The sequence below is a fragment of the Colletes latitarsis genome, unplaced genomic scaffold (assembly GCF_051014445.1).
Source record: "Colletes latitarsis isolate SP2378_abdomen unplaced genomic scaffold, iyColLati1 scaffold0002, whole genome shotgun sequence".
In the NCBI taxonomy this organism is placed as follows: Eukaryota; Metazoa; Arthropoda; class Insecta; order Hymenoptera; family Colletidae; genus Colletes; species Colletes latitarsis.
In genome coordinates, this window is record NW_027488365.1 from 21,298,221 (window position 1) to 21,874,936 (window position 576,716).

Below are 576,716 nucleotides of genomic sequence, written 5' to 3' on the forward strand. Positions count from 1 at the left end.
AGTGAAAATCCCCGACCTAACCTAGACCTAACATGCGTTATTCTCTAAAATATTGATCGAAACCAGGTTTAATTGAGTGTTTCAGTGTTGTACTACATTACTACGTGATGCAATCCAGAAAAAGCCCAGGAACTAGCCATCTAGTATGAGAAATATGCGAAAGTATGAGCCTGATGAGAGCAAATCCCAGACCTAACCTAGACCTAACATGAATTATTCTCTACGATATTGATCGAAACCAGGTTTAATTGACTGTTTCAGTGTGGTACCACATTACTACGTGATCCAAACCAGAAAAAGCCCAGGATCAGTTCAACAAGTATGTGAAAAACGCGAAAGTATGAGTCTGATGAGGGCGAATCCCAGACCTATGCCAGACCTAACTTGCGTTATCCTCTAAAATATTGATCGAAACCAGGTTTAATTGACTGTTTCAGCGTGGTACCACATTACTACGTGATACAATCCAGAAACAGCCCAGGATCTAGCCATGAAGTATGAGAAATATGCGAAAGTATGAGCCTGATGAGGGCAAATCCTAGACCTAACCCAGACCTAACATGCGTTATACTCTGAAATATTTATCAACATCAGGTTTAATTGAATGTTTCAGTGTGGTACCACATTACTACGTGAACCAAACCAGAAAAAACCCAGGATCCGTTCAACAAGTATGTGAAGAATGCGAAAGTATGAGTCTGATGAGTGAAAATCCCAGGGCTAACCTAGACCTAACATGCGTTATCCTCTAAAAATATTGATCCAAACCAGGTTTAATTGACTGTTTCAGTGTGGTACCACATTACTACATGATCCAATCCAGAAATAGCCCAGGATCCAGCCATGAAGTATGAGAAATATACGAAAGTATGAGCCTGATGAGAGCAAATCCCAGACCTAACCTAGACCTAACATGAATTATTCTCTAATATATTGATCGAAACCAGGTTTAATTGACTGTTTCCGTGTGGTCCCACATTACTACGTGATCCAAACCAGCAAAAACCCAGGATCCGTTCAACAAGTATGAGAAGAATGCGAAAGTATGAGACTGATGAGTGAAAATGCCAGGCCTAACCTAGACCAAACATGCGTTATCCTCAAAAATATTGATCGAAACCTGGTTTAATCGACTGTTTCAGTGTGGTAACACATTACTATGCGATCCAAACCAGAAAAAACCCAGGATCTCTTCAACAAGTATGTGAAAACAGCGAAAGTATGAATCTGATGAGGTCAAATCCCAGACCTATCCCAGACTTATGTTGCGTTATCATCTAAAATACTGATCGAAACCAGGTTCAATCGACTGTTTCAGTGTGGTACCACATTACTACGTGATCCAAACCAGAAAAAACCCAGGATCCGTTCAACAAGTATGAGAAGAATGCGAAAGTATGAGACTGATGAATGAAAATCCCAGGCCTAACCTAGACCAAACATGCGTTATCCTCAAAAATATTGATCGAAACCTGGTTTAATCGACTGTTTCAGTGTGGTACCACATTACTACGTGATCCAAACCAGAAAAAACCCAGGATCTGTTCAACGAGTATGTGAAGTGTGCGAAAGTATGAGTCTGATGAGGTCAAATCCCAGACTTATCCCAGACTTATGTTGCGTTATCGTCTAAAATACTGATCGAAACCAGGTTCAATCGACTGTTTCAGTGTGGTACCACATTACTACGTGATCCAAACCAGAAAAAACCCAGGATCCGTTCAACAAGTATGAGAAGAATGCGAAAGTATGAGACTGATGAGTGAAAATCCCAGGCCTAACCTAGACCAAACATGCGTTATCCTCAAAAATATTGATCGAAAACTGGTTTAATCGACTGTTTCAGTGTGTTAACACATTACTATGCGATCCAAACCAGAAAATAACCCAGGATCTGTTCAACGAGTATGTGAAAAACGCGAAAGTATGAGCCTGATGTGGGCAAATCCCAGACCTATCCCAGACCTAACTTGCGTTGTCCTCTAAGATATTGATGGAATCCAGGTTTAATTGACTGTTTCAGTGTTGTACTTCATTACTCCGTTATGCAATCCAGAAAAAGCCCAGGATCTAGCCATCAAGTATGAGAAATATGCGAAAGAATGAGCCTGATGAGAGCAAATCCCAGACCTAACCTAGACCTAACATGAATTATTCTCTAATATATTGATCGAAATCAGGTTTAATTGACTGTTTCCGTGTGGTCACACATTACTACGTGATCCAAACCAGAAAAAACCCAGGATCCGTTCAACAAGTATGTGAAGAATGCGAAAGTAAGTGTCTGATGAGTGAAAATCCCAGGCCTAACCTAGACCTAACATGCGTTATCCTCAAAAATATTGATCGAAACCAGGTTTAATCGACTCTTTCAGTGTGGTACCACACTACTACGTCACCCAATCCAGAAAATAACCCAGGATCTGTTCAACAAGTATGTGAAAACAGCGAAAGTATGAGTCTGATGAGGTCAAATCCCAGACCTATCCCAGACTTATGTTGCGTTGTCCTCTAAGATATTGATGGAATCCAGGTTTAATTGACTGTTTCAATGTTGTACTTCATTACTACGTTATGCAATCCAGAAAAAGCCCAGGATCTAGCCATCAAGTATGAGAAATATGCGAAAGAATGAGCCTGATGAGAGCAAATCCCAGACCTAACCTAGACCTAACATGAATTATTCTCTAATATATTGATCGAAACCAGGTTTAATTGACTGTTTCCGTGTGGTCCCACATTACTACGTGATCCAAACCAGCAAAAACCCAGGATCCGTTCAACAAGTATGAGAAGAATGCGAAAGTATGAGACTGATGAGTGGAAATCCCAGGCCTAACCTAGACCTAACATGCGTTATCCTCAAAAATATTGATCGAAACCTGGTTTAATCGACTGTTTCAGTGTGGTAACACATTACTATGCGATCCAAACCAGAAAAAACCCAGGATCTCTTCAACAAGTATGTGAAAAACGCGAAAGTATGAGTCTGATGAGGTCAAATCCCAGACCTATCCCAGACTTATGTTGCGTTATCCTCTAAAATACTGATCGAAACCAGGTTCAATCGACTGTTTCAGTGTGGTACCACATTACTACGTGATCCAAACCAGAAAAAACCCAGGATCCGTTCAACAAGTATGTGAAGAATGCGAAAGTATGAGCCTGATGAGTGAAAATCCCAGGCCTAACCTACACCTAACATGCGTTGTCCTCAAAAATATTGATCGAACCAGGTTTCATCGACTGTTTCAGTGTGGTACCACATTACTACGTGATCCAAACCAGAAAAAACCCAGGATCTGTTCAATGAGTATGTGAAGTGTGCGAAAGTATGAGTCTGATGAGGGCAAATCCCAGAACTATCCCAGACCTAACATGCGTTATCCTCTAAAATATTTATCAAGACCAGGTTTTATTGATTGTTTCAGTGTGGACCCACATTACTACGTGTTCCAAACTAGAAAAAACCCAGGATCCGTTCAACAAGTATGTGAAGAATGCGAAAGTATGAGTCTGATCAGTGAAAATCCCAGACCTAACCTAGACCTAACATGCGTTATCCTCTAAAATATTGATCCAAACCAGGTTTAATGGACTGTTTCAGTGTGGTACCACACTACTACGTGATCCAAACCAGAAAAAACCCAGGATCTCTTCAACAAGTATGTGAAAAACGCGAAAGTATGAGTCTGATGAGGTCAAATCCCAGACCTATCCCAGACTTATGTTGCGTTATCCTCTAAAATGCTGATCGAAACCAGGTTCAATCGACTGTTTCAGTGTGGTACCACATTACTACGTGATCCAAACCAGAAAAAACCCAGGATCCGTTCAACAAGTATGTGAAGAATGCGAAAGTATGAGTCTGATGAGTGAAAATCCCAGACCTAACCTAGACCTAACATGCGTTATCCTCTAAAATATTGATCCAAACCAGGTTTAATGGACTGTTTCAGTGTGGTACCACACTACTACATGATCCAAACCAGAAAAAACCCAGGATCTGTTCAACAAGTATGTCAAAAACGCGAAAGTATGAGCGTGATGAGGGCAAGTCCCAGACCTATCCCAGACCTAACTTGCGTTGTCCTCTAAGATATTGATGGAAACCAGGTTTAATTGACTGTTTCAGTGTTGCACTTCATTACTACGAGATGCAATCCAGAAAAAGCCCAGGATCTAGCCATCAAGTATGAGAAATATGCGAAAGAATGAGTCTGATGAGTGAAAATCCCAGGCCTAACCTAGACCTAACATGCGTTATCCTAAAAAATATTGATCGAAACCTGGTTTAATCGACTGTTTCAGTGTGGTACCACATTACTATGCGATCCAAACCAGAAAATAACCCAGGATCTGTTCAACGAGTATGTGAAAAACGCGAATGTATGAGCCTGATGTGGGCAAATCCCAGACCTATCCCAGACCTAACTTGCGTTGTCCTCTAAGATATTGATGGAATCCAGGTTTAATTGACTGTTTCAGTGTTGTACTTCATTACTACGTTATGCAATCCAGAAAAAGCCCAGGATCTAGCCATCAAGTATGAGAAATATGCGATAGAATGAGCCTGATGAGAGCAAATCCCAGACCTAACCTAGACCTAACATGAATTATTCTCTAAAATATTGATCAAAACCAGGTTTAAATGACTGTTTCAGTGTGGTACCACATTACTACGTGATCCAAACCAGAAAAAACCCAGGATCCGTTCAACAAGTATGAGAAGAATACGAAATTATGAGTCTGATGAGTGAAAATCCCAGGCCTAACCTAGACCTAACATGCGTTATCCTCAAAAATATTGATCGAAACCTGGTTTAATCGACTGTTTCAGTGTGGTACCACATTACTATGTGATCCAAACCAGAAAATAACCCAGGATCCGTTCAATAAGTACGAGAAGAATGCGAAAGTATGAGACTGATGAGTGCAAATCCCAGGCGTAACCTAGACCTAACATGCGTTATCCTCAAAAATATTGATCGAAACCTGGTTTAATCGACAGTTTCAGTGTGATAACACATTACTATGCGATCCAAACCAGAAAAAAACCCAGGATCTCTTCAACAAGTATGTGAAAAACGCGAAAGTATGAGTCTGATGAGGTCAAATCCCAGACCTATCCCAGACTTATGTTGCGTTATCCTCTAAAATACTGATCGAAACCAGGTTCAATCGACTGTTTCAGTGTGGTACCACATTACTACGTGATCCAAACCAGAAAATAACCCAGGATCTGTTCAACGAGTATGTGAAGTGTGCGAAAGTATGAGTCTGATGAGGTCAAATCCCAGACCAATCCCAGACTTAACTTGCGTTATCCTCTAAAATATTGATCGAAACCAGGTTTCATCGACTGTTTCAGTGTGGTACCACATTACTACGTGATCCAAACCAGAAAAAACCCAGGATCTGTTCAATGAGTATGTGAAGTGTGCGAAAGTATGAGTCTGATGAGGGCAAATCCCAGAACTATCCCAGACCTAACATGCGTTATCCTCTAAAATATTTATCAAGACCAGGTTTAATTCATTGTTTCAGTGTGGACCCACATTACTACGTGATCCAAACTAGAAAAAACCCAGGATCCGTTCAACAAGTACGTGAAGAATGCGAAAGTATGAGTCTGATGAGTGAAAATCCCAGACCTAACCTAGACCTAACATGCGTTATCCTCTAAAATATTGATCCAAACCAGGTTTAATGGACTGTTTCAGTGTGGTACCACACTACTACGTGATCCAAACCAGAAAAAACCCAGGATCTCTTCAACAAGTATGTGAAAAACGCGAAAGTATGAGTCTGATGAGGTCAAATCCCAGACCTATCCCAGACTTATGTTGCGTTATCCTCTAAAATGCTGATCGAAACCAGGTTCAATCGACTGTTTCAGTGTGGTACCACATTACTACGTGATCCAAACCAGAAAAAACCCAGGATCTGTTCAACAAGTATGTCAAAAACGCGAAAGTATGAGCGTGATGAGGGCAAGTCCCGGACCTATCCCAGACCTAACTTGCGTTGTCCTCTAAGATATCGATGGAAACCAGGTTTAATTGACTGTTTCAGTGTTGCACTTCATTACTACGAGATGCAATCCAGAAAAAGCCCAGGATCTAGCCATCAAGTATGAGAAATATGCGAAAGAATGAGTCTGATGAGTGAAAATCCCAGGCCTAACCTAGACCTAACATGCGTTATCCTCAAAAATATTCATCGAAACCTGGTTTAATCGACTGTTTCAGTGTGGTACCACATTACTATGCGATCCAAACCAGAAAATAACCCAGGATCTGTTCAACGAGTATGTGAAAAACGCGAATGTATGAGCCTGATGTGGGCAAATCCCAGACCTATCCCAGACCTAACTTGCGTTGTCCTCTAAGATATTGATGGAATCCAGGTTTAATTGACTGTTTCAGTGTTGTACTTCATTACTACGTTATGCAATCCAGAAAAAGCCCAGGATCTAGCCATCAAGTTTGAGAAATATGCGATAGAATGAGCCTGATGAGAGCAAATCCCAGACCTAACCTAGACCTAACATGAATTATTCTCTAAAATATTGATCAAAACCAGGTTTAAATGACTGTTTCGGTGTGGTACCGCATAACTACGTGATCCAACCCAGAAAAAGGCCAGGATCTGGCCAACAAGTATGCGAAAAATGCGAAAGTACGAGCCATATGAGGACAAATCCACGACCTAACCGAGACATAACCGGCGTTTTCCTCTAAAATATTAATCGCAACCAGGTTTGATTGACTGTTTCGGTGTGGTACCGCATTACTACGTGGTCCAAGACAGAAAAAGGCCAGGATCAGCCCAACAAGTATGCGAAAAATGCGAAAGTACGAGCCAGATGATTGCTAATACCAGACCAAACCGAGACATAACCGGCGTTATCCTCTAAAATGTTAATCGTAAACAGGCTTAATTGACTGTTACGGTGTGGTACCGCATTACTACATGATCCAAACAAGAAAAAGCCCTGGATCTGGCCAGCAAGTATGCGAAAAATGCGAAAGTACGAGCCAGATGAGTGCAAATACCAGAACTATCCCAAAGGTAACCAGCGTTATCCTCCAAACTATTAATCGGAGCCAGCTTTTATTGAGTGTTTCAGTGTGGCACCACATTACTACGTTATCCAAACCAGAAAAAACCCCGGATCTGCCCAACGAGTATGCGAAAAACGCGTAAGTATGACCCCGATGATTGCAAATACCAGAACTAACCCAGACATAACCAGCGTTATCCTCTAAAATACTATTCGGAACCAGCTTTTATTGACAGTGTGTTACCACATTATTAGGTGATCCAAGCCAGAAAAAGCCCAGGATCTGGCCAACAAGTATGCGAAAAGTGCGAAAGTACGAGCCAGATGAGGGCAAATCCCAGACCTAACCTAGACCTAACATGCGTTATCCTCTAAAATATTGATCCAAACCAGGCTTAATGGACTGTTTCAGTGTGGTACCACACTACTACGTCACCCAATCCAGAAAATAACCCAGGATCTGTTCAACAAGTATGTGAAAACAGCGAAAGTATGAGTCTGATGAGGTCAAATCCCAGACTTATCCCAGACTTATGTTGCGTTATCGTCTAAAATACTGATCGAAACCAGGTTCAATCGACTGTTTCAGTGTGGTACCACATTACTACGTGATCCAAACCAGAAAAAACCCAGGATCCGTTCAACAAGTATGAGAAGAATGCGAAAGTATGAGACTGATGAGTGAAAATCCCAGGCCTAACCTAGACCAAACATGCGTTATCCTCAAAAATATTGATCGAAAACTGGTTTAATCGACTGTTTCAGTGTGTTAACACATTACTATGCGATCCAAACCAGAAAATAACCCAGGATCTGTTCAACGAGTATGTGAAAAACGCGAAAGTATGAGCCTGATGTGGGCAAATCCCAGACCTATCCCAGACCTAACTTGCGTTGTCCTCTAAGATATTGATGGAATCCAGGTTTAATTGACTGTTTCAGTGTTGTACTTCATTACTCCGTTATGCAATCCAGAAAAAGCCCAGGATCTAGCCATCAAGTATGAGAAATATGCGAAAGAATGAGCCTGATGAGAGCAAATCCCAGACCTAACCTAGACCTAACATGAATTATTCTCTAATATATTGATCGAAATCAGGTTTAATTGACTGTTTCCGTGTGGTCACACATTACTACGTGATCCAAACCAGAAAAAACCCAGGATCCGTTCAACAAGTATGTGAAGAATGCGAAAGTAAGTGTCTGATGAGTGAAAATCCCAGGCCTAACCTAGACCTAACATGCGTTATCCTCAAAAATATTGATCGAAACCAGGTTTAATCGACTCTTTCAGTGTGGTACCACACTACTACGTCACCCAATCCAGAAAATAACCCAGGATCTGTTCAACAAGTATGTGAAAACAGCGAAAGTATGAGTCTGATGAGGTCAAATCCCAGACCTATCCCAGACTTATGTTGCGTTGTCCTCTAAGATATTGATGGAATCCAGGTTTAATTGACTGTTTCAATGTTGTACTTCATTACTACGTTATGCAATCCAGAAAAAGCCCAGGATCTAGCCATCAAGTATGAGAAATATGCGAAAGAAAGAGCCTGATGAGAGCAAATCCCAGACCTAACCTAGACCTAACATGAATTATTCTCTAAAATATTCATCAAAACCAGGTTTAATTGACTGTTTCAGTGTGGTACCACATTACTACGTGATCCAAACCAGAAAAAACCCAGGATCCGTTCAACAAGTATGAGAAGAATACGAAAGTATGAGTCTGATGAGTGAAAATCCCAGGCCTAACCTAGACCTAACAAGCGTTATCCTCAAAAATATTGATCGAAACCTGGTTTAATCGACTGTTTCAGTGTGGTACCACATTACTATGTGATCCAAACCAGAAAATAACCCAGGATCTGTTCAACGAGTATGTGAAGTGTGCGAAAGTATGAGTCTGATGAGGGCAAATCCCAGACCTATCCCAGACCTAACATGCGTTATCCTCTAAAATATTTATCAAGACCAGGTTTAATTGATTGTTTCAGTGTGGTCCCACATTACTACGTGATCCAAACCAGAGAAAACCCATGATCCGTTCAACAAGTATGTGAAGAATGCGAAAGTATGAGTCTGATGAGTGAAAATCCCAGACCTAACCTAGACCTAACATGCGTTATCCTCTAAAATATTTATCAAGACCAGGTTTAATTGACTGTCTCAGTGTGGTACCACATTACTACATGATCCAATCCAGAAATAGCCCAGGATCCAGCTATGAAGTATGAGAAATATGCGAAAGTATGAGCCTGATGAGGGCAAATCCCAGACCTAACCTAGACCTAACATGAATTATTCTCTATGATATTGATCAAAACCAGGTTTAATTGACTGTTTCAGTGTGGTACCACATTACTACGTGACACAATCCAGAAATAGCCCAGGATCTAGCCATGAAGTATGAGAAATATGCGAAAGTATGAGCCTGACGAGGGCAAATCCTAGACCTAACCCAGACCTAACATGCGTTATCCTCTAAAATATTTATCAAGACCAGGTTTAATTGACTGTTTCAGTGTGGTACCACATTACTACGTGATCCAAACCAGAAAAACCCAGGATCCGTTCAACAAGTATGAGAAGAATACGAAAGTATGAGTCTGATGAGTGAAAATCCCAGGCCTAACCTAGACCTAACAAGCGTTATCCTCAAAAATATTGATCGAAACCTGGTTTAATCGACTGTTTCAGTGTGGTACCACATTACTATGTGATCCAAACCAGAAAATAACCCAGGATCTGTTCAACGAGTATGTGAAGTGTGCGAAAGTATGAGTCTGATGAGGGCAAATCCCAGACCTATCCCAGACCTAACATGCGTTATCCTCTAAAATATTTATCAAGAAATATGCGAAAGTATGATCCTGATGAGGGCAAATCCTAGACCTAACCCAGACCTAACATACGTTATCCTCTAAAATATTTATCAAGACCAGGTTTAATTGAATGTTTCAGTGTGGTACCACATTACTACGTGATGCAATCCAGAAAAAGTCCAGGATCTAGCCATCAAGTATGAGAAATATGCGAAAGAATGAGCCTGATGAGAGCAAATCCTAGACCTAACCCAGTCCTAACATGCGTTATCCTCTAAAATATTGATCGCAAGCAGGTTTAGTGGACTGTTTCAGTGTGGTACTTCATTACTACGTGATGCAATCCAGAAAAAGCCCAGGATCTAGCCATCAAGTATGAGAAATATGCGAAAGAATGAGCCTGATGAGAGCAAATCCCAGACCTAACCTAGACCTAACATGAATTATTCTCTAAAATATTGATCGAAACCAGGTTTAATTGACTGTTTCAGTGTGGTGCTACATTACTACGTGATCCAAACCAGAAAAAACCCAGGATCTCTTCAACAAGTATGTGAAAAACGCGAAAGTATGAGTCTGATGAGGTCAAATCCCAGACCTATCCCAGACTTATGTTGCGTTATCCTCTAAAATATTGATCGAAACCAGGTTCCATCGACTGTTTCAGTGTGGTACCACATTACGATGTGATCCAAACCAGAAAAAACCCAGGATCTGTTCAACGAGTATGTGAAGTGTGCGAAAGTATGAGCCTGATGAGAGCAAATCCCAGACCTAACCTAGACCTAACATGAATTATTCTCTAAAATACTGATCGAAACCAGGTTCAATCGACTGTTTCAGTGTGGTACCACATTACTACGTGATCCAAACCAGAAAAAACCCAGGATCCGTTCAACAAGTATGTGAAGAATGCGAAAGTATGAGCCTGATGAGTGAAAATCCCAGGCCTAACCTAGACCTAACATGCGTTATCCTCAAAAATATTGATCGAAACCTGGTTTAATCGACTGTTTCAGTGTGGTACCACATTACTATGTGATCCAAACCAGAAAATAACCCAGGATCTGTTCAACGAGTATGTGAAGTGCGCGAAAGTATGAGTCTGATGAGGTCAAATCCCAGACCAATCCCAGACTTAACTTGCGTTATCCTCTAAAATATTGATCGAAACCAGGTTTCATCGACTGTTTCAGTGTGGTACCACATTACGATGTGATCCAAACCAGAAAAAACCCAGGATCTGTTCAACGAGTATGTGAAGTGTGCGAAAGTATGAGCCTGATGAGAGCAAATCCCAGACCTAACCTAGACCTAACATGCGTTATCCTCTAAAATATTGATCCAAACCAGGCTTAATGGACTGTTTCAGTGTGGTACCACACTACTACGTGATCCAAACCAGAAAAAACCCAGGATCTCTTCAACAAGTATGTGAAAAACGCGAAAGTATGAGTCTGATGAGGTCAAATCCCAGACCTATCCCAGACTTATGTTGCGTTATCCTCTAAAATACTGATCGAAACCAGGTTCAATCGACTGTTTCAGTGTGGTACCACATTACTACGTGATCCAAACCAGAAAAAACCCAGGATCCGTTCAACAAGTATGTGAAGAATGCGAAAGTATGAGCCTGATGAGTGAAAATCCCCGACCTAACCTAGACCTAACATGCGTTATTCTCTAAAATATTGATCGAAACCAGGTTTAATTGAGTGTTTCAGTGTTGTACTACATTACTACGTGATGCAATCCAGAAAAAGCCCAGGAACTAGCCATCTAGTATGAGAAATATGCGAAAGTATGAGCCTGATGAGAGCAAATCCCAGACCTAACCTAGACCTAACATGAATTATTCTCTACGATATTGATCGAAACCAGGTTTAATTGACTGTTTCAGTGTGGTACCACATTACTACGTGATCCAAACCAGAAAAAGCCCAGGATCAGTTCAACAAGTATGTGAAAAACGCGAAAGTATGAGTCTGATGAGGGCGAATCCCAGACCTATGCCAGACCTAACTTGCGTTATCCTCTAAAATATTGATCGAAACCAGGTTTAATTGACTGTTTCAGCGTGGTACCACATTACTACGTGATACAATCCAGAAACAGCCCAGGATCTAGCCATGAAGTATGAGAAATATGCGAAAGTATGAGCCTGATGAGGGCAAATCCTAGACCTAACCCAGACCTAACATGCGTTATACTCTGAAATATTTATCAACATCAGGTTTAATTGAATGTTTCAGTGTGGTACCACATTACTACGTGAACCAAACCAGAAAAAACCCAGGATCCGTTCAACAAGTATGTGAAGAATGCGAAAGTATGAGTCTGATGAGTGAAAATCCCAGGGCTAACCTAGACCTAACATGCGTTATCCTCTAAAAATATTGATCCAAACCAGGTTTAATTGACTGTTTCAGTGTGGTACCACATTACTACATGATCCAATCCAGAAATAGCCCAGGATCCAGCCATGAAGTATGAGAAATATACGAAAGTATGAGCCTGATGAGAGCAAATCCCAGACCTAACCTAGACCTAACATGAATTATTCTCTAATATATTGATCGAAACCAGGTTTAATTGACTGTTTCCGTGTGGTCCCACATTACTACGTGATCCAAACCAGCAAAAACCCAGGATCCGTTCAACAAGTATGAGAAGAATGCGAAAGTATGAGACTGATGAGTGAAAATGCCAGGCCTAACCTAGACCAAACATGCGTTATCCTCAAAAATATTGATCGAAACCTGGTTTAATCGACTGTTTCAGTGTGGTAACACATTACTATGCGATCCAAACCAGAAAAAACCCAGGATCTCTTCAACAAGTATGTGAAAACAGCGAAAGTATGAATCTGATGAGGTCAAATCCCAGACCTATCCCAGACTTATGTTGCGTTATCATCTAAAATACTGATCGAAACCAGGTTCAATCGACTGTTTCAGTGTGGTACCACATTACTACGTGATCCAAACCAGAAAAAACCCAGGATCCGTTCAACAAGTATGAGAAGAATGCGAAAGTATGAGACTGATGAATGAAAATCCCAGGCCTAACCTAGACCAAACATGCGTTATCCTCAAAAATATTGATCGAAACCTGGTTTAATCGACTGTTTCAGTGTGGTACCACATTACTACGTGATCCAAACCAGAAAAAACCCAGGATCTGTTCAACGAGTATGTGAAGTGTGCGAAAGTATGAGTCTGATGAGGTCAAATCCCAGACTTATCCCAGACTTATGTTGCGTTATCGTCTAAAATACTGATCGAAACCAGGTTCAATCGACTGTTTCAGTGTGGTACCACATTACTACGTGATCCAAACCAGAAAAAACCCAGGATCCGTTCAACAAGTATGAGAAGAATGCGAAAGTATGAGACTGATGAGTGAAAATCCCAGGCCTAACCTAGACCAAACATGCGTTATCCTCAAAAATATTGATCGAAAACTGGTTTAATCGACTGTTTCAGTGTGTTAACACATTACTATGCGATCCAAACCAGAAAATAACCCAGGATCTGTTCAACGAGTATGTGAAAAACGCGAAAGTATGAGCCTGATGTGGGCAAATCCCAGACCTATCCCAGACCTAACTTGCGTTGTCCTCTAAGATATTGATGGAATCCAGGTTTAATTGACTGTTTCAGTGTTGTACTTCATTACTCCGTTATGCAATCCAGAAAAAGCCCAGGATCTAGCCATCATGTATGAGAAATATGCGAAAGAATGAGCCTGATGAGAGCAAATCCCAGACCTAACCTAGACCTAACATGAATTATTCTCTAATATATTGATCGAAATCAGGTTTAATTGACTGTTTCCGTGTGGTCACACATTACTACGTGATCCAAACCAGAAAAAACCCAGGATCCGTTCAACAAGTATGTGAAGAATGCGAAAGTAAGTGTCTGATGAGTGAAAATCCCAGGCCTAACCTAGACCTAACATGCGTTATCCTCAAAAATATTGATCGAAACCAGGTTTAATCGACTCTTTCAGTGTGGTACCACACTACTACGTCACCCAATCCAGAAAATAACCCAGGATCTGTTCAACAAGTATGTGAAAACAGCGAAAGTATGAGTCTGATGAGGTCAAATCCCAGACCTATCCCAGACTTATGTTGCGTTGTCCTCTAAGATATTGATGGAATCCAGGTTTAATTGACTGTTTCAATGTTGTACTTCATTACTACGTTATGCAATCCAGAAAAAGCCCAGGATCTAGCCATCAAGTATGAGAAATATGCGAAAGAATGAGCCTGATGAGAGCAAATCCCAGACCTAACCTAGACCTAACATGAATTATTCTCTAATATATTGATCGAAACCAGGTTTAATTGACTGTTTCCGTGTGGTCCCACATTACTACGTGATCCAAACCAGCAAAAACCCAGGATCCGTTCAACAAGTATGAGAAGAATGCGAAAGTATGAGACTGATGAGTGGAAATCCCAGGCCTAACCTAGACCTAACATGCGTTATCCTCAAAAATATTGATCGAAACCTGGTTTAATCGACTGTTTCAGTGTGGTAACACATTACTATGCGATCCAAACCAGAAAAAACCCAGGATCTCTTCAACAAGTATGTGAAAAACGCGAAAGTATGAGTCTGATGAGGTCAAATCCCAGACCTATCCCAGACTTATGTTGCGTTATCCTCTAAAATACTGATCGAAACCAGGTTCAATCGACTGTTTCAGTGTGGTACCACATTACTACGTGATCCAAACCAGAAAAAACCCAGGATCCGTTCAACAAGTATGTGAAGAATGCGAAAGTATGAGCCTGATGAGTGAAAATCCCAGGCCTAACCTACACCTAACATGCGTTGTCCTCAAAAATATTGATCGAACCAGGTTTCATCGACTGTTTCAGTGTGGTACCACATTACTACGTGATCCAAACCAGAAAAAACCCAGGATCTGTTCAATGAGTATGTGAAGTGTGCGAAAGTATGAGTCTGATGAGGGCAAATCCCAGAACTATCCCAGACCTAACATGCGTTATCCTCTAAAATATTTATCAAGACCAGGTTTTATTGATTGTTTCAGTGTGGACCCACATTACTACGTGATCCAAACTAGAAAAAACCCAGGATCCGTTCAACAAGTATGTGAAGAATGCGAAAGTATGAGTCTGATCAGTGAAAATCCCAGACCTAACCTAGACCTAACATGCGTTATCCTCTAAAATATTGATCCAAACCAGGTTTAATGGACTGTTTCAGTGTGGTACCACACTACTACGTGATCCAAACCAGAAAAAACCCAGGATCTCTTCAACAAGTATGTGAAAAACGCGAAAGTATGAGTCTGATGAGGTCAAATCCCAGACCTATCCCAGACTTATGTTGCGTTATCCTCTAAAATGCTGATCGAAACCAGGTTCAATCGACTGTTTCAGTGTGGTACCACATTACTACGTGATCCAAACCAGAAAAAACCCAGGATCCGTTCAACAAGTATGTGAAGAATGCGAAAGTATGAGTCTGATGAGTGAAAATCCCAGACCTAACCTAGACCTAACATGCGTTATCCTCTAAAATATTGATCCAAACCAGGTTTAATGGACTGTTTCAGAGTGGTACCACACTACTACATGATCCAAACCAGAAAAAACCCAGGATCTGTTCAACAAGTATGTCAAAAACGCGAAAGTATGAGCGTGATGAGGGCAAGTCCCAGACCTATCCCAGACCTAACTTGCGTTGTCCTCTAAGATATTGATGGAAACCAGGTTTAATTGACTGTTTCAGTGTTGCACTTCATTACTACGAGATGCAATCCAGAAAAAGCCCAGGATCTAGCCATCAAGTATGAGAAATATGCGAAAGAATGAGTCTGATGAGTGAAAATCCCAGGCCTAACCTAGACCTAACATGCGTTATCCTAAAAAATATTGATCGAAACCTGGTTTAATCGACTGTTTCAGTGTGGTACCACATTACTATGCGATCCAAACCAGAAAATAACCCAGGATCTGTTCAACGAGTATGTGAAAAACGCGAATGTATGAGCCTGATGTGGGCAAATCCCAGACCTATCCCAGACCTAACTTGCGTTGTCCTCTAAGATATTGATGGAATCCAGGTTTAATTGACTGTTTCAGTGTTGTACTTCATTACTACGTTATGCAATCCAGAAAAAGCCCAGGATCTAGCCATCAAGTATGAGAAATATGCGATAGAATGAGCCTGATGAGAGCAAATCCCAGACCTAACCTAGACCTAACATGAATTATTCTCTAAAATATTGATCAAAACCAGGTTTAAATGACTGTTTCAGTGTGGTACCACATTACTACGTGATCCAAACCAGAAAAAACCCAGGATCCGTTCAACAAGTATGAGAAGAATACGAAATTATGAGTCTGATGAGTGAAAATCCCAGGCCTAACCTAGACCTAACATGCGTTATCCTCAAAAATATTGATCGAAACCTGGTTTAATCGACTGTTTCAGTGTGGTACCACATTACTATGTGATCCAAACCAGAAAATAACCCAGGATCCGTTCAACAAGTACGAGAAGAATGCGAAAGTATGAGACTGATGAGTGCAAATCCCAGGCGTAACCTAGACCTAACATGCGTTATCCTCAAAAATATTGATCGAAACCTGGTTTAATCGACAGTTTCAGTGTGATAACACATTACTATGCGATCCAAACCAGAAAAAAACCCAGGATCTCTTCAACAAGTATGTGAAAAACGCGAAAGTATGAGTCTGATGAGGTCAAATCCCAGACCTATCCCAGACTTATGTTGCGTTATCCTCTAAAATACTGATCGAAACCAGGTTCAATCGACTGTTTCAGTGTGGTACCACATTACTACGTGATCCAAACCAGAAAATAACCCAGGATCTGTTCAACGAGTATGTGAAGTGTGCGAAAGTATGAGTCTGATGAGGTCAAATCCCAGACCAATCCCAGACTTAACTTGCGTTATCCTCTAAAATATTGATCGAAACCAGGTTTCATCGACTGTTTCAGTGTGGTACCACATTACTACGTGATCCAAACCAGAAAAAACCCAGGATCTGTTCAATGAGTATGTGAAGTGTGCGAAAGTATGAGTCTGATGAGGGCAAATCCCAGAACTATCCCAGACCTAACATGCGTTATCCTCTAAAATATTTATCAAGACCAGGTTTAATTCATTGTTTCAGTGTGGACCCACATTACTACGTGATCCAAACTAGAAAAAACCCAGGATCCGTTCAACAAGTACGTGAAGAATGCGAAAGTATGAGTCTGATGAGTGAAAATCCCAGACCTAACCTAGACCTAACATGCGTTATCCTCTAAAATATTGATCCAAACCAGGTTTAATGGACTGTTTCAGTGTGGTACCACACTACTACGTGATCCAAACCAGAAAAAACCCAGGATCTCTTCAACAAGTATGTGAAAAACGCGAAAGTATGAGTCTGATGAGGTCAAATCCCAGACCTATCCCAGACTTATGTTGCGTTATCCTCTAAAATGCTGATCGAAACCAGGTTCAATCGACTGTTTCAGTGTGGTACCACATTACTACGTGATCCAAACCAGAAAAAACCCAGGATCCGTTCAACAAGTATGCGAAGAATGCGAAAGTATGAGTCTGATGAGTGAAAATCCCAGACCTAACCTAGACCTAACATGCGTTATCCTCTAAAATATTGATCCAAACCAGGTTTAATGGACTGTTTCAGTGTGGTACCACACTACTACGTGATCCAAACCAGAAAAAACCCAGGATCTGTTCAACAAGTATGTCAAAAACGCGAAAGTATGAGCGTGATGAGGGCAAGTCCCGGACCTATCCCAGACCTAACTTGCGTTGTCCTCTAAGATATCGATGGAAACCAGGTTTAATTGACTGTTTCAGTGTTGCACTTCATTACTACGAGATGCAATCCAGAAAAAGCCCAGGATCTAGCCATCAAGTATGAGAAATATGCGAAAGAATGAGTCTGATGAGTGAAAATCCCAGGCCTAACCTAGACCTAACATGCGTTATCCTCAAAAATATTGATCGAAACCTGGTTTAATCGACTGTTTCAGTGTGGTACCACATTACTATGCGATCCAAACCAGAAAATAACCCAGGATCTGTTCAACGAGTATGTGAAAAACGCGAATGTATGAGCCTGATGTGGGCAAATCCCAGACCTATCCCAGACCTAACTTGCGTTGTCCTCTAAGATATTGATGGAATCCAGGTTTAATTGACTGTTTCAGTGTTGTACTTCATTACTACGTTATGCAATCCAGAAAAAGCCCAGGATCTAGCCATCAAGTTTGAGAAATATGCGATAGAATGAGCCTGATGAGAGCAAATCCCAGACCTAACCTAGACCTAACATGAATTATTCTCTAAAATATTGATCAAAACCAGGTTTAAATGACTGTTTCGGTGTGGTACCGCATAACTACGTGATCCAACCCAGAAAAAGGCCAGGATCTGGCCAACAAGTATGCGAAAAATGCGAAAGTACGAGCCATATGAGGACAAATCCACGACCTAACCGAGACATAACCGGCGTTTTCCTCTAAAATATTAATCGCAACCAGGTTTGATTGACTGTTTCGGTGTGGTACCGCATTACTACGTGGTCCAAGACAGAAAAAGGCCAGGATCAGCCCAACAAGTATGCGAAAAATGCGAAAGTACGAGCCAGATGATTGCTAATACCAGACCAAACCGAGACATAACCGGCGTTATCCTCTAAAATGTTAATCGTAAACAGGCTTAATTGACTGTTACGGTGTGGTACCGCATTACTACATGATCCAAACAAGAAAAAGCCCTGGATCTGGCCAGCAAGTATGCGAAAAATGCGAAAGTACGAGCCAGATGGGTGCAAATACCAGAACTATCCCAAAGGTAACCAGCGTTATCCTCCAAACTATTAATCGGAGCCAGCTTTTATTGAGTGTTTCAGTGTGGCACCACATTACTACGTTATCCAAACCAGAAAAAACCCCGGATCTGCCCAACGAGTATGCGAAAAACGCGTAAGTATGACCCCGATGATTGCAAATACCAGAACTAACCCAGACATAACCAGCGTTATCCTCTATAATACTATTCGGAACCAGCTTTTATTGACAGTGTGTTACCACATTATTAGGTGATCCAAGCCAGAAAAAGCCCAGGATCTGGCCAACAAGTATGCGAAAAGTGCGAAAGTACGAGCCAGATGAGGGCAAATCCCAGACCTAACCGAGACATAACCGGCGTTATCCTCTAAAATAATAATCGCAACCAGCTTTAAATGATTGTTTCGTTGTGGTACCGCATAACTACGTGATCCAACCCAGAAAAAGGCCAGGATCTGGCCAACAAGTATGCGAAAAATACGAAAGTGCGAGCCAGATGAGGGCAAATACCAGACCTAACCCAGACACAACCGGCGTTATCCTCTAAAATATCAATCGCAACCAGGTTTAATTGATTGTTTCGGTGTGGTACCGCATTGCTACGTGATCCAAACCAGAAAAAGGCCAGGATCCGGCCCACAAGTATGCGAAAAACGCGAAAGTATAAGCCAGTTGATTGCAAATCCCAGACCTAACCCAGACATAACCAGCGGTGTCCTCAAATATACTAATCGGAACCAGCTTTTATTGACTGTTTCAGTGTGGTCCCACATTACTACTTGGTCCAAGCCAGAAAAAGGTCAGGATCTGGCCAACAAGTATGCGTAAAATGCGAAAGTACGACCCAGATGAGGGCAAATCCCAGACCTAACCGAGACATAACCGGCGTTATCCTCTAAAATAATAATCGCAACCAGCTTTAAATGACTGTTTCGGTGTGGTACCGCATAACTACGTGATCCAACCCAGAAAAAGGCCAGGATCTGGCCAACAAGTATGCGTAAAATGCGAAAGTACGACCCAGATGAGGGCAAATCCCAGACCTAACCGAGATATAACCAGCGTTATACTCTAAAATACTAATCGGAACCAGGTTTAATTAACTGTTTCAGTGTGGTACCAAATTACTACGTAGTCCAAGCCTGAAAAAGCCCAGGATCTGGCCAACAAGTATGCGAAAAATGCGAAAGTTCGAGCCAGATGAGGGCAAATACCAGAGCTAACCCAGACATAACCGGCGTTATCCTCTAAAATATTAATCGGAACCAGGTTTAATTGACTGCTTCAGTGTGGTACCACATTACTACGTGGTCAAAGCCAGAAAAAGTCCAGGATCTGGCCAACAAGTATGCGAAAAACGCGAAAGTATGAGCCAGATGATTACAAATACCAGAACTAACCCAGACATAACCAGTGTTATCCTCTAAAATACTAATCGGAACCAGCTTTTATTGACTGTTTCAGTGTGTTACCACATTACTACGTTATCAAACCAGAAAAAATGCCAGGATCTGGCCCAGAGGTGAGCGAAAAATGCGAAAGTACGAGCCAGATGAGGGCAAATAGCAGACCTAACCCTGACATAACCGGCGTTATCCTCTAAAATATTAATCGCATCATGGATTAATTGACTGTTTCAGAGTGTTACCAGATTACTACGTGGACCAAGCCAGAAAAATGCCAGGATCTGGCCAACAAGTATGCGAAATATGCGAAAGTACGAGCCAGAAGAGGGCAAATACCAGACCTAACCCAGACTTAACCGGCGTTGTCCTCTAAAATATAAATCGGAACCAGGTTTGATTGACTGTTTCAGTGTGGTACCACATTACTACGTTATCCAAACCAGAAAAAACCCAGGATCTGGCCAACAAGTATTTGAAAAATGCGAAAGTACGAGCCAGATGAGGGCAAATCCCAGACCTAACCGAGACATAACCGGCGCTATCCTCTAAAATATTAATCGCAACCAGGTTTAATTGACTGCTTCGATGTGGTACCACAATACTACGTGGTCAAAGCCAGAAAAAACCCAGGATCTGGCCAACACGTATTTGAAAAATGCGAAAGTACGAGCCAGATGAGGGCAAATCCCAGTCCTAACCGAGACATAACCGGCGCTATCCTCTAAAATATTAATCGCAACCAGGTTTAATTGACTGCTTCGATGTGGTACCACAATACTACGTGGTCAAAGCCAGAAAAAACCCAGGATCTGGCCAACACGTATTTGGAAAATGCGAAAGTACGAGCCAGATGAGGGCAAATCCCAGACCTAACCGAGACATAACCGGCGCTATCCTCTAAAATATTAATCGCAACCAGGTTTAATTGACTGCTTCGATGTGGTACCACAATACTACGTGGTCAAAGCCAGAAAAAACCCAGGATCTGGCCAACACGTATTTGGAAAATGCGAAAGTACGAGCCAGATGAGGGCAAATCCCAGACCTAACCGAGACATAACCGGCGCTATCCTCTAAAATATTAATCGCAACCAGGTTTAATTGACTGTTTCAGTGTGGTACCACATTACTACGTTATCCAAACCAGAAAAAACCCAGGATCTGGCCAACAAGTATTTGAAAAATGCGAAAGTACGAGCCAGATGAGGGCAAATCCCAGACCTAACCGAGACATAACCGGCGATATCCTTTAAAATATTAATCGCAACCTGGTTTAATTTACTGCTTCGGTGTGGTACCACATTATTACGGGATCCAAAGCAGAAAAAACCCAGGATCTGGCCAACAAGTATGCGAAAAACGCGAAAGTATGAGCCAGATGATTGCGAATACCAGAACTTACCCAGACGTAACCTGCGTTATCCTCTAAAATACTATTCGGAACCAGCTTCTATTGACTGTTTCAGTGTGGTACCACATTACTACCTGATCCAAACCAGAAAAAGCCCAGGATCTGGCCAACAAGTATGCGAAAAATGCGAAAGTTCGAGCCAGATGAGGGCAAATACCAGAGCTAACCCAGACATAACCGGCGTTATCCTCTAAAATATTAATCGGAACCAGGTTTAATTGACTGCTTCAGTGTGGTACCACATTACTACGTGGTCAAAGCCGGAGAAAGGCCAGGATCTGGCCAACAAGTATGCGAAAAACGCGAAAGTATGAGCCAGATGATTGCAAATACCAGAACTAACCCAGACATAACCAGCGTTATCCTCTAAAATACTAATCGGAACCAGCTTTTATTGACTGTTTCAGTGTGGTACCACATTACTACGTTATCAAACCAGAAAAAATGCCCAGGATCTGGCCCAGAGGTGAGCGAAAAATGCGAAAGTACGAGCCAGATGAGGGCAAATAGCAGACCTAACCCTGACATAACCGGCGTTATCCTCTAAAATATTAATCGCATCATTGAATAATTGACTGCTTCGGTGTGGAGCTACATTACTACGGGTTCCAAACCACAAAAGGCCCAGGATCTGGCCAACAAGTATGCGAGAAATGCGAAAGTACGCGCCAGAAGAGTGCAAATCCCAGACCTAACCCAGACACAACCGGCGTTATCCTCTAAAATATCAATCGCAACCAGGTTTAATTGATTGTTTCGGTGTGGTACCGCATTGCTACGTGATCCAAACCAGAAAAAGGCCAGGATCCGGCCCACAAGTATGCGAAAAACGCGAAAGTATAAGCCAGTTGATTGCAAATCCCAGACCTAACCCAGACATAACCAGCGGTGTCCTCAAATATACTAATCGGAACCAGCTTTTATTGACTGTTTCAGTGTGGTCCCACATTACTACTTGGTCCAAGCCAGAAAAAGGTCAGGATCTGGCCAACAAGTATGCGTAAAATGCGAAAGTACGACCCAGATGAGGGCAAATCCCAGACCTAACCGAGACATAACCGGCGTTATCCTCTAAAATAATAATCGCAACCAGCTTTAAATGACTGTTTCGGTGTGGTACCGCATAACTACGTGATCCAACCCAGAAAAAGGCCAGGATCTGGCCAACAAGTATGCGTAAAATGCGAAAGTACGACCCAGATGAGGGCAAATCCCAGACCTAACCGAGATATAACCAGCGTTATACTCTAAAATACTAATCGGAACCAGGTTTAATTAACTGTTTCAGTGTGGTACCAAATTACTACGTAGTCCAAGCCTGAAAAAGCCCAGGATCTGGCCAACAAGTATGCGAAAAATGCGAAAGTTCGAGCCAGATGAGGGCAAATACCAGAGCTAACCCAGACATAACCGGCGTTATCCTCTAAAATATTAATCGGAACCAGGTTTAATTGACTGCTTCAGTGTGGTACCACATTACTACGTGGTCAAAGCCAGAAAAAGTCCAGGATCTGGCCAACAAGTATGCGAAAAACGCGAAAGTATGAGCCAGATGATTACAAATACCAGAACTAACCCAGACATAACCAGTGTTATCCTCTAAAATACTAATCGGAACCAGCTTTTATTGACTGTTTCAGTGTGTTACCACATTACTACGTTATCAAACCAGAAAAAATGCCAGGATCTGGCCCAGAGGTGAGCGAAAAATGCGAAAGTACGAGCCAGATGAGGGCAAATAGCAGACCTAACCCTGACATAACCGGCGTTATCCTCTAAAATATTAATCGCATCATGGATTAATTGACTGTTTCAGAGTGTTACCAGATTACTACGTGGACCAAGCCAGAAAAATGCCAGGATCTGGCCAACAAGTATGCGAAATATGCGAAAGTACGAGCCAGAAGAGGGCAAATACCAGACCTAACCCAGACTTAACCGGCGTTGTCCTCTAAAATATAAATCGGAACCAGGTTTGATTGACTGTTTCAGTGTGGTACCACATTACTACGTTATCCAAACCAGAAAAAACCCAGGATCTGGCCAACAAGTATTTGAAAAATGCGAAAGTACGAGCCAGATGAGGGCAAATCCCAGACCTAACCGAGACATAACCGGCGCTATCCTCTAAAATATTAATCGGAACCAGGTTTAATTGACTGCTTCGATGTGGTACCACAATACTACGTGGTCAAAGCCAGAAAAAACCCAGGATCTGGCCAACACGTATTTGAAAAATGCGAAAGTACGAGCCAGATGTGGGGCGAATACCAGACCTGACCCAGACATAACCGGCGTTATCCTCTAAAATATTAATCGGAACCAGGTTTAATTGACTGTTTCAGTGTGGTACCACATTACTACGTTATCCAAACCAGAAAAAACCCAGGATCTGGCCAACAAGTATTTGAAAAATGCGAAAGTACGAGCCAGATAAGGGCAAATCCCAGACCTAACCGAGACATAACCGGCGATATCCTTTAAAATATTAATCGCAACCTGGTTTAATTTACTGCTTCGGTGTGGAACCACATTATTACGGGATCCAAAGCAGGAAAACCCCAGGATCTGGCCAACAAGTATGCGAAAAACGCGAAAGTATGAGCCAGATGATTGCGAATACCAGAACTAACCCAGACGTAACCTGCGTTTTCCTCTAAAATACTATTCGGAACCAGCTTCTATTGACTGTTTCAGTGTGGTACCACGTTACTACCTGATCCAAACCAGAAAAAGCCCAGGATCTGGCCAACAAGTATGCGAAAAATGCGAAAGTACGAACCAGATGAGGGCAAATCCCGGACCTAACCGAGACATCACCGACGTTATCCTCTAAAAAATTAATCGCAACCAGCTTTTCTTGACAGAGTGTTACCACATTACTACGTGATTCAAGCCAGAAAAAGCCCAGGATCTGGCCAACAAGTATGCGAAAAGTGCGAAAGTATAAGCCAGATGATTACAAATACCACAACTAACCCAGACATATCCAGCGGTGTCCTCAAAGATACTAATCGGAACCAGCTTTTATTGACTGTTTCAGTGTGCTACCGCGTTACTATATGATCCAAACCAGAAACAGGCCAGGATCTGGCCAACAATTATGCGAAAAATGCGAAAGTATGTGCCTGATGATTGCAAATACCAGAACTAACCCAAACATAACCAGTGTTATCCTCCAAAATATTAATTGTAACCAGGTTTAATTGACTGTTTCGGTGTGGAACCACATTACGACGGGATCCAAACCACAAAAAACCCGAGATCTGGCCAACAAGTAAGCGAAAAATGCGAAAGTACGAGCCAGATGAGGGCAAATACCAGTGCTAACCCAGACATAACCGGCGTTATCCCCTAAAATACTAATCGGAGCCAGCTTTTATTGACTCTTTCAGTGTGGTACCACATTACTACGTGATCCAATCCAGAAAATGGCCAGGATCTGGCCAACAAGTATGCGAGAAATGCGAAAGTACGAGCCAGATGAGGGCAAATCCCAGACCTATCCGAGACATAACCGGCGCTATCCTCTAAAATATTAATCGCAACCAGGTTGAATTGACTGTTTCAGTGTGGTACCACATTACTACGTGATCCAAACCAGAAAAAACCCAGGATCTGGCCAACACGTATTTGAAAAATGCGAAAGTACGAGCCAGATGAGGGCAAATCCCAGACCTAACCGAGACATAACCGGCGCTATCCTCTAAAATATTAATCGCAACCAGGTTTAATTGACTGCTTCGATGTGGTACCACAATACTACGTGGTCAAAGCCAGAAAAAGGCCAGGATCTGACCAACAAGTATGCGAAAAATGCGAAAGTACGAGCCAGATGAGGGCAAATCACAGACCTAACCGAGATATAACCGGCGTTATCCTCTAAAATATTAATCGGAACCAGGTTTAGTTAACTGTTTCAGTGTGGTACCGCATTACTACGTGATCCAAACCAGAAAAAGGCCAGGAACTGACCGACAAGTATGCGAAAAATGCGAAAGTACGAGCCAGATGAGGGCAAATCCCAGACCTAACCGAGACATAACCGGCGTTATCCTCTAAAATATTAATCGCATCCTGGATTAATTGACTGTCTCGGTGTGGCACCTCATTACTACGGGATCCAAACCAGAAAAAACCCAGGATCTGGCCAACAAGTATGCGAAACTGCGAAAGTACGAGCCAGAAGAGGGCAAATACCAGACCTAACCCAGACATAACCGGCGTTGTCCTCTAAAATATTAGTCGGAACCAGGTTTGATTGACTGTTTCAGTGTGGTACCACATTACTACGTTATCCAAACCAGAAAAAACCCAGGATCTGGCCAACAAGTATTTGAAAAATGCGAAAGTACGAGCCAGATGAGGGCAAATCCCAGACCTAACCGAGACATAACCGGCGATATCCTTTAAAATATTAATCGCAACCTGGTTTAATTTACTGCTTCGGTGTGGTACCACATTATTACGGGATCCAAAGCAGAAAAAACCCAGGATCTGGCCAACAAGTATGCGAAAAACGCGAAAGTATGAGCCAGATGATTGCGAATACCAGAACTTACCCAGACGTAACCTGCGTTATCCTCTAAAATACTATTCGGAACCAGCTTCTATTGACTGTTTCAGTGTGGTACCACATTACTACCTGATCCAAACCAGAAAAAGCCCAGGATCTGGCCAACAAGTATGCGAAAAATGCGAAAGTTCGAGCCAGATGAGGGCAAATACCAGAGCTAACCCAGACATAACCGGCGTTATCCTCTAAAATATTAATCGGAACCAGGTTTAATTGACTGCTTCAGTGTGGTACCACATTACTACGTGGTCAAAGCCGGAGAAAGGCCAGGATCTGGCCAACAAGTATGCGAAAAACGCGAAAGTATGAGCCAGATGATTGCAAATACCAGAACTAACCCAGACATAACCAGCGTTATCCTCTAAAATACTAATCGGAACCAGCTTTTATTGACTGTTTCAGTGTGGTACCACATTACTACGTTATCAAACCAGAAAAAATGCCCAGGATCTGGCCCAGAGGTGAGCGAAAAATGCGAAAGTACGAGCCAGATGAGGGCAAATAGCAGACCTAACCCTGACATAACCGGCGTTATCCTCCAAAATATTAATCGCATCATTGAATAATTGACTGCTTCGGTGTGGAGCTACATTACTACGGGTTCCAAACCACAAAAGGCCCAGGATCTGGCCAACAAGTATGCGAGAAATGCGAAAGTACGCGCCAGAAGAGTGCAAATCCCAGAACTAACCGAGACATAACCGGCGTTATCCTCTAAAATATTGATCGCAACCAGGTGTAGTTGACAGTTTCGATGTGGCACCGCATTACTACGTTATCCAAACCAGAAAAAATGCCAGGATCTGGCCCAGAGGTAAGCGAAAAATGCGAAAGTACGTGCCAGATGAGGGCAAATACCAGACCTAACCCTGACATAACCGGCGTTATCCTCTAAAATATTAATCGGAACCAGGTTTAATTGACTGTTTCAGTGTGGTACCACATTACTACGTGGTCAAAGCCGGAGAAAGGCCAGGATCTGGCCAACAAGTATGCGAAAAACGCGAAAGTATGAGCAAGATGGTTGCGAATACCAGAACTAACCCAGACGTAACCTTCGTTATCCTCTAAAATACTAATCAGAACCAGCTTCTATTGACTATGTCAGTGTGGTACCACATTACTACGTGATCCAAACCAGAAAAAGCCCAGGATCTGGCCAACAAGTATGCGAAAAATGCGAAAGTACGAACCTGATGAGGGCAAATCCCAGACCTAACCAAGACATAACCGACGTTATCCTCTAAAATATTAATCGCAACCAGGTTTAATTGACTGTTTCGGTTATGGTACCGCATTACTACGTGATCCAAACCAGAAAAAATGCCAGGATCTGGCCAACAAGTAAGCGAAAAATGCGAAAGTACGAGCCAGATGAGGACAAATCCCAGACCTAACCGAGATATAACCGGCGTTATCCTCTAGAATATTAATCCCAAACAGGTTTAGTTTACTGTTTCGGTGTGGTACCGCATTACTACGTGATCCAAACCAGAAAAAGGCCAGGATCTGGCCAACAAGTATGCGAAAAATGCGAAAGCTCGAGCCAGATGAGGGCAAATACCAGACCTAACCCAGACGTAACCGGCGTTTTCCTCTAAAATATTAATCGCAACCAGGTTTGATTGACTGTTTCGGTGTGGTACCGCATTACTACGTGGTCCAAGACAGAAAAAGGCCAGGATCTGCCCAACAAGTATGCGAAAAATGCGAAAGTACGAGCCAGATGATTGCTAATACCAGACCAAACCGAGACATGACCGGCGTTATCCTCTAAAATGTTAATCGTAAACAGGTTTAATTGACTGTTACGGTGTGGTACCGCATTACTACATGATCCAAACAAGAAAAAGCCCTGGATCTGGCCAGCAAGTATGCGAAAAACGCGACAGTATAAGCCAGATGATTGCAAATACCAGAACTAACCCAGACATAACCAGCGGTGTCCTCAAAAATACTAATCGGAACCAGCTTTTATTGACTGTTTCAGTGTGGTACCGCATTACTACGTGATCCAAACCAGAAAAAGGCCAGGATCTGGCCAACAAGTATGCGAAAAATGCGAAAGATCGAGCCAGATGAGGGCAAATACCAGACCTAACCCAGACGTAACCGGCGTTATCCTCTAAAATATTAATCGGAACCAGGTTTAATTGACTGCTTCGGTGTGGTACCACATTACTACGTGGACAAAGCCAGAAAAAGGCCAGGATCTGGCCAACAAGTATGCGAAAAACGCGAAAGTATGAGCCAGATGATTGCAAATACCAGAACTAACCCAGACATAACAAGCGTTATCCTCTAAAATACTAATCAGAACCAGCTTCTATTGACTATGTCAGTGTGGTACCACATTACTACGTGATCCAAACCAGAAAAAGCCCAGGATCTGGCCAACAAGTATGCGAAAAATGCGAAAGTACGAACCTGACGAGGGCAAATCGCAGACCTAACCGAGACATAACCGGCGTTATCCTCTAAAATATTAATCGCAACCAGGTTTGGTTTGACTGTTTCAGTGTGGTACCACATTACTACGGGATCCAACCCAGGAAAAACCCAGTATCTGGCCAACAAGTATGCGAAAAATGCGAAAGTACGAGCCAGATGAGGGCAAAACCCAGACCTAACCCAGACATAACCGGCGTTATCCTCTAAAATATCAATCGCAACCAGGTTTAATTGATTGTTTCCGTATGGTACCGCATTACTACGTGATCCAAACCAGAAAAAATGCCAGGATCTGGCCAACAAGTAAGCGAAAAATGCGAAAGTACGAGCCAGATGAGGACAAATCCCAGACCTAACCGAGACATAACCGGCGTTATCCTCTAAAATATTAATCGCAACCAGGTTTGGTTTGACTGTTTCAGTGTGGTACCACATTACTACGGGATCCAACCCAGGAAAAACCCAGTATCTGGCCAACAAGTATGCGAAAAATGCGAAAGTACGAGCCAGATGAGGGCAAAACCCAGACCTAACCCAGACATAACCGGCGTTATCCTCTAAAATATCAATCGCAACCAGGTTTAATTGATTGTTTCCGTATGGTACCGCATTACTACGTGATCCAAACCAGAAAAAGGCCTGGATCCGGCCAACAAGTATGCGAAAAACGCGAAAGTATAAGCCAGATGATTGCAAATACCAGGACTAACCCAGACATAACCAGCGGTGTCCTCAAAAATGCTAATCGGAACCAGCTTTTATTGACTGTATCAGTGTGGTACCACATTACTACGTGGTCTAAGCCTGAAAAAGCCCAGTATCTGGCCAACAAGTACGCGAAAAATGCGAAAGTACGAGCCAGATGAGGACAAATCCACGACCTAACCGAGACATAACCGGCGTTATCCTCTAAAATAATAATCGCAACCAGCTTTTAATGACTGTTTCGGTGTGGTACCGCATAACTACGTGATCCAACCCAGAAAAAGGCCAGGATCTGGCCAACAAGTATGCGAAAAATGCGAAAGTACGAGCCAGATGAGGACAAATCCACGACCTAACCGAGACATAACCGGCGTTTTCCTCTAAAATATTAATCGCAACCAGGTTTGATTGACTGTTTCGGTGTGGTACCGCATTACTACGTGGTCCAAGACAGAGAAAGGCCAGGATCAGCCCAACAAGTATGCGAAAAATGCGAAAGTACGAGCCAGATGATTGCTAATACCAGACCAAACCGAGACATAACCGGCGTTATCCTCTAAAATGTTAATCGTAAACAGGCTTAATTGACTGTTACGGTGTGGTACCGCATTACTACATGATCCAAACAAGAAAAAGCCCTGGATCTGGCCAGCAAGTATGCGAAAAATGCGAAAGTACGAGCCAGATGAGTGCAAATACCAGAACTATCCCAAAGGTAACCAGCGTTATCCTCCAAACTATTAATCGGAGCCAGCTTTTATTGAGTGTTTCAGTGTGGCACCACATTACTACGTTATCCAAACCACAAAAAACCCCGGATCTGCCCAACGAGTATGCGAAAAACGCGTAAGTATGACCCCGATGATTGCAAATACCAGAACTAACCCAGACATAACCAGCGTTATCCTCTAAAATACTATTCGGAACCAGCTTTTATTGACAGTGTGTTACCACATTATTAGGTGATCCAAGCCAGAAAAAGCCCAGGATCTGGCCAACAAGTATGCGAAAAGTGCGAAAGTACGAGCCAGTTGATTGCAAATCCCAGACCTAACCCAGACATAACCAGCGGTGTCCTCAAATATACTAATCGGAACCAGCTTTTATTGACTGTTTCAGTGTGGTCCCACATTACTACTTGGTCCAAGCCAGAAAAAGGTCAGGATCTGGCCAACAAGTATGCGAAAAATGCGAAGGTACGAGCCAGATGAGGGCAAATCCCAGACCTAACCGAGATATAACCGGCAATATCCCCTAAAATATTAATCGAAACCAGGATTAATTAACTGTTTCGGTGTGGAACGTCATTATTACGGGATCCAAACCAGAAAAAACCCAGCATCTGTTCAACAAGTATGCGAAAAATGCGAAGGTACGAGCCAGATGAGGGCAAATCCCAGACCTAACCGAGATATATCCGGCAATATCCTCTAAAATATTAAGCGAAACCAGGTTTAATTAACTGTTTCGGTGTGGAACGTCATTATTACGGGATCCAAACCAGAAAAAACCCAGCATCTGGCCAACAAGAATGCGAAAAGTGCGAAAGTACGAGCCGGATGAGGGCAAATCCCAGACCTAACCGAGACATAACCGGCGTTATCCTCTAAAATAATAATCGCAACCAGCTTTAAATGACTGTTTCGGTGTGGTACCGCATAACTACGTGATCCAACCCAGAAAAAGGCCAGGATCTGGCCAACAAGTATGCGTAAAATGCGAAAGTACGACCCAGATGAGGGCAAATCCCAGACCTAACCGAGATATAACCAGCGTTATACTCTAAAATACTAATCGGAACCAGGTTTAATTAACTGTTTCAGTGTGGTACCAAATTACTACGTAGTCCAAGCCTGAAAAAGCCCAGGATCTGGCCAACAAGTATGCGAAAAATGCGAAAGTTCGAGCCAGATGAGGGCAAATACCAGAGCTAACCCAGACATAACCGGCGTTATCCTCTAAAATATTAATCGGAACCAGGTTTAATTGACTGCTTCAGTGTGGTACCACATTACTACGTGGTCAAAGCCAGAAAAAGTCCAGGATCTGGCCAACAAGTATGCGAAAAACGCGAAAGTATGAGCCAGATGATTACAAATACCAGAACTAACCCAGACATAACCAGTGTTATCCTCTAAAATACTAATCGGAACCAGCTTTTATTGACTGTTTCAGTGTGGTACCACATTACTACGTTATCAAACCAGAAAAAATGCCAGGATCTGGCCCAGAGGTGAGCGAAAAATGCGAAAGTACGAGCCAGATGAGGGCAAATAGCAGACCTAACCCTGACATAACCGGCGTTATCCTCTAAAATATTAATCGCATCATGGATTAATTGACTGTTTCAGTGTGTTACCAGATTACTACGTGGACCAAGCCAGAAAAATGCCAGGATCTGGCCAACAAGTATGCGAAAAATGCGAAAGTACGAGCCAGATGAGGGCAAATCCCAGACCTAACCGAGACATAACCGGCGTTATCCTCTAAAATATTAATCGCATCCTGGATTAATTGACTGCTTCGGTGTGGAGCTACATTACTACAGGATCCAAACCACAAAAGGCCCAGGATCTGGCCAACAAGTATGCGAGAAATGCGAAAGTACGCGCCAGAAGAGTGTAAATCCCAGAACTAACCGAGACATAACCGGCGTTATCCTCTAAAATATTGATCGCAACCAGGTGTAGTTGACAGTTCCGATGTGGTACCGCATTACTACGTTATCCAAACCAGAAAAAATGCCAGGATCTGGCCCAGAGGTAAGCGAAAAATGCGAAAGTACGAGCCAGATGAGGGCAAATACCAGACCTAACCCTGACATAACCGGCGTTATCCTCTAAAATATTAATCGGAACCAGGTTTAATTGACTGTTTCAGTGTGGTACCACATTACTACGTGGTCAAAGCCGGAGAAAGGCCAGGATCTGGCCAACAAGTATGCGAAAAACGCGAAAGTATGAGCAAGATGGTTGCGAATACCAGAACTAACCCAGACGTAACCAGCGTTATCCTCTAAAATACTATTCAGAACCAGCTTCTATTGACTGTGTCAGTGTGGTACCACATTACTACGTGATCCAAACCAGAAAAAGCCCAGGATCTGGCCAACAAGTATGCGAATAATGCGAAAGTACGAACCTGATGAGGGCAAATCCCAGACCTAACCGAGACATACCCGACGTTATCCTCTAAAATATTAATCGCAACCAGGTTTAATTGACTGTTCCGGTTATGGTACCGCATTACTACGTGATCCAAACCAGAAAAATTGCCAGGATCTGGCCAACAAGTAAGCGAAAAATGCGAAAGTACGAGCCAGATGAGGACAAATCCCAGACCTAACCGAGATATAACCGGCGTTATCCTCTAAAATATTAATCCCAACCAGGTTTAGTTTACTGTTTCGGTGTGGTACCGCATTACTACGTGATCCAAACCAGAAAAAGGCCAGGATCTGGCCAACAAGTATGCGAAAAATGCGAAAGCTCGAGCCAGATGAGGGCAAATACCAGACCTAACCGAGACATAACCGGCGTTATCCTCTAAAATATTAATCGCATCGTGGATTAATTGACTGTTTCAGTGTGGTACCAGATTACTACGTGGTCAAAGCCAGAAAAAGGCCAGGCTCTGGCCAACAAGTATGCGAAAAACGCGAAAGTATGAGCAAGATGGTTGCGAATACCAGAACTAACCCAGACGCAACCTGCGTTATCCTCTAAAATACTATTCGGAACCAGCTTCTATTGACTGTTTCAGTGTGGTACCACATTACTACGTGATCCAAACCAGAAAAAGCCCAGGATCTGGGCAACAAGTTTGCGAAAAATGCGAAAGTACGAACCAGATGAGGGCAAATCCCAGACCTAACCGAGACATAACCGACGTTATCCTCTAAAATATTATTCGCAACCAGGTTTAATTGACTGTTTCGGTTATGGTACCGCATTACTACGTGATCCAAACCAGAAAAAATGCCAGGATCTGGCCAACAAGTAAGCGAAAAATGCGAAAGTACGAGCCAGATGAGGACAAATCCCAGACCTAACCGAGACATAACCGGCGTTATCCTCTAAAATATTAATCGCAACCAGGTTTGATTGACTGTTTCAGTGTGGTACCACATTGCTACGGGATCCAACCCAGGAAAAATCCAGTATCCGGTCAACAAGTATGCGAAAAATGCGAAAGTACGAGCCAGATGAGGGCAAAACCTAGACCTAACCCAGACATAACCGGCGTTATCCTCTAAAATATCAATCGCAACCAGGTTTAGTTGATTGTTTCCGTATGATACCGCATTACTACGTGATCCAAACCAGAAAAAGGCCTGGATCCGGCCAACAAGTATGCGAAAATCGCGAAAGTATAAGCCAGATGATTGCAAATACCAGGACTAACCCAGACATAACCAGCGGTGTCCTCAAAAATGCTAATCGGAACCAGCTTTTATTGACTGTATCAGTGTGGTACCACATTACTACGTGGTCCAAGCCTGAAAAAGCCCAGCATCTGGCCGACAAGTACGCGAAAAATGCGAAAGTACGAGCCAGATGAGGACAAATCCACGACCTAACCGAGACATAACCGGCGTTTTCCTCTAAAATATTAATCGCAACCAGGTTTGATTGACTGTTTCGGTGTGGTACCGCATTACTACGTGGTCCAAGACAGAAAAAGGCCAGGATCTGCCCAACAAGTATGCGAAAAATGCGAAAGTACGAGCCAGATGATTGCTAATACCAGACCAAACCGAGACATAACCGGCGTTATCCTCTAAAATGTTAATCGTAAACAGGCTTAATTGACTGTTACGGTGTGGTACCGCATTACTACATGATCCAAACAAGAAAAAGCCCTGGATCTGGCCAGCAAGTATGCGAAAAATGCGAAAGTACGAGCCAGATGAGTGCAAATACCAGAACTATCCCAAAGGTAACCAGCGTTATCCTCCAAACTATTAATCGGAACCAGCTTTTATTGAGTGTTTCAGTGTGGCAGCACATTACTACGTTATCCAAACCAGAAAAAACCCCGGATCTGCCCAACGAGGATGCCAAAAACGCGTAAGTATGACCCCGATGATTGCAAATACCAGAACTAACCCAGACATAACCAGCGTTATCCTCTAAAATACTATTCGGAACCAGCTTTTATTGACAGTGTGTTACCACATTATTAGGTGATCCAAGCCAGAAAAAGCCCAGGATCTGGCCAACAAGTATGCGAAAAGTGCGAAAGTACGAGCCAGATGAGGGCAAATCCCAGACCTAACCGAGACATAACCGGCGTAATCCTCTAAAATAATAATCGCAACCAGCTTTAAATGACTGTTTCGGTGTGGTACCGCATAACTACGTGATCCAACCCAGAAAAAGGCCACGATCTGGCCAACAAGTATGCGAAAAATACGAAAGTACGAGCCAGATGAGGGCAAATACCAGACCTAACCCAGACACAACCGGCGTTATCCTCTAAAATATCAATCGCAACCAGGTTTAATTGATTGTTACGGTGTGGTACCGCATTGCTACGTGATCCAAACCAGAAAAAGGCCAGGATCCGGCCCACAAGTATGCGAAAAACGCGAAAGTATAAGCCAGTTGATTGCAAATCCCAGACATAACCCAGACATAACCAGCGGTGTCCTCAAATATACTAATCGGAACCAGCTTTTATTGACTGTTTCAGTGTGCTCCCACATTACTACTTGGTCCAAGCCAGAAAAAGGTCAGGATCTGGCCAACAAGTATGCGAAAAATGCGAAGGTACGAGCCAGATGAGGGCAAATCCCAGACCTAACCGAGATATAACCGGCGTTATCCGCTAAAACACTGATCGGAACCAGCTTTTACTGACTGTTTCAGTGAGGTACCTCATTACTAAGTGATCCAAGCCAGAAAAAACCCAGCATCTGGCCAACAACTATGCGAAAAAAGCGAAAGTATGAGCATGATGATTGCAAATACCAGAAATAACCCAGACATAACCAGCGTTATCCTCTAAAACACTAATCGGAACCAGTTTTTATTGACTGTTTCAGTGTGGTATCACATTACTACGTGATCCAATCCAGAAAAAGCCCAGGATCTGGCCAACAAGTATGCGAAAAATGCGAAACTACGGGCCAGATGAGAGCAAATCCCAGACCTAACCGAGACATAACCAGCGTTATCCTCTAAAATACTATTCGGAACCAGCTTCTATTGACTGTTTCAGTGTGGTACCACATTACTACGTGATACAGACCAGAGAAAGCCCAGGATCTGGCCAGCAAGTATGCGAAAAATGCGAAAATACGAGCCAGATGAGGGCAAATCCCAGAACTAACCGAGACATAACCGGCGTTATCCTCTAAGATACTAATCGCAACCAGGTTTAATTGACTGTTCAGGTGTGGTACCACATTACTACGTGATACAAACCAGAAAAAGCCCAGGATCTGGCCAACAAGTATGCGAGCAATGCGAAAGTACGACCCTGATGAGGGCAAATCCCAGACCTAACCGAGATATAACCGACAATATCCTCTAAAGTATTAATCGAAACCAGGTTTAATTGACTGTTTCGGTGTGAAACGTCATTATTACGGGATCCAAACCAGAAAAAACCCAGCATCTGGCCAACAGGTATGCGAAAAATGCGAAGGTACGATGCAGATGAGGGCAAATCCCAGACATAACCGAGACATAACCGGCGTTATCCTCTAAAATATTAATCGCAGTCAGGTTTAATTGGCTGTTTCGGTGTGGAACGTCATTATTACTGGATCCAAACCAGAAAAAACCCAGCAACTGGCCAACAAGTATGCGAAACAAGCGAAAGTATGGGCCAGATGATTGCAAATACCAGAACTAACCCAGACATAACCAGCGTTATATCCTCTAAAACACTAATCGGAACCAGCTTTTATTGACTGTTTCAGTGTGGTACCACATTACTACGTGATCAAAACCAGCAAAAAGCCTAGGATCTGGCCTACAAGTATGCAAAAATGCGAAACTACGGGCCAGATGAGGGCAAATCCCAGACCTAACCGAGACATAACCAGCGTTATCCTCTGAAATATTAATCGCAACCAGGTTTAAATGACTGTTTCGGTGTGGTACCGCATAACTACGTGATCCAACCCAGAAAAAGGCCAGGATCTGGCCAACAAGTATGCGTAAAATGCGAAAGTACGACCCAGATGAGGGCAAATCCCAGACATAGCCGAGATATAACCAGCGTTATCCTCTAAAATATTAATCGGAACCAGGTTTAATTAACTGTTTCAGTGTGGTACCACATTACTACGGGATCCAAACCACAAAACGCCCAGGATCTGGCCAACAAGTATGCGAGAAATGCGAAAGTACGAGCCAGATGTGGGCAAATACCAGACCTAACCCAGACATAACCGGCGTTATCCCCTAAAATATTAATCGCAACCAGGTTTAATTGACTGTTTCAGTGTGGTACCACATTACTACGTTTTCCAAACTAGAAATAACCCAGGATCCGGCCAAGAAGTATGCGAAAAACGCGACAGTATAAGCCAGATGATTGCAAATACCAGAACTAACCCAGACATAACCAGGGGTGTCCTCAAAAATACTAATCGGAACCAGCTTTTATTGAATGTTTCAGTGTGGTACCAAATTACTACGTAGTCCAAGCCTGAAAAAGCCCAGGATCTGGCCAACAAGTATGCGAAAAATGCGAAAGTTCGAGCCAGATGAGGGCAAATACCAGAGCTAACCCAGACATAACCGGCGTTATCCTCTAAAATATTAATCGGAACCAGGTTTAATTGACTGCTTCAGTGTGGTACCACATTACTACGTGGTCAAAGCCAGAAAAAGTCCAGGCTCTGGCCAACAAGTATGCGAAAAACGCGAAAGTATGAGCCAGATGATTACAAATACCAGAACTAACCCAGACATAACCAGTGTTATCCACTAAAATACTAATCGGAACCAGCTTTTATTGACTGTTTCAGTGTGGTACCACATTACTACGTTATCAAACCAGAAAAAATGCCAGGATCTGGCCCAGAGGTGAGCGAAAAATGCGAAAGTACGAGCCAGATGAGGGCAAATAGCAGACCTAACCCTGACATAACCGGCGTTATCCTCTAAAATATTAATCGGAACCAGCTTTTATTGACTGTTTCGGTGTGGTACCACATTACTACGTGGACCAAGCCAGAAAAATGCCCGGATCTGGCCAACAAGTATGGGAAAAATGCGAAAGTACGAGCCAGATGAGGGCAAATCGCAGACCTAACCGAGACATAACCGGCGTTATCCTCTAAAATATTAATCGCATCATGGATTAATTGACTGTTTCAGTGTGTTACCAGATTACTACGTGGTCAAAGCCAGAAAAAGGCCAGGACCTGGCCAACAAGTATGCGAAAAATGCGAAAGTACGAGCCAGATGAGGGCAAATCCCAGACCTAACCGAGACATAACCGGCGTTATCCTCTAAAATATTAATCGCATCCTGGATTAATTGACTGCTTCGGTGTGGAGCTACATTACTACGGGATCCAAACCACAAAAGGCCCAGGCTCTGGCCAACAAGTATGCGAAAAACGCGAAAGTATGAGCCAGATGATTACAAATACCAGAACTAACCCAGACATAACCAGTGTTATCCACTAAAATACTAATCGGAACCAGCTTTTATTGACTGTTTCAGTGTGGTACCACATTACTACGTTATCAAACCAGAAAAAATGCCAGGATCTGGCCCAGAGGTGAGCGAAAAATGCGAAAGTACGAGCCAGATGAGGGCAAATACCAGACCTAACCCTGACATAACCGGCGTTATCCTCTAAAATATTAATCGCATCCTGGATTAATTGACTGCTTCGGTGTGGAGCTACATTACTACGGGATCCAAACCACAAAAGGCCCAGGATCTGGCCAACAAGTATGCGAGAAATGCGAAAGTTCGCGCCAGAAGAGTGCAAATCCCAGAACTAACCGAGACATAACCGGCGTTATCCTCTAAAATATTGATCGCAACCAGGTGTAGTTGACAGTTCCGATGTGGTACCGCATTACTACGTGATCCAAACCAGAAAAAGGCCAGGTTCTGGCCAACAAGTATGCGAAAAATGCGAAAGCTCGAGCCAGATGAGGGCAAATACCAGACCTAACCCAGACACAACCGGCGTTATCCTCTAAAATATCAATCGCAACCAGGTTTAATTGATTGTTTCGGTGTGGTACCGCATTACTACGTTATCAAACCAGAAAAAATGCCAGGATCTGGCCCAGAGGTAAGCGAAAAATGCGAAAGTACGAGCCAGATGAGGGCAAATACCAGACCTAACCCTGACATAACCGGCGTTATCCTCTAAAATATTAATCGGAACCAGGTTTAGTTTACTGTTTCGGTGTGGTACCGCATTACTACGTGATCCAAACCAGAAAAAGGCCAGGTTCTGGCCAACAAGTATGCGAAAAATGCGAAAGCTCGAGCCAGATGAGGGCAAATACCAGACCTAACCGAGACATAACCGGCGTTATCCTCTAAAATATTAATCGCATCGTGGATTAATTGACTGTTTCAGTGTGGTACCAGATTACTACGTGGTCAAAGCCAGAAAAAGGCCAGGATCTGGCCAACAAGTATGCGAAAAACGCGAAAGTATGAGCAAGATGGTTGCGAATACCAGAACTAACCCAGACGCAACCTGCGTTATCCTCTAAAATACTATTCGGAACCAGCTTCTATTGACTGTTTCAGTATGGTACCACATTACTACGTGATCCAAACCAGAAAAAGCCCAGGATCTGGGCAACAAGTTTGCGAAAAATGCGAAAGTACGAACCAGATGAGGGCAAATCCCAGACCTAACCGAGACATAACCGACGTTATCCTCTAAAATATTATTCGCAACCAGGTTTAATTGACTGTTTCGGTTATGGTACCGCATTACTACGTGATCCAAACCAGAAAAAATGCCAGGATCTGGCCAACAAGTAAGCGAAAAATGCGAAAGTACGAGCCAGATGAGGACAAATCCCAGACCTAACCCAGACATAACCGGCGTTATCCTCTAAAATATCAATCGCAACCAGGTTTAATTGATTGTTTCCGTATGGTACCGCATTACTACGTGATCCAACCCAGGAAAAACCCAGTATCTGGCCAACAAGTATGCGAAAAATGCGAAAGTACGAGCCAGATGAGGGCAAAACCTAGACCTAACCCAGACATAACCGGCGTTATCCTCTAAAATATCAATCGCAACCAGGTTTAATTGATTGTTTCCGTATGGTACCGCATTACTACGTGATCCAAACCAAAAAAAGGCCTGGATCCGGCCAACAAGTATGCGAAAAACGCGAAAGTATAAGCCAGATGATTGCAAATACCAGGACTAACCCAGACATAACCAGCGGTGTCCTCAAAAATGCTAATCGGAACCAGCTTTTATTGACTGTATCAGTGTGGTACCACATTACTACGTGGTCCAAGCCTGAAAAAGCCCAGTATCTGGCCAACAAGTACGCGAAAAATGCGAAAGTACGAGCCAGATGAGGACAAATCCACGACCTAACCGAGACATAACCGGCGTTTTCCTCTAAAATATTAATCGCAACCAGGTTTGATTGACTGTTTCGGTGTGGTACCGCATTACTACGTGGTCCAAGACAGAAAAAGGCCAGGATCTGCCCAACAAGTATGCGAAAAATGCGAAAGTACGAGCCAGATGATTGCTAATACCAGACCAAACCGAGACATAACCGGCGTTATCCTCTAAAATGTTAATCGTAAACAGGCTTAATTGACTGTTACGGTGTGGTACCGCATTACTACATGAGCCAAACAAGAAAAAGCCCTGGATCTGTCCAGCAAGTATGCGAAAAACGCGTAAGTATGACCCCGATGATTGCAAATACCAGAACTAACCCAGACATAACCAGCGTTATCCTCTAAAATACTATTCGGAACCAGCTTTTATTGACAGTGTGTTGCCACATTATTAGGTGATCCAAGCCAGAAAAAGCCCAGGATCTGGCCAACAAGTATGCGAAAAGTGCGAAAGTACGAGCCAGATGAGGGCAAATCCCAGACCTAACCGAGACATAACCGGCGTTATCCTCTAAAATAATAATCGCAACCAGCTTTAAATGACTGTTTCGGTGTGGTACCGCATAACTACGTGATCCAACCCAGAAAAAGGCCAGGATCTGGCCAACAAGTATGCGAAAAATACGAAAGTACGAGCCAGATGAGGGCAAATACCAGACCTAACCCAGACACAACCGGCGTTATCCTCTAAAATATCAATCGCAACCAGGTTTAATTGATTGTTTCGGTGTGGTACCGCATTGCTACGTGATCCAAACCAGAAAAAGGCCAGGATCCGGCCCACAAGTATGCGAAAAACGCGAAAGTATAAGCCAGTTGATTGCAAATCCCAGACCTAACCCAGACATAACCAGCGGTGTCCTCAAATATACTAATCGGAACCAGCTTTTATTGACTGTTTCAGTGTGCTCCCACATTACTACTTGGTCCAAGCCAGAAAAAGGTCAGGATCTGGCCAACAAGTATGCGAGAAATGCGAAAGTACGAGCCAGATGTGGGCAAATCCCAGACCTAACCGAGACATAACCAGCGTTATCCTCTAAAATATTAATCGCAACCAGGTTTAATTGACTGTTTCGGTGTAGTACCGCATTACTACGTGATACAAACCAGAAAAAGTCCAGGATCTTGCCAATAAGTATGCGAAAATTGCGGAAGTACGAGACAGATGAGGGCAAATCCCAGAACTAACCGAGACATAACCGGCGTTATCCTCTAAAATATTAATCGCAACCAGGTTTAATTGTCTGTTTCAGTGTGGTCCCACATTACTACTTGATCCAAGCCAGAAAAAGGCCAGGATCTGGCCAACAAGTATGCGAAAAATGCGAAAGTACGGGCCAGATGAGGGCAAATCCCAGACCTAACCGAGATATAACCGGCAATATCCTCTAAAATATTAATCGAAACCAGGTTTAATTGACTGCTTCAGTGTGGTACCACATTACTACGTGGTCAAAGCCAGAAAAAGTCCAGGATCTGGCCAACAAGTATGCGAAAAACGCGAAAGTATGAGCCAGATGATTACAAATACCAGAACTAACCCAGACATAACCAGTGTTATCCTCTAAAATACTAATCGGAACCAGCTTTTATTGACTGTTTCAGTGTGGTACCACATTACTACGTTATCAAACCAGAAAAAATGCCAGGATCTGGCCCAGAGGTGAGCGAAAAATGCGAAAGTACGAGCCAGATGAGGGCAAATAGCAGACCTGACCCTGACATAACCGGCGTTATCCTCTAAAATATTAATCGCATCATGGATTAATTGACTGTTTCAGTGTGTTACCAGATTACTACGTGGACCAAGCCAGAAAAATGCCAGGATCTGGCCAACAAGTATGCGAAAAATGCGAAAGTACGAGCCAGATGAGGGCAAATCCCAGACCTAACCGAGACATAACCGGCGTTATCCTCTAAAATATTAATCGCATCCTGGATTAATTGACTGCTTCGGTGTGGAGCTACATTACTACAGGATCCAAACCACAAAAGGCCCAGGATCTGGCCAACAAGTATGCGAGAAATGCGAAAGTACGCGCCAGAAGAGTGTAAATCCCAGAACTAACCGAGACATAACCGGCGTTATCCTCTAAAATATTGATCGCAACCAGGTGTAGTTGACAGTTCCGATGTGGTACCGCATTACTACGTTATCCAAACCAGAAAAAATGCCAGGATCTGGCCCAGAGGTAAGCGAAAAATGCGAAAGTACGAGCCAGATGAGGGCAAATACCAGACCTAACCCTGACATAACCGGCGTTATCCTCTAAAATATTAATCGGAACCAGGTTTAATTGACTGTTTCAGTGTGGTACCACATTACTACGTGGTCAAAGCCGGAGAAAGGCCAGGATCTGGCCAACAAGTATGCGAAAAACGCGAAAGTATGAGCAAGATGGTTGCGAATACCAGAACTAACCCAGACGTAACCTGCGTTATCCTCTAAAATACTATTCAGAACCAGCTTCTATTGACTGTGTCAGTGTGGTACCACATTACTACGTGATCCAAACCAGAAAAAGCCCAGGATCTGGCCAACAAGTATGCGAATAATGCGAAAGTACGAACCTGATGAGGGCAAATCCCAGACCTAACCGAGACATACCCGACGTTATCCTCTAAAATATTAATCGCAACCAGGTTTAATTGACTGTTCCGGTTATGGTACCGCATTACTACGTGATCCAAACCAGAAAAATTGCCAGGATCTGGCCAACAAGTAAGCGAAGAATGCGAAAGTACGAGCCAGATGAGGACAAATCCCAGACCTAACCGAGACATAACCGGCGTTTTCCTCTAAAATATTAATCCCAACCAGGTTTAATTGACTGTTTCGGTTATGGTACCGCATTACTACGTGATCCAAACCAGAAAAAATGCCAGGATCTGGCCAACAAGTAAGCGAAAAATGCGAAAGTACGAGCCAGATGAGGACAAATCCCAGACCTAACCGAGACATAACCGGCGTTATCCTCTAAAATATTAATCGCAACCAGGTTTGATTGACTGTTTCAGTGTGGAACCACATTACTACGGGATCCAACCCAGGAAAAACCCAGTATCTGGCCAACAAGTATGCGAAAAATGCGAAAGTACGAGCCAGATGAGGGCAAAACCCAGACCTAACCCAGACATAACCGGCGTTATCCTCTAAAATATCAATCGCAACCAGGTTTAATTGATTGTTTCCGTATGGTACCGCATTACTACGTGATCCAAACCAAAAAAAGGCCTGGATCCGGCCAACAAGTATGCGAAAAACGCGAAAGTATAAGCCAGATGATTGCAAATACCAGGACTAACCCAGACATAACCAGCGGTGTCCTCAAAAATGCTAATCGGAACCAGCTTTTATTGACTGTATCAGTGTGGTACCACATTACTACGTGGTCCAAGCCTGAAAAAGCCCAGTATCTGGCCAACAAGTACGCGAAAAATGCGAAAGTACGAGCCAGATGAGGACAAATCCACGACCTAACCGAGACATAACCGGCGTTTTCCTCTAAAATATTAATCGCAACCAGGGTTGATTGACTGTTTCGGTGTGGTACCGCATTACTACGTGGTCCAAGACAGAAAAAGGCCAGGATCTGCCCAACAAGTATGCGAAAAATGCGAAAGTACGAGCCAGATGATTGCTAATACCAGACCAAACCGAGACATAACCGGCGTTATCCTCTAAAATGTTAATCGTAAACAGGCTTAATTGACTGTTACGGTGTGGTACCGCATTACTACATGAGCCAAACAAGAAAAAGCCCTGGATCTGTCCAGCAAGTATGCGAAAAACGCGTAAGTATGACCCCGATGATTGCAAATACCAGAACTAAACCAGACATAACCAGCGTTATCCTCTAAAATACTATTCGGAACCAGCTTTTATTGACAGTGTGTTGCCACATTATTAGGTGATCCAAGCCAGAAAAAGCCCAGGATCTGGCCAACAAGTATGCGAAAAGTGCGAAAGTACGAGCCAGATGAGGGCAAATCCCAGACCTAGCCGAGACATAACCGGCGTTATCCTCTAAAATAATAATCGCAACCAGCTTTAAATGACTGTTTCGGTGTGGTACCGCATAACTACGTGATCCAACCCAGAAAAAGGCCAGGATCTGGCCAACAAGTATGCGAAAAATACGAAAGTACGAGCCAGATGAGGGCAAATACCAGACCTAACCCAGACACAACCGGCGTTATCCTCTAAAATATCAATCGCAACCAGGTTTAATTGATTGTTTCGGTGTGGTACCGCATTGCTACGTGATCCAAACCAGAAAAAGGCCAGGATCCGGCCCACAAGTATGCGAAAAACGCGAAAGTATAAGCCAGTTGATTGCAAATCCCAGACCTAACCCAGACATAACCAGCGGTGTCCTCAAATATACTAATCGGAACCAGCTTTTATTGACTGTTTCAGTGTGCTCCCACATTACTACTTGGTCCAAGCCAGAAAAAGGTCAGGATCTGGCCAACAAGTATGCGAGAAATGCGAAAGTACGAGCCAGATGTGGGCAAATCCCAGACCTAACCGAGACATAACCAGCGTTATCCTCTAAAATATTAATCGCAACCAGGTTTAATTGACTGTTTCGGTGTAGTACCGCATTACTACGTGATACAAACCAGAAAAAGTCCAGGATCTTGCCAATAAGTATGCGAAAATTGCGGAAGTACGAGACAGATGAGGGCAAATCCCAGAACTAACCGAGACATAACCGGCGTTATCCTCTAAAATATTAATCGCAACCAGGTTTAATTGTCTGTTTCAGTGTGGTCCCACATTACTACTTGATCCAAGCCAGAAAAAGGCCAGGATCTGGCCAACAAGTATGCGAAAAATGCGAAAGTACGGGCCAGATGAGGGCAAATCCCAGACCTAACCGAGATATAACCGGCAATATCCTCTAAAATATTAATCGAAACCAGGTTTAATTGACTGCTTCAGTGTGGTACCACATTACTACGTGGTCAAAGCCAGAAAAAGTCCAGGATCTGGCCAACAAGTATGCGAAAAACGCGAAAGTATGAGCCAGATGATTACAAATACCAGAACTAACCCAGACATAACCAGTGTTATCCTCTAAAATACTAATCGGAACCAGCTTTTATTGACTGTTTCAGTGTGGTACCACATTACTACGTTATCAAACCAGAAAAAATGCCAGGATCTGGCCCAGAGGTGAGCGAAAAATGCGAAAGTACGAGCCAGATGAGGGCAAATAGCAGACCTGACCCTGACATAACCGGCGTTATCCTCTAAAATATTAATCGCATCATGGATTAATTGACTGTTTCAGTGTGTTACCAGATTACTACGTGGACCAAGCCAGAAAAATGCCAGGATCTGGCCAACAAGTATGCGAAAAATGCGAAAGTACGAGCCAGATGAGGGCAAATCCCAGACCTAACCGAGACATAACCGGCGTTATCCTCTAAAATATTAATCGCATCCTGGATTAATTGACTGCTTCGGTGTGGAGCTACATTACTACAGGATCCAAACCACAAAAGGCCCAGGATCTGGCCAACAAGTATGCGAGAAATGCGAAAGTACGCGCCAGAAGAGTGTAAATCCCAGAACTAACCGAGACATAACCGGCGTTATCCTCTAAAATATTGATCGCAACCAGGTGTAGTTGACAGTTCCGATGTGGTACCGCATTACTACGTTATCCAAACCAGAAAAAATGCCAGGATCTGGCCCAGAGGTAAGCGAAAAATGCGAAAGTACGAGCCAGATGAGGGCAAATACCAGACCTAACCCTGACATAACCGGCGTTATCCTCTAAAATATTAATCGGAACCAGGTTTAATTGACTGTTTCAGTGTGGTACCACATTACTACGTGGTCAAAGCCGGAGAAAGGCCAGGATCTGGCCAACAAGTATGCGAAAAACGCGAAAGTATGAGCAAGATGGTTGCGAATACCAGAACTAACCCAGACGTAACCTGCGTTATCCTCTAAAATACTATTCAGAACCAGCTTCTATTGACTGTGTCAGTGTGGTACCACATTACTACGTGATCCAAACCAGAAAAAGCCCAGGATCTGGCCAACAAGTATGCGAATAATGCGAAAGTACGAACCTGATGAGGGCAAATCCCAGACCTAACCGAGACATACCCGACGTTATCCTCTAAAATATTAATCGCAACCAGGTTTAATTGACTGTTCCGGTTATGGTACCGCATTACTACGTGATCCAAACCAGAAAAATTGCCAGGATCTGGCCAACAAGTAAGCGAAGAATGCGAAAGTACGAGCCAGATGAGGACAAATCCCAGACCTAACCGAGACATAACCGGCGTTTTCCTCTAAAATATTAATCCCAACCAGGTTTAATTGACTGTTTCGGTTATGGTACCGCATTACTACGTGATCCAAACCAGAAAAAATGCCAGGATCTGGCCAACAAGTAAGCGAAAAATGCGAAAGTACGAGCCAGATGAGGACAAATCCCAGACCTAACCGAGACATAACCGGCGTTATCCTCTAAAATATTAATCGCAACCAGGTTTGATTGACTGTTTCAGTGTGGAACCACATTACTACGGGATCCAACCCAGGAAAAACCCAGTATCTGGCCAACAAGTATGCGAAAAATGCGAAAGTACGAGCCAGATGAGGGCAAAACCCAGACCTAACCCAGACATAACCGGCGTTATCCTCTAAAATATCAATCGCAACCAGGTTTAATTGATTGTTTCCGTATGGTACCGCATTACTACGTGATCCAAACCAAAAAAAGGCCTGGATCCGGCCAACAAGTATGCGAAAAACGCGAAAGTATAAGCCAGATGATTGCAAATACCAGGACTAACCCAGACATAACCAGCGGTGTCCTCAAAAATGCTAATCGGAACCAGCTTTTATTGACTGTATCAGTGTGGTACCACATTACTACGTGGTCCAAGCCTGAAAAAGCCCAGTATCTGGCCAACAAGTACGCGAAAAATGCGAAAGTACGAGCCAGATGAGGACAAATCCACGACCTAACCGAGACATAACCGGCGTTTTCCTCTAAAATATTAATCGCAACCAGGGTTGATTGACTGTTTCGGTGTGGTACCGCATTACTACGTGGTCCAAGACAGAAAAAGGCCAGGATCTGCCCAACAAGTATGCGAAAAATGCGAAAGTACGAGCCAGATGATTGCTAATACCAGACCAAACCGAGACATAACCGGCGTTATCCTCTAAAATGTTAATCGTAAACAGGCTTAATTGACTGTTACGGTGTGGTACCGCATTACTACATGAGCCAAACAAGAAAAAGCCCTGGATCTGTCCAGCAAGTATGCGAAAAACGCGTAAGTATGACCCCGATGATTGCAAATACCAGAACTAAACCAGACATAACCAGCGTTATCCTCTAAAATACTATTCGGAACCAGCTTTTATTGACAGTGTGTTGCCACATTATTAGGTGATCCAAGCCAGAAAAAGCCCAGGATCTGGCCAACAAGTATGCGAAAAGTGCGAAAGTACGAGCCAGATGAGGGCAAATCCCAGACCTAGCCGAGACATAACCGGCGTTATCCTCTAAAATAATAATCGCAACCAGCTTTAAATGACTGTTTCGGTGTGGTACCGCATAACTACGTGATCCAACCCAGAAAAAGGCCAGGATCTGGCCAACAAGTATGCGAAAAATACGAAAGTACGAGCCAGATGAGGGCAAATACCAGACCTAACCCAGACACAACCGGCGTTATCCTCTAAAATATCAATCGCAACCAGGTTTAATTGATTGTTTCGGTGTGGTACCGCATTGCTACGTGATCCAAACCAGAAAAAGGCCAGGATCCGGCCCACAAGTATGCGAAAAACGCAAAAGTATAAGCCAGTTGATTGCAAATCCCAGACCTAACCCAGACATAACCAGCGGTGTCCTCAAATATACTAATCGGAACCAGCTTTTATTGACTGTTTCAGTGTGCTCCCACATTACTACTTGGTCCAAGCCAGAAAAAGGTCAGGATCTGGCCAACAAGTATGCGAGAAATGCGAAAGTACGAGCCAGATGTGGGCAAATCCCAGACCTAACCGAGACATAACCAGCGTTATCCTCTAAAATATTAATCGCAACCAGGTTTAATTGACTGTTTCGGTGTAGAACCGCATTACTACGTGATACAAACCAGAAAAAGTCCAGGATCTTGCCAATAAGTATGCGAAAATTGCGGAAGTACGAGACAGATGAGGGCAAATCCCAGAACTAACCGAGACATAACCGGCGTTATCCTCTAAAATATTAATCGCAACCAGGTTTAATTGTCTGTTTCAGTGTGGTCCCACATTACTACTTGATCCAAGCCAGAAAAAGGCCAGGATCTGGCCAACAAGTATGCGAAAAATGCGAAAGTACGGGCCAGATGAGGGCAATTCCCAGACCTAACCGAGACGTAACCAGCGTTATCCTCTTAAATACTAATCGGGACCAACTTTTATTGACTGTTTCAGTGTGGTACCTCATTACTACGTGATACAAACCAGAAAAAGCCCAGGATCTGGCCAACAAGTATGCGAGAAATGCGAATGTATGAGCCAGATGATTGCAAATACCAGAACTAACCGAGTCATAACCTGCGTTATCCTCTAAAATTTTAATCGTAACCAGGTTTAATTGACTGTTTCAGTGTGGTACCACATTACTACGTGATCCTAACAATAGAAAAACACAGGATCTGGCCATTCAAGTATGCGAAAAATGCGAAAGTACGCGACAGATGAGGGCAAATCCCAGACCTAACCGAGATATAACCGGCAATATCCTCTAAAATATTAATCGAAACCAGGTTTAATTGACTGCTTCAGTGTGGTACCACATTACTACGTGGTCAAAGCCAGAAAAAGTCCAGGATCTGGCCAACAAGTATGCGAAAAACGCGAAAGTATGAGCGAGATGATTACAAATACCAGAACTAACCCAGACATAACCAGTGTTATCCTCTAAAATACTAATCGGAACCTGCTTTTATTGACTGTTTCAGTGTGGTACCACATTACTACGTTATCAAACCAGAAAAAATGCCAGGATCTGGCCCAGAGGTGAGCGAAAAATGCGAAAGTACGAGCCAGATGAGGGCAAATAGCAGACCTAACCCTGACATAACCGGCGTTATCCTCTAAAATATTAATCGCATCATGGATTAATTGACTGTTTCAGTGTGTTACCAGATTACTACGTGGACCAAGCCAGAAAAATGCCAGGATCTGGCCAACAAGTATGCGAAAAATGCGAAAGTACGAGCCAGATGAGGGCAAATCCCAGACCTAACCGAGACATAACCGGCGTTATCCTCTAAAATATTAATCGCATCCTGGATTAATTGACTGCTTCGGTGTGGAGCTACATTACTACAGGATCCAAACCACAAAAGGCCCAGGATCTGGCCAACAAGTATGCGAGAAATGCGAAAGTACGCGCCAGAAGAGTGTAAATCCCAGAACTAACCGAGACATAACCGGCGTTATCCTCTAAAATATTGATCGCAACCAGGTGTAGTTGACAGTTCCGATGTGGTACCGCATTACTACGTTATCCAAACCAGAAAAAATGCCAGGATCTGGCCCAGAGGTAAGCGAAAAATGCGAAAGTACGAGCCAGATGAGGGCAAATACCAGACCTAACCCTGACATAACCGGCGTTATCCTCTAAAATATTAATCGGAACCAGGTTTAATTGACTGTTTCAGTGTGGTACCACATTACTACGTGGTCAAAGCCGGAGAAAGGCCAGGATCTGGCCAACAAGTATGCGAAAAACGCGAAAGTATGAGCAAGATGGTTGCGAATACCAGAACTAACCCAGACGTAACCTGCGTTATCCTCTAAAATACTATTCAGAACCAGCTTCTATTGACTGTGTCAGTGTGGTACCACATTACTACGTGATCCAAACCAGAAAAAGCCCAGGATCTGGCCAACAAGTATGCGAATAATGCGAAAGTACGAACCAGATGAGGGCAAATCCCAGACCTAACCGAGACATAACCGACGTTATCCTCTAAAATATTATTCGCAACCAGGTTTAATTGACTGTTTCGGTTATGGTACCGCATTACTACGTGATCCAAACCAGAAAAAATGCCAGGATCTGGCCAACAAGTAAGCGAAAAATGCGAAAGTACGAGCCAGATGAGGACAAATCCCAGACCTAACCGAGACATAACCGGCGTTATCCTCTAAAATATTAATCGCAACCAGGTTTGATTGACTGTTTCAGTGTGGTACCACATTACTACGGGATCCAACCCAGGAAAAATCCAGTATCCGGTCAACAAGTATGCGAAAAATGCGAAAGTACGAGCCAGATGAGGGCAAAACCTAGACCTAACCCAGACATAACCGGCGTTATCCTCTAAAATATCAATCGCAACCAGGTTTAGTTGATTGTTTCCGTATGGTACCACATTACTACGTGGTCCAAGCCTGAAAAAGCCCAGTATCTGGCCGACAAGTACGCGAAAAATGCGAAAGTACGAGCCAGATGAGGACAAATCCACGACCTAACCGAGACATAACCGGCGTTTTCCTCTAAAATATTAATCGCAACCAGGTTTGATTGACTGTTTCGGTGTGGTACCGCATTACTACGTGGTCCAAGACAGAAAAAGGCCAGGATCTGCCCAACAAGTATGCGAAAAATGCGAAAGTACGAGCCAGATGATTGCTAATACCAGACCAAACCGAGACATAACCGGCGTTATCCTCTAAAATGTTAATCCTAAACAGGCTTAATTGACTGTTACGGTGTGGTACCGCATTACTACATGATCCAAACAAGAAAAAGCCCTGGATCTGGCCAGCAAGTATGCGAAAAATGCGAAAGTACGAGCCAGATGAGTGCAAATACCAGAACTATCCCAAAGGTAACCAGCGTTATCCTCCAAACTATTAATCGGAACCAGCTTTTATTGAGTGTTTCAGTGTGGCACCACATTACTACGTTATCCAAACCAGAAAAAACCCCGGATCTGCCCAACGAGTATGCGAAAAACGCGTAAGTATGACCCCGATGATTGCAAATACCAGAACTAACCCAGACATAACCAGCGTTATCCTCTAAAATACTATTCGGAACCAGCTTTTATTGACAGTGTGTTACCACATTATTAGGTGATCCAAGCCAGAAAAAGCCCAGGATCTGGCCAACAAGTATGCGAAAAATGCGAAGGTACGAGCCAGATGAGGGCAAATCCCAGACCTAACCGAGATATAACCGGCGTTATCCGCTAAAACACTGATCGGAACCAGCTTTTACTGACTGTTTCAGTGAGGTACCTCATTACTACGTGATCCAAGCCAGAAAAAACCCAGCATCTGGCCAACAACTATGCGAAAAAAGCGAAAGTATGAGCATGATGATTGCAAATACCAGAAATAACCCAGACATAACCAGCGTTATCCTCTAAAACACTAATCGGAACCAGTTTTTATTGACTGTTTCAGTGTGGTATCACATTACTACGTGATCCAATCCAGAAAAAGCCCAGGATCTGGCCAACAAGTATGCGAGAAATGCGAAAGTACGACCCTGATGAGGGCAAATCCCAGACCTAACCGAGATATAACCGACAATATCCTCTAAAGTATTAATCGAAACCAGGTTTAATTGACTGTTTCGGTGTGGAACGTCATTATTACGGGATCCAAACCAGAAAAAACCCAGCATCTGGCCAACAGGTATGCGAAAAATGCGAAGGTACGATGCAGATGAGGGCAAATCCCAGACATAACCGAGACATAACCGGCGTTATCCTCTAAAATATTAATCGCAGTCAGGTTTAATTGGCTGTTTCGGTGTGGAACGTCATTATTACTGGATCCAAACCAGAAAAAACCCAGCAACTGGCCAACAAGTATGCGAAACAAGCGAAAGTATGGGCCAGATGATTGCAAATACCAGAACTAACCCAGACATAACCAGCGTTATATCCTCTAAAACACTAATCGGAACCAGCTTTTATTGACTGTTTCAGTGTGCTCCCACATTACTACTTGGTCCAAGCCAGAAAAAGGTCAGGATCTGGCCAACAAGTATGCGAGAAATGCGAAAGTACGAGCCAGATGTGGGCAAATCCCAGACCTAACCGAGACATAACCAGCGTTATCCTCTAAAATATTAATCGCAACCAGGTTTAATTGACTGTTTCGGTGTAGTACCGCATTACTACGTGATACAAACCAGAAAAAGTCCAGGATCTTGCCAATAAGTATGCGAAAATTGCGGAAGTACGAGACAGATGAGGGCAAATCCCAGAACTAACCGAGACATAACCGGCGTTATCCTCTAAAATATTAATCGCAACCAGGTTTAATTGTCTGTTTCAGTGTGGTCCCACATTACTACTTGATCCAAGCCAGAAAAAGGCCAGGATCTGGCCAACAAGTATGCGAAAAATGCGAAAGTACGGGCCAGATGAGGGCAATTCCCAGACCTAACCGAGACGTAACCAGCGTTATCCTCTTAAATACTAATCGGGACCAACTTTTATTGACTGTTTCAGTGTGGTACCTCATTACTACGTGATACAAACCAGAAAAAGCCCAGGATCTGGCCAACAAGTATGCGAGAAATGCGAATGTATGAGCCAGATGATTGCAAATACCAGAACTAACCGAGTCATAACCTGCGTTATCCTCTAAAATTTTAATCGTAGCCAGGTTTAATTGACTGTTTCAGTGTGGTACCACATTACTACGTGATCCTAACAATAGAAAAACACAGGATCTGGCCATTCAAGTATGCGAAAAATGCGAAAGTACGCGACAGATGAGGGCAAATCCCAGACCTAACCGAGATATAACCGGCAATATCCTCTAAAATATTAATCGAAACCAGGTATAATTGACTGTTTCGGTGTGGAATGTCATAATTACGGGATCCAAACCAGGAAAAACCTAGGATCTGGCCAACAAGTATGCGAAAAACGCGAATGTATGAGCTAGATGATTGCAAATACCAGAACGAACCCAGACATAACCAGCGCTATCCTCTAAAATACTATCCGGAACCAGCTTCTATTGACTGTTTCTGTGTGGTACCACATTACTACTTGGTCCAAGCCAGAAAAAGGCCATGATCTGGCCAACAAGTATGCGAAAAATGCGAAAGTACGGGCCAGATGTGGGCAATTCCCAGACCTAACCGAGACATAAGCGGCGTTATCCTCTAAAATATTAATCGCAACCAGATTTAATTGACTGTTTCAGTGTCGTCCCACATTACTACATGGGCCAAGCCAGAAAAAGGCCAGGATCTGGCCAACAAGTATGCGAAAAACGCGAAAGCATGAGCCAGATGATTGCAAATACCAGAACTAACCCAGACATAGCCAGCGTTATCCTCTAAAATACTATTCGGAACCAGCTTCTATTGACTGTTTCAGTGTGGTACCACATTACTACGTGATACAAACCAGAAAAAGCCCAGGATCTGGCCAACAAGTATGCGAAAAATGCGAAAGTACGAGCCAGATGAGGGCAAAACCCAGACCTAACCGAGGCATAACCGGCGTTATCCTCTAAAATATTAATCGGAACCAAGGTTTAATTGACTGTTTCGGTGTGGTACCACATTACTACGTGATACAAACCAGAAAAAGCCCAGGATCCGGCCAACAAGTATGCGAAAAATGCGAAAGTACGAGCCAGATGAGGGCAAAACCCAGACCTAACCGAGGCATAACCTGCGTTATCCTCTAACATTTTAGTCGCAACCAGGTTTAATTGACTTTTTCAGTGTGGTACCACATTACTACGTGATCCTAACAATAGAAAAACACAGGATCTGACCATTCAAGTATGCGAAAAATGCGAAAGTACGGGCCAGATGAGGGCAAATCCCAGACCTAACCGAGATATAACCGGCAATATCCTCTAAAATATTAATCGAAACCGGGTTTAATTGACTGTTCAGTTGTGGAACCTCATTACTACGGGATCCAAACCAGAAAAAACTCAGGATCTGGCCAACAAGTATGCGAAAAATGCGAATGTACGAGCCAGATGACGGCAATTCCCAGACCTAACCCAGACATTACCGGCGTTATCCTCTAAAATATCAATCGCAACCAGGTTTAATTGACTATTTCGGTGTGGTACCGCATTACTACGTGACACAAACCAGAAAAAGCCCAGGATCTTGCCAACAAGTATGCGAGAAACGCGAAAGTATGAGCCAGCTGATTGCAAATACCAGAACTAACCGAGTCATAACCTGCGTTATCCTCTAAAATTTTAATCGCAACCAGGTTTAATTGACTGTTTCAGTGTGGTACCACATTACTACGTGATCCTAACAATAGAAAAACACAGGATCTGGCCATTCAAGTATGCGAAAAATGCGAAAGTATGTGCCTGATGATTGCAAATACAAGAACTAACCCAAACATTACCAGCGTTATCCTCCGAAATATTAATCGCCACAAAGTTTAATTGACTGCTTCGGTGTGGAACCACATTACGACGGGATCCAAACCAGAAAAAGCCCAGGATCTGGCCAACTAGTATGCGAGAAATGCGAAAGTACGAGCCAGTTGAGGGCAAATCCCAGACCTAACCGAGACATAACCTGTGATATCCTCTAAAATATTAATCGCAACCAGGTTTAATTTACTGTTTCGGTGTGGTACCGTATTACTACGTGAAACAAACCAGAAAAAGGCCAGGAGCTGCCCAACAAGTATGCGAAAAATGCGAAAGTACGAGCCAGATGTGGCCAAATATCAGAAATAACCGAGACATAACCTGTGATATCCTCTAAAATATTAATCGCAACCAGGTTTAATTTACTGTTTCGGTGTGGTACCGTATTACTACGTGATACAAACCAGAAAAAGGCCAGGAGCTGGCCAACAAGTATGCGAAAAATGCGAAAGTACGAGCCAGATGTGGCCAAATATCAGAAATAACCGAGACATAACCTGCGTTATCCTCTAAAATATTAATCTGAACCAGGATTAATTGACTGTTTCAGTGTGGTACCACATTACTGCCATGTCAAAGCCTGAAAAAGCCCACGATCTGGCCAACAAGCATGCGAAAAATGCGAAAGTACGAGCCAGATGAGGGCAATTCCCAGACCTAACCCAGACATTACCGGCGTTATCCTCTAAAATATCAATCGCAACCAGGTTTAATTGACTGTTTCGGTGTGGAACCACATTACGACGGGATCCAAACCAGAAAAAGCCCACGATCTGGCCAACAAGTATGCGAGAAATGCGAAAGTACGAGCCAGATGAGGACAAATCCCAGACCTAACCGTGAAATAACCGGAGTTATCCTCTAAAATATTAATCGAAACCAGGTTTAATTGACTGTTCCAGTGTGGTCCCACATTACTACGTGATCCGAACCAGAAAAAGCCCAGGATATGGCCAACAAGTATGCGAAAAATGCGAAAGTACGAGCCAGATGAGGGCAAATCCCAGACCTATCCGAGACATAACCGGCGTTATCCTCTAAAATATTAATCGAAACCAGGTTTAATTGACTGTTTCGGTGTGGAACGTCATTATTACGGGAACCAAACCAGAAAAAACCCAGCATCTGGCCAACAAGTATGCGAAAAATGCGAAAGTACGAGCCAGATGAGGGCAAATCCCAGACCTAACCGAGACATAACCGGCGTTATCCTCTAAAATATTAATCGCAACCAGGTTTAATTGACTGTTTCGGTGTGGAACGTCATTATTACGAGATCCAGACCAGAAAAAACCCAGGATCTGGCCATTCAAGTATGCGAAAAATGCGAAAGTACGGGCCAGATGAGGGCAAATCCCAGACCTAAGCGAGACATAACCAGCGTTATCGTCTAAAATACTAATCGGAACCAGCTTCTATTGACTGTTTCAGTGAGGTACCACATTACTACGTGATACAAACCAGAAAAAGCCCTGGATCTGGCCAACAAGTATGCGAAAAATGCGAATGTATGAGCCAGATGATTGCAAATACCAGAACTAACCGAGTCATAACCTGCGTTATCCTCTAAAATTTTAATCGTAACCAGGTTTAATTGACTGTTTCAGTGTGGTACCACATTACTACGTGATCCTAACAATAGAAAAACACAGGATCTGGCCATTCAAGTATGCGAAAAATGCGAAAGTACGCGACAGATGAAGGCAAATCCCAGACCTAACCGAGATATAACCGGCAATATCCTCTAAAATATTAATCGAAACCAGGTATAATTGACTGTTTCGGTGTGGAATGTCATAATTACGGGATCCAAACCAGGAAAAACCTAGGATCTGACCAACAAGTATGCGAAAAATGCGAAAGTACGAGCCAGATGAGGGCAAATCCCAGACCTAACCGAGACATAACTGGCGTTATCCTCTAAAACACTAATCGCAACCAGGTTTAATTGACTGTTCAGGTTTGGTCCCACATTACTACTTGGTCCAAGCCAGAAAAAGGCCAGGATCTGGCCAACAAGTATGCGAGAAATGCGAAGGTACGAGCCAGATGAGGGCAAATCCCAGACCTAACCGAGACATAACCGGCGTTATCCTCTAAAATATTAATCGCAACCAGGTTTAATTGACTGTTTCAGTGTGGTCCCACATTACTACTTGGTCCAAGCCAGAAAACGGCCAGGATCTGGCCACCAAATATGCGAAGAACGCGAAAGTATGAGCCAGATGATTGCAAACACCAGAACTAACCCAGACATAGCCAGCGTTATCCTCTAAAATACTATTCGGAACCAGCTTCCATTGACTGTTTCAGTGTAGTACCACATTACTACGTGATACAAACCAGAAAAAGGCCAGGATCTGGCCAACAAGTATGCGAAAAATGCGAAGGTACGAACCAGATGAGTGCAAATCCCAGACCTAACCGAGATATAACCGGCGTTATCCTCTAAACCACTAATCGGAACCAGCTTTTATTGACTGTTTCGGTGAGGTACCACATTACTACGTGATCCAAACCAGAAAAAGCCCAGGATCTGGCCAACAAGTATGCGAAAAATGCGAAAGTACAGGCCAGATGAGAGCACATCCCAGACCTAACCGAGACATAACCAGCGTTATCCTCTAAAATACTATTCGGAACCAGCTTCTATTGACTGTTTCAGTGTGGTACCACATTACTATGTGATACAAACCAGAAAAAGCCCAGGATCTGGCCAACAAGTATGCGAAAAATGCGATAGTACGAGCCAGATGAGGGCAAATCCAAGACCTAACCGAGACATAACCGGCGTTATCCTCTAAAATATTAATCGCAACCAGGTTTAATTGACTGTTTCGGTGTGGAACCTCATTACTACGGGATCCAAATCAGAAAAAACCCAGGATCTGGCCAACAAATATGCGAAAAACGTGAAACTATGAGCCAGATGATTGCAAATACCAGAACTAACCCAGACAAAGCCAGCGTTATCCTCTAAAATACTATTCGGAACCAGATTCCATTGACTGTTTCAGTGTGGTACGACATTACTACGTGATACAAACCAGAAAAAGCCCAGGATCTGGCCAACAAGTATGCGAAAAATGCGAAAGTACGAGCCAGATGAGGGCAAAACCCAGACCTAACCGAGACATAACCGGCGTTATCCTCTAAAATATTAATCGCAACCAAGGTTTAATTGACTGTTTCAGTGTGGTACCACATTACTACGTGATCCTAACAATAGAAAAACACAGGATCTGGCCATTCAAGTATGCGAAAAATGCGAAAGTACGGGCCAGATGAGGGCAAATCCCAGACCTAACCGAGATATAACCGGCAATATCCTCTAAAATATTAATCGAAACCGGGTTTAATTGACTGTTTCGGTGTGGAATGTCATTATTACGGGATACAAACCAGGAAAAACCCAGGATCTGGCCAACAAGTATGCGAAAAATGCGATGGTACGAGCCAGATGACGGCAAATCCCAGACCTAACCGAGATATAACCGGCATTATCCTCTAAAGTATTAATCGAAACCAGGTTTAGTTGACTGTTACGGTGTGGAACGTCATTATTACGGGATCCAAACCAGAAAATACTCAGCATCTGGCCAACAAGTTTGCGAAAAACGCGAATGTATGAGCTAGATGATTGCAAATACCAGAACGAACCCAGACATAACCAGCGTTATCCTCTAAAATACTATCCGGAACCAGCTTCTATTGACTGTTTCTGTGTGGTACCACATTACTACTTGGTCCAAGCCAGGAAAAGGCCATGATCTGGCCAACAAGTATGCGAAAAATGCGAAAGTACGAGCCAGATGAGGGCAAACCTCAGCCCTAACCTAGACATAACCGGCGTTATCCTCTAAAATATTAGTCGCAACCAGGTTGAATTGACTGTTTCGGTGTGGCAGCTCATTACTACGGAATCCAATCCAGAAAAAGCCCAGGATCTGGCCAACAAGTATGCGAAAAATGCGAAAGTACGAGCCAGATGAGGGCAAATCCCAGACCTAACCGAGACATAACCGGCGTTATCCTGTAAATGACTAATCGCAACCAGGTTTAATTGACTGTTCAGGTGTGATCCCACATTACTACTTGGTCCAAGCCAGAAAAAGGCCAGGATCTGGCCAACAAGTATGCGAGAAATGCGATGGCACGAGCCATATGAGGGCAAATCCCAGACCTAATCGAGATATACCCGGCAATATCCTCTAAAATATTAATCGAAACCAGGTTTTACTGACTGTTTCGCTGTGGAACGTCATTATTACGGGATCCAAACCAGAAAAAATCCAGCATCTGGCCTACAAGTATGCGAAAAATGCGAAGGTACGAGCCAGATGAGGGCAAATCCCAGACCTAACCGAGACATAACCGGCGTTATCCTCTAAAATATTAATCGCAACCAGGTTTAATTGACTGTTTCAGTGTGGCCCCACATTACTACTTGCTCCAAGCCAGAAAACGGCCAGGATCTGGCCAACAAATATGCGAAAAACGCGAAAGTATGAGCCAGATGATTGCAAATACCAGAACTAACCCAGACATAGCCAGCGTTATCCTCTAAAATACTATTCGGAACCAGCTTCTATTGACTGTTGCAGTGTGGTACCACATTACTACGTGATACAAACCAGAAAAAGACCAGGATCTGGCCAACAAGTATGCGAAGGTACGAACCAGATGATTGCAAATCCCAGACCTAACCGAGATATAACCGGCGTTATCCTCTAAAACACTAATCGGAACCAGCTTTTATTGACTGTTTCAGTGAGGTATCTCATTACTACGTGGTCCAAACCAGAAAAAACCCAGCATCTGGCCAACAAGTATGCGAGAAATGCGAAGGTACGAACCAGATGAGTGCAAATCCCAGATCTACCCGAGGCATAACCAGCGTTATCCTCTAAAATATTAATCGCAACCAGGTTTAATTGACAGTTTCGGTGTAGTACCGCATTACTACGTGATACAAACCAGAAAAAGCCCAGGATCTTGCCAATAAGTATGCGAAAATTGCGGAAGCACGAGCCAGATGAGGGCAAATCCCAGACCTAACCGAGACATAACCGGCGTTATCCTCTAAAATATTAATCGCAACCAGGTTTAATTGACTGTTTCAGTGTGGTCCCACATTACTACTTGGTCCAAGCCAGAAAACGGCCAGGATCTGGCCAACAAATATGCGAAAAATGCGAAAGTACGGGCCAGATGAGAGCAAATCCCAGACCTAACCGAGACATAACCAGCGTTATCCTCTAAAATACTATTCGGAACCAGCTTCTGTTGACTGTTTCAGTGTGGTACCACATTACTACGTGATACAAACAAGAAAAAGCCCAGGATCTGGCCAACAAGTATGCGAAAAATGCGAAAGTACGAGCCAGATGAGGGCAAATCCCAGACCTAACCGAGACATAACCGGCGTTATCCTCTAAAATACTAATCGCAACCAGGTTTAATTGACTGTTCAGGTTTGGTCCCACATTACTACTTGGTCCAAGCCAGAAAAAGGCCAGGATCTGGCCAACAAGTATGCGAGAAATGCGAAGGTACGAGCCAGAGGAAGGCAAATCCCAGACCTAACCGAGATATAACCGGCAATATCCTCTAAAATATTAATCGAAACCAGGTTTAATTGACTGTTTCGGTGTGGTACGTCATTATTACGGGATCCAAACCAGAAAATACCCAGCATCTGGCCAACAAATATGCGAAAAATGCGAAGGTACGAGCCAGATGAGGGCAAATCCCAGACCTAACCGAGACATAACCGGCGTTATCCTCTAAAATATTAATCGCAACCAGGTGTAATTGACTGTTTCAGTGTGGTCCCACATTACTACTTGGTCCAAGCCAGAAGACGGCCAGGATCTGGCCAACAAGTATGCGAAAAATGCGAAGGTACGAACCAGATGAGTGCAAATCCCAGACCTAACCGAGATTTAACCGGCGTTATCCACTAAAACACTAATCGGAACCAGCTTTTATTGACTGTTTCAGTGAGGTACCTCATTACTACGTTGTCCAAACCAGAAAAAACCCAGCATCTGGCCAACAAGTATGCGAAAAAAGCGAAAGTATGAGCAAGATGATTGCAAATACCAGAACGAACCCAGACATAACCAGCGTTATCCTCTAAAATACTATCCGGAACCAGCTTCTATTGACTGTTTCTGTGTGGTACCACATTACTACGTGATACAAACCAGAAAAAGCCCAGGATCTGGCCACCAAGTATGCGAAAAATGCGTGAGTACGAGCCAGATGAGGGCAAATCACAGACCTAACCGAGACATAACCGGCGTTATCCTCTAAAATATTAATCGAAACCAGGTTTAGTTGACTGTTTCGGTGTGGAACGTCATTATTACGGTATCCAAACCAGAAAAAACCCAGCATCTGTCCAACAAGTATGCGAAAAACGCGAATGTTTGAGCTAGATGATTGCAAATACCAGAACGAACCCAGACATAACCAGCGTTATCCTCTAAAATACTATCCGGAACCTGCTTCTATTGACTGTTTCTGTGTGGTACCACATTACTACTTGGTCCAAGCCAGAAAAAGGCCATGATCTGGCCAACAAGTATGCGAAAAATGCGACAGTACGGGCCAGATGATGGCAATTCCCAGACCTAACCGAGACATAACCAGCGTTATCCTCTAAAATACTAATCGGGACCATCTTTTATTGACTGTCTCAGTGTGGTACCACATTACTACATGATTCAAACAAGAAAAAGCACAGGATCTGGCCAACAAGTATGCGAAAAACGCGAAAGTATGAGCCAGATGATTGCAAATACCAGAACTAACCCAGACATAACCAGCGTTATCCTCTAAAATACTATTCGGAACCAGCTTCTATTGACTGTTGCAGTGTGGTACCACATTACAACGTGATACAAACCAGAAAAAGGCCAGGATCTGGCCAACAAGTATGCGAAAAATGCGAAGGTACGAACCAGATGAGTGCAAATCCCAGACCTAACCGAGATATAACCGGCGTTATCCTCTAACACACTAATCGGAACCAGGTTTTATTGACTGTTTCAGTGAGGTATCTCATTACAACGTGGTCCAAACCAGAAAAAACCCAGCATCTGGCCAACAAGTATGTGAGAAATGCGAAAGTACGAGCCAGATGAGGGCAAACCTCAGCCCTAACCTAGACATAACCGGCGTTATCCTCTAAAATATTAGTCGCAACCAGGTTTAATTGACTGTTTCGGTGTGGCAGCTCATTGCTACGGAATCCAAACCAGAAAAAGCCCAGGATCTGGCCAACAAATATGTTTAAAGCGCGAATGTATGAGCTAGATGATTGCATATACGAGAACGAACCCAGACATAACCAGCGTTATCCTCTAAAATACTATCCGGAACCAGCTTCTATTGACTGTTTCGGTGTGGTACCGCATTACTACGTGACACAAACCAGAAAAAGCCCAGGATCTTGCGAACAAGTATGCGAGAAAGGCGAAAGTATGAGCCAGATGATTGCGAATACCAGAACTAACCGAGACATAACCTGCGTTATCCTCTAAAATATTAATCGCAACCAGGTTTAATTGACTGTTTCAGTGTGGTCCCACATTACTACTTGGTCCAAGCCAGAAAAAGGCCAGGATCTGGCCAACAAGTATGCGAAAAATGCGAAGGTACGAGCCAGATGAGGGCAAATGCCAGACCTAACCGAGATATAACCGGCAATATCCTCTAAAGTATTAATCGAAACCAGGTTTAGTTGACTGTTTCGGTGTGGAACGTCATTATTACGGGATCCAAACCAGAAAAAACCTAGCATCTGGCCAACAAGTATGCGAAAAAAGCGAAAGTATGAGCAAGATGATTGCAAATACCAGAACTAACCCAGACGTAACCAGCCTTATCCTCTAAAACACTAACCGGAACCAGCTTTTACTGACTGTTTCAGTATGGTACCACATTACTACGTGATCCAAACCAGAAAAAGCCCAGAATCTGGCCCACAAGAAGGCGAAAAATGCGAAAGTACGGATCAGATGAGGGCAAATCCCAGAACTAACCGAGACATAACCAGCGTTATCCTCTAAAATATTAATCGCAACCAGATTGTATTGACTGTTTCGGTGTAGTACCGCATTACTACGTGATACAAACCAGAAAAAGGCCAGGATCTTGCCAATAAGAATGCGAAAATTGCAGAAGTACGAGACTGATGAGGGCAAATCCCAGACCTAACCGAGAAATAACCGGAGTTATCCTCTAAAATATTAATCGAAACCAGGTTTAATTGACTGTTTCAGTGTGGACCCACATTACTACGTGATCCAAACCAGAAGAAGCCCAGGATCTGGCCAACAAGTATGCGAAAAACGCGAAAGTACGGGCCAGATGAGAGCAAATCCCAGACCTAACCGAGACATAACCAGCGTTATCCTCTAAAATACTATTCGGAACCAGCTTCTATTGACTGTTTCGGTGTGGTACCACATTACTACGTGATACAAACCAGAAAAAGCGCAGGATCTGGCCAACAAGTATGCGAAAAATGCGAAAGTACGAGCCAGATGAGGGCAAATCCCAGAACTAACCGAGACATAACCGGCGTCCTCCTCTAAAATATTAATCGCAACCAGGTTTAATTGACTGTTTCAGTGTGGTCCCACATTACTACTTGGTCCAAGCCAGAAAAAGGCCAGGATCTGGACAACAAGTATGCGAGAAATGCGAAGGTACGAGCCAGATGAGGGCAAATCCCAGACCTGAGCGAGACATAACCGGCGTTATCCTCTAAAATATTAATCGCAACCAGGTTTAATTGACTGTTTCGGTGTGGAACGTCATTATTACGGGATCCAAACCAGAAAAGTCCCAGCATCTGGCCAACAAGTATGCGAAAAATGCGAAAGTACGAGCCAGATGAGGGCAAATCCCAGACCTAACCGAGACATAACCGGCGTCATCCTCTAAAATATTAATCGCAACCAGGTTTAATTGACTGTTTCAGTGTGGTCCCACATTACTGCGTGATACAAACCAGAAAAAGCCCAGGATCTGGCCAACAAGTATGCGATAAATGCGAAAGTACGAGCCAGATGAGGGCAAATCCCAGATCTGAGCGAGACATAACCGGCGTTATCCTCTAAAATATTAATCGCAACCAGGTTTAATTGACTGTTTCGGTGTGGTACCGCATTACTACATGACACAAACCAGAAAAAGCCCAGGATCTTGCGAACAAGTATGCGAGAAACGCGAAAGTATGTGCCAGATGATTGCAAATACCAGAACTAACCGAGAAATAACCTGCGTTATCCTTTAAAATATTAGTCGCAACCAGGTTTAATTGACTGTTTCAGTGTGGTACCACATTACTACGTGATCCTAACAATAGTAAAACACAGGATCTGGCCATTCAAGTATGCGAGAAATTGCGAAAGTACGGGCCAGATGAGGGCAAATCCCAGACCTAACCGAGATATAACCGGCAATATCCTCTAAAATATTAATCGAAACCGGGTTTAATTGACTGTTTCGGTGAGGAATGTCATTATTACGGGATACAAACCAGGATATACCCAGGATCTGGCCAACAGGTATGCGAAAAATGCGAAAGTACGAGCCAGATGTGGGCAAGTCCCACCCCTAACCGAGACATAACCGGCGTTATCCTCTAAAATATTAATCGAAACCAGGTTTAATTGACTGTTTCGGTGTCGAACGTCATGATTACGGGATCCAAACCAGAAAAAACCCAGCATCTGGCCAACAAGTATGCTAAAACTGCGAAGGTACGAGTCAGATGAGGGCAAATCCCAGACCTAACCGAGACATAACCAGCGTTATCCTCTAAAATACAAATCGGGACCAACTTTTATTGACCGTCTCTGTGTGGTACCACATTACTACGTGATCCAAACCAGAAAAAGCCCAGGATCTGGCCAACAAGTATGCGAGAAATGCGAAAGTACGAGCCAGATGAGGGCAAGTCCCAGCCCTAACCGAGACATAACCGGCGTTATCCTCTAAAATATTATTCGCAACCAGGTTTAATTGACTGTTTCGGTGTGGCACCTCATTACTACGGAATGCAAACCAGAAAAAGCCCAGGATCTGGCCAACAAGTATGCGAAAAATGCGAAAGTACGTGCCAGATGAGGGCAAATCCCAGACCTAACCGAGACATAACCGGCGTTATCCTCTAAAATATTAATCGCAACCAGCTTTAATTGACTGTTTCAGTGTGGTCCCACATTACTACTTGGTCCAAGCCAGAAAAAGGCCAGGATCTGGCCAACAAGTATGCGAAAAATGCGAGAGTACGGGCCAGATGAGGGCAAATCCCAGACCTGAGCGAGACATAACCGGCGTTATCCTCTAAAATATTAATCGCAACCAGGTTTAATTGACTGTTTCGGTGTCGAACCTCATTACTACGGGATCGAAACCAGAAATATGCCAGGATCTTGCCAATAAGTATGCGAAAATTGCGGAAGTACGAGACAGATGAGGGCAAATCCCAGACCTAACCGAGAAATAACCGGAGTTATCCTCTAAAATATTAATCGAAACCAGATTTAATTGACTGTTTCAGTGTGGTCCCACATTACCACGTGATCCAAACCAGAAGAAGCCCAGGATCTGGCCAACAAGTATGCGAAAAACGCGAAAGTATGAGCCAGATGATTGCAAATACCAGAACTATCCCAGACATAGCCAGCGTTATCCTCTAAAATACTATTCGGAACCAGCTCCTATTGACTGTTTCAGTGTGGTACCACATTACTACGTGATACAAACCAGAAAAAGCCCAGGATCTGGCCAACAAGAATGCGAAAAATGCGAAAGTACGAGCCAGATGAAGGCAAAACCCAGACCTAACCGAGACATAACCGGCGTTATCCTCTAAAATATTAATCGCAACCAGGTTTAATTGACTGTTTCAGTGTGGTCCCACATTACTACTTGGTCCAAGCCAGAAAAAGGCCAGGATCTGGCCAACAAGTATGCGAAAAATGCGAAAGTACGAGCCAGATGAGGGCAAGTCCCAGCCCTAACCGAGACATAACCGGCGTTATCCTCTAAAATATTAATCGAAACCAGGTTTAATTGACTGTTTCGGTGTGGAACGTCATTATTACGGGATCCAAACCAGAAAAAACACAGCTTCTGGCCAACAAGTATGCTAAAAATGCGAAGGTACGAGTCAGATGAGGGCAAATCCCAGACCTAACCGAGACATAACCAGCGTCATCCTCTAAAATACTAATCGGGACCAACTTTTATTGACCGTCTCAGTGTGGTAACACATTACTACGTGATCCAAACCAGAAAGTGCCCAGGATCTGGCCAACAAGTATGCGAGAAATGCGAAAGTACGAGCCAGATGAGGGCAAGTCCCAGCCCTAACCGAGACATAACCGGTGTTATCCTCTAAAATATTATTCGCAACCAGGTTTAATTGACTGTTTCGGTGTGGCACCTCATTACTACGGAATCCAAACCAGAAAAAACCCAGGATCTGGCCAACAAATATGCGAAAAACGCGAAAGTATGAGCCAGATGATTGCAAATACCAGAACTAACCCAGACATAGCCAGCGTTATCCTCTAAAATACTATGCGGAACCAGCTTCTATTGACTGTTTCAGTGTGCTACCACATTACTACGTGATACAAACCAGAAAAATGCCAGGATCTGGCCGACAAGTATGCGAGAAATGCGAAAGTACGAGCCAGATGAGGGCAAATCCCAGACCTAACCGAGACAAAACCGGCGTTATCCTCTAAAATATTAATCGCAAACAGGTTTAACTGACTGTTCAGGTGTGGAACCTCATTACTACGGGATCCAAACCAGAAAAAACCCGGGATCTGGCCAACAAATATGCGAATAACGCGAAAGTATGAGCCAGATAATTGCAAATACCAGAACTTACCCAGACATAGCCAGCGTAAACCTCTAAAATACTATTCGGTACCTGCCTCTATTGACTGTTTCAGTGTGGTACCACATTACTACGTGATCCAAACCAGCAAAAAGCCTAGGATCTGGCCAACAAGTATGCGAAAAATGCGAAAGTACGAGCCAGATGAGGGCAAAACCCAGACCTAACCGAGACGTAACCGGCGTTATCCTCTAAAATATTAATCGCAACCAGGTTTAATTGACTGTTCGGGTGTGGAACCTCATTACTACGGGATCCAAATCAGAAAAAACCCAGGATCTGGCCAACAAATATGCGAATAACGCGAAAGTATGAGCCAGATAATTGCAAATACCAGAACTTACCCAGACATAGCCAGCGTAAATCTCTAAAATACTATTCGGTACCAGCTTCTATTGACTGTTTGAGTGTGGTACCACATCACTACGTGATACAAACCAGAAAAAGCCCAGGATCTGGCCAACAAGTATGCGAAAAATGCGAAAGTACGTGCCAGATGAGGGCAAATCCCAGACCTAACCGAGACATAACCGGCGTTATCCTCTAAAATATTAATCGCAACCAGGTTTAATTGACTGTTTCAGTGTGGTCCCACATTACTACTTGGTCCAAGCCAGAAAAAGGCCAGGATCTGGCCAACCAGTATGCGAAAAATGCGAAAGTTCGAGCCAGATGAAGGCAAAACCCAGACCTGACCGAGACATAACCGGCGTTATCCTCTAAAATATTAATCGCAACCAAGGTTTAATTGACTGTTTCGGTGTGGTACCGCATTACTACATGACACAAACCAGAAAAAGCCCAGGATCTTGCGAACAAGTATGCGAGAAACGCGAAAGTATGAGCCAGATGATTGCAAATACCAGAACTAACCGAGAAATAACCTGCGTTATCCTTTAAAATATTAGTCGCAACCAGGTTTAATTGACTGTTTCAGTGTGGTACCACATTACTACGTGATCCTAACAATAGTAAAACACAGGATCTGGCCATTCAAGTATGCGAAAAATTGCGAAAGTACGGGCCAGATGAGGGCAAATCCCAGACCTAACCGAGATATAACCGGCAATATCCTCTAAAATATTAATCGAAACCGGGTTTAATTGACTGTTTCGGTGAGGAATGTCATTATTACGGGATACAAACCAGGATATACCCAGGATCTGGCCAACAAATATGCGAAAAACGCGAAAGTATGAGCCAGATGATTGCAAATACCAGAACTAACCCAGACATAGCCAGCGTTATCCTCTAAAATACTATTCGGAACCAGCTTCTATTGACTGCTTCAGTGTGCTACTACATTACTACGTGATACAAACCAGAAAAAGGCCGGGATCTGGCCAACAAGTGTGCGAGAAATGCGAAAGTACGAGCCAGATGAGGGCAAATCCCAGACCTAACCGAGACAAAACCGGCGTTATCCTCTAAAATATTAATCGCAACCAGGTTTAATTGACTGTTCGGGTGTGGAACCTCATTACTACGGGATCCAAATCAGAAAAAACCCAGGATCTGGCCAACAAATATGCGAATAACGCGAAAGTATGAGCCAGATAATTGCAAATACCAGAACTTACCCAGACATAGCCAGCGTAAACCTCTAAAATACAATTCGGTACCAGCTTCTATTGACTGTTTCAGTGTGGTACCACATCACTACGTGATACAAACCAGAAAAAGCCCAGGATCTGGCCAACAAGTATGCGAAAAATGCGAAAGTACGTGCCAGATGAGGGCAAATCCCAGACCTAACCGAGACATAACCGGCGTTATCCTCTAAAATATTAATCGCAACCAGGTTTAATTGACTGTTTCAGTGTGGTCCCACATTACTACTTGGTCCAAGCCAGAAAAAGGCCAGGATCTGGACAACAAGTATGCGAGAAATGCGAAGGTACGAGCCAGATGAGGGCAAATCCCCGACCTAACCGAGATATAACCGGCAATATCCTCTAAAAGATTAATCGAAACCAGGTTTAATTGACTGTTTCGGTGTGGAACGTCATTATTACGGGATCCAAACCAGAAAAGACCCAGCATCTGGCCAACAAGTATGCGAAAAATGCGAAGGTACGAGCCAGATGAAGGCAAATACCAGAACTATCCCAGACATAGCCAGCGTTATCCTCTAAAATACTATTCGGAACCAGCTTCTATTGACTGTTTCTGTGTGGTACCACATTACTACGTGATACAAACCAGAAAAAGCCCAGGATCTGGACAACAAGAATGCGAAAAATGCGAAAGTACGAGCCAGATGAAGGCAAAACCCAGACCTAACCGAGACATAACCGGCGTTATCCTCTAAAATATTAATCGCAACCAGGTTTAATTGACTGTTTCAGTGTGGTCCCACATTACTACTTGGTCCAAGCCAGAAAAAACCCAGGATCTGGCCAACAAATATGCGAAAAACGCGAAAGTATGAGCCAGATGATTGCAAATACCAGAACTAACCCAGACATAGCCAGCGTTATCCTCTAAAATACTATGCGGAACCAGCTTCTATTGACTGTTTCAGTGTGCTACCACATTACTACGTGATACAAACCAGAAAAAGGCCAGGATCTGGCCAACAAGTATGCGAGAAATGCGAAAGTACAAGCCAGATGAGGGCAAATCCCAGACCTAACCGAGACAAAACCGGCACTATCCTCTAAAATATTAATCGCAACCAGGTTTAACTGACTGTTCAGGTGTGGAACCTCATTACTACGGGATCCAAACCAGAAAAAACCCGGGATCTGGCCAACAAATATGCGAATAACGCGAAAGTATGAGCCAGATAATTGCAAATACCAGAACTTACCCAGACATAGCCAGCGTAAACCTCTAAAATACTATTCGGTACCAGCTTCTATTGACTGTTTCAGTGTGGTACCACATTACTACGTGATCCAAACCAGCAAAAAGCCTAGGATCTGGCCAACAAGTATGCGAAAAATGCGAAAGTACGAGCCAGATGAGGGCAAAACCCAGACCTAACCGAGACGTAACCGGCGTTATCCTCTAAAATATTAATCGCAACCATGGTTTAATTGACTGTTTCGGTGTGGTACCGCATTACTACGTGATCCAAACCAGAAAAAGCCCAGGATCTGGCCAACAAGAATGCGAAAAATGCGAAAGTACGGGCCAGATGAGGGCAAATCCCAGACCTAACCGAGACATAACCAGCGTTATCGTCTAAAATACTAATCGGGACCAACTTTTATTGACTGCCTCAGTGTGGTACCACATTACTACGTGGTCCAAACCAAAAAAAACCCAGCATCTGGCCAACAAGTATGCGAGAAATGCGAAAGTACGAGCCAGATGAGGGCAAATCCCAGCCCTAACCGAGACATAACCGGCGATATCCTCTAAAATATTAATCGCAACCAGGTTTAATTGACTGTTTCAGTGTGGTCCCACATTACTACTTGGTCCAAGCCAGAAAAAGGCCAGGATCTGGACAACAAGTATGCGAGAAATGCGAAGGTACGAGCCAGATGAGGGCAAATCCCAGACCTAACCGAGATATAACCGGCAATATCCTCTAAAAGATTAATCGAAACCAGGTTTAATTGACTGTTTCAGTGTGGTCCCACATTACTACTTGGTCCAAGCCAGAAAAAGGCCAGGATCTGGCCAACAAGTATGCGAGAAATGCGAAAGTACGAGCCAGATGAGGGCAAGTCCCAGCCCTAACCGAGACATAACCGGCGTTATCCTCTAAAATATTATTCGCAACCTGGTTTAATTGACTGTTTCGGTGTGGCACCTCATTACTACGGAATCCAAACGAGAAAAAACCCAGGATCTGGCTAACAAATACGCGAAAAACGCGAAAGTATGAGCCAGATGATTGCAAATACCAGAACTAACCCAGACATAGTCAGCGTTATCCTCTAAAATACTATTCGGAACCAGCTTCTATGGACTGCTTCAGTGTGCTACCACATTACTACGTGATACAAACCAGAAAAAGGCCGGGATCTGGCCAACAAGTGTGCGAGAAATGCGAAAGTACGAGCCAGATGAGGGCAAATCCCAGACCTAACCGAGACAAAACCCGCGTTATCCTCTAAAATATTAGTCGCAACCAGGTTTAATTGACTGTTCGGGTGTGGAACCTCATAACTACGGGATCCAAATCAGAAAAAACCCAGGATCTGGCCAACAAATATGCGAATAACGCGAAAGTATGAGTCAGATAATTGCAAATACCAGAACTTACCCAGACATAGCCAGCGAAAACCTCTAAAATACTATTCGGTACCAGCTTCTATTGACTGTTTCAGTGTGGTACCACATCACTACGTGATACAAACCAGAAAATGGCCGGGATCTGGCCAACAAGTGTGCGAGAAATGCGAAAGTACGAGCCAGATGAGGGCAAATCCCAGACCTAACCGAGGCATAACCGGCGTTATCCTCTAAAATATTATTCGCAACCAGGCTTAATTGACTGTTTCGGTGTGGCACCTCATTACTACGGAATCCAAATCAGAAAAAACCCAGGATCTGGCCCACAAATATGCGAAAAACGCGAAACTATGAGCCAGATGATTGCAAATACCAGAACTAACCCAGACATAGCCAGCGTTATCCTCTAAAATACTATGCGGAACCAGCTTCTATTGACTGTTTCAGTGTGCTACCACATTACTACGTGATACAAACCAGAAAAAGGCCAGGATCTGGCCAACAAGTATGCGAGAAATGCGAAAGTACGAGCCAGATGAGGGCAAATCCCAGACCTAACCGAGACAAAACCGGCGTTATCCTCTAAAATATTAATCGCAACCAGGTTTAACTGTCTGTTCAGGTGTGGAACCTCATTACTACGGGATCCAAACCAGAAAAAACCCGGGATCTGGCCAACAAATATGCGAATAACGCGAAAGTATGAGCCAGATAATTGCAAATACCAGAACTTACCCAGACATAGCCAGCGTAAACCTCTAAAATACTATTCGGTACCAGCTTCTATTGACTGTTTCAGTGTGGTACCACATTACTACGTGATCCAAACCAGCAAAAAGCCTAGGATCTGGCCAACAGGTATGCGAAAAATACGAAAGTACGAGCCAGATGAGGGCAAAACCCAGACATAACCGAGACGTAACCGGCGTTATCCTCTAAAATATTAATCGCAACCATGGTTTAATTGACTGTTTCGGTGTGGTACCGCATTACTACGTGATCCAAACCAGAAAAAGCCCAGGATCTGGCCAACAAGAATGCGAAAAATGCGAAAGTACGGATCAGATGAGGGCAAATCCCAGACCTAACCGAGACATAACCAGCGTCATCCTCTAAAATACTATTCGGAACCAGCTTCTATTGACTGTTTCAGTGTGGTACCACATCACTACGTGATACAAACCAGAGAAAGCCCAGGATCTGGCCAACAAGTATGCGAAAAATGCGAAAGTACGTGCCAGATGAGGGCAAATCCCAAACCTAACCGAGACATATCCGGCGTTATCCTCTAAAATATTAATCGCAAGCAGGTTTAATTGACTGCTTCAGTGTGGTCCCACATTACTACTTGGTCCAAGCCAGAAAAAGGCCAGGATCTGGACAACAAGTATGCGAGAAATGCGAAGGTACGAGCCAGATGAGGGCAAATCCCCGACCTAACCGAGATATAACCGGCAATATCCTCTAAAAGATTAATCGAAACCAGGTTTAATTGACTGTTTCGGTGTGGAACGTCATTATTACGGGATCCAAACCAGAAAAGACCCAGCATCTGGCCAACAAGTATGCGAAAAATGCGAAGGTACGAGCCAGATGAAGGCAAATCCCAGACCAATCCCAGACATAACCGGCGTTATCCTCTAAAATATTAATCGCAACCAGGTTTAATTGACTGTTTCAGTGTGGTCCCACATTACTACTTGGTCCAAGCCAGAAAAAGGCCAGGATCTGGACAACAAGTATGCGAAAAATGCGAGCGTACGGGCCAGATGAAGGCAAATCCCAGACCTGAGCGAGACATAACCGGCGTTATCCTCTAAAATATTTATCGTAAACCAGGTTTAATTGACAGTTTCGGTGTCGAACCTCATTACTACGGGATCGAAACCAGAAATATGCCAGGATCTTGCCAATAAGTATGCGAAAATTGCGGAAGTACGAGACAGATGAGGGCAAATCCCAGACCTAACCGAGAAATAACCGGAGTTATCCTCTAAAACATTAATCGAAACCAGAGTTATTTGACTGTTTCAGTGTGGTCCCACATTACTACGTGATCCAAACCAGAACAAGCCCAGGATCTGGCCAACAAGTATGCGAAAAACGCGAAAGTATGAGCCAGATGATTGCAAATACCAGAACTATCCCAGACATAGCCAGCGTTATCCTCTAAAATACTATTCGGGACCAGCTTCTATTGACTGTTTCAGTGTGGTACCACATTACTACGTGATACAAACCAGAAAAAGCCCAGGATCTGGCCAACAAGTATGCGAAAAATGCGAAAGTACGAGCCAGATGAAGGCAAAACCCAGACCTAACCGAGACATAACCGGCGTTATCCTCTAAAATATTAATCGCAACCAGGTTTAATTGACTGTTTCAGTGTGGTCCCACATTACTACTTGGTCCAAGCCAGAAAAAGCCCAGGATCTGGCCAACAAGTATGCGAGAAATGCGAAAGTACGAGCCAGATGAGGGCAAGTCCCAGACCTAACCGAGACATAACCGGCGTTATCCTCTAAAACATTATTCGCAACCAGGTTTAATTGACTGTTTCGGTGTGGCACCTCATTACTACGGAATCCAAACCAGAAAAAACCCTGGATCTGGCCAACAAATATGCGAAAAACGCGAAAGTATGAGCCAGATGATTGCAAATACCAGAACTAACCCAGACATAGCCAGCGTTATCCTCTAAAATACTATGCGGAACCAGCTTCTATTGACTGTTTCAGTGTGCTACCACATTACTACGTGATACAAACCAGAAAAAGGCCAGGATCTGGCCAACAAGTATGCGAGAAATGCGAAAGTATGAGCCAGATGAGGGCAAATCCCAGACCTAACCGAGACATAACCGGCGATATCCTCTAAAATATTAATCGCAACCAGGTTTAATTGACTGTTTCGGTGTGGCACCTCATTACTACGGAATCCAAACCAGAAAAAACCCAGGATCTGGCCAACAAATATGCGAAAAACGCGAAAGTATGTGCCAGATGATTGCAAATACCAGAACGAACCCAGACATAGCCAGCGTTATCCTCTAAAATACTATTCGGAACCAGCTTCTATTGACTGTTTCAGTGTGGTACCACATTACTACGGGATCCAAACCAGAAAAAACCCAGGATCTGGCCAACAAATATGCGAAAAACGCGAAAGTTTGAGCCAGATGAGGGCAAATGCCAGACCTAACCGAGACATAACCAACGTTATCCTCTAAAATATTAATCGCAAGCAGGTTTAATTGACTGTTTCGGTGTAGTACCGCATTACTACGTGATACAAACCAGAAAATGCCCAGGATCTGGCCAACAAGTATGCGAAAAATGCGAAAGTACGAGCCAGATGAGGGCAAATCCCAGACCTAACCGAGACATAACCGGCGTTATCCTCTAAAATATTATTCGCAACCAGGTTTAATTGACTGTTTCGGTGTGGAACCTCGTTACTACGGGATCCTAACCAGAAAAAACCCAGGATCTGGCCAACAAATATGCGAAAAACGCGAAAGTATGAGCCAGATGATTGCAAATACCAGAACGAACCCAGACATAACCAGCGTTATCCTCTAAAATACTATTCGGAACCAGCTTCTATTGACTGTTTCAGTGTGGTACCACATTACTACGGGATCCAAACCGGTAAAAACCCAGGATCTGGCCAACAAATATGCGAAAAACGCGAAAGTTTGAGCCAGATGAGGGCAAATGCCAGACCTAACCGAGACATAACCAACGTTATCCTCTAAAATATTAATCGAAACCAGGTTTAATTGACTGTTTCAGTGTGGTCCCACATTACTACGTGATCCAAACCAGAAGAAGCCCAGGATCTGGCCAACAAGTATGCGAAAAATGCGAAAGTACGAGCCAGATGAGGGCAAATCCCAGACCTAACCGAGACATAACCGGCGTTATCCTCTAAAATATTATTCGCAACCAGGTTTAATTGACTGTTTCGGTGTGGAACCTCGTTACTACGGGATCCTAACCAGAAAAAACCCAGGATCTGGCCCACAAATATGCGAAAAACGCGAAAGTATGAGCCAGATGATTGCAAATACCAGAACTAACCCAGACATAGCCAGCGTTATCCTCTAAAATACTATTCGGGTCCAGCTTTTATTGATTGTTTCAGTGTGGTACCACATTACTACGTGATCCAAACCAGAAAATATCCACCATCTGGCCAACAAGTATGCGAAAAAAGCGAAAGTATGAGCAAGATGATTGCAAATACCAGAACTAACCCAGACATAACCAGCGTAATCCTCTGAAACACTAATCGGAACCAGCTTTTATTGACTGTTTCAGTTTGGTACCACATTACTACGTGATCCAAACCAGAAATGCCCAGGATCTGGCCAACAAGTATGCGAGAAATGCGACCGTAAGTGCCAGATGAGGGCAAATCCCAGACTTAACCAAGACATGACCGGCGTTATCCTCTAAAATATTAATCGCAACCAGGTTTAATTGACTGTTTCGGTGTAGTACCGCATTACTACGTGATACAAACCAGAAAAAGGCCAGGATCTGGCCAACAAGTATGCGAAAAATGCGAAAGTACGAGCCAGATGAGGGCAAATCCCAGACTTAACCGAGACATGACCGGCGTTATCCTCTAAAATATTAATCGCAACCAGGTTTAATTGACTGTTTCGGTGTGCTACCGCATTACTACGTGACACAAACCAGAAAAAGCCCAGGATCTTGCCAACAAGTATGCGAGAAACGCGAAAGAATGGGCCAGATGATTGCAAATACCAGAACTAACCCAGCCATAACCAGCGTTATCGTCTAAAATACTAATCGGAACCAGCTTTTATTGACTGCCTCAGTGTGGTACCACATTACTACGTGATCCTAACAATAGAAAACCCCAGGACCTGGCCATTCAAGTATGCGAAAAATGCGAATGTACGGGCCAGATGAGGGCAAATCCCAGACCTAACCGAGACATAACCTGCGTTATCCTTTAAAATTTTAATCGCAACCAGGTTTAATTGACTGATTCATCGTGGTACCACATTACTACGTGATCCTGACAATAGAAAAACCCAGGACCTGGCCATTCAAGTATGCGAAAAATGCGAATGTACGGGCCAGATAAGGGCAAACCCCAGACCTAACCGAGACATAACCTGCGTTATCCTCTAAAATACTATTCGGAACCAGGTTTAATTGACTGTTTCGGTGTGGAACGTCATTATTACGGGATCCAAACCAGAAAAAACCCAGGATCTGGTCAACAAGTATGCGAAAAATGCGAAGGTACGTGCCAGATGAGGGCAAATCCCAGACCTAACCGAGACATAACCAGCGTTATCCTCTAAAATACTAATCGGGACCAACTTTTATTGACTGTCTCAGTGTGGTACCACATTACTACGTGATCCAAACCAGAAAAAGCCCAGGATCTGGCCAACAAGTATGCGAGAAATGCGAAAGTACGAGCCAGATAAGGACAAATCCCAGACCTAACCAAGCCATAACCGGCGTTATCCTCTAAAATATTAATCGCAACCTGGTTTAATTGACTGTTTCAGTGTGGTACCACATTACTACGTGGTCGAAGCCAGAAAAAGGCCAGGATCTGGTCAACAAGTATGCGAAAAATTCGAATGTACGAGCCAGATGACGGCAAATCCCAGACCTAACCGAGACATAACCGGCGTTATCCACTAAAATACTATTCGGAACCAGGTTTAATTGACTGTTTCGGTGTGGAACGTCATTATTACGGGATCCAAACCAGAAAAAGCCCAGGATCTTGCCAACAAGTATGCGAAAAATTCGAATGTACGAGCCCGATGACGGCAAATCCCAGACCTAACCGAGACGTAACCGGCGTTATCCACTAAAATATTAATCGGAACCAGGTTTAATTGACTGTTACAGAGTGGTACCACATTACAACGTGGTCCAAGCCAGAAAAAGGCCAGGATCTGGTCAACAAGTATGCGAAAAACGCGAAAGTATGAGCCAGGTGATTGCTAATGGCAGAACTAACCCCGACATAACCGGAGTTTTACTCTAAAATATTAATCGGAACCAGATTTTATTGACTGTTTCAGTGTGTTACCACATTACTACGTGATCCAAACCAGGAAAAGCCCAGGATCTGGCCAACAGATATGCGAAAAACGCGAAAGTATGAGCCAGATGATTGCAATTGCCAGAACTAACCCAGACATAACCAGCGTTATCCTCTAAAATATTAATCGCAACCAGGTTTAGTTGACTGTTTCGGTGTGGAACCTCATTACTACGGGATCCAAACTAGAAAAAACCCAGGATCTGGCCAATAAGTATGAGAAAAACGCGAAAGTATGAGTCAGATGATTGCAAATGCCAGAACTAACCCAGACATAACCAGCGTTATCCTCCAAAATATTAATCGCAACCAGGTTTAATTGACTGTTTCGGTGTGGTACCGCAATAGTACGTGATCTAAACCAGAAAAAGGCCAGGATCTGGCCAACAAGTATGCGAGAAATGCGAAGGTACGAGCCAGATGAGGGCAAATCCCAGACCTAACCGAGATATAACCGGCAATATCCTCTAAAATATTAATCGAAACCAGGTTTCATTGACTGTTTCGGTGTGGAACGTCATTACTACTTGGTCCAAGCCTGAAAAAGGCCAGGATCTGGCCAACAAGTATGCGAAAAACGCGAAAGTTTGAGCCAGATGAGGGCAAATCCCAGAACGAACCCAGACATAACCAGCGTTATCCTCTAAAATACTAATCGCAACCAGGTTTAATTGACTGTTCAGGTGTGGTCCCACATTAGTACTTGGTCCAAGCCAGAAAAAGGCCAGGATCTGGCCAACAAGTATGCGAGAAATGCGAAGGTACGAGCCAGATGAGGCCAAATCCCAGACCTAACCGAGATATAACCGGCAATATCCTCTAAAATATTAATCGAAACCAGGTTTCATTGACTGTTTCGGTGTGGAACGTCATTACTACTTGGTCCAAGCCTGAAAAAGGCCAGGATCTGGCCAACAAGTATGCGAAAAACGCGAAAGTTTGAGCCAGATGAGGGCAAATCCCAGAACGAACCCAGACATAACCAGCGTTATCCTCTAAAATACTAATCGCAACCAGGTTTAATTGACTGTTCAGGTGTGGTCCCACATTACTACTTGGTCCAAGCCAGAAAAAGGCCAGGATCTGGCCAACAAGTATGCGAGAAATGCGAAGGTACGAGCCAGATGAGGCCAAATCCCAGACCTAACCGAGATATAACCGGCAATATCCTCTAAAATATTAATCGAAACCAGGTTTCATTGACTGTTTCGGTGTGGAACGTCATTACTACTTGGTCCAAGCCTGAAAAAGGCCAGGATCTGGCCAACAAGTATGCGAAAAACGCGAAAGTTTGAGCCAGATGAGGGCAAATCCCAGAACGAACCCAGACATAACCAGCGTTATCCTCTAAAATACTAATCGCAACCAGGTTTAATTGACTGTTTCGGTGAGGAACCTCATTACTACGGGATCCAAACTAGAAAAAACCCAGGATCTGGCCAATAAGTATGAGAAAAACGCGAAAGTATGAGTCAGATGATTGCAAATGCCAGAACTAACCCAGACATAACCAGCGTTATCCTCCAAAATATTAATCGCAACCAGGTTTAATTGACTGTTTCGGTGTGTTACCACATTACTACGTGATCCAAACCAGGAAAAGCCCAGGATCTGGCCAACAGATATGCGAAAAACGCGAAGGTATGAGCCAGATGATTGCAATTGCCAGAACTGACCCAGACATAACCAGCGTTATCCTCTAAAATGTTAATCGCAACCAGGTTTAATTGACTGTTTCGGTGTGGAACCTCATTACTACGGGATCCAAACTAGAAAAAACCCAGGATCTGGCCAATAAGTATGAGAAAAACGCGAAAGTATGAGTCAGATGATTGCAAATGCCAGAACTGACCCAGACATAACCAACGTTATCCTCCAAAATATTAATCGGAACCAGGTTTAATTGACTGTTTCGGTGTGGTACCGCATTAGTACGTGATCCAAACCAGAAAAAGCCCTGGATCTGGTCAACAAGTATGCGAAAAATGCGAAAGTACGAACCAGATGAGGGCAAATCCCAGACCTAACCGAGACATAACCGGCGATATCCTCTAAAATATTGATCGCAACCAGGTTTAATTGACTGTTTCGGTGTGGAACCTCATTACTACGGGATCCAAACTAGAAAAAACCCAGGATCTGGCCAATAAGTATGAGAAAAACGCGAAAGAATGAGCCAGATGATTGCAAATACCAGAACTAACCCAGACATAACCAGCGTTATCGTCTAAAATACTAATCGGAACCAGCTTTTATTGACTGCCTCAGTGTGGTACCACATTACTACGTGATCCTAACAATAGAAAACCCCAGGACCTGGCCATTCAAGTATGCGAAAAATGCGAATGTACGGGCCAGATAAGGGCAAACCCCAGACCTAACCGAGACATAACCTGCGTTATCCTCTAAAATACTATTCGGAACCAGGTTTAATTGACTGTTCAGGTGTGGTCCCACATTACTACTTGGTCCAAGCCAGAAAAAGGCCAGGATCTGGCCAACAAGTATGCGAGAAATGCGAAGGTACGAGCCAGATGAGGGCAAATCCCAGACCTAACCGAGACATAACCTGCGTTATCCTTTAAAATTTTAATCGCAACCAGGTTTAATTGACTGATTCATTGTGGTACCACATTACTACGTGATCCTAACAATAGAAAAACCCAGGACCTGGCCATTCAAGTATGCGAAAAATGCGAATGTACGGGCCAGATAAGGGCAAACCCCAGACCTAACCGAGACATAACCTGCGTTATCCTCTAAAATACTATTCGGAGCCAGGTTTAATTGACTGTTTCGGTGTGGAACGTCATTATTACGGGATCCAAACCAGAAAAAACCCAGGATCTGGTCAACAAGTATGCGAAAAATGCGAGGGTACGAGCCAGATGAGGGCAAATCCCAGACCTAACCGAGACATAACCAGCGTTATCCTCTAAAATACTAATCGGGACCAACTTTTATTGACTGTCTCAGTGTGGTACCACATTACTACGTGATCCAAACCAGAGAAAGCCCAGGATCTGGCCAACAGGTATGCGAGAAATGCGAAAGTACGAGCCAGATAAGGGCAAATCCCAGACCTAACCAAGTCATAACCGGCGTTATCCTCTAAAATATTAATCGCAACCTGGTTTAATTGACTGTTTCAGTGTGGTCCCACATTACTACGTGATCCAAACCAGAAACAGCCCAGGATCTGGCCAACAAGTATGCGAAAAATGCGAAAGTACGAACCAGATGAGGGCAAATCCCAGACCTAACCGAGATATAACCTGCAATATCCTCTAAAATATTAATCGAAACCAGGTGTAATTGACTGTTTCAGAGTGGTACCACATTACTACGTGGTCGAAGCCAGAGAAAGGCCAGGATCTGGTCAACAAGTATGCGAAAAATTCGAATGTACGAGCCAGATGACGGCAAATCCCAGACCTAACCGAGACATAACCGGCGTTATCCACTAAAATACTATTCGGAACCAGGTTTAATTGACTGTTTCGGTGTGGTACCACCTTACTACGTGATCCAAACCAGAAAAAGCCCAGGATCTTGCCAACAAGTATGCGAAAAATTCGAATGTACGAGCCAGATGACGGCAAATCCCAGACCTAACCGAGACATAACCGGCGTTATCCACTAAAATATTACTCGGAACCACGTTTAATTGACTGTTTCAGAGTGGTACCACATTACAACGTGGTCCAAGCCAGAAAAAGGCCAGGATCTGGTTAACAAATATGCGAAAAACGCGAAAGTATGAGCCAGGTGATTGCTAATGGCAGAACTAACCCCGACATAACAGGAGTTTTACTCTAAAATATTAATCGGAACCAGATTTTATTGACCGTTTCAGTGTGTTACCACATTACTACGTGATCCAAACCAGGAAAAGCCCAGGATCTGGCCAACAGATATGCGAAAAACGCGAAAGTATGAGCCAGATGATTGCAATTGCCAGAACTAACCAAGACATAACCAGCGTTATCCTCTAAAATATTAATCGCAACCACGTTTAATTGACTGTTTCGGTGTGGAACCTCATTACTACGGGATCCAAACTAGAAAAAACCCAGGATCTGGCCAATAAGTATGAGAAAAACGCGAAAGTATGAGTCAGATGATTGCAAATGCCAGAACTAACCCAGACATAACCAGCGTTATCCTCCAAAATATTAATCGCAACCAGGTTTAATTGACTGTTTCGGTGTGGTACCGCAATAGTACGTGATCTAAACCAGAAAAAGGCCAGGATCTGGCCAACAAGTATGCGAAAAATGCGAATGTACGAGCCAGATGAGGGCAAATCCCAGACCTAACCGAGATATAACCGGGAATATCCTCTAAAATATTAATCGAAACCAGGTTTAATTGACTGTTTCGGTGTGGAATGTCATAATTACGGGATCCAAACCAGGAAAAACCCAGGATCTGGCCAACAAGTATGCGAAAAATGCGAAAGTACGAGCCAGATGAGGGCAAATCCCAGACCTAACCGAGACATAACCGGCGTTATCCTCTAAAATATTAATCGCAACCAGGTATAATTGACTGTTTCAGTGTGGTCCCACATTAGTACTTGGTCCAAGCCAGAAAAAGGCCAGGATCTGGCCAACAAGTATGCGAGAAATGCGAAGGTACGAGCCAGATGAGGCCAAATCCCAGACCTAACCGAGATATAACCGGCAATATCCTCTAAAATATTAATCGAAACCAGGTTTCATTGACTGTTTCGGTGTGGAACGTCATTACTACTTGGTCCAAGCCTGAAAAAGGCCAGGATCTGGCCAACAAGTATGCGAAAAACGCGAAAGTTTGAGCCAGATGAGGGCAAATCCCAGAACGAACCCAGACATAACCAGCGTTATCCTCTAAAATACTAATCGCAACCAGGTTTAATTGACTGCTCAGGTGTGGTCCCACATTACTACTTGGTCCAAGCCAGAAAAAGGCCAGGATCTGGCCAACAAGTATGCGAGAAATGCGAAGGTACGAGCCAGATGAGGGCAAATCCCAGACCTAACCGAGACATAACCGGAGCTTTACTGTAAAATATTAATCGGAACCAGCATTTATTGACTGTTTCAGAGTGGTACCACATTACTACGTGATCCAAACCAGGAAAAGCCCAGGATCTGGCCAACAAGTAGGCGAGAAATGCGAATGTACGCGCCAGATGAGGGTAAGTCCCAGACCTAACCGAGATATAACCGGCGTTATCCTCTAAAATATTGATCGCAACCAGGTTTAGTTGACAGTTCCGGTGTGGTACCGCATTACAACGTGATTCATACCAGAAAAAATGCCAGGATCTGGCCAACAAGTAATTGAAAAATGCGAAGGTACGAGCCAGATGAGGGCAAATACCAGACATAACCGGCGTCATCCTCTAAAATATTAATCGCAACCAGGTTTAATTGACAGATTCAGTGTGGTACCACATTACTACGTGATCCAAACCAGAAAAAACCCAGGATCTGCCCAACAGGTATGCGAAAAACGCGAAAGTATGTGCCAGATGATTGCAATTGCCCGAACTAACCCAGACATAACCAGCGTTATCCTCTAAAATATTAATCGCAACCAGGTTTAATTGACTGTTGCGGTGTGGAACCTCATTACTACGGGATCCAAACTAGAAAAAACCCAGGATCTGGCCAACAAGTATGAGAAAAACGCGAAAGTATGAGCCAGATGATTGCAAATGCCAGAACTAACCCAGACACAACCAGCGTTATCCTCCAAAATGTTAATCGCAACCAGGTTTAATTGACTGTTTCGGTGTGGTACCGCATTAGTACGTGATACAAACCAGAAAAAGCCCAGGATCTGGCCAACAGGTATGCGAAAAATGCGAAAGTACGAGCCAGATGAGGGCAAAACCCAGACCTAACCGAGACATTACCGGCGTTATCCTCTAAAATATTAATCGCAACCAGGTTTAATTGACTGTTTCAGTGTGGTACCACATTACTACGTGATCCTAACCAGAAGAAGCCCAGGATCTGCCCAACAAGTATGCGAAAAATGCGAAAGTACGAGCCAGATGAGGGCAAATCCCAGACCTAACCGAGACATAACCGGCGTTATCCTCTAAAATATTGATCGCAACCAGGTTTAGTTGACAGTTTCGGTGTGGTACCGCATTACAACGTGATCCAAACCAGAAAAAATGCCAGGATCTGGCCAACAAGTAATTGAAAAATGCGAAGGTACGAGCCAGATGAGGGCAAATACCAGACCTAACCCCAACATAACCGGCGTTATCCTCTAAAATATTAATCGGAACCAGATTTTATTGACTGTCTCAGTGTGTTACCACATTACTACGTGATCCAAACCAGGAAAAGCCCAGGATCTGGCCAACAAGTATGCGAGAAATGCGAAAGTACGCGCCAGATGATGGCAAATCCCAGACCTAACCGAGACATAACCGGCGTTATCCTCTAAACTATTAATCGCAACCTGGTTTAATTGACTGTTTCGGTGTGGTACCGCATTACTACGTGATCCAAACCAGAAAAAGGCCAGGATCTGGCCAACAAGTAAGCGAAAAATGCGAAAGTACGAGCCAGATGAGGGCAAATACCAGACATAACCGGCGTCATCCTCTAAAATATTAATCGCAACCAGGTTTAATTGACAGATTCAGTGTGGTACCACATTACTACGTGATCCAAACCAGAAAAAACCCAGGATCTGGCCAACAAGTATGAGAAAAACGCGAAAGTATGAGCCAGATGATTGCAAATACCAGAACTAACCCAGACACAACCAGCGTTATCCTCCAAAATGTTAATCGCAACCAGGTTTAATTGACTGTTTCGGTGTGGTACCGCATTAGTACGTGATACAAACCAGAAAAAGCCCAGGATCTGGCCAACAGGTATGCGAAAAATGCGAAGGTACGAGCCAGATGAGGGCAAAACCCAGACCTAACCGAGACATTACCGGCGTTATCCTCTAAAATATTAATCGCAACCAGGTTTAATTGACTGTTTCAGTGTGGTACCACATTACTACGTGATCCTAACAATAGAAAAACACGGGATCTGGCCATTCAAGTATGCAAAAATTGCGAAAGTACGGGCCAGATGAGGGCAAATCCCAGACCTAACCGAGATATAACCGGCAATATTCTCTAAAATATTAATCGAAACCAGGTTTAATTGACTGTTTCGGTGTGGAATGTCATTATTACGGGATCCAAACCTGGAAAAACCCAGGATCTGGCCAACAAGTATGCGAAAAATGCGAAAGTACGAGCCAGATGAGGGCAAATCCCAGACCTAACCGAGACATAACCGGCGTTATCCTCTAAAATATTAATCGCAACCAGGTTTAATTGTCTGTTTCAGTGTGGTCCCACATTAGTACTTGGTCCAAGCCAGAAAAAGGCCAGGATCTGGCCAACAAGTATGCGAGAAATGCGAAGGTACGAGCCAGATGAGGGCAAATCCCAGACCTAACCGAGACATAACCGGCGTTATCCTCTAAAATATTAATCGCAACCACGTTTAATTGTCTGTTTCGGTGTGGAACATCGTTACTACGGGATCCTAACCAGAAAAAAACCCAGGATCTGGCCAACAAATATGCGAAAAACGTGAAAGTATGATCCAGATGATTGCAAATACCAGAACTAACCCAGACATAGCCAGCGTTATCCTCTAAAATACTATTCGGGTCCAGCTTTTATTGACTGTTTCGGTGTGGAACGTCATTATTACGGGATCCAAACCAGAAAAAACCCAGCATCTGGCCTACAAGTATGCGAAAAATGCGAAAGTACGAGCCAGATGAGGGCAAATCCCAGACCTAACCGAGACATAACCGGCGTTATCCTCTAAAATATTAATCGCAACCAGGTTTAATTGACTGTTCAGGTGTGGTCCCACATTACTACGTGATCCAAACAAGAAGAAGCCCAGGATCTGGCTAACAAGTATGCGAAAAATGCGAAAGTACGAGCCAGATGAGGGCAAATCCCAGACCTAACCGAGACATAACCGGCGTTATCCTCTAAAATATTAATCGCAACCACGTTTAATTGTCTGTTTCGGTGTGGAACATCGCTACTACGGGATCCTAACCAGAAAAAAACCCAGGATCTGGCCAACAAATATGCGAAAAACGTGAAAGTATGATCCAGATGATTGCAAATACCAGAACTAACCCAGACATAGCCAGCGTTATCCTCTAAAATACTATTCGGGTCCAGCTTTTATTGACTGTTTCGGTGTGGAACGTCATTATTACGGGATCCAAACCAGAGAAAACCCAGCATCTGGCCAACAAGTATGCGAAAAATGCGAAGGTACGAGCCAGATGAGGGCAAATCCCAGGCCTAACTGAGACATAACCGGCGTTATCCTCTAAAATATTAATCGTAACCAGGTTTAATTGACTGTTTCAGTGTGGTCCCACATTACTACTTGGTCCAAGCCAGAAAAAGGCCAGGTTCTGGCCAACAAGTATGCGAGAAATGCGAAGGTACGAGCCAGATGAGGGCAAATCCCAGACCTAACCGAGACATAACCGGCGTTATCCTCTAAAATATTAATCGCAACCAGGTTTAATTGACTGTTTCGGTGTGGAACGTCATTACTACTTGGTCCAAGCCAGAAAAAACCCAGGATCTGGCCAACAAATATGCGAAAAACGCGATAGTTTGAGCCAGATGATTGCAAATAGCAGAACGAACCCAGACATAACCACCGTTGTCCTCTGAAATACTATTCGGAACCAGCTTCTATTGACTGTTTCAGTGTGGTACCACATTACTACGTGATACAAACCAGAAAAAGGCCAGGATCTGGCCAACAAGTATGCGAAAAATGCGAAAGTACGAGCCAGATGAGGGCAAATCCCAGACCTAACCGAGACATAACCGGCGTTACCCTCTAAAATATTAATCGCAACCAGGTTTAATTGACTGTTTCGGTGTGGGACCTCATTACTACGGGATCCAAACCAGAAAAAACCCAGGATCTGGCCAACAAATATGCGAAAAACGCGAAAGTATGAGCCAGATGATTGCAAATACCAGAACTAACACAGACATAGCCAGCGTCATCTTCTAAAGTACTATTCGGAACAAGCTTCTATTGACTGTTTCAGTGTGGTACCACATTACTGCGTGATACAAACCAGGAAAAGGCCAGGATCTGGCCAACAAGTATGCGAAAAATGCGAAGGTACGAGACAGATGAGGGCAAATCCCGGATCTAACCGAGATATAACCAGCGTTATCCTCTAAAATATTAATCGCAACCAGGTTTATTTGACTGTTTCGGTGTAGTACCGCATTACTACGTGATACAAACCAGAAAAAGCCCAGGATCTGGCCAACAAGTATGCGAGAAATGCGAAGGTACGAGCCAGATGAGGGCAAATCCCAGACCTAACCGAGACATAACCGGCGTTATCCTCTAAAATATTAATCGCAACCAGGTTTAATTGTCTGTTTCAGTGTGGTCCCACATTATTACTTGGTCCAAGCCTGAAAAAGGCCAGGATCTGGCCAACAAGTATGCGAGAAATGCGAAAGTATGAGCCAGATGAGGGCACATCTCAGCACTAACCGAGACATAACCGGCGCTATCCTTTAAAATATTAATCGCAACCAGGTTTAATTGACTGTTTCGGTGTGGCACCTCATTACTACGGAATCCAAACCAGAAAAAACCCAGGATCTGGCCATCAAGTATGCGAAAGAAGCGAAAGTATGAGCCAGATGATTGCAAATACCAGAACTAACCCAGACATAACCAGCGTTATCCTCTAAAACACTAATCGGAACCAGCTTCTATTGACTGTTTCAGGGTGGTACCACATTACTACGTGATCCAAACCAGGAAAAGCCCAGGATCTGGCCAACAGGTATGCGAAAAATGCGAAAGTACGAGCCAGATGAGGGCAAAACCCAGACCTAACCGAGACATAACCGGCCTTATCCTCTAACATATTAATCGCAACCAGGTTTAATTGACTGTTTCGGTGTGGTACCGCATTACTACGTGACACAAACCAGAAAAAGCCCAGGATCTTGCCAACAAGTATGCGAAAAATGCGAAAGTACGAGCCAGATGACGGCAAATCCCAGACCTAACCGAGACATAACCGGCGTTACCCACTAAAATATTGATCGCAACCAGGTTTAGTTGACAGTTTCGGTGTGGTACCGCATTACAACGTGATCCAAACCAGAAAAAATGCCAGGATCTGGCCAACAAGTAATTGAAAAATGCGAAAGTACGAGCCAGATGAGGGCAAATACCAGACATAACCGGCGTCATCCTCTAAAATTTTAATCGCAACCAGGTTTAATTGACTGTTTCAGTGTGGTACCACATTACTACGTGATCCTAACAATAGAAAAACACAGGATCTGGCCATTCAAGTATGCAAAAATTGCGAAAGTACGGGCCAGATGAGGGCAAATCCCAGACCTAACCGAGATATAACCGGCAATATTCTCTAAAATATTTATCGAAACCAGGTTTAATTGACTGTTTCGGTGTGGAATGTCATTATGACGGGATCCAAACCTGGAAAAACCCAGGATCTGGCCAGCAAGTATGCGAAAAATGCGAAAATACGAGCCAGATGAGGGCAAAACCCAGACCTAACCGAGACATAACCGGCGTTATCCTCTAAAATATTAATCGCAACCAGGTTTAATTGTCTGTTTCAGTGTGGTCCCACATTATTACTTGGTCCAACCCAGAAAAAGGCCAGGATCTGGCCAACAAGTATGCGAGAAATGCGAAACTATGAGCCAGATGAGGGCACATCTCAGCCCTAACCGAGACATAACCGGCGCTATCCTCTAAAATATTAATCGCAACCAGGTTTAATTGACTGTTTCGGTGTGGTCCCACATTAGTACTTGGTCCAAGCCAGAAAAAGGCCAGGATCTGGCCAACAAGTATGCGAGAAATGCGAAGGTACGAGCCAGATGAGGGCAAATCCCAGACCTAACCGAGATATAACCGGCAATATCCTCTAAAATATTAATCGTAACCAGGTTTAATTGACTGTTTCGGTGTGGAACGTCATTACTACTTGGTCCATGCCAGAAAAAGGCCAGGATCTGGCCAACAAGTATGCGAAAAACGCGAAAGTTTGAGCCAGATGAGGGCAAATCCCAGAACGAACCCAGACATAACCAGCGTTATCCTCTAAAATACTATTCGGGTCCTGCATTTTTTGACTGTTTCGGTGTGGAACGTCATTATTACGGGATCCAAACCAGAAAAAACCCAGCATCTGGCCAACAAGTATGCGAAAAATGCGAAGGTACGAGCCAGATGAGGGCAAATCCCAGACCTAACCGAGACATAACCGGCGTTATCCTCTAAAATATTAATCGTAACCAGGTTTAATTGACTGTTTCAGTGTGGTCCCACATTACTACTTGGTCCAAGCCAGAAAAAGGCCAGGATCTGGCCAACAAGTATGCGAGAAATGCGAAGGTACGAGCCAGATGAGGGCAAATCCCAGACCTAACCGAGATATAACCGGCAATATCCTCTAAAATATTAATCGATACCAGGTTTAATTGACTGTTTCGGTGTGGAATGTCATAATTACGGGATCCAAACCAGGAAAAACCCAGGATCTGGCCAACAAGTATGCGAAAAATGCGAAAGTACGAGCCAGGTGAGGGCAAATCCCAGACCTAACCGAGACATAACCGGCGTTATCCTCTAAAATATTAATCGCAACCAGGTTTAATTGACCGTTTCACTGTGGTCCCACATTAGTACTTGGTCCAAGCCAGAAAAAGGCCAGGATCTGGCCAACAAGTATGCGAAAAAAGCGAAAGTATGAGCAAGATGATTGCAAATACCAGAAATATCGCAGACATAACCAGCGTTATCCTCTAAAATACTATTCGGAACCAGCTTCTATTGACTGTTTCAGTGTGGTACCACATTACTACGTGATACAAACCAGAAAAAGCCCAGGATCTGGCCAACAAGTATGCGAAAAATGCGAAAGTACGAGCCAGATGAGGGCAAATCCCAGACCTAACCGAGACATAACCGGCGTTACCCTCTAAAATATTAATCGCAACCAGGTTTAATTGACTGTTTCGGTGTGGGACCTCATTACTACGGGATCCAAACCAGAAAAAACCCAGGATCTGGCCAACAAATATGCGAAAAACGCGAAAGTATGAGCCGGATGATTGCAAATACCAGAACTAACACAGACATAGCCAGCGTCATCTTCTAAAATACTATTCGGAACAAGCTTCTATTGACTGTTTCAGTGTGGCACCACATTACTACGTGATACAAACCAGAAAAAGGCCAGGATCTGGCCAACAAGTAAGCGAAAAATGCGAAGGTACGAGCCAGATGAGGGCAAATCCCGGATCTAACCGAGATATAACCAGCGTTATCCTCTAAAATATTAATCGCAACCAGGTTTAATTGACTGTTTCGGTGTAGTACCGCATTACTACGTGATACAAACCAGAAAAAGCCCAGGATCTGGCCAACAAGTATGCGAGAAATGCGAAGGTACGATCCAGATGAGGGCAAATCCCAGACCTAACCGAGACATAACCGGCGTTATCCTCTAAAATATTAATCGCAACCACGTTTAATTGTCTGTTTCAGTGTGGTCCCACATTATTACTTGGTCCAAGCCAGAAAATGGCCAGGATCTGGCCAACAAGTATGCGAGAAATGCGAAAGTATGAGCCAGATGAGGGCACATCTCAGCACTAACCGAGACATAACCGGCGCTATCCTCTAAAATATTAATCGCAACCAGGTTTAATTGACTGTTTCGGTGTGGCACCTCATTACTACGGAATCCAAACCAGAAAAAACCCAGGATCTGGCCATCAAGTATGCGAAAAAAGCGAAAGTATGAGCCAGATGATTGCAAATACCAGAACTAACCCAGACATAACCAGCGTTATCCTCTAAAACACTAATCGGAACCAGCTTTTATTGACTGTTTCAGTGTGGTACCACATTACTACGTGATCCAAACTAGGAAAAGCCCAGGATCTGGCCAACAAGTATGCGAGAAATGCGAAAGTACGCGCCAGATGAGGGTAAGTCCCAGACCTAACCGAGACATAACCGGCGTTATCCTCTAAAATATTGATCGCAACCAGGTTTAGTTGACAGTTTCGGTGTGGTACCGCATTACAACGTGATCCAAACCAGAAAAAATGCCAGGATCTGGCCAACAAGTAATTGAAAAATGCGAAGGTACGAGCCAGATGAGGGCAAAACCCAGACCTAACCGAGACATAACCGGAGTTTTACTGTAAAATATTAATCGGAACCAGCATTTATTGACTGTTTCAGAGTGGTACCACATTACTACGTGGTCCAAGCCAGAAAAAGGCCAGGATCTGGTCAACAAGTATGCGAAAAACGCGAAAGTATGAGCCAGGTGATTGTTAATGCCAGAACTAACCCCGACATAACCGGAGTTTTACTCTAAAATATTAATGGGAACCAGCATTTATTGACTGTTTCAGAGTGGTACCACATTACTACGTTATCCAAACCAGAAAAAACCCAGGATCTGGCCAACAAATATGCGAAAAACGCGAAAGTATGAGCCAGATGATTGCAAATACCAGAACGAACCCAGACATAGCCAGCGTTATCCTCTAAAATACTATTCGGAACCAGCTTCTATTGACTGTTTCAGTGTGGTACCACATTACTACGGGATCCAAACCAGAAAAAACCCAGGATCTGGCCAACAAATATGCGAAAAACGCGAAAGTTTGAGCCAGATGAGGGCAAATGCCAGACCTAACCGAGACATAACCAACGTTATCCCCTAAAATATTAATCGCAAGCAGGTTTAATTGACTGTTTCGGTGTAGTACCGCATTACTACGTGATACAAACCAGAAAAAGGCCAGGATCTTGCCAATAAGTATGCGAAAATTGCGGAAGTACGAGGCAGATGAGGGCAAATCCCAGACCTAACCGAGAAATAACCGGAGTTATCCTCTAAAATATTAATCGAAACCAGGTCTAATTGACTGTTTCAGTGTGGTCCCACATTACTACGTGATCCAAACCAGAAGAAGCCCAGGATCTGGCCAACAAGTATGCGAAAAATGCGAAGGTACGAGCCAGATGAGGGCAAATCCCAGACCTAACCGAGACATAACCGGCGATATCCTCTAAAATATTGATCGCAACCAGGTTTAGTTGACAGTTTCGGTGTGGTACCGCATTACTACGTGATCCAAACCAGAAAAAGGCCAGGATCTGGCCAACAAGTAAGCGAAAAATGCGAAAGTATGTGCCAGATGATTGCAATTGCCAGAACTAACCCAGACATAACCAGCGTTATCCTCCAAAATGTTAATCGCAACCAGGTTTAATTGACTGTTTCGGTGTGGTACCGCATTAGTACGTGATACAAACCAGAAAAAGCCCAGGATCTGGCCAACAGGTATGCGAAAAATGCGAAAGTACGAGCCAGATGAGGGCAAAACCCAGACCTAACCGAGACATAACCGGCGTTATCCTCTAACATATTAATCGCAACCAGGTTTAATTGACTGTTTCGGTGTGGTACCGCATTACTACGTGACACAAACCAGAAAAAGCCCAGGATCTGGCCAACAACTATGCGAAAAATGCGAAAGTACGAGCCAGATGAGGGCAAATCCCAGACTTAACCGAGACATGACCGGCGTTATCCTCTAAAATATTAATCGCAACCAGGTTTAATTGACTGTTTCGGTGTGCTACCGCATTACTACGTGACACAAACCAGAAAAAGCCCAGGATCTTGCCAACAAGTATGCGAGAAACGCGAAAGAATGGGCCAGATGATTGCAAATACCAGAACTAACCCAGCCATAACCAGCGTTATCGTCTAAAATACTAATCGCAACCAGGTTTAATTGACTGTTTCAGTGTGGTACCACATTACTACGTGATCCTAACAATAGAAAAACACAGGATCTGACCATTCAAGTATGCAAAAAATGCGAAAGTATGTGCCAGATGATTGCAATTGCCAGAACTAACCCAGACATAACCAGCGTTATCCTCTAACATATTAATCGCAACCAGGTTTAATTGACTGTTTCGGTGTGGTACCGCATTACTACGTGACACAAACCAGAAAAAGCCCAGGATCTTGCCAACAAGTATGCGAGAAACGCGAAAGTATGAGCCATATGATTGCAAATACCAGAACTAACCGAGTCATAACCTGCGTTATACTCTAAAATTTTAATCGCAACCAGGTTTAATTGACTGTTTCAGTGTGGTACCACATTACTACGTGATCCTAACAATAGAAAAACACAGGATCTGACCATTCAAGTATGCAAAAATTGCGAAAGTACGGGCCAGATGAGGGCAAATCCCAGACCTAACCGAGATATAACCGGCAATATTCTCTAAAATATTAATCGAAACCAGGTTTAATTGACTGTTTCGGTGTGGAATGTCATTATTACGGGATCCAAACCTGGAAAAACCCAGGATCTGGCCAACAAGTATGCGAAAAATGCGAGAGTACGAGCCAGATGAGGGCAAATCCCAGACCTAACCGAGACATAACCGGCGTTATCCTCTAAAATATTAATCGCAACCAGGTTTAATTGTCTGTTTCAGTGTGGTCCCACATTATTACTTGGTCCAAGCCAGAAAAAGGCCAGGATCTGGCCAACAAGTATGCGAGAAATGCGAAGGTACGAGCCAGATGAGGGCAAATCCCAGACCTATCCGAGATATAACCGGCAATATCCTCTAAAATATTAATCGAAACCAGGTTTAATTGACTGTTTCGGTGTGGTCCCACATTATTACTTGGTCCAAGCCAGAAAAAGGCCAGGATCTGGCCAACAAGTATGCGAGAAATGCGAAGGTACGAGCCAGATGAGGGCAAATCCCAGACCTAACCGAGATATAACCGGCAATATCCTCTAAAATATTAATCGAAACCAGGTTTAATTGACTGTTTCGGTGTGGAACGTCATTACTACTTGGTCCATGCCAGAAAAAGGCCAGGATCTGGCCAACATGTATGCGAAAAACGCGAAAGTTTGAGCCAGATGAGGGCAAATCCCAGAACGAACCCAGACATAACCACCGTTATCCTCTAAAATACTAATCGCAACCAGGTTTAATTGACTGTTCAGGTGTGGTCCCACATTACTACGTGATCCAAACAAGAAGAAGCCCAGGATCTGGCTAACAAGTATGCGAAAAATGCGAAAGTACGAGCCAGATGAGGGCAAATCCCAGACCTAACCGAGACATAACCGGCGTTATCCTCTAAAATATTAATCGCAACCACGTTTAATTGTCTGTTTCGGTGTGGAACATCGTTACTACGGGATCCTAACCAGAAAAATCCCAGGATTTGGCCAACAAATATGCGAAAAACGCGAAAGTATGATCCAGATGATTGCAAATACCAGAACTAACCCAGACATAGCCAGCGTTATCCTCTAAAATACTATTCGGGTCCAGCTTTTATTGACTGTTTCGGTGTGGAACGTCATTATTACGGGATCCAAACCAGAAAAAACCCAGCTTCTGGCCAACAAGTATGCGAAAAATGCGAAGGTACGAGCCAGATGGGGGCAAATCCCAGACCTAACCGAGACATAACCGGCGTTATCCTCTAAAATATTAATCGTAACCAGGTTTAATTGACTGTTTCAGTGTGGTCCCACATTACTACTTGGTCCAAGCCAGAAAAAGGCCAGGATCTGGCCAACAAGTATGTGAGAAATGCGAAGGTACGAGCCAGATGAGGGCAAATCCCAGACCTAACCGAGATATAACCGGCAATATCCTCTAAAATATTAATCGAAACCAGGTTTAATTGACTGTTTCGGTGTGGAACGTCATTACTACTTGGTCCATGCCAGAAAAAGGCCAGGATCTGGCCAACAAGTATGCGAAAAACGCGAAAGTTTGAGCCAGATGAGGGCAAATCCCAGAACGAACCCAGACATAACCAGCGTTATCCTCTAAAATACTAATCGCAACCAGGTTTAATTGACTGTTCAGGTGTGGTCCCACATTACTACGTGATCCAAACAAGAAGAAGCCCAGGATCTGGCTAACAAGTATGCGAAAAATGCGAAAGTACGAGCCAGATGAGGGCAAATCCCAGACCTAACCGAGACATAACCGGCGTTATCCTCTAAAATATTAATCGCAACCACGTTTAATTGTCTGTTTCGGTGTGGAACATCGTTACTACGGGATCCTAACCAGAAAAAACCCAGGATCTGGCCAACAAATATGCGAAAAACGCGAAAGTATGATCCAGATGATTGCAAATACCAGAACTAACCCAGACATAGCCAGCGTTATCCTCTAAAATACTATTCGGGTCCTGCATTTTTTGACTGTTTCGGTGTGGAACGTCATTATTACGGGATCCAAACCAGAAAAAACCCAGAATCTGGCCAACAAGTATGCGAAAAATGCGAAGGTACGAGCCAGATGAGGGCAAATCCCAGACCTAACCGAGACATAACCGGCGTTATCCTCTAAAATATTAATCGTAACCAGGTTTAATTGACTGTTTCAGTGTGGTACCACATTACTACGTGATACAAACCAGAAAAAGGCCAGGATCTGGCCAACAAGTATGCGAGAAATGCGAAGGTACGAGCCAGATGAGGGCAAATCCCAGACCTAACCGAGATATAACCGGCAATATCCTCTAAAATATTAATCGATACCAGGTTTAATTGACTGTTTCGGTGTGGAATGTCATAATTACGGGATCCAAACCAGGAAAAACCCAGGATCTGGCCAACAAGTATGCGAAAAATGCGAAAGTACGAGCCAGATGAGGGCAAATCCCAGACCTAACCGAGACATAACCGGCGTTATCCTCTAAAATATTAATTGCAACCAAGTTTAATTGAGTGTTTCGGTGTGGAACCTCATTTCTACGGGATCCAAACCAGAAAAAACCCAGGATCTGGCCAACAAATATGCGAAAAACGCGAAAGTATGAGCCAGATGATTGCAAATACCAGAACTAACACAGACATAGCCAGCGTCATCCTCTAAAATACTATTCGGAACAAGCTTCTATTGACTGTTTCAGTGTGGTACCACATTACTACGTGATACAAACCAGAAAAAGCCCAGGATCTGGCCAACAAGTAGGCGAGAAATGCGAAGGTACGAGCCAGATGAGGGCAAATCCCAGACCTAACCTAGATATAACCGGCAATATCCTCTAAAGTATTAATTGCAACCAGGTTTAATTGTCTGTTTCAGTGTGGTCCCACATTATTACTTGGTCCAAGCCAGAAAAAGGCCAGGATCTGGCCAACAAGTATGCGAGAAATGCGAAAGTATGAGCCAGATGAGGGCACATCTCAGCCCTAACCGAGACATAACCGGCGCTATCCTCTAAAATATTAATCGCAACCAGGTTTAATTGACTGTTTCGGTGTGGCACCTCATTACTACGGAATCCAAACCAGAAAAAACCCAGGATCTGGCCATCAAGTATGCGACAAAAGCGAAAGTATGAGCCAGGTGATTGCAAATACCAGAACTAACCCAGACATAACCAGCGTTATCCTCTAAAACACTAATCGGAACCAGCTTTTATTGACTGTTTCAGTGTGGTACCACATTACTACGTGATCCAAACCAGCAAAAAGCCTAGGATCTGGCCAACAAGTATGCAGAAATGCGAAAGTACGGGCCAGATGAGGGCAAATCCCAGACCAAACCGAGACATAACCAGCGTTATTCTCTAAAATATTAATCGCAACCAGGTTTAATTGACGGTTTCGGTGTAGTACCGCATTACTACGTGATACAAACCAGAAAAAGGCCAGGATCTTGCCAATAAGTATACGAAAATTGCAGAAGTACGAGACAGATGAGGGCAAATCCCAGACCTAACCGAGACATAACCGGCGTTATCCTCTAAAATATTAATCGCAACCAGGTTTAATTCACTGTTTCAGTGTGGTCCCACATTAGTACTTGGACCAAGCCAGAAAAAGGCCAGGATCTGGCCAACAAGTATGCGAGAAATGCGAAGGTACGAGCCAGATGAGGGCAAATCCCAGACCTAACCGAGATATAACCGGCAATATCCTCTAAAATATTAATCGAAACCAGGTTTAATTGACTGTTTCGGTGTGGAACGTCATTACTACTTGGTCCAAGCCAGAAAAAGGCCAGGATCTGGCCAACAAGTATGCGAAAAACGCGAAAGTTTGAGCCAGATGAGGGCAAATCCCAGAACGAACCCAGACATAACCAGCGTTATCCTCTAAAATACTAATCGCAACCAGGTTTAATTGACTGTTCAGGTGTAGTCCCACATTACTACGTGATCCAAACAAGAAGAAGCCCAGGATCTAGCCAACAAGTATGCGAAAAATGCGAAAGTACGAGCCAGATGAGGGCAAATCCCAGACCTAACCCTGACATAACCGGCGTTATCCTCTAGAATATTAATCGCAACCACGTTTAATTGTCTGTTTCGGTGTGGAACATCGTTACTACGGGATCCTAACCAGAAAAAAACCCAGGATCTGGCCAACAAGTATGCGAGAAATGCGAAGGTACGAGCCAGATGAGGGCAAATCCCAGACCTAACCGAGACATAACCGGCGTTATCCTCTAGAATATTAATCGAAACCAGGTTTAATTGACTGTTTCGGTGTGGAACGTCATTACTACTTGGTCCAAGCCAGAAAAAGGCCAGGATCTGGCCAACAAATATGCGAAAAACGCGAAAGTATGATCCAGATGATTGCAAATACCAGAACTAACCCAGACATAGTCAGCGTTATCCTCTAAAATACTATTCGGGTCCAGCTTTTATTCACTGTTTCGGTGTGGAACGTCATTACTACGTGATACAAACCAGAAAAAGCCCAGGATCTGGCCAACAAGTATGCGAGAAATGCGAAGGTACGAGCCAGATGAGGGCAAATCCCAGACCTAACCGAGACATAACCGGCGTTATCCTCTAAAATATTAATCGCAACCAGGTTTAATTGTCTGTTTCAGTGTGGTCCCACATTATTACTTGGTCCAAGCCAGAAAAAGGCCAGGATCTGGCCAACAAGTATGCGAGAAATGCGAAGGTACGAGCCAGATGAGGGCAAATCCCAGACCTAACCGAGATATAACCGGCAATATCCTCTAAAATATTAATCGATACCAGGTTTAATTGACTGTTTCGGTGTGGAATGTCATAATTACGGGATCCAAACCAGGAAAAACCCAGGATCTGGCCAACAAGTATGCGAAAAATGCGAAAGTACGAGCCAGATGAGGGCAAATCCCAGACCTAACCGAGACATAACCGGCGTTATCCTCTAAAATATTAATCGCAACCAGGTTTAATTGACTGTTTCAGTGTGGTCACACATTAGTACTTGGTCCAAGCCAGAAAAAGGCCAGGATCTGGCCAACAAGTATGCGAGAAATACGAAGGTACGAGCCAGATGAGGGCAAATCCCAGACCTAACCGAGATATAACCGGCAATATCCTCTAAAATATTAATCGAAACCAGGTTTAATTGACTGTTTCGGTGTGGAACGTCATTACTACTTGGTCCAAGCCAGAAAAAGCCCAGGATCTGGCCAACAAGTATGTGAAAAATGCGAAAGTACGAGCCAGATGAGGGCAAATCCCAGACCTAACCAAGACATAACCGGCGTTATCCTCTAAAATATTAATCGCAACCACGTTTAATTGTCTGTTTCGGTGTGGAACATCGTTACTACGGGATCCTAACCAGAAAAAAACCCAGGATCTGGCCAACAAATATGCGAAAAACGTGAAAGTATGATCCAGATGATTGCAAATACCAGAACTAACCCAGGCATAGCCAGCGTTATCCTCTAAAATACTATTCGGGTCCTGCATTTTTTGACTGTTTCGGTGTGGAACGTCATTATTACGGGATCCAAACCAGAAAAAACCCAGCATCTGGCCAACAAGTATGCGAAAAATGCGAAGGTACGAGCCAGATGAGGGCAAATCCCAGACCTAACCGAGACATAACCGGCGTTATCCTCTAAAATATTAATCGTAACCAGGTTTAATTGACTGTTTCAGTGTGGTCCCACATTACTACTTGGTCCAAGCCAGAAAAAGGCCAGGATCTGGCCAACAAGTATGCGAGAAATGCGAAGGTACGAGCCAGATGAGGGCAAATCCCAGACCTAACCGAGATATAACCGGCTATATCCTCTAAAATATTAATCGATACCAGGTTTAATTGGCTGTTTCGGTGTGGAATGTCATAATTACGGGATCCAAACCAGGAAAAACACAGGATCTGGCCAACAAGTATGCGAAAAATGCGAAAGTACGAGCCAGATGAGGGCAAATCCCAGACCTAACCGAGACATAACCGGCGTTATCCTCTAAAATATTAATCGCAACCAGGTTTAATTGACCGTTTCAGTGTGGTCCCACATTAGTACTTGGTCCAAGCCAGAAAAAGGCCAGGATCTGGCCAACAAGTATGCGAGAAATACGAAGGTACGAGCCAGATGAGGGCAAATCCCAGACCTAACCGAGATATAACCGGCAATATCCTCTAAAATATTAATCGAAACCAGGTTTAATTGACTGTGTCGGTGTGGAACGTCATTACTACTTGGTCCAAGCCAGAAAAAGCCCAGGATCTGGCCAACAAGTATGTGAACAATGCGAAAGTACGAGCCAGATGAGGGCAAATCCCAGACCTAACCGAGACATAACCGGCGTTATCCTCTAAAATATTAATTGCAACCAGGTTTAATTGACTGTTTCGGTGTGGAACCTCATTACTACGGGATCCAAACCAGAAAAAACCCAGGATCTGGCCAACAAATATGCGAAAAACGCGATAGTTTGAGCCAGATGATTGCAAATAGCAGAACGAACCCAGACATAACCACCGTTGTCCTCTAAAATACTATTCGGAACCAGATTCTATTGACTGTTTCAGTGTGGTACCACATTACTACGTGATACAAACCCGAAAAAGGCCAGGATCTGGCCAACAAGTATGCGAAAAATGCGAAGGTACGAACCAGATGAGTGCAAATCCCAGACCTAACCGAGATATAACCGGCGTTATCCTCTAAAACACTAATCGCAGCCAGCTTTTATTGACTGTTTCAGTGAGGTATCTCATTACTACGTGGTCCAAACCAGAAAAAACCCAGCATCTGGCCAACAGGTATGCGAAAAAAGCGAAAGTATGAGCAAGATGATTGCAAATACCAGAAATAACGCAGACATAACCAGCGTTATCCTCTAAAATACTATTCGGAACCAGCTTCTATTGACTGTTTCAGTGTGGTACCACATTACTACGTGATACAAACCAGAAAAAGCCCAGGATCTGGCCAACAAGTATGCGAAAAATGCGAAAGTACGAACCAGATGAGGGCAAATCCCAGACCTAACCGAGACATAACCGGCGTTACCCTCTAAAATATTAATCGCAACCAGGTTTATTTGACTGTTTCGGTGTGGGACCTCATTACTACGGGATCCAAACCAGAAAAAACCCAGGATCTGGCCAACGAATATGCGAAAAACGCGAAAGTATGAGCCAGATGATTGCAAATACCAGAACTAACACAGACATAGCCAGCGTCATCTTCTAAAATACTATTCGGAACAAGCTTCTATTGACTGTTTCAGTGTGGTACCACATTACTACGTGATACAAACCAGAAAAAGGCCAGGATCTGGCCAACAAGTAAGCGAAAAATGCGAAGGTACGAGCCAGATGAGGGCAAATCCCAGACCTAACCGAGACATAACCGGCGTTATCCTCTAAAATATTAATCGCAACCAGGTTTAATTGTCTGTTTCAGTGTGGTCCCACATTATTACATGGTCCAAGCCAGAAAAAGGCCAGGATCTGGCCATCAAGTATGCGAGAAATGCGAAAGTATGAGCCAGATGAGGGCACATCTCAGCACTAACCGAGACATAACCGGCGCTATCCTCTAAAATATTAATCGCAACCAGGTTTAATTGACTGTTTCGGTGTGGCACCTCATTACTACGGAATCCAAACCAGAAAAAACCCAGGATCTGGCCATCAAGTATGCGAAAAAAGCGAAAGTATGAGCCAGATGATTGCAAATACCAGAACTATCCCAGACATAACCAGCGTTATCCTCTAAAACACTAATCGGAACCAGCTTTTATTGACTGTTTCAGTGTGGTACCACATTACTACGTGATCCAAACCAGGAAAAGCCCAGGATCTGGCCAACAAGTATGCGAGAAATGCGAAAGTACGCGCCAGATGAGGGTAAGTCCCAGACCTAACCGAGACATAACCGGCGTTATCCTCTAAAATATTGATCGCAACCAGGTTTAGTTGACAGTTTCGGTGTGGTACCGCATTACAACGTGATCCAAACCAGAAAAAATGCCAGGATCTGGCCAACAAGTAATTGAAAAATGCGAAGGTACGAGCCAGATGAGGGCAAATACCAGACCTAACCCCAACATAACCGGCGTTATCCTCTAAAATATTAATCGGAACCAGATTTTATTGACTGTTTCAGTGTGTTACCACATTACTACGTGATCCAAACCAGGAAAAGCCCAGGATCTGGCCAACAAGTGTGCGAGAAATGCGAAAGTATGAGCCAGATGAGGGCACATCTCAGCCCTAACCGAGACATAACCGGCGCTATCCTCTAAAATATTAATCGCAACCAGGTTTAATTGACTGTTTCGGTGTGGCACCTCATTACTACGGAATCCAAACCAGAAAAAACCCAGGATCTGGCCATCAAGTATGCGACAAAAGCGAAAGTATGAGCCAGGTGATTGCAAATACCAGAACTAACCCAGACATAGCCAGCGTTATCCTCTAAAACACTAATCGGAACCAGCTTTCATTGACTGTTTCAGTGTGGTACCACATTACTACGTGATCCAAACCAGCAAAAAGCCTAGGATCTGGCCAACAAGTATGCAGAAATGCGAAAGTACGGGCCAGATGAGGGCAAATCCCAGACCAAACCGAGACATAACCAGCGTTATTCTCTAAAATATTAATCGCAACCAGGTTTAATTGACGGTTTCGGTGTAGTACCGCATTACTACGTGATACAAACCAGAAAAAGGCCAGGATCTTGCCAATAAGTATACGAAAATTGCAGAAGTACGAGACAGATGAGGGCAAATCCCAGACCTAACCGAGTCATAACCGGCGTTATCCTCTAAAATATTAATCGCAACCAGGTTTAATTCACTGTTTCAGTGTGGTCCCACATTAGTACTTGGTCCAAGCCAGAAAAAGGCCAGGATCTGGCCAACAAGTATGCGAAAAACGCGAAAGTTTGAGCCAGATGAGGGCAAATCCCAGAACGAACCCAGACATAACCAGCGTTATCCTCTAAAATACTAATCGCAACCAGGTTTAATTGACTGTTCAGGTGTGGTCCCACATTACTACGTGATCCAAACAAGAAGAAGCCCAGGATCTAGCCAACAAGTATGCGAAAAATGCGAAAGTACGAGCCAGATGAGGGCAAATCCCAGACCTAACCGTGACATAACCGGCGTTATCCTCTAGAATATTAATCGCAACCACGTTTAATTGTCTGTTTCGGTGTGGAACATCGTTACTACGGGATCCTAACCAGAGAAAACCCAGGATCTGGCCAACAAATATGCGAAAAACGCGAAAGTATGATCCAGATGATTGCAAATACCAGAACTAACCCAGGCATAGCCAGCGTTATCCTCTAAAATACTATTCGGGTCCAGCTTTTATTGACTGTTTCGGTGTGGAACGTCATTACTACGTGATACAAACCAGAAAAAGCCCAGGATCTGGCCAACAAGTATGCGAGAAATGCGAAGGTACGAGCCAGATGAGGGCAAATCCCAGACCTAACCGAGACATAACCGGCGTTATCCTCTAAAATATTAATCGCAACCAGGTTTAATTGTCTGTTTCAGTGTGGTCCCACATTATTACTTGGTCCAAGCCAGAAAAAGGCCAGGATCTGGCCAACAAGTATGCGAGAAATGCGAAGGTACGAGCCAGATGAGGGCAAATCCCAGACCTAACCGAGATATAACCGGCAATATCCTCTAAAATATTAATCGATACCAGGTTTAATTGACTGTTTCGGTGTGGAATGTCATAATTACGGGATCCAAACCAGGAAAAACCCAGGATCTGGCCAACAAGTATGCGAAAAATGCGAATGTACGAGCCAGATGAGGGCAAATCCCAGACCTAACCGAGACATAACCGGCGTTATCCTCTAAAATATTAATCGCAACCAGGTTTAATTGACTGTTTCAGTGTGGTCCCACATTAGTACTTGGTCCAAGCCAGAAAAAGGCCAGGATCTGGCCAACAAGTATGCGAGAAATACGAAGGTACGAGCCAGATGAGGGCAAATCCCAGACCTAACCGAGATATAACCGGCAATATCCTCTAAAATATTAATCGAAACCAGGTTTAATTGACTGTTTCGGTGTGGAACGTCATTACTACTTGGTCCAAGCCAGAAAAAGCCCAGGATCTGGCCAACAAGTATGTGAAAAATGCGAAAGTACGAGCCAGATGAGGGCAAATCCCAGACCTAACCGAGACATAACCGGCGTTATCCTCTAAAATATTAATCGCAACCACGTTTAATTGTCTGTTTCGGTGTGGAACATCGTTACTACGGGATCCTAACCAGAAAAAAACCCAGGATCTGGCCAACAAATATGCGAAAAACGTGAAAGTATGATCCAGATGATTGCAAATACCAGAACTAACCCAGGCATAGCCAGCGTTATCCTCTAAAATACTATTCGGGTCCTGCATTTTTTGACTGTTTCGGTGTGGAACGTCATTATTACGAGATCCAAACCAGAAAAAACCCAGCATCTGGCCAACAAGTATGCGAAAAATGCGAAGGTACGAGCCAGATGAGGGCAAATCCCAGACCTAACCGAGACATAACCGGCGTTATCCTCTAAAATATTAATCGCAACCAGGTTTAATTGACCGTTTCAGTGTGGTCCCACATTAGTACTTGGTCCAAGCCAGAAAAAGGCCAGGATCTGGCCAACAAGTATGCGAGAAATACGAAGGTACGAGCCAGATGAGGGCAAATCCCAGACCTAACCGAGAAATAACCGGCAATATCCTCTAAAATATTAATCGAAACCAGGTTTAATTGACTGTGTCGGTGTGGAACGTCATTACTACTTGGTCCAAGCCAGAAAAAGCCCAGGATCTGGCCAACAAGTATGCGAAAAATGCGAAAGTACGCGCCAGATGAGGGTAAGTCCCAGACCTAACCGAGACATAACCGGCGGTACCCTCTAAAATATTAATCGCAACCAGGTTTAATTGACTGTTTCGGTGTGGGACCTCATTACTACGGGATCCAAATCAGAAAAAACCCAGGATCTGGCCAACGAATATGCGAAAAACGCGAAAGTATGAGCCAGATGAGGGCAAATCCCGGATCTAACCGAGATATAACCAGCGTTATCCTCTAAAATATAAATCGCAACCAGGTTTAATTGTCTGTTTCAGTGTGGTCCCACATTATTACTTGGTCCAAGCCAGAAAAAGGCCAGGATCTGGCCAACAAGTATGCGAGAAATGCGAAAGTATGAGCAAGATGATTGCAAATACCAGAAATAACGCAGACATAACCAGCGTTATCCTCTAAAATACTATTCGGGTCCTGAATTTTTTGACTGTTTCGGTGTGGAACGTCATTACTACGTGGTCCAAACCAGAAAAAACCCAGCATCTGGCCAACAGGTATGCGAAAAAAGCGAAACTATGAGCAAGATGATTGCAAATACCAGAAATAACGCAGACATAACCAGCGTTATCCTCTAAAATACTCTTCGGAACCAGCTTCTATTGACTGTTTCAGTGTGGTACCACATTACTACGTGATACAAACCAGAAAAAGCCCAGGATCTGGCCAACAAGTATGCGAAAAATGCGAAAGTACGAACCAGATGAGGGCAAATCCCAGACCTAACCGAGACATAACCGGCGGTACCCTCTAAAATATTAATCGCAACCAGGTTTAATTGACTGTTTCGGTGTGGGACCTCATTACTACGGGATCCAAACCAGAAAAAACCCAGGATCTGGCCAACGAATATGCGAAAAACGCGAAAGTATGAGCCAGATGATTGCAAATACCAGAACTAACACAGACATAGCCAGCGTCATCTTCTAAAATACTATTCGGAACAAGCTTCTATTGACTGTTTCAGTGTGGTACCACATTACTACGTGATACAAACCAGAAAAAGGCCAGGATCTGGCCAACAAGTAAGCGAAAAATGCGAAGGTACGAGCCAGATGAGGGCAAATCCCAGACCAAACCGAGACATAACCAGCGTTATTCTCTAAAATATTAATCGCAACCAGGTTTAATTGACGGTTTCGGTGTAGTACCGCATTACTACGTGATACAAACCAGAAAAAGGCCAGGATCTTGCCAATAAGTATACGAAAATTGCAGAAGTACGAGACAGATGAGGGCAAATCCCAGACCTAACCGAGTCATAACCGGCGTTATCCTCTAAAATATTAATCGCAACCAGGTTTAATTCACTGTTTCAGTGTGGTCCCACATTAGTACTTGGTCCAAGCCAGAAAAAGGCCAGGATCTGGCCAACAAGTATGCGAGAAATGCGAAAGTACGCGCCAGATGAGGGTAAGTCCCAGACCTAACCGAGACGTAACCGGCGTTATCCTCTAAAATATTGATCGCAACCAGGTTTAGTTGACAGTTTCGGTGTGGTACCGCATTACAACGTGATCCAAACCAGAAAAAATGCCAGGATCTGGCCAACAAGTAATTGAAAAATGCGAAGGTACGAGCCAGATGAGGGCAAATACCAGACCTAACCCCAACATAACCGGCGTTATCCTCTAAAATATTAATCGGAACCAGATTTTATTGACTGTTTCAGTGTGTTACCACATTACTACGTGATCCAAACCAGGAAAAGCCCAGGATCTGGCCAACAAGTGTGCGAGAAATGCGAAAGTACGCGCCAGATGATGGCAAATCCCAGACCTAACCGAGACATAACCGGCGTTATCCTCTAAACTATTAATCGCAACCTGGTTTAATTGACTGTTTCGGTGTGGTACCGCATTACTACGTGATGCAAACCAGAAAAAGGCCAGGATCTGGCCAACAAGTAAGCGAAAAATGCGAAAGTACGAGCCAGATGAGGGCAAATACCAGACATAACCGGCGTCATCCTCTAAAATATTAATCGCAACCAGGTTTAATTGACAGATTCAGTGTGGTACCACATTACGACGTGATCCAAACCAGAAAAAACCCAGGATCTGGCCAACAGGTATGCGAAAAACGCGAAAGTATGTGCCAGATGATTGCAATTGCCAGAACTAACCCAGACATAACCAGCGTTATCCTCTAAAATATTAATCGCAACCAGGTTTAATTGACTGTTTCGGTGTGGAACCTCATTACTACGGGATCCAAACTAGAAAAAACCCAGGATCTGGCCAATAAGTATGAGAAAAACGCGAAAGTATGAGCCAGATGATTGCATATCCCAGACCTAACCGAGACATAACCAGCGTTGTCGTCTAAAATACTAATCGGAACCAGCTTCTATTGACTGTTTCAGCGAGGTACCACATTACTACGTGATACAAACCAGAAAAAGCCCAGGATCTGGCCAACAGGTATGCGAAAAATGCGAAAGTACGAGCCAGATCAGGGCAAAACCCAGACCTAACCGAGACATAACCTGCGTTATCCTCTAAAATATTGATCGCAACCAGGTTTAGTTGACAGTTTCGGTGTGGTACCGCATTACAACGTGATCCGAACCAGAAAAAATGCCAGGATCTGGCCAACAAGTAATTGAAAATTGCGAAGGTACGAGCCAGATGAGGGCAAATACCAGACGTAACCCCAACATAACCGGCGTTATCCTCTAAAATATTAATCGGAACCAGCTTCTATTGACTGTTTCAGCGAGGTACCACATTACTACGTGATACAAACCAGAAAAAGCCCAGGATCTGGCCAACAGGTATGCGAAAAATGCGAAAGTACGAGCCAGATCAGGGCAAAACCCAGACCTAACCGAGATATAACCGGCAATATCCTCTAAAATATTAATCGAAACCAGGTTTAATTGACTGTTTCGGTGTGGAACGTCATTACTACTTGGTCCAAGCCAGAAAAAGGCCAGGATCTGGCCAACAAGTATGCGAGAAATGCGAAGGTACGAGCCAGATGAGGGCAAATCCCAGACCTAACCGAGATATAACCGGCTATATCCTCTAAAATATTAATCGATACCAGGTTTAATTGACTGTTTCGGTGTGGAATGTCATAATTACGGGATCCAAACCAGGAAAAACACAGGATCTGGCCAACAAGTATGCGAAAAATGCGAAAGTACGAGCCAGATGAGGGCAAATCCCAGACCTAACCGAGACATAACCGGCGTTGTCCTCTAAAATATTAATCGCAACCAGGTTTAATTGACCGTTTCAGTGTGGTCCCACATTAGTACTTGGTCCAAGCCAGAAAAAGGCCAGGATCTGGCCAACAAGTATGCGAGAAATACGAAGGTACGAGCCAGATGAGGGCAAATCCCAGACCTAACCGAGATATAACCGGCAATATCCTCTAAAATATTAATCGAAACCAGGTTTAATTGACTGTGTCGGTGTGGAACGTCATTACTACTTGGTCCAAGCCAGAAAAAGCCCAGGATCTGGCCAACAAGTATGTGAAAAATGCGAAAGTACGAGCCAGATGAGGGCAAATCCCAGACCTAACCGAGACATAACCGGCGTTATCCTCTAAAATATTAATTGCAACCAGGTTTAATTGACTGTTTCGGTGTGGAACCTCATTACTACGGGATCCAAACCAGAAAAAACCCAGGATCTGGCCAACAAATATGCGAAAAACGCGATAGTTTGAGCCAGATGATTGCAAATAGCAGAACGAACCCAGACATAACCACCGTTGTCCTCTAAAATACTATTCGGAACCAGATTCTATTGACTGTTTCAGTGTGGCACCACATTACTACGTGATACAAACCCGAAAAAGGCCAGGATCTGGCCAACAAGTATGCGAAAAATGCGAAGGTACGAACCAGATGAGTGCAAATCCCAGACCTAACCGAGATATAACCGGCGTTATCCTCTAAAACACTAATCGCAGCCTGCTTTTATTGACTGTTTCAGTGAGGTACCTCATTACTACGTGGTCCAAACCAGAAAAAACCCAGCATCTGGCCAACAGGTATGCGAAAAAAGCGAAAGTATGAGCAAGATGATTGCAAATACCAGAAATAACGCAGACATAACCAGCGTTATCCTCTAAAATACTGTTCGGAACCAGCTTCTATTGACTGTTTCAGTGTGGTACCACATTACTACGTGATACAAACCAGAAAAAGCCCAGGATCTGGCCAACAAGTATGCGAAAAATGCGAAAGTACGAACCAGATGAGGGCAAATTTCAGACCTAACCGAGACATAACCGGCGGTACCCTCTAAAATATTAATCGCAACCAGGTTTAATTGACTGTTTCGGTGTGGGACCTCATTACTACGGGATCCAAACCAGAAAAAACCCAGGATCTGGCCAACGAATATGCGAAAAACGCGAAAGTATGAGCCAGATGATTGCAAATACCAGAACTAACACAGACATAGCCAGCGTCATCTTCTAAAATACTATTCGGAACAAGCTTCTATTGACTGTTTCAGTGTGGTACCACATTACTACGTGATACAAACCAGAAAAAGGCCAGGATCTGGCCAACAAGTAAGCGAAAAATGCGAAGGTACGAGCCAGATGAGGGCAAATCCCGGATCTAACCGAGATATAACCAGCGTTATCCTCTAAAATATTAATCGCAACCAGGTTTAATTGACTGTTTCGGTGTAGTACCGCATTACTACGTGATACAAACCAGAAAAAGCCCAGGATCTGGCCAACAAGTATGCGAGAAATGCGAAGGTACGAGCCAGATGAGGGCAAATCCCAGACCTAACCGAGACATAACCGGCGTTATCCTCTAAAATATTAATCGCAACCAGGTTTAATTGTCTGTTTCAGTGTGGTCCCACATTATTACTTGGTCCAAGCCAGAAAAAGGCCAGGATCTGGCCAACAAGTATGCGAGAAATGCGAAAGTATGAGCCAGATGAGGGCACATCTCAGCACTAACCGAGACATAACCGGCGCTATCCTCTAAAATATTAATCGCAACCAGGTTTAATTGACTGTTTCGGTGTGGCACCTCATTACTACAGAATCCAAACCAGAAAAAACCCAGGATCTGGCCATCAGGTATGCGAAAAAAGCGAAAGTATGAGCCAGATGATTGCAAATACCAGAACTAACCCAGACATAACCAGCGTTATCCTCTAAAACACTAATCGGAACCAGCTTTTATTGACTGTTTCAGTGTGGTACCACATTACTACGTGATCCAAACCAGGAAAAGCCCAGGATCTGGCCAACAAGTATGCGAGAAATGCGAAAGTACGCGCCAGATGAGGGTAAGTCCCAGACCTAACCGAGACGTAACCGGCGTTATCCTCTAAAATATTGATCGCAACCAGGTTTAATTGACTGTTTCGGTGTGGTACCGCATTACTACGTGATGCAAACCAGAAAAAGGCCAGGATCTGGCCAACAAGTAAGCGAAAAATGCGAAAGTACGAGCCAGATGAGGGCAAATACCAGACATAACCGGCGTCATCCTCTAAAATATTAATCGCAACCAGGTTTAATTGACAGATTCAGTGTGGTACCACATTACGACGTGATCCAAACCAGAAAAAACCCAGGATCTGGCCAACAGGTATGCGAAAAACGCGAAAGTATGTGCCAGATGATTGCAATTGCCAGAACTAACCCAGACATAACCAGCGTTATCCTCTAAAATATTAATCGCAACCAGGTTTAATTGACTGTTTCGGTGTGGAACCTCATTACTACGGGATCCAAACTAGAAAAAACCCAGGATCTGGCCAATAAGTATGAGAAAAACGCGAAAGTATGAGCCAGATGATTGCATATCCCAGACCTAACCGAGACATAACCAGCGTTGTCGTCTAAAATACTAATCGGAACCAGCTTCTATTGACTGTTTCAGCGAGGTACCACATTACTACGTGATACAAACCAGAAAAAGCCCAGGATCTGGCCAACAGGTATGCGAAAAATGCGAAAGTACGAGCCAGATCAGGGCAAAACCCAGACCTAACCGAGACATAACCTGCGTTATCCTCTAAAATATTGATCGCAACCAGGTTTAGTTGACAGTTTCGGTGTGGTACCGCATTACAACGTGATCCAAACCAGAAAAAATGCCAGGATCTGGCCAACAAGTAATTGAAAATTGCGAAGGTACGAGCCAGATGAGGGCAAATACCAGACGTAACCCCAACATAACCGGCGTTATCCTCTAAAATATTAATCGGAACCAGCTTCTATTGACTGTTTCAGTGTGGCACCACATTACTACGTGATACAAACCCGAAAAAGGCCAGGATCTGGCCAACAAGTATGCGAAAAATGCGAAGGTACGAACCAGATGAGTGCAAATCCCAGACCTAACCGAGATATAACCGGCGTTATCCTCTAAAACACTAATCGCAGCCAGCTTTTATTGACTGTTTCAGTGAGGTACCTCATTACTACGTGGTCCAAACCAGAAAAAACCCAGCATCTGGCCAACAGGTATGCGAAAAAAGCGAAAGTATGAGCAAGATGATTGCAAATACCAGAAATAACGCAGACATAACCAGCGTTATCCTCTAAAATACTGTTCGGAACCAGCTTCTATTGACTGTTTCAGTGTGGTACCACATTACTACGTGATACAAACCAGAAAAAGCCCAGGATCTGGCCAACAAGTATGCGAAAAATGCGAAAGTACGAACCAGATGAGGGCAAATTTCAGACCTAACCGAGACATAACCGGCGGTACCCTCTAAAATATTAATCGCAACCAGGTTTAATTGACTGTTTCGGTGTGGGACCTCATTACTACGGGATCCAAACCAGAAAAAACCCAGGATCTGGCCAACGAATATGCGAAAAACGCGAAAGTATGAGCCAGATGATTGCAAATACCAGAACTAACACAGACATAGCCAGCGTCATCTTCTAAAATACTATTCGGAACAAGCTTCTATTGACTGTTTCAGTGTGGTACCACATTACTACGTGATACAAACCAGAAAAAGGCCAGGATCTGGCCAACAAGTAAGCGAAAAATGCGAAGGTACGAGCCAGATGAGGGCAAATCCCGGATCTAACCGAGATATAACCAGCGTTATCCTCTAAAATATTAATCGCAACCAGGTTTAATTGACTGTTTCGGTGTAGTACCGCATTACTACGTGATACAAACCAGAAAAAGCCCAGGATCTGGCCAACAAGTATGCGAGAAATGCGAAGGTACGAGCCAGATGAGGGCAAATCCCAGACCTAACCGAGACATAACCGGCGTTATCCTCTAAAATATTAATCGCAACCAGGTTTAATTGTCTGTTTCAGTGTGGTCCCACATTATTACTTGGTCCAAGCCAGAAAAAGGCCAGGATCTGGCCAACAAGTATGCGAGAAATGCGAAAGTATGAGCCAGATGAGGGCACATCTCAGCACTAACCGAGACATAACCGGCGCTATCCTCTAAAATATTAATCGCAACCAGGTTTAATTGACTGTTTCGGTGTGGCACCTCATTACTACGGAATCCAAACCAGAAAAAACCCAGGATCTGGCCATCAAGTATGCGAAAAAAGCGAAAGTATGAGCCAGATGATTGCAAATACCAGAACTAACCCAGACATAACCAGCGTTATCCTCTAAAACACTAATCGGAACCAGCTTTTATTGACTGTTTCAGTGTGGTACCACATTACTACGTGATCCAAACCAGGAAAAGCCCAGGATCTGGCCAACAAGTATGCGAGAAATGCGAAAGTACGCGCCAGATGAGGGTAAGTCCCAGACCTAACCGAGACGTAACCGGCGTTATCCTCTAAAATATTGATCGCAACCAGGTTTAATTGACTGTTTCGGTGTGGTACCGCATTACTACGTGATGCAAACCAGAAAAAGGCCAGGATCTGGCCAACAAGTAAGCGAAAAATGCGAAAGTACGAGCCAGATGAGGGCAAATACCAGACATAACCGGCGTCATCCTCTAAAATATTAATCGCAACCAGGTTTAATTGACAGATTCAGTGTGGTACCACATTACGACGTGATCCAAACCAGAAAAAACCCAGGATCTGGCCAACAGGTATGCGAAAAACGCGAAAGTATGTGCCAGATGATTGCAATTGCCAGAACTAACCCAGACATAACCAGCGTTATCCTCTAAAATATTAATCGCAACCAGGTTTAATTGACTGTTTCGGTGTGGAACCTCATTACTACGGGATCCAAACTAGAAAAAACCCAGGATCTGGCCAATAAGTATGAGAAAAACGCGAAAGTATGAGCCAGATGATTGCATATCCCAGACCTAACCGAGACATAACCAGCGTTGTCGTCTAAAATACTAATCGGAACCAGCTTCTATTGACTGTTTCAGCGAGGTACCACATTACTACGTGATACAAACCAGAAAAAGCCCAGGATCTGGCCAACAGGTATGCGAAAAATGCGAAAGTACGAGCCAGATCAGGGCAAAACCCAGACCTAACCGAGACATAACCTGCGTTATCCTCTAAAATATTGATCGCAACCAGGTTTAGTTGACAGTTTCGGTGTGGTACCGCATTACAACGTGATCCAAACCAGAAAAAATGCCAGGATCTGGCCAACAAGTAATTGAAAATTGCGAAGGTACGAGCCAGATGAGGGCAAATACCAGACGTAACCCCAACATAACCGGCGTTATCCTCTAAAATATTAATCGGAACCAGCTTCTATTGACTGTTTCAGCGAGGTACCACATTACTACGTGATACAAACCAGAAAAAGCCCAGGATCTGGCCAACAGGTATGCGAAAAATGCGAAAGTACGAGCCAGATCAGGGCAAAACCCAGACCTAACCGAGATATAACCGGCAATATCCTCTAAAATATTAATCGAAACCAGGTTTAATTGACTGTTTCGGTGTGGAACGTCATTACTACTTGGTCCAAGCCAGAAAAAGCCCAGGATCTGGCCAACAAGTATGTGAAAAATGCGAAAGTACGAGCCAGATGAGGGCAAATCCCAGACCTAACCGAGACATAACCAGCGTTATCCTCTAAAATACTGTTCGGAACCAGCTTCTATTGACTGTTTCAGTGTGGTACCACATTACTACGTGATACAAACCAGAAAAAGCCCAGGATCTGGCCAACAAGTATGCGAAAAATGCGAAAGTACGAACCAGATGAGGGCAAATCCCAGACCTAACCGAGACATAACCGGCGGTACCCTCTAAAATATTAATCGCAACCAGGTTTAATTGACTGTTTCGGTGTGGGACCTCATTACTACGGGATCCAAACCAGAAAAAACCCAGGATCTGGCCAACGAATATGCGAAAAACGCGAAAGTATGAGCCAGATGATTGCAAATACCAGAACTAACACAGACATAGCCAGCGTCATCTTCTAAAATACTATTCGGAACAAGCTTCTATTGACTGTTTCAGTGTGGTACCACATTACTACGTGATACAAACCAGAAAAAGGCCAGGATCTGGCCAACAAGTAAGCGAAAAATGCGAAGGTACGAGCCAGATGAGGGCAAATCCCGGATCTAACCGAGATATAACCAGCGTTATCCTCTAAAATATTAATCGCAACCAGGTTTAATTGACTGTTTCGGTGTAGTACCGCATTACTACGTGATACAAACCAGAAAAAGCCCAGGATCTGGCCAACAAGTATGCGAGAAATGCGAAGGTACGAGCCAGATGAGGGCAAATCCCAGACCTAACCGAGACATAACCGGCGTTATCCTCTAAAATAGTAATCGCAACCAGGTTTAATTGTCTGTTTCAGTGTGGTCCCACATTATTACTTGGTCCAAGCCAGAAAAAGGCCAGGATCTGGCCAACAAGTATGCGAGAAATGCGAAAGTATGAGCCAGATGAGGGCACATCTCAGCACTAACCGAGACATAACCGGCGCTATCCTCTAAAATATTAATCGCAACCAGGTTTAATTGACTGTTTCGGTGTGGCACCTCATTACTACGGAATCCAAACCAGAAAAAACCCAGGATCTGGCCATCAAGTATGCGAAAAAAGCGAAAGTATGAGCCAGATGATTGCAAATACCAGAACTAACCCAGACATAACCAGCGTTATCCTCTAAAACACTAATCGGAACCAGCTTTTATTGACTGTTTCAGTGTGGTACCACATTACTACGTGATCCAAACCAGGAAAAGCCCAGGATCTGGCCAACAAGTATGCGAGAAATGCGAAAGTACGCGCCAGATGAGGGTAAGTCCCAGACCTAACCGAGACATAACCAGCGTTATCCTCTAAAATATTAATCGCAACCACGTTTAATTGTCTGTTTCGGTGTGGAACAACGTTACTACGGGATCCTAACCAGAAAAAACCCAGGATCTGGCCAACAAATATGCGAAAAACGCGAAAGTATGATCCAGATGATTGCAAATACCAGAACTAACCCAGACATAGCCATCGTTATCCTCTAAAATACTATTCGGGTCCAGCTTTTATTGACTGTTTCGGTGTGGAACGTCATTATTACGGGATCCAAACGAGAAAAAACCCAGCATCTGGCCAACAAGTATGCGAAAAATGCGAAGGTACGAGCCAGATGAGGGCAAATCCCAGACCTAACCGAGACATAACCGGCGTTATCCTCTAAAATATTAATCGTAACCAGGTTTAATTGACTGTTTCAGTGTGGTCCCACATTACTACTTGGTCCAAGCCAGAAAAAGGCCAGGATCTGGCCAACAAGTATGCGAGAAATGCGAAGGTACGAGCCAGATGAGGGCAAATCCCAGACCTAACCGAGATATAACCGGCTATATCCTCTAAAATATTAATCGATACCAGGTTTAATTGACTGTTTCGGTGTGGAATGTCATAATTACGGGATCCAAACCAGGAAAAACACAGGATCTGGCCAACAAGTATGCGAAAAATGCGAAAGTACGAGACAGATGAGGGCAAATCCCAGACCTAACCGAGACATAACCGGCGTTATCCTCTAAAATATTAATCGCAACCAGGTTTAATTGACCGTTTCAGTGTGGTCCCACATTAGTACTTGGTCCAAGCCAGAAAAAGGCCAGGATCTGGCCAACAAGTATGCGAGAAATACGAAGGTACGAGCCAGATGAGGGCAAATCCCAGACCTAACCGAGATATAACCGGCAATATCCTCTAAAATATTAATCGAAACCAGGTTTAATTGACTGTGTTGCTGTGGAACGTCATTACTACTTGGTCCAAGCCAGAAAAAGCCCAGGATCTGGCCAACAAGTATGTGAAAAATGCGAAAGTACGAGCCAGATGAGGGCAAATCCCAGACCTAACCGAGACATAACCGGCGTTATCCTCTAAAATATTAATTGCAACCAGGTTTAATTGACTGTTTCGGTGTGGAACCTCATTACTACGGGATCCAAACCAGAAAAAACCCAGGATCTGGCCAACAAATATGCGAAAAACGCGATAGTTTGAGCCAGATGATTGCAAATAGCAGAACGAACCCAGACATAACCACCGTTGTCCTCTAAAATACTATTCGGAACCAGATTCTATTGACTGTTTCAGTGTGGCACCACATTACTACGTGATACAAACCCGAAAAAGGCCAGGATCTGGCCAACAAGTATGCGAAAAATGCGAAGGTACGAACCAGATGAGTGCAAATCCCAGACCTAACCGAGATATAACCGGCGTTATCCTCTAAAACACTAATCGCAGCCAGCTTTTATTGACTGTTTCAGTGAGGTACCTCATTACTACGTGGTCCAAACCAGAAAAAACCCAGCATCTGGCCAACAGGTATGCGAAAAACGCGAAAGTATGAGCCAGATGATTGCAAATACCAGAACTAACACAGACATAGCCAGCGTCATCTTCTAAAATACTATTCGGAACAAGCTTCTATTGACTGTTTCAGTGTGGTACCACATTACTACGTGATACAAACCAGAAAAAGGCCAGGATCTGGCCAACAAGTAAGCGAAAAATGCGAAGGTACGAGCCAGATGAGGGCAAATCCCGGATCTAACCGAGATATAACCAGCGTTATCCTCTAAAATATTAATCGCAACCAGGTTTAATTGACTGTTTCGGTGTAGTACCGCATTACTACGTGATACAAACCAGAAAAAGCCCAGGATCTGGCCAACAAGTATGCGAGAAATGCGAAGGTACGAGCCAGATGAGGGCAAATCCCAGACCTAACCGAGACATAACCGGCGTTATCCTCTAAAATATTAATCGCAACCAGGTTTAATTGTCTGTTTCAGTGTGGTCCCACATTATTACTTGGTCCAAGCCAGAAAAAGGCCAGGATCTGGCCAACAAGTATGCGAGAAATGCGAAAGTATGAGCCAGATGAGGGCACATCTCAGCACTAACCGAGACATAACCGGCGCTATCCTCTAAAATATTAATCGCAACCAGGTTTAATTGACTGTTTCGGTGTGGCACCTCATTACTACGGAATCCAAACCAGAAAAAACCCAGGATCTGGCCATCAAGTATGCGAAAAAAGCGAAAGTATGAGCCAGATGATTGCAAATACCAGAACTAACCCAGACATAACCAGCGTTATCCTCTAAAACACTAATCGGAACCAGCTTTTATTGACTGTTTCAGTGTGGTACCACATTACTACGTGATCCAAACCAGGAAAAGCCCAGGATCTGGCCAACAAGTATGCGAGAAATGCGAAAGTACGCGCCAGATGAGGGTAAGTCCCAGACCTAACCGAGACATAACCGGCGTTATCCTCTAAAATATTGATCGCAACCAGGTTTAGTTGACTGTTTCGGTGTGGTACCGCATTACTACGTGATCCAAACCAGAAAAAATGCCAGGATCTGGCCAACAAGTAATTGAAAAATGCGAAGGTACGAGCCAGATGAGGGCAAATACCAGACCTAACCCCAACATAACCGGCGTTATCCTCTAAAATATTAATCGGAACCAGATTTTATTGACTGTTTCAGTGTGTTACCACATTACTACGTGATCCAAACCAGGAAAAGCCCAGGATCTGGCCAACAAGTGTGCGAGAAATGCGAAAGTACGCGCCAGATGATGGCAAATCCCAGACCTAACCGAGACATAACCGGCGTTATCCTCTAAACTATTAATCGCAACCTGGTTTAATTGACTGTTTCGGTGTGGCACCGCATTACTACGTGATGCAAACCAGAAAAAGGCCAGGATCTGGCCAACAAGTAAGCGAAAAATGCGAAAGTACGAGCCAGATGAGGGCAAATACCAGACATAACCGGCGTCATCCTCTAAAATATTAATCGCAACCAGGTTTAATTGACAGATTCAGTGTGGTACCACATTACTACGTGATCCAAACCAGAAAAAACCCAGGATCTGGCCAACAGGTATGCGAAAAACGCGAAAGTATGTGCCAGATGATTGCAATTGCCAGAACTAACCCAGACATAACCAGCGTTATCCTCTAAAATATTAATCGCAACCAGGTTTAATTGACTGTTTCGGAGTGGAACCTCATTACTACGGGATCCAAACTAGAAAAAACCCAGGATCTGGCCAATAAGTATGAGAAAAACGCGAAAGTATGAGCCAGATGATTGCATATCCCAGACCTAACCGAGACATAACCAGCGTTGTCGTCTAAAATACTAATCGGAACCAGCTTCTATTGACTGTTTCAGCGAGGTACCACATTACTACGTGATACAAACCAGAAAAAGCCCAGGATCTGGCCAACAGGTATGCGAAAAATGCGAAAGTACGAGCCAGATCAGGGCAAAACCCAGACCTAACCGAGACATAACCTGCGTTATCCTCTAAAATATTGATCGCAACCAGGTTTAGTTGACAGTTTCGGTGTGGTACCGCATTACAACGTGATCCAAACCAGAAAAAATGCCAGGATCTGGCCAACAAGTAATTGAAAATTGCGAAGGTACGAGCCAGATGAGGGCAAATACCAGACGTAACCCCAACATAACCGGCGTTATCCTCTAAAATATTAATCGGAACCAGCTTCTATTGACTGTTTCAGCGAGGTACCACATTACTACGTGATACAAACCAGAAAAAGCCCAGGATCTGGCCAACAGGTATGCGAAAAATGCGAAAGTACGAGCCAGATCAGGGCAAAACCCAGACCTAACCGAGATATAACCGGCAATATCCTCTAAAATATTAATCGAAACCAGGTTTAATTGACTGTTTCGGTGTGGAACGTCATTACTACTTGGTCCAAGCCAGAAAAAGCCCAGGATCTGGCCAACAAGTATGTGAAAAATGCGAAAGTACGAGCCAGATGAGGGCAAATCCCAGACCTAACCGAGACATAACCGGCGTTATCCTCTAAAATATTAATCGCAACCACGTTTAATTGTCTGTTTCGGTGTGGAACATCGTTACTACGGGATCCTAACCAGAAAAAAACCCAGGATCTGGCCAACAAATATGCGAAAAACGTGAAAGTATGATCCAGATGATTGCAAATACCAGAACTAACCCAGGCATAGCCAGCGTTATCCTCTAAAATACTATTCGGGTCCTGCATTTTTTGACTGTTTCGGTGTGGAACGTCATTATTACGGGATCCAAACCAGAAAAAACCCAGCATCAGGCCAACAAGTATGCGAAAAATGCGAAGGTACGAGCCAGATGAGGGCAAATCCCAGACCTAACCGAGACATAACCGGCGTTATCCTCTAAAATATTAATCGTAACCAGGTTTAATTGACTGTTTCAGTGTGGTCCCACATTACTACTTGGACCAAGCCAGAAAAAGGCCAGGATCTGGCCAACAAGTATGCGAGAAATGCGAAGGTACGAGCCAGATGAGGGCAAATCCCAGACCTAACCGAGATATAACCGGCTATATCCTCTAAAATATTAATCGATACCAGGTTTAATTGACTGTTTCGGTGTGGAATGTCATAATTACGGGATCCAAACCAGGAAAAACACAGGATCTGGCCAACAAGTATGCGAAAAATGCGAAAGTACGAGCCAGATGAGGGCAAATCCCAGACCTAACCGAGACATAACCGGCGTTATCCTCTAAAATATTAATCGCAACCAGGTTTAATTGACCGTTTCAGTGTGGTCCCACATTAGTACTTGGTCCAAGCCAGAAAAAGGCCAGGATCTGGCCAACAAGTATGCGAGAAATACGAAGGTACGAGCCAGATGAGGGCAAATCCCAGACCTAACCGAGATATAACCGGCAATATCCTCTAAAATATTAATCGAAACCAGGTTTAATTGACTGTGTCGGTGTGGAACGTCATTACTACTTGGTCCAAGCCAGAAAAAGCCCAGGATCTGGCCAACAAGTATGTGAAAAATGCGAAAGTACGAGCCAGATGAGGGCAAATCCCAGACCTAACCGAGACATAACCGGCGTTATCCTCTAAAATATTAATTGCAACCAGGTTTAATTGACTGTTTCGGTGTGGAACCTCATTACTACGGGATCCAAACCAGAAAAAACCCAGGATCTGGCCAACAAATATGCGAAAAACGCGATAGTTTGAGCCAGATGATTGCAAATAGCAGAACGAACCCAGACATAACCACCGTTGTCCTCTAAAATACTATTCGGAACCAGATTCTATTGACTGTTTCAGTGTGGCACCACATTACTACGTGATACAAACCCGAAAAAGGCCAGGATCTGGCCAACAAGTATGCGAAAAATGCGAAGGTACGAACCAGATGAGTGCAAATCCCAGACCTAACCGAGATATAACCGGCGTTATCCTCTAAAACACTAATCGCAGCCAGCTTTTATTGACTGTTTCAGTGAGGTACCTCATTACTACGTGGTCCAAACCAGAAAAAACCCAGCATCTGGCCAACAGGTATGCGAAAAAAGCGAAAGTATGAGCAAGATGATTGCAAATACCAGAAATAACGCAGACATAACCAGCGTTATCCTCTAAAATACTGTTCGGAACCAGCTTCTATTGACTGTTTCAGTGTGGTACCACATTACTACGTGATACAAACCAGAAAAAGCCCAGGATCTGGCCAACAAGTATGCGAAAAATGCGAAAGTACGAACCAGATGAGGGCAAATCCCAGACCTAACCGAGACATAACCGGCGGTACCCTCTAAAATATTAATCGCAACCAGGTTTAATTGACTGTTTCGGTGTGGGACCTCATTACTACGGGATCCAAACCAGAAAAAATCCAGGATCTGGCCAACGAATATGCGAAAAACGCGAAAGTATGAGCCAGATGATTGCAAATACCAGAACTAACACAGACATAGCCAGCGTCATCTTCTAAAATACTATTCGGAACAAGCTTCTATTGACTGTTTCAGTGTGGTACCACATTACTACGTGATACAAACCAGAAAAAGGCCAGGATCTGGCCAACAAGTAAGCGAAAAATGCGAAGGTACGAGCCAGATGAGGGCAAATCCCGGATCTAACCGAGATATAACCAGCGTTATCCTCTAAAATATTAATCGCAACCAGGTTTAATTGACAGATTCAGTGTGGTACCACATTACTACGTGATCCAAACCAGAAAAAACCCAGGATCTGGCCAACAGGTATGCGAAAAACGCGAAAGTATGTGCCAGATGATTGCAATTGCCAGAACTAACCCAGACATAACCAGCGTTATCCTCTAAAATATTAATCGCAACCAGGTTTAATTGACTGTTTCGGTGTGGAACCTCATTACTACGGGATCCAAACTAGAAAAAACCCAGGATCTGGCCAATAAGTATGAGAAAAACGCGAAAGTATGAGCCAGATGATTGCATATCCCAGACCTAACCGAGACATAACCAGCGTTGTCGTCTAAAATACTAATCGGAACCAGCTTCTATTGACTGTTTCAGCGAGGTACCACATTACTACGTGATACAAACCAGAAAAAGCCCAGGATCTGGCCAACAGGTATGCGAAAAATGCGAAAGTACGAGCCAGATCAGGGCAAAACCCAGACCTAACCGAGACATAACCTGCGTTATCCTCTAAAATATTGATCGCAACCAGGTTTAGTTGACAGTTTCGGTGTGGTACCGCATTACAACGTGATCCAAACCAGAAAAAATGCCAGGATCTGGCCAACAAGTAATTGAAAATTGCGAAGGTACGAGCCAGATGAGGGCAAATACCAGACGTAACCCCAACATAACCGGCGTTATCCTCTAAAATATTAATCGGAACCAGGTTTAATTGACGGTTTCGGTGTAGTACCGCATTACTACGTGATACAAACCAGAAAAAGGCCAGGATCTTGCCAATAAGTATACGAAAATTGCAGAAGTACGAGACAGATGAGGGCAAATCCCAGACCTAACCGAGACATAACCGGCGTTATCCTCGAAAATACTAATCGCAACCAGGTTTAATTGACTGTTCAGGTGTGGTCCCACATTACTACGTGATCCAAACAAGAAGAAGCCCAGGATCTGGCTAACAAGTATGCGAAAAATGCGAAAGTACGAGCCAGATGAGGGCAAATCCCAGACCTAACCGAGACATAACCAGCGTTATCCTCTAAAATATTAATCGCAACCACGTTTAATTGTCTGTTTCGGTGTGGAACAACGTTACTACGGGATCCTAACCAGAAAAAACCCAGGATCTGGCCAACAAATATGCGAAAAACGCGAAAGTATGATCCAGATGATTGCAAATACCAGAACTAACCCAGACATAGCCAGCGTTATCCTCTAAAATACTATTCGGGTCCAGCTTTTATTGACTGTTTCGGTGTGGAACGTCATTATTACGGGATCCAAACGAGAAAAAACCCAGCATCTGGCCAACAAGTATGCGAAAAATGCGAAGGTACGAGCCAGATGAGGGCAAATCCCAGACCTAACCGAGACATAACCGGCGTTATCCTCTAAAATATTAATCGTAACCAGGTTTAATTGACTGTTTCAGTGTGGTCCCACATTACTACTTGGTCCAAGCCAGAAAAAGGCCAGGATCTGGCCAACAAGTATGCGAGAAATGCGAAGGTACGAGCCAGATGAGGGCAAATCCCAGACCTAACCGAGATATAACCGGCTATATCCTCTAAAATATTAATCGATACCAGGTTTAATTGACTGTTTCGGTGTGGAATGTCATAATTACGGGATCCAAACCAGGAAAAACACAGGATCTGGCCAACAAGTATGCGAAAAATGCGAAAGTACGAGCCAGATGAGGGCAAATCCCAGACCTAACCGAGACATAACCGCCGTTATCCTCTAAAATATTAATCGCAACCAGGTTTAATTGACTGTTTCAGTGTGGTCCCACATTAGTACTTGGTCCAAGCCAGAAAAAGGCCAGGATCTGGCCAACAAGTATGCTAGAAATACGAAGGTACGAGCCAGATGAGGGCAAATCCCAGACCTAACCGAGATATAACCGGCAATATCCTCTAAAATATTAATCGAAACCAGGTTTAATTGTCTGTTTCAGTGTGGTCCCACATTATTACTTGGTCCAAGCCAGAAAAAGGCCAGGATCTGGCCAACAAGTATGCGAGAAATGCGAAAGTATGAGCCAGATGAGGGCACATCTCAGCCCTAACCGAGACATAACCGGCGCTATCCTCTAAAATATTAATCGCAACCAGGTTTAATTGACTGTTTCGGTGTGGCACCTCATTACTACGGAATCCAAACCAGAAAAAACCCAGGATCTGGCCATCAAGTATGCGACAAAAGCGAAAGTATGAGCCAGATGATTGCAAATACCAGAACTAACCCAGACATAGCCAGCGTTATCCTCTAAAATACTATTCGGAACCAGCTTCTATTGACTGTTTCAGTGTGGTACCACATTACTACGGGATCCAAACCAGAAAAAACCCAGGATCTGGCCAACAAATATGCGAAAAACGCGGAAGTATGTGCCAGATGATTGCAAATACCAGAACTAACCCAGACATAGCCAGCGTTATCCTCTAAAATACTATTCGGGTCCAGCTTTTATTGACTGTTTCGGTGTGGAACGTCATTATTACGGGATCCAAACGAGAAAAAACCCAGCATCTGGCCAACAAGTATGCGAAAAATGCGAAGGTACGAGCCAGATGAGGGCAAATCCCAGACCTAACCGAGACATAACCGGCGTTATCCTCTAAAATATTAATCGTAACCAGGTTTAATTGACTGTTTCAGTGTGGTCCCACATTACTACTTGGTCCAAGCCAGAAAAAGGCCAGGATCTGGCCAACAAGTATGCGAGAAATGCGAAGGTACGAGCCAGATGAGGGCAAATCCCAGACCTAACCGAGATATAACCGGCTATATCCTCTAAAATATTAATCGATACCAGGTTTAATTGACTGTTTCGGTGTGGAATGTCATAATTACGGGATCCAAACCAGGAAAAACACAGGATCTGGCCAACAAGTATGCGAAAAATGCGAAAGTACGAGCCAGATGAGGGCAAATCCCAGACCTAACCGAGACATAACCGCCGTTATCCTCTAAAATATTAATCGCAACCAGGTTTAATTGACAGTTTCAGTGTGGTCCCACATTAGTACTTGGTCCAAGCCAGAAAAAGGCCAGGATCTGGCCAACAAGTATGCTAGAAATACGAAGGTACGAGCCAGATGAGGGCAAATCCCAGACCTAACCGAGATATAACCGGCAATATCCTCTAAAATATTAATCGAAACCAGGTTTAATTGTCTGTTTCAGTGTGGTCCCACATTATTACTTGGTCCAAGCCAGAAAAAGGCCAGGATCTGGCCAACAAGTATGCGAGAAATGCGAAAGTATGAGCCAGATGAGGGCACATCTCAGCCCTAACCGAGACATAACCGGCGCTATCCTCTAAAATATTAATCGCAACCAGGTTTAATTGACTGTTTCGGTGTGGCACCTCATTACTACGGAATCCAAACCAGAAAAAACCCAGGATCTGGCCATCAAGTATGCGACAAAAGCGAAAGTATGAGCCAGATGATTGCAAATACCAGAACTAACCCAGACATAGCCAGCGTTATCCTCTAAAATACTATTCGGAACCAGCTTCTATTGACTGTTTCAGTGTGGTACCACATTACTACGGGATCCAAACCAGAAAAAACCCAGGATCTGGCCAACAAATATGCGAAAAACGCGAAAGTATGAGCCAGATGATTGCAAATACCAGAACGAACCCAGACAAAACCAGCGTTATCCTCTAAAATATTAATCGCAACCTGGTTTAATTGACTGTTTCGGTGTGGTACCGCATTACTACGTGATCCAAACCAGAAAAAGGCCAGGATCTGGCCAACAAGTAAGCGAAAAATGCGAAAGTACGAGCCAGATGAGGGCAAATACCAGACATAACCGGCGTCATCCTCTAAAATATTAATCGCAACCAGGTTTAATTGACAGATTCAGTGTGGTACCACATTACTACGTGATCCAAACCAGAAAAAACCCAGGATCTGGCCAACAGGTATGCGAAAAACGCGAAAGTATGTGCCAGATGATTGCAATTGCCAGAACTAACCCAGACATAACCAGCGTTATCCTCCAAAATGTTAATCGCAACCAGGTTTAATTGACTGTTTCGGTGTGGTACCGCATTAGTACGTGATACAAACCAGTAAAAGCCCAGGATCTGGCCAACAGGTATGCGAAAAATGCGAAAGTAGGAGCCAGATGAGGGCAAAACCCAGACCTAACCGAGACATAACCGGCGTTATCCTCTAACATATTAATCGCAACCAGGTTTAATTGACTGTTTCGGTGTGGTACCGCATTACTACGTGACACAAACCAGAAAAAGCCCAGGATCTTGCCAACAAGTATGCGAGAAACGCGAAAGTATGAGCCAGATGATTGCAAATACCAGAACGAACCCAGACATAGCCAGCGTTATCCTCTAAAATACTATTCGGAACCAGCTTCTATTGACTGTTTCAGTGTGGTACCACATTACTACGGGATCCAAACCAGAAAAAACCCAGGATCTGGCCAACAAATATGCGAAAAACGCGAAAGTATGAGCCAGATGATTGCAAATACCAGAACGAACCCAGACATAGCCAGCGTTATCCTCTAAAATACTATTCGGAACCAGCTTCTATTGACTGTTTCAGTGTGGTACCACATTACTACGGGATCCAAACCAGAAAAAACCCAGGATCTGGCCAACAAATATGCGAAAAACGCGAAAGTTTGAGCCAGATGAGGGCAAATGCCAGACCTAACCGAGACATAACCAACGTTATCCTCTAAAATATTAATCGCAAGCAGGTTTAATTGACTGTTTCGGTGTAGTACCGCATTACTACGTGATACAAACCAGAAAAAGGCCAGGATCTTGCCAATAAGTATGCGAAAATTGCGGAAGTACGAGACAGATGAGGGCAAATCCCAGACCTAACCGAGAAATAACCGGAGTTATCCTGTAAAATATTAATCGAAACCAGGTCTAATTGACTGTCTCAGTGTGGTCCCACATTACTACGTGATCCAAACCAGAAGAAGCCCAGGATCTGGCCAACAAGTATGCGAAAAATGCGAAAGTACGAGCCAGATGAGGGCAAATCCCAGACCTAACCGAGACATAACCGGCGTTATCCTCTAAAATATTGATCGCAACCAAGTTTAGTTGACAGTTTCGGTGTGGTACCGCATTACAACGTGATCCAAACCAGAAAAAATGCCAGGATCTGGCCAACAAGTAATTGAAAAATGCGAAGGTACGAGCCAGATGAGGGCAAATACCAGACGTAACCCCAACATAACCGGCGTTATCCTCTAAAATATTAATCGGAACCAGATTTTATTGACTGTCTCAGTGTGTTACCACATTACTACGTGATCCAAACCAGGAAAAGCCCAGGATCTGGCCAACAAGTATGCGAGAAATGCGAAAGTACGCGCCAGATGATGGCAAATCCCAGACCTAACCGAGACATAACCGGCGTTATCCTCTAAACTATTAATCGCAACCTGGTTTAATTGACTGTTTCGGTGTGGTACCGCATTACTACGTGATCCAAACCAGAAAAAGGCCAGGATCTGGCCAACAAGTAAGCGAAAAATGCGAAAGTACGAGCCAGATGAGGGCAAATACCAGACATAACCGGCGTCATCCTCTAAAATATTAATCGCAACCAGGTTTAATTGACAGATTCAGTGTGGTACCACATTACTACGTGATCCAAACCAGAAAAGCCCAGGATCTGGCCAACAGGTATGCGAAAAACGCGAAAGTATGTGCCAGATGATTGCAATTGCCAGAACTAACCCAGACATAACCAGCGTTATCCTCTAAAATATTAATCGCAACCAGGTTTAATTGACTGTTGCGGTGTGGAACCTCATTACTACGAGATCCAAACTTAGAAAAAACCCAGGATCTGGCCAACAAGTATGAGAAAAACGCGAAAGTATGAGCCAGATGATTGCAAATGCCAGAACTAACCCAGACATAACCAGCGTTATCCTCCAAAATGTTAATCGCAACCAGGTTTAATTGACTGTTTCGGTGTGGTACCGCATTAGTACGTGATACAAACCAGTAAAAGCCCAGGATCTGGCCAACAGGTATGCGAAAAATGCGAAAGTACGAGCCAGATGAGGGCAAAACCCAGACCTAACCGAGACATAACCGGCGTTATCCTCTAACATATTAATCGCAACCAGGTTTAATTGACTGTTTCGGTGTGGTACCGCATTACTACGTGACACAAACCAGAAAAAGCCCAGGATCTTGCCAACAAGTATGCGAGAAACGCGAAAGTATGAGCCAGATGATTGCAAATACCAGAACTAACCGAGTCATAACCTGCGTTATACTCTAAAATTTTAATCGCAACCAGGTTTAATTGACTGTTTCAGTGTGGTACCACATTACTACGTGATCCTAACAATAGAAAAACACAGGATCTGGCCATTCAAGTATGCAAAAATTGCGAAAGTACGGGCCAGATGAGGGCAAATCCCAGACCTAACCGAGATATAACTGGCAATATTCTCTAAAATATTAATCGAAACCAGGTTTAGTTGACTGTTTCGGTGTGGAATGTCATTATTACGGGATCCAAACCTGGAAAAACCCAGGATCTGGCCAACAAGTATGCGAAAAATGCGAAAGTACGAGCCAGATGAGGGCAAATCCCAGACCTAACCGAGACATAACCGGCGTTATCCTCTAAAATATTAATCGCAACCAGGTTTAATTGTCTGTTTCAGTGTGGTCCCACATTATTACTTGGTCCAAGCCAGAAAAAGGCCAGGATCTGGCCAACAAGTATGCGAGAAATGCGAAACTATGAGCCAGATGAGGGCACATCTCAGCCCTAACCGAGAGATAACCGGCGCTATCCTCTAAAATATTAATCGCAACCAGGTTTAATTGACTGTTTCGGTGTGGCACCTCATTACTACGGAATCCAAACCAGAAAAAACCCAGGATCTGGCCATCAAGTATGCGAAAAAAGCGAAAGTATGAGCCAGACGATTGCAAATACCAGAACTAACCCAGACATAACCAGCGTTATCCTCTAAAACACTAATCGGAACCAGCTTTTATTGACTGTTTCAGTGTGGTACCACATTACTACGTGATCCAAACCAGCAGAAAGCCTAGGATCTGGCCAACAAGTATGCAAAAATGCGAAAGTACGGGCCAGATGGGGGCAAATCCCAGACCAAACCGAGACATAACCAGCGTTATTCTCTAAAATATTAATCGCAACCAGGTTTAATTGACGGTTTCGGTGTAGTACCGCATTACTACGTGATACAAACCAGAAAAAGGCCAGGATCTTGCCAATAAGTATACGAAAATTGCAGAAGTACGAGACAGATGAGGGCAAATCCCAGACCTAACCGAGACATAACCGGCGTTATCCTCTAAAATATTAATCGCAACCAGGTTTAATTCGCTGTTTCAGTGTGGTTCCACATTAGTACTTGGTGCAAGCCAGAAAAAGGCCAGGATCTGGCCAACAAGTATGCGAGAAATGCGAAGGTACGAGCCAGATGAGGGCAAATCCCAGACCTAACCGAGATATAACCGGCAATATCCTCTAAAATATTAATCGAAACCAGGTTCAATTGACTGTTTCGGTGTGGAACGTCATTACTACTTGGTCCATGCCAGAAAAAGGCCAGGATCTGGCCAACAAGTATGCGAAAAACGCGAAAGTTTGAGCCAGATGAGGGCAAATCCCAGAACGAACCCAGACATAACCAGCGTTATCCTCTAAAATACTAATCGCAACCAGGTTTAATTGACTGTTCAGGTGTGGTCCCACATTACTACGTGATCCAAACAAGAAGAAGCCCAGGATCTGGCTAACAAGTATGCGAGAAATGCGAAAGTACGAGCCAGATGAGGGCAAATCCCAGACCTAACCGAGACATAACCGGCGTTATCCTCTAAAATATTAATCGCAACCACGTTTAATTGTCTGTTTCGGAGTGGAACATCGTTACTACGGGATCCTAACCAGAAAAAACCCAGGATCTGGCCAACAAATATGCGAAAAACGCGAAAGTATGATCCAGATGATTGCAAATACCAGAACTAACCCAGACATAGCCAGCGTTATCCCCTAAAATACTATTCGGGTCCAGCTTTTATTGACTGTTTCGGTGTGGAACGTCATTATTACGGGATCCAAACGAGAAAAAACCCAGCATCTGGCCAACAAGTATGCGAAAAATGCGAAGGTACGAGCCAGATGAGGGCAAATCCCAGACCTAACCGAGACATAACCGGCGTTATCCTCTAATATATTAATCGCAACCAGGTTTAATTGACTGTTTCAGTGTGGTCCCACATTAGTACTTGGTCCAAGCCAGAAAAAGGCCAGGATCTGGCCAACAAGTATGCGAGAAATACGAAGGTACGAGCCAGATGAGGGCAAATCCCAGACCTAACCGAGATATAACCAGCAATATCCTCTAAAATATTAATCGAAACCAGGTTTAATTGACTGTTTCGGTGTGGAACGTCATTACTACTTGGTCCAAGCCAGAAAAAGCCCAGGATCTGGCCAACAAGTATGTGAAAAATGCGAATGTACGAGCCAGATGAGGGCAAATCCCAGACCTAACCGAGACATAACCGGCGTTATCCTCTAAAATATTAATCGCAACCAGGTTTAATTGACTGTTTCAGTGTGGTCCCACATTAGTACTTGGTCCAAGCCAGAAAAAGGCCAGGATCTGGCCAACAAGTATGCGAGAAATACGAAGGTACGAGCCAGATGAGGGCAAATCCCAGACCTAACCGAGATATAACCAGCAATATCCTCTAAAATATTAATCGAAACCAGGTTTAATTGACTGTTTCGGTGTGGAACGTCATTACTACTTGGTCCAAGCCAGAAAAAGCCCAGGATCTGGCCAACAAGTATGTGAAAAATGCGAATGTACGAGCCAGATGAGGGCAAATCCCAGACCTAACCGAGACATAACCGGCGTTATCCTCTAAAATATTAATTGCAACCAAGTTTAATTGAGTGTTTCGGTGTGGAACCTCATTACTACGGGATCCAAACCAGAAAAAACCCAGGATCTGGCCAACAAATATGCGAAAAACGCGAAAGTATGAGCCAGATGATTGCAAATACCAGAACTAACACAGACATAGCCAGCGTCATCCTCTAAAATACTATTCGGAACAAGCTTCTATTGACTGTTTCAGTGTGGTACCACATTACTACGTGATACAAACCAGAAAAAGGCCAGGATCTGGCCAACAAGTATGCGAAAAATGCGAAGGTACGAGCCAGATGAGGGCAAATCCCGGATCTAACCGAGATATAACCAGCGTTATCCTCTAAAATATTAATCGCAACCAGGTTTAATTGACTGTTTCGGTGTAGTACCGCATTACTACGTGATACAAGCCAGAAAAAGCCCAGGATCTGGCCAACAAGTATGCGAGAAATGCGAAGGTACGAGCCAGATGAGGGCAAATCCCAGACCTAACCTAGATATAACCGGCAATATCCTCTAAAGTATTAATTGCAACCAGGTTTAATTGTCTGTTTCAGTGTGGTCCCACATTATTACTTGGTCCAAGCCAGAAAAAGGCCAGGATCTGGCCAACAAGTATGCGAGAAATGCGAAAGTATGAGCCAGATGAGGGCACATCTCAGCCCTAACCGAGACATAACCGGCGCTATCCTCTAAAATATTAATCGCAACCAGGTTTAATTGACTGTTTCGGTGTGGCACCTCATTACTACGGCATCCAAACCAGAAAAAACCCAGGATCTGGACATCAAGTATGCGACAAAAGCGAAAGTATGAGCCAGATGATTGCAAATACCAGAACTAACCCAGACATAACCAGCGTTATCCTCTAAAACACTAATCGGAACCAGCTTTTATTGACTGTTTCAGTGTGGTACCACATTACTACGTGATCCAAACCAGCAAAAAGCCTAGGATCTGGCCAACAAGTATGCAGAAATGCGAAAGTACGGGCCAGATGAGGGCAAATCCCAGACCAAACCGAGACATAACCAGCGTTATTCTCTAAAATATTAATCGCAACCAGGTTTAATTGACGGTTTCGGTGTAGTACCGCATTACTACGTGATACAAACCAGAAAAAGGCCAGGATCTTGCCAATAAGTATACGAAAATTGCAGAAGTACGAGACAGATGAGGGCAAATCCCAGACCTAACCGAGACATAACCGGCGTTATCCTCTAAAATATTAATCGCAACCAGGTTTAATTCACTGTTTCAGTGTGGTCCCACATTAGTACTTGGTCCAAGCCAGAAAAAGGCCAGGATCTGGCCAACAAGTATGCGAGAAATGCGAAGGTACGAGCCAGATGAGGGCAAATCCCAGACCTAACCGAGATATAACCGGCAATATCCTCTAAAATATTAATCGAAACCAGGTTTAATTGACTGTTTCGGTGTGGAACGTCGTTACTACTTGGTCCAAGCCAGAAAAAGGCCAGGATCTGGCCAACAAGTATGCGAAAAACGCGAAAGTTTGAGCCAGATGAGGGCAAATCCCAGAACGAACCCAGACATAACCAGCGTTATCCTCTAAAATACTAATCGCAACCAGGTTTAATTGACTGTTCAGGTGTGGTCCCACATTACTACGTGATGCAAACAAGAAGAAGCCCAGGATCTAGCCAACAAGTATGCGAAAAATGCGAAAGTACGAGCCCGATGAGGGCAAATCCCAGACCTAACCGTGACATAACCGGCGTTATCCTCTAGAATATTAATCGCAACCACGTTTAATTGTCTGTTTCGGTGTGGAACATCGTTACTACGGGATCCTAACCAGAGAAAACCCAGGATCTGGCCAACAAGTATGCGAAAAATGCGAAGGCACGAGCCAGATGAGGGCAAATCCCAGACCTAACCAAGACATAACCGGCGTTATCCTCTAAAATATTAATCGTAACCAGGTTTAATTGACTGTTTCAGTGTGGTCCCACATTACTACTTGGTCCAAGCCAGAAAAAGGCCAGGATCTGGCCAACAAGTATGCGAGAAATGCGAAGGTACGAGCCAGATGAGGGCAAATCCCAGACCTAACCGAGATATAACCGGCAATATCCTCTAAAATATTAATCGATACCAGGTTTAATTGACTGTTTCGGTGTGGAATGTCATAATTACGGGATCCAAACCAGGAAAAACCCAGGATCTGGCCAACAAGTATGCGAAAAATGCGAAAGTACGAGCCAGATGAGGGCAAATCCCAGACCTAACCGAGATATAACCGGCAATATCCTCTAAAATATTAATCGATACCAGGTTTAATTGACTGTTTCGGTGTGGAATGTCATAATTACGGGATCCAAACCAGGAAAAACCCAGGATCTGGCCAACAAGTATGCGAAAAATGCGAAAGTACGAGCCAGATGAGGGCAAATCCCAGACCTAACCGAGACATAACCGGCGTTGCCCTCTAAAATATTAATCGCAACCAGGTTTAATTGACTGTTTCAGTGAGGTACCCCATTAGTACGTGGTCCAAACAAGAAAAAACCCAGCATCTGGCCAACAAGTATGCGAAAAAAGCGAATGTATGCGCAAGATGATTGCAAGTACCAGAACTAACCCAGACATAACCAGCGTTATCCTCTAAAACACTAATCGGAACCAGATTTATTGACTGTTTCAGTGTGGTACCACATTACTACGTGATCCAAACCAGAAAAAGCCCAGGATCTGGCCAACAAGTATGCGAAAAATGCGAAAGTACGGGCCAGATGAGAGCAAATCCCAGACCTAACCGAGACATAACCAGCGTTATCCTCTAAAATACTATTCGGAACCAGCTTCTATTGACTGTTTCAGTGTGGTACCACATTACTACGGGATACAAACCAGAAAAAGCCCAGGATCTGGCCAGCAAGTATGAGAAAAATGCGATAGTACGAGCCAGATGAGGGCAAATCCCAGACCTAACCGAGACATAACCGGCGTTATCCTCTAAAATATTAATAGCAACCAAGGTTTAATTGACTGTTTCGGTGTGTCACCGCATTACTACGTGACACAAACCAGAAAAAGCCCAGGATCTTGCGAACAAGTATGCGAGAAACGCGAAAGTATGAGCCAAATGATTGCAAATACCAGAACTAACCGAGACATAACCTGCGTTATCCTCCAAAATATTAATCGCAACCAGGTTTAATTGACTGTTTCAGTGTGGTCCCACATTACTACGTGGTCCAAACCAGAAAAAACCCAGCATCTGGTCAACAAGTATGCGAAAAAAGCGAAAGTATGAGCAAGATGGTTGCAAATACCAGAACTAACCCAGACATAGCCAGCGTTATCCTCTAAAATACTATTCGGAACCAGCTTCTATTGACTGTTTAAGTGTGGTACCACATTACTACGTGATACAAACCAGAAAAAGCCCAGGATCTGGCCAACAAGTATGCGAAAAATGCGAAAGTACGAGCCAGATGAAGGCAAATCCCAGACCTAACCGAGATATAACCGGCAATATCCTCTAAAGTATTAATCGAAACCAGGTTTAATTGACTGCGTCGGTTTGGAACGTCATTATTGCGGGATCCAAACCAGAAAAAACCCAGCATCTGGCCAACAAATATGCGAAAAACGCGAAAGTAGGAGCCAGATGATTGCAAATACCAGAACTAACCCAGACATAGCCAGCGTTATCCTCTAAAATACTATTCCGAACCAGCTTCTATTGACTGTTCCAGTGTGGTACCACATTACTACGTGATACAAACCAGAAAAAGCCCAGGATCTGGCCAGCAAGTATGAGAAAAATGCGATAGTACGAGCCAGATGAGGGCAAATCCCAGACCTAACCGAGACATAACCGGCGTTATCCTCTAAAATATTAATAGCAACCAAGGTTTAATTGACTGTTTCGGTGTGTTACCGCATTACTACGTGACACAAACCAGAAAAAGCCCAGGATCTTGCGAACAAGTATGCGAGAAACGCGAAAGTATGAGCCAAATGATTGCAAATACCAGAACTAACCGAGACATAACCTGCGTTATCCTCTAGAATTTTAGTCGCAACCAGGTTTAATTAACTGTTTCAGTGTGGTAGCACATTACTACGTGATCCTAACAATAGAAAAACACAGGATCTGGCCATTCAAGTATGCGAAAAATGCGAAAGTACGGGCCAGATGAGGGCAAATCCCAGACCTAACCGAGATATAACCGGCAATATCCTCTAAAATATTCATTGAACCCGGGTTTAATTGACTGTTTCGGTGTGGAATGTCATTATTACGGGATACAAACCAGGAAAAACCCAGGATCTGGCCAACAAGTATGCGAAAAATGCGAAAGTACGAGCCAGATGAGGGCAAATCCCAGACCTAACCGAGACATAACCTGCGTTATCCTCTAAAATATTAATCGCAACCAGGTTTAATTGACTGTTTCAGTGTGGTCCCACATTACTACTTGGTCCAAGCCAGAAAAAGGCCAGGATATGGCCAACAAGTATGCGAAAAATGCGAAGGTACGAGCCAGATGAGGGCAAATCCCAGACCTAACCGAGATATAACCGGCAATATCCTCTAAAGTATTAATCGAAACCAGGTTTAGTTGACTGTTTCGGTGTGGAACGTCATTATTACGGGATCCAAACCAGAAAAAACCCAGCATCTGGCCAACAAGTATGCGAAAAAAGCGAAAGTATGAGCAAGATGAGGGCAAATCCCAGACCTAACCGAGACATAACCTGCGTTATCCACTAAAACACTAATTGGAACCAGCTATTATTGACTGTTTCAGTGTGGTACCACATTACTACGTGATACAAACCAGAAAAAGGCCAGGATCTGGCCAATAAGTATGCGAAAATTGCGGAAGTACGAGACAGATGAGGGCAAATACCAGAACTAACCCAGACATAGCCTGCGTTATCCTCTAAAATACTATTCGGAACCAGCTTCTATTGACTGTTTCAGTGCGGTACCACATTACTACGTGATACAAACCAGAAAAAGGCCAGGATCTGGCCAACAAGTATGCGAAAAATGCGAAGGTACGAACCAGATGAGTGCAAATCCCAGACCTAACCGAGATATAACCGGCGTTATCCTCTAAAACACTAATCGGAGCCAGCTTTTATTGACTGTTTCAGTGAGGTACCTCATTACTACGTGGTCCAAACCAGAAAAAACCCAGCATCTGGCCAACAAGTATGCGAAAAAAGCGAAAGTACGAGCCAGATGAGGGCAAATCCCAGACCTAACCTCGACATAACCGGCGTTACCCTCTAAAATATTAATCGCAACCAGGTTTAATTGACTGTTTCGTTGTGGGACCTCATTACTACGGGATCCAAACCAGAAAAAACCCAGGATCTGGCCAACAAATATGCGAAAATTGCGGAAGTACGAGACAGATGAGGGCAAATACCAGAACTAACCCAGACATAGCCTGCGTTATCCTCTAAAATACTATTCGGAACCAGCTTCTATTGACTGTTTCAGTGTGGTACCACATTACTCCGTGATACAAAGCAGAAAAAGCCCAGGATCTGGCCAACAAGTATGCGAAAAATGCGAAAGTACGAGCCAAATGAGGGCAAAACCCAGACCTAACCGAGACATAACCGGCGTTATCCTCTAAAATATTAATCGGAACCAAGGTTTAATTGACTGTTTCGGTGTGCTACCACATTACTACGTGACACAAACCAGAAAAAGCCCAGGATCTTGCGAACAAGTATGCGAGAAACGCGAAAGTATGAGCCAGATGATTGCGAATACCAGAACTAACCGAGACATAACCTGCGTTATCCTCTAACATTTTAGTCGCAACCAGGTTTAATTGACTTTTTCAGTGTGGTACCACATTACTACGTGATCCTAACAATAGAAAAACACAGGATCTGGCCATTCAAGTATGCGAAAAATGCGAAAGTACGGGCCAGATGAGTGCAAATCCCAGACCTAACCGAGATATAACCGGCAATATCCTCTAAAATATTAATCGAAACCGGGTTTAATTGGCTGTTCAGGTGTGGAACCTCATTACTACGGGATCCAAACCATAAAAAACCCAGGATCTGGCCAACAAATATGCGAAAAACGCGAAAGTAGGAGCCAGATGATTGCAAATACCAGAACTAACCCAGACATAGCCAGCGTTATCCTCTAAAATACTATTCGGAACCAGCTTCTATTGACTGTTTCAGTGTGGTACCACATTAATACGTGATACAATCCAGAAAAAGGCCAGGATCTGGCCAACAAGTATGCGAAAAATGCGAAGGTACGAACCAGATGAGTGCAAATCCCAGACCTAACCGAGATATAACCGGCGTTATCCTCTAAAACACTAATCGGAACCAGCTTTTATTGACTGTTTCAGTGAGGTACCTCATTACTACGTGGTCCAAACCAGAAAACACCCAGCATCTGGCCAACAAGTATGCGAAAATTGCGAAAGTACGGATCAGATGAGGGCAAATCCCAGACCTAACCGAGACATAACCGGCGTTATCCTCTAAAATATTAATCGCAACCAGGTTTAATTGACTGTTTCAGTGTGGTCCCACATTACTACTTGGTCCAAGCCAGAAAAAACCCAGGATCTGGCCAACAAATATGCGAAAAACGCGAAAGTATGAGCCAGATGATTGCAAATACCAGAACTAACCCAGACATAGCCAGCGTTATCCTCTAAAATACTATTCGGAACAAGCTTCTATTGACTGTTTCAGTGTGGTACCACATTACTACGTGATCCAAACCAGCAAGAAGCCTAGGATCTGGCCAACAAGTATGCAAAAATGCGAAACTACGGGCCAGGTGAGGGCAAATCCCAGACCTAACCGAGACATAACCAGCGTTATCCTCTAAAATATTAATCGCAACCAGGTTTAATTGACTGTTTCGGTGTAGTACCGCATTACTACGTGATACAAACCAGAAAAAGGCCAGGATCCTGCCAATAAGTATGCGAAAATTGCGGAAGTACGAGACAGATGAGGGCAAATCCCAGACCTAACAGAAAAATAACCGGAGTTATCCTCTAAAATATTAATCGAAACCAGGTTTAATTGACTGTTTCAGTGTGGTCCCACATTACTACTTGGTCCAAGCCAGAAAAAACCCCGGATCTGGCCAACAAATATGCGAAAAACGCGAAAGTATGAGCCAGATGATTGCAAATACCAGAACTAACCCAGACATAGCCAGCGTTATCCTCTAAAATACTATTCGGAACAAGCTTCTATTGACTGTTTCAGTGTGGTACCACATTACTACGTGATCCAAACCAGCAAGAAGCCTAGGATCTGGCCAACAAGTATGCAAAAATGCGAAACTACGGGCCAGGTGAGGGCAAATCCCAGACCTAACCGAGACATAACCAGCGTTATCCTCTAAAATATTAATCGCAACCAGGTTTAATTGACTGTTTCGGTGTAGTACCGCATTACTACGTGATACAAACCAGAAAAAGGCCAGGATCCTGCCAATAAGTATGCGAAAATTGCGGAAGTACGAGACAGATGAGGGCAAATCCCAGACCTAACAGAAAAATAACCGGAGTTATCCTCTAAAATATTAATCGAAACCAGGTTTAATTGACTGTTTCAGTGTGGTCCCACATTACTACGTGATCCAAACCAGAAGAGGCCCAGGATCAGGCCAACAAGTATGCGAAAAACGCGAAAGTATGAGCGAGATGATTGCAAATACCAGAACTAACCCAGACATAGCCAGCGTTATCCTCTAAAATACTATTCGGAACCAGCTTCTATTGACTGTTTCAGTGTGGTACCACATTACTACGTGATACAAACCAGAAAAAGCCCAGGATCTGGCCAACAAGTATGCGAAAAATGCGAAAGTACGAGCCAGATGAAGGCAAAACCCAGACATAACCGAGACATAACCGGCATTATCCTCTAAAATATTAATCGCAACCAAGGTTTAATTGACTGTTTCGGTGTGGTACCGCATTACTAAATGACACAAACCAGAAAAAGCCCAGGATCTTGCGAACAAGTATGCGAGAAACGCGAAAGTATGAGCCAGATGATTGCAAATACCAGAACTAACCGAGACATAACCTGCGTTATCCTCTAAAATATTAGTTGCAACCAGGTTTAATTGACTGTTTCAGTGTGGTACCACATTACTACGTGATCCTAACAATAGAAAAACACAGGATCTGGCAATTCAAGTATGCGAAAAATGCGAAAGTACGGGCCAGATGAGGGCAAATCCCAGACCTAGCCGAGATATAACCAGCAATATCCTCTAAAATATTAATCGAGACCGGGTTTAATTGACTGTTTCGGTGAGGAATGTCATTATTACGGGATACAAACCAGGATATACCCAGGATCTGGCCAACAAGTATGCGAAAAATGCGAAAGTACGAGACAGATGAGGGCAAATCCCAGACCTAACCGAGAAATGACCGGAGTTATCCTCCAAAATATTAATCGAAACAAGGTTTAATTGACTGTTTCAGTGTGGTCCCACATTACTACGTGATCCAAACCAGATGAAGCCCAGGATCAGGCCAACAAGTATGCGAAAAATGCGAAAGTACGAGCCAGATGAGGGCAAATCCCAGACCTAGCCGTGACATAACCGGCGTTATCCTGTAAAATATTAATCGCAACCAGGTTTAATTGACTGTTTCGGTGTGGAGCCTCAGTACTACGGGATCCAAACCAGAAAAAACCCAGGATATGGCCAACAAATATGCGAGAAACGCGAAAGTTTGAGCCAGATGATTGCAAATAGCAGAACGAACCCAGACATAACCAGCGTTGTCCTCTAAAATACTTTTCGGAACCAGCTTCTATTGACTATTTCAGTGTGGTACCACATTACTACGTGATCCAAACCAGCAAAAAGCCTAGGATCTGGCTAACAAGTATGCGAAAAAAGCGAAAGTATGAGCAAGATGATTGCAAATACCAGAACTAACCCAGACATAACCAGCGTTATCCACTAAAACACTAATCGAAACCAGCTTTTATTGACTGTTTCAGTTTGGTACCACATTACTACGTGATCGAAACCAGAAATGCCCAGGATCTGGCCGACAAGTATGCGAAAAATGCGAAAGTACGGGCCAGATGAGGGCAAATCCCAGACCTAACCGAGACGTAACCAGCGTTATCCTCTAAAATACTAATCGGGACCAACTTTTATTGACTGCGTCAGTGTGGTACCACATTACTACGTGATCCAAACCAGAAAAAGCCCAGGATCTGGCCACCAAGTATGCGAGAAATGCGAAAGTACGAGCCAGATGAGGGCAAATCCCAAACCTAACCAAGACATAACCGGCGTTATCCTCTAAAATATTAATCGCAAGCAGGTTTAACTGACTGTTTCGGGTTAGTACCGCATTACTACGTGACACAGACCAGAAAAAGCCCAGGATCTTGCGAACAAGTATGCGAGAAACGCGAAAGTATGAGCCAGATGATTGCAAATACCAGAACTAACCGAGAAATAACCGTAGTTATCCTCCAAAATATTAATCGAAACCAGGTTTAATTGACTGTTTCAGTGTGGTCCCACATTACTACGTGATCCAAACCAGAAGAAGCCCAGGATCTGGCCAACAAGTATGCGAAAAACGCGAAAGTACGAGCCAGATGAGGGCAAATCCCAGACCTAACCGAGACATAACCGGCGTTATCCTCTAAAATATTAATCGCAACCAGGTTTAATTGACTGTTCAGGTGTGGAACCTCATTACTACGGGATCCAAACCAGAAAAAACCCAGGATCTGGCCAACAAATATGCGAAAAACGCGAAAGTTTGAGCCAGATGATTGCAAATACCAGAACTAACCCAGACATAGCCAGCGTTATCCTCTAAAATACTATTCGGAACATGCTTCTATTGACCGTTTCAGTATGGTACCACATTACTACGTGATCCAAACCAGCAAAAAGCCTAGGATCTGGCCAACAAGTATGCGAAAAATGCGAAAGTACGAGCCAGATGAGGGCAAATCCTAGACCTACCCGAGACATAACCAGCGTTATCCTCTAAAATATTAATCGCAACCAGGTTTAATTGACTGCTTCGGTGTAGTACCGCATTACTACGTGATACAAACCAGAAATATGCCAGGCTCTTGCCAATAAGTATGCGAAAATTGCGGAAGTACGAGACAGATGAGTGCAAATCCCAGACCTAACCGAGAAATAACTGGAGTTATCCTCTAAAATATTAATCGAAACCAGGTTTAATTGACTGTTTCAGTGTGGTCCCACATTACTACGTGATCCAAACCAGAAGAAGCCCAGGATCTGGCCAACAAGTATGCGAAAAACGCGAAAGTATGAGCCAGATGATTGCAAATACCAGAACTATCCCAGACATAGCCAGCGTTATCTTCTAAAATACTATTCGGAACCAGCTTCTATTGACTGTTTCAGTGTGGTACCACATTACTACGTGATACAAACAAGAAAAAGGCCAGGAACTGGCCAACAAGTATGCGAGAAATGCGAAAGTTCGAGCCAGATGAGGGCAAATCCCAGACCTAACCGAGATATAACCAACAATATCCTCTAAAATATTAATCGAAACCGGGTTTAATTGACTGTTTCGGTGAGGAATGTCATTATTACGGGATACAAACCAGGATATACCCAGGATCTGGCCAAGAAGTATGCGAAAAATGCGAAAGTACGAGCCAGATGAGGGCAAATCCCAGACCTAACCGAGATATAACCAGCAATATCCTCTAAAATATTACTCGAAACCGGGTTTAATTGACTGTTTCGGTGAGGAATGTCATTATTACGGGATACAAACCAGGATATACCCAGGATCTGGCCAACTAGTATGCGAAAAATGCGAAAGTACGAGCCAGATGAGGGCAAATCCCAGACCTAACCGAGACATAACCGGCGTTATCCTCTAAAATATTAATCGCAAGCAGGTTTAATTGACTGTTTCGGTGTAGTACCGCATTACTACGTGATACAAACCAGAAAATGGCCAGGATCTTGCAAATAAGTATGCGAAAATTCCGGAAGTACGAGACAGATGAGGGCAAATCCGAGACCTAACCGAGAAATGGCCGGAGTTATCCTCCAAAATATTAATCGAAACAAGGTTTAATTGACTGTTTCAGTGTGGTCCCACATTACTACGTGATCCAAACCAGATGAAGCCCAGGATCTGGCCAACAAGTATGCGAAAAATGCGAAAGTACGAGCCAGATGGGGGCAAATCCCAGACCTAACCGAGACATAACCGGCGTTATCCTCTAAAATATTAATCGCAACCAGGTTTAATTGACTGTTTCGGTGTGGAACCTCATTACTACGGGATCCAAACCAGAAAAAACCCAGGATCTGGCCAACAAATATGCGAAAAACGCGAAAGTATAAGCCAGATGATTGCAAATACCAGAACTAACCCAGACATAGCCAGCGTTATCCTCTAAAATACTATTCGGAACAAGCTTCTATTGACTGTTTCAGTGTGGTACCACATTACTACGTGATCCAAACCAGCAAAAAGCCTAGGATCTGGCCAACCAGTATGCGAAAAAAGCGAAAGTATGAGCAAGATGACTGCAAATACCAGAACTAACCCAGACATAACCAGCGTTATCCACTAAAACACTAATCGGAACCAGCTTTTATTGACTGTTTCAGTTTGGTACCACATTACTACGTGATCCAAGCCAGAAAAAACCCAGCATATGGCCAACAAGTATGCGAAAAAAGCGAAAGTATGAGCCAGATGATTGCAAATACCAGAACTAACCCAGACATAGCCAGCGTTATCCTCTAAAATACTATTCGGAACAAGCTTCTATTGACTGTTTCAGTTTGGTACCATATTACTACGTGATCCAAACCAGAAATGCCCAGGATCTGGCCAACAAGTATGCGAAAAATGCGAAAGTACGGGCCAGATGAGGGCAACTCCCAGACCTAACCGAGACATAACAAGCGTTATCCTCTAAAATACTAATCGGGACCAACTTTCATTGACTGTCTCAGTGTGGTACCACATTACTACGTTGTCCAAACCAGAAAAAACCCAGCATATGGCCAACAAGTATGCGAAAAAAGCGAAAGTATGAGCAAGATGATTGCAAATACCAGAACTAACCCAGACATAACCAGCGTTATCCTCTAAAACACTAATCGGAACCAGCTTTTATTGACTGTTTCAGTTTGGTACCACATTACTACGTGATCCAAACCAGAAATGCCCAGGATCTGGCCAACAAGTATGCGAAAAATGCGAAAGTACGGGCTAGATGAGGGCAAATCCCAGACCTAACCGAGACGTAACCAGCGTTATCCTCTAAAATACTAATCGGGACCAACTTCTATTGACTGCCTCAGTGTGGTACCACATTACTACGTGATCCAAACCAGAAAAAGCCCAGGATCTGGCCACCAAGTATGCGAGAAATGCGAAAGTACGAGCCAGATGAGGGCAAATCCCAGCCCTATCCCAGACATAACCGGCGTTATCCTCTAAAATATTAATCGCATCCAGGTTTAATTGACTGCTTCGGTGTGGCACCTCATTACTACGGAATCCAAACCAGAAAAAACCCAGGATCTGGCCAACAAATATGCGAAAAACGCGAAAGTATGAGCCAGATGATTGCAAATACCAGAACGATCCCAGACATAACCAGCGTTATCCTCTAAAATACTATTCGGAACCAGCTTCTATTGACTGTTTCAGTGTGGTCCCACATTACTACGTGATACAAACCAGAAAAAGGCCAGGATCTGGCCAACAAGTATGCGAGAAATGCGAAAGTACGAGCCAGATGGGGGCAAACCCCAGACCTAACCGAGACATAACCGGCGTTATCCTCTAAAATATTAATCGCAACCAGGTTTAATTGACTGTTTCGGTGTGGTACCTCATTACTACGTGGTCCAAACCAGAAAAAATCTAGCATCTGGCCAACAAGTATGCGAAAAAAGCGAAAGTATGAGCAAGATGATTGCAAATACCAGAACTAACCCAGACATAACCAGCGTTATCCACTAAAACACTAATCGGAACCAGCATTTATTGACTGTTTCAGTGTGGTACCACATTACTACGTGATACAAACCAGAAAAAGCCCAGGATCTGGCCAACAAGTATGCGAGAACTGCGAAAGTACGAGCCAGATGAGGGCAAATCCCAGACCTAACCGAGACATAACCGGCGTTATCCTCTAAAATATTAATCGCAACCACGTTTAATTGACTGTTTCGGTGTGGAACCTCGTTACTACGGGATCCTAACCAGAAAAAACCCAGGATCTGGCCAACAAATATGCGAAAAACGCGAAAGTATGAGCCAGATGATTGCAAATACCAGAACTAACCCAGACATAGCCAGCGTTATCCTCTAAAATACTATTCGGGTCCAGCTTTTATTGACTGTTTCAGTTTGGTGCCACATTACTACGTGATACAAACCAGAAAAAGCCCAGGATCTGGCCAACAAGTATGCGAGAAATGCGAAAGTACGAGCCAGATGAGGGCAAATCCCAGACCTAACCGAGACATAACCAGCGTTATCCTCTAAAACACTAATAGGAACCAGCTTTTATTGACTGTTTCAGTGTGGAACGTCATTATTACGGGATCCAAGCCAGAAAAAACCCAGCATCTGGCCAACAAGTATGCGAAAAAAGCGAAAGTATGAGCAAGATGATTGCAAATACCAGAACTAACCCAGACATAACCAGCGTTATCCACTAAAACACTAATCGGAACAAGCTTTTATTGACTGTTTCAGTTTGGTACCACATTACTACGTGATCGAAACCAGAAATGCCCAGGATCTGGCCAACAAGTATGCGAAAAATGCGAAAGTACGGGCCAGATGAGGGCAAATCCCAGAACTAACACAGACATAGCCACCGTTATCCTCTAAAATACTATTCGGAACAAGCTTCTATTGACTGTTTCAGTGTGGTACCACATTACTACGTGATCCAAACCAGCAAAAAGCCTAGGATCTGGCCAACCAGTATGCGAAAAAAGCGAAAGTATGAGCAAGATGACTGCAAATAACAGAACTAACCCAGACATAACCAGCGTTATCCACTAAAACACTAATCGGAACCAGCTTTTATTGACTGTTTCAGTTTGGTACCACATTACTACGTGATCGAAACCAGAAATGCCCAGGATCTGGCCAACAAGTATGCGAAAAATGCGAAAGTACGGGCCAGATGAGGGCAAATCCCAGACCTAACCGAGACATAACAAGCGTTATCCTCTAAAATACTAATCGGGACCAACTTTCATTGACAGTCTCAGTGTGGTATCACATTACTACGTTGTCCAAACCAGAAAAAACCCAGCATCTGGCCAACAAGTATGCGAAAAAAGCGAAAGTATGAGCAAAATGATTGCAAATACCAGAACTAACCCAGACATAACCAGCGTAATCCTCTAAAACACTAATCGGAACCAGCTTTTATTGACTGTCTCAGTGTGGTACCACATTACTACGTGATCCAAACCAGAAAAAGCCCAGGAGCTGGCCACCAAGTATGCGAGAAATGCGAAAGTACGAGCCAGATGAGGGCAAATCCCAGACCTAACCGAGACATAACCGGCGTTATCCTCTAAAATATTAATCGCAACTAGGTGTAATTGACTGCTTCGGTGTGGCACCTCATTACTACGGAATCCAAACCAGAAAAAACCCAGGATCTGGCCAACAAATATGCGAAAAACGCGAAAGTATGAGCCAGATGATTGCAAATACCAGAACGATCCCAGACATAACCAGCGTCATCCTCTAAAATACTATTCGGAACCAGCACCTATTGACTGTTTCAGTGTGGTACCACATTACTACGGGATCCAAACCAGAAAAAACCCAGGATCTGGCCAACAAATATGCGAAAAACGCGAAAGTTTGAGCCAGATGAAGGCAAATCCCAGACCTAACCGAGACATAACCAGCGTTATCCTCTATAATATTAATCGCAAGCAGGTTTAATTGACTGTTTCGGTGTAGTACCGCATTACTACGTGACACAAACCAGAAAAAGGCCAGGATCTTGCGAACAAGTATGCGAGAAACGCGAAAGTATGAGCCAGATGATTGCAAATACCAGAACTAACCGAGAAATAACCGTAGTTATCCTCCAAAATATTAATCGAAACCAGGTTTAATTGACTGTTTCAGTGTGGTCCCACATTACTACGTGTTACAAACCAGAAAAAAGCCAGGATCTGGCCAACAAGTATGCGAGAAATGCGAAAGTACGAGCCAGATGAGGGCAAATCCCAGACCTAACCGAGACATAACCGGCGTTATCCTCTAAAATATTAATCGCAAGCAGGTTTAATTGACTGTTCAGGTGTGGAACCTCATTACTACGGGATCTAAACCAGGAAAAACCCAGGATCTGGCCAACAAATATGCGAAAAACGCGAAAGTATGAGCCAGATGATTGCAAATACCAGAACTAACCCAGGCATAGCCAGCGTTATCCTCTAAAATACTATTCGGAACAAGCTTCTATTGACTGTTTCAGTGTGGTACCACATTACTACGTGATCCAAACCAGCAAAAATCCTAGGAACTGGCCAACAAGTATGCAAAAATGCGAAACTACGGGCCAGGTGAGGGCAAATCCCAGACCTAACAGAGACATAACCAGCGTTATCCTCTAAAATATTAATCGCAAGCAGGTTTAATTGACTGTTTCGGTGTAGTACCGCATTACTACGGGATCCAAACCAGAAAAAACCCAGGATCTGGCCAACAAATATGCGAAAAACGCGAAAGTTTGAGCCAGATGAAGGGAAATCCCAGACCTAACCGAGACATAACCCGCGTTATCCTCTAAAATATTAATCGCAAGCAGGTTTAATTGACTGTTTCGGTGTAGCACCACATTACTACGTGATCGAAACCAGAAATGCCCAGGATCTGGCCAACAAGTATGCGAAAAATGCGAAAGTACGGACCAGATGAGGGCAAATCCCAGACCTAACCGAGACATAACCGGCGTTATCCTCTAAAATATTAATCGCAACCAGGTTTAATTGACTGTTTCGGTGTGGAACCTCGTTACTACGGGATCCTAACCAGAAAAAACCCAGGATCTGGCCAACAAATATGCGAAAAACGCGAAAGTATGAGCCAGATGTTTGCAAATACCAGAACTAACCCAGACTTAGCCAGCGTTATCCTCTAAATTACTATTCGGAACAAGCTTCTATTGACTGTTTCAGTGTGGTTCCACATTACTACGTAATCCAAACCAGCAAAAAGCCTAGGATCTGGCCAACAAGTATGCAAAAATGCGAAACTACGGGCCAGGTGAGGGCAAATCCCAGACCAAACCGAGACATAACCAGCGTTATCCTCTAAAATATTAATCGCAAGCAGGTTTAATTGACTGTTTCGGTGTAGCACCGCATTACTACGGGATCCAAACCAGAAAAAACCCAGGATCTGGCCAACAAATATGCGAAAAACGCGAAAGATTGAGCCAGATGAAGGGAAATCCCAGACCTAACCGAGACATAACCGGCGTTATCCTCTAAAATATTAATCGCAACTAGGTTTAATTGACTGCTTCGGTGTGGCACCTCATTACTACGGAATCCAAACCAGAAAAAACCCAGGATCTGGCCAACAAATATGCGAAAAACGCGAAAGTATGAGCCAGATGATTGCAAATACCAGAACGATCCCAGACATAACCAGCGTCATCCTCTAAAATACTATTCGGAACCAGCACCTATTGACTGTTTCAGTGTGGTACCACATTACTACGGGATCCAAACCAGAAAAAACCCAGGATCTGGCCAACAAATATGCGAAAAACGCGAAAGTTTGAGCCAGATGAAGGCAAATCCCAGACCTAACCGAGACATAACCAGCGTTATCCTCTATAATATTAATCGCAAGCAGGTTTAATTGACTGTTTCGGTGTAGTACCGCATTACTACGTGACACAAACCAGAAAAAGGCCAGGATCTTGCGAACAAGTATGCGAGAAACGCGAAAGTATGAGCCAGATGATTGCAAATACCAGAACTAACCGAGAAATAACCGTAGTTATCCTCCAAAATATTAATCGAAACCAGGTTTAATTGACTGTTTCAGTGTGGTCCCACATTACTACGTGTTACAAACCAGAAAAAAGCCAGGATCTGGCCAACAAGTATGCGAGAAATGCGAAAGTACGAGCCAGATGAGGGCAAATCCCAGACCTAACCGAGACATAACCGGCGTTATCCTCTAAAATATTAATCGCAAGCAGGTTTAATTGACTGTTCAGGTGTGGAACCTCATTACTACGGGATCTAAACCAGGAAAAACCCAGGATCTGGCCAACAAATATGCGAAAAACGCGAAAGTATGAGCCAGATGATTGCAAATACCAGAACTAACCCAGGCATAGCCAGCGTTATCCTCTAAAATACTATTCGGAACAAGCTTCTATTGACTGTTTCAGTGTGGTACCACATTACTACGTGATCCAAACCAGCAAAAATCCTAGGAACTGGCCAACAAGTATGCAAAAATGCGAAACTACGGGCCAGGTGAGGGCAAATCCCAGACCTAACAGAGACATAACCAGCGTTATCCTCTAAAATATTAATCGCAAGCAGGTTTAATTGACTGTTTCGGTGTAGTACCGCATTACTACGGGATCCAAACCAGAAAAAACCCAGGATCTGGCCAACAAATATGCGAAAAACGCGAAAGTTTGAGCCAGATGAAGGGAAATCCCAGACCTAACCGAGACATAACCCGCGTTATCCTCTAAAATATTAATCGCAAGCAGGTTTAATTGACTGTTTCGGTGTAGCACCACATTACTACGTGATCGAAACCAGAAATGCCCAGGATCTGGCCAACAAGTATGCGAAAAATGCGAAAGTACGGACCAGATGAGGGCAAATCCCAGACCTAACCGAGACATAACCGGCGTTATCCTCTAAAATATTAATCGCAACCAGGTTTAATTGACTGTTTCGGTGTGGAACCTCGTTACTACGGTATCCTAACCAGAAAAAACCCAGGATCTGGCCAACAAATATGCGAAAAACGCGAAAGTATGAGCCAGATGTTTGCAAATACCAGAACTAACCCAGACTTAGCCAGCGTTATCCTCTAAATTACTATTCGGAACAAGCTTCTATTGACTGTTTCAGTGTGGTTCCACATTACTACGTAATCCAAACCAGCAAAAAGCCTAGGATCTGGCCAACAAGTATGCAAAAATGCGAAACTACGGGCCAGGTGAGGGCAAATCCCAGACCAAACCGAGACATAACCAGCGTTATCCTCTAAAATATTAATCGCAAGCAGGTTTAATTGACTGTTTCGGTGTAGCACCGCATTACTACGGGATCCAAACCAGAAAAAACCCAGGATCTGGCCAACAAATATGCGAAAAACGCGAAAGATTGAGCCAGATGAAGGGAAATCCCAGACCTAACCGAGACATAACCCGCGTTATCCTCTAAAATATTAATCGCATGCAGGTTTAATTGACTGTTTCGGTGTAGTACCGCATTACTACGGGATCCAAACCAGAAAAAACCCAGGATCTGGCCAACAAATATGCGAAGAACCCGATAGTTTGAGCCAGATGAAGGCAAATACCAGATCTAACCCAGACATAACCAGCGTTATCCTCTAAAACTCTATCGGAACCAGCTTTTATTGACTGTTTCTGTTTGGTACCACATTACTACGTTGTCCAAACCAGAAAAAACCCAGCATCTGGCCAACAAGTATGCGAAAAAAGCGAAAGTATGAGCAAGATGATTGCAAATACCAGAACTAACCCAGACATAACCAGCGTTATCCTCTAAAACACTAATCGGAACCAGATTTCATTGACTGTTTCAGTTTGGTACCACATTACTACGTGATCCAAACCAGAAATGCCCAGGATCTGGCCAACAAGTATGCGAAAAATGCGAAAGTACGGGCCAGATGAGGGCAAATCCCAGACCTAACCGAGACGTAACCAGCGTTATCCTCTAAAATACTAGTAGGGACCAACTTTTATTGGCTGTCTCAGTGTGGTACCACATTACTACGTGATCCAAACCAGAAAAAGCCCAGGATCTGGCCACCAAGTATGCGAGAAATGCGAAAGTACGAGCCAGATGAGGGCAAATCCCAGCCCTAACCGAGACATAACCGGCGTTATCCTCTAAAATATTAATCGCAACCAGGTTTAATTGACTGCTTCGGTGTGGCACCTCATTACTACGGAATCCAAACCAGAAAAAACCCAGGATCTGGACAACAAATATGCGAAAAACGCGAAAGTATGAGCAAGATGATTGCAAATACCAGAACTAACCCAGACATAACCAGCGTTATCCACTAAGACACTAATCGGAACCAGCTTTTATTGACTGTTTCAGTTTGGTACCACATTACTACGTGATCGAAACCAGAAATGCCCAGGATCTGGCCAACAAGTATGCGAAAAATGCGAAAGTACGGGCCAGATGAGGGCAAATCCCAGACCTAACCGAGACATAACCAGCGTTATCCTCTAAAATACTAATCGGGACCAACTTTCATTGACTGTCTCAGTGTGGTACCACATTACTACGTTGTCCAAACCAGAAAAAACCCAGCATCTGGCCAACAAGTATGCGAAAAAAGCGAAAGTATGAACAAGATGATTGCAAATACCAGAACTAACCCAGACATAACCAGCGTTATCCTCTAAAACACTAATCGGAACCAGCTTTTATTGACTGTTTCAGTTTGGTACCACATTACTACGTGATCCAAACCAGAAATGCGCAGGATCTGGCCAACAATTATGCGAAAAATGCGAAAGTACGGGCCAGATGAGGGCAAATCCCAGACCTAACCGAGACGTAACCAGCGTTATCCTCTAAAATACTAATCGGGACCAACTTTTATTGACTGTCACAGTGTGGTACCACATTACTACGTGATCCAAACCAGAAAGAGCCCAGGATCTGGCCACCAAGTATGCGAGAAATGCGAAAGTACGAGCCAGATGAGGGCAAATCCCAGCCCTAACCGAGACATAACCGGCGTTATCCTCTAAAATATTAATCGCAACCAGGTTTAATTGACTGTTTCGGTGTGGCACCTCATTACTACGGAATCCAAACCAGAAAAAACCCAGGATCTGGCCAACAAATATGCGAAGAACGCGAAAGTATGAGCCAGATGATTGCAAATACCAGAACGATCCCAGACATAACCAGCGTTATCCTCTAAAATACTATTCGGAACCAGCTTCTATTGACTGTTTCAGTGTGGTACCACATTACTACGGGATCCAAACCAGAAAAAACCCAGGATCTGGCCAACAAATATGCGAAAAACCCGAAAGTTTGAGCCAGATGAAGGTAAATCCCAGACCTAACCGAGACATAACCAGCGTTATCCTCTAAAATATTAATCGCAAGCAGGTTCAATTGACTGTTTCGGTGTAGTACCGCATTACTACGTGACAGAAACCAGAAAAAGCCCAGGATCTTGCGAACAAGTATGCGAGAAACGCGAAAGTATGAGCCAGATGATTGCAAATACCAGAACTAACCGAGAAATAACCGTAGTTATCCTCCAAAATATTAATCGAAACCAGGTTTAATTGACTGTTTCAGTGTGGTCCCACATTACTACGTGATCCAAACCAGATGAAGCCCAGGATCTCGCCAACAAGTATGCGAAAAATGCGAAAGTACGAGCCAGATGAGGGCAAATCCCAAACCTAACCGAGACATAACCGGCGTTATCCTCTAAAATATTAATTGCAACCAGGTTTAATTGACTGTTTCGGTGTGGATCCTCATTACTACGGGATCCAAACCAGAAAAAACCCAGGATCTGGCCAACAAATATGCGAAAAACGCGAAAGTTTGAGCCAGATGTTTGCAAATAGCAGAACGAGCCCAGACATAACCAGCGTTGTCCTCTAAAATACTATTCGGAACCAGCTTCTATTGACTGTTTCAGTGTGGTACCACATTACTACGTGATACAAACCAGAAAAAGGCCAGGATCTGGCCAACAAGTACGCAAAAATGCGAACCTACGGGCCAGGTGAGGGCAAATCCCAGACCTAACCGAGACATAACCAGCGTTATCCTCTAAAATATTAATCGCAACCAGGTTTAATTGACTGTTTCGGTGTGGTACCTCATTACTACGTGGTCCAAACCAGAAAAAATCCGGCATCTGGCCAACAAGTATGCGAAAAAAGCGAAAGTATGAGCAAGATGATTGCAAATACCAGAACTAACCCAGACATAGCCAGCGTTATCCTCTAAAATACTATTCGGAACAAGCTTCTATTGACTGTTTCAGTGTGGTACCACATTACTACGTGATCCAAACCAGAGAAAGCCCAGGATCTGGCCAACAAGTATGCGAGAAATGCGAAAGTACGAGCCAGATAAGGGCAAATCCCAGACCTAACCGAGACATAACCGGCGTTATCCTCTAAAATATTAATCGCAACCACGTTTAATTGACTGTTTCGGTGTGGAACCTCGTTACTACGGGATCCTAACCAGAAAAAACCCAGGATCTGGACAACAAATATGCGAAAAACGCGAAAGTATGAGCCAGATGATTGCAAATACCAGAACTAACCCAGACATAGCCAGCGTTATCCTCTAAAATACTATTCGGGTCCAGCTTTTATTGACTGTTTCAGTGTGTTGCCACATTACTACGTGATCCAAACCAGAAAAAGCCCTGGATCTGGCCAACAAGTATGCGAGAAATGCGAAAGTACGAGCCAGATGAGGGCAAATCCCAGCCCTAACCGAGACATAACCAGCGTTATCCTCTAAAACACTAATAGGAACCAGCTTATATTGACTGTTTCAGTGTGGAACGTCATTATTACGGGATCCAAGCCAGAAAAAACCCAGCATCTGGCCAACAAGTATGCGAAAAAAGCGAAAGTATGAGCAAGATGATTGCAAATACCAGAACTAACCCAGACATAACCAGCGTTATCCACTAAAACACTAATCGGAACAAGCTTTTATTGACTGTTTCAGTTTGGTACCACATTACTACGTGATCGAAACCAGAAATGCCCAGGATCTGGCCAACAAGTATGCGAAAAATGCGAAAGTACGGGCCAGATGAGGGCAAATCCCAGACCTAACCGAGACATAACCAGCGTTATCCTCTAAAATACTAATCGGGACCAACTTTTATTGACTGTCTCAGTGTGGTACCACATTACTACGTTGTCCAAACCAGAAAAAACCCAGCATCTGGCCAACAAGTATGCGAAAAAAGCGAAAGTATGAGCAAGATGATTGAAAATACCAGAACTAACCCACACATAACCAGCGTTATCCTCTAAAACACTGATCGGAACCAGCTTTTATTGACTGTTTCAGTTTGGTACCACATTACTACGTGATCCAAACCAGAAATGCCCAGGATCTGGCCAACAAGTATGCGAAAAATGCGAAAGTATGGGCCAGATGCGGGCAAATCCCAGACCTAACCGAGACGTAACCAGCGTTATCCTCTAAAATACTAGTCGGGACCAACTTTTATTGACTGTCTCAGTGTTGTACCACATTACTACGTGATCCAAACCAGAAAAAGCCCAGGATCTGGCCAACAAGTATGCGAGAAATGCGAAAGTACGAGCCAGATGAGGGCAAATCCCAGCCCTAACCGAGACATAACCGGCGCTATCCTCTAAAATATTAATCGCAACCAGGTTTAATTGACTGTTTCGGTGTGGCACCTCATTACTACGGAATCCAAACCAGAAAAAACCCAGGATCTGGCCAACAAATATGCGAAAAACGCGAAAGTATGAGCCAGATGATTGCAAATACCAGAACGAACCCAGACATAACCAGCGTTATCCTCTAAAATATTAATCGCAAGCAGGTTTAATTGACTGTTTCGGTGTAGTACCGCATTACTACGTGATTCAAACCAGAAAATGGCCAGGATCTTGCCAATAAGTATGCGAAAATTGCGGAAGTACGAGACAGATGAGGGCAAATCCCAGACCTAACCGAGAAATAACCGGAGTTATCCTCCAAAATATTAATCGAAACCAGGTTTAATTGACTGTTTCGGTGTGGCACCTCATTACTACGGGAACCAAACCAGAAAAAACCCAGGATCTGGCCAACAAATATGCGAAAAACGCGAAAGTATGAGCCAGATGATTGCAAATACCAGAACTAACCCAGACATAGCCAGCGTTATCCTCTAAAATTCTATTCGGAACAAGCTTCTATTGACTGTTTCAGTGTGGTACAACATTACTACGTGATCCAAACCAGCAAAAAGCCTAGGATCTGGCCAACAAGTATGCAAAAATGCGAAACTACGGGCCAGATGAGGGCAAATCCCAGACCTAACCGAGAAATAACCGGTGTTATCCTCTGAAATATTAATCGAAACCAGGTTTAATTGACTGTTTCAGTGTGGTCCCACATTACTACGTGATCCAAACCAGAAGAAGCCCAGGATGTGGCCAACTAGAATGCGAAAAATGCGAAAGTACGAGCCAGATGGGGGCAAATCCCAGACCTGACCGAGACATAACCGGCGTTATCCTCTAAAATATTAATCGCAACCAGGTTTAATTGACTGTTTCAGTGTGGTACCTCATTACTACATGGTCCAAACCGGAAAAAATCCAGCATCTGGCCATCAAGTATGCGAAAAAAGCGAAAGTATGAGCCAGATGATTGCAAATACCAGAACTAACCCAGACATAGCCAGCGTTATCCTCTAAAATACTATTCGGGTCCAGCTTTTATTGACTGTTTCAGTGTGGTGCCACATTACTACGTGATCCAAACCAGCAAAAAGCCTAGGATCTGGCCAACAAGTATGCAAAAATGCGAAACTACGGGCCAGGTGAGGGCAAATCCCAGACCTAACCGAGACATAACCAGCGTTATCCTCTAAAATATTAATCGCAACCAGGTTTAATTGACTGTTTCGGTGTAGTACCGCATTACTACGTGATACAAACCAGAAAATGGCCAGGACCTTGCCAATAAGTATGCGAAAATTGCGGAAGTACGAGACAGATGAGGGCAAATCCCAGACCTAACCGAGACATAACCAGCGTTACCCTCTAAAATATTAATCGCAACCAGGTTTAATTGACTGTTTCGGTGTGGAACGTCGTTACTACGTGATCCTAACCAGAAAAAACCCAGGATCTGGCCAACAAATATGCGAAAAACGCGAAAGTATGAGCCAGATGATTGCAAATACCAGAACTAACCCAGACATAGCCAGCGTTATCCTCTAAAATACTATTCGGAACCAGCTTCTATTGACTGTTTCAGTGTGGTACCACATACTATGGGATCCAAACCAGAAAAAACCCAGGATCTGGCCAACAAATATGCGAAAAACGCGAAAGTTTGAGCCAGATGAAGGCAAATCCCAGACCTAACCGAGACGTAACCAGCGTTATCCTCTAAAATATTAATCGCAAACAGGTTTAATTGACTGTTTCGGTGTAGTACAGCATTACTACGTGATACAAACCAGAAAATGGCCAGGACCTTGCCAATAAGTATGCGAAAATTGCGGAAGTACGAGACAGATGAGGGCAAATCCCAGACCTAACCGAGAAATAACCGGAGTTATCCTCCAAAATATTAACCGAAACCAGGTTTAGTTGACTGTTTCAGTGTGGTCCCACATTACTACGTGATCCAAACCAGATGAAGCCCAGGATCTGGCCAACAAGTATGCGAAAAATGCGAAAGTACGAGCCAGATGAGGGCAAATCCGTGACATAACCGAGACATAACCGGCGTTATCCTCTAAAATATTAATCGCAACCAGGTTTAATTGACTGTTTCAGTGTGGTACCGCATTACTACGTGATTCAAACCAGAAAATGGCCAGGATCTTGCCAATAAGTATGCGAAAATTGCGGAAGTACGAGACAGATGAGGGCAAATCCCAGACCTAACCGAGAAATAACCGGAGTTATCCTCCAAAATATTAATCGAAACCAGGTTTAATTGACTGTTTCGGTGTGGCACCTCATTACTACGTGATCCAAACCAGAAAAAGCCCAGGATGTGGCCAACAAGTATGCGAAAAACGCGAAAGTACGGGCCAGATGAGGGCAACTCCCAGACCTAACCGAGACATAACAAGCGTTATCCTCTAAAATACTAATCGGGACCAACTTTCATTGACTGTCTCAGTGTGGTACCACATTACTACGTTGTCCAAACCAGAAAAAACCCAGCATATGGCCAACAAGTATGCGAAAAAAGCGAAAGTATGAGCAAGATGATTGCAAATACCAGAACTAACCCAGACATAACCAGCGTTATCCACTAAAACACTAATCGGAACCAGCATTTATTGACTGTTTCAGTGTGGTACCACATTACTACGTGATACAAACCAGAAAAAGCCCAGGATCTGGCCAACAAGTATGCGAGAACTGCGAAAGTACGAGCCAGATGAGGGCAAATCCCAGACCTAACCGAGACATAACCGGCGTTATCCTCTAAAATATTAATCGCAACCACGTTTAATTGACTGTTTCGGTGTGGAACCTCGTTACTACGGGATCCTAACCAGAAAAAACCCAGGATCTGGCCAACAAATATGCGAAAAACGCGAAAGTATGAGCCAGATGATTGCAAATACCAGAACTAACCCAGACATAGCCAGCGTTATCCTCTAAAATACTATTCGGGTCCAGCTTTTATTGACTGTTTCAGTTTGGTGCCACATTACTACGTGATACAAACCAGAAAAAGCCCAGGATCTGGCCAACAAGTATGCGAGAAATGCGAAAGTACGAGCCAGATGAGGGCAAATCCCAGACCTAACCGAGACATAACCAGCGTTATCCTCTAAAACACTAATAGGAACCAGCTTTTATTGACTGTTTCAGTGTGGAACGTCATTATTACGGGATCCAAGCCAGAAAAAACCCAGCATCTGGCCAACAAGTATGCGAAAAAAGCGAAAGTATGAGCAAGATGATTGCAAATACCAGAACTAACCCAGACATAACCAGCGTTATCCACTAAAACACTAATCGGAACAAGCTTTTATTGACTGTTTCAGTTTGGTACCACATTACTACGTGATCGAAACCAGAAATGCCCAGGATCTGGCCAACAAGTATGCGAAAAATGCGAAAGTACGGGCCAGATGAGGGCAAATCCCAGAACTAACACAGACATAGCCACCGTTATCCTCTAAAATACTATTCGGAACAAGCTTCTATTGACTGTTTCAGTGTGGTACCACATTACTACGTGATCCAAACCAGCAAAAAGCCTAGGATCTGGCCAACCAGTATGCGAAAAAAGCGAAAGTATGAGCAAGATGACTGCAAATAACAGAACTAACCCAGACATAACCAGCGTTATCCACTAAAACACTAATCGGAACCAGCTTTTATTGACTGTTTCAGTTTGGTACCACATTACTACGTGATCGAAACCAGAAATGCCCAGGATCTGGCCAACAAGTATGCGAAAAATGCGAAAGTACGGGCCAGATGAGGGCAAATCCCAGACCTAACCGAGACATAACAAGCGTTATCCTCTAAAATACTAATCGGGACCAACTTTCATTGACAGTCTCAGTGTGGTATCACATTACTACGTTGTCCAAACCAGAAAAAACCCAGCATCTGGCCAACAAGTATGCGAAAAAAGCGAAAGTATGAGCAAAATGATTGCAAATACCAGAACTAACCCAGACATAACCAGCGTAATCCTCTAAAACACTAATCGGAACCAGCTTTTATTGACTGTCTCAGTGTGGTACCACATTACTACGTGATCCAAACCAGAAAAAGCCCAGGAGCTGGCCACCAAGTATGCGAGAAATGCGAAAGTACGAGCCAGATGAGGGCAAATCCCAGACCTAACCGAGACATAACCGGCGTTATCCTCTAAAATATTAATCGCAACTAGGTGTAATTGACTGCTTCGGTGTGGCACCTCATTACTACGGAATCCAAACCAGAAAAAACCCAGGATCTGGCCAACAAATATGCGAAAAACGCGAAAGTATGAGCCAGATGATTGCAAATACCAGAACGATCCCAGACATAACCAGCGTCATCCTCTAAAATACTATTCGGAACCAGCACCTATTGACTGTTTCAGTGTGGTACCACATTACTACGGGATCCAAACCAGAAAAAACCCAGGATCTGGCCAACAAATATGCGAAAAACGCGAAAGTTTGAGCCAGATGAAGGCAAATCCCAGACCTAACCGAGACATAACCAGCGTTATCCTCTATAATATTAATCGCAAGCAGGTTTAATTGACTGTTTCGGTGTAGTACCGCATTACTACGTGACACAAACCAGAAAAAGGCCAGGATCTTGCGAACAAGTATGCGAGAAACGCGAAAGTATGAGCCAGATGATTGCAAATACCAGAACTAACCGAGAAATAACCGTAGTTATCCTCCAAAATATTAATCGAAACCAGGTTTAATTGACTGTTTCAGTGTGGTCCCACATTACTACGTGTTACAAACCAGAAAAAAGCCAGGATCTGGCCAACAAGTATGCGAGAAATGCGAAAGTACGAGCCAGATGAGGGCAAATCCCAGACCTAACCGAGGCATAACCGGCGTTATCCTCTAAAATATTAATCGCAAGCAGGTTTAATTGACTGTTCAGGTGTGGAACCTCATTACTACGGGATCTAAACCAGGAAAAACCCAGGATCTGGCCAACAAATATGCGAAAAACGCGAAAGTATGAGCCAGATGATTGCAAATACCAGAACTAACCCAGGCATAGCCAGCGTTATCCTCTAAAATACTATTCGGAACAAGCTTCTATTGACTGTTTCAGTGTGGTACCACATTACTACGTGATCCAAACCAGCAAAAATCCTAGGAACTGGCCAACAAGTATGCAAAAATGCGAAACTACGGGCCAGGTGAGGGCAAATCCCAGACCTAACAGAGACATAACCAGCGTTATCCTCTAAAATATTAATCGCAAGCAGGTTTAATTGACTGTTTCGGTGTAGTACCGCATTACTACGGGATCCAAACCAGAAAAAACCCAGGATCTGGCCAACAAATATGCGAAAAACGCGAAAGTTTGAGCCAGATGAAGGGAAATCCCAGACCTAACCGAGACATAACCCGCGTTATCCTCTAAAATATTAATCGCAAGCAGGTTTAATTGACTGTTTCGGTGTAGCACCACATTACTACGTGATCGAAACCAGAAATGCCCAGGATCTGGCCAACAAGTATGCGAAAAATGCGAAAGTACGGACCAGATGAGGGCAAATCCCAGACCTAACCGAGACATAACCGGCGTTATCCTCTAAAATATTAATCGCAACCAGGTTTAATTGACTGTTTCGGTGTGGAACCTCGTTACTACGGGATCCTAACCAGAAAAAACCCAGGATCTGGCCAACAAATATGCGAAAAACGCGAAAGTATGAGCCAGATGTTTGCAAATACCAGAACTAACCCAGACTTAGCCAGCGTTATCCTCTAAATTACTATTCGGAACAAGCTTCTATTGACTGTTTCAGTGTGGTTCCACATTACTACGTAATCCAAACCAGCAAAAAGCCTAGGATCTGGCCAACAAGTATGCAAAAATGCGAAACTACGGGCCAGGTGAGGGCAAATCCCAGACCAAACCGAGACATAACCAGCGTTATCCTCTAAAATATTAATCGCAAGCAGGTTTAATTGACTGTTTCGGTGTAGCACCGCATTACTACGGGATCCAAACCAGAAAAAACCCAGGATCTGGCCAACAAATATGCGAAAAACGCGAAAGATTGAGCCAGATGAAGGGAAATCCCAGACCTAACCGAGACATAACCGGCGTTATCCTCTAAAATATTAATCGCAACTAGGTTTAATTGACTGCTTCGGTGTGGCACCTCATTACTACGGAATCCAAACCAGAAAAAACCCAGGATCTGGCCAACAAATATGCGAAAAACGCGAAAGTATGAGCCAGATGATTGCAAATACCAGAACGATCCCAGACATAACCAGCGTCATCCTCTAAAATACTATTCGGAACCAGCACCTATTGACTGTTTCAGTGTGGTACCACATTACTACGGGATCCAAACCAGAAAAAACCCAGGATCTGGCCAACAAATATGCGAAAAACGCGAAAGTTTGAGCCAGATGAAGGCAAATCCCAGACCTAACCGAGACATAACCAGCGTTATCCTCTATAATATTAATCGCAAGCAGGTTTAATTGACTGTTTCGGTGTAGTACCGCATTACTACGTGACACAAACCAGAAAAAGGCCAGGATCTTGCGAACAAGTATGCGAGAAACGCGAAAGTATGAGCCAGATGATTGCAAATACCAGAACTAACCGAGAAATAACCGTAGTTATCCTCCAAAATATTAATCGAAACCAGGTTTAATTGACTGTTTCAGTGTGGTCCCACATTACTACGTGTTACAAACCAGAAAAAAGCCAGGATCTGGCCAACAAGTATGCGAGAAATGCGAAAGTACGAGCCAGATGAGGGCAAATCCCAGACCTAACCGAGACATAACCGGCGTTATCCTCTAAAATATTAATCGCAAGCAGGTTTAATTGACTGTTCAGGTGTGGAACCTCATTACTACGGGATCTAAACCAGGAAAAACCCAGGATCTGGCCAACAAATATGCGAAAAACGCGAAAGTATGAGCCAGATGATTGCAAATACCAGAACTAACCCAGGCATAGCCAGCGTTATCCTCTAAAATACTATTCGGAACAAGCTTCTATTGACTGTTTCAGTGTGGTACCACATTACTACGTGATCCAAACCAGCAAAAATCCTAGGAACTGGCCAACAAGTATGCAAAAATGCGAAACTACGGGCCAGGTGAGGGCAAATCCCAGACCTAACAGAGACATAACCAGCGTTATCCTCTAAAATATTAATCGCAAGCAGGTTTAATTGACTGTTTCGGTGTAGTACCGCATTACTACGGGATCCAAACCAGAAAAAACCCAGGATCTGGCCAACAAATATGCGAAAAACGCGAAAGTTTGAGCCAGATGAAGGGAAATCCCAGACCTAACCGAGACATAACCCGCGTTATCCTCTAAAATATTAATCGCAAGCAGGTTTAATTGACTGTTTCGGTGTAGCACCACATTACTACGTGATCGAAACCAGAAATGCCCAGGATCTGGCCAACAAGTATGCGAAAAATGCGAAAGTACGGACCAGATGAGGGCAAATCCCAGACCTAACCGAGACATAACCGGCGTTATCCTCTAAAATATTAATCGCAACCAGGTTTAATTGACTGTTTCGGTGTGGAACCTCGTTACTACGGTATCCTAACCAGAAAAAACCCAGGATCTGGCCAACAAATATGCGAAAAACGCGAAAGTATGAGCCAGATGTTTGCAAATACCAGAACTAACCCAGACTTAGCCAGCGTTATCCTCTAAATTACTATTCGGAACAAGCTTCTATTGACTGTTTCAGTGTGGTTCCACATTACTACGTAATCCAAACCAGCAAAAAGCCTAGGATCTGGCCAACAAGTATGCAAAAATGCGAAACTACGGGCCAGGTGAGGGCAAATCCCAGACCAAACCGAGACATAACCAGCGTTATCCTCTAAAATATTAATCGCAAGCAGGTTTAATTGACTGTTTCGGTGTAGCACCGCATTACTACGGGATCCAAACCAGAAAAAACCCAGGATCTGGCCAACAAATATGCGAAAAACGCGAAAGATTGAGCCAGATGAAGGGAAATCCCAGACCTAACCGAGACATAACCCGCGTTATCCTCTAAAATATTAATCGCATGCAGGTTTAATTGACTGTTTCGGTGTAGTACCGCATTACTACGGGATCCAAACCAGAAAAAACCCAGGATCTGGCCAACAAATATGCGAAGAACCCGATAGTTTGAGCCAGATGAAGGCAAATACCAGATCTAACCCAGACATAACCAGCGTTATCCTCTAAAACTCTATCGGAACCAGCTTTTATTGACTGTTTCTGTTTGGTACCACATTACTACGTTGTCCAAACCAGAAAAAACCCAGCATCTGGCCAACAAGTATGCGAAAAAAGCGAAAGTATGAGCAAGATGATTGCAAATACCAGAACTAACCCAGACATAACCAGCGTTATCCTCTAAAACACTAATCGGAACCAGATTTCATTGACTGTTTCAGTTTGGTACCACATTACTACGTGATCCAAACCAGAAATGCCCAGGATCTGGCCAACAAGTATGCGAAAAATGCGAAAGTACGGGCCAGATGAGGGCAAATCCCAGACCTAACCGAGACGTAACCAGCGTTATCCTCTAAAATACTAGTAGGGACCAACTTTTATTGGCTGTCTCAGTGTGGTACCACATTACTACGTGATCCAAACCAGAAAAAGCCCAGGATCTGGCCACCAAGTATGCGAGAAATGCGAAAGTACGAGCCAGATGAGGGCAAATCCCAGCCCTAACCGAGACATAACCGGCGTTATCCTCTAAAATATTAATCGCAACCAGGTTTAATTGACTGCTTCGGTGTGGCACCTCATTACTACGGAATCCAAACCAGAAAAAACCCAGGATCTGGACAACAAATATGCGAAAAACGCGAAAGTATGAGCAAGATGATTGCAAATACCAGAACTAACCCAGACATAACCAGCGTTATCCACTAAGACACTAATCGGAACCAGCTTTTATTGACTGTTTCAGTTTGGTACCACATTACTACGTGATCGAAACCAGAAATGCCCAGGATCTGGCCAACAAGTATGCGAAAAATGCGAAAGTACGGGCCAGATGAGGGCAAATCCCAGACCTAACCGAGACATAACCAGCGTTATCCTCTAAAATACTAATCGGGACCAACTTTCATTGACTGTCTCAGTGTGGTACCACATTACTACGTTGTCCAAACCAGAAAAAACCCAGCATCTGGCCAACAAGTATGCGAAAAAAGCGAAAGTATGAACAAGATGATTGCAAATACCAGAACTAACCCAGACATAACCAGCGTTATCCTCTAAAACACTAATCGGAACCAGCTTTTATTGACTGTTTCAGTTTGGTACCACATTACTACGTGATCCAAACCAGAAATGCGCAGGATCTGGCCAACAATTATGCGAAAAATGCGAAAGTACGGGCCAGATGAGGGCAAATCCCAGACCTAACCGAGACGTAACCAGCGTTATCCTCTAAAATACTAATCGGGACCAACTTTTATTGACTGTCACAGTGTGGTACCACATTACTACGTGATCCAAACCAGAAAGAGCCCAGGATCTGGCCACCAAGTATGCGAGAAATGCGAAAGTACGAGCCAGATGAGGGCAAATCCCAGCCCTAACCGAGACATAACCGGCGTTATCCTCTAAAATATTAATCGCAACCAGGTTTAATTGACTGTTTCGGTGTGGCACCTCATTACTACGGAATCCAAACCAGAAAAAACCCAGGATCTGGCCAACAAATATGCGAAGAACGCGAAAGTATGAGCCAGATGATTGCAAATACCAGAACGATCCCAGACATAACCAGCGTTATCCTCTAAAATACTATTCGGAACCAGCTTCTATTGACTGTTTCACTGTGGTACCACATTACTACGGGATCCAAACCAGAAAAAACCCAGGATCTGGCCAACAAATATGCGAAAAACCCGAAAGTTTGAGCCAGATGAAGGTAAATCCCAGACCTAACCGAGACATAACCAGCGTTATCCTCTAAAATATTAATCGCAAGCAGGTTCAATTGACTGTTTCGGTGTAGTACCGCATTACTACGTGACAGAAACCAGAAAAAGCCCAGGATCTTGCGAACAAGTATGCGAGAAACGCGAAAGTATGAGCCAGATGATTGCAAATACCAGAACTAACCGAGAAATAACCGTAGTTATCCTCCAAAATATTAATCGAAACCAGGTTTAATTGACTGTTTCAGTGTGGTCCCACATTACTACGTGATCCAAACCAGATGAAGCCCAGGATCTCGCCAACAAGTATGCGAAAAATGCGAAAGTACGAGCCAGATGAGGGCAAATCCCAAACCTAACCGAGACATAACCGGCGTTATCCTCTAAAATATTAATTGCAACCAGGTTTAATTGACTGTTTCGGTGTGGATCCTCATTACTACGGGATCCAAACCAGAAAAAACCCAGGATCTGGCCAACAAATATGCGAAAAACGCGAAAGTTTGAGCCAGATGTTTGCAAATAGCAGAACGAGCCCAGACATAACCAGCGTTGTCCTCTAAAATACTATTCGGAACCAGCTTCTATTGACTGTTTCAGTGTGGTACCACATTACTACGTGATACAAACCAGAAAAAGGCCAGGATCTGGCCAACAAGTACGCAAAAATGCGAACCTACGGGCCAGGTGAGGGCAAATCCCAGACCTAACCGAGACATAACCAGCGTTATCCTCTAAAATATTAATCGCAACCAGGTTTAATTGACTGTTTCGGTGTGGTACCTCATTACTACGTGGTCCAAACCAGAAAAAATCCGGCATCTGGCCAACAAGTATGCGAAAAAAGCGAAAGTATGAGCAAGATGATTGCAAATACCAGAACTAACCCAGACATAGCCAGCGTTATCCTCTAAAATACTATTCGGAACAAGCTTCTATTGACTGTTTCAGTGTGGTACCACATTACTACGTGATCCAAACCAGAGAAAGCCCAGGATCTGGCCAACAAGTATGCGAGAAATGCGAAAGTACGAGCCAGATAAGGGCAAATCCCAGACCTAACCGAGACATAACCGGCGTTATCCTCTAAAATATTAATCGCAACCACGTTTAATTGACTGTTTCGGTGTGGAACCTCGTTACTACGGGATCCTAACCAGAAAAAACCCAGGATCTGGACAACAAATATGCGAAAAACGCGAAAGTATGAGCCAGATGATTGCAAATACCAGAACTAACCCAGACATAGCCAGCGTTATCCTCTAAAATACTATTCGGGTCCAGCTTTTATTGACTGTTTCAGTGTGTTGCCACATTACTACGTGATCCAAACCAGAAAAAGCCCTGGATCTGGCCAACAAGTATGCGAGAAATGCGAAAGTACGAGCCAGATGAGGGCAAATCCCAGCCCTAACCGAGACATAACCAGCGTTATCCTCTAAAACACTAATAGGAACCAGCTTATATTGACTGTTTCAGTGTGGAACGTCATTATTACGGGATCCAAGCCAGAAAAAACCCAGCATCTGGCCAACAAGTATGCGAAAAAAGCGAAAGTATGAGCAAGATGATTGCAAATACCAGAACTAACCCAGACATAACCAGCGTTATCCACTAAAACACTAATCGGAACAAGCTTTTATTGACTGTTTCAGTTTGGTACCACATTACTACGTGATCGAAACCAGAAATGCCCAGGATCTGGCCAACAAGTATGCGAAAAATGCGAAAGTACGGGCCAGATGAGGGCAAATCCCAGACCTAACCGAGACATAACCAGCGTTATCCTCTAAAATACTAATCGGGACCAACTTTTATTGACTGTCTCAGTGTGGTACCACATTACTACGTTGTCCAAACCAGAAAAAACCCAGCATCTGGCCAACAAGTATGCGAAAAAAGCGAAAGTATGAGCAAGATGATTGAAAATACCAGAACTAACCCACACATAACCAGCGTTATCCTCTAAAACACTGATCGGAACCAGCTTTTATTGACTGTTTCAGTTTGGTACCACATTACTACGTGATCCAAACCAGAAATGCCCAGGATCTGGCCAACAAGTATGCGAAAAATGCGAAAGTATGGGCCAGATGCGGGCAAATCCCAGACCTAACCGAGACGTAACCAGCGTTATCCTCTAAAATACTAGTCGGGACCAACTTTTATTGACTGTCTCAGTGTTGTACCACATTACTACGTGATCCAAACCAGAAAAAGCCCAGGATCTGGCCAACAAGTATGCGAGAAATGCGAAAGTACGAGCCAGATGAGGGCAAATCCCAGCCCTAACCGAGACATAACCGGCGCTATCCTCTAAAATATTAATCGCAACCAGGTTTAATTGACTGTTTCGGTGTGGCACCTCATTACTACGGAATCCAAACCAGAAAAAACCCAGGATCTGGCCAACAAATATGCGAAAAACGCGAAAGTATGAGCCAGATGATTGCAAATACCAGAACGAACCCAGACATAACCAGCGTTATCCTCTAAAATATTAATCGCAAGCAGGTTTAATTGACTGTTTCGGTGTAGTACCGCATTACTACGTGATTCAAACCAGAAAATGGCCAGGATCTTGCCAATAAGTATGCGAAAATTGCGGAAGTACGAGACAGATGAGGGCAAATCCCAGACCTAACCGAGAAATAACCGGAGTTATCCTCCAAAATATTAATCGAAACCAGGTTTAATTGACTGTTTCGGTGTGGCACCTCATTACTACGGGAACCAAACCAGAAAAAACCCAGGATCTGGCCAACAAATATGCGAAAAACGCGAAAGTATGAGCCAGATGATTGCAAATACCAGAACTAACCCAGACATAGCCAGCGTTATCCTCTAAAATTCTATTCGGAACAAGCTTCTATTGACTGTTTCAGTGTGGTACAACATTACTACGTGATCCAAACCAGCAAAAAGCCTAGGATCTGGCCAACAAGTATGCAAAAATGCGAAACTACTGGCCAGATGAGGGCAAATCCCAGACCTAACCGAGAAATAACCGGTGTTATCCTCTGAAATATTAATCGAAACCAGGTTTAATTGACTGTTTCAGTGTGGTCCCACATTACTACGTGATCCAAACCAGAAGAAGCCCAGGATGTGGCCAACTAGAATGCGAAAAATGCGAAAGTACGAGCCAGATGGGGGCAAATCCCAGACCTGACCGAGACATAACCGGCGTTATCCTCTAAAATATTAATCGCAACCAGGTTTAATTGACTGTTTCAGTGTGGTACCTCATTACTACATGGTCCAAACCGGAAAAAATCCAGCATCTGGCCATCAAGTATGCGAAAAAAGCGAAAGTATGAGCCAGATGATTGCAAATACCAGAACTAACCCAGACATAGCCAGCGTTATCCTCTAAAATACTATTCGGGTCCAGCTTTTATTGACTGTTTCAGTGTGGTGCCACATTACTACGTGATCCAAACCAGCAAAAAGCCTAGGATCTGGCCAACAAGTATGCAAAAATGCGAAACTACGGGCCAGGTGAGGGCAAATCCCAGACCTAACCGAGACATAACCAGCGTTATCCTCTAAAATATTAATCGCAACCAGGTTTAATTGACTGTTTCGGTGTAGTACCGCATTACTACGTGATACAAACCAGAAAATGGCCAGGACCTTGCCAATAAGTATGCGAAAATTGCGGAAGTACGAGACAGATGAGGGCAAATCCCAGACCTAACCGAGACATAACCAGCGTTACCCTCTAAAATATTAATCGCAACCAGGTTTAATTGACTGTTTCGGTGTGGAACGTCGTTACTACGTGATCCTAACCAGAAAAAACCCAGGATCTGGCCAACAAATATGCGAAAAACGCGAAAGTATGAGCCAGATGATTGCAAATACCAGAACTAACCCAGACATAGCCAGCGTTATCCTCTAAAATACTATTCGGAACCAGCTTCTATTGACTGTTTCAGTGTGGTACCACATACTATGGGATCCAAACCAGAAAAAACCCAGGATCTGGCCAACAAATATGCGAAAAACGCGAAAGTTTGAGCCAGATGAAGGCAAATCCCAGACCTAACCGAGACGTAACCAGCGTTATCCTCTAAAATATTAATCGCAAACAGGTTTAATTGACTGTTTCGGTGTAGTACAGCATTACTACGTGATACAAACCAGAAAATGGCCAGGACCTTGCCAATAAGTATGCGAAAATTGCGGAAGTACGAGACAGATGAGGGCAAATCCCAGACCTAACCGAGAAATAACCGGAGTTATCCTCCAAAATATTAACCGAAACCAGGTTTAGTTGACTGTTTCAGTGTGGTCCCACATTACTACGTGATCCAAACCAGATGAAGCCCAGGATCTGGCCAACAAGTATGCGAAAAATGCGAAAGTACGAGCCAGATGAGGGCAAATCCGTGACATAACCGAGACATAACCGGCGTTATCCTCTAAAATATTAATCGCAACCAGGTTTAATTGACTGTTTCAGTGTGGTACCGCATTACTACGTGATTCAAACCAGAAAATGGCCAGGATCTTGCCAATAAGTATGCGAAAATTGCGGAAGTACGAGACAGATGAGGGCAAATCCCAGACCTAACCGAGAAATAACCGGAGTTATCCTCCAAAATATTAATCGAAACCAGGTTTAATTGACTGTTTCGGTGTGGCACCTCATTACTACGTGATCCAAACCAGAAAAAGCCCAGGATGTGGCCAACAAGTATGCGAAAAATGCGAAAGTACGAGCCAGATGAGGGCAAATCCCAGACCTAACCGAGACATAACCAGCGTTATCCTCTAAAATACTAATCGGGACCAACTTTTATTGACTGTCTCAGTGTGGTACCACATTACTACGTTGTCCAAACCAGAAAAAACCCAGCATCTGGCCAACAAGTATGCGAAAAAAGCGAAAGTATGAGCAAGATGATTGCAAATACCAGAACTAACCCAGACATAACCAGCGTTATCCACTAAAACACTAATCGGAACCAGCTTTTATTGACTGTTTCAGATTGGTACCACATTACTACGTGATCGAAACCAGAAATGCCCAAGATCTGGCCAACAAGTATGCGAAAAATGCGAAAGTACGGGCCAGATGAGGGCAAATCCCAGACCTAAGCGAGACGTAACCAGCGTTATCCTCTAAAATACTAATCGGGACCAACCTTTATTGACTGTCTCAGTGTTGTACCACATTACTACGTGATCCAAACCAGAAAAAGCCCAGGATCTGGCCAACAAGTATGCGAGAAATGCGAAAGTACGAGCCAGATGAGGGCAAATCCCAGCCCTAACCGAGACATAACCGGCGCTATCCTCTAAAATATTAATCGCAACCAGGTTTAATTGACTGTTTCGGTGTGGCACCTCATTACTACGGAATCCAAACCAGAAAAAACCCAGGATCTGGCCAACAAATATGCGAAAAACGCGAAAGTATGAGCCAGATGATTGCAAATACCAGAACGAACCCAGACATAACCAGCGTTATCCTCTAAAATATTAATCGCAAGCAGGTTTAATTGACTGTTTCGGTGTAGTACCGCATTACTACGTGATACAAACCAGAAAATGGCCAGGATCTTGCCAATAAGTATGCGAAAATTGCGGAAGTACGAGATAGATGAGGGCAAATCCCAGACCTAACCGAGAAATAACCGGAGTTATCCTCCAAAATATTAATCGAAACCAGGTTTAATTGACTGTTTCGGTGTGGTACCTCATTACTACGGGAACCAAACCAGAAAAAACCCAGGATCTGGCCAACAAATATGCGAAAAACGCGAAAGTATGAGCCAGATGATTGCAAATACCAGAACTAACCCAGACATAGCCAGCGTTATCCTCTAAAATACTATTCGGAACAAGCTTCTATTGACTGTTTCAGTGTGGTACAACATTACTACGTGATCCAAACCAGCAAAAAGCCTAGGATCTGGCCAACAAGTATGCAAAAATGCGAAACTACGGGCCAGATGAGGGCAAATCCCAGACCTAACCGAGAAATAACCGGTGTTATCCTCTGAAATATTAATCGAAACCAGGTTTAATTGACTGTTTCAGTGTGGTCCCACATTACTACGTGATCCAAACCAGAAGAAGCCCAGGATCTGGCCAACTAGAATGCGAAAAATGCGAAAGTACGAGCCAGTTGGGGGCAAATCCCAGACCTGACCGAGACATAACCGGCGTTATCCTCTAAAATATTAATCGCAACCAGGTTTAATTGACTGTTTCAGTGTGGTACCTCATTACTACGTGGTCCAAACCGGAAAAAATCCAGCATCTGGCCATCAAGTATGCGAAAAAAGCGAAAGTATGAGCCAGATGATTGCAAATACCAGAACTAACCCAGACATAGCCAGCGTTATCCTCTAAAATACTATTCGGGTCCAGCTTTTATTGACTGTTTCAGTGTGGTGCCACATTACTACGTGATCCAAACCAGCAAAAAGCCTAGGATCTGGCCAACAAGTATGCAAAAATGCGAAACTACGGGCCAGGTGAGGGCAAATAACAGACCTAACCGAGACATAACCAGCGTTATCCTCTAAAATATTAATCGCAACCAGGTTTAATTGACTGTTTCGGTGTAGTACCGCATTACTACGTGATACAAACCAGAAAAAGCCCAGGATCTGGCCAACTAGAATGCGAAAAATGCGAAAGTACGAGCCAGATGGGGGCAAATCCCAGACCTGACCGAGACATAACCGGCGTTATCCTCTAAAATATTAATCGCAACCAGGTTTAATTGACTGCTTCGGTGTGGAACGTCGTTACTACGTGATCCTAACCAGAAAAAACCCAGGATCTGGCCAACAAATATGCGAAAAACGCGAAAGTATGAGCCAGATGATTGCAAATACCAGAACTAACCCAGACATAGCCAGCGTTATCCTCTAAAGTACTATTCGGAACCAGCTTCTATTGACTGTTTCAGTGTGGTACCACATACTATGGGATCCAAACCAGAAAAAACCCAGGATCTGGCCAACAAATATGCGAAAAACGCGAAAGTTTGAGCCAGATGAAGGCAAATCCCAGACCTAACCGAGACATAACCAGCGTTATCCTCTAAAATATTAATCGCAAACAGGTTTAATTGACTGTTTCGGTGTAGTACCGCATTACTACGTGATACAAACCAGAAAATGGCCAGGATCTTGCCAATAAGTATGCGAAAATTGCGGAAGTACGAGACAGATGAGGGCAAATCCCAGACCTAACCGAGAAATAACCGGAGTTATCCTCCAAAATATTAACCGAAACCAGGTTTAATTGACTGTTTCAGTGTGGTCCCACTTTACTACGTGGTCCAAACCAGATGAAGCCCAGGATCTGGCCAACAAGTATGCGAAAAATGCGAAAGTACGAGCCAGATGAGGGCAAATCCGTGACCTAACCGAGACATAACCGGCGTTATCCTCTATAATATTAATCGCAACCAGGTTTAATTGACTGTTTCAGTGTTGTACCTCATTACTACGTGGTCCAAACCGGAAAAAATCAAGCATCTGGCCAACAAGTATGCGAAAAAAGCGAAAGTATGAGCCAGATGATTGCAAATACCAGAACTAACCCAGACATAGCCAGCGGTATCCTCTAAAATACTACTCGGGTCCAGCTTTTATTGACTGTTTCAGTGTGGTACAACATTACTACCTGATCCAAACCAGCAAAAAGCCTAGGATCTGGCCAACAAGTATGCAAAAATGCGAAACTACGGGCCAGATGAGGGCAAATCCCAGACCTAACCGAGAAATAACCGGTGTTATCCTCTGAAATATTAATCGAAACCAGGTTTAATTGACTGTTTCGGTGTGGAACGTCATTATTACGGGATCCAAAGCAGAAAAAACCCAGGATCTGGCAAACAAGTATGCGAAAAATGCGAAAGTACGAGCCAGATGAGGGCAAATCCCAGACCTAACCGAGATATAACCTGCAATATCCTCTAAAATATTAATCGAAACCAGGCGTAATTGACTGTTTCGGTGTGGAACGTCATTATTACGGGATCCAAACCAGAAAAATCCCAGCATCTGGCCATCCAGTATGCGAAAAAAGCGAAAGTATGAGCAAGATGATTGCAAATACCAGAACTAACCCAGACATAACCAGCGTTATCCTCTAAAACACTAATCGGAACCAGCTTTTATTGACTGTCGCAGTATGGTACCACATTACTACGTGATCCAAACCAGAAAAAGTCCAGGATCTGGCCAACAAGTATGCGAGAAATGCGAAAGTACGAGCCATATGACGGCAAATCCCAGACCTAACCCAGACATAACCGGCGTCATCCTCTAAAATATTAATCGGAACCAGGTTTAAGTGACTGTTTCAGTGTGGAACCACATTACTACGTGGTCCAAGCCAGAAAAAGGCCAGGATCTGGTCAACAAGTGTGAGAAAAATGCGAAATTACGAGCCAGATGAGGGAAAATCCCAGTCCTAACCGAGACATAACCGGCGTTATCCCATAAAATATTAATCGCAACCAGGTTTAGTTGACTGTTTCGGTGTGCTACCGCATTACTATGTGACCCAAACGTGAAAAAGCCCAGGATCTTGCCAACAAGTATGCGAAAAATTCGAATGTACGAGCCAGATGAGGGCAAATCCCAGACCTAACCGAAACAAAGCCGGCGATATCCTTTAAAATATTAATCGCAACCTGGTTTAATTGACTGTTTCGGTGTGGAACCTCATTACTACGGGATACAAACCAGAAAAAACCCAGGATCTGGCCAACAAGTATACGAAAAACGCGAATGTATGAGCCAGATGATTGCAAATACCAGAACTAACCCAGACGTAACCTGCGTTATCCTCTAAAATACTATTCGGAACCAGCTCCTATTGACTGTTTCAGTGTGGTACCATATTACTACGTGATCCAAACCAGAAGAAGCCCAGTATCTGGCCAACAAGTATGCGAGAAATACGAAAGTACGAGCCAGATGAGGGCAAATCCCAGACCTAACCGAGACATAACCGGCGTTATCCTCTAAAATATTAATCGCAACCTGGTTTAATTGACTGTTTCGGTGTGGTACCGCATTACTATGTGACACAAACCAGAAGAAGGCCAGGATCTGCCCAACAAGTATGCAAAAAATGCGAAAGTATGAGCCAGATGGTTGCAAATACCGGAACAAACCCAAACATAACCAGCGTTATCCTCCAAAATATTAAACGCAACCAGATTTAATTGACTGTTTCAGTGTGGTACCGCACTACTACGTGATCGAAACCAGGAAAAGGCCAGGATCTGGCCTACAAGTATGCGAGAAATGCGAAAGTACAAGCCAGATGAGGGCAAATCCCAGACCTAACCGAGACATAACCGGCGTTATCCACTAAAACATTAATCGCAACCAGATTTAATTGACTGTTTCGGTGTGGTACCACATTACTACGTGATCCAAGCCGGAAAAAGCCCTGGATCTGGCCAACAAGTAAGCGAAAAATGCGAAAGTACGAGCCAGATGAGGGCAAATACCAGACCTAACCCAGACGTAACCGGCGTCATCCTCTAAAATATTAATCGCAACCAGGTTTAATTGACAGATTCAGTGTTGTACAACATTACTACGTGATCCAATCCAGAAAAAACCCAGGATCTGGACAACTAGTATGCGAAAATGCGAAAGTACGAGCCAGATGAGGGCAAATCCCAGACCTAACCGAGACATAACCGGCGTTATCCTCTAAGATATTAATCGCAACCAGGTTTAATTGACTGTTTCGGTGTGGTACCGCAATAGTACGTGATCCAGACCGGAAAAAGCCCTGGATCTGGTCAACAAGTATGCGAAAAACGCGAAAGTATGGGCCAGGTGATTGCTAATGCCAGAACTAACCCAGACATAACCGGAGCTTTACTCTAAAATATTAATCGGAACCAGATTTTATTGACTGTTTCAGAGTGGTACCACATTACTACGTGATCCAAACCAGAAAAAGCCCTGGATCTGGCCAACAAGTAAGCGAAAAATGCGAAAGTACGAGCCAGATGAGGGCAAATACCAGACCTAACCCAGACATAACCGGCGTCATCCTCTAAAATATTAATCGCAACCAGGTTTAATTGACTGTTTCGGTGTGGTACCGCACTAGTACGTAATCCAAACCAGAAAAAGCCCTGGATCTGGTCAACAAGTATGCGAAAAATGCGAAAGTACGAGCCAGATGAGGGCAAATCCCAGACCTAACCGAGACATATCCGGCGTTACCCTCTAAAATATTAATCGCAACCAGGTTTAATTGTCCGTTTCGGTGTGGAACCTCATTACTACGGGATACAAACCAGAAAAAACCCAGGATCTGGCCAACAAGTATACGAAAAACGCGAATGTATGAGCCAGATGATTGCAAATACCAGAACTAACCCAGACGTAACCTGCGTTATCCTCTAAAATACTATTCGGAACCAGCTCCTATTGACTGTTTCAGTGTGGTACCATATTACTACGTGATCCAAACCAGAAGAAGCCCAGTATCTGGCCAACAAGTATGCGAGAAATACGAAAGTACGAGCCAGATGAGGGCAAATCCCAGACCTAACCGAGACATAACCGGCGTTATCCTCTAAAATATTAATCGCAACCTGGTTTAATTGACTGTTTCGGTGTGGTACCGCATTACTACGTGACACAACCAGAAAAAGGCCAGGATCTGCCCAACAAGTATGCAAAAAATGCGAAAGTATGAGCCCGATGGTTGCAAATACCGGAACAAACCCAAACATAACCAGCGTTATCCTCCAAAATATTAAACGCAACCAGATTTAATTGACTGTTTCAGTGTGGTACCGCACTACTACGTGATCGAAACCAGGAAAAGGCCAGGATCTGGCCAACAAATATGCGAAAAACGCGAAAGTATGAGCCAGATGATTACAAATGCCAAAACTAACCCAGACATAACCAGCGTTATCCTCCAAAATATTAATCGCAACCAGGTTTAATTGACTGTTTCGGTGTGGTACCGCATTAGTACGTGATCCAAACCAGAAAAAGCCCTGGATCTGGTCAACAAATATGCGAAAATCTCGAAAGTATGAGCCAGGTGATTGCTAATGCCAGAACTAACCCAGACATAACCAGCGTTATCGTCTAAAATACTAATCGGGACCAACTTTTATTAACTGTCTCAGTGTGGTACCACATTACTACGTGATCCTAACAATAGAAAAACCCAGGATCTGGACATTCAAGTATGCGAAAAATGCGAAAGTACGGGCCAGATGAGGGCAAATCCCAGACCTAAACGAGACATAACCTGCGTTATCCTCTAAAATTTTAATCGCAACCAGGTTTAATTGACTGTTTCAGTGTGGTACCACATTACTACGTGATCCTAACAATAGAAAAACACAGGATCTGGCCATTCAAGAATGCGAAAAATGCGAAAGTACGGGCCTGATGAGGGCAAATCCCAGACCTAACCCAGACATAACCAGCGTTATCCTCTAAAATATTAATCGGAACCAGCTTTTATTGACTGTTTCAGTGTGGTACCACATTACTGCGTGATCCAATCCAGAAAAAAATCCAGGATCTGGCCAACAGGTATGCGAAAAACGCGAAAGTATGAGCCAGATGATTGCAAATACCAGACCTAACCCAGACATAACCAGCGTTATCCTCTAAAATACTAATCGGAACCAGCTTTTATTGACTGTTTCAGTGTGGTACCACATTACTACGTGATCCAAACCAGAAAAAGGCCAGGATCTGGCCAACAAGTATGCGAGAAATGCGAAAGTACGAGCCAGATGTGGGCAAATCCCAGACCTAACCGTGACATAACCGACGTTATCCTCTAAAATATTAATCGCAACCAGGTTTAATTGACAGTTTCGGTGTTGTACCACATTACTACGTGGTCAAAGCCAGAAAAAGGCCAGGATCTGGCCAACAAGTATGCGAAAAATGCGAAAGTACGAGCCAGATGAGGGCAAATACCAGACCTAACCCAGACATAACCGGCGTTATCCTCTAAAATATTAATCGCAACCAGGTTTGATTGACTCTTTCGGTGTGGTACCGCATTACTACGTGATCCAAACCAGAAAAAAACCCAGGATCTGGCCAACAGGTATGCGAAATACGCGAAAGTATGAGCCAGATGATTGCAAATACCAGACCTAACCTAGACCTAACCGGCGTTATCCTCTAAAATATTAATCGGAACCAGGTTTAATTGACTGTTTCAGTGTGCTACCACATTACAACGTGGTCCATGCCAGAAAAAGGCCAGGATCTGGCCATCAAGTATGCGAAAAACCCGTAAGTATGAGCCAGATGATTGCAAATACCAGAACTAACCATGACATTACCGGCGATATCCTCTAAAGTATTAATCGCAACCAGGTTTAATTGACTGCGTCGGTGTGGAACCACATTACTACCTGGTCCAAGCCAGAAAAAGGCCTGGATCCGGCCAACAAGTATGCGAGAAATGCGAAAGTAGGAGCCAGATGAAGGCAAATACCAGACCTAACCCAGACATAACCGGCGTTATCCTCTAAAATATTAATCGCAACCAGGTTTAATTGACTGTTTCGGAGTGGAACCAAATTAGTACGGGATCCAAACCAGAAAAAACCCAGGATCTGGCCAACAAGTATGCGAAAAACGCGAATGTATGAGCCAGATGATTGCAAATACCGGAACTAACCCAGACATAACCTGCGTTATCCTCTAAAATACTAATCGGAACCAGGTTTAATTGACTGTTTCGGTGTGGTACCGCATTACTACGTGATCCAAACCAGAAAAAACCGAGGATCTGGCCAACAGGTATGCGAAAAACGCAAAAGTATGAGCCAGATGATTGCAAATACCAGAACTAACCCAGACATAACCAGCGTTATCCTCTAAAATACTAATCGGAACCAGCTTTTGTTGACCGTTTCAGTGTGGTACCACATTACTACCTGGTCCAAGCCAGAAAAAGGCCAGGTTCTGGCCAACAAGTATGCGAGAAATGCGAAAGTACGAGCCAGATGAGGGCAAATACCAGATCCAACCCAGACATAACCGACGTTATGCGCTAAAATACAAATCGGAACCAGCTTTTATTGACTGTTTCAGTGTGGTACCACATTACTACGTGATCCAAGCCAGAAAAAGGCCAGGATCTGGCCAACAAGTATGCGAAAAATGCGAAAGTACGAGCCAGATGAGGGCAAATACCAGACCCAACCCAGACATAACCGACGTTATGCTCTAAAATACTAATCGGAACCAGCTTTTATTGACTGTTTCAGTGTGGTACCACATTACTACGTGATCCAAACCAGAAAAAGGCTCTGGATCTGGCCAACAAGTATGCGAGAAATGCGAAAGTACGAGCCAGATGGGGGCAAATCCCAGACCTAACCGAGACATAACCGGCGTTATCCTCTAAAATATCAATCGCAACCAGGTTTCGTTGACTGTTTCGGTGTGGTACCGCATTACTACGTGATCCAAACTAGGAAAAATTCCAGGATCTGGACAACAAGTAAGCGAAAAATGCGAAGGTACGAGCTAGATGAGGGCAAATACCAGTCCTAACCCAGACATAACCGGCGTTATCCTCTAAAATACTAATTGGAACCAGGTTTAATTGACTGTTTGAGTGTGGTCCCACATTACTACTTGGTCCAAGCCAGAAAAAGGCCAGGATCTGGCCAACAAGCATGCGAAAAATGCGAAAGTACGAGACAGATGAGGGCAAATCGCAGACCTAAACGAGACATAACTGGCGTTATCCTCTAAAATATTAATCGCAACCAGGTATAATTGACTGTTTCGGTGTGCTACCGCATTACTACGTGATCCAAACCAGAAAAAACTCAGCATCTGGCCAACAAGCATGCGAAAAATGCGAAAGCACGAGCCAGATGAGGGCAAATACCAGACCTAACCCAGACATAACCTGCGTTATCCTCTAAAATATTAATCGCAACCAGGTTTAATTGACTGCTTCGGTGTGGAACCACATTAGTACGGGATCCAAACCAGAAAAAACCCAGGATCTGGCCAACAAGTATGCGAAAAACGCGAAAGTATGAGCCAGATGATTGCAAATACCGGAACTAACCCAGACATAACCAGCGTTATCCTCTAAAATACTTATCGGAACCAGCTTTTATTGACTGTTTCAGTGTGGTACCACATTACTACGTGATCCAAACCAGAAAAAGGCCAGGATCTGGCTAACAAGTATGCGAGAAATGCGAAAGTACGAGCCAGATGAGGGCAAATCCCAGACCTAACCGAGACATAGCCGGCGATGTCCTCTAAAATATTAATCGCAACCAGGTTTAATTGACTGTTTCTGTGTGGTACGTCATTATTGCGGGATCCAAACCAGAAAAAACCCAGCATCTCGCATACGCGTATGCGAAAAATGCGAAAGTACTAGCCAGATGAGGGCAAATGCCAGACTTCACCCAGACATAACCGGCGTTATCCTCTAAAATATTAATCGCAACCAGGTTTAATTGACTGTTTCGGAGTGGAACCACATTAGTACGGGATCCAAACCAGAAAAAACCCAGGATCTGGCCAACAAGTATGCGAAAAACGCGAAAGTATGAGCCAGATGATTGCAAATACCGGAACTAACCCAGACATAACCTGCGTTATCCTCTAAAATACTAATCGTAACCAGGTTTAATTGACTGTTTCGGTGTGGTACCACATTAGTACATGGTCCGGGCCAGAAAAAGGCCAGGAACTGGCCAACAAGTATGCGAAAAATGCGAATGTACGAGCCAGATGAGGGCAAATACCAGACCCAACCCAGACATAACCGACGTTATGCTCTAAAATACTAATCGGAACCAGCTTTTATTGACTGTTTCAGTGTGGTACCACATTACTACGTGATCCAAGCCAGAAAAAGGCCAGGATCTGGCCAACAAGTATGCGAAAAATGCGAAAGTACGAGCCAGATGAGGGCAAATACCAGACCCAACCCAGACATAACCGACGTTATGCTCTAAAATACTAATCGGAACCAGCTTTTATTGACTGTTTCAGTGTGGTACCACATTACTACGTGATCCAAACCAGAAAAAGGCCAGGATCTGGCCAACAAGTATGCGAGAAATGCGAAAGTACGAGCCAGATGGGGGCAAATCCCAGACCTAACCGAGACATAACCGGCGTTATCCTCTAAAATATTAATCGCAACCAGGTTTAATTGACTGTTTCGGAGTGGAACCACATTAGTACGGGATCCAAACCAGAAAAAACCCAGGATCTGGCCAACAACTATGCGAAAAACGCGAAAGTATGAGCCAGATGATTGCAAATACCGGAACTAACCCAGACATAACCTGCGTTATCCTGTAAAATACTAATCGGAACCAGGTTTAATTAACTGTTTCGGTGTGGTACCGCATTACTACGTGATCCAAACCTGAAAAAAACCCAGGATCTGGCCAACAGGTATGCGAAATACGCGAAAGTATGAGCCAGATGATTGCAAATACCAGAACTAACCCAGACATAACCAGCGTTATCCTCTAAAATACTAATCGCAACCAGGTTTAATTGACAGTTTCGGTGTTGTACCACATTACTACGTGGTCAAAGCCAGAAAAACGCCAGGATCTGGCCAACAAGTATGCGAGAAATGCGAAAGTACGAGCCAGATAGGGGCAAATCCCAGACCTAACCGTGACATAACCGGCGTTATCCTCTAAAATATTAATCGGAACCAGGTTTAATTGACTGTTTCAGTGTGCTACCACATTACAACGTGGTCCATGCCAGAAAAAGGCCAGGATCTGGCCATCAAGTATGCGAAAAACCCGTAAGTATGAGCCAGATGATTGCAAATACCAGAACTAACCAAGACATTACCGGCGATATCCTCTAAAGTATTAATCGCAACCAGGTTTAATTGACTGTTTCGGTGTGGAATCACATTAGTACGGGTTCCAAACCAGAAAAAACCCAGGATCTGGCCAACAGGTATGCGAAAAACGCGAAAGTATGAGCCAGATGATTGCAAATACCAGAACTAACCCGGACATAACCAGCGTTATCCTCTAAAATACTAATCGGAACCAGCTTCTATTGTCTGTTTCAGTGTGGTACCACATTACTGCGTGATCCAATCCAGAAAAAAATCCAGGATCTGGCCAACAGGTATGCGAAAAACGCGAAAGTATGAGCCAGATGATTGCAAATACCAGACCTAACCCAGACATAACCAGCGTTATCCTCTAAAATACTAATCGGAACCAGCTTTTATTGACTGTTTCAGTGTGGTACCACATTACTACGTGATCCAAACCAGAAAAAGGCCAGGATCTGGCCAACAAGTATGCGAGAAATGCGAAAGTACGAGCCAGATGTGGGCAAATCCCAGACCTAACCGTGACATAACCGACGTTATCCTCTAAAATATTAATCGCAACCAGGTTTAATTGACAGTTTCGGGGTTGTACCACATTACTACGTGGTCAAAGCCAGAAAAAGGCCAGGATCTGGCCAACAAGTATGTGAAAAATGCGAAAGTACGAGACAGATGAGGGCAAATCGCAGACCTAAACGAGACATAACTGGCGTTATCCTCTAAAATATTAGTCGCAACCAGGTATAATTGACTGTTTCGGTGTGGTACCGCATTACTACGTGATCCAAACCAGAAAAAACCCAGCATCTGGCCAACAAGCATGCGAAAAATGCGAAAGTACGAGCCAGATGAGGGCAAAAACCAGACCCAACCCAGACATAACCGACGTTATGCTCTAAAATACTAATCGGAACCAGCTTTTATTGACTGTTTCAGTGTGGTACCACATTACTACGTGATCCAAACCAGAAAAAGGCCAGGATCTGGCCAACAAGTATGCGAGAAATGCGAAAGTACGAGCCAGATGGGGGCAAATCCCAGACCTAACCGAGACATAACCGGCGTTATCCTCTAAAATATTAATCGCAACCAGGTTTAATTGACTGTTTCGGAGTGGAACCACATTAGTACGGGATCCAAACAAGAAAAAACCCAGGATCTGGCCAACAAGTATGCGAAAAACGCGAAAGTATGAGCCAGATGATTGCAAATACCGGAACTAACCCAGACATAACTTGCGTTATCCTCTAAAATACTAATCGGAACCAGGTTTAGTTAACTGTTTCGGTGTGGTACCGCATTACTACGTGATCCAAACCAGAAAAAATCCCAGGATCTGGCCAACAGGTATGCGAAAAACGCGAAAGTATGAGCCAGATGATTGCAAATACCAGACCTAACCCAGACATAACCAGCGTTATCCTCTAAAATACTAATCGCAACCAGGTTTAATTGACAGTTTCGGTGTTGTACCACATTACTACGTGGTCAAAGCCAGAAAAAGGCCAGGATCTGGCCAACTAGTATGCGAGAAATGCGAAAGTACGAGCCACATGAGGGCAAATACCAGACCTAACCCAGACATAACCGGCGTTATCCTCTAAAATATTAATCGCAACCAGGTTTGATTGACTCTTTCGGTGTGGTACCGCATTACTACGTGATCCAAACTAGAAAAAACCCAGGATCTGGCCAACAAGTAAGCGAAAAATGCGAATGTACGAGCCAGATGAGGGCAAATACCAGACCTAACCCAGACATAACCGGCGTTATCCTCTATAATATTATTCGGAACCAGGTTTAATTGACTGTTTCTGTGTGGTACCTCATTACTACGTGGTCAAAGCCAGAAAAGGGCCGGGATCTACCCAACAAGTAAGCGAAAAATGCGAAAGTACGAGCAAGATAAGGGCAAATTCCAGACCTAACCTAGACCTAACCGGCGTTATCCTCTAAAATATTAATCGGAACCAGGTTTAATTGACTGTTTCAGTGTGCTACCACATTACAACGTGGTCCATGCCAGAAAAAGGCCAGGATCTGGCCATCAAGTATGCGAAAAACCCGTAAGTATGAGCCAGATGATTGCAAATACCAGAACTAACCAAGACATTACCGGCGATATCCTCTAAAGTATTAATCGCAACCAGGTTTAATTGACTGCGTCGGTGTGGAACCACATTACTACCTGGTCCAAGCCAGAAAAAGGCCTGGATCCGGCCAACAAGTATGCGAGAAATGCGAAAGTAGGAGCCAGATGAAGGCAAATACCAGACCTAACCCAGACATAACCGGCGTTATCCTCTAAAATATTAATCGCAACCAGGTTTAATTGACTGTTTCGGAGTGGAACCAAATTAGTACGGGATCCAAACCAGAAAAAACCCAGGATCTGGCCAACAAGTATGCGAAAAACGCGAAAGCATGAGCCAGATGATTGCAAATACCGGAACTAACCCAGACATAACCTACGTTATCCTCTAAAATACTAATCGGAACCAGGTTTAATTGACTGTTTCGGTGTGGTACCGCATTACTACGTGATCCAAACCAGAAAAATCCCAGGATCTGGCCAACAAGTATGCGGAAAAAGCGAAAGTACGAGCTAGATGAGGGCAAATCCCAGACCTGACCGAGACATAACCGGCGCTATCCTCTAAAATATTAATCGCAACCAGCTTTTGTTGACTGTTTCAGTGTGGTACCACATTACTACCTGGTCCAAGCCAGGAAAAGGCCAGGTTCTGGCCAACAAGTATGCGAGAAATGCGAAAGTACGAGCCAGATGTGGGCAAATCCCAGACCTAACCGAGACATAACTGGCGTTATCCTCTAAAATATTAATCGCAACAAGGTTTAATTGACCGTTTCGGTGTGGAACGTCATTATTGCGGGATCCAAACCAGAAAAAACCCAGCATCTGGCCTACACGTATGCGAAAAACGCGAAAGTATGAGCCAGATGATTGCGAATATCAGAACTAACCCAGACGTAAACTGCGTTACCCTCTAAAATACTATTCGGAACCAGCTTCTATTGACTGTTTCAGTATGGTACCACATTACTGCGTGATCCAATCCAGAAAAATCCCAGGATCTGGCCAACAAGTATGCGGAAAAAGCGAAAGTACGAGCTAGATGATTGCAAATACCAGACCTAACCCAGACATAACCAGCGTTATCCTCTAAAATACTAATCGGAACCAGCTTTTATTGACTGTTTCAGTGTGGTACCACATTACTACGTGATCCAAACCAGAAAAAGGCCAGGATCTGGCCAACAAGTATGCGAGAAATGCGAAAGTACGAGCCAGATGTGGGCAAATCCCAGACCTAACCGTGACATAACCGACGTTATCCTCTAAAATATTAATCGCAACCAGGTTTAATTGACAGTTTCGGGGTTGTACCACATTACTACGTGGTCAAAGCCAGAAAAAGGCCAGGATCTGGCCAACAAGTATGTGAAAAATGCGAAAGTACGAGACAGATGAGGGCAAATCGCAGACCTAAACGAGACATAACTGGCGTTATCCTCTAAAATATTAGTCGCAACCAGGTATAATTGACTGTTTCGGTGTGGTACCGCATTACTACGTGATCCAAACCAGAAAAAACCCAGCATCTGGCCAACAAGCATGCGAAAAATGCGAAAGTACGAGCCAGATGAGGGCAAAAACCAGACCCAACCCAGACATAACCGACGTTATGCTCTAAAATACTAATCGGAACCAGCTTTTATTGACTGTTTCAGTGTGGTACCACATTACTACGTGATCCAAACCAGAAAAAGGCCAGGATCTGGCCAACAAGTATGCGAGAAATGCGAAAGTACGAGCCAGATGGGGGCAAATCCCAGACCTAACCGAGACATAACCGGCGTTATCCTCTAAAATATTAATCGCAACCAGGTTTAATTGACTGTTTCGGAGTGGAACCACATTAGTACGGGATCCAAACAAGAAAAAACCCAGGATCTGGCCAACAAGTATGCGAAAAACGCGAAAGTATGAGCCAGATGATTGCAAATACCGGAACTAACCCAGACATAACTTGCGTTATCCTCTAAAATACTAATCGGAACCAGGTTTAGTTAACTGTTTCGGTGTGGTACCGCATTACTACGTGATCCAAACCAGAAAAAATCCCAGGATCTGGCCAACAGGTATGCGAAAAACGCGAAAGTATGAGCCAGATGATTGCAAATACCAGACCTAACCCAGACATAACCAGCGTTATCCTCTAAAATACTAATCGCAACCAGGTTTAATTGACAGTTTCGGTGTTGTACCACATTACTACGTGGTCAAAGCCAGAAAAAGGCCAGGATCTGGCCAACTAGTATGCGAGAAATGCGAAAGTACGAGCCAGATGGGGGCAAATCCCAGACCTAACCGAGACATAAACGGCGTTATCCTCTAAAATATTAATCGCAACCAGGTTTAATTGACTGTTTCGGAGTGGAACCACATTAGTACGGGATCCAAACAAGAAAAAACCCAGGATCTGGCCAACAAGTATGCGAAAAACGCGAAAGTATGAGCCAGATGATTGCAAATACCGGAACTAACCCAGACATAACTTGCGTTATCCTCTAAAATACTAATCGGAACCAGGTTTAGTTAACTGTTTCGGTGTGGTACCGCATTACTACGTGATCCAAACCAGAAAAAATCCCAGGATCTGGCCAACAGGTATGCGAAAAACGCGAAAGTATGAGCCAGATGATTGCAAATACCAGAACTAACCAAGACATTACCGGCGATATCCTCTAAAGTATTAATCGCAACCAGGTTTAATTGACTGTTTCGTTGTGGAATCACATTTCTACGGGTTCCAAACCAGAAAAAACCCAGGATCTGGCCAACAAGTATGCGAAAAACGCGAAAGTATGAGCCAGATGTGGGCAAATCCCAGACCTAACCGTGACATAACCGACGTTATCCTCTAAAATATTAATCGCAACCAGGTTTAATTGACAGTTTCGGTGTTGTACCACATTACTACGTGGTCAAAGCCAGAAAAAGGCCAGGATCTGGCCAACAAGTATGCGAAAAATGCGAAAGTACGAGCCAGATGAGGGCAAATACCAGACCTAACCCAGACATAACCGGCGTTATCCTCTAAAATATTAATCGCAACCAGGTTTGATTGACTCTTTCGGTGTGGTACCGCATTACTACGTGATCCAAACTAGAAAAAACCCAGGATCTGGCCAACAAGTAAGCGAAAAATGCGAATGTACGAGCCAGATGAGGGCAAATACCAGACCTAACCCAGACATAACCGGCGTTATCCTCTATAATATTATTCGGAACCAGGTTTAATTGACTGTTTCTGTGTGGTACCTCATTACTACGTGGTCAAAGCCAGAAAAGGGCCGGGATCTACCCAACAAGTAAGCGAAAAATGCGAAAGTACGAGCAAGATAAGGGCAAATTCCAGACCTAACCTAGACCTAACCGGCGTTATCCTCTAAAATATTAATCGGAACCAGGTTTAATTGACTGTTTCAGTGTGCTACCACATTACAACGTGGTCCATGCCAGAAAAAGGCCAGGATCTGGCCATCAAGTATGCGAAAAACCCGTAAGTATGAGCCAGATGATTGCAAATACCAGAACTAACCAAGACATTACCGGCGATATCCTCTAAAGTATTAATCGCAACCAGGTTTAATTGACTGCGTCGGTGTGGAACCACATTACTACCTGGTCCAAGCCAGAAAAAGGCCTGGATCCGGCCAACAAGTATGCGAGAAATGCGAAAGTAGGAGCCAGATGAAGGCAAATACCAGACCTAACCCAGACATAACCGGCGTTATCCTCTAAAATATTAATCGCAACCAGGTTTAATTGACTGTTTCGGAGTGGAACCAAATTAGTACGGGATCCAAACCAGAAAAAACCCAGGATCTGGCCAACAAGTATGCGAAAAACGCGAAAGCATGAGCCAGATGATTGCAAATACCGGAACTAACCCAGACATAACCTACGTTATCCTCTAAAATACTAATCGGAACCAGGTTTAATTGACTGTTTCGGTGTGGTACCGCATTACTACGTGATCCAAACCAGAAAAATCCCAGGATCTGGCCAACAAGTATGCGGAAAAAGCGAAAGTACGAGCTAGATGAGGGCAAATCCCAGACCTGACCGAGACATAACCGGCGCTATCCTCTAAAATATTAATCGCAACCAGCTTTTGTTGACTGTTTCAGTGTGGTACCACATTACTACCTGGTCCAAGCCAGGAAAAGGCCAGGTTCTGGCCAACAAGTATGCGAGAAATGCGAAAGTACGAGCCAGATGTGGGCAAATCCCAGACCTAACCGAGACATAACTGGCGTTATCCTCTAAAATATTAATCGCAACAAGGTTTAATTGACCGTTTCGGTGTGGAACGTCATTATTGCGGGATCCAAACCAGAAAAAACCCAGCATCTGGCCTACACGTATGCGAAAAACGCGAAAGTATGAGCCAGATGATTGCGAATATCAGAACTAACCCAGACGTAAACTGCGTTACCCTCTAAAATACTATTCGGAACCAGCTTCTATTGACTGTTTCAGTATGGTACCACATTACTGCGTGATCCAATCCAGAAAAATCCCAGGATCTGGCCAACAAGTATGCGGAAAAAGCGAAAGTACGAGCTAGATGATTGCAAATACCAGACCTAACCCAGACATAACCGGCGTTATCCTCTAAAATACTATTCGGAACAAGCTTCTATTGACTGTTTCAGTGTGGTACCACATTACTACGTGATACAAACCAGAAAAAGGCCAGGATCTGCCCAACAAGTATGAGAAAAATACGAAAGTACGAGCAAATGAGGGCAAATACCAGAACTAACCCAGACATAACCGGCGTTATCCTCTAAAATATTAATCGGAACCAGGTTTAATTGACTGTTTCGGTGTGGAACCACATTACTACGGGATCCAAACCAGAAAAAACACAGGATCTGGCCAACAAGTATGCGAAAAATGCGAAACTACGAGCCAGATGAAGGCAAATCTCAGACCTAACCCAGACATAACCGGCGTTATCCTCTAAAATATTAATCGCAACCAGGTTTAATTGACTGTTTCGGAGTGGAACCAAATTAGTACGGGATCCAAACCAGAAAAAACCAAGGATCTGGCCAACAAGTATGCGAAAAACACGAAAGTATGAGCCAGATGATTGCAAATACCAGAACTAACCCAGACATAACCTGCGTTATCCTCTAAAATACTAATCGGAACCTGGTTTAATTGACTGTTTCGGTGTGGTACCGCAGTACTACGTGGTCCAAACCAGAAAAATCCCAGGATCTGGCCAACAAGTATGCGGAAAAAGCGAAAGTACGAGCTAGATGAGGGCAAATCCCAGACCTGACCGAGACATAACCGGCGCTATCCTCTAAAATATTAATCGCAACCAGCTTTTGTTGACTGTTTCAGTGTGGTACCACATTACTACCTGGTCCAAGCCAGGAAAAGGCCAGGTTCTGGCCAACAAGTATGCGAGAAATGCGAAAGTACGAGCCAGATGTGGGCAAATCCCAGACCTAACCGAGACATAACTGGCGTTATCCTCTAAAATATTAATCGCAACAAGGTTTAATTGACCGTTTCGGTGTGGAACGTCATTATTGCGGGATCCAAACCAGAAAAAACCCAGCATCTGGCCTACACGTATGCGAAAAACGCGAAAGTATGAGCCAGATGATTGCGAATATCAGAACTAACCCAGACGTAAACTGCGTTACCCTCTAAAATACTATTCGGAACCAGCTTCTATTGACTGTTTCAGTGTGGTACCGCATTACTACGTGATCCAAACGCGAAAAAATGCCACGATCTGGCCCACAAGTAAGCGAAAAAAGCCGAAAGTACGAGCCAGATGAGGGCAAATACCAGACCTAACCCTGGCATAATCGGCGTTATCCTCTAAGATATTAATTCGAACCACGTTTAATTGACTGTATCGGGTATGGTACCGCATTACTACGTGATCCAAACCAGAAAAAATGCCAGGATCTGGCCAACAAGTAAGCGAAAAATGCGAAAGTACGAGCCAGATGAGGGCAAATACCAGACCTAACCCAGACATAACCGGCGTTATCCTCTAAAATATTAATCGGAACCAGGTTTAATTGACTGTTTCAGTGTGGTACCGCATTACTACGTGATCCAAACCAGAAAAAGGCCAGGAACTGGCCGACAAGTATGCGAAAATTGCGAAAGTTCGAGCCAGATGTGGGGCAAATATCAGACCTAACCCAGACATAACCGGCGTTAACCTCTATAATATTAATCGGAACCAGGTTTAATTGACTGTTTCGGTGTGGTACCACATTACTACGTGGTCCAAGCCAGAAAAAGGCCAGGATCTGGCCAACAAGTACGCGAAAAATGCGAAAGTACGAGCCAGATGAGGGCAAATACCAGACCTAACCCAGACATAACCGGCGTTATCCTCCAAAATATTAATCGCAACCAGGTTTAATTGACTGTTTCGGTTATGGTACCGCATTACTACGTGATCCAAACCAGAAAAAATGCCAGGATCTGGCCAACAAGTAAGCGAAAAATGCGAAAGTACGAGCCACACGAGGGCAAATACCAGACCTAACCCAGACATAACCGGCGTTATCCTCTAAAATATTAATCGGATCCAGGCTTAATTGACTGTTTCAGTGTGGTACCACATTACTACGTGGTCAACGCCAGAAAGAGGCCAGGATGTGGCCAACAAGTATGCGAGAAATGCGAAAGTACGAGCCAGATGGGTGCAAACCCCAGACCTAACCCAGACATAACCGGCGTTATCCTCTAAAATATTAATCACAACCAGGTTTAATTGACTGTTTCGGTGTGGTACCACATCACTACGTGGTCCAAGCTAGAAAAAGGCCAGGATCTGGCCAAGAAGTATGGGAAAAATGCGAGAGTACGAGTCAGATGAGGGCAAATCCCAGACCTAACCGAGACATAACCGGCGTTATCCTCTGAAATATTAATCGCAACCAGGTTTAATTGACTGTTTCGGTGTGGAACCTCATTACTACGGGATCCAAACCAGAGAAAGGCCAGGATCTGGCCAACAAGTATGCGAAAAATGCGAAAGTACGAGCCAAATGAGGGCAAATACCAGACCTAACCCAGACATAACCGGCGTTATCCTCTAAAATATTAATCGCAACCAGGTTTGATTGGCTGTTTCGGTGTGGCACCGCATTACTACGTGGTCCAAGCCAGAAAAAGGCCAGGATCTGGCCAACAAGTATGCGAAAAATGCGAAAGTACGAGCCAGATGAGGGCAAATACCAGACCTAACCCAGACATAACCGGCGCTATCCTCTAAAATATTAATCGCATCCTGGATTAATTGACTGCTTCGGTGTGGAACCACATTACTACGGGATCCAAACCAGAAAAAGCCCTGCATTTGGCCAACAAGTTTGCGAGAAATGCGAAAGTACGCGCCAGATGAGGGCAAATCCCAGAATTAACCGAGACATAACCGGCGTTATCCTCTAAAATATTAATCGCATCCTGGATTAATTGACTGCTTCGGTGCGGAACCACATTACTACGGGATCCAAACCAGAAAAAGCCCAGGATCTGGCCAACAAGTTTGCGGTAAATGCGAAAGTACGCGCCAGATGAGGGCAAATCCCAGAATTAACCGAGACATAACCGGCGTTATCCTCTAAAATATTAATCGGAACCAGGTTCAATTGACTGTTTCGGTGTGGAACCTCATTCCTACGGGATCCAAACCAGAGAAAGGCCAGGATCTGGCCAACAAGTATGCGAAGAATGCGAAAGTACGAGCCAAATGAGGGCAAATACCAGACCTAACCCAGACATAACCGGCGTTATCCTCTAAAATATTAATCGGAACCAGGTTTAATTGACTGTTTCGGTGTGGTACCACATTACTACGTGGTCCAAGCCAGAAAAAGGCCAGGAGCAGGCCAACAAGTATGCGAGGAATGCGAAAGTACGAGCCAGATGAGGGCAAATACCAGACCTAACCCAGACATAACCGGCGTTATCCTCTAAAATATTAATCGGAATCAGCTTTTATTGACTGTTTCAGTGTGGTACCACATTACTACGTGATCCAAACCAGAAAAAGCCCAGGATCTGGCCAACAAGTTTGCGGTAAATGCGAAAGTACGCGCCAGATGAGGGCAAATCCCAGAATTAACCGAGACATAACCGGCGTTATCCTCTAAAATATTGATCGCGACCAGGTTTAGTTGGCAGTTTCGATGTGGTACCACATTACTACGTGATCCAAACCAGAAAAAGGCCAGGATCTGGCCAACAAGTATGCGAAAAATGCGATAGTACGAGCCAGATGAGGGCAAATACCAGACCTAACCCAGACATAACCAGCGTTATCCTCTAAAATACTAATCGGAACCAGCTTTTATTGACTGTTTCAGTGTGGTACCACATTACTACGTGATCCAAACCAGAAAAAGGCCAGGATCTGGCCAACAAGTATGCGAAGAATGCGAAAGTACGAGCCAGATGAGGGCAAATACCAGACCTAACCCAGGCATAACCGGCGTTATCCTCTAAAATATTAATCGGAATCAGCTTTTATTGACTGTTTCAGTGTGGTACCACATTACTACGTGATCCAAACCTGAAAAAGCCCAGGATCTGGCCAACAAGTATGCGAAAAATGCGAAAGTACGAGTCAGATGAGGGCAAATACCTGACCTAACCCAGACATAACCGGCGTTATCCTCTAAAATATTAATCGGAACCAGGTTTAATTGACTGTTTCGGTGCGGTACCACATTACTACGTGGTCCAAGCTAGAAAAAGGCCAGGATCTGGCCAACAAGTATGCGAGAAATACGAAAGTACGAGACAGATGAGGGCTAATCCCAGACCTAACCGAGACTTAACCGGCGTTACCCTCTAAAATATTAATCGGAATCAGCTTTTATTGACTGTTTCAGTGTGGTACCACATTACTACGTGATCCAAACCTGAAAAAGCCCAGGATCTGGCCAACAAGTATGCGAAAAATGCGAAAGTACGAGTCAGATGAGGGCAAATACCTGACCTAACCCAGACATAACCGGCGTTATCCTCTAAAATATTAATCGGAACCAGGTTTAATTGACTGTTTCGGTGTGGAACCTCATTCCTACGGGATCCAAACCAGAGAAAGGCCAGGATCTGGCCAACAAGTATGCGAAGAATGCGAAAGTACGAGCCAGATGAGGGCAAATACCAGACCTAACCCAGGCATAACCGGCGTTATCCTCTAAAATATTAATCGGAATCAGCTTTTATTGACTGTTTCAGTGTGGTACCACATTACTACGTGATCCAAACCTGAAAAAGCCCAGGATCTGGCCAACAAGTATGCGAAAAATGCGAAAGTACGAGTCAGATGAGGGCAAATACCTGACCTAACCCAGACATAACCGGCGTTATCCTCTAAAATATTAATCGGAACCAGGTTTAATTGACTGTTTCGGTGCGGTACCACATTACTACGTGGTCCAAGCTAGAAAATGGCCAGGATCTGGCCAACAAGTATGCGAGAAATACGAAAGTACGAGACAGATGAGGGCTAATCCCAGACCTAACCGAGACTTAACCGGCGTTACCCTCTAAAATATTAATCGCAACCAGATTTAATTGACTGTTTCGGTGTGGAACCTCATTACTACCAAACCAGAAAAAACCCAGTGTCTGGCCAACAAGTTTTCGAGAAATGCGAACGTACGAGCCAGATGAGGGCAAATACCAGACCTAACCCAGACATAACCGGCGTTATTCTCTAAAATATTGATCGCATCCTGGATTAATTGACTGTTTCAGTGTGGTACCAGATTACTACGTGGTCAGTGCCAGAAAAAGGCCAGGATCTGGCCAACAATTATGCGATAAATGCGAAACTACGAGCCAGATGAGGGCAAATACCAGACCTAACCCAGACATAACCGGCGTTATCCTCTAAAATATTAATCCGAACCAGGTTTAGTTGACTGTTTCAGTGTGGTACCGCATTACTACGTGATCCCAACCAGAAAAAGGCCAGGAACTGGCCGACAAGTATGCGAAAAATGCGAAAGTACGAGCCAGATGAGGGCAAATCCCGGACCTAACCGAGATATAACCGGCGTTATACTCCAAAATATTAATCGGAACCAGGTTTAATTAACTGTTTCAGTGTGGTACCACATTACTACGTTATCCAAACCAGAAAAAACCCAGGATCTGCCCAACAAGTATGCGAAATATGCGAAAGTACGAGCCAGATGAGGGCAAATACCAGACCTAACCCAGACATAACCGGCGCTATCCTCTAAAATATTAATCGCATCCTGGATTAATTGACTGCTTCGGTGTGGAACCACATTACTACGGGATCCAAACCAGAAAAAGCCCGGCATTTGGCCAACAAGTTTGCGAGAAATGCGAAAGTACGCGCCAGATGAGGGCAAATCCCAGAATTAACCGAGACATAACCGGCGTTATCCTCTAAAATATTAATCGCATCCTGGATTAATTGACTGCTTCGGTGCGGAACCACTTTACTACGGGATCCAAACCAGAAAAAGCCCAGGATCTGGCCAACAAGTTTGCGGTAAATGCGAAAGTACGCGCCAGATGAGGGCAAATCCCAGAATTAACCGAGACATAACCGGCGTTATCCTCTAAAATATTAATCGGAACCAGGTTTAATTGACTGTTTCGGTGTGGAACCTCATTCCTACGGGATCCAAACCAGAGAAAGGCCAGGATCTGGCCAACAAGTATGCGAAGAATGCGAAAGTACGAGCCAAATGAGGGCAAATACCAGACCTAACCCAGACATAACCAGCGTTATCCTCTAAAATATTAATCGGAACCAGGTTTAATTGACTGTTTCGGTGTGGTACCACATTACTACGTGGTCCAAGCCAGAAAAAGGCCAGGAGCAGGCCAACAAGTATGCGAAGAATGCGAAAGTACGAGCCAGATGAGGGCAAATACCAGACCTAACCCAGACATAACCGGCGTTATCCTCTAAAATATTAATCGGAATCAGCTTTTATTGACTGTTTCAGTGTGGTACCACATTACTACGTGATCCAAACCAGAAAAAGCCCAGGATCTCGCCAACAAGTATGCGAGAAATACGAAAGTACGAGCCAGATGAGGGCAAATCCCAGACCTAACCGAGACGTAACCGACGTTACCCTCTAAAATATTAATGGCAACCAGATTTAATTGACTGTTTCTTTGTGGAACCTCATTACTACGGGATCCAAACCAGAAAAAACCCAGTGTCTGGCCAACAAGTTTGCGAAAAATGCGAAAGTACGAGCCAGATCAGGGCAAATACCAGGCCTAACCCAGACATAACCGGCGTTATCCTCTAAAATATTAATCGCAACCAGGTTTGATTGACTGTTTCGGTGTGGCACCGCATTACTACGTGGTCCAAGCCAGAAAAAGGCCAGGATCTGCCCAACAAGTATGCGAAGAATGCGAAAGTACGAGCCAGAAAAGGGCAAGTCCCAGACTTAACCGAGACATAACCGGCGCTATCCTCTAAAATATTAATCGCAACCAGGTTTAATTGACTGCTTCGATATGGTACCACAATACTACGTGGTCAAAGCCAGAAAAAGGCCAGGATCTGGCCAACAAGTATGCGAAAAATGCGAAAGTACGAGCCAGATGAGGGCAAATCCCGGACCTAACCGAGATATAACCGGCGTTATACTCCAAAATATTAATCGGAACCAGGTTTAATTAACTGTTTCAGTGTGGTACCGCATTACTACGTGATCCAAACCAGAAAAAGGCTAGGAACTGACCGACGAGTATGCGAAAAATGCGAAAGTACGAGCCAGATGAGGGGCAAATACCAGACCTAACCCAGACATAACCGGCGTTATCCTCTAAAATATTAATCGGAACCAGGTTTAATTGACTGTTTCAGTGTGGTACCGCATTACTACGTGATCCAAACCAGAAAAAGGCCAGGAATTGGCCGACAAGTATGCGAAAAATGCGAAAGTACGAGCCAGATGAGGGCAGATACCAGACCTAACCCAGACACAACCGGCGTTATCCTCTGAAATATCAAGCGCAACAAGGTTTAATTGATTGTTTCGGTGTGGTACCGCATTACTACGTGATCCAAACCAGAAAAAGGCCAGGATCCGGCCAACAAGTATGCGAAAAACGCTAAAGTTTAAGCCAGATGATTTCAAATACCAGAACTAACCCAGACATAACCAGCAGTGTCCCCAAAAATACTAATCGGAACCAGCTTTTATTGAGTGTCTCAGTGTGGTACCACATTACTACGTTATCCAAACAAGAAAAAACCCAGGATCTGCCCAACAAGTATGCGAAAAACGCGTAAGTATGAGCCAGATGATTGCAAATACCACAACTAACCCAGACATAACCAGCGTTATCCTCTAAAATATTAATCGCATCCTGGATTAATTGACTGCTTCGGTGTGGAACCACATTACTACGGGATCCAAACCAGAAAAAGCCTTGCATTTGGCCAACAAGTTTGCAAGAAATGCGAAAGTACGAGGCAGATGAGGGCAAATACCAGACCTAACCGAGATATAACCGGCGTTATCCTCTAAAATATTAATCGGAACCAGGTTTAATTAACTGTTTCAGCGTGGTACCGCATTACTACGTGATCCCAACCAGAAAAAGGCCAGGAACTGACCGACAAGTATGCGAAAAATGCGAAAGTACGAGCCAGATGAGGGGCAAACACCAGACCTAACCCAGACATAACCGGCGTTATCGTCTAAAATATTAATCGCATCCAGGTTTAATTGACTGTTTCGGTGTGGTACCACATTACTACGTGGTCCAAGCCAGAAAAAGGCCAGGATCTGGCCAACAAGTATGGGAAAAATGCGAAAGTACGAGTCTGATGAGGGCAAATCCCAGACCTAACCGAGACATAACCGGCGTTATCCTCTAAAATATTAATCGCATCCTGGATTAATTGACTGCTTCGGTGTAGAACCACATTACTACGGGATCCAAACCAGAAAAAGCCCTGCATTTGGCCAACAAGTTTGCGAGAAATGCGAAAGTACGCGCCAGATGAGGGCAAATCCCAGAATTAACCGAGACATAACCGGCGTTATCCTCTAAAATATTAATCGCATCCTGGATTAATTGACTGCTTCGGTGTGGAACCACATTACTACGGGATCCAAACCAGAAAAAGCTCAGGATCTGGCCAACAAGTTTGCGAGAAATGCGAAAGTACGCGCCAGATGCACGGCAAATCCCAGAATTAACCGAGACATAACCGGCGTTATCCTCTAAAATATTGATCGCAACCAGGTTTAGTTATCAGTTTCGATGTGGTACCACATTACTACGTGATCCAAACCAGAAAAAGGCCAGGATCTGGCCAACAAGTATGCGAAAAATGCGAAAGTACGAGCCAGATGAGGGCAAATACCAGACCTAACCCAGACATAACCTGCGTTATCGTCTAAAATATTAATCGCAACCAGGTTTAATTGACTGCTTCGATATGGTACCACAATACTACGTGGTCAATGCCAGAAAAAGGCCAGGATCTGGCCAACAAGTATGCGAAAAATGCGAAAGTACGAGCCAGATGAGGGCAAATCCCGGACCTAACCGAGATATAACCGGCGTTATACTCCAAAATATTAATCGGGACCAGGTTTAATTAACTGTTTCAGTGTGGTACCGCATTACTACGTGATCCAAACCAGAAAAAGGCTAGGAACTGACCGACGAGTATGCGAAAAATGCGAAAGTACGAGCCAGATGAGGGGCAAATACCAGACCTAACCCAGACATAACCGGCGTTATCCTCTAAAATATTAATCGGAACCAGGTTTAATTGACTGTTTCAGTGTGGTACCGCATTACTACGTGATCCAAACCAGAAAAAGGCCAGGAATTGGCCGACAAGTATGCGAAAAATGCGAAAGTACGAGCCAGATGAGGGCAGATACCAGACCTAACCCAGACACAACCGGCGTTATCCTCTGAAATATCAAGCGCAACAAGGTTTAATTGATTGTTTCGGTGTGGTACCGCATTACTACGTGATCCAAACCAGAAAAAGGCCAGGATCCGGCCAACAAGTATGCGAAAAACGCTAAAGTTTAAGCCAGATGATTTCAAATACCAGAACTAACCCAGACATAACCAGCAGTGTCCCCAAAAATACTAATCGGAACCAGCTTTTATTGAGTGTCTCAGTGTGGTACCACATTACTACGTTATCCAAACAAGAAAAAACCCAGGATCTGCCCAACAAGTATGCGAAAAACGCGTAAGTATGAGCCAGATGATTGCAAATACCACAACTAACCCAGACATAACCAGCGTTATCCTCTAAAATATTAATCGCATCCTGGATTAATTGACTGCTTCGGTGTGGAACCACATTACTACGGGATCCAAACCAGAAAAAGCCTTGCATTTGGCCAACAAGTTTGCAAGAAATGCGAAAGTACGAGGCAGATGAGGGCAAATACCAGACCTAACCGAGATATAACCGGCGTTATCCTCTAAAATATTAATCGGAACCAGGTTTAATTAACTGTTTCAGCGTGGTACCGCATTACTACGTGATCCCAACCAGAAAAAGGCCAGGAACTGACCGACAAGTATGCGAAAAATGCGAAAGTACGAGCCAGATGAGGGGCAAACACCAGACCTAACCCAGACATAACCGGCGTTATCGTCTAAAATATTAATCGCATCCAGGTTTAATTGACTGTTTCGGTGTGGTACCACATTACTACGTGGTCCAAGCCAGAAAAAGGCCAGGATCTGGCCAACAAGTATGGGAAAAATGCGAAAGTACGAGTCTGATGAGGGCAAATCCCAGACCTAACCGAGACATAACCGGCGTTATCCTCTAAAATATTAATCGCATCCTGGATTAATTGACTGCTTCGGTGTGGAACCACATTACTACGGGATCCAAACCAGAAAAAGCCCTGCATTTGGCCAACAAGTTTGCGAGAAATGCGAAAGTACGCGCCAGATGAGGGCAAATCCCAGAATTAACCGAGACATAACCGGCGTTATCCTCTAAAATATTAATCGCATCCTGGATTAATTGACTGCTTCGGTGTGGAACCACATTACTACGGGATCCAAACCAGAAAAAGCTCAGGATCTGGCCAACAAGTTTGCGAGAAATGCGAAAGTACGCGCCAGATGCACGGCAAATCCCAGAATTAACCGAGACATAACCGGCGTTATCCTCTAAAATATTGATCGCAACCAGGTTTAGTTATCAGTTTCGATGTGGTACCACATTACTACGTGATCCAAACCAGAAAAAGGCCAGGATCTGGCCAACAAGTATGCGAAAAATGCGAAAGTACGAGCCAGATGAGGGCAAATACCAGACCTAACCCAGACATAACCTGCGTTATCGTCTAAAATATTAATCGCAACCAGGTTTAATTGACTGCTTCGATATGGTACCACAATACTACGTGGTCAATGCCAGAAAAAGGCCAGGATCTGGCCAACAAGTATGCGAAAAATGCGAAAGTACGAGCCAGATGAGGGCAAATCCCGGACCTAACCGAGATATAACCGGCGTTATACTCCAAAATATTAATCGGAACCAGGTTTAATTAACTGTTTCAGTGTGGTACCGCATTACTACGTGATCCAAACCAGAAAAAGGCTAGGAACTGACCGACGAGTATGCGAAAAATGCGAAAGTACGAGCCAGATGAGGGGCAAATACCAGACCTAACCCAGACATAACCTGCGTTATCGTCTAAAATATTAATCGCAACCAGGTTTAATTGACTGCTTCGATATGGTACCACAATACTACGTGGTCAATGCCAGAAAAAGGCCAGGAACTGACCGTCAAGTATGCGAAAAATGCGAAAGTACGAGCCAGATGAGGGGCAAATACCAGACCTAACCCAGACATAACCGGCGATATCCTCTAAAATATTAATCGGAACCAGGTTTAATTGACTGTTTCAGTGTGGTACCGCATTACTACGTGATCCAAACCAGAAAAAGGCAAGGAACTGGCCGACAAGTATGCGAAAAATGCGAAAGTACGAGCCAGATACCCTCAGGGGCTGCCAGCCTTTCAGCTGCAGTACGGGCTTAACGAACCCGGGGTACCCGAGTCATACACACACCGTAAGCCTCCTGTTGCTCGTCACAACGACCCATTCACAATTCCCTATTGGTTTTGTGAATGGTACGTGACGGCAGGAGGAACGGGGGTCTTGGCTTAACCGCCTGGGCCACGAGTATGGCGACTCTATAAAATCGCCCTCCAATCCTAAGCTATGGTGCGCGGCGATGGGATGCATGGTTGGGGGAGAAGGCCCAATCCCAAGCGACCACCTCCGGGGAACCTGCCGAACCCTCGGAGTATATAGGCTTACCCGGGTAAGGCGGCTCTGCCCGGGCGGACCTTTTCTTCCGACCTGCTCGTGGGAATATTATGGAGTTCAATATTAAAACGGTGATGGGACGGGGTAAGTCAGAGGGGGAGGACGAAGGCGGTGTTGGGACTGGAGTGACGGCGCTCGCGCCGCCTCCAGCGCCTGGCCCGGCTTCGTGGAAGGTGGAGGTGGACGACGAGACTGCGTCAGTCTCGTCCTTCTCCTCCACCAGGAGCCTCATAGGCTCTAAGAGGGAGAGGGCGGGGCAGGCCGTCGTCGAGGTAGGCGGGGCGATGTGCCCGTCGGTGAGGCTGTGTTGCCTCAGGGACGAGGTGACCGAGGAGATATCGGAGAGGATCTCCTCGTCCCTGAGGCGGGTGGAGAAAGTCGCCGCTGCCTGCGCCTTTAAGGGGCAGAAAAGCGGTGGCGCGGAGGCCCTGAAGGCCGCGGCGGAGGAAATGAGGGAGGCGGCGCGGGAGCTCAGAGGGCGGAACGCCCGTCTGCAGCTCCTGTTGGAGGAGGAGCGACAGGGGAGGAGGAGGGCAGAGGCGCTGTGGAACAGCGCGGCCCTCCCTCCCGTCCTCCCTCCTCCTCCACCGCCGCGTCCCTCGGCGGAGGTAAATAAGCGGAGTGCGGCGGCAGTGGTGCGGGGCACCGCGGGCACCTCCACCCGCACTCCGCCCGTGAAGAAGTCCCCGTCCTCCTCAGAAGACGATCTTCTGAGGAGGATTGGGGACATGATTGATGGCAAGCTGGCCGCCTTCCGGGAGGAGCTTCTCGCCGGAAGAGCGGTCAGCAGGAAGGCGGTGCCTCCCCGACCTGTTCCGGTACAGTCGGGGAAGGCAAAGAAGGGCGGAGTGAAGGCTCCGCCCAGCGTTGCGGCACCAGGGCCCCGGGTCGCGACCCCCAAGGGGGGTGGTGTACCCGTGGTCGCGGTGGCCGCGTCCTCCACGGCACCCTCCCATGGGGGGGTGGCGTGGAGTGAGGTGGTGGGGCGGAAGGCGAAGCGGGCGGCGAGGAAGGCCTCGCAACCGCGGCCTCCGCCTCCGCCGCCGGCGGCCAAGGTAAAGGCCGCGAAGGTCGGGAAGGCACGACCAGGTCGTCCCCCAAAAACGGCAGCGGTGACGCTGACCGTTGCGCAGGGGGGCGACCTGACCCTCGCGGAGGCGATGCGGCTCGCCAGGGAGAATATCTCCCTGGAAGAGCTGGGCGTCGCCTCCGTGAGGGCGAAGAGGGCCGTGACCGGGGGTCTCTTGCTGGAGATCCCCGGTGCAGAAGGCGGCGCGAAGGCGGATCGTCTCGCCCAGAGGCTCCGGGAGCAGCTGGGCGAGCGAGGTGTCCGGGTCGCCCGGCCCACGAAGCGCACGGAGATGCGCGTTTGTGGGCTGGACGACTCGGTCAGCGCACAGGATGTGTCCCGTGCCCTTGCGAGGGCGGGGGACTGTCCTGTGGAGGACCTGCGGATCGGAGAGATCCGCAGGTCGCCCTCCGGCCTCGGGTCGGTGTGGGCCCGGTGCCTCCTCTCCGCCGCCCGTAAGGTGGCGGAATCCGGGAGGGTGTTGGTGGGGTGGGTTTCGGCGCGAGTGGAAATCCTCGCGCCGCGCCCGCTCCAGTGTCACCGCTGCCTCGAATTGGGGCACGTGAGGCAGTGGTACACCTCGCCGGTGGACCGCAGCGGTCAGTGTTACCGCTGCGGTGCCAAAGAGCACCGTGCGAGCCAGTGCTCGGCGGCCCCCCACTGCCCGCTGTGTGCGGACATGGGGAGGCCAGCCGATCACAGGGTGGGGAGCAAGAAGTGCTCCCCCCCCTCCCGGAAGGAGAGGAAGAGGCGGGCTGCACCGGCTCCGGTGCCGAGGGCGGTGGCATCGTCCTCCATAGAGGTGGACGGTGCTACGGGGACGGACGGCCGGGAGGAGGCTGGCGCGGCCATTAATTAATGCCGCCCCGCCTCCTCCTCCAGGCCAACCTCAACCACTGCCGCGCGGCACAGGACTTGATGTCCCAAGTCCTCGCGGAGTGGGGGGTTGGCCTGGCGGTCGCCGCCGAGCCGTACCGCGTCCCTGATCACCCTCATTGGGTGGGCGACGCGGACGGCTTGGTGGCGACGGTATGGGGAGGGGGCGACGGGTCCCCACCGTTCTCCTTGTTGGAGCGCGGTCGGGGATTCGTCGCCGTGGACTGGGGGGGAGTCGCTGTGGTGGGGTGCTACATTTCGCCCCGTAGCGGTCACGCTGCGTTCGAGCTGTACTTGGCCGAGGTCGCGGCATGCGTGCAGCGCTACGCGGCCCGGCCGGTGCTGGTCCTGGGGGATTTTAATGCCAAGTCGGTGGCTTGGGGATCCCCCAGGAACTCCGTTCGCGGCGGGATCCTGGGCGATTGGGCGGCGGGGCTCGACCTCCGGGTATTGAACCGGGGGTCGGAGCACACATGCGTGCGGCGATATGGGGGGTCCATCGTGGATGTTGGATTCGCGACCCCCAACGCCGTGCGCATGGTGTCGGGTTGGCACGTGGTCGCGGGGGCAGAGACACTCTCCGATCACCGGTACATCCGGATGGAGGTCTCTGCCGCCGCGAGTGCATCCCGACACGGCCGCCTGCGTGGCACCCCACCACGCCGCTGGGCGCTTCGGCGCCTGGACAAGGACGCCCTGATGGCAGCTGCCCTCGCTGCAACTTGGCCGCAGGAAGCGGCCGAGTTGCCGAGCATAGAGGAGGAGGTCGCCCGGCTCGGAGCATTGGTCGCGGGTATTTGCGACGCGGCGATGCCTCGGGTCGGGCGGGCTTCTCCTCGCCGGGCGGTGTACTGGTGGTCGGACGCGATCGCGGAGTTGCGAGTCGCGACTGTCCGCGCCCGACGCCAGTACACCCGCGCGCGCCGTCGTCAACGTACAGGCGACGGCGTGGCGCGAGCGAGGGCAGCTGATGACCTGTATGGAGCATACCGCGTGGCGCGGGTTGCTCTGCAGGTCGCCATCAAACGGGCCAAGACCCGGGCATGGAAGGAGCTCCTCCAGACCCTTGATGACGATCCATGGGGGCGCCCATATAAGGTGGTGCTGAATAAGCTCCGCCCGTGGGCGCCCCCCGTCACCGAGGGTCTTGACCCCCGGCTGCTGGAGGACGTGGTCAATACACTCTTCCCAATTGGGGAGAGGGGACCGCGTCCTCCGGCGGCGGCGGCTGCCCCAGTGGAGTGGACGGCCGAGCTGGGGGTCACGCAGGAGGAGCTGGCAGCGGCCATCAGACGGATCGGGGTTCGTAACACGGCCCCGGGTCCGGATGGTGTGCCCGGCCGGGTTTGGGTCTTGACCCAGGGCGTCCTTGGGGCCGACCTCAGGCGGTTGTTCGACCGCTGCCTGAGGGACGGGCGATTCCCCCCCAGTTGGAAGGTGGCGAGGATGGTCCTCCTCCGGAAGGAGGGTCGGCCCGCGGAGTCTCCCTCCGCATACCGGCCCATTTGTCTCCTCGACGAGGTGAGCAAGCTCTTCGAGCGGGTGATTGCTGCCCGCCTCGTCGAGCACCTGTCGCGGGGTGATCCCGGTCTGGCCGACTGCCAGTTCGGTTTCCGGGGGGGCCGATCGACTATCGACGCGATAGGTCGTGTGAGGGCCCTCTCGGGGGCGGCCGTCTCCCGGGGAGGGGTGGCATTGGCAATATCCTTGGATATTGCCAATGCCTTTAACACCCTCCCCTGGGAAGAGATAAGGAGGGGACTCGAATATCATCGGGTCCCCCCTTGTCTCAGGGCGGTCGTCGGGGATTATCTCCGCGGCAGGTGGATCGAGTATCCGGGCCGGGATGGTGATATGCGGAGGGAGGTGTACTGCGGTGTTCCGCAGGGGTCGGTCCTCGGGCCACTCCTGTGGAACATCGCGTACGACTCGGTGTTGCGGGCCGGCCTCCCCGACGGCGCCAGCACGGTGTGTTATGCGGATGACACACTGGTGCTGGCCGTCGGGGCGCACTGGGGGAGGGCCAAGCGTCGCGCGGAGGAGGGGTCGCAACGCGTCGTCGACCGGATCAGGGGGATGGGGATGACGGTGGCGGTCCATAAGACCGAGGTGATTGCGTTTCATTCACCTCGGGAGGATCCGCCACCCCCTCTGATCCGGGTGGGTGGGGCTGACATCGAGGTGAAGCCCCAGATCAGGTATCTAGGGCTGATCCTCGATAGCCACTGGCGTTTCGAGGAGCATTTCCGCTGCCTGGTCCCCCGGTTGGAAAGGATGGTTGCGGCTCTGGGCCGGATCCTGCCCAACCTGGGGGGCCCGGCGGGCCGAGTGCGTCGCCTCTATGTGGCAATGGTCCAGTCGGTGGCCCTATACGGGGCCCCCGTCTGGGCGGACGACCTGGCTGCCTCCCGGCGCAGCATGACTATGCTGCATGGCGCTCAGGGTCGTCCGCGGGTATCGGACCATGTCACATGAGGCGGCGACGGTTCTAGCGGGGATGCCGCCCATGGACCTGCTCGCGCGGTCGCACGCGGTGATGTACCGGCACCGCGACGACCGTCGCGCGGGGGTGGGGGCGGTCCCGGGCGGGCAGGAACCTGCTTGGGGCGATTTAAAGCGCCAGGCCCGGCAGTCCGTGTTGCTCGCGTGGCAGGAGCGGCTGGCTCTGCCAACCGCGGGGCACCGGACTGTCGGGGCGGTTCGGCCACTCCTGAAGGAGTGGCTGGACAGAGGCCATGGCAGCCTCACCTACCGGATGGCACAGGTATTTTCCGGGCATGGCAGCTTCGGAAGATACCTGTGCCGGATAGGGAAGGAGCCGACGGCGCGTTGCTGCCACTGCGACGCTGAGCAGGACACGGCGGATCATACCCTGGAGGTATGCCCCGCGTGGGAGGGGGAGCGCCGTGTCCTGGTCGGCGTCGTCGGGCGGGATGTCTCGCTGCCGGGCGTGGTGCGCGCCATACTCGGCAGCGAGGAGAAGTGGAGGGCCGTGGCCTCCTTCTGCGAGAACGTAATGTTGCAGAAGGAGGCCGCGGGGAGGGAGCGCGAGATTCAGCGGCGCGCTGAAGCTCGCGCTCGTGCGGTGGCCCGAGGTCGTCGCCCGGTCGCGAGGCGTCGCGGGCGGCCGCCTCGGCGTGGCGGATGACCTAGGCTGGGAGGGGGGTCCTGAGGGGACCCTCCTCCCGCCAGGCGGCGCCGGGTCGGACCGGTTGGGGGTAGGAGTGCCACCCCCTACCGGTCCGACGCAAGGGGAGGCACCCTCAGCGGTCTGGTGCGGCCATGAACGCCCGGCCGCCGAGGGGTGGAAACGGGGTCGCGGGCGGTTGCGAGTTGGGGCACGCAGCCGCCACAAAACGCGGCCCCGGGACGGATAGCGGCGGGATGGAGTGGCCCCGTCCCGCCGCTATGAGGCAGTGTGTCTACTGGGGGGACCGATTGTCCCCCCGGGGGATGGGCGCGAAAGCGCGGGCACGGGGAGGATACCGGAAGAATGCTTCGAGCGAATGTACGAGCCAGATGAGGACTAATCCCAGACCTAACCGAGACATAACCGGCGTTATCCTCTAAAGTATTAATCGCAACCAGGTTTGATTGACTGTTTCGGTGTGGTACCGCATTACTACGTGGTCCAAGCCAGAAAAAACCCAGGATCTGGCCAACAAGTATTTGAACAATGCGAAAGTACGAGCCAGATGACGGCAAATCCCAGACCTAACCGAGACATAGCCGGCGATATCCTTTAAAATATTATTCGCAACCTGGTTTAATTCACTGCTTTGGTGCGGAACCACATTATTACGGGATCCAAAGCAGAAAAAACCCAGGATCTGGCCAACAAGTATTTGAAAAATGCGAAAGTACGAGCCAGATGAGGGCAAATCCCAGACCTAACCGAGACATAACCGGCGCTATCCTCTGAAATATTAATCGCATCCTGGATTAATTGACTGTCTCGGTGTGGCACCTCATTACTACGGGATCCAAACCAGAAAATACCCAGGATCTGGCCAACAAGTATGCGAAAAATGCGAAAGTACGAGCCAGATGAGGGCAAATCAAAGACCTAACCGAGACATAGCCGGCGATATCCTTTAAAATATTATTCGCAACCTGGTTTAATTCACTGCTTTGGTGTGGAACCACATTATTACGGGATCCAAAGCAGAAAAAACCCAGGATCTGGCCAACAAGTATTTGAAAAATGCGAAAGTACGAGCCAGATGAGGGCAAATCCCAGACCTAACCGAGACATAACCGGCGCTATCCTCTGAAATATTAATCGCATCCTGGATTAATTGACTGTCTCGGTGTGGCACCTCATTACTACGGGATCCAAACCAGAAAATACCCAGGATCTGGCCAACAAGTATGCGAAAAATGCGAAAGTACGAGCCAGATGAGGGCAAATCCCAGACCTAACCGAGACATAACCGGCGTTATCCTCTAAAATATTAATCGCATCCTGGATTAATTGACTGTTTCAGTGTGGTACCACATTACTACTTGGTCAAAGCCAGTAAAAGGCCAGGATCAGGCCAACAAGTATGCGAAAAATGCGAAAGTACGAGCCAGATGAGGGCAAATACCAGCCCTAACCCAGACATAACCGGCGTTATCCTCTAAAATATTAATCGGAACCAGGTTTAATTGACTGCTTCGATGTGGTACCACAATACTACGCGGTCAAAGCCAGAAAAAGGCCAGGATCTGGCCAACAAGTATGCGAAAAATGCGAAAGTACGAGCCAGATGAGGGCAAATCCCAGACCTAACCGTGACATAACCGGCGATATCCTTTAAAATATTAATCGCAACCTGGTTTAATTTACTGCTTCGGTGTGGAACCACATTACTACGTGGTCCAAGCCAGAAAAAGGCCAGGATGTGGCCGACAAGTATTTGAAAAATGAGAAAGTACGAGCCAGATGAGGGCAAATCCCAGACCTAACCGAGACATAGCCGGCGATATCCTTTAAAATATTAATCGCAACCTGGTTTAATTCACTGCTTCGGTGTGGAACCACATTATTACGGGATCCAAAGCAGAAAAATCCCAGGGTCTGTCCAACAAGTATGCGAGAAATGCGAAAGTACGAGCCAGATGAGGGCAAATACCAGACCTAACCCAGACATAACCGGCGTCATCCTCTAAAATATTACTCGGAACCAGGTTTAATTGACTGCTTCAGTGTGGTACCACATTAATACGTGGTCCAAGCCAGAAAAAGGCCAGGTTCTGGCCGACAAGTATTTGAAAAATGCGAAAGTACGAACCAGATGAGGGCAAATACCAGACCTAACCCTGACATAACCGGCGTTGTCCCCTAAAATATTACTCGGAACCAGGTTTAATTGCCTGCTTCAGTGTGATACCACATTACTACGTGGTCAAAGCCAGAAAAAGGCCAGGATCTGGCCAACAAGTATGCGAAAAATGCGAAAGTACGAGCCAGATGAGGTCAGATCACAGACCTAACTGAGATATAACCGGCGTTATCCTCTAAAATATTACTCGGAACCAGGTTTAATTGACTGTTTCAGTGTGGTACCACATTAATACGTGGTCCAAGCCAGCAAAAGGCCAGGATCTGGCCGACAAGTGTTTGAAAAATGCGAAAGTACGAACCAGATGAGGGCTAATCCCAGACCTAACCGAGACATAGCCAGCGATATCCTTTAAAATATTAATCGCAACCTGGTTTAATTCACTGCTTCGGTGTGGAACCACATTATTACGGGATCCAAAGCAGAAAAAACCCAGGATCTGGCCGACAAGTATGCGAAAAATTGCGAAAGTACGAGCCAGATGAGGGCAAATCCCAGACCTAACCGAGACATAACCGGCGCTATCCTCTAAAATATTAATCGCAACCAAGTTTGATTGACTGTTTCGATGTGGTACCGCATTACTATGTTATCCAAAACAGAAAAAATGCCATGATCTGGCCCAGAGGTAAGCGAAAAATGCGAAAGTTCGAGCCAGATGAGGGCAAATACCAGACCTAACCCTGACATAACCGGCGTTATCCTCTAAAATATTAATCGGAACCAGCTTTTATTGACTGTTTCGGTGTGGTACCACTTTACTACGTGGACCAAGCCAGAAAAATGCCAGGATCTGGCCTACAAGTATGCGAGAAATGCGAAAGTACGCGCCAGAAGGGGGCAAATCCCAGAACTAACCGAGACATAACCGGCGTGATCCTCTAAAATATTGATCGCAACCAGGTTTAGTTGACAGTTTCGATGTGGTACCGCATTACTACGTTATCCAAACCAGAAAAAATGCCAGGATCTGGACCAAAAGTAAGCGAAAAATGAGAAAGTACGAGCCAGATGAGGGCAAATACCAGACCTAACACTGACATAACCGGCGTTATCCTCTAAAATATTAATCGGAGCCAGGTTTGATTGACTGTTTCAGTGTGGTACCACATTACTACGTGGTCAATGCCAGAGAAAGGCCAGGATCTGGCCAACAAGTATGCGAAAAATGCGAAAGTACGAGCCAGATGAGGGCAAATCCCAGACCTAACCGAGACATAACCGCGATATCCTCTAAAATATTAATCGCAACCAGGTTTAATTGACTGCTTCGATGTGGTACCACAATACTACGTGGTCAAAGCCAGAAAAAGGCCAGGATCTGGCCAACAAGTATGCGAAAAATGCGAAAGTACGAGCCAGATGAGGGCAAATCCCAGACCTAACCGAGATATAACCGGCCTTATCCTCTAAAATATTAATCGGAACCAGGTTTAATTAACTGTTTCAGTGTGGTACCGCATTACTATGTGATCCAAACCAGAAAAAGGCCAGGAACTGACCGACAAGTATGCGAAAAATGCGAAAGTACGAGCCAGATGAGGGGCACATACCAGACCTAACCCAGACATAACCGGCGTTATCCTCTAAAATATTAATCGGAACCAGGTTTAATTGACTGTTTCGGTGTGGTACCACATTACTACCTGGTCCAAGCCAGAAAAAGGCCAGGATCTGGCCAACAAGTATGGGAAAAATGCGAAAGTACGAGCCAGATGAGGAAAAATCCCAGACCTAACCGAGACATAACCGGCGTTATCCTCTAAAATATTAATCGCATCCTGGATTAATTGACCGTCTCGGTGAGGCACCTCATTACTACGGGACCCAAACCAGAAAAAACCCAGGATCTGGCCAACAAGTATACGAAAAATGCGAGAGTACGAGCCAGATGAGGGCAAATACCAGACCTAACCAAGACATAACCGGCGTTATCCTCTAATATATTAATCGGAACCACGTTTAATTGACTGTTTCAGTGTGGTACCACATTACTACGTTATCCAAACCAGAAGAAACCCAGGATCTGGCCAACAAGTATTTGAAAAATGCGAAAATACGAGCCAGATGTGGGCAAATCCCAGACCTAACCGAGACATAGCCGGCGATATCCTTTAGAATATTAACCGCAACCTGGTTTAATTCACTGCTTCGGTGTGGAACCACATTATTACGGGATCCAAAGCAGAAAAAACCCAGGATCTGGCCAACAAGTATGCGAAAAACGCGAAAGTATGAGCCAGATGATTGCGAATACCAGAACTAATCCAGACGTAACCTGCGTTATCCTCTAAAATACTATTCGGAACCAGCTTCTATTGACTGTTTCAGTGTGGTACCACATTACTACGTGCTCCAAACCAGAAAAAGCCCAGGATCTGGCCAACAAGTATGCGAAAAATGCGAAAGTACGAACCAGATGAGGGCAAATCCCAGACCTAACCGAGACATAACCGGCGTTATCCTCCAAAATATTAATCGGAACCAGATTTAATTGACTGTTTCAGTGTGGTACCACATTGCTACGTTATCCAAACCAGAAAAATCCAGGATCTGGCCAACACGTATTTGAAAAATGCGAAAGTACGTGCCAGATGAGGGCAAATCCCAGACCTAACCGACACATAACCGGCGCTATCGTCTAAAATATTAATCGCATCCAGGTTTAATTGACTGCTTCGATGTGGTACCACAATACTACGTGGTCAAAGCCAGAAAAATACCAGGATCTGGCCAACAAGTATGCGATAAATGCGAAAGTACGAGCCAGATGATGGCAAATCCCAGACCTAACCGAGACATAACCGGCGCTACCCTCTAAAATATTAATCGCAACCAGGTTTAATTGACTGCTTCGATGTGGTACCACAATACTACGTAGTCAAAGCCAGAAAATGGCCAGGATCTGGCCAACAAGTATGCGAAAAATGCGAAAGTAGGAGCCAGATGAGGGCAAATACCAGACCTAACCCTGACATAACCGGCGTTATCCTCTAAAATATTAATCGGAACCAGCTTTTATTGACTGTTTCGGTGTGGTACCACTTTACTACGTGGACCAAGCCAGAAAAATGCCAGGATCTGGCCTACAAGTATGCGAGAAATGCGAAAGTACGCGCCAGAAGGGGGCAAATCCCAGAACTAACCGAGACATAACCGGCGTGATCCTCTAAAATATTGATCGCAACCAGGTTTAGTTGACAGTTTCGATGTGGTACCGCATTACTACGTTATCCAAACCAGAAAAAATGCCAGGATCTGGACCAAAAGTAAGCGAAAAATGCGAAAGTACGAGCCAGATGAGGGCAAATACCAGACCTAACACTGACATAACCGGCGTTATCCTCTAAAATATTAATCGGAGCCAGGTTTGATTGACTGTTTCAGTGTGGTACCACATTACTACGTGGTCAATGCCAGAGAAAGGCCAGGATCTGGCCAACAAGTATGCGAAAAATGCGAAAGTACGAGCCAGATGAGGGCAAATCCCAGACCTAACCGAGACATAACCGCGATATCCTCTAAAATATTAATCGCAACCAGGTTTAATTGACTGCTTCGATGTGGTACCACAATACTACGTGGTCAAAGCCAGAAAAAGGCCAGGATCTGGCCAACAAGTATGCGAAAAATGCGAAAGTACGAGCCAGATTCCCTCAGGGGCTGCCAGCCTTTCAGCTGCAGTACGGGCTTAACGAACCCGGGGTACACGAGTCATACACACACCGTAAGCCTCCTGTTGGTCGTCACAACGTCCCATTCACAATTCCCTATTGGTTTTGTGAATGGTACGTGACGGCAGGAGGAACGGGGGTCTTGGCTTAACCGCCTGGGCCACGAGTTTGGCGACTCTATAAAATCGCCCTCCAATCCTAAGCTATGGTGCGCGGCGATGGGATGCATGGTTGGGGGAGAAGGCCCAATCCCAAGCGACCACCTCCGGGGAACCTGCCGAACCCCCGGAGTATTAGGCTTACCCGGGTAAGGCGGCTCTGCCCGGGCGGACCTTTTCTTCCGACCTGCTCGTGGGAATATTATGGAGTTCAATATTAAAACGGGGATGGGACGGGGTAAGTCAGATGGGGAGGACGAAGGCGGTGTTGGGACTGGAGTGACGGCGCTCGCGCCGCCTCCAGCGCCTGGCCCGGCTTCGTGGAAGGTGGAGGAGGACGACGAGACTGCGTCAGTCTCGTCCTTCTCCTCCACCAGGAGCCTCATAGGCTCTAAGAGGAAGAGGGCGGGGCAGGCCGTCGTCGAGGTGGGCGGGGCGATGAGCCCGTCGGTGAGGCTGAGTTGCCTCAGGGACGAGGTGACCGAGGAGATATCGGAGAGGATCTCCTCGTCCCTGAGGCGGGTGGAGAAAGTCGCCGCTGCCTGCGCCTTTAAGGGGCAGAAAAGCGGTGGCGCGAAGGCCCTGAAGGCCGCGGCGGAGGAAATGAGGGAGGCGTCGCGGGAGCTCAGAGGGCGGAACGTCCGTCTGCAGCTCCTGTTGGAGGAGGAGCGACAGGGGAGGAGGAGGGCAGAGGCGCTGTGGAACAGCGCGGCCCTCCCTCCCATCCTCCCTCCTCCTCCACCGCCGCGTCCCTCGGCGGAGGTAAATAAGCGGAGTGCGGCGGCAGTGGTGCGGGGCACCGCGGGCCCCTCCACCCGCACTCCGCCCGTGAAGAAGTCCCCGTCCTCCTCAGAAGACGATCTTCTGAGGAGGATTGGGGACATGATTGATGGCAAGCTGGCCGCCTTCCGGGAGGAGCTCCTCGCCGGAAGAGCGGTCAGCAGGAAGGCGGTGCCTCCCCGACCTGTTCCGGTACATTCGGGGAAGGCAAAGAAGGGCGGAGTGAAGGCTCCGCCCAGCGTTGCGGCACTAGGGCCCCGGGTCGCGACCCTCAAGGGGGGTGGTGTACCAGTGGTCGCGGTGGACGCGTCCTCCACAGCACCCTCCCAAGGGGGGCTGGCGTGGAGTGAGGTGGTGGGGCGGAAGGCGAAGCGGGCGGCGAGGAAGGCCTCGCAACCGCAGCCTCCGCCTCCGCCGCCGGCGGCCAAGCTAAAGGCCGCGAAGGTCGGGAAGGCGCGACCAGGTCGTCCCCCAAAAACGGCTGCGGAGACGCTGACCGTTGCGCAGGGGGGCGACCTGACCCTCGCGGAGGCGATGCGGCTCGCCAGGGAGAATATCTCCCTGGAAGAGCTGGGCATCGCCTCCGTGAGGGCGAAGAGGGCCGTGACCGGGGGTCTCTTGCTGGAGATCCCCGGTGCAGAAGGCGGCGCGAAGGCGGATCGTCTCGCCCAGAGGCTCCGCGAGCAGCTGGGCGAGCGAGGTGTCCGGGTCGCCCGGCCCACGAAGCGCACGGAGATGCGCGTTTGGGGCTGGACGACTCGGTCAGCGCACAGGATGTGTCCCGTGCCCTTGCGAGGGCGGGGGACTGTCCTGTGGAGGACCTACGGATCGGAGAGATCCGCAGGTCGCCCTCCGGCCTCGGGTCGGTGTGGGCCCGGTGCCCCCTCTCCGCCGCCCGTAAGGTGGCGGAATCCGGGAGGGTGTTGGTGGGGTGGGTTTCGGCGCGAGTGGAAATCCTCGCGCCGCGCCCGCTCCAGTGTCACCGCTGCCTCGAATTGGGGCACGTGAGGCAGTGGTGCACCTCGCCGGTGGACCGCAGCGGTCAGTGTTACCGCTGCGGTGCCAAAGAGCACCGTGCGAGCCAGTGCTCGGCGGCCCCCCACTGCCCGCTGTGTGCGGACATGGGGAGGCCAGCCGATCACAGGGTGGGGAGCAAGAAGTGCTCCCCCCCCCCTCCCGGAAGGAGAGGAAGAGGCGGGCTGCACCGGCTCCGGTGCCGCGGGCGGTGGCATCGTCCTCCATGGAGGTGGACGGTGCTACGGGGACGGACGGCCGGGAGGAGGCTGGCGCGGCCATTAATTAATGCCGCCCCGCCTCCTCCTCCAGGCCAACCTCAACCACTGCCGCGCGGCACAGGACTTGATGTCCCAAGTCCTCGCGGAGTGGGGGGTTGGCCTGGCGGTCGCCGCCGAGCCGTACCGCGTCCCTGATCACCCTCATTGGGTGGGCGACGCGGACGGCTTGGTGGCGACGGTATGGGGAGGGGGCGACGGGTCCCCACCGTTCTCCTTGTTGGAGCGCGGTCGGGGATTCGTCGCCGTGGACTGGGGGGGAGTCGCTGTGGTGGGGTGCTACATTTCGCCCCGTAGCGGTCACGCTGCGTTCGAGCTGTACTTGGCCGAGGTCGCGGCATGCGTGCAGCGCTACGCGGCCCGGCCGGTGCTGGTCCTGGGGGATTTTAATGCCAAGTCGGTGGCTTGGGGATCCCCCAGGACCTCCGTTCGCGGCGGGATCCTGGGCGATTGGGCGGCGGGGCTCGACCTCCGGGTATTGAACCGGGGGTCGGAGCACACATGCGTGCGGCGATATGGGGGGTCCATCGTGGATGTTGGATTCGCGACCCCCAACGCCGTGCGCATGGTGTCGGGTTGGCACGTGGTCGCGGGGGCAGAGACACTCTCCGATCACCGGTACATCCGGATGGAGGTCTCTGCCGCCGCGGGTGCATCCCGACACGGCCGCCTGCGTGGCATCCCACCACGCCGCTGGGCGCTTCGGCGCCTGGACAAGGACGCCCTGATGGCAGCTGCCCTCGCTGCAACTTGGCCGCAGGGAGCGGCCGAGTTGCCGAGCATAGAGGAGAAGGTCGCCCGGCTCGGAGCATTGGTCGCGGGTATTTGCGACGCGGCGATGCCTCGGGTCGGGCGGGCTTCTCCTCGCCGGGCGGTGTACTGGTGGTCGGACGTGATCGCGGAGTTGCGAGTCGCGACTGTCCGCGCCCGACGCCAGTACACCCGCGCGCGCCGTCGCCAACATACAGGCGACGGCGTGGCGCGAGCGAGGGCAGCTGATGACCTGTATGGAGCATACCGCGTGGCGCGGGTTGCTCTGCAGGTCGCCATCAAACGGGCCAAGACCCAGGCATGGAAGGAGCTCCTCCAGACCCTTGATGATGATCCATGGGGGCGCCCATATAAGGTGGTGCTGAATAAGCTCCGCCCGTGGGCGCCCCCCGTCACCGAGGGTCTTGACCCCCGGCTGCTGGAGGTCGTGGTCAATACACTCTTCCCAATTGGGGAGAGGGGACCGCGTCCTCCGGCGGCGGCGGCTGTCCCAGTGGAGTGGACGGCCGAGCTGGGGGTCACGCAGGAGGAGCTGGCAGCGGCCATCAGACGGCTCGGGGTTCGTAACACGGCCCCGGGTCCGGATGGTGTGCCCGGCCGGGTTTGGGTCTTGACCCAGGGCGTCCTTGGGGCCGACCTCAGGCGGTTGTTCGACCGCTGCCTGAGGGACGGGCGATTCCCCCCCAGTTGGAAGGTGGCGAGGATGGTCCTCCTCCGGAAGGAGGGTCGGCCCGCGGAGTCTCCCTCCGCATACCGGCCCATTTGTCTCCTCGACGAGGTGGGCAAGCTCTTCGAGCGTGTGATTGCTGCCCGCCTCGTCGAGCACCTGTCGCGGGGTGATCCCGGTCTGGCCGACTGCCAGTTCGGTTTCCGGGGGGGCCGATTGACTATCGACGCGATAGGTCGTGTGAGGGCCCTCTCGGGAGCGGCCGTCTCCCGGGGAGGGGTGGCATTGGCAATATCCTTGGATATTGCCAATGCCTTTAACACCCTCCCCTGGGAAGGGATAAGGAGGGGACTCGAATATCATCGGGTCCCCCCTTGTCTCAGGGCGGTCGTCGGGGATTATCTCCGCGGCAGGTGGATCGAGTATCCGGGCCGGGATGGTGATATGCGGAGGGAGGTGTACTGCGGTGTTCCGCAGGGGTCGGTCCTCGGCCCACTCCTGTGGAACATCGCGTACGACTCGGTGTTGCGGGCCGGCCTCCCTGACGGCGTCAGCACGGTGTGTTATGCGGATGACACACTGGTGCTGGCCGTCGGGGCGCACTGGGGGAGGGCCATGCGTCGCGCGGAGGAGGGGTCGCAACGCGTCGTCGACCGGATCAGGGGGATGGGGATGACGGTGGCGGTCCATAAGACCGAGGTGATTGCGTTTCATTCACCTCGGCAGGATCCGCCACCCCCTCTGATCCGGGTGGGTGGGGCTGACATCGAGGTGAAGCCCCAGATCAGGTATCTAGGGCTGATCCTCGATAGCCACTGGCGTTTCGAGGAGCATTTCCGCTGTCTGGTCCCCCGGTTGGAAAGGATGGTTGCGGCTCTGGGCCGGATCCTGCCCAACCTGGGGGCCCCGGCGGGCCGAGTTCGTCGCCTCTATGTGGCAATGGTCCAGTCGGTGGCCCTATACGGGGCCCCCGTCTGGGCGGACGACCTGGCTGCCTCCCGGCGCAGCATGACTATGCTGCGTCGGGTGCAGAGGCGCATGGCGCTCAGGGTCGTCCGCGGGTATCGGACCATGTCACATGAGGCGGCGACGGTTCTAGCGGGGATGCCGCCCATGGACCTGCTCGCGCGGTCGCTCGCGGTGATGTACCGGCACCGCGTCGACCGTCGCGCGGGGGTGGGGGCGGTCCCGGGCGGGCAGGAACCTGCTTGGGGCGATTTGAAGCGCCAGGCCCGGCAGTCCGTGTTGCTCGCGTGGCAGGAGCGGCTGGCTCTGCCAACCGCGGGGCACCGGACTGTCGGGGCTGTTCGGCCACTCCTGAAGGAGTGGCTGGACAGAGGCCATGGTAGCCTCACCTACCGGATGGCACAGATATTCTCCGGGCATGGCAGCTTCGGAAGATACCTGTGCCGGATAGGGAAGGAGCCGACGGCGCGTTGCTGCCACTGCGACGCTGAGCAGGACACGGCGGATCATACCCTGGAGGTATGCCCCGCGTGGGAGGGGGAGCGCCGTGTCCTGGTCGGCGTCGTCGGGCGGGATGTCTCGCTGCCGGGCGTGGTGCGCGCCATGCTCGGCAGCGAGGAGAAGTGGAGGGCCGTGGCCTCCTTCTGCGAGAACGTAATGTTGCAGAAGGAGGCCGCAGGGAGGGAGCGCGAGCTTCAGCGGCGCGCTGAAGCTCGCGCTCGTGCGGTGGCCCGAGGTCGTCGCCCGGTCGGGAGGCGTCGCGGGCGGCCGCCTCGGCGTGGCGGATGACCTAGGCAGGGAGGGGGGTCCTGAGGGGACCCTCCTCCCGCCAGGCGGCGCCGGGTCGGACCGTTTGGGGGTAGGAGTGCCTCCCCCTACCGGTACGACGCAAGGGGAGGCACCCTCGGCGGTCTGGTGCGGCCATGAACGCCCGGCCGCCGAGGGGTGGAAACGGGGTCGCGGGCGGTTGCGAGTTGGAGCTCGCAGCCGCCACTAAACGCGGCCCCGGCACGGATAGCGGCGGGATGGTGTGGCACCGTCCCGCCGCTATGAGGCAGTGTGTCTACTGGGGGGACCGATTGTCCCCCCGGGGGATGGGCGCGAAAGCGCGGGCACGGGGAGGATACCGGAAGAATGCTTCGAGCGATTCCCGGTATCCTCCCAAAGCGTGCCGAAGGGTCACCGTGGGGTTTTTAGTGGGTAGGTCCCGCGCCTGTCGTTGTACGGGCGCGGGGAATCCCACACACCCCTCCCACCTCTCCCCAAGGAGGTGGGAGGGAGTCTTTCGAAGATTTTCCCCACGACAAAAAAAAAAAAAAAAAAAAAAAAAAAGTACGAGCCAGATGAGGGCAAATCCCAGACCTAACCGAGATATAACCGGCGTTATCCTCTAAAATATTAATCGGAACCAGGTTTAATTAACTGTTTCAGTGTGGTACCGCATTACTATGTGATCCAAACCAGAAAAAGGCCAGGAACTGACCGACAAGTATGCGAAAAATGCGAAAGTACGAGCCAGATGAGGGGCAAATACCAGACCTAACCCAGACATAACCGGCGTTATCCTCTAAAATATTAATCGGAACCAGGTTTAATTGACTGTTTCGGTGTGGTACCACATTACTACCTGGTCCAAGCCAGAAAAGGGCCAGGATCTGGCCAACAAGTATGGGAAAAATGCGAAAGTACGAGCCAGATGAGGGCAAACACCAGACCTAACCAAGACATAACCGGCGTTATCCTCTAATATATTAATCGGAACCACGTTTAATTGACTGTTTCAGTGTGGTACCACATTTCTACGTTATCCAAACCAGAAAAAACCCAGGATCTGGCCAACAAGTATTTGAAAAATGCGAAAATACGAGCTAGATGTGGGCAAATCCCAGACCTAACCGAGACATAGCCGGCGATATCCTTTAGAATATTAACCGCAACCTGGTTTAATTCACTGCTTCGGTGTGGAACCACATTACTACGTTATCCAAACCAGAAAAATCCAGGATCTGGCCAACACGTATTTGAAAAATGCGAAAGTACGAACCAGATGAGGGCAAATCCCAGACCTAACCGAGACATAACCGGCGCTATCCTCTAAAATATTAATCGCAACCAGGTTTAATTGACTGCTTCGATGTGGTACCACAATACTACGTGGTCAAAGCCAGAAAAATACCAGGATCTGGCCAACAAGTATGCGAAAAATGCGAAAGTACGAGCCAGATGAGGGCAAATCCCAGACCTAACCGAGACATAACCGGCGGTACCCTCTAAAATATTAATCGCAACCAGGTTTAATTGACTGCTTCGATGTGGTACCACAATACTACGTAGTCAAAGCCAGAAAATGGCCAGGATCTGGCCAACAAGTATGCGAAAAATGCGAAAGTAGGAGCCAGATGAGGGCAAATACCAGACCTAACCCAGACATAACCGGCGATATCCTCTAAAATATTAATCGGAACCTGATTTAATTGACTGTTTCAGTGTGGTACCACATTACTACGTTATCCAAACCAGAAAAAACCCAGGATCTGGACAACACGTATTTGAAAAATGCGAAAGTACGAGCCAGATGAGGGCAAATCCCAGACCTAACCGAGACATAACCGCGATATCCTCTAAAATATTAATCGCAACCAGGTTTAATTGACTGCTTCGATGTGGTACCACATTACTACGTGCTCCAAACCAGAAAAAGCCAAGGATCTGGCCAACAAGTATGCGAAAAATGCGAAAGTAGGAGCCAGATGAGGGCAAATACCAGACCTAACCCAGACATAACCGGCGATATCCTCTAAAATATTAATCGGAACCTGATTTAATTGACTGTTTCAGTGTGGTACCACATTACTACGTTATCCAAACCAGAAAAAACCCAGGATCTGGCCAACACGTATTTGAAAAATGCGAAAGTACGAGCCAGATGAGTGCAAATACCAGAACTAACCCAAACGTAACCAGCGTTATCCTCCAAACTATTAATCGGAACCAGCTTTTATTGAGTGTTTCAGTGTGGTACCACATTACTACGTTATCCAAACCAGAAAAGACCCAGGATCTGCCCAACAAGTATGCGAAAAACGCGTAAGTATGAGCCAGATGATTGCAAATACCAGAACTAACCCAGACATAACCAGCGTTACCCTCTAAGATACTATTCGGAACCAGATCCCTTGTTGGCCAGATCCCGGCCTTGTTCTGGTTTGGATCACGTAGTAATGCGGTACCACACCGAAACAGTCAATTAAAGCTGGTTGCGATTAATATCTTAGAGGATAACGCCGGTTATGTCTCGGTTAGGTCTGGGATTTGCCCTCATCTGGCTCGTATTTTCGCATTTTTCAAATACTTGTTGGCCAGATCCTGGGTTTTTTCTGGTTTGGATAACGTAGAAATGTGGTACCACACTGAAACAGTCAATTAAACGTGGTTCCGATTAATATATTAGAGGATAACGCCGGTTATGTCTTGGTTAGGTCTGGTATTTGCCCTCATCTGGCTCGTACTTTCGCATTTTTCGTATACTTGTTGGCCAGATCCTGGGTTTTTTCTGGTTTGGGTCCCGTAGTAATGAGGTGCCTCTCCGAGACGGTCAATTAATCCAGGATGCGATTAATATTTTAGAGGATAACGCCGGTTATGTCTCGGTTAGGTCTGGTATTTGCCCCTCATCTGGCTCGTACTTTCGCATTTTTCGCATACTTGTCGGTCAGTTCCTGGCCTTTTTCTGGTTTGGATCACATAGTAATGCGGTACCACACTGAAACAGTTAATTAAACCTGGTTCCGATTAATATTTTAGAGGATAACGCCGGTTATATCTCGGTTAGGTCTGGGATTTGCCCTCATCTGGCTCGTACTTTTTTTTTTTTTTTTTTTTTTTTTTTTTGTCGTGGGGAAAATCTTCGAAAGACTCCCTCCCACCTCCTTGGGGAGAGGTGGGAGGGGTGTGTGGGATTCCCCGCGCCCGTACAACGACAGGCGCGGGACCTACCCACTAAAAACCCCACGGTGACCCTTCGGCACGCTTTGGGAGGATACCGGGAATCGCTCGAAGCATTCTTCCGGTATCCTCCCCGTGCCCGCGCTTTCGCGCCCATCCCCCGGGGGGACAATCGGTCCCCCCAGTAGACACACTGCCTCATAGCGGCGGGACGGGGCCACTCCATCCCGCCGCTATCCGTCCCGGGGCCGCGTTTAGTGGCGGCTGCGAGCCCCAACTCGCAACCGCCCGCGACCCCGTTCCCACCCCTCGGCGGCCGGGCGTTCATGACCGCACCAGACCGCCGAGGGTGCCTCCCCTTGCGTCGGACCGGTAGGGGGAGGCACTCCTACCCCCAACCGGTCCGACCCGGCGCCGCCTGGCGGGAGGAGGGTCCCCTCAGGACCCCCCTCCCAGCCTTGGTCATCCGCCACGCCGAGGCGGCCGCCCGCGACGCCTCGCGACCGGGCGACGACCTCGGGCCACCGCACGAGCGCGAGCTTCAGCGCGCCGCTGAAGCTCGCGCTCCCTCCCTGCGGCCTCCTTCTGCAACATTATGTTCTCGCAGAAGGAGGCCACGGCCCTCCACTTCTCCTCGCTGCCGAGCATGGCGCGCACCACGCCCGGCAGCGAGACATCCCGCCCGACGACGCCGACCAGGACACGGCGCTCCCCCTCCCACGCGGGGCATACCGCCAGGGTATGATCCGCCGTGTCCTGCTCAGCGTCGCAGTGGCAGCAACGCGCCGTCGGCTCCTTCCCTATCCGGCACAGGTATCTTCCGAAGCTGCCATGCCCGGAAAATACCTGTGCCAGCCGGTAGGTGAGGCTGCCATGGCCTCTGTCCAGCCACTCCTTCAGGAGTGGCCGAACAGCCCCGACAGTCCGGTGCCCCGCGGTTGGCAGAGCCAGCCGCTGCTGCCACGCGAGCAACACGGACTGCCGGGCCTGGCGCTTCAAATCGCCCCAAGCAGGTTCCTGCCCGCCCGGGACCGCCCCCACCCTCGCGCGACGGTCGACGCGGTGCCGGTACATCACCGCGTGCGACCGCGCGAGCAGGTCCATGGGCGGCATCCCCGCTAGAACCGTCGCCGCCTCATGTGACATGGTCCGATACCCGCGGACGACCCTGAGCGCCATGCGCCTCTGCACCCGACGCAGCATAGTCATGCTGCGCCGGGAGGCAGCCAGGTCGTCCGCCCAGACGGGGGCCCCGTATAGGGCCACCGACTGGACCATTGCCACATAGAGGCGACAAACTCGGCCCGCCGGGCCCCCCAGGTTGGGCAGGATCCGGCCCAGAGCCGCAACCATCCTTTCCAACCGGGGGACCAGGCAGCGGAAATGCTTCTCGAAACGCCAGTGGCTATCGAGGATCAGCCCTAGATACCTGATCCGGGGCTTCACCTCGATGTCAGCCCCACCCGCCCGAATCAGAGGGGGTGGCGGATCCTGCCGAGGTGAATGAAACGCAATCACCTCGGTCTTATGGACCGCCACCGTCATCCCCATCCCCCTGATCCGGTCGACGACGCGTTGCGACCCCTTCTCCGCGCGACGCATGGCCCTCCCCCAGTGCGCCCCGACGGCCAGCACCAGTGTGTCATCCGCATAACACACCGTGCTGACGCCGTCGGGGAGGCCGGCCCGCAACACCGAGTCGTACGCGATGTTCCACAGGAATGGCCCGAGGACCGACCCCTGCGGAACACCGCAGTACACCTCCCTCCGCATATCACCATCCCGGCCCGGATACTCGATCCACCTGCCGCGGAGATAATCCCCGACGACCGCCCTGAGACAAGGGGGGACTCGATGATATTCGAGTCCCCTCCTTATCTCTTCCCAGGGGAGGGTGTTAAAGGCATTGGCAATATCCTTGGATATTGCCAATGCCACCCCTCCCCGGGAGACGGCCGCCTCCGAGAGGGCCCTCACACGACCTATCGCGTCGATAGTCGATCGGCCCCCCCGGAAACCGAACTGGCAGTCGGCCAGACCGGGATCACCCCGCGACAGGTGCTCGACGAGGCGGGCAGCAATCACACGCTCGAAGAGCTTGCCCACCTCGTCGAGGAGACAAATGGGCCGGTATGCGGAGGGAGACTCCGCGGGCCGACCCTCCTTCCGGAGGAGGACCATCCTCGCCACCTTCCAACTGGGGGGGAATCGCCCGTCCCTCAGGCAGCGGTCGAACAACCGCCTGAGGTCGGCCCCAAGGACGCCCTGGGTCAAGACCCAAACCCGGCCGGGCACAGCATCCGGACCCGGGGCCGTGTTACGAACCCCGAGCCGTCTGATGGCCGCTGCCAGCTCCTCCTGCGTGACCCCCAGCTCGGCCGTCCACTCCACTGGGACAGCCGCCGTCGCCGGAGGACGCGGTCCCCTCTCCCCAATTGGGAAGAGTGTATTGACCACGACCTCCAGCAGCCGGGGGTCAAGACCCTCGGTGACGGGGGGCGCCCACGGGCGGAGCTTATTCAGCACCACCTTATATGGGCGCCCCCATGGATCGTCATCAAGGGTCTGGAGGAGCTCCTTCCATGCCTGGGTCTTGGCCCGTTTGATGGCGACCTGCAGAGCAACCCGCGCCACGCGGTATGCTCCATACAGGTCATCAGCTGCCCTCGCTCGCGCCACGCCGTCGCCTGTATGTTGACGACGGCGCGCGCGGGTGTACTGGCGTCGGGCGCGGACAGTCGCGACTCGCAACTCCGCGATCGCGTCCGACCACCAGTACACCGCCCGGCGAGGAGAAGCCCGCCCGACCCGAGGCATCGCCGCGTCGCAAATACCCGCGACCAATGCTCCGAGCCGGGCGACCTCCTCCTCTATGCTCGGCAACTCGGCCGCTCCCTGCGGCCAAGTTGCAGCGAGGGCAGCTGCCATCAGGGCGTCCTTGTCCAGGCGCCGAAGCGCCCAGCGGCGTGGTGGGGTGCCACGCAGGCGGCCGTGTCGGGATGCACTCGCGGCGGCAGAGACCTCCATCCGGATGTACCGGTGATCGGAGAGTGTCTCTGCCCCCGCGACCACGTGCCAACCCGACACCATGCGCACGGCGTTGGGGGTCGCGAATCCAACATCCACGATGGACCCCCCATATCGCCGCATGCATGTGTGCTCCGACCCCCGGTTCAATACCCGGAGGTCGAGCCCCGCCGCCCAATCGCCCAGGATCCCGCCGCGAACGGAGGTCCTGGGGGATCCCCAAGCCACCGACTTGGCATTAAAATCCCCCAGGACCAGCACCGGCCGGGCCGCGTAGCGCTGCACGCATGCCGCGACCTCGGCCAAGTACAGCTCGAACGCAGCGTGACCGCTACGGGGCGAAATGTAGCACCCCACCACAGCGACTCCCCCCCAGTCCACGGCGACGAATCCCCGACCGCGCTCCGACAAGGAGAACGGTGGGGACCCGTCGCCCCCTCCCCATACCGTCGCCACCAAGCCGTCCGCGTCGCCCACCCAATGAGGGTGATCAGGGACGCGGTACGGCTCGGCGGCGACCGCCAGGCCAACCCCCCACTCCGCGAGGACTTGGGACATCAAGTCCTGTGCCGCGCGGCAGTGGTTGAGGTTGGCCTGGAGGAGGAGGCGGGGCGGCATTAATTAACGGCCGCGCCAGCCTCCTCCCGGCCGTCCGTCCCCGTAGCACCGTCCACCTCCATGGAGGACGATGCCACCGCCCTCGGCACCGGAGCCGGTGCAGCCCGCCTCTTCCTCTCCTTCCGGGAGGGGGGGGGAGCACTTCTTGCTCCCCACCCTGTGATCGGCTGGCCTCCCCATGTCCGCACACAGCGGGCAGTGGGGGGCCGCCGAGCACTGGCTCGCACGGTGCTCTTTGGCACCGCAGCGGTAACACTGACCGCTGCGGTCCACCGGCGAGGTGCACCACTGCCTCACGTGCCCCAATTCGAGGCAGCGGTGATACTGGAGCGGGCGCGGCGCGAGGATTTCCACTCGCGCCGAAACCCACCCCACCAACACCCTCCCGGATTCCGCCACCTTACGGGCGGCGGAGAGGGGGCACCGGGCCCACACCGACCCGAGGCCGGAGGGCGACCTGCGGATCTCTCCGATCCGCAGGTCCTCCACAGGACAGTCCCCCGCCCTCGCAAGGGCACGGGACACATCCTGTGCGCTGACCGAGTCGTCCAGCCCACAAACGCGCATCTCCGTGCGCTTCGTGGGCCGGGCGACCCGGACACCTCGCTCGCCCAGCTGCTCCCGGAGCCTCTGGGCGAGACGATCCACCTTCGCGCCGCCTTCTGCACCGGGGATCTCCAGCAAGAGACCCCCGGTCACGGCCCTCTTCGCCCTCACGGAGGCGATGCCCAGCTCTTCCGGGAGATATTCTTCCTGGCGAGCCGCATCGCCTCCGCGAGGGTCAGGTCGCCCCCCTGCGCAACGGTCAGCGTCACCGCTGCCGTTTTTGGGGGACGACCTGGTCGTGCCTTCCCGACCTTCGCGGCCTTTACCTTGGCCGCCGCCGGCGGAGGCGGAGGCTGCGGTTGCGAGGCCTTCCTCGCCGCCCGCTTCGCCTTCCGCCCCACCACCTCACTCCACGCCACCCCCCCTTGGGAGGGTGCTGTGGAGGACGCGACCACCGCGACCACGGGTACACCACCCCCCTTGGGGGTCGCGACCCGGGGCCCTGGTGCCGCAACGCTGGGCGGAGCCTTCACTCCGCCCTTCTTTGCCTTCCCCGACTGTACCGGAACAGGTCGGGGAGGCACCGCCTTCCTGCTGACCGCTCTTCCGGCGAGGAGCTCCTCCCGGAAGGCGGCCAGCTTGCCATCAATCATGTCCCCAATCCTCCTCAGAAGATCGTCTTCTGAGGAGGACGGGGACTTCTTCACGGGCGGAGTGCGGGTGGAGAGGCCCGCGGTGCCCCGCACCACTGCCGCCGCACTCCGCTTATTTACCTCCGCCGAGGGACGCGGCGGTGGAGGAGGAGGGAGGATGGGAGGGAGGGCCGCGCTGTTCCACAGCGCCTCTGCCCTCCTCCTCCCCTGTCGCTCCTCCTCCAACAGGAGCTGCAGACGGGCGTTCCGCCCTCTGAGCTCCCGCGCCGCCTCCCTCATTTCCTCCGCCGCGGCCTTCAGGGCCTCCGCGCCACCGCTTTTCTGCCCCTTAAAGGCGCAGGCAGCGGCGACTTTCTCCACCCGCCTCAGGGACGAGGAGATCCTCTCCGATATCTCCTCGGTCACCTCGTCCCTGAGGCAACTCAGCCTCACCGACGGGCTCATCGCCCCGCCCACCTCGACGACGGCCTGCCCCGTCCTCTTCCTCTTAGAGCCTATGTGGCTCGTGCTGGAGGAGAAGGACGAGACCGACGCCGTCTCGTCGTCCTCCTCCACCCTCCACGAAGCCGGACCTGGCGCTGAGTGGGGCGCGAGCGCCGCCACCCTAACCCCAACCCCGTCTCCGTCCTCCCCAACCGACAAAACCCGCCCCATCCCCATTTTATTTTCTGTGCCCATAACAATCCCACGAGATGGTCGGAAATAAAGGTCCACCCGGGCAGAGCCGCCTTACCCGGGTAAGCCTAATACTCCGGGGGTTCGGCAGGTTCCCCGGAGGTGGTCGCTTGGGATTGGGCCTTCTCCCCCAACCATGCATCCCATCGCCGCGCACCATAGCTTAGGATTGGAGGGCGATTTTATAGAGTCGCCATACTCGTGGCCCAGGCGGTTAAGCCAAGACCCCCGTTCCTCCTGCCGTCACGTACCATTCACAAAACCATTAGGGAATTGTGAATGGGTCGTTGTGACGACCAACAGGAGGCTTACGGTGTGTGTATGACTCGGGTACCCCGGGTTCGTTAAGCCCGCACTGCAGCTGAAAGGCTGGCAGCCCCTGAAGGGATGCGTTATCATCTAAAATATTGATCGAAACCTGGTATCATCGGCTGTTTCAGTATGGTACCACATTACTATGTAATGACTGATGAGGGCAAATCCCGACTTAACCCAGACCTAACATGCGTTATCCCCTAAAATATTGATCGAGACCAGGTTTATTCGACTGTTTCAGTGTGGTACCACATTACTGCGTGATCCAAACCAGAAAAAGCCCAGGATCTGGCCATCAAGTATGAGAAATATGCGAATGTATGAGCCTGATGAGAGCAAACCCCAGACCTAACCTAGACCTAACATGAGGTATCCTTTGAAATGTTGACCCAGACTAGGTTTAATTGACTGTTTCAGTGTGGTACCACATTACCACGTGATCCAAACCAGAAAAAGCCCTGAATCTGGCCATCAAGTATGAGAAATATGCGAAAGTATGAGCCTGATGAGAGCAAATCCCAGACCTAACCTAGACCTAACATGTGTTATCCTCTAAAATACTGATCGAGACCAGATTTAATTTGTCTGTTTCAGTGTGGTACCACATAACTACGTGATCCAAACGAGTGAAAGCCCAGGATCTGGCCAACAAGAATGAGAAATATGCGAAAGTATGAGCATGATGAGGGGAAATCCCAGACCTAACCTAGACCTAACATGCGTTATCCTCTAAAATATTGATAGAAACCAGGTTTAACGTACTGTTTCTGTGTGATACCACATTACCACGTGATCCAAACCAGAGAAAGCCCGGGATCTGACCAACAAGTATGCGGAAAATGTGAATGTATGACCCTGATGAGGGCAAATCCCATACCTAATCCAGACCTAACATGCGTTATCCTCTAAAATATTGATCGTGACCAGGCTTAGTCGACTGTTTTTGTGTGGTACCACATTACTACGTGATCCAATCCAGAAAGAGCCCAGAATCTGGCCATCAAGTAAGAGATATATGCGAAAGTATGAGCCTGATGAGTGCAAATCCCAGAACTAACCTAGACCTAACATGTGTTATCCTCTAAAATATTGACCGAGACCAGGTTTAGTCGACTGTTTCAGTGTGGTACCACATTACTACGTGATCCAATCCAGAAAGAGCCCAGAATCTGGCCATCAAGTAAGAGATATATGCGAAAGTATGAGCCTGATGAGTGCAAATCCCAGAACTAACCTAGACCTAACATGTGTTATCCTCTAAAATATTGACCGAGACCAGGTTTAGTCGACTGTTTCAGTGTGGTACCACATTACTGCGTGATCCAAACCAGAAAAAGCCCAGGATCTGGCCATCAAGTATGAGAAATATGCGAATGTATGAGCCTGATGAGAGCAAACCCCAGACCTAACCTAGACCTAACATGAGGTATCCTTTGAAATGTTGACCCAGACTAGGTTTAATTGACTGTTTCAGTGTGGTACCACATTACCACGTGATCCAAACCAGAAAAAGCCCTGAATCTGGCCATCAAGTATGAGAAATATGCGAAAGTATGAGCCTGATGAGAGCAAATCCCAGACCTAACCTAGACCTAACATGCGTTATCCTCTAAAATATTGATAGAAACCAGGTTTAACGTACTGTTTCTGTGTGATACCACATTACCACGTGATCCAAACCAGAGAAAGCCCGGGATCTGACCAACAAGTATGCGGAAAATGTGAATGTATGACCCTGATGAGGGCAAATCCCATACCTAATCCAGACCTAACATGCGTTATCCTCTAAAATATTGATCGTGACCAGGCTTAGTCGACTGTTTTTGTGTGGTACCACATTACTACGTGATCCAATCCAGAAAGAGCCCAGAATCTGGCCATCAAGTAAGAGATATATGCGAAAGTATGAGCCTGATGAGTGCAAATCCCAGAACTAACCTAGACCTAACATGTGTTATCCTCTAAAATATTGACCGAGACCAGGTTTAGTCGACTGTTTCAGTGTGGTACCACATTACTACGCGATCCAAACCAGAAAAACGCCAGGATCTGGCCATCAAGTATGAGAAATATGCGAAAGTATGAGCCTGATGAGTGCAAATCCCAGACCTAACCTAGACCTAACATGCGTTATCCTCTAAAATATTGACCGAGTCGAATGTTTAGTCGAACGTTTCAGTGCGGTACCACATTACTACGTGATCCAAACCAGAAAAAGCCCTGAATCTGGCTAACAAGTAAGAGAAATATGCGAAAGTATGAGCCTGATGAGAGCAAATCCCGGAACTAACATAGACCTAACATGCGTTATCCTCTAAAATATTGATCGAAACCAGGTTTAATGTACAGTTTCAGCGTGGTACCACATTACTACGTGATCCAAGCCAAAAAAAGCCCAGAATCTGGCCATCAAGCAAGAGATATATGCGAAAGTATCAGCCTGATGAGTGCAAATCCCAGAACTAACCTAGGCCTAACATGTGTTATCCTCTAAAATATTGATAGAAACCAGGCATAATTGTCTGTTTCAGTGTGCTACCACATTACCACGTGATGCAAACCAGAAAAAACCCACGATCTGTTCACCAGGTATGTGAAGAATGCGAACGTGTGGGCCTGATGAGGGCAAATCCCAGACCTAACCTAGACCTAACATGCGTTATCCTCTAAAATATTGATAGAAACCAGGTTTAATTTGACTGTTTCAGTGTGGTACCACATAACTACGTGATCCAAACGAGTGAAAGCCCAGGACCTGGCCAACAAGAATGAGAAATATGCGGAAGTATGAGCCTGATGAGTGCAAATCCCAGAACTAACCTAGACCTATCATGTGTTATCCTCTAAAATATTCATCGAAACCAGGTTTAATGGACTGTTTCAGTGTGATACCACATTACCACTTGATCCAAACCAGAAAAAGCCCAGGATCTGGCCAACAAGTATGCGGAAAATGTGAATGTATGAGCCTGATGAGAGCAAATCCCAGACCTAACATAGACCTAACATGCGTTATCCTCTAAAATATTGATCGAAACCAGGTTTAATGTACAGTTTCAGCGTGGTACCACATTACTACGTGATCCAAGCCAAAAAAAGCCCAGAATCTGGCCAACAAGTATGAGAAATATGCGAAAGTATGAGCCTGATGAGTGCAAATCCCAGACCTAACCTTGACCTAACATGCGTTGTCCTCTAAAATATTGACCGAGACCAGGTTTAGTCGACTGTTTCAGTGTGGTACCACATTACTACGTGATCCAAGCGAGAAAAAGCCCAGGATCTGGCCATCAAGTATGAGAAATATGCGAATGTATGAGCCTGATGAGAGCAAATCCCAGACCTAACCTAGACCTAACATGAGTTATCCTTTGAAATGTTGACCCAGACTAGGTTTAATTGACTGTTTCAGTGTGGTACCACATTACTACGTGATCCAAACCAGAAAAGGCGCAGGATCTGGCCAACAAGTACGAGAAATATGCGAAAGTATGAGCATGATGATAGCAAATCCCAGAACTAACCTAGACCTGACATGTGTTATCCTCTAAAATATTGATAGAAACCAGGCATAATTGTCTGTTTCAGTGTGCTACCACATTACCACGTGATGCAAACCAGAAAAAACCCACGATCTGTTCACCAGGTATGTGAAGAATGCGAAAGTATGAGGCTGATGAGTGCAAATCCTAGACCTAACCAAGACCTAACATGCGTTATCCTCTAAAGTATTGATCGAAACCAGGTTTAATGGACAGTTTCACTGTGGTACCACATTACTACGTGATCCAAACCAAAAAAAGCCTAGAATCTGGCCAACAAGTATGTGAAATATGCGAAAGTATGAGGCTGATGAGTGCAAATCCTAGACCTAACCCAGACCTAACATGCGTTATCCTCTAAAATATTGATCGAAACCAGGTTTAATGGACAGTTTCACTGTGGTACCACATTACTGCGTGATCCAAACCAAAAAAAGCCTAGAATCTGGCCAACTAGTATGTGAAATATGCGAAAGTATGAGCCTGATGAGTGCAAATCCCAGACCTAACCTAGACCTAACATGCTTTATCCTTTAAAATATTGACCGAGACCAGGTTTAGTCGACTGTTTCAGTGTGGTACCACATTACTACGTGATCCAAACCATAAAAAGCCCGGGATCTGGCCATCAAGTATGAGAAATATGCGAATGTATGAACCTGATGAGAGCAAATCCCAGACCTAACCTAGACCTAACATGCGTTATCCTTTGAAATGTTGACCCAGACTAGGTTTAATTGACTGTTTCAGTGTGGTACCACATTACCACGTGATCCAAACCAGGAAAAGCCTAGAACCTGGCCAACAAGTATGTGAAATATGCGAAAGTATGAGCCTGATGAGGGCAAATCCAAGGCCTAACCAAGACCTAACATGCGTTATCCTCTAAAATATTGATCGAAACCAGGTTTAGTGGACAGTTTCACTGTGGTACCACATTACTACGTGATCCAAACCAAAAAAAGCCTAGAATCTGGCCAACAAGTATGTGAAATATGCGAAAGTATGAGGCTGATGAGTGCAAATCCTAGACCTAACCCAGACCTAACATGCGTTATCCTCTAAAATATTGATCGAAACCAGGTTTAATGGACAGTCTCAGTGTGGTACCACATTACTACGTGATCCAAGACAAAAAAAGCCCAGAATCTGGCCAACAAGTATGAGAAATATGCGAAAGTATGAGCCTGATGAGTGCAAATCCCAGACCTATCCTAGACCTATCATGTGTTATCCTCTAAAATATTGATCGAAACCAGGTTTAATGGACTGTTTCAGTGTGATACCACATTACCACTTGATCCAAACCAGAAAAAGCCCAGGATTTGGCCAACAAGTATGCGGAAAATGTGAATGTATGAGCCTGATGAGAGCAAATCCCAGACCTAACATAGACCTAACATGCGTTATCCTCTAAAATATTGATCGAAACCATGTTTAATGGACAGTTTCAGTGTGGTGCCACATTACTACGTGATCCAAGCCAAAAAAAGCCCAGAATCTGGTCAACAAGTATGAGAAATATGCGAAAGTATGAGCCTGATGAGTGCAAATCCCAGACCTAACCTAGACCTATCATGTGTTATCCTCTAAAATATTGATCGAAACCAGGTTTAATGGACTGTTTCAGTGTGATACCACATTACCACTTGATCCAAACCAGTAAAAGCCCAGGATCTGGCCAACAAGTATGAGAAATATGCGAAAGTATTAGCCTCATGAGAGCAAATACCAGACCTAACCTAGACCTAACATGCGTTATCCTCTAAACTATTGACCGAGACCAGGTTTAGTCGACTGTTTCAGTGTGGTACCACATTACTACGTGATCCAAACCAGAAAAAGGCCAGGATCTGGCCATCAAGTATGAGAAATATGCGAAAGTATGAGCCTGATGAGTGCAAATCCCAGACCTAACCTAGACCTATCATGTGTTATCCTCTAAAATATTGATCGAAACCAGGTTTAATGGACTGTTTCAGTGTGATACCACATTACCACTTGATCCAAACCAGTAAAAGCCCAGGATCTGGCCAACAAGTATGAGAAATATGCGAAAGTATTACCCTCATGAGGGCAAACCACAGACCTAACCCAGACCTAACATGCGTTATCCTTTGAAATGTTGACCCAGACTAGGTTTAATTGACTGTTTCAGTGTGTTACCACATTACTACGTAATCCAAACCAGAAAGAAACCAGGATCTGTTCCACAAGTATGTGAAGAATGCGAAAGTATGAGCATGATGAGGGCAAATCCCAGACCTAACCTAGACCTAACATGCGTTATCCTCTAAAATATTGATAGAAACCAGGTTTTACGTACTGTTTCTGTGTGATACCACATTACCACGTGATCCAAACCAGAGAAAGCCCGGGATCTGACCAACAAGTATGCGGAAAATGTGAATGTATGACCCTGATGAGGGCAAATCCCATACCTAATCCAGACCTAACATGCGTTATCCTCTAAAATATTGATCGTGACCAGGCTTAGTCGACTGTTTTTGTGTGGTACCACATTACTACGTGATCCAATCCAGAAAGAGCCCAGAATCTGGCCATCAAGTAAGAGATATATGCGAAAGTACGAGCCTGATGGGTGCAAATCCCAGAACTAACCTAGACCTAACATGTGTTATCCTCTAAAATATTGACCGAGACCAGGTTTAGTCGTCCGTTTCAGTGTGGTACCACATTACTACGTGATCCAAACCAGAAAAAGCCCAGGATCTGGCCATCAAGTATGAGAAATATGCGAAAGTATGAGCCTGATGAGAGCAAATCCCAGACCTAACCTAGACCTAACATGCGTTACCCTCTACAATATTGACCGAGACCAGGTTTAGTCGACTGTTTCAGTGTGGTACCACATTACTACGCGATCCAAACCAGAAAAACGCCAGGATCTGGCCATCAAGTATGAGAAATATGCGAAAGTATGAGCCTGATGAGTGCAAATCCCAGACCTAACCTAGACCTAACATGCGTTATCCTCTAAAATATTGACCGAGTCGAATGTTTAGTCGAATGTTTCAGAGCGGTACCACATTACTACGTGATCCAAACCAGAAAAAGCCCAGGATCTGGCCATCAAGTATGAGAAATATGCGAATGTATGAGACTGATGAGTGCAAATCCCAGACCTAACCTAGTTCTAACATGAGTTATCCTTTGAAATGTTGACCCAGACTAGGTTTAATTGACTGTTTTAGTGTGGTACCACATTACCACGTGATCCAAACCAGAAAAAGCCCTGAATCTGGCTAACAAGTAAGAGAAATATGCGAAAGTATGAGCCTGATGAGAGCAAATCCCGGTACTAACATAGACCTAACATGCGTTATCCTCTAAAATATTGATCGAAACCAGGTTTAATGTAAAGTTTCAGCGTGGTACTACATTACTACGTGATCCAAGCCAAAAAAAGCCCAGAATCTGGCCATCAAGCAAGAGATATATGCGAAAGTATGAGCCTGATGAGTGCAAATCCCAGAACTAACCTAGGCCTAACATGTGTTATCCTCTAAAATATTGATAGAAACCAGGCATAATTGTCTGTTTCAGTGTGCTACCACATTACCACGTGATGCAAACCAGAAAAAACCCACGATCTGTTCACCAGGTATGTGAAGAATGCGAACGTGTGAGCCTGATGAGTGCAAATCCCAGACCTAACCTAGACCTAACATGCGTTATCCTCTAAAATATCGATCGAAACCAGGTTTAATCGACTGTTTCAGTATGGTACCATACTACTGTGTGATCCAAACCAATGAAAGCCCAGGATCTGGACAACAAGAATGAGAAATATGCGAAAGTATGAGCATGATGATAGCAAATCCCAGACCTGACCTAGACCTAACATGTGTTATCCTCTAAAATATTGATAGAAACCAGGCATAATTGTCTGTTTCCGTGTGCTACCACGTTACCACGTGATGCAAACCTGAAAAAACCCACGATCTGTTCACCAGGTATGTGAAGAATGCGAACGTGTGAGCCTGATGAGGGCAAATCCCAGACCTAGCCTAGACCTAACATGCGTTATCCTCTAAAATATTGATAGAAACCAGGTTTAATTTGACTGTTTCAGTGTGGTACCACATTACTACGTGATCCAAACCAGAAAAAGGCCAGGATCTGGCCATCAAGTATGAGAAATATGCGAAAGTATGAGCCTGATGAGTGCAAATCCCAGACCTAACCTAGACCTATCATGTGTTATCCTCTAAAATATTGATCGAAACCAGGTTTAATGGACTGTTTCAGTGTCATACCACATAACCACTTGATCTAAACCAGAAAAAGCCCAGGATTTGGCCAACAAGTATGCGGAAAATGTGAATGTATGAGCCTGATGAGAGCAAAGCCCAGACCTAACATAGACCTAACATGCGTTATCCTCTAAAACATTGATCGAAACCAGGTTTAATGGACAGTTTCAGTGTGGTGCCACATTACTACGTGATCCAAGCCAAAAAAAGCCCAGAATCTGGTCAACAAGTATGAGAAATATGCGAAAGTATGAGCCTGATGAGTGCAAATCCCAGACCTAACCTAGACCTATCATGTGTTATCCTCTAAAATATTGATCGAAACCAGGTTTAATGGACTGTTTCAGTGTGATACCACATTACCACTTGATCCAAACCAGTAAAAGCTCAGGATCTGGCCATCAAGTATGAGAAATATGCGAATGTATGAGCCTGATGAGAGCAAATCCCAGACCTAACCTAGACCTAACATGCGTTATCCTCTAAAATATTGACCGAGACCAGGTTTAGTCGACTGTTTCAGTGTGGTACCACATTACTACGTGATCCAAACCAGAAAAAGGCCAGGATCTGGCCACCAAGTATGAGAAATATGCGAAAGTATGAGCCTGATGAGTGCAAATCCCAGACCTAACCTAGACCTATCATGTGTTATCCTCTAAAATATTGATCGAAACCAGGTTTAATGGACTGTTTCAGTGTGATACCACATTACCACTTGATCCAAACCAGTAAAAGCTCAGGATCTGGCCAACAAGTATGAGAAATATGCGAAAGTATTAGCCTCATGAGAGCAAATACCAGACCTAACCTAGACCTAACATGCGTTATCCTCTAAAATATTGACCGAGACCAGGTTTAGTCGACTGTTTCAGTGTGGTACCACATTACTACGTGATCCAAACCAGAAAAAGGCCAGGATCTGGCCATCAAGTATGAGAAATATGCGAAAGTATGAGCCTGATGAGTGCAAATCCCAGACCTAACCTAGACCTATCATGTGTTATCCTCTAAAATATTGATCGAAACCAGGTTTAATGGACTCTTTCCGTGCGATACCACATTACCACTTGATCCAAAACAGGAAAAGCCAGGATCTGGCCAACGAGTATGCAGAAAATGTGAATGTATGAGCCTGATGAGACCAAATCCCAGACCTAACATAGACCTAACATGCGTTATCCTCTAAAATATTGATCGAAACCAGGTTTAATGGACAGTCTCAGGGTGGTACCACATTACTACGTGATCCAAGCCAAAAAAAGCCCAGAATCTGGCCAACAAGTATGAGAAATATGCGAAAGTATGAGCATGATGAGGGCAAATCCCAGACCTAACCTAGACAAACATGCGTTATCCTCTAAAATATTGATCGAAACCAGGTTTAACGTACTGTTTCTGTGTGATACCACATTACCACGTGATCCAAACTAGAAAAAGCCCGGGATATGGCCAACAAGTATGCGGAAAATGTGAATGTATGACCCTGATGAGGGCAAATCCCAGACCTAATCCAGACCTAACATCCGTTATCCTCTAAAATATTGATCGTGACCAGGCTTAGTCGACTGTTTTTGTGTGGTACCACATTACTACGTGATCCAATCCAGAAAGAGCCCAGAATCTGGCCATCATGTAAGAGATATATGCGAAAGTATGAGCCTGATGAGTGCAAATCCCAGAACTAACCTAGACCTAACATGCGTTATCCTCTAAAATATTGATCGAATCCAGGTTTAATGGACAGTTTCACTGTGGTACCACATTACTACGTGATCCAAACCAAAAAAAGCCTAGAATCTGGCCAACAAGTATGTGAAATATGCGAAAGTATGAGGCTGATGAGTGCAAATCCTAGACCTAACCCAGACCTAACATGCGTTATCCTCTAAAATATTGATCGAAACCAGGTTTAATGGACAGTCTCAGTGTGGTACCACATTACTACGTGATCCAAGACAAAAAAAGCCCAGAATCTGGCCAACAAGTATGAGAAATATGCGAAAGTATGAGCCTGATGAGTGCAAATCCCAGACCTAACCTAGACCTATCATGTGTTATCCTCTAAAATATTGATCGAAACCAGGTTTAATGGACTGTTTCAGTGTGATACCACATTACCACTTGATCCAAACCAGAAAAAGCCCAGGATTTGGCCAACAAGTATGCGGAAAATGTGAATGTATGAGCCTGATGAGAGCAAATCCCAGACCTAACATAGACCTAACATGCGTTATCCTCTAAAATATTGATCGAAACCAGGTTTAATGGACAGTTTCAGTGTGGTGCCACATTACTACGTGATCCAAGCCAAAAAAAGCCCAGAATCTGGTCAACAAGTATGAGAAATATGCGAAAGTATGAGCCTGATGAGTGCAAATCCCAGACCTAACCTAGACCTATCATGTGTTATCCTCTAAAATATTGATCGAAACCAGGTTTAATGGACTGTTTCAGTGTGATACCACATTACCACTTGATCCAAACCAGTAAAAGCCCAGGATCTGGCCAACAAGTATGAGAAATATGCGAAAGTATTAGCCTCATGAGAGCAAATACCAGACCTAACCTAGACCTAACATGCGTTATCCTCTAAACTATTGACCGAGACCAGGTTTAGTCGACTGTTTCAGTGCGATACCACATTACCACTTGATCCAAAACAGGAAAAGCCAGGATCTGGCCAACAAGTATGCAGAAAATGTGAATGTATGAGCCTGATGAGACCAAATCCCAGACCTAACCCAGACCTAACATGCGTTATCCTCTAAAATATTTATCGAAACAAGGTTTAGTCGACTGTTTCAGTGTGTTACCACATTACTACGTGATCCAAACCAGAAAAAGGCCAGGATCTGGCCATCAAGTATGAGAAATATGCGAAAGTATGAGCCTGATGAGTGCAAATCCCAGACCTAACCTAGACCTATCATGTGTTATCCTCTAAAATATTGATCGAAACCAGGCTTAATGGACTGTTTCAGTGTGATACCACATTACCACTTGATCCAAACCAGTAAAAGCCCAGGATCTGGCCAACAAGTATGAGAAATATGCGAAAGTATTACCCTCATGAGGGCAAACCACAGACCTAACCCAGACCTAACATGCGTTATCCTTTGAAATGTTGACCCAGACTAGGTTTAATTGACTGTTTCAGTGTGGTACCACATTACCACGTGATCCAAACCAGAAAAAGCCCAGGATCTGGCCAACGAGTATGCGAAAAATGCGAAAGTATGAGGCTGATGAGTGCAAATCCCAGACCTAACCCAGACCTAACATGCGTTATCCTCTAAAATATTTATCGAAACAAGGTTTAGTCGACTGTTTCAGTGTGTTACCACATTACTACGTGATCCAAACCAGAAAGAAACCAGGATCTGTTACACAAGTATGTGAAGAATGCGAAAGTATGAGTCTGATGAGGGCAAATCCCAGGCCTAACCTAGACCTAACATGCGTTATCATCTAAAATATTGATCGAAACCTGGTATCATCGGCTGTTTCAGTATGGTACCACATTACTATGTGATCCAAACCAGAAAAAACACGGGATTTGTTCAAGAAGTATCTGAAGAATGCGAAAGCATGAGACTGATGAGGGCAAATCCCGACTTAACCCAGACCTAACATGCGTTATCCTCTAAAATATTGATAGAAACCAGGTATAATTTGACTGTTTCAGTGTGGTACCACATAACTACGTGATCCAAACGAGTGATAGCCCAGGACCTGGCCAACAAGAATGAGAAATATGCGGAAGTATGAGCCTGATGAGTGCAAATCCCAGAAATAACCTAGACCTATCATGTGTTATCCTCTAAAATACTGATCGAGACCAGGTTTAATTTGTCTGTTTCAGTGTGGTACCACATAACTACGTGATCCAAACGAGTGAAAGCCCAGGATCTGGCCAACAAGAATGAGAAATATGCGAAAGTATGAGCATGATGAGGGCAAATCCCAGACCTAACCTAGACCTAACATGCGTTATCCTCTAAAATATTGATAGAAACCAGGTTTAACGTACTGTTTCTGTGTGATACCACATTACCACGTGATCCAAACCAGAGAAAGCCCGGGATCTGACCAACAAGTATGCGGAAAATGTGAATCTATGACCCTGATGAGGGCAAATCCCATACCTAATCCAGACCTAACATGCGTTATCCTCTAAAATAATCGTGACCAGGCTTAGTCGACTGTTTTTGTGTGGTACCACATTACTACGTGATCCAATCCAGAAAGAGCCCAGAATCTGGCCATCAAGTAAGAGATATATGCGAAAGTATGAGCCTGATGAGTGCAAATCCCAGAACTAACCTAGACCTAACATGTGTTATCCTCTAAAATATTGACCGAGACCAGGTTTAGTCGACTGTTTCAGTGTGGTACCACATTACTACGTGATCCAAACCAGAAAAAGCCCAGGATCCGGCCATCAAGTATGAGAAATATGAGAAAGTATGAGCCTGATGAGAGCAAATCCCAGACCTAACCTAGACCTAACATGCGTTATCCTCTACAATATTGACCGAGACCAGGTTTAGTCGACTGTTTCAGTGTGGTACCACATAACTACGTGATCCAAACGAGTGATAGCCCAGGACCTGGCCATCAAGTATGAGAAATATGCGAAAGTATGAGCCTGATGAGTGCAAATCCCAGACCTAACCTAGACCTAACATGCGTTATCCTCTAAAATATTGACCGAGTCGAATGTTTAGTCGAATGTCTCAGTGCGGTACCACATTACTACGTGATCCAAACCAGAAATAGCCCAGGATCTGGCCATCAAGTATGAGAAATATGCGAATGTATGAGACTGATGAGTGCAAATCCCAGACCTAACCTAGTTCTAACATGAGTTATCCTTTGAAATGTTGACCCAGACTAGGTTTAATTGACTGTTTTAGTGTGGTACCACATTACCACGTGATCCAAACCAGAAAAAGCCCTGAATCTGGCTAACAAGTAAGAGAAATATGCGAAAGTATGAGCCTGATGAGAGCAAATCCCGGAACTAACATAGACCTAACATGCGTTATCCTCTTAAATATTGATCGAAACCAGGTTTAATGTAAAGTTTCAGCGTGGTACTACATTACTACGTGATCCAAGCCAAAAAAAGCCCAGAATCTGGCCATCAAGCAAGAGATATATGCGAAAGTATGAGCCTGATGAGTGCAAATCCCAGAACTAACCTAGGCCTTACATGTGTTATCCTCTAAAATATTGATAGAAACCAGGCATAATTGTCTGTTTCAGTGTGCTACCACATTACCACGTGATGCAAACCAGAAAAAACCCACGATCTGTTCACCAGGTATGTGAAGAATGCGAACGTGTGAGCCTGATGAGGGCAAATCCCAGCCCTAACCTAGACCTAACATGAGTTATCCTCTAAAATATTGATAGAAACCAGGTTTAATTTGACTGTTTCAGTGTGGTACCACATAACTACGTGATCCAAACGTGTGATAGCCCAGGACCTGGCCAACAAGAATGAGAAATATGCGGAAGTATGAGCCTGATGAGTGCAAATCCCAGAACTAACCTAGACCTATCATGTGTTATCCTCTAAAATATTGATCGAAACCAGGTTTAATGGACTGTTTCAGTGTGATACCACATTACCACTTGATCCAAACCAGAAAAAGCCCAGGATCTGGCCAACAAGTATGCGGAAAATGTGAATGTATGAGCCTGATGAGAGCAAATCCCAGACCTAACATAGACCTAACATGCGTTATCCTCTAAAATATTGATAGAAACCAGGTTTAATTTGACTGTTTCAGTGTGGTACCACATAACTACGTGATCCAAACGAGTGAAAGCCCAGGATCTGGCCAACAAGAATGAGAAATTTGCGAAAGTATGAGCATGATGAGGGCAAATCCTAGACCTAACCTAGACCTAACATGCGTTATCCTCTAAAATATTGATCGAAACCAGGTTTAACGTACTGTTTCTGTGTGATACCGCATTACCACGTGATCCAAACCAGAAAAAGCCCGGGATCTGGCCAACAAGTATGCGGAAAATGTGAATGTATGAGCCTGATGAGAGCAAATCCCAGACCTAACATAGACCTAACATGCGTTATCCTCTAAAATATTGATCGAAACCAGGTTTAATGGACAGTCTCAGTGTGGTACCACATTACTACGTGATCCAAGCCAAAAAAAGCCCAGAATCTGGCCAACAAGTATGAGAAATATGCGAAAGTATGAGCCTGATGAGTGCAAATCCCAGACCTAACCTAGACCTAACATGCGTTATCCTCTAAAATATCGATGGAAACCAGGTTTAACGTACTGTTTCTGTGTGATACCACATTACCACGTGATCCAAAACAGAAAAAGCCCTGAATCTGGCCATCAAGTATGAGAAATATGCGAAAGTATGAGGCTGATGAGTGCAAATCCCAGACCTAATCGAGACCTAACATGCGTTGTCCTCTAAAATATCGATCGAAACTAGGTTTTATCGACTCTTTCAGTGTGGTACCACACTACTATGTAATCCAAACCAGAAAAAACCCAGTATCTGTTCAAGAAGTATGTGAAGAATGCGAAAGTATGAGCCTGATGAGTGCAAATCCCAGACCTAACCTAGACCTATCATGTGTTATCCTCTAAAATATTGATCGAAACCAGGTTTAATGGACTCTTTCCGTGTGATACCACATTACCACTTGATCCAAAACAGGAAAAGGCAGGATCTGGCCAACAAGTATGCGGAAAATGTGAATGTATGAGCCTGATGAGAGCAAATCCCAGACCTAACATAGACCTAACATGCGTTATCCTCTAAAATATTGATCGAAACCAGGTTTAATGGACAGTCTCAGTGTGGTACCACATTACTACGTGATCCAAGCCAAAAAAAGCCCAGAATCTGGCCAACAAGTATGAGAAATATGCGAAAGTATGAGCCTGATGAGTGCAAATCCCAGACCTAACCTAGAGCTAACATGCGTTATCCTCTAAAATATCGATCGAAACCAGGTTTAACGTACTGTTTCTGTGTGATACCACATTACCACGTGATCCAAACCAGAAAAAGCCCTGAATCTGGCCATCAAGTATGAGAAATATGCGAAAGTATGAGGCTGATGAGTGCAAATCCCAGACCTAATCCAGACCTAATATGCGTTGTCCTCTAAAATATCGATCGAAACAAGGTTTAATCGACTCTTTCAGTGTGGTACCACACTACTATGTGATCCAAACCAGAAAAAACCCAGTATCTGTTCAGGAAGTATGTGAAGAATGCGAAAGTATGAGACTGATGAGGGCAAATCCCATACCTAATCCAGACCTAACATGCGTTATACTCTAAAATATTGATCGCGACCAGGCTTAGTCGACTGTTTTTATGTGGTACCACATTACTACGTGATCCAATCCAGAAAGAGCCCAGAATCTGGCCATCAAGTAAGAGATATATGCGAAAGTATGAGCCTGATGAGTGCAAATCCCAGAACTAACCTAGACCTAACATGTGATATCCTCTAAAATATTGATAGAAACCATGCTTAATTGTCTGTTTCAGTGTGGTACCACATTACTACGTGATCCAAACCAGAAAAAGGCCAGGATCTGGCCATCAAGTATGAGAAATATGCGAAAGTATGAGCCTGATGAGTGCAAATCCGAGACCTAACCTAGACCTACAATGCGTTATCCGCTAAAATATCGATCGTAACCAGGTTTAATCGACTGTTTCAGTATGGTACCATACTACTGTGTGATCCAAACCAATGAAAGCCCAGGATCTGGACAACAAGAATGAGATATATGCGAAAGTATGAGCCTGATGAGTGCAAATCCCAGAACTAACCTAGGCCTAACATGTGTTATCCTCTAAAATATTGATAGAAACCAGGCATAATTGTCTGTTTCAGTGTGCTACCACATTACCACGTGATGCAAACCAGAAAAAACCCACGATCTGTTCACCAGGTATGTGAAGAATGCGAACGTGTGAGCCTGATGAGGGCAAATCCCAGACCTAACCTAGACGTAACATGCGTTATCCTCTAAAATATTGATAGAAACCAGGTTTAATTTGACTGTTTCAGTGTGGTACCACATAACTACGTGATCCAAACGAGTGATAGCCCAGGACCTGGCCAACAAGAATGAGAAATATGCGGAAGTATGAGCCTGATGAGTGCAAATCCCAGAACTAACCTAGACCTATCATGTGTTATCCTCTAAAATATTGATCGAAACCAGGTTTAATGGACTGCTTCAGTGTGATACCACATTACCACTTGATCCAAACCAGAAAAAGCCCAGGATCTGGCCAACAAGTATGCGGAAAATGTGAATGTATGAGCCTGATGAGAGCAAATCCCAGACCTAACATAGACCTAACATGCGTTATCCTCTAAAATATTGATCGAAACCAGGTTTAATGTACAGTTTCAGCGTGGTACCACATTACTACGTGATCCAAGCCAAAAAAAGCCCAGAATCTGGCCAACAAGTATGAGAAATATGCGAAAGTATGAGCCTGATGAGTGCAAATCCCAGACCTAACCTAGACCTAACATGCGTTGTCCTCTAAAATATTGACCGAGACCAGGTTTAGTCGACTGTTTCAGTGTGGTACCACATTACTACGTGATCCAAGCGAGAAAAAGCCCAGGATCTGGCCATCAAGTATGAGAAATATGCGAACGTGTGAGCCTGATGAGGGCAAATCCCAGACCTAACCTAGACCTAACATGCGTTATCCTCTAAAATATTGATAGAAACCAGGTTTAATTTGACTGTTTCAGTGTGGTACCACATAACTACGTGATCCAAACGAGTGATAGCCCAGGACCTGGCCAACAAGAATGAGAAATATGCGGAAGTATGAGCCTGATGAGTGCAAATCCCAGAACTAACCTAGACCTATCATGTGTTATCCTCTAAAATATTGATCGAAACCAGGTGTAATGGACTGTTTCAGTGTGATACCACATTACCACTTGATCCAAACCAGAAAAAGCCCAGGATCTGGCCAACAAGTATGCGGAAAATGTGAATGTATGAGCCTGATGAGAGCAAATCCCAGACCTAACATAGACCTAACATGCGTTATCCTCTAAAATATTGATAGAAACCAGGTTTAATTTGACTGTTTCAGTGTGGTACCACATAACTACGTGATCCAAACGAGTGATAGCCCAGGACCTGGCCAACAAGAATGAGAAATATGCGGAAGTATGAGCCTGATGAGTGCAAATCCCAGAACTAACCTAGACCTATCATGTGTTATCCTCTAAAATATTGATCGAAACCAGGTTTAATGGACTGTTTCAGTGTGCTACCACATTACCACGTGATGCAAACCAGAAAAAACCCATGATCTGTTCACCAGGTATGTGAAGAATGCGAACGTGTGAGCCTTACGAGGGCAAATCCAAGTCCTAACCAAGACCTAAGTTGCGTTATCCTCTAAAATATTCATCGAAACCAGGTTTAATGGACTGTTTCAGTGTGGTACCACATTGCAGCGTGATCCGAACCAAAAAAAGCCCAGAATCTGGCCATCGAGTATGAGAAATATGCGAAAGTATGAGCCTGATGACTGCAAATCCCAGACCTAACCTAGACCTATCATGTGTTATCCTCTAAAATACTGATCGAGACCAAGTTTCATTTGACTGTATCAGTGTGGTACCATATAATTACGTGATCCAAACGAGTGAAAGCCCAGGATCTGGCCAACACGAATGAGAAATATGCGAAAGTATGAGCATGATGAGGGCAAATCCTAGACCTAACCTAGACCTAACATGCGTTATCCTTTAAAATATTGATCGAAACCAGGTTTAACGTACTGTTTCTGTGTGATACCACATTACCACGTGATCCAAACCAGAAAAAGCCCGGGATCTGGCCAACAAGTATGCGGAAAATGTGAATGTATGACCCTGATGAGGGCAAATCCCAGACCTAATCCAGACCTAACATGCGTTGTCCTCTAAAATATCGATCGAAACTAGGTTTTATCGACTCTTTCAGTGTGGTACCACACTACTATGTAATCCAAACCAGAAAAAACCCTGTATCTGTTCAAGAAGTATGTGAAGAATGCGAAAGTATGAGCCTGATGAGTGCAAATCCCAGACCTAACCTAGACCTAACATGCGTTATCCTCTAAAATATCGATCGAAACCAGGTTTAACGTACTGTTTCTGTGTGATACCACATTACCACGTGATCCAAGCGAGAAAAAGCCCAGGATCTGGCCATCAAGTATGAGCAATATGCGAACGTGTGAGCCTGATGAGGGCAAATCCCAGACCTAACCTAGACCTAACATGCGTTATCCTCTAAAATATTGATAGAAACCAGGTTTAATTTGACTGTTTCAGTGTGGTACCACATAACTACGTGATCCAAACGAGTGATAGCCCAGGACCTGGCCAACAAGAATGAGAAATATGCGGAAGTATGAGCCTGATGAGTGCAAATCCCAGAACTAACCTAGACCTATCATGTGTTATCCTCTAAAATATTGATCGAAACCAGGTGTAATGGACTGTTTCAGTGTGATACCACATTACCACTTGATCCAAACCAGAAAAAGCCCAGGATCTGGCCAACAAGTATGCGGAAAATGTGAATGTATGAGCCTGATGAGAGCAAATCCCAGACCTAACATAGACCTAACATGCGTTATCCTCTAAAATATTGATAGAAACCAGGTTTAATTTGACTGTTTCAGTGTGGTACCACATAACTACGTGATCCAAACGAGTGATAGCCCAGGACCTGGCCAACAAGAATGAGAAATATGCGGAAGTATGAGCCTGATGAGTGCAAATCCCAGAACTAACCTAGACCTATCATGTGTTATCCTCTAAAATATTGATCGAAACCAGGTTTAATGGACTGTTTCAGTGTGCTACCACATTACCACGTGATGCAAACCAGAAAAAACCCATGATCTGTTCACCAGGTATGTGAAGAATGCGAACGTGTGAGCCTTACGAGGGCAAATCCAAGTCCTAACCAAGACCTAAGTTGCGTTATCCTCTAAAATATTCATCGAAACCAGGTTTAATGGACTGTTTCAGTGTGGTACCACATTGCAGCGTGATCCGAACCAAAAAAAGCCCAGAATCTGGCCATCGAGTATGAGAAATATGCGAAAGTATGAGCCTGATGACTGCAAATCCCAGACCTAACCTAGACCTATCATGTGTTATCCTCTAAAATACTGATCGAGACCAAGTTTCATTTGACTGTATCAGTGTGGTACCATATAATTACGTGATCCAAACGAGTGAAAGCCCAGGATCTGGCCAACACGAATGAGAAATATGCGAAAGTATGAGCATGATGAGGGCAAATCCTAGACCTAACCTAGACCTAACATGCGTTATCCTTTAAAATATTGATCGAAACCAGGTTTAACGTACTGTTTCTGTGTGATACCACATTACCACGTGATCCAAACCAGAAAAAGCCCGGGATCTGGCCAACAAGTATGCGGAAAATGTGAATGTATGACCCTGATGAGGGCAAATCCCAGACCTAATCCAGACCTAACATGCGTTGTCCTCTAAAATATCGATCGAAACTAGGTTTTATCGACTCTTTCAGTGTGGTACCACACTACTATGTAATCCAAACCAGAAAAAACCCTGTATCTGTTCAAGAAGTATGTGAAGAATGCGAAAGTATGAGCCTGATGAGTGCAAATCCCAGACCTAACCTAGACCTAACATGCGTTATCCTCTAAAATATCGATCGAAACCAGGTTTAACGTACTGTTTCTGTGTGATACCACATTACCACGTGATCCAAGCGGGAAAAAGCCCAGGATCTGGCCATCAAGTATGAGAAATATGCGAACGTGTGAGCCTGATGAGGGCAAATCCCAGACCTAACATAGACCTAACATGCGTTATCCTCTAAAATATTGATAGAAACCAGGTTTAATTTGACTGTTTCAGTGTGGTACCACATAACTACGTGATCCAAACGAGTGATAGCCCAGGACCTGGCCAACAAGAATGAGAAATATGCGGAAGTATGAGCCTGATGAGTGCAAATCCCAGAACTAACCTAGACCTATCATGTGTTATCCTCTAAAATATTGATCGAAACCAGGTTTAATGGACTGTTTCAGTGTGATACCACATTACCACTTGATCCAAACCAGAAAAAGCCCAGGATCTGGCCAACAAGTATGCGGAAAATGTGAATGTATGAGCCTGATGAGAGCAAATCCCAGACCTAACATAGACCTAACATGCGTTATCCTCTAAAATATTGATAGAAACCAGGTTTAATTTGACTGTTTCAGTGTGGTACCACATAACTACGTGATCCAAACGAGTGATAGCCCAGGACCTGGCCAACAAGAATGAGAAATATGCGGAAGTATGAGCCTGATGAGTGCAAATCCCAGAACTAACCTAGACCTATCATGTGTTATCCTCTAAAATATTGATCGAAACCAGGTTTAATGGACTGTTTCAGTGTGCTACCACATTACCACGTGATGCAAACCAGAAAAAACCCATGATCTGTTCACCAGGTATGTGAAGAATGCGAACGTGTGAGCCTTACGAGGGCAAATCCAAGTCCTAACCAAGACCTAAGTTGCGTTATCCTCTAAAATATTCATCGAAACCAGGTTTAATGGACTGTTTCAGTGTGGTACCACATTGCAGCGTGATCCGAACCAAAAAAAGCCCAGAATCTGGCCATCGAGTATGAGAAATATGCGAAAGTATAAGCCTGATGACTGCAAATCCCAGACCTAACCTAGACCTATCATGTGTTATCCTCTAAAATACTGATCGAGACCAAGTTTCATTTGACTGTATCAGTGTGGTACCATATAATTACGTGATCCAAACGAGTGAAAGCCCAGGATCTGGCCAACACGAATGAGAAATATGCGAAAGTATGAGCATGATGAGGGCAAATCCTAGACCTAACCTAGACCTAACATGCGTTATCCTTTAAAATATTGATCGAAACCAGGTTTAACGTACTGTTTCTGTGTGATACCACATTACCACGTGGTCCAAACCAGAAAAAGCCCGGGATCTGGCCAACAAGTATGCGGAAAATGTGAATGTATGACCCTGATGAGGGCAAATCCCAGACCTAATCCAGACCTAACATGCGTTGTCCTCTAAAATATCGATCGAAACTAGGTTTTATCGACTCTTTCAGTGTGGTACCACACTACTATGTAATCCAAACCAGAAAAAACCCTGTATCTGTTCAAGAAGTATGTGAAGAATGCGAAAGTATGAGCCTGATGAGTGCAAATCCCAGACCTAACCTAGACCTAACATGCGTTATCCTCTAAAATATCGATCGAAACCAGGTTTAACGTACTGTTTCTGTGTGATACCACATTACCACGTGATCCAAACCAGAAAAAGCCCTGAATCTGGCCATCAAGTATGAGAAATATGCGAAAGTATGAGGCTGATGAGTGCAAATCCCAGACCTAATCCAGACCTAATATGCGTTGTCCTCTAAAATATCGATCGAAACAAGGTTTAATCGACTCTTTCAGTGTGGTACCACACTACTATGTGATCCAAACCAGAAAAAACCCAGTATCTGTTCAAGAAGTATGTGAAGAATGCGAAAGTATGAGACTGATGAGGGCAAATCCCATACCTAATCCAGACCTAACATGCGTTATACTCTAAAATATTGATCGCGACCAGGCTTAGTCGATTGTTTTTGTGTGGTACCACATTACTACGTGATCCAATCCAGAAAGAGCCCAGAATCTGGCCATCAAGTAAGAGATATATGCGAAAGTATGAGCCTGATGAGTGCAAATCCCAGAACTAACCTAGACCTAACATGTGATATCCTCTGAAATATTGATAGAAACCATGCTTAATTGTCTGTTTCAGTGTGGTACCACATTACCACGTGATCCAAACCAGAAAAAACCCAGGATATGATCGCCAGGTATGTGAAGAATGCGAAAGTATGAGCCTGATGAGTGCAAATCCCAGACCTAACCTAGACCTAACATGCTTTATCCTCTAAAATATTGACCGAGACCAGGTTTAGTCGACTGTTCCAGTGTGGTACCACATTACTACGTGATCCAAATCAGAAAAAGGCCAGGATCTGGCCATCAAGTATGAGAAATATGCGAAAGTATGAGCCTGATGAGTGCAAATCCCAGACCTAACCTAGACCTATCATGTGTTATCCTCTAAAATATTGATAGAAACCAGGCATAATTGTCTGTTTCTGTGTGCTACCACATTACCACGTGATGCAAACCAGAAAAAACCCACGATCTGTTCACCAGGTATGTGAAGAATGCGAACGTGTGAGCCTGATGAGGGCAGATCCCAGACCTAACCTAGACCTAACATGCGTTATCCTCTAAAATATTGATCGAAACCAGGTTTAATGGACAGTTTCAGTATGGTGCCACATTACTACGTGATCCAAGCCAAAAAAAGCCCAGAATCTGGTCAACAAGTATGAGAAATATGCGAGAGTATGAGCCTGATGAGTGCAAATCCCAGACCTAACCTAGACCTATCATGTGTTATCCTCTAAAATATTGATCGAAACCAGGTTTGATGGACTGTTTCAGTGTGATACCACATTACTACGTGATCCAAACCAGAATAAGGCCAGGATCTGGCCATCAAGTATGAGAAATATGCGAAAGTATGAGCCTGATGAGTGCAAATCCCAGACCTAACCTAGACCTATCATGTGTTATCCTCTAAAATATTGATCGAAACCAGGTTTAATGGACTGTTTCAGTGTGATACCACATTACCACTTGATCCAAACCAGTAAAAGCCCAGGATCTGGCCAACAAGTATGAGAAATATGCGAAAGTATTACCCTCATGAGGGCAAACCACAGACCTAACCCAGACCTAACATGCGTTATCCTTTGAAATGTTGACCCAGACTAGGTTTAATTGACTGTTTCAGTGTGGTACCACATTACCACGTGATCCAAACCAGAAAAAGCCCAGGCTCTGGCCAACGAGTATGCGAAAAATGCGAATGTATGAGCCTGATGAGAGCAAATCCCAGACCTAACCTAGACCTAACATGAGGTATCCTTTGAAATGTTGACCGTGACTAGGTTTAATTGACTGTTTCAGTGTGGTACCACATTACCACGTGATCCAAACCAGAAAAAGCCCTGAATCTGGCCATCAAGTATCAGAAATATGCGAAAGTATGAGCCTGATGAGCGCAAATCCCAGACCTAACCTAGACCTAACATGTGTTATCCTCTAAAATACTGATCGAGACCAGGTTTAATTTGACTGTTTCAGTGTGGTACCACATAACTACGTGATTCAAACGAGTGAAAGCCCAGGATCTGGCCAACAAGAATGAGAAATATGCGAAAGTATGAGCATGATGAGGGCAAATCCCAGACCTAACCTAGACCTAACATGAGGTATCCTTTGAAATGTTGACCCACACGAGGTTTAATTGACTGTTTCAGTGTGGTACCACATTACCACGTGATCCAAACCAGAAAAAGCCTTGAATCTGGCCATCAAGTATGAGAAATATGCGATAGTATGAGCCTGATGAGTGCAAATCCCAGACCTAACCCAGACCTAACATGCGTTATCCTCTAAAATATTGATAGAAACCATGCTTAATTGTCTGCTTCAGTGTGGTACCACATTACCACGTGATCCAAACCAGAAAAAACCCAGGATCTGATCGCCAGGTATGTGAAGAATGCGAACGTGTGAGCCTGATGAGGGCAAATCCAAGGCCTAACCAAGACCTAACATGCGTTATCCTCTAAAATATTGATCGAAACCAGGTTTAATCGACTGTTTCAGTGTGGTACCACATTACTGTGTGATCCAAACCAGTGAAACCCCAGGATCTGGACAACAAGAATGAGAAATATGCGAAAGTATGAGCCTGATGCGAGCAAATCCCAGACCTAACCTAGACCTAACATGCGTTATCCTCTAAAATATTCACCGAAACCAGGTTTAGTCGACTGTTTCAGTGTGGTACCACATTACTACGTGATCCAAACCAGAAAAAGGCCAGGATCTGGCCATCAAGTATGAGAAATATGCGAAAGTATGAGCCTGATGGGTGCAAATCCGAGACCTAACCTAGACCTACAATGCGTTATCCTCTAAAATATCGATCGAAACCAGGTTTAATCGACTGTTTCAGTATGGTACCATACTTCTGTGTGATCCAAACCAATGAAAGCCCAGGATCTGGACAACAAGAATGAGAAATATGCGAAAGTATGAGCATGATGATAGCAAATCCCAGACCTAACCTAGACGTAACATGTGTTATCCTCTAAAATATTGATAGAAACCAGGCATAATTGTCTGTTTCCGTGTGCTACCACATTACCACGTGATGCAAACCAGAAAAAACCCACGATATGTTCACCAGGTATGTGAAGAATGCGAACGTGTGAGCCTGATGAGGGCAAATCCAAGGCCTAACCAAGACCTAAGTTGCGTTATCCTCTAAAATATTCATCGAAACCAGGTTTTATTGACTGTTTCAGTGTGGTACCACATTGCAACGTGATCCGAACCAAAAAAAGCCCAGAATCTGGCCATCGAGTATGAGAAATATGCGAAAGTATGAGCCTGATGAGTGCAAATCCCAGACCTAACCTAGACCTATCATGTGTTATCCTCTAAAATATTGATCGAAACCAGGTTTAACGGACTCTTTCCGTGCGATACCACATTACCACTTGATCCAAAACAGGAAAAGCCAGGATCTGGCCAACAAGTATGCGGAAAATGTGAATGTATGAGCCTGATGAGAGCAAATCCCAGACCTAACATAGACCTAACATGCGTTATCCTCTAAAATATTGATCGAAACCAGGTTTAATGGACAGTCTCAGTGTGGTACCACATTACTACGTGATCCAAGCCAAAAAAAGCCCAGAATCTGGCCAACAAGTATGAGAAATATGCGAAAGTATCAGCCTGATGAGTGCAAATCCCAGAGCTAACCTAGACCTAACATGTGATATCCTCTAAATTATTGATAGAAACCATGCTTAATTGTCTGTTTCAGTGTGGTACCACATTACCACGAGATCCAAACCAGAAAAAACCCAGGATATGATCGCCAGGTATGTGAAGAATGCGAAAGTATGAGCCTGATGAGTGCAAATCCCAGACCTCACCTAGACCTAACATGCTTTATCCCCTAAAATATTGACCGAGACCAGGTTTAGTCGACTGTTTCAGTGTGGTACCACATTACTACGTGATCCAAACCAGAAAAAGGCCAGGATCTGGCCATCAAGTATGAGAAATATGCGAAAGTATGAGCCTGATGAGTGCAAATCCCAGACCTAACCTAGACCTATCATGTGTTATCCTCTAAAATATTGATCGAAACCAGGTTTAATGGACTGTTTCAGTGTGATACCACATTACCACTTGATCCAAACCAGAAAAGGCCCAGGATCTGTCCAACGAGTATGCGAAAAATGCGAAAGTATGAGGCTGATGAGTGCAAATCCTAGACCTAACCCAGACCTAACATGCGTTATCCTCTAAAATATTGATCGAAACCTGGTATCATCGGCTGTTTCAGTATGGTACCACATTACTATGTGATCCAAACCAGAAAAAACACGGGATTTGTTCAAGAAGTATCTGAAGAATGCGAAAGTATGAGCCTGATGCGAGCAAATCCCAGACCTAACCTAGACCTAACATGCGTTATCCTCTAAAATATTGACCGAGACCAGGTTTAGTCGACTGTTTCAGTGTGGTACCACATTACTACGTGATCCAAACCAGAAAAAGCCCAGGAACTGGCCATCGAGTATGAGAAATATGCGGAAGTATGAGCCTGATGAGAGCAAATCCCAGACCTAACCTTGACCTAACATGCGTTATCCTCTACAATATTCACCGAAACCAGGTTTAGTCGACTGTTTCAGTGTGGTACCACATTACTACGTGATCCAAACCAGAAAAAGGCCAGGATCTGGCCATCAAGTATGAGAAATATGCGAAAGTATGAGCCTGATGAGTGCAAATCCGAGACCTAACCTAGACCTAGCATGCGTTATCCTTTGAAATGTTGACCCAGACTAGGTTTAATTGACTGTTTCAGTGTGGTACCACATTACCACGTGATCCAAACCAGAAAAAGCCCAGGATCTGGCCAACGAGTATGCGAAAAATGCGAAAGTATGAGGCTGATGAGTGCAAATCCTAGACCTAACCCAGACCTAACATGCGTTATCCTCTAAAATATTTATCGAAACAAGGTTTAGTCGACTGTTTCAGTGTGTTACCACATTACTACGTGATCCAAACCAGAAAGAAACCAGGATCTGTTCCACAAGTATGTGAAGAATGCGAAAGTATGAGTCTGATGAGGGCAAATCCCAGGCCTAACCTAGACCTAACATGCGTTATCATCTAAAATATTGATCGAAACCTGGTTTCATCGGCTGTTTCAGTATGGTACCACATTACTATGTGATCCAAACCAGAAAAAACACGGGATTTGTTCAAGAAGTATCTGAAGAATGCGAAAGTATGAGACTGATGAGGGCAAATCCCGACCTAACCCAGACCTAGCATGCGTTATTCTCTAAAAGATTGATCGAGACCAGGTTTAGTCGACTGTTTCAGTGTAGTACCACATTACTACGTGATCCAAACCAGAAAAAGCCCAGGATCTGGCCATCAAGTATGAGAAATATGCGAATGTATGAGCCTGATGAGAGCAAATCCCAGACCTAACCTAGACCTAACATGAGGTATCCTTTGAAATGTTGACCGAGACTAGGTTTAATTGACTGTTTCAGTGTGGTACCACATTACCACGTGATCCAAACCAGAAAAAGCCCTGAATCTGGCCATCAAGAATGAGAAATATGCGAAAGTATGAGCCTGATGAGCGCAAATCCCAGACCTAACCTAGACCTAACATGTGTTATCCTCTAAAATACTAATCGAGATCAGGTATAATTTGACTGTTTCAGTATGGTACCACATAACTACGTGATTCAAACGAGTGAAAGCCCAGGATCTGGCCAACAAGAATGAGAAATATGCGAAAGTATGAGCATGATGAGGGCAAATCCCAGACCTAACCTAGACCTAACATGAGGTATCCTTTGAAATGTTGACCCACACTAGGTTTAATTGACTGTTTCAGTGTGGTACCACATTATCACGTGATCCAAACCAGAAAAAACCCAGGATCTGATCGCCAGGTATGTGAAGAATGCGAACGTGTGAGCCTGATGAGGGCAAATGCAAGGCCTAACCAAGACCTAACATGCGTTATCCTCTAAAATATTGATCGAAACCAGGTTTAATGGACAGTTTCAATGTGGTACCACATTACTGTGTGATCCAAACCAGTGAAACCCCAGGATCTGGACAACAAGATTGAGAAATATGCGAAAGTTGAGCCTGATGCGAGCAAATCCCAGACCTAACCTAGACCTAACATGCGTTATCCTCTAAAATATTGACCGAGACCAGGTTTAGTCGACTGTTTCAGTGTGGTACCACATAACTACGTGATTCAAACGAGTGAAAGCCCAGGATCTGGCCAACAAGAATGAGAAATATGCGAAAGTATGAGCATGATGAGGGCAAATCCCAGACCTAACCTAGACCTAACATGAGGTATCCTTTGAAATGTTGACCCACACTAGGTTTAATTGACTGTTTCAGTGTGGTACCACATTACCACGTAATCCAAACCAGAAAAAGCCCTGAACCTGGCCAACAAGTATGAGAAATATGCGAAAGTATGAGCCTGATGAGTGCAAATCCCAGACCTAACTTAGACCTAACATGCTTTATCCTCTAAAATATTGACCGAGACCAGGTTTAGTCGACTGTTTCAGTGTGGTACCACATTACTACGTGATCCAAACCAGAAAAAGCCCAGGATCTGGCCATCAAGTATGAGAAATATGCGAATGTATGAGCCTGATGGGAGCAAATCCCAGACCTAACCTAGACCTAACATGCGTTATCCTCTGAAATATCGATCGAAACCAGGTTTAATCGACTGTTTCAGTGTGGTACCACATTACTGTGTGATCCAAACCAGTGAAACCCCAGGATCTGGACAACAAGAATGAGAAATATGCGAAAGTATGAGCCTGATGCGAGCAAATCCCAGACCTAACCTAGACCTAACATGCGTTATCCTCTAAAATATTGACCGAGACCAGGTTTAGTCGACTGTTTCAGTGTGGTACCACATTACTACGTGATCCAAACCAGAAAAAGCCCAGGAACTGGCCATCAAGTATGAGAAATATGCGGAAGTATGAGCCTGATGAGAGCAAATCCCAGACCTAACCTAGACCTAACATGCGTTATCCCCTAAAATATTCACCGAAACCAGGTTTAGTCGACTGTTTCAGTGTGGTACCACATTACTACGTGATCCAAACCAGAAAGAGGCCAGGATCTGGCCATCAAGTATGAGAAATATGCGAAAGTATGAGCCTGATGAGTGCAAATCCGAGACCTAACCTAGACCTACAATGCGTTATCCTCTAAAATATCGATCGAAACCAGGTTTAATCGACTGTTTCAGTATGGTACCATACTACTGTGTGATCCAAACCAATGAAAGCCCAGGATCTGGACAACAAGAATGAGAAATATGCGAAAGTATGAGCCTGATGGGGGCAAATCCAAGGCCTAACCAAGACCTAAGTTGCGTTATCCTCTAAAATATTCATCGAAACCAGGTTTTATTGACTGTTTCAGTGTGGTACCACATTGCAACGTGATCCGAACCAAAAAAAGCTCAGAATCTGGCCATCGAGTATGAGAAATATGCGAAAGTATGAGCCTGATGAGTGCAAATCCCAGACCTAACCTAGACCTATCATGTGTTATCCTCTAAAATATTGATCGAAACCAGGTTTAATGGACTCTTTCCGTGCGATACCACATTACCACTTGATCCAAAACAGGAAAAGCCAGGATCTGGCCAACAAGTATGCGGAAAATGTGAATGTATGAGCCTGATGAGAGCAAATCCCAGACCTAACATAGACCTAACATGCGTTATCCTCTAAAATATTGATCGAAACCAGGTTTAATGGACAGTCTCAGTGTGGTACCACATTACTACGTGATCCAAGCCAAAAAAAGCCCAGAATCTGGCCAACAAGTATGAGAAATATGCGAAAGTATGAGCCTGATGAGTGCAAATCCCAGAGCTAACCTAGACCTAACATGTGATATCCTCTAAAATATTGATAGAAACCATGCTTAATTGTCTGTTTCAGTGTGGTACCACATTACCACGAGATCCAAACCAGAAAAAACCCAGGATATGATCGCCAGGTATGTGAAGAATGCGAAAGTATGAGACTGATGAGTGCAAATCCCAGACCTAACCTAGACCTAACATGCTTTATCCTCTAAAATATTGACCGAGACCAGGTTTAGTCGACTGTTTCAGTGTGGTACCACATTACTACGTGATCCAAACCAGAAAAAGGCCAGGATCTGGCCATCAAGTATGAGAAATATGCGAAAGTATGAGCCTGATGAGTGCAAATCCCAGACATAACCTAGACCTATCATGTGTTATCCTCTAAAATATTGATCGAAACCAGGTTTAATGGACTGTTTCAGTGTGATACCACATTACCACTTGATCCAAACCAGAAAAAGCCCAGGATCTGTCCAACGAGTATGCGAAAAATGCGAAAGTATGAGGCTGATGAGTGCAAATCCTAGACCTAACCCAGACCTAACATGCGTTATCCTCTAAAATATTTATCGAAACAAGGTTTAGTCGACTGTTTCAGTGTGTTACCACATTACTACGTGATCCAAACCAGAAAGAAACCGGGATCTGTTCCACAAGTATGTGAAGAATGCGAAAGTATGAGTCTGATGAGGGCAATTCCCAGGCCTAACCTAGACCTAACATGCGCTATCCTCTAAAATATTGACCGAGACCAGGTTTAGTCGACTGTTTCAGTGTGGTACCACATTACTACGTGATCCAAACCAGAAAAAGCCCAGGAACTGGCCATCGAGTATGAGAAATATGCGGAAGTATGAGCCTGATGAGAGCAAATCCCAGACCTAACCTTGACCTAACATGCGTTATCCTTTGAAATGTTGACCCAGACTAGGTTTAATTGACTGTTTCAGTGTGGTACCACATTACCACGTGATCCAAACCAGAAAAAGCCCAGGATCTGGCCAACGAGTATGCGAAAAATGCGAAAGTATGAGGCTGATGAGTGCAAATCCTAGACCTAACCCAGACCTAACATGCGTTATCCTCTAAAATATTGATCGAAACCTGGTTTCATCGGCTGTTTCAGTATGGTACCACATTACTATATGATCCAAACCAGAAAAAACACGGGATTTGTTCAAGAAGTATCTGAAGAATGCGAAAGTATGAGACTGATGAGGGCAAATCCCGACCTAACCCAGACCTAGCATGCGTTATTCTCTAAAAGATTGATCGAAACCTGGTTTCATCGGCTGTTTCAGTATGGCACCACATTACTATGTGATCCAAACCAGAAAAAACACGGGATTTGTTCAAGAAGTATCTGAAGAATGCGAAAGTATGAGACTGATGAGGGCAAATCCCGACCTAACCCAGACCTAGCATGCGTCATTCTCTAAAAGATTGATCGAGACCAGGTTTAGTCGACTGTTTCAGTGTAGTACCACATTACTACGTGATCCAAACCAGAAAAAGCCCAGGATCTGGCCATCAAGTATGAGAAATATGCGAATGTATGAGCCTGATGAGAGCAAATCCCAGACCTAACCTAGACCTAACATGCGTTATCATCTAAAATATTGATCGAAACCTGGTTTCATCGGCTGTTTCAGTATGGTACCACATTACTATGTGATCCAAACCAGAAAAAACACGGGATTTGTTCAAGAAGTATCTGAAGAATGCGAAAGTATGAGACTGATGAGGGCAAATCCCGACCTAACCCAGACCTAGCATGCGTTATTCTCTAAAATACTGATCGAGACCAGGTTTAATTTGACTGTTTCAGTGTGGTACCACATAACTACGTGATTCAAACGAGTGAAAGCCCAGGATCTGGCCAACAAGAATGAGAAATATGCGAAAGTATGAGCATGATGAGGGCAAATCCCAGACCTAACCCAGACCTAGCATGCGTTATTCTCTAAAAGATTGATCGAGACCAGGTTTAGTCGACTGTTTCAGTGTAGTACCACATTACTACGTGATCCAAACCAGAAAAAGCCCAGGATCTGGCCATCAAGTATGAGAAATATGCGAATGTATGAGCCTGATGAGAGCAAATCCCAGACCTAACCTAGACCTAACATGAGGTATCCTTTGAAATGTTGACCGAGACTAGGTTTAATTGACTGTTTCAGTGTGGTACCACATTACCACGTGATCCAAACCAGAAAAAGCCCTGAATCTGGCCATCAAGTATGAGAAATATGCGAAAGTATGAGCCTGATGAGCGCAAATCCCAGACCAAACCTAGACCTAACATGTGTTATCCTCTAAAATACTGATCGAGACTAGGTTTAATTTGACTGTTTCAGTGTGGTACCACATAACTACGTGATTCAAACGAGTGAAAGCCCAGGATCTGGCCAACAAGAATGAGAAATATGCGAAAGTATGAGCATGATGAGGGCAAATCCCAGACCTAACCTAGACCTAACATGAGGTATCCTTTGAAATGTTGACCCACACTAGGTTTAATTGACTGTTTCAGTGTGGTACCACATTACCACGTGATCCAAACCAGAAAAAGCCCTGAATCTGGCCATCAAGTATGAGAAATATGCGATAGTATGAGCCTGATGAGTGCAAATCCCAGACCTAACCTAGACCTAACATGCGTTATCCTCTAATATATTGATAGAAACCATGCTTAATTGTCTGTTTCAGTGTGGTACCACATTACCACGTGATCCAAACCAGAAAAAACCCAGGATCTGATCGCCAGGTATGTGAAGAATGCGAACGTGTGAGCCTGATGAGGGCAAATCCAAGGCCTAACCAAGACCTAACATGCGTTATCCTCTAAAATATTGATCGAAACCAGGTTTAATGGACAGTTTCAATGTGGTACCACATTACTACGTGATCGAAACCAAAAAAAGCCTAGAACCTGGCCAACAAGTATGCGGAAAATGTGAATGTATGAGCCTGATGGGTGCAAATCCCAGACCTAACCTAGACCTAACATGCTTTATCCTCTAAAATATTGACCGAGACCAGGTTTAGTCCACTGTTTCAGTGTGATACCACATTACCACTTGATCCAAACCAGAAAAAGCCCAGGATCTGGCCAACAAGTATGCGGAAAATGTGAATGTATGAGCCTGATGAGAGCAAATCCCAGACCTAACATAGACCTAACATGCGTTATCCTCTAAAATATTGATAGAAACCAGGTTTAATTTGACTGTTTCAGTGTGGTACCACATAACTACGTGATCCAAACGAGTGATAGCCCAGGACCTGGCCAACAAGAATGAGAAATATGCGGAAGTATGAGCCTGATGAGTGCAAATCCCAGAACTAACCTAGACCTATCATGTGTTATCCTCTAAAATATTGATCGAAACCAGGTTTAATGGACTGTTTCAGTGTGGTACCACATTGCAGCGTGATCCGAACCAAAAAAAGCCCAGAATCTGGCCATCGAGTATGAGAAATATGCGAAAGTATGAGCCTGATGACTGCAAATCCCAGACCTAACCTAGACCTATCATGTGTTATCCTCTAAAATACTGATCGAGACCAAGTTTCATTTGACTGTATCAGTGTGGTACCATATAATTACGTGATCCAAACGAGTGAAAGCCCAGGATCTGGCCAACACGAATGAGAAATATGCGAAAGTATGAGCATGATGAGGGCAAATCCTAGACCTAACCTAGACCTAACATGCATTATCCTCTAAAATATCGATCGAAACCAGGTTTAACGTACTGTTTCTGTGTGATACCACATTACCACGTGATCCAAACCAGAAAAAGCCCTGAATCTGGCCATCAAGTATGAGAAATATGCGAAAGTATGAGGCTGATGAGTGCAAATCCCAGACCTAATCCAGACCTAATATGCGTTGTCCTCTAAAATATCGATCGAAACAAGGTTTAATCGACTCTTTCAGTGTGGTACCACACTACTATGTGATCCAAACCAGAAGAAACCCAGTATCTGTTCAAGAAGTATGTGAAGAATGCGAAAGTATGAGACTGATGAGGGCAAATCCCATACCTAATCCAGACCTAACATGCGTTATACTCTAAAATATTGATCGCGACCAGGCTTAGTCGATTGTTTTTGTGTGGTACCACATTACTACGTGATCCAATCCAGAAAGAGCCCAGAATCTGGCCATCAAGTAAGAGATATATGCGAAAGTATGAGCCTGATGAGTGCAAATCCCAGAACTAACCTAGACCTAACATGTGATATCCTCTGAAATATTGATAGAAACCATGCTTAATTGTCTGTTTCAGTGTGGTACCACATTACCACGTGATCCAAACCAGAAAAAACCCAGGATATGATCGCCAGGTATGTGAAGAATGCGAAAGTATGAGCCTGATGAGTGCAAATCCCAGACCTAACCTAGACCTAACATGCTTTATCCTCTAAAATATTGACCGAGACCAGGTTTAGTCGACTGTTCCAGTGTGGTACCACATTACTACGTGATCCAAATCAGAAAAAGGCCAGGATCTGGCCATCAAGTATGAGAAATATGCGAAAGTATGAGCCTGATGAGTGCAAATCCCAGACCTAACCTAGACCTATCATGTGTTATCCTCTAAAATATTGATAGAAACCAGGCATAATTGTCTGTTTCTGTGTGCTACCACATTACCACGTGATGCAAACCAGAAAAAACCCACGATCTGTTCACCAGGTATGTGAAGAATGCGAACGTGTGAGCCTGATGAGGGCAGATCCCAGACCTAACCTAGACCTAACATGCGTTATCCTCTAAAATATTGATCGAAACCAGGTTTAATGGACAGTTTCAGTATGTTGCCACATTACTACGTGATCCAAGCCAAAAAAAGCCCAGAATCTGGTCAACAAGTATGAGAAATATGCGAGAGTATGAGCCTGATGAGTGCAAATCCCAGACCTAACCTAGACCTATCATGTGTTATCCTCTAAAATATTGATCGAAACCAGGTTTGATGGACTGTTTCAGTGTGATACCACATTACCACTTGATCCAAACCAGTAAAAGCTCAGGATCTGGCCAACAAGTATGAGAAATATGCGAAAGTATTTGCCTCATGAGAGCAAATACCAGACCTAACCTAGACCTAACATGCGTTATCCTCTAAAATATTGACCGAGACCAGGTTTAGTCGACTGTTTCAGTGTGGTACCACATTACTACGTGATCCAAACCAGAATAAGGCCAGGATCTGGCCATCAAGTATGAGAAATATGCGAAAGTATGAGCCTGATGAGTGCAAATCCCAGACCTAACCTAGACCTATCATGTGTTATCCTCTAAAATATTGATCGAAACCAGGTTTAATGGACTGTTTCAGTGTGATACCACATTACCACTTGATCCAAACCAGTAAAAGCCCAGGATCTGGCCAACAAGTATGAGAAATATGCGAAAGTATTACCCTCATGAGGGCAAACCACAGACCTAACCCAGACCTAACATGCGTTATCCTTTGAAATGTTGACCCAGACTAGGTTTAATTGACTGTTTCAGTGTGGTACCACATTACCACGTGATCCAAACCAGAAAAAGCCCAGGCTCTGGCCAACGAGTATGCGAAAAATGCGAATGTATGAGCCTGATGAGAGCAAATCCCAGACCTAACCTAGACCTAACATGAGGTATCCTTTGAAATGTTGACCGTGACTAGGTTTAATTGACTGTTTCAGTGTGGTACCACATTACCACGTGATCCAAACCAGAAAAAGCCCTGAATCTGGCCATCAAGTATCAGAAATATGCGAAAGTATGAGCCTGATGAGCGCAAATCCCAGACCTAACCTAGACCTAACATGTGTTATCCTCTAAAATACTGATCGAGACCAGGTTTAATTTGACTGTTTCAGTGTGGTACCACATAACTACGTGATTCAAATGAGTGAAAGCCCAGGATCTGGCCAACAAGAATGAGAAATATGCGAAAGTATGAGCATGATGAGGGCAAATCCCAGACCTAACCTAGACCTAACATGAGGTATCCTTTGAAATGTTGACCCACACTAGGTTTAATTGACTGTTTCAGTGTGGTACCACATTACCACGTGATCCAAACCAGAAAAAGCCTTGAATCTGGCCATCAAGTATGAGAAATATGCGATAGTATGAGCCTGATGAGTGCAAATCCCAGACCTAACCCAGACCTAACATGCGTTATCCTCTAAAATATTGATAGAAACCATGCTTAATTGTCTGCTTCAGTGTGGTACCACATTACCACGTGATCCAAACCAGAAAAAACCCAGGATCTGATCGCCAGGTATGTGAAGAATGCGAACGTGTGAGCCTGATGAGGGCAAATCCAAGGCCTAACCAAGACCTAACATGCGTTATCCTCTAAAATATTGATCGAAACCAGGTTTAATCGACTGTTTCAGTGTGGTACCACATTACTGTGTGATCCAAACCAGTGAAACCCCAGGATCTGGACAACAAGAATGAGAAATATGCGAAAGTATGAGCCTGATGCGAGCAAATCCCAGACCTAACCTAGACCTAACATGCGTTATCCTCTAAAATATTCACCGAAACCAGGTTTAGTCGACTGTTTCAGTGTGGTACCACATTACTACGTGATCCAAACCAGAAAAAGGCCAGGATCTGGCCATCAAGTATGAGAAATATGCGAAAGTATGAGCCTGATGGGTGCAAATCCGAGACCTAACCTAGACCTACAATGCGTTATCCTCTAAAATATCGATCGAAACCAGGTTTAATCGACTGTTTCAGTATGGTACCATACTTCTGTGTGATCCAAACCAATGAAAGCCCAGGATCTGGACAACAAGAATGAGAAATATGCGAAAGTATGAGCATGATGATAGCAAATCCCAGACCTAACCTAGACGTAACATGTGTTATCCTCTAAAATATTGATAGAAACCAGGCATAATTGTCTGTTTCCGTGTGCTACCACATTACCACGTGATGCAAACCAGAAAAAACCCACGATATGTTCACCAGGTATGTGAAGAATGCGAACGTGTGAGCCTGATGAGGGCAAATCCAAGGCCTAACCAAGACCTAAGTTGCGTTATCCTCTAAAATATTCATCGAAACCAGGTTTTATTGACTGTTTCAGTGTGGTACCACATTGCAACGTGATCCGAACCAAAAAAAGCCCAGAATCTGGCCATCGAGTATGAGAAATATGCGAAAGTATGAGCCTGATGAGTGCAAATCCCAGACCTAACCTAGACCTATCATGTGTTATCCTCTAAAATATTGATCGAAACCAGGTTTAACGGACTCTTTCCGTGCGATACCACATTACCACTTGATCCAAAACAGGAAAAGCCAGGATCTGGCCAACAAGTATGCGGAAAATGTGAATGTATGAGCCTGATGAGAGCAAATCCCAGACCTAACATAGACCTAACATGCGTTATCCTCTAAAATATTGATCGAAACCAGGTTTAATGGACAGTCTCAGTGTGGTACCACATTACTACGTGATCCAAGCCAAAAAAAGCCCAGAATCTGGCCAACAAGTATGAGAAATATGCGAAAGTATCAGCCTGATGAGTGCAAATCCCAGAGCTAACCTAGACCTAACATGTGATATCCTCTAAATTATTGATAGAAACCATGCTTAATTGTCTGTTTCAGTGTGGTACCACATTACCACGAGATCCAAACCAGAAAAAACCCAGGATATGATCGCCAGGTATGTGAAGAATGCGAAAGTATGAGCCTGATGAGTGCAAATCCCAGACCTCACCTAGACCTAACATGCTTTATCCCCTAAAATATTGACCGAGACCAGGTTTAGTCGACTGTTTCAGTGTGGTACCACATTACTACGTGATCCAAACCAGAAAAAGGCCAGGATCTGGCCATCAAGTATGAGAAATATGCGAAAGTATGAGCCTGATGAGTGCAAATCCCAGACCTAACCTAGACCAATCATGTGTTATCCTCTAAAATATTGATCGAAACCAGGTTTAATGGACTGTTTCAGTGTGATACCACATTACCACTTGATCCAAACCAGAAAAGGCCCAGGATCTGTCCAACGAGTATGCGAAAAATGCGAAAGTATGAGGCTGATGAGTGCAAATCCTAGACCTAACCCAGACCTAACATGCGTTATCCTCTAAAATATTGATCGAAACCTGGTATCATCGGCTGTTTCAGTATGGTACCACATTACTATGTGATCCAAACCAGAAAAAACACGGGATTTGTTCAAGAAGTATCTGAAGAATGCGAAAGTATGAGCCTGATGCGAGCAAATCCCAGACCTAACCTAGACCTAACATGCGTTATCCTCTAAAATATTGACCGAGACCAGGTTTAGTCGACTGTTTCAGTGTGGTACCACATTACTACGTGATCCAAACCAGAAAAAGCCCAGGAACTGGCCATCGAGTATGAGAAATATGCGGAAGTATGAGCCTGATGAGAGCAAATCCCAGACCTAACCTTGACCTAACATGCGTTATCCTCTACAATATTCACCGAAACCAGGTTTAGTCGACTGTTTCAGTGTGGTACCACATTACTACGTGATCCAAACCAGAAAAAGGCCAGGATCTGGCCATCAAGTATGAGAAATATGCGAAAGTATGAGCCTGATGAGTGCAAATCCGAGACCTAACCTAGACCTAGCATGCGTTATCCTTTGAAATGTTGACCCAGACTAGGTTTAATTGACTGTTTCAGTGTGGTACCACATTACCACGTGATCCAAACCAGAAAAAGCCCAGGATCTGGCCAACGAGTATGCGAAAAATGCGAAAGTATGAGGCTGATGAGTGCAAATCCTAGACCTAACCCAGACCTAACATGCGTTATCCTCTAAAATATTTATCGAAACAAGGTTTAGTCGACTGTTTCAGTGTGTTACCACATTACTACGTGATCCAAACCAGAAAGAAACCAGGATCTGTTCCACAAGTATGTGAAGAATGCGAAAGTATGAGTCTGATGAGGGCAAATCCCAGGCCTAACCTAGACCTAACATGCGTTATCATCTAAAATATTGATCGAAACCTGGTTTCATCGGCTGTTTCAGTATGGTACCACATTACTATGTGATCCAAACCAGAAAAAACACGGGATTTGTTCAAGAAGTATCTGAAGAATGCGAAAGTATGAGACTGATGAGGGCAAATCCCGACCTAACCCAGACCTAGCATGCGTTATTCTCTAAAAGATTGATCGAGACCAGGTTTAGTCGACTGTTTCAGTGTAGTACCACATTACTACGTGATCCAAACCAGAAAAAGCCCAGGATCTGGCCATCAAGTATGAGAAATATGCGAACGTATGAGCCTGATGAGAGCAAATCCCAGACCTAACCTAGACCTAACATGAGGTATCCTTTGAAATGTTGACCGAGACTAGGTTTAATTGACTGTTTCAGTGTGGTACCACATTACCACGTGATCCAAACCAGAAAAAGCCCTGAATCTGGCCATCAAGAATGAGAAATATGCGAAAGTATGAGCCTGATGAGCGCAAATCCCAGACCTAACCTAGACCTAACATGTGTTATCCTCTAAAATACTAATCGAGACCAGGTATAATTTGACTGTTTCAGTATGGTACCACATAACTACGTGATTCAAACGAGTGAAAGCCCAGGATCTGGCCAACAAGAATGAGAAATATGCGAAAGTATGAGCATGATGAGGGCAAATCCCAGACCTAACCTAGACCTAACATGAGGTATCCTTTGAAATGTTGACCCACACTAGGTTTAATTGACTGTTTCAGTGTGGTACCACATTATCACGTGATCCAAACCAGAAAAAACCCAGGATCTGATCGCCAGGTATGTGAAGAATGCGAACGTGTGAGCCTGATGAGGGCAAATGCAAGGCCTAACCAAGACCTAACATGCGTTATCCTCTAAAATATTGATCGAAACCAGGTTTAATGGACAGTTTCAATGTGGTACCACATTACTGTGTGATCCAAACCAGTGAAACCCCAGGATCTGGACAACAAGATTGAGAAATATGCGAAAGTTGAGCCTGATGCGAGCAAATCCCAGACCTAACCTAGACCTAACATGCGTTATCCTCTAAAATATTGACCGAGACCAGGTTTAGTCGACTGTTTCAGTGTGGTACCACATAACTACGTGATTCAAACGAGTGAAAGCCCAGGATCTGGCCAACAAGAATGAGAAATATGCGAAAGTATGAGCATGATGAGGGCAAATCCCAGACCTAACCTAGACCTAACATGAGGTATCCTTTGAAATGTTGACCCACACTAGGTTTAATTGACTGTTTCAGTGTGGTACCACATTACCACCTAATCCAAACCAGAAAAAGCCCTGAACCTGGCCAACAAGTATGAGAAATATGCGAAAGTATGAGCCTGATGAGTGCAAATCCCAGACCTAACTTAGACCTAACATGCTTTATCCTCTAAAATATTGACCGAGACCAGGTTTAGTCGACTGTTTCAGTGTGGTACCACATTACTACGTGATCCAAACCAGAAAAAGCCCAGGATCTGGCCATCAAGTATGAGAAATATGCGAATGTATGAGCCTGATGAGAGCAAATCCCAGACCTAACCTAGACCTAACATGCGTTATCCTCTGAAATATCGATCGAAACCAGGTTTAATCGACTGTTTCAGTGTGGTACCACATTACTGTGTGATCCAAACCAGTGAAACCCCAGGATCTGGACAACAAGAATGAGAAATATGCGAAAGTATGAGCCTGATGCGAGCAAATCCCAGACCTAACCTAGACCTAACATGCGTTATCCTCTAAAATATTGACCGAGACCAGGTTTAGTCGACTGTTTCAGTGTGGTACCACATTACTACGTGATCCAAACCAGAAAAAGCCCAGGAACTGGCCATCAAGTATGAGAAATATGCGGAAGTATGAGCCTGATGAGAGCAAATCCCAGACCTAACCTAGACCTAACATGCGTTATCCCCTAAAATATTCACCGAAACCAGGTTTAGTCGACTGTTTCAGTGTGGTACCACATTACTACGTGATCCAAACCAGAAAGAGGCCAGGATCTGGCCATCAAGTATGAGAAATATGCGAAAGTATGAGCCTGATGAGTGCAAATCCGAGACCTAACCTAGACCTACAATGCGTTATCCTCTAAAATATCGATCGAAACCAGGTTTAATCGACTGTTTCAGTATGGTACCATACTACTGTGTGATCCAAACCAATGAAAGCCCAGGATCTGGACAACAAGAATGAGAAATATGCGAAAGTATGAGCCTGATGAGGGCAAATCCAAGGCCTAACCAAGACCTAAGTTGCGTTATCCTCTAAAATATTCATCGAAACCAGGTTTTATTGACTGTTTCAGTGTGGTACCACATTGCAACGTGATCCGAACCAAAAAAAGCTCAGAATCTGGCCATCGAGTATGAGAAATATGCGAAAGTATGAGCCTGATGAGTGCAAATCCCAGACCTAACCTAGACCTATCATGTGTTATCCTCTAAAATACTGATCGAAACCAGGTTTAATGGACTCTTTCCGTGCGATACCACATTACCACTTGATCCAAAACAGGAAAAGCCAGGATCTGGCCAACAAGTATGCGGAAAATGTGAATGTATGAGCCTGATGAGAGCAAATCCCAGACCTAACATAGACCTAACATGCGTTATCCTCTAAAATATTGATCGAAACCAGGTTTAATGGACAGTCTCAGTGTGGTACCACATTACTACGTGATCCAAGCCAAAAAAAGCCCAGAATCTGGCCAACAAGTATGAGAAATATGCGAAAGTATGAGCCTGATGAGTGCAAATCCCAGAGCTAACCTAGACCTAACATGTGATATCCTCTAAAATATTGATAGAAACCATGCTTAATTGTCTGTTTCAGTGTGGTACCACATTACCACGAGATCCAAACCAGAAAAAACCCAGGATATGATCGCCAGGTATGTGAAGAATGCGAAAGTATGAGCCTGATGAGTGCAAATCCCAGACCTAACCTAGACCTAACATGCGTTATCCTCTAAAATATTGACCGAGACCAGGTTTAGTCGACTGTTTCAGTGTGGTACCACATTACTACGTGATCCAAACCAGAAAAAGGCCAGGATCTGGCCATCAAGTATGAGAAATATGCGAAAGTATGAGCCTGATGAGTGCAAATCCCAGACCTAACCTAGACCTATCATGTGTTATCCTCTAAAATATTGATCGAAACCAGGTTTAATGGACTGTTTCAGTGTGATACCACATTACCACTTGATCCAAACCAGAAAAAGCCCAGGATCTGTCCAACGAGTATGCGAAAAATGCGAAAGTATGAGGCTGATGAGTGCAAATCCTAGACCTAACCCAGACCTAACATGCGTTATCCTCTAAAATATTTATCGAAACAAGGTTTAGTCGACTGTTTCAGTGTGTTACCACATTACTACGTGATCCAAACCAGAAAGAAACCGGGATCTGTTCCACAAGTATGTGAAGAATGCGAAAGTATGAGTCTGATGAGGGCAATTCCCAGGCCTAACCTAGACCTAACATGCGTTATCCTCTAAAATATTGACCGAGACCAGGTTTAGTCGACTGTTTCAGTGTGGTACCACATTACTACGTGATCCAAACCAGAAAAAGCCCAGGAACTGGCCATCGAGTATGAGAAATATGCGGAAGTATGAGCCTGATGAGAGCAAATCCCAGACCTAACCTTGACCTTACATGCGTTATCCTTTGAAATGTTGACCCAGACTAGGTTTAGTTGACTGTTTCAGTGTGGTACCACATTACCACGTGATCCAAACCAGAAAAAGCCCAGGATCTGGCCAACGAGTATGCGAAAAATGCGAAAGTATGAGGCTGATGAGTGCAAATCCTAGACCTAACCCAGACCTAACATGCGTTATCCTCCAAAATATTGATCGAAACCTGGTTTCATCGGCTGTTTCAGTATGGTACCACATTACTATATGATCCAAACCAGAAAAAACACGGGATTTGTTCAAGAAGTATCTGAAGAATGCGAAAGTATGAGACTGATGAGGGCAAATCCCGACCTAACCCAGACCTAGCATGCGTTATTCTCTAAAAGATTGATCGAAACCTGGTTTCATCGGCTGTTTCAGTATGGCACCACATTACTATGTGATCCAAACCAGAAAAAACACGGGATTTGTTCAAGAAGTATCTGAAGAATGCGAAAGTATGAGACTGATGAGGGCAAATCCCGACCTAACCCAGACCTAGCATGCGTCATTCTCTAAAAGATTGATCGAGACCAGGTTTAGTCGACTGTTTCAGTGTAGTACCACATTACTACGTGATCCAAACCAGAAAAAGCCCAGGATCTGGCCATCAAGTATGAGAAATATGCGAATGTATGAGCCTGATGAGAGCAAATCCCAGACCTAACCTAGACCTAACATGCGTTATCATCTAAAATATTGATCGAAACCTGGTTTCATCGGCTGTTTCAGTATGGTACCACATTACTATGTGATCCAAACCAGAAAAAACACGGGATTTGTTCAAGAAGTATCTGAAGAATGCGAAAGTATGAGACTGATGAGGGCAAATCCCGACCTAACCCAGACCTAGCATGCGTTATTCTCTAAAATACTGATCGAGACCAGGTTTAATTTGACTGTTTCAGTGTGGTACCACATAACTACGTGATTCAAACGAGTGAAAGCCCAGGATCTGGCCAACAAGAATGAGAAATATGCGAAAGTATGAGCATGATGAGGGCAAATCCCAGACCTAACCCAGACCTAGCATGCGTTATTCTCTAAAAGATTGATCGAGACCAGGTTTAGTCGACTGTTTCAGTGTAGTACCACATTACTACGTGATCCAAACCAGAAAAAGCCCAGGATCTGGCCATCAAGTATGAGAAATATGCGAATGTATGAGCCTGATGAGAGCAAATCCCAGACCTAACCTAGACCTAACATGAGGTATCCTTTGAAATGTTGACCGAGACTAGGTTTAATTGACTGTTTCAGTGTGGTACCACATTACCACGTGATCCAAACCAGAAAAAGCCCTGAATCTGGCCATCAAGTATGAGAAATATGCGAAAGTATGAGCCTGATGAGCGCAAATCCCAGACCAAACCTAGACCTAACATGTGTTATCCTCTAAAATACTGATCGAGACTAGGTTTAATTTGACTGTTTCAGTGTGGTACCACATAACTACGTGATTCAAACGAGTGAAAGCCCAGGATCTGGCCAACAAGAATGAGAAATATGCGAAAGTATGAGCATGATGAGGGCAAATCCCAGACCTAACCTAGACCTAACATGAGGTATCCTTTGAAATGTTGACCCACACTAGGTTTAATTGACTGTTTCAGTGTGGTACCACATTACCACGTGATCCAAACCAGAAAAAGCCCTGAATCTGGCCATCAAGTATGAGAAATATGCGATAGTATGAGCCTGATGAGTGCAAATCCCAGACCTAACCTAGACCTAACATGCGTTATCCTCTAATATATTGATAGAAACCATGCTTAATTGTCTGTTTCAGTGTGGTACCACATTACCACGTGATCCAAACCAGAAAAAACCCAGGATCTGATCGCCAGGTATGTGAAGAATGCGAACGTGTGAGCCTGATGAGGGCAAATCCATGGCCTAACCAAGACCTAACATGCGTTATCCTCTAAAATATTGATCGAAACCAGGTTTAATGGACAGTTTCAATGTGGTACCACATTACTACGTGATCGAAACCAAAAAAAGCCTAGAACCTGGCCAACAAGTATGAGAAATATGCGAAAGTATGAGCCTGATGGGTGCAAATCCCAGACCTAACCTAGACCTAACATGCTTTATCCTCTAAAATATTGACCGAGACCAGGTTTAGTCCACTGTTTCAGTGTGGTACCACATTACTACGTGATCCAAACCAGAAAAAGCCCAGGATCTGGCCATCAAGTATGAGAAATATGCGAATGTATGAGCCTGATGAGAGCAAATCCCAGACCTAACCTAGACCTAACATGCGTTATCCTCTGAAATATCGATCGAAACCAGGTTTAATCGACTGTTTCAGTGTGGTACCACATTACTGTGTGATCCAAACCAGTGAAACCCCAGGATCTGGACAACAAGAATGAGAAATATGCGAAAGTATGAGCCTGATGCGAGCAAATCCCAGACCTAACCTAGACCTAACATGCGTTATCCTCTGAAATATCGATCGAAACCAGGTTTAATTTGACTGTTTCAGTGTGGTACCACATAACTACGTGATTCAAACGAGTGAAAGCCCAGGATCTGGCCAACAAGAATGAGAAATATGCGAAAGTATGAGCATGATGAGGGCAAATCCCAGACCTAACCTAGACCTAACATGAGGTATCCTTTGAAATGTTGACCCACACTAGGTTTAATTGACTGTTTCAGTGTGGTACCACATTACCACGTGATCCAAACCAGAAAAAGCCCTGAATCTGGCCATCAAGTATGAGAAATATGCGATAGTATGAGCCTGATGAGTGCAAATCCCAGACCTAACCCAGACCTAACATGCGTTATCCTCTAAAATATTGATAGAAACCATGCTTAATTGTCTGTTTCAGTGTGGTACCACATTACCACGTGATCCAAACCAGAAAAAACCCAGGATCTGATCGCCAGGTATGTGAAGAATGCGAACGTGTGAGCCTGATGAGGGCAAATCCAAGGCCTAACCAAGACCTAACATGCGTTATCCTCTGAAATATCGATCGAAACCAGGTTTAATCGACTGTTTCAGTGTGGTACCACATTACTGTGTGATCCAAACCAGTGAAACCCCAGGATCTGGACAACAAGAATGAGAAATATGCGAAAGTATGAGCCTGATGCGAGCAAATCCCAGACCTAACCTAGACCTACAATGCGTTATCCTCTAAAATATCGATCGAAACCAGGTTTAATCGACTGTTTCAGTATGGTACCATACTACTGTGTGATCCAAACCAATGAAAGCCCAGGATCTGGACAACAAGAATGAGAAATATGCGAAAGTATGAGCCTGATGAGTGCAAATCCCAGACCTAACCTAGACCTATCATGTGTTATCCTCTAAAATATTGATCGAAACCAGGTTTAACGGACTCTTTCCGTGCGATACCACATTACCACTTGATCCAAAACAGGAAAAGCCAGGATCTGGCCAACAAGTATGCGGCAAATGTGAATGTATGAGCCTGATGAGAGCAAATCCCAGACCTAACATAGACCTAACATGCGTTATCCTCTAAAATATTGATCGAAACCAGGTTTAATGGACAGTCTCAGTGTGGTACCACATTACTACGTGATCCAAGCCAAAAAAAGCCCAGAATCTGGCCAACAAGTATGAGAAATATGCGAAAGTATGAGCCTGATGAGTGCAAATCCCAGAGCTAACCTAGACCTAACATGTGATATCCTCTAAAATATTGATAGAAACCATGCTTAATTGTCTGTTTCAGTGTGGTACCACATTACCACGAGATCCAAACCAGAAAAAACCCAGGATATGATCGCCAGGTATGTGAAGAATGCGAAAGTATGAGCCTGATGAGTGCAAATCCCAGACCTAACCTAGACCTAACATGCTTTATCCTCTAAAATATTGACCGAGACCAGGTTTAGTCGACTGTTTCAGTGTGGTACCACATTACCACGAGATCCAAACCAGAAAAAACCCAGGATATGATCGCCAGGTATGTGAAGAATGCGAAAGTATGAGCCTGATGAGTGCAAATCCCAGACCTAACCTAGACCTAACATGCTTTATCCTCTAAAATATTGACCGAGACCAGGTTTAGTCGACTGTTTCAGTGTGGTACCACATTACTACGTGATCCAAACCAGAAAAAGGCCAGGATCTGGCCATCAAGTATGAGAAATATGCGAAAGTATGAGCCTGATGCGAGCAAATCCCAGACCTAACCTAGACCTAACATGCGTTATCCACTAAAATATTGACCGAGACCAGGTTTAGTCGACTGTTTCAGTGTGGTACCACATTTCTACGTGATCCAAACCAGAAAAAGCCCAGGAACTGGCCATCGAGTATGAGAAATATGCGGAAGTATGAGCCTGATGAGAGCGAATCCCAGACCTAACCTTGACCTAACATGCGTTATCCTCTACAATATTCACCGAAACCAGGTTTAGTCGACTGTTTCAGTGTGGTACCACATTACTACGTGATCCAAACCAGAAAAAGGCCAGGATCTGGCCATCAAGTATGAGAAATATGCGAAAGTATGAGCCTGATGAGTGCAAATCCGAGACCTAACCTAGACCTAACATGCGTTATCCTTTGAAATGTTGACCCAGACTAGGTTTAATTGACTGTTTCAGTGTGGTACCACATTACCACGTGATCCAAACCAGAAAAAGCCCAGGATCTGGCCAACGAGTATGCGAAAAATGCGAAAGTATGAGGCTGATGAGTGCAAATCCTAGACCTAACCCAGACCTAACATGCGTTATCCTCTAAAATATTTATCGAAACAAGGTTTAGTCGACTGTTTCAGTGTGTTACCACATTACTACGTGATCCAAACCAGAAAGAAACCAGGATCTGTTCCACAAGTATGTGAAGAATGCGAAAGTATGAGTCTGATGAGGGCAAATCCCAGGCCTAACCTAGACCTAACATGCGTTATCATCTAAAATATTGATCGAAACCTGGTTTCATCGGCTGTTTCAGTATGGTACCACATTACTATGTGATCCAAACCAGAAAAAACACGGGATTTGTTCAAGAAGTATCTGAAGAATGCGAAAGTATGAGACTGATGAGGGCAAATCCCGACCTAACCCAGACCTAGCATGCGTTATTCTCTAAAAGATTGATCGAGACCAGGTTTAGTCGACTGTTTCAGTGTAGTACCACATTACTACGTGATCCAAACCAGAAAAAGCCCAGGATCTGGCCATCAAGTATGAGAAATATGCGAATGTATGAGCCTGATGAGAGCAAATCCCAGACCTAACCTAGACCTAACATGAGGTATCCTTTGAAATGTTGACCGAGACTAGGTTTAATTGACTGTTTCAGTGTGGTACCACATTACCACGTGATCCAAACCAGAAAAAGCCCTGAATCTGGCCATCAAGAATGAGAAATATGCGAAAGTATGAGCCTTATGAGCGCAAATCCCAGACCTAACCTAGACCTAACATGTGTTATCCTCTAAAATACTGATCGAGACCAGGCATAATTTGACTGTTTCAGTGTGGTACCACATAACTACGTGATTCAAACGAGTGAAAGCCCAGGATCTGGCCAACAAGAATGAGAAATATGCGAAAGTATGAGCATGATGAGGGCAAATCCCAGACCTAACCTAGACCTAACATGAGGTATCCTTTGAAATGTTGACCCACACTAGGTTTAATTGACTGTTTCAGTGTGGTAGCACATTACTACGTGATCCAAACCAGAAAAAGCCCAGGAACTGGCCATCAAGTATGAGAAATATGCGGAAGTATGAGCCTGATGAGAGCAAATCCAAGGCCTAACCAAGACCTAAGTTGCGTTATCCTCTAAAATATTCATCGAAACCAGGTTTTATTGACTGTTTCAGTGTGGTACCACATTGCAACGTGATCCGAACCAAAAAAAGCCCAGAATCTGGCCATCGAGTATGAGAAATATGCGAAAGTATGAGCCTGATGAGTGCAAATCCCAGAGCTACCCTAGACCTAACATGTGATATCCTCTAAAATATTGATAGAAACCATGCTTAATTGTCTGTTTGAGTGTGGTACCACATTACCACGAGATCCAAACCAGAAAAAACCCAGGATATGATCGCCAGGTATGTGAAGAATGCGAAAGTATGAGCCTGATGAGTGCAAATCCCAGACCTAACCTAGACCTAACATGAGGTATCCTTTGAAATGTTGACCCACACTAGGTTTAATTGACTGTTTCAGTGTGGTAGCACATTACTACGTGATCCAAACCAGAAAAAGCCCAGGAACTGGCCATCAAGTATGAGAAATATGCGGAAGTATGAGCCTGATGAGTGCAAATCCCAGACCTAACCTAGACCTATCATGTGTTATCCTCTAAAATATTGATCGAAACCAGGTTTAATGGACTCTTTCCGTGCGATACCACATTACCACTTGATCCAAAACAGGAAAAGCCAGGATCTGGCCAACAAGTATGCGGAAAATGTGAATGTATGAGCCTGATGAGAGCAAATCCCAGACCTAACATAGACCTAACATGCGTTATCCTCTAAAATATTGATTGAAACCAGGTTTAATGGACAGTCTCAGTGTGGTACCACATTACTACGTGATCCAAGCCAAAAAAAGCCCAGAATCTGGCCAACAAGTATGAGAAATATGCGAAAGTATGAGCCTGATGAGTGCAAATCCCAGAGCTAACCTAGACCTAACATGTGATATCCTCTAAAATATTGATAGAAACCATGCTTAATTGTCTGTTTGAGTGTGGTACCACATTACCACGAGATCCAAACCAGAAAAAACCCAGGATATGATCGCCAGGTATGTGAAGAATGCGAAAGTATGAGCCTGATGAGTGCAAATCCCAGACCTAACCGAGACCTAACATGCGTTATCCTCTAAAATATTGACCGAGACCAGGTTTAGTCGACTGTTTCAGTGTGGTACCACATTACTACGTGATCCAAACCAGAAAAAGGCCAGGATCTGGCCATCAAGTATGAGAAATATGCGAAAGTATGAGCCTGATTAGTGCAAATCCGAGACCTAACCTAGACCTAACATGCGTTATCCTTTGAAATGTTGACCCAGACTAGGTTTAATTGACTGTTTCAGTGTGGTACCACATTACCACGTGATCCAAACCAGAAAAAGCCCAGGATCTGGCCAACGAGTATGCGAAAAATGCGAAAGTATGAGGCTGATGAGTGCAAATCCTAGACCTAACCCAGACCTAACATGCGTTATCCTCTAAAATATTTATCGAAACAAGGTTTAGTCGACTGTTTCAGTGTGTTACCACATTACTACGTGATCCAAACCAGAAAGAAACCAGGATCTGTTCCACAAGTATGTGAAGAATGCGAAAGTATGAGTCTGATGAGGGCAAATCCCAGGCCTAACCTAGACCTAACATGCGTTATCATCTAAAATATTGATCGAAACCTGGTTTCATCGGCTGTTTCAGTATGGTACCACATTACTATGTGATCCAAACCAGAAAAAACACGGGATTTGTTCAAGAAGTATCTGAAGAATGCGAAAGTATGAGACTGATGAGGGCAAATCCCGACCTAACCCAGACCTAGCATGCGTTATTCTCTAAAAGATTGATCGAGACCAGGTTTAGTCGACTGTTTCAGTGTAGTACCACATTACTACGTGATCCGAACCAGAAAAAGCCCAGGATCTGGCCATCAAGTATGAGAAATATGCGAATGTATGAGCCTGATGAGAGCAAATCCCAGACCTAACCTAGACCTAACATGAGGTATCCTTTGAAATGTTGACCGAGACTAGGTTTAATTGACTGTTTCAGTGTGGTACCACATTACCACGTGATCCAAACCAGAAAAAGCCCTGAATCTGGCCATCAAGTATGAGAAATATGCGAAAGTATGAGCCTGATGAGCGCAAATCCCAGACCTAACCTAGACCTAACATGTGTTATCCTCTAAAATACTGATCGAGACCAGGTTTAATTTGACTGTTTCAGTGTGGTACCACATTACTACGTGATCCAAACCAGAAAAAGCCCAGGAACTGGCCATCAAGTATGAGAAATATGCGGAAGTATGAGCCTGATGAGTGCAAATCCGAGACCTAACCTAGACCTAACATGCGTTATCCTCTAAAATATTGATAGAAACCAGGCATAATTGTCTGTTTCCGTGTGCTACCACATTACCACGTGATGCAAACCAGAAAAAACCCACGATATGTTCACCAGGTATGTGAAGAATGCGAACGTGTGAGCCTGATGAGGGCAAATCCAAGGCCTAACCAAGACCTAAGTTGCGTTATCCTCTAAAATATTCATCGAAACCAGGTTAAATTGACTGTTTCAGTGTGGTACCACATTGCAACGTGATCCGAACCAGAAAAAGCCCAGAATCTGGCCATCGAGTATGAGAAATATGCGAAAGTATGAGCCTGATGAGTGCAAATCCCAGACCTAACCTAGACCTATCATGTATTATCCTCTAAAATATTGATCGAAACCAGGTTTAATGGACTCTTTCCGTGCGATACCACATTACCACTTGATCCAAAACAGGAAAAGCCAGGATCTGGCCAACAAGTATGCGGAAAATGTGAATGTATGAGCCTGATGAGAGCAAATCCCAGACCTAACATAGACCTAACATGCGTTATCCTCTAAAATATTTATCGAAACAAGGTTTAGTCGACTGTTTCAGTGTGTTACCACATTACTACGTGATCCAAACCAGAAAGAAACCAGGATCTGTTCCACAAGTATGTGAAGAATGCGAAAGTATGAGTCTGATGAGGGCAAATCCCATGCCTAACCTAGACCTAACATGCGTTATCATCTAAAATATTGATCGAAACCTGGTTTCATCGGCTGTTTCAGTATGGTACCACATTACTATGTGATCCAAACCAGAAAAAACACGGGATTTGTTCAAGAAGTATCTGAAGAATGCGAACGTGTGAGCCTGATGAGGGCAAATCCAAGGCCTAACCAAGACCTAAGTTGCGTTATCCTCTAAAATATTCATCGAAACCAGGTTAAATTGACTGTTTCAGTGTGGTCCCACATTGCAACGTGATCCCAACCAAAAAAAGCCCAGAATCTGGCCATCGAGTATGAGAAATATGCGAAAGTATGAGCCTGATGAGTGTGAAATCCCAGACCTAACCTAGACCTATCATGTGTTATCCTCCAAAATATCGATCGAAACCAGGTGTAATGGACTCTTTCCGTGCGATACCACATTACCACTTGATCCAAAACAGGAAAAGCCAGGATCTGGCCAACAAGTATGCGGCAAATGTGAATGTATGAGCCTGATGAGAGCAAATCCCAGACCTAACATAGACCTAACATGCGTTATCCTCTAAAATATTGATCGAAACCAGGTTTAATGGACAGTCTCAGTGTGGTACCACATTACTACGTGATCCAAGCCAAAAAAAGCCCAGAATCTGGCTAACAAGTATGAGAAATATGCGAAAGTATGAGCCTGATGAGTGCAAATCCCAGACCTAACCTAGACCTAACATGCGTTATCCTCTAAAATATCGATCGAAACCAGGTTTAATCGACTCTTTCAGTGTGGTACCACACTACTATGTGATCCAAACCAGAAAAAACCCAGTATCTGTTCAAGAAGTATGTGAAGAATGCGGAAGTATGAGACTGATGAGGGCAAATCCCATACCTAATCCAGACCTAACATGCGTTATCCTCTAAAATATTGATCGTGACCAGGCTTAGTCGACTGTTTTTGTGTGGTACCACATTACTACGTGATCCAATCCAGAAAGAGCCCAGAATCTGGCCATCAAGTAAGAGATATATGCGAAAGTGTGAGCCTGATGAGTGCAAATCCCAGAACTAACCTAGACCTAACATGTGATATCCTCTAAAATATTGATAGAAACCATGCTTAATTGTCTGTTTCAGTGTGGTACCACATTACCACGTGATCCAAACCAGAAAAAACCCAGGATATGATCGCCAGGTATGTGAAGAATGCGAAAGTATCAGCCTGATGAGTGCAAATCCCAGACCTAACCTAGACCTAACATGCTTTATCCTCTAAAATATTGACCGAGACCAGGTTTAGTCGACTGTTTCAGTGCGGTACCACATAACTACGTGATTCAAACGAGTGAAAGCCCAGGATCTGGCCAACAAGAATGAGAAATATGCGAAAGTATGAGCATGATGAGGGCAAATCCCAGACCTAACCTAGACCTAACATGAGGTATCCTTTGAAATGTTGACCCAGACTAGGTTTAATTGACTGTTTCAGTGTGGTACCACATTACCACGTGATCCAAACCAGAAAAAGCCCTGAATCTGGCCATCAAGTATGAGAAATATGCGATAGTATGAGCCTGATGAGTGCAAATCCCAGACCTAACCTAGACCTAACATGCGTTATCCTCTAAAATATTGATAGAAACCATGCTTAATTGTCTGTTCCAGTGTGGTACCACATTACCACGTGATCCAAACCAGAAAAAACCCAGGATCTGATCGCCAGGTATGTGAAGAATGCGAACGTGTGAGCCTGATGAGGGCAAATCCAAGGCCTAACCAAGACCTAACATGCGTTATCCTCTAAAATATTGATCGAAACCAGGTTTAATGGACAGTTTCAATGTGGTACCACATTACTACGTGACCCAAACCAAAAAAAGCCTAGAACCTGGCCAACAAGTATGAGAAATATGCGAAAGTATGAGCCTGATGAGTGCAAATCCCAGACCCAACCTAGACCTAACATGCTTTATGCTCTAAAATATTGACCGAGACCAGGTTTAGTCGACTGTTTCTGTGTGGTACCACATTACTACGTGATCCAAACCAGAAAAAGCCCAGGATCTGGCCATCAAGTATGAGAAATATGCGAATGTATGAGCCTGATGAGAGCAAATCCCAGACCTAACCTAGACCTAACATGCGTTATCCTCTGAAATATCGATCGAAACCAGGTTTAATCGACTGTTTCAGTGTGGTACCACATTACTGTGTGATCCAAACCAGTGAAACCCCAGGATCTGGACAACAAGAATGACAAATATGCGAAAGTATGAGCCTGATGCGAGCAAATCCCAGACCTAACCTAGACCTAACATGCGTTATCCTCTATAATATTGACCGAGACCAGGTTTAGTCGACTGTTTCTGTGTGGTACCACATTACTACGTGATCCAAACCAGAAAAAGCCCAGGAACTGGCCATCAAGTATGAGAAATATGCGGAAGTATGAGCCTGCTGAGAGCAAATCCCAGACCTAACCTAGACCTAACATGCGTTATCCTCTAAAATATTCACCGAAACCAGGTTTAGTCGACTGTTTCAGTGTGGTACCACATTACTACGTGATCCAAACCAGAAAAAGGCCAGGATCTGGCCATCAAGTATGAGAAATATGCGAAAGTATGAGCCTGATGAGTGCAAATCCGACACCTAACCTAGACCTAACATGCGTTATCCTCTAAAATATCGATCGAAACCAGGTTTAATCGACTGTTTCAGTATGGTACCATACTACTGTGTGATCCAAACCAATGAAAGCCCAGGATCTGGACAACAAGAATGAGAAATATGCGAAAGTATGAGCATGATGATAGCAAATCCCCGACCTAACCTAGACCTAACATGTGTTATCCTCTAAAATATTGATAGAAATCAGGCATAATTGTCTGTTTCCGTGTGCTACCACACTACCACGTGATGCAAACCAGAAAAAACCCACGATATGTTCACCAGGTATGTGAAGAATGCGAACGTGTGAGCCTGATGAGGGCAAATCCAAGGCCTAACCAAGACCTAAGTTGCGTTATCCTCTTAAATATTCATCGAAACCAGGTTTAATTGACTGTTTCAGTGTGGTACCACATTGCAACGTGATCCGAACCAAAGAAAGCCCACAATCTGGCCATCGAGTATGAGAAATATGCGAAAGTATGAGCCTGATGAGTGCAAATCTCAGTCCTAACCTAGACCTATCATGTGTTATCCTCTAAAATATTGATCGAAACCAGGTTTAATGGACTCTTTCCGTGCGATACCACATTACCACTTGATCCAAAACAGGAAAAGCCAGGATCTGGCCAAAAAGTATGCGGAAAATGTGAATGTATGTGCCTGATGGGAGCAAATCCCAGACCTAACATAGACCTAACATGCGTTATCCTCTAAAATATTGATCGAAACCAGGTTTAATGGACAGTCTCAGTGTGGTACCACATTACTACGTGATCCAAGTCAAAAAAAGCCCAGAATCTGGCCAACAAGTATGAGAAATATGCGAAAGTATGAGCTTGATGAGTGCAAATCCCAGACCTAACCTAGACCTAACATGCGTTATCCTCTAAAATATCGATCGAAACCAGGATTAACGTACTGTTTCTGTGTGATACCACATTACCACGTGATCCAAACCAGAAAAAGCCCTGAATCTGGCCATCAAGTATGAGAAATATGCGAAAGTATGAGGCTGATGAGTGCAAATCCCAGACCTAACCCAGACCTACAATGCGTTATCCTCTAAAATATCGATCGAAACCAGGTTTAATCGACTGTTTCAGTATGGTACCATACTACTGTGTGATCCAAACCAATGAAAGCCCAGGATCTGGACAACAAGAATGAGAAATATGCGAAAGTATGAGCATGATGATAGCAAATCCCAGACCTAACCTAGACCTAACATGTGTTATCCTCTAAAATATTGATAGAAACCAGGCATAATTGTCTGTTTCCGTGTGCTACCACATTACCACGTGATGCAAACCAGAAAAAACCCACGATATGTTCACCAGGTATGTGAAGAATGCGAACGTGTGAGCCTGATGAGGGCAAATCCAAGGCCTAACCAAGACCTAAGTTGCGTTATCCTCTAAAATATTCATCGAAACCAGGTTTTATTGACTGTTTCAGTGTGGTACCACATTGCAACGTGATCCGAACCAAAAAAAGCCCAGAATCTGGCCATCGAGTATGAGATATATGCGAAAGTATGAGCCTGATGAGTGCAAATCCCAGAGCTAACCTAGACCTAACATGTGATATCCTCTAAAATATTGATAGAAACCATGCTTAATTGTCTGTTTGAGTGTGGTACCACATTACCACGAGATCCAAACCAGAAAAAACCCAGGATATGATCGCCAGGTATGTGAAGAATGCGAAAGTATGAGCCTGATGAGTGCAAATCCCAGACCTAACCTAGACCTAACATGAGGTATCCTTTGAAATGTTGACCCACACTAGGTTTAATTGACTGTTTCAGTGTGGTAGCACATTACTACGTGATCCAAACCAGAAAAAGCCCAGGAACTGGCCATCAAGTATGAGAAATATGCGGAAGTATGAGCCTGATGAGTGCAAATCCCAGACCTAACCTAGACCTATCATGTGTTATCCTCTAAAATATTGATCGAAACCAGGTTTAATGGACTCTTTCCGTGCGATACCACATTACCACTTGATCCAAAACAGGAAAAGCCAGGATCTGGCCAACAAGTATGCGGAAAATGTGAATGTATGAGCCTGATGAGAGCAAATCCCAGACCTAACATAGACCTAACATGCGTTATCCTCTAAAATATTGATTGAAACCAGGTTTAATGGACAGTCTCAGTGTGGTACCACATTACTACGTGATCCAAGCCAAAAAAAGCCCAGAATCTGGCCAACAAGTATGAGAAATATGCGAAAGTATGAGCCTGATGAGTGCAAATCCCAGAGCTAACCTAGACCTAACATGTGATATCCTCTTAAATATTGATAGAAACCATGCTTAATTGTCTGTTTGAGTGTGGTACCACATTACCACGAGATCCAAACCAGAAAAAACCCAGGATATGATCGCCAGGTATGTGAAGAATGCGAAAGTATGAGCCTGATGAGTGCAAATCCCAGACCTAACCGAGACCTAACATGCTTTATCCTCTAAAATATTGACCGAGACCAGGTTTAGTCGACTGTTTCAGTGTGGTACCACATTACTACGTGATCCAAACCAGAAAAAGGCCAGGATCTGGCCATCAAGTATGAGAAATATGCGAAAGTATGAGCCTGATGAGTGCAAATCCCAGACCTAACCTAGACCTATCATGTGTTATCCTCTAAAATATTGATCGAAACCAGGTTTAATGGACTGTTTCAGTGTGATACCACATTACCACTTGATCCAAACCAGAAAAAGCCCAGGATCTGTCCAACGAGTATGCGAAAAATGCGAAAGTATGAGGCTGATGAGTGCAAATCCTAGACCTAACCCAGACCTAACATGCGTTATCCTCTAAAATATTTATCGAAACAAGGTTTAGTCGACTGTTTCAGTGTGTTACCACACTACTACGTGATCCAAACCAGAAGGAAACCGGGATCTGTTCCACAAGTATGTGAAGAATGCGAAAGTATGAGTCTGATGAGGGCAATTCCCAGGCCTAACCTAGACCTAACATGCGTTATCATCTAAAATATTGATCGAAACCTGGTATCATCGGCTGTTTCAGTATGGTACCACATTACTATGTGATCCAAACCAGAAAAAACACGGGATTTGTTCAAGAAGTATCTGAAGAATGCGAAAGTATGAGCCTGATGCGAGCAAATCCCAGACCTAACCTAGACCTAACATGCGTTATCCTCTAAAATATTGACCGAGACCAGGTTTAGTCGACTGTTTCAGTGTGGTACCACATTACTACGTGATCCAAACCAGAAAAAGGCCAGGATCTGGCCATCAAGTATGAGAAATATGCGAAAGTATGAGCCTGATTAGTGCAAATCCGAGACCTAACCTAGACCTAACATGCGTTATCCTTTGAAATGTTGACCCAGACTAGGTTTAATTGACTGTTTCAGTGTGGTACCACATTACCACGTGATCCAAACCAGAAAAAGCCCAGGATCTGGCCAACGAGTATGCGAAAAATGCGAAAGTATGAGGCTGATGAGTGCAAATCCTAGACCTAACCCAGACCTAACATGCGTTATCCTCTAAAATATTTATCGAAACAAGGTTTAGTCGACTGTTTCAGTGTGTTACCACATTACTACGTGATCCAAACCAGAAAGAAACCAGGATCTGTTCCACAAGTATGTGAAGAATGCGAAAGTATGAGTCTGATGAGGGCAAATCCCAGGCCTAACCTAGACCTAACATGCGTTATCATCTAAAATATTGATCGAAACCTGGTTTCATCGGCTGTTTCAGTATGGTACCACATTACTATGTGATCCAAACCAGAAAAAACACGGGATTTGTTCAAGAAGTATCTGAAGAATGCGAAAGTATGAGACTGATGAGGGCAAATCCCGACCTAACCCAGACCTAGCATGCGTTATTCTCTAAAAGATTGATCGAGACCAGGTTTAGTCGACTGTTTCAGTGTAGTACCACATTACTACGTGATCCAAACCAGAAAAAGCCCAGGATCTGGCCATCAAGTATGAGAAATATGCGAATGTATGAGCCTGATGAGAGCAAATCCCAGACCTAACCTCGACCTAACATGAGGTATCCTTTGAAATGTTGACCGAGACTAGGTTTAATTGACTGTTTCAGTGTGGTACCACATTACCACGTGATCCAAACCAGAAAAAGCCCTGAATCTGGCCATCAAGTATGAGAAATATGCGAAAGTATGAGCCTGATGAGCGCAAATCCCAGACCTAACCTAGACCTAACATGTGTTATCCTCTAAAATACTGATCGAGACCAGGTTTAATTTGACTGTTTCAGTGTGGTACCACATTACTACGTGATCCAAACCAGAAAAAGCCCAGGAACTGGCCATCAAGTATGAGAAATATGCGGAAGTATGAGCCTGATGAGTGCAAATCCGAGACCTAACCTAGACCTAACATGCGTTATCCTCTAAAATATTGATAGAAACCAGGCATAATTGTCTGTTTCCGTGTGCTACCACATTACCACGTGATGCAAACCAGAAAAAACCCACGATATGTTCACCAGGTATGTGAAGAATGCGAACGTGTGAGCCTGATGAGGGCAAATCCAAGGCCTAACCAAGACCTAAGTTGCGTTATCCTCTAAAATATTCATCGAAACCAGGTTAAATTGACTGTTTCAGTGTGGTACCACATTGCAACGTGATCCGAACCAGAAAAAGCCCAGAATCTGGCCATCGAGTATGAGAAATATGCGAAAGTATGAGCCTGATGAGTGCAAATCCCAGACCTAACCTAGACCTATCATGTGTTATCCTCTAAAATATTGATCGAAACCAGGTTTAATGGACTCTTTCCGTGCGATACCACATTACCACTTGATCCAAAACAGGAAAAGCCAGGATCTGGCCAACAAGTATGCGGAAAATGTGAATGTATGAGCCTGATGAGAGCAAATCCCAGACCTAACATAGACCTAACATGCGTTATCCTCTAAAATATTTATCGAAACAAGGTTTAGTCGACTGTTTCAGTGTGTTACCACATTACTACGTGATCCAAACCAGAAAGAAACCAGGATCTGTTCCACAAGTATGTGAAGAATGCGAAAGTATGAGTCTGATGAGGGCAAATCCCATGCCTAACCTAGACCTAACATGCGTTATCATCTAAAATATTGATCGAAACCTGGTTTCATCGGCTGTTTCAGTATGGTACCACATTACTATGTGATCCAAACCAGAAAAAACACGGGATTTGTTCAAGAAGTATCTGAAGAATGCGAACGTGTGAGCCTGATGAGGGCAAATCCAAGGCCTAACCAAGACCTAAGTTGCGTTATCCTCTAAAATATTCATCGAAACCAGGTTTAATTGACTGTTTCAGTGTGGTCCCACATTGCAACGTGATCCCAACCAAAAAAAGCCCAGAATCTGGCCATCGAGTATGAGAAATATGCGAAAGTATGAGCCTGATGAGTGTGAAATCCCAGACCTAACCTAGACCTATCATGTGTTATCCTCCATAATATCGATCGAAACCAGGTGTAATGGACTCTTTCCGTGCGATACCACATTACCACTTGATCCAAAACAGGAAAAGCCAGGATCTGGCCAACAAGTATGCGGCAAATGTGAATGTATGAGCCTGATGAGAGCAAATCCCAGACCTAACATAGACCTAACATGCGTTATCCTCTAAAATATTGATCGAAACCAGGTTTAATGGACAGTCTCAGTGTGGTACCACATTACTACGTGATCCAAGCCAAAAAAAGCCCAGAATCTGGCTAACAAGTATGAGAAATATGCGAAAGTATGAGCCTGATGAGTGCAAATCCCAGGCCTAACCTAGACCTAACATGCGTTATCCTCTAAAATATCGATCGAAACCAGGTTTAACGTACTGTTTCTGTGTGATACCACATTACCACGTGATCCAAACCAGAAAAAGCCCTGAATCTGGCTATCAAGTATGAGAAATATGCGAAAGTATGAGGCTGATGAGTGCAAATCCCAGACCTAATCCAGACCTAATATGCGTTGTCCTCTAAAATATCGATCGAAACAAGGTTTAATCTACTCTTTCAGTGTGGTACCACACTACTATGTGATCCAAACCAGAAAAAACCCAGTATCTGTTCAAGAAGTATGTGAAGAATGCGGAAGTATGAGACTGATGAGTGCAAATCCCAGACCTAATCCAGACCTAATATGCGTTGTCCTCTAAAATATCGATCGAAACAAGGTTTAATCTACTCTTTCAGTGTGGTACCACACTACTATGTGATCCAAACCAGAAAAAACCCAGTATCTGTTCAAGAAGTATGTGAAGAATGCGGAAGTATGAGCATGATGAGGGCAAATCCCAGACCTAACCTAGACCTAACATGAGGTATCCTTTGAAATGTTGACCCAGACTAGGTTTAATTGACTGTTTCTGTGTGGTACCACATTACCACGTGATCCAAACCAGAAAAAGCCCTGAATCTGGCCATCAAGTATGAGAAATATGCGATAGTATGAGCCTGATGAGTGCAAATCCCAGACCTAACCTAGACCTAACATGCGTTATCCTCTAAAATATTGATAGAAACCATGCTTAATTGTCTGTTTCAGTGTGGTACCACATTACCACGTGACCCAAACCAGAAAAAACCCAGGATCTGATCGCCAGGTATGTGAAGAATGCGAACGTGTGAGCCTGATGAGGGCAAATCCAAGGCCTAACCAAGACCTAACATGCGTTATCCTCTAAAATATTGATCGAAACCAGGTTTAATGGACAGTTTCAATGTGGTACCACATTACTACGTGACCCAAACCAAAAAAAGCCTAGAACCTGGCCAACAAGTATGAGAAATATGCGAAAGTATGAGCCTGATGAGTGCAAATCCCAGACCCAACCTAGACCTAACATGCTTTATGCTCTAAAATATTGACCGAGACCAGGTTTAGTCGACTGTTTCTGTGTGGTACCACATTACTACGTGATCCAAACCAGAAAAAGCCCAGGATCTGGCCATCAAGTATGAGAAATATGCGAATATATGAGCCTGATGAGAGCAAATCCCAGACCTAACCTAGACCTAACATGCGTTATCCTCTGAAATATCGATCGAAACCAGGTTTAATCGACTGTTTCAGTGTGGTACCACATTACTGTGTGATCCAAACCAGTGAAACCCCAGGATCTGGTCAACAAGAATGACAAATATGCGAAAGTATGAGCCTGATGCGAGCAAATCCCAGACCTAACCTAGACCTAACATGCGTTATCCTCTATAATATTGACCGAGACCAGGTTTAGTCGACTGTTTCTGTGTGGTACCACATTACTACGTGATCCAAACCAGAAAAAGCCCAGGAACTGGCCATCAAGTATGAGAAATATGCGGAAGTATGAGCCTGCTGAGAGCAAATCCCAGACCTAACCTAGACCTAGCATGCGTTATCCTCTAAAATATTCACCGAAACCAGGTTTAGTCGACTGTTTCAGTGTGGTACCACATTACTACGTGATCCAAACCAGAAAAAGGCCAGGATCTGGCCATCAAGTATGAGAAATATGCGAAAGTATGAGCCTGATGAGTGCAAATCCGACACCTAACCTAGACCTAACATGCGTTATCCTCTAAAATATCGATCGAAACCAGGTTTAATCGACTGTTTCAGTATGGTACCATACTACTGTGTGATCCAAACCAATGAAAGCCCAGGATCTGGACAACAAGAATGAGAAATATGCGAAAGTATGAGCATGATGATAGCAAATCCCAGACCTAACCTAGACCTAACATGTGTTATCCTCTAAAATATTGATAGAAATCAGGCATAATTGTCTGTTTCTGTGTGCTACCACACTACCACGGAATGCAAACCAGAAAAAACCCACGATATGTTCACCAGGTATGTGAAGAATGCGAACGTGTGAGCCTGATGAGGGCAAATCCAAGGCCTAACCAAGACCTAAGTTGCGTTATCCTCTTAAATATTCATCGAAACCAGGTTTAATTGACTGTTTCAGTGTGGTACCACATTGCAACGTGATCCGAACCAAAAAAAGCCCACAATCTGGCCATCGAGTATGAGAAATATGCGAAAGTATGAGCCTGATGAGTGCAAATCCCAGTCCTAACCTAGACCTATCATGTGTTATCCTCTAAAATATTGATCGAAACCAGGTTTAATGGACTCTTTCCGTGCGATACCACATTACCACTTGATCCAAAACAGGAAAAGCCAGGATCTGGCCAAAAAGTATGAGAAATATGCGAAAGTATGAGCTTGATGAGTGCAAATCCCAGACCTAACCTAGACCTAACATGCGTTATCCTCTAAAATATCGATCGAAACCAGGATTAACGTACTGTTTCTGTGTGATACCGCATTACCACGTGATCCAAACCAGAAAAAGCCCTGAATCCGGCCATCAAGTATGAGAAATATGCGAAAGTATGAGGCTGATGAGTGCAAATCCCAGACCTAATCCAGACCTAATATGCGTTGTCCTCTAAAATATCGATCGAAACAAGGTTTAATCGACTCTTTCAGTGTGGTACCACACTACTATGTGATCCAAACCAGAAAAAACACAGTATCTGTTCAAGAAGTATGTGAAGAATGCGAAAGTATGAGACTGATGAGGGCAAATCCCATACCTAACCTAGACCTAACATGCGTTATCCTCTGAAATATCGATCGAAACCAGGTTTAATCGACTGTTTCAGTGTGGTACCACATTACTGTGTGATCCAAACCAGTGAAACCCCAGGATCTGGACAACAAGAATGAGAAATATGCGAAAGTATGAGCCTGATGCGAGCAAATCCCAGACCTAACCTAGACCTAACATGCGTTATCCTCTAAAATATTGACCGAGACCAGGTTTAGTCGACTGTTTCAGTGTGGTACCACATTACTACGTGATCCAAACCAGAAAAAGCCCAGGAACTGGCCATCAAGTATGAGAAATATGCGGAAGTATGAGCCTGATGAGTGCAAATCCGAGACCTAACCTAGACCTAACATGCGTTATCCTCTAAAATATTGATAGAAACCAGGCATAATTGTCTGTTTCCGTGTGCTACCACATTACCACGTGATGCAAACCAGAAAAAACCCACGATATGTTCACCAGGTATGTGAAGAATGCGAACGTGTGAGCCTGATGAGGGCAAATCCAAGGCCTAACCAAGACCTAACATGCGTTATCCTCTAAAATATTTATCGAAACAAGGTTTAGTCGACTGTTTCAGTGTGTTACCACATTACTACGTGATCCAAACCAGAAAGAAACCAGGATCTGTTCCACAAGTATGTGAAGAATGCGAAAGTATGAGTCTGATGAGGGCAAATCCCATGCCTAACCTAGACCTAACATGCGTTATCATCTAAAATATTGATCGAAACCTGGTTTCATCGGCTGTTTCAGTATGGTACCACATTACTATGTGATCCAAACCAGAAAAAACACGGGATTTGTTCAAGAAGTATCTGAAGAATGCGAAAGTATGAGCCTGATGCGAGCAAATCCCAGACCTAACCTAGACCTAACATGCGTTATCCTCTAAAATATTGACCGAGACCAGGTTTAGTCGACTGTTTCAGTGTGATACCACATTACCACTTGATCCAAACCAGAAAAAGCCCAGGATCTGACCAACGAGTATGCGAAAAATGCGAAAGTATGAGGCTGATGAGTGCAAATCCTAGACCTAACCCAGACCTAACATGCGTTATTCTCTAAAATATTTATCGAAACAAGGTTTAGTCGACTGTTTCAGTGTGTTACCACATTACTACGTGATCCAAACCAGAAAGAAACCAGGATCTGTTCCACAAGTATGTGAAGAATGCGAAAGTATGAGTCTGATGAGGGCAAATCCCATGCCTAACCTAGACCTAATATGCGTTATCATCTAAAATATTCATCGAAACCAGGTTTAATTGACTGTTTCAGTGTAGTACCACATTGCAACGTGATCCGAACCAAAAAAAGCCCAGAATCTGGCCATCGAGTATGAGAAATATGCGAAAGTATGAGCCTGATGAGTGCAAATCCCAGACCTAACCTAGACCTATCATGTGTTATCCTCTAAAATATTGACCGAGACCAGGTTTAGTCGACTGTTTCAGTGTGGTACCACATTACCACGTGATCCAAACCAGAAAAAGCCCTGAATCTGGCCATCAAGTATGAAAAATATGCGATAGTATGAGCCTGATGAGTGCAAATCCCAGACCTAACCTAGACCTAACATGCGTTATCCTCTAAAATATTGATAGAAACCATGCTTAATTGTCTGTTTCAGTGTGGTACCACATTACCACGTGATCCAAACCAGAAAAAACCCAGGATCTGATCGCCAGGTATGTGAAGAATGCGAACGTGTGAGCCTGATGAGGGCAAATCCAAGGCCTAACCAAGACCTAACATGCGTTATCCTCTAAAATATTGATCGAAACCAGGTTTAATGGACAGTTTCAATGTGGTACCACATTACTACGTGACCCAAACCAAAAAAAGCCTAGAACCTGGCCAACAAGTATGAGAAATATGCGAAAGTATGAGCCTGATGCGAGCAAATCCCAGACCTAACCTAGACCTAACATGCGTTATCCTCTATAATATTGACGGAGACCAGGTTTAGTCGACTGTTTCTGTGTGGTACCACATTACTACGTGATCCAAACCAGAAAAAGCCCAGGAACTGGCCATCAAGTATGAGAAATATGCGGAAGTATGAGCCTGCTGAGAGCAAATCCCAGACCTAACCTAGACCTAACATGCGTTATCCTCTAAAATATAGATCGAAACCAGGTTTAATCGACTGTTTCAGTATGGTACCATACTACTGTGTGATCCAAACCAATGAAAGCCCAGGATCTGGACAACAAGAATGAGAAATATGCGAAAGTATGAGCATGATGATAGCAAATCCCAGACCTAACCTAGACCTAACATGTGTTATCCTCTAAAATATTGATAGAAACCAGGCATAATTGTCTGTTTCCGTTTGCTACCACACTACCACGTGATGCAAACCAGAAAAAACCCACGATATGTTCACCAGGTATGTGAAGAATGCGAACGTGTGAGCCTGATGAGGGCAAATCCAAGGCCTAACCAAGACCTAAGTTGCGTTATCCTCTTAAATATTCATCGAAACCAGGTTTAATTGACTGTTTCAGTGTGGTACCACATTGCAACGTGATCCGAACCAAAAAAAGCCCACAATCTGGCCATCGAGTATGAGAAATATGCGAAAGTATGAGCCTGATGAGTGCAAATCCCAGTCCTAACCTAGACCTATCATGTGTTATCCTCTAAAATATTGATCGAAACCAGGTTTAATGGACTCTTTCCGTGCGATACCACATTACCACTTGATCCAAAACAGGAAAAGCCAGGATCTGGCCAAAAAGTATGCGGAAAATGTGAATGTATGTGCCTGATGAGAGCAAATCCCAGACCTAACATAGACCTAACATGCGTTATCCTCTAAAATATTGATCGAAACCAGGTTTAATGGACAGTCTCAGTGTGGTACCACATTGCTACGTGATCCAAGCCAAAAAAAGCCCAGAATCTGGCCAACAAGTATGAGAAATATGCGAAAGTATGAGCTTGATGAGTGCAAATCCCAGACCTAACCTAGACCTAACATGCGTTATCCTCTAAAATATCGATCGAAACCAGGATTAACGTACTGTTTCTGTGTGATACCACATTACCACGTGATCCAAACCAGAAAAAGCCCTGAATCTGGCCATCAAGTATGAGAAATATGCGAAAGTATGAGCCACATGAGTGCAAATCCCAGACCTATCCTAGACCTAACATGCGTTAACCTCTAATATATTGAACGAGACCAGGTTTAGTCGACTGTTTCTTTGTGGTACCACATTACAACGTGATCCAAACCAGAAAAAGGCCAGGATCTGGCCAACAAGTATGAGAAATATGCGAAAGTATGAGCCTGATGAGAGCAAATCCCAGACCTAACCTAGACCTAACATGAGTTATACTTTGAAATGTTGACCCAGACTAGGTTTAATTGACTGTCTCTGTGTGGTACCACATTGCTACGTGATCTAAACCAGAAAAAGCCGGGTTCTGTTCAACAAGTATGTGAAGAATGCGAACGTGTGAGCCTGATGAGGGCAAAACCAAGGCCCAACCAAGACCTAAGATGCGTTATCCTCTAAAATATTGAACGAAACCAGGTTTAATGGACTGTTTCAGTGTGGTACCACATTGCTACGTGATCTAATCCAGAAAAAAACCCAGAATCTGGCCAACAAGTATGAGAAATAAGGGGAAGTATGAGCCTGATGAGTGCAAATCCCAGACCAAACCTAGACCTAACATGCGTTATCCTCTAAAATATTGAACGAAACCAGGTTTAATGGACAGTTTCTGTGTGATACCGCATTACCACGTGATCCAAACCAGAGAAAGCCCGGGATCTGGCCAACCACTATGCGGAAAATGTGAATGTATGACCCTGATGAGGGCAAATCCCAGACCTAATCCAGACCTAACATGCGTTGCCCTCTAAAATATCGATCGAAACAAGGTTTAATCGACTCTTTCAGTGTGGTACCACACTACTATGTGATCCAAACCAGAAAAAACCCGGTATCTGTTCAAGAAGTATGTGAAGAATGCGAAAGTATGAGACTGATGAGGGCAAATCCCATACCTAATCCAGACCTAACATGCGTTATCCTCTAAAATATTGATCGTGACCAAGCTTAGTCGACTGTTTTTGTGTGGTACCACATTACTACGTGATCCAATCCAGAAAGAGCCCAGGATCTGGCCATCAAGTATGAGAAACATGCGAATGTGTGAGCCTGATGAGAGCAAATCCCAGACCTAACCTAGACCTAACATGAGTTATCCTTTGAAATGTTGACCCAGACTAGGTTTAATTGACTGTTTCAGTGTGGTGCCACATTACCACGTGATCCAAACCAGAAAAAGCCATGAATCTGGCCAACAAGTGAGAGAAGTATGCGAAAGTATGAGCCTGATGAGAGCAAATCCCAGACCTAACCTAGACCTAACATGCGTTATCCTCTAAAATATTGACCGAGTCCAGGTTTAGTCGACTGTTTCAGTGTGGTACCACACTACTACGTGATCCAAACCAGAAAAAGGCAAGGATCTGGCCAACAAGTACGCGGAAAATGTGAATGTATGAGCCTGATGAGAGCAAATCCCAGACCTAACATAGACCTAACATGCGTTATCCTCTAAAATATTGATCGAAACCACGTTTAATGGTCTGTTTCAGCGTGGTACCGCATTACTACGTGATCCAAGCCAAAAAAAGCCCAGAATCTGGCCATCAAGTATGAGAAATATGCGAATGTATGAGCCTGATGAGAGCAAATCCCAGACCTAACCTAGACCTAACATGAGTTATACTTTGAAATGTTGACCCAGACTAGGTTTAATTGACTGTCTCTGTGTGGTACCACATTACCACGTGATCCAAACCAGAAAAAACCCTGGATCTGTTCAACAGGTGTGTGAAGAATGCGAAAGTGTGAGCCTGATGAGGGCAAATCCCGAACCTAACATAGACCTAACATGCGTTATCCTCTAAAATATTGATCGAAACCACGTTTAATGGTCTGTTTCAGCGTGGTACCGCATTACTACGTGATCCAAACCAAAAAAGGCCCAGAATCTGGCCATCAAGTATGAGAAATATGCGAAAGTATGAGCCGGATGAGTGCAAATCCCAGACCTAACCTAGTTCTAACATGAGTTATCCTTTGAAATGTTGACCCAGACTAGGTTTAATTGACTGTCTCTGTGTGGTACCACATTACCACGTGATCCAAACCAGAAAAAACCCTGGATCTGTTCAACAGGTGTGTGAAGAATGCGAAAGTGTGAGCCTGATGAGGGCAAATCCCGAACCTAACATAGACCTAACATGCGTTATCCTCTAAAATATTGATCGAAACCACGTTTAATGGTCTGTTTCAGCGTGGTACCGTATTACTACGTGATACAAACCAAAAAAGGCCCAGAATCGGGCCATCAAGTATGAGAAATATGCGAAAGTATGAGCCACATGAGAGCAAATCCCAGACCTATCCTAGACCTAACATGCGTTAACCTCTAAAATATTGACCGAGACCAGGTTTAGTCGACTGTTTCAGTGTGGTACCACATTACTACGTGATCCAAACCAGAAAAAGCCATGAATCTGGCCATCAAGTGAGAGAAGTATGCGAAAGTATGAGCCTGATTAGAGCAAATCCCAGACCTAACCTAGACCTAACATGCGTTATCCTCTAAAATATTGACCGAGACCAGGTTTAGTCGACTGTTTCAGTGTGGTACCACACTACAACGTGATCCAAACCAGAAAAAGGCAAGGATCTGGCCAACAAGTACGCGGAAAATGTGAATGTATGAGCCTGATGAGAGCAAATCCCAGACCTAACATAGACCTAACATGCGTTATCCTCTAAAATATTGATCGAAACCAGGTTAGGATCAGTTTCAGTGTGGTGCCACATTACTACGTGATCCAAGCCAGAAAAAGGCCAGGATCTGGCCAACAAGTATGAGAAATATGCGAAAGTATGAGCCTGATGAGAGCAAATCCCAGACCTAACCTAGACCTAACATGAGTTATACTTTGAAATGTTGACCCAGACTAGGTTTAATTGACTGTCTCTGTGTGGTACCACATTACCACGTGATCCAAACCAGAAAAAACCCTGGATCTGTTCAACAGGTGTGTGAAGAATGCGAAAGTGTGAGCCTGATGAGGGCAAATCCCGAACCTAACATAGACCTAACATGCGTTATCCTCTAAAATATTGATCGAAACCACGTTTAATGGTCTGTTTCAGCGTGGCACCGCATTACTACGTGATCCAAACCAAAAAAGGCCCAGAATCTGGCCATCAAGTATGAGAAATATGCGAAAGTATGAGCCGGATGAGTGCAAATCCCAGACCTAACCTAGTTCTAACATGAGTTATCCTTTGAAATGTTGACCCAGACTAGGTTTAATTGACTGTCTCTGTGTGGTACCACATTACCACGTGATCCAAACCAGAAAAAACCCTGGATCTGTTCAACAGGTGTGTGAAGAATGCTAACCTAGACCTAACATGCGTTATCCTCTAAAATATTGACCGAGACCAGGTTTAGTCGACTGTTTCAGTGTGGTACCACACTACTACGTGATCCAAACCAGAAAAAGGCAAGGATCTGGCCAACAAGTACGCGGAAAATGTGAATGTATGAGCCTGATGAGAGCAAATCCCAGACCTAACATAGACCTAACATGCGTTATCCTCTAAAATATTGATCGAAACCAGGTTTGGATCTGTTTCAGCGTGGTACCGCATTACTACGTGATCCAAACCAAAAAAGGCCCAGAATCTGGCCATCAAGTATGAGAAATATGCGAAAGTATGAGCCGGATGAGTGCAAATCCCAGACCTAACCTAGACCTAACATGAGTTATACTTTGAAATGTTGACCCAGACTAGGTTTAATTGACTGTCTCTGTGTGGTACCACATTACCACGTGATCCAAACCAGAAAATACCCTGGATCTGTTCAACAGGTGTGTGAAGAATGCGAAAGTGTGAGCCTGATGAGGGCAAATCCCGAACCTAACATAGACCTAACATGCGTTATCCTCTAAAATATTGATCGAAACCACGTTTAATGGTCTGTTTCAGCGTGGTACCGTATTACTACGTGATACAAACCAAAAAAGGCCCAGAATCGGGCCATCAAGTATGAGAAATATGCGAAAGTATGAGCCACATGAGAGCAAATCCCAGACCTATCCTAGACCTAACATGCGTTAACCTCTAAAATATTGACCGAGACCAGGTTTAGTCGACTGTTTCAGTGTGGTACCACATTACTACGTGATCCAAACCAGAAAAAGCCATGAATCTGGCCATCAAGTGAGAGAAGTATGCGAAAGTATGAGCCTGATGAGAGCAAATCCCAGACCTAACCTAGACCTAACATGCGTTATCCTCTAAAATATTGACCGAGACCAGGTTTAGTCGACTGTTTCAGTGTGGTACCACACTACTACGTGATCCAAACCAGAAAAAGGCAAGGATCTGGCCAACAAGTACGCGGAAAATGTGAATGTATGAGCCTGATGAGAGCAAATCCCAGACCTAACATAGACCTAACATGCGTTATCCTCTAAAATATTGATCGAAACCAGGTTTGGATCAGTTTCAGTGTGGTGCCACATTACTACGTGATCCAAGCCAGAAAAAGGCCAGGATCTGGCCAACAAGTATGAGAAATATGCGAAAGTATGAGCCTGATGAGAGCAAATCCCAGACCTAACCTAGACCTAACATGAGTTATACTTTGAAATGTTGACCCAGACTAGGTTTAATTGACTGTCTCTGTGTGGTACCACATTACCACGTGATCCAAACCAGAAAAAACCCTGGATCTGTTCAACAGGTGTGTGAAGAATGCGAAAGTGTGAGCCTGATGAGGGCAAATCCCGAACCTAACATAGACCTAACATGCGTTATCCTCTAAAATATTGATCGAAACCACGTTTAATGGTCTGTTTCAGCGTGGTACCGCATTACTACGTGATCCAAACCAAAAAAGGCCCAGAATCTGGCCATCAAGTATGAGAAATATGCGAAAGTATGAGCCGGATGAGTGCAAATCCCAGACCTAACCTAGTTCTAACATGAGTTATCCTTTGAAATGTTGACCCAGACTAGGTTTAATTGACTGTCTCTGTGTGGTACCACATTACCACGTGATCCAAACCAGAAAAAACCCTGGATCTGTTCAACAGGTGTGTGAAGAATGCTAACCTAGACCTAACATGCGTTATCCTCTAAAATATTGACCGAGACCAGGTTTAGTCGACTGTTTCAGTGTGGTACCACACTACTACGTGATCCAAACCAGAAAAAGGCAAGGATCTGGCCAACAAGTACGCGGAAAATGTGAATGTATGAGCCTGATGAGAGCAAATCCCAGACCTAACATAGACCTAACATGCGTTATCCTCTAAAATATTGATCGAAACCAGGTTTGGATCAGTTTCAGTGTGGTGCCACATTACTACGTGATCCAAACCAGAAAAAGGCCAGGATCTGGCCAACAAGTATGAGAAATATGCGAAAGTATGAGCCTGATGAGAGCAAATCCCAGACCTAACCTAGACCTAACATGAGTTATACTTTGAAATGTTGACCCAGACTAGGTTTAATTGACTGTCTCTGTGTGGTACCACATTACCACGTGATCCAAACCAGAAAAAACCCTGGATCTGTTCAACAGGTGTGTGAAGAATGCGAAAGTGTGAGCCTGATGAGGGCAAATCCCGAACCTAACATAGACCTAACATGCGTTATCCTCTAAAATATTGATCGAAACCACGTTTAATGGTCTGTTTCAGCGTGGTACCGCATTACTACGTGATCCAAACCAAAAAAGGCCCAGAATCTGGCCATCAAGTATGAGAAATATGCGAAAGTATGAGCCGGATGAGTGCAAATCCCAGACCTAACCTAGTTCTAACATGAGTTATCCTTTGAAATGTTGACCCAGACTAGGTTTAATTGACTGTTGCAGTGTGGTACCACGTTACCACGTGATCCAAACCAGAAAAAGCCCTGAATCTGGCTAACAAGTAAGAGAAATATGCGAAAGTATGAGCCTGATGAGAGCAAATCCCGGACCTAACATAGACCTAACATGCGTTATCCTCTAAAATATTGAACGAAACCAGGTTTAATGGACTGTTTCTGTGTGATTCCGCATAACCACGTGATCCAAACCAGAGAAAGCCCTGGATCTGGCCAACCACTATGCGGAAAATGTGAATGTATGACCCTGATGAGGGCAAATCCCAGACCTAATCCAGACCTTACATGCGTTATCCTCTAAAATATTGATCGAAACCAGGTTTGGATCAGTTTCTGTGTGGTGCCACATTACTACGTGATCCAAGCCAAAAAAAGCCCAGAATCTGGCCATCAAGTATGAGAAATATGCGAATGTATGAGCCTGATGAGAGCAAATCCCAGACCTAACCTAGACCTAACATGAGTTATCGTTTGAAATGTTGTCCCAGACTAGATTTAATTGACTGTTTCAGTGTGGTACCACATTACCACGTGATCCAAACCAGAAAAAGCCATGAATCTGGCCATCAAGTGAGAGAAGTATGCGAAAGTATGAGCCTGATGAGAGCAAATCCCAGACCTAACATAGACCTAACATGCGTTATCCTCTAAAATATTGATCGAAACCATGTTTAATGGACAGTTTCAGTGTGGTGCCACATTACTACGTGATCCAAGCCAAAAAAAGCCCAGAATCTGGTCAACAAGTATGAGAAATATGCGAAAGTATGAGCCTGATGAGAGCAAATCCCAGACCTAACATAGACCTAACATGCGTTATCCTCTAAAATATTGATCGAAACCAGGTTTGGATCAGTTTCAGTGTGGTGCCACATTACTGCGTGATCCAAGCCAGAAAAAGGCCAGGATCTGGCCAACAAGTATGAGAAATATGCGAAAGTATGAGCCTGATGAGAGCAAATCCCAGACCTAACCTAGACCTAACATGAGTTATACTTTGAAATGTTGACCCAGACTAGGTTTAATTGACTGTCTCTGTGTGGTACCACATTACCACGTGATCCAAACCAGAAAATACCCTGGATCTGTTCAACAGGTGTGTGAAGAATGCGAAAGTGTGAGCCTGATGAGGGCAAATCCCGAACCTAACATAGACCTAACATGCGTTATCCTCTAAAATATTGATCGAAACCACGTTTAATGGTCTGTTTCAGCGTGGTACCGCATTACTACGTGATCCAAACCAAAAAAGGCCCAGAATCTGGCCATCAAGTATGAGAAATATGCGAAAGTATGAGCCGGATGAGTGCAAATCCCAGACCTAACCTAGTTCTAACATGAGTTATCCTTTGAAATGTTGACCCAGACTAGGTTTAATTGACTGTTGCAGTGTGGTACCACGTTACCACGTGATCCAAACCAGAAAAAGCCCTGAATCTGGCTAACAAGTAAGAGAAATATGCGAAAGTATGAGCCTGATGAGAGCAAATCCCGGACCTGACATAGACCTAACATGCGTTATCCTCTAAAATATTGATCGAAACCAGGTTTAATGGACTGTTTCAGTGTGGTACCACATTGCTACGTGATCTAAACCAGAAAAAACCCGGGTTCTGTTCAACAAGTATGTGAAGAATGCGAACGTGTGAGCCTGATGAGGGCAAAACCAAGGCCCAACCAAGACCTAAGATGCGTTATCCTCTAAAATATTGAACGAAACCAGGTTTAATGGACTGTTTCAGTGTGGTACCACATTGCTACGTGATCTAAACCAGAAAAAACCCAGAATCTGGCCAACAAGTATGAGAAATATGGGGAAGTATGAGCCTGATGAGTGCAAATCCCAGACCAAACCTAGACCTAACATGTGTCATCCTCTAAAATACTGATCGAGACCAGGTTTAATTTGACTGTTTCAGTGTGGTACCACATAACTACGTGATCCAAACGAGTGAAAGCCCAGGATCTGGCCAACAAGAATGAGAAATATGCGAAAGTATGAGCCTGATGAGAGCAAATCCCGGACCTAACATAGACCTAACATGCGTTATCCTCTAAAATATTGAACGAAACCAGGTTTAATGGACTGTTTCTGTGTGATTCCGCATTACCACGTGATCCAATCCAGAGAAAGCCCGGGATCTGGCCAACCACTATGCGGAAAATGTGAATGTATGACCCTGATGAGGGCAAATCCCAGACCTAATCCAGACCTAACATGCGTTATCCTCTAAAATATTGATCGAAACCAGGTTTGGATCAGTTTCAGTATGGTGCCACATTACTACGTGATCCAAGCCAAAAAAAGCCCAGAATCTGGCCATCAAGTATGAGAAATATGCGAATGTATGAGCCTGATGAGAGCAAATCCCAGACCTAACCTAGACCTAACATGAGTTATCGTTTGAAATGTTGTCCCAGACTAGGTTTAATTGACTGTTTCAGTGTGGTACCACATTACCACGTGATCCAAACCAGAAAAATCCCAGGATCTGGCCATCAAGTATGAGAAATATGCGAATGTATGAGCCTGATGAGAGCAAATCCCAGGCCTCACCGAGACCTAACATGAGTTATACTTTGAAATGTTGACCCAGACTAGGTTTAATTGAATGTTTCAGTGTGGTACCACATTACCACGTGATCCAAACCAGAAAAAGCCCTGAATCTGGCCATCAAGTATGAGAAATATGCGAAAGTATGAGCCACATGAGAGCAAATCCCAGACCTATCCTAGACCTAACATGCGTTAACCTCTAAAATATTGACCGAGACCAGGTTTAGTCGACTGTTTCTGTGTGGTACCACATTACAACGTGATCCAAACCAGAAAAAGGCCAGGATCTGGCCAACAAGTATGAGAAATATGCGAAAGTATGAGCCTGATGAGAGCAAATCCCAGGCCTCACCGAGACCTAACATGAGTTATACTTTGAAATGTTGACCCAGACTAGGTTTAATTGACTGTTTCAGTGTGGTACCACATTACCACGTGATCCAAACCAGAAAAATCCCAGGATCTGGCCATCAAGTATGAGAAATATGCGAATGTATGAGCCTAATGAGAGCAAATCCCAGGCCTCACCGAGACCTAACATGAGTTATCGTTTGAAATGTTCTCCCAGACTAGGTTTAATTGACTGTTTCAGTGTGGTACCACATTACCACGTGATCCAAACCAGAAAAAGCCCTGAATCTGGCCATCAAGTATGAGAAATATGCGAAAGTATGAGCCACATGAGAGCAAATCCCAGACCTATCCTAGACCTAACATGCGTTAACCTCTAAAATATTGACCGAGACCAGGTTTAGTCGACTGTTTCTGTGTGGTACCACATAACAACGTGATCCAAACCAGAAAAAGGCCAGGATCTGGCCAACAAGTATGAGAAATATGCGAAAGTATGAGCCTGATGAGAGCAAATCCCAGACCTAACCTAGACCTAACATGAAATTATACTTTGAAATGTTGACCCAGACTAGGTTTAATTGACTGTCTCTGTCCATGTACCACATTACCACGTGATCCAAACCAGAAAAAACCCTGGATCTGTTCAACAGGTGTGTGAAGAATGCGAAAGTGTGAGCCTGATGAGGGCAAATCCCGAACCTAACATAGACCTAACATGCGTTATCCTCTAAAATATTGATCGAAACCACGTTTAATGGTCTGTTTCAGCGTGGTACCGCATTACTACGTGATCCAAGCCAAAAAAAGCCCAGAATCTGGCCATCAAGTATGAGAAATATGCGAATGTATGAGCCTGATGAGAGCAAATCCCAGACCTAACCTAGACCTAACATGAGTTATCGTTTGAAATGTTGTCCCAGACTAGGTTTAATTGACTGTTTCAGTGTGCTACCACATTACCACGTGATCCAAACCAGAAAAAGCCATGAATCTGGCCATCAAGTGAGAGAAGTATGCGAAAGTATGAGCCTGATGAGAGCAAATCCCAGACCTAACCTAGACCTAACATGCGTTATCCTCTAAAATATTGACCGAGACCAGGTTTAGTCGACTGTTTCAGTGTGGTACCACACTACTACGTGATCCAAACCAGAAAAAGGCAAGGATCTGGCCAACAAGTACGCGGAAAATGTGAATGTATGAGCCTGATGAGAGCAAATCCCAGACCTAACATAGACCTAACATGCGTTATCCTCTAAAATATTGATCGAAACCACGTTTAATGGTCTGTTTCAGCGTGGTACCGCATTACTACGTGATCCAAGCCAAAAAAAGCCCAGAATCTGGCCATCAAGTATGAGAAATATGCGAATGTATGAGCCTGATGAGAGCAAATCCCAGACCTAACCTAGACCTAACATGAGTTATACTTTGAAATGTTGACCCAGACTAGGTTTAATTGACTGTCTCTGTGTGGTACCACATTACCACGTGATCCAAACCAGAAAAAACCCTGGATCTGTTCAACAGGTGTGTGAAGAATGCGAAAGTGTGAGCCTGATGAGGGCAAATCCCGAACCTAACATAGACCTAACATGCGTTATCCTCTAAAATATTGATCGAAACCACGTTTAATGGTCTGTTTCAGCGTGGTACCGCATTACTACGTGATCCAAACCAAAAAAGGCCCAGAATCTGGCCATCAAGTATGAGAAATATGCGAAAGTATGAGCCGGATGAGTGCAAATCCCAGACCTAACCTAGTTCTAACATGAGTTATCCTTTGAAATGTTGACCCAGACTAGGTTTAATTGACTGTCTCTGTGTGGTACCACATTACCACGTGATCCAAACCAGAAAAAACCCTGGATCTGTTCAACAGGTGTGTGAAGAATGCGAAAGTGTGAGCCTGATGAGGGCAAATCCCGAACCTAACATAGACCTAACATGCGTTATCCTCTAAAATATTGATCGAAACCACGTTTAATGGTCTGTTTCAGCGTGGTACCGTATTACTACGTGATACAAACCAAAAAAGGCCCAGAATCGGGCCATCAAGTATGAGAAATATGCGAAAGTATGAGCCACATGAGAGCAAATCCCAGACCTATCCTAGACCTAACATGCGTTAAGCTCTAAAATATTGACCGAGACCAGGTTTAGTCGACTGTTTCAGTGTGGTACCACATTACTACGTGATCCAAACCAGAAAAAGCCATGAATCTGGCCATCAAGTGAGAGAAGTATGCGAAAGTATGAGCCTGATGAGAGCAAATCCCAGACCTAACCTAGACCTAACATGCGTTATCCTCTAAAATATTGACCGAGACCAGGTTTAGTCGACTGTTTCAGTGTGGTACCACACTACTACGTGATCCAAACCAGAAAAAGGCAAGGATCTGGCCAACAAGTACGCGGAAAATGTGAATGTATGAGCCTGATGAGAGCAAATCCCAGACCTAACATAGACCTAACATGCGTTATCCTCTAAAATATTGATCGAAACCAGGTTTGGATCAGTTTCAGTGTGGTGCCACATTACTACGTGATCCAAGCCAGAAAAAGGCCAGGATCTGGCCAACAAGTATGAGAAATATGCGAAAGTATGAGCCTGATGAGAGCAAATCCCAGACCTAACCTAGACCTAACATGAGTTATACTTTGAAATGTTGACCCAGACTAGGTTTAATTGACTGTCTCTGTGTGGTACCACATTACCACGTGATCCAAACCAGAAAAAACCCTGGATCTGTTCAACAGGTGTGTGAAGAATGCGAAAGTGTGAGCCTGATGAGGGCAAATCCCGAACCTAACATAGACCTAACATGCGTTATCCTCTAAAATATTGATCGAAACCACGTTTAATGGTCTGTTTCAGCGTGGTACCGCATTACTACGTGATCCAAACCAAAAAAGGCCCAGAATCTGGCCATCAAGTATGAGAAATATGCGAAAGTATGAGCCGGATGAGTGCAAATCCCAGACCTAACCTAGTTCTAACATGAGTTATCCTTTGAAATGTTGACCCAGACTAGGTTTAATTGACTGTTGCAGTGTGGTACCACGTTACCACGTGATCCAAACCAGAAAAAGCCCTGAATCTGGCTAACAAGTAAGAGAAATATGCGAAAGTATGAGCCTGATGAGAGCAAATCCCGGACCTGACATAGACCTAACATGCGTTATCCTCTAAAATATTGATCGAAGCCAGGTTTAATGGACTGTTTCAGTGTGGTACCACATTGCTACGTGATCTAAACCAGAAAAAACCCGGGTTCTGTTCAACAAGTATGTGAAGAATGCGAACGTGTGAGCCTGATGAGGGCAAAACCAAGGCCCAACCAAGACCTAAGATGCGTTATCCTCTAAAATATTGAACGAAACCAGGTTTAATGGGCTGTTTCAGTGTGGTACCACGTTGCTACGTGATCTAAACCAGAAAAAACCCAGAATCTGGCCAACAAGTATGAGAAATATGGGGAAGTATGAGCCTGATGAGTGCAAATCCCAGACCAAACCTAGACCTATCATGTGTCATCCTCTAAAATACTGATCGAGACCAGGTTTAATTTGACTGTTTCAGTGTGGTACCACATAACTACGTGATCCAAACGAGTGAAAGCCCAGGATCTGGCCAACAAGAATGAGAAATATGCGAAAGTAAGAGCCTGATGAGAGCAAATCCCGGACCTAACATAGACCTAACATGCGTTATCCTCTAAAATATTGAACGAAACCAGGTTTAATGGACTGTTTCTGTGTGATACCGCATCACCACGTGATCCAAACCAGAGAAAGCCCGGGATCTGGCCAACCACTATGCGGAAAATATGAATGTATGACCCTGACGATGGCAAATCCCAGACCTAATCCAGACCTAGCATGCGTTGCCCTCTAAAATATCGATCGAAACAAGGATTAATCGACTCTTTCAGTGTGGTACCACACTACTATGTGATCCAAACCAGAAAAAACACAGTATCTGTTCAAGAAGTATGTGAAGAATGCGAAAGTATGAGACTGATGAGGGCAAATCCCATACCTAATCCAGACCTAACATGCGTTATCCTATAAAATATTGATCGTGACCAAGCTTAGTCGACTGTTTTTATGTGGTACCACATTACTACGTGATCCAATCCAGAAAGAGTCCAGAATCTGGCCATCAAGTAAGAGATATATGCGAAAGTATGAGCCTGATGAGTGGAAATCCCAGAACTAACTTAGACCTAACATGTGTTATCCTCTAAAATATTGATAGAAACCATGCTTAATTGTCTGTTTCAGTGTGGTACCACATTACCCCGTGATCCAAACCAGAAAAAACCCAGGATCTGTTCACCAGGTACGTGAAGAATGCGAACGTGTGAGCCCGATGAGGGCAAATCCAAGGCCTAACCAAGACCTAACATGCGTTATCCTCTTAAATATTGATTGAAACCAGGTTTAATGATCTGTTTCAGCGTGGTACCGCATTACTACGTGATCCAAACCAAAAAAGGCCCAGAATCTGGCCATCAAGTATGAGAAATATGCGAAAGTATGAGCCTGATGAGTGCAAATCCCAGACCTAACCTAGTTCTAACATGAGTTATCCTTTGAAATGTTGACCCAGACTAGGTTTAATTGAGTGTTTCAGTGTGGTACCACATTACCACGTGATCCAAACCAGAACAAGTCCTGAATCTGGCTAACAAGTAAGAGAAATATGCGAAAGTATGAGCCTGATGAGAGCAAATCCCGGAGCTAACATAGACCTAACATGCGTTATCCTCTAAAATATTGATCGAAACCAGGTTTGGATCAGTTTCAGTGTGGTGCCACATTACTACTTGATCCAAGCCAAAAAAAGCCCAGAATCTGGCCATCAAGTATGAGAAATATGCGAAAGTATGAGCCACATGAGAGCAAATCCCACACCTATCCTAGACCTAACATGCGTTAACCTCTAAAATATTGACCGAGACCAGGTTTAGTCGACTGTTTCTGTGTGGTACCACATTACAACGTGATTCAAACCAGAAAAAGGCCAGGATCTGGCCAACAAGTATGAGAAATATGCGAAAGTATGAGCCTGATGAGAGCAAATCCCAGACCTAACCTAGACCTAACATGAGTTATACTTTGAAATGTTGACCCAGACTAGGTTTAATTGACTGTCTCTGTGTGGTACCACATTACCACGTGATTCAAACCAGAAAAAACCCTGGATCTGTTCAACAGGTGTGTGAAGAATGCGAAAGTGTGAGCCTGATGAGGGCAAATCCCGAACCTAACATAGACCTAACATGCGTTATCCTCTAAAATATTGATCGAAACCACGTTTAATGGTCTGTTTCAGCGTGGTACCGCATTACTACGTGATCCAAACCAAAAAAGGCCCAGAATCTGGCCAACAAGTACGAGAAATATGCGAAAGTATGAGCATGATGATAGCAAATCCCAGACCTAACCTAGACCTAACATGCGTTATCCTCTAAAATATTCATCGAAACCAGGTTTAATGGACTGTTTCAGTGTGGTACCACATTGCAGCGTGATCCGAACCAAAAAAAGCCCAGAATCTGGCCATCGAGTATGAGAAATATGCGAAAGTATGAGCCTGATGAGTGCAAATCCCAGACCTAACCTAGACCTATCATGTGTTATCCTCTAAAATACTGATCGAGACCAAGTTTAATTTGACTGTATCAGTGTGGTACCACATAACTACGTGATCCAAACGAGTGAAAGCCCAGGATCTGGCCAAGAAGAATGAGAAATATGCGAAAGTATGAGCATGATGAGGGCAAATCCCAGACCTAACCTAGACCTAATATGCGTTATCCTCTAAAATATCGATCGAAACCAGGTTTAACGTACTGTTTCTGTGTGATACCACATTACCACGTGATCCAAACCAGAAAAAGCCCGGGATCTGGCCAACAAGTATGCGGAAAATGTGAATGTATGACCCTGATGAGGGCAAATCCCAGACCTAATCCAGACCTAACATGCGTTGTCCTCTAAAATATCGATCGAAACAAGGTTTTATCGACTCTTTCAGTGTGGTACCACACTACTATGTGATCCAAACCAGAAAAAACCCAGTATCTGTTCAAGAAGTATGTGAAGAATGCGAAAGTATGAGACTGATGAGGGCAAATCCCATACCTAATCCAGACCTAACATGCGTTATCCTCTGAAATATCGATCGAAACCAGGTTTAGTCGACTGTTTCAGTGTGGTACCACATTACTACGTCATCCAAACCAGAAAAAGCCCAGGATCTGGCCATCAAGTATGAGAAATATGCGAATGTATGAGCCTGATGAGAGCAAATCTCAGACCTAGCCGAGACCTAACATGAGTTATCCTTTGAAATGTTGACCCAGACTAGGTTTAATTTATTCTTTCAGTGTGGTACCACATTACCACGTGATCCAATCCAGAAAAAGCCCAGAATCTGGCCAACAAGTATGAGAAATATGCGAAAGTATGAGCCTGATGAGTGCAAATCCCAGACCTAACCCAGACCTAACATGCGTTGTCCTCTAAAATATTGACCCAGGCTAGGTTTAATTGACTGTTTCAGTGTGGTACCACATTACTACGTGATCCAAACGAGTGAAAGCCCAGGATCTGGCCAAGAAGAATGAGAAATATTCGAAAGTATGAGCATGATGAGGGCAAATCCCAGACCTAACCTAGACCTAACATGCGTTATCCTCTAAAATATTGAACGAAACCAGGTTTAATGGACTGTTTCTGTGTGATACCACATTACTACGTGATCCAAACCAGAAAAGGCGCAGGATCTGGCCAACAAGTATGCGGAAAATGTGAATGTATGAGCCTGATGAGAGCAAATCCCAGACCTAACATAGACCTAACATGCGTCATCCTCTAAAATATTGACCGAAACCAGGTTTAATGTACAGTTTCAGCGTGGTACCACATTACTACGTGACCCAAGCCAAAAAAAGCCCAGAATCTGGCCAACAAGTATGAGAAATATGCGAAAGTATGAGCCTGATGAGTGCAAATCCCAAACCTAACCTAGACCTAACATGCGTTGTCCTCTAAAATATTGACCCAGGCTAGGTTTAATTGACTGTTTCAGTGTGGTACCACATTACTACGTGATCCAAACGAGTGAAAGCCCAGGATCTGGCCAAGAAGAATGAGAAATATGCGAAAGTATGAGCATGATGAGGGCAAATCCCAGACCTAACCTAGACCTAATATGCGTTATCCTCTAAAATATCGATCGAAACCAGGTTTAACGTACTGTTTCTGTGTGATACCACATTACCACGTGATCCAAACCAGAAAAAGCCCGGGATCTGGCCAACAAGTATGCGGAAAATGTGAATGTATGACCCTGATGAGGGCAAATCCCAGACCTAATCCAGACCTAACATGCGTTGTCCTCTAATATATCGATCGAAACAAGGTTTTATCGACTCTTTCAGTGTGGTACCACACTACTATGTGATCCAAACCAGAAAAAACCCAGTATCTGTTCAAGAAGTATGTGAAGAATGCGAAAGTATGAGACTGATGAGGGCAAATCCCATACCTAATCCAGACCTAACATGCGTTATCCTCTGAAATATCGATCGAAACCAGGTTTAGTCGACTGTTTCAGTGTGGTACCACATTACTACGTCATCCAAACCAGAAAAAGCCCAGGATCTGGCCATCAAGTATGAGGAATATGCGAAAGTATGAGCTTGATGAGAGCAAATCCCAGACCTATCCTAGACCTAACATGCGTTATCCTCTAAAATATTGACCGAGACCAGGTTTAGTCGACTGTTTCAGTGTGGTACCACATTACAACGTGATCCAAACCAGAGAAAGGCCAGGATCTGGCCGAGAAGTATGAGAAATATGCGAAAGTATGAGCCTGATGAGTGCAAATCCCAGACCTAACCTAGACCTAACATGCGTTATCCTCTGAAATATCGATCGAAACCAGGTTTAATCGACTGTTTCAGTGTGGTACCACATTCCTACGTGATCCAAACCAGAAAAAGGCCAGGATCTGGCCATCAAGTATGAGAAATATGCGAAAGTATGAGTCTGATGAGTGCAAATCCCAGACCTAACCTAGACCTAACATGCGTTATCCTCTAAAATATTGACCGAGACCAGGTTTAGTCGACTGTTTCAGTGTGGTACCAAATTACTACGTGATCCAAACCAGAGAAAGCCCAGGATCTGGCCATCAAGTATGAGAAATATGCGAATGTGTGAGCCTGATGAGAGCAAATCCCAGATCTAACCTAGACCTAACATGAGTTATCCTTTGAAATGTTGACCCAGACTATAGGTTTAATTGACTGTTTAAGTGTGGTACCACATTACCACGTGATCCAAACCAGAAAAAGCCATGAATCTGGCCATCAAGTGTGAGAAATATGCGAAAGTATGAGCCTGATGAGAGCAAATCCCAGACCTAACCTAGACCTAACATGCGTTATCCTCTAAAATATTGACCGAGACCAGGTTTAGTCGACTGTTTCAGTGTGGTACCACATTACTACGTGATCCAAACCAGAAAAAGGCAAGGATCTGGCCAACAAGTACGCGGAAAATGTGAATGTATGAGCCTGATGAGAGCAAATCCCAGACCTAACATAGACCTAACATGCGTCATCCTCTAAAATATTGATCGAAACCAGGTTTAATGTACAGCTTCAGTGTGGTACCACATTACCAAGTGATCCAAACCAGAAAAAGCCCAGGATCTGGCCATCAAGTATGAGAAATATGCGAATGTATGAGCCTGATTAGTGCAAATCCCAGACCTAACCTAGACCTAACATGCGTTGTCCTCTAAAATATTGACCGAGACCAGGTTTAGTCGACTGTTTCAGTGTGGTACCACATTACTACGTGATCCAAACCAGAAAAGGCGCAGGATCTGGCCAACAAGTATGCGGAAAATGTGAATGTATGAGCCTGATGAGAGCAAATCCCAGACCTAACATAGACCTAACATGCGTCATCCTCTAAAATATTGATCGAAACCAGGTTTAATGTACAGTTTCAGCGTGGTACCACATTACTACGTGACCCAAGCCAAAAAAAGCCCAGAATCTGGCCAACAAGTATGAGAAATATGCGAAAGTATGAGCCTGATGAGTGCAAATCCCAGACCTAACCTAGACCTAACATGCGTTGTCCTCTAAAATATTGACCCAGGCTAGGTTTAATTGACTGTTTCAGTGTGGTACCACATTACTACGTGATCCAAACGAGTGAAAGCCCAGGATCTGGCCAAGAAGAATGAGAAATATGCGAAAGTATGAGCATGATGAGGGCAAATCCCAGACCTAACCTAGACCTAATATGCGTTATCCTCTAAAATATCGATCGAAACCAGGTTTAACGTACTGTTTCTGTGTGATACCACATTACCACGTGATCCAAACCAGAAAAAGCCCGGGATCTGGCTAACAGGTATGCGGAAAATGTGAATGTATGACCCTGATGAGGGCAAATCCCAGACCTAATCCAGACCTAACATGCGTTGTCCTCTAAAATATCGATCGAAACAAGGTTTTATCGACTCTTTCAGTGTGGTACCACACTACTATGTGATCCAAACCAGAAAAAACCCAGTATCTGTTCAAGAAGTATGTGAAGAATGCGAAGGTATGAGACTGATGAGGGCAAATCCCATACCTAATCCAGACCTAACATGCGTTATCCTCTGAAATATCGATCGAAACCAGGTTTAGTCGACTGTTTCAGTGTGGTACCACATTACTACGTCATCCAAACCAGAAAAAGCCCAGGATCTGGCCATCAAGTATGAGAAATATGCGAATGTATGAGCCTGATGAGAGCAAATCTCAGACCTAGCCGAGACCTAACATGAGTTATCCTTTGAAATGTTGACCCAGACTAGGTTTAATTGATTCTTTCAGTGTGGTACCACATTACCACGTGATCCAATCCAGAAAAAGCCCTGAATCTGGCCATCAAGTATGAGAAATATGCGAAAGTATGAGCTTGATGAGAGCAAATCCCAGACCTATCGTAGACCTAACATGTGTTATCCTCTAAAATATTGACCGAGACCAGGTTTAGTCGACTGTTTCAGTGTGGTACCACATTACAACGTGATCCAAACCAGAGAAAGGCCAGGATCTGGCCGAGAAGTATGAGAGATATGCGAAAGTATGAGCCTGATGAGTGCAAATCCCAGACCTAACCTAGACCTAACATGCGTTATCCTCTGAAATATCGATCGAAACCAGGTTCAATCGACTGTTTCAGTGTGGTACCACATTCCTACGTGATCCAAACCAGAAATAGGCCAGGATCTGGCCATCAAGTATGAGAAATATGCGAAAGTATGAGTCTGATGAGTGCAAATCCCAGACCTAACCTAGACCTAACATGCGTTATCCTCTAAAATATTGACCGAGACCAGGTTTAGTCGACTGTTTCAGTGTGGTACCAAATTACTACGTGATCCAAACCAGAGAAAGCCCAGGATCTGGCCATCAAGTATGAGAAATATGCGAATGTGTGAGCCTGATGAGAGCAAATCCCAGACCTAACCTAGACCTAACATGAGTTATCCTTTGAAATGTTGACCCAGACTAGGTTTAATTGACTGTTTAAGTGTGGTACCACATTACCACGTGATCCAAACCAGAAAAAGCCATGAATCTGGCCATCAAGTGTGAGAAATATGCGAAAGTATGAGCCTGATGAGAGCAAATCCCAGACCTGACCTAGACCTAACATGCGTTATCCTCTAAAATATTGACCGAGACCAGGTTTAGTCGACTGTTTCAGTGTGGTACCACATTACTACGTGATCCAAACCAGAAAAAGGCAAGGCTCTGGCCAACAAGTATGCGGAAAATGTGAATGTATGAGCCTGATGAGAGCAAATCCCAGACCTAACATAGACCTAACATGCGTCATCCTCTAAAATATTGATCGAAACCAGGTTTAATGTACAGTTTCAGCGTGGTACCACATTACTACGTGACCCAAGCCAAAAAAAGCCTAGAATCTGGCCATCAAGTATGAGAAATATGCGAATGTATGAGCCTGATGAGAGCAAATCCCAGACCTAACCTAGACCTAACATGAGTTATCGTTTGAAATGTTGTCCCAGACTAGGATTAATTGACTGTTTCAGTGTGGTACCACATTACCACGTGATCCAAACCAGAAAAAGCCCAGGATCTGGCCATCAAGTATGAGAAATATGCGAATGTATGAGCCTGATGAGAGCAAATCCCGGGCCTCACCTAGACCTAACATGAGTTATACTTTGTAATGTTGACCCAGACTAGGTTTAATTGACTGTTTCAGTGTGGTACCACATTACCACGTGATCCAAACCAGAAAAAGCCCTGAATCTGGCCATCAAGTATGAGAAATATGCGAATGTATGAGCCTGATGAGAGCAAATCCCAGACCTAACCTAGACCTAACATGAGTTATCCTTTGAAATGTTGACCCAGACTAGGTTTAATTGACTGTTTCAGTGTGGTACCACATTACCACTTGATCCAAACCAGAAAAAGTCCAGGATCTGGCAAACAAGTATGCGGAAAATGTGAATGTATGAGCCTGATGAGAGCAAATCCCAGACCTAACATAGACCTAACATGCGTCATCCTCTAAAATATTGATCGAAACCAGGTTTAATGTACAGTTTCAGTGTGGTACCACATTAACACGTGATCCAAACCAGAAAAAGCCCAGGATCTGGCCATCAAGTATGAGAAATATGCGAATGTATGAGCCTGATGAGTGCAAATCCCAGACCTAACCTAGACCTAACATGCGTTGTCCTCTAAAATATTGACCGAGACCAGGTTTAGTCGACTGTTTCTGTGTGATACCACATTACTACGTGATCCAAACCAGAAAACGCGCAGGATCTGGCCAACAAGTACGAGAAATATGCGAAAGTATGAGCATGATGATAGCAAATCCCAGACCTAACCTAGACCTAACATGTGTTATCCTCTAAAATATTGATAGAAACCAGGCATAATTATCTGTTTCAGTGTGCTACCACATTACCACGTGATGCAAACCAGAAAAAACCCACGATGTGTTCACCAGGTATGTGAAGAATGCGAACGTGTGAGCCTTATGAGGGCAAATCCAAGGCCCAACCAAGACCTAAGTTGCGTTATCCTCTAAAATATTCATCGAAACCAGGTTTAATGGACTGTTTCAGTGTGGTACCACATTGCAGCGTGATCCGAACCAAAAAAATCCCAGAATCTGGCCATCGAGTATGAGAAATATGCGAAAGTATGAGCCTGATGAGTGCAAATCCCAGACCTAACCTAGACCTATCATGTGTTATCCTCTAAAATACTGATCGAGACCAGGTTTAATTTGACTGTATCAGTGTGGTACCACATAACTACGTGATCCAAACGAGTGAAAGCCCAGGATCTGGCCAACAAGAATGAGAAATATGCGAAAGTATGAGCATGATGAGGGCAAATCCCAGACCTAACCTAGACCTAATATGCGTTATCCTCTAAAATATCGACCGAAACCAGGTCTAACGTACTGTTTCTGTGTGATACCACATTACCACGTGATCGAAACCAGAAAAAGCCCGGGATCTGTTCAAGAAGTATGTGAAGAATGCGAAAGTATAAGACTGATGAGGGCAAATCCCATACCTAATCCAGACCTAACATGCGTTATCCTCTGAAATATCGATCGAAACCAGGTTTAGTCGACTGTTTCAGTGTGGTACCACATTACTACGTCATCCAAACCAGAAAAAGCCCAGGATCTGGCCATCAAGTATGAGAAATATGCGAATGTATGAGCCTGATGTGTGCAAATCCCAGACCTAACCTAGACCTAACATGCGTTGTCCTCTAAAATATTGACCGAGACCAGGTTTAGTCGAATGTTTCAGTGCGGTACCACATTACTACGTGATCCAAACCAGAAAAAGCCCAGGATCTGGCCAACAAGTATGAGAAATATGCGAAAGTATGAGCCCGATGAGAGCAAATCCCAGACCTAACATAGACCTAACATGCGTCATCCTCTAAAATATTCATCGAAACCAGGTTTAATGGACAGTTTCAGTGTGGTGCCACATTACTTCGTGATCCAAGCCAAAAAAAGCCCAGAATCTGGCCAACAAGTATGAGAAATATGCGAAAGTATGAGCCTGATGAGTGCAAATCCCAGACCTAACCTAGACCTAACATGCGTTATCCTCTAAAATATTGACCGAGACCTGGTTTAGTCGAATGTTTCAGTGCGGTACCACATTACTACGTGATCCAAACCAGAAAAAGCCCAGGATCTGGCCATCGAGTATGAGAAATATGCGAATGTATGAGCCTGATGAGAGCAAATCTCAGACCTAGCCGAGACCTAACATGAGTTATCCTTTGAAATGTTGACCCAGACTAGGTTTAATTGACTCTTTCAGTGTGGCACCACATTACCACGTGATCCAATCCAGAAAAAGCCCTGAATCTGGCCATCAAGTATGAGAAACATGCGAAAGTATGAGCCTGATGAGAGCAAATCCCAGACCTATCCTAGACCTAACATGCGTTATCCTCTAAAATATTGATCGAAACCAGGATTGGATCAGTTTCAGTGTGGTGCCACATTACTACGTGATCCAAGCCAAAAAAAGCCCAGAATCTGGCCATCAAGTATGAGAAATATGCGAATGTATGAGCCTGATGAGAGCAAATCCCAGACCTAACCTAGACCTAACATGAGTTATCGTTTGAAATGTTGTCCCAGACTAGGTTTAATTGACTGTTTCAGTGTGGTACCACATTACTTCGTGATCCAAGCCAAAAAAAGCCCAGAATCTGGCCAACAAGTATGAGAAATATGCGAAAGTATGAGCCCGATGAGAGCAAATCCCAGACATAACATAGACCCAACATGCGTCATCCTCTAAAATATTCATCGAAACCAGGTTTAATGGACAGTTTCAGTGTGGTGCCACATTACTTCGTGATCCATGCCAAAAAAAGCCCAGAATCTGGCCAACAAGTATGAGAAATATGCGAAAGTATGAGCCTGATGAGTGCAAATCCCAGACCTAACCTAGACCTAACATGCGTTATCCTCTAAAATATTGACCGAGACCAGGTTTAGTCGAATGTTTCAGTGTGGCACCACATTACCGCGTGATCCAATCCAGAAAAAGCCCTGAATCTGGCCATCAAGTATGAGAAACATGCGAAAGTATGAGCCTGATGAGAGCAAATCCCAGACCTAACCTAGACCTAACATGAGTTATCCTTTGAAATGTTGACCTAGACTAGGTTTAATTGACTGCTTCAGTGTGGTACCACATTACCACGTGATCCAAACCAGAAAAAGCCATGAATCTGGCCATCAAGTGTGAGAAATATGCGAAAGTATGAGCCTGATGAGAGCAAATCCCAGACCTAACCTAGACCTAACATGCGTTATCCTCTAAAATATTGACCGAGACCAGGTTTAGTCGACTGTTTCAGTGTGGTACCACATTACTACGTGATCCAAACCAGAAAAAGCCAAGGATCTGGCCAACAAGTACGCGGAAAATGTGAATGTGTGAGCCTGATGAGAGCAAATCCCAGACCTAACATAGACCTAATATGCGTTAACCTCTAAAATATTGATCGAAACCAGGTTTGGATCAGTTTCAGTGTGGTGCCACATTACTACGTGATCCAAGCCAAAAAAAGCCCAGAATCTGGCCATCAAGTATGAGAAATATGCGAATGTGTGAGCCTGATGAGAGCAAATCCCAGACCTAACCTAGACCTAACATGCGTTATCCTCTGAAATATTGACCGAGACCAGGTTTAGTCGACTGTTTCAGTGTGGTACCAAATTACTACGTGATCCAAACCAGAGAAAGCCCAGGATCTGGCCATCAAGTATGAGAAATATGCGAAAGTATGAGTCTGATGAGTGCAAATCCCAGACCTAACCTAGACCTAACATGCGTTATCCTCTAAAATATTGACCGAGACCAGGTTTAGTCGACTGTTTCAGTGTGGTACCAAATTACTACGTGATCCAAACCAGAGAAAGCCCAGGATCTGGCCATCATGTATGAGAAATATGCGAATGTGTGAGCCTGATGAGAGCAAATCCCAGACCTAACCTAGACCTAACATGAGTTATCCTTTGAAATGTTGACCCAGACTAGGTTTAATTGAATGTTTCAGTGTGGTACCACATTACCACGTGATCCAAACCAGAAAAAGCCATGAATCTGGCCATCAAGTGTGAGAAATATGCGAAAGTATGAGCCTGATGAGAGCAAATCCCAGACCTAACATAGACCTAACATGCGTTATCCTCTAAAATATTGATCGAAACCAGGTTTGGATCAGTTTCAGTGTGGTGCCACATTACTACGTGATCCAAGCCAAAAAAAGCCCAGAATCTGGCCATCAAGTATGAGAAATATGCGAATGTATGAGCCTGATGAGAGCAAATCCCAGGCCTCACCGAGACCTAACATGAGTTATACTTTGAAATGTTGACCCAGACCAGGTTTAGTCGACTGTTTCTGTGTGGTACCACATTACAACGTGATCCAAACCAGAAAAAGGCCAGGATCTGGCCAACAAGTATGAGAAATATGCGAAAGTATGAGCCTGATGAGAGCAAATCCCAGACCTAACCTAGACCTAACATGAGTTATACTTTGAAATGTTGACCCAGACTAGGTTTAATTGACTGTCTCTGTGTGGTACCACATTACCACGTGATCCAAACCAGAAAAAACCCTGGATCTGTTTAACAGGTGTGTGAAGAATGCGAAAGCGTGAGCCTGATGAAGGCAAATCCCGAACCTAACATAGACCTAACATGCGTTATCCTCTAAAATATTGATCGAAACCACGTTTAATGGTCTGTTTCAGCGTGGTACCGCATTACTACGTGATCCAAACCAAAAAAGGCCCAGAATCTGGCCATCAAGTATGAGAAATATGCGAAAGTATGAGCCTGATGAGTGCAAATCCCAGACCTAACCTAGTTCTAACATGAGTTTTCCTTTGAAATGTTGACCCAGACTAGGTTTAATTGACTGTTGCAGTGTGGTACCACATTACTACGTGATCCAAACCAGAAAAAGCCCTGAATCTGGCTAACAAGTAAGAGAAATATGCGAAAGAATGAGCCTGATGAGAGCAAATCCCGGACCTAACATAGACCTAACATGCGTTATCCTCTAAAATATTGAACGAAACCAGGTTTAATGGACTGTTTCAGTGTGGTACCACATTGCTACGTGATCTAAACCAGAAAAAACCCAGAATCTGGCCAAGAAGTATGAGAAATATGGGGAAGTATGAGCCTGATGAGTGCAAATCCCAGACCAAACCTAGACCGAACATGTGTCATCCTCTAAAATACTGATCGAGACCAGGTTTAATTTGACTGTTTCAGTGTGGTACCACATAACTACGTGATCCAGACGAGTGAAAGCCCAGGATCTGGCTAACAAGTAAGAGAAATATGCGAAAGTATGAGCCTGATGAGAGCAAATCACGGAGCTAACATAGACCTAACATGCGTTATCCTCTAAAATATTGATCGAAACCAGGTTTGGATCAGTTTCAGTGTGGTGCCACATTACTTTTTGATCCAAGCCAAAAAAAGCCCAGAATCTGGCCATCAAGTATGAGAAATATGCGAATGTATGAGCCTGATGAGAGCAAATCCCAGACCTTATCTAGACCTAACATGAGTTATCGTTTGAAATGTTGTCCCAGACTAGGTTTAATTGACTATTTCAGTGTGGTACCACATTACCACGTGATCCAAACCAGAAAAAGCCCAGGATCTGGCCACCAAGTATGAGAAATATGCGAATGTATGAGCCTGATGAGAGCAAATCCCAGAACTAACTTAGACCTAACATGTGTTATCCTCTAAAATATTGAACGAAACCAGGTTTAATTTGACTGTTTCAGTGTGGTACCACATAACTACGTGATCCAGACGAGTGAAAGCCCAGGATCTGGCCAACAAGAATGAGAAATATGCGAAAGTATGAGCCTGATGAGAGCAAATCCCGGACCTAACATAGACCTAACATGCGTTATCCTCTAAAATATTGAACGAAACCAGGTTTAATCGACTCTTTCAGTGTGGTACCACACTACTATGTGATCCAAACCAGAAAAAACCCAGTATCTGTTCAAGAAGTATGTGAAGCATGCGAAAGTATGAGACTGATGTGGGCAAATCCCATACCTAATCCAGACCTCACATGCGTTATCCTCTAAAATATTGATCGTGACCAAGCTTAGTACCCTGTTTTTGTGTGGTACCACATTACTACGTGATCCAATCCAGAAAGAGCCCAGAATCTGACCATCAAGTAAGAGATATATGCGAAAGTATGAGCCTGATGAGTGCAAATCCCAGAACTAACTTAGACCTAACATGTGTTATCCTCTAAAATATAGATAGAAACCATGCTTAATTGTCTGTTTCAGTGTGGTACCACATTACCCCGTGATCCAAACCAGAAAAAACCCAGGATCTGTTCACCAGGTATGTGAAGAATGCGAACGTGTGAGCCTGATGAGGGCAAATCCAAGGCCTAGCCAAGACCTAACATGCGTTACCCTCTAAAATATTGATCGAAACCAGGTTTAATGATCTGTTTCAGCGTGGTACCGCATTACTACGTGACCCAAACCAAAAAAGGCCCAGAATCTGGCCATCAAGTATGAGAAATATGCGAAAGTATGAGCCTGATGAGTGCAAATCCCAGACCTAACCTAGTTCTAACATGAGTTATCCATTGAAATGTTGACCCAGACTAGGTTTAATTGACTGTTTCAGTGTGGTACCACATTACCACGTGATCCAAACCAGAACAAGTCCTGAATCTGGCTAACAAGTAAGAGAAATATGCGAAAGTATGAGCCTGATGAGAGCAAATCCCGGAGCTAACATAGACCTAACATGCGTTATCCTCTAAAATATTGATCGAAACCAGGTTTGGATCAGTTTCAGTGTGGTGCCACATTACTACTTGATCCAAGCCAAAAAAAGCCCAGAATCTGGCCATCAAGTATGAGAAATATGCGAATGTATGAGCCTGATGAGAGCAAATCCCAGACCTTATCTAGACCTAACATGGGTTATCGTTTGAAATGTTGTCCCAGACTAGGTTTAATTGACTATTTCAGTGTGGTACCACATTACCACGTGATCCAAACCAGAAAAAGCCCAGGATCTGGCCACCAAGTATGAGAAATATGCGAATGTATGAGCCTGATGAGAGCAAATCCCAGGCCTCACCTAGACCTAACATGAGATATACTTTGAAATGTTGACCCAGACTAGGTTTAATTGACTGTTTCAGTGTGGTACCACTTTACCACGTGATCCAAACCAGAAAAAGCCCTGAATCTGGCCATCAAGTATGAGAAATATGCGAAAGTATGAGCCACATGAGAGCAAATCCCAGACCTATCCTAGACCTAACATGCGTTAACCTCTAAAATATTGACCGAGACCAGGTTTAGTCGACTGTTTCTGTGTGGTACCACATTACAACGTGATCCAAACCAGAAAAAGGCCAGGATCTGGCCAACAAGTATGAGAAATATGCGAAAGTATGAGCCTGATGAGAGCAAATCCCAGACCTAACCTAGACCTAACATGAGTTATACTTTGAAATGTTGACCCAGACTAGGTTTAATTGACTGTCTCTGTGTGGTACCACATTACCACGTGATCCAAACCAGAAAAAACCCTGGATCTGTTCAACAGGTGTGTGAAGAATGCGAAAGTGTGAGCCTGATGAGGGCAAATCCCGAACCTAACATAGACCTAACATGCGTTATCCTCTAAAATATTGAACGAAACCAGGTTTAATGGACTGTCTCAGTGTGGTACCACATTACCACGTGATCCAAACCAGAAAAAGCCCTGAATCTGGCCAACAAGTATGAGAAACATGCGAAAGTATGAGCCTGATGAGAGCAAATCCCAGACCTAACCTAGACCTAACATGAGTTATACTTTGAAATGTTGACCCAGACTAGGTTTAATTGACTGTCTCTGTGTGGTACCACATTACCACGTGATCCAAACCAGAAAAAACCCTGGATCTGTTCAACAGGTGTGTGAAGAATGCGAAAGTGTGAGCCTGATGAGGGCAAATCCCGAACCTAATATAGACCTAACATGCGTTATCCTCTAAAATATTGATCGAAACCACGTTTAATGGTCTGTTTCAGCGTGGTACCGCATTACTACGTGATCCAAACCAAAAAAGGCCCAGAATCTGGCCATCAAGTATGAGAAATATGCGAAAGTATGAGCCTGATGAGTGCAAATCCCAGACCTAACCTAGTTCTAACATGAGTTTTCCTTTGAAATGTTGACCCAGACTAGGTTTAAGTGACTGTTGCAGTGTGGTACCACATTACCACGTGATCCAAACCAGAAAAAGCCCTGAATCTGGCTAACAAGTAAGAGAAATATGCGAAAGTATGAGCCTGATGAGAGCAAATCCCGGACCTAACATAGACCTAACATGCGTTATCCTCTAAAATATTGAACGAAACCAGGTTTAATGGACTGTTTCAGTGTGGTACCACATTGCTACGTGATGTAAACCAGAAAAAACCCAGAATCTGGCCAACAAGTATGAGAAACATGCGAAAGTATGAGCCTGATGAGAGCAAATCCCAGACCTAACCTAGACCTAACATGAGTTATCCTTTGAAATGTTGACCCAGACTAGGTTTAATTGACTGTTTTAGAGTTTTACCACATTACCACGTGATCCAAACCAGAAAAAGCCATGAATCTGGCCATCAAGTGTGAGAAATATGCGAAAGTATGAGCCTGATGAGAGCAAATCCCAGACCTAACCTAGACCTAACATGCGTTATCCTCTAAAATATTGACCGAGACCAGGTTTAGTCGACTGTTTCAGTGTGGTACCACATTACCACGTGATCCAAATCAGAAAAAGCCATGAATCTGGCCATCAAGTGTGAGAAATATGCGAAAGTATGAGCCTGATGAGAGCAAATCCCAGACGTAACATAGACCTAACATGCGTTATCCTCTAAAATATTGATCGAAACCAGGTTTGGATCAGTTTCAGTGTGGTGCCACATTACTACGTGATCCAAGCCAAAAAAAGCCCAGAATCTGGCCATCAAGTATGAGAAATATGCGAATGTATGAGCCTGATGAGAGCAAATCCCAGACCTAACCTAGACCTAACATGAGTTAACCTCTAAAATATTGAACGAAACCAGGTTTACTGGACTGTTTCAGTATGGTACCACATTGCTACGTGATCTAAACCAGAAAAAACCCAGAATCTGGCCAACAAGTATGAGAAACATGCGAAAGTATGAGCCTGATGAGAGCAAATCCCAGACCTAACCTAGACCAAACATGAGTTATCCTTGGAAATGTTGACCCAGACTAGGTTTAATTGACTGTTTCAGTGTGGTACCACATTACCACGTGATCCAAACCAGAAAAAGCCATGAATCTGGCCATCAAGTGTGAGAAATATGCGATAGTATGAGCCTGATGAGAGCAAATCCCAGACCTAACCTAGACCTAACATGCGTTATCCTCTAAAATATTGACCGAGACCAGGTTTAGTCGACTGTTTCAGTGTGGTACCACATTACTACGTGATCCAAACCAGAAAAACCCAAGGATCTGGCCAACAAGTACGCGGAAAATGTGAATGTGTGAGCCTGATGAGAGCAAATCCCAGACCTAACATAGACCTAATATGCGTTATCCTCTAAAATATTGATCGAAACCAGGTTTGGATCAGTTTCAGTGTGGTGCCACATTACTACGTGATTCAAGCCAAAAAAAGCCCACAATCTAGCCATCAAGTATGAGAAATATGCGAATGTGTGAGCCTGATGAGAGCAAATCCCAGACCTAACCTAGACCTAACATGCGTTATCCTCTGAAATATTGACCGAGACCAGGTTTAGTCGACTGTTTCAGTGTGGTACCAAATTACTACGTGATCCAAACCAGAGAAAGCCCAGGATCTGGCCATCATGTATGAGAAATATGCGAATGTGTGAGCCTGATGAGAGCAAATCCCAGACCTAACCTAGACCTAACATGAGTAATCCTTTGAAATGTTGACCCAGACTAGGTTTAATTGACTGTTTCAGTGTGGTACCACATTACCACGTGATCCAAATCAGAAAAAGTCATGAATCTGGCCATCAAGTGTGAGAAATATGCGAAAGTATGAGCCTGATGAGAGCAAATCCCAGACGTAACATAGACCTAACATGCGTTATCCTCTAAAATATTGATCGAAACCAGGTTTGGATCAGTTTCAGTGTGGTGCCACATTACTACGTGATCCAAGCCAAAAAAAGCCCAGAATCTGGCCATCAAGTATGAGAAATATGCGAATGTATGAGCCTGATGAGAGCAAATCCCAGACCTAACCTAGACCTAACATGAGTTATCCTCTAAAATATTGAACGAAACCAGGTTTACTGGACTGTTTCAGTGTGGTACCACATTGCTACGTGATCTAAACCAGAAAAAACCCAGAATCTGGCCAACAAGTATGAGAAACATGCGAAAGTATGAGCCTGATGAGAGCAAATCCCAGACCTAACCTAGACCAAACATGAGTTATCCTTGGAAATGTTGACCCAGACTAGGTTTAATTGACTGTTTCAGTGTGGTACCACATTACCACGTGATCCAAACCAGAAAAAGCCATGAATCTGGCCATCAAGTGTGAGAAATATGCGATAGTATGAGCCTGATGAGAGCAAATCCCAGACCTAACCTAGACCTAACATGCGTTATCCTCTAAAATATTGACCGAGACCAGGCTTAGTCGACTGTTTCAGTGTGGTACCACATTACTACGTGATCCAAACCAGAAAAAGCCTAGGATCTGGCCAACAAGTACGCGGAAAATGTGAATGTGTGAGCCTGATGAGAGCAAATCCCAGACCTAACATAGACCTAATATGCGTTATCCTCTAAAATATTGATCGAAACCAGGTTTGGATCAGTTTCAGTGTGGTGCCACATTACTACGTGATCCAAGCCAAAAAAAGCCCACAATCTGGCCATCAAGTATGAGAAATATGCGAATGTGTGAGCCTGATGAGAGCAAATCCCAGACCTAACCTAGACCTAACATGCGTTATCCTCTGAAATATTGACCGAGACCAGGTTTAGTCGACTGTTTCAGTGTGGTACCAAATTACTACGCGATCCAAACCAGAGAAAGCCCAGGATCTGGCCATCAAGTATGAGAAATATGCGAAAGTATGAGTCTGATGAGTGCAAATCCCAGACCTAACCTAGACCTAACATGCGTTAACCTCTAAAATATTGACCGAGACCAGGTTTAGTCGACTGTTTCTGTGTGGTACCACATTTCAACGTGATCCAAACCAGAAAAAGGCCAGGATCTGGCCAACAAGTATGAGAAATATGCGAAAGTATGAGCCTGATGAGAGCAAATCCCAGACCTAACCTAGACCTAACATGAGTTATACTTTGAAATGTTGACCCAGACTAGGTTTAATTGACTGTCTCTGTGTGGTACCACATTACCACGTGATCCAAACCAGAAAAAGCCATGAATCTGGCCATCAAGTGTGAGAAATATGCGATAGTATGAGCCTGATGAGAGCAAATCCCAGACCTAACCTAGACCTAACATGCGTTATCCTCTAAAATATTGACCGAGACCAGGTTTAGTCGACTGTTTCAGTGTGGTACCAAATTACTACGTCATCCAAACCAGAGAAAGCCCAGGATCTGGCCATCATGTATGAGAAATATGCGAATGTGTGAGCCTGATGAGAGCAAATCCCAGACCTAACCTAGACCTAACATGAGTAATCCTTTGAAATGTTTACCCAGACTAGGTTTAATTGACTGTTTCAGTGTGGTACCACATTACCACGTGATCCAAATCAGAAAAAGCCATGAATCTGGCCATCAAGTGTGAGAAATATGCGAAAGTATGAGCCTGATGAGAGCAAATCCCAGACGTAACATAGACCTAACATGCGTTATCCTCTAAAATATTGATCGAAACCAGGTTTGGATCAGTTTCAGTGTGGTGCCACATTACTACGTGATCCAAGCCAAAAAAAGCCCAGAATCTGGCCATCAAGTATGAGAAATATGCGAATGTATGAGCCTGATGAGAGCAAATCCCAGACCTAACCTAGACCTAACATGAGTTATCCTCTAAAATATTGAACGAAACCAGGTTTACTGGACTGTTTCAGTGTGGTACCACATTGCTACGTGATCTAAACCAGAAAAAACCCAGAATCTGGCCAACAAGTATGAGAAACATGCGAAAGTATGAGCCTGATGAGAGCAAATCCCAGACCTAACCTAGACCAAACATGAGTTATCCTTGGAAATGTTGACCCAGACTAGGTTTAATTGACTGTTTCAGTGTGGTACCACATTACCACGTGATCCAAACCAGAAAAAGCCATGAATCTGGCCATCAAGTGTGAGAAATATGCGATAGTATGAGCCTGATGAGAGCAAATCCCAGACCTAACCTAGACCTAACATGCGTTATCCTCTAAAATATTGACCGAGACCAGGTTTAGTCGACTGTTTCAGTGTGGTACCACATTACTACGTGATCCAAACCAGAAAAAGCCAAGGATCTGGCCAACAAGTACGCGGAAAATGTGAATGTGTGAGCCTGATGAGAGCAAATCCCAGACCTAACATAGACCTAATATGCGTTATCCTCTAAAATATTGATCGAAACCAGGTTTGGATCAGTTTCAGTGTGGTGCCACATTACTACGTGATCCAAGCCAAAAAAAGCCCACAATCTAGCCATCAAGTATGAGAAATATGCGAATGTGTGAGCCTGATGAGAGCAAATCCCAGACCTAACCTAGACCTAACATGCGTTATCCTCTGAAATATTGACCGAGACCAGGTTTAGTCGACTGTTTCAGTGTGGTACCAAATTACTACGTGATCCAAACCAGAGAAAACCCAGGATCTGGCCATCATGTATGAGAAATATGCGAATGTGTGAGCCTGATGAGAGCAAATCCCAGACCTAACCTAGACCTAACATGAGTAATCCTTTGAAATGTTGACCCAGACTAGGTTTAATTGACTGTTTCAGTGTGGTACCACATTACCACGTGATCCAAATCAGAAAAAGCCATGAATCTGGCCATCAAGTGTGAGAAATATGCGAAAGTATGAGCCTGATGAGAGCAAATCCCAGACGTAACATAGACCTAACATGCGTTATCCTCTAAAATATTGATCGAAACCAGGTTTGGATCAGTTTCAGTGTGGTGCCACATTACTACGTGATCCAAGCCAAAAAAAGCCCAGAATCTGGCCATCAAGTATGAGAAATATGCGAATGTATGAGCCTGATGAGAGCAAATCCCAGACCTAACCTAGACCTAACATGAGTTATCCTCTAAAATATTGAACGAAACCAGGTTTACTGGACTGTTTCAGTGTGGTACCACATTGCTACGTGATCTAAACCAGAAAAAACCCAGAATCTGGCCAACAAGTATGAGAAACATGCGAAAGTATGAGCCTGATGAGAGCAAATCCCAGACCTAACCTAGACCAAACATGAGTTATCCTTGGAAATGTTGACCCAGACTAGGTTTAATTGACTGTTTCAGTGTGGTACCACATTACCACGTGATCCAAACCAGAAAAAGCCATGAATCTGGCCATCAAGTGTGAGAAATATGCGATAGTATGAGCCTGATGAGAGCAAATCCCAGACCTAACCTAGACCTAACATGCGTTATCCTCTAAAATATTGACCGAGACCAGGTTTAGTCGACTGTTTCAGTGTGGTACCACATTACTACGTGATCCAAACCAGAAAAAGCCAAGGATCTGGCCAACAAGTACGCGGAAAATGTGAATGTGTGAGCCTGATGAGAGCAAATCCCAGACCTAACATAGACCTAATATGCGTTATCCTCTAAAATATTGATCGAATCCAGGTTTGGATCAGTTTCAGTGTGGTGCCACATTACTACGTGATCCAAGCCAAAAAAAGCCCACAATCTGGCCATCAAGTATGAGAAATATGCGAATGTGTGAGCCTGATGAGAGCAAATCCCAGACCTAACCTAGACCTAACATGCGTTATCCTCTGAAATATTGACCGAGACCAGGTTTAGTCGACTGTTTCAGTGTGGTACCAAATTACTACGCGATCCAAACCAGAGAAAGCCCAGGATCTGGCCATCAAGTATGAGAAATATGCGAAAGTATGAGTCTGATGAGTGCAAATCCCAGACCTAACCTAGACCTAACATGCGTTAACCTCTAAAATATTGACCGAGACCAGGTTTAGTCGACTGTTTCTGTGTGGTACCACATTACAACGTGATCCAAACCAGAAAAAGGCCAGGATCTGGCCAACAAGTATGAGAAATATGCGAAAGTATGAGCCTGATGAGAGCAAATCCCAGACCTAACCTAGACCTAACATGAGTTATACTTTGAAATGTTGACCCAGACTAGGTTTAATTGACTGTCTCTGTGTGGTACCACATTACCACGTGATCCAAACCAGAAAAAACCCTGGATCTGTTCAACAGGTGTGTGAAGAATGCGAAAGTGTGAGCCTGATGAGGGCAAATCCCGAACCTAATATAGACCTAACATGCGTTATCCTCTAAAATATTGATCGAAACCACGTTTAATGGTCTGTTTCAGCGTGGTACCGCATTACTACGTGATCCAAACCAAAAAAGGCCCAGAATCTGGCCATCAAGTATGAGAAATATGCGAAAGTATGAGCCTGATGAGTGCAAATCCCAGACCTAACCTAGTTCTAACATGAGTTTTCCTTTGAAATGTTGACCCAGACTAGGTTTAAGTGACTGTTGCAGTGTGGTACCACATTACCACGTGATCCAAACCAGAAAAAGCCCTGAATCTGGCTAACAAGTAAGAGAAATATGCGAAAGTATGAGCCTGATGAGAGCAAATCCCGGACCTAACATAGACCTAACATGCGTTATCCTCTAAAATATTGAACGAAACCAGGTTTAATGGACTGTTTCAGTGTGGTACCACATTGCTACGTGATGTAAACCAGAAAAAACCCAGAATCTGGCCAACAAGTATGAGAAACATGCGAAAGTATGAGCCTGATGAGAGCAAATCCCAGACCTAACCTAGACCTAACATGAGTTATCCTTTGAAATGTTGACCCAGACTAGGTTTAATTGACTGTTTCAGAGTTTTACCACATTACCACGTGATCCAAACAAAGAAAAAACCCTGGATCTGTTCAACAGGTGTGTGAAGAATGCGAAAGTGTGAGCCTGATGAGGGCAAATCCCGAACCTAATATAGACCCAACATGCGTTATCCTCTAAAATATTGATCGAAACCACGTTTAATGGTCTGTTTCAGCGTGGTACCGCATTACTACGTGATCCAAACCAAAAAAGGCCCAGAATCTGGCCATCAAGTATGAGAAATATGCGAAAGTATGAGCCTGATGAGTGCAAATCCCAGACCTAACCTAGTTCTAACATGAGTTTTCCTTTGAAATGTTGACCCAGACTAGGCTTAATTGACTGTTGCAGTGTGGTACCACATTACCACGTGATCCAAACCAGAAAAAGCCCTGAATCTGGCTAACAAGTAAGAGAAATATGCGAAAGTATGAGCCTGATGAGAGCAAATCCCGGACCTAACATAGACCTAACATGCGTTATCCTCTAAAATATTGAACGAAACCAGGTTTAATGGACTGTTTCAGTGTGGTACCACATTGCTACGTGATCTAAACCAGAAAAAACCCAGAATCTGGCCAACAAGTATGAGAAACATGCGAAAGTATGAGCCTGATGAGAGCAAATCCCAGACCTAACCTAGACCTAACATGAGTTATCCTTTTAAATGTTGACCCAGACTAGGTTTAATTGACTGTTTCAGAGTGGTACCACATTACCACGTGATCCAAACCAGAAAAAGCCATGAATCTGGCCATCAAGTGTGAGAAATATGCGATAGTATGAGCCTGATGAGAGCAAATCCCAGACCTAACCTAGACCTAACATGCGTTATCCTCTAAAATATTGACCGAGACCAGGTTTAGTCGACTGTTTCAGTGTGGTACCAAATTACTACGTCATCCAAACCAGAGAAAGCCCAGGATCTGGCCATCATGTATGAGAAATATGCGAATGTGTGAGCCTGATGAGAGCAAATCCCAGACCTAACCTAGACCTAACATGAGTTATCCTTTGAAATGTTGACCCAGACTAGGTTTAATTGACTGTTTCAGTGTGGTACCACATTACCACGTGATCCAAATCAGAAAAAGCCATGAATCTGGCCATCAAGTGTGAGAAATATGCGAAAGTATGAGCCTGATGAGAGCAAATCCCAGACGTAACATAGACCTAACATGCGTTATCCTCTAAAATATTGATCGAAACCAGGTTTGGATCAGTTTCAGTGTGGTGCCACATTACTACGTGATCCAAGCCAAAAAAAGCCCAGAATCTGGCCATCAAGTATGAGAAATATGCGAATGTATGAGCCTGATGAGAGCAAATCCCAGACCTGACCTAGACCTAACATGAGTTATCCTCTAAAATATTGAACGAAACCAGGTTTACTGGACTGTTTCAGTGTGGTACCACATTGCTACGTGATCTAAACCAGAAAAAACCCAGAATCTGGCCAACAAGTATGAGAAACATGCGAAAGTATGAGCCTGATGAGAGCAAATCCCAGACCTAACCTAGACCAAACATGAGTTATCCTTGGAAATGTTGACCCAGACTAGGTTTAATTGACTGTTTCAGTGTGGTACCACATTACCACGTGATCCAAACCAGAAAAAGCCATGAATCTGGCCATCAAGTGTGAGAAATATGCGATAGTATGAGCCTGATGAGAGCAAATCCCAGACCTAACCTAGACCTAACATGCGTTATCCTCTAAAATATTGACCGAGACCAGGTTTAGTCGACTGTTTCAGTGTGGTACCACATTACAACGTGATCCAAACCAGAAAAAGCCAAGGATCTGGCCAACAAGTACGCGGAAAATGTGAATGTGTGAGCCTGATGAGAGCAAATCCCAGACCTAACATAGACCTAATATGCGTTATCCTCTAAAATATTGATCGAAACCAGGTTTGGATCAGTTTCAGTGTGGTGCCACATTACTACGTGATCCAAGCCAAAAAAAGCCCACAATCTGGCCATCAAGTATGAGAAATATGCGAATGTGTGAGCCTGATGAGAGCAAATCCCAGACCTAACCTAGACCTAACATGCGTTATCCTCTGAAATATTGACCGAGACCAGGTTTAGTCGACTGTTTCAGTGTGGTACCAAATGACTACGTGATCCAAACCAGAGAAAGCCCAGGATCTGGCCATCAAGTATGAGAAATATGCGAAAGTATGAGTCTGATGAGTGCAAATCCCAGACCTAACCTAGACCTAACATGCGTTATCCTCTAAAATATTGACCGAGACCAGGTTTAGTCGACTGTTTTAGTGTGGTACCAAATTACTACGTGATCCAAACCAGAGAAAGCCCAGGATCTGGCCATCATGTATGAGAAATATGCGAATGTGTGAGCCTGATGAGAGCAAATCCCAGACCTAACCTAGACCTAACATGAGTTATCCTTTGAAATGTTGACCCAGACTAGGTTTAATTGACTGTTTCAGTGTGGTACCAGATTACCACGTGATCCAAACCAGAAAAAGCCATGAATCTGGCCATCAAGTGTGAGAAATATGCGAAAGTATGAGCCTGATGAGAGCAAATCCCAGAACTAACATAGAGCTAACATGCGTTATCCTCTAAAATATTGATCGAAACCAGGTTTGGATCAGTTTCAGTGTGGTGCCACATTACTACGTGATCCAAGCCAAAAAAAGCCCAGAATCTGGCCATCAAGTATGAGAAATATGCGAATGTATGAGCCTGATGAGAGCAAATCCCAGACCTAACCTAGACCTAACATGAGTTATCGTTTGAAATGTTGTCCCAGACTAGGTTTAATTGACTGTTTCAGTGTGGTACCACATTACCACGTGATCCAAACCAGAAAAAGCCCAGGATCTGGCCATCAAGTATGAGAAATATGCGAATGTATGAGCCTGATAAGAGCAAATCCCAGGCCTCACCGAGACCTAACATGAGTTATACTTTGAAATGTTGACCCAGACTAGGTTTAATTGACTGTCTCTGTGTGGTACCACATTACCACGTGATCCAAACCAGAAAAAACCCTGGATCTGTTCAACAGGTGTGTGAAGAATGCGAAAGTATGAGCCACATGAGAGCAAATCCCAGACCTATCCTAGACCTAACATGCGTTAACCTCTAAAATATTGACCCAGACCAGGTTTAATTGACTGTTTCAGTGTGGTACCACATTACCACGTGATCCAAACCAAAAAAGGCCCAGAATCTGGCCATCAAGTATGAGAAATATGCGAAAGTATGAGCCTGATGAGTGCAAATCCCAGACCTAACCTAGTTCTAACATGAGTTTTCCTTTGAAATGTTGACCGAGACCAGGTTTAGTCGACTGTTTCAGTGTGGTACCACATTACTACGTGATCCAAACCAGAAAAAGCCAAGGATCTGGCCAACAAGTACGCGGAAAATGTGAATGTGTGAGCCTGATGAGAGCAAATCCCAGACCTAACATAGACCTAATATGCGTTATCCTCTAAAATATTGATCGAAACCAGGTTTGGATCAGTTTCAGTGTGGTGCCACATTACTACGTGATCCAAGCCAAAAAAAGCCCACAATCTGGCCATCAAGTATGAGAAATATGCGAATGTGTGAGCCTGATGAGAGCAAATCCCAGACCTAACCTAGACCTAACATGCGTTATCCTCTGAAATATTGACCGAGACCAGGTATAGTCGACTGTTTCAGTGTGGTACCAAATTACTACGTGATCCAAACCAGAGAAAGCCCAGGATCTGACCATCAAGTATTTGAAATATGCGAAAGTATGAGTCTGATGAGTGCAAATCCCAGACCTAACCTAGACCTAACATGCGTTATCCTCTAAAATATTGACCGAGACCAGGTTTAGTCGACTGTTTTAGTGTGGTACCAAATTACTACGTGATCCAAACCAGAGAAAGCCCAGGATCTGGCCATCATGTATGAGAAATATGCGAATGTGTGAGCCTGATGAGAGCAAATCCCAGACCTAACCTATACCTAACATGAGTTATCCTTTGAAATGTTGACCCAGACTAGGTTTAATTGACTGTTTCAGTGTGGTACCAGATTACCACGTGATCCAAACCAGAAAAAGCCATGAATCTGGCCATCAAGTGTGAGAAATATGCGAAAGTATGAGCCTGATGAGAGCAAATCCCAGAACTAACATAGACCTAACATGCGTTATCCTCTAAAATATTGATCGAAACCAGGTTTGGATCAGTTTCAGTGTGGTGCCACATTACTACGTGATCCAAGCCAAAAAAAGCCCAGAATCTGGCCATCAAGTATGAGAAATATGCGAATGTATGAGCCTGATGAGAGCAAATCCCAGACCTAACCTAGACCTAACATGAGTTATCGTTTGAAATGTTGTCCCAGACTAGGTTTAATTGACTGTTTCAGTGTGGTACCACATTACCACGTGATCCAAACCAGAAAAAGCCCAGGATCTGGCCATCAAGTATGAGAAATATGCGAATGTATGAGCCTGATGAGAGCAAATCCCAGGCCTCACCGAGACCTAACATGAGTTATACTTCGAAATGTTGACCCAGACTAGGTTTAATTGACTGTTTCAGTGTGGTACCACATTACCACGTGATCCAAACCAGAAAAAGCCCTGAATCTGGCCATCAAGTATGAGAAATATGCGAAAGTATGAGCCACATGAGAGCAAATCCCAGACCAATCCTAGACCTAACTTGCGTTAACCTCTAAAATATTGACCCAGACCAGGTTTAGTCGACTGTTTCTGTGTGGTACCACATTACAACGTGATCCAAACCAGAAAAAGGCCAGGATCTGGCCAACAAGTATGAGAAATATGCGAAAGTATGAGCCTGATGAGAGCAAATCCCAGACCTAACCTAGACCTAACATGAGTTATACTTTGAAATGTTGACCCAGACTAGGTTTAATTGACTGTCTCTGTGTGGTACCACATTACCACGTGATCCAAACCAGAAAAAACCCTGGATCTGTTCAACAGGTGTGTGAAGAATGCGAAAGTATGAGCCACATGAGAGCAAATCCCAGACCTATCCTAGACCTAACATGCGTTAACCTCTAAAATATTGACCCAGACCAGGTTTAATTGACTGTTTCAGTGTGGTACCACATTACCACGTGATCCAAACCAAAAAAGGCCCAGAATCTGGCCATCAAGTATGAGAAATATGCGAAAGTATGAGCCTGATGAGTGCAAATCCCAGACCTAACCTAGTTCTAACATGAGTTTTCCTTTGAAATGTTGACCCAGACTAGGTTTAATTGACTGTTGCAGTGTGGTACCGCATTACCACGTGATCCAAACCAGAGAAAGCCCGGGATCTGGCCAACCACTATGCGGAAAATGTGAATGTATGACCCTGATGAGGGCAAATCCCAGACCTAATCCAGACCTAACATGCGTTGCCCTCTAAAATATCGATCGAAACAAGGTTTAATCGACTCTTTCAGTGTGGTACCACACTACTATGTGATCCAAACCAGAAAAAACCCAGTATCAGTTCAAGAAGTATGTGAAGAATGCGAAAGTATGAGACTGATGAGGGCAAATCCCATACCTAATCCAGACCTAACATGCGTTATCCTCTAAAATATTGATCGTGACCAAGCTTAGTCGACTGTTTTTGTGTGGTACCACATTACTACGTGATCCAATCCAGAAAGACCCCAGAATCTGGCCATAAAGTAAGAGATATATGCGAAAGTATGAGCCTGATGAGTGCAAATCCCAGACCTAACCTAGTTCTAACATGAGTTATCCTTTGAAATGTTGACCCAGACTAGGTTTAATTGACTGTTTCAGTGTGGTACCACATTACCACGTGATCCAAATCAGAAAAAGCCATGAATCTGGCCATCAAGTGTGAGAAATATGCGAAAGTATGAGCCTGATGAGTGCAAATCCCAGACCTAACCTAGTTCTAACATGAGTTATCCTTTGAAATGTTGACCCAGACTAGGTTTAATTGACTGTTTCAGTGTGGTACCACATTACCACGTGATCCAAATCAGAAAAAGCCATGAATCTGGCCATCAAGTGTGAGAAATATGCGAAAGTATGAGCCTGATGAGAGCAAATCCCAGACGTAACATAGACCTAACATGCGTTATCCTCTAAAATATTGATCGAAACCAGGTTTGGATCAGTTTCAGTGTGGTGCCACATTACTACGTGATCCAAGCCAAAAAAAGCCCAGAATCTGGCCATCAAGTATGAGAAATATGCGAATGTATGAGCCTGATGAGAGCAAATCCCAGACCTAACCTAGACCTAACATGAGTTATCCTCTAAAATATTGAACGAAACCAGGTTTACTGGACTGTTTCAGTGTGGTACCACATTGCTACGTGATCTAAACCAGAAAAAACCCAGAATCTGGCCAACAAGTATGAGAAACATGCGAAAGTATGAGCCTGATGAGAGCAAATCCCAGACCTAACCTAGACCAAACATGAGTTATCCTTAGAAATGTTGACCCAGACTAGGTTTAATTGACTGTTTCAGTGTGGTACCACATTACCACGTGATCCAAACCAGAAAAAGCCATGAATCTGGCCATCAAGTGTGAGAAATATGCGATAGTATGAGCCTGATGAGAGCAAATCCCAGACCTAACCTAGACCTAACATGCGTTATCCTCTAAAATATTGACCGAGACCAGGTTTAGTCGACTGTTTCAGTGTGGTACCACATTACTACGTGATCCAAACCAGAAAAAGCCAAGGATCTGGCCAACAAGTACGCGGAAAATGTGAATGTGTGAGCCTGATGAGAGCAAATCCCAGACCTAACATAGACCTAATATGCGTTATCCTCTAAAATATTGATCGAAACCAGGTTTGGATCAGTTTCAGTGTGGTGCCACATTACTACGTGATCCAAGCCAAAAAAAGCCCACAATCTGGCCATCAAGTATGAGAAATATGCGAATGTGTGAGCCTGATGAGAGCAAATCCCAGACCTAACATAGACCTAACATGCGTTATCCTCTGAAATATTGACCGAGATCAGGTTTAGTCGACTGTTTCAGTGTGGTACCAAATTACTACGTGATCCAAACCAGAGAAAGCCCAGGATCTGGCCATCAAGTATGAGAAATATGCGAAAGTATGAGTCTGATGAGTGCAAATCCCAGACCTAACCTAGACCTAACATGCGTTATCCTCTAAAATATTGACCGAGACCAGGTTTAGTCGACTGTATTAGTGTGGTACCAAATTACTACGTGATCCAAACCAGAGAAAGCCCAGGATCTGGCCATCATGTATGAGAAATATGCGAATGTGTGAGCCTGATGAGAGCAAATCCCAGACCTAACCTAGACCTAACATGAGTAATCCTTTGAAATGTTGACCCAGACTAGGTTTAATTGACTGTTTCAGTGTGGTACCAGATTACCACGTGATCCAAACCAGAAAAAGCCATGAATCTGGCCATCAAGTGTGAGAAATATGCGAAAGTATGAGCCTGATGAGAGCAAATTCCAGAACTAACATAGACCTAACATGCGTGATCCTCTAAAATATTGATCGAAACCAGGTTTGGATCAGTTTCAGTGTGGTGCCACATTACTACGTGATCCAAGCCAAAAAAAGCCCAGAATCTGGCCATCAAGTATGAGAAATATGCGAATGTATGAGCCTGATGGGAGCAAATCCCAGACCTAACCTAGACCTAACATGAGTTATCGTTTGAAATGTTGTCCCAGACTAGGTTTAATTGACTGTTTCAGTGTGGTACCACATTACCACGTGATCCAAACCAGAAAAAGCCCAGGATCTGGCCATCAAGTATGAGAAATATGCGAATGTATGAGCCTGATGAGAGCTAATCCCAGGCCTCACCGAGACCTAACATGAGTTATACTTTGAAATGTTGACCCAGACTAGGTTCAATTGACTGTTTCAGTGTGGTACCACATTACCACGTGATCCAAACCAGAAAAAGCCCTGAATCTGGCCATGAAGTATGAGAAATATGCGAAAGTATGAGCCACATGAGAGCAAATCCCAGACCAATCCTAGACCTAACTTGCGTTAACCTCTAAAATATTGACCCAGACCAGGTTTAGTCGACTGTTTCTGTGTGGTACCACATTACAACGTGATCCAAACCAGAAAAAGGCCAGGATCTGGCCAACAAGTATGAGAAATATGCGAAAGTATGAGCCTGATGAGAGCAAATCCCAGACCTAACCTAGACCTAACATTAGTTATACTTTGAAATGTTGACCCAGACAAGGTTTAATTGACTGTCTCTGTGTGGTACCACATTACCACGTGATCCAAACCAGAAAAAACCCTGGATCTGTTCAACAGGTGTGTGAAGAATGCGAAAGTATGAGCCACATGAGAGCAAATCCCAGGGCTATCCTAGACCTAACATGCGTTAACCTCTAAAATATTGACCCAGACCAGGTTTAATTGACTGTTTCAGTGTGGTACCACATTACCACGGGATCCAAACCAAAAAAGGCCCAGAATCTGGCCATCAAGTATGAGAAATATGCGAAAGTATGAGCCTGATGAGTGCAAATCCCAGACCTAACCTAGTTCTAACATGAGTTTTCCTTTGAAATGTTGACCCAGACTAGGTTTAATTGACTGTTGCAGTGTGGTACCGCATTACCACGTGATCCAAACCAGAGAAAGCCCGGGATCTGGCCAACCACTATGCGGAAAATGTGAATGTATGACCCTGATGAGGGCAAATCCCAGACCTAATCCAGACCTAACATGCGTTGCCCTCTAAAATATCGATCGAAACAAGGTTTAATCGACTCTTTCAGTGTGGTACCACACTACTATGTGATCCAAACCAGAAAAAACCCAGTATCTGTTCACCAGGTATGTGAAGAATGCGAACGTGTGAGCCTGATGAGGGCAAATCCCAGACCTTATCTAGACCTAACATGAGTTATCCTCTAAAATATTGATCGAAACCAGGTTTAATGATCTGTTTCAGCGTGTTACCGCATTACTACGTGATCCAAACCAAAAAAGGCCCAGAATCTGGCCATCAAGTATGAGAAATATGCGAAAGTATGAGCCTGATGAGTGCAAATCCCAGACCTAACCTAGTTCTAACATGAGTTATCCTTTGAAATGTTGACCCAGACTAGGTTTAATTGACTGTTTCAGTGTGGTACCACATTACCACGTGATCCAAATCAGAAAAAGCCATGAATCTGGCCATCAAGTGTGAGAAATATGCGAAAGTATGAGCCTGATGAGTGCAAATCCCAGACCTAACCTAGTTCTAACATGAGTTATCCTTTGAAATGTTGACCCAGACTAGGTTTAATTGACTGTTTCAGTGTGGTACCACATTACCACGTGATCCAAATCAGAAAAAGCCATGAATCTGGCCATCAAGTGTGAGAAATATGCGAAAGTATGAGCCTGATGAGAGCAAATCCCAGACGTAACATAGACCTAACATGCGTTATCCTCTAAAATATTGATCGAAACCAGGTTTGGATCAGTTTCAGTGTGGTGCCACATTACTACGTGATCCAAGCCAAAAAAAGCCCAGAATCTGGCCATCAAGTATGAGAAATATGCGAAAGTATGAGCCTGATGAGAGCAAATCCCAGACCTAACCTAGACCTAACATGAGTTATCCTCTAAAATATTGAACGAAACCAGGTTTACTGGACTGTTTCAGTGTGGTACCACATTGCTACGTGATCTAAACCAGAAAAAACCCAGAATCTGGCCAACAAGTATGAGAAACATGCGAAAGTATGAGCCTGATGAGAGCAAATCCCAGACCTAACCTAGACCAAACATGAGTTATCCTTGGAAATGTTGACCCAGACTAGGTTTAATTGACTGTTTCAGTGTGGTACCACATTACCACGTGATCCAAACCAGAAAAAGCCATGAATCTGGCCATCAAGTGTGAGAAATATGCGATAGTATGAGCCTGATGAGAGCAAATCCCAGACCTAACCTAGACCTAACATGCGTTATCCTCTAAAATATTGACCGAGACCAGGTTTAGTCGACTGTTTCAGTGTGGTACCACATTACTACGTGATCCAAACCAGAAAAAGCCAAGGATCTGGCCAACAAGTACGCGGAAAATGTGAATGTGTGAGCCTGATGAGAGCAAATCCCAGACCTAACATAGACCTAATATGCGTTATCCTCTAAAATATTGATCGAAACCAGGTTTGGATCAGTTTCAGTGTGGTGCCACATTACTACGTGATCCAAGCCAAAAAAAGCCCACAATCTGGCCATCAAGTATGAGAAATATGCGAATGTGTGAGCCTGATGAGAGCAAATCCCAGACCTAACATAGACCTAACATGCGTTATCCTCTGAAATATTGACCGAGATCAGGTTTAGTCGACTCTTTCAGTGTGGTACCAAATTACTACGTGATCCAAACCAGAGAAAGCCCAGGATCTGGCCATCAAGTATGAGAAATATGCGAAAGTATGAGTCTGATGAGTGCAAATCCCAGACCTAACCTAGACCTAACATGCGTTATCCTCTAAAATATTGACCGAGACCAGGTTTAGTCGACTGTTTTAGTGTGGTACCAAATTACTACGTGATCCAAACCAGAGAAAGCCCAGGATCTGGCCATCATGTATGAGAAATATGCGAATGTGTGAGCCTGATGAGAGCAAATCCCAGACCTAACCTAGACCTAACATGAGTTATCCTTTGAAATGTTGACCCAGACTAGGTTTAATTGACTGTTTCAGTGTGGTACCAGATTACCACGTGATCCAAACCAGAAAAAGCCATGAATCTGGCCATCAAGTGTGAGAAATATGCGAAAGTATGAGCCTGATGAGAGCAAATTCCAGAACTAACATAGACCTAACATGCGTGATCCTCTAAAATATTGATCGAAACCAGGTTTGGATCAGTTTCAGTGTGGTGCCACATTACTACGTGATCCAAGCCAAAAAAAGCCCAGAATCTGGCCATCAAGTATGAGAAATATGCGAATGTATGAGCCTGATGAGAGCAAATCCCAGACCTAACCTAGACCTAACATGAGTTATCGTTTGAAATGTTGTCCCAGACTAGGTTTAATTGACTGTTTCAGTGTGGTACCACATTACCACGTGATCCAAACCAGAAAAAGCCCAGGATCTGGCCATCAAGTATGAGAAATATGCGAATGTATGAGCCTGATGAGAGCAAATCCCAGGCCTCACCGAGACCTAACATGAGTTATACTTTGAAATGTTGACCCAGACTAGGTTCAATTGACTGTTTCAGTGTGGTACCACATTACCACGTGATCCAAACCAGAAAAAGCCCTGAATCTGGCCATCAAGTATGAGAAATATGCGAAAGTATGAGCCACATGAGAGCAAATCCCAGACCAATCCTAGACCTAACTTGCGTTAACCTCTAAAATATTGACCCAGACCAGGTTTAGTCGACTGTTTCTGTGTGGTACCACATTACAACGTGATCCAAACCAGAAAAAGGCCAGGATCTGGCCAACAAGTATGAGAAATATGCGAAAGTATGAGCCTGATGAGAGCAAATCCCAGACCTAACCTAGACCTAACATGAGTTATACTTTGAAATGTTGACCCAGACAAGGTTTAATTGACTGTCTCTGTGTGGTACCACATTACCACGTGATCCAAACCAGAAAAAACCCTGGATCTGTTCAACAGGTGTGTGAAGAATGCGAAAGTATGAGCCACATGAGAGCAAATCCCAGGGCTATCCTAGACCTAACATGCGTTAACCTCTAAAATATTGACCCAGACCAGGTTTAATTGACTGTTTCAGTGTGGTACCACATTACCACGTGATCCAAACCAAAAAAGGCCCAGAATCTGGCCATCAAGTATGAGAAATATGCGAAAGTATGAGCCTGATGAGTGCAAATCCCAGACCTAACCTAGTTCTAACATGAGTTTTCCTTTGAAATGTTGACCCAGACTAGGTTTAATTGACTGTTGCAGTGTGGTACCGCATTACCACGTGATCCAAACCAGAGAAAGCCCGGGATCTGGCCAACCACTATGCGGAAAATGTGAATGTATGACCCTGATGAGGGCAAATCCCAGACCTAATCCAGACCTAACATGCGTTGCCCTCTAAAATATCGATCGAAACAAGGTTTAATCGACTCTTTCAGTGTGGTACCACACTACTATGTGATCCAAACCAGAAAAAACCCAGTATCTGTTCAAGAAGTATGTGAAGAATGCGAAAGTATGAGACTGATGAGGGCAAATCCCATACCTAATCCAGACCTAACATGCGTTATCCTCTAAAATATTGATCGTGACCAAGCTTAGTCGACTGTTTTTGTGTGGTACCACATTACTACGTGATCCAATCCAGAAAGACCCCAGAATCTGGCCATAAAGTAAGAGATATATGCGAAAGTATGAGCCTGATGAGTGCAAATCCCAGAACTAACTTAGACCTAACATGTGTTATCCTCTAAAATATTGATAGAAACCATGCTTAATTGTCTGTTTCAGTGTGGTACCACATTACTCCGTGATCCAAACCAGAAAAAACCCAGGATCTGTTCACCAGGTATGTGAAGAATGCGAACGTGTGAGCCTGATGAGGGCAAATCCCAGACCTTATCTAGACCTAACATGAGTTATCCTCTAAAATATTGATCGAAACCAGGTTTAATGATCTGTTTCAGCGTGGTACCGCATTACTACGTGATCCAAACCAAAAAAGGCCCAGAATCTGGCCATCAAGTATGAGAAATATGCGAAAGTATGAGCCTGATGAGTGCAAATCCCAGACCTAACCTAGTTCTAACATGAGTTATCCTTTGAAATGTTGACCCAGACTAGGTTTAATTGACTGTTTCAGTGTGGTACCACATTACCACGTGATCCAAACCAGAAAAAGCCCAGGATCTGGCCATCAAGTATGAGAAATATGCGAAGGTATGAGCCACATGAGAGCAAATCCCAGACCTATCCTAGACCTAACATGCGTTATCCTCTAAAATATTGATCGAAACCAGGTTTAATGATCTGTTTCAGCGTGGTACCGCATTACTACGTGATCCAAACCAAAAAAGGCCCAGAATCTGGCCATCAAGTATGAGAAATATGCGAAAGTATGAGCCTGATGAGTGCAAATCCCAGACCTAACCTAGTTCTAACATGAGTTATCCTTTGAAATGTTGACCCAGACTAGGTTTAATTGACTGTTTCAGTGTGGTACCACATTACCACGTGATCCAAACCAGAAAAAGCCCAGGATCTGGCCACCAAGTATGAGAAATATGCGAATGTATGAGCCTGATGAGAGCAAATCCCAGGCCTCACCTAGACCTAACATGAGTTATACTTTGAAATGTTGACCCAGACTAGGTTTAATTGACTGTTTCAGTGTGGTACCACATTACCACGTGATCCAAACCAGAACAAGTCCTGAATCTGGCTAACAAGTATGAGAAATATGCGAAAGTATGAGCCACATGAGAGCAAATCCCAGACCTATCCTAGACCTAACATGCGTTAACCTCCAAAATATAGACCGAGACCAGGTTTAGTCGACTGATTCTGTGTGGGACCACATTACAACGTGATCCAAACCAGAAAAAGGCCAGGATCTGGCCAACAAGTATGAGAAATATGCGAAAGTATGAGCCTGATGAGAGCAAATCCCAGACCTAACCTAGACCTAACATGAGTTATACTTTGAAATGTTGACCCAGACTAGGTTTAATTGACTGTCTCTGTGTGGTACCACATTACCACGTGATCCAAACCAGAAAAAACCCTGGATCTGTTCAACAGGTGTGTGAAGAATGCGAAAGTGTGAGCCTGATGAGGCCAAATCCCGAACCTAATATAGACCTAACATGCGTTATCCTCTAAAATATTGATCGAAACCACGTTTAATGGTCTGTTTCAGCGTGGTACCGCATTACTACGTGATCCAAACCAAAAAAGGCCCAGAATCTGGCCATCAAGTATGAGAAATATGCGAAAGTATGAGCCTGATGAGTGCAAATCCCAGACCTAACCTAGTTCTAACATGAGTTTTCCTTTGAAATGTTGACCCAGACTAGGTTTAATTGACTGTTGCAGTGTGGTACCACATAACCACGTGATCCAAACCGGGAAAAGCCCTGAATCTGGCTAACAAGTAAGAGAAATATGCGAAAGTATGAGCCTGATGAGAGCAAATCCCGGACCTAACATAGACCTAACATGCGTTATCCTCTAAAATATTGATCGAAACCAGGTTTAATGGACTGTTTCAGTGTGGTACCACGTTGCTACGTGATCTGAACCAGAAGAAACCCGGGTTCTGTTCAACAAGTATGTGAAGAATGCGAACGTGTGAGCCAGATGAGGGCAAAACCAAGGCCCAACCAAGACCTAAGATGCGTTATCCTCTAAAATATTCATCGAAACCAGGTTTAATGGTCTGTTTCAGTGTGGTACCACATTACCACGTGATCCAAACCGGAAAAAGCCCTGAATCTGGCCATCAAGTATGAGAAATATGCGAAAGCATGAGCCTGATGTGTGCAAATCCCAAACCTAACCTAGACCTAACATGTGTTATCCTCTAAAATACTGATCGAGACCAGGTTTAATTTGACTGTTTCAGTGTGGTACCACATAACTACGTGATCCAAACCAGTGAAAGCCCAGGATCTGGCCAACAAGTATGCGGAAAATGTGAATGTATGAACCTGATGAGAGCAAATCCCAGACCTAACATAGACCTAACATGCGTCATCCTCTAAAATATTGATCGAAACCAGGTTTAATGTACAGTTTCAGCGTGGTACCACATTACTACGTGACCCAAGCCAAAAAAAGCCCAGAATCTGGCCAACAAGTATGAGAAATATGCGAAAGTATGAGCCTGATGAGTGCAAATCCCAGACCTAACCTAGACCTAACATGCGTTGTCCTCTAAAATATTGACCGAGACCAGGTTTAGTCGACTGTTTCAGTGTGGTACCACATTACTACGTGATCCAAACGAGAAGAAGCCCAGAATCTGGCAATCAAGTATGAGAAATATGCGAATGTTTGAGCCTGATGAGAGCAAATCCCAGACCTAACCTAGACCTAACATGAGTTATCCTTTGAAATGTTGACCCAGGCTAGGTTTAATTGACTGTTTCAGTGTGGTACCACATTACTACGTGATCCAAACCGGAAAAGGCGCAGGATCTGGCCAACAAGTACGAGAAATATGCTAAAGTATGAGCATGATGATAGCAAATCCCAGACCTAACCTAGACCTAACATGTGTTATCCTCTAAAATATTGATAGAAACCAGGCATAATTGTCTGTTTCAGTGTGCTACCACATTACCACGTGATGCAAACCAGAAAAAACCCACGATGTGTTCACCAGGTATGTGAAGAATGCGAACGTGTGAGCCTTATAAGGGCAAATCCAAGGCCTAACCAAGACCTAAGTTGCGTTATCCTCTAAAATATTCATCGAAACCAGGTTTAATGGGCTGTTTCAGTGTGGTACCACATTGCAGCGTGATCCGAACCAAAAAAAGCCCAGAATCTGGCCATCGAGTATGAGAAATATGCGAAAGTACGAGCCTGATGAGTGCAAATCCCAGTCCTAACCTAGACCTATCATGTGTTATCCTCTAAAATACTGATCGAGACCAAGTTTAATTTGACTGTATCAGTGTGGTACCACATAACTACGTGATCCAAACGAGTGAAAGCCCAGGATCTGGCCAACAAAAATGAGAAATATGTGAAAGTATGAGCCACATGAGAGCAAATCCCAGACCTACCCTAGACCTAACATTCGTTAACCTCTAAAATATTGACCGAGACCAGGTTTTGTCGACTGTTTCTGTGTGGTACCACATTACAACGTGATCCAAACCAGAAAAAGGCCAGGATCTGGCCAACAAGTATGAGAAATATGCGAAAGTATGAGCCTGATGAGAGCAAATCCCAGACCTAACCTAGACCTAACATGAGTTATACTTTGAAATGTTGACCCAGACTAGGTTTAATTGACTGTCTCTGTGTGGTACCACATTACCACGTGATCCAAACCAGAAAAAACTCTGGATCTGTTCAACAGGTGTGTGAAGAATGCGAAAGTGTGAGCTTGATGAGGGCAAATCCCGAACCTAACATAGACCTAACATGCGTTATCCTCTAAAATATTGATCGAAACCACGTTTAATGGTCTGTTTCAGCGTGGTTCCGCATTACTACGTGATCCAAACCAAAAAAGGCCCGGAATGTGGCCATCAAGTATGAGAAATATGCGAAAGTATGTGCCTGATGAGTGCAAATCCCAGACCTAACCTAGTTCTAACATGAGTTATCCTTTGAAATGTTGACCCAGGCTAGGTTTAATTGACTGTTTCAGTGTGGTACCACATTACTACGTGATCCAAACCGGAAAAGGCGCAGGATCTGGCCAACAAGAACGAGAAATATGCTAAAGTATGAGCATGATGATAGCAAATCCCAGACCTAACCTAGACCTAACATGTGTTATCCTCTAAAATATTGATAGAAACCAGGCATAATTGTCTGTTTCAGTGTGCTACCACATTACCACGTGATGCAAACCAGAAAAAACCCACGATGTGTTCACCAGGTATGTGAAGAATGCGAACGTGTGAGCCTTATGAGGGCAAATCCAAGGCCTAACCAAGACCTAAATTGCGTTATCCTCTAAAATATTCATCGAAACCAGGTTTAATGGACTGTTTCAGTGTGGTACCACATTGCAGCGTGATCCGAACCAAAAAAAGCCCAGAATCTGGCCATCGAGTATGAGAAATATGCGAAAGTATGAGCCTGATGAGTGCAAATCCCAGACCTAACCTAGACCTATCATGTGTTATCCTCTAAAATACTGATCGAGACCAAGTTTAATTTGACTGTATCAGTGTGGTACCACATAACTACGTGATCCAAACGAGTGAAAGCCCAGGATCTGGCCAACAAAAATGAGAAATATGCGAAAGTATGAGCATGATGAGGGCAAATCCCAGACCTAACCTAGACCTAATATGCGTTATCCTCTAAAATATCAATCGAAACCAGGTTTAACGTACTGTTTCTGTGTGATACCACATTACCACGTGATCCAAACCAGAAAAAGCCCGGGATCTGGCCAACAAGTATGCGGAAAATGTGAATGTATGACCCTGATGAGGGCAAATCCCAGACCTAATCCAGACCTAACATGCGTTGTCCTCTAAAATATCGATCGAAACAAGGTTTTATCGACTCTTTCAGTGTGGTACCACACTACTATGTGATCCGAACCAGTAAAAACCCAGTATCTGTTCAAGAAGTATGTGAAGAATGCGAAAGTATGAGACTGATGAGGGCAAATCCCATACCTAATCCAGACCTAACATGCGTTATCCTCTAAAATATTGATCGTGACCAAGCTTAGACGACTGTTTTTGTGTGGTACCACATTACCACGTGACCCAAACCAGAAAAAGCCCAGGATCTGGCCATCAAGTATGAGAAATATGCGAATGTATGAGCCTGATGAGAGCAAATCCCAGGCCTCACCTAGACCTAACATGCGTTATACTTTGAAATGTTGACCCTGACTAGGTTTAATTGACTGTTTCAGTGTGGTACCACATTAGCACGTGATCCAAACCAGAAAAAGCTCTGAATCTGGCCATCAAGTATGAGAAATATGCGAAAGTATGAGCCACATGAGAGCAAATCCCAGACCTACCCTAGACCTAACATGCGTTAACCTCTAAAATATTGACCGAGACCAGGTTTTGTCGACTGTTTCTGTGTGGTACCACATTACAACGTGATCCAAACCAGAAAAAGGCCAGGATCTGGCCAACAAGTATGAGAAATTTGCGAAAGTATGAGCCTGATGAGAGCAAATCCCAGACCTAACCTAGACCAAACATGCGTTATCCTCTGAAATATCAATCGAAACCAGGTTTAATCGAATGTTTCAGTGTGGTACCACATTCCTACGTGATCCAAACCAGAAAAAGGCCAGGATCTGGCCATCAAGTATGACAAATATGCGAAAGTATGAGCCTGATGAGAGCAAATCCCAGACCTAACCTAGACCTAACATGCGTTATCCTCTGAAATATCGATCGAAACCAGGTTTAATCGACTGTTTCAGTGTGGTACCACATTCCTACGTGATCCAAACCAGAAAAAGGCCAGGATCTGGCCATCAAGTGTGAGAAATATGCGAAAGTATGAGCCTGATGAGAGCAAATCCCAGACCTAACCTAGACCAAACATGCGTTATCCTCTGAAATATCGATCGAAACCAGGTTTAATCGAATGTTTCAGTGTGGTACCACATTACAACGTGATCCAAACCAGAAAAAGGCCAGGATCTGGCCAACAAGTATGAGAAATTTGCGGAAGTATGAGCCTGATGAGAGCAAATCCCAGACCTAACCTAGACCAAACATGCGTTATCCTCTGAAATATCGATCGAAACCAGGTTTAATCGAATGTTTCAGTGTGGTACCACATTCCTACGTGATCCAAACCAGAAAAAGGCCAGGATCTGGCCATCAAGTATGAGAAATATGCGAAAGTATGAGCCTGATGAGAGCAAATCCCAGATCTAACCTAGACCTAACATGCGTTATCCTCTGAAATATCGATCGAAACCAGGTTTAATCGACTGTTTCAGTGTGGTACCACATTCCTACGTGATCCAAACCAGAAAAAGGCCAGGATCTGGCCATCAAGTATGAGAAATATGCGAAAGTATGAGCCTGATGAGTGCAAATCCCAGACCTAACCTAGTTCTAACATGAGTTATCCTTTGAAATGTTGACCCTGACTAGGTTTAATTGACTGTTTCGGTGTGGTACCACATTACCACGTGATCCAAACCAGAGAAAACCCTGGATCTGTTCAACAGGTGTGTGAAGAATGCGAAAGTGGGAGCAAAAAAAGTGATGAGGGCAAATCCCGGACCTAACATAGACCTAACATGCGTTATCCTCTAAAATATTGATCGAAACCACGTTTAATGGTCTGTTTCACCGTGGTACCGCATTACTACGTGATCGAAGCCAAAAAAGGCCCAGAATCTGGCCATCAAGTATGAGAAATATGCGAAAGTATGAGCCTGATGAGTGCAAATCCCAGACCTAACCTAGTTCTAACATGAGTTATCCTTTGAAATGTTGACCCAGACTAGGTTTAATTGACTGTTTCAGTGTGGTACCACATTACCACGTGATCCAAACCTGAAAAAGCCCTGAATCTGGCTAACAAGTAAGAGAGATATGGTAAGGTATGAGCCTGATGAGAGCAAATCCCGGACCTAACATAGACCTAACATGCGTTATCCTCTAAAATATTGAACGAAACCAGGTTTAATGGACTGTTTCAGTGTGGTACCACATTGCTACGTGATCTAAACCAGAAAAAACCCGGGTTCTGTTCAACAAGTATGTGAAGAATGCGAACGTGTGAGCCTGATGAGGGCAAATCACAGACCTAACATAGACCTAACAAGCGTTATCCTCTAAAATATTGATCGAAACCAGGTTTAATGGACAGTTTCAGTGTGGTGCCACATTACTACGTGATCCAAGCCAAAAAAAGCCCAGAATCTGGCCATCAAGTATGAGAAATATGCGAAAGTATGAGCCTGATGAGAGCAAATCCCAGATCTAACCTAGACCTAACATGCGTTATCCTCTGAAATATCGACCGAAACCAGGTTTAGTCGACTGTTCCAGTGTGGTACCACATTGCTACGTGATCTAAACCAGAAAAAACCCGGGTTCTGTTCAACAAGTATGTGAAGAATGCGAACGTGTGAGCCTGATGAGTGCAAATCCAAGGCCTAACCTAGACCTAACATGTGTTATCCTCTAAAATATTGATCGAAACCTGGTTTAATGGTCTGCTTCAGTGTGGTACCACATTACTGCGTGATCCAAACTAAAAAAAGCCCAAAATCTGGCCATCAAGTATGAGGAACATGCGAAAGTATGAGCCTGATGAGTGCAAATCCCTGACCTAACCTAGACCAAACATGCGTTATCCTCAAAAATATTGATCCAAAACAGGTTTAATGGTCTGTTTCTGTGTGGTAACACATTACCACGTGATCCAAACCAGAAAAAACCCGGGATCTGTTCACCAGGTATGTGAAGAATGCGAAATTATGACCCTGATGAGAGCAAATCCCAGACCTAACATAGACCTAACATGCGTTATCCTCCAAAATATTGATCGAAACCAGGTTTAATGGACTGTTTCAGTGTGATACCACATTACCACGTGATCCAAACCAGAAAAAGCCCGGGATCTGGGCAATAAGTATGCGGAAAATGTGAATGTATGACCCTGATGAGGGCAAATCCCAGACCTAATCCAGACCTAACATGCGTTGTCCTCTAAAATATCGATCGAAACAAGGTTTAATCGACTCTTTCAGTGTGGTACCACACTACTATGTGATCCAAACCAGAAAAAACCCAGTATCTGTTCAAGAAGTATGTGAAGAATGCGAAAGTATGAGACTGATGAGGGCAAATCCCATACCTAATCCAGACCTAACATGCGTTATCCTCTAAAGTATTGATCGTGACCAGGCTTAGTCGACTGTTTTTGTGTGGTACCACATTACTACGTGATCCAATCCAGAAAGTGCCCAGAATCTGGCCATCAAGTAAGAGATATATGCGAAAGTATGAGCCTGATGAGTGCAAATCCCAGAACTAACCTAGACCTAACATGTGTTACCCTCTAAAATATTGATAGAAACCATGCTTAATTGTCTGTTTCAGTGTGGTACCACATTACCACGTGATCCAAACCAGAAAAAGCCCAGGATCTGGCCAACAAGTATGCGGAAAATGTGAATGTATGAGCCTGATGAGAGCAAATCCCATACCTAATCCATACCTAACATGCGTTCTCCTCTGAAATATCGATCGAAACCAGGTTCAATCGACTGTTTCAGTGTGGTACCACATTACCGCTTTATCCAAACCAGAAAAAGCCCAGGATCTGGCCTACAAGTATGCGGAAAATGTGAATGTATGAGCCTGATGAGAGCAAATCCCAGACCTAACATAGACCTAACAAGCGTTATCCTCTAAAATATTGATCGAAACCAGGTTTAATGGACAGTTTCAGTGTGGTGCCACATTACCACGTGATCCAAACCAAAAAAAGCCCAGAATCTGGCAATCAAGTATGAGAAATATGCGAAAGTATGAGCCTGATGAGAGCAAATCCCAGACCTAACCTAGACCTAACATGCGTTATCCTCTAAAATATTGACCGAGACCAGGCTTAGTCGACTGTTTCAGTGTGGTACCACATTACTACGTGATCCAAACCAGAAAAAGGCCAGGATCTGGCCATCAAGTATGAGAAATATGCGAAAGTATGAGTCTGATGGGTGCAAATCCCAGACCTAACCTAGACCTAACATGCGTTATCCTCTAAAATATTGACCGAGACCAGGCTTAGACGACTGTTTCAGTGTGGTACCACATTACTACGTGATCCAAACCAGAAAAAGGCCAGGATCTGGCCAACAAGTATGCGGAAAATGTGAATGTATGAGCCTGATGAGAGCAAATCCCATACCTAATCCAGACCTAACATGCGTTATCCTCTGAAATATCGAGCGAAACCGGGTTCAGTTGACTGTTTCAGTGTGGTACCACATTACTGTGTGATCCAAACCAGTGAAACCCCAGGATCTGGACAACAAGAATGAGAAATATGCGAATGTATGAGCATGATGATAGCAAATCCCAGACCTAACCTAGACCTAACATGTGTTATCCTCTAAAATATTGATAGAGACCAGGCATAATTGTCTGTTTCAGTGTGCTACCACATTACCACGTGTTGCAAACCAGAAAAAACCCACGATCTGTTCACCAGGTATGTGAAGAATGCGAACGTGTGAGCCTGATGAGGGCAAATCCAAGGCCTAACCAAGACCTAAGATGCGTTATCCTCTAAAATATTGATCGAAACCAGGTTTAATGGACTGTTTCAGTGTGGTACCACATTACTACGTGATCCAAACCAGAAAAAGGCCAGGATCTGGCCATCAAGTATGAGAAATATGCGAAAGTATGAGCCTGATGAGGGCAAATCCAAGGCCTAACCAAGACCTAAGATGCGTTATCCTCTAAAATATTGATCGAAACCAGGTTTAATGGACTGTTTCAGTGTGGTACCACATTACTACGTGATCCAAACCAGAAAAAGGCCAGGATCTGGCCAGCAAGTATGAGAAATATGCGAAAGTATGAGTCTGATGGGTGCAAATCCCAGACCTAACCTAGACCTAACATGCGTTATCCTCTAAAATATTGACCGAGACCAGGCTTAGTCGACTGTTTCAGTGTGGTACCACATTGCTACGTGATCCGAACCAGAAAAAGGCCAGGATCTGGCCATCAAGTATGAGAAATATGCGAAAGTATGAGCCTGATGAGTACAAATCCCAGACCTAACCTAGACCTATCATGTGTTATCCTGTAAAATATTGATCGAAACCAGGTTTAATGGACTATTTCAGTGTGATACCACATTACCGCTTTATCCAAACCAGAAAAAGCCCAGGATCTGGCCAACAAGTATGCGGAAAATGTGAATGTATGAGCCTGATGAGAGCAAATCCCAGACCTAACATAGACCTAACAAGCGTTATCCTCTAAAATATTGATCGAAACCAGGTTTAATGGACAGTTTCAGTGTGGTGCCACATTACTACGTGATCCAAGCCAAAAAAAGCCCAGAATCTGGCCAACAAGTATGAGAAATATGCGAAAGTATGAGCCTGATGAGTGCAAATCCCAGACCTAACCTAGACCTAGCATGCGTTATCCTCTAAAATATTGACCGAGACCAGGTTTAGTCGACTGTTTCAGTGTGGTACCACATTACTACGTGGTCCAAACCAAAAAAAGCCCAGGATCTGGCCATCAAGTATGAGAAATATGCGAATGTATGAGCCAGATGAGAGCAAATCCCAGACCTAAACTAGACCTAACATGAGTTATCCTTTGAAATGTTGACCCAGACGAGGTTTAATTGATTGTTTCTGTGTGGTACCACATTACCACGTGATCCAAACCAGAGAAAACCCTGGATCTGTTCAACAGGTGTGTGAAGAATGCGAAAGTGGGAGCCTGATGAGGGCAAATCCCGGACCTAACATAGACCTAACATGCGTTATCCTCTAAAATATTGATCGAAACCACGTTTAATGGTCTGTTTCAGCGTGGTACCGCATTACTACGTGATGTAAGCCAAAAAAGGCCCAGAATCTGGCCATCAAGTATGAGAAATATGCGAAAGTATGAGCCTGATGAGTGCAAATCCCAGACCTAACCTAGTTCTAACATGAGTTATCCTTTGAAATGTTGACCCAGACTAGGTTTAATTGACTGTTTCAGTGTGGTACCACATTACCACGTGATCCAAACCAGAAAAAGCCCTCAATCTGGCTAACAAGTAAGAGAGATATGCGAAAGTATGAGCCTGATGAGAGCAAATCCCGGACCTAACATAGACCTAACATGCGTTATCCTCTAAAATATTGTACGAAACCAGGTTTAATGGACTGTTTCAGTGTGGTACCACATTACTACGTGATCCAAACCAGAAAAAGGCCAGGATCTGGCCATCAAGTATGAGAAATATGCGAAAGTATGAGCCTGATGAGGGCAAATCCAAGGCCTAACCAAGACCTAAGATGCGTTATCCTCTAAAATATTGATCGAAACCAGGTTTAATGGACTGTTTCAGTGTGGTACCACATTACTACGTGGTCCAAACCAGAAAAAGCCCAGGATCTGGCCATCAAGTATGAGAAATATGCGAATGTATGAGCCAGATGAGAGCAAATCCCAGACCTAAACTAGACCTAACATGAGTTATCCTTTGAAATGTTGACCCAGACTAGGTTTAATTGACTGTTTCAATGTGGTACCACATTACCACGTGATCCAAACCAGAAAAAGCCCTGAATCTGGCTAACAAGTAAGAGAGATATGCGAAAGTATGAGCCTGATGAGAGCAAATCCCGGACCTAACATAGACCTAACATGCGTTATCCTCTAAAATATTGAACGAAACCAGGTTTAATGGTCTGTTTCAGTGTGGTACCACATTAATGCGTGATCCAAACCAAAAAAAGCCCAGAATCTGGCCATCAAGTATGAGGAACATGCGAAAGTATGAGCCTGATGAGTGCAAATCCCAGACCTAACCTAGTTCTAACATGAGTTATCCTTTGAAATGTTGACCCAGACTAGGTTTAATTGACTGTTTCAGTGTGGTACCACATTACCACGTGATCCAAACCAGAAAAAGCCCTGAATCTGGCTAACAAGTAAGAGAGATATGCGAAAGTATGAGCCTGATGAGAGCAAATCCCGGACCTAACATAGACCTAACATGCGTTATCCTCTAAAATATTGAACGAAACCAGGTTTAATGGACTGTTTCAGTGTGGTACCACATTGCTACGTGATCTAAACCAGAAAAAACCCGGGTTCTGTTCAACAAGTATGTGAAGAATGTGAAAGTATGTTCCTGATGAGTGCAAATCCAAGGCCTAACCTAGACCTAACATGTGTTATCCACTAAAATATTGATCGAAACCAGGTTTAATGGTCTGTTTCAGTGTGGTACCACATTGCTACGTGATCCAAACCAGAAAAAGGCCAGGATCTGGCCATCAAGTATGAGAAATATGCGAAAGTATGAGCCTGATGAGTACAAATCCCAGACCTAACCTAGACCTATCATGTGTTATCCTGTAAAATATTGATCGAAACCAGGTTTAATGGACTATTTCAGTGTGATACCACATTACCGCTTTATCCAAACCAGAAAAAGCCCAGGATCTGGCCAACAAGTATGCGGAAAATGTGAATGTATGAGCCTGATGAGAGCAAATCCCAGACCTAACATAGACCTAACAAGCGTTATCCACTAAAATATTGATCGAAACCAGGTTTAATGGACAGTTTCAGTGTGGTGCCACATTACTACGTGATCCAAGCCAAAAAAAGCCCAGAATCTGGCCAACAAGTATGAGAAATATGCGAAAGTATGAGCCTGATGAGTGCAAATCCCAGACCTAACCTAGACCTAGCATGCGTTATCCTCTAAAATATTGACCGAGACCAGGTTTAGTCGACTGTTTCAGTGTGGTACCACATTACTACGTGGTGCAAACCAGAAAAAGCCCAGGATCTGGCCATCAAGTATGAGAAATATGCGAATGTATGAGCCAGATGAGAGCAAATCCCAGACCTAAACTAGACCTAACATGAGTTACCCTTTGAAATGTTGACCCAGACGAGGTTTAATTGATTGTTTCTGTGTGGTACCACATTACCACGTGATCCAAACCAGAGAAAACCCTGGATCTGTTCAACAGGTGTGTGAAGAATGCGAAAGTGGGAGCCTGATGAGGGCAAATCCCGGACCTAACATAGACCTAACATGCGTTATCCTCTAAAATATTGATCGAAACCAGGTTCAATCGACTGTTTCAGTGTGATACCACATTACCGCTTTATCCAAACCAGAAAAAGCCCAGGATCTGGCCAACAAGTATGCGGAAAATGTGAATGTATGAGCCTGATGAGAGCAAATCCCAGACCTACCATAGACCTAACAAGCGTTATCCTCTAAAATATTGATCGAAACCAGGTTTAATGGACAGTTTCAGTGTGGTGCCACATTACCACGTGATCCAAACCAAAAAAAGCCCAGAATCTGGCAATCAAGTATGAGAAATATGCGAAAGTATGAGCCTGATGAGAGCAAATCCCAGACCTAACCTAGACCTAACATGCGTTATCCTCTAAAATATTGACCGAGACCAGGCTTAGTCGACTGTTTCAGTGCGGTACCACATTACTATGTGATCCAAACCAGAAAAAGGCCAGGATCTGGCCATCAAGTATGAGAAATATGCGAAAGTATGAGTCTGATGGGTGCAAATCCCAGACCTAACCGAGACCTAACATGCGTTATCCTCTAAAATATTGACCGAGACCAGGCTTAGTCGACTGTTTCAATGTGGTACCACATTACTACGTGATCCAAACCAGAAAAAGGCCAGGATCTGGCCATCAAGTATGAGAAATATGCGAAAGTATGAGCCTGATGAGTACAAATCCCAGACCTAACCTAGACCTATCATGTGTTATCCTCTAAAATATTGATCGAAACCAGGTTTAATGGACTGTTTCAGTGTGATTCCACATTACCACTTTATCCAAACCAGAAAAAGCCCAGGATCTGGCCAACAAGTATGCGGAAAATGTGAATGTATGAGCCTGATGAGAGCAAATCCCAGACCTAACATAGACCTAACAAGCGTTATCCTCTAAAATGTTGATCGAAACCAGGTTTAATTGACTGTTTCAGTGTGGCACCACATTACTACGTGATCCAAACCAGAAAAAGGCCAGGATCTGGCCATCAAGTATGACAAATATGCGAAAGTATGAGCCTGATGAGTACAAATCCCAGACCTAACCTAGACCTATCATGTGTTATCCTCTAAAATATTGATCGAAACCAGGTTTAATGGACCGTTTCAGTGTGATTCCACATTACCACTTTATCCAAACCAGAAAAAGCCCAGGATCTGGCCAACAAGTATGCGGAAAATGTGAATGTATGAGCCTGATGAGAGCAAATCCCATACCTAATCCAGACCTAACATGCGTTATCCTCTGAAATATCGATCGAAACCAGGTTCAATCGACTGTTTCAGTGTGGTACCACATTACTGTGTGATCCAAACCAGTGAAACCCCAGGATCTGGACAACAAGAACGAGAAATATGCGAAAGTATGACCATGATGATAGCAAATCCCAGACCTAACCTAGACCTATCATGTGTTATCCTCTAAAATATTGATCGAAACCAGGTTTAATGGACTGTTTCAGTGTGATTCCACATTACCACTTTATCCAAACCAAAAAAAGCCCAGAATCTGGCCATCAAGTATGAGGAACATGCGAAAGTATGAGCCTGATGAGTGCAAATCCCAGACCTAACCTAGACCTAACATGCGTTATCCTCTAAAATATTGACGGAGACCAGGTTTAGTCGACTGTTTCAATGTGGTACCACATTACAACGTGATCCAAACCAGAAAAAGGCCAGGATCTGGCCAACAAGTATGAGAAATATGCGAAAGTATGAGCCTGATGAGAGCAAATCCCAGACCAAACCTAGACCTAACATGTGTTATCCTCTAAAATATTGATCGAAACCAGGTTTAATGGACTGCTTCAGTGTGATACCACATTACCGCTTTATCCAAACTAGAAAAAGCCCAGGATCTGGCCAACAAGTATGCGGAAAATGTGAATGTATGAGCCTGATGAGAGCAAATCCCAGACCTATCCTAGACCTAACATGCGTTATCCTCTAAAATATTGACGGAGACCAGGTTTAGTCGACTGTTTCAATGTGGTACCACATTACAACGTGATCCAAACCAGAAAAAGGCCAGGATCTGGCCAACAAGTATGAGAAATATGCGAAAGTATGAGCCTGATGAGAGCAAATCCCAGACCAAACCTAGACCTAACATGAGTTATACTTTGAAATGATGACCCAGACGAGATTTAATTGACTGTTTCTGTGTGGTACCACATTACCACGTGACCCAAACCAGAGAAAACGATGGATCTGTTCAACAGGTGTGTGAAGAATGCGAAAGTGGGAGCCTGATGAGGGCAAATCCCGGACCTAACATAGACCTAACATGTGTTATCCTCTAAAATATTGATCGAAACCAGGTTTAATGGTCTGTTTCAGTGTCGTACCACATTACTGCGTGATCCAAACTAAAAAAACCCCAGAATCTGGCCATCAAGTATGAGGAACATGCGAAAGTATGAGCCTGATGATTGCAAATCCCTGACCTAACCTAGACCTAACATACGTTATCCTCAAAAATATTGATCCAAAACAGGTTTAATGGTCTGTTTCTGTGTGGTAACACATTACCACGTGATCCAATCCAGAAAAAACCCGGGATCTGTTCACCAGGTATGTGAAGAATGCGAAAGTATGACCCTGATGAGAGCAAATCCCAGACCCAACCTAGACCTAATATGTGTTATCCTCTAAAATATTGATCAAAACCATGTTTAATCGACTGTATCAGTGTGGTACCACACTAGTATGTGATCCAAACCGGAAAAAACCAAGCATCTGTTGAAGAAGTATGTGAAGATTGGGGAAGTATGAGACTGATGAGGGCAAATCCAAGGCCTAACCTAGACCTAACATGCGTTATCCTCTAAAACATTGATCGAAACCAGGTTTAATGGACTGTTTCGGTGTGGTACCGCAATACTACGTGATCGAAACCAGAAAAAGACCAGAATCCGGCCATCAAGTATGAGAAATATGCGAAAGTATGAGCCTGATGAGAGCAAATCCCAGACCTAACCTAGACCTAACATGCGTTATCCTCTAAAACAATGATCGAAACCAGGTTTAATGGTCTGTTTCAGTGTGGTAACACATTTCCACGTGATCCAAACCAGAAAAAACCCGGGATCTGTTCAACAAGTATGTGAAGAATGCGAAACTATGAGCCTGATGAGTGCAAATCCCAGATCTAACCTAGACCTAACATGCGTTATCCTCACAAATATTGATCGAAACCAGGTTTAATGTTCTGTTTCAGTGTGGTAACACATTACCATGTGATCCAAACCAGAAAAAACCCGGGATCTGTTCAACAAGTATGAGAAGAATGCGAAAGTGTGAGACTGATTAGGGCAAATCCAAGGCCGAACCTAGACCTAACATGCGTTATCCTCTAAAACATTGATCGAAACCAGGTTTAATGGACTGTTTCGGTGTGGTACCGCATTACTACGTGATCGAAACCAGAAAAAGACCAGAATCCGGCCATCAAGTATGAGAAATATGCGAAAGTATGAGCCTGATGAGAGCAAATCCCAGACCTAACCTAGACCTAACATGCGTTATCCTCTAAAATATTGACCGAGACCAGGTTTCGTCGACTGTTTCAGTATGGTACCACATTACTACGTGATCCAAACCAGAAAAAGGCCAGGATCTTGCCATCAAGTATGAGAAATATGCGAAAGTATAAGCCTGATGAGAGCAAATCCGAGACTTAACCTAGACCCATCATGAGTTATACTTTGAAATGTTGACCCAGACTAGGTTTAATTGACTGCTTCTGTGTGGTACCACATTACCACGTGATACAAACCAGAAAAAACTCTGGATCTGTTCACCAGGTATGTGAAGAATGCGAACGTGTGAGCCTGATGAGGGCAAATCCCAGACCTAACCTAGACCTAATATGTGTTATCCTCTAAAATATTGATCAAACCCATGTTTAATCGACTGTTTCAGTGTGGTACCACATTACTACGTGATCCAAACCAGTAAAAGCCCAGGACCTGGCCAACAAATATGAGAAATATGCGAAAGTATTAGCCTCATGAAGGCAAATCACAGACCTAACCCAGATCTAACATGCGTTATCCTCTAAAATATTGATCGAAACCAGGTTTAATGGACTGTTTCAGTGTGGTACCACATTGCTACCTGATCCAAACCAGAAAAAACCCGGGTTCTGTTCAACAAGTATGTGAAGAATGCGAAAGTATGACCCTGATGAGTGCAAATCCCAGACCTAACCTAGACCTAATATGTGTTATCCTCTAAAATATTGATCAAAACCATGTTTAATCGACTGTTTCAGTGTGGTACCACATTACTACGTGATCCAAACCAGTAAAAGCCCAGGACCTGGCCAACAAATATGAGAAATATGCGAATGTATTAGCCTCATGAAGGCAAATCACAGACCTATCCCAGTTCTAACATGCGTTATCCATTGAAATGTTGACCCCGACTAGGTTTAATTGACTGTTTCAGTGTGGTACCACATTACCACGTGATCCACACCAGAAAAAACCCAGGATCTGGTCAACGAGTATGCGAGAAATGGGAAAATATGAGCCTGATGTCGGCAAATCCTAGACCTAACCCAGACCTACCATGCGTTATCCTCTAAAATATTGATCGAAACCAGGTTTAATGGACTGTTTCAGTGTGGTACCACATTACTGCGTGATCCGAACCAAAAAATGCCCACAATCTGGCAATCAAGTATGATAAATATGCGAAAGTATGAGCCTGATGAAAGCAAATCCCAGACCCAACCTAGACCTAATATGTGTTATCCTCTAAAATATTGATCAAAACCATGTTTAATCGACTGTATCAGTGTGGTACCACACTAGTATGTGATCCAAACCGGAAAAAACCAAGCATCTGTTGAAGAAGTATGTGAAGAATGGGGAAGTATGAGACTGATGAGGGCAAATCCAAGGCCTAACCTAGACCTAACATGCGTTATCCTCTAAAACATTGATCGAAACCAGGTTTAATTGACTGTTTCAGTGTGGTACCGCATTACTACGTGATCGAAACCAAAAAAGGCCCAAAATCTGGCCATCAAGTATGAGAAATATGAGAAAGTATGAGCCTGATGAGTGCAAATCCCTGACCTAACCTAGACCTACCATGCGTTATCCTCAAAAATATTGATCCAAAACAGGTTTAATGGTCTGTTTCAGTGTGGTAACACATTACCACGTGATCCAAACCAGAAAAAATCCGGGATCTGTTCAACAAGCATGTGAAGAATGCGAAAGTATGAGTCTGATAAGGGCAAATCCAAGGCCTAACCTAGACCTAACATGCGTTATCCTCTAAAACATTGATCGAAACCAGGTTTAATGGACTGTTTCAGTGTGGTACCACATTACTACGTGACCCAAACCAGAAAAAGGCCAGGATCTGGTCAACGAGTATGCGAAAAATGCGAAAATATGAGCATGATAAAAGCAAATCCCAGACCCAACCTAGACCTAATATGTGTTATCCTCTAAAATATTGATCAAAACCATGTTTAATCGACTGTATCAGTGTGGTACCACACTAGTATGTGATCCAAACCGGAAAAAACCAAGCATCTGTTGAAGAAGTATGTGAAGAATGGGGAAGTATGAGACTGATGAGGGCAAATCCAAGGCCTAACCTAGACCTAACATGCGTTATCCTCTAAAACATTGATCGAAACCAGGTTTAATTGACTGTTTCAGTGTGGTACCGCATTACTACGTGATCGAAACCAAAAAAGGCCCAAAATCTGGCCATCAAGTATGAGAAATATGAGAAAGTATGAGCCTGATGAGTGCAAATCCCTGACCTAACCTAGACCTACCATGCGTTATCCTCAAAAATATTGATCCAAAACAGGTTTAATGGTCTGTTTCAGTGTGGTAACACATTACCACGTGATCCAAACCAGAAAAAATCCGGGATCTGTTCAACAAGCATGTGAAGAATGCGAAAGTATGAGTCTGATAAGGGCAAATCCAAGGCCTAACCTAGACCTAACATGCGTTATCCTCTAAAACATTGATCGAAACCAGGTTTAATGGACTGTTTCAGTGTGGTACCACATTACTACGTGACCCAAACCAGAAAAAGGCCAGGATCTGGTCAACGAGTATGCGAAAAATGCGAAAATATGAGCATGATGAGGGCAAATCCTAGACCTAACCCAGACTTAACATGCGTTATCCTCTAAAATATTTATCGAGAGCAGGTTGAATTGACTGTTTCAGTGTGGTACCACATTACAACGTGATCCAAACCAGAAAAAGCCCAGAAACTGGCCATCAAGTATGAGAAATATGCGAAAGTATGAGCCTGATGGGAGCAAATCCCAGACCTAACATAGACCTACCATCCGTTATCCTCTAAAATATTGGTGGAAACCAGGTTTAATGGTCTGTTTCAGTGTGGTAACATATTACCACGTGATCCAAACCAGAAAAATACCCGGGATCTGTTCAACAAGCATGTGAAGAATGCGAAAGTATGAGTCTGATAAGGGCAAATCCAAGGCCTAACCTAGACCTAACATGCGTTATCCTCTAAAACATTGATCGAAACCAGGTTTAATGGACTGTTTCAGTGTGGTACCACATTACTACGTGACCCAAACCAGAAAAAGGCCAGGATCTGGTCAACGAGTATGCGAAAAATGCGAAAATATGAGCATGATGAAAGCAAATCCCAGACCCAACCTAGACCTAATATGTGTTATCCTCTAAAATATTGATCAAAACCATGTTTAATCGACTGTATCAGTGTGGTACCACACTAGTATGTGATCCAAACCGGAAAAAACCAAGCATCTGTTGAAGAAGTATGTGAAGAATGGGGAAGTATGAGACTGATGAGGGCAAATCCAAGGCCTAACCTAGACCTAACATGCGTTATCCTCTAAAACATTGATCGAAACCAGGTTTAATTGACTGTTTCAGTGTGGTACCGCATTACTACGTGATCGAAACCAAAAAAGGCCCAAAATCTGGCCATCAAGTATGAGAAATATGAGAAAGTATGAGCCTGATGAGTGCAAATCCCTGACCTAACCTAGACCTACCATGCGTTATCCTCAAAAATATTGATCCAAAACAGGTTTAATGGTCTGTTTCAGTGTGGTAACACATTACCACGTGATCCAAACCAGAAAAAACCCGGGATCTGTTCAACAAGCATGTGAAGAATGCGAAAGTATGAGTCTGATAAGGGCAAATCCAAGGCCTAACCTAGACCTAACATGCGTTATCCTCTAAAACATTGATCGAAACCAGGTTTAATGGACTGTTTCAGTGTGGTACCACATTACTACGTGACCCAAACCAGAAAAAGGCCAGGATCTGGTCAACGAGTATGCGAAAAATGCGAAAATATGAGCATGATGAGGGCAAATCCTAGACCTAACCCAGACTTAACATGCGTTATCCTCTAAAATATTTATCGAGACCAGGTTGAATTGACTGTTTCAGTGTGGTACCACATTACAACGTGATCCAAACCAGAAAAAGCCCAGAAACTGGCCATCAAGTATGAGAAATATGCGAAAGTATGAGCCTGATGGGAGCAAATCCCAGACCTAACATAGACCTACCATCCGTTATCCTCTAAAATATTGGTGGAAACCAGGTTTAATGGTCTGTTTCAGTGTGGTAACATATTACCACGTGATCCAAACCAGAAAAATACCCGGGTTCTGTTCAAGAAGCATGTGAAGAATGCGAAAGTATGAGTCTGATAAGGGCAAATCCAAGGCCTAACCTAGACCTAACATGTGTTATCCTCTACAATATTGATCGAAACCATGTTTCATGGTCTGTTTCAGTGTGGTACCACATTGCTACGTGATCCAAACCAGAAAGAGCCCAGGATCTGGTCAACAAGTATGAGAAATATGCGAAAGTATGAGCCTGATGCCCTCAGGGGCTGCAGCCTTTCAGCTGCAGTACGGGCTTAACGAACCCGGGGTACCCGAGTCATACACACACCGTAAGCCTCCTGTTGGTCGTCACAGCGACCCATTCACAATTCCCTATTGGTTTTGTGAATGGTACGTGATGGCAGGAGGAACGGGGGTCTTGGCTTAACCGCCTGGGCCACGAGTATGGCGACTCTATAAAATCGCCCTCCAATCCTAAGCTATGGTGCGCGGCGATGGGATGCATGGTTGGGGGAGAAGGCCCATTCCCAAGCGACCACCTCCGGGGAACCTGCCGAACCCCCGGAGTATTAGGCTTACCCGGGTGGACCTTTATTTCCGACCATCTCGTGGGATTATTATGGACACAGAAAATAAAATGGGGATGGGGTGGGTTTTGTCGGTTGGGGAGGACGGAGACGGGGTTGGGGTTAGGGTGGCGGCGCTTGCGCCCCACTCAGCGCCAGGTCCGGCTTCGTGGAGGGTGGAGGAGGACGACGAGACGGCGTCGGTCTCGTCCTTCTCCTCCAGCACGAGCCATATAGGCTCTAAGAGGAAGAGGACGGGGCAGGCCGTCGTCGAGGTGGGCGGGGCGATGAGCCCGTCGGTGAGGCTGAGTTGCCTCAGGGACGAGGTGATCGAGGAGATATCGGAGAGGATCTCCTCGTCCCTGAGGCGGGTGGAGAAAGTCGCCGCTGCCTGCGCCTTTAAGGGGCAGAAAAGCGGTGGCGCGGATGCCCTGAAGGCCGCGGCGGAGGAAATGAGGGAGGCGGCGCGGGAGCTCAGAGGGCGGAACGCCCGTCTGCAGCTCCTGTTGGAGGAGGAGCGACAGGGGAGGAGGAGGGCAGAGGCGCTGTGGAACAGCGCGGCCCTCCCTCCCATCCTCCCTCCTCCTCCACCGCCGCTTCCCTCGGCGGAGGTAAATAAGCGGAGTGCGGCGGCAGTGGTGCGGGGCACCGTGGGCCCCTCCACCCGCACTCCGCCCGTGAAGAAGTCCCCGTCCTCCTTAGAAGACGATCTTCTGAGGAGGATTAGGGACATGATTGATGGCAAGCTGGCCGCCTTCCGGGAGGAGCTCCTCGCCGGAAGAGCGGTCAGCAGGAAGGCGGTGCCTCCCCGACCTGTTCCGGTACAGTCGGGGAAGGCAAAGAAGGGCGGAGTGAAGGCTCCGCCCAGCGTTGCGGCACCAGGGCCCCGGGTCGCGACCCCCAAGGGGGGCGGTGTACCCGTGGTCGCGGTGGTCGCGTCCTCCACAGCACCCTCCCAAGGGGGGGTGACGTGGAGTGAGGTGGTGGGGCGGAAGGCGAAGCGGGCGGCGAGGAAGGCCTCGCAACCGCAGCCTCCGCCTCCGCCGCCGGCGGCCAAGGTAAAGGCCGCGAAGGTCGGGAAGGCACGCCCTCAGGGGCTGCCAGCCTTTCAGCTGCAGTACGGACTTAACGAACCCGGGGTACCCGTGTCATACACACACCGTAAGCCTCCTGTTGGTCGTCACAACGACCCATTCACAATTCCCTATTGGTTTTGTCAATGGTACGTGACGGCAGGAGGAACGGGGGTCTTGGCTTAACCGCCTGGGCCACGAGTATGGCGACTCTATAAAATCGCCCTCCAATCCTAAGCTATGATGCGCGGCGATGGGATGCATGGTTGGGGGAGAAGGCCCAATCCCAAGCGACCACCTCCGGGGAACCTGCCGAACCCCCGGAGTATATAGGCTTACCCGGGTAAGGCGGCTCTGCCCGGGCGGACCTTTTCTTCCGACCTGCTCGTGGGAATATTATGGAGCTCAATATTAAAACGGGGATGGGACGGGGTAAGTCAGAGGGGGAGGACGAAGGCGGTGTAGGGACTGGAGTGACGGCGCTCGCGCCGCCTCCAGCGCCTGGCCCGGCTTCGTGGAAGGTGGAGGAGGACGACGAGACTGCGTCAGTCTCGTCCTTCTCCTCCACCAGGAGCCTCATAGGCTCTAAGAGGAAGAGGGCGGGGCAGGCCGTCGTCGAGGTGGGCGGGGCGATGAGCCCGTCGGTGAGGCTGAGTTGCCTCAGGGACGAGGTGACCGAGGAGATATCGGAGAGGATCTCCTCGTCCCTGAGGCGGGTGGAGAAAGTCGCCGCTGCCTGCGCCTTTAAGGGGCAGAAAAGCGGTGGCGCGGAGGCCCTGAAGGCCGCGGCGAAGGAAATGAGGGAGGCGGCGCGGGAGCTCAGAGGGCGGAACGCCCGTCTGCAGCTCCTGTTGGAGGAGGAGCGACAGGGGAGGAGGAGGGCAGAGGCGCTGTGGAACAACGCGGCCCTCCCTCCCATCCTCCCTCCTCCACCACCGCCGCGTCCCTCGGCGGAGGTAAATAAGCGGAGTGCGGCGGCAGTGGTGCGGGGCACCGCGGGCCCCTCCACCCGCACTCCGCCCGTGAAGAAGTCCCCGTCCTCCTCAGAAGACGATCTTCTGAGGAGGATTGGGGACATGATTGATGGCAAGCTGGCCGCCTTCCGGGAGGAGCTCCTCGCCGGAAGAGCGGTCAGCAGGAAGGCGGTGCCTCCCCGACCTGTTCCGGTACAGTCGGGGAATGCAAAGAAGGGCGGAGTGAAGGCTCCGCCCAGCGTTGCGGCACCAGGGCCCCGGGTCGCGACCCCCAAGGGGGGTGGTGTACCCGTGGTCGCGGTGGTCGCGACCTCCACGGCACCCTCCCAAGGGGGGGTGGCGTGGAGTGAGGTGGTGGGGCGGAAGGCGGTGCGGGCGGCGAGGAAGGCCTCGCAACCGCGGCCTCCGCCTCCGCCGCCGGCGGCCAAGGTAAAGGCCGCGAAGGTCGGGAAGGCACGACCAGGTCGTCCCCCAAAAACGGCAGCGGTGACGCTGACCGTTGCGCAGGGGGGCGACCTGACCCTCGCGGAGGCGATGCGGCTCGCCAGGGAGAATATCTCCCTGGAAGAGCTGGGCATCGCCTCCGTGAGGGCGAAGAGGGCCGTGACCGGGGGTCTCTTGCTGGAGATCCCCGGTGCAGAAGGCGGCGCGAAGGCGGATCGTCTCGCCCAGAGGCTCCGGGAGCAGCTGGGCGAGCGAGGTGTCCGGGTCGCCCGGCCCACGAAGCGCACGGAGATGCGCGTTTGTGGGCTGGACGACTCGGTCAGCGCACAGGATGTGTCCCGTGCCCTTGCGAGGGCGGGGGACTGTCCTGTGGAGGACCTGCGGATCGGAGAGATCCGCAGGTCACCCTCCGGCCTCGGGTCGGTGTGGGCCCGGTGCCCCCTCTCCGCCGCCCGTAAGGTGGCGGAATCCGGGAGGGTGTTGGTGGGGTGGGTTTCGGCGCGAGTGGAAATCCTCGCGCCGCGCCCGCTCCAGTGTCACCGCTGCCTCGAATTGGGGCACGTGAGGCAGTGGTGCACCTCGCCGGTGGACCGCAGCGGTCAGTGTTACCGCTGCGGTGCCAAAGAGCACCGTGCGAGCCAGTGCTCGGCGGCCCCCCACTGCCCGCTGTGTGCGGACATGGGGAGGCCAGCCGATCACAGGGTGGGGAGCAAGAAGTGCTCCCCCCCCTCCCGGAAGGAGAGGAAGAGGCGGGCTGCACCGGCTCCGGTGCCGAGGGCGGTGGCATCGTCCTCCATGGAGGTGGACGGTGCTACGGGGACGGACGGCCGGGAGGAGGCTGGCGCGGCCATTAATTAATGCCGCCCCGCCTCCTCCTCCAGGCCAACCTCAACCACTGCCGCGCGGCACAGGACTTGATGTCCCAAGTCCTCGCGGAGTGGGGGGTTGGCCTGGCGGTCGCCGCCGAGCCGTACCGCGTCCCTGATCACCCTCATTGGGTGGGCGACGCGGACGGCTTGGTGGCGACGGTATGGGGAGGGGGCGACGGGTCCCCACCGTTCTCCTTGTTGGAGCGCGGTCGGGGATTCGTCGCCGTGGACTGGGGGGGAGTCGCTGTGGTGGGGTGCTACATTTCGCCCCGTAGCGGTCACGCTGCGTTCGAGCTGTACTTGGCCGAGGTCGCGGCATGCGTGCAGCGCTACGCGGCCCGGCCGGTGCTGGTCCTGGGGGATTTTAATGCCAAGTCGGTGGCTTGGGGATCCCCCAGGACCTCCGTTCGCGGCGGGATCCTGGGCGATTGGGCGGCGGGGCTCGACCTCCGGGTATTGAACCGGGGGTCGGAGCACACATGCGTGCGGCGATATGGGGGGTCCATCGTGGATGTTGGATTCGCGACCCCCAACGCCGTGCGCATGGTGTCGGGTTGGCACGTGGTCGCGGGGGCAGAGACACTCTCCGATCACCGGTACATCCGGATGGAGGTCTCTGCCGCCGCGAGTGCATCCCGACACGGCCGCCTGCGTGGCACCCCACCACGCCGCTGGGCGCTTCGGCGCCTGGACAAGGACGCCCTGATGGCAGCTGCCCTCGCTGCAACTTGGCCGCAGGGAGCGGCCGAGTTGCCGAGCATAGAGGAGGAGGTCGCCCGGCTCGGAGCATTGGTCGCGGGTATTTGCGACGCGGCGATGCCTCGGGTCGGGCGGGCTTCTCCTCGCCGGGCGGTGTACTGGTGGTCGGACGCGATCGCGGAGTTGCGAGTCGCGACTGTCCGCGCCCGACGCCAGTACACCCGCGCGCGCCGTCGTCAACGTACAGGCGACGGCGTGGCGCGAGCGAGGGCAGCTGATGACCTGTATGGAGCATACCGCGTGGCGCGGGTTGCTCTGCAGGTCGCCATCAAACGGGCCAAGACCCAGGCATGGAAGGAGCTCCTCCAGACCCTTGATGACGATCCATGGGGGCGCCCATATAAGGTGGTGCTGAATAAGCTCCGCCCGTGGGCGCCCCCCGTCACCGAGGGTCTTGACCCCCGGCTGCTGGAGGACGTGGTCAATACACCCTTCCCAATTGGGGAGAGGGGACCGCGTCCTCCGGCGGCGGCGGCTGTCCCAGTGGAGTGGACGGCCGAGCTGGGGGTCACGCAGGAGGAGCTGGCAGCGGCCATCAGACGGCTCGGGGTTCGTAACACGGCCCCGGGTCCGGATGGTGTGCCCGGCCGGGTTTGGGTCTTGACCCAGGGCGTCCTTGGGGCCGACCTCAGGCGGTTGTTCGACCGCTGCCTGAGGGACGGGCGATTCCCCCCCAGTTGGAAGGTGGCGAGGATGGTCCTCCGCCGGAAGGAGGGTCGGCCCGCGGAGTCTCCCTCCGCATACCGGCCCATTTGTCTCCTCGACGAGGTGGGCAAGCTCTTCGAGCGTGTGATTGCTGCCCGCCTCGTCGAGCACCTGTCGCGGGGTGATCCCGGTCTGGCCGACTGCCAGTTCGGTTTCCGGGGGGGGCCGATCGACTATCGACGCGATAGGTCGTGTGAGGGCCCTCTTGGAGGCGGCCGTCTCCCGGGGAGGGGTGGCATTGGCAATATCCTTGGATATTGCCAATGCCTTTAACACCCTCCCCTGGGAAGAGATAAGGAGGGGACTCGAATATCATCGAGTCCCCCCTTGTCTCAGGGCGGTCGTCAGGGATTATCTCCGCGGCAGGTGGATCGAGTATCCGGGCCGGGATGGTGATATGCGGAGGGAGGTGTACTGCGGTGTTCCACAGGGGTCGGTCCTCGGGCCACTCCTGTGGAACATCGCGTACGACTCGGTGTTGCGGGCCAGCCTCCCCGACGGCGTCAGCACGGTGTGTTATGCGGATGACACACTGGTGCTGGCCGTCGGGGCGCACTGGGGGAGGGCCATGCGTCGCGCGGAGGAGGGGTCGCAACGCGTCGTCGACCGGATCAGGGGGATGGGGATGGCGGTGGCGGTCCATAAGACCGAGGTGATTGCGTTTCATTCACCTCGGCAGGATCCGCCACCCCCTCTGATCCGGGTGGGTGGGGCTGACATCGAGGTGAAGCCCCAGATCAGGTATCTAGGGATGATCCTCGATAGCCACTGGCGTTTTGAGGAGCATTTCCGCTGCCTGGTCCCCCGGTTGGAAAGGATGGTTGCGGCTCTGGGCCGGATCCTGCCCAACCTGGGGGGCCCGGCAGGCCGAGTTCGTCGCCTCTATGTGGCAATGGTCCAGTCGGTGGCCCTATACGGGGCCCCCGTCTGGGCGGACGACCTGGCTGCCTCCCGGCGCAGCATGACTATGCTGCGTCGGGTGCAGAGGCGCATGGCGCTCAGGGTCGTCCGCGGGTATCGGACCATGTCACATGAGGCGTCGACGGTTCTAGCGGGGATGCCGCCCATGGACCTGCTCGCGCGGTCGCACGCGGTGATGTACCGGCACCGCGTCGACCGTCGCGCGGGGGTGGGGGCGGTCCCGGGCGGGCAGGAACCTGCTTGGGGCGATTTGAAGCGCCAGGCCCGGCAGTCCGTGTTGCTCGCGTGGCAGGAGCGGCTGGCTCTGCCAACCGCGGGGCACCGGACTGTCGGGGCTGTTCGGCCACTCCTGGAGGAGTGGCTGGACAGAGGCCATGGCAACCTCACCTACCGGCTGGCACAGGTATTTTCCGGGCATGGCAGCTTCGGAAGATACCTGTGCCGGATAGGGAAGGAGCCGATGGCGCGTTGCTGCCACTGCGACGCTGAGCAGGACACGGCGGATCATACCCTGGAGGTATGCCCCGCGTGGGAGGGGGAGCGCCGTGTCCTGGTCGGCGTCGTCGGGCGGGATGTCTCGCTGCCGGGCGTGGTGCGCGCCATACTCGGCAGCGAGGAGAAGTGGAGGGCCGTGGCCTCCTTCTGCGAGAACGTAATGTTGCAGAAGGAGGCCGCGGGGAGGGAGCGCGAGCTTCAGCGGCGCGCTGAAGCTCGCGCTCGTGCGGTGGCCCGAGGTCGTCGCCCGGTCGCGAGGCGTCGCGGGCGGCCGCCTCGGCGTGGCGGATGACCTAGGCTGGGAGGGGGGTCCTGAGGGGACCCTCCTCCGGCCACGCGGCGCCGGGTTGGACCGTTTGGGGGTAGGAGAGCCTCCCCCTACCGGTCCGACGCAATGGGAGGCACCCTCGGCGGTCTGGTGCGGCCATGAACGCCCGGCCGCCGAGGGGTGGAAACGGGGTCGCGGGCGGTTGCGAGTTGGGGCTCGCAGCCGCCACTAAACGCGGCCCCGGGACGGATAGCGGCGGGATGGAGTGGCCCCGTCCCGCCGCTATGAGGCAGTGTGTCTACTGGGGGGACCGATTGTCCCCCCGGAGGATGGGCGCGAAAGCGCGGGCACGGGGAGGATACCGGAAGAATGCTTCGAGCGATTCCCGGTATCCTCCCAAAGCGTGCCGAAGGGTCACCGTGGGGTTTTTAGTGGGTAGGTCCCGCGCCTGTCGTTGTACGGGCGCGGGGAATCCCACACACCCCTCGCACCTCTCCCCAAGGAGGTGGGAGGGAGTCTTTCGAAGATTTTCCCCACGACAAAAAAAAAAAAAAAAAAAAGTATGAGTCTGATGAGGGCAAATCCCAGGCCTAACCTAGACCTAACATGCGTTATCATCTAAAATATTTATCGAAACCTGGTTTAATCGACTGTTTCAGTATGGTACCACATTACTACGTGACCCAAACCAGAAAAAGCCCAGGATCTGGTCAACGAGTATGCGAAAAATGCGAAAATATGAGCATGATGAGGGCAAATCCTAGACCTAAGCCAGACCTAACATGCGTTACCCTCTAAAATAATGAACGAAACCAGGTTTAATGGTCTGTTTCAGTGTGGTAACACATTACCACGTGATCCAATCCAGAAAAAACCCGGGATCTGTTCAACAAGCATGTGAAGAATGCGAAACTATGAGCCTGATGAGTGCAAATCCCAGACCTTACCTAGACCTAACTTGCGTTATCCTCACAAATATTGATCGAAACCAGGTTTAATGGACTCTTTCAGTGTGGTACCGCATTACTACGTGATCCAATCCAAAAAGGCCCAGAATCTGGCAATCAAGTATGAGAAATATGCGAAAGTATGAGCCTGATGAGAGCAAATCCCAGAACTGACATAGACCTAACATGCGTTATCCTGCAAAATATTGCCCGACACAAGGTGTAATGGACTATTTCAGTGTGGTATCACATTACTACGTGATCCAAACCAAAAAAAGCCCAGAATCTGGCCATCAAGTATGAGAAATATGCGAAAGCATGAGCCTGATGAGAGCGAATCCCAGACCTAACCCAGACCTAACATGCGTTATCCTCTAAAATATTTATCGAGACCAGGTTGAATTGACTGTTTCAGTGTGGTACCACATTACTACATGATCCAAACAAGAAAAAGCCCAGAATCTGGCTATCTAGTATGAGAAATATGCGAAAGTATGAGCCTGATGAATGCAAATCCAAGACCTAACATAGACCTAACATGCGTTATCCTCTAAAACATTGATCGAAACCAGGTTCAATGGACTGCTTCAGTGTGGCAAGACATTACCACATGATCCAAACCAGAAAAAACCCGGGATCTGTTCAGCAAGTATGTGAAGAATGCGAAAGTATGAGACTGAAGGGGGCAAATCCCAGACCTAACCCAGACCTAACATGCATTATCCTCTAAAATATTGATCGAGACCAGGTTTAATCGACTGTTCCAGTGTGGTCTCACATTACTACGTGATCCAAACCAGTAAAAGCCCAGGATCTGGCCAACAAGTATGAGAAATATGCCAAAGTATTAGCCTCATGAGGGCCAATCACAGACCTAAACCAGACCTAACATGCGTTATCCTTTGAAATGTTGACCCAGACCAGGTTGAATTGACTGTTTCAGTGTGGTACCACACTACTACGTGATCCGATCCAGAAGATGCCCAGAATCTGGCCATCAAGTATGAGAAATATGCGAAAGTATGGCCCTGATGAGTGCAAATACCAGACCTAACCTAGACCTAAAATGCGTTATCCTCAAAAATATTGATCGAAACCAGGTTTAATGGTCTGTTTCAGTGTGGCAACACATTACCACGTGATCCAAACCAGAAAAAACCCGGGATCTGGCCAACAAGCATGTGAAGAATGCGAAAGTATGAGACTGAAGGGGGCAAATCCCAGACCTAACATGCATTATCCTCTAAAATATTGTTCGAGACCAGGTTCAATCGACTGATTAAGTGTGGTACCACACTACCACGTGATTCAAACCAGAAAAAGCCCAGGATCTGGTCAACGAGTATGAGAAAAATGCGAAAGTATGAGCCTGATGAGGGCAAATCCTAGACCTAACCCAGACGTAACATGCGTTATCCTCTAAAATATTTATCGAGACCAGGTTGAATTGACTGTTTCAGTGTGGTACCACACTACTACGTGATCCAAACCAGTAAAAACCCGGGATCTGTTCAACAAGTATCTGAAGAATGCGAAAGTATGAGTGTGAGGAGAGCAAATCCAAGGCCTAACCTAGACCTAACATGCGTTATCCTCTAAAATATTGATCGAAACCAGGTTTAATCGACTGTTTCAGTGTGGTGTCACATTACTACGTGATCCAAACCAGAAAGAACCCAGGATCAGGCCAACAAGTATGTGAAGAATGCGAAAGTATAAGACTGAAGAGGGCAAATCCAAGGCCTAACCTAGACATAACATGCGTTATCCTGTAAGACATTGAGCGAAACCAGGTTTAATGGACTGCTTCAGTGTGGTACCGCATTACTACGTGATCGATACCAGAAAAATATCAGAATCTGGCCATCATGTATCAGAAATATGCGAAAGTGTTAGCCTGATCAGTGGAAATCCCAGACATAACCTAGACCTAACATGTGGTATCCTGTAAAATATTGATCGAAACCAGGTTTAATTGTCTGTTTCTGTGTGGTACCACATTACAACGTGATCCAAACCAGAAAAAGCCCAGAAACTGGCCATCAAGTATGAGAAATATGCGAAAGTATGAGCCTAATGAGAGCAAATCCCAGTCCTAACATAGACCTAACATGCGTTATCCTCTAAAACATTGATCGAAACCAGGTTCAAAGGACTGCTTCAGTGTGGTACCACATTACTACGTGATCCAAACCTGTAAAAGCCCAGGATCTGGCCAACAAGTATGAGAAATATGCGAAAGTATGAGCCTGATGAGTGCAAATCCCTGACCTAACCTAGACCTAACATGCGTTATCATCAAAGATATTGATCCAAAACAGGTTTAATGGTCTGTTTCAGTGTGGTAACACATTACCACGTGATCCAAACCAGAAAAAACCCGGGATCTGTTCAACAAGCATGTTGTTACGTATGTCGAACGTTTCGTTCCTCAAATTTTTCTTGTCACTTGCGTGCATTATGAAATCGCCCTGCTACTTATCTAACCTTTGAAATGGGGGTCACTTCCGTCGCGATGCAGTAGCCCGTTAATTAATACAATTCGGAGAATAGAGCAGCCCGTTAATTAATACAATTCGGAGAATAGTGCACACGGTGATTTCTAACGTACTTTTGAATCCGCCCCACACAGATTTTTTGGTATATAAACCCTGTGATTTCATTACTCGGGGGATCATAATCGTACCGTCACGTTAGAGTCAACGTCACGTCTCTTGTCACGCGTATACGATTTGATAGTCAGTTGTATCTTGCGAGATCGGGCTACCGTACCCTTTAGTATCAAACCATATAGAATCCGTGAACCGGCATAAATTCTATTGCGGCCTTTATTTCCAACTGACATACCCCCGCATCGCCAGTGCGTCAACACCGTGCAAGGTCATTTTATGTAAATATACTCATTCTTTGATCGCGACATAAGATACACGAAACAATTGTATTTTATTTGTTGATTTAAGAATATATCTACTTTTATTATCAAATCAGAGTTACCCAACTTCTTTAACCCACAATTATATAAAGCGATTATTATTAGTTAAACGTTCCCATAATAATATAACCTTACCGCTCGGGTTATATTATATTTAATAATTCACAGTTACGAGTTCAATTAACACATCCCCAAATCCAAATACAACCTCTTACAACCTAGTGGCTCCTCGATTACGCATCGAGTTCGTCCACGCAATCTATTACCATCCTAGCGGCTCCCCGATTTCGCATCAGGTTCGTCCGCATCCTACAGCTCCCTGATTTCGCATCAGGTTCGTCTGTGATTTATCCAACCTCCCAGCAGCTCCTCGATTTCGCATTGAGTTCGTCTGCGTTTCTTCCAACCTCCTAGCAGCTCCCCGATTTCGCATTGGGTTCGTCTGCGTCGTTATCAACAATCCTAGTGACTCCCCGATTTCGCATCGGGTTCGTTCACGACGTTTCACCCTCCTACGGCTCCCTGGTTTCGCACCAGGTTCGTCCGTACGTGACTCCATCCCAGAGGCTCCCTGATTTCGCATCAGGTTCGTCCTCGTTATCAACTATCCTAGCGGCTCCCCGATTTCGCATCGGGTTCGTCCGTGTACCTAACTAACAAATTGATACCATATTCCATATTCTTTCCCGCACTTGCAGGCCACGCGCGCTGCACGGCCCTGGCTCGTAACAGAAACTGGTGACAGCTGTGGGATTTAACTATTTTAGAATCGCTACGTAATTTTTGGGTTTCTTGAGAAGTTGAAATTTCTCTTCTTGAATTTAGACGATATACTAGTTTTCGCTAGTTAAGTCAACCAGTTAACTCTTGTTAAGAATATACTAGTTTTCGCTAGTTAATACACATTGTTAATTGGGTTTAAATATACTAGTTTTCTCTAGTTGAATTAAAATAAATTATTAAAAATGACAAGTTCACAAGCAAATATTTCGTCGAACGATATTATGAACTTGACATTATCGCTTGCAAATTCAATGTCACTTTTGACACAAAAGACATGCATACAAAACGTTACATCGACGATACCGACTTTCGACGGAGAAACTCCATCTTTATCGCGTTTTGCACAAAGTGTGGAGGATGGGTTAACATTGATACCTGAGGGTTCGGAAGCCGATTATCTGGCGATTGTTCTGACTAAACTCATAGGTCCCGCACGAAGGTGCACCTTAGAGCATAAATTCGTGAGTGTTAGCGAATTGATTAAACATTTAAAAAAGAGATTCGCGCCGGGAAAAAGTTTGTCGTATTTCCAAGTAGACATCGCGAGTTTACGTATTCGCGAGGGTGAAAGTTTGCGACAGTACGTCGACAGGACTAGTCACCTGGTTTATTGCGCGCGCGGAGCCATTCGAGAAAGATACCGGGACAACGCCGAAGATTTCATCAAGGAGATGGAACGAGATGTTTTGGAAAATTTCATCGAAGGCTTACCGGATCGTATTTCTTGGAAGGTGTCGGCACAATTTAGAGACATACGGACTCTTGAAGATGCTTACGACGCCGTGCTGCATATAGACAGGAAACTAAGGAATCGAAGACAAATGCCCCGGAACAAATCACCTGCACGGTGGTCACGAAAGGATCGTGGAACCGAAGATTATCGCCACCGCGACAATCAAGTGTCGTACCCTGGCTCGCCGAGTCGTTATGACCGAGGGCGGCATGCTAGAACATACGAAGGTCAAGAGGATCGAGAGGAACAACCACATGCGTCGGCATGGCCCGTGCGACAAAGGAGCCCCTCGATTTCCCCTTCGAGGCGTTCTTACGATTTTCCTAAGGATGAAGGAAATCATTATTCCATATTAAAAAATTCCGAAAGATATCGCGAACCGAAATTATATTGTTGGTATTGTGAAACTACGGGACACGACGGGAAACCCTGTAGGAAAAATCCGCGTAATCCAAAAAACCGACGCGACTCGCGGGACTCGTCAGCCGAATCGAACGGGTCTTTAAACTTCAATCGCGCTCACCGTACCGGCGACACGATGAGCGGCAACGAAACCCGTCGTCAAAGAACAGTACACTTCGAAAACCACTCCTTATCAAAGAAACACCTGCCCCACGTCTCGAAACCAAAGTCCCAGAACTGGAATTAGGAAAGGGAACATTTTTAATCGATTGCGGTGCAGCCATCAACTTAGTACGTCTCGATGTTTTAGGAACAAAAGCAATAATAAATTCTCGCGAAGAAATAGAAATAACAGGATTAACCACAACTCCAATTTACACGTTAGGAACCACAATTCTCCATATTCACGATACACCCGCATTTTTCTATATAGTAAGAACTCTTGCAATAGACGCTGATGGACTCATCGGAAGCCCATTTTTAATGCAAGAGGGTGCCGAAATTTCTTATTATCATGGGACCATGGTATTAAGGGACAAACCTATTAGACCATTACGTTTTTCAAACCGCAATGATTTGTTTTCATCTTTAAACTCGCAAACTCCGACTAAACACAGGCTCGAAGCTCGTACGATACAACAAATCGCGGTAAAAATAGCAAACCCGACAGTAAAGGAAGGATATTTACCACGTATTAAAACTCACGATCAACTGTACGTAGGGGAAGCAGCTGTAACAAATAACAACGGAAAATGTCACGTCTTAGCAACGAACACCAGCAGCGAAGACCTCGACGTAGAGATAGAACCACAGATAATAGAACCGTACGATTTTCTAAGCACATCGGACGAAGACCTTTGCTCATATGCAGAACAGCCAACAAAATTCAGGACCACCGAAGATAGGATAGAAAAACTCGTAAATACACTAAATACCAATCATTTAAACAGGGAAGAACGAGCATCCGTCACTGATTTAATAAAAGAATTTCCAGACCGATTTTTTCTGCTTGGAGACAAATTAGGAAAAGCAGCTGATTTTAATCATTCGATTCACACCATAGACGAAATACCAGTAAACACAAGACAATATCGATATCCGCCTGTGCATCAGGACGAAATACAAAAACAGGTTAGCGCATTATTATCACAAGGCATAATTACTCCGTCAAAATCACCCTACAACTCACCTTTATGGATCGTACCGAAGAAAGCTGACTCACAGGGAAACAAACGTTGGCGCATGGTAATAGATTTTCGCGCATTAAACGAAAAGACAATCTCCGACAAATATCCATTACCACAAATCACAGAAATTTTGGACCGATTAGGAGGAGCAAAATATTTTTCCGTTTTTGATCTCGCCAGTGGATTTCACCAGATAGAAATGAATCCAAGGGATAAGCAAAAAACAGCATTCACCACACCGCATGGACATTACGAATTTTCAAGAATGCCTTTTGGTTAAAGAACGCTCCACCTACATTTCAACGCCTCATGGATCAAGTTCTCACCGGATTACAAGGAACAGACCTCTTCGTTTACCTGGACGACATTGTCGTTTACGCTTCATCATTGCAAGAACATAATATCAAAGTTAAAAAATTATTGAACCGCCTTCGGGAACAGGGCTTAACCCTTCAAACTGACAAATGCGAATTTCTACGCAAAGAAGTTGCATATTTAGGACATATAATTTCCGAAAAGGGGGTAAGACCGGATCCAAGAAAATTAAAAGCTGTGCAAGACTTTCCCACACCGAAAACGCAGAAGAATATTCAACAATTTTTGGGCTTAGCAGGATATTACAGAAGATTTATACCAGATTTCACCGTGAAGTCAAAACCATTGATCAATTTACTAGGAAAGGGCATTAAATTTAAATGGACAGAAGAACAAGATCAAAGTTTTAATCAATTACGTAAAGAACTTTGTCAACAACCTATATTGCAGTATCCGGATTTCACCAAACCCTTCATCGTGACTACAGACGCATCCGAATACGCCATAGGAACTGTACTTAGCCAGGGGGAAATAGGAAAGGATTTACCGATAGCATATGCATCTCGAAGCCTTAATAAACCTGAAAAGAATTATTCGGCAACAGAGAAGGAATGTCTCGCAATGGTTTACGCAGTAAAGTATTTCCGACCCTATATTTATGGAACAAAATTCACCCTTGTCACAGATCACCGTCCCTTAGTCTGGCTACATTCAGTTAAGGACCCGACCTCCAGGCTAATAAAATGGAAATTACGACTTTCGGAATACGAGTATCAGGTTATCCACAAGTGTGGAAAAACGAACATGAACGCGGACGCGTTATCGCGCAACCCTCCATCAGTCTGTCTACCGCTCATTCCGCGGGAGTCAAAGGACGATCCCGACTTCCGGGCTCAAGTACCACCGACTACCGATAAGCAATTCATAGGTCACCGTATACAACAGTTACGTCGAGATAGGGAAAACCGACCCAAATACCGGGAGGCTAGTAGTAGCTCGGACGAAGAACAAGGCCCCTCTTATGGAAAAATTCAACACTCGCCGATAATAGCTAGACACCGAACTCTACCCAGCTTATCGCACGAAGTAACATTGCCAGACGAATCTCAGGAAATCATAAACAACTTACTGCCAGCAGCAAACTCCACAAGGAACACACTACCGGAGGAAGATAACAATTTACCCGATGACCTAATGTCCTTTGAAGAACCACTTGAAATTACCAATAATGAAAATACAATTATGGAAAATCCTCGTAAAAATGTATTCTGTACTCCACAGGTAACACCGCATGTTACAGACGAAATTTTACAACCAGCCATAATTCATCCACCTGCAAGGGTTGCAACCGAAGCAAGTGCAGAACGGCTACCTGACGCCTTTGACCACACGCCTGACCCTTACTTACCATACGCATCCGACACAGATGTTTTAACCGACGAAAACGAGCACCGATACACTGCGTCAAAACAATCTTATAAAATAACTGTTTCTTCGAACACCCTCGCTGCGGAAAACGGACATTACGCGCACTTCATATCAGCAGATTGCAACCTAGTATCCACCGTGGGAAAAGTATTACTGGACACCGAAATAATTAATAAACCGGATCTTTTGGCAGCGCAACCGAAAAAGGGACACGTATTGACTTCAGACAATGGATTGTTTAAAACCTTCAGTATAGTAATTTCTGACAATTTTTACGACAATATTACGGCAAAAGATGTATCCCATGGGTTAAAGACCCTCAGACATACCCTGGACCAAAATCAAATAAATTCCTTTCGAATCTCTGTAACAGGAGATTTACACAAATTACCAGCTAACAAATTTTACAAAATATTAGAAGAAGTTTTTACCGAAACAGATCAACAAATTACTCTATGCAGCTGTGCTATCACCACACCGTCTGAATCGGATAGATTGGATATAATTCGCGAAGCCCATGATAGTTTAATTGGAGGGCATAAAGGGATAACAAAAACGTACAAACGCATTCGATCAAAATTCCATTGGCCAAAAATGCGCAACGAAATTCAAGAGTACATCAGGACATGCCAAAGTTGCCAAGAACAAAAATTAGTTCGAGCAAAGACTCGCCAACCCATGTTGATCACCGACACACCGCTGGATGCATTTGACAAAATATCACTGGACACCGTGGGACCTCTTCCAATCACGCCTAATGGAAATAGACATATTCTTACCATACAGGACAATCTGACGAAATACTGCGTGGCAGTTGCAATACCTAATATCCGAGCCGCGACCATTGCAGATGCCTTCGCACGACACTTTATCGCAATCTACGGTACACCTCGCGCAATATTAACAGATAAAGGAACTAGTTTCATTGGAAATTTAATGACGAATTTGGCAGAAATATTTAAAATCAAACAAATAACAACTTCCGGATACAGACCACAAACTAATGGATCATTGGAAAGAAGTCACATCGTGCTCACTGAATACCTCAAACATTACATGGATGATTACGAAGATTGGGATTTATTAATTCCTTTTGCAATATTCTCATATAACACATCCGTTCACGAAGCAACAAATTTCACACCATACGAGTTAATTTTTGGAAAAGTAGCTCGAGAACCCAGTTCCTTCCCAGATAAAGAGAAATTAAAATCATATGGAGATTATTTACAGGACTTGATTTCACACATAACTACAATCCGTAACATTACTTCGAAGAGGCCGAATATCCCGGATCGGTAACGCGGAAGACGGAGTCGTTGCCGATCTCCACCTGGACCGACTACAGGGGCAGCCACCTGTGAACGTAGCCGAGCACTGGTTGGAGGTGGGCTACGTCGTGCCCAAGGTTTAAACCCAGAACACAACGCACCAGTATCGATAAGTACACATCACAACATGATACTACACACCCCGACACATTTAGCTTTCAATTATTCTACTTTTCGCGACTTTTATTATTTTCTTTTGTAAATAAGTAACAGGGCGCTTTCCGTCTAATATGAAAGCATCACGCATAACGCGATGTTTCATCTTGGGTGGGGAGATGTTACGTATGTCGAACGTTTCGTTCCTCAAATTTTTCTTGTCACTTGCGTGCATTATGAAATCGCCCTGCTACTTATCTAACCTTTGAAATGGGGGTCACTTCCGTCGCGATGCAGTAGCCCGTTAATTAATACAATTCGGAGAATAGAGCAGCCCGTTAATTAATACAATTCGGAGAATAGTGCACACGGTGATTTCTAACGTACTTTTGAATCCGCCCCACACAGATTTTTTGGTATATAAACCCTGTGATTTCATTACTCGGGGGATCATAATCGTACCGTCACGTTAGAGTCAACGTCACGTCTCTTGTCACGCGTATACGATTTGATAGTCAGTTGTATCTTGCGAGATCGGGCTACCGTACCCTTTAGTATCAAACCATATAGAATCCGTGAACCGGCATAAATTCTATTGCGGCCTTTATTTCCAACTGACATACCCCCGCATCGCCAGTGCGTCAACACCGTGCAAGGTCATTTTATGTAAATATACTCATTCTTTGATCGCGACATAAGATACACGAAACAATTGTATTTTATTTGTTGATTTAAGAATATATCTACTTTTATTATCAAATCAGAGTTACCCAACTTCTTTAACCCACAATTATATAAAGCGATTATTATTAGTTAAACGTTCCCATAATAATATAACCTTACCGCTCGGGTTATATTATATTTAATAATTCACAGTTACGAGTTCAATTAACACATCCCCAAATCCAAATACAACCTCTTACAACCTAGTGGCTCCTCGATTACGCATCGAGTTCGTCCACGCAATCTATTACCATCCTAGCGGCTCCCCGATTTCGCATCAGGTTCGTCCGCATCCTACAGCTCCCTGATTTCGCATCAGGTTCGTCTGTGATTTATCCAACCTCCCAGCAGCTCCTCGATTTCGCATTGAGTTCGTCTGCGTTTCTTCCAACCTCCTAGCAGCTCCCCGATTTCGCATTGGGTTCGTCTGCGTCGTTATCAACAATCCTAGTGACTCCCCGATTTCGCATCGGGTTCGTTCACGACGTTTCACCCTCCTACGGCTCCCTGGTTTCGCACCAGGTTCGTCCGTACGTGACTCCATCCCAGAGGCTCCCTGATTTCGCATCAGGTTCGTCCTCGTTATCAACTATCCTAGCGGCTCCCCGATTTCGCATCGGGTTCGTCCGTGTACCTAACTAACAAATTGATACCATATTCCATATTCTTTCTCGCACTCGCAGGCCACGCGCGCTGCACGGCCCTGGCTCGTAACAATGTGAAGAATGCGAAAGTATGAGTCTGATAAGGGCAAATCCAAGGCCTAACCTAGACCTAACATGCGTTATCCTCTAAAATAATGATCGAAACCAGGTTTAATGGTCTGTTTCAGTGTGGTAACACATTACCTCGTGATCCAATCCAGAAAAAACCCGGGATCTGTTCAACAAGCATGTGAAGAATGCGAAACTATGAGCCTGATGAGTGCAAATCCCAGACCTTACCTAGACCTAACTTGCGTTATCCTCACAAATATTGATCGAAACCAGGTTTAATGGACTGTTTCAGTGTGGTATCACATTACTACGTGATCCAAACCAAAAAAAGCCCAGAATCTGGCCATCAAGTATGAGAAACATGCGAAAGTATGAGCCTGATGAGTGCAAAACCCAGACCTAACATTGACCTGACATGCGTTATCCTCTAAAATATTTATCGAGACCAGGTTGAATTGACTGTTTCAGTGTGGTAAAACATTACTACGTGATCCAAACCAGAAAAAGCCCAGAATCTGGCCATCTAGTATGAGAGATATGCGAAAGTATGAGCCTGATGAATGCAAATCCCAGACCTAACATAAACCTAACATGCGTTATCCTCTAAAACATTGATCGAAACCAGGTTTAATGGACAGTTTCAGTGTGGCAAGACATTACCACGTGATCCAAACCAGAAAAAACCCGGGATCTGTTCAGCAAGTATGTGAAGAATGCGAAAGTGTGAGACTGAAGGGGGCAAATCCCAGACCTAACCCATACCTAAAATGCGCTATCCTCAAAAATATTGATCGAAACCAGGTTTAATGGTCTGTTTCAGTGTGGTAACATATTACCACGTGATCGAAACCAGAAGAAAACCCGGGATCTGTTCAAGAAGCATGTGAAGAATGCGAAAGTATGAGTCTGATGAGGGCAAATCCCAGGCCTAACGTAGACCTAACATGCGTTATCATCTAAAATATTGATCGAAACCTGGATTAATCGACTGTTTCAGTATGGCACCACATTACCACGTGACCCAAACCAGAAAAAGCCCAGGATCTGGTCAACGAGTAAGCGAAAAATGCGAAAATATGAGCATGATGAGGGCAAATCCTAGTCCTAACCCAGACCTAACATGCGTTATCCTCTAAGACATTAAGCGAAACGAGGTTTAATGGACTGCTTCAGTGTGGTACCGCATTACTACGTGATCGAAACCAGAAAAAGCCCAGAATCTGGCCATCTAGTATGAGAAATACGCGAAAGCATGAGCCTGATGAATGCAAATCCCAGACCTAACATAGACCTAACATGCGTTATCCTCTGAAACATTGATCGAAACCAGGTTCAATGCACTGCTTCAGTGTGGTACCACATTACTACGTGATCCAAACCTGTAAAAGCCCAGGATCTGGCCAACAAGTATGAGAAATATGCGAAAGTATGAGCCTGATGAGAGCGAAACCCAGACCTAACCTAGACCTAACATGCGTTATCCTCTAAAATATTTATGGAGACCAGGTTGAATTGACTGTTTCAGTGTGGTACCACACTACTACGTGATCCAATCCAGAAAAAGCCCAGAATCTGGCCATCAAGTATGAGAAATATGCGAAAGTATGGGCCTGATGAGTGCAAATACCAGACCTAACCAAGACCTAACGTGCGTTATCCTCAAAAATATTGATCGAAACCAGGTTTAATGGTCTGTTTCAGTGTGGTAACACATTACCACGTGATCAAAACCAGAAAAAACCCGGGATCTGTTCAACAAGTATGTGAAGAATGCGAAAGTATGAGTCTGATGGGGCCAAATCTAAGGCCTAACCTAGACCTAACATGCGTTATCCTCTAAAAGATTGATCGAGACCAGGTTTAATCGACTGTTTCAGTGTGGTCCCACATTACTACGTGATCGAAACCAAAAAAGGCCCAGAATCTGGCCATCAAGTATGAGAAATATGCGAAAGTATTAGCCTCATGAGGGCAAATCCTAGACCTAACCCAGACCTAACATGCGTTATGCTCTAAAATATTTATCGAGACCAGGTTGAATTGACTATTTCAGTGTGGTACCACATTACTACGTGATTCAAACCAGAAAAAGCCCAGAATCTGGCAATCAAGTATGAGAAATATGCGAAAGTATGAGCCTGATGAGAGCAAATCCCAGACCTAACATAGACCTAACATGCGTTATTCTCTAAAAAATTTGGTCGAAACCAGGTTTAATGGACTGTTTCAGTGTGGTATCACATTACTACGTGATCCAAACCAAAAAAAGCCCAGAATCTGGCCATCAAGTATGAGAAATATGCGAAAGTATGAGCCTAATCAGAACAAATCCCAGACCTAATATAGACCTAACATGCGTTATTCTCAAAAATTTGGTCGAAACCAGGTTTAATGGTCTGTTTCAGTGTGGTAACACATTACCACGTGATCCAAACCAGAAGAAACCCGGGATCTGTTCAACAAGTATGTGAAGAATGCGAAAGTATGAGTCTGATGGGGGCAAATCCAAGGCATAACCTAGACCTAACATGCGTTATCCTCTAAAATATTGATCGAATCCAGGTTTAATGGACTGTTTCAGTGTGGCACCACATTACTAGGTGATCCAAACCAAAAAAAGCCCAGAATCTGGCCAACAAGTATGTGAAGAATGCGAAAGTATGAGACTGAAGGGGGCAAATCCAAGGCCTAACCTAGACCTAACATGCGTTATCCTCTAAAACATTGATCGAAACCAGGTTTAATGGACTGTTTCAGTGTGGGATTACTACGTGATCCAAACCAGTAAAAGCCCAGGATCTGGCCAACAAGTATGAGAAATATGCGAAAGTATTAGCCTCATGAGGGCAAATCACAGACCTAACCCAGACCTAACATGCGTTATCCATTGAAATGTTGGCCCCGACTAGGGTTAATTGACTGTTTCAGTGTGGTACCACATTACCACGTGATCGAAACCAGAAAAAGCCCAGGATCTGGTCAACGAGTATGCGAAAAATGCGAGAATATGAGCCTGATGAGGGCAAATCCTAGACCTAACCCAGACATAACATGCGTTATGCTCTAAAATATATATCGAGACCAGGTTGAATTGACTATTTCAGTGTGGTACCACATTACTACGTGATCCAAACCTGTAAAAGCCCAGGATCTGGCCAACAAGTATGAGAAATATGCGAAAGTATTAGCCTCATGAGGGCAAATCCTAGACCTAACCCAGACCTAACATGCGTTATGCTCTAAAATATATATCGAGACCAGGTTGAATTGACTATTTCAGTGTGGTACCACATTACTACGTGATTCAAACCAGAAAAAGCCCAAAATCTGGCCATCAAGGATGTGAAGTATGCGAAAGTATGAGCCTCATCTGAGCAAATCCCAGACCTAACCTAGGCCTAACATGCGTTATCCTCTAAATCATTGATCGAAACCAGGTTTAATGGACTGTTTCAGTGTGGTACCACATTACTACGTGAAACCAAACCAGAAAAAACCCAGGATCTGTTCCACAAGTATGTGAAGAATGCGAAAATATGAGTCTGATGAGGGCAAATCCCAGGCCTAAACCAGACCTAACATGCGTTATCCTTTGAAATGTTGACCCAGACTAGGTTTAATTGACTGTTTCAATGTGGTACCACACTACCACGTAATCCAAACCAGAAAAAGCCCAGGATCTGGTCAACGAGTATGAGAAATATGCGAAAGTATGAGCCTAATGAGAGCAAATCCCAGACCTAACATAGACCTAACATGGGTTATTCTCTAAAATTTGGTCGAAACCATGTTTAATGGTCTGTTTCAGTGTGGCAACACATTACCACGTGATCCAAACCAGAAAAAACCCGGGATCTGTTCAACAAGTATGTGAAGAATGCGAAAGTATGAGTCTGATGGGGCCAAATCTAAGGCCTAACCTACACCTAACATGCGTTATCCTCTAAAAGATTGATCGAGACCAGGTTTAATCGACTGTTTCAGTGTGGTCCCACATTACTATGTGATCCAAACGAGAAAAAACACAGGATTTGTTCAAGAAGTATGTGAAGAATGCGAAAATATGAGCCTGATGAGGGCAAATCCTAGACCTAACCCAGACCTAACATGCGTTATCCTCTAAAATATTCATCGAGACCAGGTTGAATTGACTGTTTCAGTGTGGTACCACATTACTACGTGATCCAAACCAGAAAAAGCCCCGTATCTGGCCATGAAGTATGAGAAATATGCGAAAGTAAGAGCCTGATCAGAGCAAATCCCAGACCTAACATAGACCTACCATGCGTTATCCTCTAAAATATTGATCGAAACCAGGTGTAATGGACTGTTCCAGTGTGGTACCACATTATTACGTGATCCAAACCAAAAAATGCCCAGAATCTGGACATCAAGTATCAGAAATATGCGAAAGTATGAGCCTCATGAGAGCAAATCCCAGACCTGTCATAGACCTAACATGCGTTATCCTCTAAATTATTGATCGAAACCAGGTTTAATGGACTGTTTCAGTGTGGTACCACATTACTACGTGATCCAAACCAAAAAAAGCCCAGAATCTGGCCATCAAGTATGAGAAATATGCGAAAGTATGAGCCTTATGAGAGCAAATTCCAGACCTAACATAGACCTAACTTGCGTTATCCTCTAAAATATTGATCCAAACCAGGTTTAATGGTTTGTTTCAGTGTGGTAACACATTACCACGAGATCCAAACCAGAAAAAACCCGGGATCTGTTCAACAAGTATGTGAAGAATGCGAAAGTATGAGTCAGATAAGGGCAAATCCAAGGCCTAACCTAGACCTAACAGGTGTTATCATCTAAAATATTCATCGAAACCTGGTTTAATCGACTGTTTCAGTATGGTTCCACATTACTATGTGATCCAAACCAGAAAAAACACAGGATCTGTTGAAGAAGTATGTGAAGAATGAGGAAGTATGAGACTGATGAGGGCAAATCCAAGGCCTAACCTAGACCTAACATGAGTTAACCTCTACAACATTGATCGAAACCAGGTTTAATGGACTGGTTCAGTGTGGTACCACATTACTACGTGATCCAAACCAGTAAAAGCCCAGGATCTGGCCAACAAGTATGAGAAATATGCGAAACTATTAGCCTCATGAGGGCAAATCACAGACGTAACCCAGACCTATCATGCGTTATCCATTGAAATGTTGGCCCCGACTAGGTTTAATTGACAGTTTCAGTGTGGTACCACATTACCACGTGATCCAAACCAGAAAAAGCCCAGGATCTTTTGCACAAGTATGTGAAGAATGCGAAAGTATGAGCCTGATGAGAGCAAATCCCAGACCTAACATAGACCAAACATGGGTTATTCTCTAAAAGTTGGTCGAAACCAGGTTTAATGGTGTGTTTCAGTGTGGCAACACATTACCACGTGATCCAAACCAGAAAAAACCCGGGATCTCTTCAACAAGTATGTGAAGAATGCGAAAGTATGAGTCTGATGAGGGCAAATCCAAGGCCTAACCTAGACCTAACATGCGTTATCCTCTAAAATGTTTATGGAGACCAGGTTGAATTGACTGTTTCAGTGTGGCAACACATTACCACGTGATCCAAACCAGAAAAAACCCGGGATCTGTTCAACAAGTTTGTGAAGAATGCGAAAGTATGAGTCTGATGAGGGCAAATCCCAGGCCTAACCTAGACCAAACATGCGTTATCATCTAAAATATTGATCGAAACCTGGTTTAATCGACTGTTTCAGTATGGTACCACATTACTATGTGATCCAAACCAGAAAAAACACAGGATTTGTTCGAGAAGTATGTGAAGAATGTGAAAGTATGAGACTGATGTGGGCAAGTCCCAACCTAACCTAGACCTAACAGGTGTTATCATCTAAAATATTGATCGAAACCTGGTTTAATCGACTGTTTCAGTATGGTTCCACATTACTATGTGATCCAAACCAGAAAAAACACAGGATCTGTTGAAGAAGTATGTGAAGAATGAGGAAGTATGAGACTGATGAGGGCAAATCCAAGGCCTAACCTAGACCTAACATGCGTTAACCTCTACAACATTGATCGAAACCAGGTTTAATGGACTGGTTCAGTGTGGTACCACATTACTACGTGATCCAAACCAGTAAAAGCCCAGGATCTGGCCAACAAGTATGAGAAATATGCGAAACTATTAGCCTCATGAGGGCAAATCACAGACGTAACCCAGACCTATCATGCGTTATCCATTGAAATGTTGGCCCCGACTAGGTTTAATTGACAGTTTCAGTGTGGTACCACATTACCACGTGATCCAAACCAGAAAAAGCCCAGGATCTTTTGCACAAGTATGTGAAGAATGCGAAAGTATGAGCCTGATGAGAGCAAATCCCAGACCTAACATAGACCAAACATGGGTTATTCTCTAAAAGTTGGTCGAAACCAGGTTTAATGGTGTGTTTCAGTGTGGCAACACATTACCACGTGATCCAAACCAGAAAAAACCCGGGATCTCTTCAACAAGTATGTGAAGAATGCGAAAGTATGAGTCTGATGAGGGCAAATCCAAGGCCTAACCTAGACCTAACATGCGTTATCCTCTAAAATATTGATCGAAACCAGGTTCAATCGACTGTTTCAGTGTGGTACCACACTACAACGTGATCCAAACCAGAAAAAGCCCAGAAACTGGCCATCAAGTATGAGAAATATGCGAAAGTATGAGCCTGATGTGAGCAAATCCCAGACCTAACATAGACCTATCATGCGTTATCCTTTAAAATATTGGTCGAAAGCAGGTTTAATGGTCTGTTTCAGTGTGGTAACATATTACCACGTGATCCAAACCAGAAAAAACCCGGGATCTGTTCAACAAGTTTGTGAAGAATGCGAAAGTATGAGTCCGATGGGGCCAAATCTAAGGCCTAACATAGGCCTAACATGCGTTATCCTCTAAAAGATTGATCGAGATAAGGTTTAATCGACTGTTTCAGTGTGGTCCCACATTACTACGTGAACGAAACCAAAAAAGGCCCAGAATCTGGCCATCAAGTATGAGAAATATGCGAAAGTATGAGCCTGATGAGAGCAAATACCAGACCTAACCTAGACCTAATATGTGTTATCCGCTAAAATATTGATCGAGACCAGGTTTAATCGACTGTTTCAATGTGGTCCCACATTACTACGTGATCCCAACCAGTAAAAGCCCAGGGTCTGGCCAACAAGAATGAGAAATATGCGAAAGTATTAGCCTCATTAAGGGCAAATCACAGACCTAACCCAGACCTAGCATACGTTATCCTTTGAAATTTTGACCCAGACTAGGTTTAATTGACTGTTTCAGTGTGGTACCACATTAACACGTGATCCAAACCAGAAAAAGCCCAGTATCTGGTCAACGAGTATGAGAAATATGCGAAAGTATGAGCCTAATGAGAGCAAATCCCAGACCTAACATAGACGTAACATGGGTTATTCTCTAAAATTTGGTCGAAACCAGGTTTAATGGTCTGTTTCAGTGTGGCAACACATTACCACGTGATCCAAACCAGAAAAAACCCGGGATCTCTTCAACAAGTATGTGAAGAATGCGAAAGTATGAGTCTGATGATGGCAAATCCAAGGCCTAACCTAGACCTAGCATGCGTTATGCTCTAAAATATTTATCGAGACCAGGTTGAATTGACTATTTCAGTGTGGTACCACATTACTACGTGATTCAAACCAGAAAAAGCCCAGAATCTGGTCAACGAGTATGCGAAAAATGCGAAAATATGAGCCTGATGAGGGAAATCCTAGACCTAACCCAGACCTAACATGCGTTATCCGCTAAAATATTGATCGAAACCAGGTTTAATGGACTGTTTCAGTGTGGTACCGCATTACTACGTGATCGAAACCAGAAAAAGCCCAGAATCTGGCCATCAAGTGTCAGAAATATACGAAACTATGAGCTTGATCAGTGGAAGTCCCAGACATAACCTAGACCTAATATGTGTTATCCGCTAAAATATTGATCAAAACCATGTTTAATCGACTGTAGCAGTGTGGTACCACACTAGTATGTGATGCAAACCACAAAAAACCCAGGATCTGTTAAATAAGTATGTGAAGAATGAGGAAGTATTAGCCTCATGAGGGCAAATCACAGACCTAACCCAGACCTAACATGCGTTATCCATTGAAATGTTGACCCCGACTAGGTTTAATTCACTGTATCAGTGTGGTACCACATTACCACGTGATAAAAAACCAGAAGAAGCCCAGGATCTGGTCAACGAGTATGCGAGAAATGCGAAAATATGAGCCTGATGAGGGCAAATCCTAGACCTAATCCAGACCTAACATGCGTTATGCTCTAAAATATTTATCGAGACCAGGTTGAATTGACTATTTCACTGTGGTACCACATTACTACGTGATTCAAACCAGAAAAAGCCCAGGATCTGGCCATCAAGTATGAGAAATATGCGAAAGTATGAGCCTCATGAGAGCAAATCCCAGACCTAACATAGACCTACCATGTGTTATCCTCTAAAATATTGATCGAAACCAGGTTTAATGGACTGTTTCAGTGTGGTATCACATTACTACGTGATCCAATCCAAAAAAAGCCCAGAATCTGGCCATCAAGTATGAGAAATATGCGAAAGTATGAGCCTAATCAGAACAAATCCCAGACCTAATATAGACCTAACATGCGTAATCCTCTAAAATATTGTTTGAAACCAGTTTTAAAGGTCTGTTTCAGTATGGTAACACATTACCACGTGATCCGAACCAGAAAAAAACCCGGGATCTGGCCAACAAGCTTGTGAAGAATGCGAAAGTATGAGACTGAAGGGGGCAAATCCCAGACCTAACATGCATAATCCTCTAAAATATTTATCGAGGCCTGGTTGAATTGACTGTTTCAGTCTGGTACCACACTACTACGTGATCCAAACCAGAAAAAGCCCAGAATCTGGCCATCAAGTATGAGAAATATGCGAAAGTATGAGCCTAATGAGGGCAAATCACAGACCTAACCCAGATCTAACATGCGTTATCCTCTAAGATATTTATCGAGACCAGGTTGAATTGACTGTTTCAGTGTGGTACCACATTACTACGTGATCCAAACCAGAAAAAACCCAGGATCTGTTCCACAAGTATGTGTAGAATGCGAAAGTATGAGTCTGATGAGGGCAAATCCCAGGCCCAACCTAGACCTAACATGCGTTATCATCTAAAATATTGATCGAAACCTGGTTTAATCGACTGTTTCAGTATGGTTCCACATTACTATGTGATCCAAACCAGAAAAAACACAGGATCTGTTGAAGAAGTATGTGAAGAATGAGGAAGTATGAGACTGATGAGGGCAAATCCAAGGCCTAACCTAGACCTAACATGCGTTAACCTCTAAAACATTGATCGAAACCAGGTTTAATGGTCTGTTTCAGTGTGGTACCACATTGCTGCGTGATCCAAACCAGTAAAAGCCCAGGATCTGGCCAACAAGTATGAGAAATATGCGAAAGTATTAGCCTCATGAGGGCAAATCACAGACGTAGCCCAGACCTAACATGCGTTATCCATTGAAATGTTGGCCCCGACTAGGTTTAATTGACAGTTTCAGTGTGGTACCACATTACCACGTGATCCAAACCAGAAAAAGCCCGGGATCTGTTGCACAAGTATGTGAAGAATGCGAAAGTATGAGTCTGATGAGGGCAAATCCCAGGCCTAACTTAGACCTAACATGCGTTCTCATCTAAAATATTGATCGAAACCTGGTTTAATCGACTGTTTCAGTATGCTACCACATTACTATGTGATCCAAACCAGAAAAAACACAGGATTTGTTCAAGAAGTATGTGAAGAATGTGAAAGTATGAGACTGATGAGGGCAAGTCCCATCCTAACCCAGACCTAACATACGTTATCCTCTAAAATATTGATCGAGACCAGGTTCAATCGACTGTTTCAGTGTGGTTCCACATTCCAACGTGATCCAAACCAGAAAAAGCCCAGAAACTGGCCATCAAGTATGAGAAATATGCGAATGTATGAGCCTGATGAGAGCAAATCCCAGACCTAACATAGACCTATCATGCGTTATCCATTAAAATATTGGTCGAAAGCAGGTTTAATGGTCTGTTTCAGTGTGGTAACATATTACCACGTGATCCAAACCAGAAAAAACCCGGGATCTGTTCAACAAGTATGTGAAGAATGCGAAAGTATGAGTCTGATGAGGGCAAATCCAAGGCCTAACCTAGACCTAACATGCGTTATCCTCTAAAATGTTTATGGAGACCAGGTTGAATTGACTGTTTCAGTGTGGCAACACATTACCACGTGATCCAAACCAGAAAAAACCCGGGATCTGTTCAACAAGTTTGTGAAGAATGCGAAAGTATGAGTCCGATGAGGCCAAATCTAAGACCTAACATAGACCTAACATGCGTTATCCTCTAAAAGATTGATCGAGATAAGGTTTACTCGACTGTTTCAGTGTCGTCCCACATTACTACGTGAACGAAACCAAAAAAAGCCCAGAATCTGGCCATCAAGTATGACAAATATGCAAAAGTATGAGCCTGATGAGAGCAAATACCAGACCTAACCTAGACCTAATATGTGTTATCCGCTAAAATATTGATCAAAACCATGTTTAATCGACTGTATCAGTGTGGTACCACACTAGTATGTGATCCAAACCACAAAAAACCCAGGATCTGTTAAATAAGTATGTGAAGAATGAGGAAGTATGCGACTGATGAGTGCAAATCCAAGGCCTAACCTAGACCTAACATACGTTATCCTTTGAAATTTTGACCCAGACTAGGTTTAATTGACTGTTTCAGTGTGGTACCACATTACCACGAGATAAAAAACCAGAAGAAGCCCAGGATCTGGTCAACGAGTATGCGAGAAATGCGAAAATATGAGCCTGATGAGGGCAAATCCTAGACCTAACCCAGACCTAACATGCGTTATGCTCTAAAATATTTATCGATACAATGTTTAATCGACTGTATCAGTGTGGTACCACACTAGTATGTGATCCAAACCACAAAAAAACCCAGGATCTGTTAAATAAGTATGTGAAGAATGAGGAAGTATGAGACTGATGAGGGCAAATCCAAGGCCTAACCTAGACCTAGCATGCGTTATGCTCTAATATATTTATCGAGACCAGGTTGAATTGACTATTTCAGTGTGGTACCACATTACTACGTGATTCAAACCAGAACAAGCCCAGAATCTGGTCAACGAGTATGCGAAAAATGCGAAAATATGAGCCTGATGAGGGAAATCCTAGACCTAACCCAGACCTAACATGCGTTATCCTCTAAGATATTTATCGAGACCAGGTTGAATTGACTGTTTCAGTGTGGTACCACATTACTACGTGATCCAAACCAGAAAAAACCCAGGATCTGTTCCACAAGTATGTGTAGAATGCGAAAGTATGAGTCTGATGAGGGCAAATCCCAGGCCTAACCTAGACCTAACATGCGTTATCATCTAAAATATTGATCGAAACCTGGTTTAATAGACTGTTTCAGTATGGTACCACATTACTATGTGATCCAAACCAGAAAAAACACAGGATTTGTTCAAGAAGTATGTGAAGAATGTGAAAGTATGAGACTGATGAGGGCAAGTCCCAACCTAACCCAGACCTAACATGCGTTATCCTCTAAAATATTGATCGAAACCAGGTTCAATCGACTGTTTCAGTGTGGTACCACATTACAACGTGATCCAAACCAGAAAAAGCCCAGAAACTGGCCATCAAGTATGAGAAATATGCGAAAGTATGAGCCTGATGAGAGCAAATCCCAGACCTAACATAGACCTATCATGTGTTATCCTCTAAAATATTGATCGAAACCAGGTTTAATAGACTGTTTCAGTGTGGTACCGCATTACTACGTGATCGAAACCAGAAAAAGCCCAGAATCTGGCCATCAAGTGTCAGAAATATGCGAAACTATGAGCTTGATCAGTGGAAGTCCCAGACATAACCTAGACCTAACATGTGTTATCATGTAAAATATTGATCGAAACCGGGTTTAATTGACTACTTCAGTGTAGTAACGCATTACTACGTGATCGAAACCAAAAAAAGCCCAGAATCTGGCCATCAAGTATGAGAAATATGCGAAAGTATGAGCCTGATGAGAGCAAATCCCAGACCTAACATAGACCTAACATGGGTATCCTCTAAAATATTGATCGAAACCAGGCTTAATGGTCTGTTTCAGTGTGGTACCACATTACTGTGTGATCCAAACCAGAAAAAGCAAAGGTTCTGGCTAACAAGTAAGAGAAATATGCGAAAGTATGAGCCTGATGAGGGCAAATCCAAGACCTAACCCAGACCTAACATGCGCTATCCTCTAAAATATTTGTCGAGACCAGGTTGAAAAGACTGTTTCAGTGTGGTACCACATTACTACGTGATCCAAACCAGAAAAAGCCCAGAATCTGGCCATTAAGTACGAGAAATAGGCGAAAGTATGAGCCTCATGGGGGCAAATCCCAGACCTAACATAGACGTAACATGGGTTATTCTCTAAAATTTGGTCGAAACCAGGTTTAATGGTCTGTTTCAGTGTGGCAACACATTACCACGTGATCCAAACCAGAAAAAACCCGGGATCTCTTCAACAAGTATGTGAAGAATGCGAAAGTATGAGTCTGATGATGGCAAATCCAAGGCCTAACCTAGACCTAACATGCGTTATCCTCAAAAATGTTTATGGAGACCAGGTTGAATTGACTGTTTCAGTGTGGCAACACATTACCACGTGATCCAAACCAGAAAAAACCCGGGATCTGTTCAACATGTATGTGAAGAATGCGAAAGTATGAGTCCGATGGTGCCAAATGTAAGGCCTAACATAGACCTAACATGCGTTATCCTCTAAAAGATTGATCGAGATAAGGTTTAATCGACTGTTTCAGTGTGGTCCCACATTACTACGTGAACGAAACCAAAAAAGGCCCAGAATCTGGCCATCAAGTATGAGAAATATGCGAAAGTATGAGCCTGATGAGAGCAAATACCAGACCTAACCTAGACCTAATATGTGTTATCCGCTAAAATATTGATCAAAACCATGTTTAATCGACTGTATCAGTGTGGTACCACACTAGTATGTGATGCAAACCACAAAAAACCCAGGATCTGTTAAATAAGTATGTGAAGAATGAGGAAGTATGAGACTGATGAGGGCAAATCCAAGGCCTAACCTAGAACTAACATACGTTATCCTTTGAAATTTTGACCCAGACTAGGTTTAATTGACTGTTTCAGTATGGTACCACATTACCACGAGATAAAAAAACCAGAAGAAGCCCAGGATCTGGTCAACGAGTATGCGAGAAATGCGAAAATATGAGCCTGATGAGGGCAAATCCTAGACCTAACCCAGACCTAACATGCGTTATGCTCTAAAATATTTATCGAGACAATGTTTAATCGACTGTATCAGTGTGGTACCACACTAGTATGTGATCCAAACCACAAAAAACCCAGGATCTGTTAAATAAGTATGTGAAGAATGAGGAAGTATGAGACTGATGAGAGCAAATCCAAGGCCTAACCTAGACCTAACATGCGTTAACCTCTAAAACATTGATCGAGACCAGGTTCAATGGACTGTTTCAGTGTGGTAACACATTACTACGTGATCCAAACATGTAAAAGCCCAGGATCTGGCAAACAAGTATGAGAAATATCCGAAAGTATTAGCCTCATGAGGGCAAATCACAGACCTAACCCAGACCTAACATGCGTTATCCATTGAAATGTTGACCCCGACTAGGTTTAATTCACTGTATCAGTGTGGTACCACATTACCACGTGATAAAAAACCAGAAGAAGCCCAGGATCTGGTCAACGAGTATGCGAGAAATGCGAAAATATGAGCCTGATGAGGGCAAATCCTAGACCTAACCCAGACCTAACATGCGTTATGCTCTAAAATATTTATCGAGACCAGGTTGAATTGACTATTTCACTGTGGTACCACATTACTACGTGATTCAAACCAGAAAAAGCCCAGAATCTGGCCATCAAGTATGAGAAATATGCGAAAGTATGAGCCTCATGAGAGCAAATCCCAGACCTGACATAGACCTACCATGTGTTATCCTCTAAAATATTGATCGAAACCAGGTTTAATGGACTGTTTCAGTGTGGTATCACATTACTACGTGATCCAATCCAAAAAAAGCCCAGAATCTGGCCATCAAGTATGAGAAATATGCGAAAGTATGAGCCTAATCAGAACAAATCCCAGACCTAATATAGACCTAACATGCGTAATCCTCTAAAATATTGATCGAAACCAGTTTTAAAGGTCTGTTTCAGTATGGTAACACATTACCACGTGATCCGAACCAGAAAAAAACCCGGGATCTGGCCAACAAGCTTGTGAAGAATGCGAAAGTATGAGACTGAAGGGGGCAAATCCCAGACCTAACATGCATTATCCTCTAAAATATTTATCGAGGCCAGGTTGAATTGACTGTTTCAGTCTGGTACCACACTACTACGTGATCCAAACCAGAAAAAGCCCAGAATCTGGCCATCAAGTATGAGAAATATGCGAAAGTATGAGCCTAATGAGGGCAAATCACAGACCTAACCCAGATCTAACATGCGTTATCCTCTAAGATATTTATCGAGACCAGGTTGAATTGACTGTTTCAGTGTGGTACCACATTACTACGTGATCCAAACCAGAAAAAACCCAGGATCTGTTCCACAAGTATGTGTAGAATGCGAAAGTATGAGTCTGATGAGGGCAAATCCCAGGCCTAACCTAGACCTAACATGCGTTATCATCTAAAATATTGATCGAAACCTGGTTTAATCGACTGTTTCAGTATGGTTCCACATTACTATGTGATCCAAACCAGAAAAAACACAGGATCTGTTGAAGAAGTATGTGAAGAATGAGGAAGTATGAGACTGATGAGGGCAAATCCAAGGCCTAACCTAGACCTAACATGCGTTAACCTCTAAAACATTGATCGAAACCAGGTTTAATGGTCTGTTTCAGTGTGGTACCACATTGCTACGTGATCCAAACCAGTAAAAGCCCAGGATCTGGCCAACAAGTATGAGAAATATGCGAAAGTATTAGCCTCATGAGGGCAAATCACAGACGTAGCCCAGACCTAACATGCGTTATCCATTGAAATGTTGGCCCCGACTAGGTTTAATTGACAGTTTCAGTGTGGTACCACATTACCACGTGATCCAAATCAGAAAAAGCCCGGGATCTGTTCCACAAGTATGCGAAGAATGCGAAAGTATGAGTCTGATGAGGGCAAATCCCAGGCCTAACTTAGACCTAACTTGCGTTCTCATCTAAAATATTGATCGAAACCTGGTTTAATCGACTGTTTCAGTATGCTACCACATTACTATGTGATCCAAACCAGAAAAAACACAGGATTTGTTCAAGAAGTATGTGAAGAATGTGAAAGTATGAGACTGATGAGGGCAAGTCCCATCCTAACCCAGACCTAACATGCGTTATCCTCTAAAATATTGATCGAGACCAGGTTCAATCGACTGTTTCAGTGTGGTTCCACATTACAACGTGATCCAAACCAGAAAAAGCCCAGAAACTGGCCATCAAGTATGAGAAATATGCGAAAGTATGAGCCTGATGTGAGCAAACCCCAGACCTAACATAGACCTATCATGCGTTATCCTCTAAAATATTGGTCGAAACCAGGTTTAATGGTCTGTTTCAGTGTGGTAACATATTACCACGTGATCCAAACCACAAAAAACCCGGGATCTGTTCAACAAGTATGTGAAGAATGCGAAAGTATGAGTCTGATGGGGGCAAATCCAAGGCCTAACCTAGACCTAACATGCGTTATCCTCTAAAATATTGATCGAAACCAGGTTTAATGGACTGTTTCAGTGTGGTACCGCATTACTACGTGATCGAAACCAGAAAAAGATCAGTATCTGGCCATCATGTATCAGAAATATGTGAAAGTATGAGCCTGATCAGTGGAAATCGCAGACATAACCTAGACCTAACATGTGTTATCCCGTAAAATATTGATCGAAACCAGGTTTAATTGACTGTTTCAGTGTGGTACCGCATAACTACGTGATAGATACCAGAAAAAGACCAGAATCTGGCCATCAAGTATGAGAAATATGCGAAAGTATGAGCCTAGTGAGAGCAAATCCCAGACCTAACATAGTCCTAACATGCGTTATCAGCTAAAATATTGATCGAAACCAGGTCTAATCGACTGTTTCAGTGTGGTACCACATTGCTACGTGATCCAAATCGAAAAAAGCCCAGAATCTGGCCATCAAGTATGAGAAATATGTGAAAGTATGAGCCTGATGAGGGCAAATCCTAGACCTAACCCAGACCTAACATGTGTTATCATCTAAAATATTGATCGTGACCTGGTTTAGTCGACTGTTTCAGTGTGGTACCACATTACTACGTGATCCAAACCAGAAAAAGCCCCGAATCTGGCCATGAAGTATGAGAAATATGCGAAAGTATGAGCCTGATCAGAGCAAATCCCAGACCTAACATAGACCTACCATGCGTTATCCTCTAAAATATTGATCGCAACCAGGTGTAATGGACTGTTCCAGTGTGGTACCACATTATTACGTGATCCAAACCAAAAAATGCCCAGAATCTGGACATCAAGTATCAGAAATATGCGAAAGTATGAGCCTCCTGAGAGCAAATCCCTGACCTGCCATAGACCTAACATGCGTTATCCTCTAAATTATTGATCGAAACCAGGTTTAATGGACTGTTTCAGTGTGGTACCACATTACTATGTGATCCAAACCAGAAAAAACACAGGATTTGTCCAAGAAGTATGTGAAGAATGCGAAAGTATGAGACTGATGAGGTCAAGTCCCGACCTAACCCAGACCTAACATGCGTTATCCTCTAAAATATTGATCGAGACAAGGTTTAATCGACTGTTTCAGTGTGGTACCACATTACGACGTGATCCAAACCAGAAAAAGCCCAGAATCTTGCCATCAAGTATAAGAAATATGCGAAAGTATGAGTCTGACGAGAGCAAATCCCAGACCGAACATAGACCTAACATGCGGTATCCTTTAAAATATTGATCGAAACCAGGTTTAATGGTCTGTTTCAGTGTGGTAACACATTACCACCTGATCCAAACCAGAAAAAACACGGGATCTGTTCCACAAGTATGTGAAGAATGCGAAAGTATGAGACTGATGAGGGCAAGTCCCGACCTAACCCAGACCTAACATGCGTTATCCTCTAAAATATTGATCGAGACAAGGTTTAATCGACTGTTTCAGTGTGGTACCACATTACGACGTGATCCAAACCAGAAAAAGCCCAGAGTCTGGCCATCAAGGAAGAGAAATAGGCGAAAGTATGAGCCTCATGAGGGCAAATCCCAGACCTAGCATACACCTAACATGCGTTATCCTCTAAAATATTGATCAAAACCAGGCTTAATCGACTGTTTCAGTGTGGTACCACATTACTATGTGATCGAAACCAGAAAAAACCCAGGATCTGTTCCACAAGTATGTGAAGAATGCGGAAGTATGAGTCTGATGTGGGCAAATCCCAGGCCTGGACTAGACCTAACATGAGTTATCTTCTAAATTATTGATCGAAACCAGGTTTACTACACTGTTTCAGTGTGGTACCATATTGCTACGTGATCCAAAGCAGTGAAAGCCCAGGATCTTGCCAACGAGTATGGGAAATATGCGAAAGCATGAGCCTGATGAGGAGCAAATCCTAGACCTAACCGAGACCATAACATGCGTCATCCTCAAAAATATTGATCGGAACCAGGTCTAATCGACTGTTTCAGTGTGGTACCACATTACTACGTGATCCAAAGCAGAAAAAACCCAGGATCTGGCCAACAAGAATGGGAAATATGCGTAAGTATGAGCCTGATGAGAGCAAATCCCAGACTTAACCTAGACCTAACATGCGTTATCCTCTAAAATATTTATCGAAACAAAGTTTAGTCGACTGTTTCAGTGTGGTACTACATTACTACGTGATGCAAACCAGAAAAAACCCAGGATCTGTTCCACAAGTATGAGAAATATGCGAAAGCATGAGCCTGATGAGGAGCAAATCCCAGACCTAACCTAGACCTAACATGCGTTATCATCTAAAATATTGGTCGAAACCAGGTTTAATGGTCTGTTTCAGTGTGGTAACATATTAGCACGTGATCCAAACCAGAAAAAACCCGGGATCTGTTCAACAAGTATGTGAAGAATGCGAAAGTATGAGTCTGATGAGGGCAAATCCCAGGCCTAACCTAGACCTAACATGCGTTATCATCTAAAATATTGATCGAAACCAGGTTTACTGGACTGTTTCAGTGTGGTACCACATTACTACGTGATCCAAACCAGAAAAATCCCAGGATCTGTTCCACAAGTATGTGAAGAATGCGAAAGTATGAGTCTGATGAGGGCAAATCCCAGGCCTTACCTAGACCTAACATGCGTTATCATCTAATATATTGATCGAAACCTGGTTTAATCGACTGTTTCAGTATGGTACCACATTACTATGTGATCCAAACCAGAAAAAACACAGGATTTGTTCAAGAAGTATGTGAAGAATGCGAAAGTATGAGACTGAAGAGGCCAAATCCAAGGCCTAACCTAGACATAACATGCGTTATCCTCTAAGACAATGAGCGAAACCAGGTTTAATGGACTGCTTCAGTGTGGTACCGCAATACTACGTGATCGAAACCAGAAAAGGATCAGAATCTGGCCATCATGTATCAGAAATATGCGAAAGTATGAGCCTGATCAGAGGAAATCCCAGACATAACCTAGACCTAACATGTGTTATCCTGTAAAATATTGATCGAAACCAGGTTTAATTGACTGTTTCTGTGTGGTACCGCATTACTACGTGATCGAAACCAAAAAAGGCCCAGAATCTGGCCATCAAGTATGAGAAATATGCGAAAGTATGAGCCTGATGAGAGCAAATCCCAGACCTAACATAGCCCTAACATGGGTTATCCTCAAAAATATTGATCGGAACCAGGTCTAATCGACTGTTTCAGTGTGGTACCACATTACTACGTGATCCAAACCGAAAAAAGCCCAGAATCAGGCCATCAAGTATGAGAAATATGCGAAAGTATGAGCCTGATGAGAGCAAATCCCAGACCTAACATATACCTAACATGCGTTATCATCTAAAATATTGATCGAAACCTGGTTTAATCGACTGTTTCAGTATGGTACCACATTACTAAGTGATCCAAACCAGAAAAAAGCCCAGAATCTGGCCATCAAGTATGAGAAATATGCGAAAGTATGAGCCTGATGAGAGCAAATCCCAGACCTAACATAGACCTACCATGCGTTATCCTCTAAAATATTGATCGTGACCTGGTTTAGTCAACTGTTTCAGTGTGGTACCACATTACTACGTGATCCAAACCAAAAAAAGCCCAGAATCTGGACATCAAGTATCAGAAATATGCGAAAGTATGAGCCTGATGAGAGCAAATTCCAGACCTAACATAGACCTAACATGGGTTATCCTGTAAATTATTGATCGAAACCAGGATTAATGGACTGTTTCAGTGTGGTACCGCATTACTACGTCATCCAAACTAAAAAAAAGCCCCGAATCTGGCCATCAAGTATGAGAAATATGCGAAAGTATGAGCCTGATGAGAGCAAACCCTAGACCTAACCCAGACATAACATGCGTTATCCTCAAAAATATTGATCGGAACCATGTCTAATCGACTGTTTCAGTGTGGTAACATATTACCACGTGATCCAAACCAGAAAAAGCCGGGATCTGTTCAACAAGTATGTGAAGAATGCGAAAGTATGAGTCTGATCTGGGGGGACCGATTGTCCCCCCAGGGGATGGGCGCGAAAGCGCGGGCACGGGGAGGATACCGGAAGAATGCTTCGAGCGATTCCCGGTATCCTCCCAAAGCGTGCCGAAGGGTCACCGTGGGGTTTTTAGTGGGTAGGTCCCGCGCCTGTCGTTGTACGGGCGCGGGGAATCCCACACACCCCTCCCACCTCTCCCCAAGGAGGTTGGAGGGAGTCTTTCGAAGATTTTCCCCACGACAAAAAAAAAAAAAAAAAAAAAAAAAAAAAAGTATGAGTCTGATGGGGGCAAATCCAAGGCCTAACCTAGACCTAACATGGGTTATCCTCAAAAATATTGATCGGAACCAGGTTTAATGGTCTGTTTCAGTGTGGTACCACATTACTACGTGATCCAAACCGAAAAAAGCCCAGAATCTGGCCATGAAGTATGAGAAATATGTGAAAGTATGAGCCTGATGAGAGCAAATCCCAGACCTAACATAGACCTAACGTGCGTTATCATCTAAAATATTGATCGAAACCTGGTTTAATCGACTGTTTCAGTATGGTACCACATAACTATGAGATCCAAACGAGAAAAAACACAGGATTTGTTCAAGAAGTATGTGAAGAATGCGAAAATATGAGCCTGACGAGGGCAAATCCTAGACCTAACCCAGACCTAACATGCGTTAGCCTCCAAAATATTCATCGAGACCAGGTTGAATTGACTGTTTCAGTGTGGTACCGCATTACCACGTGATCCAAACCAGAAAAACCCGGGATCTGTTCAACAAGTAAGAGAAATATGCGAAAGTACGAGCCAGATCAGGGCAAATCCCAGACCTAACCGAGAGATAACCAGCGTTATCCTCTAAAATCTTAATCGCAACCAGGTTTAATTGACTGTTTCGGTGTGGAACCCCATTACTACGGGATCCAAACCAGAAAAAACGCTGGATCTGGCCAACAAATATGCGAAAAACGCGAAAGTATGAGCCAGATGATAGGAAATACCAGAACAAACCCAAACATAGCCAGCGTTATCCTCTAAAATACTATTCGGAACCAGCTTCTATTGACTGTTTCTGTGTGGTACTACATTACTACGTGACACAAACCAGAAAAAATCCAGGATCTGGCCAACAAGTAAGCGAAAAATGCGAAAGTACGAGGCAGATGAGGGCAAATTCCAGAATTAACCGAGACACAACCTGCGTTATCCTCTAAAATACTATTCGGAACCAGGTTTAATTGACTGTTTCGGTGTGGAACGTCATTATTACGGGATCCAAACCAGAAAAAGGCCAGGATCTGGCTAACAAGTATGCGAAAAATGCGAAGGTACGAGCCAGATGAGGGCAAATCCCAGAACTTACCCAGACATAGCCAGCGTTATCCTCTAAAATACTATTCGGAACCAGCTTCTATTACCTGTTTCAGTGTGGTACCACATTACTACGTGATACAAACCAGAAAAAGCCCAGGATCTGGCCAAAAAGTATGCGAAAAATGCGAAAGTACGAGCCAGATGAGGGCAAATCCCAGACCTAACCGAGACATAACCGGCGTTATCCTCTAAAATATTAATCGCAACCAGGTTTAATTGACTGTTTCAGAGTGGTCCCACGTTACTACGTGATCCAAACCAGAAAAAACACAGGATCTGGCCAACAAATATGCGAAAAACGCGAAAGTATGAGCCAGATGATAGCAAATACCAGAACAAACCCAGACATAGCCAGCGTTATCCTCTAAAATACTATTCGGACCCAGCTTCAATTGACTGTTTCAGTGTGGTATCACATTAATACGTGATACATACCAGAAAAAATCCAGGATCTGGCCAACAAGTATGCGAAAAATGCGAAATTACGAGCCAGATGAGGGCAAATTCCAGACTTAACCGAGACATAACCGGCGTTATCCTCTAAAATATTAAGCGCAAAGAGGTTTAATTGACTGCTTCGGTGTGCTACCGCATTACTACGTGACACAAACCAGAAGAAGCCCAGGATCTTGCCAACAAGTATGCGAAAAATGCGAAAGTACGGGCCAGATGAGGGCAAATCCCAGAACTAACCCAGACATAGCCAGCGTTATCCTCTAAAATACTATTCGGAACCAGGTTTAATTGACTGTTTCGGTGTGGAACGTCATTATTACGGGATCCAAACCAGGAAAAACCCAGGATCTGGCCAACAAGTACGCGAATAATGCGAAAGTACGGGCCAGATGAGGGCAAATCCCAGAAATAACCGAGACATAACCGGCGTTATCCTCTAAAATATTAATCGCAACCAGGTTTAATTGACTGTTTCGGTGTGCTACCGCATTACTACGTAACACAAACCAGAAAAAATCCAGGATCTGGCCAACAAGTATGCGAAAAATGCGAAAGTACGAGCCAGATGAGGGCAAATCCCAGACCTAACCGAGACATAACCGGCGTTATCCTCTAAAATATTGATCGCAACCAGGTTTAATTGACTGTTTCAGTGTGGTACCACATTACTACGTGATCCCAACAATATAAAAACACAGGATCTGGCCATCCAAGTATGCGAAAAATGCGAAAGTACGGGCCAGATGAGTGCAAATCCGAGACCTAACCGAGATATAACAGGCAATATCCTCTAAAATATTAATCGAAACCAGGTTTAGTTGACTGTTTCGGTATGGAACGTCATTATTACGGGATCCAAACCAGAAAAAACCCAGGATCTGGCAAACAAGTATGCGAAAAATGCGAAAGTACGAGCCAGATGAGGGCAAATCCCAGACCTAACCGAGACATAACCGGCGTTATCCTCTAAAATATTAATCGAATCCAGGTTTAATTGACTTTTTCGGTGTGGAACGTCATTATTACGGGATCTAAACCAGAAAAAACCCAGGATCTGTCCAACAAGTATGCGAAAAATGCGAAAGTACGAGCCAGATGAGGGCATATCCCAGACCTAACCGAGACATAACCGGCGTCATCCTCTAAAATATTAATCGAAACCAAGTTTAATTGACTGTTTCGGTGTGGATCGTTATTATTACGGGATCCAAACCAGAAAAAACCCAGCATCTGGCCAACAAGTATGCGAAAAAAGCGAAAGTATGAGCAAGATGATAACAAATACCAGAAATAACCCAGACATAACCAGCGTTATCCTTTAAAACACTAATCGGAACCAGCTTTTATTGACAGTTTCAGTGTGGTACCACACTACTATGTGATCCAAACCAGAAAAAGGCTAGGATCTGGCCAACAAGTATGCGAAAAATGCGAAAGTACGGGCCAGATGAGGGCAAATCCCAGACCTAACCGAGATATAACCGGCAATATCCTCTAAAATATTAATCGAAACCAGGTTTAATTGACTGTTTCAGAGTGGTCCCACATTACTACGTGATCCAAACCAGAAGAAGCCCAGGATCTGGCCAACAAGTATGCGAAAAATGCGAATGTACGAGCCAGATGAGGGCAAATCCCAGACCTAACCGAGACATAACCGGCGTTATCCTCTAAAATATTAATCGCAACCAGGTTTAATTGACTGTTTCAGAGTGGTCCCACATTACTACGTGATCCAAACCAGAAGAAGCCCAGGATCTGGCCAACAAGTATGCGAAAAATGCGAAAGTACGAGCCAGATGAGGGCAAATCCCAGACATAACCGAGACATAACCGACGTTATCCTCTAAAATATTAATCGCAACCAGGTTTAATTGACTGTTTCAGAGTGGTCCCACATTACTACGTGATCCAAACCAGAAGAAGCCCAGGATCTGGCCAACAAGTATGCGAAAAATGCGAAAGTACGAGCCAGATGAGGGCAAATCCCAGAACTAACCCAAACATAGCCAGCGTTATCCTCCAAAATACTATTTGGAACCAGCTTCTATTGACTGTTTCAGTGTGGTACCACATTACTACGTGATACAAACCAGAAAAAGCCCAGGATCTGGACAACAAATATGCGAAAGACGCGAAAGTATGAGCCAGATGATAGCAAATACCAGAACATACCCAGACATAGCCAGCGTTATCCTCTAAAATACTATTCGGAACCAGCTTCTATTGACTGTTTCAGTGTGGTACCACATTAATACGTGATCCAAACCAAAAAAAACCCAGGATCTGGCCAACAAGTATGCGAAAAATGCGAAAGTTCGGGCCAGATGAGGGCAAACCCCAGACCTAACCGAGACATAACCGGCGTTATCCTCTAAAATATTAATCGCAACCAGGTTTAATTGACTGATTCAGAGTGGTCCCACATTACTACGTGATCCAAACCAGAAGAAGCCCAGGATCTGGCCAACAACTATGCGAAAGATATGAAAGTACGAGCCAGATGAGGGCAAATCCCAGACCTAACCGAGACATAACCGGCGTTATCCTCTAAAATGTTAATCACAACCAGGTTCAGTTGACTGTTTCGGTGTGCTACCGCATTACTACGTGACACAAACCAGAAAAAGCCCAGGATCTTGCCAACAAGTACGCGAGAAACGCGAAAGTATGAGCCAGATGATTGCAAATACCAGAACTAACCCAGACATAACCAGCGTTATCGTCTAAAATACTAATCGGAACCAGCTTCTATTGACTGTCTCAGTGTGGTACCACATTACTACGTGATCCAAACCAAAAAAAACCCAGGATCTGGCCAACAAGTATGCGAAAAATGCGAAAGTTCGGGCCAGATGAGGGCAAACCCCAGACCTAACCGAGACATAACCGGCGTTATCCTCTAAAATATTAATCGCAACCAGGTTTAATTGACTGTTTCAGAGTGGTCCCACATTACTACGTGATCCAAACCAGAAGAAGCCCAGGATCTGGCCAACAACTATGCGAAAGATATGAAAGTACGAGCCAGATGAGGGCAAATCGCAGACCTAACCGAGACATAACCGGCGTTATCCTCTAAAATGTTAATCACAACCAGGTTCAGTTGACTGTTTCGGTGTGCTACCGCATTACTACGTGACACAAACCAGAAAAAGCCCAGGATCTTGCCAACAAGTACGCGAGAAACGCGAAAGTATGAGCCAGATGATTGCAAATACCAGAACTAACCCAGACATAACCAGCGTTATCGTCTAAAATACTAATCGGAACCAGCTTCTATTGACTGTCTCAGTGTGGTACCACATTACTACGTGATCCAAACCAAAAAAAACCCAGGATCTGGCCAACAAGTATGCGAAAAATGCGAAAGTTCGGGCCAGATGAGGGCAAACCCCAGACCTAACCGAGACATAACCGGCGTTATCCTCTAAAATATTAATCGCAACCAGGTTTAATTGACTGTTTCAGAGTGGTCCCACATTACTACGTGATCCAAACCAGAAGAAGCCCAGGATCTGGCCAACAAGTATGCGAAAATTCGAAAGTACGAGCCAGATGAGGTCAAATCCCAGACCTAACCGAGACATAACCGGCGTTATCCTCTAAAATATTAATCGCAACCAGGTTTAATTGACTGTTTCAAAGTGGCCCCACATTACTACGTGATCCAAACCAGAAGAAGCCCAGGATCTGGCCAACAAGTATGCGAAAAATGCGAAAGTACGAGCCAGATGAGGGCAAATCCCAGACCTAACCGAGACATAACCGGCGTTATCCTCTAAAATACTATTTGGAACCAGCTTCTATTGACTGTTTCAGTGTGGTACCACATTACTACGTGATACAAACCAGAAAAAGCCCAGGATATGGACAACAAATATGCGAAAAACGCGAAAGTATGAGCCAGATGATAGCAAATACCAGAACATACCCAGACATAGCCAGCGTTATCCTCTAAAATATTAAACGCAACCAGATGTAATTGACTGTTTCAGTGTGGTACCGCACTACTACGTGATCGAAACCAGGAAAAGGTCAGGATCTGGCCAACAAGTATGCGAGAAATGCGAAAGTACGCGCCAGATGAGGGTAAGTCCCAGACCTAACCGAGACATAACCGGCGTTATCCTCTAAAATATTGATCGCAACCAGGTTTAGTTGACAGTTTCGGTGTGGTACCGCATTACTACGTGATCCAAACCAGAAAAAGGCCAGGATCTGGCCAAGTAAGCGAAAAATGCCAAAGTACGAGCCAGATGAGGGCAAATACCAGACCTAACCCAGACATAACCGGCGTCATCCCCTAAAATATTAATCGCAACCAGGTTTAATTGACAGATTCAGTGTGGTACCACATTACTACGTGATCCAAACCAGAAAAAACCCAGGATCTGGTCAACAAGTTTGCGAAAAATGCGAAAGTACGAGCCAGATGAGGGCAAATCCCAGACCTAACCGAGACATAACCGGCGTTATCCTCTAAGATATTAATCGCAACCAGGTTTAATTGACTGTTTCGGTGTGATACCGCATTACTACGTGATCCAAACCAAAAAAAGCCCAGAATCTGGCCATCAACTATGAAAAATATGTGAAAGTATGAGCCTGATGAGAGCAAATGCCAGACCTAACATAGACCTAGCATGCGTTATGCTCTAAAATATTCATCGAAACCAGGTTTAATGGTCTGTATCAGTGTGGTACCACATTACTACGTGATCCAAACCAGAAAAAACCCGGAATCTGTTCAGCAAGTATGTGAAGAATGCGAAAGTATGAGTCTGATGAGGGCAAATCCAAGGCCTAACCTTGACCTAACATGCGTCATTGCCTAAAACATTGATCGAAACCAGGTTTAATGGTCTGTTTCAGTGTGGTACCACAGTACTACGTTGTCCAAACCAGAAAAAGCCCAGGATCTTGCAAACAAGTAGGCGAAAGATGCGGAGGTACGAGGTAGATGATTGCAAATACCAGACCTAACCGAGACATAACCAGCGTATGCTCTAAAATACTAATCGGAACCAGCTTTTATTGACTGTTTCAGTGTGGTACCACATTACTACGTGCTCCAAACCAGAAAAAGGCCAGGATCTGGCCAACAAGTATGCGAAAAATACGAAAGTACGAGCCAGATGAGGGCAAATCTCAGACCTCACCGAGACATAACCGGCGTTATCCTCTAAAATATTAATCGGAACCAGGTTTAATTGACTGTTTCACTGTGATACCACAGTACTACGTTGTCCAAACCAGAAAAAGCCCAGGATCTTGTAAACAAGTAGGCGAAAGATGCGGAGGTACGAGGTAGATGATTGCAAATACCAGAACTAACCCAGACATAACCAGCGTATGCTCTAAAATACTAATCGGAACCAGCTTCTATTGACTGTTTCAGTGTGGTACCATATTACTACGTGATCCATACCAGAAAATGCCCAGGATCTGGCCAACAAGTATGCGAAAAATACGAAAGTACGAGTCAGATGTGGGCAAATCTCAGACCTCACCGAGACATAACCGGCGTTATTCTCTAAAATATTAATCGGAACCAGGTTTAATTGACTGTTTCACTGTGATACCACAGTACTACGTTGTCCAAGCCAGAAAAAGGCCAGGGTCTGGCCAACAAGTATGCGAAAAATGCGAATGTACGAGCCAGATGAGGGCAAATCCCAGACCTAACCGAGACATAATCAGCGTTATCCTCTAAAATATTAATCGCGACCAGGTTTAATTGACTGTTTCGGTGTGGTACCACATTACTACATGATCCAAACCACAAAAAGCCCAGGATCTGGCCAACAAGTATGCGAAATCGCGAAAGTACGGGCCAGATGAGGGCAAATCCCAGACCTAACCGAGACATAACCGGTGTTATCCTCCAAAATATTAATCGCAACCAGGTTTAATTGACTGTTTCGGTGTGGTACCACATTACTACGTGGTCCGAGCCAGAAAAAGGCCAGGATCTGGCCAACAAGTATGCGAAAAATGCGAAAGTTCGAGCCGGATGAGGGCAAATCCCAGACCTAACCGAGACATAATCAGCGTTATCCTGTAAAATATTAATCGCAACCAGGTTTAATTGACTGTTTCTGTGTGGAGTCTCATTACTACGGGATGCAAACTAGAAAAAACCCAGGATCAGGCCAACAAGTATGCGAAATCGCGAAAGTATGAGCCAGATGAGGGCAAATCCCAGACCTAACCGAGATATAACCAGCGTTATCCTCCAAAATATAAATCGCAACCGGTTTTAATTGACTGTTTCAGTGTGGTACCGCATTACTACGTGATCCATACCAGGAAAAGGCCAGGATCTGGCCAACAAGTATGCGAAAAATGCGAAGGTACGAGCCAGATGAGGGCAAATCCCAGATCTAACCGAGATATAACCGGCGTTATCCTCTAAAATATTAATCGAAACCAGGTTTAATTGACTGTTTCGGTATGGAACGTCATTATTACGGGATCCAAACCAGAAAAAAACCCAGCCTCTGACCAACAAGTATCCGAAAAAAGCGAATGTATGAGACAGATGAGGGCAAAGCCCAGACCTAACCGAGAAGTAACCGCCGTTATCCTCTAAAATATTTATCGCAACCAGTTTTAATTGACTGTTTGAGTGTGGTCGCAGATTACTACTTGGTCCAAGCCAGAAAAAGCCCTGGATCTGGCCAACAAGTATGCGAAAAATGCGAAGGCACGAGCCAGATGAGGGCAAATCCCAGACCTAACCGAGACATAACCAGCGTTATCCTCTAAAATATTAATCGCAACCAGGTTTAATTGACTGTTTCTGTGTGGAATCTCATTACTACTGGATCCAAAACAGACCAAAACCCAGGATCCGGCCAACAAGTATGCGAAATCGCGAAAGTACGAGCCAGATGATTGCAAATACCAGACCTAACTCAGACATAACCGGCGTTATCCTATAAAATATTAATCGGAACCAAGTTTAATTGACTGTTTCAGTGTGGTACCACATTTCTACGTGCTCCAAACCAGAAAAAGGCCAGGATCTGGCCAACAAGTATGCGAAAAATACGAAAGTACGAGCCAGATGAGGGCAAATCTCAGACCTCACCGAGACATAACCGGCGTTATCCTCTAAAATATTAATCGGAACCAGGTTTAATTGACTGTTTCACTGTGATACCACAGTACTACGTTGTCCAAACCAGAAAAAGCCCAGGATCTTGCAAACAAGTAGGCGAAAGATGCGGAGGTACGAGGTAGATGATTGCAAATACCAGAACTAACCCAGACATAACCAGCGTATGCTCTAAAATACTAATCGGAACCAGCTTCTATTGACTGTTTCAGTGTGGTACCATATTACTACGTGATCCATACCAGAGAATGCCCAGGATCTGGCCAACAAGTATGCGAAAAATACGAAAGTACGAGTCAGATGTGGGCAAATCTCAGACCTCACCGAGACATAACCGGCGTTATTCTCTAAAATATTAATCGGAACCAGGTTTAATTGACTGTTTCACTGTGATACCACAGTACTACGTTGTCCAAGCCAGAAAAAGGCCAGGGTCTGGCCAACAAGTATGCGAAAAATGCGAATGTACGAGCCAGATGAGGGCAAATCCCAGACCTAACCGAGACATAATCAGCGTTATCCTCTAAAATATTAATCGCGACCAGGTTTAATTGACTGTTTCGGTGTGGTACCACATTACTACATGATCCCAACCACAAAAAGCCCAGGGTCTGGCCAACAAGTATGCGAAATCGCGAAAGTACGGGCCAGATGAGGGCAAATCCCAGACCTAAACGAGACATAACCGGTGTTATCCTCCAAAATATTAATCGCAACCAGGTTTAATTGACTGTTTCGGTGTGGTACCACATTACTACGTGGTCCGAGCCAGAAAAAGGCCAGGATCTGGCCAACAAGTATGCGAAAAATGCGAAAGTTCGAGCCGGATGAGGGCAAATCCCAGACCTAACCGAGACATAATCAGCGTTATCCTGTAAAATATTAATCGCAACCAGGTTTAATTGACTGTTTCTGTGTGGAGTCTCATTACTACGGGATGCAAACTAGAAAAAACCCAGGATCAGGCCAACAAGTATGCGAAATCGCGAAAGTATGAGCCAGATGAGGGCAAATCCCAGACCTAACCGAGATATAACCAGCGTTATCCTCCAAAATATAAATCGCAACCGGTTTTAATTGACTGTTTCAGTGTGGTACCGCATTACTACGTGATCCATACCAGGAAAAGGCCAGGATCTGGCCAACAAGTATGCGAAAAATGCGAAGGTACGAGCCAGATGAGGGCAAATCCCAGATCTAACCGAGATATAACCGGCGTTATCCTCTAAAATATTAATCGAAACCAGGTTTAATTGACTGTTTCGGTATGGAACGTCATTATTACGGGATCCAAACCAGAAAAAAACCCAGCCTCCGACCAACAAGTATCCGAAAAAAGCGAATGTATGAGACAGATGAGGGCAAAGCCCAGACCTAACCGAGAAGTAACCGCCGTTATCCTCTAAAATATTTATCGCAACCAGTTTTAATTGACTGTTTGAGTGTGGTCGCAGATTACTACTTGGTCCAAGCCAGAAAAAGCCCTGGATCTGGCCAACAAGTATGCGAAAAATGCGAAGGCACGAGCCAGATGAGGGCAAATACCAGACCTAACGCAGGCATAACCGGCGTTATCCTCTAAAATATTAATCGCAACCAGGTTTAATTGACTGTTTCGGTGAGGAACCACACTACTGCGCGATCCAAATCAGAAAAAGCCCAGGATGTGGCGAACAAGTATGCGAGAAAAGCGAAAGTACGAGCCAGATGAGGGCAAATCCCAGACCTAACCGAGACATAACCAGCGTTATCCTCTAAAATATTAATCGCAACCAGGTTTAATTGACTGTTTCTGTGTGGAATCTCATTACTACTGGATCCAAAACAGACCAAAACCCAGGATCCGGCCAACAAGTATGCGAAATCGCGAAAGTACGAGCCAGATGATTGCAAATACCAGACCTAACTCAGACATAACCGGCGTTATCCTATAAAATATTAATCGGAACCAAGTTTAATTGACTGTTTCAGTGTGGTACCACATTTCTACGTGCTCCAAACCAGAAAAAGGCCAGGATCTGGCCAACAAGTATGCGAAAAATACGAAAGTACGAGCCAGATGAGGGTAAATCTCAGACCTCACCGAGACATAACCGGCGTTATCCTCTAAAATATTAATCGGAACCAGGTTTAATTGACTGTTTCAGTGTGATACCACAGTACTACGAGGTCCAAGCCAGAAAAAGGCCAGGGTCTGGCCAACAAGTATGCGAAAAATGCGAAAGTACGAGCCAGATGAGGGCAAATACCAGACGTAACTCAGACATAACCGGCGTTATCCTATAAAATATTAATCGGAACCAGGTTTAATTGACTGTTTCGGTGTGGAATCTCATTACTACGGGATCCAAACCAGAAAAAACCCAGGATCTGGCCAACAAGTATGCGAAATCGCGAAAGTACGAGCCAGATGAAGGCGAATCCCAGACCTGACCGAGACATAACCGGCGTTATCCTCTAAAATACTATTCGGAACCAGCTTCTATTGACTGTTTCAGTGTGGTACCATATTACTACGTGATCCAAACCAGAAAAAGCCCAGGATCTGGCCAACAAGTATGCGAAAAATGCGAAGGCACGTGCCAGATGAGGGCAAATACCAGAACTAACCCAGACATAACCAGCGTATGCTCTAAAATACTAATCGGAACCAGCTTTTATTGACTGTTTCAGTGTGGCACCACATTACTACGTGCTCCAAACCTGAAAAAGGCCAGGATCTGGCCAACAAGTATGCGAAAGATACGAAAGTACGAGTCAGATGTGAGCAAATCTCAGACCTCACCGAGACATAACCGGCGTTATTCTCTAAAATACTAATCGGAACCAGCTTTTATTGACTGTTTCAGTGTGGCACCACATTACTACATGATCCAAACCACAAAAAGCCCAGGATCTGGCCAACAAGCATGCGAAATCGCGAAAGTACGAGCCAGATGAGGGCAAATACCAGACCTAACCGAGGCATAATCAGCGTTATCCTCTAAAATATTAATCGCAACCAGATTTAATTGACTGTTTCGGTGTGGAATCTCATTACTACGGGATCCAAACCAGAAAAAACCCATGATCTGGCCAACAAGTATGCGAAATCGCGAAAGTACGAGCCAGATGAGGGCAAATCCCAGACCTGACCGAGACATAACCGGCGTTATCCTCTAAAATACTGTTCGGAACCAGCTTCTATTGACTGTTTCAGTGTGGTACCATATTACTACGTGATCCAAACCAGAAAAAGCCCAGGATCTGGCCAACAAGTATGCGAAAAATGCGAAGGCACGTGCCGGATGAGGGCAAATCCCAGACCTAACCGGGACATAACCGGCGTTATCCTCCAAAATATTAATCGCAACCAGGTTTAATTGACTGTTACGGTGCGGTACCGCATTACTACGTGATCCAAACCAGAAAAAGCCCAGGATCTTGCAAACAAGTAGGCGAAAAATGCGGAGGTACGAGCCAGATGATTGCAAATACCAGAACTAACCCAGACATAACCAGCGTATGCTCTAAAATACTAATCGGAACCAGCTTTTATTGACTGTTTCAGTGTGGCACCACATTACTACGTGCTCCAAACCTGAAAAAGGCCAGGATCTGGCCAACAAGTATGCGAAAAATACGAAAGTACGAGTCAGATGTGGGCAAATCTCAGAACTAACCGAAACATAACCAGCGTTATCCTCCAAAATATTCATCGCACCGAGGTTTAATTGACTGCTTCGGTGTGGAACCACATTACGACGGGATCCAAACCACAAAAAACCCAAGATCTGGCCAACAAGTACGCGAAAATTGTGATAGTATCAGCCAGATGGTTGCAAATACCAGAACTAACCCAGACATAACCAGCGTTATCCTCTAAAATACTAATCGGAACCAGCATTTATTGACTGTTTCAGTGTGGTACCACATTACTACAGGATCCAAACCACAAAAAGCCCAGGATCTGGCCAACAAGTATGCGGGAAATGCGAAAGTACTAGCCAGATGAGGGCAAATCCCAGAACTAACCGAGACATAACCGGCGTTATCCTCTCAAATATTAATCGGAACCAGGTTTAATTGACTGCTTCGGTGTGGAACCACATTACGACGGGATCCAAACCAGAAAAAACCCAGGATCTGTCCAACAAGTATGCGAAATCGCGAAAGTACGAGCCAGATGAGGGCAAATCCCAGACCTAACCGAGACATAACCGGCGTTATCCTCTAAAATACTATTCGGAACCAGCTTCTATTGACTGTTTCAGTGTGGTACCATATTACTACGTGATCCAAACCAGAAAAAGCCCAGGATCTGGCCAACAAGTATGCGAAAAATGCGAAGGCACGTGCCAGATGAGGGCAAATCCCAGACTTAACCGGGACATAACCGGCGTTATCCTCCAAAATATTAATCGCAACCAGGTTTAATTGACTGTTACGGTGTGGTACCGCATTACTACGTGATCCAAACCAGAAAAAGCCCAGGATCTTGCAAACAAGTAGGCGAAAAATACGAAAGTACGAGTCAGATGAGGGCAAATCCCAGATCTAACCGAGACATAATCAGCGTTATCCTCTAAAATATTAAACGCGACCAGGTTTAATTGACTGTTTCGGTGTGGTACCACATTACTACATGATCCAAACCAGAAAAAGCCCAGGATCTGTCCAACAAGCATGCGAAATCGCGAAAGTACGAGCCAGATGAGGGCAAATCCCAGACCTAACCGAGACATAACCGGTGTTATCCTCCAAAATATTAATCGCAACCAGGTTTAATTGACTCCTTCGGCGTGGAACCACATTACGACGGGATCCAAACCACAAAAAACCCTAGATTTGGCCAACAAGTATGCGAAAAATGCGAAAGTACGAGCCCGATGAAGGCAAATACCAGACCTAACCCAGACATAACCGGCGTTATCCTCTAAAATATTAGCGGAACCAGGTTTAATTGACTGTTTCAGTGTGGTACCAAATTACTACGTGGTCCAAGCCAGAAAAAGGCCAGGATCTGGCCAACAAGTATGCGAAAAATGCGAAAGTTCGAGCCAGATGAGGGCAAATCCCAGACCTAACCGAGACATAATCAGCGTTATCCTCCAAAATATTAATCGCAACCAGGTTTATTTGAATGCTTCGGTGTGGTATAGCATTACTACGTGATCCAAACCAGAAAAAGCCCAGGATCTGGCCAACAAGTATGCGAAATCGCGAAAGTACGAGCCACATGAGGGCAAATACCAGACCTAACCGAGACATAATCAGCGTTTTCCTCTAAGATATTAATCGCAACCAGGTTTAATTGAATGTTTCGGTGTGGCACGGCATTACTACATGATCCAAAACAATAAAGGCCAGGATCTGGCCAACAAGTATGCGAAAAATGCGAAAGTTCGAGCCCGATGAAGGCAAATACCAGACCTAACCCAGACATAACCGGCGTTATCCTCTAAAATATTAGCGGAACCAGGTTTAATTGACTGTTTCAGAGTGGTACCAAATTACTACGTGCTCCAAACCTGAAAAAGGCCAGGATCTGGCCAACAAGTATGCGAACAATACGAAAGCACGAGACAGATGAGGGCAAATCACAGACACAACCGAGACATAGCCAGCGTTATCCTCTAAAATATTAATCGCAACCAGGTTTAATTGACTGTTTCGGAGTGGTACCGCATTACTACGTGATCCACACCAGAAAAAACGCAGGATCTGGGCAACAAGTATGCGAAAAATGCGAAAGTATGTAGCAGATGGTTGCAAATACCAGACGTAAACCAGACCTAACCGGTGTTATCCTCTAAAATATATATCGAAACCAGCCTTCATTGACTGTTTCAGTGCGGTACCACATTACTGCGTGATCCAAAGCAGAAAAACCCCAGGATCTGGCCAACAGGTATGCGAAAAATGCGGAAGTACGAGCCAGATGAGGGCAAATACCATACCTAACCCAGACATAACCAGCGTTATCCTCTAAAATATTAATCGCAACCAGGTTTAATTGACTGTTTCGGTGTAGTACCACATTACTACGTGGTCCGAGCCAGAAATGAACCCAGGATGTGGCAAACAAGTATGCGAAAAATGCGGAAGTACGAACAAGATCAGGGCAAATACCATACCTAACCCAGACATAACCAGCGTTATCCTGTAAAATATTAATCGCAACCAGGTTTAATTGACTGTTTCGGCGTGGAACCACATTACGACGGGATGCAAACCAGAAAAAGCCCTGGATCTGGCCAACAAGTATGCGAAAAATGCGAAGGCACGAGCCAGATGAGGGCAAATCCCAGACCTAACCGAGATATAACCGGCGTTATCCTCTAAAATATTAATCGAAACCAGGTTTAATTGACTGTTTCGGTGTGGAACCACATTACGACGGGATGCAAACCAGAAAAAGCCCTGGGTCTGGCCAACAAGTATGCGAGAAATGCGAAAGTACGAGCCAGATGAGGCCAAATCCCAGACCTAACCGAGATATAACCAGCGTTATCCTCTAAAATATTAATCGCAACCAGGTTTAATTGACTGTTTCGGTGTGGTACCACATTACTACGTGGTCCGAGCCAGAAATGAACCCAGGATGTGGCAAACAAGTATGCCAAAAATGCGAAAGTATGTGGCAGATGATTGCAAATACCAGACGTAACCCAGACCTAACCGGTGTTATCCTCTAAAATATATATCGAAATCAGCCTTCTTTGACTGTTTCAGTGTGGTACCGCATTACTACGTGATCCATACCAGGAAAAGGCTAGGATCTGGCCAACAAGTATGCGAAAAATGCGAAGGTACGAGCCAGATGAGGGCAAATCCCAGGCCTAACCGAGATATAACCGGCGTTATCCTCTAAAATATTAATCGAAACCAGGTTTAATTGACTGTTTCGGTATGGAACGTCATTATTACGGGATCCAAACCAGAAAAAAACCCAGCCTCTGGCCAAGAAGTATGCGAAAAATGCGAAAGTACGAGCCAGATGAGGGCAAATCCCAGACCTAACCCAGACATAACCGGCGTTATCCCCTAGAATACTATTCGGAACCAGCTTCTATTGACTGTTTCAGTGTAGTACCATATTAGTACGTGATCCAAACCAGCAAAAGCCCAGGATCTCGCTTACAAGTATGCGAAAAATGCGAAAGTACGAGCCAGATGCGGGCAAATACCAGACCTAACCCAGACATAACCGGCGTTATCCTCTAAAATATTATTCGCAACCAGGTTTAATTGACTGCTTCGGTGTGGTACCGCATTACTACGTGCAACAAACCAGATAAAGCCCAGGATCTGGCCAACAAGTATGCGAAAAATGCGAAAGTACGATCCAGATGAGGGCAAATACCAGACCTAACCCAGACATAACCGGCGTTATCCTCTAAAATATCTGCGGAACCAGGTTTAATTGACTGTTTCAGTGTGGTACCAAATTACTACGTGGTCCAAGCCAGAAAAAGGCCAGGATCTGGTCAACGAGTATGAGAAATATGCGAAAGCATTAGCCTCATGAGGGCAAATCACAGACCTAACCCAGACCTAACATGCGTTATCCTTTGAAATGTTGACCCAGACTAGGTTTGATTGACAGTTTCAGTGTGGTACCACATTACCACGTGATCCAAACCAGAAAAAGCCCAGGATCTGGTAAACAAGTATGCGAAAAATGCGAAAGTATGAGCCTGATGAGGGCAAATTCTAGACCTAACATAGACGTAACATGCGTTATCCTCTAAAATATTAATCGCAACCAGGTTTAATTGACTGTTTCGGTGTGGTACCGCATTAGAACGTGACACAAACCAGAAAAAGCCCAGGATCTTGCCAATAAGTAGGCGAAAAATGCGAAGGTACGAGCCAGATGAGGGCAAATCCCAGACCTAACCGAGACATAACCAGCGTTATCCTCCAAAATATTCATCGCATCGAGGTTTAATTGACTGCTTCGGTGTGGAACCACATTACGACGGGATCCAAACCACAAAAAACCCAAGATCTGGCCAACAAGTACGCGAAAATTGTGATAGTATGAGCCAGATGGTTGCAAATACCAGAACTAACCCAGACATAACCAGCGTTATCCTCTAAAATACTAATCGGAACCAGCTTTTATTGACTGTTTCAGTGTGGTACCACATTACTACGCCATCCAAACCAGAAAAAGCCCAGGATCTGGCCAACAAGTATGCGGGAAATGCGAAAGTACTAACCAGATGAGGGCAAATCCCAGAACTAACCGAGACATAACCGGCGTTATCCATTCAAATATTAATCGGAACCAGGTTTAATTGACTGCTTCGGTGTGGAACCACATTACGACGGGATCCAGACCACAAAAAACCCAAGATCAGGCCAACAAGTACGCGAAAATTGCGAAAGTATGAGCCAGATGATTGCAAATACCAGAACTAACACAAACATAACCAGCGTTATCCTCCAAAATATTCATCGCAACCAGGTTTAATTGCCTGCTTCGGTGTGGAACCACATTATGACGGGATCCAAACCACAAAAAACCCAAGATCTGGCCAACAAGTACGCGAAAATTGTGATAGTATGAGCCAGATGGTTGCAAATTCCAGAACTAACCCAGACATAACCAGCGTTATCCTCTAAAATACTAATCGGAACTAGCTTTTATTGACTGTTTCAGTGTGGTACCACATTACTACAGGATCCAAACCACAAAAAGCCCAGGATCTGGCCAACAAGTATGCGAAATCGCGAAAGTACGAGCCAGATGATTGCAAATACCAGACCTCACTCAGACATAACCGGCGTTATCCTATAAAATATTAATCGGAACCAGATTTAATTTACTGTTTCGGTGTGGAATCTCATTACTACGGGATATAAACCAGAAAAAACCCAGGATCTGGCCAACAAGTATGCGAAATCGCGAAAGTACGAGCCAGATGAGGGCAAATACCAGACCTAACCGAGACATAATCAGCGTTATCCTCTAAAATATTAATCGCAACCAGATTTAATTGACTGTTTCGGTGTGGAATCTCATTACTACGGGATCCAAACCAGAAAAAACCCATGATCTGGCCAACAAGTATGCGAAATCGCGAAAGTACGAGCCAGATGAGGGCAAATCCCAGACCTGACCGAGACATAACCGGCGTTATCCTCTAAAATACTGTTCGGAACCAGCTTCTATTGACTGTTTCAGTGTGGTACCATATTACTACGTGATCCAAACCAGAAAAAGCCCAGGATCTGGCCAACAAGTATGCGAAAAATGCGAAGGCACGTGCCAGATGAGGGCAAATCCCAGACCTAACCGGGACATAACCGGCGTTATCCTCCAAAATATTAATCGCAACCAGGTTTAATTGACTGTTACGGTGCGGTACCGCATTACTACGTGATCCAAACCAGAAAAAGCCCAGGATCTTGCAAACAAGTAGGCGAAAAATGCGGAGGTACGAGCCAGATGATTGCAAATACCAGAACTAACCCAGACATAACCAGCGTATGCTCTAAAATACTAATCGGAACCAGCTTTTATTGACTGTTTCAGTGTGGCACCACATTACTACGTGCTCCAAACCTGAAAAAGGCCAGGATCTGGCCAACAAGTATGCGAAAAATACGAAAGTACGAGTCAGATGTGGGCAAATCTCAGACCTCACCGAGACATAACCGGCGTTATCCTCCAAAATATTAATCGCAGCCAGGTTTAATTGACTGTTTCGGTGCGGTACCACATTACTACATGATCCAAACAACAAAAAGCCCTGGATCTGGCCAACAAGTATGCGAAATCGCGAAAGTACGAGCCAGATGAGGGCAAATCCCAGACCTAACCGAGACATAACCGGTGTTATCCTCCAAAATATTAATCGCAACCAGGTTCAATTGACTGTTTCAGTGTGATACCACAGTACTACGAGGTCCAAGCCAGAAAGAGGCCAGGGTCTGGCCAACAAGTATGCGAAAAATGCGAATGTACGAGCCAGATGAGGGCAAATCCCAGACCTAACCGAAACATAACCAGCGTTATCCTCCAAAATATTCATCGCACCGAGGTTTAATTGACTGCTTCGGTGTGGAACCACATTACGACGGGATCCAAACCACAAAAAACCCAAGATCTGGCCAACAAGTACGCGAAAATTGTGATAGTATCAGCCAGATGGTTGCAAATACCAGAACTAACCCAGACATAACCAGCGTTATCCTCTAAAATACTAATCGGAACCAGCATTTATTGACTGTTTCAGTGTGGTAACACATTACTACAGGATCCAAACCACAAAAAGCCCAGGATCTGGCCAACAAGTATGCGGGAAATGCGAAAGTACTAGCCAGATGAGGGCAAATCCTAGAACTAACCGAGACATAACCGGCGTTATCCTCTCAAATATTAATCGGAACCAGGTTTAATTGACTGCTTCGGTGTGGAACCACATTACGACGGGATCCAAACCAGAAAAAACCCAGGATGTGTCCAACAAGTATGCGAAATCGCGAAAGTACGAGCCAGATGAGGGCAAATCCCAGACCTAACCGAGACATAACCGGCGTTATCCTCTAAAATACTATTCGGAACCAGCTTCTATTGACTGTTTCAGTGTGGTACCATATTACTACGTGATCCAAACCAGAAAAAGCCCAGGATCTGGCCAACAAGTATGCGAAAAATGCGAAGGCACGTGCCAGATGAGGGCAAATCCCAGACCTAACCGGGACATAACCGGCGTTATCCTCCAAAATATTAATCGCAACCAGGTTTAATTGACTGTTACGGTGTGGTACCGCATTACTACGTGATCCAAACCAGAAAAAGCCCAGGATCTTGCAAACAAGTAGGCGAAAAATACGAAAGTACGAGTCAGATGAGGGCAAATCCCAGACCTAACCGAGACATAATCAGCGTTATCCTCCAAAATATTAATCGCAACCAGGTTTATTTGAATGCTTCGGTGTGGTATAGCATTACTACGTGATCCAAACCAGAAAAAGCCCAGGATCTGGCCAACAAGTATGCGAAATCGCGAAAGTACGAGCCACATGAGGGCAAATACCAGACCTAACCGAGACATAATCAGCGTTTTCCTCTAAGATATTAATCGCAACCAGGTTTAATTGAATGTTTCGGTGTGGCACGGCATTACTACATGATCCAAAACAATAAAGGCCAGGATCTGGCCAACAAGTATGCGAAAAATGCGAAAGTACGAGCCCGATGAAGGCAAATACCAGACCTAACCCAGACATAACCGGCGTTATCCTCTAAAATATTAGCGGAACCAGGTTTAATTGACTGTTTCAGAGTGGTACCAAATTACTACGTGCTCCAAACCTGAAAAAGGCCAGGATCTGGCCAACAAGTATGCGAACAATACGAAAGCACGAGACAGATGAGGGCAAATCACAGACACAACCGAGACATAGCCAGCGTTATCCTCTAAAATATTAATCGCAACCAGGTTTAATTGACTGTTTCGGAGTGGTACCGCATTACTACGTGATCCACACCAGAAAAAACGCAGGATCTGGGCAACAAGTATGCGAAAAATGCGAAAGTATGTAGCAGATGGTTGCAAATACCAGACGTAAACCAGACCTAACCGGTGTTATCCTCTAAAATATATATCGAAACCAGCCTTCATTGACTGTTTCAGTGCGGTACCACATTACTGCGTGATCCAAAGCAGAAAAACCCCAGGATCTGGCCAACAGGTATGCGAAAAATGCGGAAGTACGAGCCAGATGAGGGCAAATACCATACCTAACCCAGACATAACCAGCGTTATCCTCTAAAATATTAATCGCAACCAGGTTTAATTGACTGTTTCGGTGTGGTACCACATTACTACGTGGTCCGAGCCAGAAATGAACCCAGGATGTGGCAAACAAGTATGCGAAAAATGCGGAAGTACGAACAAGATCAGGGCAAATACCATACCTAACCCAGACATAACCAGCGTTATCCTGTAAAATATTAATCGCAACCAGGTTTAATTGACTGTTTCGGCGTGGAACCACATTACGACGGGATGCAAACCAGAAAAAGCCCTGGATCTGGCCAACAAGTATGCGAAAAATGCGAAGGCACGAGCCAGATGAGGGCAAATCCCAGACCTAACCGAGATATAACCGGCGTTATCCTCTAAAATATTAATCGAAACCAGGTTTAATTGACTGTTTCGGTGTGGAACCACATTACGACGGGATGCAAACCAGAAAAAGCCCTGGGTCTGGCCAACAAGTATGCGAGAAATGCGAAAGTACGAGCCAGATGAGGCCAAATCCCAGACCTAACCGAGATATAACCAGCGTTATCCTCTAAAATATTAATCGCAACCAGGTTTAATTGACTGTTTCGGTGTGGTACCACATTACTACGTGGTCCGAGCCAGAAATGAACCCAGGATGTGGCAAACAAGTATGCCAAAAATGCGAAAGTATGTGGCAGATGATTGCAAATACCAGACGTAACCCAGACCTAACCGGTGTTATCCTCTAAAATATATATCGAAATCAGCCTTCTTTGACTGTTTCAGTGTGGTACCGCATTACTACGTGATCCATACCAGGAAAAGGCTAGGATCTGGCCAACAAGTATGCGAAAAATGCGAAGGTACGAGCCAGATGAGGGCAAATCCCAGGCCTAACCGAGATATAACCGGCGTTATCCTCTAAAATATTAATCGAAACCAGGTTTAATTGACTGTTTCGGTATGGAACGTCATTATTACGGGATCCAATCCAGAAAAAAACCCAGCCTCTGGCCAAGAAGTATGCGAAAAATGCGACAGTACGAGCCAGATGAGGGCAAATCCCAGACCTAACCCAGACATAACCGGCGTTATCCCCTAGAATACTATTCGGAACCAGCTTCTATTGACTGTTTCAGTGTAGTACCATATTAGTACGTGATCCAAACCAGCAAAAGCCCAGGATCTCGCTTACAAGTATGCGAAAAATGCGAAAGTACGAGCCAGATGCGGGCAAATACCAGACCTAACCCAGACATAACCGGCGTTATCCTCTAAAATATTATTCGCAACCAGGTTTAATTGACTGCTTCGGTGTGGTACCGCATTACTACGTGCAACAAACCAGATAAAGCCCAGGATCTGGCCAACAAGTATGCGAAAAATGCGAAAGGACGATCCAGATGAGGGCAAATACCAGACCTAACCCAGACATAACCGGCGTTATCCTCTAAAATATCTGCGGAACCAGGTTTAATTGACTGTTTCAGTGTGGTACCAAATTACTACGTGGTCCAAGCCAGAAAAAGGCCAGGATCTGGTCAACGAGTATGAGAAATATGCGAAAGCATTAGCCTCATGAGGGCAAATCACAGACCTAACCCAGACCTAACATGCGTTATCCTTTGAAATGTTGACCCAGACTAGGTTTGATTGACAGTTTCAGTGTGGTACCACATTACCACGTGATCCAAACCAGAAAAAGCCCAGGATCTGGTAAACAAGTATGCGAAAAATGCGAAAGTATGAGCCTGATGAGGGCAAATTCTAGACCTAACATAGACGTAACATGCGTTATCCTCTAAAATATTGATCGAGACCAGGTTTAATCGACTGTTTCAGTGTGGTCCCACATTACTACGTGATCCAAACCAGAAAAAGCCCAGGATCTGGTCAACGAGTATGCGAAAAATGCGAAAGTATGAGCCTGATGAGGGCAAATTTTAGACCTAACATAGACCTACCATGCGTTATCCTCTAAAATATTGATCGAAACCAGCTTTAATGGACTGTTTCAGTGTGGTACCACATTACTACGTGATCCAAACCAAAAAAGCCCAGAATCTGGGCATCAAGTATGAGAAATATGCGAAAGTATGAGCCTAATGAGAGCAAATCCCAGACCTAACATAGACCTAACACGCGTTATCCTCTAAAACATTGATCGAGACCAGGTTTAATGGTCTGTATCAGTGTGGTAACACAGTACTACGTGATCCCAACCAGAAAAAACCCGGGATCTGTTCAACAAGTATGTGAAGCATGCGAAAGTATGAGTCTGATGAGGGCAAATCCAAGGCCTAACCTAGACCTAACATGCGTTATCCTGTGAAATATTGATCGAAACCAGGTTTAATTGTCGGTTTCAGTGTGGTACCACATTTCTATGTGATCCAAACCAGAAAAAGCAAAGGATCTCGCTAACAAGTAGGCGAAATATGCGAAAGTATGAGCCTGATGACGGCAAATCCTAGAACCAACTCAGACCTAACATGTTTTATCCTGTAAAATATTGATCAAAACCATGTTAAATCCGCTGTTTCAGTGTGGTATCACACTACTATGTGATCCAAACCAGAAAAAAACCCAGGATCTGGTCAACAAGCATGCGAAAAATGCGAAAGTATGAGTCAGATGTGGGCAAATCTCAGACCTCACCGAGACATAACCGGCGTTATCCTCTAAAATATTAATCGGAACCAGGTTTAATTGACTGTTTCAGTGTGACACCACAGTACTACGTGGTCCAAGCCAGGGAGAGGCCAGGGTCTGGCCAACAAGTATGCGAAAACTGCGAAAGTACGAGCCAGATGATTGCAAATACCAGAACTAACCCAGACATAACCAGCGCTATCCTGTAAAATACTATTCGGAACCAGCTTTTGTTGACTGCTTCGGTGTAGAACCACATTACTACGTGAAACAAACCAGACAAAGCCCAGGATCTGGCCAACAAGTATGCGAAAAATGCGAAAGTACGAGCCAGATTAGGGCATATACCAGACCTAACCTAGACATAACCGGCGTTATCCTCTAGAAGAATGCGAAAGTACGAGCCAGTTGAGGGCAAATCCCAGACCTAACCGAGATATAACCGGCGTTATCCTGTAAAATATTAATCGCAACCAGGTTTAATTGACTGTTTCTGTGTGGAATCTCAGTACTACGGGATCCAAACCAGAAAAAACCCAGGATCCGGCCAACAAGTATGCGAAATCGCGAAAGCATGAGCCAGATGGTTGCAAATACCAGAACTAACCCAGACATAACCAGCGTTACCCTGTAAAATACTATTCGGAACCGGCTTCTATTGACTGTTTCAGTGTGGTACAATATTACTACGTGATACAAACCATTAAAAGCCCTGGATCTGGCCAACAAGTATGCGAAAAATGCGAAAGTACGCGCCAGATTATTGCAAATACCAGAACTAACTCAGACATAACCAGCGTTATCCTCTAAAAAACTAATCGGAACCAGCTTTTGTTGACTGCTTCGGTGTGGTGCCGCATTACTACGTGATCCAAACCAGAAAAAGCCCAGGATCTTGCCAACAAGTAGGCGAAAAATGCGAAAGTACGAGCAAGATGAGTGCAAATCCCAGACCTAACCGAGACATAACCAGCGTTATCCTCTAAAATATTAATCGCAACCAGGTTTCATTGACTGTTTCGGTGTGGTACCATATTACTACGTGATCCAAACCAGAAAAAGCCCAGGATCTGACCAACAAGTATGTGAAAAATGCGAAAGTACGAACCAGATGAGGGCAAATACCAGACATAACCGAGACATAACCGGCGTTATCCTCTAAAATATTAATCGCAACCAGGTTTAATTGACTGTTTCGGTGTGGAACGTCATTATTACGGGATCCAAACCAGAAAAAACCCAGCATCTGGCCAACAAGTATGCGAAAAAGCGAACGTATGAGCCAGATGATTGCAAATACCAGAACTAACCCAGACTTAACCAGCGTTATCCTCTAAAACACTAATCGGAACCAGCTTTTATTGACTGTCTCAGTGTGGTACCACATTACTACGTGATCTAAACCAGAAAAAACACAGGATCTGGCCAACAAATATGCGAAAAACGCGAAAGTATGAGCCAGATGACAGCAAATCCCAGACCTAACCCAGACATACCCAGCGTTATCCTCTAAAACACTAATCGGAACCAGCTTCTATTGACTGTTTCAGTGTGGTACCACATTACTACGTGATCCAAACCAGCAAGAAGCCTAGGATCTGGCCAACAAGTATGCAAAAATGCGAAAGTACGGGCCAGATGAGGGCATATCCCAGACCTAACCGAGACATAACCGGCGTTATCCTCTAAAATATTAATCGCAACCAGGTTTAATTGACTGTTTCGGTGTGGTACCGCATTAGAACGTGACACAAACCAGAAAAAGCCCAGGATCTTGCCAACAAGTATGCGAGAAACGCGAAAGTATGAGCCAGATGATTGCAAATACCAGAACTAACCGAGACATAACCTGCGTTATCCTCTAAAATTTTAATCGCAACCAAGTTTAATTGACAGTTTCAGTGTGGTCCCACAATACTACTTGGTCCAAGCCAAAAAAAGGCCAGGATCTGGCAAACAAGTATGCGAAAAAAGCGAAAGTATGAGCCAGATGATTGCAAATACCAGAACTAACCCAGACATAACCAGCGTTATCCTCTAAAACACTAATCGGAACCAGGTTTAATTGACTGTTTCAGTGTGGCACCACATTATTACCTGATCCAAACCAGAAAAAGCCCAGGATCTTGCCAACAAGTATGCGAGAAACGCGAAAGTATGAGCCAGATGATTGCAAATACCAGAACTAACCGAGACATAACCTGCGTTATCCTCTAAAATTTTAATCGCAACCAAGTTTAATTGACTGTTTCAGTGTGGTCACACATTACCACTTGGTCCTAGCCAAAAAAAGGCCAGGATCTGGCAAACAAGAATGCGAAAAAAGCGAAAGTATGAGCCAGATGATTGCAAATACCAGAACTAACCCAGACATAACCAGCGTTATCCTCTAAAACACTAATCGGTACCAGGTTTAATTGACTGTTTCAGTGTGGCACCACATTATTACCTGATCCAAACCAGAAAAAGCCCAGGATCTGGCCAACAAGTATGCGAACAATGCGAAAGTACGAACCAGATGAGGGCAAATCCCAGACCTAACCGAGACATAAACGGCGTTATCCTCTAAAATATTAATCGCAACCAGGTTTAATTGACTGTTTCGGTGTGGACCCTCATTACTACGGGATCCAAACCAGAAAAAACCCAGGATCTGGCCAACAAATATGCGAAAAATGCGAAGGTACGAGCCAGATGATTGCAAATACCAGAACTAACCCAGACATAACCAGCGTTATCCTCTAAAACACTAATCGGAACCAGCATTTATTGACTGTTTCAGTGTGGTACCACACTACTACGTGATCCAAGACAGCAAAAAGCCTAGGATCTGGCCAACAAGTATACGAAAAATGCGAAAGTACGGGCCAGATGAGGGCAAATCCCAGACATAACCGAGACATAACCGGCGTTATCCTCTAAAATATTAATCGCAACCAGGTTTAATTGACTGTTTCGGTGTAGTACCGCATTACTACGTGATACAAACCAGAAAAAGGCCAGGATCTTGCCAATAAGTATGCGAAAATTGCGAAAGTACGGGCCAGATGAGGGCATATCCCAGACCTAACCGAGACATAACCGGCGTTATCCTCTAAAATATTAATCGCAACCAGGTTTAATTGACTGTTTCGGTGTGGTACCGCATTAGAACGTGACACAAACCAGAAAAAGCCCAGGATCTTGCCAACAAGTATGCGAGAAACGCGAAAGTATGAGCCAGATGATTGCAAATACCAGAACTAACCGAGACATAACCTACGTTATCCTCTAAAATTTTAATCGCAACCAAGTTTAATTGACAGTTTCAGTGTGGTCCCACAATACTACTTGGTCCAAGCCAAAAAAAGGCCAGGATCTGGCAAACAAGTATGCGAAAAAAGCGAAAGTATGAGCCAGATGTTTGCAAATACCAGAACTAACCCAGACATAACCAGTGTTATCCTCTAAAACACTAATCGGAACCAGCTTTTATTGACTGTTTCTGTGTGGTAGCACATTACTACGTGATCCAAGACTTTTTTTTTTTTTTTTTTTTTTTTTTTTTTGTCGTGGGGAAAATCTTCGAAAGACTCCCTCCCACCTCCTTGGGGAGAGGTGGGAGGCGTGTGTGGGATTCCCCGCGCCCGTACAACGACAGGCGCGGGACCTACCCACTAAAAACCCCACGGTGACCCTTCGGCACGCTTTGGGAGGATACTGGGAATCGCTCGAAGCATTCTTCCGGTATCCTCCCCGTGCCCGCGCTTTCGCGCCCATCCCCCGGGGGGACAATCGGTCCCCCCAGTAGACACACTGCCTCATAGCGGCGGGACGGGGCCACTCCATCCCGCCGCTATCCGTCCCGGGGCCGCGTTTAGTGGCGGCTGCGAGCCCCAGCTCGCAACCGCCCGCGACCCCGTTTCCATCCCTCGGCGGCCGGGCGTTCATGGCCGCACCAGACCGCCGAGGGTGCCTCCCCTTGCGTCGGACCGGTAGGGGAAGGCACTCCTACCCCCAACCGGTCCGACCCGGCGCCGCCTGGCGGGAGGAGGGTCCCCTCAGGACCCCCCTCCCAGCCTAGGTCATCCGCCACGCCGAGGCGGCCGCCCGCGACGCCTCGCGACCGGGCGACGACCTCGGGCCACCGCACGAGCGCGCGCTTCAGCACGCCGCTGAAGCTCGCGCTCCCTCCCCGCGGCCTCCTTCTGCAACATTACGTTCTCGCAGAAGGAGGCCACGGCCCTCCACTTCTCCTCGCTGCCGAGCATGGCGCGCACCACGCCCGGCAGCGAGACATCCCGCCCGACGACGCCGACCAGGACACGGCGCTCCCCCTCCCACGCGGGGCATACCTCCAGGGTATGATCCGCCGTGTCCTGCTCAGCGTCGCACGTGATCCAAGACTTGCAAAAAGCCTAGGATCTGGCCAACAAGTATACGAAAAATGCGAAAGTACGGGCCAGATGAGGGCAAATCCCAGACCTAACCGAGACATAACATGCGTTATCATCTAAAATACTAATCGGAACCAGCTTCTATTGACTGTTCCAGTTTGGTACCACATTATTACGTGTGCCAAACCAGAAAAAGCCCAGGATCTGGCCAACAAGTATGCGAAAAATGCGAAAGTACGAGCCAGATGAAGGCAGATCCCAGACCTAACCGAGACATAAACGGCGTTATCCTCTAAAATATTAATCGCAAACAGGTTTAATTGACTGTTTCGGTGTGGACCCTCATTACTACGGGATCCAAACCAGAAAAAACCCAGGATCTGGCCAACCAATATGCAAAAAACGCGAAAGTATGAGCCAGATGAGGGCAAATCCCAGACCTAACCCAGACATAACCAGCGTTATCCCCTAAAATATTAATCGCAACCAGGTTTAATTGACTGTTTCGGTGTAGTACCGCATTACTACGTGATACAAACCAGAAAAAGGCCAGGATCTTGCCAATAAGTATGCGAAAATTGCGGAAGTACGTGACAGATGAGGGCAAATCCCAGACCTAACCGAGAAATAACCGGAGTTATCCTCTTAAATATTAATCGAAACCAGGTTTAATTGACTGTTTCAGAGTGGTCCCACATTACTACGTGATCCAAACCAGAAGAAGCCCAGGATCTGGCCAACCAATATGCAAAAAACGCGAAAGTATGAGCCAGATGAGGGCAAATCCCAGACCTAACCGAGACATAACCTGCGTTATCCTCTAAAATATTAATCGCAACCAGGTTTAATTGACTGTTTCGGTGTGGAACCTCATTACTACGGGATCCTAACCAGAAAAAACCCAGGATCTGGCCAACAAATATGCGAAAAATGCGAAGGTACGAGCCAGATGAGGGCAAATCCCAGACCTAACCGAGATATAACCGGCTTCATCCTTTAAAATACTATTCGGAACCAGCTTCTATTGACTGTTTCAGTGTGGTACCACATTACTACGTGATACAAACCAGAAAAAGCCCAGGATCTGGCCAACAAGTATGCGAAAAATGCGAAAGTACGAGCCAGATGAGGGCAAAACCCAGACCTAACCGAGACATAACCCGCGTTATCCACTAAAATATTAATCGCAACCAGGTTTAATTGACTGTTTCGGTGTGGTACCGCATTACTACGTGACACAAACCAGAAAAAGCCCAGGATCTTGCCAATAAGTATGCGAGAAACGCGAAAGTATGAGCCAGAAGATTGCAATTCCCAGACCTAACCGAGACATAACCGGCGTTATCCTCTATAATATTAATCGCAACCAGGTTTAATTGACTGTTTCGGTATGGTACCGCATTACTACGTGACACAAACCAGGAAAAGGCCAGGATCTGCCCAACAAGTATGAGAAAAATACGAAAGTACGAGCCAAATGAGGGCAAATACCAGACCTAACCCAGACATAACCAGCGTTATCCTCTAAAATATTAATCGCAACCAGGTTTAATTGACTGTTTCGGTGTGGTACCACATTACTACGTGGTACGAGCTAGAAAAGAACCCAGGATGTGGCAAACAAGTAAGCCAAAAATGCGAAAGTATGTGGCAGATGATTGCAAATACCAGACGTAACCCAGACATAACCAGCGTTATCCTCCAAAATATTAATCGCAACCAGATTTAATTGACTGTTTCAGTATGGTACCACACTACTACGTGATCGAAACCAGGAGACGGCCAGGATCTGGCCAACAAGTTAGCGAGAGATGCGAAAGTACGAGCCAGATGGGGGCAAATCCCAGACCTAACCGAGACATAACCGGCGGTATCCTCTAAAATATTAATCGAGGTTTAATTGACTGTTTCGGTGTGGTACCACATTACTACGTGGTCCGAGCCAGAAAAAGGCCAGGATCTGGCCAACAAGTATGCGAAAAATGCGAAGGTACGAGCCAGATGAGGGCAAATCCCAGACCTAACCGAGACATAACCGGCGTTATCCTCTAAAATATTAATCGCAACCAGGTTTAATTGACTGTTTCGGTGTAGTACCGCATTACTACGTGATACAAACCAGAAAAAGGCCAGGATCTTGCCAATTAGTATGCGAAAATTGCGGAAGTACGAGACAGATGAGGGCAAATCCCAGACCTAACCGAGAAATAACCGGAGTTATCCTCTAAAATATTAATCGCAACCAGGTTTAATTGACTGTTTTGGTGTGGAACGTCATTATTACGGGATCCAAACCAGAAAAACCCCAGGATCTGGCCATTCAAGTATGCGAAAAATGCGAAAGTACGGGCCAGATGAGGGCAAATCCCATACCTAACCGAGACATAGCCAGCGTTTTCGTCTAAAATACTAATCGGAACCAGCTTTTATTGACTGTCTCAGTGTGGTACCACATTACTACGTGATCCTAACAACAGAAAAACCCAGGATCTTGCCATTCAAGTGTGCGAAAAATGCGAAAGTACGGGCCAGATGAGGGGAAATCCCAGACCTAACCGAGACATAACCAGCGTTATCCTCTAAAATACTAATCGGGACCAACTTTTATTGACTGTCACAGTGTGGTACCACATTACTACGTGATCCAAACCAGAAAAAGCCCAGGATCTGGCCATCAAGTATGCGAGAAATGCGAAAGTATGAGCAAGATGATTGCAAATACCAGAACTAACCCAGACATAACCAGCGTTATCCTCTAAAACACTAACCGGGACCAACTTTTATTGACTGTCTCAGTGTGGTAGCACATTACTGCGTGATCCAAACCAGAAATGCCCAGGATCTGGCCAACAAGTATGCTAAAAATGCGAAGGTACGAGCCAGATGAGGGCAAATCCCAGACCTAACCGAGACATAACCGGCGTTATCCTCTAAAATATTAATCGCAACCAGGTTTAATTGACTGTTTCTGTGTGGAACCTCATCACTACGGGATCCAAACCAGAAAAAACCCAGCATCTGGCCAACAAATATGCGAAAAACGCGAAGGTATGAGCCAGATGAGGGCAAATCCCAGCTCTAACCGAGACATAACCGGCGTTATCCTCTAAAATATTAATTGATACCAGGTTTAATTGACTGTTTCGGCGTGGTACCACATTACTACGTGGTCCGAGCCAGAAAAAGGCCAGGATCTGGCCAACAAGAATGCGAAAAATGCGAAAATATGAGACTGATGAGGGCAAATCCCAGACCTAACCGAGACATAACCTGCGTTATACTCTAAAATTTTAATCGCAACCAGGTTTTATTGACTGTTTCAGTGTGGTACCACATTACTACGTGATCCTAACAATAGAAAAGCACAGGATCTGGCCATTCAAGTATGCGAAAAATGCGAAAGTACGGGCCAGATGAGGGCAAATCCCATACCTAACCGAGACATAACCAGCGTTTTCGTCTAAAATACTAATCGGAACCAGCTTTTATTGACTGTCTCAGTGTGGTGCCACATTACTACGTGATCCTAACAATAGAAAAACCCAGGATCTTGCCATTCAAGTATGCGAAAAATGCGAAAGTACGAGCCAGATGAGGGCAAATACCAGGCCTTACCCAGACATAACCGGCGTTATCCTTTAAAATATTAATCGCAACCAGGTTTAATTAACTGTTTCGGTGTGGAACCACACTACTACGTGATCCAAACCAGAGAAAGCCCAGGATCTGGCCAACAAGTATGCGAGAAATGCGAAAGTACGAGCCTGCTGAGGGCAAATCCTAGACCTAACCCAGACCTAACATGCGTTATCCTCAAAAATATTGATCGAAACCAGGTTTAATGGACTGTTTCAGTGTGGTACCACATTACTACGTGATCCAAACCAGAAAAAACCCAGGATCTCGTCAACAAGTATGTGGAGAATGCGAAAGTATGAGCCTGACGAGGGCAAATCCCAGACCTATCCCAGACACAACATGCGTTATCCTCTAAAATATTGATCTAAACCAGGTTTAATGGACTGTTTCAGTGTGGTACCGCATTACTACGTGATCCAAACCAGAAGAAACCCAGGATCTGTTCAACAAGTATGTGAAGAATGCGAAAGTATGTGTCTGATGAGGGAAAATCCCAGGCCTAACCTAGACCTAACTTGCGTTATCCTCTAAAATATTGATCGAAACCAGGTTTAATGGACTGTTTCAGTGTGGTACCACATTACTACGAGATACAAACCAGAAAAAACCCAGGATCTCGTCAACAAGTATGTGGAGAATGCGAAAGTATGAGCCTGACGAGGGCAAATCCCAGACCTATCCCAGACATAACATGCGTTATCCTCTAAAATATTGATCGAAACCAGGTTTAATGGACTGTTTCAGTGTGGTACCACATTACTACGTGATCCAAACCAGAAAAAGCCCAGGATCTGGCCATCAAGTATGAGAAATATGCGAAAGTATGAGCCTGCTGAGGCCAAATCCTAGACCTAACCAAGACCTAACATGCGTTATCCTCTAAAATACTTATCAAGACCAGATTTAATTGAATGTTTCAGTGTGGTACAACATTACTAACTGATCCAAACCAGAAAAATACCCAGGATCTGATTAACAGGTATGTGGAACGCGAAAATATGTGTCTGATGAGGGCAAATCTCCGGCCTAAACTAGACATAACATGCGTTATCCTCTAAAATATTGATCGAAACCAGGTTTAATGGACAGTTTCAGTGTGGTACCACATTACTACGTGATCCAAACCAGAAAAAGCCCAGGATCTGGCCATCAAGTATGAGAAATATGCGAAAGTATGAGCCTGCTGAGGCCAAATCCTAGACCTAACCAAGACCTAACATGCCTTATCCTCTAAAATATTGATCGAAACCAGGTTTAATGGACTGTTTCAGAGTGGTACCACATTATTACGTGATCCAAACCAGAAATAGCCAGGGATCTGTTCAACAAGTATGTGAAAAATGCCAAAATATGACCCTGATGAGGGCAAATCCCAGTCCTATGCCAGACCTAACATGCGTTATCCTCAAATATATTGACCGAAACCAGGTTTAATCGACTGTTTCGGTGTGGTACCACATTACTACCTGATCCAAACCAGAAAAATACCCAGGATATGTTTAACAGGTATGTGTGGAACGTGAAAATATGTGTCTGATGACGGCAAATCCCCGGCCTAAACTAGACAATATATGCGTTATCCTCTAAAATATTGATCGAAACCAGGTTTAATGGACTGTTTCAGGGTGGTACCACATTACTACGTGATCCAAACCAGAAAAAACCCAGGGTCTCGTCAACAAGTATGTGGAGAATGCGAAAGTATGAGCCTGACGAGGGCAAATCCCAGACCTATCCGAGACATAACATGCGTTATCCTCTAAAATATTGATCGAAACCGGGTTTAATGGACTGTTTCAGTGTGGTACCACATTACTACGTGATCCAAATCAGAAAAAACCCAGGATCTGTTCATCAAGTATGTGAAGAATGTGAAAGTATGTGTCTGATGAGGGAAAATCCCAGGCCTAACCTAGACCTAACTTGTGATATCCTCTAAAATATTGATCGAAACCAGGTTTAAAGGACTATTTCAGTGTGGTACCACATTACTACGTGATCCAATCCAGAAAAAGCCCAGGATCTGGCCATCAAGTATGAGAAATATGCGAAAGTACGAGCCCGATGAGAGCAAATCCTAGACCTAACACAGACCTAACTTGCGTTATCCTCTAAAATATTGATCGAAACCAAGTTTAATTTACTGTTTCAGTGTGGTACCGCACTACTACGTGATCCAAACCAGAAAAAACCCAGGATCCGTTCAACAAGTATGTGGAGAATGCGAAAGTATGTGTCTGATGAGGGAAAATCCCAGGCCTAACCAAGACCTAACATGCGTTATCCTCAAAGATATTGATCGAAACCTGGTTTAATAGACTGTTTCAGTGTGGTACCACATTAGCACCTGATCCAAACCAGAAAAATACCCAGGATCTGTTTAACAGGTATGTGTAGAACGCGAAAATATGTGTCTGATGAGGGCAAATCCCAAGCCCAACCTAGACATAACATGCGTTATCCTCTAAAATATTGATCGAAACCAGGTTTAATTGACTGTTTCAGTGTGGTACCACATTACTACGTAATCCAACCCAGAAATAGCCAGGGATCTGTTCAACAAGTATGAGAAATATGCGAAAGTACGAGCCTGATGAGAGCAAATCCCAGACCTAACCTAGACCTAACATGAGTTATTCTCCAATATATTCATCGAAACCAGGTTTAGTGGACTTTTTCGGTGTGGAACCACATTACTACGTGATCCAAACCAGAAAAAACCCAGGATCTGGTCAACAAGTATGTGGAGAATGCGAAAGTATGAGCCTGACGAGGGCAAATCCGGAACCTGTCCCAGACATAACTGGCGTTATCCTCTAAAATATTGATCGATACCAGGTTTAATGGACTGTTTCAGTGTGGTACCACATTACTACGGGATCCAAACCAGAAAAAGCCCAGAATCTGGCCATCGAGTATGAGAAATATGCGAAAGTACGAGACTGATGAGAGCAAATCCCAGACCTGACCTAGATCTAACATGAGTCATTCCTACGTGATCCAAATCAGAAAAAACCCAGGATCTGTTCATCAAGTATGTGAAGAATGCGAAAGTATGTGTCTGATGAGGGAAAATCCCAGGCCTAACCTAGACCTAACTTGCGATATCCTCTAAAATATTGATCGAAACCAGGTTTAAAGGACTGTTTCAGTGTGGTACCACATTACTACGTGATCCAATCCAGAAAAAGCCCAGGATCTGGCCATCAAGTATGAGAAGTATGCGAAATTATGAGTCTGCTGAGGACAAATCCTAGACCTAACCCAGACATAACATACGTTATCCTCTAAAATATTGATCGAAACCAGGTTTAATTGACTGTTTCAGTGTGGTACCACATTACTACGTGATCCAAACCAGAAATAGCCAGGGATCTGTTCAACAAGTATGAGAAATATGCGAAAGTACGAGCCTGATGAGAGCAAATCCCAGACCTAACCTAGACCTAACATGAGTTATTCTCTAAAATATTCATCGAAACCAGGTTTAATGGACTTTTTCGGTGTGGTACCACATTACTACGTGATCCAAACCAGAAAAAACCCAGTATCTGTTCAACAAGTATGTGGAGAATGCGAAAGTATGTGTCTGAGGGAAAATCCCAGGCCTAACCTAGACCTAACTTGCGTTATCCTCTAAAATATTGATCGAAACCAGGATTAATGGACTGTTCCAGTGTGGTACCACACTTCTACGTGATGCAATCCAGAGAAAGCCCATGATCTGGCCATCAAGTATGTGAAATATGCGAAAGTATGAGCCTGCTGAGGGCAAATCCCAGACCTAACCCAGACCTAACATGCCTTATCCTCTAAAATATTGATCGAAACCAGGTTTAATGGACTGTTTCAGAGTGGTACCACATTATTACGTGATCCAAACCAGAAATAGCCAGGGATCTGTTCAACAAGTATGTGAAAAATGCGAAAATATGACCCTGATGAGGGCAAATCCCAGTCCTATCCCAGACCTAACATACGTTATTCTCAAATATATTGACCGAAACCAGGTTTAATCGACTGTTTCGGTGTGGTACCACATTACTACCTGATCCAAACCAGAAAAATACCCAGGATCTGTTTAACAGGTATGTGTAGAACGCGAAAATATGTGTCTGATGACGGCAAATCCCCGGCCTAAACTAGACATAACATGCGTTATCCTCTAAAATATTGATCGAAACCAGGTTTAATGGACTGTTTCAGGGTGGTACCACATTACTACGTGATCCAAACCAGAAAAAACCCAGCGTCTCGTCAACAAGTATGTGGAGAATGCGAAAGTATGAGCCTGACGAGGGCAAATCCCGAACCTATCCCAGACATAACTGGCGTTATCCTCTAAAATATTGATCGAAACCAGGTTTAATGTACTGTTTCAGTGTGGTACCACATTACTACGGGATCCAAACCAGAAAAAGCCCAGAATCTGGCCATCAAGTATGAGAAATATGCGAAAGTACGAGACTGATGAGAGCAAATCCCAGACCTGACCTAGATCTAACATGAGTCATTCTCTAAAATATTCATCGAATCCAGGTTTAATGGACTTTTTCAGTGTGGTACCACATTATTACGTGTTCCAAACCAGAAAAAACCCAGGATCTGGTCAGCAAGTATGTGGAGAATGCGAAAGTATGAGCCTGACGAGGGCAAATCCCGAACCTATCCCAGACATAACTTGTGTTATCCTCTAAAATATTGATCGAAACCAGGTTTAATGGACTGTTTCAGAGTGGTTCCACATTATTACGTGATCCACCCCAGAAATAGCCAGGGATCTGTTCAACAAGTATGTGAAAAATGCGAAAATATGACCATGATGAGGGCAAATCCTAGACCTAACCCAGACATAACATGCGTTATCCTCAAAGATATTGATCGAAACCAGGTTTAATCGTCTGTTTCAGTGTGGTACCACATTACTACGTGATCCAAACCAGTAAAAGCCCAGAATCTGGCCATCAAGTATGAGAAATATGCGAAAGTACGAGACTGATGAGAGCAAATCCCAGACCTGACCTAGATCAAACATGAGTCATTCTCTAAAATATTCATCGAATCCAGGTTTAATGGACTTTTTCAGTGTGGTACCACATTATTACGTGTTCCAAACCAGAAAAAACCCAGGATCCGTTCAACAAGTATGTGGAGAATGCGAAAGTATGTGTCTGATGAGGGAAAATCCCAGGCCTAACCAGGACCTAACATGCTTTATCCTCAAAAATATTGATCGAAACCTGGTTTAATAGACTGTTTCAGTGTGGTACCACATTACCACCTGATCCAAACCAGAAAAATACCCAGGATCTGTTTAACAGTTATGTGTAGAACGCGAAAATATGTGACTGATGAGGGCAAATCCCAAGCCCAACCTAGACATAACATGCGTTATCCTCTAAAATATTGATCGAAACCAGGTTTAATTGACTGTTTCAGTGTAGTACTACATTACTACGTAATCCAACTCAGAAATAGCCAGGGATCTGTTCAACAAGTATGAGAAATCTGCGAAAGTACGAGCCTGATAAGAGCAAATCCCAGACCTAACCTAGACCTAACATGAATTATTCTCTAAAATATTCATCGAAACCAGGTTTAATGGACTTTTTCGGTGTGGTACCACAGTACTACACACAGGATCCGTTCAACAAGTATGTGAAGAATGCGAAAGTATGTGTCTGATGAGGGAAAATCCCAGGCCTAACCTAGACCTAATTTGCGATATCCTCTAAAATATTGATCGAAACCAGGTTTAAAGGACTGTTTCTGTGTGGTACCACATTACTACGTGATCCAATCCAGAAAAAGCCCAGGATCTGGCCATCAAGTATGAGAAGTATGTGAAAGTATGAGCCTGCTGAGGACAAATCCCAGGCCTAACCCAGACCTAACATGCCTTATCCTCTAAAATATTGATCGTAACAAGGTTTAATGGACTGTTTCAGAGTGGTACCACATTACTACGTGATCCAAACCAGAAAAAGCCCAGGATCTGGCTAACAAGTATGAGAAATATGCGAAAGTATGAGCCAGATGAGGGCAAATCCCAGGCCTAACCTAGACCTAACATGGTGTATCCTCTAAAACATTGGTCGTATCCAGGTTTAATTAACTGTTTCTCTGTGGTACCACATTACTACGTGATCCAATCCAGAAAAATCCAAGGATCTGCCCAACAAGTAGGAGAAATATGCGAAAGCATGACCCTGATGAGGGCAAATCCCAGACCTATCCCAGACCTAACATGCGATATCATCTAAAATATTGATCGAAACCATGTTTAATCGACTGTTTCAGTGTGGTACCAGACTGCTGCGTGATCCAGACCAGTGAAAGCCCAGGGTTCTGTTCAACAAGTATGAGAAATATGCGAAAATATGAGACTCATGAGGGCAAATCCCAGGCCTAACCTAGACCTAACATGGTGTATCCTCTAAAATATTGGTCGTATCCAGGTTCAATTAACTGTTTCTCTGTGGTACCACATTACTACGTGATCCAATCCAGAAAAATCCAAGGATCTGCCCAAGAAGTATGAGGAATATGCGAAAGTATGACCCTGATGAGGGCAAATCCCAATCCTATCCCAGACCTAACATGCGATATCATCTAAAATATTGATCGAAACCAGGTTTAATCGACTGTTTCAGTGTGGTACCTGATTGCTACGTGATCCAGACCAGTGAAAGCCCAGGATCAGGCCAACGAGTATGCGAAAAATGCGAAAGTATGACCCTGATGATGGCAAATCCCAGAACTATCCCAGACCTAACATGCGATATCGTCTAAAATATTGATCGAAACCAGGTTTAATCGACTGTTTCAGTGTGGTACCACATTACTACGTGATCCAAACCAGTAAAAGCCCAGGATCTGGCCATCAAGTATGAGAAGTATGCGAAAGTATGAGCCTGCTGAGGACAAATCCTAGACCTAACCCAGACCTAACATGCGTTATCCTCTAAAATATTTATCAAGACCAGATTTAATTGAATGTTTCAGTGTGGTACCACATTACTACGCGATCCAAACCAGAAAAAACCCAGGATCTCGTCAACAAGTATGTGGAGAATGCGAAAGTATGAGCCTGACGAGGGCAAATCCCAGACCTATCCCAGACATAACATGCGTTATCCTCTAAAATATTGATCGAAACCAGATTTAATGGACTGTATCAGTGTGGTACCACATTACTACGTGATCCAAACCAGAAAAAACCCAGGATCTGTTCAACAAGTATGTGAAGAATGCGAAAGTATGTGTCTGACGAGGGCAAATCCCAGACCTATCCGAGACATAACATGCGTTACCCTCTAAAATATTGATCGAAACCAGGTTTAATGGACTGTTTCAGTGTGGTACCACATTACCACCTGATCCAAACCAGAAAAATACCCAGGATCTGCTTAACAGTTATGTGTAGAACGCGAAAATATGTGTCTGATGAGGGCAAATCCCAAGCCCAACCTAGACATAACATGCGTTATCCTCTAAAATATTGATCGAATCCAGGTTTAATTGACTGTTTCAGTGTAGTACCACATTACTACGTAATCCAAATCAGAAATAGCCAGGGATTTGTTCAACAAGTATGTGAAAAATGCGAAAATATGACCCTGAGGAGGGCAAATCCCACGCCCAACCGAGACATAACATGCGTTATCCTCTAAAATATTGATCGAAACCAGGTTTAATGGACTGTTCCAGTGTGGTACCACATTACTTCGTGATGCAATCCAGAGAAAGCCCAGGATCTGGCCATCAAGTATGAGAAATATGCGAAAGTATGAGCCTGCTGAGGGCAAATCCCAGACCTAACCCAGACCTAACATGCCTTATCCTCTAAAATATTGATCGTAACCAGGTTTAATGGACTGTTTCAGAGTGGTACCACATTATTACGTGATCCAAACCAGAAATAGCCAGGGATCTGTTCAACAAGTATGTGCAAAATGCGACTATATGACCATGATGAGGGCAAATCCCAGTCCTATCCCAGACCTAACTTGCGTTGTCCTCTAAAATATTGATGGAAACCAGGTTTAATGGACTGTTTCAGTGTGGTACCACATTACTACGTGATCCAAACCAGAAAAACCCAGGATCTGTTCAACAAGTATGTGAAAAATGCGAAAGTATGAGCCTGCTGAGGGCAAATCCTAGACCTAACCCAGACATAACATGCGTTATCCTCAAAGATATTGACCGAAACCAGGTTTAATCGACTGTTTCGGTGTGGTACCACATTACTACCTGATCCAAACCAGAAAAATACCCAGGATCTGTTTAACAGGTATGTGTAGAACGCGAAAATATGTGTCTGATGACGGCAAATCCCCGGCCTAAACTAGACATAACATGCGTTATCCTCTAAAATATTGATCGAAACCAGGTTTAATGGACTGTTTCAGTGTGGTACCACATTACTACGTGATCCAAACAAGAAAAAACCCAGAATCTGGCCATCAAGTATGAGAAATATGCGAAAGTACGAGACTGATGAGAGCAAATCCCAGACCTGACCTAGATCTAATATGAGTCATTCTCTAAAATATTCATCGAATCCAGGTTTAATGGACTTCTTCAGTGTGGTACCACATTATTACGTGTTCCAAACCAGAAAAAACCCAGGATCTGGTCAACAATTATGTGGAGAATGCGAAAGTATTAGCCTGACGAGGGCAAATCCCGAACCTATCCCAGACATAACTTGCGTTATCCTCTAATATATTGATCGAAACCAGGTTTAATGGACTGTTTCAGAGTGGTACCACATTATTACGTGATCCAAACCAGAAATAGCCAGGGATCTGTTCAACAAGTATGTGCAAAATGCGACTATATGAGCCTGCTGAGGGCAAATCCCAGACCTAACCCAGACCTAACATGCCTTATCCTCTAAAATATTGATCGAAACCAGGTTTAATGGACTGTTTCAGAGTGGTACCACATTATTACGTGATCCAAACCAGAAATAGCCAGGGATCTGTTCAACAAGTATGTGAAAAATGCGAAAATATGACCCTGATGAGGGCAAATCCCAGTCCTATCCCAGACCTAACATACGTTATTCTCAAATATATTGACCGAAACCAGGTTTAATCGACTGTTTCGGTGTGGTACCACATTACTACCTGATCCAAACCAGAAAAATACCCAGGATCTGTTTAACAGGTATGTGTAGAACGCGAAAATATGTGTCTGATGACGGCAAATCCCCGGCCTAAACTAGACATAACATGCGTTATCCTCTAAAATATTGATCGAAACCAGGTTTAATGGACTGTTTCAGGGTGGTACCACATTACTACGTGATCCAAACCAGAAAAAACCCAGCGTCTCGTCAACAAGTATGTGGAGAATGCGAAAGTATGAGCCTGACGAGGGCAAATCCCGAACCTATCTCAGACATAACTGGCGTTATCCTCTAAAATATTGATCGAAACCAGGTTTAATGTACTGTTTCAGTGTGGTACCACATTACTACGGGATCCAAACCAGAAAAAGCCCAGAATCTGGCCATCAAGTATGAGAAATATGCGAAAGTACGAGACTGATGAGAGCAAATCCCAGACCTGACCTAGATCTAACATGAGTCATTCTCTAAAATATTCATCGAATCCAGGTTTAATGGACTTTTTCAGTGTGGTACCACATTATTACGTGTTCCAAACCAGAAAAAACCCAGGATCTGGTCAGCAAGTATGTGGAGAATGCGAAAGTATGAGCCTGACGAGGGCAAATCCCGAACCTATCCCAGACATAACTTGTGTTATCCTCTAAAATATTGATCGAAACCAGGTTTAATGGACTGTTTCAGAGTGGTTCCACATTATTACGTGATCCACCCCAGAAATAGCCAGGGATCTGTTCAACAAGTATGTGAAAAATGCGAAAATATGACCATGATGAGGGCAAATCCTAGACCTAACCCAGACATAACATGCGTTATCCTCAAAGATATTGATCGAAACCAGGTTTAATCGTCTGTTTCAGTGTGGTACCACATTACTACGTGATCCAAACCAGTAAAAGCCCAGAATCTGGCCATCAAGTATGAGAAATATGCGAAAGTACGAGACTGATGAGAGCAAATCCCAGACCTGACCTAGATCTAACATGAGTCATTCTCTAAAATATTCATCGAATCCAGGTTTAATGGACTTTTTCAGTGTGGTACCACATTATTACGTGTTCCAAACCAGAAAAAACCCAGGATCCGTTCAACAAGTATGTGGAGAATGCGAAAGTATGTGTCTGATGAGGGAAAATCCCAGGCCTAACCAGGACCTAACATGCTTTATCCTCAAAAATATTGATCGAAACCTGGTTTAATAGACTGTTTCAGTGTGGTACCACATTACCACCTGATCCAAACCAGAAAAATACCCAGGATCTGTTTAACAGTTATGTGTAGAACGCGAAAATATGTGACTGATGAGGGCAAATCCCAAGCCCAACCTAGACATAACATGCGTTATCCTCTAAAATATTGATCGAAACCAGGTTTAATTGACTGTTTCAGTGTAGTACTACATTACTACGTAATCCAACTCAGAAATAGCCAGGGATCTGTTCAACAAGTATGAGAAATATGCGAAAGTACGAGCCTGATAAGAGCAAATCCCAGACCTAACCTAGACCTAACATGAATTATTCTCTAAAATATTCATCGAAACCAGGTTTAATGGACTTTTTCGGTGTGGTACCACAGTACTACACACAGGATCCGTTCAACAAGTATGTGAAGAATGCGAAAGTATGTGTCTGATGAGGGAAAATCCCAGGCCTAACCTAGACCTAATTTGCGATATCCTCTAAAATATTGATCGAAACCAGGTTTAAAGGACTGTTTCTGTGTGGTACCACATTACTACGTGATCCAATCCAGAAAAAGCCCAGGATCTGGCCATCAAGTATGAGAAGTATGCGAAAGTATGAGCCTGCTGAGGACAAATCCCAGGCCTAACCCAGACCTAACATGCCTTATCCTCTAAAATATTGATCGTAACAAGGTTTAATGGACTGTTTCAGAGTGGTTCCACATTATTACGTGATACACCCCAGAAATAGCCAGCGATCTGTTCAACAAGTATGTGAAAAATGCGAAAATATGACCATGATGAGGGCAAATCCTAGACCTAACCCAGACATAACATGCGTTATCCTCAAAGATATTGATCGAAACCAGGTTTAATCGTCTGTTTCAGTGTGGTACCACATTACTACGTGATCCAGACCAGTGAAAGCCCTGGATCTGGCCAACAAGTATGTGAGAAATGCGAAGGTATGAGCCTGATGAGGGCAGATCCCACACCTATCCCGGACCTAAATTGCGTTATCCTGTAAAATATTGATCGAGACCGGGATTAATCGACTATTTCAGTGTGGTACCACATTACTACGTGATCCAATCCAGAAAAATCCAAGGATCTGGACAACAAGTATGAGAAATATACGAAAGTATGAGTCTGATGAGGGCAAATACTAGACCTAACCCAGACCTAACATGCGTTATCGTCTAAAATATTGATCGAAACCAGGTTTAATCGACTGTTTCAGAGTGGTACCACATTACTACGTGATCCAAACCAGAAAAAGCCCAGGATCTGGCTAACAAGTATGAGAAATATGCGAAAGTATGAGCCAGATGAGGGCAAATCCCAGGCCTAACCTAGACCTAACATGGTGTATCCTCTAAAACATTGGTCGTATCCAGGTTTAATTAACTGTTTCTCTGTGGTACCACATTACTACGTGATCCAATCCAGAAAAATCCAAGGATCTGCCCAACAAGTAGGAGAAATATGCGAAAGCATGACCCTGATGAGGGCAAATCCCAGACCTATCCCAGACCTAACATGCGATATCATCTAAAATATTGATCGAAACCATGTTTAATCGACTGTTTCAGTGTGGTACCAGACTGCTGCGTGATCCAGACCAGTGAAAGCCCAGGGTTCTGTTCAACAAGTATGAGAAATATGCGAAAATATGAGACTCATGAGGGCAAATCCCAGAACTATCCCAGACCTAACATGCGATATCGTCTAAAATATTGATCGAAACCAGGTTTAATCGACTGTTTCAGTGTGGTACCTGATTGCTACGTGATCCAGACCAGTGAAAGCCCAGGATCAGGCCAACGAGTATGCGAAAAATGCGAAAGTATGACCCTGATGATGGCAAATCCCAGAACTATCCCAGACCTAACATGCGATATCGTCTAAAATATTGATCGAAACCAGGTTTAATCGACTGTTTCAGTGTGGTACCACATTACTACGTGATCCAAACCAGTAAAAGCCCAGGATCTGGCCATCAAGTATGAGAAGTATGCGAAAGTATGAGCCTGCTGAGGACAAATCCTAGACCTAACCCAGACCTAACATGCGTTATCCTCTAAAATATTTATCAAGACCAGATTTAATTGAATGTTTCAGTGTGGTACCACATTACTACGCGATCCAAACCAGAAAAAACCCAGGATCTCGTCAACAAGTATGTGGAGAATGCGAAAGTATGAGCCTGACGAGGGCAAATCCCAGACCTATCCCAGACATAACATGCGTTATCCTCTAAAATATTGATCGAAACCAGGTTTAATGGACTGTATCAGTGTGGTACCACATTACTACGTGATCCAAACCAGAAAAAACCCAGGATCTGTTCAACAAGTATGTGAAGAATGCGAAAGTATGTGTCTGACGAGGGCAAATCCCAGACCTATCCGAGACATAACATGCGTTACCCTCTAAAATATTGATCGAAACCAGGTTTAATGGACTGTTTCAGTGTGGTACCACATTACCACCTGATCCAAACCAGAAAAATACCCAAGATCTGCTTAACAGTTATGTGTAGAACGCGAAAATATGTGTCTGATGAGGGCAAATCCCAAGCCCAACCTAGACATAACATGCGTTATCCTCTAAAATATTGATCGAATCCAGGTTTAATTGACTGTTTCAGTGTAGTACCACATTACTACGTAATCCAAATCAGAAATAGCCAGGGATTTGTTCAACAAGTATGTGAAAAATGCGAAAATATGACCCTGAGGAGGGCAAATCCCACGCCCAACCGAGACATAACATGCGTTATCCTCTAAAATATTGATCGAAACCAGGTTTAATGGACTGTTCCAGTGTGGTACCACATTACTTCGTGATGCAATCCAGAGAAAGCCCAGGATCTGGCCATCAAGTATGAGAAATATGCGAAAGTATGAGCCTGCTGAGGGCAAATCCCAGACCTAACCCAGACCTAACATGCCTTATCCTCTAAAATATTGATCGAAACCAGGTTTAATGGACTGTTTCAGAGTGGTACCACATTATTACGTGATCCAAACCAGAAATAGCCAGGGATCTGTTCAACAAGTATGTGAAAAATGCGAAAATATGACCCTGATGAGGGCAAATCCCAGTCCTATCCCAGACCTAACATACGTTATTCTCAAATATATTGACCGAAACCAGGTTTAATCGACTGTTTCGGTGTGGTACCACATTACTACCTGATCCAAACCAGAAAAATACCCAGGATCTGTTTAACAGGTATGTGTAGAACGCGAAAATATGTGTCTGATGACGGCAAATCCCCGGCCTAAACTAGACATAACATGCGTTATCCTCTAAAATATTGATCGAAACCAGGTTTAATGGACTGTTTCAGGGTGGTACCACATTACTACGTGATCCAAACCAGAAAAAACCCAGCGTCTCGTCAACAAGTATGTGGAGAATGCGAAAGTATGAGCCTGACGAGGGCAAATCCCGAACCTATCCCAGACATAACTGGCGTTATCCTCTAAAATATTGATCGAAACCAGGTTTAATGTACTGTTTCAGTGTGGTACCACATTACTACGGGATCCAAACCAGAAAAAGCCCAGAATCTGGCCATCAAGTATGAGAAATATGCGAAAGTACGAGACTGATGAGAGCAAATCCCAGACCTGACCTAGATCTAACATGAGTCATTCTCTAAAATATTCATCGAATCCAGGTTTAATGGACTTTTTCAGTGTGGTACCACATTATTACGTGTTCCAAACCAGAAAAAACCCAGGATCTGGTCAGCAAGTATGTGGAGAATGCGAAAGTATGAGCCTGACGAGGGCAAATCCCGAACCTATCCCAGACATAACTTGTGTTATCCTCTAAAATATTGATCGAAACCAGGTTTAATGGACTGTTTCAGAGTGGTTCCACATTATTACGTGATCCACCCCAGAAATAGCCAGGGATCTGTTCAACAAGTATGTGAAAAATGCGAAAATATGACCATGATGAGGGCAAATCCTAGACCTAACCCAGACATAACATGCGTTATCCTCAAAGATATTGATCGAAACCAGGTTTAATCGTCTGTTTCAGTGTGGTACCACATTACTACGTGATCCAAACCAGTAAAAGCCCAGAATCTGGCCATCAAGTATGAGAAATATGCGAAAGTACGAGACTGATGAGAGCAAATCCCAGACCTGACCTAGATCTAACATGAGTCATTCTCTAAAATATTCATCGAATCCAGGTTTAATGGACTTTTTCAGTGTGGTACCACATTATTACGTGTTCCAAACCAGAAAAAACCCAGGATCCGTTCAACAAGTATGTGGAGAATGCGAAAGTATGTGTCTGATGAGGGAAAATCCCAGGCCTAACCAGGACCTAACATGCTTTATCCTCAAAAATATTGATCGAAACCTGGTTTAATAGACTGTTTCAGTGTGGTACCACATTACCACCTGATCCAAACCAGAAAAATACCCAGGATCTGTTTAACAGTTATGTGTAGAACGCGAAAATATGTGACTGATGAGGGCAAATCCCAAGCCCAACCTAGACATAACATGCGTTATCCTCTAAAATATTGATCGAAACCAGGTTTAATTGACTGTTTCAGTGTAGTACTACATTACTACGTAATCCAACTCAGAAATAGCCAGGGATCTGTTCAACAAGTATGAGAAATATGCGAAAGTACGAGCCTGATAAGAGCAAATCCCAGACCTAACCTAGACCTAACATGAATTATTCTCTAAAATATTCATCGAAACCAGGTTTAATGGACTTTTTCGGTGTGGTACCACAGTACTACACACAGGATCCGTTCAACAAGTATGTGAAGAATGCGAAAGTATGTGTCTGATGAGGGAAAATCCCAGGCCTAACCTAGACCTAATTTGCGATATCCTCTAAAATATTGATCGAAACCAGGTTTAAAGGACTGTTTCTGTGTGGTACCACATTACTACGTGATCCAATCCAGAAAAAGCCCAGGATCTGGCCATCAAGTATGAGAAGTATGCGAAAGTATGAGCCTGCTGAGGACAAATCCCAGGCCTAACCCAGACCTAACATGCCTTATCCTCTAAAATATTGATCGTAACAAGGTTTAATGGACTGTTTCAGAGTGGTTCCACATTATTACGTGATACACCCCAGAAATAGCCAGCGATCTGTTCAACAAGTATGTGAAAAATGCGAAAATATGACCATGATGAGGGCAAATCCTAGACCTAACCCAGACATAACATGCGTTATCCTCAAAGATATTGATCGAAACCAGGTTTAATCGTCTGTTTCAGTGTGGTACCACATTACTACGTGATCCAGACCAGTGAAAGCCCTGGATCTGGCCAACAAGTATGTGAGAAATGCGAAGGTATGAGCCTGATGAGGGCAGATCCCACACCTATCCCGGACCTAAATTGCGTTATCCTGTAAAATATTGATCGAGACCGGGATTAATCGACTATTTCAGTGTGGTACCACATTACTACGTGATCCAATCCAGAAAAATCCAAGGATCTGGACAACAAGTATGAGAAATATACGAAAGTATGAGTCTGATGAGGGCAAATACTAGACCTAACCCAGACCTAACATGCGTTATCGTCTAAAATATTGATCGAAACCAGGTTTAATCGACTGTTTCAGAGTGGTACCACATTACTACGTGATCCAAACCAGAAAAAGCCCAGGATCTGGCTAACAAGTATGAGAAATATGCGAAAGTATGAGCCAGATGAGGGCAAATCCCAGGCCTAACCTAGACCTAACATGGTGTATCCTCTAAAACATTGGTCGTATCCAGGTTTAATTAACTGTTTCTCTGTGGTACCACATTACTACGTGATCCAATCCAGAAAAATCCAAGGATCTGCCCAACAAGTAGGAGAAATATGCGAAAGCATGACCCTGATGAGGGCAAATCCCAGACCTATCCCAGACCTAACATGCGATATCATCTAAAATATTGATCGAAACCATGTTTAATCGACTGTTTCAGTGTGGTACCAGACTGCTGCGTGATCCAGACCAGTGAAAGCCCAGGGTTCTGTTCAACAAGTATGAGAAATATGCGAAAATATGAGACTCATGAGGGCAAATCCCAGAACTATCCCAGACCTAACATGCGATATCGTCTAAAATATTGATCGAAACCAGGTTTAATCGACTGTTTCAGTGTGGTACCTGATTGCTACGTGATCCAGACCAGTGAAAGCCCAGGATCAGGCCAACGAGTATGCGAAAAATGCGAAAGTATGACCCTGATGATGGCAAATCCCAGAACTATCCCAGACCTAACATGCGATATCGTCTAAAATATTGATCGAAACCAGGTTTAATCGACTGTTTCAGTGTGGTACCACATTACTACGTGATCCAAACCAGTAAAAGCCCAGGATCTGGCCATCAAGTATGAGAAGTATGCGAAAGTATGAGCCTGCTGAGGACAAATCCTAGACCTAACCCAGACCTAACATGCGTTATCCTCTAAAATATTTATCAAGACCAGATTTAATTGAATGTTTCAGTGTGGTACCACATTACTACGCGATCCAAACCAGAAAAAACCCAGGATCTCGTCAACAAGTATGTGGAGAATGCGAAAGTATGAGCCTGACGAGGGCAAATCCCAGACCTATCCCAGACATAACATGCGTTATCCTCTAAAATATTGATCGAAACCAGGTTTAATGGACTGTATCAGTGTGGTACCACATTACTACGTGATCCAAACCAGAAAAAACCCAGGATCTGTTCAACAAGTATGTGAAGAATGCGAAAGTATGTGTCTGACGAGGGCAAATCCCAGACCTATCCGAGACATAACATGCGTTACCCTCTAAAATATTGATCGAAACCAGGTTTAATGGACTGTTTCAGTGTGGTACCACATTACCACCTGATCCAAACCAGAAAAATACCCAAGATCTGCTTAACAGTTATGTGTAGAACGCGAAAATATGTGTCTGATGAGGGCAAATCCCAAGCCCAACCTAGACATAACATGCGTTATCCTCTAAAATATTGATCGAATCCAGGTTTAATTGACTGTTTCAGTGTAGTACCACATTACTACGTAATCCAAATCAGAAATAGCCAGGGATTTGTTCAACAAGTATGTGAAAAATGCGAAAATATGACCCTGAGGAGGGCAAATCCCACGCCCAACCGAGACATAACATGCGTTATCCTCTAAAATATTGATCGAAACCAGGTTTAATGGACTGTTCCAGTGTGGTACCACATTACTTCGTGATGCAATCCAGAGAAAGCCCAGGATCTGGCCATCAAGTATGAGAAATATGCGAAAGTATGAGCCTGCTGAGGGCAAATCCCAGACCTAACCCAGACCTAACATGCCTTATCCTCTAAAATATTGATCGAAACCAGGTTTAATGGACTGTTTCAGAGTGGTACCACATTATTACGTGATCCAAACCAGAAATAGCCAGGGATCTGTTCAACAAGTATGTGAAAAATGCGAAAATATGACCCTGATGAGGGCAAATCCCAGTCCTATCCCAGACCTAACATACGTTATTCTCAAATATATTGACCGAAACCAGGTTTAATCGACTGTTTCGGTGTGGTACCACATTACTACCTGATCCAAACCAGAAAAATACCCAGGATCTGTTTAACAGGTATGTGTAGAACGCGAAAATATGTGTCTGATGACGGCAAATCCCCGGCCTAAACTAGACATAACATGCGTTATCCTCTAAAATATTGATCGAAACCAGGTTTAATGGACTGTTTCAGGGTGGTACCACATTACTACGTGATCCAAACCAGAAAAAACCCAGCGTCTCGTCAACAAGTATGTGGAGAATGCGAAAGTATGAGCCTGACGAGGGCAAATCCCGAACCTATCCCAGACATAACTGGCGTTATCCTCTAAAATATTGATCGAAACCAGGTTTAATGTACTGTTTCAGTGTGGTACCACATTACTACGGGATCCAAACCAGAAAAAGCCCAGAATCTGGCCATCAAGTATGAGAAATATGCGAAAGTACGAGACTGATGAGAGCAAATCCCAGACCTGACCTAGATCTAACATGAGTCATTCTCTAAAATATTCATCGAATCCAGGTTTAATGGACTTTTTCAGTGTGGTACCACATTATTACGTGTTCCAAACCAGAAAAAACCCAGGATCTGGTCAGCAAGTATGTGGAGAATGCGAAAGTATGAGCCTGACGAGGGCAAATCCCGAACCTATCCCAGACATAACTTGTGTTATCCTCTAAAATATTGATCGAAACCAGGTTTAATGGACTGTTTCAGAGTGGTTCCACATTATTACGTGATCCACCCCAGAAATAGCCAGGGATCTGTTCAACAAGTATGTGAAAAATGCGAAAATATGACCATGATGAGGGCAAATCCTAGACCTAACCCAGACATAACATGCGTTATCCTCAAAGATATTGATCGAAACCAGGTTTAATCGTCTGTTTCAGTGTGGTACCACATTACTACGTGATCCAAACCAGTAAAAGCCCAGAATCTGGCCATCAAGTATGAGAAATATGCGAAAGTACGAGACTGATGAGAGCAAATCCCAGACCTGACCTAGATCTAACATGAGTCATTCTCTAAAATATTCATCGAATCCAGGTTTAATGGACTTTTTCAGTGTGGTACCACATTATTACGTGTTCCAAACCAGAAAAAACCCAGGATCCGTTCAACAAGTATGTGGAGAATGCGAAAGTATGTGTCTGATGAGGGAAAATCCCAGGCCTAACCAGGACCTAACATGCTTTATCCTCAAAAATATTGATCGAAACCTGGTTTAATAGACTGTTTCAGTGTGGTACCACATTACCACCTGATCCAAACCAGAAAAATACCCAGGATCTGTTTAACAGTTATGTGTAGAACGCGAAAATATGTGACTGATGAGGGCAAATCCCAAGCCCAACCTAGACATAACATGCGTTATCCTCTAAAATATTGATCGAAACCAGGTTTAATTGACTGTTTCAGTGTAGTACTACATTACTACGTAATCCAACTCAGAAATAGCCAGGGATCTGTTCAACAAGTATGAGAAATATGCGAAAGTACGAGCCTGATAAGAGCAAATCCCAGACCTAACCTAGACCTAACATGAATTATTCTCTAAAATATTCATCGAAACCAGGTTTAATGGACTTTTTCGGTGTGGTACCACAGTACTACACACAGGATCCGTTCAACAAGTATGTGAAGAATGCGAAAGTATGTGTCTGATGAGGGAAAATCCCAGGCCTAACCTAGACCTAATTTGCGATATCCTCTAAAATATTGATCGAAACCAGGTTTAAAGGACTGTTTCTGTGTGGTACCACATTACTACGTGATCCAATCCAGAAAAAGCCCAGGATCTGGCCATCAAGTATGAGAAGTATGCGAAAGTATGAGCCTGCTGAGGACAAATCCCAGGCCTAACCCAGACCTAACATGCCTTATCCTCTAAAATATTGATCGTAACAAGGTTTAATGGACTGTTTCAGAGTGGTTCCACATTATTACGTGATACACCCCAGAAATAGCCAGCGATCTGTTCAACAAGTATGTGAAAAATGCGAAAATATGACCATGATGAGGGCAAATCCTAGACCTAACCCAGACATAACATGCGTTATCCTCAAAGATATTGATCGAAACCAGGTTTAATCGTCTGTTTCAGTGTGGTACCACATTACTACGTGATCCAGACCAGTGAAAGCCCTGGATCTGGCCAACAAGTATGTGAGAAATGCGAAGGTATGAGCCTGATGAGGGCAGATCCCACACCTATCCCGGACCTAAATTGCGTTATCCTGTAAAATATTGATCGAGACCGGGATTAATCGACTATTTCAGTGTGGTACCACATTACTACGTGATCCAATCCAGAAAAATCCAAGGATCTGGACAACAAGTATGAGAAATATACGAAAGTATGAGTCTGATGAGGGCAAATACTAGACCTAACCCAGACCTAACATGCGTTATCGTCTAAAATATTGATCGAAACCAGGTTTAATCGACTGTTTCAGAGTGGTACCACATTACTACGTGATCCAAACCAGAAAAAGCCCAGGATCTGGCTAACAAGTATGAGAAATATGCGAAAGTATGAGCCAGATGAGGGCAAATCCCAGGCCTAACCTAGACCTAACATGGTGTATCCTCTAAAACATTGGTCGTATCCAGGTTTAATTAACTGTTTCTCTGTGGTACCACATTACTACGTGATCCAATCCAGAAAAATCCAAGGATCTGCCCAACAAGTAGGAGAAATATGCGAAAGCATGACCCTGATGAGGGCAAATCCCAGACCTATCCCAGACCTAACATGCGATATCATCTAAAATATTGATCGAAACCATGTTTAATCGACTGTTTCAGTGTGGTACCAGACTGCTGCGTGATCCAGACCAGTGAAAGCCCAGGGTTCTGTTCAACAAGTATGAGAAATATGCGAAAATATGAGACTCATGAGGGCAAATCCCAGAACTATCCCAGACCTAACATGCGATATCGTCTAAAATATTGATCGAAACCAGGTTTAATCGACTGTTTCAGTGTGGTACCTGATTGCTACGTGATCCAGACCAGTGAAAGCCCAGGATCAGGCCAACGAGTATGCGAAAAATGCGAAAGTATGACCCTGATGATGGCAAATCCCAGAACTATCCCAGACCTAACATGCGATATCGTCTAAAATATTGATCGAAACCAGGTTTAATCGACTGTTTCAGTGTGGTACCACATTACTACGTGATCCAAACCAGTAAAAGCCCAGGATCTGGCCATCAAGTATGAGAAGTATGCGAAAGTATGAGCCTGCTGAGGACAAATCCTAGACCTAACCCAGACCTAACATGCGTTATCCTCTAAAATATTTATCAAGACCAGATTTAATTGAATGTTTCAGTGTGGTACCACATTACTACGCGATCCAAACCAGAAAAAACCCAGGATCTCGTCAACAAGTATGTGGAGAATGCGAAAGTATGAGCCTGACGAGGGCAAATCCCAGACCTATCCCAGACATAACATGCGTTATCCTCTAAAATATTGATCGAAACCAGGTTTAATGGACTGTATCAGTGTGGTACCACATTACTACGTGATCCAAACCAGAAAAAACCCAGGATCTGTTCAACAAGTATGTGAAGAATGCGAAAGTATGTGTCTGACGAGGGCAAATCCCAGACCTATCCGAGACATAACATGCGTTACCCTCTAAAATATTGATCGAAACCAGGTTTAATGGACTGTTTCAGTGTGGTACCACATTACCACCTGATCCAAACCAGAAAAATACCCAAGATCTGCTTAACAGTTATGTGTAGAACGCGAAAATATGTGTCTGATGAGGGCAAATCCCAAGCCCAACCTAGACATAACATGCGTTATCCTCTAAAATATTGATCGAAACCAGGTTTAATTGACTGTTTCAGTGTAGTACCACATTACTACATAATCCAAATCAGAAATAGCCAGGGATCTGTTCAACAAGTATGTGAAAAATGCGAAAATATGACCCTGAGGAGGGCAAATCCCACGCCCAACCGAGACATTACATGCGTTATCCTCTAAAATATTGATCGAAACCAGGTTTAATTGACTGTTTCAGTGTGGTACCACATTACTACGTGATCCAAACCAGAAATAGCCAGGGATCTGTTCAACAAGTATGAGAAATATGCGAAAGAACGAGCCTGATGACAGCAAATCCCAGACCTGACGTAGACCTAACATGAATTATTCTCTAAAATATGCATCGAAACCAGGTTTAATGGACTTTTTCGGTGTGGTACCGCATTACTACGTGATCCAAACCAGAAAGAACCCAGGATCCGTTCAACAAGTATGTGAAGAATGCGAAAGTATGTGTCTGAGGGAAAATCCCAGGCCTAACCTAGGCCTAACTTGCGTTATCCTCTAAAATATTGATCGAAACCAGGTTTAATGGACTGTTCCAGTGTGGTACCACATTACTTCGTGATGCAATCCAGAGAAAGCCCAGGATCTGGCCATCAAGTATGAGAAATATGCGAAAGTATGAGCCTGCTGAGGGCAAATCCCAGACCTAACCCAGACCTAACATGCCTTATCCTCTAAAATATTGATCGTAACCAGGTTTAATGGACTGTTTCAGAGTGGCACCACATTATTACGTGATCCAAACCAGAAATAGCCAGGGATCTGTTCAACAAGTATGTGCAAAATGCGACTATATGACCATGATGAGGGCAAATCCCAGTCCTATCCCAGACCTAACTTGCGTTGTCCTCTAAAATATTGATGGAAACCAGGTTTAATGGACTGTTTCAGTGTGGTACCACATTACTACGTGATCCAAACCAGAAAAACCCAGGATCTGTTCAACAAGTATGTGAAAAATGCGAAAGTATGAGCCTGCTGAGGGCAAATCCTAGACCTAACCCAGACATAACATGCGTTATCCTCAAAGATATTGACCGAAACCAGGTTTAATCGACTGTTTCGGTGTGGTACCACATTACTACCTGATCCAAACCAGAAAAATACCCAGGATCTGTTTAACAGGTATGTGTAGAACGCGAAAATATGTGTCTGATGACGGCAAATCCCCGGCCTAAACTAGACATAACATGCGTTATCCTCTAAAATATTGATCGAAACCAGGTTTAATGGACTGTTTCAGTGTGGTACCACATTACTACGTGATCCAAACAAGAAAAAACCCAGAATCTGGCCATCAAGTATGAGAAATATGCGAAAGTACGAGACTGATGAGAGCAAATCCCAGACCTGACCTAGATCTAATATGAGTCATTCTCTAAAATATTCATCGAATCCAGGTTTAATGGACTTCTTCAGTGTGGTACCACATTATTACGTGTTCCAAACCAGAAAAAACCCAGGATCTGGTCAACAATTATGTGGAGAATGCGAAAGTATTAGCCTGACGAGGGCAAATCCCGAACCTATCCCAGACATAACTTGCGTTATCCTCTAATATATTGATCGAAACCAGGTTTAATGGACTGTTTCAGTGTGGTACCACATTACTACGGGATCCAAACCAGAAAAAGCCCAGAATCTGGCCATCAAGTATGAGAAATATGCGAAAGTACGAGACTGATGAGAGCAAATCCCAGACCTGACCTAGATCTAACATGAGTCATTCTCTGAAATATTCATCGAATCGAGGTTTAATGGACTTTTTCAGTGTGGTACCACATTATTACGTGTTCCAAACCAGAAAAAACCCAGGATCTGGTCAGCAAGTATGTGGAGAATGCGAAAGTATGAGCCTGACGAGGGCAAATCCCGAACCTATCCCAGACATAACTTGTGTTATCCTCTAAAATATTGATCGAAACCAGGTTTAATGGACTGTTTCAGTGTGGTACCACATTACTACGTGATCCAAACCAGAAAAAACCCAGGATCCGTTCAACAAGTATGTGGAGAATGCGAAATTATGTGTCTGATGAGGGAAAATCCCAGGCCTAACCAGGACCTAACATGCTTTATCCTCAAAAATATTGATCGAAACCTGGTTTAATAGACTGTTTCAGTGTGGTACCACATTACCACCTGATCCAAACCAGAAAAATACCCAGGATCTGTTTAACAGTTATGTGTAGAACGCGAAAATATGTGACTGATGAGGGCAAATCCCAAGCCCAACCTAGACCTAACATGCGATATCATCTAAAATATTGATCGAAACCAGGTTTAATCGACTGTTTCAGTGTGGTACCAGATTGCTACGTGATCCAGACCAGTGAAAGCCCAGGATCAGGCCAACGAGTATGCGAAAAATGCGAAAGTATGACCCTGATGATGGCAAATCCCAGAACTATCCCAGACCTAACATGCGATATCGTCTAAAATATTGATCGAAACCAGGTTTAATTGACTGTTTCAGTGTAGTACTACATTACTACGTAATCCAACTCAGAAATAGCCAGGGATCTGTTCAACAAGTATGAGAAATATGCGAAAGTACGAGCCTGATAAGAGCAAATCCCAGACCTATCCCAGACATAACATGCGTTATCCTCTAAAATATTGATCGAAACCAGGTTTAATGGACTGTATCAGTGTGGTACCACATTACTACGTGATCCAAACCAGAAAAAACCCAGGATCCGTTCAACAAGTATGTGGAGAATGCGAAAGTATGTGTCTGATGAGGGAAAATCCCAGGCCTAACCAGGACCTAACATGCTTTATCCTCAAAAATATTGATCGAAACCTGGTTTAATAGACTGTTTCAGTGTGGTACCACATTACCACCTGATCCAAACCAGAAAAATACCCAGGATCTGTTTAACAGTTATGTGTAGAACGCGAAAATATGTGACTGATGAGGGCAAATCCCAAGCCCAACCTAGACATAACATGCGTTATCCTCTAAAATATTGATCGAAACCAGGTTTAATTGACTGTTTCAGTGTAGTACTACATTACTACGTAATCCAACTCAGAAATAGCCAGGGATCTGTTCAACAAGTATGAGAAATATGCGAAAGTACGAGCCTGATAAGAGCAAATCCCAGACCTAACCTAGACCTAACATGAATTATTCTCTAAAATATTCATCGAAACCAGGTTTAATGGACTTTTTCGGTGTGGTACCACAGTACTACAAACAGGATCCGTTCAACAAGTATGTGAAGAATGCGAAAGTATGTGTCTGATGAGGGAAAATCCCAGGCCTAACCTAGACCTAATTTGCGATATCCTCCAAAATATTGATCGAAACCAGGTTTAAAGGACTGTTTCTGTGTGGTACCACATTACTACGTGATCCAATCCAGAAAAAGCCCAGGATCTGGCCATCAAGTATGAGAAGTATGCGAAAGTATGAGCCTGCTGAGGACAAATCCCAGGCCTAACCCAGACCTAACATGCCTTATCCTCTAAAATATTGATCGTAACAAGGTTTAATTGACTGTTTCAGAGTGGTTCCACATTATTACGTGATCCACCCCAGAAATAGCCAGGGATCTGTTCAACAAGTATGTGAAAAATGCGAAAATATGACCATGATGAGGGCAAATCCTAGACCTAACCCAGACATAACATGCGTTATCCTCAAAGTTATTGATCGAAACCAGGTTTAATCGTCTGTTTCAGTGTGGTACCACATTACTACGTGATCCAGACCAGTGAAAGCCCTGGATCTGGCCAACAAGTATGTGAGAAATGCGAAGGTATGAGCCTGATGAGGGCAGATGCCACACCTATCCCGGACCTAAATTGCGTTATCCTGTAAAATATTGATCGAGACCGGGATTAATCGACTATTTCAGTGTGGTACCACATTACTACGTGATCCAATCCAGAAAAATCCAAGGATCTGGACAACAAGTATGAGAAATATACGAAAGTATGAGTCTGATGAGGGCAAATACTAGACCTAACCCAGACCTAACATGCGTTATCGTCTAAAATATTGATCGAAACCAGGTTTAATCGACTGTTTCAGAGTGGTACCACATTACTACGTGATCCAAACCAGAAAAATCCCAGGATCTGTTCAACAGGTATGAGAAATATGCGAAAGTTTGAGCCTGATGAGGGCAAATCCCAGGCCTAACCTAGACCTAACATGCGATATCGTCTAAAATATTGATCCAAACCAGGTTTAATCGACTGTTTCAGAGTGGTACCACATTACTACGTGATCCAAACCAGAAAAAGCCCAGGATCTGGCTAACAAGTATGAGAAATATGCGAAAGTATGAGCCAGATGAGGGCAAATCCCAGGCCTAACCTAGACCTAACATGGTGTATCCTCTAAAACATTGGTCGTATCCAGGTTTAATTAACTGTTTCTCTGTGGTACCACATTACTACGTGATCCAATCCAGAAAAATCCAAGGATCTGCCCAACAAGTAGGAGAAATATGCGAAAGCATGACCCTGATGAGGGCAAATCCCAGACCTATCCCAGACCTAACATGCGATATCATCTAAAATATTGATCGAAACCATGTTTAATCGACTGTTTCAGTGTGGTACCAGACTGCTGCGTGATCCAGACCAGTGAAAGCCCAGGGTTCTGTTCAACAAGTATGAGAAATATGCGAAAATATGAGACTCATGAGGGCAAATCCCAGGCCTAACTTAGACCTAACATGGTGTATCCTCTAAAATATTGGTCGTATCCAGGTTCAATTAACTGTTTCTCTGTGGTACCACATTACTACGTGATCCAATCCAGAAAAATCCAAGGATCTGCCCAAGAAGTATGAGGAATATGCGAAAGTATGACCCTGATGAGGGCAAATCCCAATCCTATCCCAGACCTAACATGCGATATCATCTAAAATATTGATCGAAACCAGGTTTAATCGACTGTTTCAGTGTGGTACCAGATTGCTACGTGATCCAGACCAGTGAAAGCCCAGGATCAGGCCAACGAGTATGCGAAAAATGCGAAAGTATGACCCTGATGATGGCAAATCCCAGAACTATCCCAGACCTAACATGCGATATCGTCTAAAATATTGATCGAAACCAGGTTTAATCGACTGTTTCAGTGTGGTACCACATTACTACGTGATCCAAACCAGTAAAAGCCCAGGATCTGGCCATCAAGTATGAGAAGTATGCGAAAGTATGAGCCTGCTGAGGACAAATCCTAGACCTAACCCAGACCTAACATGCGTTATCCTCTAAAATATTTATCAAGACCAGATTTAATTGAATGTTTCAGTGTGGTACCACATTACTACGCGATCCAAACCAGAAAAAACCCAGGATCTCGTCAACAAGTATGTGGAGAATGCGAAAGTATGAGCCTGACGAGGGCAAATCCCAGACCTATCCCAGACATAACATGCGTTATCCTCTAAAATATTGATCGAAACCAGGTTTAATGGACTGTATCAGTGTGGTACCACATTACTACGTGATCCAAACCAGAAAAAACCCAGGATCTGTTCAACAAGTATGTGAAGAATGCGAAAGTATGTGTCTGACGAGGGCAAATCCCAGACCTATCCGAGACATAACATGCGTTACCCTCTAAAATATTGATCGAAACCAGGTTTAATGGACTGTTTCAGTGTGGTACCACATTACTACGTGATCCAAACCAGAAAAAACCCAGGATCTGTTCAACAAGTATGTGAAGAATGCGAAAGTATGTGTCTGATGAGGGAAAATCCCAGGCCTAACCTAGACCTAATTTGCGATATCCTCTAAAATATTGATCGAAACCAGGTTTAAAGGACTGTTTCTGTGTGGTACCACATTACTACGTGATCCAAACCAGAAAAAACCCAGGATCTCGTCAACAAGTATGTGGAGAATGCGAAAGTATGAGCCTGACGAGGGCAAATCCCAGACCTATCCCAGACATAACATGCGTTATCCTCTAAAATATTGATCGAAACCAGGTTTAATGGACTGTTTCAGTGTGGTACCACATTACTACGTGATCCAAACCAGAAATAGCCAGGGATCTGTTCAACAAATATGTGAAAAAAACGAAAATATTACCCTGATGAGTGCAAATCCCGGACCTATCCCAGACCTAACTTGCGTTATCCTCTAAAATATTGATCGAAACCAGGTTTAATGGACTGTTTCAGTGGGGTACCACATCACTACGTGATCCATACCAGAAAAACCCAGGATCTGTTCAACAAGTATGTGAAAAATGCGAAAGTATGAGCCTGCTGAGGGCAAATCCTAGACCTAACCCAGACCTAACATGCGTTATCCTCAAAAATATTGATCGAAACCAGATTTAATTGAATGTTTCAGTGTGGTACCACACTACTACGCGATCCAAACCAGAAAAAACCCAGGATCTCGACAACATGTATTTGGAGAATGCGAAAGTATGAGCCTGACGAGGGCAAATCCCAGACCTATCCCAGACCTAACTTGCGTATCCTCTAAAATATTGATCGAAACCAGGATTAATTTACTGTTTCAGTGTGGCACCACATTACTACGTGATCCAATCCAGAAAATGCCCAGGATCTGTTTAACAAGTATGTGGAGAATCCGAAAGTATGTGTCTGGTGAGGGCAAATCCCAGGCCCAACCTAGATATAACATGCGTTATCCTCTAAAATATTGATCGACCCCTGGTTTAATAGACTGTTTCAGTGTGGTACCACATTACCACCTGATCCAAACCAGAAAAATACCCAGGATCTGCTTAACAGTTATGTGTAGAACGCGAAAATATGTGTCTGATGAGGGCAAATCCCAAGCCCAACCTAGACATAACATGCGTTATCCTCTAAAATATTGATCGAAACCAGGTTTAATTGACTGTTTCAGTGTAGTACCACATTACTACGTAATTCAAATCAGAAATAGCCAGGGATCTGTTCAACAAGTATGGGAAAAATGCGAAAATATGACCCTGAGGAGGGCTAATCCCACGCCCAACCGAGACATAACATGCGTTATCCTCTAAAATATTGATCGAAACCAGGTTTAATTGACTGTTTCAGTGTGGTACCACATTACTACGTGATCCAAACCAGAAATAGCCAGGGATCTGTTCAACAAGTATGAGAAATATGCGAAAGAACGAGCCTGATGACAGCAAATACGAGACCTGACGTAGACCTAACATGAATTATTCTCTAAAATATTCATCGAAACCAGGTTTAATGGACTTTTTCGGTGTGGTACCGCATTACTACGTGATCCAAACCAGAAAGAACCCAGGATCCGTTCAACAAGTATGTGAAGAATGCGAAAGTATGTGTCTGAGGGAAAATCCCAGGCCTAACCTAGGCCTAACTTACGTTATCCTCTAAAATATTGATCGAAACCAGGTTTAATGGACTGTTCCAGTGTGGTACCACATTACTTCGTGATGCAATCCAGAGAAAGCCCAGGATCTGGCCATCAAGTATGAGAAATATGCGAAAGTATGAGCCTGCTGAGGGCAAATCCCAGACCTAACCCAGACCTAACATGCCTTATCCTCTAAAATATTGATCGTAACCAGGTTTAATGGACTGTTTCAGAGTGGTACCACATTATTACGTGATCCAAACCAGAAATAGCCAGGGATCTGTTCAACAAGTATGTGCAAAATGCGACTATATGACCATGATGAGGGCAAATCCCAGTCCTATCCCAGACCTAACTTGCGTTGTCCTCTAAAATATTGATGGAAACCAGGTTTAATGGACTGTTTCAGTGTGGTACCACATTACTACGTGATCCAAACCAGAAAAACCCAGGATCTGTTCAACAAGTATGTGAAAAATGCGAAAGTATGAGCCTGCTGAGGGCAAATCCTAGAGCTAACCCAGACATAACATGCGTTATCCTCAAAGATATTGACCGAAACCAGGTTTAATCGACTGTTTCGGTGTGGTACCACATTACTACCTGATCCAAACCAGAAAAATACCCAGGATCTGTTTAACAGGTATGTGTAGAACGCGAAAATATGTGTCTGATGACGGCAAATCCCCGGCCTAAACTAGACATAACATGCGTTATCCTCTAAAATATTGATCGAAACCAGGTTTAATGGACTGTTTCAGTGTGGTACCACATTACTACGAGATCCAAACAAGAAAAAACCCAGAATCTGGCCATCAAGTATGAGAAATATGCGAATGTACGAGACTGATGAGAGCAAATCCCAGACCTGACCTAGATCTAATATGAGTCATTCTCTAAAATATTCATCGAATCCAGGTTTAATGGACTTCTTCAGTGTGGTACCACATTATTACGTGTTCCAAACCAGAAAAAACCCAGGATCTGGTCAACAAGTATGTGGAGAATGCGAAAGTATTAGCCTGACGAGGGCAAATCCCGATCCTATCCCAGACATAACTTGCGTTATCCTCTAATATATTGATCGAAACCAGGTTTAATGGACTGTTTCAGTGTGGTACCACATTACTACGGGATCCAAACCAGAAAAAGCCCAGAATCTGGCCATCAAGTATGAGAAATATGCGAAAGTACGAGACTGATGAGAGCAAATCCCAGACCTGACCTAGATCTAACATGAGTCATTCTCTAAAATATTCATCGAATCCAGGTTTAATGGACTTTTTCAGTGTGGTACCACATTATTACGTGTTCCAAACCAGAAAAAACCCAGGATCTGGTCAGCAAGTATGTGGAGAATGCGAAAGTATGAGCCTGACGAGGGCAAATCCCGAACCTATCCCAGACATAACTTGTGTTATCCTCTAAAATATTGATCGAAACCAGGTTTAATGGACTGTTTCAGTGTGGTACCACATTACTACGTGATCCAAACCAGAAAAAACCCAGGATCCGTTCAACAAGTATGTGGAGAATGCGAAAGTATGTGTCTGATGAGGGAAAATCCCAGGCCTAACCAGGACCTAACATGCTTTATCCTCAAAAATATTGATCGAAACCTGGTTTAATAGACTGTTTCAGTGTGGTACCACATTACCACCTGATCCAAACCAGAAAAATACCCAGGATCTGTTTAACAGTTATGTGTAGAACGCGAAAATATGTGACTGATGAGGGCAAATCCCAAGCCCAACCTAGACCTAACATGCGATATCATCTAAAATATTGATCGAAACCAGGTTTAATCGACTGTTTCAGTGTGGTACCAGATTGCTACGTGATCCAGACCAGTGAAAGCCCAGGATCAGGCCAACGAGTATGCGAAAAATGCGAAAGTATGACCCTGATGATGGCAAATCCCAGAACTATCCCAGACCTAACATGCGATATCGTCTAAAATATTGATCGAAACCAGGTTTAATCGACTGTTTCAGTGTGGTACCACATTACTACGTGATCCAAACCAGTAAAAGCCCAGGATCTGGCCAACAAGTATGAGAAGTATGCGAAAGTATGAGCCTGCTGAGGACAAATCCTAGACCTAACCCAGACCTAACATGCGTTATCCTCTAAAATATTTATCAAGACCAGATTTAATTGAATGTTTCAGTGTGGTACCACATTACTACGCGATCCAAACCAGAAAAAACCCAGGATCTCGTCAACAAGTATGTGGAGAATGCGAAAGTATGAGCCTGACGAGGGCAAATCCCAGACCTATCCCAGACATAACATGCGTTATCCTCTAAAATATTGATCGAAACCAGGTTTAATGGACTGTATCAGTGTGGTACCACATTACTACGTGATCCAAACCAGAAAAAACCCAGGATCTGTTCAACAAGTATGTGAAGAATGCGAAAGTATGAGCCTGACGAGGGCAAATCCCAGACCTATCCGAGACATAACATGCGTTACCCTCTAAAATATTGATCGAAACCAGGTTTAATGGACTGTTTCAGTGTGGTACCACATTACTACGTGATCCAAACCAGAAAAAACCCAGGATCTGTTCAACAAGTATGTGAAGAATGCGAAAGTATGTGTCTGATGAGGGAAAATCCCAGGCCTAACCTAGACCTAATTTGCGATATCCTCTAAAATATTGATCGAAACCAGGTTTAAAGGACTGTTTCTGTGTGGTACCACATTACTACGTGATCCAAACCAGAAAAAACCCAGGATCTCGTCAACAAGTATGTGGAGAATGCGAAAGTATGAGCCTGACGAGGGCAAATCCCAGACCTATCCCAGACATAACATGCGTTATCCTCTAAAATATTGATCGAAACCAGGTTTAATGGACTGTTTCAGTGTGGTACCACATTACTACGTGATCCAAACCAGAAAAAACCCAGGATCTGTTCAACAAGTATGTGAAGAATGCGAAAGTATGTGTCTGACGAGGGCAAATCCCAGACCTATCCGAGACATAACATGCGTTACCCTCTAAAATATTGATCGAAACCAGGTTTAATGGACTGTTTCAGTGTGGTACCACATTACTACGTGATCCAAACCAGAAAAAACCCAGGATCTGTTCAACAAGTATGTGAAGAATGCGAAAGTATGAGCCTGCTGAGGGCAAATCCTAGACCTAACCCAGACCTAACATGCGTTATCCTCAAAAATATTGATCGAAACCAGATTTAATTGACTGTTTCAGTGTGGTACCACATTACTACGTGATCCAAACCAGAAATAGCCAGGGATCTGTTCAACAAATATGTGAAAAAAACGAAAATATTAACCTGATGAGTGCAAATCCCGGACCTATCCCAGACCTAACTTGCGTTATCCTCTAAAATATTGATCGAAACCAGGTTTAATGGACTGTTTCAGTGGGGTACCACATTACTACGTGATCCATACCAGAAAAACCCAGGATCTGTTCAACAAGTATGTGAAAAATGCGAAAGTATGAGCCTGCTGAGGGCAAATCCTAGACCTAACCCAGACCTAACATGCGTTATCCTCAAAAATATTGATCGAAACCAGATTTAATTGAATGTTTCAGTGTGGTACCACACTACTACGCGATCCAAACCAGAAAAAACCCAGGATCTCGTCAACATGTATTTGGAGAATGCGAAAGTATGAGCCTGACGAGGGCAAATCCCAGACCTATCCCAGACCTAACTTGCGTATCCTCTAAAATATTGATCGAAACCAGGATTAATTTACTGTTTCAGTGTGGCACCACATTACTACGTGATCCAATCCAGAAAATGCCCAGGATCTGTTTAACAAGTATGTGGAGAATCCGAAAGTATGTGTCTGGTGAGGGCAAATCCCAGGCCCAACCTAGATATAACATGCGTTATCCTCTAAAATATTGATCGACCCCTGGTTTAATAGACTGTTTCAGTGTGGTACCACATTACCACCTGATCCAAACCAGAAAAATACCCAGGATCTGCTTAACAGTTATGTGTAGAACGCGAAAATATGTGTCTGATGAGGGCAAATCCCAAGCCCAACCTAGACATAACATGCGTTATCCTCTAAAATATTGATCGAAACCAGGTTTAATTGACTGTTTCAGTGTAGTACCACATTACTACGTAATCCAAATCAGAAATAGCCAGGGATCTGTTCAACAAGTATGTGAAAAATGCGAAAATATGACCCTGAGGAGGGCAAATCCCACGCCCAACCGAGACATAACATGCGTTATCCTCTAAAATATTGATCGAAACCAGGTTTAATTGACTGTTTCAGTGTGGTACCACATTACTACGTGATCCAAACCAGAAATAGCCAGGGATCTGTTCAACAAGTATGAGAAATATGCGAAAGAACGAGCCTGATGACAGCAAATCCCAGACCTGACGTAGACCTAACATGAATTATTCTCTAAAATATTCATCGAAACCAGGTTTAATGGACTTTTTCGGTGTGGTACCGCATTACTACGTGATCCAAACCAGAAAGAACCCAGGATCCGTTCAACAAGTATGTGAAGAATGCGAAAGTATGTGTCTGAGGGAAAATCCCAGGCCTAACCTAGGCCTAACTTGCGTTATCCTCTAAAATATTGATCGAAACCAGGTTTAATGGACTGTTCCAGTGTGGTACCACATTACTTCGTGATGCAATCCAGAGAAAGCCCAGGATCTGGCCATCAAGTATGAGAAATATGCGAAAGTATGAGCCTGCTGAGGGCAAATCCCAGACCTAACCCAGACCTAACTTGCCTTATCCTCTAAAATATTGATCGTAACCAGGTTTAATGGACTGTTTCAGAGAGGTACCACATTATTACGTGATCCAAACCAGAAATAGCCAGGGATCTGTTCAACAAGTATGTGCAAAATGCGACTATATGACCATGATGAGGGCAAATCCCAGTCCTATCCCAGACCTAACTTGCGTTGTCCTCTAAAATATTGATGGAAACCAGGTTTAATGGACTGTTTCAGTGTGGTACCACATTACTACGTGATCCAAACCAGAAAAACCCAGGATCTGTTCAACAAGTAAAAATGCGAAAGTATGAGCCTGCTGAGGGCAAATCCTAGAGCTAACCCAGACATAACATGCGTTATCCTCAAAGATATTGACCGAAACCAGGTTTAATCGACTGTTTCGGTGTGGTACCACATTACTACCTGATCCAAACCAGAAAAATACCCAGGATCTGTTTAACAGGTATGTGTAGAACGCGAAAATATGTGTCTGATGACGGCAAATCCCCGGCCTAAACTAGACATAGCATGCGTTATCCTCTAAAATATTGATCGAAACCAGGTTTAATGGACTGTTTCAGTGTGGTACCACATTACTACGAGATCCAAACAAGAAAAAACCCAGAATCTGGCCATCAAGTATGAGAAATATGCGAAAGTACGAGACTGATGAGAGCAAATCCCAGACCTGACCTAGATCTAATATGAGTCATTCTCTAAAATATTCATCGAATCCAGGTTTAATGGACTTCTTCAGTGTGGTACCACATTATTACGTGTTCCAAACCAGAAAAAACCCAGGATCTGGTCAACAAGTATGTGGAGAATGCGAAAGTATTAGCCTGACGAGGGCAAATTCCGAACCTATCCCAGACATAACTTGCGTTATCCTCTAATATATTGATCGAAACCAGGTTTAATGGACTGTTTCAGTGTGGTACCACATTACTACGGGATCCAAACCAGAAAAAGCCCAGAATCTGGCCATCAAGTATGAGAAATATGCGAAAGTACGAGACTGATGAGAGCAAATCCCAGACCTGACCTAGATCTAACATGTGTCATTCTCTAAAATATTCATCGAATCCAGGTTTAATGGACTTTTTCAGTGTGGTACCACATTATTACGTGTTCCAAACCAGAAAAAACCCAGGATCTGGTCAGCAAGTATGTGGAGAATGCGAAAGTATGAGCCTGACGAGGGCAAATCCCGAACCTATCCCAGACATAACTTGTGTTATCCTCTAAAATATTGATCGAAACCAGGTTTAATGGACTGTTTCAGTGTGGTACCACATTACTACGTGATCCAAACCAGAAAAAACCCAGGATCCGTTCAACAAGTATGTGGAGAATGCGAAAGTATGTGTCTGATGAGGGAAAATCCCAGGCCTAACCAGGACCTAACATGCTTTATCCTCAAAAATATTGATCGAAACCTGGTTTAATAGACTGTTTCAGTGTGGTACCACATTACCACCTGATCCAAACCAGAAAAATACCCAGAATCTGTTTAACAGTTATGTGTAGAACGCGGAAATATGTGACTGATGAGGGCAAATCCCAAGCCCAACCTAGACCTAACATGCGATATCATCTAAAATATTGATCGAAACAAGGTTTAATCGACTGTTTCAGTGTGGTACCAGATTGCTACGTGATCCAGACCAGTGAAAGCCCAGGATCAGGCCAACGAGTATGCGAAAAATGCGAAAGTATGAGCCTGCTGAGGACAAATCCTAGACCTAACCCAGACCTAACATGCGTTATCCTCTAAAATATTTATCAAGACCAGATTTAATTGAATGTTTCAGTGTGGTACCACATTACTACGCGATCCAAACCAGAAAAAACCCAGGATCTCGTCAACAAGTATGTGGAGAATGCGAAAGTATGAGCCTGACGAGGGCAAATCCCAGACCTATCCCAGACATAACATGCGTTATCCTCTAAAATATTGATCAAAACCAGGTTTAATGGACTGTATCAGTGTGGTACCACATTACTACGTGATCCAAACCAGAAAAAACCCAGGATCTGTTCAACAAGTATGTGAAGAATGCGAAAGTATGTGTCTGACGAGGGCAAATCCCAGACCTATCCGAGACATAACATGCGTTACCCTCTAAAATATTGATCGAAACCAGGTTTAATGGACTGTTTCAGTGTGGTTCCACATTACTACGTGATCCAAACCAGAAAAAACCCAGGATCTGTTCAACAAGTATGTGAAGAATGCGAAAGTATGTGTCTGATGAGGGAAAATCCCAGGCCTAACCTAGACCTAATTTGCGATATCCTCTAAAATATTGATCGAAACCGGGTTTAAAGGACTGTTTCTGTGTGGTACCACATTACTACGTGATCCAAACCAGAAAAAACCCAGGATCTCGCCAACAAGTATGTGGAGAATGCGAAAGTATGAGCCTGACAAGGGCAAATCCCAGACCTATCCCAGACATAACATGCGTTATCCTCTAAAATATTGATCGAAACCAGGTTTAATGGACTGTTTCAGTGTGGTACCACATTACTACGTGATCCAAACCAGAAAAAACCCAGGATCTGTTCAACAAGTATGTGAAGAATGCGAAAGTATGAGCCTGCTGAGGGCAAATCCTAGACCTAACCCAGACCTAACATGCGTTATCCTCAAAAATATTGATCGAAACCAGATTTAATTGACTGTTTCAGTGTGGTACCACATTACTACGTGATCCAAACCAGAAATAGCCAGGGATCTGTTCAACAAATATGTGAAAAACACGAAAATATTAACCTGATGAGTGCAAATCCCGGACCTATCCCAGACCTAACTTGCGTTATCCTCTAAAATATTGATCGAAACCAGGTTTAATGGACTGTTTCAGTGGGGTACCACATTACTACGTGATCCATACCAGAAAAACCCAGGATCTGTTCAACAAGTATGTGAAAAATGCGAAAGTATGAGCCTGCTGAGGGCAAATCCTAGACCTAACCCAGACCTAACATGCGTTATCCTCAAAAATATTGATCGAAACCAGATTTAATTGAATGTTTCAGTGTGGTACCACACTACTACGCGATCCAAACCAGAAAAAACCCAGGATCTCGTCAACATGTATTTGGAGAATGCGAAAGTATGAGCCTGACGAGGGCAAATCCCAGACCTATCCCAGACCTAACTTGCGTATCCTCTAAAATATTGATCGAAACCAGGATTAATTTACTGTTTCAGTGTGGCACCACATTACTACGTGATCCAATCCAGAAAATGCCCAGGATCTGTTTAACAAGTATGTGGAGAATCCGAAAGTATGTGTCTGGTGAGGGCAAATCCCAGGCCCAACCTAGATATAACATGCGTTATCCTCTAAAATATTGATCGACCCCTGGTTTAATAGACTGTTTCAGTGTGGTACCACATTACCACCTGATCCAAACCAGAAAAATACTCAGGATCTGCTTAACAGTTATGTGTAGAACGCGAAAATATGTGTCTGATGAGGGCAAATCCCAAGCCCAACCTAGATATAACATGCGTTATCCTCTAAAATATTGATCGACCCCTGGTTTAATAGACTGTTTCAGTGTGGTACCACATTACCACCTGATCCAAACCAGAAAAATACCCAGGATCTGCTTAACAGTTATGTGTAGAACGCGAAAATATGTGTCTGATGAGGGCAAATCCCACGCCCAACCGAGACATAACATGCGTTATCCTCTAAAATATTGATCGAAACCAGGTTTAATTGACTGTTTCAGTGTGGTACCACATTACTACGTGATCCAAACCAGAAATAGCCAGGGATCTGTTCAACAAGTATGAGAAATATGCGAAAGAACGAGCCTGATGACAGCAAATCCCAGACCTGACGTAGACCTAACATGAATTATTCTCTAAAATATTCATCGAAACCAGGTTTAATGGACTTTTTCGGTGTGGTACCGCATTACTACGTGATCCAAACCAGAAAGAACCCAGGATCCGTTCAACAAGTATGTGAAGAATGCGAAAGTATGTGTCTGAGGGAAAATCCCAGGCCTAACCTAGGCCTAACTTGCGTTATCCTCTAAAATATTGATCGAAACCAGGTTTAATGGACTGTTCCAGTGTGGTACCACATTACTTCGTGATGCAATCCAGAGAAAGCCCAGGATCTGGCCATCAAGTATGAGAAATATGCGAAAGTATGAGCCTGCTGAGGGCAAATCCCAGACCTAACCCAGACCTAACTTGCCTTATCCTCTAAAATATTGATCGTAACCAGGTTTAATGGACTGTTTCAGAGTGGTACCACATTATTACGTGATCCAAACCAGAAATAGCCAGGGATCTGTTCAACAAGTATGTGCAAAATGCGACTATATGACCATGATGAGGGCAAATCCCAGTCCTATCCCAGACCTAACTTGCGTTGTCCTCTAAAATATTGATGGAAACCAGGTTTAATGGACTGTTTCAGTGTGGTACCACATTACTACGTGATCCAAACCAGAAAAACCCAGGATCTGTTCAACAAGTATGTGAAAAATGCGAAAGTATGAGCCTGCTGAGGGCAAATCCTAGACCTAACCCAGACATAACATGCGTTATCCTCAAAGATATTGACCGAAACCAGGTTTAATCGACTGTTTCGGTGTGGTACCACATTACTACCTGATCCAAACCAGAAAAATACCCAGGATCTGTTTAACAGGTATGTGTAGAACGCGAAAATATGTGTCTGATGACGGCAAATCCCCGGCCTAAACTAGACATAACATGCGTTATCCTCTAAAATATTGATCGAAACCAGGTTTAATGGACTGTTTCAGTGTGGTACCACATTACTACGAGATCCAAACAAGAAAAAACCCAGAATCTGGCCATCAAGTATGAGAAATATGCGAAAGTACGAGACTGATGAGAGCAAATCCCAGACCTGACCTAGATCTAATATGAGTCATTCTCTAAAATATTCATCGAATCCAGGTTTAATGGACTTCTTCAGTGTGGTACCACATTATTACGTGTTCCAAACCAGAAAAAACCCAGGATCTGGTCAACAAGTATGTGGAGAATGCGAAAGTATTAGCCTGACGAGGGCAAATCCCGAACCTATCCCAGACATAACTTGCGTTATCCTCTAATATATTGATCGAAACCAGGTTTAATGGACTGTTTCAGTGTGGTACCACATTACTACGGGATCCAAACCAGAAAAAGCCCAGAATCTGGCCATCAAGTATGAGAAATATGCGAAAGTACGAGACTGATGAGAGCAAATCCCAGACCTGACCTAGATCTAACATGTGTCATTCTCTAAAATATTCATCGAATCCAGGTTTAATGGACTTTTTCAGTGTGGTACCACATTATTACGTGTTCCAAACCAGAAAATACCCAGGATCTGCTTAACAGTTATGTGTAGAACGCGAAAATATGTGTCTGATGAGGGCAAATCCCAAGCCCAACCTAGACATAACATGCGTTATCCTCTAAAATATTGATCGAAACCAGGTTTAATTGACTGTTTCAGTGTAGTACCACATTACTACGTAATCCAAATCAGAAATAGCCAGGGATCTGTTCAACAAGTATGTGAAAAATGCGAAAATATGACCCTGAGGAGGGCAAATCCCACGCCCAACCGAGACATAACATGCGTTATCCTCTAAAATATTGATCGAAACCAGGTTTAATTGACTGTTTCAGTGTGGTACCACATTACTACGTGATCCAAACCAGAAATAGCCAGGGATCTGTTCAACAAGTATGAGAAATATGCGAAAGAACGAGCCTGATGACAGCAAATCCCAGACCTGACGTAGACCTAACATGAATTATTCTCTAAAATATTCATCGAAACCAGGTTTAATGGACTTTTTCGGTGTGGTACCGCATTACTACGTGATCCAAACCAGAAAGAACCCAGGATCCGTTCAACAAGTATGTGAAGAATGCGAAAGTATGTGTCTGAGGGAAAATCCCAGGCCTAACCTAGGCCTAACTTGCGTTATCCTCTAAAATATTGATCGAAACCAGGTTTAATGGACTGTTCCAGTGTGGTACCACATTACTTCGTGATGCAATCCAGAGAAAGCCCAGGATCTGGCCATCAAGTATGAGAAATATGCGAAAGTATGAGCCTGCTGAGGGCAAATCCCAGACCTAACCCAGACCTAACTTGCCTTATCCTCTAAAATATTGATGGAAACCAGGTTTAATGGACTGTTTCAGTGTGGTACCACATTACTACGTGATCCAAACCAGAAAAACCCAGGATCTGTTCAACAAGTATGTGAAAAATGCGAAAGTATGAGCCTGCTGAGGGCAAATCCTAGTCCTAACCCAGACATAACATGCGTTATCCTCAAAGATATTGACCGAAACCAGGTTTAATCGACTGTTTCGGTGTGGTACCACATTACTACCTGATCCAAACCAGAAAAAAACCCAGAATCTGGCCATCAAGTATGAGAAATATGCGAAAGTACGAGACTGATGAGAGCAAATCCCAGACCTGACCTAGATCTAATATGAGTCATTCTCTAAAATATTCATCGAATCCAGGTTTAATGGACTTCTTCAGTGTGGTACCACATTATTACGTGTTCCAAACCAGAAAAAACCCAGGATCTGGTCAACAAGTATGTGGAGAATGCGAAAGTATTAGCCTGACGAGGGCAAATCCCGAACCTATCCCAGACATAACTTGCGTTATCCTCTAAAATATTGATCGAAACCAGGTTTAATGGACTGTTTCAGTGTGGTACCACATTACTACGGGATCCAAACCAGAAAAAGCCCAGAATCTGGCCATCAAGTATGAGAAATATGCGAAAGTACGAGACTGATGAGAGCAAATCCCAGACCTGACCTAGATCTAACATGAGTCATTCTCTAAAATATTCATCGAATCCAGGTTTAATGGACTTTTTCAGTGTGGTACCACATTATTACGTGTTCCAAACCAGAAAAAACCCAGGATCTGGCGAGCAAGTATGTGGAGAATGCGAAAGTATGAGCCTGACGAGGGCAAATCCCGAACCTATCCCAGACATAACTTGTGTTATCCTCTAAAATATTGATCGAAACCAGGTTTAATGGACTGTTTCAGTGTGGTACCACATTACTACGTGATCCAAACCAGAAAAAACCCAGGATCCGTTCAACAAGTATGTGGAGAATGCGAAAGTATGTGTCTGATGAGGGAAAATCCCAGGCCTAACCAGGACCTAACATGCTTTATCCTCAAAAATATTGATCGAAACCTGGTTTAATAGACTGTTTCAGTGTGGTACCACATTACCACCTGATCCAAACCAGAAAAATACCCAGGATCTGTTTAACAGTTATGTGTAGAACGCGAAAATATGTGACTGATGAGGGCAAATCCCAAGCCCAACCTAGACATAACATGCGTTATCCTCTAAAATATTGATCGAAACCAGGTTTAATTGACTGTTTCAGTGTAGTACTACATTACTACGTAATCCAAATCAGAAATAGCCAGGGATCTGTTCAACAAGTATGTGAAAAATGCGAAAATATGACCCTGAGGAGGGCAAATCCCACGCCCAACCTAGACATAACATGCGTTATCCTCTAAAATATTGATCGATACCAGGTTTAATTGACTGTTTCAGTGTGGTACCACATTACTACGTGATCCAAACCAGAAATAGCCAGGGATCTGTTCAACAAGTATGAGAAATATGCGAAAGTACGAGCCTGATAAGAGCAAATCCCAGACCTAACCTAGACCTAACATGAATTATTCTCTAAAATATTCATCGAAACCAGGTTTAATGGACTTTTTCGGTGTGGTACCACAGTACTACACACAGGATCCGTTCAACAAGTATGTGAAGAATGCGAAAGTATGTGTCTGATGAGGGAAAATCCCAGGCCTAACCTAGACCTAATTTGCGATATCCTCTAAAATATTGATCGAAACCAGGTTTAAAGGACTGTTTCTGTGTGGTACCACATTATTACGTGATCCAAACCAGAAATAGCCAGGGATCTGTTCAACAAGTATGTGCAAAATGCGACTATATGACCATGATGAGGGCAAATCCCAGTCCTATCCCAGACCTAACTTGCGTTGTCCTCTAAAATATTGATGGAAACCAGGTTTAATGGACTGTTTCAGTGTGGTACCACATTACTACGCGATCCAAACCAGAAAAAACCCAGGATCTGTTCAACAGGTATGTGAAGAATGCGAAAGTATGTGTCTGACGAGGGCAAATCCCAGACCTATCCGAGACATAACATGCGTTACCCTCTAAAATATTGATCGAAACCAGGTTTAATGGACTGTTTCAGTGTGGTACCACATTACTACGTGATCCAAACCAGAAAAAACCCAGGATCTGTTCAACAAGTATGTGAAGAATGCGAAAGTATGAGCCTGCTGAGGGCAAATCCTAGACCTAACCCAGACCTAACATGCGTTATCCTCAAAAATATTGATCGAAACCAGATTTAATTGACTGTTTCAGTGTGGTACCACATTACTACGTGATCCAAACCAGAAATAGCCAGGGATCTGTTCAACAAATATGTGAAAAAAACGAAAATATTACCCTGATGAGTGCAAATCCCGGACCTATCCCAGACCTAACTTGCGTTATCCTCTAAAATATTGATCGAAACCAGGTTTAATGGACTGTTTCAGTGGGGTACCACATTACTACGTGATCCATACCAGAAAAACCCAGGATCTGTTCAACAAGTATGTGAAAAATGCGAAAGTATGAGCCTGCTGAGGGCAAATCCTAGACCTAAGCCAGACCTAACATGCGTTATCCTCAAAAATATTGATCGAAACCAGATTTAATTGAATGTTTCAGTGTGGTACCACACTACTACGCGATCCAAACCAGAAAAAACCCAGGATCTCGTCAACATGTATTTGGAGAATGCGAAAGTATGAGCCTGACGAGGGCAAATCCCAGACCTATCCCAGACCTAACTTGCGTATCCTCTAAAATATTGATCGAAACCAGGATTAATTTACTGTTTCAGTGTGGCACCACATTACTACGTGATCCAATCCAGAAAATGCCCAGGATCTGTTTAACAAGTATGTGGAGAATCCGAAAGTATGTGTCTGGTGAGGGCAAATCCCAGGCCCAACCTAGATATAACATGCGTTATCCTCTAAAATATTGATCGACCCCTGGTTTAATAGGCTGTTTCAGTGTGGTACCACATTACCACCTGATCCAAAGCAGAAAAATACCCAGGATCTGCTTAACAGTTATGTGTAGAACGCGAAAATATGTGTCTGATGAGGGCAAATCCCAAGCCCAACCTAGACATAACATGCGTTATCCTCTAAAATATTGATCGAAACCAGGTTTAATTGACTGTTTCAGTGTGGTACCACATTACTACGTGATCCAAACCAGAAATAGCCAGGGATCTGTTCAACAAGTATGAGAAATATGCGAAAGAACGAGCCTGATGACAGCAAATCCCAGACCTGACGTAGACCTAACATGAATTATTCTCTAAAATATTCATCGAAACCAGGTTTAATGGACTTTTTCGGTGTGGTACCGCATTACTACGTGATCCAAACCAGAAAGAACCCAGGATCCGTTCAACAAGTATGTGAAGAATGCGAAAGTATGTGTCTGAGGGAAAATCCCAGGCCTAACCTAGGCCTAACTTGCGTTATCCTCTAAAATATTGATCGAAACCAGGTTTAATGGACTGTTCCAGTGTGGTACCACATTACTTCGTGATGCAATCCAGAGAAAGCCCAGGATCTGGGCATCAAGTATGAGAAATATGCGAAAGTATGAGCCTGCTGAGGGCAAATCCCAGACCTAACCCAGACCTAACTTGCCTTATCCTCTAAAATATTGATCGTAACCAGGTTTAATGGACTGTTTCAGAGTGGTACCACATTATTACGTGATCCAAACCAGAAATAGCCAGGGATCTGTTCAACAAGTATGTGCAAAATGCGACTATATGACCATGATGAGGGCAAATCCCAGTCCTATCCCAGACCTAACTTGCGTTGTCCTCTAAAATATTGATGGAAACCAGGTTTAATGGACTGTTTCAGTGTGGTACCACATTACTACGTGATCCAAACCAGAAAAACCCAGGATCTGTTCAACAAGTATGTGAAAAATGCGAAAGTATGAGCCTGCTGAGGGCAAATCCTAGTCCTAACCCAGACATAACATGCGTTATCCTCAAAGATATTGACCGAAACCAGGTTTAATCGACTGTTTCGGTGTGGTACCACATTACTACCTGATTCAAACCAGAAAAATACCCAGGATCTGTTTAACAGGTATGTGTAGAACGCGAAAATATGTGTCTGATGACGGCAAATCCCCGGCCTAAACTAGACATAACATGCGTTATCCTCTAAAATATTGATCGAAACCAGGTTTAATGGACTGTTTCAGTGTGGTACCACATTACTACGTGATCCAAACAAGAAAAAACACAGAATCTGGCCATCAAGTATGAGAAATATGCGAAAGTACGAGACTGATGAGAGCAAATCCCAGACCTGACCTAGATCTAATATGAGTCATTCTCTAAAATATTGATCGAAACCAGGTTTAATGGACTGTTTCAGTGGGGTACCACATTACTACGTGATCCATACCAGAAAAACCCAGGATCTGTTCAACAAGTATGTGAAAAATGCGAAAGTATGAGCCTGCTGAGGGCAAATCCTAGACCTAAGCCAGACCTAACATGCGTTATCCTCAAAAATATTGATCGAAACCAGATTTAATTGAATGTTTCAGTGTGGTACCACACTACTACGCGATCCAAACCAGAAAAAACCCAGGATCTCGTCAACATGTATTTGGAGAATGCGAAAGTATGAGCCTGACGAGGGCAAATCCCAGACCTATCCCAGACCTAACTTGCGTATCCTCTAAAATATTGATCGAAACCAGGATTAATTTACTGTTTCAGTGTGGCACCACATTACTACGTGATCCAATCCAGAAAATGCCCAGGATCTGTTTAACAAGTATGTGGAGAATCCGAAAGTATGTGTCTGGTGAGGGCAAATCCCAGGCCCAACCTAGATATAACATGCGTTATCCTCTAAAATATTGATCGACCCCTGGTTTAATAGACTGTTTCAGTGTGGTACCACATTACCACCTGATCCAAACCAGAAAAATACCCAGGATCTGCTTAACAGTTATGTGTAGAACGCGAAAATATGTGTCTGATGAGGGCAAATCCCAAGCCCAACCTAGACATAACATGCGTTATCCTCTAAAATATTGATCGAAACCAGGTTTAATTGACTGTTTCAGTGTAGTACCACATTACTACGTAATCCAAATCAGAAATAGCCAGGGATCTGTTCAACAAGTATGTGAAAAATGCGAAAATATGACCCTGAGGAGGGCAAATCCCACGCCCAACCGAGACATAACATGCGTTATCCTCTAAAATATTGATCGAAACCAGGTTTAATTGACTGTTTCAGTGTGGTACCACATTACTACGTGATCCAAACCAGAAATAGCCAGGGATCTGTTCAACAAGTATGAGAAATATGCGAAAGAACGAGCCTGATGACAGCAAATCCCAGACCTGACGTAGACCTAACATGAATTATTCTCTAAAATATTCATCGAAACCAGGTTTAATGGACTTTTTCGGTGTGGTACCGCATTACTACGTGATCCAAACCAGAAAGAACCCAGGATCCGTTCAACAAGTATGTGAAGAATGCGAAAGTATGTGTCTGAGGGAAAATCCCAGGCCTAACCTAGGCCTAACTTGCGTTATCCTCTAAAATATTGATCGAAACCAGGTTTAATGGACTGTTCCAGTGTGGTACCACATTACTTCGTGATGCAATCCAGAGAAAGCCCAGGATCTGGCCATCAAGTATGAGAAATATGCGAAAGTATGAGCCTGCTGAGGGCAAATCCCAGACCTAACCCAGACCTAACTTGCCTTATCCTCTAAAATATTGATCGTAACCAGGTTTAATGGACTGTTTCAGAGTGGTACCACATTATTACGTGATCCAAACCAGAAATAGCCAGGGATCTGTTCAACAAGTATGTGCAAAATGCGACTATATGACCATGATGAGGGCAAATCCCAGTCCTATCCCAGACCTAACTTGCGTTGTCCTCTAAAATATTGATGGAAACCAGGTTTAATCGACTGTTTCAGTGTGGTACCACATTACTACGTGATCCAAACCAGAAAAACCCAGGATCTGTTCAACAAGTATGTGAAAAATGCGAAAGTATGAGCCTGCTGAGGGCAAATCCTAGACCTAACCCAGTCATAACATGCGTTATCCTCAAAGATATTGACCGAAACCAGGTTTAATCGACTGTTTCGGTGTGGTACCACATTACTACCTGATCCAAACCAGAAAAATACCCAGGATCTGTTTAACAGGTATGTGTAGAACGCGAAAATATGTGTCTGATGACGGCAAATCCCCGGCCTAAACTAGACATAACATGCGTTATCCTCTAAAATATTGATCGAAACCAGGTTTAATGGACTGTTTCAGTGTGGTACCACATTACTACGTGATCCAAACAAGAAAAAACCCAGAATCTGGCCATCAAGTATGAGAAATATGCGAAAGTACGAGACTGATGAGAGCAAATCCCAGACCTGACCTAGATCTAATATGAGTCATTCTCTAAAATATTCATCGAATCCAGGTTTAATGGACTTCTTCAGTGTGGTACCACATTATTACGTGTTCCAAACCAGAAAAAACCCAGGATCTGGTCAACAAGTATGTGGAGAATGCGAAAGTATTAGCCTGACGAGGGCAAATCCCGAACCTATCCCAGACATAACTTGCGTTATCCTCTAAAATATTGATCGAAACCAGGTTTAATGGACTGTTTCAGTGTGGTACCACATTACTACGGGATCCAAACCAGAAAAAGCCCAGAATCTGGCCATCAAGTATGAGAAATATGCGAAAGTACGAGACTGATGAGAGCAAATCCCAGACCTGACCTAGATCTAACATGAGTCATTCTCTAAAATATTCATCGAATCCAGGTTTAATGGACTTTTTCAGTGTGGTACCACATTATTACGTGTTCCAAACCAGAAAAAACCCAGGATCTGGTCAGCAAGTATGTGGAGAATGCGAAAGTATGAGCCTGACGAGGGCAAATCCCGAACCTATCCCAGACATAACTTGTGTTATCCTCTAAAATATTGATCGAAACCAGGTTTAATGGACTGTTTCAGTGTGGTACCACATTACTACGTGATCCAAACCAGAAAAAACCCAGGATCCGTTCAACAAGTATGTGGAGAATGCGAAAGTATGTGTCTGATGAGGGAAAATCCCAGGCCTAACCAGGACCTAACATGCTTTATCCTCAAAAATATTGATCGAAACCTGGTTTAATAGACTGTTTCAGTGTGGTACCACATTACCACCTGATCCAAACCAGAAAAATACCCAGGATCTGTTTAACAGTTATGTGTAGAACGCGAAAATATGTGACTGATGAGGGCAAATCCCAAGCCCAACCTAGACATAACATGCGTTATCCTCTAAAATATTGATCGAAACCAGGTTTAATTGACTGTTTCAGTGTAGTACTACATTACTACGTAATCCAAATCAGAAATAGCCAGGGATCTGTTCAACAAGTATGTGAAAAATGCGAAAATATGACCCTGAGGAGGGCAAATCGCACGCCCAACCTAGACATAACATGCGTTATCCTCTAAAATATTGATCGATACCAGGTTTAATTGACTGTTTCAGTGTGGTACCACATTACTACGTGATCCAAACCAGAAATAGCCAGGGATCTGTTCAACAAGTATGAGAAATATGCGAAAGTACGAGCCTGATAAGAGCAAATCCCAGACCTAACCTAGACCTAACATGAATTATTCTCTAAAATATTCATCGAAACCAGGTTTAATGGACTTTTTCGGTGTGGTACCACAGTACTACACACAGGATCCGTTCAACAAGTATGTGAAGAATGCGAAAGTGTGTGTCTGATGAGGGAAAATCCCAGACCTATTCCAGACATAACATGCGTTATCCTCTAAAATATTGATCGAAAACTGGTTTAATGGACTGTTTCAGTGTGGTACCACATTACTACCTGATCCAAACCAGGAAAAACCCAGGATCTGGCCAACAAGTTTGAGAAATATACGAAAGTATGAGCCTGATGAGGGCAAATCCCAGGCCTAACCTAGACCTAACATGCGATATCGTCTAAAATATTGATCCAAACCAGGTTTAATCGACTGTTTCAGAGTGGTACCACATTACTACGTGATCCAAACCAGAAAAAGCCCAGGATCTGGCTAACAAGTATGAGAAATATGCGAAAGTATGAGCCAGATGAGGGCAAATCCCAGGCCTAACCTAGACCTAACATGGTGTATCCTCTAAAACATTGGTCGTATCCAGGTTTAATTAACTGTTTCTCTGTGGTACCACATTACTACGTGATCCAATCCAGAAAAATCCAAGGATCTGCCCAACAAGTAGGAGAAATATGCGAAAGTATGAGTCTGATGAGGGCAAATCCCAGACCTATCCCAGACCTAACATGCGATATCATCTAAAATATTGATCGAAACCATGTTTAATCGACTGTTTCAGTGTGGTACCAGACTGCTGCGTGATCCAGACCAGTGAAAGCCCAGGGTTCTGTTCAACAAGTATGAGAAATATGCGAAAATATGAGACTCATGAGGGCAAATCCCAGGCCTAACATAGACCTAACATGGTGTATCCTCTAAAATATTGGTCGTATCCAGGTTCAATTAACTGTTTCTCTGTGGTACCACATTACTACGTGATCCAATCCAGAAAAATCCAAGGATCTGCCCAAGAAGTATGAGGAATATGCGAAAGTATGACCCTGATGAGGGCAAATCCCAATCCTATCCCAGACCTAACATGCGATATCATCTAAAATATTGATCGGAACCAGGTTTAATCGACTGTTTCAGTGTGGTACCAGATTGCTACGTGATCCAGACCAGTGAAAGCCCAGGATCAGGCCAACGAGTATGCGAAAAATGCGAAAGTATGACCCTGATAATGGCAAATCCCAGAACTATCCCAGACCTAACATGCGATATCGTCTAAAATATTGATCGAAACCAGGTTTAATCGACTGTTTCAGTGTGGTACCACATTACTACGTGATCCAAACCAGTAAAAGCCCAGGATCTGGCCATCAAGTATGAGAAGTATACGAAAGTATGAGCCTGCTGAGGACAAATCCTAGACCTAACCCAGACCTAACATGCGTTATCCTCTAAAATATTTATCAAGACCAGATTTAATTGAATGTTTCAGTGTGGTACCACATTACTACGCGATCCAAACCAGAAAAAACCCAGGATCTCGTCAACAAGTATGTGGAGAATGCGAAAGTATGAGCCTGACGAGGGCAAATCCCAGACCTATCCCAGACATAACATGCGTTATCCTCTAAAATATTGATCGAAACCAGGTTTGATGGACTGTATCAGTGTGGTACCACATTACTACGTGATCCAAACCAGAAAAAACCCAGGATCTGTTCAACAAGTATGTGAAGAATGCGAAAGTATGTGTCTGACGAGGGCAAATCCCAGACCTATCCGAGACATAACATGCGATATCATCTAAAATATTGATCGAAACCAGGTTTAATCGACTGTTTCAGTGTGGTACCACATTACTACGTGATCCAAACCAGTAAAAGCCCAGGATCTGCCCAACAAGTAGGAGAAATATGCGAAAGCATGACCCTGATGAGGGAAAATCCCAGACCTAACCTAGACCTAATTTGCGATATCCTCTAAAATATTGATCGAAACCAGGTTTAAAGGACTGTTTCTGTGTGGTACCACATTACTACGTGATCCAATCCAGAAAAAGCCCACGATCTGGCCATCAAGTACGAGAAGTATGCGAAAGTATGAGCCTGCTGAGGACAAATCCTTGACCTAACCCAGACCTAACATGCGTTATCCCCTAAAATATTTATCAAGACCAGATTTAATTGAATGTTTCAGTGTGGTACCACATTACTACTCGATCCAAACCAGAAAAAACCCAGGATCTCGTCAACAAGAATGTGGAGAATGCGAAAGTATGAGCCTGACGAGGGCAAATCCCAGACCTATCCCAGACATAACATGCGTTATCCTCTAAAATATAGATCGAAACCAGGTTTAATGGACTGTTTCAGTGTGGTACCACATTACTACCTGATCCAAACCAGGAAAAACCCAGGATCTGACAACAAGTATGTGAAGAATGCGAAAGTATGTGTCTGATGAGGGAAAATCCCATGCCTAACCTAGACCTAACTTGCGTTATCCTCTAAAATATTGATCGAAACCAGGTTTAAAGGACTGCTCCAGTGTGGTACCACATTACTACGGGATCCAAACTAGAAAAAGGCCAGAATCTGGCCATCAAGTATGAGAAATATGCGAAAGTACGAGTCTGATGAGAGCAAATCCCAGACCTAACCTAGACCTAACATGAGTTATTCTCTAAAATATTCATCGAAACCAGGTTAAATGGACTTTTTCAGTGTGGTACCACATTACTACGTGATCCAAAGCAGAAAAAACCCAGGATCCGTTCAACATGTATGTGAAGAATGCGAAAGTATGTGTCTGATGAGGGAAAATCCCAGGCCTAACCTAGACCTAACATGCGTTACCCTCAAAATTGTTAATCGAAACCAGGTTTAATCGACTGTTTCAGTGTGGTACCACATTACTACGTGATCCAAACCAGAAAAAAACCCAGGATCTGTACAACTAGTATGTGAAGAATGCGAAAGTATGAGCCTGACGAGGGCAAATCCCAGACCTATCCAAGACATAACTTGCGTTATCGTCTAAAATATTGACCGAAACCTGTTTTAATCGACTGTTTCAGTGTGGTACCACATTACTACGTGATCCAAACCAGAAAAAGCCCAGAATCTGGCCATCATCTATGAGAAATATGCGAAAGTACGAGCCTGATGAGAGCAAATCCCGGAGCTATCCCAGACATAACATGCGTTATCCTCTAAAATATTGGTCGAAACCAGGTTTAATCGACTGTTTCAGTGTGGTACCACATTACTACGTGATCCAAACCTGAAAAAGCCAGGGTTCTGTTCAACAAGTATGTGAAAAATGCGAAAGTATGACCCTGATGAGGGCAAATCCTAGACCTAACCCAGACCTAACATGCGTTACCCTCAAAAATATTGATCGAAACCAGGCTTAATCGACTGTTTCAGTGTGGTACCACATTACTACGTGATCCAAACCAGTAAAAGCCCAGGATCTGGCCATCAAGTATGAGAAGTATGCGAAAGTATGAGCCTGCTGAGGACAAATCCTAGACCTAACCCAGACCTAACATGCGTTATCCTCTAAAATATTTATCAAGACCAGATTTAATTGAATGTTTCAGTGTGGTACCACATTACTACTCGATCCAAACCAGAAAAAACCCAGGATCTCGTCAACAAGTATGTGGAGAATGCGAAAGTATGAGCCTGACGAGGGCAAATCCCAGACCTATCCCAGACATAACATGCGTTATCCTCTAAAATATAGATCGAAACCAGGTTTAATGGACTGTTTCAGTGTGGTACCACATTACTACCTGATCCAAACCAGGAAAAACCCAGGATCTGACAACAAGTATGTGAAGAATGCGAAAGTATGTGTCTGATGAGGGAAAATCCCATGCCTAACCTAGACCTAACTTGCATTATCCTATAAAATATTGATCGAGACCGGGATTAATCGACTGTTTCAGTGTGGTACCACTTTACTACGTGATCCAAACCAGAAAAAGCCAGGACTCTGTTCAACCAGTATGTGAAAAATGCGAAAGTATAACCATGATGAGGGCAAATCCCAGACCTATCCCAGACCTAACATGCGATATCGTCTAAAATATTGATCGAAACCTGGTTGAATCGACTATTTCAGAGTGGTACCACATTACTGCGTGATCCAAACCTGAGAAAGCCCAGGATCTGGCCAACAAGTATGAGAAATATGCGAAAGTATGAGACTCACAAGGGCAAATCCCAGGCCTAACCTAGACCTAACATGGTGTATCCTCTAAAATATTGGTCGTATCCAGGTTTAATTAACTGTTTCTCTGTGGTACCACATTACTACGTGATCCAATCGAGAAAAATCCAAGGATCTGCCCAACAAGTATGAGAAATATGTGAAAGTATGACCCTGATGAGGGCAAATCCCAGACCTATCCTAGACCTAACATGCGATATCATCTAAAATATTGATCGAAACCAGGTTTAATCGACTGTTTCAGTGTGGTACCAGATTGCAACGTGATCCAGACCAGTGAAAGCCCAGGATCTGGCCAACGAGTACGCGAAAAATGCAAAAGTATGACCCTGATGATGGCAAATCCCAGAACTATCCCAGACCTAACATGCGATATCGTCTAAAATGTTGATCGAAACCTGGTTTAATCGACTGTTTCAGTGTGGTACCACATTACTACGTGATCCAGACCAGTGAAAGCCCAGGATCTGGCCAACAAGTATGTGAGAAATGCGAAGGTATGAGCCTGATGAGGGCAGATCCCACACCTATCCCGGACCTAAGTTGCGTTATCCTGTAAAATATTGATCGAGACCGGGATTAATCGACTATTTCAGTGTGGTACCACATTACTACGTGATCCAATTCAGAAAAATCCAAGGATCTGGCCAACACGTATGAGAAATATGCGAAAGCATGACCCTGATCAGGGCAAATCCCAGACCTATCCCAGACCTAACATGCGATATCATCTAAAATATTGATCGAAACCAGGTTTAATCGACTGTCTCAGTGTGGTACCAGATTGCTACGTAATGCAGACCAATGAAAGCCCAGGATCTGGCTAACAAGTATGAGAAATATGCGAAAGTATGAGCCAGATGAGGGCAAATCCCAGGCCTAACCTAGACCTAACATGGTGTATCCTCTAAAACATTGGTCGTATCCAGGTTTAATTAACTGTTTCTCTGTGGTACCACATTTCTACGTGATCCCATCCAGAAAAATCCAAGGATCTGCCCAACAAGTATGAGAAATATGCGAAAGCATGACCCTGATCAGGGCAAATCCCAGACCTATCCCAGACCTAACATGCGATATCATCTAAAATATTGATCGAAACCAGGTTTAATCGACTGTCTCAGTGTGGTACCAGATTGCTACGTAATGCAGACCAATGAAAGCCCAGGATCTGGCCAACGAGTATGCGAAAATTGCGAAAGAATGAGCCAGATGAGGGCAAATCCTAGACCTAACCCAGACATAACATGAGTTACCCTCAAAAATATTGATCGAAACCAGGTTTAATCGACTGTTTCAGTGTGGTACCACATTACTACGTGATCCAAACCAGTAAAAGCCCAGGATCTGGCCATGAAGTATGAGAAGTATGCGAAAGTATGAGCCTGCTGAGGACAAATCCTATACCTAACCCAGACCTAACATGCGTTATCCTCTAAAATATTTATCAAGACCAGATTTAGTTGAATGTTTCAGTGTGGTACCACATTACTACGCGATCCAAACCAGAAAAAACCCAGGATCTCGTCAACAAGTATGTGGAGAATGCGAAAGTATGAGCCTGACGGGGGCAAATCCCAGACCTATCCCAGACATAACATGCGTTATCCTCTAAAATATTGATCGAAACCAGGTTTAATGGACTGTATCAGTGTGGTACCACATTACTACGTGATCCAAACCAGAAAAAACCCAGGATCTGTTCAACAAGTATGTGAAGAATGCGAAAGTATGTGTCTGACGAGGGCAAATCCCAGACCTATCCGAGACATAACATGCGTTACCCTCTAAAATATTGATCGAAACCAGGTTTAATGTACTGTTTCAGTGTGGTACCACATTACTACGTGATCCAAACCAGAAAAAACCCAGGATCTGTTCAACAAGTATGTGAAGAATGCGAAAGTATGTGTCTGATGAGGGAAAATCCCAGACCTAACCTAGACCTAATTTGCGATATCCTCTAAAATATTGATCGAAACCAGGTTTAAAGGACTGTTTCTGTGTGGTACCACATTACTACGTGATCCAATCCAGAAAAAGCCCACGATCTGGCCATCAAGTATGAGAAGTATGCGAAAGTATGAGCCTGCTGAGGACAAATCCTTGACCTAACCCAGACCTAACATGCGTTATCCCCTAAAATATTTATCAAGACCAGATTTAATTGAATGTTTCAGTGTGGTACCACATTACTACTCGATCCAAACCAGAAAAAACCCAGGATCTCGTCAACAAGTATGTGGAGAATGCGAAAGTATGAGCCTGACGAGGGCAAATCCCAGACCTATCCCAGACATAACATGCGTTATCCTCTAAAATATAGATCGAAACCAGGTTTAATGGACTGTTTCAGTGTGGTACCACATTACTACCTGATCCAAACCAGGAAAAACCCAGGATCTGACAACAAGTATGTGAAGAATGCGAAAGTATGTGTCTGATGAGGGAAAATCCCATGCCTAACCTAGACCTAACTTGCGTTATCCTCTAAAATATTGATCGAAACCAGGTTTAAAGGACTGCTCCAGTGTGGTACCACATTACTACGGGATCCAAACTAGAAAAAGGCCAGAATCTGGCCATCAAGTATGAGAAATATGCGAAAGTACGAGTCTGATGAGAGCAAATCCCAGACCTAACCTAGACCTAACATGAGTTATTCTCTAAAATATTCATCGAAACCAGGTTAAATGGACTTTTTCAGTGTGGTACCACATTACTACGTGATCCAAAGCAGAAAAAACCCAGGATCCGTTCAACATGTATGTGAAGAATGCGAAAGTATGTGTCTGATGAGGGAAAATCCCAGGCCTAACCTAGACCTAACTTGCGTTATCGTCTAAAATATTGACCGAAACCTGTTTTAATCGACTGTTTCAGTGTGGTACCACATTACTACGTGATCCAAACCAGAAAAAGCCCAGAATCTGGCCATCATCTATGAGAAATATGCGAAAGTACGAGCCTGATGAGAGCAAATCCCGGAGCTATCCCAGACATAACATGCGTTATCCTCTAAAATATTGGTCGAAACCAGGTTTAATTGACTGTTTCAGTGTGGTACCACATTACTACGTGATCCAAACCAGAAATAGCCAGGGATCTGTTCATCAAGTATGAGAAATATGCGAAAGTATGACCCTGATGAGGGCAAATCCTAGACCTAACCCAGACCTAACATGCGTTACCCTCAAAAATATTGATCGAAACCAGGTTTTATCAACTGTTTCAGTGTGGTACCACAATACTACGTGATCCAGACCAGTGAAAGCCCAGGATCTGGCCGACAAGTATGTGAGAAATGCGATGGTATGAGCCTGATGAGGGCAGATCCCACACCTATCCCAGACCTAACTTGCGTTATCCTATAAAATATTGATCGAGACCGGGATTAATCGACTGTTTCAGTGTGGTACCACATTACTACGTGATCCAAACCTGAAAAAGCCAGGGTTCTGTTCAACAAGTATGTGAAAAATGCGAAAGTATGACCCTGATGAGGGCAAATCCTAGACCTAACCCAGACCTAACATGCGTTACCCTCAAAAATTTTGATCGAAACCAGGTTTAATCGACTGTTTCAGTGTGGTACCACATTACTACGTGATCCAGACCAGTGAAAGCCCAGGATCTGGCCAACAAGTATGTGTGAAATGCGAAGGTATGTGCCTGATGAGGGCAGATCCCACACCTATCCCAGACCTAACTTGCATTATCCTATAAAATATTGATCGAGACCGGGATTAATCGACTGTTTCAGTGTGGTACCACTTTACTACGTGATCCAAACCAGAAAAAGCCAGGACTCTGTTCAACCAGTATGTGAAAAATGCGAAAGTATAACCATGATGAGGGCAAATCCCAGACCTATCCCAGACCTAACATGCGATATCGTCTAAAATATTGATCGAAACCTGGTTTAATCGACTATTTCAGAGTGGTACCACATTACTGCGTGATCCAAACCTGAGAAAGCCCAGGATCTGGCCAACAAGTATGTGAAAAATGCGAAAGTATGACCCTGATGAGGGCAAATCCTAGACCTAACCCAGACCTAACATGCGTTACCCTCAAAAATTTTGATCGAAACCAGGTTTAATCGACTGTTTCAGTGTGGTACCACATTACTACGTGATCCAGACCAGTGAAAGCCCAGGATCTGGCCAACGAGTATGTGAGAAATGCAAAGGTGTGAGCCTGATGAGGGCAGATCCAACACCTATCCCAGACCTAACTTGCGTTATCCTCAAAAATATTGATCGAGACCAGGATTAATCGACTGTTTCAGTGTGGTACCACTTTACTGCGTGATCCAAACCAGAAAAAGCCCAGGATATGTTCAACAAGTATGTGAAGAATGCGAAAGTATGACCCTGATGAGGGCAAATCCCAGACCGATCCCAGACCTAACATGCGATATCGTCTAAAATATTGATCGAAACCAGGTTTAATCGACTGTTTCAGTGTGGTACCGCATTACTACGTGATCCAAACCAGAAAAAGCCCAGGATATGTTCAACAAGTATGTGAAGAATGCGAAAGTATGACCCTGATGAGGGCAAATCCCAGACCGATCCCAGACCTAACATGCGATATCGTCTAAAATATTGATCGGAACCATGTTTAATCGACTGTTTCAGTATGGTACCACATTACTATGTGATCCAGACCAGTGAAAGCCCAGGACCTGGCCAACGAGTATGCGAAAAATGCGAAAGTATGACCCTGATGATGGCAAATCCCAGAACTATCCCAGACCTAACATGCGATATCATCTAAAATATTGATCGGAACCATGTTTAATCGACTGTTTCAGTGTGGTACCAGACTGCTGCGTGATCCAGACCAGTGAAAGCCCAGGATCTGGCCAACGAGTATGCGAAAAATGCGAAAGTATGACCCTCATGATGGCAAATCCCAGAACTATCCCAGACCTAACATGCGTTACCCTCAAAAATATTGATCGAAACCAGGTTTAATCGACAGTTTCAGTGTGGTACCACATTACTACGTGATCCAGGCCAGTGAAAGCCCAGTATCTGGCCAACAAATATGTGAGAAATGCGAAGGTATGAGCCTGATGAGTGCAGATCCCACACCTATCCCAGACCTAACTTTCGATATCCTATAAAATATTGATCGAGACCGGGATTAATCGACTGTTTCAGTGTGTTACCACTTTACTACGTGATCCAAACCAGAAAAAGCCAGGGTTCTGTTCAACAAGTATGAGAAATATGCGAAAGTATGAGACTCATGAGGGCAAATCCCAGGCCTAACCTAGACCTAACATGGTGTATCCTCTAAAATATTGGTCGTATCCAGGTTTATTTAACTGTTTCTCTGTGGTACCACATTACTACGTGATCCAATCCAGAAAAATCCAAGGATCTGCCCACTAAGTATGAGGAATATGCGAAAGTATGACCCTGATGAGGGCAAATCCCAAACCTATCCCAGACCTAACATGCGATATCATCTAAAATATTGATCGAAACCAGGTTTAATCGACTGTTTCAGTATGGTACCAGATTGCTACGTGATCCAGACCAGTGAAAGCCCAGGATCTGGCCAACGAGTATGCGAAAAATGCGAAAGTATGACCCTGATGAGGGCAAATCCCAGAACTATCCCAGACCTAACATGCGATATCGTCTAAAATATTGATCGAAACCAGGTTTAATCGACTGTTTCAGTATGGTACCACATTACTATGTGATCCAGACCAGTGAAAGCCCAGGATCTGGCCAACGAGTATGCGAAAAATGCGAAAGTATGACCCTGACGATGGCAAATCCCAGAACTATCCCAGACCTAACATGCGATATCGTCTAAAATATTGAGCGAAACCAGGTTTAATCGACTGTTTCAGTGTGGTACCACATTACTACGTGATCCAAGCCAGAAAAAACCCAGGATCTGTACAACAAGTATGTGAAAAATGCGTAAGTATGACCCTGATGAGGGCAAATCCCAGACCGATCCCAGACCTAACATGCGATATCATCTAAAATATTGATCGAAACCAGGTTTAATCGACTGTTTCAGTGTGGTACCAGATTGCTACGTGATCCAGACCAGTGAAAGCCCAGGATCTGGCCAACGAGTATGCGAAAAATGCGAAAGTATGACCCTGATGAGGGCAAATCCTAGACCTAACCCAGACCTAACATGCGATATCGTCTAAAATATTGATCGAAACCAGGTTTAATCGACTGTTTCAGAGTGGTACCACATTACTATGTGATCCAGACCAGTGAAAGCCCAGGATCTGGCCAACGAGTATGCGAAAAATGCTAAAGCATGACCCTGATGATGGCAAATCCCAGGCCTAACCTAGACCTAACATGCGTTATCCTCTAAAATATTGTTCGAGACCAGGATTAATTGACTGTTTCAGTGTGGTACCACTTTACTGCGTGATCCAAACCAGAAAAAGCCCAGGATCTGGCCAACGAGTATGCGAAAAATGCGTAAGTATGACCCTGATGAGGGCAAATCCCAGACCGATCCCAGACCTAACATGCGATATCATCTAAAATATTGATCGAAACCAGGTTTAATCGACTGTTTCAGTGTGGTACCAGATTGCTACGTGATCCAGACCAGTGAAAGACCAGGATCTGGCCAACGAGTATGCGAAAAATGCGAAAGTATGACCCTGATGAGGGCAAATCCCAGAACTATCCCAGACCTAACATGCGATATCGTCTAAAATATTGATCGAAACCAGGTTTAATCGACTGTTTCAGTATGGTACCACATTACGATGTGATCCAGACCAGTGAAAGCCCAGGATCTGGCCAACGAGTATGCGAAAAATGCGAAAGTATGAGTCTGATGAGGGCAAATACTAGACCTAACCCAGACCTAATATGCGTCATCATCTAAAATATTGATCGAAACCAGGTTTAATCGACTGTTTCAGTGTGGTACCAGATTGCTACGTGATCCAGACCAGTGAAAGCCCTGGATCTGGCCAACGAGTATGCGAAAAATGCGAAAGTGTGACCCTGATGAGGGCAAATCCCAGAACTATCCCAGACCTAACATGCGATATCGTCTAAAATATTGATCGAAACCAGGTTTAATCGACTGTTTCAGTATGGTACCACATTACTATGTGATCCAGACCAGTGAAAGCCCAGGATCTGGCCAACGAGTATGCGAAAAATGCGAAAGCATGACCCTGATGATGGCAAATCCCAGGCCTAACCCAGACCTAACATGCGTTATCCTCTAAAATATTGATCGAAACCAGGTTTCATGGACGGTCTCAGTGTGGGCCCACATTACCACGTGATTCAAGCCGGAGAAAACCCAGGATCTGGCCAACAAGTATGTGAAGAATGCGAAAGTATGGGTCCGATGAAGGCAAATCCTGGACCTAACCCAGACCTAACATGCGCTATCATCAAAAATATTGATCGAAACCAGTTTTAATCGGCTGTGTCAGAGTGGTACTACATTACTACGTGATCCAATCCAGTAAAATCCAAGGATCTGCCCAACAGGTATGAGAAATATGCGAAAGTATGAGACTCATGAGGACAAATCCCAGGCCTATCCTAGACCTAACATGCGTCATCCTCTAAAATATTGTTCGAGACCAGGATTAATCGACTGTTTCAGTGTGGTACCACTTTACTGCGTGATCCAAACCAGAAAAAGCCCAGGATCTGGCCAACGAGTATGCGAAAAATGCGTAAGTATAACCCTGATGAGGGCAAATCCCAGGCCGATCCCAGACCTAACATGTGATATCGTCTAAAATATTGATCGAAACCAGGTTTAATCGACTGTTTCAGTGTGGTACCACATTACTACGTGATCCAAACCAGAAAAAGTCCAGGATCTGGCCAACGAGTATGCGAAAAATGCGAAAGAATGAGCCAGATGAGGGCAAATCCTAGACCTAACCCAGACCTAACATGCGTTACCCTCAAAAATATTGACCGAGACTAGGTTTCGTGGACTGTTTCGGTGTCGTACCACATTACTACGTGATCCAGACCAGTGAAAGCCCAGGATCTGGCCAACGAGTATGTGAGAAATGCGAAGGTGTGAGCCTGATGAGGGCAGATCAAACACCTATCCCAGACCTAACTTGCGTTATCCTCTAAAATATTGATCGAAACCTGGTTTAATCGACTGTTTCAGAGTGGTACCACATTACTACGTGATCCAAACCAGAAAAAGCCCAGGATCTGGCCAACAAGTATGTGGAGAATGCGAAAGTATGAGCCTGACGAGGGCAAATCCTGGACCTATCCCAGACGTAACATGCGTTATCCTGTAAAATATTGATCGAGACCAGGTATAATTGACTGTTTCAGAGTGGCACCACATTACTACATGATCCAAACCAGAAATAACCCAGGATCTGTTCAACAAGTATGTGAAGAATGCGAAAGCATGGGTCTGATGGGGCCAAATCCTAGACCTAACCCAGACCTAACATGCGATATCCTCTAAAATATTGATCGAGACCAGGATTAATCGACTGCTTCGGTGTGGTACCACATTACTACCTGATTCAAACCAGAAATAACCCAGGATCTGTTCAACAAGTATGTGAAAAGTGAGAAGGTATGGGCCAGATGAGGGCAAATCCTAGACCTAACCCAGACCTAACATGCGTTATCCTCTAAAATATTGATCGAGACCAGGATTAATCGACTGCTTCGGTGTGGTACCACATTACTACCTGATCCAAACCAGCAATAACCCAGGATCTGTTCAACAAGAATGTGAAAAGTGCGAAGGTATGAGCCAGATGAGGGCAAATCCTAGACCTAACCCAGACCTAACATGCGATATCCTCTAAAATATTGATCGAGACCAGGATTAATCGACTGCTTCGGTGTGGTACCACATTACTACCTGATCCAAACCAGAAATAACCCAGGATCTGCCCAACAAGTATGGAAGATATGCGAAAGTATGAGTCTGATGAGGGCAAATCCCAGGCCAAACCTAGACCTAGCATGCGTTATCCTCTAAAATATTGATCGAAACCAGGTTTAATTGAGTGTTTCAGTGTGGTACCACATTACAACGTGATCCAAACCAGAAAAAACCCAGGATCTGTTCAACAAGCATGTGAAGAATGCGAAAGTATGACCCTGATGAGGGCAAATCCCAGACCTATCCCAGACCTAACATGCGATATCGTCTAAAATATTGATCGAAACCAGGTTTAATCGACTGTTTCAGAGTGGTACCACGTTACTACGTGATCCAAACCAGAAAAAGCCCAGGATCTGGCCAACAAGTATGAGAAATATGCGAAAGTATGAGACTCATGAGGGCAAATCCCAGGCCTAACCTAGACCTAACATGGTGTACCTTCTAAAATATTGGTCGTATCCAGGTTTAATTAACCGTTTCACTGTGGTGCCACATTACTACGTGATCCAATCCAGAAAAATCCAAGGATCTGCCCAACAAGTATGAGAAATATGCGAAAGTATGACCCTGATGAGGGCAAATCCCAGACCTATACCAGACCTAACATGCGATATCATCTAAAATATTGACCGAAACCAGGTTTATTCGACTGTTTCAGTGTGGTACCAGATTGCTACGTGATCCAGACCAGTGAAAGCCCAGGATCTGGCCAACGTGTATGTGAAGAATGCGAAAGCATGGGTCTGATGGGTCCAAATCCCAGGCCTAACCTAGACCGAGCATGAGTTATCCTCTAAAATATTGATCAAAACCAGGTTTAATGGACTGTTTCAGTGTGGTACCACATTACTACGAGATTCAGACAAGTGAAAGCCCAGGATCTGGCCAACAAGTATGTGAGAAATGCGAAGGTATGAGCCTGATGAGGGTAGAACCCACACCTATCCCAGACCTAACTTTCGTTATCCTATAAAATATTGATCAAGACCGGGATTAATCGACTGTTTCAGTGTGGTACCACTTTACTACGTGATCCAAACCTGAAAAAGACAGGGTTCTGTTCAACAAGTATGTGAAAAATGCGAAAGTATGACCCTGATGAGGGCAAATCCCAGACCTATCCCAGACCTAACATGCGATATCGTCTAAAATATTGATCGAAACCAGGTTTAATCGACTGTTTCATAGTGGTACCACGTTACCACGTGATTCAAGCCAGAAAAAACCCAGGATCCGTACAACAAGTATGTGAAATATGCGAAAGTATGAGTCTGATGAGGGCAAATACTAGACCTAACCCAGACCTAACATGCGTTATCATCTAAAATATTGATCGAAACCAGGTTTAATCGACTGTTTCAGTGTGATATCACATTACTACGTGATCCAAACCAGAAAAAACCCAGGGTCTGTTCAACAAGTATGAGAAATATGCGAAAGTTTGAGACTCATGAGGGCAAATCCCAAGCCTAACCTAGACCTAACATGCATTATCCTCTAAAATATTGATCGAAACCAGGTTTCATGGACTGTATCAGTGTGGTACCACATTACCACGTGATTCAAGCCTGAAAAAACCCAGGATCTGTACAACAAGTATGTGAATAATGCGAAAGTCTGAGCCTGATGAGGGCAAATCCCAGGCCTAACCTAGACCTAACATGCGTTATCCTCTAAAATATTGTTCGAGACCAGGATTAATCGGCTGTTTCAGTGTGGTACCACTTTACTACGTGATCCAAACCTGCAAAAGCCAGGGTTCCGTGTAACAAGTATGTGAAAAATGCGAAAGTATGACCCTGATGAGGGCAAAACCCAGACCTATCCCAGACCTAACATGCGATATCGTCTAAAATATTGATCGAAACCAGGTTTAATCGACTGTTTCAGAGTGGTACCACATTACTACGTGATCCAAACCAGAAAAAGCCCAGGATCTGGCCAACAAGTATGAGCAATATGCGAAAGTATGAGACTCATGAGGGCAAATCCCAGGCCTAACCTAGACCTAACATGGTGTATCCTTTAAAATATTGGTCGTATCCAGGTTTAATTAACTGTTACACTGGGGTGCCACATTACTACGTGATCCAATGCAGAAAAATCCAAGGATCTGCCCAACAAGTATGAGAAAAATGCGAAAGTTTGAGTCTGATGAGGGCAAATCCCAGGCCTAACCTAGACCTAACATGCGTTATCCTCTAAAATATTGATCGAAACCAGGTTTCATGGACTGTATCAGTGTGGTACCACATTACCACGTGATTCAAGCCAGAAAAACCCCAGGATCTGTACAACAAGTATGTGAAAAATGCGAAAGTATGACCCTGATGTGGGCAAATCCTAGACCTATCCCAGACCTAACATGCGATATCGTCTAAAATATTGATCGAAACCAGGTTTTTATTGACTGTTTCAGTGTGGCACCACATTACTACGTGAACCAAACCAGAAAAAGCCCAGGATCTGGCCTACGAGTATGCGAAAAATGCGAAAGAATGAGCCTGATGAGGGCAAATCCCAGGCCTAACCTAGACCTAACATGGTGTATCCTCTAAAATATTGGTCGTATCCAGGTTTAGTTAACTGTTTCACTGTGGTACCACATTACTACGTGATCCAATCCAGAAAAATCCAAGGATCTGCCCAACACGTATGAGAAATATGCGAAAGTTTGAGTCTGATGAGGGCAAATCCCAGGCCTAACCTAGACCTAACATGCGTTATCCTCTAAAATATTGATCGAAACCAGGCTTCATGGACTGTAACAGTGTGGTACCACATTACCACGTGATGCAGACCAGTGAAATCCCAGGATCTGGCCAACAAGTATGTGAGAAATGCGAAAGTATGAGTCTGATGAGGGCAAATACTAGACCTAACCCACACCTAACATGCGTTATCATCTAAAATATTGATCGAAACCAGGCATAATCGACTGTTTCAGATTGGTACCACATTACTACGTGATCCAAACCAGAAAAAACCCAGGATCTGTTCAACAAGCATGAGAAATATGCGAAAGTTTGAGTCTGATGGGGGCAAATCCCAGGCCTAACCTAGACCTAACATGCGTTATCCTCTAAAATATTGATCGAAACCAGGTTTCATGGACGGTTTCAGTGTGGTACCCCATTACCACGTGATTCACGCCAGAAAAAACCCAGGATCTGTACAACAAGTATGTGAAGAATGCGAAAGTATGAGCCAAATGAGGGCAAATCGCAGACCTATCCCAGACCCAACTTGCGTTATCCTCTAAAATATTGGTCGAGACCAGGTTTAATCGACTGTTTGAGTGTGGTACCACATTACCACCTGATCCAAACCAGAAATAGCCCAGGATCTGGCCAACGAGTATGCGAAAAATGCGAAGGTATGAGCCAGATGAGGGCAAATCCTAGACCTAAGCCAGACCTAACATGCGATACCGCCAAAGATATTGATCAAAACGAGGTTTAATCGACTGTTTCAGTGTGGTACCACATTACTACGTGATCCAGACCACTGAATGCCCAGGATCTGGCCAACGAGTATGTGAGAAATGCGAAGGTGTGAGCCTGATGAGGGCAGATCCAACACCTATCCCAGACCTAACTTGCGTTATCCTCTAAAATATTGTTCGAGACCAGGATTAATCGACTGTTTCAGTGTGGTACCACTTTACTACGTGATCCAAACCAGAAATAACCCAGGATCTGTTGAACAAGTATGTGAAGAATGCGAAAGTATGAGTCTGACGAGGGCAGATCCCAGATCTAACCCAGACCTAACATGTGTCATCCTCTAAAATATTGGTCGAGACCAGATTCAGTCGACAGTTTCAGTGTGGTACCACTTTACTACGTGATCCAAACCAGAAATAAGCCAGGTTCTGTTGAACAAGTATGTGAAGAATGCGAAAACATGGGTCTGATGAGGGCAAATCCTAGACCTAACCCAGAGCTAACATGCGTTATCATCAAAAAATATTGATCGAAACCAGGTTTAATCGACTGTTTCAGACTGGTACCACATTACTACGTTATCCAATCCAGTAAAATCCAAGGATCTGCCCAACAAGAATGAGAGATATGCGAAAGTATGAGTATGATGAGGGCATATCCCAGGCCTAACCTAGACCTAACATGCGTTATCCTCTAAAATATTGATCGAAACCAGGTTTAATTGACTGTATCAGTGTGGTACCACATTACTTCGTGATCCAAACCAGAAAAAACCCAGGATCTGTTCAACAAGTATGTGAAGAATGCGAAAGTATGAGACAGATGAGGGCAAATCCCAGGGCTAACCTAGACCTAACCTGCGTTATCATCTAAAATATTGATCGAAACCAGGTTTAATCGACTGTTTCAGACCGGTACCACATTACTACGTTATCCAATCCAGTAAAATCCAAGGATCTGCCCAACAAGAATGAGAGATATGCGAAAGTATGAGTCTGATGAGGGCAAATCCCAGGCCTAACCTAGACCTAACATGCGTTATCCTCTAAAATATTGATCGAAACCAGGTTTAATTGACTGTATCAGTGTGGTACCACATTACTTCGTGATCCAAACCAGAAATAACCCAGGATCTGTTCAACAAGTATGTGAAGAATGCGGAAGTATCAGACAGATGAGGGCAAATCCCAGGGCTAACCTAGACCTAACCTGCGTTATCATCTAAAATATTGATCGAAACCAGGTTTAATTGACTGTTTCAGTGTGGTACCACATTACTATGTGATCCAAACCAGAAAAAGCCCAGGATCTGTTCAACAAGTATGTGAAGAATGCGAAAGTATGAGACAGACGATGGCTAATCCTAGACCTAACCCAGAACTAGCATGCGTTATCATCTAAAATATTGATCGAAACCAGGTTTGATCGACTGTTTCAGTGTGGTACCACATTACTACGTGATCCAAACCAGAAAAAGCCCAGGATCTGGCCCACAAGTATGTGAGAAATGCGTAGGTATGAGCCTGATGAGGGCAGATCCCACACCTATCCCGGACCATACTTGCGTTATCCTATATAATATTGATCGATACCGGGATTAATCGACTGCTTCAGTGTCGTACCACGTTGCTACGTGATCCAAACCAGAAAAAGCCCAGGATCTGGCCAACAAGTATGAGAAATATGCGAAAGTATGAGACTCATGATGGCAAATCCCAGGCCTAACCTAGACCTAACATGGTGTATCCTCTAAAATATTGGTCCTATCCAGGTTTAATTAACTGTTACACTGGGGTACCACATTACTACGTGATCCAATGCAGAAAAATCCAAGAATCTGCCCAACAAGTATGAGAAATATGCGAAAGTATGACCCTGATGAGGGCAAATCCCAGGCCTAACCTAGACCTAACATGCGTTATCCTCTAAAATATTGACCGAAACCAGGTTTATTCGACTGTTTCAGTGTGGTACCAGATTGCTACGTGATCCAGACCAGTGAAAGCCCAGGATCTGGCCAACGTGTATGTGAAGAATGCGAAAGCATGGGTCTGATGGGGCCAAATCTCAGGCCTAACCTAGACCGAGCATGAGGAGTCCTCTAAAATATTGTTCGAGACCAGGATTAATCGACTGTTTCAGTGTGGTACCACTTTACTACGTGATCCAAACCAGAAATAACCCAGGATCTGTTGAACAAGTATGTGAAGAATGCGAAAGTATGAGTCTGACGAGGGCAGATCCCAGATCTAACCCAGACCTAACATGTGTCATCCTCTAAAATATTGGTCGAGACCAAATTCAGTCGACAGTTTCAGTGTGGTACCACTTTACTACGTGATCCAAACCAGAAATAAGCCAGGTTCTGTTGAACAAGTATGTGAAGAATGCGAAAACATGGGTCTGATGAGGGCAAATCCTAGACCTAACCCAGAGCTAACATGCGTTATCATCAAAAAATATTGATCGAAACCAGGTTTAATCGACTGTTTCAGACTGGTACCACATTACTACGTTATCCAATCCAGTAAAATCCAAGGATCTGCCCAACAAGAATGAGAGATATGCGAAAGTATGAGTATGATGAGGGCATATCCCAGGCCTAACCTAGACCTAACATGCGTTATCCTCTAAAATATTGATCGAAACCAGGTTTAATTGACTGTATCAGTGTGGTACCACATTACTTCGTGATCCAAACCAGAAAAAACCCAGGATCTGTTCAACAAGTATGTGAAGAATGCGAAAGTATGAGACAGATGAGGGCAAATCCCAGGGCTAACCTAGACCTAACCTGCGTTATCATCTAAAATATTGATCGAAACCAGGTTTAATCGACTGTTTCAGACCGGTACCACATTACTACGTTATCCAATCCAGTAAAATCCAAGGATCTGCCCAACAAGAATGAGAGATATGCGAAAGTATGAGTCTGATGAGGGCAAATCCCAGGCCTAACCTAGACCTAACATGCGTTATCCTCTAAAATATTGATCGAAACCAGGTTTAATTGACTGTATCAGTGTGGTACCACATTACTTCGTGATCCAAACCAGAAATAACCCAGGATCTGTTCAACAAGTATGTGAAGAATGCGGAAGTATCAGACAGATGAGGGCAAATCCCAGGGCTAACCTAGACCTAACCTGCGTTATCATCTAAAATATTGATCGAAACCAGGTTTAATTGACTGTTTCAGTGTGGTACCACATTACTATGTGATCCAAACCAGAAAAAGCCCAGGATCTGTTCAACAAGTATGTGAAGAATGCGAAAGTATGAGACAGACGATGGCTAATCCTAGACCTAACCCAGAACTAGCATGCGTTATCATCTAAAATATTGATCGAAACCAGGTTTGATCGACTGTTTCAGTGTGGTACCACATTACTACGTGATCCAAACCAGAAAAAGCCCAGGATCTGGCCCACAAGTATGTGAGAAATGCGTAGGTATGAGCCTGATGAGGGCAGATCCCACACCTATCCCGGACCATACTTGCGTTATCCTATATAATATTGATCGATACCGGGATTAATCGACTGCTTCAGTGTCGTACCACGTTGCTACGTGATCCAAACCAGAAAAAGCCCAGGATCTGGCCAACAAGTATGAGAAATATGCGAAAGTATGAGACTCATGATGGCAAATCCCAGGCCTAACCTAGACCTAACATGGTGTATCCTCTAAAATATTGGTCCTATCCAGGTTTAATTAACTGTTACACTGGGGTACCACATTACTACGTGATCCAATGCAGAAAAATCCAAGAATCTGCCCAACAAGTATGAGAAATATGCGAAAGTATGACCCTGATGAGGGCAAATCCCAGGCCTAACCTAGACCTAACATGCGTTATCCTCTAAAATATTGACCGAAACCAGGTTTATTCGACTGTTTCAGTGTGGTACCAGATTGCTACGTGATCCAGACCAGTGAAAGCCCAGGATCTGGCCAACGTGTATGTGAAGAATGCGAAAGCATGGGTCTGATGGGGCCAAATCTCAGGCCTAACCTAGACCGAGCATGAGGAGTCCTCTAAAATATTGATCGAAACCAGGTTTAATGGACTGTTTCAGTGTGATATCACATTACTACGTGATCCAAACCAGAAAAAACCCAGGATCTGTTCAACAAGTATGAGAAATATGCGAAAGTTTGAGACTCATGAGGGCAAATCCCAGGCCTAACCTAGACCTAACATGGTGTATCCTCTAAAATATGGGTCGTATTCAGGTTTAATTAACTGTTTCACTGTGGTACCACATTAATACGTGATCCAAATCAGAAAAAGCCCAGGATCTGGCCAACAAGTATGAGCAATATGCGAAAGTATGAGACTCATGTGGGCAAATCCCAGGCCTAACCTAGACCTAACATGGTGTATCCTCTAAAATATTGGTCCTATCCAGGTTTAATTAACTGTTACACTGGGGTACCACATTACTACGTGATCCAATGCAGAAAAATCCAAGGATCTGCCCAACAAGTATGAGAAAAATGCGAAAGTTTGTGTCAGATGAGGGCAAATCCCAGGCCTAACCTAGACCTAACATGCGTTATCCTCTAAAATATTGATCGAAACCAGGTTTCATGGACTGTATCAGTGTGGAACCAAATTACCACGTGATTCAAGCCAGAAAAACGCCAGGATCTGTACAACAAGTATGTGAAAAATGCGAAAGTATGACCCTGATGTGGGCAAATCCCAGACCTATCCCAGACCTAATATGCGATGTCGTCTAAAATATTGATCGAAACCAGGTTTTCATCGACTGTTTCAGTGTGGTACCACATTACTACGTGATCCAAACCAGAAAAAGCCCAGGATCTGGCCTACAAGTATGCGAAAAATGCGAAAGAATGAGCCTGATGAGGGCAAATCCCAGGCCTAACCTAGACCTAACATGGTGTATCCTCTAAAATATTGGTCGTATCCAGGTTTAATTAACTGTTTCACTGTGGTACCACATTACTACGTGATCCAATCCAGAAAAATCCAAGGATCTGCCAAACATGTATGAGAAATATGCGAAAGTTTGAGTCTGATGAGGGCAAATCCCAGGCCTAACCTAGACCTAACACGCGTTATCCTCTAACATATTGATCGAAACCAGGTTTCATGGACTGTATCAGTGTGGTACCACATTACCACGTGATTCAAGCCAGAAAAAACCCAGGATCTGTACAACAAGTATGTGAAAAATGCGAAAGTATGAGCCTGATGAGGGCAAATCCCAGGCCTAACCTAGACCTAACATGCGTTGTCCTCTAAAATATTGTTCGAGACCAGGATTAATCGACTGTTTCAGTGTGGTACCACTTTACTACGTGATCCAAACCAGAAAAAGCCCAGGATCTGGCCAACGAGTATGCGAAAAATGCGACAGTATGACCATGATGTGGGCAAATCCCAGACCTATCCCAGACCTAACATGCGATATCGTCTAAAATATTGATCGAAACCAGGTTTAATCGACTGTTTCAGTGTGGTACCACATTACTGCGTGATCCAAACCAGAAGAAGCCCAGGATCTGGCCAAAGAATATGCGAAAAATGCGAAAGAATGAGCCAGATGAGGGCAAATCCTAGACCTAACCCAGACCTAACATGCGTTACCCTCAAAAATATTGACCGAGACTAGGTTTCATGGACTGTTTCAGTGTGGTACCAAATTACTACGTGATCCAATCCAGAAAAATCCAAGGATCTGGTCAACAAGTGTGAAAAATATGCGAAAGTATGAGTCTGATGAGGGCAAATCCCAGGCCAAACCTAGAGCTAACATGCGTTATCCTCTAAAATATTGTTCGAGACCAGGATTTATCGACTGTTTCAGTGTGGTACCACTTTACTACGTGATCCAAACCAGAAATAACCCAGGACCTGTTCAACACGTATGTGAAGAATGCGAAGGTATAGGTCTGATGAGGGCAAATCCTAGACCTAACCCAGACCTAACATGCGTTATCATCTAAAATATTGATCGAAACCAGGTTTAATCGACTGTTTCAGTGTGGTACCAGATTGCTACGTGATCCAGACCAGTGGAAGCCCAGGATCTGGCCAACGTGTATGTGAAGAATGCGAAAGCATGGGTCTGATGGGGCCAAATCCCAGGCCTAACCTAGACCGAGCATGAGTTATCCTCTAAAATATTGATCAAAACCAGGTTTAATGGACTGTTTCAGTGTGGTACCACATTACTACGAGATTCAGACAAGTGAAAGCCCAAGATCTGGCCAACAAGTTTGTGAAGAATGCGAATGTATGAGACAGATGAGGGCAAATCCCAGGGCTAACCTAGACCTAACCTGCGTTATCATCTAAAATATTGATCGAAACCAGGTTTAATCGACTGTTTCAGACCGGTACCACATTACTACGTTATCCAATCCAGTAAAATCCAAGGATCTGCCCAACAAGAATGAGAGATATGCGAAAGTATGAGTCTGATGAGGGTAAATCCCAGGCCTAACCTAGACCTAACATGCGTTATCCTCTAAAATATTGATCGAAACCAGGTTTAATTGCCTGTATCAGTGTGGTACCACATTACTTCGTGATCCAAACCACAAATAACCCAGGATCTGTTCAACAAGTATGTGAAGAATGCGGAAGTATCAGACAGATGAGGGCAAATCCCAGGGCTAACCTAGACCTAACCTGCGTTATCATCTAAAATATTGATCGAAACCAGGTTTAATTGACTGTTTCAGTGTGGTACCACATTACTATGTGATCCAAACCAGAAAAAGCCCAGGATCTGTTCAACAAGTATGTGAAGAATGCGAAAGTATGAGACAGATGATGGCTAATCCTAGACCTAACCCAGAACTAGCATGCGTTATCATCTAAAATATTGATCGAAACCAGGTTTGATCGACTGTTTCAGTGTGGTACCACATTACTACGTGATCCAAACCAGAAAAAGCCCAGGATCTGGCCCACAAGTATGTGAGAAATGCGTAGGTATGAGCCTGATGAGGGCAGATCCCACACCTATCCCGGACCAAACTTGCGTTATCCTATATAATATTGATCGATACCGGGATTAATCGACTGCTTCAGTGTCGTACCACGTTTCTACGTGATCCAAACCAGAAAAAGCCCAGGATCTGGCCAACAAGTATGAGAAATATGCGAAAGTATGAGACTCATGATGGCAAATCCCAGGCCTAACCTAGACCTAACATGGTGTATCCTCTAAAATATTGATCGAAACCAGGTTTAATTGACTGTTTCAGTGAGGTACCACATTACTACGTTATCCAAACCTGAAAAAGCCAGGGTTCTGTTCAACAAGTATGTGAAAAATGCGAAAGTATGACCCTGATGAGGGCAAATCCCAGGCCTAACCTAGACCTAACATGGTGTATCCTCTAAAATATGGGTCGTATTCAGGTTTAATTAACTGTTTCACTGTGGTACCACATTACTACGTGATCCAAATCAGAAAAAGCCCAGGATCTGGCCAACAAGTATGAGCAAAATGCGAAAGTATGAGACTCATGTGGGCAAATCCCAGGCCTAACCTAGACCTAACATGGTGTATCCTCTAAAATATTGGTCCTATCCAGGTTTAATTAACTGTTACACTGGGGTACCACATTACTACGTGATCCAATGCAGAAAAATCCAAGGATCTGCCCAACAAGTATGAGAAAAATGCGAAAGTTTGTGTCTGATGAGGGCAAATCCCAGGCCTAACCTAGACCTACCATGCGTTATCCTCTAAAATATTGATCGAAACCAGGTTTCATGGACTGTATCAGTGTGGAACCAAATTACCACGTGATTCAAGCCAGAAAAACCCCAGGATCTGTACAACAAGTATGTGAAAAATGCGAAAGTATGACCCTGATGTGGGCAAATCCCAGACCTATCCCAGACCTAACATGCGATGTCGTCTAAAATATTGATCGAAACCAGGTTTTTATCGACTGTTTCAGTGTGGTACCACATTACTACGTGATCCAAACCAGAAAAAGCCCAGGATCTGGCCTACAAGTATGCGAAAAATGCGAAAGAATGAGCCTGATGAGGGCAAATCCCAGGCCTAACCTAGACCTAACATGGTGTATCCTCTAAAATATTGGTCGTATCCAGGTTTAATTAACTGTTTCACTGTGGTACCACATTACTACGTGATCCAATCCAGAAAAATCCAAGGATCTGCCCAACATGTATGAGAAATATGCGAAAGTTTGAGTCTGATGAGGGCAAATCCCAGGCCTAACCTAGACCTAACACGCGTTATCCTCTAAAATATTGATCGAAACCAGGTTTCATGGACTGTATCAGTGTGGTACCACATTACCACGTGATTCAAGCCAGAAAAAACCCAGGATCTGTACAACAAGTATGTGAAAAATGCGAAAGTATGAGCCTGATGAGGGCAAATCCCAGGCCTAACCTAGACCTAACATGCGTTGTCCTCTAAAATATTGTTCGAGACCAGGATTAATCGACTGTTTCAGTGTGGTACCACTTTACTACGTGATCCAAACCAGAAAAAGCCCAGGATCTGGCCAACGAGTATGCGAAAAATGCGAAAGTATGACCCTGATGTGGGCAAATCCCAGACCTATCCCAGTCCTAACATGCGTTACCCTCAAAAATATTGACCCAGACTAGGTTTCATGGACTGTTTCAGTGTGGTACCAAATTACTACGTGATCCAATCCAGAAAAATCCAAGGATCTGGTCAACAAGTGTGAGAAATATGCGAAAGTATGAGTCTGATGAGGGCAAATCCCAGGCCAAACCTAGACCTAACATGCGTTATCCTCTAAAATATTGTTCGAGACCAGGATTTATCGACTGTTTCAGTGTGGTACCACTTTACTACGTGATCCAAACCAGAAATAACCCAGGACCTGTTCAACAAGTATGTGAAGAATGCGAAAGTATAGGTCTGATGAGGGCAAATCCTAGACCTAACCCAGACCTAACATGCGTTATCATCTAAAATATTGATCGAAACCAGGTTTAATCGACTGTTTCAGAGTGGTACCACGTTACTACGTGATCCAAACCAGAAAAAGCCCAGGATCTGGCCAACAAGTATGAGAAATATGCGAAAGTATGAGACTCATGAGGGCAAATCCCAGGCCTAACCTAGACCTAACATGGTGTATCCTCTAAAATATTGGTCGTATCCAGGTTTAATTAACTGTTTCACTGTGGTGCCACATTACTACGTGATCCAATCCAGAAAAATCCAAGGATCTGCCCAACAAGTATGAGAAATATGCGAAAGTATGACCCTGATGAGGGCAAATCCCAGACCTATCCCAGACCTAAAATGCGATATCATCTAAAATATTGACCGAAACCAGGTTTATTCGACTGTTTCAGTGTGGTACCAGATTGCTACGTGATCCAGACCAGTGGAAGCCCAGGATCTGGCCAACGTGTATGTGAAGAATGCGAAAGCATGGGTCTGATGGGGCCAAATCCCAGGCCTAACCTAGACCGAGCATGAGTTATCCTCTAAAATATTGATCAAAACCAGGTTTAATGGACTGGTTCAGTGTGGTACCACATTACTACGAGATTCAGGCAAGTGAAAGCCCAGGATCTGGCCAAAAAGTATGTGAAGAATGCGAAAGTATGAGACAGATGAGGGCAAATCCCAGGGCTAACCTAGACCTAACCTGCGTTATCATCTAAAATATTGATCGAAACCTGGATTAATCGACTGTTTCAGACCGGTACCACATTACTACGTTATCCAATCCAGTAAAATCCAAGGATCTGCCCAACAAGAATGAGAGATATGCGAAAGTATGAGTCTGATGAGGGCAAATCCCAGGCCTAACCTAGACCTAACATGCGTTATCCTCTAAAATATTGATCGAAACCAGGTTTAATTGACTGTATCAGTGTGGTACCACATTACTTCGTGATCCAAACCAGAAATAACCCAGGATCCGTTCAACAAGTATGTGAAGAATGCGGAAGTATCAGACAGATAAGGGCAAATCCCAGGGCTAACCTAGACCTAACCTGCGTTATCATCTAAAATATTGATCGAAACCAGGTTTAATTGACTGTTTCAGTGTGGTACCACATTACTATGTGATCCAAACCAGAAAAAGCCCAGGATCTGTTCAACAAGTATGTGAAGAATGCGAAAGTATGAGACAGATGATGGCTAATCCTAGACCTAACCCAGAACTTGCACGCGTTATCATCTAAAATATTGATCGAAACCAGGTTTGATCGACCGTTTCAGTGTGGTACCACATTACTACGTGATCCAAACCAGAAAAAGCCCAGGATCTGGCCAACAAGTATGAGAAATATGCGAAAGTATGAGACTCATGATGGCAAATCCCAGGCCTAACCTAGACCTAACATGGTGTATCCTCTAAAATATTGATCGAAACCAGGTTTAATTGACTGTTTCAGTGAGGTACCACATTACTACGTTATCCAAACCTGAAAAAGCCAGGGTTCTGTTCAACAAGTATGTGAAAGATGCGAAAGTATGACCCTGATGAGGGCAAATCCCAGACCTATCCCAGACCTAACATGCGATATCGTCTAAAATATTGATCGAAACCAAGTTTAATCGACTGTTTCACTGTAGTGCCACATTACTACGTGATCCAATCCAGAAAAATCCAAGGATCTGCCCAACAAGTATGAGAAATATGCGAAAGTATGACCCTGATGAGGGCAAATCCCAGGCCTAACCTAGACCTAACATGCGTTATCCTCTAAAATATTGACCGAAACCAGGTTTATTCGACTGTTTCAGTGTGGTACCAGATTGCTACGTGATCCAGACCAGTGAAAGCCTAGGATCTGGCCAACGTGTATGTGAAGAATGCGAAAGCATGGGTCTGATGGGGCCAAATCCCAGGCCTAACCAAGACCGAGCATGAGGAGTCCTCTAAAATATTGATCGAAACCAGGTTTAATGGACTGTTTCAGTGTGATATCACATTACTACGTGATCCAAACCAGAAAAAACCCAGGATCTGTTCAACAAGTATGAGAAATATGCGAAAGTTTGAGACTCATGAGGGCAAATCCCAGGCCTAACCTAGACCTAACATGGTGTATCCTCTAAAATATGGGTCGTATTCAGGTTTAATTAACTGTTTCACTGTGGTACCACATTACTACGTGATCCAAATCAGAAAAAGCCCAGGATCTGGCCAACAAGTATGAGCAATATGCGAAAGTATGAGACTCATGTGGGCAAATCCCAGGCCTAACCTAGACCTAACATGGTGTATCCTCTAAAATATTGGTCGTATCCAGGTTTAATTAACTGTTTCACTGTGGTACCACATTACTACGTGATCCAATCCAGAAAAATCCAAGGATCTGCCCAACATGTATGAGAAATATGCGAAAGTTTGAGTCTGATGAGGGCAAATCCCAGGACTAACCTAGACCTAACATGCGTTGTCCTCTAAAATATTGTTCGAGACCAGGATTAATCGACTGTTTCAGTGTGGTACCACTTTACTACGTGATCCAAACCAGAAAAAGCCCAGGATCTGGCCAACGAGTATGCGAAAAATGCGAAAGTATGACCCTGATGTGGCCAAATCCCTGACCTATCCCAGACCTAACATGCGATATCGTCTAAAATATTGATCGAAACCAGGTTTAATCGACTGTTTCAGTGTGGTACCACATTACTGCGTGATCCAAACCAGAAGAAGCCCAGGATCTGGCCAACGAGTATGCGAAAAATGCGAAAGAATGAGCCAGATGAGGGCAAATCCTAGACCTAACCCAGACCTAACATGCGTTACCCTCAAAAAGATTGACCGAGACTAGGTTTCATGGACTGTTTCAGTGTGGTACCAAATTACTACGTGATCCAATCCAGAAAAATCCAAGGATCTGGTCAACAAGTGTGAGAAATATGCGAAAGTATGAGTCTGATGAGGGCAAATCCCAGGCCAAACCTAGACCTAACATGCGTTATCCTCTAAAATATTGTTCGAGACCAGGATTTATCGACTGTTTCAGTGTTGTACCACTTTACTACGTGATCCAAACCAGAAATAACCCAGGACCTGTTCAACAAGTATGTGAAGAATGCGAAAGTATAGGTCTGATGAGGGCAAATCCTAGACCTAACCCAGACCTAACATGCGTTATCATCTAAAATATTGATCGAAACCAGGTTTAATCGACTGTTTCAGAGTGGTACCACGTTACTACGTGATCCAAACCAGAAAAAGCCCAGGATCTGGCCAACAAGTATGAGAAATATGCGAAAGTATGAGACTCATGAGGGCAAATCCCAGGCCTAACCTAGACCTAACATGGTGTATCCTCTAAAATATTGGTCGTATCCAGGTTTAATTAACTGTTTCACTGTGGTGCCACATTACTACGTGATCCAATCCAGAAAAATCCAAGGATCTGCCCAACAAGTATGAGAAATATGCGAAAGTATGACCCTGATGAGGGCAAATCCCAGACCTATCCCAGACCTAACATGCGATATCATCTAAAATATTGACCGAAACCAGGTTTATTCGACTGTTTCAGTGTGGTACCAGATTGCTACGTGATCCAGACCAGTGGAAGCCCAGGATCTGACCAACGTGTATGTGAAGAATGCGAAAGCATGGGTCTGATGGGGCCAAATCCCAGGCCTAACCTAGACCGAGCATGAGTTATCCTCTAAAATATTGATCAAAACCAGATTTAATGGACTGTTTCAGTGTGGTACCACATTACTACGAGATTCAGACAAGTGAAAGCCCAGGATCTGGCCAACAAGTATGTGAGAAATGCGAAGGTATGAGCCTGATGGGGGTAGAACCCACACCTATCCCAGACCTAACTTTCGTTATCCTATAAAATATTGATCGAAACCAGGTTTAATCGACTGTTTCATAGTGGTACCACGTTACCACGTGATTCAAGCCAGAAAAAACCCAGGATCCGTACAACAAGTATGTGAAATATGCGAAAGTATGAGTCTGATGAGGGCAAATACTAGACCTAACCCAGACCTAACATGCGTTATCATCTAAAATATTGATCGAAACCAGGTTTAATCGACTGTTTCAGTGTGATATCACATTACTACGTGATCCAAACCAGAAAAAACCCAGGATCTGTTCAAAAAGTATGAGAAATATGCGAAAGTTTGAGACTCATGAGGGCAAATCCCAGGCCTAACCTAGACCTAACATGGTGTATCCTCTAAAATATTGGTCGTATTCAGGTTTAATTAACTGTTTCACTGTGGTACCACATTACTACGTGATCCAATCCAGAAAAATCCAAGGATCTGCCCAACAAGTATGAGAAATATGCGAAAGTTTGAGTCTGGTGAGGGCAAATCCCAAGCCTAACCTAGACCTAACATGCATTATCCTCTAAAATATTGATCGAAACCAGGTTTCATGGACTGTATCAGTGTGGTACCACATTACCACGTGATTCAAGCCTGAAAAAACCCAGGATCTGTACAACAAGTATGTGAAAAATGCGAAAGTCTGAGCCTGATGAGGGCAAATCCCAGGCCTAACCTAGACCTAACATGCGTTATCCTCTAAAATATTGTTCGAGACCAGGATTAATCGGCTGTTTCAGTGTGGTACCACTTTACTACGTGATCCAAACCTGAAAAAGCCAGGGTTCTGTGTAACAAGTATGTGAAAAATGCGAAAGTATGACCCTGATGAGGGCAAATCCCAGACCTATCCCAGACCTAACATGCGATATCGTCTAAAATATTGATCGAAACCAGGTTTAATCGACTGTTTCAGAGTGGTACCACATTACTACGTGATCCAAACCAGAAAAAGCCCAGGATCTGGCCAACAAGTATGAGCAATATGCGAAAGTATGAGACTCATGAGGGCAAATCCCAGGCCTAACCTAGACCTAACATGGTGTATCCTCTAAAATATTGGTCGTATCCAGGTTTAATTAACTGTTACACTGGGGTTCCACATTACTACGTGATCCAATGCAGAAAAATCCAAGGATCTGCCCAACATGTATGAGAAAAATGCGAAAGTTTGAGTCTGATGAGGGCAAATCCCAGGCCTAACCTAGACCTAACATGCGTTATCCTCTAAAATATTGATCGAAACCAGGTTTCATGGACTGTATCAGTGTGGTACAACATTACCACGTGATTCAAGCCAGAAAAACCCCAGGATCTGTACAACAAGTATGTGAAAAATGCGAAAGTATGACCCTGATGTGGGCAAATCCCAGACCTATCCCAGACCTAACATGCGATATCGTCTAAAATATTGATCGAAACCAGGTTTTTATCGACTGTTTCAGTGTGGTACCGCATTACTACGTGATCCAAACCAGAAAAAGCTCAGGATCTGGCCTACGAGTATGCGAAAAATGCGAAAGAATGAGCCTGATGAGGGCAAATCCCAGGCCTAACCTAGACCTAACATGGTGTATCCTCTAAAATATTGGTCGTATCCAGGTTTAGTTAACTGTTTCACTGTGGTACCACATTTCTACGTGATCCAATCCAGAAAAATCCAAGGATCTGCCCAACATGTATGAGAAATATGCGAAAGCTTGAGTCTGATGAGGGCAAATCCCAGGCCTAACCTAGACCTAACATGCGTTATCCTCTAAAATATTGACGAAACCAGGTTTCATGGACTGTAACAGTGTGGTACCACATTACCACGTGATGCAGACCAGTGAAATCCCAGGATCTGGCCAACAAGTATGTGAGAAATGCGAAAGTATGAGTCCGATGAGGGCAAATACTAGACCTAACCCAGACCTAACATGCGTTATCATCTAAAATATTGATCGAAACCAGGCATAATCGACTGTTTCAGAGTGGTACCACATTACTACGTGATCCAAACCAGAAAAAACCCAGGATCTGTTCAACAAGTATGAGAAATATGCGAAAGTTTGAGTCTGATGAGGGCAAATCCCAGGCCTAACCTAGACCTAACATGCGTTATCCCCTAAAATATTGATCGAAACCAGGTTTCATGGACGGTTTCAGTGTGGTACCACATTACCACGTGATTCACGCCAGAAAAAACCCAGGATCTGTACAACAAGTATATGAAGAATGCGAAAGTATGAGCCAAATGAGGGCAAATCGCAGACCTATCCCAGACCCAACTTGCGTTATCTTCTGAAATATTGATCGAAGCCAGGTTTCATGGACTGTATCAGTGTGGTACCACATTACTACGTGATCCAATCCTGAAAAATCCAAGGATCTGCCCATCAAGTATGAGAAATATGCGAAAGTTTGTGTCTGATGAGGGCAAATCCCAGGCCTAACCAAGTCCTAACATGCGTTATCCTCTAAAATATTGATCGAGACCAGGATTAAACGACTGTTTCAGTGTGGTACCACTTTACTACGTGATCCAAACCAGAAATAACACAGGAATACTTGAACAAGTATGTGAAGAATGCGAATGTATGAGTCTGACGAGGGCAGATCCCAGACCTAACCCAGACCTAACATGCGTCATCCTCTAAAATATTGGTCGAGACCAGATTCAGTCGACAGTTTCAGTGTGGTACCACTTTACTACGTGATCCAAACCAGAAATAACACAGGATCACTTGAACAAGTATGTGAAGAATGCGAAAGTATGAGTCTGACGAGGGCAGATCCCAGACCTAACCCAGAGCTAACATGCGTTATCATCAAAAATATTGATCGAAACCAGGTTTAATCGACTGTTTCAGACTGGTACCACATTACTACGTTATCCAATCCAGTAAAATCCAAGGATCTGACCAACAAGAATGAGAGATATGCGAAAGTATGGGTCTGATGAGGGCAAATCCCAGGCCTAACCTAGACCTAACATGCGTTATCCTCTAAAATAATGATCGAAACCAGGTTTAATTGTCTGTTTCAGTGTGGTACCACATTACTACGTGATCCAAACCAGAAAAAACCCAGGATCTGTTCAACAAGTATGAGAAATATGCGAAAGTTTGAGTCTGATGAGGGCAAATCCCAGGCCAAACCTAAACCTAACATGCGTTATCCTCTAAAATATTGATCGAAACCAGGTTTCATGGACTGTTTCAGTGTGGTACCACATTACTACCTGATCCAAACCAGAAATAACCCAGGACCTGTTTAACAAGTATGTGAAAAATGCGAAGGTATCAGCCAGAAGAGGGCAAATCCTAGATCTAACCCAGACCTAACATGCGTTATACTCTGAAATATTGGTCATATCCAGGTATAACTGACTGTTTCAAAGTGGTACCACACTACTACATGATCCAAACCAGAAAAAACCCAGGATCTGTTCAACAAGTATGTAAAGAATGCGAGTGTATAAGCCTGATGAGGGCAAATCCCACACCTAACCGAGTCCTAACCGGCGTTATCATCTAAAATGTTGATCGTGACCAGGTTTAATCGACTGTCTCTGTGTGGTACCACATTACTACCTGATCCAAACCAGAAATTACCCAGGATCTGATAAACAAGTATGTGATGAATGCGAAAGTATGGGTCTGATGAGGGCAAATCCCAGGCCTAACCTAGACCTAGCATGAGTTATCCTCTAACATATTGTTCGAGACCAGGATTACTCGACTGTTTCAGTGTGGTACCACTTTACTACGTGATCCAAACCAGATGTAACCCAGGATCTCTTCAACAAGTATGCGAAGAATGCGAAAGTATGGGTCTGATGAGGGCAAATCCCAGGCCTAACCTAGACCTAGCATGAGTTATCCTCTGAAATATTGTTCGAGACCAGGATTAATCGACTGTTTCAGTGTGGTACCACTTTACTACGTGATCCAAACCAGAAATAACACAGGATCTGTTCAACAAGTATGTGAAGAATGCGAAAGTATGAGTCTGACGAGGGCAGATCCCAGAACTATCCCAGACCTAACATGCGTTATCATCAAAAATATTGATCGAAACCAGGTTTAATCGACTGTTTCAGAGTGGTACCACATTACTACGTGATCCAAACCAGAAAAAACCCAGGATATGTTCAACAAGTATGTGAAGAATGCGAAAGTATGAGCCAGATGAGGGCGAATCCCAGACCTAACCCAGAGCTAGCATGCGATATCCTTTAAAATATTGACCGAGACTAGGTTTCATGGACTGTTTCCGTGTGGCACCACATTACTACGTGATCCAAACCAGAAAAAGCCCAGAATATGGCCATCAAGTATGAGAAATATGCGGAAGTTCGAGCCTGATGAGAGCAAATCCCCAGACCTAACCTAGACCTTACATGCGTTATCCTCTAAAATATTGTTCGAGACCAGGATTAATCGACTGTTTCAGTGTGGTACCACTTTAATACGTTATCCAAACCATGAATATCCCAGAATCTGTTCAACAAGTATGAAGAATGCGAAAGTATGGGTCTGACGAGGGCAAATCCTAGACCTAACCCAAACCTAACATGCGTTATCATCAAAAATATTGATCGAAACCAGGTTTAACTGACTGTTTCAGTGTGGTACCACATTACTACGTGATCCAAACCAGAAAAACCTAGGATCTGTTAAACAAGTATGTGATGAATGCGAAAGTATGGGTCTGATGAAGGCAAATCCCAGGCCTAACCTAGACCTAACATGCGTTATCCTCGAAAATATTGATCGAAACCAGGTTTCATGGACAGTTTCAGTGTGATACCACATTACTACGTGATCCAAACCAGAAATAACCCAGGATCTGTTGAACAAGTATGTGAAGAATGCGAAAGTATGGGTCTGATGAGGGCAAATCCCAGGCCTAACCTAGGCCTAACATGAGTTATCCTCTGAAATAGTGTTCGAGACCAGGATTAATCGACTGTTTCAGTGTGCTACCACATTACTACCTGATCCAAACCAGAAATAACCCAGGATCTGCTAAACAAGTGTGTGATGAATGCGAAAGTATGGGTCTGATGAGGGCAAATCCCAGGCCTAACCTAGGCCTAACATGCGTTATCATCAAAAATATTGATCGAAACCAGGTTTAACTGACCGTTTCAGTGTGGTACCACATTACTACGTGATCCAAACCAGAAAAACCTAGGATCTGTTCAACAAGCATGTGAAGAATGCGAAGGTATGAGCCAGATGAGGGCAAATCCTAGACCTAACGCAGACCTAACATGCGTTATCCTCTGAAATATTGGTCGTATCCAGGTTTAACTGACTGTTTCAGTGTGATACCACATAACTACGTGATCCAATCCAGAAAAAACCCAGGAGCTGGCCAACAAGTATGAGAAATATACGAAAGTACGAGCCTGATGAGAGCAAATTCCCAGATCTAACCTAGACCTAACATGGTGTATCCTCTAAAATATTGGTCGTATCTAGCTTTAACTAAGTGTTTCAGTGTGGTACTACATTACTACGTGATCCAAACCAGAAAAAACCCAGGATCTGTTCAACAAGTATGTGAAGTATGCGAAGGTATGAGTCTGACGAGGGCAGATCCCAGACCTATCCCAGACCTAACATGCGTTATCCTCTAAAATATTGATCGAGACCAAGATTAAACGACTGTTTCAGTGTGGTACCACATTACTACCTGATCCATACCAGAAATAACCCAGGATCTGTTGAACAAATATGTGATGAATGCGAAAGTATGGGTCTGATGAGAGCAAATCCCAGGCCTAACCTAGACCTAGCATGAGTTATCCTCTAAAACATTGTTCGAGACCTGGATTCAGCGACTGTTTCAGTGTGGTACCACTATACTACGTGATCCAAACCAGAAATAACCCAGGACCTGTTCAACAAGTATGTGATGAATGCGAAAGTATGGGTCTGATGAGGGCAAATCCCAGGCCTAACCTAGACCTAGCATGGGTTATCCTCTAACATATTGTTCGAGACCAGGATTAGTCGACTGTTTCAGTGTGGTACCACTTTACTACGTGATCCAAACCAGAAATAACCCAGGATCTGTTCCACAAGTATGTGAAGAATGCGAAAGTATGTGTCTGATGAGGGAAAATCCCAGGCCTAACCTAGACCTAACATGAGTTATTCTCTAAAATATTCATCGAAACCAGGTTTAATGGACTTTTTCAGTGTGGTACCACATTACTACGTGATCCAAACTCAGAAAAAACCCAGGATCTGTTCTACAAGTATGTGAAAAACGCGAAACTATGAGCCTGATGAGGGCAAATCCCAGACCTTTCCCAGACCTAACATGCGTTATCCTCTAACATATTGTTCGAGACCAGGATTAGTCGACTGTTTCAGTGTGGTACCACTTTACTACGTGATCCAAACCAGAAATAACCCAGGATCTGTTCCACAAGTATGTGAAGAATGCGAAAGTATGTGTCTGATGAGGGAAAATCCCAGGCCTAACCCGGACCTAACATGCGATATCCTTTAAAATATTAACCGAGACTAGGTTTCATGGACTGTTTCCGTGTGGCACCACATTACTACGTGATCCAAACCAGAAAAAGCCCAGAATATGGCCATCAATTATGAGGAATATGCGAAAGTATGAGCCTGATAAGGGCAAATCCCAGACCTAACCGTGTCCTAACCGGCGTTATCCTCTAAAATGTTGATCGTGACCAGGATTAATCGACTGTTTCAGTGTGGTACCACTTTACTAGGTGATCCAAACCAGAAATAACCCAGGATCCGTTCAACAAGTATGTGAAGAATGCGAAAGTATGGGTCTGATGAGGGCAAATCTCAGGCCTAACCTAGACCTAGCATGAGTTATCCTCTAAAATATTGATCGAGACTAGGATTAGTCGGCTGTTTCAGTGTGGTACCACTTTACTACGTGATCCAAACCAGAAAAACCCTGGATCTGTTCAACAAGTATGTTAAAAATGCGAAAGCATGACCCTGATGAGGGCAAATCCCAGACCTGTCCCAGACCTAACTTGCGTTGTCCTCCAAAATATTGATGGAAACCAGGTTTAATGGTGTGGTACCACATTACTACGTGATCCAAACCAGAAAAAACCCAGGATCTGTTCTACAAGTATGTGAAAAACGCGAAACTATGAGCCTGATAAGGGCAATTCCCAGACCTATCCCAGACATAACTTGCGTTATCCTCTAAAATATTGATCGAAACCAGGTTTAATCGTCTGTTTCAGTGTGGTACCACATTACTACGTGATGCAAACCAGAAAAAGCCAGGGATCTGTTCAACAAGTATGAGAAAAATGCGAAAGTATGAGCCTGATGAGGGAAAATCCCAGGCCTAACCTAGACCTAACATGAGTTATTCTCTAAAATATTCATCGAAACCAGGTTTAATGGACATTTTCAGTGTGGTACCACATTACTACGTGATCCAAACCCAGAAAAAACCCAGGATCTGTTCTACAGGTATGTGAAAAACGCGAAACTATGAGCCTGATGGGGGCAAATCCCAGACCTTTCCCAGACCTAACATGCGTTATTCTCTAGAATATTGATCGAAACCAGGTTTAATGGACAGTTTCAGTGTGGTACCACATTACTACGTGATCCAAACCAGAAAAAACCCAGGATCTGTTCAACAAGTATGTGAAGAATGCCAAGGTGTGAGTCTGATGAGGGCAGATCCAACACCTATCCCGGACCTAACTTGCGTTATCCTCTAAAATATTGATCGAAACCAGGTTTAATCGGCTGTTTCAGTGTGGTACCACATTACTACGTGATGCAAACCAGAAAAAAACCCAGGATCTGTACAACAAGTATGTGAAGAATGCGAAAGTATGGGTCTGAAGAGGGCAAATCCAAGACCTAACCCGGACCTAACATGCGATATCCTTGAAAATATTAACCGAGACTAGGTTTCATGGACTGTTTCCGTGTGGCACCACATTACTACGTGATCCAAACCAGAAAAAACCCTGGATCTGTTCAACAAGTATGTGAAGAATGCCAAGGTGTGAGTCTGATGACGGCAGATCCAACACCTATCCCGGACCTAACTTGCGTTATCCTCTAAAATGTTGATCGTGACCAGGATTAATCGACTGTTTCAGTGTGGTACCACTTTACTAGGTGATCCAAACCAGAAATAACCCAGGATCCGTTCAACAAGTATGTGAAGAATGCGAAAGTATGGGTCTGATGAGGGCAAATCTCAGGCCTAACCTAGACCTAGCATGAGTTATCGTCTAAAATATTGATCGAGACTAGGATTAATCGGCTGTTTCAGTGTGGTACCACTTCACTACTTGATCCAAACCAGAAAAACCCTGGATCAGTTCAACAAGTATGTTAAAAATGCGAAAGCATTACCCTGATGAGGCCAAATCCCAGACCTGACCCAGACCTAACTTGCGTTGTCCTTCAAAATATTGACGGAAACCAGGTTTAATGGACTGTTTCAGTGTGGTACCACATTACTACGTGATCCAAACCAGAAAAAACCCAGGATCTGTTCTACAAGTATGTGAAAAACGCGAAACTATGAGCCTGATAAGGGCAATTCCCACACCTATCCCAGACATAGCTTGCGTTATCCTCTAAAATATTGATCGAAAGCAGGTTTAATCGTCTGTTTCAGTGTGGTACCACATTACTACGTGATGCCAACCAGAAAAAGCCAGGGATCTGTTCAACAAGTATGAGAAATATGCGAAAGTTTGAGTCTGATGAGGGCAAATCCCAGGCCAAACCTAAACCTAACATGCGTTATCCTCTAAAATATTGATCGAAACCAGGTTTGATGGACTGTTTCAGTGTGGTACCACATTACTACCTGATCCAAACCTGAAATAACCCAGGACCTGTTTAACAAGTATGTGAAAAATGCGAAGGTATCAGCCAGAAGAGGGCAAATCCTAGATCTAACCCAGACCTAACATGCGTTATACTCTGAAATATTGGTCATATCCAGGTATAACTGACTGTTTCAGAGTGGTACCACACTACTACATGATCCAAACCAGAAAAAACCCAGGATCTGTTCAACAAGTATGTAAAGAATGCGAGTGTATAAGCCTGATGAGGGCAAATCCCACACCTAACCGAGTCCTAACCGGCGTTATCATCTAAAATGTTGATCGTGACCAGGTTTAATCGACTGTCTCTCTGTGGTACCACATTACTACCTGATCCAAACCAGAAATTACCCAGGATCTGATAAACAAGTATGTGATGAATGCGAAAGTATGGGTCTGATGAGGGCAAATCCCAGGCCTAACCTAGACCAAGCATGAGTTATCCTCTAACATATTGTTCGAGACCAGGATTACTCGACTGTTTCAGTGTGGTACCACTTTACTACGTGATCCAAACCAGAAGTAACCCAGGATCTCTTCAACAAGTATGCGAAGAATGCGAAAGTATGGGTCTGATGAGGCCAAACCCCAGGCCTAACCTAGACCTAGCATGAGTTATCCTCTGAAATATTGTTCGAGACCAGGATTAATCGACTGTTTCAGTGTGGTACCACTTTACTACGTGATCCAAACCAGAAATAACACAGGATCTGTTCAACAAGTATGTGAAGAATGCGAAAGTATGAGTCTGACGAGGGCAGATCCCAGAACTATCCCAGACCTAACATGCGTTATCATCAAAAATATTGATCGAAACCAGGTTTAATCGACTGTTTCAGAGTGGTACCACATTACTACGTGATCCAAACCAGAAAAAACCGAGGATCTGTTAAACAAGTATGTGATGAATGCGAAAGTATGGGTCTGATGAAGGCAAATCCCAGGCCTAACCTAGACCTAACATGCGTTATCCTCGAAAATATTGATCGAAACCAGGTTTCATGGACAGTTTCAGTGTGATACCACATTACTACGTGATCCAAACCAGAAATAACCCAGGATCTGTTGAACAAGTATATGAAGAATGCGAAAGTATGGGTCTGATGAGGGCAAATCCCAGGCCTAACCTAGGCCTAACATGAGTTATCCTCTGAAATAGTGTTCGAGACCAGGATTAATCGACTGTTTCAGTGTGCTACCACATTACTACCTGATCCAAACCAGAAATAACCCAGGATCTGTTAAACAAGTGTGTGATGAATGCGAAAGTATGGGTCTGATGAGGGCAAATCCCAGGCCTAACCTAGGCCTAACATGCGTTATCATCAAAAATATTGATCGAAACCAGGTTTAACTGACCGTTTCAGTGTGGTACCACATTACTACGTGATCCAAACCAGAAAAACCTAGGATCTGCTCAACAAGCATGTGAAGAATGCGAAGGTATGAGCCAGATGAGGGCAAATCCTAGACCTAACGCAGACCTAACATGCGTTATCCTCTGAAATATTGGTCGTATCCAGGTTTAACTGACTGTTTCAGTGTGATACCACATAACTACGTGATCCAATCCAGAAAAAACCCAGGAGCTGGCCAACAAGTATGAGAAACATGCGAAAGTACGAGCCTGATGAGAGCAAATTCCCAGACCTAACCTAGACCTAACATGGTGTATCCTCTAAAACATTGGTCGTATCTAGCTTTAACTAAGTGTTTCAGTGTGGTACCACATTACTACGTGATCCAAACCAGAAAAAACCCAGGATCTGTTCAACAAGTATGTGAAGTATGCGAAGGTATGAGTCTGACGAGGCCAGATCCCAGACCTATCCCAGACCTAACATGCGTTATCCTCTAAAATATTGATCGAGACCAGGATTAAACGACTGTTTCAGTGTGGTACCACATTACTACCTGATCCATACCAGAAATAACCCAGGATCTGTTGAACAAATATGTGATGAATGCGAAAGTATGGGTCTGATGAGAGCAAATCCCAGGCCTAACCTAGACCTAGCATGAGTTATCCTCTAAAACATTGTTCGAGACCTGGATTCAGCGACTGTTTCAGTGTGGTACCACTATACTACGTGATCCAAACCAGAAATAACCCAGGACCTGTTCAACAAGTATGTGATGAATGCGAAAGTATGGGTCTGATGAGGGCAAATCCCAGGCCTAACCTAGACCTAGCATGAGTTATCCTCTAACATATTGTTCGAGACCAGGATTAGTCGACTGTTTCAGTGTGGTACCACTTTACTACGTGATCCAAACCAGAAATAACCCAGGATCTGTTCCACAAGTATGTGAAGAATGCCAAGGTGTGAGTCTGATGACGGCAGATCCAACACCTATCCCGGACCTAACTTGCGTTATCCTCTAAAATGTTGATCGTGACCAGGATTAATCGACTGTTTCAGTGTGGTACCACTTTACTAGGTGATCCAAACTCAGAAAAAACCCAGGATCTGTTCTACAAGTATGTGAAAAACGCGAAACTATGAGCCTGATGAGGGCAAATCCCAGACCTTTCCCAGACCTAACATGCGTTATTCTCTAGAATATTGATCGAAACCAGGTTTAATCGGCTGTTTCAGTGTGGTACCACATTACTACGTGATGCAAACCAGAAAAAAACCCAGGATCTGTTCAACAAGTATGTTAAAAATGCGAAAGCATGACCCTGATGAGGGCAAATCCCAGACCTGTCCCATGCCTAACTTGCGTTGTCCTCCAAAATATTGATGGAAACCAGGTTTAATGGTGTGGTACCACATTACTACGTGATCCAAACCAGAAATAACCCAGGATCCGTTCAACAAGTATGTGAAGAATGCGAAAGTATTGGTTCTGATGAGGGCAAATCTCAGGCCTAACCTAGACCTAGCATGAGTTATCCCCTAAAATATTGATCGAAACCAGGTTTAATCGTCTGTTTCAGTGTGGTACCACATTACTACGTGATGCAAACCAGAAAAAGCCAGGGATCTGTTCAACAAGTATGAGAAAAATGCGAAAGTATGAGCCTGATGAGGGCAAATCCCAGGCCTAACCTAGGCATAACATGCGTCATTCTCTAAAATATTGATCGAAACCAGGTTTAATCGTCTGTTTCAGTGTGGTACCACATTACTACGTGATGCAAACCAGAAAAAAACTCAGGATCTGTACAACAAGTATGTGAAGAATGCGAAAGTATGTGTCTGATGTGGGAAAATCCCAGGCCTAACCTAGACCTAGCATGAGTTATCCTCTAAAATATTGATCGAGACTAGGATTAATCGGCTGTTTCAGTGTGGTACCACTTTACTACGTGATCCAAACCAGAAAAACCCTGGATCTGCTCAACAAGTATGTTAAAAATGCGAAAGCATGACCCTGATGAGGGCAAATCCCAGACCTGTCCCAGACCTAACTTGCGTTGTCCTCCAAGATATTGATGGAAACCAGGTTTAATGGACTGTTTCAGTGTGGTACCACATTACTACGTGATCCAAACCAGAAAAAACCCAGGATCTGTTCTACAAGTATGAGAAATATGCGAAAGAATGAGCCTGATGAGGGCAAATCCCAGGCCTAACCTAGACATAACATGCGTTATTCTCTAAAATATTGATCGAAACCAGGTTTAATCGTCTGTTTCAGTGTGGTACCACATTACTACGTGATGCAAACCAGAAAAAAGCCCAGGATCTGTACAACAAGTATGTGAAGAATGCGAAAGTATGAGCCTGCTGAAGGCAAATCCCCGGCCTAACCCAGACCTAACATGCGTTATCCTCTAAAATATTTATCGAGACCGGGTTGAATTGACTGTTTCAGGGTGGTACCACATTACTACGTGATCCAAACCAGTGAAAGCACAGAATCTGGCCAACAAGTTTGAGAAATATGCGAAAGTATGAGTCTGATGGGGGCAAATCCCAGACCTGTCCCAGACCTAACTTGCGTTGTCCTCCAAGATATTGATCGAAACCAGGTTTAATGGACTGTTGCAGTGTGGTACCACTTTACTACGTGATCCAAGCCAGAAAAAGCCAGGGATCTGTTCAACAAGTATGAGAAATATGCGAAAATATGACCCTGATGAGGGCAAATCCCAGGCCTAACCTAGACATAACATGCGTTATTCTCTAAAATATTGATCGAAACCAGGTCTAATGGACTGTTTCAGTGTGGTACCACATTAGTACGTGATCCAATCCAGAAAAAGCTCAGGATCCAGCCATCAAGTATGAGAAATATGCGAAAGTATGAGCCTGATGAGGGCAAATCCCAGGCCTAACCTAGACATAACATGCGTTATTCTCTAAAATAATGATCCAAACCAGGTTTAATGGACTGTTTCAGTGTGGTACCACATTACTACGTGATCCAAACCAGAAAAAACCCAGGATATGTTCAACAAGTATGTGGAGAATGCGAAAGTATGTGTCTGATGATGGCAAATTCCAGGCCTAACCTAGACATAACACGCGTTATCCTCTAAAATATTGATCGAAACCAGGTTTAATGGACGGTTTCAGTGTGGTACCACATTACTACGTGATCCAATCCAGAAAAAGCCCAGGATCTGGCCATCAAGTATGAGAAATATGCGAAAGTATGAGCCCGCTGAGGGCAAATCCTAGACCTAACCCAGACATAACATGCGTTATTCTCTAAAATATTGATCGAAACCAGGTTTAATGGACTGTATCAGTGTGGTACCACATTAGTACATGATCCAAACCAGAATAAGCCAGGGATCCGTTCAACAAGCATGTGAAAAACGTGAAAGTATGACCCTGATGTGGGCAAATCCCGGACCTATCCCAGACCTAACTTTTTTTTTGAAAAACAACAACAACGACTGAAACAGTCGATTAAACCTGGTTTCGTTCAATAATTTTGAGGGTAACGCATGTTAGGTCTAGGTTAGGCCTGGGATTTTCCCTCATCAGACACATAATTTTTTTTTTTTTTTTTTTTTTTGTCGTGGGGAAAATCTTCGAAAGACTCCCTCCCACCTCCTTGGGGAGAGGTGGGGGGGGTGTGTGGGATTCCCCGCGCCCGTACAACGACAGGCGCGGGACCTACCCACTAAAAACCCCACGGTGACCCTTCGGCACGCTTTGGGAGGATACCGGGAATCGCTCGAAGCATTCTTCCGGTATCCTCCCCGTGCCCGCGCTTTCGCGCCCATCCCCCGGGGGGACAATCGGTCCCCCCAGTAGACACACTGCCTCATAGCGGCGGGACGGGGCCACTCCATCCCGCCGCTATCCGTCCCGGGGCCGCGTTTAGTGGCGGCTGCGAGCCCCAACTCGCAACCGTTCGCGACCCTGTTTCCACCCCTCGGCGGCCGGACGTTCATGACCGCACCAGACCGCCGAGGGTGCCTCCCCTTGCGTCGGACCGGTAGGGGGAGGCACTCCTACCCCCAACCGGTCCGACCCGGCGCCGCCTGGCGGGAGGAGGGTCCCCTCAGGACCCCCCTCCCAGCCTAGGTCATCCGCCACGCCGAGGCGGCCGCCCGCGACGCCTCGCGACCGGGCGACGACCTCGGGCCACCGCACAAGCGCGAGCTTCAGCGCGCCGCTGAAGCTCGCGCTCCCTCCCCGCGGCCTCCTTCTGCAACATTACGTTCTCGCAGAAGGAGGCCACGGCCCTCCACTTCTCCTCGCTGCCGAGCATGGCGCGCACCACGCCCGGCAGCGAGACATCCCGCCCGACGACGCCGACCAGGACACGGCGCTCCCCCTCCCACGCGGGGCATACCTCCAGGGTATGATCCGCCGTGTCCTGCTCAGCGTCGCAGTGGCAGCAACGCGCCGTCGGCTCCTTCCCTATCCGGCACAGGTATCTTCCGAAGCTGCCATGCCCGGAAAATACCTGCGCCAGCCGGTAGGTGAGGCTGCCATGGCCTCTGTCCAGCCACTCCTTCAGGAGTGGCCGAACAGCCCCGACAGTCCGGTGCCCCGCGGTTGGCAGAGCCAGCCGCTCCTGCCACGCGAGCAACACGAACTGCCGGGCCTGGCGCTTCAAATCGCCCCAAGCAGGTTCCTGCCCGCCCGGGACCACCCCCACCCCCGCGCGACGGTCGACGCGGTGCCGGTACATCACCGCGTGCGACCGCGCGAGCAGGTCCATGGGCGGCATCCCCGCTAGAACCGTCGCCGCCTCATGTGACATGGTCCGATACCCGCGGACGACCCTGAGCGCCATGCGCCTCTGCACCCGACGCAGCATAGTCATGCTGCGCCGGGAGGCAGCCAGGTCGTCCGCCCAGACGGGGGCCCCGTATAGGGCCACCGACTGGACCATTGCCACATAGAGGCGACGAACTCGGCCCGCCGGGCACCCCAGGTTGGGCAGGATCCGGCCCAGAGCCGCAACCATCCTTTCCAACCGGGGGACCAGGCTGCGGAAATGCTTCTCGAAACGCCAGTGGCTATCGAGGATCAGCCCCAGATACCTGATCTGGGGCTTCACCTCGATGTCAGCCCCACCCACCCGGATCAGAGGGGGTGGCGGACCCTGCCGAGGTGAATGAAACGCAATCACCTCGGTCTTATGGACCGCCACCGTCATCCCCATCCCCCTGATCCGGTCGACGACGCGTTGCGACCCCTCCTCCGCGCGACGCATGGCCCTCCCCCAGTGCGCCCCGACGGCCAGCACCAGTGTGTCATCCGCATAACACACCGTGCTGACGCCGTCGGGGAGGCCGGCCCGCAACACCGAGTCGTACGCGATGTTCCACAGGAGTGGCCCGAGGACCGACCCCTGCGGAACACCGCAGTACACCTCCCTCCGCATATCACCATCCCGGCCCGGATACTCGATCCACCTGCCGCGGAGATAATCCCCGACGACCGCCCTGAGACAAAGGGGGACTCGATGATATTCGAGCCCCCTCCTTATCTCTTCCCAGGGGAGGGTGTTAAAGGCATTGGCAATATCCAAGGATATTGCCAATGCCACCCCACCCCGGGAGACGGCCGCCTCCGAGAGGGCCCTCACACGACCTATCGCGTCGATAGTCGATCGGCCCCCCCGGAAACCGAACTGGCAGTCGGCCAGACCGGGATCACCCCGCGACAGGTGCTCGACGAGGCGGGCAGCAATCACACGCTCGAAGAGCTTGCCCACCTCGTCGAGGAGACAAATGGGGCGGTATGCGGAGGGAGACTCCGCGGGCCGACCCTCCTTCCGGAGGACCATCCTCGCCACCTTCCAACTGGGGGGGAATCGCCCGTCCCTCAGGCAGCGGTCGAACAACCGCCTGAGGTCGGCCCCAAGGACGCCCTGGGTCAAGACCCAAACCCGGCCGGGCACACCATCCGGACCCGGGGCCGTGTTACGAACCCCGAGCCGTCTGATGGCCGCTGCCAGCTCCTCCTGCGTGACCCCCAGCTCGGCCGTCCACTCCACTGATCCCAGACCTAACTTGCGTTATCCTCTAAAATATTTATCGAAACCAGGTTTAATTTACTGTTTCAGTGTGGTACCACATTACTACGTGATCCAATCCAGAAAAAGCCCAGGATCTAGTCATGAAGTATGAGAAATATGCGAAAGTGTGAGCTTGCTGAGGACAAATCCTAGACCTAACCCAGACATAACATGAGTTATTCTCTAAAATATTGTTCCAAACCAGGACTAATTGAATGTTTCAGTGTGGTACCACATTACTACGTGATCCAAACCAGAAAAAACCCAGGATGTGTTCAACAAGTATGTGGAGAATGCGAAAGCATGTGTCTGATGAGGGCAAATCCCAGGCCTAACCTAGACCTAACATGCGTTACTCTCAAAATTCTTGATCGAAACCAGGTTTAATCGACTGTTTCAGTGTGGTACCACATTACTACGTGATCCAAACCAGAGAAAAACCCGGGATCTGTACAACTAGTATGTGAAGAATGCGAAAGTATGAGCCCGACGAGGGCAAATACCAGACCTATCCCAGACATAACTTGCGTTATCGTCTAAAATATTGACCGAAACCTGTTTTAATCGACTGTTTCAATGTGGTACCACATTACTACGTGATCCACAACAGAAAAAGCCAGGGATCTGTTCAACAAGTATGTGAAAAATGCGAAAATATGACCCTGATGAGGGCAAATCCCGGACCTATCCCAGACCTAACTTGCGTTATCCTCTAAAATATATATCGAAACCAGGTTTAATTTCCTGTTTCAGTGTGGTACCACATTACTACGTGATCCAATCCAGAAAAAGCCCAGGATCTAGCCATGAAGTATGAGAAATATGCGAAAGTGTGAGCCTGCTGAGGACAATTCCTAGACCTAACCCAGACATAACATGAGTTATTCTCTAAAATATTGTTCCAAACCAGGACTAATTGAATGTTTCAGTGTGGTACCACATTACTACGTGATCCAAACCAGAAAAAACCCAGGATATGTTCAAAAAGTATGTGGAGAATGCGAAAGTATGTGTCTGATGAGGGCAAATCCCAGGCCTAACCTAGACATAACATGCGTTATCCTCTAAAATATTTATCGAAACCAGGTTTAATTTACTGTTTCAGTGTGGTACCACATTACTACGTGATCCAAACCAGAATAAGCCAGAGATCTGCTCAACAAGTATGTGAAAAACGCGAAAGTATGACCCTGATGAGGGCAAATCCAAGGCCCAACCTAGACCTAACATGCGTTATCCTCTAAAATATTCATCGAAACTAGGTTTAATGGACTGTTTCAGTGTGGTACCACATTACTACGTGATCCAAACCAGAGAAAACCCAGGATATGTTCAACAAGTATGTGGAGAATGCGAAAGTATGTGTCAGATGATGGCAAATCCCAGGCCTAACCTAGACATAACATGCGTTATTCTCTAAAATATTGCTCCAAACCAGGTTTAATGGACTGTATCAGTGTGGTACCACATTAGTACATGATCAAAACCAGAATAAGCCAGGGATCTGTTCAACAAGTATGTGAAAAACGTGAAAGTATGACCCTGATGAGGGCAAATCCCAGGCCTAACCTAGACCTAACATGCGTTACCCTCAAAATTGTTGATCGAAACCAGGTTTAATCGACTGTTTCAGTGTGGTACCACATTACTACGTGATCCAAACCAGAAAAACCCAGGACCTGTTCAACAAGTATGTGAAAAATGCGAAAGTATGACCTTGATGATGGCAAATCCCAGACATAACCAAGACCTAACATGCGTTATTCTCTAAAATATTGATGGAAACCAGGTTTAATGGACTGTTTCAGTGTGGTACCACATTGCTACGTGATCCAATCCAGAAAAAGCCCAGGATCTGTTCAACAAGTATGTGAAAAATGAGAAAGTGTGAGCCTGCTGAGGGCAAATCCTAGACCTAACCCAGACATAACATAAGTTATTCTCTAAAATATTGTTCCAAACCTGGTTTAATGGACTGCATCAGTGTGGTACCACATTAGTACATGATCCAAACCAGAATAAGCCAGAGATCTGGTCAACAAGTATGTGAAAAACGCAAAAGTATGACCCTGATGAGGGCAAATCCAAGGCCCAACCTAGACCTAACATGCGTTATCCTCTAAAATAGTGATCGAAACCAGGTTTAATGGACTGTTTCAGTGTGGTACCACATTACTGCGTGATCCAATCCAGAAAAAGCCCAGGATCTAGCCATGAAGTATGAGAAATATGTGAAAGTGTGAGCCTGCTGAGGGCAAATCCTAGACCTAACCAAGACATAGCATGTGTTATTCTCTAAAATATTGTTCCAAACCAGGTTTAATGGACTGCATCAGTGTGGTACCACATTAGTACATGATCAAAACCAGAATAAGCTAGGGATCTGTTCAACAAGTATGTGAAAAACGTGAAAGTATGACCCTGATGAGGGCAAATCCCAGGCCTAACCTAGACCTAACATGCGTTACCCTCAAAATTGTTGATCGAAACTAGGTTTAATGGACTGTTTCAGTGTGGTACCACATTACTACGTGATCCAAACCAGAAAAACCCAGGATCTGTTCGAAAAGTATGTGAAAAATGCGAAAGTACGACCCTGATGATGGCAAATCCCAGGCCTAACCTAGACATAACATGCGTTATTCTCTAAAATATTGATCGAAACCAGGTTTAATGGACTGTTTGAGTGTGGTACCACATTACTGCGTGATCCAATCCAGAAAAAGCCCAGGATTTAGCCATCAAGTATGAGAAATATGCGAAAGTGTGAGCCTGCTGAGGGCAAATCCTATACCTAACCCAGACATAACATGAGTTATTCTCTAAAATATTGCTCCAAACCAGGTTTAATGGACTGTATCAGTGTGGTACCACATTAGTACATGATCCAAACCAGAATAAGCCAGGGATCTGTTCAACAAGTATGTGAAAATTGCGAAACTATGTGCCTGATGAGGGCAAATCCCAGACCTATCCCAGACATAACATGCGTTATCCTCTAAAATACTGATCGAAACCAGGTTTAATGGACTATTTCAGTGTGGTACCAAATTACTACGTGACCCAAACCAGAAAAAACCCAGGATCCGTTCAACAAGTATGTGAAGAATGCGGAAGTATGTGTCTGATGAAGGAAAATCCCAGGCCTAACCAAGACCTATCTTGCGATATCCTCTAAAATATTGTTCAAAACCAGGTTTAATGGACTATTTCAGTGTGGTACCACATTACTACGTGATCCAATCCAGAAAAACCCTAGGATCTGGCCATCAAGTATGAGAAATATGCGAAAGTACGAGCCTGATGAGAGCAAATCCCAGACCTAACCTAGACCTAACATGAGTTATTCTCGAAAATATTCATCGAAGCCAGGTTTAATGGACTTTTTCAGTGTGGTACCACATTACTACGTGATCCAAACCAGAAGAAGCCAGGGATCTGTTCAACAAGTATGTGAACAATGCGAAAATATGGCCCTGATGAGGGCAAATCCCAGGTCTAACCTAGACATAACATGCGTTATCCTCTAAAATATTCATCGAAACTAGGTTTAATTGAATGTTTCAGTGTGATACTACATTACTACGTGATTCAATCCAGAAAAAGCCCAGGATCTGGCCATCAAGTATGAGAAATATGCGAAAATATGAGCCTGCTGAGGGCAAATCGTAGAACTAACCCAGACCTAACATGCGTTATCCTCTAAAATATTTATCAAGACCTGATTTAATGGACAGTTTCAGTGTGGTACCACATTAGTACATGATCCAAACCAGAATAACCCAGGGATCTGTTCAACAAGTATGTGAAAAACGCGAAACTATGAGCCTGATGAGGGCAAATCCCAGACCTCTCCCAGACATAACATGCGTTATTCTCTAAAATATTGATCGAAACCAGATTTAATGGACAGTTTCAGTGTGGTACCACATTAGTACATGATCCAAACCAGAATAAGCCAGGGATCTGTTCAACAAGTATGTGAAAAATGCGAAAATATGACCCTGATGAGGGCAAATCCCGGACCTATCCCAGACCTAACTTGCGTTATCCTCTAAAATATTTATCGAAACCAGGTTTAATTTACTGTTTCAGTGTGGTACCACATTGCTACGTGATCCAATCCAGAAAAAGCCCAGGATCTAGCCATCAAGTATGAGAAATATGTGAAAGTGTGAGCCTGCTGAGGGCAAATCCTAGACCTAACCCAGACATAACATGAGTTATTCTCTAAAATATTGTTCCAAACCAGGTTTAATGGACTGCATCAGTGTGGTACCACAATAGTACATGATCCAAACCAGAATAAGCCAGAGATCTGCTCAACAAGTATGTGAAAAACGCGAAAGTATGACCCTGATGAGGGCAAATCCCAGGCCCAACCTAGACCTAACATGCGTTATCCTCTAAAATATTCATCGAAACTATGTTTAATGGACTGTTTCAGTGTGGTACCACATTACTACGTGATCCAAACCAGAAAAACCCAGGATCTGCTCGAAAAATATGTGCAAAATGCGAAAGTGTGACCCTGATGATGGCAAATCCCAGACCTATCCCAGACATAACATGCGTTATCCTCTAAAATATTGATCGAAACCAGGTTTAATGGACTGTTTCAGTGTGGTACCACATTACTGTGTGATCCAATCCAGAAAAAGCCCAGGATCTAGCCATCAAGTATGAGAAATATGCGAAAGTGTGAGCCTGCTGAGGGCAAATCCTAGACCTAACCCAGACATAACATGCGTTATTCTCTAAAATATTGATCGAAACCAGGTTTAATGGACTGTTTCAGTGTGGTACCACATTACTGCGTGATCCAATCCAGAAAAAGCCCAGGATCTAGCCATCAAGTATGAGAAATATGCGAAAGTGTGAGCCTGCTGAGGGCAAATCCTAGACCTAACCCAGACATAACATGAGTTATTCCCTAAAATATTGCTCCAAACCAGGTTTAATGGACTGTATCAGTGTGGTACCACATTAGTACATGATCCAAACCAGAATAAGCCAGGGATCTGTTCATCAAGTATGTGAAAAACGTGAAAGTATGACCCTGATGAGGGCTACTCCCAGGCCTAACCTAGACCTAACATGCGTTATCCTCTAAAATATTCATCGAAACTAGGTTTAATGGACTGCTTCAGTGTGGTACCACATTACTACGTGATCCAATCCAGAAAAACCCTAGGATCTGGCCATCAAGTATGAGAAATATGCGAAAGTACGAGCCTGATGAGAGCAAACCCCCCCCCCCCCCCCTAACCTAGACCTAACATGAGTTATTCTCGAAAATGTTCATCGAAGCCAGGTTTAATGGACTTTTTCAGTGTGGTACCACATTACTACGTGATCCAAACCAGAAGAAGCCAGGGATCTGTTCAACAAGTATGTGAGCAATGCGAAAATATGGCCCTGATGAGGGCAAATCCCGGACCTAACCTAGACCTAACATAAGTCATTCTCTAAAATATTCATCGAAACTAGGTTTAATTGAATGTTTCAGTGTGATACTACATTACTACGTGATTCAATCCAGAAAAAGCCCAGGATCTGGCCATCAAGTATGAGAAATATGCGAAAGTATGAGCCTGCTGAGGGCAAATCGTAGAACTAACCCAGACCTAACATGCGTTATCCTCTAAAATATTTATCAAGACCTGATTCAATGGACAGTTTCAGTGTGGTACCACATTAGTACATGATCCAAACCAGAATAAGCCAGGGATCTGTTCAACAAGTATGTGAAAAACGCGAAACTATGACCCTGATGAGGGCAAATCCCAGACCTCTCCCAGACATAACATGCGTTATCCTCTAAAATATTGATCGGAACCAGGTGTAATGGACAGTTTCAGTGTGGTACCACATTAGTACATGATCCAAACCAGAATAAGCCAGGGATCTGTTCAACAAGTATGTGAAAAACGCGAAACTATGAGCCTGATGAGGGCAAATCCCAGACCTATCCCAGACATAACATGCGTTACCCGCAAAATTATTGATCGAATCCAGGTTTAATCGACTGTTTCAGTGCGGTACCACATTACTACGTGATCCAAACCAGAAAAAGTCCAGAATCTGGCCATCAACTATGAGAAATATGCGAAAGTACGAGCCTGATGAGAGCAAATCCCAGACCTAACCAAGACCAAACATGCGTTATCCTGTAAAATATTGATCGAAACCAGGTTTAATGGACTGTTTCGGTCTGGTACCACATTACTACGTGATCCAAACCGGAAAAAGCCAGGGATCTGTTCAACAACTATGTGAAAAATGCGAAAATATGACCCTGATGAGGGCAAATCCCGGACCTAACCTAGACCTAACATAAGTTATTCTCTAAAATATTCATCGAAGCCAGGTTTAATGGACTGTTTCAGTGTGGTACCACATTACTACGTGATCCAAACCAGAAAAAACGCAGAATCTGTTCAACAAGTATGTGAAAAACGAGATACTATGAGCCTGATGAAGGCAAATCCCAGACCTATCCCAGACATAACATGCGTTATCCTCTAACATATTGATCGAAACCAGGTTTAATGGACTGTTTCAGTGTGGTACCACATTACTACGGGATCCAATCCAGAAAAAGGCCTAGAATCTGTTCAAGAAGTATGTGAAAAACGCGAAACTATGAGCCTGATGAGGGCAAATCCCAGACCTATCCCAGACATAACATGCGTTATCCTCTAAAATATTGATCGAAACCAGGTTTAATGGACTGTTTCGGTGTGGTACCACATTACTACGTGATCCAAACCAGAAAAAGCCAGGGATCTGTTCAACAAGTATGTGAAAAATGCGAAAATATGACCCTGATGAGGGCAAATCCCAGACCTATCCCAGACATAACATGCGTTATTCTCTAAAATATTCATCGAAGCCAGGTTTAATGGACTTTTTCAGTGTGGTACCACATTACTACGTGATCCAAACCAGAAAAAACCCAGGATCCGTTCTACATGTATGTGAAGAATGCGAAATTATGTGTCTGATGAGGGAAAATCCCAGGCCTAACCTAGATCTAACATGCGTTACCCTCAAAATTATTGAACGAAACCAGGTTTAATCGACTGTTTCAGTGTGGTACCACATTACTACGTGATCCAAACCAGAATAAAACCCAGGATCTGTGCAATTAGTATGTGAAGAATGCGTAAGTATGAGCCTGACGTGGGCAAATCCCAGACCTATCCCAGACATAACTTGCGTTATCATCTAAAGTATTGACCGAAACCTGTTTCAATCGACTGTTTCAGGGTGATACCACATTACTACGTGATCCGAACCAGAAAAAGCCAGGGATCTGTTCAACAAGTATGTGAAAAATGCGAAAATATGACCCTGATGAGGGCAAATCCCGGACCTACCCCAGACATAACTTGCGTTATCCTCTAAAATATATATCGAAACTAGGTTTAATTTACTGTTTCAGTGTGGAACGACATTACTACGTGATCCAATCCAGATGAAGCCCAGGATCTAGCCATGAACTATGAGAAATATGCGAAACTATGAGCCTGATTACGGCAAATCCCAGAGCTAACCAAGACCTAACATGCGTTATTCTGTAAAATATTGATCGAAACCAGGTTTAATGAACTTTCTCAGTGTGGTACCACATTACTACGTGATCCAAACCAGAAAAAACCCAGGATCCGTTCTACAAGTATGTGAAGAATGCGAAAGTATGTGTCTGATGTAGGAAAATCCCAGGACTAACCTTGGCCTAACTTGCATTATCCTCTAAAATATTGATCGAAACCAGGTTTAGTGGACTATTTCAGTGTGGTACCACATTACTACGTGATCCAATCCAGAAAAACCCCAGGATCTGGCCATCAAGTATGAGAAATATGCGAAAGTACGCGCCTGATGAGAGGAAATCCCAGACCTAACCTAGACCTAACATGAGTTATTCTCTAAAATATTCATCGTAGCTAGGTTTAATGGACTTTTTCAGTGTGGTACCACATTACTTCGTGATCCAAACCAGAAAAAACCCAGCATCCGTTCAACAAGTATGTGAGGAATGCGAAAGTATGTGTCTGATGAAGGAAAATACCAGGCCTAACCTAGACCTAACTTGCGTTATCCTCTAAAATATTGATCGAAACCAGGTTTAATTTACTGTTTCAGTGTGGTACCACATTACTACGTGATCCAATCCAGAAAAAGCCCAGGATCTAGCCATCAAGTATGAGAAATATATGAAAGTGTGAGCCTGCTGAGGGCAAATCCTAGACCTAACCCAGACATAACATGAGTTATTCTCTAAAATATTGTTCCAAACCAGGTTTAATGGACTGTTTCAGTGTGGTACCACATTACTACATGATCCAAACCAGAAAAAACCCAGGATCTGTTCAACAAGTATGTGGAGAATGCAAAAGTATGTGTCTGATGAGGGCAAATCCCAGGCCTAACCTAGACCTAACATGCGTTACCCTCAAAATTATTGATCGAAACCAGGTTTAATCGAACGTTTCAGTGCGGTACCACATTACTACGTGATCCAAACCAGAATAAAACCCAGGGTCTGTACTACAAGTATGTGAAGAATGCCTAAGTATGAGCCTGACGATGGCAAATCCCAGATCTATCCCACACATAACTAGCGTTATCATCTAAAACATTGACCGAAACCTGTTTTAATCGACTGTTTCAGTGTGGTACCACATTATTACGTGATCCAAACCAGAAAAAGTCCAGAATCTGGCCATCAACTATGAGAAATATGCGAAAGTACGAGCCTGATGAGAGCAAATCCCAGACCTAACCAAGACCAAACATGCGTTATCCTGTAAAATATTGATCGAAACCAGGTTTAATGGACTGTTTCCGTGTGGTACCACATTACTACGTGATCCAAACCAGAAAAAGCCAGGGATCCGTTCAACAAGTATGTTAAAAATGCGAAAGTATGACCCTGATGAGGGCAAATCCCAGACCTATCCCAGACCTAACATGCGTTGTCCTCCAAAATATTTATCAAGGCCAGATTTAATTGAATGTTTCAGTGTGGTACCACATTACTACGTGATCCAAACCGGAAAAAGCCCAGGATCTGTTCAACAAGTATGTGGAGAATGCGAAAGTATGTGTCTGATGAGGGCAAATCCCAGGCCCAACCTAGACATAACATGCGTTATCCTCTAGAATATTGATCGAAACCAGGTTTAATGGACTGTTTCAGTGTGGTACCACATTACTACGGGATCCAATCCAGAAAAAGGCCAGAATCTGTTCAACAAGTATGTGAAAAACGCGAAACTATGAGCCTGATGAGGGCAAATCCCAGACCTATCCCAGACATAACATGCGTTATCGTCTAAAATATTGATCGAAACCAGGTTTAATGGACTGTTTCAGTGTGGTACCACATCACTACGTGATCCAAACCAGAAAAAGCCAGGGATCTGTTCAACGAGTATGTGAAAAATGCGAAAATATGACCCTGATGAGGGCAAATCCCGGACCAAACCTAGACCTAACATGAGTTATACTCTAAAATATTCATCGAAGCCAGGTTTAATGGACTTTTTCAGTGTGGTACCACATTACTACGTGATCCAAACCAGAAAAAACGCAGAATCTGTTCAACAAGTATGTGAAAAACGAGATACTATGAGCCTGATGAAGGCAAATCCCTGACCTATCCCAGACTTAACATGCGTTATCCTGTAAAATATTGATCGAAACCAGGTTTAATGGACTGTTTCCGTGTGGTACCACATTACTACGTGATCCAAACCAGAAAAAGCCAGGGATCCGTTCAACAAGTATGTTAAAAATGCGAAAGTATGACCCTGATGAGGGCAAATCCCAGACCTATCCCAGACCTAACATGCGTTGTCCTCCAAAATATTTATCAAGGCCAGATTTAATTGAATGTTTCAGTGTGGTACCACATTACTACGTGATCCAAACCGGAAAAAGCCCAGGATCTGTTCAACAAGTATGTGGAGAATGCGAAAGTATGTGTCTGATGAGGGCAAATCCCAGGCCCAACCTAGACATAACATGCGTTATCCTCTAGAATATTGATCGAAACCAGGTTTAATGGACTGTTTCAGTGTGGTACCACATTACTACGGGATCCAATCCAGAAAAAGGCCAGAATCTGTTCAACAAGTATGTGAAAAACGCGAAACTATGAGCCTGATGAGGGCAAATCCCAGACCTATCCCAGACATAACATGCGTTATCGTCTAAAATATTGATCGAAACCAGGTTTAATGGACTGTTTCAGTGTGGTACCACATTACTACGGGATCCAATCCAGAAAAAGGCCTAGAATCTGTTCAAGAAGTATGTGAAAAATGCGAAACTATGAGCCTGATGAGGGCAAATCCCAGACCTATCCCAGACATAACATGCGTTATCCTCTAAAATATTGATCGAAACCAGGTTTAATGGACTGTTTCGGTGTGGTACCACATTACTACGTGATCCAAACCAGAAAAAGCCAGGGATCTGTTCAAGAAGTATGTGAAAAATGCGAAAATATGACCCTGATGAGGGCAAATCCCAGACCTATCCCAGACATAACATGCGTTATCGTCTAAAATATTGATCGAAACCAGGTTTAATGGACTGTTTCAGTGTGGTACCACATTACTACATGATCCAAACCAGAAAAAGCCAGGGATCTGTTCAACAAGTATGTGAAAAATGCGAAAATATGACCCTGATGAGGGCAAATCCCGGACCTAACCTTGACCTAACATGAGTTATTCTCTAAAATATTCATCGGAGCCAGGTTTAATGGACTTTTTCAGTGTGGTACCACATTACTACGTGATCCAAACCAGAAAAAACCCAGGATCCGTTCTACATGTATGTGAAGAATGCGAAATTATGTGTCTGATGAGGGAAAATCCCAGGCCTAACCTAGATCTAACATGCGTTACCCTCAAAATTATTGAACGAAACCAGGTTTAATCGACTGTTTCAGTGTGGTACCACATTACTACGTGATCCAAACCAGAATAAAACCCAGGATCTGTGCAATTAGTATGTGAAGAATGCGTAAGTATGAGCCTGACGTGGGCAAATCCCAGACCTATCCCAGACATAACTTGCGTTATCCTCTAAAATATATATCGAAACTAGGTTTAATTTACTGTTTCAGTGTGGAACCACATTACTACGTGATCCAATCCAGATGAAGCCCAGGATCTAGCCATGAAGTATGAGAAATATGCGAAACTATGAGCCTGATTACGGCAAATCCCAGAGCTAACCAAGACCTAACATGCGTTATTCTGTAAAATATTGATCGAAACCAGGTTTAATGAACTTTCTCAGTGTGGTACCACATTACTACGTGATCCAAACCAGAAAAAACCCAGGATCCGTTCTACAAGTATGTGAAGAATGCGAAAGTATGTGTCTGATGTAGGAAAATCCCAGGACTAACCTTGGCCTAACTTGCATTTTCCTCTAAAATATTGATCGAAACCAGGTTTAATGGACTATTTCAGTGTGGTACCACATTACTACGTGATCCAATCCAGAAAAACCCCAGGATCTGGCCATCAAGTATGAGAAATATGCGAAAGTACGCGCCTGATGAGAGGAAATCCCAGACCTAACCTAGACCTAACATGAGTTATTCTCTAAAATATTCATCGTAGCTAGGTTTAATGGACTTTTTCAGTGTGGTACCACATTACTTCGTGATCCAAACCAGAAAAAACCCAGGATCCGTTCTACAAGTATGTGAGGAATGCGAAAGTATGTGTCTGATGAAGGAAAATACCAGGCCTAACCTAGACCTAACTTGCGTTATCCTCTAAAATATTGATCGAAACCAGGTTTAATTTACTGTTTCAGTGTGGTACCACATTACTACGTGATCCAATCCAGAAAAAGCCCAGGATCTAGCCATCAAGTATGAGAAATATATGAAAGTGTGAGCCTGCTGAGGGCAAATCCTAGACCTAACCCAGACATAACATGAGTTATTCTCTAAAATATTGTTCCAAACCAGGTTTAATGGACTGTTTCAGTGTGGTACCACATTACTACATGATCCAAACCAGAAAAAACCCAGGATCTGTTCAACAAGTATGTGGAGAATGCAAAAGTATGTGTCTGATGAGGGCAAATCCCAGGCCTAACCTAGACATAACATGCGTTATCCTCTAAAATATTCATCCAAACCAGGTTTAATGGACTTTTTCAGTGTGGTACCACATTACTACGTGATTCAATCCAGAAAAAGCCCAGGATCTGGCCATCAAGTATGAGAAATATGCGAAAGTATGAGCCTGCTGAGGGCAAATCGTAGACCTAACCCAGACCTAACATGCGTTATCCTCTAAAATATTTATCAAGACCAGATCAAATGGACTGCTGCAGTGTCGTACCACATTAGTACATGATCCAAACCGGAATAAGCCAGGGATCTGTTCAACAAGTATGTGAAAAACGCGAAACTATGAGCCTGATGAGGGCAAATCCCAGGCCTATCCCAGACATAACATGCGTTATCCTCTAAAATATTGATCGGAACCAGGTGTAATGGACTGTTTCAGTGTGGTACCGCATTACTACGTGATCGAAACCAGAAAAAGCCAGGGATCTGTTCAACAAGTATGTGAAAAATGCGAAAATATGACCCTGATGAGGGCAAATCCCAGACCTAACCTAGACCTAACATGAGTTATTCTCCAAAATATTCATCGAAACCAGGTATAATGGACTGTTTCCGTGTGGTACCACATTACTACGTGATCCAATCCAGAAAAACCCCAGGATCTGGCCATCAAGTATGAGAAATATGCGAAAGTACGCGCCTGATGAGAGGAAATCCCAGACCTAACCTAGACCTAACATGAGTTATTCTCTAAAATATTCATCGTAGCTAGGTTTAATGGACTTTTTCAGTGTGGTACCACATTACTTCGTGATCCAAACCAGAAAAAACCCAGGATCCGTTCAACAAGTATGTGAGGAATGCGAAAGTATGTGTCTGATGAAGGAAAATACCAGGCCTAACCTAGACCTAACTTGCGTTATCCTCTAAAATATTGATCGAAACCAGGTTTAATTTACTGTTTCAGTGAGGTACCACATTACTATGAGATCCAAACCAGAAAAAAACCCAGGATCCGTTCTACATGTATGTGAAGAATGCGAAATTATGTGTCTGATGAGGGAAAATCCCAGGCCTAACCTAGACCTAACATGCGTTACCCTCAAAATTATTGATCGAAACCAGGTTTAATCGAACGTTTCAGTGCGGTACCACATTACTACGTGATCCAAACCAGAATAAAACCCAAGGTCTGTACTACAAGTATGTGAAGAATGCGTAAGTATGAGCCTGACGATGGCAAATCCCAGACCTATCCCACACATAACTAGCGTTATCATCTAAAACATTGACCGAAACCTGTTTTAATCGACTGTTTCAGTGTGGTACCACATTATTACGTGATCCAAACCAGAAAAAGTCCAGAATCTGGCCATCAACTATGAGAAATATGCGAAAGTACGAGCCTGATGAGAGCAAATCCCAGACCTAACCAAGACCAAACATGCGTTATCCTGTAAAATATTGATCGAAACCAGGTTTAATGGACTGTTTCCGTGTGGTACCACATTACTACGTGATCCAAACCGGAAAAAGCCCAGGATCTGTTCAACAAGTATGTGGAGAATGCGAAAGTATGTGTCTGATGAGGGCAAATCCCAGGCCCAACCTAGACATAACATGCGTTATCCTCTAGAATATTGATCGAAACCAGGTTTAATCGACTGTTTCAGTGTGGTACCACATTACTACGGGATCCAATCCAGAAAAAGGCCAGAATCTGTTCAACAAGTATGTGAAAAACGCGAAACTATGAGCCTGATGAGGGCAAATCCCAGACCTATCCCAGACATAACATGCGTTATTGTCTAAAATATTGATCGAAACCAGGCTGAATGGACTGTTTCAGTGTGGTACCACATCACTACGTGATCCAAACCAGAAAAAGCCAGGGATCTTTTCAACGAGTATGTGAAAAATGCGAAAATATGACCCTGATGAGGGCAAATCCCGGACCAAACCTAGACCTAACATGAGTTATTCTCTAAAATATTCATCGAAGCCAGGTTTAATGGACTTTTTCAGTGTGGTACCACATTACTACGTGATCCAAACCAGAAAAAACCCAGGATCCGCTCTACATGTATGTGAAGAATGCGAAATTATGTGTCTGATGAGGGAAAACCCCAGGCCTAGCCTAGACCTAACATGCGTTACCCTCAAAATTATTGAACGAAACCAGGTTTAATCGACTGTTTCAGTGTGGTACCACATTACTACGTGATCCAAGCCAGAATAAAACCTAGGATCTGTACAATTAGTATGTGAAGAATGCGTAAGTATGAGCCTGACGTGGGCAAATCCTTGACTTATCCCAGACATAACTTGCGTTATCATCTAAAGTATTGACCGACACCTGTTTCAATCGACTGTTTCAGCGTGATACCACATTACTACGTGATCCGAACCAGTAAAAACCCAGAATCTGTACAAACAAGTATGTGAAAAAAGCGAAACTATGAGCCTGATGAGGGCAAATCCCAGACCAATCCCAGACATAACATGCGTTATCCCCTAAAATATTGATCGAAACCAGGTTTAATGGACTGTTTCAGTGTGGTACCACATTACTGCGTGATCCAAACCGGAAAAAGCCAGGGATCTGTTCAACAAGTATGTGAAAAATGCGAAAATATGACCCTGATGAGGGCAAATCCCGGACCTACCCCAGACATAACTTGCGTTATCCTCTAAAATATATATCGAAACTAGGTTTAATTTACTGTTTCAGTGTGGTACCACATTAGAACGTGATCCAATCCAGATAAAGCCCAGGATCTAGCCATGAAGTATGAGAAATATGCGAAACTATGAGCCTGATTAGGGCAAATCCCAGACCTAACCAAGACCTAACATGCGTTATTCTGTAAAATATTGATCGAAACCAGGTTTAATGGACTGATTCAGTGTGGTACCACATTACTACGTGATCCAAACCAGAAAAAACCCAGAATTTGTTCAACAAGTATGTGAAAAACGCGAAACTATGTGTCTGATGAGGGTAATTCCCAGGCCTAACCTAGACCTAACATGCGTTACCCTCAAAATTACTGATCGAAACCAGGTTTAATCCACTGTTCCAGTGTGGTACCACATTACTACGTGAGCCAAACCAGAATAAAACCCAGGATCTGTACAACTAGTATGTGAAGAATGCGAAAGTATGAGCCTGACGAGGGCAAATCCCAGACCTATCCCAGACATAACTTGAGTTATCCTCTAAAATATTGATCGAAACCAGGTTTATTGGACTGTTTCAGTGTGGTACCACATTACTACGTGATCCAATCCAGAAAAAGCCCAGGATCTAGCCATGAAGTATGAGAAATATGCGAAAGTACGAGCCTGGTGAGAGCAAATCCCAGACCTAACCTAGACCTAACATGAGTTATTCTCTAAAATATTCATCGAAACCATGTTTAATGGACTTTCTCAGTGTGGTACCACATTACTACGTGATCCAAACCAGAAAAAACCCAGGATACGGTCAACAAGTATGTGAAGAATGCGAAAGTATGTGTCTGATGAAGGAAAATGCCAGGCCTAACCCAGACCTAACTTGCGTTATCCTCTAAAATATTGATCGAAACCAGGTTTAATGGACTATTTCAGTGTGGTTCCACATTACTACGTGATCCAATCCAGAAAAACCCCAGGATCTGGCCATCAAGTATGAGAAATATGCGAAAGTATGAGCCTGCTGAGGGCAAATCGTAGACCTAACCCAGACCTAACATGCGTTATCCTCTAAAATATTTATCAAGACCAGATTTAATGGACTGTTTCAGTGTGGTACCACATTAGTACATGATCCAAACCAGAATAAGCCAGGGATCTGTTCGACAAGTATGTGAAGAACGCGAAAGTATGACCCTGATGAGGGCAAATCCCAGGCCTAACCTAGACCTAACATGCGTTACCCTCAAAATTATTGAACGAAACCAGGTTTAATCGACTGTTTCAGTGTGGTACCACATTACTACGTGATCCAAACCAGAATAAATCCCGGAATCTCTACAACTAGTATGTTAAAAATGCGAAAGTATGACCCTGATGAGGGCAAATCCCAGACCTATCCCAGACCAAACATGCGTTGTCCTCTAAAATATTGATCGAAACCAGATTTAATGGACTGTTTCAGTGTGGTACCACATTACTACGTGATCCAAACCAGAAGAAGCCAGGGATCTGTTCAACAAGTATGTGAAACAATGCGAAAGTATGGCCCTGATGAGGGCAAATCCCAGGTCTAACCTAGACATAACATGCGTTACCCTCTAAAATATTCATCGAAACTAGGTTTAATTGAATGTTTCTGTGTGATACCACATTACTACGTGATCCAATCCAGAAAAAGCCCAGGTTCTAGCCATCAAGTATGAGAAATATGCGAAAGTATGAGCCCGCTGAGGACAAATCCTAGACCTAACCCAGACCTAACATGCGTTATCCTGCAAAATATTTATCAAGACCTGATTTAATTGAATGTTTCAGTGTGGTACCACATTACTACGTGATCCAAACCAGAGAAAACCCAGGATCTGTTCAACAAGTATGTGGAGAATGCGAGAGTATGTGTCTGATGAGGGCAAATCCCAGGCCCAACCTAGACATAACATGCGTTATCCTCTAAAATATTGATCGAAACCAGGTTTAATGGACTGTTTCAGTGTGGTACTGCATTACTACGTGATCCAATCTAGAAAAAGCCCAGGATCTAGCCATCAAGTATGAGAAATATGCGAAAGTATGTGGCCGCTGAGGGCAAATCCTAGACCTAACCCTGACCTAACATGCGTTGTCCTCTAAAATATTTATCAAGACCTGATTTAAATGAATGTTTCAGTGTGGTACCACATTACTACGTGATCCAAACCAGAAAAAACCCAGGATCCGTTCTACATGTATGTGAAGAATGCGGAATTATGTGTCTGATGAGGGAAAATCCCAGCCCTAACCTAGACCTAACATGCGCTACCCTCAAGATTATTGATCGAAACCAGGTTTAATCGACTGTTCCAGTGTGGTACCACATTACTACGTGATCCAAACCAGAATAAAACCCAGGATCTGTACAACTAGTATGTGAAGAATGCGAAAGTATGAGCCTGACGAGGGCAAATCCCAGATCTATCCCAGACATAACTTGCGTTATCCTCTAAAATCTTGATCGAAACCTGGTTTAATGGACTGTTTCAGTGTGGTACCACATTACTACGTGATCCAATCCAGAAAAAGCCCAGGATCTGGCCATCAAGTATGAGAAATATGCGAAAGTATGAGCCTGCTGAGGGCAAATCCTAGACCTAACCCAGACCTAACATGCGTTATCCTCTAAAATATTTATCAAGACCAGATTTAATTGAATGTTTCAGTGTGGTACCACATTACTACGTGATCCGAACCAGAAAAAACCCAGGATCCGTTCTACATGTATGTGAAGAATGCGGAATTATGTGTCTGATGAGGGAAAATCCCAGCCCAAACCTAGACCTAACATGCGTTACCCTCAAGATTATTGATCGAAACCAGGTTTAATCGACTGTTTCAGTGTGGTACCACATTACTACGTGATCCAAACCAGAATAAAACCCAGGATCTGTCCAAATAGTATCTGAAGAATGCGAAAGTGTGAGCCTGACGAGGGCAAATCCCAGACCTATCCCAGACATAACTTGCGTTATCATCTAAAATATTGGCCGAAACCTGTTTTAATCGACTGTTTCAGTGCGGTACCACATTACTACGTGATCCAAACCAGAAAAAGTCCAGAATCTGGCCATCATCTATGAGAAAAATGCGAAAATATGACCCTGATGAGGGCAAATCCCGGACCTAACCTAGACCTAACATAAGTTATTCTCTAAAATATTCATCGAAGCCAGGTTTAATGGACTGTTTCAGTGTGGTACCACATTACTACGTGATCCAAACCAGAAAAAACCCAGAATCTCTTCAACAAGTATGTGAAAAACGAGAATCTATGAGCCTGATGAAGGCAAATCCCAGACCTATCCCACACATAACATGCGTTATCCTCTAAAATATTGATCGAAACCAGGTTTAATGGACTGTTTCAGTGTGGTACCACATTACTTCGTGATCCAAACCAGAAAAAGCCAGGGATCTGTTCAACAAGTATGTGAAAAATGCGAAAATATGACCCTGATGAGGGCAAATCCCGGACCTAACCTAGACCTTACATGAGTTATTCTCTAAAATATTCATCGAAGCCAGCTTTAATGGACTTTTTCAGTGTGGTACCACATTACTACGTGATCCAAACCAGAAAAAATCCAGGATCCGTTCTACATGTAGGTGAAGAATGCGACATTATGTGTCTGATGAGGGTAATTCCCAGGCCTAACCTAGAACTGACATGCGTTACCCTCAAAATTATTGATCGAAACCAGGTTTAATCGACTGTTCCAGTGTGGTACCACATTACTACGTGATCCAAACCAGAATAAAACCCAGGATCTGTACAACTAGTATGTGAAGAATGCGAAAGTATGAGCCTGACGAGGGCAAATCCCAGACCTATCCCAGACATAACTTGCGTTATCCTCTAAAATATTGATCGAAACCTGGTTTAATGGACTGTTTCAGTGTGGTACCACATTACTACGTGATCCAATCCAGAAAAAGCCCAGGATCTGGCCATCAAGTATGAGAAATATGCGAAAGTATGAGCCTGCTGAGGGCAAATCCTAGACCTAACCCAGACCTAACATGCGTTATCCTCTAAAATACTTATCAAGACCAGATTTAATGGACTGTTTCAATGTGATACCACATTACTACGTGATCCAAAACAGAAAAACCGAGGATCTGTTCAACAAGTATGTTAAAAATGCGAAAATATGACCCTGATGAGGGCAAATCCCAGACCTATCCCAGACCTAACATGCGTTGTCCTCTAAACTATTGATCCAAACTAGGTTTAATGGACGGTTTCAGTGTGGTACCACATTACTACGTGATCCAAAACAGAAAAACCGAGGATCTGTTCAACAAGTATGTTAAAAATGCGAAAATATGACCCTGATGAGGGCAAATCCCAGACCTATCCCAGACATAACTTGCGTTGTCCTCCAAAACATTTATCAAGACCAGATTGAATTGAATGTTTCAGTGTGGTACCACATTACTATGTGATCCGAACCAGAAAAAACCCAGGATCTGTTCAACAAGTATGTGGAGAATGCGAAAGTGTGTGTCTGATGAGGGCAAATCCCAGGCCCAACCTAGACATAACATGCGTTATCCTCTAAAATATTGATCGGAACCAGGTTTAATGGACTGTTTCAGTGTGGTATCACATTACTACGGGATCCAATCCAGAAAAAGCCCAGGATCTAGCCATGAAGTATGAGAAATATGCGAAAGTACGAGCCTGATGAGAGCAAATCCCAGACCTAACCTAGACCTAACATGAGTTATTCTCTAAAATATAGATCGAAACCAGGTTTAATGGACTGTTTCAGTTGTGGTGCCACATTACTTCGTGATCCAAACCAGAAAAAGCCAGGGATCTGTTCAACAAGTATGTGAAGAATGCGAAAGTATGTGTCTGATGAGAGCAAATCCCAGGCCTAACCTAGACCTAACTTGCGTTATCCTCTAAAATATTGAACGAAACCAGGTTTAATGGACTATTTCAGTGTGGTACCACATTACTACGTGATCCAATCCAGAAAAACCCCAGGATCTGGCCATCAAGTATGAGAAATATGCGAATGTACGAGCCTGATGAGAGCAAATCCCAGACCTAACCCAGACCTAACATGAGTTATCCTCTAAAATATTCATCGAAACCAGGTTTAATGGACTGTTTCAGTGTGGTACCACATTACTACGGGATCCAAACCAGAAAAAGGCCAGAATCTGTTCAACAAGAATGTGAAAAACGCGAATCTATGAGCCTGATGAGGGCAAATCCCAGACCTATCCCAGACATAACATGCGTTATCCTCTAAAATAATGATCGAAACCAGGTTTAATGGACTGCTTCAGTGTGGTACCACATTACTACGTGATCCAAACCAGAAAAAGCCAGGGATCTGTTCAACAAGTATGTGACAAATGCGAAAATATGACCCTGATGAGGGCAAATCCCGGACCTAACCTAGACCTAACATGAGTTTTTCTCTAAAATATTCATCGAAGCCAGGATTAATGGACTTTTTCAGTGTGGTACCACATTACTACGTGATCCGAACCAGAAAAAACCCAGGATCCGTTCAACAAGTATGTGAAGAATGCGAAAGTATGTGTCTGATGAAGGAAAATCCCAGTCCTAACCTAGACCTAACTTGCGTTATCCTCTAAAATATTGATCGAAACCAGGTTTAATGGACTATTTCAGTGTGGTACCACATTACTACGTGATCCAATCCAGAAAAAACCCAGGATCCGTTCAACAAGTATGTGAGGAATGCGGAATTATGTGTCTGATGAGGGAAAATACCAGGCCTAACCTAGACCTAACATGCGTTACCCTCAAGATTATTGATCGAAACCAGGTTTAATCGACTGTTTCAGTGTGGTACCACATTACTACGTGATCCAAACCAGAAAAAACCCAGCATCCGTTCAACAAGTATGTGAGGAATGCGAAAGTATGTGTCTGATGAAGGAAAATCCCAGGCCTAACCTAGACCTAACTTGCGTTATCCTCTAAAATATTGATCGAAACCAGGTTTAATGGACTATTTCAGTGTGGTACCACATTACTACGTGATCCAAACCAGAAAAACCCAGCATCCGTTCAACAAGTATGTGAGGAATGCGAAAGTATGTGTCTGATGAAGGAAAATCCCAGGCCTAACCTAGACCTAACTTGCGTTATCCTCTAAAATATTGATCGAAACCAGGTTTAATGGACTATTTCAGTGTGGTACCACATTACTACGTGATCCAATCCAGAAAAAACCCAGGATCTGGCCATCAAGTATGTTAAAAATGCGAAAATATGACCCTGATGAGGGCAAATCCCAGACCTATCCCAGACCTAACATGCGTTGTCCTCCAAAACATTTATCAAGACCAGATTTAATTGAATGTTTCAGTGTGGTACCACATTACTACGTGATCCGAACCAGAAAAAACCCAGGATCCGTTCTACATGTATGTGAAGAATGCGGAATTATGTGTCTGATGAGGGAAAATCCCAGCCCTAACCTAGACCTAACATGCGTTACCCTCAAGATTATTGATCGAAACCAGGTTTAATCGACTGTTTCAGTGTGGTACCACATTACTACGTGATCCAAACCAGAATAAAACCCAGGATCTGTCCAAATAGAATCTGAAGAATGCGAAAGTGTGAGCCTGACGAGGGCAAATCCCAGACCTATCCCAGACATAACTTGCGTTATCATCTAAAATATTGGCCGAAACCTGTTTTAATCGACTGTTTCAGTGCGGTACCACATTACTACGTGATCCAAACCAGAAAAAGTCCAGAATCTGGCCATCATCTATGAGAAATATGCGAAAGTACGAGCCTGATGAGAGCAAATCCCAGACCTAACCAAGACCTAACATGCGTTATTCTGTAAAATATTGATCGAAACCAGGTTTAATGGACTGTTACAGTGTGGTACCCCATTACTACGTGATCCAAACCAGAAAAAACCCAGAATCTCTTCAACAAGTATGTGAAAAACGAGAATCTATGAGCCTGATGAAGGCAAATCCCAGACCTATCCCAGACATACGATGCGTTATCCTCTAAAATATTGATCGAAACCAGGTTTAATGGACTGTTTCAGTGTGGTACCACATTACTTCGTGATCCAAACCAGAAAAAGCCAGGAATCTGTTCAACAAGTATGTGAAAAATGCGAAAATATGACCCTGATGAGGGCAAATCCCGGACCTAACCTAGACCTTACATGAGTTATTCTCTAATATATTCATCGAAGCCAGCTTTAATGGACTTTTTCAGTGTGGTACCACATTACTACGTGATCCAAACCAGAAAAAATCCAGGATCCGTTCTACATGTATGTGAAGAATGCGACATTATGTGTCTGATGAGGGTAATTCCCAGGCCTAACCTAGAACTAACATGCGTTACCCTCAAAATTATTGATCGAAACCAGGTTTAATCGACTGTTCCAGTGTGGTACCACATTACTACGTGATCCAAACCAGAATAAAACCCAGGATCTGTACAACTAGTATGTGAAGAATGCGAAAGTATGAGCCTGACGAGGGCAAATCCCAGACCTATCCCAGACATAACTTGCGTTATCCTCTAAAATATTGATCGAAACCTGGTTTAATGGACTGTTTCAGTGTGGTACCACATTACTACGTGATCCAATCCAGAAAAAGCCCAGGATCTGGCCATCAAGTATGAGAAATATGCGAAAGTATGAGCCTGCTGAGGGCAAATCCTAGACCTAACCCAGACCTAACATGCGTTATCCTCTAAAATATTTATCAAGACCAGATTTAATGGACGGTTTCAGTGTGGTACCACATTACTACGTGATCCAAAACAGAAAAACCGAGGATCTGTTCAACAAGTATGTTAAAAATGCGAAAATATGACCCTGATGAGGGCAAATCCCAGACCTATCCCAGACATAACTTGCGTTGTCCTCCAAAACATTTATCAAGACCAGATTTAATTGAATGTTTCAGTGTGGTACCACATTACTATGTGATCCGAACCAGAAAAAACCCAGGATCTGTTCAACAAGTATGTGGAGAATGCGAAAGTGTGTGTCTGATGAGGGCAAATCCCAGGCCCAACCTAGACATAACATGCGTTATCCTCTAAAATATTGATCGGAACCAGGTTTAATGGACTGTTTCAGTGTGGTATCACATTACTACGGGATCCAATCCAGAAAAAGCCCAGGATCTAGCCATGAAGTATGAGAAATATGCGAAAGTACGAGCCTGATGAGAGCAAATCCCAGACCTAACCTAGACCTAACATGAGTTATTCTCTAAAATATAGATCGAAACCAGGTTTAATGGACTGTTTCAGTTGTGGTGCCACATTACTTCGTGATCCAAACCAGAAAAAGCCAGGGATCTGTTCAACAAGTATGTGAAGAATGCGAAAGTATGTGTCTGATGAGAGCAAATCCCAGGCCTAACCTAGACCTAACTTGCGTTATCCTCTAAAATATTGAACGAAACCAGGTTTAATGGACTATTTCAGTGTGGTACCACATTACTACGTGATCCAATCCAGAAAAACCCCAGGATCTGGCCATCAAGTATGAGAAATATGCGAATGTACGAGCCTGATGAGAGCAAATCCCAGACCTAACCTAGACCTAACATGAGTTATCCTCTAAAATATTCATCGAAACCAGGTTTAATGGACTGCTTCAGTGTGGTACCACATTACTACGGGATCCAAACCAGAAAAAGGCCAGAATCTGTTCAACAAGTATGTGAGGAATGCGAAAGTATGTGTCTGATGAAGGAAAATCCCAGGCCTAACCTAGACCTAACTTGCGTTATCCTCTAAAATATTGATCGAAACCAGGTTTAATGGACTATTTCAGTGTGGTACCACATTACTACGTGATCCAATCCAGAAAAAACCCAGGATCCGTTCAACAAGTATGTGAGGAATGCGGAATTATGTGTCTGATGAGGGAAAATACCAGGCCTAACCTAGACCTAACATGCGTTACCCTCAAGATTATTGATCGAAACCAGGTTTAATCGACTGTTTCAGTGTGGTACCACATTACTACGTGATCCAAACCAGAAAAAACCCAGCATCCGTCCAACAAGTATGTGAAAAACGCGAATCTATGAGCCTGATGAGGGCAAATCCCAGACCTATCCCAGACATAACATGCGTTATCCTCTAAAATAATGATCGAAACCAGGTTTAATGGACTGCTTCAGTGTGGTACCACATTACTACGTGATCCAAACCAGAAAAAGCCAGGGATCTGTTCAACAAGTATGTGACAAATGCGAAAATATGACCCTGATGAGGGCAAATCCCGGACCTAACCTAGACCTAACATGAGTTTTTCTCTAAAATATTCATCGAAGCCAGGATTAATGGACTTTTTCAGTGTGGTACCACATTACTACGTGATCCGAACCAGAAAAAACCCAGGATCCGTTCAACAAGTATGTGAAGAATGCGAAAGTATGTGTCTGATGAAGGAAAATCCCAGTCCTAACCTAGACCTAACTTGCGTTATCCTCTAAAATATTGATCGAAACCAGGTTTAATGGACTATTTCAGTGTGGTACCACATTACTACGTGATCCAATCCAGAAAAAACCCAGGATCCGTTCAACAAGTATGTGAGGAATGCGGAATTATGTGTCTGATGAGGGAAAATACCAGGCCTAACCTAGACCTAACATGCGTTACCCTCAAGATTATTGATCGAAACCAGGTTTAATCGACTGTTTCAGTGTGGTACCACATTACTACGTGATCCAAACCAGAAAAAACCCAGCATCCGTTCAACAAGTATGTGAGGAATGCGAAAGTATGTGTCTGATGAAGGAAAATCCCAGGCCTAACCCAGACCTAACTTGCGTTATCCTCTAAAATATTGATCGAAACCAGGTTTAATGGACTATTTCAGTGTGGTACCACATTACTACGTGATCCAAACCAGAAAAAGCCAGGGATCTGTTCAACAAGTATGTGAAAAGTGCGAAAATATGACCCTGATGAGGGCAAATCCCGGACCTAACCTAGACCATAGATGAGTTATTCTCTAAAATATTCATCGAAGCCTGGTTTAATGGACTTGTTCAGTGTGGTACCACATTACTACGTGATACAATCCAGAAAAAGCCCAGGATCTGGCCATCAAGTATGTTAAAAATGCGAAAATATGACCCTGACGAGGGCAAATCCCAGACCTATCCTAGACCTAACATGCGTTATCCTCTAAAATATTGATCGAAACTAGGTTTGATGGACGGTTTCAGTGTGGTACCACATTACTACGTGATCCAAAACAGAAAAACCGAGGATCTGTTCATCAAGTATGTTAAAAATGCGAAAATATGACCCTGATGAGGGCAAATCCCAGACCTATCCCAGACCTAACATGCGTTGTCCTCCAAAACATTTATCAAGACCAGATTTAATTGAATGTTTCAGTGTGGTACCACATTACTACGTGATCCGAACCAGAAAAAACCCAGGATCCGTTCTACATGTATGTGAAGAATGCGGAATTATGTGTCTGATGAGGGAAAATCCCAGCCCTAACCTAGACCTAACATGCGTTATTCTGTAAAATATTGATCGAAACCAGGTTTAATGGACTGTTACAGTGTGGTACCCCATTACTACGTGATCCAAACCAGAAAAAACCCAGAATCTCTTCAACAAGTATGTGAAAAACGAGAATCTATGAGCCTGATGAAGGCAAATCCCAGACCTATCCCAGACATACGATGCGTTATCCTCTAAAATATTGATCGAAACCAGGTTTAATGGACTGTTTCAGTGTGGTACCACATTACTTCGTGATCCAAACCAGAAAAAGTCCAGAATCTGGCCATCATCTATGAGAAATATGCGAAAGTACGAGCCTGATGAGAGCAAATCCCAGACCTAACCAAGACCTAACATGCGTTATTCTGTAAAATATTGATCGAAACCAGGTTTAATGGACTGTTACAGTGTGGTACCCCATTACTACGTGATCCAAACCAGAAAAAACCCAGAATCTCTTCAACAAGTATGTGAAAAACGAGAATCTATGAGCCTGATGAAGGCAAATCCCAGACCTATCCCAGACATACGATGCGTTATCCTCTAAAATATTGATCGAAACCAGGTTTAATGGACTGTTTCAGTGTGGTACCACATTACTTCGTGATCCAAACCAGAAAAAGCCAGGGATCTGTTCAACAAGTATCTGAAAAATGCGAAAATATGACCCTGATGTGGGCAAATCCCGGACCTAACCTAGACCTAACATGTGTTACCCTCAAAATTATTGATCGAAACCAGGTTTAATCGACTCTTCCAGTGTGGTACCACATTACTACGTGATCCAAACCAGAATAAAACCCAGGATCTGTACAACTAGTATGTGAAGAATGCGAAAGTATGAGCCTGACGAGGGCAAATCCCAGACCTATCCCAGACATAACTTGCGTTATCCTCTAAAATATTGATCGAAACCAGGTTTAATGGACTGTATCAGTGTGGTACCACATTACTACGTGATCCAAACCTGAAAAACCGAGGATCTGTTGAACAAGTATGTTAAAAATGCGAAAGTATGACCCTGATGAGGGCAAATCCCAGACCTATCCCAGACCTAACATGCGTTGTCCTCTAAAATATTGATCGAAACCAGATTTAATAAATTGTTTCAGTGTGGTACCACATTACGGCGTGATCCAATCCAGAAAAAGCCCAGGTTCTAGCTATCAAGTATGAGAAATATGCGAAAGTATGAGGCCGCTGAGGGCAAATCCTAGACCTAACCCAGACCTAACTTGCGTTATCCTCCAAAATATTTATCAAGACCAAATTTAATTGAATGTTTCAGTGTGGTATCACATTACTACGTGATCCAAACCAGAAAAAGCCAGGGATCTATTCAACTAGTATGTGAAAAGTGCGAAAATATGACCCTGATGAGGGCAAATCCCGGACCTAACCTAGACCTAACATGAGTTATTCTCTAAAATATTCATCGAAGCCAGGTTTAATGGACTTTTTCAGTGTGGTACCACATTACTACGTGATCCAAACCAGAAAGAACCCAGGGTCCGTTCAACATGTATGTGAAGAATGCGAAATTATGTGTCTGATGAGGGAAAATCCCAGGCCTAACCTAGACCTAACATGCGTTACCCTCAAAATTATTGAACGAAACCAGGTTTAATCGACTGTTTCAGTGTGGTACCACATTACTACGTGATCCAAACCAGAATAAATCCCGGAATCTCTACAACTAGTATGTGAAGAATGCGAAAGTATGAGCCTGACGAGGGCAAATCCCAGACCTATCCCAGACATAACTTGCGTTATCATCTAAAATATTGACGGAGACCAGTTTTAATCGACTGTTTCAGTGTGGTACCACATTACTACGTGATCCAAACCTGAAAAACCGAGGATCTGTTGAACAAGTATGTTAAAAATGCGAAAGTATGACCCTGATGAGGGCAAATCCCAGACCTATCCCAGACCTAACTTGCGTTGTCCTCTAAAATATTGATCGAAACCAGATTTAATAAACTGTTTCAGTGTGGTACCACATTACTACGTGATCCAATCCAGAAAAAGCCCAGGTTCTAGCCATCAAGTATGAGAAATATGCGAAAGTATGAGCCCGCTGAGGGCAAATCCTACACCTAACCCACACCTAACTTCCGTTATCCTCCAAAATATTTATCAAGACCAAATTTAATTGAATGTTTCAGTGTGGTATCACATTACTACGTGATCCAAACCAGAAAAAACCAGGGATCTGTTCAACAAGTATGTGAAAAATGCGAAAATATGACCCTGATGAGGGCAAATCCCGGACCTAACCTAGACCTAACATGAGTTATTCTCTAAAATATTCATCGAAGCCAGGTTTAATGGACTTTTTCAGTGTGGTACCACATTACTACGTGATCCAAACCAGAAAGAACCCAGGATCCGTTCTACATGTATGTGAAGAATGCGAAATTATGTGTCTGATGAGGGAAAATCCCAGGCCTAACCTAGACCTAACATGCGTTACCCTCAAAATTATTGAACGAAACCAGGTTTAATCGACTGTTTCAGTGTGGTACCACATTACTACGTGATCCAAACCAGACTAAAACCCGGAATCTCTACAACTAGTATGTGAAGAATGCGAAAGTATGAGCCTGACGAGGGCAAATCCCAGTCCTATCCCAGACATAACTTGCGTTATCATCTAAAATATTGACCGAGACCTGTTTTAATCGACTGTTTCAGTGTGGTACCACATTACTACGTGATCCAAACCAGAAGAAGCCCAGAATCTGGCCATCAACTATGAGAAATATGCGAATGTATGAGCCTGATCAGAGCAAATCCCAGACCTAACCAAGACCTAACATGCGTTATTCTGTAAGATATTGATCGAAACCAGGTTTAATGGTCTGTTTCAGTGTGGTACCACATTACTACGTGATCCAAACCAGAAAAAACCCAGAATCTGTTCAACAAGTATGTGAAAAACGCGAAACTATGAGCCTGATGAGGGCAAATCCCGGACCTATCCCATACCTAACTTGCGTTATCCTCTAAAATATTGATCGAAACCAGGTTTAATGGACTATTTCAGTGTGGTACCACATTACTACGTGATCTAATCCAGAAAAACCCCAGGATCTGGCCATCAAGTATGAGAAATATGCGAAAGTACGAGCCTGATGAGAGCAAATCCCAGACCTAACCTAGACCTAACATGAGTTATTCTCTAAAATATTCATCAAAGCCAGGTTTAATGGACTTTTTCAGTGTGGTACCACATTACTACGTGATCCAATCCAGAAAAAGCCCAGGATCTGGCCATCAAGTATGAGAAATATACGAAAGTATGAGCCTGCTGAGGGTAAATCCCAGACCTATCCCAGACATAACATGAGTTATTGTCTAAAATATCGATCGAAACCATGTTGAATGGACTGTTTCTGTGTGGTACCACATTACTACGTGATCCAAACCAGAAAAAGCCAGGGATCTGTTCAACAAGTATGTGGAAAATGTGAAAATATGACCCTGATGAGGGCAAATCCCGGACCTAACCTATACCTAACATGAGTTATTCTCTAAAATATTCGTCGAAGCCAGGATTAATGGACTTTTTCAGTGTGGTACCACATTACTACGTGATCCAAACCAGAAAAAACCCAGGATCCGTTCTACATGTATGTGAAGAATGAGAAATTATGTGTCTGATGAGGGAAAATCCCAGGCCTAACCTAGACCTAACATGCGTTACCCTCAAAATTATTGATCGAAACCAGGTTTAATGGACTGTTTCCGTGTGGTACCACATTGCTACGTGATCCAAACCAGAAAAAGCCCAGAATCTGGTCATCAAGTATGAGAAATATGCGAAAGTACGAGCGTGATGAGAGCAAATCCCAGACCTAACCTAGACCTAACTTGAGTTATTCTCTAAAATATTCATCGAAAACAGGTTTAATGGACTTTCTCAGTGTGGTACCACATTACTACGTGATCCAAACCAGAAAAAACCCAGGATCCGTTCAACAAGTATGTGAAGAATGCGAAAGTACGAGCCTGATGAGAGCAAATCCGAGACCTAACCTAGACCTAACATGAGTTATTCTCTAAAATATTCATCGAAGAAGGGTTTAATGGACTGTTTCAGTGTGGTACCACATTACTACGTGATCCAAACCAGATTAAGCCTGGGATCTGTTCAACATGTATGTGAACAATGCGAAAATATGGCCCTGATGAGGGCAAATCCCAGGTCTAACCTAGACATAACATGCGTTATCCTCTAAAATATTGATCGAAACCAGGTTTAATGGACTGTTTCAGTGTGGTACCACATTACTGCGTGATCCAATCCAGAAAAAGCCCAGGATCTAGCCATCAAGTATGAGAAATATGCGAAAGTATGAGCCTGCTGAGGGCAAATACCAGACCTATCCCAGACTTCACATGCGTTATCCTCTAAAATATTGATCGAAACCAGGTTTAATGGACTGTTTCAGTGTGGTACCACATTACTACGTGATCCAAACCAGAAAAACCCAGGGATCTGTTCAACAAGTATGTGAAAAACGCGGAACTATGACCCTGATGAGGCCAAATCCCAGACCTATCCCAGACATAACATGCGTTATTCTCTAAAATATTCATCGAAGTCGGGTTTAATGGACTGTTTCAGTGTGGTACCACATTACTACGTGATCCAAAACAGAAGAAGCCTGGGATCTGTTCAACAAGTATGTGAACAATGCGAAAATATGGCCCTGATGAGGGCAAATCCCAGGTCTAACCTAGACATAACATGCGTTATCCTCTAAAATATTCATCGAAACTAGGTTTAATTGAATGTTTCAGTGTGATACCACACTACTACGTGATCCTATCCAGAAAAAGCCCAGAATATGGCCATCAAGTATCAGAAATATGCGAAAGTATGACCCTGATGAGGGCAAATCCCAGGCCTAACCTAGACCTAGCATGAGTTGTCCTCTAAAATATTGATGGAAACCAGGTTGAATGGACTGTTTCAGTGTGGTACCACATTACTACGTTATACAATCCAGAAAAACCCAGGATCTGTTCAACAAGTATGTGAAAAACCTCGAAACTATGAGCCTGATGAGGGCAAATCCCAGACCTATCCCAGACATAACATGCGTTATCCTCTAAAATATTGATCGAAACCAGATTTAATGGACTGTTTCAGTGTGGTACCACATTACTGCGTGATCCAATCCAGAAAAAGCCCAGGATCTAGCCATCAAGTATGAGAAATATGCGAAAGTATGAGCCTGCTGAGGGCAAATCCTAGACGTAACACAGACCTAACATGAGCTATTTTCTAAAATATTGATCCAAACCAGGTTTAATGGACTGTTTCAGTGTGGTACGACATTAGTACATGATCCAAACCAGAATAAGCCAGGGATCTGTTCAACAAGTATGTAAAAAATGCGAAAGTATGACCCTGATGAGGGCTACGCCCAGGCCTAACCTAGACCTGACATGCGTTATCCTCTAAAATATTCATCGAAACCAGGTTTAATGGACTGTTTCAGTGTGGTACCACATTGCTACGTGATCCAAAACAGAAAAAGCCAGGGATCTGTTCAACAAGTATGTGAAAAACCCGAAACTATGAGCCTGATGAGGGCAAATCCCAGACCTATCCCAGACTTCACATGCGTTATCCTCTAAAATATTGATCGAAACCAGGTTTAATGGACTGTTTCAGTGTGGTACCACATTGCTACGTGATCCAAACCAGAAATAGCCCAGAATCCGGTCTCTCAAGTATGAGAAATGTGCGAAATTATGAGCCTGATGAGGGCAAATCCCAGACCTAACCAAGACCTAACATGCGTTATTCTCTAAAATATTGTTCGAAAACAGGTTTAATGGACTGTTTCAGTGTGATACCACATTACTACGTGATCCAATCCAGAAAAAGCCAGGGATCTGTTCAACAGGTATGTGAACAATGCGAAAATATGGCCCTGATGAGGGCAAATCCCAGGTCTAACCTAGACATAACATGCGTTATACTCTAAAATATTGATCGAAACCAGGTTTAATGGACTGTTTCAGTGTAGTACCACATTACTACGTGATCCAAAACAGAAAAAGCCAGGGATCTGTTCAACAAGTATGTGAAAAATGCGAAAATATGACCCTGATGAGGGCAAATCACGGACCTAACCTAGACCTAACATGAGTTATTCTCCAAAATATTCATCGAAGCCAGGTTTAATGGACTTTTTCAGTGTGGGACCACATTACTACGTGATCCAAACCAGAAAAAACACAGGATCCGCTCTACATATATGTGAAGAATGCGAAATTATGTGTCTGATGAGGGAAAATCCCAGGCCTAACGTAGACATAACTTGCGTTACCCTCAAAATTATTGATCGAAACCAGGTTTAATCGACTGTTTCAGTGTGGTACCACATTACTACGTGATCCAAACCAGAATAAAACCCAGGATCTGTACAACTAGTATGTGAAGAATGCGAAAGTATGAGCCTGACGAGGGCAAATCCCAGACCTATCCCAGACATAACTTGCGTTATCATCTAAAATATTGACCGAAACCTGTTTTAATCGACTGTTTCAGTGTGGTACCACATTACTACGTGATCCAAACCAGAATAAAACCCAGGACCTGTACAACTAGTATGTGAAGAATGCGAAAGTATGAGCCTGACGTGGGCAAATCCCAGACCTATCTCCGACATAACTTGCGTTATAATCTAAAATATTGACCGAAACCTGTTTTAATCGACTGTTTCAGTGTGCTACCACATTACTACGTGATCCAAACCAGAAAAAGCCCAGAATCTGGCCATCAACTATGAGAAATATGCGAAAGTATGAGCCTGCTGAGGGCAAATCCTAGACCTAACACAGACCTAACATGCATTATCCTCTAAAATATTTGTCAAGACCAGATTTAATGGACTTTTTCAGTGTGGTTCCACATTAGTACATGATCCAAACCACAATAAGCCAGGGATCTGTTCAACAAGTATGTGAAAAACGCGAAAGTATGACCCTGATGAGGGCAAATCCCAGGCCTAATCTAGACCTAACGTGCGTTATCCTCTAAACTATTAATCGAAACTAGGTTTAATGGACTGTTTCAGTGTGGTACCACATTACTACGTGATCCAAACCAGAAAAACCGAGGATCTGTTCAAAAAGTATGTTAAAAATGCGAAAGTATGACCCTGATGAGGGCAAATCCCAGACCTATCCCAGACCTAACATGCGTTGTCCTCTAAAATATTGATCGAAACCAGATTGAATGGACTGTTTCAGTGTGGTACCACATTACTACGTGATCGAAACCAGAAGAAGCCAGGGACCTGTTCAATAAGTATGTGAACAATGCGAAAATATGGCCCTGATGAGGGCAAATCCCAGGTCAAACCTAGACATAACATGCGTTATCCTCTAAAATATTCATCGAAACTAGGTTTAATAGAATGTTTCAGTGTGATACCACATTACTACGTGATCCAATCCAGAAAAAGCCCAGGTTCTAGCCATCAAGTATGAGAAATATGCGAAAGTATGAGCCCGCTGAGGGCAAATCCTAGACCTAACCCTGACCTAACATGCGTTATCCTCTAAAATATTTATCAAGACCAGATTTAATTGAATGTTTCAGTGTGGTACCACATTACTACGTGATGCAAACCAGAAAAAACCCAGGATCCTTTCAACAAGTATGTGGAGAATGCGAAAGTATGTGTTCTGATGAGGGCAAATCCCTGGCCTAACCTAGACATAACATGCGCTATCCTCTAAAATATTCACCGATACCAGGTTTAATGGACTGTTTCAGTGTGGTACCACATTACTACGTGATCCAAACCAGAAAAAGCCAGGGATCTATTCAACAAGTATGTGAAGAATGCGAAAGTATGAGCCTGACGAGGGCAAATCCCAGACCTATCCCAGACATAACTTGCGTTATCCGCTAAGATACAGATCGAAACCAGGTTTAATGGACTGTTTCACTGTGGTATCACATTACTACGTGATCCAATCCAGAAAAAGGCCAGAATCTGTTCAACAAGTATGTGAAAAACGCGAAACTATGAGCCTGATGAGGGCAAATCCCAGACCTATCCCAGACATAACATGCGTTATCCTCTAAAATATTGATCGAAACCAGGTTTAATGGACTGTTTCTGTGTGGTACCACATTACTACGTGATCCAAACCAGAAAAAGCAAGGGATCTGTTCAACAAGTATGTGAAAAATGCGAAAATATGACCCTGATGAGGGCAAATCACGGACCTAACCTAGGCCTAACATGAGTTATTCTCTAAAATATTCATCGAAGCCAGGTTTAATGGACTTTTTCAGTGTGGTACCACATTACTACGTGATCCAAACCAGAAAAAACCCAGGATCCGTTCTACATGTATGTGAAGAATTCGAAATTATGTGTCTGATGAGGGAAAATCCCAGGCCTAACGTAGACCTAACATGCGTTACCCTCAAAATTATTGATCGTAACCAGGTTTAATCGACTGTTTCAGTGTGGTACCACATTACTACGTGATCCAACCAGAAAAAGCCCAGAATCTGGCCATCAAGTATGAGAAATATGCGAAAGTACGAGCCGGATGAGAGCAAATCCCAGACCTAACCTAGACCTAACATGAGTTATTCTCTAAAAGATTCATCGAAACCAGGTTTAATGGACTTTCTCAGTGTGGTACCACATTACTACGTGATCCAAACCAGAAAAAACCCAGGATCCGTTCAACAAGTATGTGAAGAATGCGAAAGTATGTGTCTGATGAAGGAAATCCCAGGCCTAACCTAGACCTAACTTGCGTTATCCTCTAAAATATTGATCGAAACCAGGTTTAATGGACTTTTTCAGTGTGGTACCACATTACTTCGTGATCCAATCCAGAAAAACCCCAGGATCTGGCCATCAAGTATGAGAAATATGCGAAAGTATGAGCCCGCTGAGGGCAAATCCTAGACCTAACCCAGACCTAACATTCGTTATCCTCTAAAATATTTATCAAGACCAGATTTAATGGACTTTTTCATTGCGGTACCACATTAGTACATGATCCAAACCAGAATAAGCCAGGGATCTGTTCAACAAGTATGTGAAAAACGCGAAAGTATGACCCTGATGAGGGCAAATCCCAGGCCTAATCTAGACCTAACATGCGTTATTCTCTAAACTATTGATCGAAACTAGGTTTAATGGACTGTTTCAGTGTGGTACCACATTACTACGTGATCCAAACCATAAAAAGCCGGGGATCTGTTCAACCAGTATGTGAAAAATGCGAAAATATGACCCTGATGAGGGCAAATCCCGGTCCTACCCTAGACCTTGCATGAGTTATTCTCTAAAATATTCATCGAAGCCAGAATTAATGGACTTTTTCAGTGTGGAACCACGTTACTACGTGATCCAATCCAGAAAAAGCCCAGGATCTGGCCAACAAGTATGAGAAATTTACGAAAGTATGAGCCTGCTGAGGGCAAATCCTAGACCTGACCCAGACCTAACATGCGTTGTCCTCTAAAATATTGATCGAAACCAGGTTTAATCGACTGTTTCAGTGTGGTACCACATTACTACGTGATCCAAACCAGAATAAATCCCGGAATCTCTACAACTAGTATGTGAAGAATGCGAAAGTATGTGTCTGATGAAGGAAATCCCAGGCCTAACCTAGACCTAACTTGCGTTATCCTCTAAAATATTGATCGAAACCAGGTTTAATGGACTTTTTCAGTGTGGTACCACATTACTTCGTGATCCAATCCAGAAAAAGCCCAGGATCTGGCCAACAAGTATGAGAAATTTACGAAAGTATGAGCCTGCTGAGGGCAAATCCTAGACCTGACCCAGACCTAACATGCGTTGTCCTCTAAAATATTGATCGAAACCAGGTTTAATCGACTGTTTCAGTGTGGTACCACATTACTACGTGATCCAAACCAGAATAAATCCCGGAATCTCTACAACTAGTATGTGAAGAATGCGAAAGTATGAGCCTGACGAGGGCAAATCCCAGACCTATCCCAGACATAACTTGCGTTATCATCTAAAATATTGACCGAGACCTGTTTTAATCGACTGTTTCTGTGTGGTACCACATTACTACGTGATCCAAACCAGAAAAAACCCAGGATCCGTTCAACAAGTATGTGAAGAATGCGAAAGTACGAGCCTGATGAGAGCAAATCCGAGACCTAACCTAGACCTAACATGAGTTATTCTCTAAAATATTCATCGAAGTCGGGTTTAATGGACTGTTTCAGTGTGGTACCACATTACTACGTGATCCAAACCAGATTAAGCCTGGGATCTGTTCAACATGTATGTGAACAATGCGAAAATATGGCCCTGATGAGGGCAAATCCCAGGTCTAACCTAGACATAACATGCGTTATTCTCTAAAATATTCATCGAAACTAGGTTTAATTGAATGTTTCAGTGTGATACCACACTACTACGTGATCCTATCCAGAAAAAGCCCAGGTTCTAGCCATTAAGTATGAGAAATATGCGAAAGTATGAGCCCGCTGAGGGCAAATCCTAGACCTAACCCAGACCTAACATGCGTTATCCTCCAAAATATTTATCAAGACCAGATTTAATTGGATGTATCAGCGTGGTACCACATTACTACGTGTTCCAAACCATAAATATCCCAGGATCTGGTCTACAAGTATGTGAAAAACGCGAAACTATTAGCCTGATGAGGGCAAATCCCAGAACTATCCCAGACTTCACATGCGTTAACCTCTAAAATATTGATCGAAACCAGGTTTCATGGACTGCTTCAGTGTGGTACCACATTACTACGTGATCCAATCTAGAAAAAGCCCAAGATCTAACCGTCAAGTATGAGAAATGTGCGAAAGTATGAGCCTGATGAGGGCAAATCCCAGACCTAACCAAGACATAACATGCGTTATTCCCTAAAATATTGTTCGAAACCAGGTTTAATAGACTGTTTCAGTGCGGTACCACATTACTACGTGATCCACACCAGAAAAAACCCAGAATCTGTTCAACAAGTATGTGGAAAACGCGAAACTATGAGCCTGATGAGGGCAAATCCCAGACCTATCCCAGACATAACATGCGTTATCCTCTAAAATATTGATCGAAACCAGGTTTCATGGACTGCTTCAGTGTGGTACCACATTACTGCGTGATCCAATCCAGAAAAAGCCCAGGATCTAGCCGTCAAGTATGAGAAATATGCGAAAGTATGAGCCTGCTGAGGGCAAATACCAGACCTATCCCAGACTTCACATGCGTTATCCTCTAAAATATTGATCGAAACCAGGTTTAATGGACTGTTTCAGTGTGGTACCACATTACTACGTGATCCAAACCAGAAAAACCCAGGGATCTGTTCAACAAGTATGTGAAAAACGCGAAACTATGACCCTGATGAGGCCAAATCCCAGACCTATCCCAGACATAACATGCGTTATTCTCTAAAATATTCATCGAAGTCGGGTTTAATGGACTGTTTCAGTGTGGTACCACATTACTACGTGATCCAAAACAGAAGAAGCCTGGGATCTGTTCAACAAGTATGTGAACAATGCGAAAATATGGCCCTGATGAGGGCAAATCCCAGGTCTAACCTAGACATAACATGCGTTATCCTCTAAAATATTCATCGAAACTAGGTTTAATTGAATGTTTCAGTGTGATACCACACTACTACGTGATCCTATCCAGAAAAAGCCCAGAATATGGCCATCAAGTATCAGAAATATGCGAAAGTATGACCCTGATGAGGGCAAATCCCAGGCCTAACCTAGACCTAGCATGAGTTGTCCTCTAAAATATTGATGGAAACCAGGTTGAATGGACTGTTTCAGTGTGGTACCACATTACTACGTTATACAATCCAGAAAAACCCAGGATCTGTTCAACAAGTATGTGAAAAACCTCGAAACTATGAGCCTGATGAGGGCAAATCCCAGACCTATCCCAGACATAACATGCGTTATCCTCTAAAATATTGATCGAAACCAGATTTAATGGACTGTTTCAGTGTGGTACCACATTACTGCGTGATCCAATCCAGAAAAAGCCCAGGATCTAGCCATCAAGTATGAGAAATATGCGTTAGTATGAGCCCGCTGAGGGCAAATCCTAGACCTAACCCAGGCCTAACATGCGTTGTCCTCCAAAATATTTATCAAGACCAGATTCAATTGAATGTTTCAGTGTGGCACCACATTACTACGTGATCCAAACCAGAAAAAACACAGGATCCGCTCTACATGTATGTGAAGAATGCGAAATTATGTGTCTGACGAGGGCAAATCCCAGACCTATCCCAGACCTAACATGCGTTGTCTTCTAAAATATTGATCGAAACCAGATTTAATGGACTGTTTCAGTGTGGTACCACATTACTACGTGATCCAAACCAGAAGAAGCCAGGGATCTATTCAACAGGTATGTGAACAATGCGAAAATATGGCCCTGATGAGGGCAAATCCCAGGTTTAACCTAGACATAACATGCGTTATCCTCCAAAATATTCATCGAAACTAGGTTTAATTGAATGTTTCAGTGTGATACTACATTACAACGGGATCCAAACCAGAAAAAGGCCATAATCTGGCCATCAAGTTTGAGAAATATGAGAAAGTTCGAGCCTGATTAGGGCAAATCCTAAACCTAACCCAGACCTAACATGCGTTATCCTCTAAAATATTTATCAAGACCAGGTTTAATCGACTGTTTCAGTGTGGTACCACATTGCTACGTGATCCAAACCAGAAAAAACCCAGGATCCGTTCAACAAGTATGTGAAGAATGCGAAAGTATGAGTCTGATGAAGGAAAATCCCAGGCCTAACCTAGACATAACATGCGTTATCCTCTAAAATATTGATCGAAACCAGGTTTAATGGACAGTTTCAGTGTGGTACCACATTACTACGTGATCCAACCAGAAAAAGCCCAGAATCTGGCCATCAAGTATGAGAAATATGCGAAAGTACGAGCCGGATGAGAGCAAATCCCAGAACTAACCTAGACCTAACATGAGTTATTCTCTAAAAGATTCATCGAAACCAGGTTTAATGGACTTTCTCAGTGTGGTACCACATTACTACGTGATCCAAACCAGAAAAAACCCAGGATCCGTTCAACAAGTATGTGAAGAATGCGAAAGTATGTGTCTGATGAAGGAAATCCCAGGCCTAACCCAGACCTAACATGCGTTATCCTCTAAAATATTTATCAAGACCAGATTTAATGCACTTTTTCAGTGCGGTACCACATTAGTACATGATCCAAACCAGAATAAGCCAGGGATCTGTTCAACAAGTATGTGAAAAACGCGAAAGTATGACCCTGATGAGGGCAAATCCCGGACCTATCCCAGACCTAACTTGCGTTATCCTCTAAAATATTGATCGAAACCAGGTTTAATTTAACGTTTCAGTGTGGTACCACATTACTACGTGATCCAATCCAGAAAAAGCCCAGGATCTAGTCATGAAGTATGAGAAATATGCGAAATTATGAGCATGATTAGGGCAAATCCTAGGCCTAACCCAGACCTAACATGCGTTATCCTCTAAAATAATTATTGAGACCAGGTTTAATCAACTGTTTCAGTGTGGTACCACATTGCTACGTGATCCAAACCAGAAAAAACCCAGGATCCGTTCAACAAGTGTGTGAAGAATGCGAAAGTATGTGTCTGATGGGGGAAACTCCCAGGCCTAACCTAGACATAACATGCGTTATCCTCTAAAATATTGATCGAAACCAGGTTTAATGGACAGTTTCAGTGTGGTACCACATTACTACGTGATCCAAACCAGAAAAAGCCCAGAATCTGGCCATCAAGTATGAGAAATATGCGAAAGTACGAGCCGGATGAGAGCAAATCCCAGACCTAACCTAGACCTAACATGAGTTATTCTCTAAAATATTCATCGAAACCAGGTTTAATGGACCTTCTCAGTGTGGTACCACATTACTACGTGATCCAAACCAGAAAAAACCCAGGATCCGTTCAACAAGTATGTGAAGAATGCGAAAGTATGTGGCTGATGAAGGAAAATCCCAGGCCTAACCTAGACCTAACTTGCGTTATCCTCTAAAATATTGATCGAAACCAGGTTTAATGGACTGTTTCAGTGTGGTGCCATATTACTACGTGATCCAATCCAGAAAAAGCCCAGGTTCTAGCCATCAAGTATGAGAAATATGCGAAAGTATGGGCCCGCTGGGGGCAAATCCTAGACCTAACCCAGACCTAACATGCGTTGTCCTCCAAAATATTTATCAAGACCAGATTCAATTGAATGTTTCAGTGTGGCACCACATTACTACGTGATCCAAACCAGAAAAAACACAGGATCCGCTCTACATGTATGTGAAGAATGCGAAATTATGTGTCTGACGAGGGCAAATCCCAGACCTATCCCAGACCTAACATGCGTTGTCTTCTAAAATATTGATCGAAACCAGATTTAATGGACTGTTTCAGTGTGGTACCACATTACTACGTGATCAAAACCAGAAGAAGCCAGGGATCTATTCAACAGGTATGTGAACAATGCGAAAATATGGCTCTGATGAGGGCAAATCCCAGGTTTAACCTAGACATAACATGCGTTATCCTCTAAAATATTCATCGAAACTAGGTTTAATTGAATGTTTCAGTGTGATACTACATTACAACGGGATCCAAACCAGAAAAAGGCCATAATCTGGCCATCAAGTTTGAGAAATATGAGAAAGTTCGAGCCTGATGAGAGCAAATCCCAGACCTAACCTTGACCTAACATGAGTTATTCTCTAAAATATTTATCAAGACCAGATTAAATTGAATGTTTCAGTGTGATACCACAATACTACGTGATCCAAACCAGAAAAAACCCAGGATCTGTTCAACAAGTATGTGGAGAATGCCAAAGTATGTGTCTGATGAGGGCAAATCCCTGGCCTAACCTAGACATAACATGCGTGATCCTCTAAAATATTCAGCGAAACCAGGTTTAATGGACTGTTTCAGTGTGGTACCACTTTACTACGGGATCCAAACAAGAAAAAGGCCAGAATCTGTTCAACAAGTATGTGAAAAACGCAAAACTATGAGTCTGATGAGGGCAAATCCCAGACCTATCCCAGACATAACTTGCGTTATCCTCTAAAATATTGATCGAAACCAGGATTAATGGACTGTTTCAGTGTGGTAACACATTACTACATGATCCAATCCAGAAAAAGCCCAGGATCAGGCCATCAAGTATGAGAAATATGCGAAAGTATGAGCCTGCTGACGGCAAATCCTAGACCTAACCCAGACCTAACATGCGTTATCCTCTAAAATATTTGTCAAGACCAGATTTAATGGGCTTTTTCAGTGTGGTACCACATTAGTACATGATCCAAACCAGAATAAGCCCGGGATCTGTTCAACAAGTATGTGAAAGACGCGAAAGTATGACCCTGATGAGGGCATTCCCAGGCCTAATCTAGACCTAACATGCGTTATCCTGTAAACTATTGATCGAAACTAGGTTTAATGGACTGTTTCAGTGTGGTACCACTTTACTACGGGATCCAAACCAGAAAGACCGAGGATCTGTTCAACAAGTATGTTCAAAATGCGAAAGTATGACCCTGATGATGGCAAATCCCATACCTATCCCAGACATAACATGCGTTATCCTCCAAAATATTGATCGAAACCAGGTTTAATGGACTGTTTCAGTGTGGTACCACATTACTACGTGATCGAAACCAGAAAAAGCCAGGGATCTGTTCAACAAGTATGTGAAAAATGCGAAAATATGACCCTGGTGAGGGCAAATCACGGACCTAACCTAGACCTAACATGAGTTATTCTCTAAAATATTCATCGAAGCCAGGTTTAATGGACTTTTTCAGTGTGGTACCACATTACTACGTGATCCAAACCAGAAAAAACCCAGGATCCGCTCTACATGTATGTGAAGAATGCGAAAGTATGTGTCTGATGAGGGAAAATCCCAGGCCTAATCTAGACCTAACATGCGTTACCCTGAAAATTATTGATCGAAACCAGGTTTAATCGACTGTTTCTGTGTGGTACCACATTACTACGTGATCCAAACCAGAAAAAAACCCAGGATCTGTTCAACATGTATGTGGAGAATGCGAAAGTATGGCCCTGATGAGGGCATATCCCAGGTCTAACCTAGATATAACATGCGTTATCATCTAAAATATTCATCGAAACCAGGTTTAATGGACTGTTTCAGTGTGGTACCACATTACTACGTGATACAAACCAGAAAAAGCCCAGAATCTGGCCATCTACTATGAGAAATATGCGAAAGTACGAGCCTGATGAGAGCAAATTCCAGACCGAACCAAGAGCTAACATGCGTTATCCTCCAAAATATTTATCGAAACCAGGTTTAATGGACTGTTTCAGTGTGGTACCACATTACTACGTGATCCAAACCAGAAAAAGCCAGGGATCTGTTCAACAAGTATGTGAAAAATGCGAAAATATGACCCTGATGAGGGCAAATCACGGACCTAACCCAGACCTAACATGCGTTACCCTCCAAAATATTGATCGAAACTAGGTTTAATGGACTGTTTCAGTGTGGTACCACATTACTACGTGATCCAAACCAGAAAAACTCAGGATCTGTTCAACAAGTATGTGAAGAATGCGAAAGTATGACCCTGATGAGGGCAAATCCCAGACCTATACCAGACCTAACTTGCGTTGTCCTCTAAAATATTGATGGAAACCAGGTTTAATTGAATGTTTCAGTGTGATACCACATTACTACGTGATCCAATCCAGAAAAAGCTCAGGTTCTAGCCATCAAGTATGAGAAATATGCGAAAGTATGAGCCCGCTGAGGGCAAATCCTAGACCTAACCCAGACCTAACATGCGTTATCCTCCAAAATATTTATCAAGACTAGATTTAGTTGAATGTTTCAGTGTGGTACCACATTACTACGTGATCCAAACCAGAAAAAACCCAGGATCTGTTCAACAAGTATGTGGAGAATGCGAAAGTATGTGTCTGATGAGGGCAAATCCCAGGCCCAACCTAGACATAACATGCGTTATCCTCTAAAATATTGATCGAAACTGGGTTTAATGGACAGTTTCAGTGAGGTACCACATTACTACGAGATCGAAACCTCAAGAAGCCAGGGATCTGTTCAACAAGTATGTGAAAAACGCGAAAGTATGACCCTGATGGGGGCAAATCCCAGGCCTAATCTAGACCTAACAAGCGTTATCCTCTAAAATATTGATCGAAACTGGGTTTAATGGACAGTTTCAGTGAGGTACCACATTACTACGTGATCCAAACCAGAAAAACCGAGGATCTGTTCAACAAGTATGTTAAAAATGCGAAAGTATGTCCCTGATGATGGCAAATCCCAGACCTATCCCAGACCTAACATGCGTTATCCTCCAAAATATTTATCAAGACCAGATTTAATTGAATGTTTCAGTGTGGTACCACATTACTACGTGATCCAAACCAGAAAAAACCCAGGATCTGTTCAACAAGTATGTGGAGAATGCGAAAGTATGTGTCTGATGAGGGCATATCCCTGGCCTAACCTAGACATAACAACCGTGATCCTCTAAAATATTCAGCGAAACCAGGTTTAATGGACTGTGTCAGTGTGGTACCACTTTACTGCGGGATCCAAACCAGAAAAAGGCCAGAATCTGTTCAACAAGTATGTGAAAAACGCGAAACTATGAGTCTGATGAGGGCAAATCCCAGACATATCCCAGACATAACTTGCGTTATCCTCTAAAATATTGATCGAAACCAGGTTTAGTGGACTGTTTCAGTGTGGTACCACATTACTACGGGATCCAAACCGGAAAAAGCCAGAGATCTGTTGAACAAGTATGTGAACAATGCGAAAATATGGCCCTGATGAGCGCAAATCCCAGGTTTAACCAAGACATAACATGCGTTATCCTCTAAAATATTCATCGAAACTAGGTTTAATTGAATGTTTCAGTGTGATACCACATTACTACGTGATCCAATCCAGAAAAAGCCCAGGTTCTAGCCATCAAGTATGAGAAATATGCGAAAGTATGAGCCCGCTGCGCGCAAATCCTAGACCTATGAGGGCAAATCCCAGGTTTAACCAAGACATAACATGCGTTATCCTCTAATATATTTATCAAGACCACATTTAATTGAATGTTTCAGTGTGGTACCACATTACTACGTGATCGAAACCAGAAAAAACCCAGGATCTGTTCAGCAAGTATGTGAAAAACGCGAAAGTATGAGCCCGCTGAGGGCAAATCCTAGACCTAACCCAGACCTAACATGCGTCATCCTCTAAAATATTTATCAAGACCAGGTTTATTCGACTGTTCAAGTGTGGTACCACATTCCTACGTGATCCAAACCAGAAAAAACCCAGGATCTGTTCAACAAGTATGTGGAGAATGCGAAAGTATGAGTCTGATGAGGGTAAATCCCAGGCCCAACCTAGACATAACATGCGTTATCCTCTAAAATATTCATCGAAACCAGGTTTAATGGACTGTTTCAGTGTGGTACCACATTACTACGTGATCCAAACCAGAAAAAACCCAGGATCTGTTCAACAAGTATGTGGAGTATGCGAAAGTGTGTGTCTGATGAGGGCAAATCCCTGGCCTAACCTAGACATAACATGCGTTATCCTCTAAAATATTCATCCAAACCAGGTTTAATGGACTGTTTCAGTGTGGTACCACATTACTACGGGATCCAAACCAGAAAAAGGCCAGAATCTGTTCAACAGGAATGTGAAAAACGCGAAACTATGAGCCTGATGAGGGGAAATCCCAGACCTAACCTAGACCTAACATGAGTTATTCTCTAAAATATTTATCAAGACCAGATTTAATTGAATGTTTCAATGTGGTACCACATTACTACGTGATCCAAACTAGAAAAAACCCGGGATCTGTTCAACAAGTATGTGGAGAATGCGAAAGTATGTGTCTGATGAGGGCATATCCCTAGCCTAACCTAGACATAACAACCGTGATCCTCTAAAATATTCAGCGAAACCAGGTTTAATGGACTGTTTCAGTGTGGCACGACTTTACTGTGGGATCCAAACCAGAAAAAGGCCAGAATCTGTTCAACAAGTATGTGAAAAACGCGAAACTATGAGTCTGATGAGGGCAAATCCCAGACCTATCCCAGACATAACTTGCGTTATCCTCTAATATATTGATCGAAACCAGGTTTAATGGACTGTTTCAGTGTGGTACCACATTACTACGGGATCCAAACCGGAAAAAGCCAGAGATCTGTTGAACAAGTATGTGAACAATGCGAAAATATGGCCCTGATGAGGGCAAATCCCAGGTTTAACCTAGACATAACATGCGTTATCCTCTAAAATATTCATCGAAACTAGGTTTAATTGAATGTTTCAGTGTAATACCACATTACTACGTGATCCAATTCAGAAAAAGCCCAGGTTCTAGCCATCAAGTATGAGAAATATGCGAAAGTATGAGCCCGCTGAGGGCAAATCCTAGACCGAACCCAGACCTAACATGCGTTATCCTCCAAAATATTTATCAAGACCAGATTTAATTGAATGTTTCAGTGTGGTACCACATTCCTACGTGATCCAAACCAGAAAAAACCCAGGATCTGTTCAACAAGTATGTGGAGAATGCGAAAGTATGTGTCTGATGAGGGCAAATCCCAGGCCCAACCTAGACATAACATGCGTTATCCTCTAAAATATTCATCGAAACCTGGTTTAATGGACTGTTTCAGTGTGGTACCACATTACAACGGAATCCAAACCAGAAAAAGGCCATAATCTGGCCATCAAGTATGAGAAATATGCGAAAGTTCGAGCCTGATGAGAGCAAATCCCAGACCGAACCTAGAACTAACATGAGTTATTCTCTAAAATATTTATCAAGACCAGATTTAATTGAATGCTTCAGTGTGGTACCACATTACTACGTGATCCAAACCAGAAAAACCGAGGATCTATTCAACAATTATGTTAAAAACGCGAAAGTATATCCCTGATGAGGGCAAATCCCAGACCTATCCCAGACCTAACATGCGTTTTCCTCTAAAATATTGATCAAAACCAGATTTAATGGACTGTTTCAGTGTGGTACCACTTTACTACGGGATCCAAACCAGAAAAAGGCCAGAATCTGTTCAACGAGTATGTGAAAAACGCGAAACTATGAGTCTGATGACAGCAAATCCCAGACCTAACCTAGACCTAACATGAGTTATTCTCTAAAATATTTATCAAGACCAGATTTAATTGAATGTTTCAGTGTGGTACCACATTACTACGTGATCCAAACTAGAAAAAACCCGGGATCTGTTCAACAAGTATGTGAAAACTGAGAAAATATGGCCCTGATGAGGGCAAATCACGGACCTAACCTAGACCTAACATGAGTTATTCTCTAAAATATTCATCGAAACTAGGTTTAATTGAATGTTTCAGTGTGATACCACATTACTACGTGAACCAATCCAGAAAAAGCCCAGGTTCTAGCCATCAAGTATGAGAAATATGCGAAAGTATGAGCCCGCTGTGGGCAAATCCTAGACCTAACCCTGACCTAACATGCGTTATCCTCTAAAATATTTATCAAGACCACATTTAATTGAATGTTTCAGTGTGGTACCACACTACTACGTGATCCAAACCAGAAAAAACCCAGGATCTGTTCAACAAGTATGTGGAGAATGCGAAAGTATGTGTCTGATGAGGGCAAATCCCTGGCCTAACCTAGACATAACATGCGTTATCCTCTAAAATATTCATCCAAACCAGGTTTAATGGACTGTTTCAGTGTGGTGCCACATTACTACGGGATCCAAACCAGAAAAAGGCCAGAATCTGTTCAACAAGTATGTGAAAAACGCGAAACTATGAGTCTGATGAGGGCAAATCCCAGACCTATCCCAGACATAACTTGCGTTATCCTCTAAAATATTGATCGAAACCAGGTTTAGTGGACTGTTTCAGTGTGGTACCACATTACTACGTGATCCAAACCGGAAAAAGCCCAGGTTCTAGCCATCAAGTATGAGAAATATGCGAAAGTATGAGCCCGCTGTGCGCAAATCCTAGACCTATGAGGGCAAATCCCAGGTTTAACCAAGACATAACATGCGTTATCCTCTAAAATATTTATCAAGACCACATTTAATTGAATGTTTCAGTGTGGTACCACATTACTACGAGATCCAAACCAGAAAAAACCCAGGATCTGTTCAACAAGTATGTGAAAAACGCGAAAGTATGAGCCCGCTGAGGGCAAATCCTAGACCTAACCCAGACCTAACATGCGTCATCCTCTAAAATATTTATCAAGACCAGGTTTAATCGACTGTTCAAGTGTGGTACCACATTCCTACGTGATCCAAACCAGAAAAAACCCAGGATCTGTTCAACAAGTATGTGGAGAATGCGAAAGTATGAGTCTGATGAGGGTAAATCCCAGGCCCAACCTAGACATAACATGCGTTATCCTCTAAAATATTCATCGAAACCAGGTTTAATGGACTGTTTCAGTGTGGTACCACATTACAACGGGATCCAAACCAGAAAAAGGCCATAATCTGGGCATCAAGTATGAGAGATATGCGAAAGTTCGAGCCTGATGAGAGCAAATCCCAGACCTAACCTAGAACTAACATGAGTTATCCTCTAAACTAATGATCGAAACTAGGTTTAATGGACAGTTTCAGTGTGGTACCACATTACTACGTGATCTAAACCAGAAAAACCGAGGATCTGTGAAACAAGTATGTTAAAAATGCGAAAGTGTGACCCTGATGAGGGCAAATCCCAGACCTATCCCAGACCTAACATGCGTTGTCCTCTAAAATACTTTTCAAGACCAGATTTAATTGAATGTTTCAGAGTGGTACCACATTACTACTTGATCCAAACCAGAAAAAACCCAGGATCTGTTCAACAAGTATGTGGAGAATGCGAAAGTATGAGTCTGATGAGGGTAAATCCCTGGCCTAACATAGACATAACATCCGTTGTCCTCTAAAATATTCATCCAAACCAGGATTAATCGACTGTTTCAGTGTGGTACCACATTACTACGTGATCCAAACCAGAATAAAACCCAGGATCTGTTCAACTAGTATGTGAAGAATGCGAAAGTATGAGCCTGACGAGGGCAAATCCCAGACCTATCCCAGACATAACTTGCGTTATCATCTAAGATATTGACCGAAACCTGTTTTAATCGACTGTTTCAGTGTGGTACCACATTACTACGTGATCCAAACCAGAAAAAGCCCAGAATCTGGCCATCAACTATGAGAAATATGCGAAAGTACGAGCCTGATGAGAGCAAATCCCAGACCTAACCAAGACCTAACATGCGTTATTCTGTAAAATATTGATCGAAACCAGGTTTAATGTACTGTTTGTGTGTGGTACCACATTACTACGTGATCCAAACCAGAAAAAACCCAGAATCTGTTCAACAAGTATGTGAAAAACGCGAAACTATGAGCCTGATGAGGGCAAATCCGAGACCTATCCCAGACATAACATGCGTTATCCTCTAAAATATTGATCGAAACCAGGTTTAATGGACTGTTTCAGTGTGGTACCACATTACTACGTGATCCAAACCAGAAAAAGCCAGGGATCTGTTCAACAAGTATGTGAAAAATGCGAAAATATGACCCTGATGAGGGCAAATCCCGGACCTATCCCAGACCTAACTTGCGTTATCCTCTAAAATATTGATCGAAACCAGGTTTAATTTACCGTCTCAGTGTGGTACCACATTACTACGTGATCCAATCCAGAAAAAGCCCTGGATCTAGCCATCAATTATGAGAAATATGCGAAATTATGAGCCTGATTAGGGCAAATCCTAGACCTAACCCAGACCTAACATGCGTCATCCTCTAAAATATTTATCAAGACCAGGTTTAATCGACTGTTTCAGTGTGGTGCCACATTGCTACGTGATCCAAACCAGAAAAAACTCAGGATCCGTTCAACAAGTATGTGAAGAATGCGAAAGTATGTGTCTGATGAGGGAAAATCCCAGGCCTAACCTAGACATAACATGCGTTATCCTCTAAAATATTGATCGAAACCAGGTTTAATGGACAGTTTCAGTGTGGTACCACATTGCTACGTGATCCAATCCAGAAAAACCCCAGGATCTGTCCATCAAGTATGAGAAATATGAGAAAGTACGAGCCTGATGAGAGCAAATCCCAGACCTAACCTAGACCTAACATGAGTTATTCTCTAAAATATTCATCGAAACCAGGTTTAATTTACCGTCTCAGTGTGGTACCACATTACTACGTGATCCAATCCAGAAAAAGCCCTGGATCTAGCCATCAATTATGAGAAATATGCGAAAGTATGAGCCCGCTGAGGGCAAATCCTAGTAGACCTAACCCAGACCTAACATGCGTTATCCTCCAAAATATTTATCAAGACCAGATTTAATTGAATGTTTCAGTGTGGTACCACATTACTACGTGATCGAAACTAGAAAAAACCCGGGATCTGTTCAACAAGTATGTGGAGAATGCGAAAGTATGTGTCTGATGAGGGCATATCCCTGGCCTAACCTAGACATAACAATCGTGATCCTGTAAAATATTCAGCGAAACCAGGTTTAATGGACTGTTTCAGTGTGGTACCACTTTACTGCGGGATCCAAACCAGAAAAAGGCCAGAATCTGTTCAACAAGTATGTGAAAAACGCGAAACTATGAGTCTGATGAGGGCAAATCCCAGACCTAACCTAGACCTAACATGAGTTATTCTCTAAAATATTTATCAAGACCAGATTTAATTGAATGTTTCAGTGTGGTACCACATTCCTACGTGATCCAAACCAGAAAAAACCCAGGATCTGTTCAACAAGTATGTGGAGAATGCGAAAGTATGTGTCTGATGAGGGCAAATCCCTGGCCTAACCTAGACATAACTTGCGTTATCCTCTAAAATATTCATCCAAACCAGGTTTAATGGACTGTTTCAGTGTGGTACCACATTACTACGGCATCCAAACCAGAAAAAGGCCAGAATCTGTTCAACAAGAATGTGAAAAACGCGAAACTATGAGCCTGATGAGGGGAAATCCCAGACCTAACCTAGACCTAACATGCGTTATCCTCTAAAATATTTATCAAGACCAGATTTAATTGAATGTTTCAGTGTGGTACCACATTACTACGTGATCCAAACTAGAAAAAAGCCGGGATCTGATCAACAAGTATGTGGAGAATGCGAAAGTATGTGTCTGATGAGGGCATATCCCTGGCCTAACCTAGACATAACATGCGTTATCCTCTAATATATTCATCCAAACCAGGTTTAATGGACTGTTTCAGTGTGGTTCCACATTACTACGGGATCCAAACCAGAAAAAGGCCAGAATCTGTTCAACAAGAATGTGAAAAACGCGAAACTATGAGCCTGATGATGGGAAATCCCAGACCTAACCTTGACCTAACATGAGTTATTCTCTAAAATATTTATCAAGACCAGATTTAATTGAATGTTTCAGTGTGGTACCACATTACTACGTGATACAAACTAGAAAAAACCCGGGATCTGTTCAACAAGTATCTGGAGAATGCGAAAGTATGTGTCTGATGAGGGCATATCCCTGGCCTAACCTAGACATAACAACCGTGATCCTCTAAAATATTCAGCGAAACCAGGTTTAATGGACTGTTTCAGTGTGGTACCACTTTACTGCGGGATCCAAACCAGAAAAAGGCCAGAATCTGTTCAACAAGTATGTGAAAAACGCGAAACTATGAGTCTGATGAGGGCAAATCCCAGACATATCCCAGACATAACTTGCGTTATCCTCTAAAATATTGATCGAAACCAGGTTTAGTGGACTGTTTCAGTGTGGTACTACATTACTACGTGATCCAAACCGGAAAAAGCCAGAGATCTGTTGAACAAGTATGTGAACAATGCGAAAATATGGCCCTGATGAGCGCAAATCCCAGGTTTAACCAAGACATAACATGCGTTATCCTCTAAAATATTCATCGAAACTAGGTTTAATTGAATGTTTCAGTGTGATACCACATTACTACGTGATCCAATCCAGAAAAAGCCCAGGTTCTAGCCATCAAGTATGGGAAATATGCGAAAGTATGAGCCCGCTGCGCGCAAATCCTAGACCTATGAGGGCAAATCCCAGGTTTAACCAAGGCATAACATGCGTTATCCTCTAATATATTTATCAAGACCACATTTAATTGAATGTTTCAGTGTGGTACCACATTACTACGTGATCGAAACCAGAAAAAACCCAGGATCTGTTCAGCAAGTATGTGAAAAACGCGAAAGTATGAGCCCGCTGAGGGCAAATCCTAGACCTAACCCAGACCTAACATGCGTCATCCTCTAAAATATTTATCAAGACCAGGTTTATTCGACTGTTCAAGTGTGGTACCACATTCCTACGTGATCCAAACCAGAAAAAACCCAGGATCTGTTCAACAAGTATGTGGAGAATGCGAAAGTATGAGTCTGATGAGGGTAAATCCCAGGCCCAACCTAGACATAACATGCGTTATCCTCTAAAATATTCATCGAAACCAGGTTTAATGGACAGTTTCAGTGTGGTACCACATTGCTACGTGATCCAATCCAGAAAAACCCCAGGATCTGTCCATCAAGTATGAGAAATATGAGAAAGTACGAGCCTGATGAGAGCAAATCCCAGACCTAACCTAGACCTAACATGAGTTATTCTCTAAAATATTCATCGAAACCAGGTTTAATTTACCGTCTCAGTGTGGTACCACATTACTACGTGATCCAATCCAGAAAAAGCCCTGGATCTAGCCATCAATTATGAGAAATATGCGAAAGTATGAGCCCGCTGAGGGCAAATCCTAGTAGACCTAACCCAGACCTAACATGCGTTATCCTCCAAAATATTTATCAAGACCAGATTTAATTGAATGTTTCAGTGTGGTACCACATTACTACGTGATCGAAACTAGAAAAAACCCGGGATCTGTTCAACAAGTATGTGGAGAATGCGAAAGTATGTGTCTGATGAGGGCATATCCCTGGCCTAACCTAGACATAACAATCGTGATCCTGTAAAATATTCAGCGAAACCAGGTTTAATGGACTGTTTCAGTGTGGTACCACTTTACTGCGGGATCCAAACCAGAAAAAGGCCAGAATCTGTTCAACAAGTATGTGAAAAACGCGAAACTATGAGTCTGATGAGGGCAAATCCCAGACCTAACCTAGACCTAACATGAGTTATTCTCTAAAATATTTATCAAGACCAGATTTAATTGAATGTTTCAGTGTGGTACCACATTCCTACGTGATCCAAACCAGAAAAAACCCAGGATCTGTTCAACAAGTATGTGGAGAATGCGAAAGTATGTGTCTGATGAGGGCAAATCCCTGGCCTAACCTAGACATAACTTGCGTTATCCTCTAAAATATTCATCCAAACCAGGTTTAATGGACTGTTTCAGTGTGGTACCACATTACTACGGCATCCAAACCAGAAAAAGGCCAGAATCTGTTCAACAAGAATGTGAAAAACGCGAAACTATGAGCCTGATGAGGGGAAATCCCAGACCTAACCTAGACCTAACATGCGTTATCCTCTAAAATATTTATCAAGACCAGATTTAATTGAATGTTTCAGTGTGGTACCACATTACTACGTGATCCAAACTAGAAAAAAGCCGGGATCTGATCAACAAGTATGTGGAGAATGCGAAAGTATGTGTCTGATGAGGGCATATCCCTGGCCTAACCTAGACATAACATGCGTTATCCTCTAATATATTCATCCAAACCAGGTTTAATGGACTGTTTCAGTGTGGTTCCACATTACTACGGGATCCAAACCAGAAAAAGGCCAGAATCTGTTCAACAAGAATGTGAAAAACGCGAAACTATGAGCCTGATGATGGGAAATCCCAGACCTAACCTTGACCTAACATGAGTTATTCTCTAAAATATTTATCAAGACCAGATTTAATTGAATGTTTCAGTGTGGTACCACATTACTACGTGATACAAACTAGAAAAAACCCGGGATCTGTTCAACAAGTATCTGGAGAATGCGAAAGTATGTGTCTGATGAGGGCATATCCCTGGCCTAACCTAGACATAACAACCGTGATCCTCTAAAATATTCAGCGAAACCAGGTTTAATGGACTGTTTCAGTGTGGTACCACTTTACTGCGGGATCCAAACCAGAAAAAGGCCAGAATCTGTTCAACAAGTATGTGAAAAACGCGAAACTATGAGTCTGATGAGGGCAAATCCCAGACATATCCCAGACATAACTTGCGTTATCCTCTAAAATATTGATCGAAACCAGGTTTAGTGGACTGTTTCAGTGTGGTACTACATTACTACGTGATCCAAACCGGAAAAAGCCAGAGATCTGTTGAACAAGTATGTGAACAATGCGAAAATATGGCCCTGATGAGCGCAAATCCCAGGTTTAACCAAGACATAACATGCGTTATCCTCTAAAATATTCATCGAAACTAGGTTTAATTGAATGTTTCAGTGTGATACCACATTACTACGTGATCCAATCCAGAAAAAGCCCAGGTTCTAGCCATCAAGTATGAGAAATATGCGAAAGTATGAGCCCGCTGCGCGCAAATCCTAGACCTATGAGGGCAAATCCCAGGTTTAACCAAGGCATAACATGCGTTATCCTCTAATATATTTATCAAGACCACATTTAATTGAATGTTTCAGTGTGGTACCACATTACTACGTGATCGAAACCAGAAAAAACCCAGGATCTGTTCAGCAAGTATGTGAAAAACGCGAAAGTATGAGCCCGCTGAGGGCAAATCCTAGACCTAACCCAGACCTAACATGCGTCATCCTCTAAAATATTTATCAAGACCAGGTTTATTCGACTGTTCAAGTGTGGTACCACATTCCTACGTGATCCAAACCAGAAAAAACCCAGGATCTGTTCAACAAGTATGTGGAGAATGCGAAAGTATGAGTCTGATGAGGGTAAATCCCAGGCCCAACCTAGACATAACATGCGTTATCCTCTAAAATATTCATCGAAACCAGGTTTAATGGACAGTTTCAGTGTGGTACCACATTGCTACGTGATCCAATCCAGAAAAACCCCAGGATCTGTCCATCAAGTATGAGAAATATGAGAAAGTACGAGCCTGATGAGAGCAAATCCCAGACCTAACCTAGACCTAACATGAGTTATTCTCTAAAATATTCATCGAAACCAGGTTTAATTTACCGTCTCAGTGTGGTACCACATTACTACGTGATCCAATCCAGAAAAAGCCCTGGATCTAGCCATCAATTATGAGAAATATGCGAAAGTATGAGCCCGCTGAGGGCAAATCCTAGTAGACCTAACCCAGACCTAACATGCGTTATCCTCCAAAATATTTATCAAGACCAGATTTAATTGAATGTTTCAGTGTGGTACCACATTACTACGTGATCGAAACTAGAAAAAACCCGGGATCTGTTCAACAAGTATGTGGAGAATGCGAAAGTATGTGTCTGATGAGGGCATATCCCTGGCCTAACCTAGACATAACAATCGTGATCCTGTAAAATATTCAGCGAAACCAGGTTTAATGGACTGTTTCAGTGTGGTACCACTTTACTGCGGGATCCAAACCAGAAAAAGGCCAGAATCTGTTCAACAAGTATGTGAAAAACGCGAAACTATGAGTCTGATGAGGGCAAATCCCAGACCTAACCTAGACCTAACATGAGTTATTCTCTAAAATATTTATCAAGACCAGATTTAATTGAATGTTTCAGTGTGGTACCACATTCCTACGTGATCCAAACCAGAAAAAACCCAGGATCTGTTCAACAAGTATGTGGAGAATGCGAAAGTATGTGTCTGATGAGGGCAAATCCCTGGCCTAACCTAGACATAACTTGCGTTATCCTCTAAAATATTCATCCAAACCAGGTTTAATGGACTGTTTCAGTGTGGTACCACATTACTACGGCATCCAAACCAGAAAAAGGCCAGAATCTGTTCAACAAGAATGTGAAAAACGCGAAACTATGAGCCTGATGAGGGGAAATCCCAGACCTAACCTAGACCTAACATGCGTTATCCTCTAAAATATTTATCAAGACCAGATTTAATTGAATGTTTCAGTGTGGTACCACATTACTACGTGATCCAAACTAGAAAAAAGCCGGGATCTGATCAACAAGTATGTGGAGAATGCGAAAGTATGTGTCTGATGAGGGCATATCCCTGGCCTAACCTAGACATAACATGCGTTATCCTCTAATATATTCATCCAAACCAGGTTTAATGGACTGTTTCAGTGTGGTTCCACATTACTACGGGATCCAAACCAGAAAAAGGCCAGAATCTGTTCAACAAGAATGTGAAAAACGCGAAACTATGAGCCTGATGATGGGAAATCCCAGACCTAACCTTGACCTAACATGAGTTATTCTCTAAAATATTTATCAAGACCAGATTTAATTGAATGTTTCAGTGTGGTACCACATTACTACGTGATACAAACTAGAAAAAACCCGGGATCTGTTCAACAAGTATGTGGAGAATGCGAAAGTATGTGTCTGATGAGGGCATATCCCTGGCCTAACCTAGACATAACAACCGTGATCCTCTAAAATATTCAGCGAAACCAGGTTTAATGGACTGTTTCAGTGTGGTACCACTTTACTGCGGGATCCAAACCAGAAAAAGGCCAGAATCTGTTCAACAAGTATGTGAAAAACGCGAAACTATGAGTCTGATGAGGGCAAATCCCAGACATATCCCAGACATAACTTTTTTTTTTTTTTTTTTTTTTTTTTTTTTTTTTTTTTTTTTTTGTCGTGGGGAAAATCTTCGAAAGACTCCCTCCCACCTCCTTGGGGAGAGATGGGAGGGGTGTGTGGGATTCCCCGCGCCCGTACAACGACAGGCGCGGGACCTACCCACTAAAAACCCCACGGTGACCCTTCGGCAAGCTTTGGGAGGATACCGGGAATCGCTCGAAGCATTCTTCCGGTATCCTCCCCGTGCCCGCGCTTTCGCGCCCATCCCCCGGGGGGACAATCGGTCCCCCCAGTAGACACACTGCCTCATAGCGGCGAGACGGGGCCACTCCATCCCGCCGCTATCCGTCCCGGGGCCGCGTTTAGTGGCGGCTGCGAGCCCCAACTCGCAACCGCCCGCGACCCCGTTTCCACCCCTCGGCGGCCGGGCGTTCATGGCCGCACCAGACCGCCGAGGGTGCCTCCCCTTGCGTCGGACCGGTAGGGGGAGGCACTCCTACCCCCAACCGGTCCGACCCGGCGCCGCCTGGCGGGAGGAGGGTCCCCTCAGGACCCCCCTCCCAGCCTAGGTCATCCGCCACGCCGAGGCGGCCGCCCGCGACGCCTCGCGACCGGGCGACGACCTCGGGCCACCGCACGAGCGCGAGCTTCAGCGCGCCGCTGAAGCTCGCGCTCCCTCCCCGCGGCCTCCTTCTGCAACATTACGTTCTCGCAGAAGGAGGCCACGGCCCTCCACTTCTCCTCGCTGCCGAGCATGGCGCGCACCACGCCCGGCAGCGAGACATCCCGCCCGACGACGCCGACCAGGACACGGCGCTCCCCCTCCCACGCGGGGCATACCTCCAGGGTATGATCCGCCGTGTCCTGCTCAGCGTCGCAGTGGCAGCAACGCGCCGTCGGCTCCTTCCCTATCCGGCACAGGTATCTTCCGAAGCTGCCATGCCCGGAAAATACCTGTGCCAGCCGGTAGGTGAGGCTGCCATGGCCTCTGTCCAGCCACTCCTTCAGGAGTGGCCGAACAGCCCCGACAGTCCGGTGCCCCGCGGTTGGCAGAGCCAGCCGCTCCTGCCACGCGAGCAACACGGACTGCCGGGCCTGGCGCTTCAAATCGCCCCAAGCAGGTTCCTGCCCGCCCGGGACCGCCCCCACCCCCGCGCGACGGTCGACGCGGTGCCGGTACATCACCGCATGCGACCGCGCGAGCAGGTCCATGGGCGGCATCCCCGCTAGAACCGTCGCCGCCTCATGTGACATGGTGCGATACCCGCGGACGACCCTGAGCGCCATGCGCCTCTGCACCCGACGCAGCATAGTCATGCTGCGCCGGGAGGCAGCCAGGTCGTCCGCCCAGACGGGGGCCCCGTATAGGGCCACCGACTGGACCATTGCCACATAGAGGCGACGAACTCGGCCCGCCGGGCCCCCCAGGTTGGGCAGGATCCGGCCCAGAGCCGCAACCATCCTTTCCAACCGGGGGACCAGGCAGCGGAAATGCTCCTCGAAACGCCAGTGGCTATCGAGGATCAGCCCTAGATACCTGATCTGGGGCTTCACCTCGATGTCAGCCCCACCCACCCGGATCAGAGGGGGTGGCGGATCCTGCCGACGTGAATGAAACGCAATCACCTCGGTCTTATGGACCGCCACCGTCATCCCCATCCCCCTGATCCGGTCGACGACGCGTTGCGACCCCTCCTCCGCGCGACGCATGGCCCTCCCCCAGTGCGTCCCGACGGCCAGCACCAGTGTGTCATCCGCATAACACACCGTGCTGACGCCGTCGGGGAGGCCGGCCCGCAACACCGAGTCGTACGCGATGTTCCACAGGAGTGGCCCGAGGACCGACCCCTGCGGAACACCGCAGTACACCTCCCTCCGCATATCACCATCCCGGCCCGGATACTCGATCCACCTGCCGCGGAGATAATCCCCGACGACCGCCCTGAGACAAGGGGGGACTCGATGATATTCGAGTCCCCTCCTTATCTCTTCCCAGGGGAGGGTGTTAAAGGCATTGGCAATATCCAAGGATATTGCCAATGCCACCCCTCCCCGGGAGACGGCCGCCTCCGAGAGGGCCCTCACACGACGTATCGCGTCGATAGTCGATCGGCCCCCCCGGAAACCGAACTGGCAGTCGGCCAGACCGGGATCACCCCGCGACAGGTGCTCGACGAGGCGGGCAGCAATCACACGCTCGAAGAGCTTACCCACCTCGTCGAGGAGACAAATGGGCCGGAATGCGGAGGGAGACTCCGCGGGCCGACCCTCCTTCCGGAGGAGGACCATCCTCGCCACCTTCCAACTGGGGGGGAATCGCCCGTCCCTCAGGCAGCGGTCGAACAACCGCCTGAGGTCGGCCCCAAGGACGCCCTGGGTCAAGACCCAAACCCGGCCGGGCACACCATCCGGACCCGGGGCCGTGTTACGAACCCCGAGCCGTCTGATGGCCGCTGCCAGCTCCTCCTGCGTGACCCCCAGCTCGGCCGTCCACTCCACTGGGACAGCCGCCGCCGCCGGAGGACGCGGTCCCCTCTCCCCAATTGGGAAGAGTGTATTGACCACGTCCTCCAGCAGCCGGGGGTCAAGACCCTCGGTGACGGGGGGCGCCCACGGGCGGAGCTTATTCAGCACCACCTTATATGGGCGCCCCCATGGATCGTCATCAAGGGTCTGAAGGAGCTCCTTCCATGCCTGGGTCTTGGCCCGTTTGATGGCGACCTGCAGAGCAACCCGCGCCACGCGGTATGCTCCATACAGGTCATCAGCTGCCCTCGCTCGCGCCACGCCGTCGCCTGTACGTTGACGACGGCGCGCGCGGGTGTACTGGCGTCGGGCGCGGACAGTCGCGACTCGCAACTCCGCGATCGCGTCCGACCACCAGTACACCGCCCGGCGAGGAGAAGCCCGCCCGACCCGAGGCATCGCCGCGTCGCAAATACCCGCGACCAATGCTCCGAGCCGGGCGACCTCCTCCTCTATGCTCGGCAACTCGGCCGCTCCCTGCGGCCAAGTTGCAGCGAGGGCAGCTGCCATCAGGGCGTCCTTGTCCAGGCGCCGAAGCGCCCAGCGGCGTGGTGGGGTGCCACGCAGGCGGCCGTGTCGGGATGCACTCGCGGCGGCAGAGACCTCCATCCGGATGTACCGGTGATCGGAGAGTGTCTCTGCCCCCGCGACCACGTGCCAACCCGACACCATGCGCACGGCGTTGGGGGTCGCGAATCCAACATCCACGATGGACCCCCCATATCGCCGCACGCATGTGTGCTCCGACCCCCGGTTCAATACCCGGAGGTCGAGCCCCGCCGCCCAATCGCCCAGGATCCCGCCGCGATCCCAGACATAACTTGCGTTATCCTCTAAAATATTGATCGAAACCAGGTTTAGTGGACTGTTTCAGTGTGGTACTACATTACTACGTGATCCAAACCGGAAAAAGCCAGAGATCTGTTGAACAAGTATGTGAACAATGCGAAAATATGGCCCTGATGAGCGCAAATCCCAGGTTTAACCAAGACATAACATGCGTTATCCTCTAAAATATTCATCGAAACTAGGTTTAATTGAATGTTTCAGTGTGATACCACATTACTACGTGATCCAATCCAGAAAAAGCCCAGGTTCTAGCCATCAAGTATGAGAAATATGCGAAAGTATGAGCCCGCTGCGCGCAAATCCTAGACCTATGAGGGCAAATCCCAGGTTTAACCAAGGCATAACATGCGTTATCCTCTAATATATTTGTCAAGACCACATTTAATTGAATGTTTCAGTGTGGTACCACATTACTACGTGATCGAAACCAGAAAAAACCCAGGATCTGTTCAGCAAGTATGTGAAAAACGCGAAAGTATGAGCCCGCTGAGGGCAAATCCTAGACCTAACCCAGACCTAACATGCGTCATCCTCTAAAATATTTATCAAGACCAGGTTTATTCGACTGTTCAAGTGTGGTACCACATTCCTACGTGATCCAAACCAGAAAAAACCCAGGATCTGTTCAACAAGTATGTGGAGAATGCGAAAGTATGAGTCTGATGAGGGTAAATCCCAGGCCCAACCTAGACATAACATGCGTTATCCTCTAAAATATTCATCGAAACCAGGTTTAATGGACTGTTTCAGTGTGGTACCACATTACTACGTGATCCAAACCAGAAAAAACCCAGGATCTGTTCAACAAGTATGTGGAGAATGCGAAAGTGTGTGTCTGATGAGGGCAAATCCCTGGCCTAACCTAGACATAACATGCGTTATCCTCTAAAATATTCATCCAAACCAGGTTTAATGGACTGTTTCAGTGTGGTACCACATTACTACGGGATCCAAACCAGAAAAAGGCCAGAATCTGTTCAACAGGAATGTGAAAAACGCGAAACTATGAGCCTGATGAGGGGAAATCCCAGACCTAACCTAGACCTAACATGAGTTATTCTCTAAAATATTTATCAAGACCAGATTTAATTGAATGTTTCAATGTGGTACCACATTACTACGTGATCCAAACTAGAAAAAACCCGGGATCTGTTCAACAAGTATGTGGAGAATGCGAAAGTATGTGTCTGATGAGGGCATATCCCTGGCCTAACCTAGACATAACAACCGTGATCCTCTAAAATATTCAGCGAAACCAGGTTTAATGGACTGTTTCAGTGTGGCACG